Source organism: Sceloporus occidentalis, unplaced genomic scaffold (assembly GCF_023333645.1).
Source record: "Sceloporus occidentalis isolate IW3139 unplaced genomic scaffold, rSceOcc1.0.p SCAF_3, whole genome shotgun sequence".
Taxonomy (NCBI): Eukaryota; Metazoa; Chordata; class Lepidosauria; order Squamata; family Phrynosomatidae; genus Sceloporus; species Sceloporus occidentalis.
In genome coordinates this window covers 245,985,214-246,482,767 of record NW_028316983.1, presented here as the reverse complement: position 1 = coordinate 246,482,767, position 497,554 = coordinate 245,985,214, and the positions used below count along the sequence as shown (strand labels likewise).

Sequence of the window (497,554 nt, the reverse complement as noted above, 5' to 3'; positions counted from 1 at the left end):
CCCAGGCTGTGGAACTCCCTTCCGCTGGAGGTTTGGTTGCTCCCCCTCTTTGCTTTGCTCTTTCCATTGGTGAGCAAAGAACTTTTTATTTAAGCAGGACTTGGGTTTTTAACTTTTTGCCGGAGACCCTTTTAATAGAGGATCTTGCGCCTGTAATTTATTATGTTTTACATTTTTAAAAACTGAGAAGTCTTCCATACCTCATGAAACTACAAATCCTGGGATTCAGTAGGATGGAACCATGGCAGTTGAAAGAGGAAGTGCTATAATTGTGTAGTGTGAAAGGCCCCCCCATCTCTGCAGCCATAGCCTGGGACTCTTAAATGTTGTTGTGGTTGCTGAATACAGTTGTGTGCCTTCAAATTGTTTCTGACCTAAGGCAATCCTAAGGCAAATCTATCCAGGGGTTTTCTTGGCAAGATTTGTTCAGTGGCGGTTTGCATTTGCTTTCTTCTGAGGCTGAGAGCATGTGACTCATCATCCAAGGACACCCAGTGGATTTCATGGCCGAGTGGGGATTCGAAGCCTGGTCCCCAAAATCCCAATCCAGCATACAAACCATTATACTACATATGCTCTTAACTCTAACTGAGGGGCATCTGTAGGGAAGTACGGGGGATGCGGAGCACACCGTGGGACACCCCTAAAGGGAGGTAACCCTGTTGGCAAGGGGAAAAGTCAACTACCAGTGCAGTCTGGGGACAAACCAACCCAGATGCAGCCAAACAATATTGCAGCAATAGAAAACGAAAAACCACAAAAGCAAAATACATACATACATACATACTTTATTGCTTTTAATAATAATAATAATAATTTGTTTTATTTATATACCGCTATGCCAAAGAACATAGCGGTGAACAACAAGTAAGCTAATTAGCAAGTAAGCTAATTTGCCCCCAACAGTCTGGGTACTCATTTTAGCTCCCTCCTCGGAAGGATGCAAGCCTGAGTCAAGCTTGGGCCCTTTTGCTGGTCTTGAACTTGCAACCTTGTGGTTTCGAGTAAATGGCTGCAGTACAGGCATTTAACCACTGCGCCACTGTTTGTCCATTGCAAAATCAAAGTAATACAAGCTGTAGGTACTGGCAATGCTCTGACCCATTTTTCACACACAAAATGAGACTGACAAATGTAGTGGTTCATCCAAAGTCCTGGAGGCTTTATCTTCTATTACAATGTGTTCAATACAGCACACACACACACACACACACACTGTGATGTCTCTCCATCAACTTCCAACTTCACTATACAGTGTTACTCTGACCACAACTCCAACTCCCTACTAACCCACACATGACCAGTCTCTTGGCCCACTTATATAGGACGGTAGTTGTGGGTCATTATTCTGCATCACATAACTCGATGCAAGCTTGCTGCAACTTTGCCTCATGCCGTATGCCCATGACACATCTGTCTGTGTCTGTCACATGTCACTCCATGTCACCTGTCACTCAAAATACTTTTCTTTTGTTTAAGACTCAGTTACTCTAACAGACACCACTGTTCCCCAAATGTCTGCCTTTTGGCAGAAATGGACTGTAACATTCCCCTGCATCCCTTTGAAACCCTGCAGCTCAGTGGGGTCAGGTTCAGTGGGAGGAGAAAGGAGAGACATCGGGGTTTTAACATTGCTTTACTCTCTGAAAATTTTAAACTTTTCTTTAAAAACCTCACATGTTATCAAATGTTCACTTTTAAACACATGAAAGTATGGACTTGGAAATACATTTAGGCTGTGCACATGATACTGTAAAAGTATATCTTTAATTTTACTAGTCGTTTCTGCCACAACTATTGCCATCGCTTTCAGTGATATGCGGGTATTACGATTCATGAACAACATTAGTATAAAAAAACATATTTATTTATTTATTTATTTATTTATTTATTTATTTATATCCCACTCTTTTCCCAGGACTGGGACTCAAAGCGGCTTCACAGCATTAAAAAACAAACAAACAAAAAGTACAATTAAAACATTAAAAATAAATAAATAAATGACGTACATTAAAAGAATGATTAAACTAGTCCAACATTCCAGCCTGTCCTTATAGTAATTCCTTAAATGCCTGTTTGAACAGGTAGGTCTTCACCTGTCATCGGAAAGCCATCAAGGAGGGAGCCGTTCTTATCTCCCTGGGAGATCAGGGAGTTCCAGAGTCTAGGAGCAGCCACCAAGAAGGCCCTCTCTCGTTACATTACTAAGGATTCTGTAAGGTGTTGTATAAGAAGAGGGCAGTGACAGGAGTTACTTTACCAACCCTAATGAAGCCATTGCTCTAACTATGGCACAACAAAGGCTATCCCTGGAACTTCTTATTATTGAGGGAATGCATTCTGATTTTGCAATAGTTACTTTTTAAAAAACTATAACTCCCAGTAGCCATGCTGGCTGAGGGATTTTGGGAACTGTTTCCAAAGAAAGAATTGTTTCCGAACTCAAACACTCAACACTTAATAACACTAGCTGCTGAGTGTTGGCATTGTGAGGTCTGGTATGGTTCCTCAATGGCCCCTCTTTCCCTGACAGAAATCACCTTCCCTTTCTGCTGCAAGTCAAACTTTCTGAGAAACATCTGCTTCTTTCTTTTCTTTCTCTTGTTCTTTTTGGAGGTAGGTGGAGAAAGGGAAGAGAAGAGAGGGCATTTCCTTCCCAGAGGAGCACCCAGCTCAGCTGGTTCTCCAAAGGTCTTGAACTTTGCCTGCCCACCAGCAAAAAGTGCCCTTCTTTTTCTTCAAAGAGAACATTATTATAGCTGGAAATGTCAAGACACGGGGTAGCATGATGTCCAGTCCAGCTCCCTGTGCAGGCCCATAAAGCCGGAAAATGCATCTTATTAGCCTGGCATACAATGGATCCCAGAAAGAGAGCGAGAGGGAGAGAGAGCAAGAGCAGGCTGCCATCAAAGGGCCCATTCTTGCCCTGACAAAGGCCACTGGTGTGCATGCAGGGAATGAGGAGGAAGAGGATTAAGCCGCTCGCCTCCTCCTGTTCCAGGGCTCACCCGCATGCCTTTGCACCTCTATCACCGAGAGAGTGGTTCAAAGGCAGGTCCAGAGAGTAAGGGACACAAGAAACAAGCCCAGCAAGGAAGGGTTGGTGGGCGATGATTCAGAGAACCAAACGTTTCTGGGTTTCCAGGGGAGGTGGCATTGGTAAGAAGGGAGATCCCCCTCCCCCAAATATGTGAATGAAGGGCAACAAACAGGTTATAAGATCATAGAAGTCTAGAGTTGGGGGCGGTTGGAATGGGTTGTGGAGTTCACCTGCATCCCTTTAAAACACTAAAGAGATGGTGTGAGTGGGGCAGGGCTCAGTGGAAGGAGAAAGGAGAGCCCTTAGGGTTTTTTTAATTAAATTTTATTTTTTAAAAAAATGAAAATCTTGCCAATTTTTCACTTCAACCACATGTAAATACATTTAGGCTGTGAGTACGATATTGTAATTTAAAGGTATAATTTTAATTTTGCCATTTGTTTACATTCATTGATATATTGGATTTACAATTTATGAGCAACATGAGTACAAAAAGCATTACCAAGGATTCTGTATAATAATAATGATAATATTTATTTATGTTTCCCCGCCTCTCCCGGTGGATCGAAGCGGGGTTACAGACGGGGTTACAGGTGTGGTGAGAGCCAGTGTGGCATAGTGGTTTGAGCATTGGACTAGGACTCTGGGGAACAAGGTCCAAATTCCAGCTTGGACATGTAAACTCACTGGGTTTACCTTGGGCAAGTCACACTCTCTCAGCCTCAGAGGATGGCAGTGGCAAAACCTCTCTGAAGAAGCTTGCCAGAAAATCCCATGGGTTGCCATAGGTTGGAAACAACTTGAAGGCACAGAACAAGAACAAATGGTGTGGTATGGAAGGAGGTCCATGGCAGGGTGGCCAATGGTTCAGAACTCAATACACATGACCTTCTGCAAAAAAACCAAAACAAAACATTACTGAGCCAAGTCTGCTCCTTGTTGAAAACCAGAAGGGTATAGAATTCAGCTAAGGAGCTATTCAGCCATTTTGGAGAATCCACCACTGACCTTGCAAGTCACTAAAGCGAATCAGATAAATCCAGAGGCGAAGGTTAAGGCTGGCAAAATAGGAATTCATTAACCAAAGTGTAGCACTATGTGCCCTTGGCGAAGGTGCTCCTCTGTTGCACACAGCTGGTTTCAGGCCTCTTGGCAAGCTTTCCCCTCTCCTTTGCCCTGATCTGCTCACCTTTTCCTCCTATTTCCTCCAAATGGTGGCAACTGATAAGCTCCCAAGTCAACAAAGCATGGAACCTATTCTAGATATTAGGCCAAACCTATCTGTGGTTGTTAAATCTTATCTCCCTCCAGAAAGTTGAGCATCTAGGTAGGAAGTTGTGGGAAATACTGAGAAGGTAGGTAGATAGATGAGAAAAGACGTAAAGATGACAAGAAGGAAGGTAAAGTTGTTGAGATGATCGGTAAAGTTAGGAAGGCAAATGAAAGCGTATAGAAGGTAAGAGAAAGTGAAAAAGAAAGTATGTGTAGTTATGGAGAGGACAGATGAAAGTTAAAGAAGAATTAGGAAAAAGAGTAGTAGGAATCAGGGAAATGAAGAGGGGTAAGGAAAGAATAAGGAAGAAAGGAAAGTAAGGTGTAAGAAGCAGAATGTAGAAAAATAAAATATAAAATAATTTAAAAATGGAATATAGAAAAAGAGAATAAGAAATATTGAAGTAGTTGTAAATAAGTATATGTACTGGAATATGTGATTAAGCAATGTAAATATGTATATCTACCTAATGCAATGCAATATCAAAACAAAACAAAATAGAAAGTTCAGCACCTAGGATAGCTCCTGTGATAAATGGGAGTTTATCCAGTTCGGACTGCATGCTGGCAAAGAGTAAGAGCCCAGCAGACATGGAAGGAAGGCCTGATGAGAGGGAAGATGAAGAGGGGGAGAAGGAGAATCTTATTAAGAGGAATATAAAAGCATCAACTGAGCTTCAGATATTGCTGATGCAAGATTGGCATTCTCCTTGATACTGCACACTCTGGGGTCAATTCACACTACACACTTACAGCTCTATGAGTCCCGCTTTAATTGCCACGATTCAATCCTATGGAATCCTGGAATTTGGAGTTTAGGGAGAGGCATTTAGAAGTCTCAGCTAGAAAGCCCCAGTGCCTCATCAAACTGCAAACCCCAGGATTCAATAGGAAGGAACCTAACATAGAACAATCCAAGTAGACCACAAGTTGAACATGAGTCAACAGTGTGATGCGGCAGCTAAAAAGGCCAATGCAATTTTAAGTTGCATCAATAGAAGTATAGTGTCTAGATCAAGGGAAGTAATAGTGCCACTGTATTCTGCTCTGGTCAGGCCCCACCTGGAATGGTGTGTCCAGTTCTGGGCACCACAATTCAAGAAGGATGTTGAGAAAATGGAGTGTGTCCAAAGGAGGGCAACTAAAATGGTGAAGGGTCTGGAAACCATGTCCTATGAGGAAAGATTTAGGGAGATGGGAAAGTTTAGCCTGGAGATGAGAAGGTTAAGAGGTGATATGATAGCCCTGTTTAAATATTTGAAGGGATGTCATATTGAGGAGGGAGCAAGCTTGTTTTCTGCTGCTCCAGAGACTAGGACCCAGAGCAATGGATGCAAGCTGCAGGAAAAGAGATTCCACTTCAACATTAGGAGGAACTTCCTGAGAGTAAGGGCTGTTCAATTGTGGAACAAATTCCCTCGGAGTATAGTGGAGTCTCCTTCCCTGGAGGTCTTTAGGCAGAGGCTGGATGGCCCTCTGTCGGGTATGCTTTGATTGTGAGTTCCTGCATGGCAGAATGGGGTTGGACTGGATGGCCCTTGAGGTCTCTTCCAATTCTATGATTCTATGATTCTATGAATTGTGGTATAATTCTGTGGTGTGAATGAATCCTTGGACTGCTCTGCACTGGGTACCAGCCTTAAGTTGGCACAAAGCAGGGTACATTGGCCGCTGCAGAATAACAGCTACCTGCTGGCTTCAGGTGTGTTCCTTCCAACTGATGGAGGCTGAGTCTCTCTGTTCTTTCTCTTTGCTTGCTGCCTCGCTTTGCCTTCTTTTTAAAATGTACAGTGCAAAGTGAGATAAATAATTTGCAACAAATAATCCCAGAGAAGCATCCTTGGCATTTCAGACAAGCAAAAATGGACTGGCAGGCCAAAGAGGCAGAAGGAAAGACCGAGATGTTACCAATCTGCAAAATGTTTTTGTTGTGATTGCGATGCCAGATGGGCTGTGGTATCTTGCTGGACTGACGCTGCCCCTTGCAGAAGAAACACAGTGTTCGAAATGCCTAAACACAACAGCCATGGACTTTGTCTGTAATTACATCCATTGGTAATGACCACCATGCTTCAGAACCTTACCTAGCGGCACATATTCATGGCCATTATGCTGAAGATTAGGCTGCATCCAGATGGGCGCTTTCCTGCAACAGGGATAGCGCATTCCTCCAGGCGACAAGTGTGCTGAATCAGCGTGTCCCACACCCACAAGCCGTATGTGCCTCACACCGATCCCTTGGCTTGTGTCCAGCATTATGTGTGTGGGAGGAATACAAGAACCGCTAGCAGAACCATTCTAGTGGAAGCAACACCTAGTCCAAGGAAGTTGTAACAGTTGGTGCAACACAGCTTCTGGAACAACCCGCTCTATGACTTCTGGAATGATTTCTGGGCCAGCTTAGGGAATGGATTTTGCATCTTGTCCACAGTAGTGGCTGGTGGCTTCCAGGTCAGTGGGCTGGACTGGCCTGAACTTTAAAGGAGGACAGGTTTCCACACCCTTGGGGTGCATCTACACTGTAGAAACAATGTAGTATGGCACCATTTGAAGTGCGATGCCTCCATCCTACGGAATCCTGGGATCTGTAGTTTTGTGAGGCACCAGCACTCTGGCAGAGAAGGCTAAAGACCTTATAAAACTATAAATCACAGGATTCCATAGGATGGGGCAATAGCATTTAAAGTGGTTAAAGAATTATTTCTATATTGTAGATGTAGAGGCATCCTTGGAAAGTGTTTGTCTGCATATTAAAGGAGTTGCTGAAGCTGTTGAACCTGTTTTAGGGATTTGCTTCAGCACCTTGGATAGCTAATAGACAGTTCAAACTAAAACCAAGAGTAGATTTGCCACCCCACTGAGATGGAAGCCACCAGCAGTTGCTGCTGCTTCTACGTGGAACTAAGAGAAGGACTGGTGCAATAGTCCAAGGAACAGTTTCTGGAGCAGTTGGTGAATGGCCTTGTGCAACAAAGACTTAGCACAAGTAGTACTGGTCTGGAAACCATGCCATGGCAAAACGGGGTTAGACTGAATAGCCCTTGTGGTCTCTTCCAGCTTTATGATTCTATAATTTGAACAGTGCATTGCTGAACTATGGAATTCCCTGCCACAACGTGTGACCAGTGGCAACTTGGAACAGCTGTAAAGGGAAATCAGATTGATTCATGGAGGCTTATGCCATGACTTACCAGAATGGCTCTATATCCCCTCAGAGTACCAGAGGCAGTCTTCTTCTGCACATCAGTTGGTGGGAGAAATGAGATGGAGAGTACGGTGGGTGAATATGGTATTCTGGGGATGAGAATGTGTGACTCACCCAAGGTCACCCAGTAGGTTTTCATGGCTGAGTGGAGAATCAAACCTTGATCTCCAGAGTTGCAGTCCAACACTCAAACCACTACACCATGCTGGCTTTGGGTAGCATTGATGCCTTCGAACTGGCTCTCCACTCCTAAAGGTTTCTAAATTCCCATTTCACAGAATCATAGAGTTGGAAGAGACCCCAAGGGCCATCCAGTCCAACCCCATTCTGATGTACAGGAAGACCACAATCAAAGCATCCCCGACAGATGGCCATCCAGCCTCTGTTTAAAGACCTCTAAGGAAGGAGACTCCATCACAATCTCCGAGGAAGGAGTGTCTTCCTCTGTCAAACAGCCCTTACTGTCAGGACGTTCCTCCTAATGTTGAGGTGGAACCTCTTTTCCTGTAGCTTGCATCCGTTGCTCCATTGTGTCACATTCTCTGGAGCAACAGAAAACAAGCTTGCTCCATCCTCAGTGTGACAAATGGTGGAGAAAGATGCTCCCCATGCAGCCAGAGATCAGCAACTGCTCGGCCTTTCTGTGACATTGGAGCTGTTGAGCCAAGAGAGGTCATCTTCAGCATCCCTCCATCCCTTTTGGCATTGCGGAGCAAAGTGGGAATTGACAGACAGAGAGAGAGATGTGAACTTTCTCTAATTGACCCTCAAGCCCTTTCCTCCCTAAAGATGGAAGAATCACCCTTGTCAGAAATAACCTTATTTCTACTGCACTTAATTGGATCTGACAGCGGGACTCTAGCATATCTAATGTGGGCGGCTATTTTTCTTTGGGGAAGGGGGGTTATAATTTGAATCTGTCTCCTCTGTGAATGAGGATGAGCAACTAAATTGGACCGATATAGTTGCTTGCGTAAGCTGGAAGCTCCAGATGTTGAATGACGGAATCCAAACTCTTTGGTTCTTGTCTTTTTAATCTGAGAAAAAAAAACCCTCACAGACACTGTCAGGAATCCAACACTTTCCTTTAATATATCATTCCCAGTTCTATGAAGAAGGCATTGACATGCATTGCATATAATACCTTTTTTAAATTCCAGAATAATATTTAATGTAACTGTAGGAGAGTTATGGAGTCACATTAAACCCATATGTATTATCGATTAGAATATTGATAGAAATACTGTACATCTTTATTCATTATAAGTATAGTGCAAACAAAATATTTGGTTCTTACAGTAAATAGATAAAGGCAAATGTCTACATTTGCCCCAAATGCATTTTATTATCTATAAACATGTATTTTTAGTCACAGTATAATAATGTGCACTTGAGAAACTGCAGAAACCGCACACACCCAAGTACCTCCAGAGCCTAGAAAAAGCTATTGTTTGAACTATAACTCCCAGGATCCTTGGGCCAGCCCTGCTTGTTAGGAGCTTCTCTTAGTCTCATACAAGTCATTTGCTGGCATAAAAAAAGTTGTATGCCAGGCTAAAACAACTGAGGGAATTATAGAAAGATTACCTCTATACCCCTAGAATTTGTTCTGGAGCATCTGGGGGCAAAATATTTTTAAAGCTTTTTACAGAGGAGTAGATGTATGTGTGTGGGGGTCCTCCAAGATCTCCTGGGGGGCAGGGAAGGAAGCCCCCATCCTCTAACAGTCTTGGGAGGCTAATGTGGGTAAGGCAGGAGCATCAGTACAGGTTGATCAGTGACTTGGATGAAGGAATAGAGGGCCCACTTATCAAATTTGCAGATGACACCAAATTAGGAGGAGTAGCTAACACCCCAGAGGACAGGATCAAAACTGAAAATGAGCTGAATAGACTAGAAAGCTGGGCCAAAGGTAACAAAAGGAAATTCATTACGGAGAAATGTGAGGTACTGCACTTAGGGCGGAAAAACGAAATGCATAGATATAAGATGGGGGACACCTGGCTGAACTAGACTTATATGTGTGAAAGGGATCTAGGAGTCCAAGCAGACTACAAATTGAACATGAGTCAACAGTGTGATGCAGCAGCTAACAAGGCCAATATGATTCTAGGCTGCATCAATAGAAATAATAGTGTGCAGATCAAGGGAAGCAATAGTACTATTCTATTCTCCTTGGTCAGGCCTCATCTGGAATAATGTGTCTAGTTGTGGGCACCACAATTCAAAAAGGATGTTGACAATTTGGAGCATATCCAGAGAAAGGTGACCAAAATGGTGAAACGTCTGGGAACCATGCTTTATGAGGAGAGAATTAGGGAGCTGGGGACGTTTAGCCTGGAGAAGAGAAGGTTAAGACATGATATGACAGCCCTGTTTAAATACTTGAAGGGATGTCATATTGAGGAAGGAGCAAGCTTGTTTTCTGCTGCTCCAGAGACTAGGACCCGGAGCGATGGATGCAAGCTGCAGGAAAAGAGATTCCACCAAAGCATTAGGAAGAATTTCTTGATGGTAAGAACTGTTCAACAGTGGAATAATGCTCCCTCAGAGGAATGTGTTGTCTTCTTCTTTGGAGATATTTAAACAGGGACTGGATGACCATCTATTGGGGATGCTTTGATTGAGAGTTCCTGCATGGCAGAATGGGGTTGGACTGGATGGCTCTCGTGGTTTCTTCCATCTCTATGGCCCGTTACAGAAGGGCGTAAAGTACATCCTGCGGACGTACTAGGATTAGGGAAAGTGAGTGCCTTACGCACGCACCTAACCCTAATACGTCCCCACGATGTACAAAATGGCGGCGCCCGTTCCACACGGGGGGCGCCATTACGATGTCACTAGGGCTGCCATATCCCGCCTGGGGGCGGGACTTTCCTGGTTTGGGGCGGGTCCACACGGTCCCGCCCCGGTTTGGCCCCGCCCCCGGGATTCCCCCCCCCCCCCAGCGAGGCCCTGGGGGCGGCTCCGTGATCACGGAGTCCTCCAAGGCCTCGCCGGGGCCTGGGAGGAGGAGGAGGCCGCTTGCCACCATGGCGATGGCCATGATGACGGGCGGCCCCCGCGCCCCTTCCTGGCCTGAGAGGAGGCCGAGGCTTCCTCCCAAGCCGGGAATGAGGACAAGGTTTAAAAATGTAGGACCTTTTTTTTTTAATTTCCTGGCCAGGAAATTAAAAAAAAAAGGTCCTACATTTTAAAACCTTGTCCTACATTTTTCTCGGTTTGGAGGTCCTCAGGGATGGCAACCCTAGATGTCACGAACACGCCGCCTCCAAATGTAGAGCGCCCTTTCTGCGGTGCTAGAAGGAGCTCCGAAACGGAGCTCCTTCTGCGATTTGCGTTGCTGGCGCAGCCTTTAGACAGCTGCGCCAGTGGTGCAAGGGAGAAAGGGGCTGAGTGGCCCCTTTCTCCTCCTCCCCACCGCCGTCAGGTGTCCTTGGGGCATGAAGCCCCAAGGACACCCCTTTCCAGGCCTTTTGCCACTTCCCCGCGGCCTGGAAAGCAGCGGATCGGGGCCTCGGAGGCTGCCTTTCTGGCAGCTGAGGCCCCGATCCGGCGGGGAAAGGAGCGCCTACAGGCCACCCCAAAGGGGCGGTCTGTAACGCGGCTATGATTCTATGATCTTATAAGTCTGCTTTACCACGAATTTCAAAATCCGAAATCCAGCCCATCCTTACTATCTGTGGGGACTCTATTCCAGGGAACACCTCCAGATGAGAAAAAAGGTAGATGCTCAAGCCACATTATAGTCAATGGGCAGCAATGTGTGCATGGCCATGTGGGCTTCTTGAGAAATACAGTGTTCTCTGCCTAATAAGAGGACGGGTAGCCTTGCAAAGGACAGAAGCAGCCTAGATCTGAAAAGAAGCATCTTTTTGTGTTGCTGATGGGAGTTTAAATTTTGATTCCTAGACTTTAAGACTCTTTGCTTCCCAGAGCAAACATGGCCAAAGAAATGGCCTCTGCCTGCATGGATATCCCTCCATACCATCTCAACTGAGAACCACAACAGTTACAAGAACAACATTTTGGCAAAAAGTAGGCCTGCTGTGACTCTTAAGCGCATCATATTTCACTTTCTCCTATATGATTTTTAACAGCTTTGCATAATGAAAATGCCGGTGGAACTTCCAAAAGCTTGCAAGATGTATTTTGTGCATTTTGGTTTTTTAAAAAAATAATCTTAATTAATACATAAAATAAAATAGAACCTCTTTTTGTGTTTGTATTCTATCAATATTTTCTTTACATTTCCTTCCCTCCCCTTCCCTAGAATCATAGAATCGTAGCGTTGGAAGAGACCGCATGGGCCATCCAGTCCAACCCCCTGCCATGCAGCAAATCCAAATCAAAGCATCCCTGACAGTCTACAGATGGCCATCCAGCCTCTGCTTAAAGACCTCCAAGGAAGGAGACTCCACTACACTCCGAGGAAGGAGTGTGTTCCACTGTCGAACAGCCCTTACTGTCAGGAAGTTCCTCCTAATGTTCAGGTGGAATCTCTTTTCCTGTAGCTTGCATCCATTGTTCTGGGTCCTGTTCTCTGGAGCAGCAGAAAACAAGCATGCTCCCTCCTCAATATGACAACTTTTCAAATAGTTAAACAGGGCTATCATATCACCTCTTAACCTTCTTTTCTCCAGGCTAAACATCCCCAGCTCCCTAAGTCGTTCCTCATAGGGCAAGGTTTCCAGACCTTTCACCATTTTAGTCGCCCTCCTCTGGACACATGGCTCCAGTTTCTCAATGTCCTTTTTGAATTGTGGCGCCCAGAACTGGACACAATATTCCAGGTGGGGCCTGACCAGAGCAGAATATAGTGGCACTATGACTTCCCTTGATCTAGACACTATACTTTTATTGATGCACTCTAAAATCGCATTGGCCTTTTTAGCTGCCGCATCACACTGTTCACACAGCACACATCATGTTCAACTTGTGGTCTACTTGGACTCCTAGATCCCTTTCACACGTTGTTTCATTCAGCCCGGTGTCACCCATACTATATCTGTGCATTTTATTTTTCCGCCCTAAGTGCAATACCTTACATTTCTCCGTGTTCAATTTCATTTTGTTAGCTTTGGCCCAGCTTTCTAGTCTATTCAGGTCATTTTGAATCTTGATCCTGTCCTCTGGGGTATTAGCTATTCCTCCCAATTTGGTGTCATCTGCAAATTTGATAAGTATGCTCCCAATTCTGTCATCCAGGTCATTGATAAAGATGTTGAATAGCACTGGGCCCAGGACAGAGCCCCACTGGACACCCCACTGGTCACTTCTCTCCAGGATGAAAAGGTGCCATTGTTGAGCACCCTTTGGGTTCGGCCGGTCAACCAATTACAGATCCATGTAACAGTTCCTTTGTCTAGCCCACATTTTACAAGCTTGTTTGAAAGAATGTCATGGGAAACCTTGTCAAAGGCTTTACTGAAATCAAGATATACTATATCCACAGCATTCCCTTCATCTACCAAGCTGGTAATTTTATCAAAGAAAGAGATCAGATTTGTCTGGCATGACTTGTTTCTCTGAAACCCATGTTGACTTTTTGTGATTATGGCATTGCCTTCTAGATGTTCACAGACTCTCTGTTTAATGATCTGCTCCAGAATCTTTCCTGGGATTGATGTCAGACTAACTGGACTAACCCTTGCATTATTAATTTATGTAGTTGTAACTTCCTTTACAGCATTTTCTCCTATTTTCCTTTCTTTTTCTATTTTCATCTCCACCTCACTGTTTATATATATATATATATATATATATATATATGTTCTTATTTTTAAGCTGCGAACATTTCTATATTTCATTCTCTTACATTCATAAGAAACTCTTATTTCAACTGTTTACTTCATAATTTACATAGTCCTAAAGTATTATTTTAATATCAATTTATTTAATAATCAATTATTTGACCATCTCTTTCTACAATAGTTCAGTAGTCGATCCTATATCTGTTATTTTTTTTAATTAATTCATCTCTCATCAACATTTTTAATTTATCAACATCTAAATTTTTTAAAAGACACTCATCTATATTTGGAGTCTCTGGTTCTTCTTCTTATTATTATTATTAACCTTTATTTATATTTCTTTCCAGAGTATTGCAAATACCATTCTTGCTGTTGTCAACAAATACAACATTGCTTTTACATTTGTGCATTTGGGTTGATCTGATAAAGGTATCACTGTTTTGTGGATTTTGGGATGTTATTGTACTTGGTCCCAAGGTGTTTAAGGCTTTGTTTGCCTGCATATCTCATTAATCTAATGGATAGTTCCTTTATCACTTCATCCTGCAGCATCTGCTGATGGGGCCTGACTTTCTGAGCCTGGTAATGCACCTCAGTTTGGGAAGCTAACTCAGTCTGCAAATCACTCCCAATTCTTTGGATACGGATTGCTTCTTGGTTAAATGCACTTGGCACCACAGCTTTTAGCAGTGAGGACTTTCATTCCACTTTTGGACATCATATTTTGGGCTGCAGGCGTTGGGAATTGGGCAAAGGTCCCATCCTCTCCAGTCTCGCCTTCCGAAAATAATGATGCAGATCTGTGACTAATGTGGGATGCCAGCATCCTTTTTGCCCAGGGACAAGGAGCATCATTGTTGCCATGGAAACAGGCTCTTAAAAGGCAGGTATGGATTGGTGTAAAACATCCCCCCCCAAAAAAAAACAGCTTTTAGTAGCTGCATAAAGGTTTTACTTAAAAGGTGGTTAAAATAATAGGGGATCTCCTTACAGACTGTGTGTTTAAAAGCAACAGGGAAACCTGAACACAATTAAACAGGGGCAACCTTGAATTTTTCCCAGCTGGAAACATCCCAGCATCAAAATTGCTTCATTATGCATTTGGGAGCCTTTCATCTGTAATGCAGAACCGGTATATTGTAGGTTTGTTGTAAGACTTACTATAAATGTGCAAAATACCTGATGCACTAGAATTCGGAGGTCCAGGAAAATCAGTATACAAAGGGATCTTGTTGCACCTTTGAGATGAATTGTGTGAAAGAAGTTGTAGTGTTAGCTTTTGTAGACTGGGGCTGCATCCACACTGCAGAAATAATCTGGTTTGAGACTGCTTTAGCTGCTGTGGCTCAATGCTATAGAATTCTGGGAATCGTAGTCTGTTGTGGCACCTGAGCCACGGCAGTTAAAATGGTCTCAAACCAGATCTGCAGTGTGAATGCAGCCTGGGTCTACTTCCTCAGATGCATGCACATCTATGAAAGCTTATGCACATCTATGAAAGGTCCCTTTGCAAGCAGATATTCCTATGCACTATATTAATGTTCAATACTGCTAATACTGTGGTTTGGTTCTAGGAATCCCCATGGATGACAAAATCCATGGGTGCTCAAATTGCATTAAATGTAATAGCAAAGTAAAATGGTGCCCCTTATATAAAATGGCAGAATCAAGGATTGTTTTGGGGAATTTATATATTTTAAAAATATTTTCAACCCACAGATGCTTGAATCCATGGATAAAAAATCTGTGGATACAGAGGATGCTGACTGTATATATACAATAGTTACAATTTTTCACCATAATAGCTCTGCACATTGCCTCTGAGTAGTACTGTACATGTAGATAGGCCTTTCTTTACTACTGAGGGCTCTTTCTGATGTTATGCGCTGTCCTGGCCCCACAATTCAAAAAGGATGTTGAGAAACTGGAGCCATGTGTCCAAGTCCAAAGGAGAGCGACTAAAATGGTGAAGGGCCTTGAAACCATGAAGCCCTATTGTTACAGCAGGAACCAGGAGAGTTCCTGCATGGCAGAATAGGATTGGACTGGATCAGGGCCCTTCTTGGGGTCTCCTTCAGGGATTCAAACTGCATTAATTCTGCAGATGTTGCCTGATAATGGGGTCCCTCTGCACTGCAGAAATAATGCTGTTTGATGCCACTGTTGCTCCATTTTTACAGAATCTGGGGATTTGTAGATTTGTGAGGCACCAGCAGTCTTTGGCAGAGAAGCCTGAAGATATGAAGAACTACAAATCCCAGGATTCCACAGCATGGAGCCATTCCGGTCAAAAGCGGTGTCAAAAACTGAATTTATTCTGTTACATGGGATGCATCTACACTGCAGAAATAAATTGGTTTGGCACCATCTTAACTGCCACGGCTCCATCCTACAAGACTTTGGGATCGGTAGTTTTGTGAGGCACCTGCCCTTTTGGGCGAAGGAGGCAAAAGGCCTCTTTAAACTACAAATCCCAGGATTCCAAAGCACGATGCTTCAGCACTTAAAGCGGTCTCAAAACGCGTTATTTCTACAGTGTAGATGCACCCTCAGGGGCTGTGTGTGGCAACTAGCGCTTGGATACATGATTTAATGGACTTTTGACAATACTGTTTGGGTTGTTTTGGAGTTTTAGCCCCAAAAGGCCCCATCTTTCCTGTCAACAAACATGGCCGCCGAGGCAAGGCAGGTGGCTGGGCGGGGAAGGTGAGGCCACGGACTACATTTCCCATGAAGCAATGGGGGAAGACGGTGACGTATAGTGACGCCTGAGGACGTCTGAGTGGGTTGGCTGGGCGGAGCCCCGCCGCCTCTAGCCCCACCCACCGCCCACTCTGATTGGCTGCCGGCGGTTGTTGGTGGTGACGGCGGGACGCTGCTGCTGGTGCTGCTGAGGCGGCGCATCGTCTGCTCGGAGTCAGTCAGTCGGTGGCTGGAGGCGGCGGCGGAGCGGGAGCCGCAGCGCTGCCGGGGCCATGGGCTGCCTCCGGGCGGGGGCCACCCCTCGCCGCGCCCGGTAACGACCCCGCCGGCCCCGGGGAGAAGATGGCGGAGAGGTAGGGAGACCCTCCTGCCCCAGAGAGAGCCCTCTCCCTCCTCCTCCTCCTTTCAGGGGAGGGGGCCACTGGGCCAGGAAGACCCCCAGCCAAACGCCCCCTCCCCAGTTCCCTTTAGCGCTCCTTTGGACCCCCGTTTCAGACGCTGCTGTGCCATAGAACCCCCTCTTCCTCCTCCTCTTTTTAGGGGAGGGGGCCATTGAGCCAGGAAGGCCCCCAAAATATTCCCCTCCCCAATATTCACCCTCTCCCTCCTTTTCTTTTTAGGGAGGGGGCTACTGGGCCAGGAAGACCCCCAACCAAATGCCCCCTTCTCAGTATTCCTCAATGGCCCCATTGGCCCCCCCACTTCAGACCCTCCTGCCCCAAAGAACTCCCTCCTCCTCCTCCTCCTCTTCCTCCTCCTTTCAGGGGAGAGGGGCTCCTGAGTCAGAGAGATCCCTCCACAACATGCCTCAGCCCCCTTTGCCCCTCCACCTCAGGGACCCTGCTGCCCCATAGCACCCCTACTCCTCCTCCTCCTCCTTTTTCATAGGAGGGGGCCCCTGAGCCAGGAAGAGCCCCCCCAAATATTCCCCTCTCCTCAGCACCCCCTTTACCCCTCCCTCAGACCCAAAGAATCTCCTGCTCTTCCTTCTTTCAGGGGAGGGGGCCACTGAGCCGGGAAGAGCTCCCCCAAATATCCCCATCCCCTCAGAGCCCCCTTGGCCCCCAGCCTCAGACCATTCCTCCTCCTCTTCCGGGGAAGGGGTACTTAGCCAGGAAGACCCCCCCCCCAAATATCCCCCTCCCTCAGTCCCTGCTTTGCCTTCCATCTCAGACCCTGCTGCCCCATATAGCACTCTCTCTCTTTGAGGGCAGGGGGCCACTGAGCCAGGGAGAACCCCAAATGCCCTCCTCCCATCAATGCCCCCTTTGCCCCCCACTGATGCCCCATAGCACCCCCTTCCTTCTCCTTTCAGGGGAGGGAGGCCCACTGAGCCAGGACGACCCCACCCCAATATATTCACTTTGGAATAGAAGGGGAGGAGAGGAGGCTGCAGCACCAGAATTTCTCTCCTCCCCAATTTTTTGCCCTTCAGTCCTTCTTTTAGATCCTTTCCCATCCTCCCCATTGATTTTGAAACAGGAGAAGGAGTGAGACCGCCCCTCTTTTGCTCATTCTAGCCCCCCTTTTGAAAAAAATATCACCACCAACACCCCAGAAATCTCCCCCCCCAAAAAAAAAATCCAGGGGCACCTTTCTCAGTCAGCAGCCCCTTCCTTTTTTGCAGCCCCCTTTTTTAGGGGATGCCCCCTCCCCTGATTTTGCAGTGACTTTCCCATCATGGTAGCCCCCTCCCCATTTTGAAATGGAGGAGGAAGAGGTAGCCCCCACCCAAAAGACCCTGGCTCATTCATTCTAGGCACTCTTTCTTAAAAATAGCAAGAGCCCAGAAATCTTCTCTCCCCCAAATTCAAGGGCACCTTTTCCAGTCAGCAATCCCCTTTCAGGGGGGTGAGGGACCCCTCCCTTTGCAGCCCCTTCCCTTTCATGTTTTAAAAGCATTTCCCTTCTTCAAGGCCAATTTCTCCCTCTCCCCCTTCCCCTGTTTAGAGACCCTGCAGTCTCATGGAGACAGGTTTTTCTCCCCCCCTCCAGTCGTCCTGCTCTTCCCATCATCCTTGCAACATCACTGCTTCTTCCATCATTCTCTGCCTCCCTGCTCCCCTTCTCCCTGCCCCCCAGCCCTTAAGAGGACCCCACTCCCATCCCCATTTGCCATTTGGGGAGATACACAGCTCCAAATCCTGCATCTTTTCTCAAGACCTGCATACTGCCTTCTTTTGAGTCCCTCTCTTTTTTGCCCCACCCACCCTGGATTTGGGGGGTTGGAGGGATTTCTGACCCATTTAACCACCTCCAAGCTCCCCCAAGTTTATTTCCAATAAAGGGTTAATGTCATGAAAAACACCCTCATGCTCCCCCCTCCCCAAGCTTTGGTGTAGAGTGATACCTTTCCAGTTTATTCCCACCCTGAAGGGATACATATGTCATTCTTTTCTCCCTCTTATTGGGGTCCTTTCAATTCTTTGGGGTGGTGTCTTTCTTTTCACAAACCCATATCTTTGCATGCACAGCCTTCCCTAGCTCCAGCCCCATAGGTCTGGACTCCTCTGAGGTCCCCTTCCAGATGCTGGCATGCCAAGGAGCTATGTGAGTTGTACCCTCAAAGCCTCCCCAATTCAGTCCCTTGGTAAAGGGCCTTTAAATGTCCTCTTTACTCCCCAAATGTCCCTTTTCTGTGCACAGGTGGAGATGGCAAGACCCATAGCCCTTCCGTGGCTAGGCTGTCTCTTCCTTGCCAGGCATAAATCTCACCCCACAGTACCTTTCCCATCTACTACCCTTGAGGCTGCTCTGGGGAGAGGGATGATTGATGATTGAGAAGGGCAGTGCCATTCTTTGCCCTCTGTCCCCATCTTTTTCCTGGCAGCCCTGGCTATCCCTTCCCTAGTTCCCCATAGCCATTGCTTGGAGGTCACCCTGCCCCTTCCCAGAGGGTCTCTGCATGGCTCTCCTGGTCCCTTCCCTTCTCCCTGATGCCTGGCACCTGCTCTTGCCCATCGGTTTTCAGGCAGGTGGCTTCCTCCACGCCCAGCCTGGTCTCACTGTATCGCCTTTCCCACTGCTGAGCTTTGAGACCCCTGCATGGAGTGTGTATATGGGTGTGTGTGGAAATGTGGGGAGAATCAGCTGTTCTCACCCCATCAGATCCCTCAACACACTTTGGGGTTTAAGGTAGCCTCTTTGCCTCTTGGGATTAATCTCCCCCAGTCCAGAATTAGGGAGAGGATTAGTGTGTGGGTGTCAGATCTGCTTTTTTCTCAGATTAATGAAGGTGCAGTGAGGAATTACTTTGACTTCCTGGTCTTCAGGTTGCTGTCTTCTTTATTCTTCGACCGTGGCGTGTTTAGATTGGTGCAGGGCATGTTTTTCTGGGGTGGTGGACCTCATTTTCTTCTTGTTCTTCTTTTTTGGAGGCTGGGCTTTTAGGTTGGACATGAGCCAGGTGGACCTTGCGAAGGGGCGTGTTTGGTGGGCGATTGGCATGTCTGCTGCTGAGCCTGTAGCAGGAGCATGGTGGAAGCATGGAGGACCACAGGTTTGGGAGGAGGGGGGAGATTAAGGATTCCATGCATGGGGCCAAGGAACGACATTGCTTGGATACTGATGAGCAGCAACAAGAGGGGTGCTGGCCCCTGGTTTGGGCTGTGAAACCAAACAGGGAAGGTGGGAGAAGTGTGGTATCATTTCTCTCCCCCCTACCTCTGAAGACAGCAAGTGGTAAAGGGGGAATACAGGTTTGAGACTTGATGTTTGAGCAACAGCAGGCGTGTGGCTTTGCTGCTGCTGGCTGGTTGCGCTTGATGTCGGAGTTGTAGGCTGCAATGCCTGGGATGGGCTGTGGGGGCCCAGAGTGGTGCAGTGGGAGGGGTTGTTGTGGAGCAGGGAGTCTTGAGGGTGAAGGTTGGTATTTGGGTGGGGTGCACAGGAGGGGTGGGATGGATGCAGGGGTTAGCAGGGAATGGTCCTTTCCTTTCTGTGATTCCTGAGCATCCCAGGGTGAGGATTGGTATGCGGTTCCTCAGGGTGGATGCCGGCTTTTCTCCAGGACTGTCTTTCATTTCCTCTCCCTGGCGATTGCTTCCAATTGCTTTGCCTGCGCACGCACTCTCTCTCACCCCCCCCCCCCGTCTCTTAGCCCTTTTATTCCGTATACATCTAAGCCACCACAAGATGGGGAATTACTAATTTTTCTGCCTGTGAGATCCTGTTTGACTTAACCCTTCAATGGTGACCTTGGCTGGTGATCTGTGTACCTGGCAGGCTGAGCAGAGTTGTTGGCCAAGGTGCTGGAGGCAGCAGGTGGCTGAAATTGTGTGTGTGTCTGTGTGTATCTTTGCACCCCAACCAATAGACAGTATGTCTGTCCGGGCTCTAGGACCTGCCAGTTGGAGAGCTGCCCCGCTGTCGTTGGCTTAGATATTGCATGCAGCCTGTGCCCAGCCTATTTGCATTGAATACTGATCAATGCGCTACCAGTTAAGGCCTCTGAACTCTCAGCAAGAACCTGCCTGCCTTTGCAACTGTGCTGTCAAGTGCTAATTGCTCAGGAGTGTTGAGGGAGTGGAGGAAACCAACACCCCTGCATTTTGAATAATTGAGCATACATTTAGCAAAAGCTTAAGCTGATTTTATTCTCTGCGGAGGGGGGTGGGCCCACCAAGCATCTTTCTCTTGTTGCAGGCACAGGGAAACAAACCTGCTCCTTTTATCAAAGATAAACAGTAGATTAAATGAGAGACCTTCCTCTTTGCTAGCCAACAAATGAATGTGTGCAATAAAATGTATTGCCCTGATCTGGCTGTATGTGAAAAGTGGGATGGTTCTTTCTGACATTATTGCCAGGATGCCAAAACAGCTGGGCTTCCTGTCCGTAGGTGTTTGTGCTGAATTTTAGCATTCTTCATGTTCTGTTGCTTTGAGGAAAGTAATAGAGTTTGTTTTCTTTTGTAGCAGATGCCGTTTGACTCATTTGCTTGAGTTGCCTGGTGATTTTCAGCTGTAAGCATGGTAATATCTGCATAGCATCTTAATCCTAGTAAGAGTCTGATGGTCGGCGTTTGATGTTTGGGGTCTGGACTTGGGGTTCCTGATGAAGAGAAGAAGAGCAATGGCAGTTGAAGGCCAGGATTTGCAGTATGTTCCACCTCCTTGTCTTAGGACTGCATTTCTGTGGTGTGATCTTTCAAGAAACTGGCATATCTGGCTCCAGGATATCTCCTCCCTCCTCATCTTCCTCTTGTTCCTTGTGTCCCAAACATGGGATGGCCATATGTCACTGAATCTGCAAGTGGTTTTAATCCCATTTAATGTTTTCGTTGAAGCTTTTTGCATTCTTTGGTAATTCGTCTTAGATGCCACTGGATGGATTTTACTCTTGTTCTTCCTTTGCAGTAGATGCTAGGTGTTTTACCATTTAGCCCAAGGGAGAATCTTTCTCCTGCTCACACAGTTTTTTCCAGGTTTGTGGGATGAGGTAGAGACAAGTCTGGAGTCTTCGCATCCCCATGTTAGTGAATAATCTACTTTTTGTTGGGTTAAGGGTTTTTACTTCAGAGGCGATGGCTAGTCTTCAGCCTTATAGCAGAAGCAGCAGCAACAACAACAGCTGCCACAACAAAACAGCATGAATACTTCTTGTGACAATTTTCCTGTCCCATGTAGAATTCCCAGGAGAGTAAAACATTCCCCCCACCTGTCCACAAAACATCTTTATGTGTAATATCAGGAAGAAAAAGGAATAAGAGGGGTCCTGTACTTACCAATTTTGTAGTAAGTCCCAATTAAACTCATGCCTAGGTTTGTGTTGTCAGGTTCTTTCCTGTAAGAGATTATTTTTATCTCAATATTTTCAGTTGACTGGGAAAAAAGTCTCCTTAGTGAGAAAAACAAGGAGACAAGGCTACAGGCTGAATGCAGTCCTCCAGGGCTGTTTTGGTGTGTACTCTACATGGTTTTCTCTTTCAGTAGATATCCCCACTAAAATGGCTTGCCAACCATGCCATCCTGGAACAACAGCCACCTGTGAACCGTCTTCTTTCGGGAAAGATGGCACGTGAGAAGTCATTCCATTTATGTTCTGTTTCCCTGGTCACTCTTAACTGTCTCCTGTTGGGTTATTTGGGGATAATAGCAAGCACTATAGCTTAATTCAGGCAATCCTCCATTCTGTGGCATACATAATTGGAATCAAGCTGTGTGGGCTCATGAAATCCCTTCTGTCCTGGTCTCTGGTTCAGTTGACAGTTTCAGTAACCAAAATGGTCATGAAATTTGAATTGTGGAACCTAAAGTGAATGATTTCTTCTCTGAGTCAGAATGTGCTACTGGGGTTTAGTACTAACCATACTTAGCAGTTTGGCAGTAGGCATATATGACCATTATATCTGACTTGACAAATTGTGAAAGTGAAGTACAAGGTAAAGCTTCTTCAGACTATTGGCCCTCTGGGGTTACTGGGAGTGCCAGTCCAAATGGAGAATGGATCAGGTACTCAATAGTTCAGTTGGTTAGTTGCTTCATGTTCCTAGATCAACATCTGCAACAGGCATTTTCAGCTTTCATGGTATTATAAATGAAGAAGAAAATATGGGAATGGAGAGTTGATCTCCTGGGCTTCAGAAGAGTCTTGGTTTACCCTTTATATTTCAGTTGATAACAATGTTTTCTGCAAAGATTAACCAATGTTGCCTGGCTTTGATGGTCTGCTGCAATCTTTATGGCTGGTTGACCTCTCCTCCATGTGGTGGACTATTGTCCCAATGCATCTCTGTGCACAGCTTTACTTAAGTGCACCTCTTTGCTTTGTTTTCAGCCTCCAGGCCAAACTTAGGGAGCCTCCACACATGGAAAAACAAACCCCTGTTCTCACTCCATCTTGCATCTTGGGGTTGGGCTTAGTGGTACAGCCCATACTTGGCATGCAAAAATGTCTTAGCTTCAGTCTGAGGCATAGAGGATCTGACAGGTGGCAATGGGAAAGAGTCGTCTCTGCAGAAGACTGCAGAGAGCCATGAGCAGTCAGAGGTAAGCAGTAAGGAGCCAGATAGTATGAGCTGGTATAAAGGAACAGTCTGTATTTATGTGTAAAACTGCTAGTTTAGTGCAGGGGTGAAAATCATGCAGCTCTCCAGATGTTCTTGTCCTGAAACTTGAACATCTCTAGCCAATGTCAGCAATGGTGAGTAATGTTGGGACCTGCGGTCTGACATCATCTAGAGGACCCCACGGTTCTCACCTCTGACTTAAGGGACATCTAGCCTGTATCACTGCCAGCATGGTGTAGTGGTTTGAATGTTGGACTCTGGAGACCAGGGTTTGAATCTATGCTTAGCCATGAGAACCCACTGGGAGACCTTGGGCACATCACACTCTCTCAGCCTCAGAGGAAGGCAAATGCAAACCCCTATAAACAAATCTTGCCAAGGAAATCCTATGTTAGGGTTGCCGTAAGTCAGAAATGATTTGAAGGCACACACAACAACAGTAAACACATTGTAGAAATAAGTTTGACCCCACTTTAACTGCCATGTCTCCAGCCTACAGAATCCTAGAATGTGTAGTTTTGTGAGGCATTAACACAATTTGGCAGAGAAGGCTAAAGATAATGTAAAACTACAAATCCCAGGATTCCTTAGTATGGAGCTACAGCACTTAAAGTGATGTCAAGCTGCATTATCTCCAGAGTGCAGATGCACCCTGAGAGGATGTATGGTAAGCAGGAGAAGTAGCAAGGTGATGACTTTCCCGTGTTTCCCGTGTTTTTATATAGATTGAAGGTGGCTGAATAAGATGCAACAGAAAACTTTTACCTTTATCTAAGAAGAAAGAAGTTGCTGTATACTAAATTATACAGCATCTCAAGCTGTGCCAACATTTTCAAAAGAGGTCTGACGTCTGTATGTCTGGATCTGGAAGCAGGCCATGGATGTTCAGCTGTGAGGAGTTGGAAGTACCCAGGCAATAACTCTGGCAGGGCCTCCTTGCCTGTCTGCTTCTTTTGGCAGCTCTTTTAGTGCAGTCTATCACCTGGAGAACTAGGACCAGCCAAAATTTTGGGTAGCATGGTGGATGAGATAGACACCTAAGATACAAAGTCAGAGCATCCTTGAGCTGAATCTCTCTTTGTGGGTTTTTAGCTCTTGCAGTGAACGATGGGTGGCTGCCTTCCCACACATTCCCTGTTCATCACGTGGCACCACTGCTGAGGTCAGAACAAGATGCCCAAGATTCTGGGATCTTTGTTCAGATCCCAGAGTGACTTGTATCCGCAGTGGTGGTGCTGGGCAGCTCGCAGGGACCATGTGTGAAGACAACCACCTCTGGAAGAGAGCCAAAAACCTCAGCAAAAGGTGAGTTATTTAAATTCAAGTTAGGGGGAGGAAACCCCCAGTTGGGTGTAGGCATCCCATTGGGTGACCTTAGGCAAGTCTCACTTTCTTAGTCTGAGAGGATAGCAGTAGCAAACCCCCTCTGAAAAATCTTGCAAAGAAAACCCCATAAGAGGGTTGCCATAAGTCAAAAATGACTTGGAGGCACACAACAACAAAACCACAAAGACAGTCCACACTGGATTGAGGGTTTTGGCCCTGCATCACATAAACAAGATGCAGTGAGCCCAAGGAAATTTGTCCATGTAGACATGCCCTTACAATGGAAGATCTGAAATAAATGCCTAAATAAATAAATAAATCACAAGACAGCAGTTGGGGACTGTTGTTTTACCAGTATCCAGCTTAAAGTGGGACTAGGGGGCCCTTGATGGCATACAAAACAAATAATATGCCTCATTATTTCATTTTACTTTTTGGGTTGCCATGAAATGTGTGCTTCTGTTCGGCCTCTTTTTCCCATAGCTGCTGACATATTTTTCCATCTCGTCTCTCTCTCTCTCTCTCTCTCTGTGTGTGTGTGTGTGTGTGTGTGTATTGACTGTCCAGCTCTGAGCTCTGCCTCCATGCAAATGATTTTTGTGGGCTGCATGCGTGGAAATCCAGCCTCTTTGCAACTGGCTAAAAACACTACTAACCCTCTGAGCCAAAGACCCATTATTGGTGTTGCATTGATTTTACTCTGGTGCCTCTTGCATGTTTAAGCTTTTCAGGCCTGGGAGTTACGTTGGGCTCAGAGGGACACTAGCAATGAAAATATAGCCAGCCCTTGGATGGATTGAGCTCAGAAATTACTTCAGACTTTCACATTTGTCCTTATCCCACCCCCCCCCCCCCATGCCCATGTTAGTGGTTAGGGAATCATGATTGTTTTGAGCAGGTAAAGAACAGTATCAGAGCATAATTGGGACATAAAAATGCAGTGTTGCTAATTTTGTACAAAAGTATATTTGATTTGTGTCCTGTCTTACTCTCATGAATGGCACTGCAGGCCATTGGTCATTCACGATACAGCTGACCCTCCATATTCACAGATTCTTTATCCACCGATTCAAGCATCCATGGCTTGAAAAAATTCAAACAATACACAAGTTCCAAAAAACAAACCTAGATTTTCTCATTTTATGTAAGGGCCCTCATTTTACTATCCACTGTATTTAATAGGACTTGAACATCCACGGATTTTAGTATCCATAGAGGTCCTGGAAACAAACCCCAGTGGACCAAGGACCCACTTTACATTAATGCCCCGAAAGATTGGCAGTGAAGGAAAAAACTGATGTTCTTGCTTCCAGGCTTAGCTTCTTAGAGGCAATTTTAAACACTCATTTGTGATAAAACCTGAATAGTTTGCATACAAGCCCTCACTAGATGTGATAATGGTTGGTCACCAGCAGTCCTTGGGCCAAATCTAGCTGTGGATGGGTGCCAATTGTCCATGTAATTGAAGAAATTCCTATTGAAGATTTATTTATTTAACAGAATGTCAGAGTTGGAAGGAGCCACAAGAACCACCTAGTCCAGCAGTCCTCAAACTGTGCTCTTAAGGGATTTTGGACTTCAGCTCCCAGAATCGTAGACAGTTGGCCAACATATTGAGCCTTCTGGGAGCTGAAGTCCAAAATCTCTTAAAGGACACAGATTGGGGACCACTGAACTAGTCCAAACCCTTGCCATGCAGGAATAAACAACTGGAGAACTCCTGGAAGATGCTCATCCAGACCCTGTTTAAAGACTTCCAAAAATGGAGAGTATTCCACCCTCTGCAGCAGTCTGCAGTTGGCCCTCCACATTTGCAACTTTGACTTTTGTGGATTTGATTATTTGAGGTTTTTATTAATATGCTCTCTCTAGGAATCTCTAGGTCCTTCGGCACAACTGTCAGGAGGTGACCATAGAGTTATGCTGGAGAACCTGGAACTTCCTAGAGAAAACACTTTTCTAGGCATTTGTAGGTCATCCAACATGGTTCTGTAGTCAACTTCTGGCAGATGCTGACCATAGAGTTGCACTGGACAACCTGGAGATTCCTAGAGAGGTGTTCTCTTAGGTAAAAAGAATAGCATTTTTTTTATTTGCAGTTTTTCCACATTCATGAGGGTCCTTCACCCCTAGCCCTAGTGAATGTGGAGGGAACACTATTCTGCTGTTGAGTGGTTCTTATGGGGCAAACATTTCTTCCTAATGTTCAGGTGGGATCTCTTTTCTTGTAATTTGAATCCAACTTTTTTGCTCTAGTCTCTGGTGCAGCAGAAAACAAACTGGTTCCATCTTCTGTATGGCATGTCTTCAGGTATTTCTGACTATCAGGTCACCTCTCACTCTTCTCTGAGCTAAACATATGCAGTTCCCTATGTTGTTCCTCATAAGGCTTGGTTTCCCTTCTTGGGCATTCTTCTCTCTAGACATTCCAGTTTGTCAGTATCCTTCTTGAATAGTGATGCCCGGAACTAGAGACAGTATTACAGATGTTGTTGTTGTTGTGCACTTTCAAGTCGTTTCTGACCCTAAAGCAAACCTAGCATGGGTTTTCTTGGCAAATTTGTTCAGTGGAGGTTTGCCATTGACTTCCTCTGAGGTTAGAGAGTGTGACTTGCCCAAGATCACCCAATAGGTTTATCTGGCTGAGCCTGGATTTGAACCCTGGTCTCCAGAGACTTAGCCCAATGCTCAAACCACTGTACCACACTGGCTCACATGAGGTCTGTCCAAAGAAGAATAGAGCGACACTACTACTTCCCTCAATCCAGACATTATATTTCTGTTGATACAGCTTAGAATTGCATTGGCTTTTTAAGCTGCTGTATCACACTGTTGACTCTTGTTCAGCTTGTGGTCTACTAAGACTCCACAATCCCTTTTACACTTACTGTTGTCAAGCCAGGTGTCACCTGTCCCATATTTGTGCACTTTGGGGGGTGGGGTGGATGTAGTACTGTGCTTTTGTTGCTATTTAAATTCATGTTGTTAGTTTTGGCACAACTCTCCAGTCTGTCAAGCTCATTTCGAATTTAGATCTTCTCTCCTGAGGTATATAGACTCCCCCCCCCCCCCAGAAAAAAAACTAAAATTTGCAGCCCACTCCTGGGCATATTTATTCAGAAGTAGGGCCCACTGACTAGAGTGGGGCTTGCTTCCCGTAGGCATCCTGAATTTTACTGACTTGCAGCTTTTGTGGATTAGAGAGCCCACCTTCTCAGCTGCATGAGCTGTTATCCTCTCCATCAAATCAAGATCACCCATTCAGGGTAAAAGCCTCTGAAGCACTAATCCATTTGATTATTACTTTGGTAATAATTTCTAGCCACAATGGAAGTGCAGAAAGGCTTCAGGACACCGCAAACAGCAGGCGGGAAATCGATACGTGATGGATCCAGCGTTGTAGAGGGACTTGTAAGGTGTGAGGATAAACATGCTTTGCTTGTCTTTTCCCCATTAGAACTTTATGGACTCGGAGAGGTAATGTGTGCAGAGAAGGGATGACACTTTAGGTGTAATAAATAGGGTGGAATTTCTTGCTGTTCTGTCTGGTTGCAGCAAGACCTTATCCTTCTCCATGCGGCCCACTTGGCATCTCCATTAGATGTTCTCTGCCTTTGCACTTGGGCGAAACGAAGGGCAGACTGGCAAAATCCTTGACTCCAGAACCAAGTAATGTCGCCTCCCCAAACAACTATGCAGAGTTGGACACACTCCACTTCTGTTCACTCATTGTGGATGTGTAACTCTTAACCCTCATTAGTGAAATCCCTAAGAGTGTTGCTATGAGACGCTGTGAATGTATAGTGCGTAGGCATGTTCAGGCTGTGGGAGTGCCAAGAAAGTACAGAAAGTGTTATTGAGTGCGTACAGTCTGACTTCTTGAACCTTTTCTCCCCTTTTGTTGCTATAGCAGGTTTCTGGAACTCATGAGTGCAGAGATATTTTTGAAAGCATGTAGGCCATGTTCAAAGCCAGGAGTTGCAATTGAATCAGACCTCTGATGGTTATATACTCCCAGTTGAGAACCAGCATGGTGTAGTGGTTTGAGTGTTGGAATACGGCTCTGGAGACTAGGATTTGAATCCCCCGTTAAGCCACAGAAACCCACTGGATGACCTTGGACAAGTCACGCTCTCTCAGCCTCATAGGAAGCCAGAAGCAACCCCCCCCCTGAGCAAATCTTGCCAACAAAACCTTGTGAGAGGTTTCCCTTACAATTACCACAAGTCAGAAATGACTTGAAGGTACACAACAACACTGCTCCCATCTCAAGTTAGTAAAATCATAATATATTGTGCAGAAGGAGAAATAAATCCTGTCTCCTGCTACCTCCAAAGGCTATGCCAGTTCTCCATTGTTGCTCCCAATGTTTGGAACTGCATCCTTGGATGCCTGTGTGCCTTGAGCTGGACCTCTGCCACAAGGAGGATGGGTTTTGGAGTCCTTGTTAGCATCCAGGCCAAACTTTAGCAGCTGTCCAGTATTATATGTTGGGACAATTAGTGGCTTTGTTTGATGCATTTTTTACATTAGTTTGGTAGTTTGAGGCTGGAAAAAGATAGGAAAGCTGAGGTCAGATTAGGGAGAGAATTTTCCTGTTGCCGGTCCTGTGTAGTTCTCATAGCTGTTGTGAGAGTTGGGTGATGCTTGCAAACTTTGACTTACTTGGGAGTCCATACTCCATCGGCCTTGTTTGGGAGGTTAGGGCACCCCAGCCCAGGGTTTCCATATAGCCACATATAGGGAATTGTAGCACCCTCTGGGGGTATGCATAAAATTAATGATTTATGGGCTCAGTTCTGTCATTGGCTGTGAGGCGATGCTGGACCCCACCAGCAAAGGCTGGAATGTTTCTCTCTGTGTCATCTACTGCATCATTTGCCACCAGTAAATCTTATATCAGTAACATGTGCCATTGTTTGGCACTGGCCAAAGTCTTGGGGAGACCTGGAACTACACCCAGTTCTGGCACAAAACACTATATGATGCCACTTTCCTGGCTTCCTTCAGAGCCCTCTTCAGCTGTCAGCTTGACACAAATCTTGCTTCTCACGGCCAGCTTGGTCTCACGTTGCTCCCCTGTTTATCCTTCCCTCTGTTTCCCCTGTGATGAATTTTCCATTGTGACCATCTTGCTGCAGAGACCTGTCCTTTTGCACTCTATAAAGCACCCCACACATACAAGATTGGAAAATACAGTTTGCATGGGATTAGGCTTTCTCAGTGCTGAACATGCCCTGTCTGGGCAACGTGTCTGTTCTCTCTAGGAATGTGGGTTGAAGTTCAGCATACAATGGTGTGAAGTGGTAAACTCTGGAGCACATTTTTCTGAATGTGGGGCTGGGCAACTGCATTGGGCTTGGGCCAGTTTTCTGCCTCTGAGTGGTTTAGGCTGAAAGAAGTTCGTCAGAACAAACACAGAATGGGAAGGGGCCTGAAATCTGTTCCTAGTTTTGAAAGCCAGGCATTTTTAAAAATGGTAAACAGTTTGGGGAGGGGGGCTACAACTTATCTAAAAGGTGGATTACTGCTATTGCTTGAAATGTTCGTGGGGGGGGGGGGCAGTTAATCCTTTTGGAGAGTTGAAAGAAGGGTGTCCAGCAAATCTGGAGAAACCAAGGGCAGGGGGCTATATGTTTCCCAAGTGGACATCTGGACAGGCAGTGACTGACCAGGGAGAGAACTCCTTGTAGTGAACAGCTTGGGAAACAGTTCACCCTGTGAAAAACTGCTGTAAGAAAGCAACTATGCACCTGGGATCATTCAGGAATCTACAGAAATAACCTAGATGGTAACACTTTGTAAAATATTGTCCAGACGGTTTTGACTTATGCCAAAGCTATGATGAAACAGCAAAACCAACAGGCAGTGGTACAATTTTAAGGCCAACTCTAATGCATAAAATACATGATGTCAGCTTTTGAAGCTTCACCAGCTTCTTCATCTTTTTATAGAGGTTTAAAATCATAGAAGGGAACAATGGTGAGTCATAGACCTGTACTCTGTCTGAAATGCTGTCAGTTAAGATGGTATTGAGGATTTCAGTGCAGGCAGAGGCCACTCCTAAAACAATGTTGGCCATTTGAGGACTAGAGATAAAGACAAATAAAAGATAATAAATGTCTGTGTGTCCTGGTCATCAGCAGCCTGGCTCAGGTCTTGCAAACTCAGCACTATTGTTTTCTGTATGGAGTTAATCCACCCGTAATGCAGTCTTCCTCTTTTCCTACTACCTTCAATTTTATTGTGTGTGATCCTGTATTTTTTTGAGCTGTTTGTATAAGCCAGCATCACTACACAACATGTTAATAGAGCTGGTCCCATTTTAGAGGCAGGGAATGTTGAAAGGGCAATGTGAAGTCGAAGGTTTTCATGGATGGCACCCATAGTTATTTGTGGGTTTTTCAGGCTACGTGGCCATGTTCTAGAAGAGTTTGTTCCTGACGTTTCACCAGCATCTGTGGCTGGCATCGTCAGAGAAGAAAAACCCACCAAAAACTTTGAAAGGCTAACTTTCCTAAAAGGCTAAAACTGAACTCTTATGTGAACTTATTTATTTATTGCACTTATATCCTGCCTTTCTCCCAAAATGGGATTCAGATTGGGCCTCAGCTTAATATTTGACCCACTAGGCTAATGAAAGTACTGTACCTGGATAGAGCTCTAAAAGAACAACAGAACAGTGATTGGCAGAATTTGGTCCTCCAGATGTTTTGGACTTTAGCTCCCAGAATTCTTGACTGCTGGCCAAGCTGGCTAGGACTTCTGGGAGTTAAAGTCCAAAACACCTGGAAGACCAGCATTTTGGAACCACTATTATAGAGGTTTTTCAAACATATCCGTTTAGGCAGTTCAGGATAGCTGAGGTACTGTTTATAGTATTAAGTTGTAACAGAATTAATTGTTGGGAGTTGCTTGCCTCAATCAATCTAGCAGCATCAGTAAAACTTCTCTACATGTTACCCAACAGTCCTCAGGAACACAGTTGGGTAGAGAATGAATGTTTTGGACTTTTAACTCCCAGAAGTCCTAGTCAGCTTAGCCAGCAGTCAAGAATTTTAGGAGCTGAAGTCTAAAACATCTGTTTTAATTCCTTGTACAAGCTTCTGCCCCACAACTGTGAATGAAGGAATTCAATTATGCTGGTATTTACACGTTTACAGTAAGTGGACAGTTTTTGTTTTCCTTGTGTATCTATATTTTTGATGGGCTTGACAAGATGCTTGCGTGAAAGGAATTACTATTCACTCTAGGGGAGCTTGCAAGGCCATCTTCTGAATGTTGCTTAAGCTGCACCTCTGCAAATATTAATACTGCACTTCATGGTGATGGGGAAGTGCTTTGGAAAACCAGGTGGGTGCTTGGTGGTCTGGCTGCAACATCTGGGATTCTCTTTGCCTTTCTGGCCTTGGGTTTACTACACAAGAAGGCAGTAGAGAAAGTGAGCTGAGGTTTTCTTCCACTGGGCCAGCTTCTGTTGATGGATCTTGGCCCACATTGGTCTAAGGTGCTCAACCATAGGGCCCAAGATCTATTTCTTTCCTTTTCACCAAGAGACGTTGGTCCTGCAGAAGGCACCAGATATTATGCCTTCCGTAATGAGGAGACACAAAAGCGCTACCTGTGTGGTTTGTCCCTCTGGGCCTCAGTGTGGGTGTTTTAATGGCACCGACAACATATTTTAAGAAGTGTAAGATTACAGAGGAATGATTGCATTTCTCCAGCGGCTGGAGGTAATTGGTTTTTAAGCTTTGTACCTCAGATGGCAGAACGGCATGCTTTGTCATCTCTTATTGCTTATTCAAGTGTTTTAATGGGGGGTGGAAAGAAAGATCTGCCAAAAACTTTGAAAATGGAAGCAGATCTTACAGCTCGCATGGCATGAGCATGCGGTGTTGTTGAAGCCACACAAAATGTGGTACATAAAGTATTTATTTCAAATACCTTGCGTGGAGGGGAGGGGGTGCCCCCCAAATAACTAGTAAAGCTAAAATGAACTCTTTCCTCCCACACATTTTATGTCCTTGTTCCAGATTCTGTGTCTGACAGTAAGAAAAGAAAAAAAGAGCGCCATATCCTTTCCAAATAATGTACCGTGTGCCAGGTGAGTCCTGTTGTTTCCTTTCAGGAACAGAGTCCTCAGGAAGGGTTGGTGTCTCTGTGGAACTAGGGCTGGGATCCCCACTGAGGAGGTTCAGGCATTTGAGGGCAAAAGTCTTCACTATGCATTTGTGCTAATGGGAAATGCTAATAGGCAGTGTCTCATTTTTGACAGGGGCTTATCATTTATCAAGATGACAGATGAAAAGTTCATGGTGGCCTGAACCTTCATCAACAAGACCAGCAGAAGACAAATGCTTTTGCCTCAATGAACCATTCTATTTTTAATGTGCCACAGAACTTTTTTTACTGCAATAGATGTACATGCCTGTTTTTCTAGATTCACTTTTATAATCACAAAGTAAATCATAAGAAGAGATCAGGCCCACACAGTTTGCCTACTCTGGAATCTTATATATGTCCCAGTGGCCACCAGCTGTATCTCCACATAGCAAGGCTTGAAGACAATGGTCTTCTTCCACTGCTGCACCCCAGTAACTGTTATCTCCTGTCATATTGCAGCCTTGTATCTAACTCAGTGATCCCCAAATACCTTCCAGGTGATTTGGACTTCAGCTCCCAGAAGCCTCAGCCATCGTAGCCAATAGTATAGGATTCTGGGAACTGAAATCCAAAACACCTTGAGCTTGGAAATCACAGATTTGATCAGTAGGCATCAGAGATTTCCATGCAAGCATGTGAGTGAAGGTAGTAAAGGAGGGATGGATTCCTCCATCAGTTGCTTTCCACCAACTGGGCTGGTGATTTTTATTTTGGTCTCCATCTTGGTAAAATCCAAGTAGCCTACATTTCTCCATGCCAGCAGAGGAAGAACGGGCTTACTTTCTGTAGGAAGGCAAACCCACCTACATTAGGATCAGCTAAAGAAAGTATCTGATTCTCCTCCAGCTGATTCTCAGCTCAAGCTTTATTGCATTGTTTGGTGCAGATACACACCCAGCACAGACAAATTGTGTTTCTCCAGCTGTCTTTACCATCCTCCTAATACCAGTGGTACTTAATGTTTTCCAGCGATACAGAGGATAAAGAGGAAAATATGGAGGCTAGGTGGGCATAAAAAGACTTTGTAAAAAGGAGCTTCTTTGCCAGAGGCTTTGTTAACTGAAGTATGCCTGTATTAACCAGGTCTGACTCTGCTTGGCTTCCAAGATAGGTCAGGATCTACTGCTTTCAAGGTATGTTTGCAGTTAGTTAAACCCCTCAAGGTGCCAGACTTTGATTTGTCTCTTTTGGTCTGGAGGTTCAGAAAGTCTGTATCCTTTGCTCCACAAAAGAATACAGCAAAATGTGCAGTGTTGCAGATGGTAAATACCTACGCCAGTATTTTATATGTGTGTAGGATTTTGCCATATACTTTCAAGCTCGTAAAGCAAAATGTCCCCCTCTGTCTTTGCTCTGCAGGGCGCACTATTATGGCTTTGTGAAAGACTTCTCTGCCTACTCTGTCATTAGAGATTGCTAGCGTTCTGTGACAAAAAATAAAATAAAATAAAATTGTAAGGAGTAATTCTGAAAACATTCAATGTTTCATGAGCCACCGTCTGGGGAAATTTGTCTTCTGTTCCTGTAATATGGCTGTTTTTTCCGAAGCCCTCCTTTATTGATTTGTCATTACAAGCCGTCATGTTTGCTGTCCATTTGTTCAACAGGAAGAAGCAGAAGCTTGATAAATGTTCAGAAGCTATCTGAAGTGCACCCAGAATAATGGCTGGCTGATACGCAAGGCCCTTATCTGCCCTTATGCAGTGGTATAATAGATGCTAAACTGCAATTTGTAAAATTCTTTGAAGCCAATGCAGATTTTGATGTTTGTTTGTCCGTGTATGTGTGGGAGATGTGCAGAAGGATGCGTGTACCTTGAGCTAAAGGAAATAGAAATCGGTCTGCATAGTTGGTCCACATCTTGGATCCAGGCTACTCTATGTGATGGTCTATATCATCCCTTATGAGTCTGACCTGCGATCGTCAGGAGAGGCTTTTGGTTCTGCCACCACCCTATTTACCTAAGGAAGCCCTATGAAATCCATAGGGACATCAAAGATCATCAAGTGACTAGAAAGCTCAAACAGACCATAAAAACTTTACCATTATAGTTTTTTGTGGGTTTTTTGGGCTATGTAGTCATGTTCTAAAAGAGTTTATTCCTGACATTTTGCCTTCATCTGTGGCTGGCATCTTCAGAGCATTCTTCAGATGCAGGTGAAACATCAGTTATAAACCCTTCTAGAACATGGCCACATAGCTTGAAAAACCTACATAAAACTATGTATGCCGGCGAAAGCCTTTGACTTTACCATTATAGTCAGGGGAGTCACTTATTGGCTCCTCAAGTTATACAAGGAAGACAACAATTTTTTTATTTACTCCTTCTCCAGTTTTCCTGTTCTTTCTTCCTGTCAGTGAGTGTCTTAGTTTCTTCATTCATTCTTAATTTCTTTTTTCATTGATTTATTTTCCTCCCTCATTTATAGATTTTATGCTCCTGACTACACTTTTGCACAGTTAGAAAGAAACTAGGAAGCACTCACAGGTGATCTTATGCTAGCATTGGAGGATTCCGCTGATGTGGCACCATACGTTATTTTGCACACAGTGCAATCATGCTTTAGCCTTGCACCCTGGAAACAGGTGAAATTAGAGCTTTTCTGGCTGTAGCATATTGAGGGGGGTACATTGCTTGGTTTGTATGGTGGGGATGGACAGGGCCATCTTGCTGGTTGCTCAGAAGCTGTAAAATTCTGTGCCAAGGATAGCTAGACAAACCTCTCTTCTGCCAGCTGGCCCTTTTATTTAATCAGGCTTTTGGCAAACAACTGGCTGTGGAGGAAGGGGATTTTAGTAGACTGATGCCATCCATTTTTAAAAAAGGCTTAATGTAATAATAAGAATATAGTGTATTTACGGTAATTAAGTTTTATTTTGTTGTAACTCTCCCCCCATTTTTCCTCTGCTTATTTTTATATGTTTTTATCGAATGTGTTTTCATCTTGTGAGCCACCTTCATTCCTATCATGGGAGAAAGGCAAAATGCAAATCAAATAATAACGATAAAAAATAAACAGTGACCTGTCAAAATTACTTAAACGGGGAAGATTTTTTAAAATTGATTTCCCTTGTTTTCAGACAGTGTTGAGCTGTAACGTTTTCAGTTTCCTCAAATAATTTTTGTTAGTCAAAGTGAGAGAGGTGAGGACAGCAAAGACTGAGGCCAGCTAATGGAAATCTTATTCAGCCCACGCTTTGTGGTTCCTCTCTCTGTTGCACCCAGAAGGGCTAGCAATCTTTTTGTCCGCTCCTTTTTTGATGCATTGTACTGATCCCACAATGTTCCCCACAATTGCAGCTTTTTAGAGACCTAGATTGGTAGATGAGGGGAATTCTGTGAATGTAGTCTATCTCAATTTCAATAAGGTGTTTGACAAGGTCCCACATGATATTCTTGCAAAAAAGGCCATACAATGAGGACTGGGTAATGCTACTGTTCAGTGGATCTCTGGTTGGCTGATAGATTGAATCCAAAGGGTGCTCACCAATGGCTCTTCTTCATCCTGGAGAGAATTGCTTAATGTGGTGCCACAGGGTGCTGGACTCAATGCTATTCAATATCAACTTGGATGATAGAATAGAAGGCATGCTTATCAAATTAGCCAAATTTGATGACATCAAACTAGGAGGGGTAGCTAATACTCCAGAGGATACAATCAGACCACAAGCAGAACATGAGTCAACAGTGTAATGCAGCAGCTAAAAAAGCCAATATGATCCTAGACTGCATCAATAGGATTGTAGTGTCTAGATTTAGGGATGTAATAGTACCATTCCATGATGCTTTTAGTCAGACCTCACCTGGAGTCCTGTGTCCAGTTCTGGACACCACAATTCAAAAGGATATTGAGCGTCTCCAGAGAAGGGCGACCAAAATGGTGAAAGGTCTGGAAACCACCAAGCCCTATGAGTTTGGGGAGCTGGGGATGTTTGGTGCAGAAGGAGAGTTCTGTGGATACCATGGGCTGCTAAAAAGGGAAAGTAATAGGTTTTAGAGCAGATCAATTTTGAACTCTCATTAGAAGCAAAAACAACTATATTGAAGCAATTCCATTTTTGAGAATATCATGAGACATCATAATTTATTAGAGAAGATGATGATGCTTAGTAAGGCCAAAGGAGAAAGATCACATTACAGATGGATTGATTTGATCAAGAAAGCTAAGTTTGCAAGACCTGAACAGGACGGTGGATCACTGAGTCTCATGGAGGTCTCTTATTCATAGGGTCACAATAAAGGGTCACAATAAAGCTAAAGCCAACTTGATGCCAAAAACATCTAATCTCCAACTAAGGGACTTGACCAACATTTAACTAGTTTATTGATTATCTTCTGGGCTGCTACCCTTGCTACCCACATGAGTAGTTCAGCTATTAAAGTTGGTGTGTGTATATACCCATGGATGTAACTATGATATTTAGTTTGCAACCACTATGTCAGACCTTATGAAATTTGGTTGAAGGCTTGCTGAAGATAAAGTTTGTTATTCTCTAGTTCTGTCTCAGACCTGAATTAGTGAGAGGCTAATGCACTATATCAGCCTTAATTTCTTCTTTAATTGTGCAGTTTGCTGCAAGGCCTCAGTTACCCATCCCTAAAAGAAGTCACTCTTTCTAGTACAGTAAACATTTGAGGAGTCCCAGTGAGGTTTTATAGCTGAAATAGTGTTGTCATAATGCCAAGCAGCTCTTCATCAGGAACATTGGCAAAAAAGACTTTCTCCTCCAGTGAAAGTCTCCAGTGTCTTTGTATAATCTTGTGGGCCTAAATTAATCTGCCTTTTTATGTTGGTGTAAACAAAAGTTGGTGCAGGCTTTATTTAATGATTTGGATGGGAAAAAATGGAGCGTGAGCTTATGCTGTCAGGCAGCACCACAGGGAGTGGTTGTGAATGCCTCTGAGCAGCAGATTAAGGCCCAAAATAATTGTGATAAATTAACAAAACTAGACTATAAATAGCAGGATAATTCAACAAAGACAATTGAAAAGATGTATATTTCAAAGGAAAGGAGGCAGGAGGGGGAAGCCACATCCCCTTGTTCCAAAAGCTCTGTGAAACTTTTCGATTTGGACTCTTCTGGTTGCTGGAATTTTAAACTGCTGGTAGGTAGAAAGGAAGGTTGGAGTCAATGAAGGTATTGAACACTTACAATTAAGTGTGTGTGTTTTAGGGGGGAAGTAATGATTTTTCTGTGTTGACATAATGTCAGCTCCCCCAAAAAATCTGTTGCTGTGTGTGTGTGTGTGTGTGTGTGTGTGTGTGTGTGTGTGAGTGTGATGTGTTTTCAAGTCATTTCTGACTTACGGGGAACCTATCATGGGATGTAGAGAACATTGTAGCTTTCATCAGATTAAAACTAACCAATGGCCAGACTAAACATGCCACTGTACACACGACTTGCAGTGTTGCTTACAAGAACTTTGCTCTCACTGCAACTTGCACACATGAGTAGGGTGTGTGGGTGACATAGCTGGCTGGTTAACAACGTTATAGTTGACATGATGGAAACAGATCAGCAAGTAGTTGGGATAGAATAAAAAAGGACCACAGATGGATTCACTTGGTAACAATAGTGTTATGTTGGAACACTGGTTGTAGGGTAGATGTGGAGTCCCAGTGGAGTCATGGTGGATCTAATTTGCAGAAGAAAGAACTGCTTAGGAACAAAGCCTTGCTCATCTTGGCCTGCCAGGTAGTTGTTGGGAACGCTTGCTGCTTTCCTGGTACCCCAGAACATGTCTGTGCCTGCTAAACCCTCCCTTGCTGTCTACTCTAGGTGTCTTGCAGTGGATCTTCCAGTTAGCCCCAGGGACCCTCTCCCTTGAGTGTCATAAAAGTGTCCCTCTCTCTTAGTAGTTGATCGTTTGTGCCCTGCAGCACTTGTAAGCCCCCAGGTGAATTGGGAGCTAAGCTGCACCTCTCTGCTCTACAGCCCAATGGAGAATGATGGTGCGGTCATTAAAGGAGGCCTCCTGAAGACCATAAAGAATGAATGGGCCATGCACTGCTCATGCTTGCTTGCCTCACCTCAGTATTATGCATCAAGGAGAACAGCTGCTAAATTAAGCTCTGGAAAAGAAGAGAAGCAAATCCATTTTGTGCCACTCAAGATTTCTTGACTAAAGACTGCATCTTCTTGGCTCTGCAGATGCCTTTGAAGGCCCTGATGTTTTTGCGGTGCTCTTCTCTTTCTAGTTTTCATTCTGAAAGAGTGATTTTTCTCAGCTGATAAGTTGCATCATCACCGTGCCTTGTTCTGCTGAACAAGGTAGTCCTTTGACAAACAATTTGGAAGTAAAATAGGATCCTTTGAGGACAGTGTGATGGCTTCTCTGTACATTGGGAGAGGGACTGTGTTGGTGTGCAGAAGTGCTTTAGTTTGTACTGCTTCCTATTTTGGTCTAAGGGAGTACAGGGTATTCTGTTCCATGAGATCCTATCTTCATTTGGAAAAGAGCTACAGCCCAAATGAGAACCATTGTGAAGAACTACCCATCCCTCTACACAAAGAACGAGCAAGTTCACTTACTATCTTTCATGAGCCCTATACAGAAAGAAAGTCATAGAGTCGGAAGGGACTGCAAGGGCCATCCAATCCAACCACTGCCATGGTGGAATGCACAGCTGCAGTACTGCTTAGAGATGCCCTTCAACCTCTCTTTAACTATCTCCAAAGGTAGAGAGTCCACCATCCTCCAAGGCAAAATGTTCCACTGTTGAATACGTATGGTAAAGAAGTTCCTTCTAAGATGTAAGTGGAATCTCTTTTATTGTGATTTGAATCCATTAGTTCATGTCCTAGTCTCTGGAGATTTCCCCATCTTTTACGTGACGTCCCTTCGGGTGTTTAACTGTGGCTATCATGTCTCTCCTTAGTCTTCTCTTCCCCAGGTGTAGTAAGTTAGGGTGAAATGGGGAGGGATTTTACATATTGGAAAGGTTCATCATTCAAAAGGTGTATGTTTTGTTTGTACACTACATGCACATACAATGTTGTCTGACTGCAGAGGAGATGGTTGGTTCATCAGAGCCAGTAGGGACCAGTTCCTGGAGATCACATATGGAGGTCTTGTTTTGAAACCTTTTTATGTGGAGATGTTGGGAATTAAACCTTGGTTCTTTGCTAACTAAGATAGTCCTTTCTCTGTACCAAACATCCTCCCTCCGACTCTCCATTTTCCATCCTTATCCAATTGGGATAAGCCTTCAGCAGCCTTCCTCAATCTTGAAACTTCTGTATGGGCTGGGGATGTTGGGAGTTTGCAGCCCGCTTTAGGAAGGTTTGAGAATGCTGCCCTATACTCTTCCCAGATTTCTGCCAGACAGCATTGTTGAAGATGGTCAAAGTTCCTGGGTAATGGGAAACCTGCCACTTCGATGTCGTGGTTTAAGCTTTCCGGGTTTGATTTTCCAGCTTGATTTCTGCTTTATTGTAACTACATGTTCTTTGTTTACTGTGTCAAATGTATTGTGAGTATTGCCAAGAGCAAGGGAAATGTTAACGTGGGCTTTCATGGTGGTGGTCGTGGGTAGATACTTTGCAGTACAGCTGAGGAAACTTTGTCTGGGTTCACCTTGATAGGTTCGTCAAATTTGGCTTTATATATATATATATATATATATATATATATATATATATATATATAGTTGTTCCTTATTTATGCCAGTGGTGGCTTCCAGATACAGGGTATTGCCATTCCTAATGTGCTCTTTCATTGCTAGCTGGTGGCAGCGATATCTTTCATTGTGCTATTGTCTGCTTCTTTCTGGCAGCGTCTTTTTAAAGGTGTTCTTGAGAAAAGAAGGGACTGCAATCTCTCCAAAAATAAGACAACAGTTCTCTGTTTTAAAGCTGTCTCTCTCTCCATGCTAAATATGCATGACCGACTGCAACAAAAGGGGTGGGGGGAGCAGAACAAATTCATCTCCGAATCTCTTTAGCAAAAGGACAACTTCTGGCTTCATTCTGCTGCTTTATGAAAAGATTTATTGCAGTGCAAGAGCATGTGAAGGTGTGTGTGGGTGTACTGGAAGAAAAATGTTCAAGGGGGGATAGGATAATGTATGGTTTATAGACTGCATGAAGTTCTTAAAATTCTAAATAACAGCTCCTAGAAATAAAAAAAAAACAGGTTGCTTTCAATTCTGCCTTTATTGTATCTACTTTTCCTTTCTCCCCTCCTTAGCATTTTGAGAATCTAGGTTGTTTAACTGGAGTAAAATTAGGCAGGATCGGTCCCCGCTTTAATTGACAGTGGCAGGTGGGGTGTCAGTAGGTAACTGGCACTTTGTGAATGTATGAATGAATGAATGAATGAAGTTTTAGTTAGCAAATGTTTCTTGGACTGTAGGCCACTTTGTCAATGTGAGGTGCTGCAAGGCTTGGTTGCAGTGAGACTAACACAATGCCAGCTGCCCTCCCAAAATGGTTGAGTTTGGTGTATTATTGGTAAAAGCAGACACACCCTTGAAATCAACCAGAACTTATCCATAACAGGGATTGTGCTACTGAGGTACATAGGTATGAGGCTGCCTTCTTGAGGACCTAGAACTTTATCTCTATTATGCCAGGATTCTTGTCATAGGAATCTTTCTCCTGATCTTCCTTTTTTGGTTTAAGGGAGCATTCTGTTCCATGAGCTCCTATCTTCATTTGGAAAGAGCTACAGCCCAAATGAGAACGATTGTTGTGTAATGGTTTGAATGCTGGACTAGGACTCTGGGAGACCAGGGTTCAAATCCTTGTTGGGCCATGGAATCCCACTGGGTGACTTTGAGGAAGTCACACTTTCTCACCCTCTGAGCAGATCTTGCCAAGAAAATGCTGTGATCTCCCAAACACAGTCTGCACAACCAGCCAAAGGCTGATTGCTACACAGCTAATAGCCTGCAGCTAATGAGCAAGCCCAGTCACAAAGTAGCTTACAATTCAGCATTTACTATACTGTACTTTAGTAAATACAGTTGCCCTTCTGTTTGCATGGGCTTCATATCCACGACCCTCGCTTACTTGTGAGGAGCAAACGAAGGGCATTAAAATGGAGCGCGTGCCTGCAGCCACTCGTGGGCACGGGCCCCCATTCAAGCCTATGGGGCTTGGATATGTGCAAAATTCTGTTTTTGCAGGTGGGACCAGAATGGATCCCCCACAAAAACGGAGGGCTGACTGTACAAGCCTTGAGTCCCAAACAAAGTTCAGCAATGTTCAAGTCAGGTAAATGGCATCCAGAGTCAACAAAAACAATCCAAGTCAAGCACAGAGATTCGGGTACACAACAGGGAGTCAGGTAGATCAGATAATCTCTGTTAGCTCCTGGAGGGCAGGGCTGGACATTTATAGACCAGCAGGTGAAAACAGCTGCTGCTGAATTAATTGCTGCTTCCTATAAATCCTCCTCAAACCGTCCTTTTGTTTGGTGAAGGTAGGTGGGGTAAGTGGTCTTCTATATCTGACTAGGCAGGACTCTCTACCAGAGCTGGTACTGCACTCTGGTCTGTCTCTGATCTGTGTGGCTCTGGAACCTCCTCCTGGTTCAGCAGCAGATCCCACCTTGTCCACTGCTTCAGTTTCTTGAGTCAGAGTCCATGTCCATTTTCTGGAAGCAGAACATGACACATGATACATTCTCCCTAGGTTTGCCATAATTTGGAAATGACTTGAAGGCACACAACAACCACAACCACCAAGATACAGGCTGTTGTCTTTAGGGAAATGTGTGGGGAGAAGACGAGAGCTGCTACTGAGGATAGAGAGATCAGTCAGCTTCTGGTCCACATGTCACTTTAATGTGTCTTGTAGTTCTGCAATAATTTTTTTGTTTTTGTTTTTTATTTATATACCGCTATTCCAAAGATCATAGCGGTGAACAGCAAGTAAGCTAATTAGCAAGTAAGCTAATTTGCCCCCAACAGTCTGGGTACTCATTTTAGCGACCTCGGAAGGATGCAAGCCTGAGTCGAGCTTGGGCCCTTTTGCTGGTCTTGAACTCGCAACCTTGTGGTCTTGAGTGAATGGCTGCAGTACAGGCATTTAACCACTGCGCCACCAGGGCTCAGTGCAAGCTAAAAGAGAATCATAGAGTTGGAAGAGACCGCACAGGCCATCCAGTCCAACCCCCTGCCATGCAGGAAATCCAAATCAAAGCATTCCCAACAGATGGCCATCTAGCCTCTGCTTAAAGACCTCCAAGGAAGGAGACTCCACTACACTTCGAGGGAGTTTGTTCCACTGTCGAACAGCCCTTACTCTCAGGAGGTTCTTCCTAATGTTGAGGTGGAATCTCTTTTCCTGTAGCTTGCATCCATTGTTCTGGGTCCTGTTCTCTGGAGCAGCAGAAAACAAGCTTGCTCCCTCCTCAATATGACAACTTTTCAAATAGTTAAACAGGGCTATCATATCACCTCTTAATCTTCTCTTCTCCAGGCTAAACATCCCCAGCTCCCTGAGTTGTTCCTCATAGGGCATGGTTTCCAGACCTTTCACCATTTTAGTCGCCCTCCTTTGGACACGCTCCAGTTTCTCAATGTCCTTTTTGAATTGGGTGCCCAGAACTGGACACAATATTCCAGGTGGGGCCTGACCAGAGCAGAATAGAGTGGCACTATTACTTCTCTTGATCTAGACACTATATTTTTATTGATGCAGCCTAAAATTGCATTGGCCTTTTTAGCTGCCGCATCACACTGTTCATTCATGTTCAATTTGTGGTCAACTTGGACTCCTAGATCCCTTTCACATGTTGTCTCCTTAAGCCATGTGTCACCCATCCAATATCTGTGCATTTTATTTTTCTGCCCTAAGTGCAATACTTTACATTTCTCTGTGTTGAATTTCATTTTGTTAGCTTTGGCCCAGCTTTCAAGTCTATTCAGGTCATTTTGAATTTTGATCCTGTCCTCTGGAGTACAGTATTAGCTATTTCTCCTAATTTTGTGTCATCTGCAAATTTGATAAGTATTCCCCCAATTTTTTCCTCCAAGTCATTGATAAAGATGTTGAATAGCACTGGGCCCAGGACAGAGCCCTGTGGGACCCCACTGGTCCCTTCTCTCCAGGATGAAAAGGAGCCATTGCTGAGCACCCTTTGGGTTCATCCCGTCAACGAATTACAAATCCATGTAACAGTTGCCTTGTCTAGCCCACATTTTACAAGCTTGTTTGAAAGAATGTCATGGGAAACCTTGTCAAAGGCTTTACTGAAATCAAGATATACTATATCCACAGCATTCCCTTCATCTACCAAGCTGGTAGTTTTATCAAAGAAAGAGATCAGATTTGTCTGGCATGACTTGTTTCTCTGAAACCCATGCTGACTTTTTGTGATTATGGCATTGCCGTCTAGATGTTCACAGACTCTCTGTTTAATGATCTGCTCTAGAATCTTTCCTGGTATTGATATCAGGCTAACTGGACGATAATTGGTGGGATCCTCTTTTCCCCCCTTTTTGAAGATGTTTTTCTGAACATCTTATGAAACATGTGCGTCTGGACATCCAGGGATTTAAAAGTTGGAGGATAGAATGAGAAAGTGTAGAAACTGGACCACACATGAACCTTGGAGGTACAGATCAGGTTAGTTTATATTGGTACCCAAAACAATCGCATTCTGTAGTCATCCCTTATAGACACAAAGCTTCTGAAGATTTGGACTTAAATGGTTAGGGTCATGTTTGATCTTTTTTTTCTCCTCATTGAAAGCACACTATTGTCCTTTCACCATTGAAAGGACAATAGAATCTTGCATACCACCATTAAGCTTTATTACATGAAGCTCTCTGCTGTGTCAGATGAAAGTTGGCTTTGTTGCTCTTGGCTTGTAGAGTTGGAAGGGATGTCTGCTAAAGGGCAGGTGGAGGCTTTTAGCTACTGTCTTTTCACCCAACGGGACCATAAACTACTCTCTCTCATGTGATGATGGAAGAAGGAACTGGCCTTGTGACTCAGTCCCAGCTTTGATGATGGTCTGGATCACTTGCAGCCCCCTCACTGTAGGTGCCCCGGGTTCCTTGACAGGCAAAGATGCTCTTTCATGCCCTTCTCTTTCAGGTTGCTGTGCTGTTGGCACATCGGATGAGCTCTGGAGCCGTGACCACTGTAGGAGGGGGAGGTAGCTGCAGGCCTTTCAAGTCATACCCCAAGACACGTAGGAGGAAAGATCTCTCTCCTGACATCAGAGCTTCATTCAAAGCCCATGGCTGCCTGCTGCAGCAGAGTTGCCATAGAAACACTATCAAATTAAGTGGGTAACCAAAATTGAGCTGTAATCAATTTAAATTTTGCGTGTCTGATACAGAAGCCTGCTATAAAAGCTGTTTTTCCTCACTGGCCTACTTACTGAGGGTCCAGCTCAATAAGTAGCTCTTGATGTTATAGGTTTGAACAGACTGTTGTTGATCTTTGGCATGCAACATCATATACCTGGCTGGCGAGTAAAGATATGTTGAAGTGATCTGGTGCTCAACAGGTGCTTTATGATTTGGGGCTAGTGGTAAAACGTAGCTTCCTTATGATGAATTTTGATCTGATGGTCAAAAAATAAAAGTCAATAGTGTATTAGTAGAGCCAAACACTTGCATCCGAGGAAATATACTATATACTATGTCTATGAAAGCTTACGCTACAACATCTTTCATTCAGTTAGTCTCCAAAGGTGCTACAAGATCCCTTTGCATACTAATATTCCAGGCTAACATGGCTATGTCTCTTTATTACCCACAGTTAGGGTGCAATTTAGAATATACATCTCTACAGCATTCTGTTGTGCCACTCATTGTGGTATGGAAGTGAACCTGGCTACTTGAAGATTTCACAAGGCCAGAATCGCACAGCAATTTACAGGTGTGTAACTTGGGATTATGCAAATTTAAGTCCTATTTACATCATACACAATAAGTGAACCATTACCGTTTTTTTGCTCAGTAGTTTCTTCCTTGCTGTCTAATGTTAGGCAGATGGATGCCGGTCACAGCTCCATACCTTGCCATCCCAAAGAGCCACTGGTTGGCTACAAGGGGCTCTGAAAAACTCCCTCCACCCCTTTTGGCCTACTGGACCTTCACCATCTTGGAACCAAACTCCCCTGTTAATTATGAGGCCTTGGCTTTATGCTCCATCACCATCAAATCGAATATCAGTCCATAAACTCTGGCAGTATTTCCCATGCAGGTAAGGCTTTTAAGCATGGTCCTGGAGGTGGACTGTGTGTCTTTCATGCAGTGAACAATTTAGGTAAGTATGGAGGGGTTAATCAGAAGGAGAGATGCTGAATTACATGCACAGACATAGCAGCTCTGCATGTGACAGCTGCAGTCTCTCCCATCAGTGAGGGAAATGCGAGTATCAATGGAAAATGGTAGATTTTGAAGATATGCCTATATGGAATTCCATGAATACGTAACATCGGGCCCTAGGAGCCAGTGGCTGCAATTGCTTCTGTAGGGAGGTCCCGACTGGTGACAAGGAGAAGATCCATGACAGTGGGAGGGCAGCTTCTATTCTGGCTACAAGGAAGGAGTGGGATGCAGTTTGTGCAGTTACCCTCCATGTTTCTCCCTGGATGACAATCTATCCTTTATATTTTTAAAATGTCAGTTGTGGGTGCTCAAAGTGGTAGTGTATGGGTGGGGATCATGCAGCCCTCCAGAGGTGGTTGGGGTGATGCTCCCAACTTTCTTCATAATTGGCCACATTGGCTAGGGCTGCTGGGACCTGCAATCCAACTAGAACTGGAGGGCTGCATGATTCCCTGCCATTCTGGCTTGCTCCAGGATAGTTCTTTATTGTTTCAGAGTGCAAGCTATATCAGATAGCGTGTTGATCCTGGATAGAACTTTGGTATTGGATGGCTCGGCTTAATTTTCTGCTCCAATGAGCCATGTTAGGGCCATGCTACAACCTCACTAAAATCTATTTTGAGCTCTAAAAAGATGAAAGTCTGTTTGAATGTGCCAAATGGAGTGTCTGCTGTTAGTATTTCACTGACCCAAAGTGCTACCATGATGCTGGGGTGGACACCCACATATAAGTGCCTGTGCAGAAATGATTGTTGGCTGGTTGTATGTCTTCCTTTGCTTTTCTTTTCCCTTGCCCTTGTCCCAGTATTTGCCTCTTACTTCATTTGTCACTTCTTGTGGATGGAAGGCCATATCCTTAACACTGGGAGGGGAGACACTGATGATGTCTGGATGGTGGGTCATAGTTGTTACTCCGTGCTTCTGCTAGAAAGATTTGGCAGCAATATCAGCATCTATTTTGTATGTATGCACACACACTCACATACATACACACAAACATTTATATTTCTCTCCCATCCTGTATCAGAAGACCTCAGTGTGGAATACAGTAAAATCAAATGAAAAAAATCAATGCAGTTTAAGAGTAGAATAATAAAAGATAAAACAGTCCAAAACATATTAGACAGGGTAACAAATGTTTAACAATTTAAAGCAGTTTAAAATTCTTGAACATGTAAAAATTAAAATCATAGAGTTGGAAGAGACCACAGGGGCCATCCAGTCCAACCCCCTGCCATGCAGGAAATCACAATCAAAGCATCCCCGACAGATGGCCATCCAGCCTCTGCTTGAAGACCTCCAAGGAGGGAGACTCCACTACACTCCGAGGGAGTTTGTTCCACTGTCGAACAGCCCTTACTGTCAGGAAGTTCTTCCTAATGTTGAGGTGGAATCTCTTTTCCTGTAGCTTGCATCCATTGTTCCGGGTCCTGTTCTCTGGAGCAGCAGAAAACAAGCTTGCTCCCTCCTCAATATGACATCCTTTCAAATAGTTAAACAGGGCTATCATATCACCTCTTAATCTTCTCTTCTCCAGGCTAAACATCCCCAGCTCCCTGAGTCGTTCCTCGTAGGGCAAGGTTTCCAGACCTTTCACCATTTTAGTCGCCCTCCTTTGGACACGCTCCAGTTTCTCAATGTCCTTTTTGAATTGTGGTGCCCAGAACTGGACACAATATTCCAGGTGGGGCCTGACCAGAGCAGAATATAGTGGCACTATGACTTCCCGTGATCTAGACACTATACTTCTATTGATGCAGCCTAAAATCGCATTGGCCTTGTTAGCTGCCGCATTGCACTGTTGACTCATGTTCAACTTATGGTCTACTTGGACACCTAGATCCCTTTCACACGTAGTTTCATTCAGCCAGGTGTCCTCCATCCTATATCTGTGCTTTTCATTTTTCCGCCCTAAGTGCAGTGCCTTACATTTCTCTGTGTTGAAGTTCATTTTGTTAGATGTGGCCCAGTTTTCTAGTCTGTTCAGGTCATTTTGAATCTTGATCCTGTCCTCTGGAGTATTAGCTATTCCCTCTAATTTTGTGTCATCTGCAAATTTGATAAGTATGCCCCCAATTTTGTCCTCCAAGTCATTGATAAAGATGTTGAATAGCACTGGGCCCAGGACAGAGCCCTGTGGGACCCCACTGGTCACTTCTCTCCAGGATGAAAAGAATCCATTGTTGAGCACTCTTTGGCTTCGGCCAGTCCACCAATTACAAATCCATGTAACAGTTACTTTGTCTAGCCCACATTTTACAAGCTTGTTTGCAAGAATATCATGGGAAACTTTGTCAAAGGCCTTACTGAAGTCAAGATATACTACATCCACAGCATTCCCTTCATCTAACAAGTTGGTAATTTTATCAAAAAAAGAGATCAGGTTTGTCTGGCATGATTTCTTTCTCTGAAACCCGTGTTGACTTTTTGTCAACTGAATTATGTGGGGGAGGGAGACAGTATTCTGGAAGGCAAAAGGGCTGGAGAAGATAGTCAAACTGACAGAGAGGGAACAAGGCAAACAGTGCAAGGACCCAACAGTGGGAGGAAAAAGAACTTGCACAGGCAGCAAGTAAAGGGAACACATGGTCTTAGATGCCTCTACACTAATGCACAGAGCATGGGAAATAAGCAAGATGAACTTCAACTCCTAGCAATTAAATATGATATAATAGGCCTCACTGAAACCTGGTGGGATGAGTCTCATAATTGGAATGTAGAAATAGAGGGGTATAACCTTTTTAAGAGAAATAGGCCAAACAGGAAAGGAGGAGGAATTGCCTTATATGTCAGGGACATTTACATCAGTGAAGAGATCCAGGACATCAATCCTGGAAGCCAGGTAGAGAGCATCTGGATAAAAATTAAAGGGCAAGGAAACAACAAGGACGTTATGGTGGGAGTCTACTACAGACCCCCAAGTCAGACTGAGGAATTGGATGATGTCTTTCTAGAACAGATAACCACACACTCAGAAAGGAGAGATGTAGTAGTGATGGGCGACTTCAACTATCCTGATATTTGCTGGAAGTCAAACTCAGCAAAATCCTCAAGCTCTAGTAAATTCCTCACCTGCCTCGAAGACAATTTCATTGTCCAAAAGGTGGAAGAGGCAACAAGGGGTTCAACTATTCTAGATCTGATCCTAACCAACAAGGATGACTTGGTTAACGGGGTGCAAGTGGTGGGATCCTTAGGTGGAAGTGACCATGTTCTCCTGGAGTTTGTTATACAATGGAAAGGAGAAGCCAGGCAGAGTCAGACGCGCATTCTAGACTTTAGAAAAGCCGATTTTAGTAAACTTAAAGAAATACTGGGTGTGATCCCATGGTCAACAATAGTAAAAGAGAAGGGAGCTCAAGATGGATGGGAGTTTCTTAAAAGGGAGATTCTGAAGGCACAATTTCAAACAGTTCCATTGAGGAAGAAAAATGGGAGATGTCTCAAGAAACCAGGATGGATGACTAAAGAACTTTCAACTGAGCTAAGATTAAAAAGGGACATGTATAAGAAATGGAAAAATGGGAAAATCACCAAAGAAGAATTCAAACAAATAGCAAGCCTGTGTAGGGGTAAAGTCAGAAAAGCCAAAGCACAGAATGAATTCAGGCTTGCTAGAGAGGTTAAGAACAACAGAAAGGGCTTTTTTGGATATGTCCGCAGCAAAAGGAAGAAGGAAACGGTAGGGCCACTGCGTGGAGAAGATGGCAAAATGCTAACAGAAGACAGAGAAAAGGCAGAATTATTCAACACTTTCTTTGCCTCAGTCTTCTCAGAAAAGGCAAAGGGAACTCAACCTGAGGATAAAGGAGCAGAGGACAGAAAAGAGGAATTTTAGCACAGAATAAGTAAAGAGATAGTACAGGAATACCTGTTTAGCCTAAATGAATTTAAGTCTCCAGGACCAGATGAACTACATCCAAGGGTATTAAAAGAACTGGCAAATGTAATATCAGAGCCATTGGCAATAATCTTTGAGAAGTCCTGGAGAAAAGGAGAAATCCCAGCAGACTGGAGGAGGGCAAACGTTGTCCCCATCTTCAAAAAAGGGAAAAGAAAGGATCCCAACAATTATCATCCAGTTAGTCTGACATCGATACCAGGAAAGATTCTAGAGCAGATCATTAAACAAAAAGTCTGTGAACATCTAGAAAGCAATTCCATAATCACAAAAAAAAAAATTAAATCATTAAGTGATACTCACACATCCATACATCCCACACAAAGGCTGTGTTTTACTCTGATGCCAGAAGGAAGAAAATGTTGGCTTCGGTTGGGCATTCCACAACCAGGGTGCCAATGCATTGCTCTGTTGAGAAGCTCCCAGCAGATTTCTGTCCTCAGGGCCTTGAATATAGGGAGAAGTGATCTTTAAAGTACAGTGGACCATTGGCATTTGCTGAAATTTGGTTCCAGAACTCCCCGTGGAAGACAAAATACATGGATGCTCAACTCCCATTATATAAAACAGGGTAGGAGCCAGCATGGTGTAGTGGTTTGAACATTGAACTATGACTCTGGAGACTAGGGTTCATATCTCGGTTCGGTCATGTAAACCCACCAGGTAACCCTGTGCAAATCACACTCTCACAGCCTCAGAGGATGTCAGTGGGAAATCGCCTCTGAACAAATTTGCCAAAAAAACGCCCCCAAGATAGAGTTGCCTTAGGGTTGCCATTTGTTGGAAATTACTTGAAGGCACATAGCAACAACAGTAAAATGGTGTCCTTTATATAAAGTGGCAAAATCAAGGTTTGTTTTTTGGAATAACAGGCAGTCATCTTGTGCTGACCTTGTTCCCATATTTCAGTTGTGGCTTGTAAATTATGGAGTAGTAACCAATCTTCATGTCTGTAAAAATGCTGTTGGGAGTGTTTTGTTTCAGGAGCCATTTTGTGTGTGATGTTGGCTGACATTCCTCTCCACATACTGTTCCGTTGCTGAGTTTTGTGTTTTTTTTTTTTTTTTTTTTTGTTTCTTTACACAAAATTAATTTGGTAAAGGTAAGCTATCATAAATGTGCATGCACAAGTGATGAGACTGGATACCATGTGGGCAGGCAATATAAGTGTGTCTGGAGTGAGGTTACCTTTGTAGTTGTTGCATACCTTCAGGGTGGTTCTGATTTATGGAAACCCTATCAGAGGCTTTTCTCAGCAGGATTTATTCACAGGTATTTGCCATGGTTTTCATCTGAATATAGCTTACAGCACTTGGTACTCCCTGGTGATTTCCCTTTCAGATACTAACTAGGCTTGACTTATGCTTCAGCAGTGGTTCTCAGACTGTGGGACAGGACCCCCAGAGGGGGCATGAGAGTTGCTCAAGGGGGTTGTGAGGCTTGGAGGCCCTGTTCCTTCCCTCTCCTCTTTCTGTCTGTAGGGGAAGAGAAGGGTGAGAAGGACACCTAGAACAGCCACTCTGCTGGAGGAGGAGAGCAGAGAAGCTTGATGGCTCATTTCTTCTGGTGGGGCCCATCATGAATTGCTGCTTCTTCTCTCCGCCCCCCCCCCCCCCCCAATCCCACCACTGCTCAGGTTCATGCGACGAAATGCTGCTGCATTCCTGAATGTACATGAATGTGTGAATGAAAATATGCATGACTAGTGCTAGTAATAACAATCGCACTTACATTTGTGTACTGCTTTATAGTGCTGAGCAATTGCCCCCAACAAGCAGGATACTCATTTTACTAACCTACTTAAGGATGGAAGGCTGAGTTAACCTGGAGTCCTGCAGGATCGAACTCACAATGTTTTGACTGCAGTATTGGCATTTAACCACTGTGTCATTAAACAGAAAAGAATATTTTTATTCATATACTATGTTGAGCAGGGAGGGGCGCACAATATCCACATGTAGATGTAAAGGGTGTCACAAGGGTAAAAAAAATTGAGAACCACTGCCTCAGGGTACATAGGCATCATAGCATTTACATTTTTATACCGCTTATCTGTGAACCCAACACACACTAAGCAGTTTACAATCTGTAAGCCAATTGCCCTCAACAAGCTGGGTACTCTTACGAAAGGATGAAAGGTTGAGTCAACCTTGGAGCCCTGCAGGGAAACCACTCACAACATTGTGGCTGCAGGACCGGCATATAACCACTGTGCCACCAGGGCTCTATAGGCACATAGGAACTTTTCTTCATCATAATGAAACACTCTTCTCAATTTGTTAATCCACATGGAATGGCTGAATTTCTCCCAGTATGAATGAGATTCTCTTAGTGAGATCCTTGGTCTACGTCAGCGGTTCTCAACCTGTTGGTCGCATCCCCTTTGGGGGTCAAACAACCCTTTCACAGGGGTCACCCAAGACCATCGAAAAACACATACTTCCGATAGTAGTAACGAAAATAATTTTATGGTTGGGGTCACCACAACATGAGGAACTACAATAAAGGGTCGTGGCATTAGGAAGGTTGAGAACTACTATATAGTCCAGTGAAGTCTTGGAAGCATCTCAGTGAAATCCTGTTGCTTCGCACAATATTCATTGGAGATGCTGGGAACTCCATCTTGGAACAAAGTTTCATTGGTTCAGTAGCCTTGTTCACCATGATTGCGTTTCTGTTGACCCATGCTTGTGTCCTTCTGAAAACTTGAATTTTTGCTTCAACTTTCGGGTTTTTCCAGATGATGTTTTGTCCTATGAAAACATTGATGAAATTCCTATGTGCCTTATGAGCAGAACTTGGAAAGATTGAATTTTTTTGGATTATAGCTTGGAATCCAACCTTTCCAGCATGTGCTCTTAAAGACTTCGGTTGTAAAATACAGGGTTTTTTTAAAAAAGGGGAGTAGATAGTGGGGTTCGTAGCAAGCTTTGTTCTGTTGTGTGATCTCCCTTTGTCTTTGCTCCCCCTCTTTGCCTCTCTCCTTATGTCCTTTACCACTCTGACATCTTGACAAGAATGATATGTCTGCAGCCAGGCAATGCTGCTTTTAAAAAAGAAAGAGTATTTACCTTGTGCCTTACAAAAGGTGAATTGCCCCAAATTTGGGGCCTGAGAAAGTTTTCGTTTCCAGATTCTGGATTTTAAGAAACCCCCAATCCTTGTTGGAATGAACTTAGTTTCATAACCATTTTGTGTTTGAGGAGGGATGGTGAAAGGGCTTCTCATAGCCAGCTTTCTTCTCTCACAGCCAGAATCTCCCGTGATCCATTGCAGCAGCATGCGACCCCATGACCGTGGTCCACAGGCACTTAAGTGGAATTAACAATGGGTGCGGAGGTACGTCCTGGCAGGCAGCCATTAAATACTCTGTTAATGATGATGAAAATTCTTATTATTTTAATAGTGATTGCAGGGGGATGCTTGTGCAGTAGTCTGTTAGACTGAGGCCATTTTACAAAGCTTCTCCAAATACAGTTATGCTAATTTCTCTAACAATCGCAAAGGCATGACAGATTTTCAGCTTCATCTGCTTAATCAATCTGATGGGTGCCACGTTTGTTGTTATGTGGTTTGTTTTATTTGATCTTTTTCGGGTTACGGCCATTTTAGAATGTGCTGAGCTGATGTATTTTGGTGGGAGTTACCTCAAATAGTTATGCATTGGCATGTCCCAAGCAGGCTGTGATGTTGCAGATCAGGGTATGTGTCTTGTGTAACTATGTCCATCTGTTTATATGGCTGGAATTTTGGCATTTTGTGCATACACAAATTTCTGTATGGCAGTAGTCGGACACTTTTGTACAGTTTGGAATGGCCCCATTAGGTTCAAGGTGATAGGAACGTAGTTGCACATGCTGTAGACTTATACATGAATGCATATTGTGCATTTCATTGTGCTTGTGATTCATTTGGCATCTTAGTTCAGATGTGCAACATTGCCATTCAGGACAAGGCTTACATTGCACAATTAATAACTCAGCAAGTGGAGATTCATTTTTCCTTGGCTTGGTAGGGTCTCGGTCTCTCTCTCTGTGTATGTCTGTGTGTAAATAAGTAGAATTTTGGAGGGAGCAGAGAGTTAGATGACTCTGGGAGGCATGTCTTGTTGAAGAGGACCTTAAGGTAAAATGCAGTTTCCAAAATGAGAATAATCCCACAGACTTAATTTCGAAAAGATGGATTCAAATGAGCTGGATATATCTAAAAGTTGTGGCTTCTGGAACAGCAACGTAAGACTCTTAAAAGGCAAGTTTTTACCAAGACTTAAGCTGGTTTATAAATCACTCATTTACTACGGAATTATCTGAACAGCCTTGCCATATAAAAAATCAGATATTTATAGGGCATATCAGATATTTATAGGGCATATTGGACCACCTATACAAGAGGAGGCAATTTCCCCCCAGCCCCCACAGCATGCCCAAATACCACCATTTTCCTGGGCAATCCCTCTGAAAATGGTGACTCCCCATCACTTTGAGTCAGCATTTTGAGAGTGATTATGGAGGAAAAAGGAGACTTCCAAGGTATTTGTGGGTATGATGTGATTTGTGTGTGTGTTTTCACACATCTTGAGCTTTCTGCATGGCTTTTGTATATAGAGCTCAAAATGGCTACTGAAAGGTTCAATCTGTGAAGCTTCTGTGAGATTTGGAGTGAAGTTGCATGGTCTCAGTGCTCAGTTACACTCGCAGGAGGCAACCTTCTTGATCAGGTGAGGAGGATAGGCTTTTAGGATCACTGGTCAGTTTTGTTTTTAACCCCTTGTTAAAAGTAAAAATTCGTCTTTTGAGACCCAGCTATAAGAAACCCATTGTGATACTCTGCATTATAAATGCTGTACATTTCAATCAACCAAAGCAGGTATTCAACTCCTTACCCTTTTATGTGCAGCACTTAGGAGAATTTCTGGCTGCCATGGTGACCAGAAACAGGCAACGTTTTACAGATCTGGCATTCAGGTTCCTTTTGTAAAATATACCAGAACAGATAATGCTAACCGGATATGTGCCGCAGAAGTAAATGCCCACAAGCTGTCTGCTCTGCCAGTATGCCCTTGAACAGGGTCTCTCTCACTCACTCACCATTATAATGATCCGTTGTTGTTGTTAATGCCCTCCAGACAGCCTTGACTCATGGCTACCCTGTGGATGAGACATTGCCAAGATTTTCCATCTTCAGTCACTCTGGTCAGATCTTGGGGGCTCAGGTGGGTGATCTCCCTGATCAAGTCTAACCATCTGGCATGTGGTCTCCCTCTTTCTACTGTCCTCTACCTTTCCTAGCATTGCCTTTTCTTAGGATTTATGCCTTCTCACGATGTGGTCAAAATAGTACAGTCTCAATTTAGTCATCTTGGCTTCCAGGGAGAGTTTGGGCTTGATCCGTACTACAACCCATTTGTTTGTCTTTTGGGCTGTCCACGGTATCCTCAGCACTCTTCTTCAGCATCACAGCTCAGATGAGTTGATAGCCCTGTTCAGTTATTTGAAGGGATGTCATGTTGAGGAGGGAGCAAGCTTGTTTTCTGCTGCTCCAGAGAACAGGACTCGGAACAATGGATGCAAGCTGCAGGAAAAGAGATTCCAGCTCAACATTAGGAGGAACTTTCTGATAGTAAGGGCTGTTCGACAGTGGAACACACTCCTTCCTCAGAGAGTGGTGGAGTCTCCTTCCATGGAGGTCTTTAAACAGCGGCTGGATGGCCATTTGTCAGGTATGCTTTGATTGAGATTTCCTGCATGACGGGGTTGGGCTGAAAGGCCCTTGGGGTCTCTTCCAACTCTAGGATTCTTTCAATTCACTTTCTTCACTGACTCACTCATGGTGAATGAGGCCACTGAACCAATGCACCTTTATTTCAAGATGGAGTTCCCTCACATCTGTACATGATAACAGGGAATACAATGGCTTGGACTATCTTCATTTCAGTGTTCAGAGTTGTACCTTTACACTTTAGGATCTTGTCCAGTTCTTTCATAGCTGCCCTTCCCATTACTACTATTGACTGTAATCTCCATTGTGGTCAATATTTGGTCCAAGATGTGGGAACTCTTGACTGTTTCCATTTTCTTGTTATCTAGGATGAATTCTTGTAGATCTTCCGTGGCCATTATTTTTGTTTTCTTAATGTTCAGCAGTAAGCATGAATGATCTCCCTGTTAAAAGAAAGAACTAAAGATGTGCCAGTGCTTGGGAGCGTAGCTACACTGGCCTTCAGAACAGGTTTGGAGGACCCAGTTTTCTGTATTTCTCACTACTGGATGTTTGTGTATCCATCTGTCTGTTGGAAGCATTGCTAGAGGTAGGAAAATTCTAGACAGGAGGAGTCATTGGTTTGCCGTGAGAGCCGCTGGTGTTTTGCAGATGTAATTGCTTGGATTTGCCTTGACTTGAATTCCAGTACTGCTGTAACTCTGGTGACCATTCTGAGTTATTCTTCTCAGTTTATAGGCTTTTGGAGTTGTAAGGGTTTGCCACTTGGCCCTTCCTGGCTGGTGAGATCTACTGAAATCTGATATGCCCATAGTTAAGGCAGGGGATTTTCAGAGAAGGTCTGGAAACCAACCCTTATGACTGAGGGAGCTGGATATGTTTTGCTTGGAGAAGACTGAGAGGCGACGTGATAGTCATCTTTAAATATCTGAAGGGATGCTAGGCAGAAGGTGGAACCAGCTTGTTTTCTGCTGCTCCTGTTTTAGATCTGTTCTGGCTGAATCTAAGACTGAGACCTCTTTGGTGATGCTGGTAAGTAATGTCTACTGGGTAGTAAATATTTAAAGACATATGGGGAGATCTTGACAACTTTGGATACCATCAACCATTGTATCCTTTTGGACTGGGCCCCTGTCTTTCCTCTTGGGTTACATCTGGATAGTGGTGCTGACCTCTGACATATGATGTTTCATAGGTTTTAATTCTGTCCACCCTGTGTTGTTCAATATTGAATAATATACCAATTGGCATCTTGGAGAGGTCAGTTGGAGCTTTGGAATAAGGTATTGCCAGTGCACAGATGGCACCTGGCTCTATTGCACCTTGTCACCTAACACCCAGGAAGTAGTCAATACCTTGGAATGTTGCCTGGGATCGATAATGAAGTGCATGAGGCTGAACCAACTGAAATTAAACTCTGCCAAGACGGAAATGCCACTGGTCAGTAGAAAGGATGGCTCAGGAATTGATATTCAACCCGTTCTGGAAAAGGCTGCTCTTCCCCTGAGGGATGGAGTGCTTCTTCATCTTACAGTGCTGTCTCTGGACGCCAAGGTGATACCACTGATGAAAAGCAGTTTGCACAACTCCACACAGAGCTTTAGCTACAACCTTTTCTGAGTCAACCCAGCTTGTCAATAGTCCTCTGTCTCTATTTATCTTGACTACTGCAAGGTTTATCCTAAAGAGAACACAGAAGCTTCAGTAGGTACAAATTTGACAGTGCATCAGCTAGCTTATGCATGCTATTGAGATCATATTACTTTGAGAGTAAAAGATCGTTATTGATTACCAGATGCTTCCCCTTTCCAAATAAGGTTTTGATCAACTTGAGATCTGGCTGTCTAAGGAATCCAGACAATGATGACACTGTTTGAATGATAAGATCTCAACATGAGGCTCTCTTGGGAATAAGAAGGCTCAGGAGGTGTTCTCCTGCATTGCTCCCATCTTGTGGAACCACCTTTCCCTGAAGTTGTGATCATTTCCCACTTCCACTGCTGTTAGGTTGGATAAGAAGATGCATCTTTTCTTTTTAGCCTTTTATATATTACATATTGTGATTTTAAAGATTTTACTGATTACATTTGCTTTTAGTGATTCCCATTAGCTGGCTTGAATGCTGTTTTTTTTTTGTTGTTGTTGGTTTGTTTGTTTATTTTTTGTGGAAACCAGGATAGAAATGTAGTTAAGAAATAAATGTTCCTGGGTATTCCTGCTGTTCCATGATATATGTGTGTATTATGACAATGTAAACTAGATGCAAGAGCTAGCGTGAGTGTTGGACTTGGACTCTGGAGACCAGGGTTTGATTCCCAGCTCAGCCAAAAAACCCATCCACAGCAGGACAGATCTTGTGCAGATCACATGCTCTCAGCCTCAGGAGCAGGCAATGGCAAGCCTCTTCTGGACAAATTTTGCTAAGAAAACCCCATTATAAGTTCGCTTTAGGGTCACCATAAGTTGGAAATGACTTAAAGGCACACAACAACAATAAACAACAAAAACTACATGTTGAATGGAAGAGAGAAATATGTGGATGGGGAAAACACAGCAGCTTAGAGCTCTGGTTGCCTGGAGAGTCTTGGCTACTAGATAGTGTTCATGGCATGGGAGTGACTCTGGTTTGGGAATTTAATAATCTCCCATATTAAACAGTTGTGTGTTCCCTCCTACCTGGTGGAGTATAGTTCAGGATGCATAACCCTTGTCCAAATCCTTCAGAGCAGGTGCACTTTTTCCAGATGATTGGTTCTTTTTAGTAAATATATAATGGTGCATGTTTATCTCCTGTTGTCTTCAGCAAATCTGGTTTCCCTATATTTCTTATTCTTCAGAGTGTGGCTCCATCTCTAGTGAAGTATGCTGTCTCCTCCCTGATGCCAAAAATAGATCTCTCTCCTGCAATTCATCAAGTATGAGGGCTCTTTCAAAGCCTGGTAGCATCTCTCTTGTGTGCGTGCACGCATGTGTGCATGTCTATGTGCGCATGTAAAGGCTCAGTTAAAAGGGCCACATTCCCCAGTGTGTTCTTGGGAAGTGCCTGTTTCTTCGCATAGCCATTGGTAAGTGAAGGGAAGCTGCATCCCTCGCTCTAAGATTGCCTCTTCCAGGAGGAGAGGAAAATAATTTAATTCGGCTGAGTCCGGGAAGTGGGCAATGAATTGTAAAAAGCTGTGCGACAAGATAGCAACACGTTGCAGATCTGACAGCATAGCAGTAGGCGGCTAATCAAATGGTGAAATCTTGTCTTTTGAGCCTGCTGAGACAAAAAAGAGGAGCTGTCTCTTTCTATCAAAGGCCAAAGTGCAGAGCACTTTCACTGAGTGGGACTCCCGAACCGTCTCCCACATCTTATCAAAAACTCTGTGTGGAATCAGTATAGAAAAGGGAAACTCAGGCGAAATGATTGCAGTTGTTGGCCTGGGCATTCTCTGTGATTGACTTCTATGTTGGTGGGTTGTTGGTGGGTGGATCTCTTCAGAAAGATATATATCAAAGTGCATAGGCTCCAAATATTCCTTGCATACTTTTCTGTTGGTGTAGGGAGCAGGTCATGTATCTGGAGCCTATGCACTAGAATTACATGTATGTAGGCCTATGAGAATCAGATGTAGGGGAGTGCTTTGACTGTTGGACTAAGACTCTGGAGACCAGGATTTGATTCCCAGCTTTGGCATGAAAATGTAGTTCAATAAAACTCAAAAGTTCCTGGGTATTCTTGCTGTTCCATGAAATGGGCTTGTATTATGACAATGTAAACTAGATGTGAGTATTGGACTATGATTCTGGGGACCAGGGTTCGATTCCCAGCTTCTCCATGAAAACCACTGGATGACCCTGGGCAAGTCACACTCAGCCTCAAGGGAAGGCAATGGCAAACGTCATCTGAATAAATCTTGCCAAGAAAACCCTATAATAGGTTTGCCTTTGGGTTGCCATAATTCAGAAAGGACTTGAAGGCACACAACAATAGCCCATGTATGAATGTAGCCTTATACAAGGACTATATGGAGCAAAGGGCTGGGGCTGGCATGCACAATCCCACCCTCTGTTCTCCATGTTTACTTCATCTGTTAATCATAACAATTACTGCTTTATTTATTATTATTTGCCAACAAGTCCACTTCACTTTATGGCAGCCCTATGAACAAGAGACCTTCAAGAGTCCCAAACATCATATGGAGTCAATCTGCCATAATGCTGTCTCCCTCTTTTCCTATTGCTTTCCGTTTCACCAAGAATTATCATCTTTTCTAATGAGTGACATTGCCTCATCATATGCCCAAAGTTCAACAGCTTCAGTTTAGTCATCTTTGCTTCTAGTGAGAGTTCAGGCTTGCTTTGTTAAAAGACCCATTCATTTATCTCTCTCTCTCTTTTTTTGGCAATCTCTGCTATCCAAAGAACTCTTCTCCCGCTCCACATTTTGAAACTCTTGATTCTCTTACTATCTTTCTTCACTGTCTACCTTTCACAAACATACATAGAAAGTGGAAATACTATGGCCTGGACAAGTCTGACTTTGGTATTTAATGATATTTATTTACACTTGAGATTCTAATATAGTTCTTTCATGTCTGTTTTTCCAAGTATTGGATCTAATTTACACTGCAGAAGTAGTGCAGTTTGACACTGCTTTAATTGCTATGGCTCAATGCTATGGGATTCTGGGGTTTGTAGATTGCGAGATATTGAGCCCTTTCTGTCTCAGAGTTCTGGTGGCCCAAGAAACTACAAATCCCAAAATTCCATACCATCAAGCCATGGCCATTAATTCTGCAAACGGCATTAATTCTGCAGTGCAGATCATACCTTAGTTGCTTTCTGATTTTTTGACTGTAGTCTCCATTTTGATTACTGACTGAGCCAAAATACACAAAATCTTCCTCTATTTCAGTGTCTTTGTTATCTACTTGAAAGTTATGTAAATCATCTGTGGCCATTATTTTTTGTCTTTTGTATCCCTGTTTTCACAAGCACTTAACCCTGCTTTTAGAAGATCTCAGGGCAAAATACAGATATAATTAGTTTAGAATTATTTATAATAGTGTCATATAACAATAAGGAATAGTGTAATAAGTGTAAAGGCATGTTAAATAGTTTAATAAATTAAAAACTGTTCAAACCTGATAATTTGGATAAAGTCATTGTTACCAAAAGGTAGGTCAGTTGGTTGGTTGGTCGGTCGGTCGGCCAAAAAACACCTTGATTTAATTTGGTGCCACAATAAAGCCAATGTCTATGCCATTCTGAAAGGTGGGCATTCTGCAACTGGGGTGCCATAACAGATCTTGCTGAAGATGAATAGGAAGAGTGTTTTTTGGGACTGCAAGCATTTCTGTGAGTGGGATTAATATTGCTTTTTTGCTTGCTGAGGTTGGTGCGACTTTCATGTACTTGAATTCATGCTGCATGATAGTGGTCAGTGAGCCAAGGGAATTCGCTCCTTTCATGAGATCAAGTCACATACCCTGAAAAAGGATTATTGGAAGGCTAGTCCAAAACCATGCATGCTAAGCACCAAAGCAGCATGCTTATGCTGTTATGGAATATTATTCCCAGTGCACTAACTGGTGATTCAGTCAGGTGGAAAACTTAACTTTGTTTTTACAAAGGTGATCCTTATGAAATGCTCTATGTTGTTGTGTGCCTTCAAATTCTTCCTGACTTATGGCAACCCTAAGATGGCCCTATTACAGGGTTGTCTTGGCAAGATGTGTTCAGAGGGGGTTTACCATGCTTTCCTGCTGAGGCTGAGAGAGTGCCTTGTGTAAGGTCAACCATTTAGTTTCCATGGCTGAGCAGGGATTCCAACCCTGGTCTCCAGAGGCTTAATCCAACACTCAAACCACTACACCACACTGGATGTCTGAAACACTATGCCTAATGAGAAATGATAGTAGGTTTCTGTAGTTTTGTGAGACATTTAGCCTTCTCTGTCAGAGAGCTCTGGTGCCACAGTAAACTACAGTTCCCAGGATTCCCTAGCACTGAGCCAGGGCAGTTAAAGAGGTCTCAAACTGGATTATTTCTGCAGCGTGCTTTGGACCTGAGGCTTGAGGAGTTTACACTTGGGCACAAGGGAAAGGGGGGAATGTATCGGTGCATAGAGAAGCAATATCTGGTTGTTTTCATTGTACGTGTGCTGGTTTTTAATCATGCTGTGAGTCATAATTGGTCCCAGTCCTGGCGGAAAAGTGGGGTATAAATCTAATCAGTGAATCAATCAATCAATCAATCAATCAATCTAGCAGAAATTAAACTTTAAGCTTAGTTAATAGGCATTGTTGCAGTCAGATGAGGAAATGAAGGGGTGAGAAAGATAACCAAGGCATCTTGCAAACCATAATTGGTCTTGGTAGCCCTCTTTCAATATTTGGATATCATATTGAGGATGGAGCAAGCTTGTTTTCTGCTGCTCCAGAGACTATGACACGGAGCAGTGGATGCAAACAGGAAAAGAGATCCCACCTCAATATTAGGGAGCAGGAGGATTTCCTGGACACAACAGAACTAACAGTCCTGGACGAGTACCACGCAGATGAAGTTGCTGGAGCCGAGGGGGTCACTTCACATACACAGGAGGCAGATAGCTGGAGGAATGTCACACAGAGAAGTAGGCCAAGAAGGGATTGTTTGGGGAGCTTGCAGCTAGAGAATCGATTTGAAGCTCTTTCCCTTATCAAGGAGGATGAAAAAGAGCAGCACGGACAGACTTCAGGGACAGAGCAGGGGAGCCTGAGAGTCCCACCCAAGGGAATAGCCGCTGCTAAGCCTCGGAGGAGGCGTGTGGTCGTAGTGGGGGACTCCTTGCTGAGGGGTACAGAAGCAGTGATTTGTAGGCCTGACAAGATGTCTCGAGAGGTGTGTTGTCTTCCAGGGGCAAAGATCCGTGATGTGACAGAGAGACTGACAAGACTGGTCAAGCCTACTGACCAATACCCCTTCCTTTTGGTCCACGTGGGAACTAATGATACTGCAAGACACAGCATTCAGAACATCAAAAGGGATTACGAGGCGCTTGGTAGGAAGCTGAAAGGAATGGATGTACAGGTTGTCATCTCGTCTCTTCTGCCAGTTGAAGGGCATGGTCCAGGAAGGGAGAGGAAAATAGCAGATGTGAACAACTGGCTTCGCAGATGGTGCCGCCGAGAAGGATTTGGATTCTTCGATCATGGGCTGCGGTTCCATGAGGAGGGACTTCTTGCAACAGACGGGTTGCATCTCACGCCAGTTGGAAGAAATGTTTTTGCCAACAGTCTCAAGAACTTGATCAGGAGGGCTTTAAACTGAGTTCCGTGGGGAAGGGAGACAATATTAAGGAAGGCGAAAGGGATGGCGAAAATAGTCAAACAGACATAGAGGAAACAAGAAAAAAAGTGCAAGGATCCAACAGTGGGAGGCAAAAAAACTTGCACAAACAGCAAGTAAATGGGAGCCGTGGTCTGCGATGTCTCTACACTAATGCACAGAGCATGGGAAATAAGCAAGATGAACTTGAACTCCTAGTACAGCAAAGCAAATATGATATAATAGGCATCACTGAAACCTGGTGGGATGAGTCTCATGTTTGGAATGTGGAAATAGAGGGGTATAACCTTTATAAGAGAAATAGGCCAAACAGGAAAGGAGGAGGAATAGCACTATATGTCAGAGATATTTACACCAGTGAAGAGATCCAGGACATCACTCATGGAAGCCAGGTGGAGAGCATCTGGATAAGAATCAAAGGGGAGGGAAACAACAAGGATGTTACGGTGGGAGTCTACTACAGACCCCCAAGTCAGACTGAGGAATTGGATGATATCTTTCTAGAACAGATGACCACACACTCAGAAAAGAGAGATATAGTAGTGATGGGCGACTTCAACTATCCTGATATTTGCTGGAAGTCAAACTCAGCCAAATCCTCAAGGTCTTGCACATTCCTCACTTGCCTGGAAGACTATTTCATGGTCCAAAAGGTGGAAGAGGCAACAAGGGGGTCAGCTATTTTGGATCTGATCCTAACCAACAAGGATGACTTGGTTAATGGGGTGCAAGTGGTGGGATCATTAGGTGGAAGTGACCATGTTCTCCTGGAGTTTGTAATACAGTGGAAAGGAGAAGCCAGGCAGAGTCAGACACGCATCCTAGACTTTAGGAGAGCAGATTTCAGTAAACTTAGAGAAGTATTGAGGGCGATTCCATGGTCAGAAATACTAAAAGATAAAGGAGTTCAGGACGGATGGGACTTTCTCAAAAGGGAGATACTGAAGGCACAATTTCAAACAGTTCCAGTGAGAAAGAAAAACGGAAGGTGTCTCAAGAAACCAGGATGGATGACGAAGGAACTTTCAACGGAGATGAGTTTGAAACGGAAGATGTATAAGAAATGGAAAAAGGGGGAAATCACAAAAAAGGAATTCAAAGAAATAGCAGGCATTTGTAGGGGTAAAGTCAGAAAAGCTAAAGCGCAGAATGAACTCAGGCTTGCTAGAGAGGTTAAGAACAACAAAAAGGGCTTTTTTGGATATGTCTGCAGCAAAAGGAAGAAGAAGGAAATGGTAGGGTCACTGCGTGGAGAAGATGGCAAAATGCTAACAGAAGACAGAGAAAAGGCAGAATTACTCAACACCTTCTTTGCCTCAGTCTTCTCAGAAAAGGCAAAGGGTGCTCAACCTGAGGATAATGGAGCAGAGGACAGAATAGGGGAATTTCAGCACAGAATACGTAAAGAGATAGTAGAGGAACACCATGTTAATCTAAATGAATTTAAGTCTCCAGGACCAGATGAACTACATCCAAGGGTACTAAAGGAACTGGCAAAAATAATATCGGAGCCATTGGCAATCATATTTGAGAGCTCCTGGAGAACAGGAGAAGTCCCAGCAGACTGGAGGAGGGCAAACGTTGTCCCCATCTTCAAAAAGGGGAAAAAAGAGGATCCCAACAATTATCGTCCAGTTAGTCTGACATCAATACCAGGAAAGATTCTGGAGCAGATCATTAAACAGAGAGTTGTGAACATCTAGAAGGCAATGCCATAATCACAAAAAGTCAACATGGGTTTCAGAGAAAGAAGTCATGCCAGACAAATCTGATCTCTTTCTTTGATAAAGTTACTAGCTTGTTAGATGAAGGGAATGCTGTGGATATAATATATCTTGATTTCAGTAAGGCCTTTGACAAGGTTTCCCATGATATTCTTGCAAACAAGCTTGTAAAATGTGAGCTAGACAAAGTAACTGTTAAATGGATCTGTAATTGGTTGACCAGCCGAACCCAAAGGGTGCTCAACAATGGCACCTTTTCATCCTGGAGAGAAGTGACCAGTGGGGTCCCACAGGGCTCTGTCCTGGGCCCAGTGTTATTCAACATCTTTATCAATGACCTGGATGACAGAATTGGAAGCATACTTATCAAATTTGCAGATGACACCAAATTAGGAGGAATAGCTAATACTCCAGAGGACAGGATCAAAATTCAAAATGACCTGAATAGACTAGAAAGCTGGGCCAAAGCTAACAAAATGAAATTCAACACAGAAATGTAAGGTACTGCACTTAGGGCGGAAAAATGAAATGCACAGATATAGAATGGGGGACACCTGGCTGAATGAAACTAAGTGTGAAAGGGATCTGGGAGTCCAAGTAGACCACAAGTTGAACATGAGTCAACAGTGCGATGCCGCAGCTAAAAAGGCGAATGCAATTTTAGGCTGCATCAATAAAAGTATAGTGTCTAGATCAAGAGAAGTAATAGTGCCACTCTATTCTGCTCTGGTCAGGCCCCACCTGGAATATTGTGTCCAGTTCTGGGCACCACAATTCAGAAAGGACATTGAGAAACTGGAGCGTGTCCATAGGAGGGTGACTAAAATGGTGAAAGGTCTGGAAACCTTGCCCTTTGAGGAATGACTTAGGGAGCTGGGGATGTTTAGCCTGGAGAAAAGAAGGTTAAGAGGTGATATGATAGCCCTGTTTAAATGTTTGAAAGGATGTCATATTGAGGAGGGAGCAAGCTTGTTTTCTGCTGCTCCAGAGAACAGGACCCGGAACAATGGATGCAAGCTACAGGAAAAGAGAGTCCACCTCAACATTAGGAAGAACTTCCTGAGAGTAAGGGCTGTTCGACAGTGGAACACACTCCTTCCTCGGAGTGTAGTGGAGTCTCCTTCCTTGGAGGTCTTTAAGCAGAGGCTGGATGGCCATCTGTCAGGGATACTTTGATTTGGATTTCCTGCATGGCAGGGGGGTTGGACTGGATGGCCCCTGCAGTCTCTTCCAATTCTATGATTCTGTGATCAGATGAGTGTGTGTTTGTATATACAGTTGGCCCTTCTTATACACAGATTTTATTATACACCGATTCAAGCATCCACGGTTTGAAAATGTTCAAAAAAAGTATAAATTTCAAATATCAAACCTTGATTTTCCGTTTTTTATAAGGGACACCATTTTGCTATTTCATTATATTTAATGGGACTTGAGCATCCATGGATTTTGTTATACATGGGGGAATCTTGGAACCAAACCCCAGTGTATAACAAGGGTCCACTGTATGTATGTATGTATGTATGCTCTCAAGACACTGTTGGTGACCCCATGAATTTTCACAGGTTTTTCTTAGGCAAGAAATCATCAGAGGTGGTTTTGCCAATTTTTTCCTCTGAAATATAGCCCACAGCACCTAGTGTTCCTTGGCAATCTCCCATCCAAGAACTAACCAGAATTGACCCTTCTTAGATTCTAAGATATGCTGGGATCTGGTGCGTCCTGTGTGCAAATCTAGGGATCTGTGTGCAAACCTTGATTTTTCTAGACAGCCGTAGATTTGCACACAGGAGGCACCAGATCCCAGCATATTTTAGAATCTAACTTTTTTTTTCTCTTGTGAAATTCTTCTTGCAGATATATAGAGCTGAGAAGTTAAATGGAACTCCAAATGGGATTCAGAAACATCTCTTGGGGGCTCTTCTGGAAGGTTGGGGTCTGCAACTTATATGCTAACATTAACCCCAATTGGTCTTTGTTCTGGTTTCACAGTGAGCCTTCAGAATGTGGCAGGCCATTGTAATTAAAAACAAAACAAAACTATTTTATACTGCTGTTCCTTTTGCTACTTCATGCTTTTTGAAGCTACAGCATTAGGGGCTGCTGAAATCAAGAGACCTCTGCAACCCAGGGCTTGCCATTGCTGGTGACAGAATTGTGCCTAAACCGGCTTCTTTGAGCTCATTGGAACACCCTGCAATGAGTGGAACAAGAAAATAATTGAAGGGAGAGACAGGCTGGGCCAGATGTTTTTCAGAGCCCCGAGGATTAAAAGGCCCATTGATGCACGTTCTTACTGTGCCTACTGTTCGGGGCGCTTGAGAAATGCTCTGGGAATTGTTAAGCGTTGGTGTTGCTTCCCACTGCGGCTTGCGAGCATCTGAGAACCAGAGCCAGAGTCAGAGCACCAGTGGGAGTTAAACGCTTTGATTTAAATTTCTAATCCACTCTGTCCAAATGCTTTGGGGTGGGTTTCAGTCCGAAAAAACCTTGCTTTAGTTTCCTTGTAAAGACATCAGTTTAATATGCTTTAATTATTATCTATAGCTGTAACTTAGCCCATCTCTTTGAGTGTGCGTCAGTCAAAATTGCATCTCTTTATTCACTGAAGGCTATTCTTGTTCCTCTGGTCTGGTCAAAATTTGATGCTAAACTACATATTGTGCAGGCGACACGTAGCTGTAACTGCATTGAGCCCTTTGTGGGTATATACTGTAAATCCTTGAAATAAATAAAATACAGTGGTCTCTCAGCATTCGCTGGGGTTAAGGGCGAAGGACCCCCATGAATGTGGAAAAACTTGCAAATAATCTCCAAGTTCCTCCAGTGCAACTCTATGGTCAACATCTGCCAAAAGGTGATCATAGAATCATGCTGGAGGACCCACAAATGCCTAGAGAAGTGTTTTCTCTAGGAACCTCTAGGTTCTCCCACCAACTCTATGGTCATCTTGTGCTGGAGGACCTAGAGATTCCAAGAGAGAACATATAAATCAAAACTGCAAATAATCAAATCCGCAAAAGTCAAAGCCGCAAATGTGGTGGGCCAACTGTAAATAAAATAAACTGGCGCTTGTGAAATAGTTATTTTAATGCCAAAACATCTTTGGATGGGTATGATGAGGGTACTGTCTTGGAGTCCATGCTTTTTAAGGATGGCGTTGGAGAATAAACAGTCCTCCTTTCCACTTTCCCTAGTGCCGCAATGAACAGTTGCTGGCTAGGTGATCTCTGTCTCATTAAACAGCACTTTATTTCCATAGTTCTGTTCCTCTGATCCATTTTGCCCTCCTTGACGCCCATCCCAATGTAATTTCTTCCTCCTTCTTGAAGCAGAAAATATGTGGAAAAGAGTAATTTAAGGACTGTTTGTAAAACATGTACTGTATATATTCATGTATATTAATGTATATGTCCAGAAAGTTTAGTCAAAAAACTGACCAAAAAACTCTGGGTCAGCTTATTCACAGCTCAGTGTAAGTGCTGTACTTTAACTCTTATCCAAAAAGGAAGCATTCTCTTCTCTGAATGGAGTGGCAAAAGACGAGAACATAGTCCGTCCTGGGAGAATCTAAAAGAAATGTACTGACCCTCTTTACTTTCTCTGCCATTGTGTCACTTCTGGCTTTTTTGAATGCCGTAACAGGAACATTACTCTGGTATTGAGGTCCCTCCACTGGCTGCCTATCAGCTTCCGGGCCCAGTACAAGGTGTTGGTTATCACCTTTAAAGCCCTAAATGGCTTGGGTCCAAGCTATCTCAGGGACCGCCTCCTCCCGTACAATCCTCCCCGCGCTCTCCGGTCCTCTGCGAGGAACTTACTGCAGCCTCTGAAATCTAGGTTTGCGGCGACCTCCCGGAGGGCATTCTCTGCTGTAGCCCCCAAACTCTGGAACGACCTGCCAGATGAGATCAGTCAGATAACATCATTAGACAGCTTTAAAAAAGCTGTCAAGACGGATCTCTTCCGGCAGGCCTTTCCAGATTAACCATCTCGGCCCAGGTTCCCTGATTCCCTCATTCCTCCCGTGGCCCCATCTTAGTGATGGTTGAGGATCAACAGAGGGACATCAGGGTTTTTAGTTTTTAATTGTTGTTTTTATGCTTTGATATTGTGTTTTTAATATGTTATACTGTTTAATATTGTCTTAAGGGGGGGAGGGATAAAGTGTTTTTAATTGTTATATTTTATATTTTACTGTTGTCAACCGCCCGGATTGGTTTGCCATAGGGCGGTATACAAATAATAATAATAATAATAATAATAATAATAATAATTATTATTATTAGATGGCAGTGGTGGCAGCTCTTTGGTGCTTCCCCTCAAAGGAGCGCCAAGGGGAATTGGACTTTGAAGGACTTGTATAAGGCATTCGTGTATGTTTGTCAGCTCTTCTGGGTTATAATCAAGCAAAGTTATCACACCAGAATTAAAGGCTATAATCACTGCTGACGTAGCTGTCATTTTCTTTGCTTTGCCTTTTCATCCTTTTTGACATGTGTGCATTTTCTTAGCCTCATCTGTGCCCGGTTGCCTCCCTCATACATCAGACAGCCACAATTCACCCAAGTTCCTTCCTCATCCATTCAGTCTTTAAGGTGAGCACAAACAGTTATTCCTGCCAGAATTTTGTAAGTTCTTTGGCATCATTTTCCTTTGCCCCATCCTTTACATCCTTTGCTATGTGCCCCTAAGTTTTACCCTTGAATTATCCATTGCTCATATCCATAATTTTGGTCTCAAAACCTGTCCTTGATGTATGCATGAGTTTGACTTTACTTGAGTATATATGGTAGTTTGGCCATTGGACTGGAAGCTCTTTGGTGACAGGAGTATCTGCTGTGAAGTGGTGGGCACATTTCAAGCAAGAGGACCATATGATGGTGGATTATGACCAGTATTGGAGACTGTATTCCTCCTTGAGAATAGTGGCTGGGGAATGTGAGTTGGAGGGTAGGTAATTGTGGGCTTCTTAAGGGGATCTGAAGAAGGGTCCCTGTCAGAACTGAATGCAGGACTAGATAGATCTTTGTTTTGACCCAGAAGCGTTGCTCTTTTACTGTTACGGTGCTGTATAAATGGTAATAACATTCAGCGGTCCCAGGAAAATTGGTCTGCCATTTGGGATGTTAATGGTATAGACACCAAAAAGGAGAATTCTGAGAAGGCAGATTTCTTGGGGCACTTCAAATGTCTGAAGTGAAAAGTAAAGCTTTTACTTAAAGAGTCCTTTCTGCACTCTTAGGAACCTTTGGATCTGCTTTTCTCTTTTTGGTTTAAGGATTTCCAAAAGAACTCTGGGCACTGTCTCAAAATTGCAGTTCCTTGGGCTTGGTGTTTTGTGGGAGATACACCTCTGCTGAGGATGGTGCAGAAATGAAAATGTTAAGACATAGCTCTTGAGGTCAAAGCATTTGACCCTTCTTGTTGTAGATGCCTCATGCATACATATTGTGTGTATTTAGGTCATATTCCATTAGGGTTCCATACTCAGCTTCAAGTGGAACATCACTATCTTCTTTGCACTTCATTGTTGTTTTGTTAGCATGGAGAGGGTGTGCTCTATTTCTCTTTTAAGGCTTCACGTTATAGACAACAACAATAAAAATACTTTATTTTTACTCCACCTCTCCATCAGGATTGAGGCGGCTTTGAGGCCTGTTTCCAGAGAAGCTTGTTTTGTGGTGGTGCCGATCCTCTCATGGAGGACCCTGGATAAACTTTTGAGGAATCTCGTTTTCCCCTGGAACCGACGTCGTTCTAAAACCAGTGCTCTGACAGCATAATAGGGTTTCCTTGTGTACTGCGGGCATTACAAAACTGTCAGCTTAGCTGCCCTGGGAATGGAGCTTCGAGCTGCAGGAATGTGAGCTGGACAATAGCCCTTGTCCTGGGGCTATGACCTTTGGTCATTCTGGGCCACTGCCTGCCTTTTACCTTCTGTGGGCTGGGTCAGTTGAAAGGCCTCCTCTGACACTTGCTTTGCCAATTAACTTCTTTTCAGAGCTAGCTTCTTGAAGAGAGAGAGAGTGTGTGTGTGTGTAGGAACAGAGCCACAGCACTCACAGTCCTACTCCTACAACCTCAAAACTGAGGTTGTCCTGTCTTATTGTGCTTTTGTTCTACCTCCCTGCTTGTTAGCCTTTGCCTCTTTCCTTCATTCTATTGTTGCTGTTAATCCCTCGAGGAACACCTTCTTCTCTGGCTTTGGTATGAGGGAAGTGAGTAACAGGGAGCCAGGATGCCAAGTGGAAAGAAAAAGAAGCAGAGGTGGAGATGAGAGAAGGCGTTTCAGGTGAGCAATGGAAGTGTATCCATCATTTCATTCTCAAAGGAAAGCAAGTCTGGAAGATTTCAGCATAGTCTGAAACCTTTGCTGATGGGGGCCCCTGTTCCCAAGGATCTTTTGTTTCTCGAATGCTTTCATCTTGATCCTGGCCCAAATATTCCTAAATAGTGTGAAAGCCAGCATGGTGCACATCGGTGAGCATTGAACTAGGTTTCCGGGAGACCAGGGTTTGAATCTCTGCTCAGCCATGGAAACCTACAAGGTGGTCTTCTCTCAGCCTTAGAGGAAGGGAATGGAAACACTCCTCTGAATAAACCTTGCCAAGGAAGCTCTGGAATAGGGTTGCCTTAGGATGCTGGAAGACATAAACGACTCGAGGGGACACAATAATAACAGCAATAACAACAACATGTTTGCATTGTTCTCCCCCAAGGAACAAACATCTCAAAGCACTGTCTTTAAAATAATGCACAGCTTAACATAGAAATCACTCCTCCCAACCCAGGGTCACACAGTATATATTTATATACCCCACTCACTTCCATGCCAGCATTCTCTGAAGATGCCAGCCACAGCTGCTGGTGAAACGTCAGAAACAAACTCTTCTAAAACATGGCCACACAGCCTGAAAAACCCACAAAAAACTATGGATGCCGGCCATGAAAGCCTTCGACTTCTCAGACCTTTTAAACATTGCATTGTGTATTTTGTAAAAGTCTCAGTTTAGTCATTCTGGCTTCTAGGGGGAGTTAAGGCTTGATTTGCTCTCAGACTCATTCATTTGTCTTTTTAGCAATCTGTGGCACCAGTAGAACTCCCCTCCAGCTCCAAATACGTTGTTTTTCTTCCTGTCAACTTTCTGCACTGTCCAGCTTTCACAATTGCAGAGAAATCAGATGGTAGGAGATGATAAAGATGAATCAAAGTAGTCTAGCAAGGTTGCTCCCTGGGTGTTATGTGCTGAACCTGTTTGATCTGAGGTGTCCTGGCAACAGTGCAGCAGGTGCTGTATAAAGATATCATTGGAGGCTGGAGTGATGCAGATTGTTCTGGACAAGCTCAGAAGAATTGCCCTAAAGCTCCAGGCACACCATGCAGAATTTCTAGAGCCAAAATAGGCTGGCTTTTTCAAGTTACTGATTTAAACTTGCCCATATTGTGAGATGTGTCAGGTTTAATGTCATAGAGGAGATCCGTACTTGGGCTTTTCCTAGCTTTGTTGCTATTCTAGTTCTCTGAACTTATTTAGTGCTTAGTATTTGAAATCATTTTTACGTAAAACCATTATAACACATTACAGTAGGCCCTTGGGTTTGGTCCCAGGACCTCCTGTGAATACTAAAATGTGTGGATGCTCAAGTCCCATTATATACAACGGTGTAATGAGATGGCATCATGTTTGTCGTCGTTGTGTGCCTCCAATTTTTTTAAAAAAAGTTTTGGACATTTTTGACTTATGGCAACCCTAAAAGAAACTTATCATGGGGTTTTCTTGGCAGATTTCTTCAGAGGGGTTTTTGCTTACCATCCTCTGAGGCTGAGAGAGTGCAACTTGATTAAGGTTGACAGTGGGTTTTTATGCTCAAGCGGGGAATCAAACCCTGATCTCCAGAGTCATAGCCCCAGTGCTGAAATCTCTATGCCTTACGGACTCTCAAAATGGTGTACTTGATAGTAAATGACAAAATCAAGGTTAGCTTTTTGGAATTTGAACATACTTGGTTAAATCTGTGGATGCAGAATCTGTGGCTATGGACTGAACTGGCACATTTGAACAGAATTCCTGAGGCTCCCCCAGTATAAATGTAGAAAGGGATTCTATTCAGCATAACATTTGTTATGCACATTTTTATACATTTTAATGTTTGTTTTGTTCTCAGGAAGGGGGTGCATGAAAAAGGATACCCTGTTTGCTGAATGACTTTCGCTAATGGGTGATACACACTGTGAGAGCCAGGCTAGCTTAATCTTCCACTTGTGTCATCTTAATGAGGAATATGAAATGAAGACTCCCTGCTGTTCCACCTTCCCTGGAGTGTAGCGTGTCTCGAAAGGAGGGTGGTTCCCAAGAGGATATCAGTGCCTTACAAAGTTGCTCCTAACCACAAATATTATAGATTTTTATCTGGTAGACTGATGCGCATGAAGGTATAAATCATGATCTGTGTCATGTTTTTATTGAACACATTTCTTGCCCTTTCTACTCAAGTGGTGGATGAGATACCATTAAAAAAAGAAATGAAATTGCATGCAATAAAACCTTTTTATATCAAACATAGAATTAAAGTGCAGTTCAGATATTGTTCCAAGTATTCAATGATCCATAAAAATTGCCTGCTGAAGCACAAATTGGATGCAGATCCTTGAGGAAGGCTGAATAAGCCAGGGATGGGGAACATGTAGGCCTTTAGATGTTACTGGGCTACACTTCCCATCAGCCCTTGTTTATGCAACCAGTTGGGAGTTGCACTCCAACAACATGTGGAGGACCAGATGTTCCTGGAGGACTCTTGCTTAACTGAACCTCTTTTTATGGGGAATTCAACAACAGTTGTACCACAACGAAGAAGACCATTTTCCACATACTGGCTGAGAAACGTAATAACTCCTTGGTTGCAACAGATCCACTTTGTTTCCAGATACAATTCAAAGCGCTCCTTCTCACCGATAAAGTTCTACATGTCTTGGGTCTGAAGTTATCTGAAGGACCCCTGTTGTTGTGCACCTTCAAATCGTTTCCATCTTATGGCAACACTATCATGGGGTTTTCTTGGCATGATTTGTTCAGCGAGGGTTCACCTTTGCCTTCTTTCTCTCTCTGTAAGTCAGCCTATGCATTAAGATTTTCAGGCGAGGCTCTTGTCTCCATCCCACCATCTTTACAGATACACATGAAAGGGCCTTCTTGGTGGCTACTCCAAGGGTCTAGTGCTGTCTCCTAGAAAAGATAGATTGGAGAATTCCATGATGTTTTTCTAGAAGCAGGCAAAGACTTTCTGTCTCAAGCCAGAAAGTGGTTTTAATAATGTGCTGTACTTGTTATATCATGAGAAAACATGATTCACAAGGAAAGCTGATAATGCCTGGTAAGGTCAAAGGAAGTAGGAAAAGAGGAAGACTACATACCAGATGGATAGACTCAGCGAAGCCATGGCCTGAGTCTGCAAGACCTGAGCTGGTCATAAGGTGACCTGGAGGACTCTCACTCATAGGGTCGCCATAAGTCAAAGTCAACATGAAGGCCACTAGCAACAACAAATTGTCTGTAATGTTTTCCTGTTCTTCTTTATGGTCATATTTTAAAATGGCTGAGGATTTGCATTCGAAAAGGTGTGTCCTGACCATGCTAACTAGTGGGATGGCTTGGGAACATTTTGCTGGCTATCTCTCAACATTCAGCAATCTCTGCAGACTTGGCCGTACTTAGACCATATCCACCCATCTCACAGAGCCTTCCTTTCAAAAGCAATAAAAATCTGGCTTGTTTTTAAGTTTTCTGGTGGATTTGGACAAAGTTACTGAGCGCCTCCTTTAGAGGATGGGGATGAAGCTTGAGTGGAGAGAGATTGAAATACAGTTGGCCTTTCTTATCCACAGATTTTGTTATCCAAGGAAGGGGGAGGTTCCTGAAACCAAACCCCAGCGGATAACAAGGCCCCACTGTATTACTTTTCTTACTTGGAAAAGTTTCATGCCAGTATAGGGTTCCAGCCAAGATCCTTTCAAGAAACCTGAGGCAGGCTCAGTTTGCCTTGGATTGGGATTGCACGCCTTTAGCATGACTGCTTGTTAGTTAATCCTTCTCCTCCAAACTTATCAGGCAGAGGCTGTCAATCAAGGCACTTTTTAGTTAAGAGTCCCAGATAATTTATTGCCTGTGCCTCTTTGGCCATTTCTCAGTGCCTTGAAAAAGCAGGTGATGGAGATAGTCCTTTTCCCACCTCTCCACCATCTCTAGGGGGCTTTTGGATAGACTGCTCTTACTCCTAATGTTGCGACTAGACATTCATGTCAAGGGACTACCTTTACCTTTACCTTATTACTCCTAATAATCAAAACACATCATGCAGGTTTTCCATCTTTTCTTTGTTAATAGTTTTTTTCTTAACACAGGCTATGGAAGTCACTGTCAGAGGGAGAAACCCACATGATACGTTTTTTTATTACAATTTTTGTTTTTCAGAGCACTCAAAAATTCTTACTGCTTTTTGAGTGGTTGCATAAGCCATAGTCAGTGCAGAATGTAAGCCAAGACAAGCAAAGCAGAGTTTTCACATTGGTAAACAAGACACCACTGGGTCATGTAGGCCAAGCTTCACAATCTGTGACCAGATTGAACACACTCCACTGACCATGTACTGTGTGGCCTGGTTCAATTGTTGGTGTTTGCAGAGTACCAATCAGGGAATAAAAAGGGAAATTATATTGAGTGCCTCTCCCCATCCAGAACAGCTGCCTACAGAAGTAGAGCCTAACGGATTGTGCAGGTCTTTGCTAGTGTGGAAATATCACCCCCTGAAAGCAGATGTTGCTGGGATGCCTTCTTTTGTCAACTGGTTGTATGCTCAGTAAATGCTGCAGCCTTGATTAATTGTGTTCTTAGAAAATCCTAATACTTTTGGTCAATATATGCTTGGCAACAGTGTGCAAACATGTGGCACGGTGCCTGCCTGGATGCTTTACGGTGTGACCCAAATAAGATGACACACATTTATGATGGAGACCATGACAAGTGCAATGGAACTCTGCTCTCATTCCTCACTCTGGCTTGGCCCTACCTGATTGATTAGGATTGAGGATGGGGGAATGATGACGTTTGGGTTAAATGAAGCCCTGGGTGTTAGCCAAATCCAACTCAAAAGGTTTGTAGAGTACAGAGACAGATGTGGGACATTTTTTAAAAAGGATCAGGCTATCTTTGGGTACCACTATGGAATAACAGACAGCCTTTAGCTTTCTTTTGTCAGCTCCTTTTTCTGTCGGAAGGGTGAGGGCAGGTTTTAACTCATAGAACATACAATTCAGTAGGTGACACATCAGTGCCCTCCAGGCAGTTAACAATATTATGTGAAGCTCCATGATAAAACTATCTCATACTTAAAATTAAAATTAAACATTTGTTTTGCATCAGCAGAGCTGCTGTGTTACCTAATGCAGTGCAACTCAGAGTGGAGGTCCATGGTGCCAGTCTACATGCCATCAGTTGTTGATCCATGGAGAGTTATCTGATGTGGGACACAAATATGGTACTGGTCCTTGGAGCATGAGGAAAAAAGGGTACTGGTCCACCACATCTGATAGCTTGAGAAGCACTGATCTAATAGGACCAAAAGGAGGTCTGTAGTAAAGTTTTGAGAACCAGTGTGGTGTAGTGGTTTGAGCGCTGGACTATGACTCTGGAGATCAGGGTTCATATCCCTGCTCAGCCATGGAAAACCACTGTGTGACCTTGGGCAGGTAGGTCACACTATCTCAGCCTCAGAGGAAGGCAAAGGCAAACCCTCTCTGAACAAATCTTGCCAAGAAAACCCCATAATAAGGTCACCAGAAGTCAGAAATGACTTGAAGGTGCATATCAACACTAAGGTTTGGGACCTAACTTTCAGCATCTACTTTGAATACTCCCCAGTGCACTCTTTGGATTTCTGTATTTTATTGCTTTAGAATGAACATTCATTAACTATTTTGGCCAAACGTGATAGTTATACTTAGGCTATCATCCCATTTTTATGCAGTTTTGGAACTTGTAATAGAAAACTTCATTTTCTTCCTGGTTTGGGTTCATGGAGGTGTGTGTAAAAATAATTTAAGGATTGCCGGTGCTATCAGTCACATTTTTATTTCATCCAACTCATAAGCAAAGTCATCGACATTAAGCAGGTTCATGCTGGGTACATATCCTAGACTGTGCCAAAATCAGACTTAAATAAAAAGCAGGACCCCATCTTACTGAGTTCCTAAAAGCATGGAAGGAGTGTCCCGTTGTGATGGGTATCTCTTTTGCACCAATTATTTGGGTGAGGTTGCAGCTATGTATCTTCTTACTTGGGAATAAGCCACAATGAACTCTGTGGGGCTTAATTCTGACTACACCATAGAGCTTCACCATAGGACTTTGATCCATCTTCCTAGGAATAAGCCCTATTGAAAGAGGTGGGACTTACTTTTGAGTGAACATGAGCGTGATGTAGGCTGCAGACCTTGCAATCTTTCTGGCTGGGTATGTGAGGGGTTTTAAACAAAAATATATCTGGTGACTGCATCCATGTAGAAAATTTACATCAGAAATTGATTTCATTCTTGCTTTGGCAGGCATACTGTTTTCAGAACTACCTGGCAACATCGCTGTGGGTGATCCCCTCTGTGTAAATGTATTACTTTATTACTTAGTTGAATTATTCCTGCCCTACTTTTCAAATGAATTTTCCAAAGCAGCTTAAGTTGAGAAACAAATATAACAATAATAAAAATGCATGAGATCCTAGGATTACTTCCTTACAGAATCACCAGATGAGCTGGGAAAGGGTACATGTGAATCCAGTCTCATTCTGTGGTTCCATCAACACTGGGCTTTCTTCTGATATAACAAATGTAAAAAAGAGGATGTAGAGAAAGATTTAAGTCCCCAAAGATGATCACAGCTCCCTGGCTCTATCTATTATTGTTCCTCTCCACCAGAACAAAATAAAGTGTGCTTATGGTGACTCCCTCTCACTGTTGTCTCTTTGAATTTATACAAAGTAGTATAAAAATAAACATTTTAGAGGGAAGAGAGAGAGATTTCCCTAATATCTGTTTTCATGTGAAAGGGACCATAACTGAGCAGTAGAGTACTGCGTATACTCATGTATAAGTCTAGAAATTGTAATAAAATAATTGATTTAAGAAACCTGTGTCGCTTTATCCAGAGGCCAGCATAATGACTGCACTTCAACTCTTATATAAAAAGGAACTATCTCCTGGTGGAAAGCAAGAGTGTAATCTGACCTGAAAGTACTGAACTTTCCTCTACTTTCACATCCGTCTAACCTTTAGTGTGAGCACAGTTATGCCTCCTAGAATTTTGTATGTTCTTTGGCATAATTTTCCTTTGCTTCATCCTTTACATCCTTTGTTACGTGTCCCTAAATTTTACCCTCGACCTATCCATGAATCAGATAAAAATCCATAATTTTGGCCCCAAAGCTTGCCCTTGATTTATACTTGAGGTCAACTTATAGTTGAGTATATGCAGTACAGTTGGCCCTCTCCATAGGCGGGCTTGGGTTCTGCGGCTTTGAGCTTACGCAGAAGGCAAGCTCTGGCAGAAGTAATGGGGTGGGTACTTGCGCTGTGCAGTGTGTGCCGTGCTGCAAGCGCGTGCCCCATTATTTTCTATGGGGCCTGAGCATACGCTCTTTCCCTTATATGTCTGTCTGTCATGGATCGCCCGAGTGTAGAGAGGGTGGACTGTATATGTTTTGTGTGTAGAACGTAACTTGTTAGGTTCCTTGGCATTTTCAGATAGAGCTGGGAACCTCTTTACTTATAATTTGAATCCATTGGTTAATGTTCTAGTCTTTCAAGAAGCAGAAAGTCTCCCACCTCCTCAGCCCCACTTCTCCCTTCCCAGCAGCTCAGGTAGACAAGAAACCAAACAAACCATGACAAAATTGCCCCCATAGCTCTCAGTGGGTCTCTCTCTCAAAAGTTAAATAAAATGGAGGCAAAGTGTGTGGGGTGTCCCTCCAAGGTCCCTTGTGAATCCAGTGCAGCCTCCACAATACTCATCAGTTGGACATTCCTACTATAGACAGTACTGACCTAGATGTACCAGTAGTCCAGTTTTGCATAAAGCAACTTCCTTTGTTTTTCTGAAGGAGAAACTGAAGACTCTCCAGTTCGCATGCTTCCAGTTAATGAGGAACCTTTTGGAAATGAGAAATCAGCAGTATTACAGTGTGGAGATTACAGATTCTTGGCACAGGTTTCAGTGAGATTTTTTTTAGGTTCCTAGGATTTTGCTTCTGCACAAAACTGTACCCCCCTTCTCCTTGAGCGACGATGGCTTTAAATCTGAAAACCACAACTTGTGCTTAGAGATTGATTATTTAGAGGTAAAGTGAAAGGTTTACTGGATGTTAAGCAATGTATTTGAGCGAAATGTGTCAGTGGCTTCTCCTAGTGCATCTGTCTAGCCATCCTTTAAGCATGCTCAAGACAGCTGAAAGAACTACTGTTATTGAAGCGCCTTGTCAAACTGCAGACTTATGGGTACTTGGACAGCACACAGTCTGAGGGTCAAGGATAGTTCGTTTCAAAAAGAATAATGCTAAGTAGTGATGCATCAAACACGTTATCATTCTGGGTAAATTTAGCAGCCCTTGTCAGAACCTGTAAATCAGTTCTCTATGCCTTATTAAACAGATTCTGTTACATTCAGGAGTGGCTGAGCTGTGAAACATTTCCTTCAAATTCTCTTCCTGATCATGCAAGAGATTCTGGTTGGAGTCCTTTGAAGTTTAAACAGTAAGCAAGGCAAGGGGAGGAAAGGTTCACACGCAGTGATGGTAGGACAGCCAGCCTGGTGCAGTGGTTGGGATGTTGGCCTAGGACTCCAGGAAACCAGGGTTTGAATGGGCACTCAGCCATGGAAATCCATTGGGCAACCTAGGGCAAGTCACACTCTGCCAGCCCCAGAGGAAGGGGATGCAAACCCTCTCTGAAGAAATCTGGCTGGGAAAACCCTAAGAGAGGCTCAGTCCACTTGAAGGTACATACAGTTGGCCCTCCACATCCATAGAGTCAACTATCCATGTCTTGAAAATATTTTTTAAAAATACACAAATTCCAAAAAGCATATCTTGATTTTGCCAGTTTATAGAAAAGACACCATTTTATTATGTCATTGCATTTAATGGGACTTGAACATCCACAGATTTTGGTATCCACAGGGGGTCCTGGAACCAAACCCCAGTAGATATCAAGGGCCTGCTGTAACAGCAAAGTATCTGCTTTGGGGGTTACTGGAAGTAGTACAAGGTGGCAGAAAACGATCTCTATTTTCCTGTTTGTTTCTTGAGACTGATAAATCCTGGTTGATTTCTTTGTTACCTTTCTGGTACACCTTTATTGTCATGGCTTCCTGAGTAATTACTGATGACGTATTCACTCCCTGCTTCCTCTGTTCCCTTTGCTTCTGGGTTTAAACTGGATGAAGATACATGGGAGGTCAGTTCCAGGCAGTGGACTCCCTCTCAAGAGGGGCTAAAATGGGGAATGCCAAAAACCTGGATTTACTTACACTTTTCCTTTAACTCCAGCACCCTTGGGGTGCACAGAATGGAATCTGCTGGGAGTGATCTTGCAGGATGGACTGATGATTGCAAGTGAAAAGGGATGCCTGTGGTATAGGAGGCCTGAACCTACAAGGACCAATTGCATTTATTGGCTGGTAACCTGTCAATGCCAGTGGTTTGTAGAGACATAAATCCACCTTGTACCTGCATATTTTTTTGTCATTTCAGGAGTTGGTATCCGCTCCCACTCACTCTAGTGACCCCCCTGACTTACCATTAAACCACTACAGCCTCCACCATAGCTATTCCTGTGGCAGGTGGATAGTGGGTGGGGTGGGGGAATCAGAGGCACCAGTACATCTGGTCCAGCGACACCAGTATGTCTCAGCAAATGATGCAGTCAGTCCAAGTGTGCTCTCCACCAGCCAAGAATGGCCATGGGAGAGCTGCAGCAGCTCCGCAGTAAGTCTGTTGGGTGTCAAATGGTCTGCTGTTACACAGCCCTGAGCATGACACTGTTATTATCATACAGGATCTCAGCCATTCTGCTGGGAAAAGACAGGCAAGGGAGGATGAGCATGCTGAATCATGCTACAGTGGCATGGCTCCTGTAGTTTCAGTTTTGGCTTAGGACCAGGAGACCGGAGTTCAACTCCCCGCTGTGGCCTGGAAACCCACTGGGAGACCTTGGGTAAGTCATGCAGCCTCAGCCTCAGAGGAGAACAGTGGCAGAAACTCTCTAAACAAATGGTGCCAATAAAGCCCCATGGTAGGGTCACTGTAAGTCAGAGTCAACTTGAAGGTACATAACAAGGTTTCCCCTCCCCGCTTTTGCTAAGGACTTGTTGTTTTACTTCATATCCCAAGGTTTTCAGATTCATGGTAATAACCTTTTTCTTGTGCCTGGTGCTGTTTTAGCTTCATAATATTCTGTACCATGAGAATTAATTCAATCATTAGCGTATACTGTTACACAGGAGAACTACAGTGCTGTACTGGTTTGAGTCATGTATTAGGACACTAGAAAATCAGTCCGAATCTCCACTCATCCTTGGAAACCCACACTCTCAGACTCAGAAGAAGGCAAGGGCAACCCCCCCAAACAAATTTTGCCAAGAAAATTTAATGTATTTATTTTTAAAATTTAATTTCTATGCCTCCTTTCTTTCAGAAAGGCAGCTATGTAATAGGATCACTTTAGGGGCACCATAAGTGAGAAATGATTTGAAGGCAGGAAACAACAACTGCAGTTATTTAGATACCATTTGTCTTCTCTCACAGCAGATGTAGCAGATCACAGATGCAATCTTTGGGACTGCAGATCTTAGCAAAGCAGAAACTGTGTGTAAACTGCATGCCAAACATGGAGCCAGGCGTGGAACTGGTCAGGGTTTCTCAGACACATGGAGATGAAGACAGCATTGTCTCTTTCCCATATTTCCAGAACAGTTACTAGAATAGACGCTGCAAAGGTTTCCCTGCTTTTGTTTACTGTAGATGCGGTTCTGGGGTAAAGTGCTTGGTGCGGTCTCCTCTGTGACCTTCAAGTATTTCAGTTTAAACTGGCCCTATCTCTCTTACCTCTTAGGATTTTCCCACCATCATGTAAGCTTATCTGAGCTTTGAGATGGAAGATGCAATATAACCACTAGCTAATCTCACTCTGGGCTGCAAAGACCCTTTCAAGCTCAATCAATAATCCCAGCCATTGCGAGACTTGCTTAATGGTCTGTCCAACTTCTCCCCGGGGTTTGGGATCTAGAAAACACAGCCCATTAATTTCCATCATGTTTAAATTTCCAGCTTAGACTGCAATACTCTGGAGAGCAGAGAGTGGTAGGAATAGTACTGTGTGGTTAAGCAAATGTTCCCACAATTAAGGGAAGATGGCAGGCTGGTAGTAACGGCTTTGTTGGAGCTTGTATAATTTGTTCTAAAGGGGTTGAGGGATTTTGATGCCTGAGATACAACAGCATCAACAGAGTTTATGATCCTAAATCCACTGGAAACCCTATGGGTGTAGTTTACTGATTACAGGTTATATGACACCAACACAGTATGTTCTGTTAGCTTTGGACAAATTCATGGTATAGTGCAATACACGGCCTATTTCTGCTCATTATATTTGTACATATGGAGATATGGGGGTGTTCCTTTACAAGGATGTCTTCGGAAATAATAAGAACAATCCCATTGGTCAAACTATAAGTCTTTGTTTAGTCTCGAGCTTTGGTTCACAAAGCCTTCGATCAAAGGAGTAAAGAGGTAACCATCCCCCAGGCAGTATGGCCAATGAGAGTTGTAGTCCAAACTAGTCATTTTTCCAAGCTTTGATCTAGAGCTGCTTCTAATGACAATCTCATGTGTACCCAAAGGGTGAGTGTTGTTTTTGCACATTTTGGAATTACCCTTGGCATATACAATCAAATGGGTGCCTCCTATTTCTGTGAATTTTTTTTGTATGGCACAAGTACTGTATAGGCCATGTGGGATGCTTTCAGAACTGGGCTCCTAGACAGGGTCTGGTGGCAACCCTAAGATCCAGAATGTAGCAGTAGAGGTGTCTAACCAAAATAAGGTCTGCAGTTGTTATATACTTCATGCTTGCCCATGCACTTTGCTTTGTTGGATGAGAATAATGTTCACAGGAGTGACTAAGGCTGCAGACCTGTGCACACCTGTTGAACACCATAGCACTCACTCATAAATGAACATTCATAGGGCTGAGATGGGTGGAGCACTTTGAATCCTGCTTCTGCCCTGTTTTCACTTGATTTGGGCTTTGATAAGCAGCACTTTCTCTTAGCCCCAGTCCCCTTACCTTCAGTATAGGGATAACCCTGAAGTACAGTACTGACTTACTCGATAGCAGTACTACTCAAATTGGTGCTCCATGGACTGGCTCTTGTTCTTGAGCTACGGTCTCTTGGTGTCTGGAGAGTTTCCTGGAAAGAAAAAAACCTGTCTTAGTCAATGGGTACAAATATGGCTCTGGTCCCTGCCACAATGCGGATAAAACTGCTGGTCCCTCACATCAGATGGCTTGGAATGGCATGTCTTACAGCAATATACCAAGGATTACAAGTGTGTGTAAGTGCTTATTTCCAATGAGTGTTACTATACGGTTGAGCAGCTTGCTTAAGACTACTCTGTTTTTACTTTTGTTTCACTCTGTTCCTTGGGTTTAATATTAGCATTTGGGCAAAACATTTTGGGTAGGGCGGATGGGGAGGCTTGCCAAACATCTGAGAAGTGTAGAACTGAGCATTAAAAATGCATTAGGCCATGTCATCGAAGAGACAGTTTGTTGTTCTTTGGGTATTTAATTGGTAGGATTTAAAAGCCTTTTGTTGAGCTGAGACTTGGAAATTATCTTGCAGCTCTCTAAGCCTCATATTGCTTGAGGGGGAAAAATGGCCAAGCCTGACTTCTGTGTGTTTATGGGGTTGTGGCAGAGAAGAGCTGCTTGGGAGGAATCTCTGCAAGGAGGATCCCAACCTTCAGCCATTAAACCATATTGAGGCTTTGACAGCCTACTGCAGAAGAACTTTGGCTGCCCTGTTTGCTCTCGAGTCTGTTTTGGTTGATTCTTTGCACATATTAAATATGCCTCCACCCAGTGTTCTGCCATCAACATCTTTTTTGATGCAGACTGTGTGATACCCTTCCTCTCACTAGGCTGGCTTCTCATTCCTATGCAGCACCCTTATTTTTTTAATTCTAAGCCCTCTTGACACTCTTCTCTCTTCATTCTTTGCTCTCCTGATGTACCCTTCCAAGAACAAAAAGAAAAACAGCTTTCTTAAAGAACAGAACACCCAGAATACTAAGAAAAGGCTTTCTTTTGTGAGCTAGCATGGATTTTCCCAAAAGGATGCTATGTATCCAGACTGATCCCCTGTCTCTCTTTCTATCTCTCTGTCCCTTTCTCTTTATAAAAACTAGCAAACCAACAAGTTTGGTGAATCAGAGGAGTGCTGTAGATGTAATATATCTTGTTTTCAGTAAGGTTTTTGACAAAGTCTTCCATGATACTCCTCCAGACAACTTGGTAAAACCTGGGCTAGACGTTGCTATTGTCAGGAGGATTTGTAAATGGTTGACCAAATCCAAGGTGGGTCCACCTGTCAGGGATGATGGGAGTTGTAGCTCTTCACCTCTGGCTCGAACTCACCACCTTGTTACGCACCGGCGCTGACCAGTTTTGGTCAGTGGATAAAGCTTTGCTCTAAAGCAGCAGAGTTACAGAGAATAGGCTGAAGACCCTGACAAACTCTCCAAGCCTTCTCACTCTTGCTTCCACAGAAGTCTTCCCACTTCTTCAGGATCCAGCTGGCTCTTGTATCTTCACTCAAGACACCAGACAACTCAGTAGTCTTATATAAAAGATCTACTTTATTCTACTATATACAGCTCCAAAACTATCCAACACAACTCCAATACTCCTCAACAAACTTCTCACTACTACCCACAACATACATTGGGCTTCATAGCCATTATTATAGTCACTGGAAAACACCACCCACTCTTGTCAGTTTCCACCCAGTGGGCGTGTACATCCACTTTCATTGGCTCTCTTGGTTCAACCCACAATTAATGATTTCATCATTTCACCTTGTCCACTTAACAATTTTCAGGTGTGTTCAATTATCCACTTTGCATTTCTGTCCTTGGCATTTAGGACTTGCTAATTACATTACCATTTACACCTGTGTGGCTTCTAATTGCTTTTGCTGAGTCATCCTGACTCTCACATACATGTTTTATTTCTTTCACTGTATATCCCATGTTGCTTTTTCTTTAACACAACCTATGGTATCTTACCATCCCAGAGAAGAGACACAGTTGGGGTGTCACCAATTTCTGTCCTGAGTCTGTATTGATCAAGTTCTTCAAGAACGATTTGGTTGAGAAAAGAATAGAAAGGATACTCATCAAATTTGCAGGTGAAACCAACTGGGAAGGGTAGCGAATAATTTGGAATCAGGATTCAAAGTGACCTCAAATGATGAACTGGTCCAAAATTAGTGATGAATTTCAATGGACATAAATGTAATTACTACTTTCAGGCAGGAAAATTCAGAACCACAAATATATGATAGTTGATATTTGGCTTAGAAACTGTATGAGTGTTTCTAGGGGTCTTAGTAGACCACAAGCTAAAAAATGAGTCAACAGTGTTGTGATGCAGTACTACCATCCCCTCCAAATCAGTGGATTCAAACAAAAAGGACATTTTGATTAGAGTTAGGAAGACTTTCCTGATGGTAAGAGTTGTTCAGGAGTGAAGAGGATTGACTGTACAGTGGTCAGCTCTCCTTCTCCGAAAGTCTTTAAAACTTTCTAGAGCAACACATACACGGTTGCACCATATGTGGCTTTTGGCTTATGCTGAAGCTGCGCGGCGGAAGAAGCAATGGTGCGCGTGCATGTGTGGTATTTCCCTTACTTGGGTGTTTGTGTGTCTCTGGAATGGATCCCCGTGTAAGGGAAGGCCCTGACTGTATTTCTGAAACCCAGATATATGTGACAAGTCCCTCTTTTCCCCAGATTGGCCCCCAAATTCCCAACCCCTAGGGATCCTGCCACTCACCCTGTTTTGTTCCCCAAATTATTTCCTTTCTGGATTGGACTACTGGATGTCTGGGTGACCCCTGGAATCGTGGACCTGTGCTTGTGTTGATGTGTGGGTTTTTTAGCTTTGGTATATGTGGCCTGACTCCAATTCAGACTCAGCAGACAGACAGAGAGAGGTTTAAAACAGGAGCAGAAATAATATTAAACATTGTACAGTATGAGAATACAATAAACTCTAATATTCTATTCTTTCTGCTCCCCAGTATCATAGGCAATTTGCTCTTCTGTTGAAATACAAAACTCTGTCTTTGTTAGCTGAAAACTCTTATCTGTGATTGGAAGAGAAAGCAGTGGAAAATGTATATATTGGTGATAATTATAGTTTAGAAAAGAAAGGAAAGAGAACATATTTTCACTGCAAGAGCCTCTTAAAAGAATAGGTTCAGACAAGTAAAAATTATTAAAAACTGCAAGCAAGGAAGTAATGGAAGGGGGTTTGGGTAATTTGTGCAACGTTAACGTTTGTAAGTTGTATGTTGAATATGTATATGATTTTGAAAATATAGCCATGCTAGTCTGTAGAATCAGTATGGGATTCATATGTGTTACACATGTGGTGTGGGTTTTTTTTAATGTTGTTTTTAAATGTTTGAGTCCCTGTACGAGGAGGAAGGTGGGATATCAATACAACAATGCCAACAACAACAACAAATATCAATAAAACTGTAATAAAAAACCTCTATCTGTGTCAGCTCAACATCCTTTCTTTCAGTGTCAACTACCAATCCTGTCTGAAATCAAAATCCTGTGTATACCAATTTCAAATCCTGTCTGGATCTAAATCCTCTCTGAATATTTCATATATTTATTTATTTTGCCCCTAAGGGACCCTGGGGGCTACAAAAGCAGCACACTATTGTAATGCAACCCCCCCCCCCCTTGGTGGGGTGCTTTTGGTCAAAAGCAAGGGGCTGCTGGCATCAGAGATATTGCAGGAAACATGAGCAGGTTGAGGAGAAGGCATGCCACTTCCGACATTTGAGAATCTGCTGTCAAAGTGAAATGCGCCCGATGTGGCTAGTCAGATTGCATTCGTAGGAGAATTGTTTCCAAAAGATAGCCATTAATACTGAGAGGCTTTATAGTAACACTGCATTAGTTCTATCATTGCATATAGCTGGCTTTTATTGCATGATGATGAGAAGTTTTGCAGCTAATGGCTTGCAAGCAGGCCCAAATGGCCGCTGCAGGCAGCTTGCCATATTGTCATGAATTTAAGCAGCCATCAAACATTCACTTCTCAGTCAGCTGTTTTAATTTCTTACCTTTGTGGAAATCCAGCCTCCGTCCCTCCTCAATGTATTCCTCTCTCATGGGAGGCTTCGTGTAACTCTGGAGCCGTCACAGTCGATGACGTTTTGCTCTTGTGTTTATATAGTGCATTCAAGTTCTAAAGTGCCTAAAATATCTTCTTCAGTAATCCTTTACAGTCGCTCCACTTTAAAAATCTTGACTCTGTACAAGGATAACTGAAACAGACCTATAAGTTGCTAGTCCTCAGTTGTTTACTAGCCTATCTGTCACTTAGCCAAGATCCAACACTAAAGTGATGGTCTATTAACTTTGCACTAATTGAATTATGTAGTGGCTGTGCAACATCATCTTCATAGTAAATGGCAATGTTGTGAATGTCAGGGATGATGGGAGTTGTAGCTCTTCACCTCTGGCTCAAACTCACCACCTTGTTACGCACCAGCGCTGACCAGTTTTGGCCAGTGGTTAAAGCTTTGCTCTAAAGCAGCAGAGTTACAGAGAATAGGCTGAAGACCCTGACAAACTCTCCAAGCCTTCTCACTCTTGCTTCCACAGAAGTCTTCCCACTTCTTCAGGATCCAGCTGGCTCTTGTATCTTCACTCAAGACACCAGACAACTCAGTAGTCTTATATAAAAGATCTACTTTATTCTACTATATACAGCTCCAAAACTATCCAATACAACTCCTCACTACTACCCACAAAATACATTGGGATTCATAGCCATTATTATAGTCCTTGGATAATACCACCCACTCTTGTCAGTTTCCACCCAGTGGGCGTGTACATCCACTTTCATTGGTTCTCTTGGTTCATCCCACAATTAATGATTTCATCATTTCACCTTGACCACTTTAACAATTCTCAGGTGTGTTCAATTATCCACTTTGCATTCTGTCCTTGGCATTTAGGACTTGCTAATTACATTACCTTTTACACCTGTGTGGCTTCTAATTGCTTCTGCTGAGTCATCCTGACTCTCACATACATGTTTTATTTCAATCACTGTATGTCCCATGTTGCTTTTTCCTTAACAATCCCCTCCGAAATAAAATATTGTATGTGGCTTACAATGTCATTCCAACCATTTGTGTCAACTTTTCATGTTTTTCCACTGTTAGTGCTTTAGTAAACAAATCTGCTATGTTATTTGTGTTTCTATGTACCTCAATTCTATTTCTCCTTTTTGAACCATGTCTATTACATTTTGGTACCTTACACCCACATATTTGGTTCTGTTTTTCAAACTTTCTGTTTCAGCCATCACTATGCATGATTGTGAATCTTCTTGAATTTCCACAGGTACTTTGAAATTTTCATTTAAGTCATTCAACAATTGTTCAAGCCACTGTACCTCATTCACTATTTCGTTCAAAGCTGCAAATTCTGCTTCAGATGTGCTTAATGCTACATTTGTTTGTTTTCTGCTTCTCCATACTATGGGACTTTCACTATACTTGATGATCATTCCTGTCACTGATTTCTTGTCTCCTAATTCTGAAGCAAATGAACTGTCTACATAGCAATCTAAATCTGCATTACTGCTTCTGATGATTAACTTTTTGTCTATAGTCCCTTTCAAATATCTTAACAAGTGTTTCACAGCTGTCCAATCCTCAACTTTAGGATCACAAAGTCTTCTGGATAAAATGTTCACGGCAAACGAAATGTCTGGTCTAGTGTGGCAAGAAATGAATTGTAAAGATCCTATTATGCTCCTAAAAAAAGTTTTGTCCTCAAAATCTCTAGTTGTTGGTTCAGATACGAAACCAGTTGTCATTGGAGCTCTAACTATCTTAGCATTCTGTAAACCACACTTTTCTATCAAGTTTTCAATCTTCTTTCTCTGACTTGAATCCATTCAACATTAATGCCTAAATAAGACTTCAATAAACCTAGATCTTTTAAAACAAATTTTTCTGACAATTCTCTCTTAACTGTTTCTATTTCCTGTTTTGACTTTGCTGCTACGCACAAGTCATCCACATAAATCACCAACACTATGTCTCCTTTTGTATACACACAAGCATCTGCAACGCTTCTTCTGTATCCTAGCTTAACTAACTCGTCATTAATGCACAAATTCCAAGCTCTGGCACTCTGTTTTAAACCATATAGTGCTTTCTTCAATCTATAAACTTTCTGACTTCCATTCTCCTCAAAACCTTGTGGCTGTTCCATAAAAATTTCTTCATCCAAACTTGCATTTAAGTAAGCTGTTTCAAAATCAAAATGTTCAACAACTAAATTCCTTCTTGCTGCTACAGCTAACACCATTCTCAAACTTTCTGGCTTTGCTGTTGGAGAATAAGTCTTATCAAAATTCTCATACTGCTGTTGTGCAAAACCCTTAGCTACCAACCTAGCTTTGTACTTTTCTGCCCTTGGCATTTAGGACTTGTTAATTCCATTACCTTTTACACCTGTGTGGCTTCTAATTGCTTTTGCTGAGTCATCCTGACTCTCACATACATGTTTTATTTCTTTCACTGTATATCCCATGTTGCATTTTTCCTTAACAGTGAAGCCATACATATATTATATTATTATATTATATTATATTATATTATATTATATTATATTATATTATATTATATTATATTATATGCCACCTTTCTCCTGGAAAGGGACCCAAGGCAATTCACAGATAAAACAGTTTAAAAAAATCTTTACAGTAAAAATGTTAAGACAATTACAATCGACTTGCTAAAACCATATAAAATCACATAAAACATACCAAAGTTAAAAACAGAAAAAGAGCATACACCTGTAGGAAAGCCCCCCTGACATTGATTGTATGCTAAAAGCCTGCTTGATAAAAACATTTTTGCTTGCTGGCAAAAGGAAGGCAGGGAAGGGAGTTCCAAAGGATGGGAGCAGTTAGGGATGCCATAACCCGGTGGCCGCCGGGAAAATCACGCTTTTGGGGGCCCCTCCCGGTCACGGTCCGGTTTGGCCCCCAGCAATGCATTGGTCCCGGCCCCATGCACAGGCCTCTGAAGCAGGAGCTCGTCCCCTGCTTTGTTGCCAGCCGGCCATTGGCCAGCTGCCCAAAGGGGACGGACTCCTCTGCGCGCGCCTCCTGGGCGTCAGCAGGGGCCAGGGGCAGCGATCGCGGCTGGCCCTCGCGCACCTTCCTGGCCTTTAAGGAGGCCTGGAACTCCTTAAAGGCCAGGGAAGAGGGAGGAGGCTGGCGGCGATCGCAGCTGGCTCTCCCTCTCTTTCCTGGCTTCTAAGGAGGCTGGAGCCTCCTTAAAGGCCAGGGAAGAAGAAGGAAGCCAGCGGCAATCGCAGCCGGCTCTCCCTCTCTTTCCTGGCTTCTAAAGAGGCCTCGGTCTCCTCAGAGACCAGGGACACTTTTTTGATGTAGGACACTTTTTTTATTAAATGGAGGACGCCCCGTGCCCCTTCCTGGCCTTTAAGGAGGTCTCGGTCTCCTTGGAGGCTGGGAAGCGGCGTGGGGTGTCCTCCATTAAAAAAAAAAAAAAAAAAAAAGGGGGGGGAGTGTCCTACATTTGAAAACGTTGTCCTACATTTGTCCCGGTCTGGCGGTCCTGAGGTATGGCAACCCTAGGAGCAGTCACTGAGAAGGCCCTGTCTCACCAGGCTGGCTAGAAAACCAGAATGTCTTCCTCTGCAGAACTTAACACTTGCAGGTTGATATAGGGAGATATGGTCTTTCAGATAGTCTGGATAGTCCAAAAGGATCTTGACTGGCCCTTGTGGTCTCTTCCAACGCTATGAGTCCATGCTTTTATGGACCTCAGAGGTATAGGGCTTTATAGATCATGACCAGCACCTTGAATTGTGCGGTGTGTACCTGCATGAGCAATGTGCATGTGCACCCCTCAAGCAAAGCATGCACACATCAATGTGCAACAGCTGCATATGTACTGAGTGTGGCTGTTTCTGTATTGGGCAAAAATGTCCAGCTGCTTCCATAGACGAACTTAACTTTTGCTGGCTGTTACGTGTTTGTTGGTGTCCACAAAGAGAAGATCCCCAGCTCTTTATGTTGGGAGAATCTTGAAAAATTCCCCTTCGTAAAATGCAGGAAATACGCGAGGGGCAGGGGAAGGGTTCCCCCACTGATTCCTTGTATCGATATCTGTTCTAGTTTGCACAGTTGGCTACAGATTTTGCTCCTTGGCTAAGGATATGCAGCCCTTTAAATCCCCAGCAGAGCTGTTGAATGAAAGTTGCTGCCATCAGCACTCATGTGGAGGAAGCTGGATACCTTGAATAGCATCACTCCTGGTGTACAGATTGCATATTCCGGCACCCTGGGCTTTGCTTTTTTTCTTTCCTTGCACCAGATGGGCAAATAGACGTTTGGTACGGCTGCTTTTGTTTCTTTCCTGGGCTCATAGAAGTGGGGAAAGGACGAAAAGCCCCAAGATGTATCATTTGGCGAGCAGCGTGGGGCCACTGACAAAGCGCACACATTGTTAAGGTAATTGCGCAGCCCACCTTCGGATGCAAAGGGCGGGGCTTAATTGTAGAGTTCGCGTTAGCATACCGAGCTGAAATAGAGGTTTCCAGGGAAAGAAAAATCACCATTCAGCTTGTCAGAAGGCTGGAGGGTTCTCTGTGTATTCTTGACCAAGGCTTGAATCTGAGAACAACAAATGCCGGAACTGGCACCATGAGCTGAGTTCTGCTGGGTTGGAAGAGCTTTCTTGCCTTTGAATCCATTGGCAGGTGAACAGCTGAAGAGGAAAACAAGCCTTTGCTTGGAAGCACTCGGGACTACCGTTTGCGGAGCTGATGGCACACTGTGAACCGTTGCGTGCCAGCTTTGGTGCATTCTGGATGTCATGCTGAGTTTGGCTGAGTTGATTTTCACCTTCCCACAGATCCCAAGGGGTCAAGGAAAGTGGTGGGTGCTAGAAATCCACCATGGAAATGAAGCTTAAGAAATGCAAAAGGAGCCTGTTTGCAAATGGCTTTGGTTGCCCTTGAGACACTCCCCTCATCTTGCTTGCATTGCTGCTGCAGTCTAGACTGGAAGCGCCTCAGGGCAGGAGCTTACGTTGCAAGTATAATAATGCCTTGTGTGTGCTGCTTACAACAACGGTGCATCGTGAGGCCTCTTTACAGTGAGGCTCCGTCTTAAATGAAACAATCCAGTCAAATCAGTTAGCAAAATATTCATCCAGGTTTCACAATACATTTCCCTCAATTCATAAACAGCGAACCACTGGGACCTGGTTCCAGGACCCTTCATGGATACCAAAATCCATAGATGCTGAATCTCCATTATATACAGTGGCATTATAAAATGGTGTCCCGTTGTTGTTGTTGTTGTTGTTATTTATATACCGTCTTTCCCCCCAAATGGGGGTAATGAGCAACTTTAGATATAGAGTTGGAGATATAAGATTCAAATAATAAATATACATACAACGTAAGCTATTGAGCCTATTAAGTTTTGGTACAGATTTTAAGTTGACAATGTAAGAACATTATGGAAGAGAATCTCTAATAGTAGTTAAAAGATAAAGATCACATCCTGAGAAAATGGATGAGAAAGTGTCTTTAGACCAGTAACAGGAAGAAAGGATTGGTTTGGAATGCTTGTTTACGTTAGTTTCTCTATGTCCAATTGTCTGTTTGTTTGCTTTTGGTGTAATTTGTTTATGTTATCTATGATATTTGAATGTAAATTTTATATTGTGTTTTTTAAATTGCATTCATAATGATGATGATGATGATGATGATGATAAAAAAACAAAATTGGGCTTATAAGATTAAAAACAGCACAATTAAAAACATAAAAGAATGTTACATTAAAACAGAATTAAATTATCACAATATTAAAACAAAAAATAAAATATAGTTAAAAAAGATAAGGGTGTTTAAAACACTTTAAAAGAATACAGCATCCAGCCAGTTCTATAAAAACCTTGTGCTTTAAAGGCCTGTCTGAAGAGGAAGGTCTTTGCTTGCCGGCGGAAAGCCAACAAGGGCCCATTCTGGCCTCCCTTGGAAGGGAGTTCCAGAGTCTAGGGCCAGCCACAGAAAAGGCCCTCTTCTCTGGTGTCCCCACCAACCAACTGGGTTTGTGATGGTGGTGGGATGGAGAGAAGGGCCTCTCCTGATTATCTCAGAGCCCAGACCAGTTCATACAGGGAGATATGGTCTGCCAAATAGCCTGGACCTGAGCCGTGTAGTGGGCCCTGGGTTTCAGGACCCCCTGTGGATACTAAAACCCATGGATGCTCAAGTCCCATTAAATACAATGGATAATAAAATGACGTCCCTTGTATAGAATGACGAAATCAAGATGTACAGTACTTCTTAGAATTTATATAGCCAGCGTTTATTTACACTAGCCAACCAGGCTTCTGCATACAACCATAAAACAATCCAATATCATATTAAAACATAGATAAAATAGGAAAATATAAATATTATTACCGTATTTTCTGGTGTATAAGATGACTGGGTGTATAAGACAACCCCCAACTTTTCCAGTTAAAATAAAGAGTTTGGGATATACTCACCATATAAGACTACCCCTCTTCCAACGCACACCAAATAAAAACATCAGATTTGATTTCAATCTGGAAATTTTAATTCAAATGCTTGTGACATGCAGGTCCTTAGCAGGAAACCTTGTTGTATACAAAGCCTGCTTGGATTGGTCAGCTCTCCCTGCTTGCCCAGCCCTCCCTGTCTCCAAGACTATCAGAGCGGTAGCTGCTTCCATACGATCTTCGCATACGGCGGGGATGTGGCTGCGACCGTTTTTGAGCTCCCCCCACCATATGCGGAGACCAGATTCTTCAGTCCGGCTCAGAAGTTTCAGCACCTGCCCTATAAGACAACACCCGGCGTATAAGACGGCCCCCGACTTTTGAGAAGATTTTCCTGGCTTAAAAAGTAGTCTTATATGCCAGAAAATACAGTATATGTTTTGAATATTTTCAAACTGTGGATGCTTAAAACCATGGATAATCCATGGATGAGGAGGGTCAACTGTTTAAAAAAGCAAAATCAACCTTTTGCTTTTTGCAGTGTATATATATTTTAAATATTTTCAAGCTGTGGATGCTTGGATCCGCAGATAAAAAAGATCTGTTGAGATATGGAAGGCTGTGACTGCACAGTGGGCCACTGGGATCCACTGGATACCAAAATCCGTGGATGCTCAAGCCTGTTATATACAGTGGCACTGTAAAAGGATGTCTTTGCACATTTTCAGCACTATATAAATAAAGAATAATAACAAATAATAATAATAATGTCTTTTATGTAAAGTGTCAAAATCAAGCTTTGCCTTTTGGATTTTTTTTTAAGTGGGGGGAATATTTATTCATTTTATTTATTTACACTATTTCTAACTCGCTCTTCAGCCCTAAAGGCTTTGAGAGTGATTATATTTTCAAGCTGTGGATGGTTGAATCCACAGATACAGAGTCTGTGTACATGGAGGGCTGACTGTATCGAAGGGTGAGGAACATTTCCCCCCTAAGATTGGTTTTTCTGGCCATTGAAACCCTCCAGACCTCCTGGAGTGGATTTATCCTGGCCAGAGAGAGAGAGAGAGATAGAGAGAGAGAGATGCATCTCCCCGAAGCTTCTCAAAGTAGGAATTTGCTGTCAAATAAGTTACAGATTCCCTTTACTGTTTAATAATAATAATAATAATTTTATTTATATACCGCTATTCCATAGATCATAGCGGTGTACAGCAATGAATTAAAAACAATTAAAAACATCATCACCCCAACCTCCCTAACAACAATTACAAACAAGCAAGATAAAACACAGCAAACAGCAGTCATACAAAAGGCTGAGAAGGTGGAATACATCACAATTGCAGGGGAAGAAGAATGACAACAAGGTTCATGGGGGGAAAGCCTGGCGAAATAGATGGGTCTTTAAAACATTTTCATTTTTCAGAACCAGCAGAGGTAAACTTCATCCCTTTTTTTGGACATATTTAGGAATCCATGTGGCCCTTGCAAGATTCCAGGGAACTGGCAGTGTAATATAAATTATTTGGCCCACGGGCTTCTCAGGACCATCTGGTGAGGACACTGGAAAGGGCCTTCTTGGTGGCTGCTCTCAGAGGCTGCTCCTTCTCTGACCTCCTTCCACTGAATTCAATGATTAATGGGTCATGCAAAAGGACTTTTAGTGGATTGTGTCTGCTGCATTTTTATTTTTATTGGCAGGTATTCTAAATATCTTTTAACCACCCCCCCCCCCCCTTGTTTGGAGAAGGGCAGGATATAAATTAAACAAATACATTCTGTGGCCCATCTTTGCTCTCTAGGGCATCATATCTTCTGAAAGGCTGCATCTCTTCTGTCACTGTGTAATTATATGCTTTTATGTAGAATGCATCTGGCCAAATTAACCCTAAATAGAGACATGTGGGTACTTAAATCAGAAATGAAACAATAGGTAGAATAAACTGGCACAACCAATTGATAATCCTAGGGGGAAATGTTGAGAAAGCCATGCAACAGAATTTAACTTTCTGGTTAGACTGCTGCACTTTGTTTTGTGTGGAGCTGCCCTTGGAGATAGGTGAGTATATGTGTAACTGTCAGATTGTGGACAGGAACATCTGATACAAACTGTATGCCACCAGTTTTAAAGGAATTGTATCAGGGAGTGACACTGGGTAAGTGACACTATCTCAGCCTCAGAAGATGCAAGGGCAATCCTCTTCTGAAGAAACCTTGTCAAGAAAACACTAAATCAGAGTTGGCCTGAAGGAACATAACCAATTTTTCCTCCCACTTTTCTAAAAATCTTTGTTGTTTACTTGAAATCTCAAGGTTCCTAGAAGCATATTAATACATGCCTCTTTCTTGCGTCCTAGTTCCATGTAAAAGATGGGAGTTAAACAATTAATATAATATTAACAATCGAATTCTCATCTTCATGGCTTTCCTCAGTACCCTTTCAGTAGGTATATACTTTTAAAAAGCAACCACCCTTCTTCCAAAATGAGATGCATAACAATTGGAGAAATGCAAAATGCCTGTAATTTGCATGGTTCCGGGAGCCGGCACCCGATTTTTAGAGACGGAGAGGAAGAGGAGATTTCCAAGGGGGGGGGGCTTTCTTCCAGTTAGGAAGGGCTTTGAAGCACAGAAGCAGAGTCCTCTGCCGCATGGCGCAATCTGCTTCCTCCCATTTTAATCAAGCTGACAGATTGAATGACAGATTCTGCTCCCAACTGTCCCTTGCTTCTGGGTTCTCTGCCCAGGCAAGAGATGTGCCATAGAAATGCTTCCATAATCATGAAGCATATGGGCAGAAGCATTTCATAAGGAAAGGCAGAGAGGGCAGGTGCTCTCGGCGACAGTCCTGCCTTCCTTATGAAACCTGCATTCGAGAACCGGATCCACTTCCTTCCTGTCCATCTACCTTTCCCAGCAAAGGAGGGCTGCCAGTCTCCTTTCAGCATTGTACTGAGCTCCAGTATTTTAATCTATTTATTAAAATATTAATATGCCGGCCTTTATTGTGAGCTCTCAGGGCAGTCTACAATATGCACATTTTAATACACTTCCAGGTTGAAACCATAGGTGATTTAAACAAGATTAAAAGGATACTAAACAAGGGAACAGAATCAGAGAATTTTAGCATTGGAAGGAAGGAACCTCAAGGACCTGAGCCCCCTGACATGCAGGCAACTTTAAAAACACCTGTTAAGATCATGTACTCAAACACTTTGAAGTCAATTTGTCCCCAAAGGCTTTAATAAAAAGCTATGTTTTGGCTTGGGGCCAGAAAGGGAAAAAAAGCAGGCGCCAGTAATATTTATTATTTATTTCCCGCTTTTTCTCTAGCCGTCTGACTCTGAGTTTGCAAAAGTTAAAACAGACACAGGTAAAAAAGAATTCACATCACTAGAAACACACGGAATGAGCGTTCGTAGACTCCAGTCTATTTCCTAAGATGCTTTTAAAACTGTCTGAGGAAGTAGACTGCAGTCTAGGAAAGCTCCTGCTGCCAACTTCTTTTTTTGAGTTAGTCTCAAAGGTGCTACAAGATCTCTCTACAGACTGGTTCTACAGACTAACACGGCTGTATCTTTGCATTCCAAAAACTCACAGAACATGAAATATAAATAAACTGGCAATAGAATTAAAAACAATTTTAAATAGAATTAAAACCAATGGAAAAGTAGCAAATACAGACAGTGTAATAGAACATTGGGAGGATGGCAGTCTAAGCTCCGCAGGGAAGGAAGTTTCAGAACCTGGGAGCAGCCACCAAGAAGATCCTTTGCCTGTAATTGTGAGGATGCTGGAACAGAGAGAGAGGCTTCTCCCGAAGATCTCAAAACATGCACATGCTCATGTGCGAGAATACGGTTCTTCCAGTATCCTGGACTTTGAATTTCGCAGCGATGTCTGGCTGAGATGTTGAGAGAAGGGTAGCATCCAGCACCTTTTTCTTCTGGGCTGCTATGTTTCGAGGGTGAATCAGGGGAGAGCCATCCCAACAAGTAATGCACCCACCATATTTATTTATTTATTTATTTATACATACATACCCCACTCTTCAGCCAAGGCTATCAAAGTGGCTTACAATTTGTTAATGTCATGTCATGAAGCCGTAGGAAACGGACATTGCTATTTCTGGAATAAGCAAAATACACTGGGGGTTTATTGAGAAGCCAAACAGTTTATTTGTTTGTTTTATTTTGAGTATTTATACCCTGCTCTTCAGCCACAAAGGCTCTCAGAGCAGATTGCAGATTGTTAATTTGACAGTTCCCTGCTCTCAGGTTTACAGTCTAAAAAGACACAAAGCCGGTTCTTTTCTCCTTCCAAGGCCATGGCGGTGGCAGACGGGATGGAGGGAGGACCTTTCATCAGCCTCTTGTCCTGACTGTGGTTGAGCTTCTTACCCAGGTGGTAGCAGTCAAGATGAATGGAGGGACTTCTCTCTGAATGGCATGGTGGAGCTGTGCCTGCCTCTCTCTCTAAGGCCAGGATGATAAGCCACTAGTTGATTCAGGCTTCTATTCTAGTGGAGACAAGCCAGGGGAGCCTCCATCTCATCCATTTTGTTTCTCAAGTTTGGAATGGCTTCCATCCAGGCATGTAAGAAGACGGTACCTGATCATCTTTGGAAGGAAACGGTCTTCATGAGATCGACAGGAGAAGCCATTTTCTCAAGCCCACCATCTTCTCAGGTACAGTTGGTCAGGATGTGAGAGGGCCTTTCCAGTGGGTGCCCCTAGACTTTGGCACTACCTCTGAAGAGGGCGAGCATGGCCTTTCCACAATGTTTTGAGTTCGATCCCAGAGAACTCCAGGTTGACTCAGCCTTCCATCCTTTCGTAGGTTGGTAAGATGAGTACCCAATTTGTTGGGGGCAATTGGCTTACAGATTGTAAACCGCTTAGAGAATGCAGAGTTCACTTTGAAGCATTATAGAAACGTAAATGCTGTTGCTATTGCTATTTCCTTGCTCTCCTTCCATTGGCAGGCAAACACTTTTTTAAAATCCAATTACACTTTTGGAATTGAAGACTTTTAAGGAAAGGGCTGTAAGAACAGCATAGTTTTAAATTGTACTGACTTCTAAAATCTTTTTTCAAATATGGATTTTTAATATTGTTATTATCTTGATTGACATTGATGGTAAGAGCTATTCAACAGTGGAAGACGCTGCCTTGGAGTGTAGTGGAGCTTCCTTCTTTGGATGTTTTTAAACAGAAGCTGGATAGCCATCTGTCGCAGGGGAGCTTGGATTGTGTCTTCCTTCATGGCAACATGGAGCTGGATTGATGGCCCTTGGGATCTCTTCCAACTCTGTGATTCTGTGCCGCCCCAAAGCTTGCATGCCATGTCCTTTGGAGGGTGGGGGTAGGGTTGGGGGAGGCGCTTGGTTGGCTGGCCTGGGAACATAAGAAGCTGCCTTATCCTGGGCCAGACCATCTAATCCACTATTGCCAACTCTGACTTGGCGTCGGTGACTCTCCAAGGCTTCAGAAAAGAGTCTTAGCCCTTCCTGGAAAGGCCTAGTGTTGCTCAGTTGTCTTGCATCCAGCTACTAATCAGGCCTGATCCTGCTTAGCTTTCAAAATCAGATAGAATTGGGTGTTTGTTCAGAGTACCTGCTAAAGGTATCAAAGGATATAAAGGTAAATATGGGGGGAGGGCAAAATTGAGAGTATTTGGCTCCCAAATAAGAATGCTGCCCCACAAATCAAAATTTTCTTGCAGTCTCCAAATTCCTAGTATTGCAGAGTGAGATATCCAGAACTCCTCTGTTTGGTGTTATGTTCGCATTGCCCTGGTAACTTTGCCTGCTCTTCTTCTCTGAATGCTTAAATTCTATTTGTAAATCCTCAGCTGACATTTATAGTTTATATGTGTTGAGTTGTAACTTGTTAACATGAAGTGAGAAGTGACATGCTCTGCCATAGCCTGTGCATTGTGTTCGCACACTGTGTACGAGTGTGTGTGTGTGTGTGTGTGCGCTTGTCTTTTGCTAGTAGCCCATCTATTGTCTTTATAGGTTGATCCTCTGCATTTCTATTCAGGAATTACTTCCGTTGAGTTGAGGAGAACTTACTCCCAGATAAATGGGCTAGAGGATTGCCACCCCGGTGACTTTGACACCACTCTCATTTATTGTGGGGTTAATTCCTGACAGCATTAATTCCAACATTCCCCTGAGCAGGGATCATAGTTCACAAATGAGGATGAGAGGCTTCATTCCTGTTTGTAAAAGCTCCAGGACAGTTGCAAGAGATGAATGAATGGCATCTGACCCTAAACAGCCAAAGTCTTGTCTGGCACATTCTGGCAGCAGCTGTCGGTAGGGCAACTGCCTGTTTTGATGGAGTCCCACTGGTTGGGCACAGGTCAAAGAAGATCAGCTGTTGACTTCCTCTGGCAGATGACAAATGGGTGTCTGATCTCATTGGGTTTATTATGTAAGGCCTTTGGGATAGAATCTTAGGGCCCAAACAGACAGGCCAAAATAAAGCTGCTTTGGGTCACTTTGGAGGTATGCTGCATCCTAAGAGGCCGAAAGCTGTGTCAAAGCCATGCTCGTTCTAAGGACTAGAGCGCAGCTTTGGTGCAGCTTCCGGCCTCTTAAGATGCATGTGTTATTTAAACAGCATACTTCCAAAGTGACTCAAAGCAGCTTTATTTTGGCCTGTCTGTCCGGGCCCATAGAGTCGAAAGACACTATAAGAGCTATCCAGCCCATCCCACTGCCATACAGAAACACACAGGTGGCCCTAAAATAAAAATAAACACACCTTTAGGCTCCCTTGTGATCATGCATATATAAAAGTAAGGAATGCCCTTCCTCTAGAACAGTGGTCCCCAAATTGTGCCCTTTATTTTGGACTTCAGCTCCAGAAGCTTCAGCCATGTTGTCCAATAGTCTGGGATTCTGGGAGCTGTAGTCCAAAATCCCTTAAAGAACACAGTTTGTGGACCACTGCTCTAGAAGTATCTCCGAAACTGACCCTGTTTTTGAAAGGATTGCAGGGCCGTGTTCATCTTGGGGAGGCTTTTCATAGCCAGACTTGAAAGCTTTTAGTTCGGAGTTTAAGTGCTAACGTGTGCCTTAGTCTCATTATTTGTTGTTACTATTCTGTGCCTTCAAGTTGACTCATCTATCATAGTCTTTTTTTTTTAAGGATTTGCCCTTGACTTTCTCTGAGGCAGAGAGACTGTGACTTTCCCAAGATCACCTAGAGGTTTTCCATGTCTGAGCAGAGACCTGATTCCTGATCTACTGGAGCCCTGGCCTAGCACTCAGATCGCTGCACCAGACTGTCTCTCATATTGAGTGTATAAAAATTTGTCTGTGGTGAGTTGAGAGTTGCGTCTAGGTAACCCACCAGTAGAAGCTCTTGCAATTAAAAGATATTCTAGCTTCTTTCAAGATCGATGATGATGATGACGATAGCATTGGTGATAATACATAGACAACACTCCTGAAGTCCTAGTGATAGTTAGGAAGCCTTTCCTAACAAGGGTAACTTCTCTGCACACTGAATATATATCTGGGGTAGCCGTGTTGGCCATACAGCAAAGTACAATAACATCCAAAATCCACAAACAGTGATACTTTTATTTTGTTGTTGTTCTTGTTGTTTGTCTTCAAGTCGTTTTCAAATAACGGCAACCCTAAAATAACCCTGTTGAGGGGTTTTCTTCTCAAGGTTTGTTCAGAGGAGGTTTGCCATTGCCTTTTCCTGAGGCTGAGAGTGAGTGACTTGCCCAAGGTCACCCAGTTGGTTTCATGGCTGAGCTGGGAATTGAATCCAGGCTTCCAGAGTCATAGTACAACACTCAAGCCACTATGTCATGCTAGATCAATCAAAATGCACAAAGTACATGTTGCAAGCTTTCAAAGCTGCACTGGCTTCTTCTTCATAATCATCAGCAACATTGACAAAATGTAGGCCTGTGAATCTAATACCATCATATTTTTCTTTCTCCTTTATGATTTTTAACAACTTTGACTGATGAAGAAGCCAGTGGCGCTTCAAAAATTTGCAACATGTACTTTGTGCATTTTGGGTGGCCTAAGGTATTGTTGCTTTATAGATTTTGGATATTTTTGTACAGTTGGTCCTCCGTTTTCACAGGGCATCTGTTCCGGACCCCCCCATCCCACCATAATGGAGACTCATGCTTATTCAAGCCCCATAGGCTTGAATGGAGCGCGCCCCCGTGTGTGTGGCAAGGGCATGCGCGCCATTGCAAATAGCGGCAGTCGCCCCTGCGTGTATATTCAAGGTTATGGATTTGCAATCTGCGCTTTAAGAGAGGCGACTGTACTACTTTTAATACTGTATAACTGCTTTGAGAGGAAACTGCAGGACCATTCCTTTTCTTGTATTCCTGCCCAGTTGTTGATCTGTATTGGGGCAGTTTGGACTCCTAATTTCTCTGATTGCCTTGCCCTTAAGGAAGCCTTGCATTTCAAAACAACGAGGAATAGCAACCCGTATCTGCCCCTTTCCCCTTACCCCTTGTAAAAGCAGCTTGTTCATTTGCATTTGGACGCATCTTGTCTCTTTGCTTCGGCTCGTGCTGATTTTCTGGGTCACACCGCCTGTTTGGAGGAGATTGGCACAGGGCTCCGAGTTCAGAACATTCCACTCAAGTATGTCTCACAGATTGATAGCTGCTGCCTCGGCATCCTTGCCCCCTCTGTACTGCAAACAAGAGCTGGCTTCAGGTCAACCGGAGAGGCTGCGTTGGCTGCGCCTGTGGGTTTGTGGTAATCGAAATTCCGCCTTGCTGCGTTTGAATCTAACGGATATTGGGAAGATAATTAGCACTTCATACCTGTGTTTAAGGGATGTTTGCCTGAAGGAAAAAAATAGCTTTCAGCACTTCTGTAAGGTAGGAAGCTTCCCTGTGATCTCTTTTGGCACCAGCAGGAGAGCAAATGCAACTGCCAAATTCAGGTGTAGGGTTTCCCCCTTCTTTTTTTAGATCTCTGCTGTGCATAGGTGTCAACGATGGCTTTTATTTGGAAAAACGTTTATTACATTGCAACCACCAGAATTCTCCAGCCTTGTTGACTGGGGGATTCTGGAAGCTGTAATCCCCCAAATGCAACATTTCCAAGCCCTGCTTATACAGTACGTTTTCTATTGGGTCCATTTGGGGAATGGTCTGTGGGACAGATGCCAGGCTGCAATCTATTGGTTGCTGGTCCTTGGCAAAGTGTCCAGGAAGGAAAGAAAACATTGCAGTTACTGGGCACAAATACAGGCAAGTGTTCATTTACATCAAGGTTGCATTCCTGGACTCGCAGGGTACATTGAGATTGATATAAATGATTGGGACTGGTTCCTTAGGAAATCACTGGAAATGGGAAAGATGTGTTCCAATGGACCTGTGAAGTAGCCACAAAGTTAGTGATTTTATTCAATCTGCAAACAATTTTAAAGAGGTCGAGAGCATAAAAAACAGATTTTCCCTTTTCTAGGCTAGAGAAACTGTGCCGTTCCAGACAATAAAACTCCACAGGTGCTCAGCCCTGACCCTAAGCTAGCAAAGTAAACTTTTTCAGCTGAGGAGGGTTGGGCTTTTAACTTCTGTGCCATTCAGATTTTAAGGTTTGTATATGGTTTTTAAAAAAGCATTTTATTATTTTAATGCTTAATGTTTTTAACTTAATAATTGTTTTTTAAATGTTATATTTATAATTTTAATTTTTTTATTGTTCTTAGTCTGTATTGTTTTAAATTTGCTCTTAGCTGACTTGAATATCAGGAGAAAGGTGGAATGTGAATAAATAAATAGGAAACTCCTTACAGTCATCACAAAATTTCAAGGTTCCAGTTTCTTTCATCCCCCTGCCTCCTGTTTCTAAGCAGGCAAAAGAAACTCCTTCCTTCCAGCAGCATCAGGACTGCAGTTGCTTTCTCCCAGAATGCATCTCGCAAGTGGTGGGCACATGCATGCACCATTATCCAGCTGTGGGGATTTGCAGTGTTGGCTCTGGGGTGGACTGGGTAGACTTTGTTGTCCAGGAGCCCATTTGTACCACTTGCTGTGATGGGATGCTGGATCGGTTGTTTGTTGTTGCGTGCCTCCAAGTCATTTTTGACCTCCGGCAACCCTAAGGGTTTTCTTGGCAAGATTTATTCAGTGGAGGTTTGCCATTGTCATCCTCTGAGGCTGAGAGCATGTGACTTGCCTAAGGTCATCCAGTGGGTTTTTATGCTTGGGTGGGAAATCGAACCCTGATCTCCAGAGTCCCAGTCCACCTCTCAAACCGCTACTCCATGCTGGGATGCTGAAACCTATTTGCTCAAGGGCTGAGATGCTTCCTCTTCTGCAGGCCACCTGCAGCATCATTTACCACCAATCAATCTTATCTTTTAGCAGGGATGTGTCTCAGGCTTTGGTGTCAAAGGAAGTCATGGGAAGGCCTAAAATTGCATCCAGTTCCAGCTCTGAACTTGCTTTTGCTCAGCCAGACCATTTTTGCAAGCCAGTCCACATACCCTTATCGCGGGTGAGAATCTTGGCTGTGCCTGCTTTCCTGGGAAGACACCTGTTTGCGATCCACAGCATGCAGCTGCTTCCAAGCATGAGTAAAACCGGGGGCAGTCTTGACAGTTCAGCCCTTTTTTAAAAATCTATTTAAAATGCTGTTGGTTGCTGCCAGTTTGTTTCACTGCATTAAATTAACTGGAAAGAAGACTTGCTGCCTCGCCCAGAATGCGTCTGGCTAATTAATTTGGCAGAGAAGTTGATTTGAAGAGAGAAATGTGCTTGCAAAGACTGTTGCTCCCCCCTTTTATTGTGCGGAAAGTTGAAATGTTCTCTTTTAAAATAACAAACAAGATGGTCTGGGCAGCTTTACAAGGATAAATGAAGCTACTTAAAATCTTGGGCAGTTGGAGGCCGATTAAGACGAAGCCACTGGAAATGAGCTTCCCCCCAGCTTGGTTTCTTTTAGGGACAAACTGGCATCTGGAGAGAATTTCTGCTGTTACTACCCAGATTTGGCTGTGCGGACGGGTGTATCTTGCTCTGAAACCTTCTCAGCCACCCCAGCCCTGGCTGATCGGTCGTCCTTGGAAATGATAGCTGTGGGATTCTCCTTTGTGGTCTGTTTTGTATGAGATCAGCTTGCTGGTGCTCCTTTGAGCGTGAAGGAGATAAGGCTGAAGCAGAGACGTGGCCTATGAAGATTTGGATTTGGCGTTGTGAGGCTTGGCCAGAAGGCAGCTGAAATAAAGGACGCCTGATAAGAGGCAAGAAATCGGATCTGCTCCTTCCTCTTCTTGCGAAAGCTGGCCTTTTAAGTGTGCTGTTTTTTAAACCCTTGAACGAGCCACTCCTCAAGTTGAAGGTTAAAGGACGGGGTACACTGCTAGGGTGGCAAGAGAGAAAGTCTATAAATTTTAGTCAAAAGACTGACCCTGAAAACGTGAATCAACTTATCCACCGGTTAATATAAGTACTGTAGCTTAGTTCTTATTTTTTAAAAAGAGGAACCATCCCGTGGTGAAAGACAAGAGTGCAATCTGTCCTGGAAGCATCGATCCCGTCTATTCTCTCATGCATCTATCCTTGAACATGAACACAAACAGTTATGCCTCCTGGAATTGTGTAAGTTCTTTGGCATTGTTTTCCTTTGCTTCCTTGTTGCGTGCGCCTAGGTTTCACTCTCGACTTGTTCACGCATCATATCAAAATCCATAATTTTGGCTCTCAAATCTGCCCTTGACCTATAAATGAGGTCAACTTTTAGTCAAGTATGTATGGTAAAAGCCTGTCCTTGGCAAGTTGCTTCCTCATTGACTACTCTACCATGGAATTTTTCTGCACTGTAGAGGAATCTGGCATGTATATTCAAGTCAGTTGTCCCTGTACAGTTGGAGAATATATTCTAAAAATTGGTGCTCTGCAGTGATTTCCCTACAGATTTATGAAGGAAGGGCTAGATAGCTACTGATTCTTTTTTACTTTTTTGATGGTTTGTCCAGATACAGAATACACTTGACAATTCCTGATGAGCGTCTACAAAACATGGGCTTCCAAAATCCATATGGAACATAATCTCTTGTGTTGAGTGCTGGTGTGATCAAGTCGGTGAATGGCTGAGTCTTGGTGACCTGGATTTTTCTCTTTGGCTTTGGTTCAGTTTCTAGCACTCTACCTTCTTGTTCCCATAAAATGGAAATGTTAGCCTTTTGGGTTTCTCATGAGGATGCATGAGTTGAAATGATTCACTGAAAAATGAAATTACAGAATTGGAAGAGACCTCAAGGGCGATCTAATACAGTCCTCTTCCTGTATAGAAAATCCACATTCTTGAGCAGTGAGCAATTTCTGCTTAAAAACTTCCTATGAAAGAAACTATGCTACTGTCTAAGGTATCTGATTCTGGCCTTGCAATTTCTGACATACACAGTGCTGTTTAGGAGCGAATAAATCAATCAATCAATCAAAGGAAGAGTGGAAAGAGAAACAGCCACCTTGGTATGTAGTCACAAATCCTAATCTAGTGGTTCTCAAAGTTTTTACCCTTGTGACCCCCTTTACTTATGTGTGCAGGCATCATACCCCCCTCACTTGACAAAATATATGAATTTTGTTTGTTTAGTTTATGTATTTGTGTTCATGCAGTTATGTACAGTTGGTCCTCCACATTTGCATCTTTGACTTTTGCTGATTTGATTATTTGCATTTTTGATTAATATGTTCTCTCTAGGAATGTCTAGGTCCTCCGGCGCAACTCTGCCAGACGTTGACCATAAAGTTGTTCTGGAGAACCTAGAAGTTCCTAGAGAAAATACTCTCTAGGCATTGGTAGGTCCTGCAGCATGATTCTGTGATTAATGCCTTGCAGATGTTGATCAAAGTGTTGTTCTGGAGGACCAGGAGATTCCTAGAGAGGTGTTCTCTCAGGTAAAAAGAAGAGTTTTATATTTGCAGTTTTTCCACATTCATGGGAATCCTTCACCCTTAACCCCAACAAATGGGGAAGGAACACTGTATATTCATATTTTAACATTTTATAAAGAAATAGCTCTCCTCCTCCTCCTGAGACAGAGGCTCCAAGTGCCCTCCTTGCCTTCCCTTCCCCTCTTAGACAGAAAAGTTTGGGAATGACGGCTTCCAAGGCTTGCACCCCCTTGAACAATTCTCCCGTCCCCACTGAGGATCTCGACGCACCATTTGAGACCACCGTCCTAATTCATTAGCAGAGGTGCAAATAGTGATGATGCTTTCCAGGCTTTTGTTTGTTGTTGTGTGCCTTCAAGTCTTTTCCAACTTATGGCGACCAAAAGGTGAACTTATCATGTAGGGTTTTTTTGGCAAGATTTGTTCAAAGGTTTGCCCTTGACTTTCCCGGAAGCTGAGAGTATATGACTTGCCCAAGATCACCCAGTGGGTTTCATGGCTGAGCTGGGAATCGAACCCTAGTCTCCAGAGTCTTAGTCAGACACTCAAACCACTACACCATGCTGTTTCTAGGTACACTACATATATTCCTAGATGGGTTTTCAGCACAGTTTCACATGTGACACTACAGTTATTTCTGTCCAAACTGATTGTTAGGTAATGCATTGCTTTCACATCTCATGACTGGCAGACTCAAGAATTTCACACTATCTAGTTGCTTGACAGACATGTATATCATCTCGCTTACCTCTCTGAGAGCTTACTAGCAGGGTAACACTTTGCATCCCTCTGTATCCCATCCTACTTTGATCCTACCCCCTCAACTATGTAACTGTACTAAAATACAGCTGTGATACTCTACTCCCATCTGTGCCCCTGAGGAAATAGATTAAAGTTCGCAAAAAGTTTACCATGTATACTGGACTGTAAATCGGCCTCATGGATAAATCGAGGGCAGGTTTTGGGGCCAAAATTATGGACTTATGGCAACCCTAAGGCAAATCCTATCGGGGTTTTTCCTGGCACGTTTCTTCAGAGGGAGTTTGCTATTGCCATCCTCTGAGGCTGAGAGAGTGTCACTTGCCGAAGGTCACCCAGTGGGTTTTTAAGGCCGAACCGGGATTTCAACCCTGTTCTCCGGAATAGTAGTCCATCACTCAAACACTATGCCATGCTGGCTCTCTGTTTGGCATTTATTTACAATCGAATATTACATGTTACTTAGAAAGCTGAAGTCTCTGTTTGCTTAATCTTTTTTAAAAAAATTGTGCATGTCCTCTGTGCCGTACTTCACTCAGTTTTGCAGTATTTCTGCGTGTTTTTGTTGTGCTGGCTTGCAGTGATGTATACCTTCTGCTTCACAACTGTGAGGCTTTGAGGTGCAAATGAGTTTTTTGCATGACCCCATGTGGAAGTCTAAAAGGGGGCAAGTAGACAGGCGTGCTGTCGCTGTTGGAGCATTTGATGATTCTGGTGATTTCACGTGGGGCCTGACACCAGAATGGGAGGGAGCCACTCTGCATCTTGTGATCGTCTGCCAAAACCCACTGGCCGGTTATGTTAGCCGATGAAGGGTCTGGAAGCAATTGACTGGGAGCTGCTTGGCTCACTCTTCCTCTCTCTCTCTGTAATGGTGTTGCTGGCTTTAAGCTTCTCTTTCTCTTGCTATGTGTCTGTCTCTGTGTGTGAGAGAGTGTGTGCTTTACCTGGCAGACTTTGGATTTACAGTCGTCCCTCCACATTTGTGGATTTGACTTTTGTGGCTTTGATTATTCATGGATTTAATTAATATAAATAAAAGTTAATAATAATAATAATAATAATAATAATAATAATAATAATAATACGTTTTCTCTAGGAATATCTAGGTCTTCCAGCATAACTCTATGGTCAACTATAACCACTGAAGGACCTAGAGATTCCTAGAGAGAACACTTGACTAGGCATTTGTAGTGCCTCCAGCGCAGTTCTGTGGTCAATGTCCGGCAGATGTCGACTACAGAGTTGCACCAGAGGACCTAGAGATTCCTAGAGAGGTGTTCTCTCAGGTAAAAAAAATTAGTGCTTTTTTAATTTGCAATTTTTCCACTTTCATGGGGGTCCTGTGTCCCTAACCCCAGCGAATATGGAGGGACCACTGTATTTCCAGATTGGTTCCTGTGCAGCTAAACAAGAGGCTACTACTTTCAAGGAACCACTAGTATGTCACACTGCTGCAATGTGTATTTGCATTCATCTGAATGGGCTTTTGTGGTTGAGGGGCACATTCTCCTTCCCATCCCTGGAACTACCTCCCAGAATTACAGAATCAGTCTAACTTTCTCATTTGTGACAGATCCCTCCACTTTTTCTGTGAAATCTTTGCTATTCTGGGGTTGGAAGGATAAACATTTACCATCTTCTGATTCAATGGTCAGAAGATCTTGCTGCGTTTGCAGTTTTATAGACTTCAGTTTCAAGAAACTGTGGCTGCCATCTTGCTGGAGACGTATGCAGGCTTATCTTGTCTAATGCCTACAGATTGAATTTATGCACTGTTGCACAACAGAAGTAGTCATGTTTGAGATACATAAGAGGGGTTCTGCAAGGAGGGCTGTTGTGTGTTGGTGCATATTATTTGTTGGAGAGTATTGTGCGTGGATGCAGATTGCCTATGTGCATTGATGCACAATGCACATTTAGTTGTGCAGCACTGCAATTCATGAATGAAGTATAACTCTCTGAGCTTAAAGTTAGACTGCCATCTCTTCAATGTAGCATCTCAGGCTGTGTTTTTAGAAATAGCGTCATCTTAGCATGGCATAGTAATTTGAGCATTGGACTGCGACTTTGGAAACTGGGGTTCAAATCCTAGCTTGACCATGAAAACTCACCTGGTGGTCCTGGGCAATTCAGATTCAGCCTCTAAGGATAGCAATGATAACCCCTCTCTGAAGACACTTGACAAGAAAACCCTATGATAGTGTCACCCTAGGTCTCCATAGGTCGAAAATGAATTGAAGGCACGCAATATCAACAACAAACATAATAATGTATATGCCTAGACCATGTTTGTATTCAAAGTATCCCCCACTTTTTTCTGGTGTTCTTCCTCCCTCCCTTCCCCTCTTCCACTTCAAAAAAATCCAATTACATATTTAAAACAAATCTTTAAGACTAGATATATTATATTATTATTATTATTATTATTATTATTATAAAGCAATATAGTTTAGGAGCATCCCTTGGCCATAACTTTCAGCGCTGGTCTCAGAAGTACTTGGTGACCCAGGATGCTATTGATACTGCTTTCATTTGAGCCTAAGAGGATGCAGTTTTTCTTGCTCTCCTCTCTTTCATCCTTTCACCTTTTTTCTGGGGGAATGCTGCTGAGAAGGTCTTGCAAAGCAAACTGCCAGGGAAAACAGAGGGGCAGCAGATGTCATGGACACCTCTGCAAGTTGTTCTCTCATTTGCATGGACACACAAAGAGCAAACCTAGGGTCTAATTCTACATTTTTGAAAGAGATGGGCCTTCAGAGGAAACCTATGCAACCATTATGGAAGTGGGTAGAGTTTAATTTTTAGGTGAGCTCTGCTCTCCCACAGCTCTTCTCCCCTCCATTGGTGGTTGTGTCTTTTATTTACTCTTTCATGTTTCCTGCTTCTTCCAACATCTTGTAGCAATTTTTCTCATGTGTCACTTAATCCTCCTGTTGCACCCAGACCTTGTCAACTAATTAGTAGTAATTCAAAGCAGCAAGGCGAGTGCCCCTCTCTCACCCCACAGATGTCAGAATTAGTGAGACGTTTCCTCATGGACTGACCCAAGGGAGAATGCGTGAGTGTTGGTGTTGACTGTTGGTGTGCACTTTCGACAGAACTGGCCTCTGCAAAGTTGTCTATCCCTGTGCAAAGTTGTCTTGCTATAAAATCATAGAATCAAGAAAATAACCAAGAAAGTAGCATAAACGTTCTCAGTGCTAGGGTAAAGGGGTTATTTTTTGATTTTCTTAGAATCTTAGAGTTGGAAGGGGCTGCAATGGTCCTCTTGTCCGGATCCCCTGCTGTGCAGGAATACACAACTAAGAACATAATGTAACTTGGATCAATTGATGGTTTCCAGATCCTTCACCATTTTGGTTGCTCTCCTCTGGACATGCTCCAGCTTCTTAATATCCTTTTTGAATTGTGGTGCCCAGAACTGGACACAGTATTCCAGGTGAGGTATGACCAAAGCAGAATAGATGGGCAATATAACTTCCCTCGATCTGTTGATTGATCCAAGTTACATTATGTTCTTAGTTGTGTATTCAGCCTGGAGAAGAGAAGGTTAAGAGGTGATTTGATAGCCCTGTTTAAATATTTGGAGGGGTGTCATATTGAGGAGGGAGCAAGGTTGTTCTCTGCTACTCCAGAGAATAGGACATATAGCAGTGGCTTCAAACTACACGAAAAGAGATGCCACCTCAACGTTAGGAAGAACTTCCTGACAGTACGGACTGTTTGACAGTGGAAGATGCTGCCTTAGAGTGTGATGGAGTCTCCTTATTCAAAGGTTTTTAAATACAGACTGGATAGCCATCTGTTGGGGATGCATTGATTCTGTGTTCCTGCATGGAAGGATGGAGTTGGTGTGAATGGTCCTTGGGCTCTCTTCTAATTCTATGATGCTATAATTTCCTAAGTCTTGGCTCTCCACCTAAGAATTCAGCAAAGGGCCTGTGCTCATTTCTCAGTGGGGATGGGTATGAGTAAGTCACTCTGTAACCCATGGAAAAAGAAGAGTGTGATATATGAAATGCAAAAACCAATAGAATCATAGAGTTAGAAGAGACCACAAGGGCCATCCAATCGAGTTCCCTCCCATGCAGCTATTCTGGACAGGTGTTTTTTTTCTCTGTGCTATACTGGCATCTGCTTTGTCTAGAACAATTTCAGGGAGACCGGACTTATTCAGAAACCTATTCCTCTAGGGCAAGTGCTGTTCAGGGACAGTTTACCTCAATCTGTACCTCCTCTACCACAGGAATGAACAAGGGACGGCTACTGTTTTGTATCCTGCTTGTAGATTTTTGCAGAATCATGGACAGACCAAGTGATTGGTTGATACCAAGACAGGCATGCATCCTGGAGCCATGTGGTTTGTGAGCAGAGCTTGGAAAAAGTTAGTTGTTTAGACTACAGTTCACAGACACACCCCCTCCCCCCCCCCCCCCATTTCCAGTTGGCGTGTCCAGTTTTCCAAGTTCCGATTGTGACTTTGGGTTGTTTTGGACATCTGTTTCCTCTCTTCATCAAACCATCAAAGAGAAGTCGCCTCTCCTGATTGCAGCCAGCTGTTGTGCCCCAGATGTGTTAATTCCATGCACGCCTGTGTGCACATGCAGCATTGTTTGGATAGTGAGTGTATTTGATGGATCGTCTCACAATGTCATGAGAAGGTTGCCTGTCCTGGGCTGGTGGGTGGGGAAAGGGATTGTGGGTTACATAACAATCTCAAGAATTGGAGGATTGCACACTCTGGGTTTAAGGACTAGAATGGGTTGGGTAACTGCCATGGGTGCAGGGCCAATTTGCTGCCCTCTGGGCAGGCATGTGGACTATCAGAAATGCCCCCCAACTGTAAATGCCTGGAAATACACATCTGGTTTTGAAAAATAGGTGTTTTAATAAGTTAAAGCAGTACAAGGAGCTGCAACCTGTTTACAAAGTGAATTGCCCAGGTTGAAAGAGGGTGGCCTGGGGAAATCCAAAGGGGCTGAGGACCACAAAAATAGCATAGAGGGCAAACAGTTACAAGACTTTATCCACCCCACACCTAGGAAAAACCTGTAATCTTAGATTTATAGAACTTTAGAGCTGGAAGAGACCACAAGTGCCATATAGTTCACCCCTGACATATAGGAATGCACAACTAACACAAGTCTGAAAGATCCCCATCCAACTTCAGTTGAAAGACCTCCAAAGATGGAGAGTCCCACGCTCCCGAGGCAGTGCACTTTACTGCTGAAAAGCTCTTACAGTCAAGAATGTCTTCCTAACGTTGAGGTAGAATCTCTTTTCTTGCGGTTCAAATTTTGACAGAAAGTTATGTCACGGGGAATTGTATAAACCAGCCTTGTGAGTGAACTTACAAATGAAAGTAACATATAGGTTTTTTTTGTTGTTTACCAGCCTGCTAGAGACTAGCAGAGAGCTTCAATCCTTTAATCTTATAGTAGGTAAGCAGAGGGAGCCAACATGGTATAATGGTTTGAGCATTGGAACAAGACTCTGGAGACCTCAGTTCAATTCTCTACTTGGCCCTGGAAACAACCTTAGGAGAGGTCCCATGTTCAGCTCCAGAAAACCCTGCAATAGGGTTGCCTTAGGGTTGTCATATATAGGAAACTTGAAGACACATAACAATAAAGGTATGGAGAACCTTAAGCTTTCCAGATATTTGGGGCTTCAGCTCCCAGAAGCCTTGGCAGCATGGCTGGCGGTAAAGAATTACTGAAGTTGCAGTCCAAAGCAAAGAACAAACGTTTCCCTACCTCTTCTCATAGGGAAATCATGTTCTTCTTTTTTCTTGTCCCAAGGCTGATCCCTTGGCATCGAAAACTGATTTGGAGGCGAATGCTTCCCATTATTAAGATGGAAGCGTTCAAAATAGGATCTGTGTTATTTTCTTTCTTACAGAGCATGTCGCTATGTTTTATAGTGTTGCTGTTATTACGCCTTGCTGGCAGTTTTCCTTGACTCCTTTCCTCCCTTTTAAGGAGAGTGGACCAGATTCTCTCCTGACCGGACAAGAGAGTGCACCCGGCTCTAAGACAGCTTCCACCAAGCTCTCTCCTTGTGAGCTTTCTACATTTATTTATTTGATTGTGTCCTGTCTTTCTCCCAGTACGCAATCCAAGGAGGCTAACAACACAGAGGGAATCTATTTAAAATAGTTTGAGACAAATTTTTTTTAAAAAAACCTGCCAATAGAATTAACTGGAACAATCTAAATGCATATTTAAAAATAGCATAACAGATTAAAACAAATCAGAATACTTTGAAACCACGTGTACAGATATGGACAAATACATGTTAACATGTACCAAGACATCGGCACCTTGATAACCATAACTATAGCTGGTAGCAGGTAATTACCTTTTAAAGAAAGTAGTGTGATGTTGCTTATTTGCTATCAATTCAGCTTCAACGTACGACGATGGTATGAATGAGAGATCTCCAGGAAACGCCATCATGAACCAGGTTTTGCAAACTCAGGGCAGCTTGAATTGAATTATAGAATCATACTGTTGGAAGACTCTACAAGGGCCATCCAGTCTAAACCCATTCTGCCATGCAGGAACACACAATCCAACAGCCTCTGTTTAGAAACCTCCAAAGAAGAAGACTCCATCACCCTCCGAGGGAGCGTCTTTCACTGTTGAACAGCTCTTACCCTGAGGAAATTCTTCCTAATGTTGAGGTGGAACCTCTTTTCCTGTCGCTTGTATCCATTGCTCTGGTCCTAGTCTCTGGAGCAGCAGAAAACAAGTTTTCTCCATCCTCAATTTGGCATCCCTTCAAATATTTTAAGCATGGCTATCATGTCATCTCTTCTCCTCATCTGAACATACACAGGTCCCTAAGTCCCTCCTCATAGGATTTGGGTTTCTACACTTTTCACATTTTGGTTGCCTCCCACTGGATATGCTCCAGAGAATCAGACAGGTCCACCAGTCTTTGAAAGAAGTCCTTTTTTCTATACTTGCATATACTGTACCGCAGTCGTCTTTTCCTCCTAGTGCCTTCAGCTTTCCCCATCAATATTGTTTTCTTGAAGCAGTATGTACACACATATATTTTTGATCTATCACTACTTGTGTTGAGACAGGTTTTGTAGAGTTTTGTTAGTTGTTGTGTACCTTCAATTTGCTTCTTATGTATGGCAATCCTAAGGCTCCCTATCATGGAGCTTCGTTGTCAAGATTTGTTCATAGAGGATTTGCCATTGTCTTCCTCTGAGGTTGAGTGTTCTTGCTATTTATATGACTCGGGACACCATGTCACTGTACCATTGTACAGTGGGCCCTTGGTATCCATTGGGGTTTGGCTCCAGGCCCCCCGTGGATATGAAAATCTGTGGATGCTGAAGTCCCATTATATAAAATGGCATAGTGAAATGGTGTCCCTTATATAAAATGGTAAAATCAAGGTTTGTTTATTGGAATTTATATTTGTTGGAATATTTTTAAGCCGTGAATGATTGAATCCATTGTTAAAAAATCCATGGATAAGGAAGACCAACTGTATTCAGTGGGACTTGAGCATCCACGGCTTTTGCTATCTGTGGGTGGTGGTGGTCCTAGAACCAAAACCCAGCAATACCAAGGGATCACTGTATAAAACTTCCATAATTTGGGAACATTCCTCTCCAGCTGAAAGCTTCCGTCTTGCCTAGAAAAGTAGTTGAGTTTTCTCACCAGTGAAATGCCAGTCAGTAAATCTTGCAAAAGGTATCCTGTGGAGGACTCTCTCTTGCTTGCTTTCTTGGCAGTGTGTTGTTTTGAAACATGAATAGAAGGTCTCCTAAGAATTGCTGAGCTGCAATAAAGCAGCTTTATGTTCTCAGAAAGGCTCCCACACCTCTGTTTGGCTGGCGGTGGCCTCGAGATTAAAGTATTTCTGCTGTGTGGCAGAGGTGGGAGGCTGTTTGGTATCAAACCAACGCTGTCGGAGAGCCAGATATTGGGAAAGCAGCCCTTTAAGAAGGGATTTTGACCTCTTGAAAGCTTTTACTCTTTGTTTGCTGTCCATGTCTGCATGGGCTAGTGGTGCCCTTGAGTTTTATTCTAAGTAAAGCTGTATCAGCAGCATCTTCTTCCTACTGCCTTTGATACAGAGAAAATGTCCTCATTATCATTTGGTTTCTGCCTGGCATCTGGCGGTCCAAAACACACTGCAGAAATAATCCAGTTTGAGACTGCTTTAACTGCCCTGGCTTAGTGCTAGCAAATCCTGGGAACTGTAGTTTGTTGTGGCACCAGGGTTCTCTGACAGAGAAGGCTAAGTATCTCACAAAACTACAGTTCCCAGACTTCCTTAGCATTGAGCCAGGGCAATTAAAGCAGTCTCAAATTGGATCATTTCTGCAGCATGCTTTGGACCTGTCATCTTTGAGGACAGTTTCGTTCCAAACCAAACTAGAAACAGACCCCCAAAGCCGTTTTGTGTCCCTCAGTTCCTCCAGACTGTCTGGCTATCCCAATTTATGACCAAAAGTGTGTGTGTGTGTGTGTGTGTGTGTTGAATTGTCATATTTTTGGGAATCTTACAGGAACAGAAGCCTGCCTTGTAAATAGGCCACCCTCCACTGTTTAGCATTCCAATTGGGACCCTTGCGCATGCTCAGTGGAGCCCTGAAGGCATCCTGAACCTTTGCAATTCCGGGGTGAAGAAGGGAGCCTGGTCCCACTTTCATGTGAATGACTCCCTTCTATTTTCCTATTCCTGGCAGCCAAATTCAAAGGGGATCCTCCATGTCAGAGCCCCCATCCATTTCAGCCTCATCTTCATCTATTCTCCTGTCATTCTCCTCATCCATTTCACCACATCTATATCTATCCTCCGTGTCAGAGCCCCCATCTATTTATTATTATTATCAAGGAATTATTATTATTATTATTATTATTATTATTATTATTCACTGCAAAATAATCAGTGTAGAAGCTGCAGGTTTACTTGGAAGTAAATCCCTTGGATCTGGAGGAGACCCATTTTGGAGGATTGCAGAAATGATCGGTTTCCCTTCTTCTCCATGCTCCCTAAAATACCAGCCCCCTGAATCCAATTCACTCTCCTTCCCTTTGTAACAGTTGCCTTCTCTTAGGTTGCATCTGCACTGGGGAGATAATCCAGTTTTACTCCACCTTAACAGTCCTGGCTCAGTGCTATGGAATTCTGGGAGTTCGGGTTTGTTGTGGGGTCCTTGGCTCGAGGCTATGGAATTCTGGGAACTGGAGTTTGTTGCTCCCCCCAGCCTCCGATGGCCCTCTCCGTTGCTCCCATCTCTCCCCCCAGCCTCCTGTTTCATTCCCTCCATCCCTCTTCCGAGCAACGGAAGTAATTGGGGCAAAATTGCAGTGCAGCATCATGGGAAATTTGCCTCTTTGGAGGATGGGGGGGCTGTACCAGGACAGAAGCAAAGTTGCATTCCCCACCAGACCAATTCGATGTGAAATCAAAGTGAGCTTGAAAGCGAATTCTGTGAATTCACTTTTTTTCCGATTTCACCAAAATGAGGGGTCACTTTGGAATCACTGCGGAAGCGCCACAGAAGGAGCGCCCATAGAAATGAATCTTGTCTGATAACACATTCATGTTATGACGTGAATTCGCATTGTGAACCGCAGTCACCCTGGATCTGAGCTCCAAAAATCCCCAAACACCTCCGTGTGATAAACGCCAGAGCCTACTTGTTTCACTTGAAATCTCCAATTGAGTCAACGGAATGATGTGGCACTGAGAAAAGCCAATGCAGCTTTAGGCTGCATCTGCAGAAGTATAGAGTCAAGAGATCAAGGTAAATAATACTACCATTGTGTTTTGCTTTGGTTGGAACTCATCTGGAATTCTGTGTCCGCTTCTGGGAAGCATAGTTCAAGAAGGATATTGATAAGCTGAAATGTGTCCAGAAGAGGGTGACCAAGATGTTTAAAGCCCCATGACCTAGGATACTGGGTATGTTTAGCTTGGAGAAGAATAGATTGAGAGGAGTTTGATAGAAATCTTTTAATATTTTATAGGCTGTCATGTAGAAGATGGATTAAGTTGGTTTTCTGCTGCTGTAGAGATCAGGGCTGCATCTGTACTGCAGAGATAATGCCATTTGACACCACTTTAACTGCTGTTGCTCAATGTTATAGAATCCTTGGATTTGTAGTTGCTTGTGACACCAAGTACCTTCTGACAGAGGAGGATAAATACATCACAAAACTACAGATCCTAGACTTCCATAGCATTGAGCCATGGCTGGTAAAGCTGCATTTTTTCTACAGTGCAGATGTAGCCCAGGACATAAAGCAATGGATCCACATTCTAAGAAAAAAGGTTCTACTTAAGCATGTGGCAGAACTTCCCAATTGTAAGAGCTGTTTGACAGTAGAATGGACTGCCTCCAAAGGCAATGGACTCTTCTTCATTTGTGGTTTTTATGCAGCGGTTGTAGTACTTGAGTTACGTATTCCTGAATCACGGGAATTTGGACTGTCTGGCCCTTGCGGTCCCTTCCAACTCTCTGATTCTATGGTTCTACAATTGCTGTTGCATGGAGGATCCAAGAATAAACTACCATCCCAAAATGACTGAAGCGTGACAGCTTCCTCTGACCTAGTCGATAAGATTTCAGGGTTGGTTTTGAGTTTGCAGTGGGAACCACTCCAGTCTCTATATTGTTTTCAGTGCTTTCATGTCGTTTTTGGCTTATGGTGATACTAAGGCAAGCCTATCACAAAATTGTCTTGGCAAGATTTGTTTGGTGGAAGTTTACCTTTGCTGTCCTCTGAGGCTGAGAGAGTGTGAGTTGTCCAAGGTCACCCAGTGGGTTTCCATGGCTGAGTAAGGATTCTCCAGAGTGGTAGCCCAATGTTCAAACCACTACAACCCACTGGCTGTCTCTATACTTTGCTGTTACAGCTGTGAACTGGCTTTATAACTACATCATTGTTTTATGCATATACATACTATGTGTTGCTGGAAACAGCTGTCTTTCAGACAACAGATGACTGAGGAATAAAATCAGGTCATGGTGGATGAGATAACACCAATCATTCAGGAATTCAGAAGTCAGGACTGATATCCAGGATTGGCCCTTTTGGTATCTGGATTGCAGAGCCTATATGTTCTTCCTTGTGTTGCTGCTGTGATCAGGGGAAGGGGGATTTGGGGGATGTTGGCACTCAATGAAAGCATTTCTTGAGGGTCCTTGGTATCCTCTGGGGCTGTGGTTCTCAACCTTCCTAATGCCGCGACCCTTTAATACAGTTCCTCATGTTGTGGTGACTCCCAACCATAAAATTGCGGTGTCTCGGTTCCTAAGACCATCGGAAATATGTGTTTTCTGATGGTCTTAGGCGACCCCTGTGAAAAGGTTGTTCGACCCCCAAAGGGGTCACGATCCACAGGTTGAGAACCACTGCTTTGGGGTTTGGTTACAGAACCACCCAAAATGGATGTTCAAATTTCATTAAAGATAATGCATAGTTGAATGGTGTCCCCTACATAAAATGGGAAAATCAAGGTTAGATTTTATATATATAGTCAGCCCTCTGTATCCACAGATATTTTATGCACGGATTCAAGCATCCATGGCTTGAAAATATTTTAAAAGTATATAAATTGCAATAAGAAAACCTTGAGTTTGGCATTTTATATAAGGGACACCATGTCATTGCTCCATTGTATTTAATAGGACTTGAACATCCACGGATTTTGGTATCCACGGGGGGTCTGGGAACCAAACCCTAGTGGATACTAAGGGCTAATTGTATATTCAACCTGTGGATGTTTGAATCTGAGGATAAAAAATCTGTGGATGTGGAGGGCTGACCGTCGCAGGGTGTTGGTACTAAACCACCTGTCTCCTTGGAGATTTAACCGTGCCTGGCAGCTGAATGAAAATGGAGGGATGTGTGTGGTTGTTTTGGGGCAATGATAATTTCTTGAAAGGTGAGACTGCAGGGCCTGCGAAGCCAAGAGCTCTCCTGGATCCCGCTCTCTTGTGCTGCTGTTTCTACAGCAACAGGGTATCGCTGGCACTCACGTTTCCTTCATTGTATTTTTAAGCCTGTTGTCTTTGAGAGGTGTATGCGGAAGAGGTGGGAGCAGGATCACATTCCTGTGGAATGGTTATAGCCTGCAAATGGATAGCTTCATCCATGAATTAGGGGCTCCATTCTTAGCTCATTTGTTTCTGCCTTTGGAGCCTGAAATAGGAATGGTCACACAAGGACAGTTATGCTTTCTTACCTGAGCAGTGTTTCCAATGGGAGACAGATGGGGTGGGTGGCTGGAGAATGGGTGGAATTTGCCTTTTTGGGTCTCTGGCGAGGGCATCCAATTGTAAGGGAAGAAGGAATGCTCATCACGTGGCCCTTAAAAGGAAAATTATTGTTGTTACGTATCCTGTTGCAAAGTTCCTAAAAATGGACACTCCTTTTAATGGTAAAGCCTGGACATAGAGACTATCTGTGCTTCTCAGATTCAGACACAGAAGTGTGAATATAGCTTCAGGGAAAGCGCTACAGCCAGAGTGGCCAGACATCATAATCTCAAAGGAGGACAAGGCTCCACACGTTCAAGAGAAATGTAGACATTGCAAAATAAAAGCTAAAACCACTCATATACATATCACCTCGTGCTTCTTTGTTGTTGTTGTTATCCACCCTTGAGTCAATCTTAACCTATGGCGATCCTGTAGACTCTGTGGAGGATATTTTGGAATTCTTCCTGGTCAGAAGGCTGAAATCTTGGAAAAGGAGGACATCTGGTCACTCTGGCTACAACCATAAAGTACGCCTGGGATATGGGGGAGATGGGTGCCCTTGGCAATAAGCTAGTGTCTATTGCCACGGCTAGTCGTTTTCACACAATGCAAAATGGATTGGGGCATTTTGTTACCTCTTCTGCATGTTATCAAAGGGGCACAATCCACCAGGAATACCACCCATACAAACCTCATTAAATAGAGTGACACGTGAATGATAGCAAGGTACTGTTGCATTCATGAATATCATTCATTTCCCAAGCAGGTTGTAATCCTGGCTCTTAAGAGAGAGAATGAGTGTGTATGTGTGCCCTGTACCCCTGTAGCTCTCTATTCCTCCCTTCCCACATCATCTCTCACAAGGACATGGTATCCTATCACCTCCCTTGCAGGGTTGTTCTTCACTAGAGATGGCCCACCAGCCTGGAGCCAGGGCCTTGATGACCAACTCACTTGCTTTGCCTTTGACCTCTCTCATGATGGGGAAGACAAGGTCAGAAGGCTTCCATTAGAGCTGAAAAAGCTCCATCCATTGCCACTGACCTACTTAATACTTCAGAGAAGTGGGCAGATTCATGGAAGAGAGAAGTTTCTTGATGGCTCTGATGGCTTAATGCAACTTCCATAGCCAAGTGTGTTAGAACACCAAGAGCTACAGGGCAAAGAGAAGGCTCTTGCCATCATGGGCAGCTGGTGTTCTTGCTGGGGCATTTGCTTGACCATTGTGGGAAACAGGCAATCCTACTGTATATAAATAATATATACAGTATATAAATAAAGAATAACAACAACAATAATAATAATGGAGGATCCAGTGATGTGGAGCATGTGTTTCACATGCTAGCGATCAGAGGTGTGCAGAGATTCCTCAGCTACTATGAAAGTGGCACAGCCAAACTACAACAGCTCCACTTAACTTTTGCGACCATCCCTTAGTTCACCCAGTCAAGCGAGAGGACTTACAAGTGTTGCAGGTAGACTTTCAACCTGTGACAGTGGAACTGGTTCAAGATTTCCAGAAATTTTGAACTCGCGCAGGAAAGGATTACCACCGCCACCCCCCACCCCCCTCCCCAGGGATGGACTGGACATGGCAATTCTGAGGAAAATGATAATATACCAAATACTTATTTTCTTATCAAGCCTACATATTGTTTTGTTTTAGCAGCATAAAATGCTGCACGTGTCACTTAACATATAAACTTACACTATTTAAAATATTTATGAAATTTTAAAATGTAAAAGCTTTAGTTGTGTGTAAAAGAAATAGTGACTGTGCCCTGCACTAAAGAAAGAGGCAGAAAAGGCTGCAATTAATTAATTTTTGTCATATGAGAAGTTAAAGAAATAGTGTATTATTATTATTTGGGGAGAAAATATCTTACTCAGTCCTAGTCTTCAGGACAAGGCCAACAGCATATTTGGACATAAATTTAGCTCAGTGTTAAAATACTGATTTTTTTTAATCGAAGAGACACCAGAAGAAAGCCCTCAGGCTGTGTCTTGTGAAATTGGCCGTACCCATCTTGTATTGGCATGTTGCATATGCCTACAGTGTGCATGGGAATTATTGGTCTCCACAAATATTCCTTCTGTTCTGTTCCTGACACTTGAGTGTAAAATTTTGTATTAAAAGGATTTCACTCATTACAACAGAGAATTCGTCAGTGTTTTCTTCTTTAGTGTCTCCACGCTCTTCTGGTTTTTCTCTTGCAAAATTATCCTCGGAAAAAAATCCCCCGTTTTTTCCCTCTTGATTTTTCCTAACTCTCCAACTGCTTCCTCACGATATTTTCCCTTTGGATAGAGAGGAGAGGAGGGAAAAAGGAACAAGGAGTGCAGTAGATTATTCTCAAAATAACAGTTGTAGAATCATAGAGTTGGGTGAGACCACAAGGGTCATACAGTCCAACTTCATTCCATCATTCAAGAAGACACAAAGTCTTAAGAAGAATTTTAAACTACACTGCAAGGAGCAAAGACCACCATAATGATCAATTGTTGTTGCTTTCTGCCGAAAACAGGGTTTTTTTGGGGTAAGATTGTTCAGAGGGGGTTTGCCTCTCTGGGGCTGAGAGAGTGTGACTAGCCCAAGGTAGTCATGGTCATGAACTGATCCTGAGTTTGCCAGATCTGAGTAGTACTGTTGATGTCTGGGGTCTTGGAGGCTTCTCATTGATAGTGTTGCTATAAGTGAAAGCTGAGTTGATAGCAAGTTACAGGACTCTCAAGATTTCCAATCCCTGAAGTACAGCTTGTTTATGCTGTATTTCCTTGGTCCCTTCTTCCTGACTTGGGTCTGTGGTCCCACTTGAGTGCTAATACCCATTGAAAGGACACAGGGAAATCCTCATCTAGAAGACCAGCACCACTTCCATTTCACAGCAACAAGCCCAAAGGAGCAAGATGCAGAGCAGGCTTAAATACTTAGTGGGATGGCTCAAAGTGGCACTTCATATGTGTGCAGATCATTGTTTTCAGTTTCTCTTAAGACTTGACCCTAAAGACCCCAGCTCCAGTCTGATCTTGGAAGCTGAACAGGGCCAGCCCCATTTGCGGCTTCGGTTTTTTTGCAGATTTGACTTTTTGTGGGTTTGATTAATACGTTTTCTCAGGGAATCTCTAGGTCCTCCAGCACAACTCTGGCAGAACTTGACAAGGGAATTCTGCTGGAGAACCTAGATATCCCTTAGAGAAAACACTTCTCTAGGCATTTCCTCCAGCATGATTCTGTGATCACTGTCTGGCATTGGAGGACCTGAAGATTCCTAGAGACATGTTCTTTTAGGTAAAAAGAGCAGTGTTTTTTTTTATTTGTGGTTTTTCACATTTACGGGGGTCCTTCTCCTCTATCCCCAGGGACTACTGTACTCCCACTGTACTCCTATTGTAATGCCAATGAATACCAAGTGCTGTAGGCTATAAAGGACCCCAGGTGGTGCAGGGGTTTAATGCCAGTATTGCAGCCACAAATGAGTTCGATCCCAAGGCTTCAACTCAGCCTTCCATCCTTTTGTAGGTTGGTAGAAGGAGTCCCCAGCTTGTTGGGGGCAATTGGCTTGCAGATTGTAAACTGCTTAGAGAGTGCTGAATTCACTGATATTGCTACGTTTCAGAGGAAGTGCCGTAACTGACAAGCCGTTCCAGAGGATTCCTTGCCTAAGAAAACCCTATGAAATTCATGGGGTTGCTATACATCAACAGGTGACTTGAAGGCATATGCGCACACATACAAGATTGTACCAGCTTCCCCTGCAATATGCTACTGAAACCTGGAAGAAGATGGCAGTTTGTTTGCACTTAGATGAAGGGTGATGCTTTTTGGGCCAGTCAGATGGAGCATACATAAACATGTTGCCAGAAGCAATGGATATTGCCACGTTGAGGCAAGCCAATAGTGAGGGATGGGAGGGTAATTGAAACACGGCTCAAAACATGTCAGGAAAGGCTTTGATTGTCTCCTGTTTTGCTGTTATTTTTTCCAGCCTGACTGAACAGGGAGAGTATCTTCTTTTTCTTTAGCTGCCATGAATAGTATTGTTTGAATGCCCCCCCCCCCCTCCCCAAGAGAGCCCGGCCAGTGCCTTCTGCTTTCTCCACTTGCACAGACTCTTTTTATTTTTCATCATCAAAGGTAATCAGCTCAGCGGGCCGTCCATAATCGATAAAAGGACAAAGGAATGGGGAGAAAACCCCACTCTGGCTGAAGGCTTTTATCTTCTTCCTCCCCTGTTGCTCTCAACACTTGATTGAAATCGCAACGGCAGAGCGGCTAATGCTCTCAAAGGATGATTCATCCCTGCCCCCCTTCTTTCCCCACTGCAAACCAGGGTGGCCTTATTCTCCAAGAGCAGTTTTGCCCATACTTGGCTTCATGGCACAGATCTTTTGACATCTCTCAGACCCACCCACCCCCTTCTCTTGAAGCTGCCTGCCTCCATCTAAAGCTCACTGGGTTTTGCTGTTCCACAGAGAAAGATTCCTGTTTGTCGCAACCAGTTAATACTGAATCGGCATTCCTCTGGCATGATGGGAATTGCAGTCAGATGCATCTGGAGGACAACCTGTTGTGGAAGGCTACAGCCAAACCAAACAGCCAGAGCCAACCAACCTTAGAAGTCTAGAAATTTTAGTCAAAAATTCATCCCAAAAAACCTGGGTCAACTTATCCACGGGTCAATGTAAGAAGTGTCCTATAATTCTTATTTTAGAAAATAAAGGAGCCATCTTTGTCCATCCTGAGAGCACCTAAAAGAAGCAACAGCCGCCTGTACTCTCTTATCCATCCAGCCTTTAGAGTGAGCACAAACATTTATAGCTGCCAACAGTTTTGTAAGTTGGCATTGTTTTCCTTTGCTTCATCCTTTACATCCTTTGTTGCATGCCCCTATTTTTTTACCCTTGATTTATCCACAGGTCATATCAAAATCCAGAATTTTGGCCCCAAAACCTGCCCTTGACTTATATATGAGGTGGACTAATAATAATAATAATAATAATAATAATAATAATAATAATAATAATAATAATAATAATAATTCTTACCCACCTCTCTCCATGGATCAAGGTGGAGGACAACAACAACAACATAATCTAAAACACATTGGATAAAACAGGCATCTGTGTAAAAGGAGCAATAAGATGTGCACATATTAAAATAATCAACATCCAAAATTCATAATTTAAAAATTCACAATTTAAAAATCATCTGGATAAGGATTCCAGAAATGACTAGTTTTTAGACCTTGGCCTTTGACTGTTTTCTTTGTGGACTATTAATACCTGATAAATCAAAAGGTGTTTGCAGTTGGATGGAACCCTCCTCCTTGTGACATGCCCTACATTTCACCCTCCTTTCCAGGAGGAATTCCAAAATGCCCTCCATTTTGAGCATGACATAGAAGCATGAAATTACATTTATATTAGTGTTTCTAGTTTGGGTTTGGACATGTCTGACATTTTTTCTTGAATGTCCTACATTTTGCAGTGCTTTGTTCTCCTTTGCAATTAAGACATCTGGTCACCCTGGTCATGAGAAGACCATTGTGCAGAGAAGAGGATGGTTTCTTTGCAAACAGATACCGCTCCCTGTTTATTTGTCTGCTGATGCTCAGAGAGTGAGGGAGAGAGAAAGGAATGTGCAAAAGAGCCATAGCAGTGTGGCAACCATGTGTGTCACAGATGCCACCTATTTCTGTTGACTTGTGCACCAGTCACAGCAGCCAATATGCACTCATGGTCTGAATGAGACAAATGGAAATCTTGAAGGGGACCCAACAGAAGGCCTTCTCGATGAAGTCCTAGAATCTTGAATTCTCTTCCCAGGGAGGTCAGAATGGCCTCTTCCCCATTTTTCTTCCATTGGCAGGGTAAAACCTTTTTATTCAGATAGGCTTTCAAATCAAAGTTTTTAAAGAATGACTTGGGTGGAAGAACAGAGAGCATGCTAATCAAATTTGCAGATGACACCAAATTTGGATGCGTGGCTAATACCCCAGAGGAGAGGATCAAAATTCAAAATGACCTGAAGAGATTAGAAAGCTGGGCCAAAACTAATTCCGGCAGTGGGAAATGTAAGGTACTGCACTTAGGCAGAAAAAATGAAATGCATAGATATAGGATGGGGGACACCTGTCTTGACAACACTACATGTGAAAGGGATCTAGGAGTCCAAATAGACTACAAGATGAACATGAGTCAGCAGTGTGATGCGGCAGCTAAAAAGCCCAATTCAATTCTAGGCTGTATCGGTATAGTGTCTAAATAAAGGGAAGTGATAGTTCCACTCTATTCTGCTTTGGTCAGGCCCCACCTGGAATACTGCATCCAGTTCTGGGCAAAACAATTCAAAAAGGATGTTGAGAAGCTGGGTGTGTCCAGAGGAGGGCCACCAAAATGGTGAAAGGTCTAGAAGCCATGCCTTATGAGGAGAGACTTAGGGCCTCTATAGACGGGCAGCTTAACGCTGACCCTTTGAGGCTTAGATGGAGGCCGTGGCAACCAGACGCTGCGGCTCCGAAATGATCAAAAAGAACCTGCATCCCAGCGGGTTCTTTTTGTGTCCCGGAAAGGGTGCCATAGGTGTGCTTGTGCGCCATTATGACATTGCTTCCACGGAGCACCATTTGGGCGCTGTGCTGCACGGACGTCATCATAAACCGCCGGTCTGTTGAGCCCCTTAGGGAGCTGGGTATGTTTAGCCTAGAGCAGAGAAGGTTAATCTGAAGAGGGCCTTTGAACTTTATGTTGGTGTTGTGGCTAACTTGGATTGGGGTTCTTTTTGCAGGGAAGAGGCAGCTGAAATTGCATGCTGTGGCTCTTCTGGCTAGTGAAATTCCCAAAGGGACACAACCACATGATCGCAATAAACTTTTCTGCAGGATGAGCAACCAGCACCAATCACTGAATGAAGACCCAAATGATTATGGTGATCCAATGGCTTTTGAAATCTGTGTGTAAATTTCTTTCTGGATTACATCTCCCAGAACCCACAACTAGCAAGGGAGCTATAGTACTCAGAAGTCATGTATAAAAGATCTGCTTGATTTCCAGAGTCCCAGATTGGTTCTGAATGCGATCCTGCTAATTCTATGGGAACCACCCAATGTGTTTGTGGGGTCTAAAGCATTATGCTGACACCATGACAATGACCCCATGGGAAAAGAGTTTCCACCATTTTACCATGATACCATCCTTTGTATACCTGCATGTGTTTGATTTTAGCTAGTAAGCAGGGTCAGGCCTGGTTAGTACTTGGGTGAGAGATCACTAGCTAGTACCAGGGGACTTTTAGCAGGTTTAGGAAAGAACCTGGTCTGAAACTGTAGAGACCCATGGTTGTCCATGCTGATGGCTCTAGGATCTGACCCAGTATAAAGACATCTTCTGTGTTCCTTAAAGGCAGCTTGGATCCCATGGATGCTCAGCTTGGAGCATTGGGAGCTGGTGCAGCCGTGTTGATCAAGAAGAGAAGGTTGTCTCATTTTCTTCCAGAACTTGTAGCAACCATGTAGAACTTGCACAAACAGCTGGCAGTTCTACTGGCTGCCCTCACTGTATTGGGAGGCACTTTGTTCTACTATCAGTATTAATAATAATGAATAATTGATAATGCTATTTGTAATGCACTACTGATACACGTGGTACTTTACAGAGTTACACCAGCAAAGCTAGCGAAAGACCTATTGTTTTATTCAATTAGGTTATTGCAAGACTCGTCACTGCAGGTAAATGCAAAAGAAAGGGTTTAGATTACAGCTACAAACCAGGTGTACATAGGCACACCATATGTTAAAGGCACTATCTTCCCCAGACACGGTTTTACAATCTGCAGGAGTTCTTGCAATAAATTTTGTTCTCATGCTCTGGGTGACGATGAACATAAAAACATTTTCTTAGTTTGACAGAAAATGAGTTGTGGCCAGACGTGCCAGAAACAGCTTGCTGAATATTCCTCTGCATTCAGAATAGATGAGAATGTGTAAGAACAAATGCTCTCAATCACCTGATCGTCACAAATGTACCAGAAAATGCTCTGATGAGCTTTTTGAGAGTATTTCAGAGCATACTAAATATGCATGGTTTGGTATCCCACTATAAAAAAGGCCTTTGGCAACACAAAATATGCTACATCATAAAAGTAGCTTCTAAAATGTGCTCTTTGGTAGATTTTTTAAAAAAATGAGACAAAGACATATATTTGGCTCTGAAATGTGTTGAGTATTTATTTTGTTTGTCTCAAACATCTGTTCTGGATAAATATGAGGAAGCACTTTTGAACCAGTTCAGACCATTGCTCTGTCTGGGCCATTACTGTCGCCTCTGACTGACCACTTTCTTTTTTGGGGGAAAAATCATTTTATTAAAACATAAAAAATACATGCATACATATTTTAACTATATATTTAAAACATACATACATAAACAACAACAGAACTGAAAACTATATACATTAAAAGACAACAAAAACAAATGGTGGTAACACTACTGACTTCATCCCACAATTTACTATACTTTGTTTAAATGATAGTATATTCATAGAATTAGATTCATTGAATCATACAGTTGGAAGAGATCCCAAGGGCCATCCAGTCCAACCCCATTCTGCCATGCAGGAACTCACAATCAAAGCATCCCTGATGATGGCCATCCAGCCTCTCTTTAAAGACCTCTGAAGAAGGAGACGCCATCATTCACTAAGGGAGTGTTCCACTTTCAAACAGCTCTCACTGTCAGGAACTTCGTCCTAATGTTTTGGTGGAACCTCTTTTCCTGTAGCTTGCACCTGTTGGTTCCGTGTTTCAGTCTCTGGAGCAGTAGAAAACAAACTTGCTCCATCCTCAGTATGACACCCCTTCAGGTACTTAAACAGGACTATCATATCACCCCTTAACCGTCTCTTTTCCAGGCTAAACATAGCTAGCTCCCCAAGTCTCTCCTCATAAGGCATGGTTTCCATACCTTCCACCATTTTAGTTGCCCTCCTCTGAACACGATCCAGCTTCTTTACACCCTTTTTGAATTGTGGTGCTGGACACTGTCCAAAGCAGAATAGACTATTATTTCCCTTCATCATGACACTACACATCTATTGATGCAGCCTAGAATCACATTGGCCTTTTTTAGCTGCCACATCTCATGTTCAACTTGTGGTATTCTAGGACTCCTACATCCCTTTCACATGTATTATTAAGCCAGGTGTTCCCCATGCTATATCTATGCATTTCATTTTTTTCTACCTAAATGCAGTATCTTGCTTCTATAGCATCTAAGATAAAACCTAAATGTATGACCCCCAACAAGACTATTTAAACCATCTCCAAGGATTCCCTAGTCCAACACTCAGACTTCACTGGGCTGAACCTTTTATTAAAAACAGCCATGACCTTTCCTCACCTGCAGCCTATATGAACAGAATTCAAAGTCAGATCTAACCAAGGCCAGCCAGTTTTGCTGTTCCAGCGTAACCAGTTCGATGCTGGAGTTGAAGCAATGTGTGATAGCCTAATGATCACATCCTCTTGCTAAGGGATGCGGGTCTGGCCCCTTTAGCGGGGGTCCCTTTCTGCTTAAGTATTCCCCCTTGCAGGTGTGAGAATATGTATTTGCAAAGCCCACAACTAGAGGAGAACTTGGGTGAGCCTGGCTTCTGACAGATCTGGCTGCAATTGGCAGGTGCCCATAAGAAAGGATTAGTTGGCTTATGCTGGAGACTAAATGTGATGTTGGTGACTGAGCAGCTTCAGGAGGCCTTCTTGTCATCTTTGGAGATCACAGAATCGGAGGTGTGGTGGGGCAGCAGTGTGGGTGAGATCTAAGCATGCTGCAAATATGAGCTGGATGAGCTGGGAGGTGTTTTTTTATTTTTAAAATAATTTTATTAAACAATTTAAAAGTTAAAATAATGCATCAGTTCCAGTGCATAATAAATGAGTTTTGTACATCAAATCACAATATCACAATAACAAAACAATTCAAAGATGAAGAAGAGTATATTATATTATTACATTTCAACTGCAACAAACCATATTATTAAAGTTATTATCTCTCTTTCTTTCCAGCTCTGTTTCCATTCAGTTCTTATCCTTTCTTTTTTCTTTCCTTCTACAATCCCCCTTCCAAATCTTCCTACAATTTCTCCACCCTTTATTCCTAACAATTTTCTCTTCTTGTATCCATCTCCTTTCCACTTATCCTTACCAAAACTCTCTTCCATTTTTCATCAATGAGCTGGGAGTTTTCAGATCCTTAGCTTACCCTGAGTTTACTTGGCATCCTTCAATGAGTTTCTGTCTCTGAGCCTTAAGCCCTAGTTCCCTGCCCACTCAGTTTGGGGGCAATAATATACTGACCCAAATCATTGCTTGGTTTGCTTGCGTGAATGCATGAAGAAGAGACAGAGAAAAAAGATGGTTATAAAAAGGAGGGGAGGAAGGGAAGAAGCCTTGTGGCACCTTTAACACTAACTGATTTGCTTTAGCCTGACATTTTGTGGTTTACTTGTTCTTCAGATGCATTGATGGAGTACAGTACAGTATTCCAGCCTGGGGTTTATACACGTACTCATATAGTTGGCAGGGGAAAACAGAAATTAGATTTCACTTTGATCGCATGTGCAGCACTGCTGTGTAACCATGCATATGTACCTAAGGCTTGAATATGGTGCTCCATCAACCCATCTGGGGGGAAAAGACTGTAAGTTATGAAAGCTCGTTCTAAAACAAATTGGTTAGTCTTAAAAGGATGCCTCCTTTCTTCATATCCTTTTTATACTGAATGTTATGGGGAACATCCTAATGGTATGAACTGTTTGACAGAAGAATATGCATCCTTGGGAAGTTGGTGGACTCTGTCTTTGGAGACTTTTTAAACAAGAATAGATGGCCATCTCCCAAGAGTGCTCTAGTTGTGCATTCCTGCTTGACTAGCTGGCACTGGGATCCCTTCCTGGTCTCTGAGAGATTGCTGTAAAGAATGTTGATGCATTTCTGGATTTCCTTCCATTTCACTATAAAAAGGATATGCAGGAAAGGGACATCCTTTTAAGACTAACAGTTTGTTTTAGCACAAGTTTCATAACACCCAAGCTTGCAAACAAGCTTGTAAAATGTGGGCTAGACAAGGTAACTGTTACGTGGATTTGTAACTGGTTGACCGGCCGAACACAAAGGGTGCTCAACAATGGCTCCTTTTCATCCTGGAGAGAAGTGACCAGTGGGATCCCACAGGGCTCTGTCCTGGGCCCAGTGCTATTCAACATCTTTATCAATGACTTGGAGGACAAAATTGGGGGCATACTTATCAAATTTGCAGATGACACCAAATTAGGAGGAATAGCTAATACTCCAGAGGACAGGATCAAAATTCAAAATGACCTGAATAGACTAGAAAGCTGGGCCAAAGCTAACAAAATGAAATTCAACACGGAGAAATGTAAGGTACTGCACTTAGGGCAGAAAAATGAAATGCACAGATAAAGGATGGGGGACACTTGGCTGAATGAGATTTATATGTGTGAAAGGGATCTAGGAGTCCAAGTAGACCACAAGTTGAACATGAGTCAACAGTGCAATGCGGCAGCTAACAAGGCCAATGCGATTTTAGGCTGCATCAATAGAAGTATAGTGTCTAGATCAAGAGAAGTCATAGTGACACTCTATTCTGCTCTGGTCAGGCCCCACCTGGAATATTGTGTCCAGTTCTGGGCACCACAATTTAAAAAGGACATTGAGAAACTGGAGCGTATGCAAAGGAGGGCGACTAAAATGGTGAAGGGTTTGGAAACCATGCCCTATGAGGAACGAGTCAGGGAGCTGGGGCTGTTTAGCCTGGAGAAAAGAAGGTTAAGAGATGATATGAGAGCCCTGTTTAAATATTGGAAGGGATATCAAAATGAGGCAGGAGCAAGCTTGTTTTCTGCTGCTCCAGAGACTAGGACCCGGAGCAATGGATGCAAGCTCCAGGAAAAGAGATTCCAGCTCAACATTAGGAGGAACTTGCTGACAGTAAGGGCTGTTCGACAGTGGAACAAACTCCCTCGAAGTGTAGTGGAGTCTCCCTCCTTGGAGGTCTTCAAACAGAGGCTGGATGGCCATCTGTCGGGGATGCTTTGATTTGGATTTCCTGCATGGCAGAATGGGGTTGGACTGGATGCTCCTTGCGGTCTCTTCCAACTCTACGATTCTATGATTCTACCCCTCCTGCTTTTCTAGTGAGTTTTGGCAAACAATACAGGTGTCTGCCGTACCTGAGCTTGAATACATTGTCAGTCAAGCCTCTTGGCTTGCATAGGACTTCACTGGAAGCTTTGAAATGTGAGGAAGGGTGAAGCAGACCTGAAATCAGGAGGGAGGAGGCTTGCTGTGACTCTATGATTATATGAAGAAAGCTATTGAAATCCATGTTGCATAGATATGCTTGAAGCCATTGCCCTTTACTATGGATCCAGTTAAGAAAGAAGACTAAAACAAGACTGTTCTGATGATGGACCAGCCTTGCAGTGGTGAATAAGGAAAAGTACTTTGTAGTTTTGTAGCACCTTCAGAGTTCTCCCACTGTCTCAGTCACCCATACAAACAGGGGCTCTTCAGATGTGATTTTATTTTATTTAAAAAACCCAGCATTTCCCCCCTTTGCTCCAAAATAAGGTATTGATGAATTTCTGCCTTTCAGTGCCATTTCTCAGAGATCTCCCTCTGCCCTACAAGATTCTTGACTTCCTCTCTATTGTTCTTTTCCTCATCTGGAGGAAAAGAACAAACATGTGCTGTTTGTGGTAGGACTTTTCTGCACAAACATTATGCAATGAACCATAACCCTGTGAAGCCGGTAAGTGTTGTCTCTGTGCTGCAGATGGGCAGAGTCAGGCCGAGATTTGACAGGAGAATATCCTGGTTTACAAAGTCTGAATTGGACAATATGCGTCTTCACGTTGTCTGGCTAAAGCTTAGAAATTTCACATTTTTAAAGGACAATTCCCAGAGTCTCCCAGCCAGCATGGCACTGATGGGGATGGCAAATGACCGCTGCAGGTTATCTGGGAGGGAGAAGAGAACCGGGAAGATCCTTTCCTCCTTACTATGCGTACGCCCATCTGGTTTGTAGTTCAGGCTTTCTTTAGTGAAGATCCTCCTTCCTCAGACATGTCCCTTAATTTTTCAAATTATTTATTATTTTTCAAAGCCAGGCAATATTAATAATGCATGGATAATTATGAATAAAAAGGCAGCAGTATAGATATCTGTGCCAACTTGCCAAAGGTAAATTATTTTTCATGCAGTTTTCTTAGCCCAGCTTTGATAGTGGTTTTGAGGAGGCTGAATTCTGCAAAATGAAGATAATAGTCCTTTGCTTGGCAAGAGACCACACCGGTTTTAAGGTGTTTTAAAAAAGTTCACAAGGGGCTTTGAAGAAGAAGGCAGCAAAACCACCTGCTCATCTTTGTGGCATCCTTTTAAGACACAGTGGGCTGTATTTCTAAGTTTTGGGGCAACATCAGTCTTCAGGAGCAGCTTAGCTGATAACTGCACTACCGTTGGGAGGGATAAGTTGAGGGCAGGTTTTGGGCCAAAATTATGGATTTTTATATTAGTTGTTGATAAGTCAATGGTAAAACCTAGGGGCTTGTAAAAGATGAAGGAAAGGAAAATGATGCCTAAGAACTTACAATATTCCAGCAGGCATAACTGTTTGTGCTCACTCTCAAGGCAAAATAGACAAGGAGCTATGGTAAATTGTATCTGTACAACATGTGAGGAAGGCTGCCAGGCAGAGGTGGGGTTAAGAAGATGCACACCTGTCAAAAAGGATGAAAAGGCAAAGCAAAGGAAATGGCTACGATCTTAGTAGCGATTGCTGCCTTCAACTTTATTGTGATAACTTCAACCCAGAAAAGCTGATAAACATACTCCAAGTATTCAAATTATTCATATCCTTCAAAGCCCAATTCCTCTCAATGCTCCTTTGAAGACAAGTGCCAAAAAGCTGCCGTCACCACCATTTCCCCACCTAGGCATTCATAAAGGTCAGAAGTGGTGCCATGCCAGACAGAATGGGGGGGGGGGGGATCAGTGCTCTCAGGATGGACTAAACTCTCACCTTTTGCCACTCCATTGGGCAGATGCATCGATATTATATAACTATATTTCCCCATATACCCCAAAGGCTGTCCAGTCTTGGAAGCTATCCTGTCCAGTCTTGGAAGCTAAGCAAGTCAGTCCTTTTAGTACTTGGATAGGAGACCGCCAAGGAATACCAGGGGCTGCCAGCTCTATTTAAGAGGAACTGGCAAAACCACTTCTTGAGGATTTCTTGCCTAAGAAAATCCTATGAAGTTCGTGGGGTCACCATACGTCAACAGGCAACTTGAAGGCACATGCACATAAGCACTTTCCAAAATGTTTTCTTGAAGTGTGTGCGTTTGTGTTAGAGAGAGAGTATGTGTGTTGCTCGTGATGTTCTCTAGGATTTCTGTGACCAGATGTTCTGACCAAGAACTGTAAAGCCTAGTCCTGCCCCTTCTCCTCGCCCACACCTTACTTCAAGCTTTTGAAGGGCCCGTTGCATCTTTGCTGCCCATCTGCACAGCAGCTGCTGCGGAAGCAGGCTGCTTTCACAAAATGTTTTATTTCTTGCTTCTGTTCAGCAATGGGGGGACGTGGCAACATGACCTGCATAATTCCCTTTAAATGCTAGGAGTGTCTTTTTGTTGGTTTGATTTTTAAATGTGGCTTTGGAAATGTGTCTTCCACAGTTTCCTGACTGTGGGGTGATGGTGGTGAAAGGACTTTTTTTCAGTCCCTGAGAGACCAGCTTCCTTTTCTTTATGGGGAAAAGTAAAAATTTAAAAAGTAGGCAAATGGTAATTGCTCTTTGCATATGTTCTCTAGGTCAAGATAGTGTGCTCATGGGAATCACAACTTAAAGATGCTGATTTCTGAAACTAGTGCACTAGTGTTGAGGAGGGTGGTAGAGAAAGGGGATAAAAATGATGTCCAAGAAGACAATCATAGAAAGGTAACCCCATGCAATATACTGCCAAATAGCCTGCAGACAACTGCTAAATGTGGCTAGCCAGATATCTGGAAGTCTCCTGTGGGAGCCAGCGTGGTACAGTCAGCCCTCTTTATCCACAGATTTTTTATGCACGGATTCAAGCATCCGTGGCTTGAAGATATTTGAAAAATATAGAAATTCCAAAAAACAAACTTTGATAAATGTTACTGTATCTAATGGGACTTGATCACTCATTGATTTTGGTATCCATGGGGGTCCTGGAACCAAACCCCAGAGTGGATAACAAGGGCCCATTTTGTATTGGTTTGAGTATTGGACTAGGACTCGCAAAAGACCAAGGTCAAAATCCCTGCTCAGATGTGGAAACCCACTGGGTGACTTTGGGCTAGCCACATTCTCTCAACCCTAAAGAAAGGCAATGGCAAACCCTCTCTTGACATACCTTGGTAAGAAAACCCTGTGATACGGTCACTTTAGGGTCACCATAAGTCAAAAATGACTTGGAGGCTCACAACAATAGCAACAAGAATGACAATTGTATTAGGTTTGCCATAAATTGGAAACAACTTGAAGGCACACAGCAACAACAACAATTCATCTCCAAGCAAAGGTCAAGACTTTCCTGTTCAGACCAAACAAAGTCATTCATATAAGAAGCTTGTTTAAACCAAGTCAGACCTTTGGTCTTCTAGCCTAATATTGCCGACAACTTTCCAGTGTTTCAGGTGGATGTGTTTTTCACCTCTTCTGGCAAATAGTGTTGAGTCCACTCTTGTGTGTCTCCTGTAGCTTTTTACCAACTTCAGTACTTCCCTGATAGATCTAGGTCATTCTCAACATAAATCATGGAATGTGGGTCAAAGTAAGTGGGATGCATGCCTGGTTTACATGTTTTCATTGTAACACCTAGTGTGGTCCATTGTGTGGGTGTGGTGTTGTTAAAAATAGCTATGGGAAATGACCAGTTTCAGCAGAGAAATGGCAGGACTGCTGTACCATTTCCCAAGACTGTTATATCATTTATGCCCTCAAAATTGTCCTCCACAAGTTGTGCATTACCCCTGCAAGGGGGAAAAATTGAGCAAATCCTATCTCTTTTCATTGTGGGTATAAAATTAGGTTGGTGTCATTTTGAGCAGAGAGGTATTTTGTGTGTGTGTGTGTGTAGTTGTGTAGGAGGAAGGGTTCAGCAGCCCTTCTGCTCCATATCATCACCTCCAAAGGTGTTTTCCAATGAAATAAAATTAATCTGTTGGGCCATATCTCCCTTGTAGCATTTGCTCTTCATGGAACAGTATGTGGATATATTTCTTAGCCCAGTGTAGTATTATAATGCACGATTTAAGGGCTTTAGCTCTTCATACTGAACATCTTACATGCCCATTGTTGGTTTTGGACATCAGTGTACTTACTTTTTATTCATGTAAAGTACTGTATTCCAGGTAAAATGTTGGTCTCAGTTATGTTGTAGTTCATTAAACAGAATACTCTTTAAAAGGTGCTTCCTGGGTACTATTTGTCTTCTAAGGCTAAGCTATTCTGGACCTGGACCTCATACTAGAAAGATGGGTACTCCCAGAGCCCTTGCTTTGTGTTCTTGTGAGAGTCTGCATTATCTGCAGAGCCTGATGAAAATGGTTCATTTGGAACAATTGCTGCAGGCCCTTCATAGTCTATGGGCTCTGTACTGAAGGAAAAACAGTTTAAGCTTTCTTCTTCTTCTGTCCCATCCACTTTCTCGAACTCCTAGTGTTTCCAGTAACATGTGTATAGCAAGTAAATAAAATGCATGGGGATCGGCTTTTAGTCACTTTCAACTTACAGTGTTTTTTTAACAGCTATATTTCCTCAACCTCCATAACCTGGTCATGGTGGTGGCGGTAGTGGTTTTTGTTGTCGTTGTGTGCCTTCAAGTCATTTATGGCTTATGGCAACTCTAAGGTGAATCTGTCATCGGGTTTTCTAGGCAAGATTTGTTCATACAGTGACAAATACAGGCGTCTCAGTGTTCCTCTCTGTGTTTTCTCTCTCCAGGCTAGAATGGGTGGAAATCATAGAGCCTCGGACGCGGGAGCGCATGTACGCCAATCTGATCACGGGGGAGTGCGTCTGGGACCCCCCTCCCGGCGTCCGCATCAAGCGTACCAACGAGAACCAGTGGTGGGAGCTCTTCGACCCCAACACCTCCCGCTTCTACTATTACAATGCCACCACCCAGCGGACAGTGTGGCACCGGCCCCAGAACTGTGACATCATCCCGCTGGCCAAGCTCCAGACCCTGAAGCAAAATACTGAGTCTCCCCGGGCCTCCACTGAGAACAGCCCCGGGCGCAGCAGCAATGTCAGCCGGGAAGGCAGCACCAGCTCCTCCCTGGAGCAAGAGCTGGAGACTGGGGAGAAGGGGCAGGAGCAGAACCGGCCAAACCGCCAGCCCTCTCAGTTCGCCACCGTCAAAGAAGAAACGGAAAGGTAATACAGAGAGTGGGTCTGGAGAGGCAAGGCTCTGAAGGCCTCATTGGCTTAGTGTTGTCATTATTATCGTTGTTCTTGCCATACTTATTGCTATCGCCATTACTTATATCAGGCTGGGGCAACTGTGTGGGCGCCAGAGACCTATTTCCATCCCTTTCCCACAACAAACCAAAATATCTCTGATTTCCTCTGGAACCCCTCTCAGAATGGCAACAGTGAGTTGCCTCACTGCCTGTCACCATTTTGAGAGGGTCTGCAGAAGGAACTTGAGACATTTGTGGGTAGTGATGGGTAGTATTGTGGTAGTGAGGTGGGTATTTTCACATGTTGGGGAGATTCTGTGTAGTTTTGGGGTAATAACTGCCTGAAATCCACCCTGATTTGTTTTTAATGGTATGAATTGGTGGGGGACTTCAGGCTGCACCCACTGGCTGCACTATGCCAATTTTTGTGGGGGATCCGTTCTGGACCCCCCGCAAAATGAAAACTCACATGTATTTAAGCCCCATGGGCTTGAATGGGGCACGCCCCCATGAGTGTGCGGGAGGCGTGTGCTGTGGGGCATGCTCCATTGGAGTTAACGGATGTTGCCCCTCTGTGTACAAGCAAGAACACGGATCTCAGGTCCGTGAGAAATTAGGGGTGACTGTACTTGCCTTTTTCCTGAAACTGGCATTCCATCAGTTTTCAAATTATATAGTTAAAACATACCAACTTAAACAAATAAAATGAATTTGATTATTAACAACACTAAATATGTAATTAAAATGTTTAAAAAGCCATCTTGCATGCTAGCAGAAGGACAGCAAGGAAGGGGCCATTCTAGCCTCTCGAGGAAGGGAGTTCCAGAGCTGAAAGGCAAGCACCGAGACATTGTCAGTTTCTGTTTCCAAAGAGATAGCCATGTTAGTCTACTTCAGTATAAGAAAAGAAAGGCAGAATGGGAGAAAGAAGAGGCCTGGTGGCATCTTTAATAATAAATTCCTGATGTCAGTAGAATATATTGCTTTGGAGAGTGGTGGAACCTCCTTCTTTGAAGGTTTTTAAACAGAGGCTGGATGGCCATCGATCAAGAGTGCTTTGATTGTGTCTCTTCCAACTCTATGATTCTATAATTCTATGATTCCTTCTTGGCAAAATGGGGTTGGATTGGATGGCCCTCTTTCAGCTCTGTGATTGTATGAGCCAATGATTTTGGCAAAAGGTTGCAGAGGTAGACCATATGTTGACTGTAATTTATTATTTCCCCCCCACATTTTATGATGATACCTTTATTAGACCAACCAACCAACCCCAAAAAACCCCCAACCCAAATAGCACACTAGTTTTTGAAGCCTATGAGCTTTCTTGGTGGTGAAATATATATAATAAAGCCCTACATGGCTTGGGCCCGAGTTACTTGAGGGACCGCATCTCCCCATATAATCTGCCCCGCACACTCAGAACAACTGGGAAGAACTTGCAGGAAATTCCATCATCTAAATACACTACTACATCCCAGAGGGCCTTCTCAGTAGCGGCCCCAAAAATCTGGAACAGTCCTCCCGAGGAACTCCACCTGATCACCCCTCTAGAAACATTCACAAAGAGGCTAAAAACTTTCCTCTGAGTTCTGTCAAGCCTTCCCCTCTGGAAAATGAACTCGTGTACTTTGATCCCATCAACTTCCTGGCTCACCCTTTTGAATGATTGTTTTAGATTTGTATATTGTATTGTGTTATTGGTTTTATCTATTTTGTGATGTGTTTGTAAGTGGTTTTAAATTTTGTGTACACCGCTTTGATCTTTTGGAAAAGCGGTATAAAAATAAAATGTATTATTATGATGATTAAATATGAAAGGTTGTGAAGTAGTAGAAGTAGAATGCAGGGGAAGGAAACTGACGCTGTTGGTGTTACATCACCTACACTTTTGAAGTGGGATATAGTCTGGGAAATATTTGTAGGCAAAAAAGCCAAGCCCCATCTGTAAGCTGGCCAGCCTGGGAACAAAGGCAGTAAAACAGGCTGTAAAGTTTGGCTTTTGTGAATTGCAGTCCACTTCTTCAAATGTATTGATGGAATGCAGTCTTGAAGCCACAGGCATTTTAAGCACAGTTACAGTTGCAGGAGTGCTGCCAGACTGTAATGCGATACAGAAAGATGTAGACTGTGGACACACAATCGCTGACCTTCAGGTAACTGTTCTGGGACAAAGAAGAAAAAATTCAAAAGAAAAGAAAAAGAAACGAATGAATTGGGATATATTTAAAAGTTCCAGTCAACTAACAAAGGAATGAACAGGCTTTATTTTGGTACACTGCATATATTAATGCACCAGTATGCATCACAAACATAACAAAACTATTCTCAGATGCATCATTTACTTCATAGAATCATAGAATCATAGAGTTGGAAGAGACTACAAGGGCCATCCAGTCCAACCCCATTCTGCCATGCAGGAACTCTCAATCAAAGCATCCCTGTCAGATCGCCATCCAGCCTCTGCTTAAAGACCTCCAAGGAAGGAGACTCCACTACTCTCCGAGGAAGAATGTTTCACTGTCGAACAGCCCTTACTGTCGGGAAGTTCCTCCTATCGTGGAGCTGGAATCTCTTTTCCTGTAGCTTGCATTCATTGTTCCTGGTCCTAGTCTCTGGAGCAGCAGGAAACAAGCTTGCTTCTGCCTCAATTTGATATCCCTTCAAATATTTAAACAGGGCTATTATATCACCTCTTAACTTTCTCTTTTTCAGGCCAAACATTCCCAGCTTCCTAAGCTGTTCCTCATAGGGAGGTTTCTAGAACCTCCACCATTTTGGTCACCCTCCAGTTTCCCAACATCTTTTTTGAATTGTGGTGCCCAGGACTGGAAACAGTATTCCAGGTGGGGCCTGACCAAAGCAGAATAGAGTGGCACTAGTAATTCCCTTGATCTAGACACTATACTTCTATTGATGCAGCCTAAAATCGCATTGGCCTCTGAATTTCTTTCAAGTCCTGTTTGCCAGCCGTCAAAGATTCCAAGGATTTTTGGAATCCAGCTCTTATCTGGGTTCGCACCTACTTGTCTCTGATTTGGCACATAAGCTGCATTTGCTGGCTGGCCCTGGCTGCTGTGCAAACATGGGCAGAGTTTCAGCCTCAGTGCAAAGAGTTAACTGGAATGTGAACCGGAGGCACTAATCCGATATGCAGATGGCCCTGGCTTTTCCCTTCCCTCCTCCCTGCATGCTCGGGTAGTTTCATGAAGTATGCAAGGAGGAGGCAAATGGTATTTGCTTCCCCTCTGCATGGCATGGTCTCCTCCCTTACTTGCTCTGGCCAGTGCAGGCCTGGCAGGTGCTTCGAAGTTCTGCCTGCCTCCGGGTGCCCTTGTTTGCAGATGGCTTGTGAGCCAGTAATTCTGCAAAGCAGGTGACAGTGTCTCATGCAGGATGGGAAGAGAGCGAGAGAAAATCCGGAGTGGATTTCTGGAGGAAACCTCCTCTTTCCTGAGAAATGGCTAGTGAAACCGCTAGTTCTTGGCAGGGGGTTGAGGAGAGAGGAGAGGATAGAAGGCGTGTATCTCGTTGCTAATTTGAGTGAGAGGTCAGCTTCTTAGCGGCACAATCCACTCGAGGCTGCACACACTGATCATTAATATAATTAATAATAGCAATTAGCAGATCGGTGTCAGTAGTAATTAAAGATCAGCTGGGAGGAGGTAACAGGTGGCTTTCCGCTGGGGTCTCCCCCTACTTCTAATGCTGTTGTAACGGTTCCTTTAATTACATTTGCAGAAGTGTGTGTTGCGCCCAAGGCAACAGCAGAGTTAATCTCACAGGGCAGGTGAAAGGGCGCAACTTGGTGCAAGTGAAGGGTTGGCAGAGAATCTGTCCAGCTGTGCCAAGTTGCTTTTGGAAAGTGGAAGAGTACAGGAGGCATGAAGCCAACACCCTCCTCCAAAATAGAGAAGCAACAGAAGAAGCATGCGGTTGGGAGCGTAGGTCAAAACGTGCATACACAAGCTGCCTCTTACAAGACACAGATACCTTTAGGGCAATTTCCACTTCAGTGTGGTGATGGGGTTCTGAAGAACAAAAAACGAATGGACTCCAGATATCACACAAAGGCCTGTCGGCTGTCATGTAGGATCCAGTGCAGATAGATTGTTTGAACCAGAAAACAGGTTTCTGATGGACAGAAATCTATTTTTAATAGTGGCAAGTTGCTACCTTGGTCAGTCTTTAATTCCTACCCCTCCCCATAAGTAACTCCTAGAGATGTATGCAGGGAGATCTTGTAGCATCTTTGAGAGTAACTGTGTGACAGAAGTTGTACTGTAAGCTTTCATAAACTTTAGTCTACTTCCTCAAATGCAAAGATAACAGGTCTGTGAAAACTTATGCTACCACTTATTTTGCACAGTCTCAATGTTGCCACAAGATCCCTTTGCAAACTGATATTCTGGACTAACACAGCCATACCTCTGAATTCTAGCTCTTGGAGTTGTGTTCGCCTTTGCAGCCCTGCCTTTTAATCTGGCCACTAGATTGTGATGTGTGCAAATAGTTCTCTCTTTTGGGGGATCTAACATCATTAGAACCTCCAGTGCTGAAGAAGAAAGAGTTATACACGCATACATACAAACATGTATGTATACCGTTATTTGTGTGCATGAGTTTTCCTGTTGAATGCCTGAACACCTTTCCCACTTTGCCTACTAGAATAACAGAACATCTAATATATTTTTGGAGAGTCTTGTTGTAGACACAGAATTGTTTGCAGATGGCGGGAGAGGGACTGAGGGGGGGGGATCTGCTCTTGCCCTTAGTGTCTCCAAATGGGTCCTGCCCATGCAATATTTCTGCTGGGTTTTCTCTCTCTTTGCATCAAGCCGAGTTCTGCTTAGCAAGTTAAGCGGAAATCTTTCTTCTAATTGCTCCTTCGCCAAGTTCAGAACTAAGGTCAGCGTCTCTCCGAGGCCTGGTTTGAGACAAATTAAACCCATGGGAAATTATCTGGTTCTGCGTAGCCAAAAAAGTGACTGCTTTTGCCTATAATATATACTCATACATATACATGCATGTATTTTTGTGCCTGCCACTGTTTGTGAACATTTTTCAAACTGATTCAAAATGTAGGTGATTATTTTCTAAAGCACTTTTCTGATCATAGTTTCTTGTGGGTTTTTCGGGCTCTGTGGCCATCGTCTAGAAGAGTTTATTCCTGACATTTCGCCAGCATCTGTGGCTGGCATCTTCAGAGAATACCAGCCACAGATGTTGGTGAAACGTCAGGAATAAACTCTTCTAGAATATGGCCACATAGCCCAAAAACCCCACGAAAAAACTATGTATGCTGGCCATGAAAGCCTTCAACTTCACACATTCCTGTTTGCTTTGCAATTCTGTTGTCATTTTTATCCTCCCTGCAAGAGTGGCCTTGTAGACAGATCAGCTGGAAAGCCTTGGCTTTCATGGTAGTTCAGTGGCAGGTCCACTCTAGGATTTAGTCTGAACTTTAAAAATCCATTCAAGGTGCTAAACCTGATCCCCAAAATAGGTTCAACAACTCCTTTAAATTTCAGACTATAACCCAGCATGAATCAGTACACCGAGTGAAATGGAAGGCACCAGCTTCCAGTGGAGATCTGTGGGAGACACAGTGATGCATTCAGTTCTCCAGCATGTTAGCTGGGCTATTCTGGGAGATGTAGTCCCCCAAAAGTAACTTGCCCAAACTCTGTGCTGAATTATTCTCATGATTTGCTGCTCATAAATATGGAAGGCATATTTCTCTTCTTCACTGGCAGTGGTGTCCTTCACATTGCAAACTTGGAGCACTTTGGTCCCACTTCAGTTGTTATGTTAACACCTGACAGAATCCTGGGATTTTTAGTTTAATTCTCTACTAGAGAGGTCTGGATCACTCTTTGAACCCACATTTTCTGTTGTTATTGTGTGACTTCAAGTCATTTCTGAATTATGACGACTGTAAGGTGAACCTATCACGAAGTTTTTTGGGGCAAGATTTGTTCATTGACTTCCCATGAGGCTGAGACCATGTCACTTGCCCGAGGTTTTGTGGCTCAGCAGGGAATTGAACCCTGGTCTCCAGAGTCGTCCAGCAAAACTATTATGCCATGCTGGCTTGCCACAGTTCCTGTAGTACCCTGAAAAGCGGGATTGCAGGTTCAGTCCAGGGACTACTAGAGCTCTGTAGCAGAGAATTCCAAGTATATCCCCAAACTACAAATCCTATATGCATCTGAGGAAGTAGACTGGAGTCTATGAAAGCTCATGCTGCCAACTTCTTTATTTCAGTTAGTCTCAAAGATGCTACAAGATCTCTCTGCATACAAATCCCAAAGTTATTTAGAATGTCACCATGGCTGTTAAAGTAGTATCAAAAAGTTAGAACTGTGTAGTGTGAAAGAGACGTTTCTTTTTAATTTGTTTCCTGGCTTTTAGCTTTAATTTTCCAATAAAGACCCACAAATTGGCATTTTCTCCTGTTCCCAAGCTGTGTGTGCTTGATGGGAGGGAGGCAGGCTGGAGGAAGTCATTTATGCCAGACCCATTTAGAATTGCATTCCCATCCAAACTTTTAATTGTCATTAGCCATAGCCAGAGGTCATTGCAGATACAAAAAAAGTGTAATAGGATTCAGTGTGATAAAAATTTCAATTGAGATAGACACAGACATAAAAGGTAAAAAGAAATTAAAAGCCATTTAGAATGGCATATATTGAGCAAGGTGCCGGAGGAAGAATCCAAACAGGGGCTGTAATCATTTTATATAGGATGCCCTCCAGATGTGTTGGACCATAACTCACCATTTTGAGCCAGCATGGCCAACGTATCTGGAGGGAACCAGGTTGGGTTTGTTTGATATAGAGTGAAGTTGAAAGGAAGGGGGAAAACAGATTTAAAATGTCTGACTGTAGTGCTTGATGAAAGATGGCATAGACATCCACTGGATGAGGAATGGGCAAGGGAATCTCTAGTCTTGAGGGTTCCCCCCTTTACTTTATATCTCTTCTTGCCCTCATGATAGAACCCAAGACAGCTTAACATATAAATTAAAACAAAATACATTTAAAATAAGGTCCAATACAAGGTTAAAAACAATTTAATGGTTACATTCAAAACATTAATTTACAATTTTTAAAAAAGTAATACCATAATAGGGATGAAAAATACAGTGTAGGCCAGTTACAGGGCCTTCTGATTATTAATATTAGCAGTCAGTTCATAATTAAAAAAAACAAAAAGGTCATTGCTTGCTGGTGGAAAGAGAGCAGAGAGGAAGCTTTGCCTTGGCCTCTTGGCCTTAGGCAATTCAGAACATTCTCTGTTGCCACATATAATATGAGCGTAGTAATATTGACTTACCTTACAAAGTGGTTTATGAGGATTATGAGATGATGTCTGTGATGCTTCTTGAACATCATAATATAAATGTAATGTCAATTTGCTGTGTTGGTCATTAATATTGGTGGATCCAAACTCTACGGCTCACATTACCAACCTTGTTCATAGAATCGTAGAGTTGGCCACCCAATTCAATCTCATTCTGCCATGCAGGAAGACACAGTCAAAGCACTCCCTGCGACAGATGGCCATCCAGCCTCTGATGAAAAACCTCTGAATAAGGAGACTCCACCGCATTCAGAGGTAGCATATACTTCTGTCGAACAGCTCTTTCCCCCAGAAAGTTCTTCCTTATGTTTAGGAGGAATCTCTTTTCCTGTAGTTTGAATCCATTGTTCCATGTCCTAGTCTCTAGAACAGCAGAAAAAAAGCTTTTTCCATTCTCAATATGGCATTCCTTCAGATATTTAAGCATGGCTATCTTAACCTTCTCTTCACTCTGTATAATTCCTCTGTATAGATTTTAGGTTGAGGTTTTACAAGGGGCTCACTGGATAGGGCTGAACCCTCTTGGGAATGCTAGTTGGTTGCTGATACTGGAGGCACTGTATAGCCATCAAGGCCATCAGCCATCAGTAGTATTAATGAGTATGTCTGATCCTCTTTCCAAGTCTTAAACTCTTAGTTAAACTCCAGGAGACCTTTCATTCCTCCACCCTCACCAACCTCTCTGGCCTTTCCTTCTTGACATACCATTTGCCACCTATCAGTGTGAAATAACTGTTTTCTCCCTCCTCCAGATGCCCATAAAGTGGCTCTTCCACTCCCAGCACATCCTGTGGGTTAATTGCTTCTATCCTTTTGCACAAAAGGACCATTTTGTCTTGGCAGTCCCTTGATTTTTTCCATAGTGGGTTTGCTCACTGCTCTTTCCTCCCGCCCATCCTCTTCCTGCTGATCACTTGCACGTTTCTTGGTGTTTCTTAATGGATATTTTTCTGTTTAGCATCTTGGCCTAAATACCTGAGAGCCCCAGTGAGTCGGGTGTTGCTTTTCCGAGAATAACTGAGGGTGCATGCTATCCTGTGTCTTCCTCTATTTACACCTAATTTTCCCCGTTTACCTGTGTAACATGTATTAAGGCTTCCTAGCCGAAGCCCAAGGTCTTACTTCATCGCTGGTAGAGGAGAAAACTGTACTAGTATACACTATATCCATGGAGCTTACTCTGTTGCTGGCAGCACTTCTCAGTTTCAAGGCACTGGGGTGCACCCCATGGCCAACTTGTAGCTGGGGGAGTGGGAGCAACTTGGTTACAGTTGAACAGGCTGGGGAAAAAGGAGCAGCCACACGGCCAAGTCTCCATCATATTCCAGCCAGACTGTGCCTGAGAGTTCCCAGCAATCGATGGACTGTGATGGGGTCTTTTCCTAGCATTGTCGGCCTTTTCATCATGTCATCTTGTGATATGCCCAGAGTTCAGTATCTTTAGTCATTTGAGTTTCTAGCTCTAGCTCAGGCTTTCTTTGCTCTAGGACTCATTCATTTCTTTTTGGTGACTTGTGGTGCTCTCTCGGTACCATGTTTTAAATGAGTTGATTGCCTGCCCAGCAAATGTGTCTCCTCTGTATAATGGTCGTATGTTGAGGAACAAGGACAAGCAGAAGCCCTTATGTTCCTTTACTAGCAGTGTATGAAAATAATAAACCTGGCGATGAAAAGACTAAGGGAAGAATGGAAGAGGTGGAGAGCACAGGGGAAGCTGGCACAGGGCTGAGCAGAAGAGCTCTCCATTTATGGGAAATAACTTATAAAAACTTGGCTTTGGGAATGGGCTTTCTTTAAAATCCAAGGAGAGACCAGGGGAATAACGATAATGAGACTCAAATTTAGTTGCTGACCCTTTGATGTTTTGTACAAAAGTACAGTGCAGGCGAGAGAGAAAGAGAGAGTGTGTGTTGTCTGTGTGCACCTCTGGGGTGGAGGACTCTAACCTTAATGGATGCTAATGAGTGTTAATGTGTTTTCTTAGTGGCCACAGTGCCTGTAGCATGGAGCTTTCCCTTCACAAGGGCTTCATGTGGCCAATTAAAGATATAAGCCTTGGATGATCCTGATTTGTGTTAGGAACCAGGCAGGCAGCAATGTGCATGTTCTGGAGTCCTAGGGATGCCAGCTAGTGGCTGTAACCTATGTTGTCTGTTAAAGGAGGAACTTAGTGTGTACTCTTTGCTTTCGCATCCTGGATGCCTCGGCTTTTACCTTGTAAAGGTATGGCAATGTGCATAGGGCCGTATAGGTAGAGCTGACTGGAAGGCTGAATCTTATGCCAGCAATGGAGGTGGAGAAGAAAGACCTGCTTTTCCCCAGCAATATGAATGGCCACACAATACATTCCAAAGTTCATATTGTGGGCTGCCTTTATTCTTGATATGATAGCCATATTTAAATCCCTGAAGGGATGCCATTTAGAAGATGGAGTGAGGTTGTTTTCTGCTGCTCCAGATTGAAAAGCAATGCCATGTAAATGTTAGGAAGAACGTCCTGGCTGTAAGAGCTGTTTGAGGATGGTGGGATTAAACTAAAAGAAAGTCTCACACAGGAATCATGGGGACATTTAGAAAGTCCCCACAATTGATCCCATAGTGGTTGGGCAGGAGGAAGTCCTGACATTTTGTGGCAGCAGTGTGGGACAGGTGGACAAATCTCAGAGACATCTCTTGGCCTACATGGATGTCAAGCTGACCCTTGTTGGGGAGACTGAGAATACAATGTGTATAATCCAGAGTCAGCCATAATTAGTTAATTGATTAGTTAATTAGGAAGCTGCCATACACTATTTGTCCATTTAGCCCACGATTGCCAACTCTGGCAGTTGTGGCTTTCCAAGCAGGATTGTCTCCTAGCTGTACCTGAAGATCCCTGGTATTCTCTGCTTGTCTTTTCATCTAAAGCTCAACCAGATGTAGCAATGCTTGGTTTCCAAAACCAGACAACATCAAGTAGTACTTAGGGGTGGTAGGATGGGCAAATTCAGTTGTTCCTAACCTTTTGGGGATGGAAATTCAAGGAGAAAAAACCTATTGGATTCCCTGATACCTGTCCATGGAACTTCCTAGGGGTCCATTGACAAACAAGTGGTTAATGCAGCAACATCTGTAGTCCACTTTAAACAGGTTATGGCCATTTCCCCATATTTCTGTCTTTTTTGCTTTCTGTTGGTTTGTGTGGTTGTTCATCATGTAAACCTCCCTGGCAGAACAAAGTATTCCAAAGGCCAATTAACATGTTATAGTTTCTGGTTGCCTTCCAGCTCCAAGCAGTCTTGGATGAAACCGATTATCTGGACCCATTTCAAACTGGCTTCAGGGCGGACTATAGAGTTGAGACCGCCATGGTCGCCTTAGTCGATGATCTCCGTCTGGGCATCGACAGGGGAAGTGTGTCCTTGTTAGTGCTCTTGGACATCTCAGCGGCTTTCGATACCATTGACCATGGTATCTTTCTGGAACGCCTGAGGGAGTTGGGTATGGGGGGCACTGCGCTCCAGTGGTTCCGATCCTACCTCTCGGGCAGATTCCAGATGGTGCAGCTGGGGGACATTTGCTCCTCTAAGAGGGAACTGACATCCGGTGTCCCTCAGGGAGCTATTTTGTTCCCCATGCTATTTAACATTTACATGAAACCGCAGGGAGCGATCATCCGGAGACACGGGGCGCGGTGTTATCAGTACACTGATGACACCCAGATATGTTTCATTGTGTTGCTGACTGCTGCAGTGTCTAAGGTTGGTGTCTCTCTAAATGCCTGCTTAGAGTCAGTAATGGGCTGGATGAGGAAAAACAAACTCAGCTTGAATCCAGAGAAAACGGAAGTACTAGTGATAGGTTCTCCAGGACCGGGGAAGGAAATTTGTCCACCTGTCCTGAAGGGGGTCACACTTCCCCTGAAGGACTCAATTCGCAGTTTGGTAGTGCTTCTGGACTTGTCCCTGCAATTGTCATCCCAAGTTGATGCGACGGTCAGAAGCACTTGTTATCAACTTCGGTTGATACGCCAACTGCGACCCTACCTGGGCCAAAGGGACCTTGAAACGGTGGTACATGCTCTGGTAACCTCTCGTTTGGATTTCTGTAATGCGCTCTACATGGGGCAACCCTTGTACCAAACTTGGAAGCTTCAATTAGTACAAAACATGGCCGCCAGATTGGTCACCAGTCATTCCAGGTTTGACCACATAACACCAATCTTAAAAGATCTTCACTGGCTGCCTATTCGCTCCTGAGCACAATACAAAGTGTTGGTAATTACCTATAAAGCCCTAAAGCTTGGGCCCGAGTTACTTGAAGGACCAGCTCTCCCCATATAATCCGCCCCGCACTCTCAGAACAACCGGGAAGAACTTGCTCGAAGTCCCTACTTCGAGATATGTTACTACTTCTCAGAGGGCCTTTTCAGTAACGGCCCCCAAGCATTGGAATAGTCTTCCCGAGGAGCTCCGTCTCATTACCTTCCTTGAACTGTTTAAAAAGAGACTTAAAACCTTTCTCTTTAACCAAGCATTCACCCATGTTCACTGAAGTTATGTTCGATCCCCTTCTCCCTCTCACTTACATACACCTATGAATTGGATTTTAATTGTATATTGTAATTAATGTAATGTGGTTTTAATTTTATGTTGTTTTAATAATTTTACTATGTACACCGCTTTGATCACTGCGGAAAAGCGGTATAGAAATAAATTTTATTATTTATTAATAAAATATTATTTATTTAAGAATGGTACATTTAAAAACACAACAAGTGTTGTTGCTGTGTGCTTTTGAGTTGTTTCCGACTCATGGCAACCCTAAGGCAAAGCTTTCATGGGCTCTTTTTGGACAAGACTTGTTCAGAGTGGGTTTGCCTTTGCCTTCCTCTGAGACTGAGAGAGGGTGCCTTGCCCAAGGTTACCCAGTGGGTTTCCATGGTTGAGCATGGATTCAAACCCTAATCTCCAGAGTCAAAAGCTCAAACTACTACACTGTGCTGGCTCTTATAACAAGTGTACATATGACAAATGTGTTTGCAAGCCAGGTGTATTTCTTTAAGGACCATGATTAGCTGAACCTCTTAGAGTCTACATAGTTGTCTCTCCATGTTTGTGGGTTAAGCATTCATGGACTTGATTATTTGCAGATTACTATATTTGCCACTGACTCTACTGTTGCCCTACGCCACTTTTAACAGGGACTTTAATAACACCGGTGTTGCTGGATCAGTAGGCTGTGGATCGGTTAGGTTTAAAGGTGACCCGGGTCTCCAGTTGGGTTCATGAAAGAACAAGGGATGGTAAATTGGCATAACTGTGGGGAACCTTTGTCTCTTGCTGGGCTGTGCTTCCTTCTTCCCCCCATGAAAGACTATAATGTCTTTTTTTCGAGGAGAGAACCTCTGCCCTCTGTTTTGATCATTGCTCTCTTGAACTTCAGTGGTTGCAAGAGATCAGAGTGGCCACAATGAACCAAAGGCTGATGGGGGAATATCTTTTAACTCTGATCCTCCCTTGGTAGAAGCAATTCCACATCAAAGGAAGAAAGCCTTAGCAAAGCTAAGATGATTATATTGCTGCTGTTTGAAACAGATGTAGTTCTCCATTCCTGTCTCTTTAGTTTGAGGGACATAGGGTTCTTTGCTGTTTGTCAGCTCACCTGTATCTGTTTGGTGGTCCCTCTGGTCCCTTTCTGGTTACCTAAACTCCCAATTTGGGATCAACAGTATATTCCGACTTAGCATCAGTGGTCCACTTAAGCACTCTTAGGTGTTGGAATCTCAGGATATTTAACACGGGAGAAAGTACAGGGTGTTTGGTAATCTTTTAGGCTATTTCATTAATATAAACAAAGCAGTGTATATGCTTTTGTCTGTGTGTACATGTGTGTATGTTTCGGAGTGTGTGTAGAAGTACACTCGATATTGTGCATACATAGATTAATCCAGCCACAGTGTGAAATTAAAAAAAATCCAAAAAACAAACAAATGTCAACTGTACACACACACTGATACATACACACATGCACACACAGATTGTATATCATGGGACTTGAGCATCCATGGAGATTGGTATCTGTGTGAGGTCCCGGAACCAGACCCCAGAAGATACCAAGGGCCTGCTGTAATTAACAAACAGACCTAAAAATTATAAAATGAGCAAAACATTTTGGCTTCTACCTTCTTCATTTGCAAACAATGAAACTGAGTTGCATCAAATTTGATAGTTTAGAATACTTTGTTATCAGCATTTGTCAATGGATGACGGTATTACTTCTAGGTTGAGGCCATGAGCTGTTAGGGTCTTCAGTCTATGAATCCAAAAATTCTCCCTTTTGTCCAAAATGCCTGAAAAAAGATAGCACCTCAGTGCCAAACAGGAACAAATCAAGAATTAGAGAATCACAGGGTTGGAATAGACCCCAGCCTCATTCTGCCTTGCAGGAAGACACAGTCAAAGTGCCCCTGACAGATGGCCATCCAGCCTCTGCTTAAAGATCTCCAAAGAGAGACTCCAACAATTTCTGAGGGAGTGTGTCCCACTGTTGAACAGCTCTTATTGACAAGAAGTTCCTCCTAATGTTCAAAACAGCTTCATTTATATACCGCTTCATACTGGACCAACAAGGACTAAGCGGTTTACAACTGTAAGCTAATTGCCCCCAACAATCTGGATACTCATTTTAGTGACCTTGGAAGGTTGCAAGCCTGAGTCAAACTTGAGCCCTTTTGCTGGTCTTGAACTCGCAACCTTATGGTTTTGAGTGATTGGCTGCAGGACAGGCATTTAACCACTGCGCCACCAGGGCTCTTTGTTGAGGTAGAATCTCTTTTCCTGTAGCTTGAATGCATTGTTCAGTGCTTCAGTCTCTGGAGCAGCAGAAAACAAGCTTGCTCCATCCTCTAATGTGAAACCCCTTCAAATATTTAAACAGGGCTATCATGTCAATCTTTAACCTTCTCTTCTCCAGACTAAACATAACCAGTTCCCTAAGCTATTCCTGATTGGCTTGGGAGTTCCCAGACCTTTCACTATTTTGATCGCTCTCCTCTGGGCACGCTCCAGCTTGTCAACATCCTTTTTGAATTGTGTCAACATCCTTTTTGAATTTTGAATTGTGGTACCCAGACCAGGTGAGGTCTGACTTAAGCAGAACAGAGTGGTACTACAGTATTACAGTACTTCCCTCGATCTAGACGCTATACTCCTATTGATGTAGCCTAGAATTGCTTTGGCTTTCTTAGCTGCCACAACACATTGCAAACTCATATTCAGCCTGTGGTCTACTAGGACTCATAGATCCTTTTCTAATGTGCTACTGTCATGCCAGGTGTCACCCATCTTGTATCTGCACATTTCATTTTTACTGCCCAAGTGTAATGTTTCACATTTCTCTCTGTTGAAAATCATTTTGTTAGTTTTGGCCCAGGTCATTTTGAAATCAAAGAGGTGGTGATCTTTTGAATTGAAATGCCTGGCCATGGTTGGTCTAGCTCCCTGGTAAAAATAACTATGGTTATTTTACATCTGCACACCTTTGTGGGGAAACATAGGCCCCATAGAGACAGGCCAAAATAAAGCTGCTTCAAGTCACTTTTGAGGTACAGTGGTACCCCGGGATACGAATGCGCCGCCTTACGAAATTTCCAGGTTACGAAAAAAATCCATTGAAAAAAACAGTTCCGGGTTACGAAGGTTATTCCGGGTTACGAAGAAAATTTTTGGTGCTTTTCGGCGCGATTTCGCACGAAATCGCGGCTTTCGCTATTAGCGCCTATGGGCTTTTCGGCTAGCGAAAGTTTCCGGGTTACGAAAGCGGCGGCGGAACGAATTAATTTCGTAACCTGGGGTACCACTGTATGCTATTTAAATGATGCATGTGTCCTAAGAGTCCGGAAGCTGCGCCAAAGCTGCGCTCAAGTCCTTAGGACTGGATTGTGGCTTTGGCGCAGCTTCCAGACTCTTAAAACACATGCATCATTTAAACAGCATACCTTCAAAGTTACCTGAAGCAGATTTATTTTGGCCTGTTTGTATGGGACCATAGACTTCTAATTATTTAGATGCATTCTTATAAATTAACATATTCACCTGAAGAAGTAGACTTTAGTCTACGAAAGCTCTGCTAGCAGTTTCTTTTTTTCAGTTATTCTTAAAGGTGCTACAGGATCTCTCTATATAAATTAACAATTGAAGTAAGGCTTCAAAAATACAGTACATTTGTTTTGGGAAACATCAGTAAGAAGCAGCTGTGTAGGGAGGAAGCCTCCATCTCTAAAACAGGCATCTGGAAACAGGGATGCTTCTAGCTTACTTACTCCCAGAAGCCTCTGTTTTGCAGGAAGCTGTTGGACAAAGCTGCTAGCCACGTGTATGTATATACAAGAAAGAGCAAGAGAAAGTGCTGCCATGCAAGAAACGTATGGGATTTTTCCCCCCTCCTTCAAAGCTTGAAGCCTTTGCCGGAACTGCTGTTGACAGCAGATGCTGCTTCTCTGCTTTCCCAAGATCCCCCGCCAGGCTCTGTGCCTCTCGCTCAAACATGTCGGGCTCTTTTCATGCTCTTGGGCAGGCTGCCAAGCTGTTTCTGGAAAGCCAATTGACAAGTCTCTTTCCAGCAAAAGATCTTGGAGATCAGCAGCGGGAGGCGGGAGAGGAACGTGCCTGAGGGAGCTGGAGGAATGGCACTGGAAGACCTGTGCACTCCTTTTGGAACAAGTGTGCTGCATGGCATAGAGAAGTGACTCTGCCTTGCCTTGTGGGCTTATAATCCTCTGGCCAACTGATTGATACCCTCCCTTTCTCCCAGATTTTGATTAAAATGTGGGTCAAGTCCCCACTTGGCTGTGGAAACTCACTAGGGTTGCATCTACACTGCAGAATTGCTTTAACTGCCATGGGTCAGTGCTGTGGGATTCTCTGATTTGTAATTTTGTGAGCTATTTAGCCTTCTCTGTCACAGAGGTCTGGTGCCACAACAAACTACGATTCTTAGGAATCCATAGGATGGAGCTATGACATTTAAAGCGGTGTCAAACTGCATTAATTCTGCAGCGTGGCAGTAGCCTGAGTGAGCTTGGAAAGTCATACTCAGGGGAATCAAAAGCAAACCACCTCTGAACAAATCTTGCCCAGAAAATCCCATGATGGTTCAGTTTAGGATTGCCATGAATCAGAAAGGACTTGAAGGCACATAACCACAACAAGTGTCTTCCTGACGTTTTGCTGACATCTGCGGCTGGCATCTTCAGAAAATTCATTCTCTGAAGATGCCAGCCACAGATGCTGGCAAATTGTCAGGAATTTTTTTTTCTGTGCAATATCTTTATTAAATTATTTTAACATATATACAATGTGGCATATGCCCCATTCCCTCCTCCCCCCTCCTCTCCTGAATGGCTTGATAGAGTTTAGAATCAATACACTGTTTACAATTAATACCTAACATTCAGGAATAATCTGTTCTAGAACATGGCTACATAGCCCAAAAAACCCACAAAGATCCCCTTAGAATTGGGACTCTAAACTCATGCCCCACACCTTCCTCATCTCTGCTCTAGATGATGGTGTGGGAAATTTCTAGTTCAAAGAAAGTTTTCTAAATCAATTTCTTGGAGGGAGACCAAGGACCTTGGGAATCTCAAATGTTGCACTGGGCTACACCATGCCCACCCCAGTCTAGAGGCGCAGTGTTTTCTGCCGTGTCCGAAACAGAGTCACAGCGTCCTGCTTCCAAGGACAAAGAGCTGTGCTTCTCTCCTGCTGGACCTCCTCTGGCAAGCAACCATCACTTCCCCCTCCTTCTGTTAGAGATGGTTTATTCCTAATTGGTGCTAATTATCTCCATGAAGCTGTTCTGAGTCACAGATGAAAGCGTAGAGCTGGTTTTGTTAGAGGCACAAATGGCAGGTTGCCCTTGGACCTCACTGACTTTTGGGCTCTTGGTTAGTCTGTGGAAAGAAGGCAAAATGTGTGGATTCTTGTCCCCTGGATGATGTGAGAGCCATGGTGGTGGGGAGGCCTAAAGAAGAAGAAGATGGAGAAGAAGCCCCCCTCCTGGGCAGTGTCCTGGGCAATGGCAGCAAGAGAGGATTTAGGAAAGGCAAGGAGCAAAAGGTGACGCTGGTCTGAGGAGGGACCTGGTGAGAAGGCAACCAAGGCATAACGTTGAGGTCCAGGTGATTGGAAGGATCATATTCTCCATTATGCACTGACCTGTATCTTCTGGGGAGACCCTTCCCTTTGTTCCACCGCTCTCACAGTTATGGCTGGTGGGCACAGGGGAGAGGGCCTTCTTTGTGGCTGCCGCCAGTGGGACTCCCTCCCCAAAGAGGTTAGCTTGGCCCCCTCCTTGCTGTCTTTCTCTAGGCAGGTAAAGCCTTTTTTGTTTTGGCAGGCCTTACAAAACTGATTACTAAAGGCTTTGCTCAATGTGCTGGATTTTCTGTTTGTTATTTTCTTTATAGTGGTTTATGTTTTTGACAGCTTTTACTTTTTTTATAGTTGAATTACATTTTTAGCTTTTAGCCAGGGATAGGACCAACATCGTCAGCTTTTGTGTGTGTCCTGTATCATTTTTAACACCTTTGCCTGATGAAGAAGCCAGTGGAGCTTTGAAAACTTGCAACATGTATAATGTGCATTTTGATTGGCCCAATAAAAGTATTGGTGTCTTGTGTCTTTTGGATGATACTGTAAGACAATTTGAGTTTCCTAAGGCTTCAGCCTTTTGGACAGGGAAAATATTTAAATATCAAAAATATCAAAGCAGAGTAGCAGAAAATGTGTCTTTGTCTAACTATACTTCCTCAAGAACTGAGACTTACTAAAAAATAACACAAGTACAGATAGCTTGAAGTTTAAACAAAAGTTGACTATCTATATCTAAATCCCTATCTATATCAGGAGGGGGAAAGAGAATGCAGAAATCTCCCAGCAGATACTTTATCTTGCTATATGGCCAAGACAGCTCCCCCAGATATCTTTTTAGCTTTTGTATGTTGTGAATATTTAGCTATGTTTGTTAGGGAGTCCTGGTGGCACAATGGTTAAATGTTGGTAGATATTGATAGTTGTGGATAATAATAATAATAAATAATAATAAATTTTATTTCTACCCCGCCCTTCCAAGAAATGATCAGGGCGGCTTACAAAGTTATAAAAAACATTACAATACAGGTAAAATTCAATCAACAGTTAAAAACCATAATTACAAAAGCCGGAACAGGAAGACGATAAGTAAAAGATACATCTATCAGGGGCAATAGAAAAATGCAAAAACAATCATCAATCCAGGGTCAGAGGAAAAAAGGGGCAGGAGAAATAGACAAACAATTTAAGGTGGGAAGGCCAGCCGAAATAGATATGTTTTCAGCTGTTTTTTAAAAACATCTAACGAGGCGGCGGAGCGAAGCTCTGCAGGGAGCTTATTCCAAAGTACAGGGGCAGCGGTGGTAAAAGCCCTCTGTGAGGTTCGGGTCAAATTGGACCTGGGAACCTCCAACAAGTTGGTCCCAGAGTTTCTGAGTGTGCGGGGTGGATTGTGTGGGGAGAGGCGGTCCTCCAAGTACCCTGGGCCCAAGCCATTTAGGGCTTTATAGGTCAAAACCAACACCTTGTATTGAGCCCGGAAGCGAATAGGCAGCCAGTGATAGATAAATGCATCCTGTTAATGTGCCATTTGTTTAATCAGGTTATGTGTTGTTCTTTATCTATGATTATGGGGTTAGATTAAGATCTAATAACATTTCCACTTGGAGATATGTGCCAATGCAAAAGGGTTCATGAACTCTTCATCTTTACTGGTGGCACAGTGGTTAAATGCTGGTTCTGCAGCCACATGGTTATGAGTTCAATTCCAGGACTCTAAGGTTGACTCAGCCATCCATCCTTTTGTAGGTTGGTAAATTGAGCCCCCAGCTTATTGGGGGCAATTGGCTTACAGATTGTAAACCAATTAGAGAGTGCTGAGTTCACTATTAGGGGGTATAGAAATGTACCAAATATAGACTATAAGTCGACCTCATGTATCAGAAGAGGACATGTTTTGGGGCCAAAATTATGGATTTTGATATGACCTGTGGATATGTTGAGGGTAAAATTTAGGGGCATGTAACAAAGGATGTACGAAGCAAAGGAAATCAATACCAAAGAACTTACAGAACTCCAGCAGGAATAACTGTTTGTGCTCACACTAAATGCTGGATGGATGTGAGAGCAGAAGGGGGTCAGTGCTTCCAGAACAGAGTACACTCTTGCCTTTTACCTGGGGATGGTTCCTTTTTTTGAAATGAGAGTTAAAGTACAGTACTTACATTCACCCGTGGATAAGTTGACTCAGGTTTTTGGGGTCAATATTTTGACTAAAAAGTTTAGACGTATACATCAGTATATACAGTAAATGCTATTGCTAAACGCTATTTGTTTCACCTGTTGTGAGCTGCCTAGAGTCCCAAATTGGGAAAATGAAAAAAGGATGGTAAGAGGTATGTATGCAGAACCAAACACATAAGGAAAGGTTGAGGGAGTTGATCATGGTCAACCTGGGCAAGTGAAGACTGAGGGGGCCATGATCATACTCTTTAAATACCTCAAGGGCTGTCCCACAGAGGAAAGGGCAGGCCTCTTCTCTGCTACACACATGGTAGGACCAGGTCATAGGGTTTTATGTCACAGGGGATGAGGTGGGTAGATTTCAGTTATGCATTAGGAGGAACTTCTTGACAGTATGAGCTGTTTAGCCATACAACCAAAGAAGCGAGACAGCTACCTACAGGGATGCTGTAGCTCAGTGATTCCCAAAATTTGGCCCTCCAGATGTTTTGGGCTTCAACTCCCAGAAGCCCCAGCCAGCTTGGTTAACAGCCAGGAATTCTGGAAGCTGAAGTCCCAAACATCTAGCGGACCAAAGTTTGCATTGTCGCAGTGTCCTGCATTGAGCTGGGTGGTGATGGTTTGGACTGGCTAGAAGGAATCCCTAGCCGGAATCCTAAATTGATTCCTTGATCTTGGAGAGGAGAATATGATGCAATGCAAATCCAGCTGTGGCCTATGGATCTGGTTACGTTGGATTTTGCCCTGTGGGATGGCAGGCATTTATCATATCAGAAACCACTGATTCTCAGGGGGACTAGAAAAGGACCTGGGAGAAGATAGTAATTCACTAACACTCCCCCCAAATCTGCCAAGCAATCTAAAATGGCAACGTTAGAGAACAACAGAGCTTTCAAGAGGTCCATGGTATAAGATTTGCTGTTTTTCCTCAAATGACATGCTAGTGGCTTTTCGCTGGCAGGATGAACGCCTCTCAACCTGAGCGACCGCTTTGTGTTCATGCAGGTTCCTGTCACAGCGAGGTTTTGTCCTTTTCCAGCCTCTTGCTTCCATTCTTCCCTGTCCAAACCTCTTTAGCTTGTTTGCTTCAGAAGCACAAGACCTGTCAGAGCTCAGCATTCAAGGTGACAAGCAGGTTTGCCAGGGAAGGGGGACGAGGCAGCGTCTCCGCAGCATCTCTAGGGAGGGAGATGGATTTCTACAGGCAGGGGAGCATTTCGACAGTTTTCTGTGGACGCTGGCTGACAAATTGGCGGAGAAGTTTTCAAAGCTCATGTTTAGAAGCAAGAATATATTTAAGGGAGTATTTTCTTCTGCAGGGCCAACCTGGTTTGTAGCGCTGGAATAGAGAAAACCCTAGGATAAAAGTCACAGTTGCTCATAGCAATGGAGTTAGTGTCATGTAGTGCTTTCACTGTTGGACTAGGGCTGCATCTAAACTGCAGAGTTGATGCAGTTTGACACTGCTTTAGCTGTCATGGCTTAATGCTGCTGAATTCTGGGATTTGTAGTCTGGCACCAGAGCTCTCTGACAGAGAGGGCTAAATATCTCACAAAATTACAATCCCAGAATTGTATAGCATTGGGCCACAGTTGTTAAAGTGGTGCCAAACTGCATTAATTTTACAGTTGGCAGAAGCCTAGGGCTTTGGGAGACCAGGGTTCAAATCCCCACTTGGCAGTGGAAACCCACTGGGTGATCTTGGGCAAGTCACACCCTCTCAACCTAAGAGGAGGGCAATGACAAACCACCTCTGCAGAAATCTTGCTAAGAACACCCTATGATAAGGTCACCATAAACTGGACTTGACTTCAAGACAGACAACAACAGAAACTTGTTTCTCCCATTCATTGTGCAAGAGCCATACAGTCCCATCTCAGGGTTGTCCTAGTGGCGAGAGTGTCAGGATAGTAAAAGGAAATACTTTTCATGCATAGGCAAATAATAAGACAGTCTTACATATTTCTTGCATGCCAGTGGCCTCCAACACAGAGAGCTTTAAAAGTGGATTGGCAAATTCATAGAGGATTAGGCCAGTGCTTCTCAGTCTGTGGGAGAATAGCATTTTTCCCCCTGACATGTCAGGGACTAGTAATGTATTTCTACCCATGGGCACACATATCTTTCTTTCTTTCCTGGACATTTGCCATGGACTTGCAACCAACAGTGGTCTACTAGTGACCACTTTGAGTTGTTTGTATTGGATTAAGGCTAAGCTATCAGGATGGCCATATGTCATCTCCAGGTGGGTTCCTTGTTTGTTTGTAATTTTAATTTATATCCAGGCTTTCTCCCACTATGAGAATCAAGGTGGATTACAGAGTAGAATTAAAATAATATACAGTTAAAACAATATATGGATTCAGTAGACAATAGTATGAAAATATTTAAAACAGTTTAAGATAATAAATAATAATAATAAATCTTTATTTTTATACCGCTTTCCCTAGGAGATCAAAGCGGTTCACAGGCGAATACAGATGTATTACAGCATAATATACAATATTACAGCATAATATACAATAAAAAACATTCCACTAAAAACCTCGTATAAAAATATCCTATAAAAACATATTGAAAGCTCACAATCTCACATCTTACAGTCTCATAATTACAAATTAACATCACAGATACTTATAACATTGGAGGATGGTTTTTATAACATCTAAAAACCAAAAATATTCTTTTAAATGGGGGAGAAGGTGGGAGATGGGAAGGGACAATATTATAAATTAAAACTGTGGGTATATTTCATGTATTCTGTTTTATTTTGATGTGTGTATGTAGATAGACATGCCCACCCTCCTTTTGTTTTTCCTTGAAACACCAAGTAAAATGTATTGAATTGAAAACCTGAAATAAAATAAAGGTAAAGCACATCCTATTAAAAGACCTGTTTCCTGCACAGACCTGGGAATATTGCATGGAATAACTCTCAGATTATTTTCAGTCGAGAATTCTTTTCCTCAGGGTTTTTGGACACACAGAACACATATTTTCAACCATTTCCCCATCCCCCCCCCCCAAATATTTGGTTCATTATTGTAATGTAATTTAGGCTGCATCCACACTGCAGAAACAATGCAATTTGGCACCACGTTAACTACCATAGCTCCGTACTGTGGAGCTCTGGGAGCTGTAGTTTTGTGAGACGTTTAGTCTTCTCGGCCACGGTGCTCTGCTGCCACAACAAACTACAATTCCCAGTATTTCATGCCACTGAGCCATGACAGTTAAAGTGGTGTAAAACTGGATTATTTCTGCAATGCGGATGTAGCATTAGTTGTACCTTAGTCACATGCTACAAGTAGATTCCAGCCTCTGCTGAGAATAGCATATGGGACTAGTCAGTTTTTTGGTTCTGATACAGCATGGATTTTCTTCTTGTCAGTTTCTGTGGAAGAAATATTAGGACATGTTGCCAATCTTACTGAAATTAATGAAATTTAAGTTTTTAATTGTGACTAGATTGTAGTTTTGCTATCTCATGCCAGGAACTCAGAATGTGGTATTCTAAAATATCAGCAGGGATGTCACTATCCTGTAAGTCTGCATCCATGGAAATGAATTTTTATTTGTTTCGCTGGAGAAACATGTGTCAGGTTATTCTACAACTGAAGATCTGCAGAGGCTTTCCCCTCCTTCCCTTTTTGTGGACAGTCTGGTGGGCAAAAGCTATAGGAATCTTGCTGGAGAATAAATTAGTCTACGAATTAGTTTCAGGTATGGTGTCTACAAGAATAATTTCAGATCCTCTTCTGCCGAGGCTACTGCCATGTCAAAGCTGGCCTTTGGGTTATGGGAATGTGCTAGAAACAGGCAAGTAACCTATTAAGATTTGCTTTAAAAGCCTGCTCAGTTCCTGCGGGGATGGATGTGTGACAATCTTTTTTAAAACCCATAAAAAACTAATAAAATGTCTGAATGAACACAAAATATTAAACTTTAGCAATAGCTATAATCCATGGGGATATACATTTCACACAGCTGCCTTTTTATTATTAATAAAAAATACCGTATATATTGCCCCCATTTTGCAAAACAGAAAAGTGGAAAAGGAAAGGTGAAGTCCTTGAGCAAGGCAACAAAGGCAAAATGTCCCGCTACTGCCTGGTGAGGATGAAGGTGTGAAGCCAAAGGCTTGCTTTTGAGTAGGGATTGGAAGATAGATATAGGCAGTAACATCTGCCAGAAGGAGTTCAGCTGTTCTTTGCCTCTAAATCAGTTTTCCAGAATGCCCTATGACTGAAGATGGAGCTTGAGGATGGTGAGAGGTATGGCAGAGGGCTGCGGAAGAGGAATGTGACCTGGATGACCCTATGGATTTGGCACAAGCTCTCCCTGCAGTCCCTGAATCATGGAGCTGGAAGGGACAAAAGGGGCCATCTAGTCCAGTGGTCCCGACTTTTGGTCCTCCTTTGGTCCACTATCCAGGAATACACAACTGAAGCCTTCTTGAGAGAAGACCACCCAACCTTGATGTAAACACCTCCCATGAAGAACAATCCACCACCCTTCAGTGCAGTTCATTTCACTTTCAAACCGCTCTTACTGTCAGGAAGGTCTTCCTAATATTTAGGTGGACTCTCTTTTATGCTGTTTGAATCTGTTGATTCTTATCTGGGTCCCTAGAGCAGCAGAAAACAAGCGCACTCCATCTTCTTTATGACATCTTTTCAATTATTTAAGGATGGCTATCACATCACCTCTCAGTAGTCTCCAAGCTAAACATAGCCAGCAATCCAAGGAAGGGGCTTGTGGCTTCATAAAAAACAGAGACACCCTGAATCCCAAGAGGAGTTACTTCACTGCTCCTAATGGAGTTTAAATTTTACTGTCCTTTGTCTCTCTCCCCAAATGGCCAAGAGAGGAAGGGCCTCTGCCTCCTCTGAGAATCCCTCCAAACCAACTGAACAACAACAGGACAACATCTGATACAAAATTAAGGTCTGTGACTCCAACACTTGTCACTTTTCTTTTCCTGTGGAGACCAGGCTTCAATTCCCATCTTGGCCATAAAACCCACTGGGTGGCCTTGGGCAAGTCACACTCTCTCAGCCTCAGGGGAAGGCAATGGCAACCTCCCTCTGAACAAATCTTGGCAAGAAAACTCGGTCAGAGTCACCATAAGTAGGAAACAACTTGAAGGGTCACAACAACAATAAAAATGATTTTTAAATCATTTTTTGCCTGATAAAGAAGCCAGTGAGCTTTGAAAGCTTGCATTATGTGTTTTGCGCATCTTGGTTAACCAATAAAGTTATCTCTCTTTTATGGATTGTGGATTTTGTTTTGTCCAGTTTCCTCTGTTATTCCTAATAGGGCTTGGTTCCTAGACCTTTGATGATCTTGGTTATCCTTTTCTGGACATATGCCAGCTTGTCAATATTCTTTTTGGAATATTGTGGTCCCCATGAATGCACACAACATTTAGGTGACATCTGACCAGAGCAGAATAGAGTGGTACCATTATGTCATGGGAGCCAGCATGGTATAGTCGTTTGAATGTTGGACTACGACTCTGGAGACCCGGGTTCAATTCCCCACTCTTTCCATGAAACCCACTGGGTGACCTTGGGCAAGTCATACTCTCTCAGCCTCGGAGGATGGCAAGGACAAACCTCTGAACAAAACTTGTCAAAAAAATCCCATTATAGATTTGCCTTAGGGCCTTCATAATCCAGAAACAATTTGAAGGCGCACAACAAGAATAATCAATTATTGCTTGGCCAGTATCGGTAAATAATGGTGAGTTGCTGCTATCTTTGCCTCTTGGCCTCTTGCTGAGTCCCTGGTGTGCCACCAGACATATATGTTCTAGAACCGAATGGGTTAATTTGTGTGTAGTATGTGCTGCTGGACAGTGTTTTAGTTTAGTATTTCAAGGCTGGGAAAATATTATCTCCTGGGAATGGAAAACTTTCCTATTACTAATATGCATGTGCAGTTTTCATCACAATGGGAGATGGGTCACTGATACACAGTGTAGTCCGCTTTCCTTGGTTTTGCCCTCTGTTATTACAGGGATCCCTTGTCCAGTTTACTTCCCCATCAGGTAGGTGTGTGTGTGTGTGTGTGTGTGTGTGTGTGAGAGAGAGAGAGAGAGAGAGAGAGAGAGAGTCATCCAGCCATGAGAATCGGTTGTGTTTGTCCTGGTTTGGTCTGGATAGATTTTGTCGCTCTAGGAGTCTTATTCTACCACTTGCTTTGAGGGGATGCTGGAACCCATCAGGTAAAGGACCGGAACTGCTTTTTTGGCTGTAGATCATTTATCACCAATTAGCTTATGGAGGTGGTGGGTGTCAGTTTTTGATACCAAACAAAATCTTGGCAAGGCCTGGAAACACAGCCAGTTCCAGCTCAGAACGTTGGCTGGTTGCCCTTGCTGAGCTGTACTTTTCTTCAGCAGCACCCCTCCTTAAAAGGGAAGACTATCATTGCTTCATATGACCGTTGCACATCACAAATAGGGATTATACCCCCAGGAAGAGCTCCGTTTTGGAATCTCTTAGAGCTTAAGAGTCTTGGTAGGAAGGAACCCCACCTTCTCTCCTCATTTCACAAAGTCAAGGAGAAGCTATCTGTCAATTCTACTCTCATAATCACCGTACCAGCATGTGTAGGGCTGCCCTGTATGAGCTTGAGTTCCTTCTTCACTGATAAGGAGCTTCTGTTTCTCCCCATTTTTGCCTTTCTTTGTCCTGTTTTCCATGTCAGAGTTCTCTCTTTCTGCCAATTTTGCATTTTGAATTTCTGCTGTGTTTCCCCGTCTTTGTTCTTCCTTTGGGTCTTGCAGCCTCTTCAGTTGTTCTTGAAGAGGTTCATACTGTGGGAAAGTGTCTGTCAATGAGATTTCTCTCATGGACAGACACCTAATAAACTATTTGCTTTGGGGCTGTTTGGCACTGGATAATCCTTCCATAGTCCTATCACACAGGTCATTATTATGAACTCACATGGCAGATGGTGCGTTCAAGTCATAAATATAGTAATTTGCCCAAGGTCACCTTCTGAGTTCATGGCTAAGGTACAATTTGAATCAGCAACATCTGGGGTCACACTTTTCACCAATAAGATGAAACATTCATTCTTCTGGTGAATAGGATGTCTGGTGGTTGTAAAACTGAGGCAGTGTTGACAGGTGTCAATCTATTGCCATTCTCCTGAGCAAAGCAAAGAAAAATTGTGTCCTTTTTGCTAATTAACTAAACAGTTGGATGCCCTCCCCCATTATATTTTGGCAGGCAGAGCTGGTGTGGGGTTTCCTGTCCAAATTGTTCAGATTTGCTTGGGGAAAAATACAGTAAAATTTCAGGGTGCAGCAAGGCTTCCTGGACATGTGATGACAGATTTGAAGGGCTCTGGGTTTCGCCGCAGAAGGAACAAATCATACACATTTGCCTTTTAGGAGACCCTGGACTGAACGCTACTCTGCAATGATGAATTCAGCCTCCAGCTGCAGACCCTGTTTTGCCTCTAATCCCTGCTATCCGAAACTTGCTGGAGATAGAAAGCTTTTGTTTAGCTTAATCCAGTTTCCATGAATGGGGGCCTTCAGCCTTCTGGACACTCTGCAGTTGTCTGAGCAAATCTTGAGTACTCATTGTGGAAGGAAGATGCAGATGGCAGCAGATGCCTTAGAGGGTTGCAAAGCAGGACTGTTCAGAAACAGAGAACGCATGTGTGCATTTGTGCTTATGGAAGAGAAGAGTTCCCAGCCTTTTGGAGCCAAGTGTTGCTGACTGGGAGATGCATCCTTATCCTGAAAGAGCTCTAAGGAAGACTGAAGTCTCACAGGTCCAGCATCCTCTTCTTGTCTGACCTAGGCAAAGCCATCTCCTCCTACAGTCTCTTGATGACCATGGCAACCTTGGTGCCTCTGAGGGTCATACTGGGCAGGTTGGAGGGAGTCCAAAAGAAACAGTCATCCCCCCCTCCTCTCTCATTTTTTTGTTGTTTCCTCTTTGCAGCCCTTTCTCCCATTGCCCAGTTGCCCTACATTTGTATGTGTGTGTGTGTAAGCATGAGTAACATCTTCTGCTGTTTGTAATACACATATATGTTTGGAAGGGACCCAAAGGGCCATCTAAGCCAACCGCCTGTCCAGGCAGAAATCCACCACTGGAGCATCTCTGACCATTTCACCCTCTTCCCTCCATTCCAGGACATAAAGCACAGTGATTTCCCTACAGACAGTGAGGTTGTGCAGCAGACAAGACCATGCCATTGGTCTCAAGCACATCCCAGGTTGGAGGAATAGTTTCTCCATTAAATCTTGGGAAGACATTTAGTTTTCTCTGTTAGAGAGCTCTGGTGCCACAACAAACTGCCATGGCTCCATCCTATGGAATCCCAGGATCTGTTGCTTCTTGTGGCACCAAAGCGAAGGCTAAATATCTCACAAAACTACAATCCCCAGAATTCCATAGCATTGAGTCATGGCAGTTAAAGTGGTGTCCAACTGGAATATTTCTGCAGTGCGGATGCAGCCTCAAGGGGATAAATTCAGCATTGAAAAATGGCATGGAGAGGCAAATGATGATCATTGCTCATGATTGTGGAAGTGGACATAATTGGACTTGTAACCTTAATTCAGTTGACCTGATGGGAAGCCAAATCACTGGGTGCTGTCAACAGCTTTCTGAATGCCTCTCCCCCCCCCCCCCCAGTTATGGCAAGTTGGAGCCTTTCCCATGGAGGGATAGGATGAGTTTGCATATGGAACCTAATAGGTTTTGTATTTGGGCTCTGATGGGTGCTGTAGTGAGTACATGGCCTGTCATTATCCAATCAGCCAGTCCTCCTACCTCATGCGCACCAGTTACCACTGCTGCTGGCCATGGAAATAACATGTGCGCATGAGTGTAGACATTACAGGGAAGTGCAGAAGCCTAACATGAGCATGTGTTCAGGAGAAAGCAAGGAAAGCACTTAAGCGATTTGCACACAGCACCTCTGCGAGCCATAATTCTAGGGCTCAAAAGCCTTGTTAAAACTAAGCTTCTGTCAACGCTAATTTTTATTGCCACTTTGTTGTTTTTTTTAAAATGAACATTTCGATCCTATTAGGACAACTTCTTTCTTTCTCTTTGTTTTGGAAGCATCCCCTAATCTCCCTCATTAATGCAAACGTTTCCTCCGGTGTATCTTTTTTCTCTCTTTGAATTCCAAAACCAGTGCATATTTCAAGCTTTGTAGTCTGTACATTCATGTTCCTCAGTGCTCTCAACGGTGACCCACAGAAAAGTTCCACCTGTGGTCGCATGTGAAAGGAACCACACTCACACAGTTCTTTTAATAGATGGGTTTCTTTTTAAACCACTGGTAAAGCCTGAAACTACATCTTTCACAACGTTGGTCTAACTAAGACTGTTCAGCATCTATACACAGATTGGATGCAAAGAACAGATATGTCTTGGCTGGGGTGAACAAATTGTGGCCTCAGTATCCCAAATGTCCCCATACTCCCTTTAGGAGGTAGGAAGGGCTATGTGGCCACATTTGGTTCCCATTTGTTGATGTTGTTATTACAGTGGGATTTAAGTATCCGCAGATGGCAAGCTCCGTTGTCTCCAATGGTGGCATGTGCACATTGTGCCATTAGAAACAATGGAACGAGGTTCTCCTTTTTTTATATCCTGGGGGGGGGGTCCAGAACAGATCGCCTGCAGATACCAAAGCAGATGCTGTATTATTACGTTTGTGTTATGTTTGTATCCTGCCTTTCTCCCAAAACTGGGACTCAAGATAGTGTACAATTTAAAAAGAACAATACATTTCTGGACACAGTCGAATGTTTGTAGCTCCATATTGCACTGGGATGAGATATTCTAAAGGGGTGCATTTCTTGCTACAGTTCTGCTCAGGCATTAAAAGTTTAAGGTGAAAACTATCAGTCTCACCTACACCCAAACACACTTGATGGGGACATGAGGAAAGGGTTTCTCCATGGCCACTCTCAGGTTTTGGAACCTATTTTGCCTCTTCTCCATTAGTCTTCAGGACCCTAAGACCTTCCTACTTACATATGACTGCTGAATAAATTTTAACTGCTCTTGGTTTTTAAACATTTAGGTTGGAATCCTGTGTGTGATGTAATCCAGGGTAATCTCCCTTTGCACCAGCATAAATCCTTTTTCACTTTCTGTGGAAGTAGGTATCCAACACTGATGGGCCATGAGGCTGTGCCCTGGTGTTGTCACACTATGGTTGCATAGCCAGAAGCTTGGAAACTTAGCAGAATTGCCATGGAATATCACTAGTCGAAATCTAGGCCCCACCATGTCATAAAGAGAAGCTTGCCCTTAGACAGCTGCTTCTCTTCATGTTTAATCTGTTCATGTAGTTTTTATCTGCTCTTCCTTGACTGTGTAAACTTTAATTTTGATTGTGTCAAATTATGTTAGCTGTCTTGGTTGCTTCGTTTGGAAGAAAGAGGGCTCAGATTTATTGACTAAAAGCAGTAAGGTCTCTGAAAGATGCTCTGTTCTTCCGGGCCATAGATTCTGCCTCTTTGGCTAGGCTTAGTTTATGAAATAGGATTTTCAAACCCGAATGCTGCAAAATACAGTGGAAAATGAGAGTACAGTCTTGTCATCAGGGAGTCCAAGTTGCATGTGAGAAGACCCATGCTACTTCCCACCTGCTCTGCTTTAACAGCCTCATTTTTTCCCCTCCCTTGACATTCTTTTGCAGTTCCTCACCTCCTGGAGTTTTTGAGAAAGAATATGAGATCTACCGGGATTACAGCACCGATGGGCAACGGCTCCACTACAGGTAAATTGCTCATTTTCCCTACCATTAAAGAGTTCTAATGTGATAATGCTTATTAAAGTGGAAGGCAGTAAGAAAAGAGGATAACCACATTACAGGTGGGTTGACTCAGTGAAGGAACCCACAGCTGCCCTGAGTTTACAAGACCTGAGCAGGGCAGTGGATGACTGGGATCTTGGAGGTCTCTCATTGACAGGATCTCAAGAAGTCGAAGCTGACCTGATCGCAAATGGGAACAACAACAAATATGAGCCAAAGGCAGGAATCTTTCAGGCTGCCATGTTTAGTTTAAAGTCAGAAAAATCCTGTGTGGGTCAAAGCTTGGGAAAGTTACATTCCAGCTGGGATACTCTGGGAGTAATATTCCACTCCAGAGGGGAAGGAGGGGGGGCTTGGAAAAGTTGTTTTTGGCCATGCCCATTGGGAAATTCTGGGAGATGTAGTCCAAAAATTAACTCTGGGAAGGACTGGGGGACTCTGTTTCATTAAGGAAGTTTAGCACCTGGAACTCAGAATGCATGATGCCCCTGTACAGCACCATACCTTCTAAATGAAGTACAAAACCCACCCATTTTCTCCATATTACTTGGCATTAGGGTTGGGGATGGGGTAGAAACTGAGTGAAGTAAATAAGGGGCAGCCAGCAATGTACAGAGCCAGGTGCTTGGCTCGCAGGAATAACTGCACTGATATCCTCACACAAGCGGCCTCCCACTGTGGTTCGGGGAGCAAAGCTCATCGGAGGCAATAATTATTCCGAGCTCGTTTCAGAGGTTATAAAACTTGCATTTCAAGCAGAAGGCCACCCGGCTGCTGAAATCTCGTCAGCACTATAATCTTGTCACTTGAATTGTACCCAGCTGTTTGCACGGATGCCTGGTGGAACAAACTGTCAATATTTGCTCTCCTTTCTCATTAATAGCTATTTTCTGTCTCCTAAAAAAAAAAAGCAGTCAGGTAGGGAGGGGAGCAGGCTGTCCATGTTCCCTGCATTTGGCGTTGCCATCTTCCTTCCTCCATATAGGACTGGGCAAGAAATGAGAAAGGGGCAATATCTCCAGAAGGAGCGGTTGCAGTGTAATCTGTGGACCACATGTGCCCTTGGACCTCACTTTTGTGGCCCTGATGCCCCCACCAGTCCCACAAAGCCTCCCAACCCCCAAACTTTTTTTAAAATGTGGCATGATTTTCAGGAGCTTTTGCCCCCCGAACCATGCAGAACACCTGAAAACACATGAAAATACATCCATTCCATCACCACATGCACCCCCAAACCCCATACTACCTCCCAGATACCTCTATTTTCCTCTTTAATCCCTCTAAAAATGGCAGCAGGAAGTAATCACTTCCTGCTTCCATTTGGAGAGGGACTGCAAAGGAAAATGGAGGTATTTGGGCTTGTATTTTCCCCTGCCCATCCCCACCCCCCAGTTTTCCACTTCTGACCTAGAGGAATCTCTATGTGTGTGTATATATGTGTGAGACAGAGAAGGAAGGAGGGAGGAACCATGGCAGATATCCAAGCAACTCAACCAGCCAGGCATGGACTGAAGACTCTCTTTGGTCTTTCACAGAAAAGGGTGCTTAGGCAGGTCTGTTTGAAGTTGGAATCTACCCCTCCAAGGTCCAAAATGATGATGTGCTTGGCATCTGTAATCAGACATAAACATCTCCTTCGCCGAGGGTGTTGTCGGAGTCCTGTAATTTCATTCCAGCCACACTGGCCCCACTAGACGCATTCATTTACCTTGGCTGCCTGGCTTGTCAAACTTAATCTCCACTTTGGACAGAAGGATGGGAAACGGAAAAGCTCTTTGTGGAGCAAGAGCTGTTACATTGCCTTTCAAAGGGCTGGTGACTTCTACTTAACTCCATCATCTCAAAAGCTTTCTGACATAATTTGACTCCTCTATCCTTCTCCATCATTGCTGTAGTAGTTGCAAAAGGTGCCACAGGCTGAAGGCAATTGGTAGAAAATGTATTCTGTTCTATTGTATTCTATCCTTTTCTCTTTTCTTTATTAAAATGTTTGAATCTCATCCTATACCAGAAGGTTCTGCCTAGTGGTTTCAGCATTGGCTTAGGAATCTCGGAGACCAAAGTTGAAATCCCCACTCTGCTATGGAAATCCACTGAGTCAGTCACCTTGGGCAAGTCCCACTCTCTCAGCCTTAGAGGAGGACAGTGACAAACCTCCGAATAAATCTTTTGAAGAAAACTCTAGGAGAGGGCCCCTATAAGTTGGCGTTGACTTAAAGACACTAGGAGACTGCATGGTGATGAGAACCACTGTGATGTAGTGGTTTGAGTGCTGGACTAGGACTGTGGGAGACCAGGAAAACTGTAGAATATGGTTGGCATGAGTTGAATTTGAATTTAGGACCCATAGCAACAACAAAAATATCATAAAGAACTCAGGGAAGTATATGAATATAGTTGTCCCTCCTGATTCTTTCCGGACCTCCCTGCAAACCCAGAAAAACACCAATATTTGAGTCCGCATTGGTTACAGTGGCGGTGCATACCCATGTGCACTGCTGTGCGCATGCTTCAGACACGTGCACCATTTTGTCCCTCCCCGCTTGCTGCCTGCAAAGGAGCGAGACCGCGGACTCCCAAGTCCGCAAATGGGGAGGGACGAGAGTAAAATCGTTTTAAACAAGTTAAGTCAATTTTGATATTTTAAAGGAGGAAAATAATTGAAGCATATTTGGCTTAAAAACATATTTAGCAGTGTAACACACAAAACTGGTTTAGAACAGCCTTCCTCCACTTTTTGAGAGGAACCCCTGAAACAGTTTTTGGGTCTCAGGGAACTCCTGCATCAAAGTGATTCTATCTATAGCAGACGGTACACCAGTATGACCAGTAAGTTGTAGATAAACTAACCCAGTAATAGTTGTCAATGCTCTTTTCAGTAGAGGATGGTATTTTTCTGTGCATCTTTTCATTTCAGCTGTTTTACTAGTCTAGTCTTTTTTGTCATTCCCTCTACCCACAAAGGATGTAATGTAAGACGGTAGTAGTAGTAGTAGTAAAGGAAATTTCAGTTTTTTCCAGATTTTTTTAAACCTTATCCAAGGAGACATAAAAGTCTTATCAAATATTTCTATTCTATGAGTTGCGAGTGAGGTATGGAATGTGCAAGAGCATGTTTAAAATTGATAATGACTTTTTAATCAACCTCCCTTTTAAGAACTGGGGAATTAAGATTAGCTTACTTTTCTTGAAATCAATCTCTTTCTTTGCCTTTCATAAATTTTAAAAACTCACAAAGCAAACATAATACATTTCTACATTTCTATTAAATAACTTCATTAAGCCAAAATGGGATTTAATTTTTCTTCTAAAGGTAGATGCAGTAGATTTAATTTAAATAAAGATGGTAAATGGATTTCAATTAATATTTACAACTGGAAAATATATTGACAATGTTAAACAGTAAAACCACTAAAACCACAAGCCAGGGCAGTATGAAAAAAATAGCCTGAGACTCCATTTTATACAGGACTGTCTGCTCTTACTCAGAGCTTGGAAAAGTGCCCATGCTGGCTAGAAGATTCTGGGAGATGTTGTCATCTGTTTCCACTGGTTTACAACTATCATAAGAGCTTGCGGAGAACCTTGTTAGTCCCATATCTTGTTTCCCATAGTAGTTACCAGGTAGCCCTGGAAGGCCCACTAGCAGGACGTGTTCCTCACTCAGTTGCCCTTCCTTCACTTGTATATAGCTCTTAACCATTGATAGCCCCAATAGTAGTTATTGAATACCATGATGGAAGAAAAGTGGGAAATAAATAACTAAATAACAAATAGCCCTGTCCTCCATAAATTTATCTGATACCCTTTTAAAGCGACCCGAGTTGGTGGCCCTCACCAAGACCCCCCCACCCAGTCCAGATACCTCTATTTTCCTCTTTCCAAGACACTACAGAGAAAAACAGAGGAATTTAGACTTGTAGTAGAAGGGTGTAGCCCATGGGTGTGTATGTATCACTTTTTCTTGTGATTTTCAGAATACTGCAGAGGAAAATAGGTATTTTGGAGACCTATGGGGTTCTGGGGTGGGTTTAAGCTGAAAGTATTTTTGCATGTTTTCCTGTGTCTAGGGTGCTTTCTGCATGATTTGGGGGCAAAGGTTGCCAGAAAATTAAGTCAGTTTTTAAAAAAATGTGGGGAGGGGTTGGGGGGCATTTGGGAATGGATGAAGGGCTTCAGGAGCTAGAAAAGTGGGGCCCAGGGCAGCCACGCTTTTGCCCACTCCCAGTCTCAGACCTTTTCTGCCTGGTTTTTAATGGTGTTTAGCCATACACTGATGAGTCCCAAACTGTTTGCATGACATAGGAAGGAAAACTGTGCAGGAAACTCACTCAAAAACTCAGTTTAGTGTCCTCAGGCGCTGTGGGAAAACAAGTTAAATAAATGTTAGGGATTGTTAGGTCAGAGATTGGAAATAAAATGGCAAATGTCATCACACCACTATATAAACATTTTCTGCTGTGACCTTTGCAATGGAGTGTGTCGTCCTTTATTGATCTCAGGGAGGATATTGCAGTACTGGGAATGGCACAGCTCAGGCCATTTGAGAAATTGGAGGGGGAGAATGGAGTACCTTTTGGGCTGAGAAAAATGGCGTAAGACCACGGACCATCATTAGGAAAGGACAGAAGTGACTGAAGAGCAGAGGTTGGCAAAGTTGTAGCCTTAGGGCTATGTCCGTTGTTTTTGAAACCCTCATCCATCCATCATTTTTTAAATAGGAGCTAAGAATCGTCTAATGATGTTACTGCCTCTCCTTCTGCAGCTGCTTTGAGATGTTTGGAGGCTGTGTTAGTGCTAAACCTCTAGGGATAGGACCTACCATCAGGAGAGGCACCATTCAAGTTGGAGCAGCTATGGGGAATGGAAGAAAAACTAAGACTGGATATGCCAATCTCACTGACCTTATTGACCCCCTTCCACACAAACTTTGCAGGTTGAAGATTATAGATCACATGTAGAGAAGGTTGAGAGGTGATATGATAGGCATCATTTAATAGCTGAAGGAGCCTCATGTAGAAGATGGAGCAAGCTTGTTTTCTGTGTGTTCAGGGATTTAGGATATGAACCGGTGGATTCACATTACAAAAGGGATACTCCACCTAAACTTTGAAAAGAATTTACAGATGGGAAAAGCTGTCCAAGGAGAACCAATGTGGTGTAATAGTTTGAGTGTTGGATAGAACTCTAGGAGTCCAGGTTTTGAATCCCTACTTGGTCATGGAAAGCCACTGGATGAGCTTAGACAAGTCACAGTCTTTCACCCTCAGAGGAAGGCAAAAACCCTCTGAACAAATCTTGCCAAGAAAACCTTGTGATAGCTTCACAAGTTGGAAATGACTTTAAGCACACAGCAACAACTGTTCATAAAGACTAGGCAGAACTTATTTATTGTAAGAGCTGTGTACCAATGGACTAGACGTCCTCAAAGGATCATAGACTCACCTTTTTTGGACATATTTAAAGAAAGCTTGTTTTGAAGGGCTTTAATGGTGTATCCCCACATGGCAGGAGGTTGAACTAAATGGCCCTTGAGGTTCTTTCCAGCTCTGTGATTTTTTGAACCATGTAGAGGATGTGAATAAAGAGTTAGTACTATACACTCCCAAGGCACTCCTGGTTAAATTGAGTTTGCGGTATGCACAAAAGGAAATCATAGAATCATAGAATCATAGAGTTGGAAGAGACCCCAAGGGCCATCCAGTCCAACCCCCTGCCATGCAGGAAATCACAATCAAAGCATCCCTGACAGATGGCCATCCAGCCTCCGTTTGAAGACCTCCATGCATCATGCATCATACAGAACAGCTTATTGGGGAATTCATGGATAGCTTTAAAAAAAGGTTGGACAAATTCTTGGGAGGGTAAATCTGCCAGTAAGGTCTGTCAAAAGAGCTAAATGAAGATCCTGTATATCCAAAGGAAGTGTGTCAGTCCCGTAAAGCTTGCATTTAGTTGTGGAACTGCAAAAATAAGGACTCACAATTTAATACAGACATCATGCCCCTTCAAAATGAGACAGGAGGAGCTACCTGGTGGCATTTGCATTCCTGAGATCTGTTTGTGCAACAAGGTGTAATACAAGCAGAGGGCCAAAACATGGAAACACAGAGGCTACAGATATCTCCAAGTAACTGAACCAAACTTCATGCAGCAGGGGAAGGCTGGACTCTGCCCACAACATGTCAACCAAATGGTGATCCTGGGAGGGACAAACAAATCAGATGCCACAAGCTTGTGGGTGAGGGTGGGTAGGAACACGTATTTGGAGCAGAGGGTCCAGGGGTACCTGCCCCATTTTGTAAACCCCTGGATGGATCCTTGCAGGCCACACCTGCCTATTTTATGTCAAAGGTTTGGGAGAAGGGGAAGGCTATTACAGACTTATTTAGAAGTTATTTACAAAACTTTGAAACTGATCATTGTGGCCTGTCCTGGAGGTTTCGATGTATGCACTTTCCATTTTGTAGCTGATTATTTTTCCAGCCCTGGGATGTCCCAGGTTCCGTACTGGGAGTCTTCATGAGCCAGATTTGGCTATTGGCTGCCCAGTTATGACAAAAATGTAATTCCTATGTGGTTGTAGTCATGCACAGTGTGTTAGCTTATTTTTTTCGGTGCACAACTGACTCTAGAAGATTGAAATCTTGGTAATTGTATAGTCCTGTTGGTATATAGTGGCTTCTACTGAATTTATCACGCCCTAGAATTAGATATTATTACTAACTTGAAAGAGAGAAATACCCGTATCGCAAGGCATGTCCTTCCCAGTGTGGATCTTTGTTTTTGTTAGCAGCTGCCCACGCTTTCTCCCTAGGTCATGCAGAGCCCTTTCCAGGATAGGACAAGCAATTAAGAGATTAGATTTCACTATGGTGAGCCCACAAGGACCAGCTGCTTTAGCACATGCTTTGCAACCAGACATAAATCTGTCCACTTCCCACTCAGTTTTATTGGCAACAAAACAGAATGATTACCACTCCCCTAACCCCACTTAAAGGGTGTTTGAAGGCAGAAGGGATAAATTGACATCCCTCCAAGTCAGGAGTTTGGGAGGAAGAGGAGGGGAGTGGCTTGCAGTATTTTGAGTTGCAAGGTCAGGTATGGATGAAGAGGTATCTATTCTTTAAGGCGGTTTTGCTCAGTGGAAAACTCCGTTGTCGTTTTTTTGGTTGCAATGAAGCATTCCTTTTATGTTTTTTTTATTTAATTGTCTGTTAATTTGTAATGTGAACAATCTAATTTATGGTGTAATGTACATTTAAAAAATAAAAAGGAAGAGAAGAAAAAGGGAGAGGAAGGAAAAAGGGGAAAAGGGAACAAAGGACATATAGCTAATTTACAATCCGGCTGTGATCCCCAATCCTGACTGTAATGGGAAAAATAATTATTAATTATTCTACCATTACAGATCTAACTAAATCATGCTATTAAAATTATGAAAAACCATAACCACAAATTATTACATCGTTAGAGTTCATATTGCTCAAAAAATCCATAAATGGTTTCCAGTCTTTCAAGAGGTCTTGCATTGGCTTTGCCTTTAGAGCCCATGTTAATTTTTACTATTTAGGCTAACTGAGTCTTCCGTTGTAGATGCCTCTGTCCATTTCCAAGCTTGAGCAAACAATATTCTTGCTGTTATCATATATCTAAGAAGTAATCTGTACTTACTCCATAATACCCTACAAAAATATTTCTAGTAACAGTATAAAAACTGCCTTTATTTATTTATTTATTTATTTTCCAAACTTTGGTTGGCCAGTGTTTTGGACTTTAGTTCCCAGAATTCTTAACTGTTGGCCAAGCCAGCTGGGGTTTCTGGGATCTGAAGTCCTAAACACCTGGAGGACCAGGGTTTGGGAACCACTGGTAACATATAACTCTTTGGCCAATAACTTTTTGGCTTCTTTTAAGTCTACCCAGTATGAAAAACAGAACCTTCCTTATCTTGACATACCCAACATTGATTTGAAACATTCTGGACCATTTTTGACAATTTATTTGGTGTTAGATACCATCTATACATCATCTTATACAGGTTTTCTTTTTAATCACTGCACAAACTAAATTTTGTATCTTTAGACCACATTTCCTCCATACATCCATATGAACATTATGCCCAAAATGTTGGGCTTACCTTATCATGTATTCTTTTACAGGCTCATCTCCTGTCTCTAGTTTCAGAAGCCATTTATACATATTTTTAAATTTCATGGTCATCATCTTGACACAGCTCTAAATAAAACTCATTTTCTCTCTAACCTCTATAGCTGCATTTCTCTTGTCTTGATTAAATCTGTCCTCAAGTTCCACATAAGCAAAGCAATTAACATCTTTGACATCCATAAGAATACCTCTCTTGATTTAGCAGGGAAGCATTGTCCATGCAGAAGAACAAGGGACATTCTTTTCCCAGACAAGAACGCATATGGTCAATGATACTGTGAATGCATCATTTGAAAAGGAAGGACTTTGATTGTGTCCTGTCAGGTTATTTCCAAAGGTAGTCCTTAAAACAAGGAATTTCAGATAGCAATGATGGTTCTGACAGACTGGTCACCATTCTGATTTCGTACATTCTGATTTTGCATGTTCACATCTGCTCCTAACATCCAACATTATATTCTCTTTTTTAAGAACTATATTTGTACCTAGATTATTTTTCATTATTTTCCTTTTAATTTATAGTTTTAAAAATTATTTTCTTTTTTAAAAAAACAGCAACGGTGGGCAGTGTATGTTTTACAGTGATAGACTTTGGAGAGGGCTTTCACCTTCTCTTGATACAGGTTGAGTCTCCCTTATCTAAAATGCTTGAGATCAGAAGTGTTTTCGATTTTTCGATTTTGGGGGGTATTGTGCAAGCCAGAAGGTTCAAAATGTCTTAACTTACTTATGCAAGGCTCACTTTAACCTAGTTGTTTCATTTCACACGTGAATATTGTTTGTTTTAAACACAAAATATGCTGAAACATGTTGGGCTGCTGCTTTTTTTGTGGGGTTTGGAACTTGTTCATGTTCTTTCCCTGTTATTTCTACCTCTGATATTGAATTTTCAGTGAAAGAACTAATGTCAAGGAACTACTTTGTTAATTGATATACATCTGTATGTAAAGTCGAAGGCTTTCATGGCCAGCATCCATAGTTTTTTGTGGGTTTTTCGGGCTATGTGGCCATGTTCCAGGAACATGGCCGCATAGCCCAAAAAAAACCACAAAAACTATACATCTGTATGTCAGAAGGTAGTGATAGTAATAACTTTCATGTACCACTTCTGATGTGCAGAAATGCTTTTCAGTTTTCACCGTGTATGAGAAGCTCTTTGTGGAGTCATTATATTAAAGGTAGTGGTGGCAGCTATGGCTTTCCATATATTCTTGGGATACAACTGCTTCCCTCCATGACATGAGGATCTGGAGTCCATCAACATCTGGATTGCCACAGGTTCCTTGTCCCTACAATTTGCAGAAGAAAGAAGTAAGGGTGAATGTGTATGATCATGGCCAAGGCCAAGTAAGGGTACATGTGTGTCATCATGCCTTCAATTTCCCTGCTGACTTATGGCAACCCTATCAATTTCACAGGATTTTCTTAGGCAAGGAATACTCAAAAGGTGATTTTGCCATTTCCTTCCTGTGAAATATAGCCTACAGCTTCTGGTATTCATTGGTGGATTCCCATCCAAAAACTAATCAGGGCTGGCCCAGTTTAGCTTCCAAGATCAGACAGGATCTGGTGCCTTTGGGGTAGTTAGGTCCCAAGATCAACAAAGCATCATATATTAATAATTCCCAAAGGCTTTTTTGTGAGTTTTTCGGGCTATTTGGCCATGTTCTGGAAGAATTTATTCCTGACGTTTCGCCTGCATTTGTGGCTGGCATTTTCACAGGGTGGTGGCATTCCCAAAAGCTTGTTGGAATGAAAAGGTCTTAATCTGCCACTTTGCCTTCTCTAGGGAGGCATTTCCAAAGCCTGGGGGCAACCACCAAGAAGACCCTCTTCTGCGTTCCCACTAAATGTTCCTCTGAAAGTGGTGAGGTAGAGAGAAGTGGAGTATCCTCTGAAAATCTTAGGCAGGCTCAGATGGGAAGACACAGCTCTTGAGTTCCTTCCTCTGAAATCTACAAGCACCTGGTATTCTTTGGCGTTCTTCCATCTAAGTACTAACTAAGGCTGACCCTGCTTTAGCTTACAAGATCAGATGGGATGGGATCTGGTACCAACAGGATATTTAAGCTCTTAGCAAGGGAATGACTTGCCAGCAAATCAAGAGATGTCCTGGAATCTGCATTTAGGTTTATGTTAAAACTACATTATCCAAAGACTTAGACAAACCTGGACTAACAAAGGTATCTTGAGCACTGTTCATTTGTCTTAATTAATTATCCTGTCTTTTTCCCAACATGGGATCCAAGTAGCTCAACATCAGATCAAATCATCTTTCCTCCCAGCTGTTTGCCCTTTGTGTTTGCAAGCCTGGGTATGAGGAGAGTTGGGTTTTGTCCTATGTGAAGTCAAAGGCGCTTTATAAATAAAGGTTAATAAAGGCTTTCATGGCCGGCATCCATAGTTTTTTGTGGGTTTTCCGTTCTATGTGGCCTTGTTCTGGAAGAGTTTATTTCTCATGTTTTGTCTGCATCTCATGTTTTGTCTGCATCTTCAAAGAAAAAGATGCATCTTCAGAGAAAAGTCTCTGAAGATGCCAGCCACAGATGCTGGCAAAACGTCAGGAATAAACTGTTCCAGAACACGGCCACATAGCCCAAAAAACCCACAAAAAACTTTGGTTTTGTCCCTTCCTCCTCTTTACTTTCCCCCTGTTTCTTGTTCTTGCTTGACACCAGATCTCCCAGGCTGAATTGGCATTCCCCACCACAGCTTGGCGTCAGCTGCCTGCCTCCAGAGGCCTCTTCATGGTCTGTTGCTTGGCTGTTGAAATGTTTTTTTTTCCTTCCTGCTTGTCAGGACTTGACTTAAGAAAGAAACAAATGAGGGGAGAAGGCTGAAGATGGCTGTCATCTGTCTGCATCTTGCCATCTTGCTCTGTTATGCCACCAGCTCCTGCCTTGCCTTCCAAGCAAGATGAGAGGAGTCAAGAATGGAAGGGCTTGGTTGCACATCTCTTCTAGGATGGAGCTGGGAAGCAGACCTGCAAGAGATTTTTCTTAGGACTTTATCACATAGGGAAGATGGTAAGGTTAACCAAAGGTTAATCTGTGGTCATCCAAGGCATTTCACGTAATTTTGCAAAAGATTTTCAAACGACGTCACACGCAATTGAAACATAATCCAAACGCAGTCATGAGTCATCCCAGGAATAGCTGCATTCGGAAAAATATTGAATTTATAAATCCCTTTCCACTGCAAATTCGCAGTCAATTCACATTTGCGTTAGTTTGAAATGCATCTCTAGTTCGGTCATAAGATCCCTCCAGTTAGAAACAAACTACAATTCCCATTATCCTTTGTTGCGATTTCCCTTCTTGTACTCGCTGGCTACGGAGAGGAAAGCAGCTGTTTTCGGAGGAAAGAGCGAAGGGAGAGGGGAAGTTAAAGATGAGGAACCAGAGTATGCCTCCTGCCTCCTCCTTATTCCTTTCCATCTCTAACTCGGGGGATCCTTGGGTCCAGAACTGTAAAATCTTCCAGATGCGATTCTCTCCTCCCTGTGCACGCGCAAACACACTAATTCGCAATGAAGAAGCCAATGGGTGTGTACTCATGTGGTGAATTCATTTGCACTCACACTGCTTTCTCTTTCAGATGGACGCTATGTTCTTCTCTGTGTATGATAAGCTACTACGTAATTTTGCGCGTTTTCACACTGGCCCCACCTTCTTCTTCTTTTGGGACGGTGATACATTTCTCTGTATGAAAAAGTCCGTAGAATGAGATGGGAAAAGATTGGCCTGGAGGAGGGAATGGGAGCAGGGTGCAGCTTAGCAGGACTGTATGAAAGAGAGGGGAAGACAGAGTTACAGGTCACACTGGAAGCAAAGCAGTATCCTGTTCAGGAACACAGGTGATTTTGATGGAAGCATCCTGCCCTGTAGTATATTGAGGAAAACTGCAACCAGAAGAAAATCTCAAGAGAGCCCTGGTGGTGCAGTGATTAATAATAGTAATAATAATTAGTTTATTTGTATTTCCCGCCTCTCCCTGCTGATCGAACCCGGATTACATCCAATAAAATGAATACAGATACACATACAATTACAATTTACAATCAATAAAATACTAACATTATAATTAAAATTACTTAAGAATCATAGCATAGCATAGATTGCAAATGCTGGTACTGCAAACACAATGTTGTGAATTTGTTCCCAGGGCTCCAAGGTAGACTCAGCATGTAAGGGAAGGGCACACTGTATATATTGTATATACACATGTATAAGTGTGGAAATTTTAGTCAAAAAATTGATCCCAAAAAACTGGATCGACTTATTAATGGGTCAAAAAAGGAACCACTCTTTCTCTGAGTAGAGTGGCAAAAGGAGAGAGTTAGTCTATCCCAAGAGCAACTAAAAGAAGCACCAACCCTTTCTATTCTGTCTATCATGGCTCCACTTCTGACCTTTTTGGATGCCTGGGTTGGAAAAGCATACGCAGTTATGTCTGCCAGAACTCTGTAAGTTCTTTGGCATTGTTTTCCTTAGCTTCGTCCTTTATATCCTTTGTTACATGCTCCTAACTTTTACCCTCATCTTATCCAAAATCAGATCTAAATCCATAATTTGGTACCAAAACCTGCCCTTGACTTATGAATGAGGTCGACTTAAAGTCGAAGTACATATGGTATGTATGTGTGTGTGTACACACACACACAGATTCAGAATCTCTGTGAACACAGTGCACACACTGTAAACACCTTGATCTAAAAAGGGTGCTTTTATTTATTTTTTATGTTTTTAAAGTTGGGGGTCCCATGCTATCCTACTCTAAAGGGGTCTTTAAATATCCAGGTTGAAGGCCGAGGGCAATCTAATTCAAGTCAGAGATGAGCCCGGCTGAGAGCTTCTTTTATGCTGCTGGAGACGAAGGCCAAGTTGTAAACAAATTAATATGGAGGAGCTGTTGGGAGCTGGAGGGCAGCTGCTGCTCTTGAATGCTGATACAGTCATCTCTACCAAGCTGGCAAACAGAGCACAGCATATAGGAGGTGGCTTGTGCCTATATCCCTATATATCTGTATGCAGCATGGGTTAGAGGCAGCAGTGCAAGCCCTGAGCGTTGGAGCGGCTGGAGGCGGCTCAGTTTTCGTGCTGATAGAAGTAGCATCCAATCTTAACTGCTGCCCTACTGGGAAGACTCTACACAGGTAACGTTAAAGGTTCTTGTGATGCAGAAATCCCAGCTACTCTTATGTGCAGCTCCCCCAAAAATCAAGCGGTGAATCGTGAAACTAGGTCAGTTCATTTATCATAACGGCATTCATTTAGACCACACGGCTAGACATAATGCTGAGCAAGAAACGCTTGCAGTACTTCTTAGCAACAAGTACAGTGAACGGTGACTGTCCTCCCCTCCTCTTGGTTTCTCAGATGCATCCCTATGATAGTAATCATGCTCCTTTTTTGATACTGTTGGACTGCAACTCCCATCAGCCCTGGCAAGCATAACCAGTGATGAAGAATGAGGAGAAGCTGCAGTACAGGAACAACTAGAGGGCACCATAATCAGCTCTCTTGCTTTATAGGCTGGTTTCTCCATTTTTGCCATCTCAGAACAGGATCTTGGTGTTAAATTAGGGAATGGTCTGGTGCACACTTCACCATAATAGCAAGACAAGGCATGTCTATTACAGGCACACCTCCATTAGCAAAAGCCGCTAACAGCAAAGCAGCTTTTCACAACGGCTTTTTACACCCACTCAGCCCCTCTTTGGCTTTTCATCTTCTTCCTTTATCTTTATTTTTAGAGCATGGATATTGGAAGGATGGTGAAGGAGGGCTGAAGAAACGTTTGATGCTGGGTTGCAGCAAAAAGTGTGAAATAAACATGGCATTAAATTAAACTTGAGCTGGGAAACAATGAGATCTGCTCTGGAAGTTTCTGCTGTAGCTGTGTGTACCTGCCTACAACAGGCAAGGTAAACAGCAGCTGCATCCAGAATCACTTACTGAGCTTTCTCAAATAGCAAAGCAGAGAGAAAAGGAGAGAGAAGAGCCTCGGCAGCTACTCCCCCAGTATGTTAAAGGAGCATAAATCTTGAAGTTTGGCCACCAGACTGGAAACTATAAGAAACATGGAGGCCAGTGAGAGAAAAAGTCATCCCTGTATACATTTTGGAAGAAAACCCTTCAAGTGGTCTCTAAAAAGTTTAAGATGTTTTTATTTTCTTCTGCAAGGCTTCCCTGACCTGGTTGTTCCATTTCACATCTACATATAAAGGGTTTCCTGAGTGTGGCGGAGTCTCCTTTGGAGGTTTTTAAGCAGAGGGGTGGATTGCCATCTGTTGCGGGTGGTTTGACGGCTGAAAGGGGTTGAACTGAATGGCCCTTGTGGGTTCTTCCAACTCGAAAAGTCTATGACTTTATGAAACAGAGGTTGGATGGCCATCTTTCAGGAAGTGTTTGATTGTGCATCCCTGTGAGGCAGAATGGGGTTAGACTGGATGGTCCTTGAGTCTTTTCCAACTCGGTGATACTATGGAGTTTACCATGCAGAGGCAAATCCCGTGCAGAAACTGGATTTTAACATCTGCGAAACACTCACAAATGCAGGTTGTTTTTCAGATGTTTTGGCAGAAAGAGAAATAACATGAAAATAACCCGAGCGGAAAGCCGACAAAAACCACTCCTTTCTATTTTCGGAATTTCCCAAAGGTAAAAAGGAGCGGGTTTTGTCAGCTTTCTGTTTGGGTTATTTTTTAGTTCTTTCTTTTTCTCACAAATTTTGTTTGAAAAACAACCCGCATTTGGGATTTTTTTCTACTTTCTGTTTGGGTTAACCCCGAACGTCATGTGAAAAACAACCTGCAAAAGCAGGTTGTTTTCACTTTAAATCTAGTTTCTGCACGGGATTTGTCCCGTGTGATAAACTCCATAGATTCTGTAAAATAAATAGTTTGCTAAAACAGGTTGAATAGTTCTGTCCTTCTTTCAGTTAGTTATTAAGGTAGATCAGATATTAGGAAAGATCCCGTCTTCAGCAGAGCAACCCTTGTTCCTTTTTGGATCTTATGCCTTCTGGAACAACCAATCTTTCTTTGTTTTTTCATACCATTGAGTGGGTATTGTAATCTGAGCGCTGCCTGTGGCAGGGTCCTCATTTTGTAAGTCTGAGCAGATGTCGCTGTACCAGACAGCTTGGCTCTAAGCCAGCGGTTCACAATCTTTGCTCCTCCAGGTGTTATGGACTTCAAATCTCAGACACCTCAATTAGCATGACCAATAGTCCAGGATTTTGGAAAATGACATCCAAAATACCTGGAGGACCATAGGTTGAGAACTGCTGCTCTCTGTAAGTGACTTGGTAGTGTGTGCTGGGTGGAGGTTAAAAGCATATGTACCAATTAGATGCCTTTTAAAATAGCAAGGTGTTTAAATGTCCACCATGAAGCTGCATGTTGATGTGAAAAAAGGTAACTTGTTGTGTTGGTTGTTCCAATCCCAGGTTGATTGTAGAATAAAAGTTGTTGATTATTCTGGTGGAACTTTTCAAGTGACTCAATTCCATGGAGTGGAATTCAGACGAGATGTTTCTCGGTGCAGGAGCAGAAGAAGCATTATTTCATTTCATGCATGGCACATGCATCTAAGCATAGCTATCCACACTATTCTCACACCTCCAAATGTGCTGGACTACATGCCCCATAAATTGTGAGGCCAGCACATCTGGAAGGTGTGGGAACGGGGGAAGGTTGTGCTACCATTTATATCTCTCTTCATTATTCTTCACGGTTGTGCTACTTCAGTCATGTCCAATAGAGTTGTAGGTAGCCTATACACATCTGCACGTCTACTCCATCCTTACTTCTTTGACATTTTTCTTCCCATCATAAATACTATTTTTTGAAAATACAAAGCACTCCTTGTCCCCCCCCCCCTGCCCTCTTGCCCACTCCAACAGGGAACAATTAAATTTTGCCTGGAGCCTGGCTTTCTGTTGTGTGTGATCTGGGATTTTTAAGACTCAACTTGGTTCATGTTTCCTAAAAATTCAGTGCCAGCCCTCTTCCTTTCCATGCTGCTGGTTCATGTCAAGAGCACTTTTGCTGGCTCAATGTCACTGTGACTCCCCTTCTTCCTTTCTCTGTGCAGCCACATATGAAATATTCATGCCAGTTGCAAATTCACAATTCAGAGTTGCACTTTCACTGGTTTTGTTGAAGATGTTTGGAACTCTTTAGGGGCATCACAACCTGTGCCTTTCTTATACAGCTTGAGTCTTTTCAAAAGTTCTTGGGACCAGAGATGTTTTAGATTTTGGATTTTTGTGGATTTTGGAATAACTATATTTGCATACATGGACATAATGAAATATCTTGGAGTTGGGACCCAGGTCTAAACAGAAAATTCATGTATGCTTCATATTCACCTTATAGCCTGAAGGTGATATTATACAATATTTTAAATAATTTTGTGCATAAAACAAAGTTTGTGTACACTGAATCATCAGAAAGCAAAAGTGTCACTATCTCAGCCATCTGTGAAAAAAGTTTTGGTTTTTTGAATATTTTGGATTTTGGAATTCCAGATAAGGGAGACTCAACCTGTTGTAGCTCTGGTTTGCTGGCCGATTGCTGGTCAACATGCAGCCTGTTGTTCATTTATCATAGGGCACCTTTAAAATACTGTTTTAATGATGTAGCAGATATGGGCAAGAAAGGATCTATGGGCACACTATGATCAGTGAAGGAGGGAGTACACTGAAAGACAGCATGATTTGAACCTTGGACTACCATTCCAGAGACCAGAGTTTGAATCCTCACTCAGCCATGGAAACTCACTGGGTGACCCTGGGCAAGTCACATTCTCTCAGCCTCAGAGGAAGGACAAAGACAACCCCCCCCCCTTCAACAAATCTTGCCCAGACAATCCTGTGATAGGTTCACCTTAGGATCCCCATAAGTCGGAAATAATTTGAAGGCACACAACAACAATCACAAGGAGTAGACTTGTGTAAGGAGTTGCCTCAAGGATGCTTCAGCTTGGGCAGGGGGTTGATCTAAATGCCATTTGATGGACCTTTTCTATGATTCTGTGGTTTTATATCTTTTCTGTTGTGTCCTGGGCATCCTGTGCTTTTTGCTTCTCACACTGGTATCACTCATGGAACGTTACAATGGTTCTGATTTAGAAACAGGTGTGTAATGTCCTTGCTTTGCCTTGCTTCTCCCGGTTGTAAGGCACATGACAAGGCTCCTCCTGCTGGTCTTGAGCTGTGATGGCAGGCACCTCTGAACTGGAATTGGTACCCAGGATGTGGGTACGAGAGGAAACACAAATTGAACACATGTCATTGCACGGTGGCACTGACGACACAACTGGTAGCACAACTAAGACTAGGACTAATGCCACTTTTTGTTTTTATTTAGATGGTAATGTAAAACAGAAACCCAGGAGTCCTGCAAAACTGGTGTGTGTGTGTGTGTGTGTGTGTGTTAGAGAAAAAGAGAGAGAGAGATGGAAAGGTTTCCGTTTGTGCTCTGTCACGATGAGCGTGCAGGAGCTCCCCTGAGTCATGAGCTGCACATACAGCTCTTGGTAGCTTCCCGTGACAGATGCTGTTCTCCTCGGAGGCAGTTGAATCTAGTCAGGCTGAAAGAGATGCCTATAAGGTCATATCTCTTTTTGAAGATGTGCTGCGTTAACAGCAAAAGTTGTACCACTAATTTTATTTATGGATCATTTCAAAATAAGTTCCTTGCCTTTCTAGGAAGGCTCACCAATAAAAACGTAATGCACAGACATTAAAAACAGAAGTGTCAGCAGTAAAAATGTAAATATCGAAACCATAAAAGCAAGAGGAGGACTAAAACCATGCGAAGGTTCAGCCAGAAAATTGGGGGGGGGGGGGGGATTCAGGGAGGAGATTTTACAAGCCACTTTGGGAGACTTGCTGAGGTTTTGGGGTCTCTGGTTTTCCCCTGGCTGTAACTCAGCCAAGACATTTTAGCAGTGTTAGCTTGGAGCTGAAGGTGGAGGTGGGTGGGTTGTATATGTTCTGTGCTAATGGTAAAGACGAAACCTAAAATGTCAAACTGAAATCTAGTCTAACTTTATTTCATATAGCCTAAAGCCTGGCATCTGTGGCAATTAATGCCACCATACAGGAAATGTAATACTATTTATCTAATAATAATTTTCTCACAATAGCTTGAGGTGTTTTATCTCATTACTGTAAGAGAACATTTGATTTAACAGAACTCTCTTGGGGCAGAATCATAAATAAAGAATTATGTACATCCTGTATAATTGCATCCAACACACTTTTACCCTGTTGTGTTGGGACACATAGCAACACACATTTGCCCTTTGGGATGAGCAGACGGCATGATTTAGGGTCTATGCCCCATAAATACACTGTATAGGGAAGCCCAGCATTTAAAGATAATGCTCCCTGTTGCAGTTGTTTTTAATTTTAGGATGCTGCCAAGAGAATTGTGGGTGATTTTTGACTTCACAGTCTTCCTGGCAGCCAGAGTCCTAGTCTTTCAGAGCACAATTTTCTGTGACAAATAATTTTCCAGTGGTTGAATTACTCTGTGGCCAATGCCCCAATCTTCGTTGCTTGGTAAGATGTGTATGTTCCATTTCACTTACTCCAGACCTGTATCTCAGATAATACAGGTCAGATCTAGCAGGAGTAGATGGTACTTCAAGTTCAACAAATGGTGTCCCTGCAGGAGTCTTTAGATCATCCTTAAAAACATGTTCTCCAGAAACCCACAAAGAAGAGGACGTCATGTGTCCTTGTATATTATAAAGCATTTAAAATAGTTGACATATCTTCCTAGCAGTTGGTGGAATTAATAGTGACTAGGTGAATTTTCCATGATGATCTCACAGAAAAATCTAAAACACTGTCTTTGTTCCAGCATGTGGCTGATGTACATTATTTCTCTATATCAGCTTGCTTTGCAAAATTGTGGTGGCCAAGGGGACTGACCAGACATTTACACATGATATGGATTCTCCTGGATGCAGGGAATGGAGCTAAGCCCTTTTGCCAAATTGTGACATCCCCCCGCCCCAGCCATGTATATTCATCATGTATAATAAAATAATACAATCTTGAAACCTGTTCAATCTTCCTTGCCAGTGAAAGCTCCTCCAGGGCCAAATATTTCACTACACCTGTTTCTTACAACACTGGCCTCAACAAGCAGTTGTAATGGAAGAAGGTGAGGGCGCTTTTGGCAGAGAAGGTCCAGGTGGGAGATCAGTGCTGAGCCCTTCCGCACCTGCTGCATCACCACCTCGCAGGTGTGCTTTTTCCAGCCACTTTTCTCTCAGACCCAAAATTAGCTCTGCCCATCCATGTGAAGGGATCTTGTGGTGGAAAGTGAACCAGCATTTGTGAAGGGGGGGGGGTAATAATTCAGTCCACCCCCTTCTCCACTTGAAACTTGCATCTTGCATATTCCAAGCCGAGGATTTTCAGAGGCAACACTTTGAATGGCTGAGAGAATTTTAAGCCAGAGCAGTAGGCAATTGGTTACTCTAGGACTGTGTTTTGGGGCCAAAACACACTGCAGAAATAACCCAGTTTGAGACCTCTTTAACTGCCCTGGTTCTGTGCTAGGGGATTCTGGGAACTGTCATTTGTGGTGGCATCAGAGCTCTCTGACAAAGAAGGCTAAATGTCTCACAAAACTGCAGCTCCCAAAATTCCCTAGCATTGAGCCAGGGCAGTAAAAGTGGTCTCATACTGGATTATTTCTGCAGTATGTTTTGTCCCTGGTTTTGCTGTAACTTGGGTATCATTCCTACTCCACCACTCCTTTCCTAAAAATAATCTAAAAATAATTTAATACAGCTTCCTCGTCTTTTTCTTCTGGGGACCTTCTTTCCCCCTGTCTTTAAGTCTGTGGAGCTCTCCAGCTCTCCTCAGTGGTACTCTGATTCACAACAGTGCAAAGCTGGAGGCTACCCCCTTTTTCTTGGGGCGTGGGGAGAAAGAACCTCAGCTAGCTCTGCTTTAATCATGTTTACACAGCATCAGATGAAGAGGAGCTGTTTTATATTCCATGGCCGCTGCCAAGGGCTCTCTCTCGCTCTACCTGGCCGCGTGCCTTTGCTGCTGGGGAGCTGCCGTGGTCGATAAAACGCAGATGAGGGGATCTCGCCGGTGAGAGCGGAATTACCATTCGTGAGGCCTGGGAAGGATCAAAATCATTTTGTGCCAAGACGGATTGAGTCCAGACATCCAAGAGCTGGGAACAGTTAAGTGGAGGATTTGGTGGGAGATAAACAAAGCCAGAGAGGAATCCCAGAAAACACACGTCTGAAATAACTTAATTGCCAGCCCCCAAATTGGTGGACCACCTATCATCGTACCCCGGTTATGGACAGGTGTGTAGAAATCAGTTTACATCTGCTCTATGTCTGTTTGTCAAATCTAAATCTGTTCTTCACAATTTCCACATCCTTCTTCAGTATATTTTTTAAAGCCACAAAAATGGGCATTTTCAAACATAACTTTCCCTCATATTTTGCAGGCCTCTTTCTGTAACATGTTTTTTTGCACACAATGTTCTCTAATATACATGTTTGAGGATTTAATGCACTGAAAAATTACCCACTAAGTTTGGGAAAATGTGGCATTCAGTGGAGAGTTGAGTTCAAAGCCTCATCTTAGTTAAGGAAGTGTGAAAAGCCAGTTTGATTAGAAATACAGATGAAATTAAAATTTCAAGGGATCCCTAGTTATAGATGGGTGAAAGAAAAGAGACCCAGAAATTCTTGGGGTTCATTTCAGCTGCCCTTTCCTCTTGCCATGAATAGAAAATTGCTTCTTGGCCTTTTGACTAAGTGGAAGATGATGTTTAAAATTACAGTTACTGGAGTTTGCCATCAGTCGCATATAGGTCTTAAGTTTTCCCATGGTTAGGGATGCTCACTCCTATTTACCCTTTCACTGCCTTGCAGGTAACCTCTTCTTTGATGGTTATGTAAAGGTGAAAAGCAAAGAGATGTGAAAGAGAAGGGGGAGGAAGGTACATTCCAGCATTCTTCATGGTGATGTGTTGTGTATCTTCAAGTAATTTCCAACTTATGGCGACCCTAAAGCGACCCTATCTTGGGGTTTTCTTGGCCGGATTTGTTCAGAGGAGATTTGCCATTGCCTTCCCCTCAAGCTGAGAGAATGTGACTTTCCCAAGGTGACCCTGTGGGTTTCATGGCTGAGCTGAGACTCAAACCCTTGTCTCTGGAGTTGTCATCCGATGCTCAAAACCACTATGCCACGCTGGCTCTGTATGGTGATCTGTAACAACCCCCCTCCCCAATACTTTTGGTTTGTTATTTTTAATGCCTGTTTGTTACTACTTAGCTAGCACTTCTGCGATTTGTTTTCTCAGCAAATAAGCACTTTCTTTGCAAAGTGCACTCTCTGCTTTGCCCAAACACTGCTGATCTCAGAGTATTTCTGTCGGTTTGTTTTGCAGCGATGACGTTCCGATCTACATCAAGCTGCTCTGTGAATTTTCTGCTATTTTTGAGTGGTACAGTTCCTGTGGCCAGAAGCAATATTGAGATGGCTTCCTTTGTTGGTAGCTCTGCAATTTATGAGTTTTTCCTCTTAAATGAAGATGCATACACAAACACACACACACACACGTGCATGTACACACACACACAGCTACTCAGTTTTCCTTTTTCCCTTTAGAGAGATATTAGACATTCTCTCTGATAAGAAAATGGAAGTGTTGTCTCTTGAAAACTAAGGAAAAGCTAGAGAGACCCTGGTTACGTCCAAACTTCAGAGTGAACCACCATGATTTCCCATTTGTATTCCTTTGGACTTGTGGGATTTGTAGTCTCTACTGTGTGAGTGTCAGCATGGTCTAGTGGTTTGAATGTTGGACTAGGACTCCAGGAGGCCAAGGCTGAATGGACACCTGCCTGGTGACCTCAGAGGAGTCCCAATTTCTCAGCTGCAGAGGAAGGCAATGGCAAATCCTCTCTGAACAAATATTGTTAAGAAAATCCCATGATAGGTTCACTTTAGGACCACTATAAGTTGGAAACCACTTCTAGATACACAACAACTACACTCTTTAGTGTATTCAACTACAGCCCTGGAGCTCTCTGGCACAGAATGCTAAGTCTCTCACCAGACTGCAGATTCCAGAGTTCCATAGGACTGAGCCACAGCAGTTAAAGTGGTATCAAAACACTATTATTATGCAGTACAGATGCACTCACTATGAGGCAAAGGAGCAGCAGGAAAGTCCTGGTTTTTACACTGTAGGAATTAGGCTAGTATGTAGAGAGGTCTTGGGGTGCCTGAGACTAACTGAAAGAAAGAAGTTGGAAGCATTAAGTCTATGAAAGCCCATGCTGCCAACTTCTTTCCTTGAGTTACATACTGATTCTGCAGACTAACATGGCTATATCTTGGAATTAAGCTAGGTTGCAGTGCCATTTGAGGGATGGTGTTTTCCTTCTTTGATGTGACCTTCCTTTTATTTCATGCAGAGCGTAGGCTTTTTTGCAGTGCCCTGTCCAATTCTGTACAGGCATGGCGTGATAGCTGTGGCATTGGTGTCCTTCCTGGCAACTGGTGCCAGTAGTGAAGCTGCCAAGTCAGTATGGGATCCTCTCTCCTCTCCTTCCCCAACTCCTGGATTGTTCAACAAATCTTGGAGAGCTCAGAGCAAAATCCACAGGGGCTGCTAAGTGTTGCTGGGAGCTGATGAGCCCCTGCGTGTCTTCAAAAGACCGCTTGCTTTCTCCATGTGATGTTGATGCTCCTCTTCTTTGAATCCCACAAGCAACCAGACGTGCTTCTTTGCAAGCCCCCACTACCCAATAATTCTCCTTTTCTTATCCATTGACATTTAATCGGGCCATATCTGACACCATTATTCTCAGTTCTCTCTCTCTCATTTGAGAACGAATCCAGACATCAGATCAAACTGTTGTACGAGTTTCCAGTCATAAATGAATCAGGGATTAGAGCTGCTTCCCTGTCTTCATCCTGTCTCTGCTCAGCATAAGAACAGCCTTATAGCTGGATCAAATCAACGGCCAATTTAGTATAAAGATGGCAATTTCATAAGGCTGTCCATCTCTATAATTGGTCACCTTTTATTCAGCTTTTTAAAAAACTGCCATTTATCTTGTGTGCCTTCACATCATTTCTGACTTTTTTACAGTGCTGAAAGGCTGGTAAATTCTTAATCTCTTGAATAGTAGGAGGTTGTCATTTATCTTCCCATTATGGCATTATAAGCCTTTCACCCACCCAAGAGCACTGAGAAACACTTTATACTGCTGTTTATGATGACTGCTACTAGTACTATCAGTATGATCATTATACAACGAAATCCACAAAAGAGGGATACTTTTCTTGGCCAACCAAAATGCATTAAATACATTAGGCAAGCTTTCAAAGCTTCACCAGCTTCTTCATCAGGTGAAGATGTTAAAAATCATACAGGAGAAGAAAAGTACAGAATCATCCAAAATCCACAAAACAGTGATACCCTTATTGGGACAACCAAAATGCACACTATACAGACCCCCTTGCGAAAATTGAGTTTTGCTTATATCCAAGCCCCATTGGTTTGAATATAGGTGCGTGGCTGTGGGCACGTGCCCCATTGTTTCCCCTTCCATTCGTCCCTTGCACATAAGCGAGGGACATGAATCTGAAGACTGTGAGAACAGAGAGAGGACTGTAATGTGCATTTTGGTTGGCCCCTTAAAGATATCACTGTTTTGTGGAGTTTGGATGATACTATACTTTGCTATTTGGCCAACACAGCTACCCCTAGATATGTTTTCAGCAGAAGAAAGGTGACAATGTCAGAGTCATAGGTGTACATTTTTTTCAGATGTTACTCTCTTGACAGTTATGATGATATTGTGGGATCTCAGTGCAGACAGAGGCAATAAAAGACAGATAATAAAATTTCAAGTCCATTAGCAACAGAAAAGTAACTTCCCTTGACAGCAGAATTGTTTTCTGTTGTTAATGGAGTTGAAATTTTATTACCTGCTATTTATTGACCTTTGTCCCGTGTCCCCAAATGGCCCCAGAAGAAAAGTGGGCTCTGTCTGCATTGAGACCCCTCAATACCATTTTAACTGACAACAGAGTATTTATCTGAGACAAAATGTAGGCCTATGACTCTAACCACGTCAACTTTTTTTTGTCCTGTATGATGTTTAACATCTTTGCCAGATGAAGAAGTCTGTGAAGCTTTGGAAGCTGGCACAATATATTTTCTGCATTTTGGTTGGCCAATAAAGGTATCGCTCTTTAGTGGATTTTGTATTTTTTTGTATTTTGCTGCATGGCCAACATGGCTACCCCAATTATCATCATTATTTATACTCCTGTCTTTCTTTCCAAACCCAAACCAGTAGCTAACTTCTAAGTAAAAGCTTAGTAGTTTAAATGAACAGGCAGCTCTGCAAATTGGAAAGAATGCTGCAATATAGAAATAACACAAACCTAATAACTCTTTCCCTCTAGAAGCTACAATTGGACATAACTAGATCCTATGTTTAAAAGATGTGTGCGGGGAATTCTGGTGCCAACAGTTAGATGACTTTAACATTTATTAGAAAGGGCTCATGCTGTCTGGAAGATACAAAGCATTAGCTTTTGCTGGATGAGGTAAATATCCACAGATAAAGTGGACAGAGAAACGAAAGGGGCAAGTTAAAACCAGGGAATTCCAATTCTGCATTCCATTCATCTCTAAAAGCTGGCTATCACATTTATTAACCATCTTTGATGCAAATGACTAAATGAAATGGCCATGTGAATATTAACAAACATTCCCAGTGGGGACCTGAGCAGTGATGTGTTTGGAGGGATCTCAAAGTGTTTTATGTTGACTTGTTTCATCGGCCATCCTTCCATGGGATGCTCAGCAGTGCTGGAGAAGCTGTTCCGCAAGAGAGTCACTTTGCCTCTACCAATGGTCCCCCAAGTTGCATAGCATGCGAGGAGAGCATTATTTGCTCAAGGGGATGCTCTCAACTCACCCTGGGTTTGAGTGAAGCCCCAGACAACTGGCCAGTGCCCCTTGTAAACAGCCTTGCTGCCAAGGATATAGCTATTGGGGTGGGGGTAAAATTGAGAGCATTGCTCCCCCAAATGAGGATTTTGGCCCATTAAATGAAACCTTCCTTTGGTCCCCAGATTCCCAGCATTCCCAAATGAGACACTGAAAATAGTTCACACATAGAACATATGTATGTTCTCTCACTCTCATTCATTCATACACACACACACTCTGTATATAATATGTGATATATATATATATATACATATACATACATACATATATATATATATATATATATATAGAGAGAGAGAGAGAGAGAGAGAGAGAGAGAAGGAACACACATACATGCTATGCTTGTCTTCCTTTGGTTACTTTTCCTCCCCTTCTTTTTGGACGCATTATCCATTTTTCTAAATGGTAAATTGACATTTTAAGTTACTGTAATACTAGAAATTTGAGGACTGGAGGGAAATTTCAGATGGGTTAGTATTTTTATTTGGCTGGTAGCTACTCTCCTGCTAGTTATTCAAGAGTAGCTTCTTCCAATCTAATACACTCTAGATGTCTTGGGCTACACAGAACCAACTGGCTGTGGAATTATGGGGCTGGCAGTTCAGCACATGTGGAGAGGACCAGGTTGTGGACAGCTGCACCAGAATATACCTGAATTCATGAGAACTCTATGGCAGAAATGTAGGGGCCCATTTTTGAGACAGTTCCCTGGTGTAAATGTTCACTTCCAGGGCAACAGGCACAAATGTTATTGTTCTAGAACTTTTGGTAGTTTTAAAGAATTAATGCTGCTGAGCAAAGATCATACAAGGATTATAATTATTTCTGTTCATGAAATATTAATTGGGAGCAGAGAATAAAACCTCTGGCTTTGCAGCAAATTCCAATTAAGACTCCAAAATGCTTAACTTGAGGGTATATTACTAATTGTAAGGAGGGTCTGGAATCTAGACGGCCCAGATTCAAGTGTTTCTGTCTTTCTTTTCTTTTTCTTTCACAATAGTTATTCCAGGAGAATGCATGTTTCTGTGAACTTGGTGTACATCAAAAGGCATGGGTCTGCTATAACAAAGGCCAGGTTCTTATGTGTGAATAGCCAGAATATGGTATGGTAAGGTGCAAGAAAGAGGAGGAGGCAGAAAGCTTCTAGTTTCCTCTTTCCAGGATCTTTTCTGCCCTTCCACGCTTGGCTGAGAACCAAACAGCAGTCAGATTATTTCAAAATAATGATCCTTCTAGCAAGGCCTGCCTCCTTAAGTATCAGTTCTGTCAGAAGATTTAAAGATCCAGATTCATGCTGGCATGTTTTAGAGGTTATGACTTTGTCTCAATGAGTAGCCAGGGTCAGTGTGTGCCCAGGTCTGAGAGCCACCTTCAGAGCCAAATAAATTAGTAGGGTAGTATGACACTGGCCCCAGGTTTACACATTGACAGTTGACCATCCCTAAAAGGGTCTCAGGTAGGAGGGCTGGTATAGGCTTCTCTGCATGTGATCGTGGGAAGCCATGGCCCAGCAGAATTAACCAGTGCTTCTCAGGCTGTCTAATGTGCTCAACTGGCTGTCCTTTCCCCCCTGTTGTGCCATGAACAGGTACTATGCTTGTGGCCAGTGGTTATATCTGTTTCTCCATTTCCTCAAAACTTTTCATGGACCAGTAGTCAATGATTCATGGACTGGTATCAGTTCAGGGACCACCACTTTGAGTAGCACTGGAATAGATAGATACTGTACATCTTGTGCTAGATAGACAGAAAAACTTCCACGTATTGAGAAAACAGAAGCTGGATGGTCCTCTGTCAGGAGTGCTTCGATTGTGTATTCCTGCATGGCAGAATAGGGTGGAACTGGATGGCCCTTGGGATCTCTTCCAACTCTAGGATTCTATCAACCCAACTTATTATAAGGCAGTATGCAAAGGGATCTTGTAGCACCTTTGAGACTAACTGAAAGAAAGAAGTTGGTACCATGAGCTTTCATAGACTTGAGCCCATTTCCTCAGATAAATGGAAGTAGGCTCAAGTCTACAAAAGTTCATGCTGCCAACTTCTTTCTTTCAGTTAGTCTTAAAGTTGCTACAAGATACCTTTGCATACTAACTTTCCAGACTAGCAAAGCCATGTCTTTGAATTCTACAATCTTAGTATAAGACACTGTCCTGTGTTCAGTTGGCAGGCAGCAGAAAGCTCTTCTGAAACTGTAGCCTGAAATATACAGAAGAATACAAAATCCTGGCCTGCAATGGCGCCAGCTTCTCCCAGACCCAGAGCCTTTCTTATACGGAATCAAGAACAAGGCTGGGATTCATATGTCAGGTTCCCTGTTGCTGCTGAGTTGACTTGAAGTTTAGGACAATGCTACTTAAAGTGAAGGTCCATGGACCAGAGCTGGTCCACAGGCCATTAGTTATGAGTCTCTGCCAAGTTTCCAACAGAGAAAGAACTTGTTGTAGTCAGTGGGCACAAACATGGTAGTTCTCCCTGGAGTCTTGGGAAAAAAACATTCCCAACCCCCCACATCAGGAAGCTGAACTGGTTTAGGAAGAGTCCTGCCCCAAATATCTCAACTAAGCTGAATCCTGATTGCATTGTGCTATGTAGAGAGACTAAGTAGGGGAGGATATGCAGGTTGAGATGTGATACAAAAGGCAGTTCCAAAGAGAGAAAGAAGAGAAACTCACCAAGCAATAGTTGATTTTGACTGTCACTTACTTATTGGGCCTATTGAAGATCTTTGTTGTATCAGCAAGAATGCATTTGTGTTGGTTTATTACATTGAGCATGGTGCTAGTGGTTTTTAGTTTGTTTCTTGCTACTCAGTGGCTGCATCCGATGAAGATAAGGTTTCTCTCTTACTCACCACCACTTCTCTTCTTTCCTTTCTGTGGAAAGAATTTTATACACAAGGACTTTAGACACAAGCCACATATTCCACAGCAGCACCTCCTTTGACCCATGAATTCCACTCTCTTCACAGTTTCTGTATATGTTGTACATATTATCTTGTTATTGTATTACAAACATTCCCCTTTTACCACAATGGTTGAGTTTTCAAAATAAGTGACAAAGCCACAACTCACATGCTTAAATAAGCCAGTGTTCCTTCCTGCTTCCTTCATTTTGGTGTGTTGTGATTATTCCAAATGCTTCAACATGTGTTCACTCTGAAAACAGTGAGGTTCCAGTCCATGTAAATGAACTTTCTTCTTGTAAGTTCTGTGAGCAGGTTCTGTGTCCTGTTTGTTTATTCTTATTACAGAGACTAGCACACAGACAGTATAGAGGACTAACAAGAATGTATGTCTTATGAAAAGATGGTTCTTGCGTTGTGCCTCCTCCCTGACTGCTGCCTTGTGCTCTCTCTTTCCTTTGCTCAGGGCATCATCTCTCAGGTGGAACACGGGGACGAAGGAACGGATGCTCATCAAGGTGACAGACCGTGAGCCCAGTTTCCTCATGCACCAAGGCAATGGCTACACCTCGGAAAACCAGCAGGGCACTCGATCGCGTAGGCCATCAGGCGGCCAGCCATCCCCTAACCTCCAGACTTTTACCCCCGATTCGGACAACTCTGTCTTCTTCCCAGACAGGAAGCAGTCACCCTTCCTGAAACGAGCGGACCATGTGGGCAGTTGCTCCCCGCTGCTGGGGCGGGGAGAGTCCTTTTGCTCCCCACTCCAAGCCCAGCACCGAAAGCACTCCAGCGAGTCCCAGCCCTCTTCCCCACGGTATGCCTATGAACCCCCTTTGTATGAGGAACCTCCTATGGAGTATCAGGCCCCCATCTATGATGAGCCGCCTGTGGATATGCAGTTTGAGGCGAGTGGGAGCTACAAAGCTGGCTCACCCCAGAAGTCTCCCATCCGTAAGCCCCATCCCTTCCTTCAGTCACCCAAGCAGGGCCCTAACTCCCCTTACCAGCAGCTGGTGTTGACCAAGCAGAAAGGTCCAGACCGGTTTATGAGCTTGGAGTATAGCCCTGCCGGCAAGGAGTACGTCCGGCAATTAGTCTACGTTGAGCAGTCGGGCTCCAGCCCCAAGATGAAAACAGGTCTCCGCCACAAATATTCTCCAAACCCAATTGGTGGCTCCTACTCCCTCCAGCACAGCCCTTGCCTGATGAGGGACCAGCGGTTGGAGGTCAAATCTGGGGACTACAGCAGCATGGAAGGGGCTGACATTCGGCACAGTCCCCCGGTCAGCCAGGCCTCGCAGGGCGAGGACTCCATGTCATGGTCCAGCCAGCAGAACACCATGTCCTCCACTGGTTATTCCCCAGGCAGTCGCAAGCGGAAGAGCAGGAAGCCCTCTCTCTCCTATGACCCCAATGCCTCCTCCACTGACGGCTCTGGGGAGCGGGAGGAAGGCCTGCCAGAGGAGAGGCCCCCGTCCAGTTGCAGCAGGCCCCAGATGAACCGCATGGAGAGCAGGTCCGTAGAAGCTGAATCGACCCGGGGCTTTCCGGAGCCCTTCTTGGCCCAGGCTCGGCTGGCTTGGGAGGCCCAGCAAGCTCATTTTCACATGAAGCAGCGAAGCAGTTGGGATTCCCAGAAGGATGGCTCAGGCTACGAGAGCGATGGGGCCGTGCCGCTACCAATGCCGGGGCCGGTGGTGCGGGCTTTCAGTGAGGACGAGGCTCTGGCCCAGCAAGAGAATAAGCATTGGAAGCGGAATACCTTTGAGAAGCTGGGTTTCCCACAGATCCTGTTGGAGAAGAGTGTGTCTGTGCAGACGAACCTGGCTTCACCTGAACCCTACCTGCATCCATCCCAGGTAAGATGGACAAAATAGAAAGTGACTAGTAATGACCAAAGGTGCAGTTTTCTAGAAGGGTTTTGCTGGTCTCAAGACAGAGTTGGAGACACATAACAAGTATTTTTATTTCCGTGCAGAAGAGGGGCATGGCCTAATGTTCAGTGCTGCTAAAAGTGATGGTCCATGAACTATTGGCTCCGGGTCTACAGCAGGATTCTAGGAAAGAAAAGAAAAAACAGTTTTAGCCAACAGGCACAAATATGGGGCTGATTTCTAACAGATGCAGAGGGGAAATCTGCTGGTCCTCAAAATCAGATAGTTTAAGAAGCATGGCTTCAATTTTTCAAAGATAGAGCCGTGTTAGTCTGTAGAATCAGTATGTTAGCCTTTGAGACTAACTGAAAGAAATAAATTGCCAGCATGAGTTTTCATAGGCTTCAGTCTACTCAACTTTTGTTTCTGAAATTACTGTTTTTGATGAAGCTGAACTAGTTGTAGAAAAAGAGCATTGCTCAAAAATTGTTCTGATGTAGTTCAATAGTCTTTTATTCCTCTGCCTTCTGTTCCTTCTTGGCATTGTTTATCATCTTCTTTGCCCTCACTGACCCTCAGCCTCATTTACCTACCTTGCTACTGGATTTCTTGGCTCTGATGGCCCATGCCAGTTTTATCAATGGTGCCATTGATTCCCATAAGCAGAATTGCATGCCTTTCCACCGGTCAGTCAGATAAAAATGGACAGTGGCAAAGGTTGAGGCTGAGAGCAAATGAGGGCAAGGAAGGACAATGATGGCAAAAATAGGCTGCCAGAGTAGGTGGGATGGAAGCAAGTTATAATTGGATTTGGCAGAGAATGAGATCTTTTGATGCTTTGGCGTCTCCTATTAAACTTTATAGGAGTCTTCTTAGATGAAGGCGTTTACAGGGATTTTCTGGTGAATCAGAGAACCAGTCCACATTTGCAAACTATGACTAGGAACAATGTGACAGTGATTAAACTATGCCTTTCCTTGCTCCACTCTTCACACATTTTTTGTTTTAACAACCAGCAGAAAGGTCAGTGCATAATGCATGTTGAAAAGTCACCTGCACAATATACCAAAGCCATAAATAATAATTAATAAAGAGAGAAAACAACACCTTTTTTCAACTTTTATTATTGCTGTTAGGTGCCTTGCAGTGGACTAAGACTTGATAGAATTTTCTTGGCCAGATGTATGGAGGAGGTTTACCATTGCCTTCCTCTAAGTCTGAGAGGGTATAACTTTCTCAGGGTCACCCAGTGGGATTCCATGTTTGCTCAGGAGTTTGGACCAGCACTTAAACCATCACACCATGCTGATGCTTGCTTTACTAATTAGATTTAGTTAGGATTGTTATGTGGTGGTAGTTCTTTCTAAAATTCCCAGTGTTGAAGAAATAGAATATATTTGAAAAAAGTGATTTATCCTAGAATCATGTACAAACTGGGACCATCATCGCCTTGACTAAATTCAGATGCAAAATCAATAATAAAATCTTGGTGGTTTTGGGGAGCCCTTTCTTCCCAGTGCCCCCCAAATTGAAAACAGAGAGCCTTTTGAGGGCTTTTCGGTAACTTTAAGAGACATTGCATCACTTCCAGTTGCACTGAGAAGAAGATGGTGGCCTGATTTAAATGGTATTTTGCTATTGCTCTGTAGAAATAATGTAGCTGAAAAAGTGTCCCAGACAACCTAAAAAAGATTAAAAGACAAACAAGCAGGTGATAAATGTGGTGCCTGCTGCAACAGGTATAGTTGAATGTGTGCTGAGCTGTGATAACTGCCTCAAAGGTTTTCACTAACCATGTTGAAAGCACTGCTGAGAAAGACACCATGGTGTTTAAGACGCTGGTAGTGAGAAGATCTAGCAGGACGCAAACAGTGAAAATGTGTCTGAAAATACCTTCCCAACTGTAGGTACTCGAATGCAGGTTCACCTGTAGCTTACAGCAGAAGAACAGTGAGTTTTTGGCACCACAAACTGCAGGACTGTGAGTGAAAGGAAAAGCTGGAGCTATTGGCAGGGCCTGTTTTCCTATCCCAAATTCTGCAGGATTATTATTAACAAGTTGAGATCTACTAAGTCTGTCTGTATTTGAACCCCAGATGACTCTTGGGATGTACTTCTGAGGACATCTGCTGAAATCCTTCCAGTGTTTATCTGATGATGTAAAAGGGGATGTAAATATTGGACCATTTCATTTTCGAAAGCAAGGAGGAATAATTTTTGCAGTTTCCTGCGCTCAGTGGGAGAAAATGAATATTTCTTTGCAGTTCTCACTTGGTGTTCTCACATCCCAAAAGTGTTTGGGTAAAATTATCCTGTGCATAAATACATGTGATGGTATTTTTCCATGATAATTGTGGTTTTGTGCAAAAAACATTGTTTCTAAATAGCGTCTTTTTTTGTATGTACAAAATTGCTACAAAATGTGTGTACAAAACTGCAAAAAAAGAGCAGTCTTGCACAAAGACCCCATGTGCCTATCTGGAAACGGTTTCTGTGTAAAAACTAAATTTTTCATGCCAAACCCCCACTGTTTCCAGAAATGCACTTTTTGTATGCGTGGAGGATTATTGTACCAAACCCCCATGTATACTTCTGAGAGCAGTGTTCTGTGCATGAAAAAAATGTTTTTCACACCAAATTTTAGATAGTCTGTTTTTGAAATGTAAATTGCCCCTTCTTGCATAAAAACAAGAGTGACTTTGCACACAAAAAAACACACCACATGGCTATCTGGATGCATTTTGTGTGTGGATGAAACCTCTCTAGTTACACACAAAACCAACATATACAAAATAGGCTTCTGTGCAGAATAATTACCTGAATCACTTCAGGATGCATAAATTCTGGATGAAAACTGCAAAATTCTGGCCCCGTGTTATCCTTCCCGACAGACTTTCCTAAGTTGAGTTTCCCTTGTCCAGAATTCTGCAATGTGAAATACTCCAAAACCCAAATAAATGAATCAATGATTCGAAAGTGGCTGAGATAGTAGCACCTTTACTTTCAGATGGTTCAAATGTGCACAAGCTTTCCTTCATGCTCAAAATTATTAGAAAAGTTTTGTATAAAGTTACCTCCAGGCCATGCGTATAAGGAGCATATGAAACATAAATGAATTTTATATTTAGACTTGGGTCCCATCCTCAAGAAAGCTCATTAAGTATAAAAGGCAAAAGATTTATACGATTAAGTATATGCAAATATTCCCAACTCCAAAAACAATCCCAAATACTTGTCATCCCAAACATTTTGGATAAGGGAGAATAAACTCTTATTGAATAATAAAATTGAATAACCGTGAATAATCTCTTCATTCCTGTTGTCCCAGCCTGAAACGTTATGTTTCTTAGCTGACATGCCCTGTCGTAATTGGTATGAAGAACTGACCTCAGGATTTTTTTTCTCTCTCTAGAAATAAAACAGCCATTTTGAATGTCAGCCCTTTAAAGAAACGACATGCAATGAGTAATGCAATGATTAAACGTAGCTTGCCAGGATCCCCAAATCTTTGGCATACATGCATAGATTCTGAACTGTGTCGCCTTGTTTCTCACCTCTGATCTTGGCAGCACTGAGCAGCTGACATTTAAAGGAAGTTACCCAAAAAAGCCCATGGAAGAATAGCTCAAAAGCTCTTGATTCTGGGAAATGAAAGACTGTCGCCGAATAGCATGTGGAGGAAACAGGGTTTCAAAGAAGCTGGGATGAGTCATACTTTGAGCGTTCTGACATCCAGCGTAGCATCAATGGCTCTGACCCAGTATTTCTCTCCCCCGCCTCCCCTCTTTCTGATTCATAAAGGCACCCTGGAAATTTTCCTCGCTCGGTTTATTCATTGAGGCCAGAAATTTGAATCTGCCCTTTTTCTTATTTTAGAAAGCATATCCTCCCAGTTCCCTTCATAGGGCATCATCTATTGCAAACAATTCAAGTTCCTGCAAAAATGGTTCTTTGCTCAGCATTGCTCCCTGGATGGAACAGAGAGATTTATCAGAGGAAAACTGAGCTGGAGAAATCAGCAGGAAGGGTCTATCTGGGCTCCCAAAAGTTACCCTGGCTCAGGTTTTTGACAGCTAAGGGAAGAACCATAGATCCGTGGCACAGATCGTGCTTGGCATGCAGAATGTCCCAGCCTGAGTCCCCGTCATCTCCAGTGGAAAGGACCAGGTAGTAGCCACTGATGGAAAACCCTGAGAACCTGGAGAGTGACGGCCCATTTGTGTAAAAGACTAAATCGACTAACAACTGAGTCTGAATAAGACAGCTTCCTGTGTGCCTATCATGCTTAGGGGAAGGCAATTACACAGATGTGGGGCAGCCTTCAAAAAGACTTCTCTGCATACCGTTACCACTTAGTTTGTGTCTACACTACAGAATCAATGCAGTTTGACACCGCTTTCATGGCCATGGCTCAATACAGTGGAATTCTGGGGTTTGTCATTTTGTGAGATGTTTAGTATCCTCTGTCAAACCCCAGGATTCCATAGGATGCAGCCATGGCAGTTAAAGCGGCAAGAGGTCAGATGTGGAAATGTTGGCACACTGGCACACTCAGGGGTGTAATAACGAGGAAGAGCATAGCTAGCACATATCCAAATGGTGTGTGTGTGTGTGTGTGTGTGTGTGTATTGGGTGAGTGGGAGTGAGGAGAGAAGAGTGTAGTTTACTGATGGATCAGATCAGGTTGGGCAATTGAATGGAGACAAGAAAAGGTGAACCATGTCAACTGAGCTCAAGTAGAACCTAACAGTCAAGAGTGGGGTCTTCATGGTGACAGGCCCTTCTATTCGGCAACTTAGATAGTTGGGGGAAATGAGCTGTGTGTTGAGCCTTATCTGTTGTGAGCCAGTCCTACCCCATCACCATGGTGTCTTTCTTGACAATGTACCTGTTCAGGTTCAAAGCAACACACTCATTCTTCAGTGTATTGTGTGGATGGATAAGCAAGACAGGAGGTATGGGAAGCGGATTCGTGATTATTCATTCTCAGATTTTAAAAAAAAACAGTTTTTAAAGCTGACAGTTGGGAAACCCTGTTAAGAATAACAGACAAATTAGAATTTAGCAATTTCCTCTTGATATTTGATGTCTCAAAGTGTTGCAGATGCGGGTTTTTGTTGCAAGCCTCTTCTTTTCTGTGGGGAAAAAAGGATTTCCTATATAGAAAATGCTATTTCCTTTAAATAGTGATTTTATGCAGAAAACAACATTTTCCCCCCGCCAGAATAATTCCTGCAGCACTCTTTGGGACATTTAAATACGAAGAGCATGCTGCAGAGGAATGCTCACAATGAGGAGGAAATTACTGTAATTATTCATTCTTGCATGCAAGGACAAAATGGTGGAGGATTTGCATCCAAGACCATGGAAGCCTCCAAGGTTTCTGGAAAGATTACTCAGAATGGGTGAGCATTAATTCCTTGCTCTCCCTTGGCTTACTTCTTAGACAGACCTGAGCCTCTCTTTGGGTATGGTTGTCTAAGGGCTGCTAGAGGATTGGGAATCTCCCTGCTCTATGGAGATTTTCACATGGGGAAAAGGGACAGGAGCATAGTGGGATGATTTTCAGATGATTTCATGTGACATTGCAATAATCGCAAGATTATCCTGCGAATAAAGGGGAATTCTAGTGCCAGTTTTCAGTTAACAGTACTTTCTCATGAATGAAAAGCTGCACTAGGATTCCTCTTTATTCGCGGGATAATGGTGTGATTATTGCGACATCATGTGACATTGTTTGAAAATTTTTGCACAATTGTGCGATAGTAACAGGAGCATCCCGCTATGCTCCTGTCACTTTTCCCCGTGTTAAAATCTGCATTTTTTCATGGCCAAATCCTTGAGCCTCTGTTTGCCCTCTTTCTTCTCCGCATCTCCCATTTTCCACCAAGATTTTGGGTTGCTCAACTCAGTATCTGCTGTATGGCTTCTTTCCACAGCAATTTGTAGTTCCAAAACCCTTCAAGCTTCTCCCTCCCCATATTAACAGAGTATCTGATTTATTATAAGCTTTATCCAGAGTCCTCTTCTCTCCTGTTTGGTTGCTCAAAGTTTGTCAGTGTTTGGAGATGATTTAATGCCTCTTGGCTTCTTTCATGGCATTTTGCCCCAATCCACTGGGAATGGATGAGGAAAGCAGCTTCAGCAGGAGATTTGAAGGTGACTTTAAAAGCCATAAACCCTGTCAGAGTTTGTGTAATTTGGGAAAGAAAAAAAAGCCATGGCAAATAATTTTATGGATCTGTTTGTAAGGAGAAGATAATAGAGTGTATATATCTTTAACTCTTGTTCCTAGTGATCTAGGTAGAGAGATAATTTCATCTGGGTATGGACTGTCACTTGAAAATGTATAGATTGCCTGAAGTAATGTACAGAGGAGCTGAGCTATTGCCAAGAGCAAAGATTGCTTAGCTGAGCTCCAGCAAAAATGATCTTTATTTATGAATAATGTTGGTTTGATAGTGTTGGCTTTTAGTGTGTGTGTGTGTGTGTGTATTTCAAGCACACAAAGTTATTTGATGCCAAGTTAGACCTAACTGGACCCAAACAACAGACTATGGCCCAGTACAGACGGGCCTCGTGGCATGTCTTGATGATGTGCTAGGATTGCCTTGGGGCGTCGCTTACAGACAACACCGCAACGCTAGTATGTCTTCCGTACGTCAAAATGGTGGTGCCCTGTATAGATGGGTGCCGCCATTTTGCCGCGATGGACACCTAGCGTCTGCACGTCGTGGCACCATAATGATGTCACGAGTGTGCCATTGGCGCACTGCGGCATCATTATGACACAGAAAAAAGAACCCGCTTTTTGTGGGTTCCTTTTGCTCTGTGAGGGAGCTGTGTGGTTTGTCCGCTGTGGCTTCCTTGCGGAGCAAACCAGGGCGCCGGCAGACCACCCTTTTTGGGCGGTCTGTACTGGGCCTTTAATTCTGAAAGATTCAATAAAACAGTTTTATGTTACACACACACACACACACACTGTTTTATTGAATCTTTCAGAATTATAGTCAGTTGTGTGAGAGGTTTTTAAATGTATGATTTTGCACTCAACTTTGAAGAAAAATTAATATTTTGTAGTACCTGGTGTAATGGAGCAGAATGAAAGAGAAGGCAAGGGAAGATGAATTCATGGAAGGTGCATGGTTCTGGGGGCTGGGCACATGCTTAGCATGCATACAGTTTCAGCTCTAGTTCCCAGAATGTCCACCTAAAAGGACCCTGGCTAAGCAGGAAAGACACTTGCTGGAGAGCAGAGAGGCCTGGGCTGGAGTCAGAGTAGGTTGTATGAGTCTTGATGGACATAGGGAAGATGCCTTAGACCAGTGAGCCATTTCAGCCAGTGTTTGTCATCTCTGGCTTTCAACTGTTCTCAAGAGTTCCAGGCAGGAGTCTTTTCTTGGTTCTACTTTGGGTTCCTTGGCATTCATCAGATGGTCTTCCATCCAAGGACTATCCAGGCCTGAACCTGATTAACCTCAGAATTGACACCGGGTGTATTCACAATGGTATGGTTAGGTCTAACTTGGCATCAAGCAACTTTGTGTCCTTACAAACATCTTCATGGGAGGGTGATACATTAGCTTAGAGCAGAAAAAATCTGAAGGTCATTTTCTTAACCTGAATTACATTTGTAAAAAAAAACCCAATTGGAATCCATGTCTTCTTGATACTCCCGGTCTTGGAATCTGTTTAAAAGGTTTAGAAAAACAGTCAATGCTGGTTAATGTTTTAATTTGATGCTGTAATTAGCAATTATATACGCTTGTCAGCATTGAATATTAAAATCCAGGTTATAGACTGACATTACTGATTTTTAATACCAAATTTAAAATTTGACAATACATATATTGTTATAGTGAAAGTAATTCCTGGAGGCTAAGCCCATCATGTCATCAGTAATTATCAAATCCAGAATACTAAACTGCTGATGATAGTTATTCACGGTCTGAGGCTGACATCTGTCCCATCTGTAGCTTCCCAATTTGAGACAGATAGACTCTTGAGTTTGAAGGGGCCTCAAGGGCTATCTAGTCTAACTCCCTGCCATGCAGGACTGCACAACTACATCACTTCAGAAAGATGCCCACCCAACATGTGCTTAAAAACTTCCAACGATGGAAACCACCTTCCAAGGCAGTCTGTTCCGCTTTTGAACAGTTCTTACAGTCAAGAAGTTCTTCCTAATCTTTAGGTGGGATCCCTTTTCTTATAATTTGAAGCGGTTGGTTTGCATTCTAGTCTCCATAAAAGTAGAAGACAGATTCAGCCTCAGGCCTTCTCCATGCAAAGGTCCAAAACAGTGGTCTAAACCCAATTGTTAGTTTTGACTAAAGTGAGCCAATGAATCAATTGGATTTACCTGTGTGTTGACTCACCATACAGTAATTGATTCAATTGTGTTATTCTAGTTGGGATTAACTAACACAATTCCAGCTATCCACTCCCCTTGAAGTACTTTGTAATACATTTGGCCCTCCACATTTGCGGCTTTGACTTTTACGGATTTGATTATTTGCGGTTTTGATTGATATGTTCTCTCTATGGATCTCTTCAGTCCCCCAGGACAATTCTGTTGGAAGTTGACCATAGAGTTGTGTTGGATAACCTAGAAGTTCCTAGAGAAAACACTTCTCTGGGCATTTGTAGGTCCTGCAGCATGAGTCTGTGATCAACTCCTGTCAGATGTTGACCATAGAGTCGCACTGGAGGAACTGGAGATTCCTAGAGAGGCATGCTCTTAGGTAAAAAGAATGGAGGTTTTTTTAATTTGTGGTTTTTCCACATATACAGTGGTCCTTCACTCCTGACCCCAACGAATATGGAGGGACCACTGTAATTAATAGCCCGTACCACAAAGCTGAATTACAATACATAGAAAATGAGGGGGGGATAGTAATTGATCATGATTGCATGACTGCCATATTGCAGGCTGGCATTTAGAGAAACTCAGTGGAAAACAGAGGAAACACAACTCTGCGAAATAGCCAGTAACGGCCATTTCCAACACACTAGAGAAGAGGGAAGGAAAAGTGGGAGGTGGGTGGAATTCATATTTCCACAATGGTTGATGGTGGTGATCTCTTTTATCGGGGAGACGGTCACCATATTTTTGTTCTCTTGCCCTTGTCTTTCCTAGTCAGAGGATCTTGGCGCCTGTGCACAGTTTGAGAGCAGCAGACAGAACCGGAACATGATGCCTAGCACCAGCTGTGTCTTCCCCACCTTCAACCTGAGGAAGCCTTCCTCAGAGACGGACATTGAGAACTGGGCCTCCAAGCACTTCAACAAGCACACTCAAGGGCTCTTTCGGCGCAAGGTCTCCATCGCCAACATGCTGGCTTGGAGCAGTGAGTCCATCAAGAAGCCCATGATCATGACCACTGACCGCAACGTCAAGAAGGAAGCCTGTGAGATATTCAAACTGATCCAGATGTATATGGGGGACCGGCGGGCCAAGACAGACCAACTCAACGTGGCTCTGGAGATTGCCACCAAAGGCTGGAGCATGCAGGGCCTCCGGGACGAACTGTATATCCAACTGTGTCGACAGACCACAGAGAACTTCCGCTATGAGAGCCTAGCTCGAGGCTGGGAACTCATGTCGATCTGCTTGGCCTTCTTCCCACCCACCCCCAAGTTCCATTCCTACCTTGAAGGGTACATTTACAGGCACATGGATCCAGTGAATGACACAAAAGGTAAGGGCAAGTATGCGGCACAGTTTGCCTCTCTAGAAACAGATCATTCTTTCAGTGTTCCTGACTGGTAGCTGACCCCCGAAGGTGGCAGCCTTTCAAATCAGATGAACCACGATCATTGTTGGTGTTAGCACTGACTCTCCCTACCTAAGGCTTGAGAAAATCCAGCATGGGTATCACACATGAAATAAATTTAATGGGTTTTGGCTAGACCTCAGTTCCCACACATACATATTAATGCAACTTCACACATTTGAGCTTTTTCCACATCTTTTTTCAGATTCTGTTGTTTTATCACCCGGTTAATTCCCTACTACAAACTTGGATGTTGTAGACTGGATGTCCTATCTAATTTCTTGTTGTTATCTGCCCTCAAGTCAGCTGACTTAGGGTGACCCTATCACAGGGATTTTGTGACAAAATGCATTTTGATGTGCTTTGCCATTGCCTTCCTCTGAAGCTGAGAGAGTGTGATTTGCCCAAGGTCACCCAGTGGGTTTCCAGGGCTGAGCAGGAATCCTGGTCTCCAAGAGTCCTAGTCCAGCACTCAACACATCACACTGATTTTCACTTGGGGGATTGTCTTCCTTGATGATGAAATTCCTGTTTCTCTTCCTTTTTGTGTTCTAGTGCATGTTTGTTCCTTGGGACTTGTTAATCTTTCTCAGTGTCACAGTTGGTATCTGCATATCACAAGAAACTTCTAAAATTTATTTATTTATTTATTTAGGAATTTATATCCCGCCCTTCAGCCCTAATGGCTCTCAGGGCGGCTTACAATTATTATTTTTAATCAGACAGTTCCCTGCCCTCAGGCTTACAATCTAAAAGACACGAAACAAAAAGAGAAGGGAATGGTGGAGGGAAAGGGGATGAGGTCCAGTGGATCTTCTCTCCCTCTGAGGCCTGCATCAAGGCAGATGGATTGGAGGGAGGGCTCTTCCTTCTTCCAGGCTAGTCCTGATACCATCTTTCACTTCCTCTTTAGCTTTCTCTCTTAGTTTCATTGTTTTCTGTGTGAGTAAAGGCAAATTAATAGAATAACAACTCTTTAAGGCTCACAAAACTCTGATGATTTGTTTTGCTGTTGTGTTTCCGACTTATGGCAACCCTAAGGCGGCCTACCATGGGGTTTTCTTGCCAAGTTTCTTTCATAAAGGGTTTGCCATTGCTTTCCTCTCAGGCTGAGAGAGTCTTCTTGCCCAGAGTCACCCTCTTTTCCTTTCCTGCCATATTTCTTTAGACTGACTCTCCATAAAGGCTTAATGAACAGTAATGTGGCTTGCTAGAGCCATCTAATGCTTCTAATAATGCTTCTGAACATTCTGTTTTGCAAGCAATTTGCTAGGTGGTTGCTTTTGCCCCACATCATCTAATTGTGATTTGGATGGAGCACTTGGATTGTGTGGTGTGTTTTAGACCAGCCTTTTCCAACATGGTGCCACTAGATTTCTTCTTTGACCTGCTTTCTTTTATGTACTGATACAGACCTACATGGCCATCTCTTTGATAACTTTAGGTTTTTCTCCTGTAGTCATTTTTAATGGTGGCTTATAAAGGAAAATTTCCTAATGGCCTTTGCCCACCATCTGGATTCCAGTGAATTTGGAAAGACATAAATGCTGTCCTTCAATGGGGTTTGAGGGGCAACAGTCACAGAGAGTACTCCCTCAATTATCCTTATCCCTTTCCCACAACTTTAGGGACTAGTTGGAAATGGGAGGTTCCCTCTCCTTTCCAAAGATCTATTTCATTCCTGCCCCGCTAAGTGCATAATTTCCCCTATAAATGTCAGCTTTAGTATGGCAGTCATTGAATCACCAGCAAATCCCCCCTTCTTTCCCCGCTCCTACTTTTGCTGTGCCCTTAAAGCTGGTAATTGGTTATTCTAGGCGCTGTTAACACACACGTAGCTGTTATTCTAAATCATTAAGCACCAAACCGCATACCCAGGCCCTGACTGAAGCCCCCCCATCCCTCCGCTCCCCATCTAATGTTCTCTGCCTGATGAGCAGGAGGAACAAAATGATTTCATTAAACGAGCTGTGAAAATGCATTATTGTGTTGCCGCCTCATGTAGCCCTTGGAGACAGCAGTCCCATTGCTCCCACTGGATGTAACATGTGCTGACCTCTCCAGAAGGTAAAACAGCTGGACTCCATTCAGTTGCAGCCATTGCATCCCAGCACGCCAGTGGAGGTGTGGGATGGAGGCACCACAATAAGAACCCCCACCTCCTTTCCCCACTCTCTACCGGGGCGGCAATAGTCATATTGGGAGAGAATGGCTGCAGCAGAAAGTTGGAGTGTGGAAGGTAAGGGAGAACCAGTACCTTCTCCAGGTTGATTGAGCTTTGTCCCAATCCACAGGATTTGTTCAGGATTCAGTGCATCTGAGGAAGTAAACCACAGAAGCTCATACTGCCAATTTCATTCTTTCAATTATTCTTTACATTCTGATTCTGCAGACTAACATGGCTATCTCTTTGAATTCTTTAGGATTAAACTTACAGGAGCTCCATCCCACATCTAACCTGGCAACCCTGTGCTGACGACAGTAGCAGTCTGGCAGGCAGGGATGCCCAAGGGGCTGGGAAGGCATTTTTGGCTGGTGGGTGTTCTACCTCCAAATCTGCATTGGACTATGACTTTATGGAGACCAGGGTTTGAAACCTCGCTGAAATCCACTGAGTGGCCTTGCACAAATCACACTCTCAGGCTCAGAGGGCACCAAAGGCAACTGCCCCCTGAACAAATCTTGCCAAGAAAACCCCCTGATAGGTTTACCTTAGGGCTGCTGTAAGTCAGAAACAACTTGGAGGACAAAATTGGGAGCATACTTATCAAATTTGCAGATGACACAAAATTAGGGGGAGTAGCTAATACCCCAGAGGACAGGATCAAGATTCAAAATGACCTGAATAGACTAGAAAACTGGGCCATAGCTAACAAAATGAAATTCAACACAGAGAAATGTAACATACTGCACTTAGGGCGGAAAAACGAAAAGCACAGATATAGGTTGGGGGACACCTGGCTGAATGAAACTACGTGTGAAAGGGATCTAGGAGTCCAAGTAGACCATAAGTTGAACATGAGTCAACAGTGCGATGCGGCAGCTAACAAGGCCAATGCGATTTTAGGCTGCATCAATAGAAGTATAGTGTCTAGATCAAGGGAAGTCATAGTGCCACTATATTCTGCTCTGGTCAGGCCCCACCTGGAATATTGTGTCCAGTTCTGGGCACCACAATTCAGAAAGGACATTGAGAAACTGGAGCGTGTCCAGAGGAGGGCGACTAAAATGGTGAAAGGTCTGGAAACCTTGCCTTATGAGGAATGACTCAAGGAGCTGGGGATGTTTAGCCTGGAGAAGAGAAGGTTAAGAGATGATATGATAGCCCTGTTTAAATATTTGAAGGGATGTCATATTGAGGAGGGAGCAAACTTGTTTTCTGCTGCTCCAGAGACTAGGACCCGGAGCAATGGATGCAAACTACAGGAAAAAAGATTCCACCTCAACATTAGGAGGAACTTCCTGAGAGTAAGGGCTGTTCGACAGTGGAACAAACTCCCTCGGAGTGTAGTGGAGTCTCCCTCCTTGGAGGTCTTCAAGCAGAGGCTGGATGGCCATCAGTCAGGGATGCTTTGATTGGGATTTCCTGCATGGCAGGGGGTTGGACTGGATGGCCCTTGTGGTCTCTTCCAACTCTATGATTCTATGAACAACAAGAAGTTGCCTTCTGTAAATGATTCCAAGTCCCTGAGTCACTCAGTTCCTAGGCCAACCCAGGGTCCAGGATTTGTTAAGATGAACCTTACTCTCAGGTGCACCAAAACCTATTGATCACATTGAGATATTAAGCAGGATGTAGCAATAAAATCCAGGGAAGAGGCAAAGTCAGCTTATGTCCCTTACTGATTGAAAAAGTCCTTTGTCACAGCTGTTATCCACCGGTGTCCCCAGGATGAATGGTTATCATTCAGACTGGTTATCAAGACTAGTTATCTGGACTTGGAGAATGACCCGATTCCATCCCCTCAGAATGAAATCAATGATCTGATCTTTACTAATTTTCTCCTTCTCCCTTGCTCTAGAAAGTGCTGACACTTTTACTGGGGGTGTGGGGAATAATCCAGTCTTAGCTAACAAAGGAATACTTTCCCAGGCATTCTAAGAAGGAAAACTTCATATCTAGTCCTTAAGTGTGAGCTGGCCTTGCTCAGTCTGCTAGAGAAGTTGCAACTACCGAAAGTCTCATTTTCATTTTTTTAATTGTTTTGTTTTTTTGCTATAGGCCTGCTTGATTATTTAGCAAATACCTAGTTATTATGTTATGCATCTCTGAATGTGAGTGACAGTAATCATTCCTTGCCAAGTTTTCTGGAAATCCCAAATCCCTACACTTCCCTTTATTTTAGGCACAGCAAACCTCTTGCCTTTACACATAGTTACTTCTTTTGAAGGTTGGCATTCCTCCCTGCCCTGTTTTGATTATTCTCTTCCTTAGCAAGGAACTTCCTTATTGCCCTGAACAAATGTTTGGAGTTGGCTTCTACATAAATGTTATAAAATAATAGTTTGCAGGTTTGCGGGACCATGAAGATTCTTTTCCAGGATCTAAATTGTCTGGGTTATCCTGTTCTAATGTGCCCCTAAAGACAGAGTGGAGCTAACAACTTGTACAAAATTCAGCTCCTCTTATATTGATTGGTGCAAATGTACAAGATCTTATAACACTGGGATGGCACTGGCTGGCTGTTTGTCACAACATCAAGTTCAGAATGATGAGTTTGATGTATAACACCTTAAATGGCTTATAACCTACTTGATTAAATGTGTGTTGCCCCCTTACCATCTTGTCTGTGAATTGAGATCCACCAGGAGGGTCCATTGGATTACTGGTATATCACTGGATTAATTGTTGTTGTCCCTTGCCTTGATCCATGGTGAGAGGTGGGCAAGAAATTAATAATAATAATAATAATAATAATAATAATAATTCTAGAACACGGCTTCATAGCCCAAAAACCCCCACAAAAAACTAAATAACAACAACAACAACAACAACAACAACAATAATAATAATATAATCACCTAGCAAAGCTGGACTTCCAGAATGTGTCACAAAGTTTCCTCAAAGGTGGCTCCCTGGCTGTGGAATGCCGTGACATGTGAAAGTTAGGTGACTCTGGTCAATATGTTTTCCATAGGCCTTTTAATAGCATTGCCTACATAATAGAATCAGGCAGTTGGTCAGTGATGCATTTTTTATATGATTTAGTTGCTGTGTGTTTGGTGGGTGACCCCACTCTGTATTATGTATCATGATGAAGGGTGAGATATACATTTTAAAACTCAAGAAAAATGTGGCATTTGTGCTTGCACCAGCATGCTCCACAGTTAGAGCTCACCATGGATTCTCCTTCACTAACATCTAGCTAATGTCCATATTTACCTTGGAGAAGAGAAGATTGAGAGATGGTATGGTATCGAGTTCAATACCAGTGAAAGGGCTGAAGCTTGACTCAGGCTTGCATCCTTCCGAGGAGGTCCTAAAATGAGTGCCCAGATTGTTGGGGGCAATTAGCTTACAGTTGTAAACCGCTTAGACACTGTTGGTTCAGTATGAAGCAGTATATAAATGAAGCTGTTTGTTTTTGTTTATGTTTGTATGATAGCCATCTTTAAATATCTAAAGGAATGTTGTGTAGAAGATGGAGTGAGTTTGTTTATTTCTACTCCAGAGACTAGGATATGGAGCAATCAATGCAACTTACCCAAAAAAATCACTTAAAAGTTAGAAAGAACTTTCTGACACTAAGCACTGTTGCAACAGCGGAGTAGTCTGTCTTGGAGCGTGGTGGGCTTTCCTTCATTGGAGGTCTTTAAACAGAGATCGGGTGGTAGCTTTCAGGAGTGGTTTAGTTGTATATCTTCTTCATCTTTGCCCAGAAGACTCTACATGTTGCTGTTGACTTTCATATTTTCTGCATTTACCTAACTTCAGCATTGGTTGTGCCAGTCTGTCCAATCCCTGGTGCCATTTCTGGCAGTTACCATCTTGCGAAATTGGGCATGTTTAAAAATCAACAGCCACACAAAGCTCCATTATTAAAACTCCCCCAGTTCCAGTATCTGCCTAAAAATGCCAGCTCAGATGAGAGAGCCATATCATCCTTCCAGAAGATAAGGATGTGTAGCCTTCGCAAGACATTTTCAGAAAGGAAAGGAAATACCTTTTGATAGGTATTCTCTGGAGCATTCTAAGCAAGATGTACTGAACAACAGGCCTGTCTCCTCCTGCTCTGGGCTTTTCGAGAGTGGGTTGGCCTGCTGACTGCAATTCTTCTTGGAACATAAAGCAGCTAAAGATGAAGATTAAGGTGGAGAGCAGCCAAAAATGATACCAGCCTTTCAGCTCTAATTGCCCCAAGTTTCATAGGCCCTTGATACGCTTTTAACTTGTGTCCTTTTCTCACCAAAGTCCATTCAGTCCATGAGTGGAGGCTGAAAATTGCTTCTCCAGGCTAAGGACTCTGTGTAACTGTGGGAGTGTGCTGCCAAGAGTGCTGCCTGGTGGAGCCACATCATAAAATGAATAGATTTTGAACTGAGAAAAGAAGACTTCCCCAGCCTATACACAAAGACGCATATAAGCACATTGGTACAATTGGTATTTTTGATTTGCTAGTGGTTGGAGGAACTGGACCAGTCCTGCATTCACCTCTGAAAACCTTGTTCTGCTCTCCTTCCCTAACATGAATCTGTCTTTCAGTAGGTAGGGATTGCATGTTCTCAACCCATCATCATAACTATTTCTTCACTAACACCTTTTCACTTGTGGAGCCATGAGATCTAGCCACTTGTTTTTTTCACTTAAATGAAAGCTGAGATGATACAGTTGAATTCTGCTTCCACTGACATGTTCTGCATTTTTCATGGGGTGCTGGCCAAATAGCAGCATATTCACTTATGCCTGGCCTGGTGTGCCTGCAGCAACATCTGCCTGCTGGGGAAGGAATCCCAGTCCTTAGTGTCTTTTGCACAGTTTGGTAGACCCACATGGGAAACGGGTGATGACTCTCTTGTAGTTGCATCCATCCCGGACTGTGGAACTGACACTCTCATTTTAGCTGTATCTGTCTTTTGAAAAGAGGCAGAAAAAAGAAAGGCTAAGACAAGCTCTCCAGAGGAACCGGGTCTCTCCTGATCCCTATGCTTGTGGGAATATAACTGATATACACATGCTTTTCAGCTGTCCTAAGGCAAAACAACCTCTTTTCTAGAGACTCGGAGAGAACTCAGAGAGACATAGGATGCTACATGAAATCATGCTTTGTTATGATGGAACTATATTGGATTCCATATTGTTACTGACTGGCAGTAGCTCTCTTCTGGGTTTCAGGCAGGAGTCTACCAGCCATGCCTAGGGATGCCACATGTCAAACTTGGTATCCTTTGCATGTAAAGTAGGCTAACCACCACTGAGCTATGCCCCTTCCCTTAATTCTTAGGGGGTTCTGTACCTCTTTGGTAACAAATGGTTGAAGGAGGTGAGTATGTTTAATTTGGAAAAGAGAAGATTCAGAGCTTTGTAATCTTAGAAAGGCAGCGTGGTATAGTGGTTTGAGCACTGGACTACAACTGGATGCCAGGGTTTGAATCCCTACTCAGTCATGGAAACCCACTGGGTGACCACATACTCTCAACCTCAGAAGAAGGAAAAGGCTAAACCCTCTCTTGAGAGAAAACCGTGCCAAGAAAACTCTGTGATAGGTTTGCCTTAGAATTGCCATAAATCAGAAATCACTTGAAGGCACATAACAACAACAACAACAACAACAACAGTGGTAATCATATTTAAATCCCCAAAGTGATGACATATAGAAGGTGAAGTGAGCTTGTTTTCTTCTGCTTTAGAGACTAGAACAGGAACCAATGAATTCAAATGATAGAAAAGAGATTCTGCCTAAACATTAGGAAGAACTTTCTGATGGAAAGTTCTTTGCAGATCCTTAAACAGAGATTGGATAGCCAATCTCTTGCAGTAGTTTAGCTACATATTTCACACGGTGGGAACTGTAGTAGGTGGACCTTGAGATTTAGCTAAATATTTCAGCATGATGGGAGTCAGACTAGGTGGACCTTGCAGTTGTGGTCTCTTCCAAATCCTTAACTTTACAATTCTGGTCCTTCGCCTAGATCTAAAGTGAGTTTCATTTTGCATCCTAAGGCCAAAAGTAGTTTGAGAAGGAAAAGCACTATTGGCCGTTCATGGAGAAGGTTGCACCTTGTGATCATTCCTATATTAATACCTTTCCACCTGGATTTGATACCAGGAGGCTCTGCCTAGCCTCTGTTCTTCATTCTACCCTCTGCTGTAGAGCCTAAAGGTATGAGGTTATAAGAGAGGGCAGAAATAAGAGCATCCCTTTCTGCCTGTCCCATAAAGTTGGCTCTTTTCACTGTGTGAGTAGGTTGGGAGGTCCAATAAAACAAAAAAGGACCATCCGTTGCCTGAAAATTTCCCAAAATAATTTTCCCTTTCTTTGATCAGTGCTAGGACTTATTTTCTCATACAAGGAACTCATGGGACAATGTTCTTCCAAACACTGTCCATTGGGGGTCATTCTGAGGCTTCTGGGGCTTGAACACTGGTACTTCAGGAGGCAGGGCATCCAAAACTACTTCTCCGGTCAGGCAAGCTGAGACTCTTCCTTTTCCCTCCTTTGCCCACAGGGCCTCCAATCCTTGCAAAAGTCACTGTGGGCAGCACAAAGGCAGGGAGGGACACTGTTTCAGCCACAACAGAGGCCACCTTGTTTTGGGGCCAGGACTGTTTTCTTCCCTCTGCCCCTTCTTGTGCTGCAACATCACATCCTCTGCCCTTTTTCGTCTGCAGCTCTTTGTCATGCCAGGATGTGGGTGGGCAATGCCAGCAACAGGCCCTGTCTTGTGTCCTAGAGAGGGGAACAACATTGAACTCTGTGTTGCACTCCTTCACCTCTGTCTATCCCTTCCATCCATCCGTGTTGGAAATCTGGTCCTGGTTTAACGCAGGAACTGTCATAATGGCTCTCTGTCCTTGGAGTCATTGCATGCTTCTTGTGTATCTCCTCCTTGTCCTCCCACACAAAAATCCCTACTGTATTTAAAAGCAGTATATCTTCTGCTAAGTGATATAGCTTGTTCTAGATTGGGGAAAAGCCAATAACATGATTTAAGGATGTTAAACTGATGGTGTTGCTTAGGAAAGTAACTCTTTTTCTCCTTCCTTCCTTCTTTTCTTTTTCTTTTTCTTTTTTGGCTATTAACTGGTTGCTGAGGCAGTACCATATCTTTTAATGTGGAGGGGTTGTACTTCTATCCATACCCTTGCATTTTAAATGCTTCTCAGTTGTTTTAAATTAGTCCTGTTTTTTATAGGATCTTTTTATTTAATGTTTTTTAATCCAAGAAGGTCAAAGGTCTGGAAACCCAACCCTGTGAGGAATGGCTTAGGAAGCTGAGTATGTTTAAATTGGGGAAGAGAAGATGGAGAGGTGACTGATAACTATATCTGAGTGCCTGAAGGGAGACCTTGTAGAAGATGAAGCAAGCTTGTTTTCTGCTGCTCCAGAGACTAGAATACAAACTAATAGATTCAAATTGCAAAAAAGTTTAGGAAGAACCTGCTGATGGCAAGAGCTGTTCAACAATGAAATTGCCTGCCTTGGAAGGTTGTGGACTCTCCTTCTTTCAAGGTTTTTAAACAGAAGTTGGGCATCTCCTTGAGTCCTTTAGCTGTGTATTCCTGAATAATAGGGTGTTAGACTATATGTTTCTTGGGACCCTTCCAAGTGGTTTGATTATTCTGTGACTGGTTTTGGCTGGATTTTAAAAAAATCTATTTCCTGAGATCCTTCAGTCCTGTATTGGTGGAAAAGGCAGGGTATCAAACAAACAAACAAACAAACAATTAGCCTGAGACTCCCCAAGTCCTCCACCCAGCAAGGGCATAGGAGAAAGAGTAAAAGCTTATGCATGCATCTACACTATAGAAATGATGCAGTTTGACACTGCTTTAAGTGCCGTAGCTCCATCCTATGTAGAATCTTGGGATTTGTAGTTTTGTGAAGCACCAGCGCTCGTTGTCAGAGCAAGCTAAAGGCCTTGTAAAACTACAAATGCCAGGATTCCATAGGATGGAGCTACAGCACTTACATGGGTATCAAACTGCATTTTTTTTCCTACCCAAAGTGGAACCCCCTTCCTCAGTGTCATTGCCCATTCTTATTTGAAACTTGCGAATAATGGAAAGTATTTGCATGCCAACCATTCTGCCAAATAGCTACTCTGAAAATATGCATTGCCTGTAACTAGCCCTCAAACTAGTGCCCTGAAGCTGAAAAACACATGTAATTGCTTTCCCCCAAAGAACAGTTATTATCTCTATCGGTTGGCCTGGTTGCAGCCCTCAATTAGGCCTCCATGTTCCTGGAATTAACCAAGCTCTGAGTGATGGTTGGAGGTAAAACATTTAAGAACTCGCTGGTGGCCAAGGGACCAGAAGTCTCCTCCTGAATGGCTCAGCCAAGGGAAGGAGGACTCAAGGCTGCACATCTACGCTCACGGCTCCTTAGCTTTTTGGATGGCCGTGTGTCCTGTTTTATGGAATACAGTCCTACATTTAAAAGATGATCTAAGAATAGTCCTCCTTTTGAAGGCATCCTCTCTGAAGGGCTGTGCCCTGTCCACGTCTGATGTAAAGATAAAGAATTATAAGGAAGAGAAAGCAGAAACCTTCAAGCTGCCCGTGAGCCACAGTTAGCAGCACCTGGACAGTGTACTCAGCAAACATGCAGGGTTACTTGCTCCCTGCCATGAGTGAGATGTGTTGTAATGCTGTTTAAATTGTAAAAAAAAATAATTTGTCATTCTGCAGTTCTAGCTATAAATTAGCAACAGGGGTTCTCACACTTTGGGCCTCCAAGTGTTTTGGACGTCTGCTGCCGGAATCTCTGGACCAGCTGGCTGGCTAGGGCATGTTGGAATTGGAGTCCCCAAAAACCTGGAGAGCCAAAGTTTGAGAACCCCTGAATTAGCATCTATTATTTGCATTTATTAGCTTTTAGGTTCAATAGCTTATGGGGCCTCTGCTGTTGACTCCTGGAGGCTCTGCTTCATCCTGCCCTGTTGCTGTTGTTGTTGTTGTGGTGGTGGTGGTGGTGGTGTGCCTTCCAGTCATTCCTGACTTATGGCAACCCTAAAACAAACCTATCATGGGGTCCTCTTGACAAGATTTGTTCAGAGGAAGTTTGCCAATTACAGTGTGAAGTTGAAGGCTTTTATGGCCAGCATCCATAGTTTTTTGTGGCGGTTTTGGGCTATGTGACCATGTTCTAGAAGAGTTTGTTTCTGACATTTCACCAGCATCTGTGGGTGGCAACTTCAGAGAATACATTTGCCAATTACATCCTTGCATTTTTCTGCCCCAGCAGCACTCTTGTTTCAAAAGTGGGCCTATCAACGGAATGGCTATTATTCAGATTCATGGGCTGCATCTACACTGTAGAATTAATGCAGTTTGACATTACTTTAACTGCCAGGGCTCAATGCTATGGAATTCTGGGATTTGTTGTTTTGTGAGCTATCTAGCCTTCTCTGTCAGAGAGCTCTGGTGCCTCCCCAAACCACAAATCCCAGGATGCCGTAGGATGGAGCCATGGCAGTTAAAGCGGTGTCAAAGTGCATTCATTTTGCAGTTTGGCAGCAGACATGATTCTTCTGGATTGCAGCTAGTGGAGAACAAAAGCAATGGGAACAGAAGTTTAGAAAAGCTACTTTGAACTACAACTCCCAGAATATAAATGGGAAAGGGCTATTGCCTTCATGCTGTGCTTGTGATCTTCTTTGACACACCTGCTTAGTCACCATGTTAATGCTGATCCTACATTTTCCTAAGTGGCAGCTGCCCTGCCTTTGCAGGGCAGACAGGTGCCCAGTCAACTGCTCACACACTATGTCTCCCACCGGATCTCAGCCAATTGGGATGGACTCTTCAGCCAGTCCCCAGAATCTAGCTCCTTATAACCCCAAGATGTAATTTGAGTTGTCCAAAATCATTTTTGCAAACCAACCTGACTATCCATTTTGCCTGCAGATTTGCTGCAAAAAACTGAACCGTTTTCATGTTTTAAACTTGCTGTGTCGATCAGCCAAAGAGCCCTCCTCCCTTCCCTGCTCCCACCCACACTTGGCCCAGATTTCAGAGCCAGCTGTGGCACCATTATAATTGCCACTGAGAAATTTTCCGCACCTGCAACAGCCCGCTCTCCTGAACATCAGGCTTGCAAATGAGTGGCAAGAAAGGAGGACTGCAGGCTGATGGAACTACTGCAGTGTGATAAACTCTCACGCACAAACATGCATACATATACACAGTAATGTCCACTTAAGTGTGAATGTGGCAGCCAGGAGTGTGAGTGCACACCTGTTGGAACGTATGAATGATGCTAAATGTTTCTTTTCTGAAGAAATGGATTGGCTTTCAGTAAGGAACATAGCTGCCCTTCACTCATTTGTGACCAAGAGGTTAAAAATGCATTTCTGCTGGTCTAACCAACATAACATTTGTTTCATGCTCATTGTTGTGACCCATGCTGGATTTATCTTAGCCATCTTCATATCTAGGGAATGCCAGTGTTCAATATCAACACAAATTTCTTCATCCTATAGTTGGATAAAACCCAATTCCAGCCATACCCGATGTATGCCAATTGGTCTTTTTTTTTAATTCATTTATATCTGTTCTCCACTTTGTGCCATTTTATGTTAACAGGAGCATTGCTTTCTGTGCTGTTGGAATTGGACTGGTCTGGAAGAGGTTTTAAATGGTCTTGACCTCATAAAACCACCTGGGGTTGTTCATTGACCTTGCTCCTGAGCAGGATAGGTGTACCTCCCAGACTCAATTCATATTATTGGTAGCACTGCCTATTCATCAGCCTGTATCCCTTGTATCATGAAGAATTCTGCATTTCTGAATGTATCAACATCAGAAGGAGGAAGGCTATTCCTTTCTTTCCTGGTACAGAGATGTTTACCTTGCCTAAAATGCTATTTGGTTCATCACCATCCACCCATTTTTTAACTGTTTACAGTGAATCCATTTGGATAAAAACTTTCTCCTGGAAAGGGATGCCCTCAAGCACTTGTTTGCCACTGGGATAAAAAGACAGAGCATTTTTTGTTCCCTGATGTTGCGGGTGAGCAATGGCAAGGACTAAGGGTCTGCATTAAAAAAAATTGCAAGATGAAAATGTTTGGTCGTGGAGATTTTCTACCCTGCTGGAATTGCTTCTCTGTGCCTTAAAAATGGAAACTCAAATCTGTTTGGCCCACCTCTATTGCAGATTCCCTGTCTTGCTCCTGACTTTGCCGAACAGATTGAAAATGCCACCCTCAAAAAACACACAATTGCTTCCAAGCCAGTTGGCATTGACAGCAGTGCTCCATGTTCGTTTGATTTCATTTTTTTTGTTGTTTAATATTTGTATTCCCCTGCTGCCCATTTGTGTTCCATTCTGTTGTCCTCATGGTTCTGTTTGTTTCCCAGTTACTCAGCACATTAAAGAACTCCTGGAAAGGAACAGTAAGAAGAAGTCCAAACTGAGAAAGAAACCCAAGCCCTATATCGAAGATCACGATGGTAGGGTGCCACGGCCGGGCGCTCACTGAGCACCTTCCTCTCCTTAGATGTAGATGCCAACTCGCTTTATCTCTCTGCAGCTTCTTTAGCCTCCACTCAGAATTTTCTTCTTAACATTGGCTTCATGCTCTTTCTTTCTCCTTTTAACTGCTAATTTTGGACATGCCTCACCAGTGGCCAAGCTCAGATTGACCGCTGCCCATTGTGCTTCCTTCAGCAGGGGCCCTGACCATGGGCTGACCTTTGAGGGGCTGTTTTTGCTTGAGACCCAAGGCTTCCATGGGGGTGTTGGTGGTGGTGGCAAAGGATGCATCATGCAACCAGGCAGCTGCATTGGCAGTGATGCAAATGAAACAGAGACAGGGCTGGCACAAGCAGGGCTGGCCTGAGAGTCACTGTTTGCTCTTAACTCGTCTCTGACTAAGCGGCCTCACATGAGCAGGTCAGGAGCTTGTTCGCATGCAACATAACTGCATCACATTTTAATACAGAAGAGTAGCTCATAATCCAAGCCATGTTACTGGTGTGTTAATATCATATGGTTTCTTTAGATCAGAGAGTTACAATGCCAGATGATGACAATGACGATGACGATGATGATGTTCTTTTTGTTCTTGTTACTGTGATTACCATCATTGTCCACCATTACTGTCACTACTAATAATATACAATAACATCCAAAATCCACAAAACAGTGATAGCTTTTTGGGGCCAACCAAAATGCACAAAATGTATGTTGCAAGTTTTGGAGGCTACGCTGGCTTCTCCATCAGGCAAAAGTGTTAAAAATCAACAGGAGAAAGCAAAAAGTGACAGTGTTAGCATCACAGGCCTACTTTTTGTCAAAATGTTGTTATAGTTGTTCTTAGTTAAGATGATATGGAGGGGCATTCATGCAGGCAGGACCCTTCTCCTTCTGGCCATGGGGTACTTCTGGAAATAAAATTTAAGTTCATTTAGCAAGACAAAAAGAGATGCTACTCATGAGGTCCAAGTTGCCCCCATCCTTTGTTAGGTAGAGAGCACTGAACTGAGCTGACCTTCTAAAGAAGCCCTCCACTTAATAACTAATAATACTTATCTGTAATGTTCAAGGTAGTTTTACGCAGTTGTGGCTAGAATCAAAGACATAGCCCTATTAGTATGGAATATCAGTATGCAAAGACTCCTTGTAGCATCCTTGAGACAACTGGGCAAAAAAAGTTGTAGCATGAGCTATGAAGTAGACCAAGTCTATGAAAGCCCATGCTACAACTTCTTTTGCGCAGTTAGGCTCAAAGGTGCTACAAGATCCCTTTGCATACTTGTTGGTGTTGGTGTGTGCCTTCAAGTCATTGCCAACTTACCAAGACCCTAAGGTAAATCTGTCACAGGGTTTTCTTGGTAAGATTTCTTCGAAGTTTGCTATTGCAATCATGGAAGCCAGGTGGAGAGCATCTGGATAAGAATCAAAGGGGAGGGAAACAACAAGGATGTTACGGTGGGAGTCTACTACAGACCCCCAAGTCAGACTGAGGAATTGGATGATATCTTTCTAGAACAGATGACCACACAGTCAGAAAAGAGAGATGTAGTAGTGATGGGCGACTTCAACTATCCTGATATTTGCTGGAAGTCAAACTCAGCCAAATCCTCAAGGTCTTGCACATTCCTCACTTGCCTGGAAGACTATTTCATGGTCCAAAAGGTGGAAGAGGCAACAAGGGGGTCAGCTATTTTAGATCTGATCCTAACCAACAAGGATGACTTGGTTAATGGGGTGCAAGTGGTGGGATCATTAGGTGGAAGTGACCATGTTCTCCTGGAGTTTGTAATACAGTGGAAAGGAGAAGCCAGGCATAGTCAGACACGCATCCTAGACTTTAGGAGAGCGAATTTCAGTAAACTTAGAGAAGTATTGAGGGCGATTCCATGGTCAGAAATACTAAAAGATAAGGGAGTTCAGGATGGATGGGAGTTTCTCAAAAGAGAGATACTGAAGGCACAATTTCAAACAGTTCCAGTGAGAAAGAAAAACGGGAGGTGTCTCAAGAAACCAGGATGGATGACTAAGGAACTTTCAACTGAGCTGAGTTTGAAACGGAAGATGTATAAGAAATGGAAAAAGGGGGAAATCACGAAAAAGGAATTCAAAGAAATAGCAGGCATGTGTAGGGGTAAAGTCAGAAAAGCTAAAGCGCAGAATGAACTCAGGCTTGCTAGAGAGGTTAAGAACAATAAAAGGGCTTTTTTGGATATGTCCGCAGCAAGAGGAAGAAGAAGGAAACGGTAGGGTCACTGCGTGGAGAAGATGGCAAAATGCTAACAGAAGACAGAGAAAAGGCAGAATTACTCAAGACCTTCTTTGCCTCAGTCTTCTCAAAAAAGGCAAAGGGTGCTCAACCTGAGGATAATGGAGCAGAGGACAGAATAGGGGAATTTCAGCACAGAATAAGTAAAGAGATAGTAGAGGAACCCCTTGTTAATCTAAATGAATTTAAGTCTCAGGGACCAGATGAACTCCATCCAAGGGTATTAAAAGAACTGGCAAATGTAATATCGGAGCCATTGGCAATAATCTTTGAAAACTCCTGGAGAACAGGAGAGATCCCAGCAGACTGGAGGAGGGCAAACGTTGTCCCCATCTTCAAAAAGGGGAAAAAAGAGGATCCCAACAATTATCGTCCAGTTAGTCTGACATCAATACCAGGAAAGATTCTGGAGCAGATCATTAAACAGAGAATCTGTGAACATCTAGAAGGCAATGCCATAATCACAAAAAGTCAACATGGGTTTCAGAGAAACAAGTCATGCCAGACAAATCTAATCTCTTTCTTTGACAAAATTACCAGCTTGGTAGATGAAGGGAATGCTGTGGATATAGTATATCTTGATTTCAGTAAGGCCTTTGACAAGGTTTCCCATGACATTCTTGCAAGCAAGCTTGTAAAATGTGGGCTAGACAAAGGAACTGTTAAATGGATCTGTAATTGGTTGACCGGCCGAACCCAAAGGGTGCTCAACAATGGCTCCTTTTCATCCTGGAGAGAAGTGACCAGTGGGGTCCCACAGGGCTCTGTCCTGGGCCCAGTGCTATTCAACATCTTTATCAATGACCTGGATGACAGAATTGGGAGCATACTTATCAAATTTGCAGATGACACCAAATTAGGGGGAATAGCTAATACCCCAGAGGACAGGATCAAGATTCAAAATGACCTGAATAGACTAGAAAGCTGGGCCAAAGCTAACAAAATGAAATTCAACACAGAGAAATGTAAGGTATTGCACTTAGGGCGGAAAAATAAAATGCACAGATATAGGATGGGTGACACCTGGCTGAATGAAACTACGTGTGAAAGGGATCTAGGAGTCCAAGTAGACCACAAGTTGAACATGAGTGAACAGTGTGATGCGGCAGCTAAAAAGGCCAATGCTATTTTAGGCTGCATCAATAGAAGTATAGTGTCTAGATCAAGAGAAGTAATAGTGCCACTGTATTCTGCTCTGGTCAGGCCCCACGTAGTATATTGTGTGCAGTTCTGGGCACCACAATTCAGAAAGGACATTGAGAAACTGGAGTGTGTCCAAAGGAGGGCGACAAAAATGGTGAAGGGTCTGGAAACCATGCCCTATGAGGAACGACTCAGGGAGCTGGGGATGTTTAGCCTGGAGAAAAGAAGGTTAAGAGGTGATATGATAGCCCTGTTTAAATATTTGAAAGGATGTCATATTGAAGAGGGAGCAAGCTTGTTTTCTGCTGCTCCAGAGAACAGGACCCGGAGCAATGGATGTAAGCTACAGGAAAAGAGATTCCACCTGAACTTTAGGAGGAACTTCCTGACAGTAAGGGCTGTTCGACAGTGGAATGCACTTCCTCGGAAGGTGATAGAGTCTCCTTCCTTGGAGGTCTTTAAACAGAGGTTGGATGGCCATCTGTCAGGGATGCTTTGAATTGGATTTCCTGCATGGCAGGGGGTTGGACTGGATGGCCCTAGTGGTCTCTTCCAACTCTATGATTCTATGATTCTATGATTCCCCTAAGGCTGAGATGACGTGACTTGCCTGAATGCAGACCTAACACAGGTTTTCTTGGCAAGATTTCTTCAGAGGAAGTTTGCCAACATTGCTTTCCTCTTAGGCTGAGAGAGTAGGACTTGCTCAAGGTCACCTAGTGAGTTTCTGTGACGACATGGAGATTTGAACCCTGGTCTCATAGAGTCCTAGGCCAAGTGCTCAAACAATGGCACCACACTAGCTTTTAATTTTACATACATTATCCCAGTAAGTCTTCCAATCGGCTTTGATTGCCATTATCTGCACAGTGCAGATGGAGGTATTGCTCAAGCAAGAGTAGATTTCCAAATCTACATAGTGAGAAAAGCAGCAGAGGATTCTTACTGGAAAAATCCTGGCTGATGGATCAATACTAGAGGCTAAAAGACACATGTCTCAAGATGCTCTGGTAGTCTTTTTATTAGTAGAAATTCCTGATGAGTTTTGGTCTTGGGTACATTCCATTGAATGCTCCCTGGTTTCTGTTTATTTCTCTAATGCCCACTATGCCTTCCATACAGAAGGTCCCAGCTCCGATTTGTGACACCCCCAGGTTTTTTAAAATTAAAAAATATTAGGTAGCTGCTGATGGAAACGGCCTCCCACTGTTCAAGACCTGGGGAAAGGTTCTGCCAGTCAGAGTAGACACAACTGGGGTAGATGCAGTCTGGTTCAGTGCGAGGCCACTTTATTTGTGGTCCATTAGCCTTCTTCTGTATTGCATTGAAGGAGAATCTTTAACCCAGCCTTCCCCTGTCAGAAGCCTCCAAATGATTTGGACTACAACTCCCATAATCCCACATTTGGTATAGCTGTAGTCCAGGGCTGCGCAACATGGCATCTGCAGGCCACATGTGATCCTCAAAGCTTCCATGGCTATAAAAAAAATCCTATAGATCAATTTCTAGTGCTGTGCTGTCTTGTATAACGTTGCCTCCTGCCAGCCAGCCCTGCAGCTCCGTTGCACCTGTTTGAACAAGGCTCCCTAATTTATTTAAAACATGCACATTAACGGATGTACATTGCGGCATAATTAACTGGAGCTGGTTAACGGGGCTTGCAGGTGTGTTGCCTAATATAGAGAGCAGACTCTTTATGTGTCTCTGTGTTTTAAAAATACCTCTGCACAGAATGTAGGAGCAGAAGCTGAATGAAGACAACCTTGGGAGTCCATGTGTGTGTTTTAAATACCCTTGCTCCCTTCAGGGACCCTTCTGAGGAGTAATTACAGATCTGTTTACTCAAAGCCTCTTCTCCACTTTTTAACCCTTAATTAAACAGAGCTGGGTATGTGTGTTTTTGTTAATCCCCGGAGCTCATAATGAAGAAGGGTAGATGTCTACTTGAAAAGAAGGCCACGTGTGGACAGACCCCTTGAAGTACTGGTTTTTCATGATTGCAAAACTAGAATGATGTTGTTTGTTCATCAAGAGTTTGGAATCCTTTGTGCTTCACCTTGGAAGCTTTGTGGGTACCATTTCACACTGTTAAGTTACAGCACTCCGATTCTACTTTTAACTGCTATAGCATAATTCTGTGGAATCCTGGGATTTGTAGCAATAGCAGTAGCATTTACATTTCTATACCGCTTACCAGTGAACTAGCACTCCCTGCGGTTTACAGTCTGTAAGCCAGTTGCCCTCAACAGGATGGGGACTCATTTTACCAACCTATGAAAGGATTGGAAGGGTAAGTCAACCTCTGGGATTGAACTCACAAATTTATGGCTTCAATACCAGCATTGAATCACTGTAGCACCAGGGCTCCTTATCTTGGTAGTTTGGGGATGCACTAATGCTCTCTGGCTGAAAAATCTGAAAGTTCCTCCCTAAATTGCAAATTCCAGGATCCCAGAGGAAGTTGTCATGGCAGCTAATCTGGAATCATAGTGCTATGGTTGTGTAATGTGAAGGGGTCCCTAGGAATCAAAGCCTAAAGGGAACTTCAACACAACACAGTTCTTACACTATGAGTAGCCATTATGGAAACATCCTGTGGAATGCTAGGATTTGTATGCTGGTGATGCACTAAAATTCTTTTGGCTGAGAATTTTAAGTACTCCTTTCTAAACTGTGAATACCAGGATTCCATAGGAAGTTCCCAGAGCAACCTGGCAATTAATGTGAAATAATAGCTCTATAATTGTGTAGTATGATTATAGGAAAAGGTGTGTGTGTGATTACACACACACACACACACACACACACACACACACACACACACACACGGATCTTATTATTTGCTGGTGTTTGGTTCTAGGACATGGAGAACAAAATCCATGGATGCTCAAGTCCCATTAAATATAATGGCAGAACAAAATGGTGTCCCTTATATAAAATGGAAAATCAAGGTTTGCTATGTGGAATTTATACTTTTTTGGAATATTTTCAAGCTGTGGGTGCTTGAATCCATAGATTAAAAAATCCGTGGATAAGGAGGACTGGTTGTATATATGCCCTGGCAGAGGGGTAAAGGCAGAATGAGATAGTTTAGAAGACACAGAAGACACAAGGCTGTGACCCAAAATGACATTTCATACGGGAAGCCATTTCATGTGAGAAAAACACACACCATTGAATATGGTACCTGTGCTTCAGGTTTTTCTTTCTGTGAAGATGTAGTGAATGAAGAAAGATGCAGCTCCTTCAAAGCCAAAGTTCACAGGATGCTAAATGTATCACTTGTCTTTGTGTGAGTCTTTCAAAGGTTATAAATAGCTGCTGCTGGTGGGAGGTGTTGTTTTGTGTTGGAACTGTACCATGGCTATTAACCCTTTCCACCGCCACCTTGATCCCAAAGAAAACCAGCTCCTGTTGACTTCAATTGGAGCTTCCTCCTGTGGCAGATTAATGCCTGGGAAACCTGAGGTTTGATCAGAGGGGAGAGCAAGTTAAATCCCACGCCTCACATCATGGTCCCAGTCCTGATCACACCTTCCAGTGGCTGCTAGTTACAATTTTTAGAATATTCTCATGAGTAGAAGGGTCACAGTAAGTGCTATGCATAATCTGGTCCTAGCTACTGTAGGAATGGGGGTCCTGCCCTATAAACACCTTCTGCAGTGTGTGCTATGTCTCTTTCCATCCCACCTATCCATTCTTGGACTAGAGTGCAGTGGCTCAGAGCCAGAGCTGCTAAAAAGTAGGAGGCACTGACTGCGGAGTAGGGCTGAGTGTCCAAATGGCCCAATCCTAGTTCCGACGCTTGGCTGCCATCATGGCACATGGCTGGTCAGATGGTTCACCATGATGGTGTCCATGGCACACAGCGACCAAACAGTGCTGGCTGGAAGGGGTGCCAATGATGCCCTTTCCGGTGCCACGGCATGCGGCTGCTGCGGCACCGATCTAGGGCTTATAGGGGCAGCATTTAGCTGTCTGTCTGTATAGCCCCTACATCTTCTTTTTGAATTCCAGCTCTGTCATTGGCTCCATGAGTTTCTGTAAGAGTGCTACTTTTCTCTCAGCTTCTGTCCTCCCTCTGCAGTTGATCTAACTGTTGGGATGAAGACACACAACAATTCCTTTTGCTCCTTTCCATTGGTCAGGCAGGCTGTGTCTCATGAGAATTAGAATTCAACAACAGCTGAAAGGCCAAAGAAAGGCACATCTTTGTGTTAATATGTGCCTTTATGTCAACTTTCGCTTGTTGTTTGTTGTTGTGTGCTGTCAAGTCTTTTCCGACTTATGATGTTGCTAAGGTGAACCTATCAGGGTGTTTTTTTAGAGAGGATTTGCCATTGTTATCCTCTGAAGCTTCGAGAGTGTGACTTGCTCAAGGTCACCCAGTTGGTTTCCATAGCTGAGTGGGGATTTGAACCCTAGTCCCCATAGTCATAATCCAGACCACTACACCACTCTTTCACTTACAGCAATCCTATCTTGGGGTTTTCTTGGCAAGGTTTCTTCAGAGGAGGTTTGGAGGTTGTCACCTGAGGTTGAGAAGGGGCGACTTGCCCATGGTCTCCCAGTGAGTGTCCATGGCTGAGCAGGCACTTGAATCCAGGTCTCCCAGAATCCTAGTCCGATACTCAAACCACCACATCATGCTGGCTCCCATGCTATGCATCTCTTTTATCCTATGGAGTGGAGAGAGCAAAGACTCAGGATCAATCTAAGGTAGTTTGAAAGAGATCAGGTTCTTTCCATTGTTATTTCTGGGGAGACCATGATACGAGATTATCATGGTATCTCCAAAATAACAGTAGTCAACTACTGTAGTTGCAAATGAACCACTATGTCATGCCATAAAGTCTTGAAACCAAGTCCTGTAAGGGATGGCTGAAGGAGCTAAGGATGTTTAGACCTAGAGAGGAGAAGATTGAAAGGAGACAGGAGATGGCCATCTTCAGATACCTGGACAGCTAATGTCATGTGGAACAGGGAGTGAACTTCTTTTCTGCTAGTCCAGAATATGGGGCCCTGAACCAATGGATTCAAACCGCAAGAAGTGAAATTCTGGCAAAAGATTAGAATGGGATGGATGAAGTGTGCTCCCCTGTAACTGTTTTTTTAAAAGCCTTCAACCCTTCCAGACTCCAGGTCTGTCCTTTTTGTGGGCAAAGGGATGTGTGTATGTGTGTGAATTGCTTGTTTTGGAAGCCTCCAAGAATGGCCACTCACATTTTAAATATGTGGCAAGGCCACCCAGCACTGTTAGCATCACAAATAGCTGCTTTTCAAAATCTTCTCAGCCACTTCCAATTTGGGGTAGGCGAAGGGTTCTGGGGTCAAAAATTATGACCCCCAAACATGCCTTTAACTGCGGCATCCCACACTACAAGGGAATTGGACTTGCAGTCCCTTCCAACTCTGTGATCCTGTGAAAAACAGAGGACGATGAGCACAAAGAGACACCCAGGGATAACAGGAAGCACAAAGCTGAGACCAGTTCACACCAGAGACACTTGCGAGGTGTGATGGGACAGACCATGCTACTAAAACTGTGCTACTAAACCTAGATGCTTGTTGAAATCTTTCCGGATGAGCGCTGACATGTGGAAATCTCGCTTCCCTGTTTTCTCCACTCCAGTGTCAGAATTGTTGGCAGAAATACAACCTGTTTTCCCTTGTTATTTTTAGACCTCTCCCCCTAAATAGAATCCAGCAAAAACCTGCTGAGTGTGTTGTCCAGAGAAGGGGGGCCTAGGCTGTGGTTGATGCAGCTTAGATCATTAAAAGCTAAGTTACTGAGCCATGGAAGCTCTGGAGCAGTTGGATATCTCCACTTTGGTGGCTTGTGAGAGAATTGTGAGAGAATTGGGGAAAAGGAACAGAACAGAGATTGTGGAAGAATATGGCTTGATACAAGAGAACAGAAAGGAGTTTTTGTTTAAGTACCTCAATCTGGTTTTTCCTGAGAGTTGGGTAGAATAGAGACTTTCCCATTCTGACAAGAGGCCCATCTGTTAGTGTTTAGTAAATATGTCCTTTTTTTAGAGGTGAAATAATTCCACATGGACAAACACAAATGTTTCTATGTATAAGAGATGTCCATCGTATCTACTAACCACTGGAAAATCTCCCTCATTGCCCTGTGTTCTCCAGTCTCTGCTCTCAGCAAATGCCTGTTGCTGCTCCAGAAAGCCAATTGTTTTGGACAGTGGTCTTAGAATGAAAGAATCATAGAGTTGGGTGGCACCACAATGGCCACCCAATCCAACCCCATTCTGCCATCTATCAAAGCACTCCTGATAGATGTCCATCCAGCCTATGTTTAAAGACCTCCAAAGAAGGTATGTCCTTCACCCTCTGGGGGCAGTCCATTGCAGTGTACCATCAGGATGTTCTTCCTAATATTTAGATGGAATCTTTCTTTTTTCCTTGCAATTTGATGGAATAGTCCAGTGAACCAAAAGAGCAATTCATGCAATAGAGCAAAATGCCTCTTGTCATTTTCTTCCTTGTCTTTAGAGAACTGCAGCACTGCAGTGCCCTTTCCAAAAAGGAAACATCCAAAGTCCTCAGCTCCCAACGACGTTAGTGTGGAAAAGCACTCTGTTAGGTTTGGGTTCTAAAACAGAGCTAGGGGTGGAGGGAACTAATGAAAAGTCAGGTTTCTTTCATGCTACCCCATTTTAGCACTTTAATTAATCTTGGGATTTGTAGTTGTTGTGATATGTAGATTTCATCCAGATTACAAATGTTGAGAATCTTTAGGATGTTACCATGACATTTAAACTGGGATCAGAGTGCTTGTGCAGAGTGAAAGAGGCCTCAGTTTTCTCTTTCTTCCATCAATTGGGGACTGATCATGATTCTCCCACTTGTAATGCTGTGCGTTTAATTAAGAGTCAGACTTCAAATTTCCCAGCCTGGAAAGGCCAGCTAATAGCTTTAGCAATGTCTTAGGTTAGGGACATACCGATACTACAGAGTTGTAGCAGTTGGATCCTGCTCTTCTTGCCATTACTCCTTCCTACCAAGTCCTGGGGTGTGCAGTTTGATGAGAGACTTAGATTTCTCTGCTGTAGTTCAGTGGAGTGGACCAGAGCTCCACAGCAGAGAAGTCTTAAGTTTCTCACCAAAACTACAAATCACAGGATTCCATAGGATGGAGCCACAACAGTTAGAGTGGTATTGAAATGCTGTAATATGCCTACTTGAAATGCCAGGTGAATTGTGCAGAAATATTCATTTCCCCTCCACAGTGGAGATAAAACTATAATAGTTGTTACTCCTTGCACATAACTACAAAATGATCAAAGATTTATTTGCCTATATCTTCAGCCCCCCCCCCCCCCCCGTCGCCCCCATCCTTCCAGTGTTCTTGGAGGTTGTTAAGTCAGGTTGGTTATCTTGAGACAAAAACTGTACACAAAAGGATTTGGAAACTTGTGAACTTCATCCACCGATGTCAGTGACCCTGCCCTGGTTCTTCCCAAAGTCATTTATTTTGGGAAGAGGGAGCATTCCCTCAAGGTGGCTGTCATTGTTTGACATCTCACTTCAAATCTCAGTCATGCCTTTGGCCAAACTGACATGCGCTCAGCCTGTTTTGCCTCTGTTGCCATTTTTCTCTGCACTGCTCCTTAAAGGAACCAAAATCACATCTGTCAGTGTGCTATATTCAGGGAAATACAGAACCATATGTGTATATTCCCTTGCCAAAGCTGTGTGAGTTTAACAATCCTACAGTCAGAAGGTTTGGAAGTTTCACTCATCTCTGATCCCCAGCCACCCATCTTAACCTTCAGGAGATCATCTGGTAGTTCTTTGCATCATGCCATAACTTCTTCTGGTGATGAAGGAGTGAGATGGTAGAGCTTTTGTAGGGACTTATCTTCTAGGTTGGATTTAACTGGAACTTGCAAGGTTCCTTGGTAGCTTGAAAAAGAAAAGGACATATCCTCAGCTCAGCAACCATCCTGAGTGCTTCTCTACAGACTTGGAAAGTCTGCATTTTAATCGGATTAAAATTCTAATTGTGGCTGCCACAAGAACCTTGCTCAAGGACCTTCCTTTTGGGGAGGAGAGAGAAGCAGGATGGGAGACTTTCTGCTTTGTTCTGGAACCACTGACTGGGCAGTCTTCATATGGCACCATATTGTTCCCTAAGGGAAAGGATTCCTTGGATGGCGAGAGTGTGAGATGTGAACTTTGAGGGGGGATGAGTTCAATCCACATGAAGCATCTAGTGTCTTTGGCACACTTTTCCAAACCACACAATGGGAACGAGAGTGAAGAATAGAAGGGCTTTGCCTGTTGAGCTTTGTACAGGTTGAATCTCCCTTATCTGAAATGTTTGGGACCAGAAGTGTTTGGATTTTGGAATATTTGCATATACATAATAAGACAGCTTGGAGGTGGGATCCGAGTCTAAACATGAAGTGCATTTATGCTTTATATACACCTTATACACATAGCCTGAAGGCAATTTTATGCACAGTATTCTTAATAATTTTGTGCATGAAGCAAAGTTTGCATACACTGAACCAGCAGAAAACAGAAGTGTCACTATCTCAACCACCCATGTGGATAATTATGGACTTTGGAGTATTTCGGTTTTGGAATTCCTGATAATGGAGACTCCACCTGTACCATATTAACAACATCATAATGGAAGTACTGTAAAAAAAACTTGTAAAGCAGGGGGTGAATGCCAGCATGGCATAGTGGTTTGAACACTGGACTATGACTCTGGAGACCAGGGTTTGATTCCCAACTCAACTATGAAACCCACTGGGTGACTTTGGGCAAGTCACACACTCTCAGCCTCAGGGGGAAGGCAATGACAATCCTCCTCTGAACAGATCTTGCCAAGAAAACCCCATAATAAGTTTGCCTTGGGATTCCCACAAGTTGGAAACGACTTGATAACAACAACAGCAACAGCAGCTAGAGATGGGGGAGATGTGACCACTGGACCATATGCCCCTTTACCAAGAATCTCAACATGTGTGCTCCCTCTCCCCAAAATATCAGTTTCTCACACAGGTGAGGCATCATTTGCTATTTAGGTCTGTTTCACACTGCATAAATATAGCACTTTAATACCGCTATGGCTACATCCTACAGAATGCTGGGATTTGTAGTTTAATGGGGCACCAGCATTCTCTGGCAGATAATTCTAACTATCTCATGCAATTAAAAATCACAAGATTCAGTAGGATGGAGCCATGGCAGTTAAAGTGGGTTATCATTGTGCTATAACTGTGGTGTGAAAGAGACCTAGAACATAATCCCACCATCCTGAATGCTGTAAAAGGGCTTAAAAGGCCTCCCTCCCATCCCAAAGCTAGGAAGTACTTGGTTAGTCCCTTTTGGTTTCTTTAAAAGATTTTTCAAGGCCTAAAATGGCACAAAGATGGGGCAGGAGTTTTAATTTCCAAATTGTGCTCTCCAGAGGCATTTGAGGGAAGTGATTGCAATCTGAGGGCCATATTTTGGGGTGCAGTGCATTGTGTTGAGCGTGCAACACATCAAGATCAGAAAGGAGCCAAAACCATCCTACAGATCCTTAGATGTCTTGTAGAGGCTGTACCAGGACATTTCCAGGGCAGAATGGAGTGTAGAGCCCAGATCAGAGGCACTGAGTCCCCAATAACTCCAGTGATCTCAGGTGGAAGGGCTGTAAGAGAGCACTGGCGAAGCAGCTCCAGAAAGGGGAGGATGGGCTTATTTGCTGCACTTCCCACGTGGCATTTCGGCTGTCCAAGAGGCTCATCTCCAGGCAGAGCCGCCGTGCGTGACTTTAATTGGATTACTCGACCCATGGGGGACAGCGGGAGGCCAGTCTATTAATAGCTGCCTGCCTCTCCAAAAGATCAGAGTGCCAGTCAATGGGCTCTATTGCCCTCCAGGGTGACTTGAAGGTCACTCTTGGGATGGATTTCCTGACTCTCTCGCTGGATTTTGCCTTCTGATATTTTACAGAAGAATTTTGCCCACGCTGTTGCAGCTGCAGCCTTGGGAGGGCCCCAACTCTGATCCTGTGTCCCCAAGGTGGCTTCTAGGGCAGTCTTTAAAAGTGTGGGCTGCACGGTGCTGCTGTGTCCAGATGACTACCTATCCAAGTGTCCAGAGGCTCCCCTGAATTTTTAAGAGGATCTGCATTGTCATCTTAAAAACCAATGGCCCCGACACTCTTCAAAAGCTGGGAAGAAGCTGTTACAAACAAGGAAGCAGGAAGGGATAACAAATGCACAAATTATGCATGCCAAGTTACAGATGAATACACAATGTCTTCCTTGTGCCAAGCCAGACCTGTGGGCATGTGTATGTCTGCCTATGCAGACTCTTGTGGGGGTGGTCTGCATGTGTTTAGATGTGCTTCCAATGGCTGAGTGGAATTCGGGTATCAGGCAACAGGCTTTCCAGCAAATTTGGAGTAGTTTGTGTACACCAAGAATGCACCATGTTAATATCAACTTACTAATGTTCACTGGAGCACCTATAACCTTCTGCCATCTTTCACCTACTGTAAGAAAAGAGGGCAGAAATACCACATGGTTTGGTGAGCAAAACCATCACAAAAACATGGGAAATTCTCCATTTATGCTGAGGGACACAATTACATTGTGATTTAGAAATTGAAACTGTTTGCGCGGTAGCTATCTGGCAGAATTCTATTTAGTGCAGCCATGAACAAGATATGTTCTTTGCCAATAAATAAATAAATAAATAAATATTGACTACCATACTATTACTTAATGCCAGCCTGCATCACCAAAGGATTCTGACACTGCCCATAGCTTATAGTATAAAAAGACACGACATGAAAGGGAAAAAAGGGATGGAGAAGAAAAGAGCAGGAGATGTCCATAGTCTTGCAGGAGGCTGTAGTAGTAAAATATTGTTTGTATATAGATTAAGGATGTAAATCCTAAAGTTATTTTGTCTTTGTATACAACAATTTTGTTGGAGGTTTTCTTTTTACACAGAAAACATGTTTCCTGCACAAAGACTATATTTTCTGAATAAAACAACATTGACTAGTCTTTATGCCAAAAAAGGAAAAGCAGTGTATTTTCTGCACAAAACAATCCTCTGGAACATTTCAGGATATATTGGGAGAAGACTGCTAAAGTCTTGCTGTTTTATTATTCATTTTTCAACTGGGAAACAAATACTAGAGAATATTCTTTCCATCCCTAGCAAAGAGCCAGTATTGTGGTGCTTCAGCACTCATAAATCAGACTGTTAGGTTCCGTGAAAATAAATGCAACAAATCCCAAAATCCACAAAAGAGCAATACCTTTATTGGCCAACCGAAATGCAACATGCAAACTTTTGAAACTCCACTGGCTTCTTCATCAGGAAAATGATGTTTAAAAATCATACGAGAGAAGAAAAGTGATGATGTTAGACTCACAGGCCTACATCTATATAAAATGTTTCTGTTGTTATAGTTTTTTGTGGGTTTTTTAGACTATGAGGCCATGTTCTAGAAGAGTTTCTTCTTCGTGGTCTCTGCGAATCATACAAATGGGTTTCACTGCGCCTGCGCAGTGCTGTTCGGAACCTTCTGGAATCACTGGGCAAAGTTTACTTTGCAACATATAGAAACTTTTTGGCGGTAACTCCGCCCACCCGTTATAAGGCCCCTGCCTTCCCGCTCTTTTCCCCAGTTCCTTTTTTCCGCCGCGCTAGCTGCTTCTAGGAACTTCCGCTCGCTCTTGCTTGTACGGAATCACTTTCACTAGACCTCGGACTGTTTTTGACCACTCTCTTTCTCCCGCCCCGGTAACTTCGGACTTCTTCGGCTTGTTTTTGACTTCGCTTTTGACTCTCCCTCGGATTTGACGACTCGGAAGGATGCCTGCACCCTTCAAGAAATGTGATGTCTGCGGGGGCAAGGTGCCCGTCCAGGACCCTCACTCCTCCTGCCTGTTTTGCCTGGGAAAGGACCATGATGCCAGAGCCTGTCACCTCTGTAAGTCTCTGTCCTCCCAAGCCAGGAAGAACCGGGAGTCCCGGCTGACTTCGGCTATTGCCCTGGGAAAGGTCCGGGAGGGACGTCCCCGCTCATCGTCGCTTCCTCCGGCTCCTCCGCCTGCGTCTTCTTCACGGGCCAGCGCTTCTAGTGTGGTCTCTGTCCCGGCCGGGACACGGTTTCCGACCACCTCCGATGTGACCCGTGGTCCCCCGAGACCCAGTGTCACCGACGAACCCTCCAAGCGCCCCCAGAAAACCTCGGGGACTGAGGGTTTCGAGCCCAGGGAGAGATCCGGGAGGAAGCCGTCCCCGGAGGGCTCGCGCTCGAGAGAGCATCAGGAGTCGGAGGTCCGGACCGTCTCGCTACCGTCCTCCAAGGCGTCGTCGAAGGCATCTCGACACGCCTCCAAGTTGCCCGAGACGGGGGCATCTTCCTCTGAAAAGGCGGCACCATCGGAGAGGGCTAAGCCAGCCAAGCCCCGCTCCAAGGGAGCCACTGTCCTGCATGACTTGCCGGACAATCCCTTCTTCCCGCCTGAAGACCTGGCGGTGACTCCGACGTCTTCCAAGAAGAGGCGTCACGTGGAGGTGACCGAGGCAGCTCCACCCAAAAAGTCCAAGCCCAAGGACCACACCGGGTCAGAGCGTCCAGCCAAGTCAAGGGAGCGTGCTTCACACAAGCAACGCTCCCCCTCCAAGGAGACCTCGGAGAGGACCCCCTCGCGCCCGGAGACGACTGTCTCAGCGCATGTAACCACGGTGCTGACCACACCACTCCCGCCGGCCCAAGATCTTGCCGCCATCAGCGAACCAACCTCTCCCCAGAGGGAGCCATCTCTGCTCTCCGTCCACTCAGATGAGGAGGAGGCTGTCCCTGTTTCTGACATCGACGAGCCGCGGGAGCTGGACACTGACATGTTCTTTGACACCGAGACTCAGAGATACTACATGTCGGTCCCGAAGGAGAAGGCTTTCAGGGAATTTACCAGGCTTAACTTGCGCCCGGCGGTTCCCCAGGGAGACAAGCCATCATCCTCCCATGCTGTGGCCTCGTCCTCGGTACCTCGCCGCCCGCCTTCCGAGCCACCGGCCCCGCAACTCCCGGCTCGCACTCCATCCCGAGCCAAGGTGACTGACATTCCTCTGATGTCTGACTCCGATTCAGACCAGGATCCCTTGCCTCCATCATGGGAACCTTCAGATGGAGAAGAGGACCCATCCGACCCACCCTCACCGCAGGGGATGCATCACCCGGGCTCCTCATCACCCACTGATGATGTTCGCTCCTTCAGCGAGCACATCATTAAGATGTGCCGGACTCTTGACATCGAGCTTTCCCCGCCTGAGGAGGAGGCTCGTGATCCAGTAGAACGCCGGGTCCTCGGTCGTGTCCCCACTCCACCCTGCATCCCGATGTTGCCCTCGTTGCAGTCCATTGTGCAGAGGTCATGGGATGCCCCGACTTCGCTCGCCGCATCCTCCAGGAAGGTCGAGACGCTGTACCGGATCTCCCCGCCGGGCTGTCCGTGGTTGACCGACCATCCCAAGCCGAACTCGGCCATTGTGGAGGGGGCACAGCAAACCTTCGTGCCGAAGCAGGCGACGTCCCCGGCAGACCGAGAGGCCAAAAAGATCGATGGCCTAGCCAAAAAGGCCTACTCTTCGGCCGCCCTCACCGTGAAGGCTATAAATTACAACGCCTGTATGGGGGCATACATCCAGGCCTTGATGGAGGGGATTTCGCCCATCATCCCTGACGTCCCTCATGAGGTACAACGTCGCTTGGTGGAGATCCGCGATGAGGCCCACTCGATAGGGAGTTGGATCATCACCGCCTCCAGGAACGTCGCCGACTGCGCGGGACGAGGCATGGCAGCATCGCTGGCTTTGCGCCGGCATGCTTGGCTGAGGGGGTCGGACCTCAACGCCAACGTTAAATCGGCCATTGAGGACATGCCCCTGGACGGTACCGGCCTTTTCCACGCCGACACTGATGAGCGTCTGAACCGCAAGTTCAGAATGAAGGCGGCGGCTAAGAAGCACGGGATGTTGTCCACCGCCGTCTCTCCCTTCAGAAGGAGGCACCGTCCTTGGCCACCGCAAGGTCAGTCCCAGGGCTCCTTTTCTCAAGACCGACAGCCTCAGCAGCAGGGCTCACAGAGGCGCCGTTACCCCTCGCAGTCTTCCTCCTCCTCTGGCCGTCGTAATTTCCCGCCTCGGTACCGCAAGTCCTGCCGGCAGGACACCGACCAGGGGAAGAAGAGAGCCTGAAGGGACGCAGCGCACTTCGTTTCCCCTTCGCCCTTATTCTTTTTGGACATCCTGAGGCCTTTTATTAACATCTGGGCCTCGATAACATTGGACTCGTGGGTTCTTAACATCGTCCGCAGGGGATATGCCCTCGAGTTCCAAGAGCTCCCTCCAACCGGGGCCTTTATGTCCACTCTCCCCTCGGACACCCTTCTCGACGAAGTGCGCACTTTGCTGGAAAAAGGGGCAATCTCCCCTTTACCGCCCGAACAATGCTCTAGGGCTTTTTTCTCCAGGTACTTCACGGTAACGAAGGCGGATGGGGGAATCAGGCCCATCCTGGACTTGAGACAATTGAATCTGTTCCTTGAATCCCGTCGCTTTCGAATGGTAACCTTGGCCTCCATTCTGCCTCTACTCCATCAGGGTCTGTGGTTCGCGACCGTCGACCTGAAGGATGCCTACTTCCACATCGGGATCCGGGAGTCTCACCGAAGATTCCTCGCCTTCGCTGTGGGCTCCACCGCGTACCACTACAACGTCCTCCCCTTCGGCCTTGCCACGGCACCGAGAGTCTTTACGAAGTGCATGGCACCGGTGGTGGCCTACCTGCATCAGAAGGGGTTCATGGACTTTCCTTACCTGGACGACTGGCTGTTCACTGCCGAATCCCAGAGAGAACTGCAGGAGGCTCTCTCATTCGCCTTACACCTTTTGGACTCCCTCGGTCTGGTGATCAACCGAGAAAAGTCCCATTTCACACCTTCCAGACAGGTCAAGTTCATCGGGGCCATCCTCGACTCCGAAACATGCTCCGCCTTTCTCCCTCCAGACCGTTTCCAGGCGCTGACGACTTCGATCGGGCCTTGCATCTCTCACAGAAGGGTGAGGGCCAGGGACGTCCAGGTCGCCCTGGGCCACATGGCATTGACGACGTTCGTCACACCATGGTCAAGACTCCGCCTTCGACCTCTTCAGTCCTGGTTCCTCTCGGCCTTCTCTCCGATGATAGACCCTCCGTCCAAATGGCTCACGGTACCGAGACCTGTAGCCGCTTCCCTCAGATGGTGGTTGGACTGCCGCAACGTGTGCATCGGAATGCTCTTTCATCAGCCTCAGCCCCAACTGACTCTGACAACAGATGCATCCCTGGAGGGATGGGGCGCTCACCTGCTCGACCTGGTCGTCAAAGACAGGTGGTCTGTCCAGGACAAGCTCCTCCACATCAACGCTCTGGAAATGTTGGCGGTGGAGAAAGCACTGAGGGCATTCGAATCTGCGGTCACAGACAAGGTGGTCCTCCTGAGAACGGACAACACCACCGTGATGTACTACATCAACAAACAAGGAGGCACCAAGTCAAAGACCCTGCTCGACCTCACTCTCCGCATCTGGGACTGGTGCATCCAGAGGCGCGTCCTCCTCCAGGCGATTCATCTTCCCGGAGAGGACAACGAGCTGGCGGATCGCCTGAGCAGATCCCCTTCGGTGTGCCACGAGTGGAGGCTCCATCCCGAGACGGTCAGTGACCTCTTCGACCGGTGGGGAAATCCCCGGATCGACCTCTTCGCAACCGGTTGGAACAGCCACTGTCCCCAGTTCTGCTCCAGGAAGCGAATGGACGGATCCCTCGGAGACGCATTCGCTTTCCTCTGGACGGGGGAGCTCCTCTACGCCTTCCCTCCGTTCCCTCTCATCATCAGGGTGGTGTCCAAGATAAATAATTAAATAAATAATAAATAATTTTTTTATTTTTATACCGCCCTTCCATAGATCAGGGCGGTTCACAGCAAATATCAATAAAACAATTAAGAATACATAAAAACACCCCTCTCTCACTGACCCCTCCCCCCTGGTAAAAAGCCACCACAGCGGCAAGATAGTCCTCCGCAGTTCTGGGGAGCTTCTTCCCAGGTGACATGGGGGGGGGGGCAGCGGCAGAAGTAGTCCTCCACCAGCTCTCAGGCAGTCCCCGATGTTGCTGGGTCTGCCTGATGGCTCCCTCTGAGGCCGAGATGACAGTTGAGGAGGGAGGGGCCTCTTCCTTCAGGCAGACCTTGATGTTGCTGGGTCTGCCTGATGGCTCCCTCTGAGGCCGAGATGACAGTTGAAGAGGGAGGGGCCTCTTCCTTCAGGCAGTCCCCGATGTTGCTGGGTCTGCCTGATGGCTCCCTCTGAGGCCGAGATGACAGTTGAGGAGGGAGGGGCCTCTTCCTTCAGGCAGACCTTGATGTTGCTGGGTCTGCCTGATGGCTCCCTCTGAGGCCGAGATGACAGTTGAGGAGGGAGGGGCCTCTTCCTTCAGGCAGTCCCCGATGTTGCTGGGTCTGCCTGATGGCTCCCTCTGAGGCCGAGATGACAGTTGAGGAGGGAGGGGCCTCTTCCTTCAGGCAGTCCCCGATGTTGCTGGGTCTGCCTGATGGCTCCCTCTGAGGCCGAGATGACAGTTGAAGAGGGAGGGGCCTCTTCCTTCAGGCAGTCCCCGATGTTGCTGGGTCTGCCTGATGGCTCCCTCTGAGGCCGAGATGACAGTTGAAGAGGGAGGGGCCTCTTCCTTCAGGCAGTCCCCGATGTTGCTGGGTCTGCCTGATGGCTCCCTCTGAGGCCGAGATGACAGTTGAGGAGGGAGGGGCCTCTTCCTTCAGGCAGTCCCCGATGTTGCTGGGTCTGCCTGATGGCTCCCTCTGAGGCCGAGATGACAGTTGAAGAGGGAGGGGCCTCTTCCTTCAGGCAGTCCCCGATGTTGCTGGGTCTGCCTGATGGCTCCCTCTGAGGCCGAGATGACAGTTGAAGAGGGAGGGGCCTCTTCCTTCAGGCAGTCCCCGATGTTGCTGGGTCTGCCTGATGGCTCCCTCTGAGGCCGAGATGACAGTTGAGGAGGGAGGGGCCTCTTCCTTCAGGCAGACCTTGATGTTGCTGGGTCTGCCTGATGGCTCCCTCTGAGGCCGAGATGACAGTTGAAGAGGGAGGGGCCTCTTCCTTCAGGCAGTCCCCGATGTTGCTGGGTCTGCCTGATGGCTCCCTCTGAGGAGACAACGGACAAGATGACAACGGACCGGTCGCATGCGATCCTGATCACGCCGTGGTGGCCGAGACAACCGTGGTTCGCATCCCTTCTCCACCTCTCCAAGAGATGCTTCCTCCATCTCGATCCTCGCCCGGACCTGCTGTCGATCCAGGACGGACGGATTCTCCACCCGGACATCGAGAGCCTACCGCTGGTGGCCTGGAGGATACGGCCCTAACTGTCTTGCCGGAGGCAGTGAGGACAGTGATCCTGGCTGCAAGGAAACCTTCCACCCAGCGGTCCTACGCCCTGAAATGGAAGAAGTTTGGCCTCTTCCTTGATCGAAAGGGCTTGTCTCCAGCTCAGGTGTCTACTCCAGTGGTGCTGGAGTTTTTGAGGGCGCTTTTGGATGAGGGGCTGTGCCTCGCATCCATTAAGTGCTATTTGTCTGCCATTTGTGCTAAGTACCAATTCGGGGGGAGGGATTCTTTTTTCAAGGATCCTTTGGTGAAGGGGTTCCTTAAGGGATGTGCCAACCTATACCCTCCAGTGTCGGTACCAGCACCGGCTTGGAGCCTGGAGGCAGTACTGTCTGCACTCCAATCCAAGCCCTTTGAACCGATGGCCACAGCGGACTTGAGACTTTTGACTTGGAAAACCGCCTTTCTTGTGGCCATCACCTCTGCCCGCCATGCGGGCGAACTCTGTGCCTTGCGGAGGGACCAGCCCTTCCTGAGGTTCCACAAGGACAAGGTGGTCCTCCGGACAGACATTACCTTCCTGCCTAAGGTTGTCTCTGCGTTCCACATGTGCCAGGACATTGTGTTGCCGACCCTCGCTTCCAATCCGACTTCGGATGCGGAGCGGAGCCTGCACTCTCTGGATGTCAGGAGAGCGCTGGCGTTTTACCTGGACAGAACTGCTGCCTCCAGTCGGTCCGAGAGACTTTTTCAATGCTACTCGGAGCCGAAGAAGGGGTTGCCCATGTCTGCGCAGAGGTTCTCCAAATGGGTGGCCGGTACCATCCACCTCTGCTATGAACTCTTGGGCAAACCTCTCCCTGGCAGGGTTCGGTCCCATTCTACAAGGGCGATGTCAGCGTCTTCCGCATTCCTCTCGGGGATTCCTTTGGAGGATGTCTGTAAGGCTGCTGTCTGGTCCCAACCTCTGACTTTTATCAAACATTATAGGTTGGACACCAGAGCCATTCGAGACGCAGCTTTCGGGAGGGCTGTGTTGGTTTCAGGGTTGCATTGATTGCACTACTGATGGTTTGTGTTTTCAGCATTTATGTACATAATGCCACTGTTTTACATTCTGTTGAATGTTGATTTGCACAATTTCAATGGGACTGGTCTTGCATGACCTTTTATTCCCTTCTCAGGTTTTGCAATGTTATTGCTATGTTGAGTTTGTGCATGAACAAAAAGACTGACTCTTTTTATGGTTCAAGGTTTTTATTGTTACAATAAATATACCTTTGGTTTACCATAGCTTTGGTTTCAGGACACTCCCTCCGCCACATACCTAAGCTTGTCAGTCTAAACCCATTTGTATGATTCGCAGAGACCACGAAGAAGAAGGACAGGTTGCTTACCTGTAACAGTATTTCTTCGAGTGGTCATCTGCGAATACATACAAATCCCACCCGTCCATCCCCTCAGTGTCCTGCTCTGATTGGCTCTTCCATCGCCTGCTTGGCGGAAAAAATTGCGGAACTGGGGAAAAGAGCGGGAAGGCAGGGGCCTTATAACGGGTGGGCGGAGTTACCGCCAAAAAGTTTCTATATGTTGCAAAGTAAACTTTGCCCAGTGATTCCAGAAGGTTCCGAACAGCACTGTGCAGGCGCAGTGAAACCCATTTGTATGTATTCGCAGATGACCACTCGAAGAAATACTGTTACAGGTAAGCAACCTGTCCTTATTCCTGACGTTTTGCCAGCAGCTTTGGCTGGCATCTTCAGAGAAATTTCTGTTGCTGTTCAGTTGGCTTAGAGAGATCTCAATGCAGGCAGACGCTACTCGCCTTCTTGACTGACCATGATGGGACTGAGACAAAGGACTCCCTTTGAAATAAATGCATGTGCTGTCAAATCATCTCTTGCATTTCAGATGCGCATCAGATTGGTGGTATGCTAATGGACTTGGGTTTGTAGGATCTAGGAAAGTCTTTTGCTAGAGACCTTGGAGCATCACTGCCATTCAGAGTAGAATGAATGTACAAAATAAACCAGTAGTCTTAGCTGCTACAAAGCAGCTTCCTACATTCAGCTCTTGGAGGAGTGCAGAATGCTTCTTGGAAGCATCTAGTATCAGTGGATTTAAAAAGGATTGAGAGAGAGGGTTTCATAGCACTGGGGAAAGGCGGCCGGGGGGGGGGGGGGCTGGATTGGGGTGAAGTAGTTGTGGCTTTAGGGAGCCCAACTTTCACCTGGCAAGTTGACACCAGGGTATGTTGCAAGTATGTGACCCTTGCCAGATTCACTGCTGGAGCAAAAGTTCATTAAAGGCCTTGCCCTTTCAAAGTCCCATTGTGGTTTTTTTCTCAGTTTGTGCAGACCCAGCTTTGAAAGTGCTGCTCAGGTTGCTTCACTTTGGGATGCTGCTGCAGTTTCTCTCCTTTGCCTATTTCTCTTGGGGTGGCTCTTTGGATTTTCCTGACACTGACATTTATCTTATCTCTCCCCCCCCCCCTTTTCTCTCTCTTTCTCTTTTAGGGGTGGCAATAAGCACTTATGCCAAGTATTGTTACAACAAGCTCCAGAAAGCAGCATTGACCGGAGCCAAGAAGGTATTTCCATTTTCTCCCTTTTGCATAGTCTTTGGTTTTTAAAGATGTTGATTGAAAACTATGAATGAACATGTATGCACTGGCTCAAAAGCTAAACAGTTGATAGCCTCCCAAGAACTATTTCTGGATGCCACTGGGTCGGTTGAAGAACTCTGCTCCTAACCACATGAGCAGGGCATAGAAGAAGCAAAGGAGACCCATTATACAAGGCAGTGCTTGCCGTTGGATGTCTTGTTGGGCAGTGAATCCACCCCAGGTTTTATTGCGGGATTTCCAGAGGTTTCCCAGGATACCAAACCCTACAATTAAATAGTTTCAGCACATAGACAGCTTTAAAGTTCCCAAGATTCCTCACTCCAGTGACACAGGATCCACCAGTGGACTAAGCACCCACATTTCTTTCCTTTGCCTCTTTCATACACTGGTGGTGGATAGATAGATCGTATTTCTATCCTGCCTTTCTCTCCAAATTGGGATTCAAGTTGGCTTACACTGGTGATGGAGAAAATGGGACTGAGGCGGGATACAAACCGCCGCTTTGCGGCGCTTCCCCGCTGCCGCCGTTTGCTCCGCACGGGAGCTGCAGCAGTCAAACCGCGCGGCTCCCGCGCGGAGCAAAAAAGAAGCTCCATTTCGGAGCTTCTTCTTGCGGCGCCTCTATGACGTCACGAGGCGCCTGGCGCGGACTCGCGACGTCATAGGCGCCGCGACACGTCTGGACGCTATGCGTCCAGTACGTAAAGATGGCGGCGCCCATGTGGAAGGGGCGCCGCCATCTTGTACGTATTGTATACGTACTAGGGTTAGGGGGGTGCGGAAGCACCGCCCCTTCCTAACCCTAGTACGTATACAATACGTACTATATGGCGGTATGTAGTTCTTTGTATGTTGGAATCTTACCCCATCATTTTACCTCCCTTCTGGAAGAGAGTGCAAAGATTTGAGAGGTTAGGGTTCAGTTCTTATAGTTTTGGTTTCCTTGGGTTAGGAGAAGGTGAACTGTCCAGAATTTGCTTCAAACATTTTCTACGTGGAATGCATAATTTAAAGGAAGGACTCCTTAAAGGCAGGAGGATTGCCAGATCTGGCCAGAATTCAGTCGTGTAGATGAAACCGCAAAGAACCCTTTTCAGGCTCGACATCTTACTGCCCAGCAAAAGAGAAAAGGGTGAGATGATTGCTGGATATTGGTCCCTTTCTGGGTGCTGGAAGAGTGTATGGAGATGAGATTTAGGGTATGACACACACACCCCACAAGCGGTTCTGTTTGTGCATTTCCCTCCTCCTTAATTTTCATGTCCAAAGTAGTTCTCCTGGCATTGGAGACAGTATTATTATTACTATTATTATTGTAAATCAACGGAAGTAATAGTACCACTCTATTCTGCTTTGGCCAGACTTCACCTGGAATACTGTATCCAGTTCAAGAAGCATGTTGACACACTGGACTGTGTCTAGAAGAGGGCGACCAAATGGTGAAAGGTCTAAAAACGAGCAAGCCCTGTGAGGAGTGGCTTAGAAAGCTGGGTAGGTTTAGCCAGGAGAAGAGAAGGTTAAGAGGTGACACGATAGCCATGTTTAAATATTTGAGGGATGTCATATTGAGAATGGAGCAAGTTTGCTTTTTGCAGTATCAGAGAATAGGACACAGAGTGATGGATTCTAGCTACAGGAAAAGATTCCACCTCAACATTAGGAAGAAATTCCTGGCAGTAAGAGCTGTTTGACAGTGGAAGATGCTTCCTTGGAGAGTGATGGAGTATCCTGCTTTGGAGGTTTTTAAGCACAGGCTAGATGGTGAACTTTGGGTGCAAATAAGTTGTCCCTCCACTTTCGTGGATTTGGCTTTTGTGGGTTTGATTATTTGTGTTTTTTATTAATATAGAATCATAGAATTGTAGAGTTGGAAGAGACCACAAGGGCCCAGAATTGTGGTGTCCAGAACTGGACACAGTATTCCAGGTGAAGCCTGACTGAAGCAGAATAGAGTGGCACTATACTTCTATTGATGCAGCCTAAAATTGCATTAGCCTTTTTAGCTGCTGCATCACACTGTTGACTCATGTTCAACTTGTGGTCCACTTGGACTCCTAGATCCCTTTCATACGTAATCTTGTTCAGCCAAGTGTCCCCCATGATCCTATATCTGTGCATTTCATTTTTCAGCCCTAAGTGCAGTACCTTACATTTCTCCCTGTTGAACTGCATTTTGTTAGCTTTGGCCCAGCTTTCTAGTCTATTCAAATCATTTTGAATTTTGGTCCTGTCCTCAGGGGTATTAGCTACTCCTAATCTGCAAATCTGTCATCTGCAAATTTGATAAGTATGTCCCCAATTCTGTTCTCTCTAGGAATCTCTAGGTCCTCCATCACAACTCTGCTGGAAGCTAACCATAGAGTTGTGCTGGAGAACCTAGAAGTTCCTAGAGAAAACATTTCTCTGGGCATTTGTAGGTCCTCCAGCATGATTCAATGATCAACTTCTGGCAGATGCTGACCACAGAGTTGCATTGGAGGACCTGGAGATTCCTAGAGAGGTGTTCTCTTGGGTAAAAAGAATAGTGTTCTTTTATTTGTGGTTTTTCCACATCCATGGGGGGCCTTCACCCCCAACCCCAGTGAATGCGGAGGGACCACTGTAGATTTCAACTATCAGCAACGCTGAAAACAGGTTACAACATAACAAAAGCATTAAAAAGCTGTACAGTTAAAACAGTACAGCATACTCTAAAAATCTCTTTGCTGAAAAATTCTTGCTTCAAAAAAGTGCTGGAATTATAGAATCATGGAGCTGGAAGATACCAGAAGGGCCATCCAATCCAACCCCCTGCCATGCAGGAAATCTAAATCAAAGCATCCCAATTGGCAGATGGCCATCCAGCTCTGTTTAAAGACCTCCAAGGAGGGAGACAGCACCACACTCCGAGGAAGGAGTGTGTTCCACTGTCAAACAGCCCTAACTGTCAGGAAGTCCTCCTAATGTTGAGCTGGAATCTCTTTTCTTATAGCTTGCATCCATTGTTCCAGGTCCTGTTCTCTGGAGCAGCGGAAAATATTTGAACACGGCTATCATATCACCTCTTAACCTTCTCTAATAGGTAAACTTTAATGATGGCAGTGGGGAATGCCCAAGTGGTTTTTCCCCCTTCTGGGCTTCAAAGGTTTTCCTATAGCCACTGGTTTGCCTCTGAAATCTCACCTGGTGAATGCACCTGTGTCGATTCCAAGATGCCCCAGCAGAGGGTGTCCAAGGACCCTTCTCTATCGCAGCTGTTCTGTTCTCCTGGGTCTTAATCTCCATGCCCAGATGGCCAAGCAGAATAGGATGACTCACTGATCTCTCAGTTTTTGCTAGCATAAATGGCTGCAGTTCCTAGTCTCCCCACTCCATCCATGGGCAGAAATGGTGTGGGGTGGGGAATGCCAGTTGCAAAGCTTTGGGAGACATCTGGGGCAGAGCAAAACAAGAACCAAGTGCAGTTCAAAACCCAATGTATGAACCTGTTGGCAGGAGGGCAGAGAGCTCTTTGGAGCACCAAGCAGGAAGGTTCATACCCTCCAAATTTTCACAGATATGTGCTATTTAGCCTTCCCTGTTGGAGACCTCTGGCACCACAATGAACTGCAGATCCTAGGATTCCATAGGATGGAGCCATGGAAGTTAAAACAGTCTTAGACAGCATTCATTCTATAGTGTGGCATCAGAAAGAAGCTCAGCAGAACCAGGAAGGCCTCTTAAAGCAGGTGGAGCCAATACTGACATACAAGGGCAGGGAGGTTGTGTCCAGAGAGGCACAAAACAGGGGCATTTTTGCATCACTATGGCTCCCAGACAAGACCTCCAAGGAGGCTACTGAGCTGGAAGCAGTGGGCTTTAACACAGAACAGGCACCATTCCCATCAGAGGGTTCAACAGCCTGTATGAGCTGCAGAAGACTTCTGCACCACAGTCTCATGAAACGCATATAGGCTGTTGAACCCTCTGATGAGAATGGTGCCCATTCATTGTTAAGGCATATCACTTCCAGTTCAGTAGCCTCCTTGGAAGTCTTGCCTGGGACCCTTAGTGATGCAAACATAATCATATTAAAAAAACCTGCACCTGCCTTGTGTCTTTCTGTACACAGGCTCCTTGCCTTTGTATGTCAGTATAGCCTCCACCTGCTTTAACAGGTGTTTCCGTTTCTGCTGAGCTCCTTTCTGCCTCCCTTCCAGAGTAATGCTGCCCCTTTGTGGACAGAGGATTGATTACCATGAATAAAGACTGACTCCTTGCTTTCAGCTGGCGTGATCACTAGAATTAGTCACTGGAATCATAGGCGGGATACAGACGGGCAAAAAGGGGTGTATTCATGACGTCATGAAGGTAGAGCCTTCAGACGGCCCTTACCTGAATGCCGCCATGAACACGCCCCCCGCACGCCCCAAGCGGGAAGAGGCGGCATTAAAAAGGTGCTGCTTTTTTCCGCTTCTTTTTGATTTGCGGCGTACGTGCGCAGCTCCGTATGTAAGCTGCTGCACCGGTACGCCCAAATTGCTACGCCGCAAATATAAGTTGCCCATTTAAAAGCTCCGTGTCAGCTGCGTCGCATAATGGGTCGGGGTCCGGGACATGCGTGGTTTGCAGTCAAGCTTTAATTGCAGTGTCCGCTGCCATGCAGCTGTGGAAGCTGCGGCACAGCTGCGGCGCATTTTAAGGCTCGTAACCCTAACCCTAGAGCTCCATGTGCGCATGCGTTGCTGGAATCGCGGGAAGTTGTAAGTTTTGCCGGCGGATGTTTTGGTTGTAGAAAGTGATAAGGGAAACTTTGGAATTTAAAGTGACCCCCTACACACATTCCTGCGCCATTTTCACCTGGGAACGGGCACAGTTCTGCTGCTCCTGGCACAGCTGTGCGGCGGCTCCCCTTTGGCACCAGGCAGGATGGCTCAGCCATCCACCAGCACCCCAAAAAAAGGCAGGGGGATGTCTTGGTCTCATACTGAGACGGCTGACCTCATAGCTATATGGTCCCAGCCAAACATTTTGCAGAAACTGGAGCAGTCCTACCTGAATGCTGACACATATCGAGAAGTGGAAGAAGCCATGAGAGCTGCTGCACCGGTACACCAGAATTGCTACGCCGCTAATTTAAGTTGCCCATTTAAAAGCTCCGTGTCTGCTGCGTCGCATAATGAGTTGGGGTCTTGGAACATGCGCAGTTTGCAGTCAGGCTTTAATTGCAGCGTCCGCTGCCATGCAGGTGTGGAAGCTGCAGCACAGCTGCAGCGCATTTTAAGACTCGTAACCCTAACCCTAACCCTAACCCTAACCCTAGAGCAACATGTACGCATGCGCTGCCTGGAAAGTTTGGACTTTAAAGTGCACCCCTACACACATTCCTGTGCCATTTTCACCTAACAATAAAAAACCCCTAAAACTGTAAATATTTACATATTTACAAGGGAGGTGATGGGGGATGGCAGGGGGACAGCCGTGGCAGCAGAGACAGCTGTAGCTGTGCATTGCAGATTCAGCAGGGGCGCGGGGACCAAAGGAGAGGAGGCATCTATGATGCTGGTGACACTGGCAAAGTGCAAGCGGACAAGGATGCCAACACCAGCTGATCACCAGCTGGCAGGAGACCACCATTGTTCTTGGGCAGAGCGGGGGGAAAAGTTTTAAAGGGGCTTGGGCACTTTAAATGTGCCCATAGGCTTTCTGCCGCCGCTGCTTAGCGCTGCAACTGCGCAGCTGCGCATCCGCCAGTCGGCAAAGGAAAAAAAAAGCCCCGTTTTTGGCCGCCTGTGAGGAGGGGCAGACAGTCCCGCAGGGAGCTCATGGAAAGGGCACTGGGATTTCAAGAGACGGCACTAGGATTTCAAGAGAGGACACTGGGAGTTCATGAGAGGAACCTAGAAGTTCATGTGAGGGCACTGGGATTTCAAGAGAGGAACCTAGAAGTGCAAGTGAGGGCAGTGGAAGTTCAAGAGAGGGCCGTTCAGAACCAGGAGAGATCAATAGACAGGTCAGACCAGGAGCAGAGGCGACTCAACACCACCTTGGAAGCCCAGACTGTTCTGATGGGGCAAATGCTGGAGATCATGAGGGGAGGGCAGGGTGGCCCAAGACGCAGAAGGGTACGTAGGGAGCAGGGTGGAAGAGGCAGGGCTGTCCCCAGGGTCGTGGATGAAGGGGTTGAGCAGCAGGAGCCCCCAGCAAGAGCTGGAAGAGCCAGGGCTGTCCCCAGGGTCGTGGAGGAAGGAGTAGGGCAGCAGGAGCCCCCAGCAAGAGCAATCCTTCCAGCTGAGGAGCAGGGAGTTGCCATGGAGGTGGAGTTGTCTCAGCAGCCTCTTGCTGGGCCATCCTCCAGCCTCTTCAGTGACTCTGTGGCAGTCCCACCGCCCACACCCTTGGAGGCGGAGAAGACGGCGGTGGCACCGGCGACAGCTGTGGCTGTGGATTGCAGCTTCAGGAAGACCAAAGGGAACAAAGGAGAGGAGGCATCCATGATGCCAGTGGTGGCACTCGCAATGCGCAAGCGGACAAGGATGCCAACACCAGCTGATCACCAGCTGGCAGGAGGCCACCTTTGTTCTTGGGCAGAGCGGGGAAAAAAGTTTTAAAGGGGCTTGGGCGCTTTAAATGTGCCCATAGGCTTTCTGCCGCCGCTGCTTAGCGCTGCAGCTGCGCAGCTGCGCATCCGCCAGCCGGCAAAGGAAAAAAAAAAGCCCCGTTTTTAGCCGCCCGTGCGGAAGCTGCCCCTTTCTTTGCGGCGTCCTCCGAGGCGGCGGTATAGAAGCTACGGGTCTGAAACGGACCCAGGTGAGGCGTCTTCACTGCCCCCCGTGTGGAAGCCCCGACACCTGAAGCACGTCCCCGGGGCGGGCGGTCTGGAGGCTCCGTATTCAGCAGAATACACCTCCAAGACGTCTTCCCCTGCCCGTCTGTAGCCCGCCATAAAACACAGAGTTGGAAGTGACTGCCAGGGCCATCCAATAAAGCCCGATTCTGCTCTTGTCAAAGACACAGTCAAAGCATTCCTGACAGATGGCCATCCAGTCTCTGTTTGAAAACCTCCAAAAAAGGAGGCTGCACCACTGTCCAAGGGACTGTGTTCCACTGTCAAACAGTTCTTAGTGTCAGGAAGTTCTTCCTAATGTTGAGGTAGAACCTCTTTTCCTCTAGCTTGAATCCATCACTCCATATCTAGTCTGCTCCATCCGCAATATGACATCTCTTCAGATACTTAAACATGGCTTTACCCTTCTTATCTCCATGCTAAAGATACCCGGTTCCCTGAGCAGCTCCTCATATAGCATGGTTTCTAGATCTTTCATCATTTTGGGCACCCTTCTGTGGACATGCTCCATCCTGTCAATATCTTTCTTGCATTGTGATACTGAGAATTGGACACAGTATTCCAGATGAGGCCTGACCAAAGCAGAATAGAGAGGCACCATTACTCTCCTCAGTTTAGACACAACACTCCTATTGATGCAGCCCAGAAATGCATTGGCTTTCTTAGCTGCTGCATCACATTGCTGACTCGTGTCAGCATCCACCGGTCCCCACAAACTTGTTAAGATCTCCAAGAGGCAGTGCTTAGGAAAAAATGAACTTTTATGCCCTCCACTTCCTAGGAGCACCAGTGAACCAGGGATCCTGAGAGGTATAGTCCAGAAAGGGTAACTTTTCCTCACTCTCTGGATAAGGTCCTAGCTTCTTCCTACTTTTGGTTTTTTTAGGGACCTGGGATGAATTGATTTGTCAGACATTTTCAGTGTGGCAACAGACAACAGATGCCGAGGCATCTGCAGTTTTGTTGGTCCTTTTCAAGAGTAAAGCAAGCAGCAATAATGTATTTTTATATTCTCAATAATATAAATTTGGTTATTCAAAAATTTACCTTTTTTTGGTAAATGTCGTGCTTCCTCTTGGATCATGGAAACCATCCTTGAGAGTATCAAGAAGAATCCAAGAAGTTTTCAGTTTTTTCATTGTTCCTGTTTGTATTCATTGCTGGACGTGTTCAGAGGAAGTCGACCAAGATCATCGAAGGTCTGGAAACCAAAACCTGTGGAGGAACAGCTTAGGGAGCAGTTTAGCCTGAAGAAGAGAAGATTGAGAGGCAATATGATAGCCATGTTTAAATACATATAGGGATGGCATGTAGAAGGTGGAGTGAATTTGTTTTCTGTTGCTCCAAAGACTAGGATATGAATCACTGGAAACAAATTACAAGAAAAAAGATTCCACCTAAAGATTATTAAGAACGTGAATGTAAAGAGCTGTTTCATGTTGGAATAGACTGCCAGAGAAGGTGGTAGACTCTTGTTTTTCCCGCATGGAGTAGGCAGCCCCTGTACTTTCCAACTGTGATTATTTGATTGCATCCACATTGTCCCATGGTTACCAACATGGTTCATTCTGTTGACCATGCTGACTGCAGGTTTCTCGGAGTTGTGGTCCAAAAGAATAAATTTTGCAAGCTTTGATCATAGCTTCACCATTTTCCAAAGTGGCCAAGACAAGCACCTTCCCACCCATTATGAAAGGCTGCTGGAGCAGGTCACGAGTTGGAGGTTTTAGCAAAGAGAAGTCCTGAAGTCACAGTGGGGCTCTCATAATGTGGTCTCAGATATTTTAGATAATCTGTGCCAAGTTAAAATAAAGCCACCAATGGCTTCCAGAACACATGCAGCTTCTTAGAGATCGGAGGACAGGACAGACTGACTCCAGCCAAGTTACTGGGCTATTGTGATTCTTTGTGGCCAGAGAGAATCTGGCTCCTGTGCTGTTTGTCCAAAGAAGAGGTTGCCCTTAGGCTAAAAGAAATTGGCCATAAATTAACAGAAGGGTTTTCAGATGCTTTTTAGGCTTGCTGTTACATTTTCATACCAGCTTACAACAGTATCCTCTGAAAACACTTGTACAGGTAGTCCTCAGTTAAGGAAGACAGTGTATTCCTGGCCATTATTTCTTTAGCAGTAAATCTGCAGTAGAGTCAGAAATATACATGGAAATAATAGGGTTAGGTTCCTGTACCAGAGGAAAGAAGGGCAGTTCAATATGTTACTGCAAACTTTTATCCAAACCTTAACGATATGCACATGTGAAATGAAGCAACCAGATCAGGTAAGCCTCTCATAAGTAAGCAAAATCATTTTGAAACCTCTTGAAAGCTACTTCCAAAATGCATCTAGGGATGACTTGTTGTTTCATCAGTCTCCACATTTCTTATTACTCCATTTTGGAGGCTAAATGTATAATCTGTGGTGTGTGGGCATAGCTAGTGAGACAGGCTTATCTGTTCTCTTTTCTTTCTGTTTTGATCTTCATGCATGCTTAGTAAGGGATTCTGGAGGCAGCTGCTGTTTACCTTGCCTGTTGTAGTTAGGCACACACACAACCACCATAGCATTGGCTAGAGTAGAAGTCCCCTCTTTCCTAGCTGAATCTTTACTGCATTGTTACTGCAAACATGCTGCCACAGTCCCAACAGTGAAGGTCTGTGTTTCTCCAGGCCTCCTACACTAGTCTCCCAGTGCTGATGCTACATTTTAAACTTCAGCTAGACAGGACAAGAACAAAAAGCCTGAGTGGGCATAAAAAAATGTAAAAGGAATTTCTTCATCAGAGGCTTTGTTAATTGAAGAATACTTGTATGGTTCCATCTCTCTCTTTCATCACATCCCTTCACCTCTATTGTGAAGACTTTGGCTCAGCCTCAGAATCCTTAACCCTAAAGGATACAAAACCAAAGTCCCTGTATAACTGCCTTTATTGACTCCCTCAGTTTCTATAATTATAGTGGGCCTTTGGTATCCTATAATTATACTGGGTTTTTGTGGGGTTTTCAGGCTATATGGCGATGTTGGGCTAAGCATGCATGAAGAGCAAAAAAAATTTGAAAAACCCACAAAAAACTATGGATGCTGGCCATGAAAGCCTTCAACTTTACAATTATACTGGGGTTTGGTTACAGGACACCCAGCCCACTGGGGATACCAAAATCTGTGGCTCCTCAAGTCCCATTAAGTACAGTAGTTCTTGAATAAAATGACAAAATCAAGATTTGCTTTTTGGAATTTATATTTTTTGGAATATTTCAATCTGTGGATGCTGGAATCCATGGATAAAAAAACCATGGATTAAAAAAAAATCCATGGCTATAGAACTCTTTGTGGCAGGTACTTCTTTTTTGCACGTTACCCCTTGCAAAGCCTTGCAGATACAGATGACACTATAGAAACATTAATAATGAGATAGTGACTGGTTTTTCAGCCTGTTGGGATGCCATGCCAGCACCAAGCCTTGTGTCAGTCATTTAATCCTGTGATTGCACCACTTGTATTTCATGTAGGGACTGAAGAAGCCAAACATTGAAGAGATCCGCCATGCCAAGAATGCCGTCTTCAGCCCATCCATGTTTGGAAGCTCTCTCCAAGAGATCATGAACATGCAGAAGGAGAGGTACCCCGACCGCCAACTCCCATGGGTGCAGACAAGGTTGTCAGAAGAGGTGCTAGCCCTCAACGGAGACCAGACTGAGGGCATCTTCAGGTAATTCCCTCCCCCCACTTGGGGACACCCCTTTTCCTATTAAGATAGCTGGGCTATTCCAGGTAGGTATGCTCTCGGGGAGAAAACCAGCACTGTAAGGAACTATCACCCTTCATCCCAGGTCCTTTGTGATGTTTTTAGCATTCCTTTGAGTACAAACATCATGATTTGGTGCTCTCTGGAACACGTAAGTAAGCAATGCAATCTGTTTAAACGATGAATTGCAGCTCCTGGAGCATTCTAAAAGAATCAATTCACCGTTTTTTTGCTGGAAAAACAGAAAATTTTGGGAAAGAAGTGGGGGCAAGGGCCACAGAAATGGTTTTGGGGTAGTATGTTGTCTTCGTGCCACACTTTGCCTACCCTGACTTAAAGTCTATGTGGCACATGCTGATGGGTTTAGGAAGGATTGTTGGATTTGACAAAGAAATTGCCCAGGTGCTGAGAATTAAAGTGAGAGGGCTGTTGCTGGCGAAGCATTCATGGAATTGCTTTGCGAAACGTTGGCTGAAAATAAGGGGATACGGATCTGATTGTTTGGCTGTGTTGGCACATGATAGATGTGAAGGAAAGAAGGGTCTAAAATGAGAAAGCAGGGAGATAAGAGAAGACAAAGGGCTGGAAAATGGTGTGGAAAAGAAGGTGGTGTTGGAAAGGCATAAGGCCAGGTGTACATCCATTGAATCATGATCAGCCAAACTGTATTTGAGGTGACGTATTCCCCACCATTATTATTAAAGGAGGCTGTTGGACCTCCTTGAGTGTTCTGCCTGCCTTCCTATTTAACTTAAGAGCATTTCTTAAATTGCTTTTAGAATGGGTTGCATGTACAGTTCACTTGGCACCTTTTTTCCTCCTTTAAATGTTACTGAGTCTCTCTCGTGGATTGTTTCACATCATCAGAAAGCATCTGAATGTGATTTCATGGTTGCATCAAAATATCTTTTATGGCAAGTTTAATCCATACACATGAGCACATCGGAGCCATATAGAGAAACTGGATGCAGCATTAAGAACTCCCCAGCTGTCTAAACAGTGCCAGGAAATTAAAATCCAGCCACATAGACAGAAGAATGTCCCAGAGAACCAGAGGAGATAGCTCAGGACATCAGAGTTAGGGAGGGTGAAGTGTGAAATCATACCACGGTGCTCCCTCTGGCATTTCTTCCATGTTGGTTTCCAGTTGATGTGACTTGGAGTGTGTTAAGTTGATCTGTGAGAATGTTGGCCATGTGTGGGAGTTTGTTCTCATTGCAATGTCATGATCCTGTGCTGTTGTCCCTACATGAAAGGGAAGAGATTTGCCTTGTTATACTGCATGTCAAACTACATTATTTCTACACTTTCTTTTCTTCCAGAGTCCCTGGAGACATCGATGAGGTCAATGCCCTCAAACTGCAGGTCGACCAGTGGAAGATACCCACCGGCTTGGAAGATCCTCATGTTCCTGGTGAGGCTGATGGCTGTTGAAGAAGAGTCTATAGGTTTGGATGGGGGAAGCTGGGGGTGAGGACAACACCCCATTTGTTTCAGTGCCCAGCTGCCACAACAGTGGCTGGTCTTTTAGGGGGGTGGGGAAAGGATCCCGTGTAACCAGACCATTCCTCAGGCTGCTTAAATTTCTCTTTGGGAAATTTATGGAGAGACAGAGGTCTTAGACATATGTTAGAAAGAAGGCAAGAATTGACTGGTTCAACTGTGTGGTGTGTGTGTGTTTAATGCGTGGAGCTACATAAATTTGTGTGAATGGCTAATAAATAAAAAGAACAAAAGTAGAGGTGCCTAGACTCAGAGATTCACCATCGGATGCACCAAGAACCTGTGACCCAGGGGTGTAGTAATTTAAAACTTTAGTTGAACACTTACAAATGCAGGTTAGGGACCCAAGGAAACGTAGGGAATGTGAACACAACAAAGAGAGTTCTCAGTGTGAAGGAGATTCAGTCTCTCTCTCTCTCTCTCTCTCTCTCTGCAATGTTTGGAATTTGAGGACTGCAGGGACATTTCATTGGGGGGCAGAATTCTTATGAGGGGGCAATGCTCTCTTTTTGTCCACCTCCTTAACTACACCACTTCTGTGACCTCTCATCCCAGGTACACTGTTAACATAGTGTTTCGGGAAAGGCACTTTGCACATGTTAGGAGGTACTTTTTTATTCTTTTATTCTTTTTTATTCTTTTTTATTCTTTTTTTTTAATCCAGAGCTAATGGGAAAGGACAAACAAATGGGTACTAGAGCAGATCAAGCCAGAGGTATCCCTAGAAGCCAAGATGACAAAACGTAAACTGTCATACTTTGGACACATCATGAGAAGGCATGAATCGTTGGAAAAAAATAATAATGTTGGGAAAGGTAGAAGGAAGTAGAAAGAGAGGAAGGCTGCATGCTAGATGGGTGGACTTTATTACAGAGACCATGAATATGAGTTAGCAGGAGCTGGGCAGAGCAGTAGAGGACAGAGGTACCTGGAGACGTCTCATCCATAAGGTCGCCATGGGTCAAGATTGAGGCGAAGGCAGTTAACATAAAATGGGAGAGGACAATGGATAGAGATAAGCCCTGCTAAACAGAGGACGGACCCGGGGGGGGGGGGTAAAATACAAGGAGCATGACACTGCCTACAGTGGAAAGAACTCATTTGAGATTTCTGCATCTGAATTTGGCTCCATCTGCAAGATCCAGGTCTCTGAGTCAGTTTCCCGGCTATGCTTTCATTCTTAGTCCTGTTCCTCTTCTCAACCCTGCCTGACTCAACATCCTCTTTTCTCCTCTGGCTCCCCACCCCATCCCACCCCGCAGCCTCTTTGCTGAAGCTCTGGTATCGAGAACTGGAGGAGCCGCTCATTCCCCACGACTTTTATGAACAGTGCATCACTCACTACGAGAACCCAGAAGCTGCGATCGCCGTCGTCCACTCCCTGCCCAGGATCAACAAGATGGTGCTCTGCTACCTCATCCGTTTCCTCCAGGTATGACGACCCAAAAAGCAGCTCCAGGCTTTGGCCTGGAAGGAGGTTCCTGGGCGCTGGATAGATCTTGGCACACACACCCTCCAAAACCCCCACATTGGATAAAAATGAGAGGCCATTGTCTCAGGGTCTCTTCCCACCTTGGGCCTTTTTTTGGGTGGGGAACATTTAAAAATGTAAACACCCTGTTCGCTGGCCACAGAGATGTAGAGTGTCAACCATTGTTTACTCTGGGTAAAACATCCAGTTCTATCATTTGCTGCAAGGAGATGCTGGAACTCATTTGCTAAAATGCTGAGATGCTTTCTCAGCTGCAGATCACCAGCTTTCAACACCCCAAAGGCTAGATACTGGGATTTGATGGACCCAGCTTGTTCTGATCTAGTACAATGTCATATACAATGTCCCAGCCATGGACTGCCAGGAGGAGAATGGAGGACTGAGTGAGGGAGGGCTCTATAACATCTTGCCCCCTCCTCCAGCCCCGGACCAACTCTGCTTGGGCGTCAGCCTATAAAGCCTCGGGCAATACTAAGAAGAACATTATCTTGTTGCTAATTTTTAGTCTCCCCCTTTTTCAGGTTGTTAGATTGTAATTCTTTTATTGTAATTTCCTTGACAGTAATGTTGTAACTTGTGCTGTATTTCCTTTATTATTTCATTATTTATTGGCATCTGCTTGTTATTTTTTCCAATGAGGGGTTGGAAATAGAGAATTCTTTTTGATAATTATTGATTTGAATGTAATAATCAGTGTGAGGCTTTTGTCATTATTGAATTGCTACAATATTACTGTTACTGTTGTTGCTATTATGTTTTTGCTATGTATTGCTATGTTATAATTCTTTATTATCTTATGTGTATTGTTGTTGTTTATTGCTATTGCTCAGTATTTCCCTACTGTTGTAAGCCGCCCGGATTCCTAGTGATTGGGCGGGGTATACATAAATTATATTATTATATTATATAAGGGGGGAATTCCCTGGTGCAGGGAACGCCATTAGCTTGGTTGGCCTTGACAAAAGAGGAGTATTAGACACATTCTTTTCGTGAATTGGCTTGGGTCCCACTCCAGCAGAAAGGCAGCATATAAATGAAATAAATAAGTTTCTCTTCAGATATTATATGTTTTTCATAGACTCATAGAGTTGGAAGAGACCACAAGGGTCATCCAGTCCACAAGGGCTATCCAGTTTAGCTGATGTTATGTGTCCATTCTGTAGCTGTACTGTATTTTAATCTTGCTTTATAGAGAAGTGGATAAGAAATGATGATGATGATGATGGATTGATTGATTGATTGCTCTTATTATTCTTATTATTGGCTTAGAAACAGGGCAGGTTGGGCAAATGACCCAACTGGCCGATTGTGACTCCTTTCTCCCATCTTTCCCCTCCATGCCAGGTGTTTGTGCAGCCCGGCAACGTGGCAGTCACCAAGATGGACGTCAACAACTTGGCCATGGTGATGGCCCCCAACTGCCTCCGCTGTCAGTCAGATGACCCGCGGATCATTTTTGAGAACACCCGCAAGGAAATGTCCTTCATCCGGGTGCTGATCCAGCACCTGGACACAAGCTTCATGGAAGGGGTCCTATAGCACCAGTGCCAACGGAACCAGAATGGAATTGGACGTTCTCCCTGCAAGCCCAGCCACCCCACCCTCACCCCCCAAGTCAATCAGTCAGCGAGAACTATTTTTGACACAAAGGTTGGCACCAGGGCAGAGCTAAAGCTGCCACGGTCTAGGCTTTGCCTGCCTTCTCTGCCTTGCCTCAGTGCCACCTGGTGCTCTCGTTCTGGACAAAAGGCTGCTGTGCCCAGCAGCAGCTCCCTGGAGACACCCCGGCCAGGACATCCGAAGGGTCGCAGCTACCTATGGCGGGACTAGCATTCCTCACAAAGAGAATTTGAATTAATGAGCCTCCTGGCAAACTTCAGGTGAACTGTAAAATTGAGGGGGGTGGGAGAAGCAATGAGGCCTGACCAGCCCATCCCTGATTAAATTTCCTATCCACTTTCCTGAGGAGAGGATGCCAGATGCAGGGATTGGGGACAAAGGTAATTTGGAATTGTGAGTGGGGTTAGTTTTCAAGATGGCAGCTAGATCCTGCTGAGACCATAAAGAGTAATTGGGTGGGGGTTGCATGTGATTAGCATCCCAGGAAAGACAAGCCACCAGTCAGTCCCTATTATTTGAGAGCCTCTGGAAAAGATGAAGGAGGAGATGGCGGCCATCAGGTTCCCTGCTGGGCATCCCCAGGATGAAGTTGAACTTGGAGTAGCCAGATATCCATCACCGGTGTGCCAGGCTGTTGTAACATGCAGCAGACCCAGGTGCTGCTCTCTCACAATACCGTTAACTGTTCCCCTTCCCTGTTCCAGCACAGTCACTGCCAGAAGGGGTCAAGCCATGCCCCCTTGCCCACTATTTCTCCCTTTCTCTCTTGAAACCCACAAAATCAGCCAGTTATCCTATAGACATCATCAGTGACTACTCTGGGTTTCCAAGCAAGTCGCTGAAGAAGTTCTGCTAAGTGTGATTGCCAGAAGGTACCTGAGCTCTTTTCCTTGCTTGCTTTGCCGAGGAGGGAATGGTGTATAGTTAGCACATGCATCAAACAAGAGGGATGAGTCCCTTGTCTGTAGCCTCTCCTGGAACAGTTGGTCAAAGATGGGTCTGTTTGTGTGGATTGGATGGGTGCAGGAGGTCAGGATGGAGCCTAGCCTCTCCCTATGGCAGAAGGCACCGCAGGGAATATGGGCGCATTGCATCTGGCCTCCTGTTCCTAACTCCTCCTGAGCTTTGCAGTTTGGCATGAAAGAAGCACCAAAATCATCTGCAGAAAATATTCTCACCCAGAATAATGTCAGAGAGAAGCCAAGCTGTGTCAAGATTCCTGCTCTGGCCTGACCCTTGTGCTTACAATTCAGACAGGTTCCGTTCCTCCCAATTCTCATTGATTTAGGATTATTATCTGCAAAGATCCCAAAGTATTTTCAAACGAGAGAACTAATGATGAGTGGATGTCCTCTGCTTTAGGCTGTCAGTGTGACAACCCCCCAAAACGTTGCCTCCTGAGCAGGAAAAAATATATAAAAAATTGCAGGGAAGTTGGGGCAAAAGTACATTTTTTTCTGAAATGCTTCCTCTCAGCAGTGAAAAGGATTTGGGTATAAAGTCGGCTTTCGTGGCCGGCATCCATAGTTTTTTGTGGGTTTTTTGGACTATGTGGCCATGTTCTAGAAGATTTTCTTCCTGACGTTTTGCCAGCATCTGTGGCTGGCATCCACAGATGCTGGTGAAACGTCAGGAAGAAAATCTTCTAGAACATGGCCACATAGTCCAAAAAACCCACAAAAAACTATGGATTTGGGTATATTTATATGCTCCTCTCCTTTTTGCTTATTTGCTCCTCTCCTTTTTGATCTGCATTATAATGTCTTCTCAGAGCTCCGATTTTTCTTTCTCCTGTTATGGCTCTTGTCTGAGATGAGTTGACTGTTTGATAATCAACAACACATCCATTCCCACCCAGAATTTCCATTTATTTTCCTGTGGAAAAATGATGGTAAAGAATGTGACACTTCCTCCCCCTCCACTGCCTGTCTGTCCACCCATTTCTGCAAAATATCTGGGGATATCTATGAAGTGGGGTTCTAAGTAAACTCCTTCTATCAAATCCCCCATCCCATTAGTCGAAATTCTTACTTACTGTATATCAGAGAGGTTTGGGGTTTTTCGAAAGGGTTGTTTGGCTGGAAGGATGGGGCTTTTATCATTGCTCTTCCTGCTTAACCTTGTTGCAGTTGCAGGCTTGGATTTTATACAGTGGGGGAGGTGGGAGACATCATATTCCACAGCCCCCCTTTTGGTAGATCTTGCCTCTGACCCATGAGCCCTGCCTTGAGGATTCTTGCAGAAAGCTCGGCAGATGCATATCAAGCCAACCTCTTACACCTCCTTCCTCCCCATGAGAAAAAAATGGTTTGAGAAACTAAGACCTTCAGAGAGGACAACCTTACCACCCCACCCCAATCTTGTCCCTTCTAGCCAGTGGTCCAACCACAGCTCAGCCCATGTGGCCCACAGCCCCATTGTCCTTGGCCAAGCAAAATGCTCAGGGAAGAAGTGATAGTGAAGCTGATGCAGGGATGTGGGGAGGCACGTGCACAAAGTAACTGTCCTTGCCCAGGTGGCCTATTTCTCAACCCTTTAAGCCCATCTCTTCCAGAATTCTGACCTTTGGTCAGCTTGGCTTTGCACAGGAGATCTCCTTTGCTGTTCCACTGCCCCTGCTAGCAGGCCTTTCTTGTTGCTTCCAGAGAAATGGGACGATCAATTCTCCAGCAGAGCTTCCCATTAGATCAACTGCTGCAGAGCTGTAGCCTCCTCCAAGCCACCTCAGAGAGTTTCCTTGCACGTTTGGGTGCCAGGCCTTCCGAAGAGCTGCCTCTTTGGTGCTCAGAGTGGCTTTCCAGAGAAAGTGCCTTTTATTCCCATCAGAAACCTGATGCAGGGCAACCATGCCTTCTCCCTGTTCAGGCAAAGCCACTTTGTGGGCTTGTTTTCAGAAAAACTCTCAGATGCTTCCTGGCCCTTCAAGACCACAATTTCTTCCCTTTGCTGGACCTATGTAGGTCTGAGATCAGAGCTCCCAAAGCACCTTTGCATTCACACCTTCACGTCCCACTTGACCCATTCCAGGGATCCATGTCATATGTGTCAATATTTTGGAGATGAAAACTGGGACGCATGCAAAGAGGCAAACAACACCAGAGTGTGGTCGAGATGGTAAAAGTTAGTAGTAGGAAAAATGCACAAGCTAGGAGAGGCTGCTTTTGCCAGCACAATTCTGCCTCCTCCTCTCCTTTCGCTGACTTGATTTGAGTGCAGACTCCTTTTGCACTTTGAACTCAGTCTCCAGCAATGAAAGTAAGCTGTGGCCAGAGGGAAAAAGCAGTACAAAATCACAGAGAAATTGGATTGGCTGGCATTAAAGATTCAATGAGGAAGGAGTGGCAATGGGCAGAGACAGGTTAGGGATAGGAGATTTCAAGCTGGGAAAGAGAAGAGGATCCACTGGGATTTAGCAGTAAGATTTGGAGAGATGGAGCACAAAGGTATGCAGGGGCTCAAAATGAGGGCATGACACCCAAATAAGAATTTTGTCCTCCCCACGAAATTTTCTTTCCGTCCCCAAATTTCTAACGTGGCAGAGAGTGAAATACTGGAAATGATTCATGCCTAGAACTCTTGTATTTGCTGTATTCTTATTCCATTGAGAACTTTCCTTGCTGTCTTTCTTGGGCTGCTGAGCTGTATTTGTAAATGCTCAACATAAGTTTAAAGTTCTTGCTGTGCTAGAAATTTGGGGACTGGAGGAATATTTTATGCGGGGTGCAGAATTCTTATCTAGGGCAATGCCCTCATTCTCCCTCCCTTCACAAAACTACACCCTTCATGGACTTTGCCTCCATCTCTTATCCCCAGCCCAGACCTGCAACCCCACTAATTTTTTGGTCAGATTGTCTCCAGCCTCCATTCCCATCTTGACACTCAAAAGGCCTCTGCCTCTCTTGGCTAGCAGCTCGGGCCTTAGAAGGTCCTTTTTGCTGAAGGGATGCAAAAAAGAAAGAGGAATTGCAGCTCCTAAGCCCATCTAGCTATCGCTCCTGAATTTTTCAAGTGATAGTGCTGAGGCTGCATTTAAGTGCTTGAGACTTCGTTGCATATGTGCGCACATGTGTGAGAGAGGTCCTTTGAGGACATTGAGAAAAAGACCAGCCCGGCCTTTTCCAACTGTGATGTTAAAGTTGCCAGGAAATGTAATGTCACTTCTTTGATAAGAGAAGATCAGTGATGGTAGGGGAGGTTAGTGATGGTGGAAAAGCTGCCTTCAGGAGCCTTATGTTTGACCTGATCACTTTTCCTATCCAAAGTCCAAATGAGGTCAGGTTTTGGGGAGGATCATATGGGAAAATGTGTCTAAACTGGGGTTGTGCACATTTTGAGGTGCATATTAAAAGGAGAGGGGTACTAGTGTACCAGTATTTGAGACAGGCTCATTGGCAAGGGGAAAGCAGTTGCAAAAGAGAAAGACTGCCATACAGGTGGATTGAGTCAACCAAGGAAGATACAGCTGCCTTGAGATGTTATCAATAGCAGGGCTATTGATAACAGGTGAACTTGGAGGTCTTTTGTACATAGGGTTGCTATAGGTTGGTTTCTTGACAATAACACATGCCTGAGCAGTTCCTTAGCGCACAGCTGAGGAATCAGCAGGAGTTGGAAATTGCTGGTTTAATCCATAGACACCTTTCAAGATGCCTTGCCTGTATGGATCTTTTCATCTCCTGGACTCAGATTTGCAGTGAGTTTCTGCCTGGCCAGTAAAAATTGATTATATAGATGTATAAGGAAAGACAAAGTTCCGTTATAAATGAGCTAACAACAAAGTTTTAATCCAGAGGTGTATATATTTTACATACTACCCATCATGAGCGGCTCTTTATTTGTATGGATGGAAGATTGCTGTAATGTTGGGTTATTTTTTTGCTATTTATTTTGTTGCTGTTTTAAGAAAAAATTCTTGAGTCTGACCAAAATATGTTTATTCCCTACTTCTTGGAGACAGAGCTTTCTAACTGGGATTAGAGGATTAAACGGCACCCATATATTGACTGTAACACTGCAATCTGGCATTTTCTACAAACAAAAGCATTTTACAGCTGCAAGCATTGTTTGTTTTTTGTTTTGTTTTTTTACATTTAATAGAACATAGGATACAAACAAATAGAATGGAAATTTATCATCAACCCAGACTGCAGCTCCTTTATTCTGGATGGCTGCAGCTTCATTAGCCACTCTTTCCTTTTGCCAAATCCTCCTCACCAAAAATCAAACTTCTTTCATTTCCGTTTCTCTCTGAGGCATTTCAGTGGAATGAGGCAACTTGGATTCCTTGCTGAGAAATTTGCTAACAGTTGTGTAGCATTTTCCAAAAAAATATTTGAAAGTTAATCAACAAGCTCTGTTTTATTTTATTTACGCATTTTATTCTGTTTGCGTTACCTGCCCCAGAAATCTGTCAAAGTTAAAACTGGAGAGGCCTGTGGCCATGTGTGCTGTTTGCTTTCACATCCGTGGATGATGGACTGTGATAATCCACTCTGTGTTGTGAGTCGCTGGTTGTGTGCTGGAGAGTAGCCAAGCCAAGGGATTGCCAAAATACATGCACACCCATGCCCTCCTGACCCAAAACTGTGGTTTGTAATAGAGAGATATGGCAGCCCTGCCTCTTATTTCCTGCCTGCTATATCTATTCTAATAGGAGGTCCTTCACCATCCTTCCAAAACCTTTTGTGACCAAATAAGCAGGAATTACAGTGCAGTTTAGTGAATGCACTCATGTCTAATAATACAAGCAACTACCTAACAGTGTCCAAATTAAAATGACCAAGGGATTAATTGTGGCAGGAGTTATATATTGGTTTTAGACACTACCTGAGCAAAGAACCTAATATAACCAAGTGCCTTAACACCTTAATGGCCCATTGCTTATCGCTGACAAAGCTACAGCCTGAGCCATTTAGTCTTGCAAATTTGGTTTCCTTGAAGTATTGATTGGTGTGTAGAGTTTTCAGAATGAAGTCATCCAAATGAATTATTATTTGGAGGGGGGATCGTTGTGACATCTTGACTTTTTTTCTTTCTTTCCTCACTTTCCTGTGCAAGTGGATGTTGCAGTTCATCAGAATTTCCATAGCTTAAGTATTGTGGGTGCCTCTGGTTAAGGACCGCCGTGGCCAATCTAAAACGATGCCAGTGAAAATAAATTCCTTTGTTCCATAGTATAAAATAAAGATATGGAAGAGAAACAGTACATCTCCTCATGTCACTAGAGGAGGGATAGATGAAGTGTTATAGCACCTCCACAGAAGAGGTTTCATGATTTGGGATGTGCTTCTTTCCAGTAGCCCCGCTACCTAGCATGTCTTACATGATCAATTTCAGCTGTGAGGCATCACCACAGATACCCTTCTGTGAGCCAATCTGAGCACCAGAAGTTGAAATAATAGTTCCCGTTGTCTTTCTCCCACCATTCCTCAATGTGTCCGCCAGAAGTGACTTGGAACTGAACAAGAGTCAAGCAAGCTGGGACACAACTGAAATGGCTGGTGAGTGGCAACAAGCCATGACTTTGGTGCAGAAATAGAAAGATGAAAATGGTTCAGAAATGATCAGGAGGTAGATTGAAGTCAACATCAGGATGAAGTGCAACAGCTGATGGTCAGAGGCAGTGTCTGCAACTGGCACCAGACTTCCATCTATCCCACTATTTGGGAAGGACAACTCCTTTCAGGGACGAAGCCAGTATTTTGGGAAGAGGGGGTCCAGACTAAGTTCCACCGTTATAATGGGGCTTGGATGCAGCGGTGTGGCAGCATGCACCATTCATTGTATCTAACTGAAGGGGGGGTCCGGACCCCATGGACCCCCCCCCCGCTACATCCCTGCTCCTTTGCAGCCACCTTTAGCATATCAGGATAGGGAGAAGAAGGACTGAATCCAAATTAGGGGCAGAAGAGAAGCAACCACATATCTGTAAATCTACAGCGCTATATAAATAAAGTATAATAATAATAATAATAATAAATATTTTCATACATAAACCAGGAGTAAAGTTGCGATGTTCATGTAACCCCAGTGAGGGTTTGTTGTCAAGTCGTTTCTGACTTACGGCAACCCTAAAAGAGCTAAATTTATTTCCAGGGTTTTATTACGCTTTTCTGCCACATACATGTAGTGAAGCAGAATTATACACCAGAGTTTCTATTGTATTCAGGGTTCAAAAAAGCACACACTCAGTGTTCAGTGGGTGGTAAAGAGGAGAGAACAACATGAGTTTTCAGTCTGCATATATCCTTGGAGCTGTTTCTCTTTCCAGTGCAATCCTACTTCTCCCTGTCCTTTTTTTTTGGTGGTCAAGGTTTTATTAACACCTCCTTGAAATGTCTTTTCATCTCTTTGTACACGTGCATGTTTATATTCTTTTTAATAGAAGAAATCCCCTCCTTTTGATGACCTGTTGTTAGACATCTTGCTCTTTCAATGCATGCAAATTAAAGGTGTTCCATTAATCCAATCCACCAGTGCATGAGTGTTTGGCATCCCCAAACAAGCCACTGTAATTCCCTCATGTTTCCTTAATGGGTTTTGCTTTTCGACCATTTCTGGTTTCTGACAGTGCTGCAGCCCCCAACCCTTTGGATAAACAGGGGCTTTAGATACTGTGTTTCTGTTTATTCAGCAAGTAAGGTGGCCTCTGCTGCACTGAGCTTTTTTGCCCTGTCCCTGTCCCCCCCCCCTTTTTTTTACAAAATATTCACATGACACAAATTAAAAAAAAACATAGGTTGGCAAATAGCACAACAAATGTAGGGAAGTCAGCCCCTTCGGTTACAGCATTTGTTAAGTTAGAGCTCAGTATTTTCTTAAGATTTCTGTAGTGGTTTCAAAACATTACTGGTTCAGTCTGAGGTTCTTAGACTCAAGTTAACTGGAAATAAATCCAGCTGAAAATAGTCATTGCAGTGCAGTGGTCTGAGTGTTGGACTAGGACTCTGGAAGACCAGGGTTCGAATCTTTGCTCGGTCAAAGAGCAAAGACCTTGGGCAAGTCTCACTCTCTTAGCCTCAGAAGGCGGCAGTGGCAACACTCTTTTGAAAAGATCTTATCAAGAAAATGTCATGATTGGGTTGTTATAAATTGGAATAACTGATAAGCCCACAAAAACAGCAAAAGTCTATCTGAATGCAGCCGGAGTTTTACTTGCTCTGATATGCATTGTGTTGCAGAAGGACTGCAGTCTGTTAATGGGACAAGAAACTTTACGTCCTTTGGAGTAAAATGAAGGAATATAGACTGCAGTCTTTTACTCGCTTAACTGAGAGTAAGTCCCATTGAACCTATTTCTGGATAGATAAGTATGGGACTGCACTGTTATTTTATTTCAACGTGGCCCATGGCTTTATAGACAGCTGTGTCTTGACAGCAGGGTCATCTTCTTTGAATACTTTTTAAAAAAGTTAATAGCAATTTAAAAACAAAGCAAGCAAGGAGAAATAACACTTCTGCTTGAGCTCTGTCTCTTGCATCCTGAGCCAAAACACCCTGTTCACTGGATTAGTTTCTCCCAAAGGTTGGCTAGCATCAAGTGTCACCCCAGCTTTCACCAGTCTGCCACAAGCAACTCACTATTAATGGTCTAATCATAATTTCCTCTGTAAACCTTTCCTGCGAACAGCACACATGTCAATCAGCTACTTTACAACCGCTGTGGGATGAACCACTAATCTGCAAGGCCAGAAAAGTCATTAGAATAGTGGTGATGGTGGGTGTTGTTGTACATTATTAAAAGGAGTCCCTCCCTCCAAAACAGCTGGACTCCATGGAAAGCCATCCTAATTTGCAGCTGGAGGGGCCTTTTGTCTGAAATATATAATATATATATATATATATATATATATATATATATATATATATATAATATATATATATATATAATCTGCTGGATAATATATATATATATATATATATATATATATATATATATATATATATATATATATAAATATATTATCTGCTGGAGTTTGGTTCCAGGACCTTCTTTGGGTACCAAAATCCACGGATGCTCAAATCCCATTATATATGATGGAATAGTAAAATGGTGTCCCTTATATAAAATGGTAAAATCAAGGTTTGCTTTTAGGAATTTATTTTTTTAAATAATTTTCAATCAGTGGTTGAAACCAAGGATAAAAAAATCTGTGGATACGGAGGTCTGACTGTACCTTTATAGAGGTATAGGGTTGGCATCTACAGTGGCCTCTTAGCTGCCCCAGTGGCCTTCTCTGAGATGAATCAATCTGATCTCTTGTGATTCCTTAATGACAGCTACAAAATGTGGCATCTTTGAACTGCTGTGCACAGAAGAGCAGGCCACATCCCTGCCTTTTCTGTAAGCAGTCTCTCAGTTCAGATACACCAAGTTACGTTTCTAAAAGGAAAGTGTTGTCTGTGTTGTTTCAGTACCAGAAGCTGTTGGTTCCAGTTGAACACCCAAATCTGTCAGTAGTTGAGAGATCGTGATATTTACAGCATGTGAGTCATGGAAACAAGTTAGAGGGGCATATATTTCCCATCAAGGAGAAGGGGAATTCAACCAGGCCACCACAGTCCCAATTTTTTGGAAGGGCTGACGTATAGAAATGCCATACCTTGTGGGGCTGATGTTGGCACACCTCCTCCTTGGCAAGCTAGGATCCAGTATGCAATGAAGTGCTGTTTCTTTAGGGGAAAAGATGCTTTAAGATTTCAGTCTGTCATTCTAGAGACAGAACCAGTTTAGGTGTGGCAATCCTTGCCTCTTGCAAGGTCCCAACGCATGGCAAATTGAACATGCACATCCCTCAACATGAGGTGCATGAGGTTGACAAATGGAGAGATTCTAGGTTAGCTACATAACTGCTTTCATTTGTAGCTATGTCGGGTCTCCTGGCCTGATTCTGCAAGTCTGACTTACCAGGATTGGGGCACACCAGACTGACATTTCTACACCAATCTTGGTGCAAGAGTCAGAAATAAAATCCCTGTTGGAAATCCGCCTTACACTAGAGATTGCTTGCAGGAGGAAGGTGAAACATCAGTCTGCTATATCTCAGTCAACAGAAGAATATACGCCCATTGATAACAGTAGCTATTGCTATTGATGGGGGGACTTTTACCATCCGTACGTATTCCCTGCACTATTGAATATATATGGATCATGAATACAATTCAGTTACCGAAGTGTAACTTCAGGTGCAGGTTGAGTTTTCCTTATCCAGAATTTTGAAATCCACACCCAAAATAGTCTGCAGAAGTAGCTGAGGTAGTGGCACTTTCCTTTGCTTTTTGTTGGTTCAATGTACACAAACTTTGCTTCGTGCACAAAATGATTTAAAATATTGCATAACATTACCTTCCGGCTGTGTGTGTATACTGGGTATAGGAAACATAAATGAACTTTGTGATTAGACTTGGGTCCCATCTCCAAGATATCCCATTATGTACATATAGGCAAAGAAAATCATTCCAAAAAATTAATAATCCAAAATCCCAAACACTTCTGGTCCCAAGCATTTTGGATAAGGGAGACTCAACCTGTAACATGTTTATAACTGTGATAGCGAAAGCCCTGTGTGAAGAGGATGGTACGTTTTAGTCTCCATTCACTGAAACCCATGGCTGGGTATTTCGACAAGGGCCGACATGGCAAAGCAGGTTGTACAAAAGGACTAGATGCTACTTTGCGGGAAAGAAAGCAGCCATGATTAAATCAGGAAGGCAACAACTGAACAGGAATTTGGGGGTTGAGAAACAGCCTATGGCTGCATCCACATTGGAGAAATAACCCAGTTTGGCATCACTGTAACACTTTCTGGCTCAAGGCTATGGAATTCTGGGAATTGGAGTTTGTTGTGGGTCCCAGAGCAGAGCTCTGCTTCGCTCTGGGCCCACAACAAACTCCAACTCCCAGAATTCCATAGCCTTGATCCAGAAAGTGTTAAAGCAGTCTGACTCAGAATTGGAAACGGTTCAGATGGAAAACATTTACTACTGTATTAGGAATTGTCCACTCCCATCCCCTTTTCCAGATTGGTTTTTCCTTTTGAGTTGTATGTATGTGCATGTGCACACACTGGATGAAATTGTGTTACATGAATGGACTGGGATGAATGGAACCCAAGAGGATCCTATGGCCGGGATGGGTGAGCAATTCCATGTTGTCCTTTGCATTTTCCTTTGCTTCTGCTGCACCTGTTTTCAAAACCTCCGATTCCCCTCAGATCCTGGATGTTTCCCCTGGACAATCACCTCAGGTACTGGGCAAGCAGCAAGCAAGGTGGGCCAGTCGGTCACTCAATACTCACACAGAACAGGAGGGTGCAGGGGCATGTCCAGAATGCTACCGGCCTCCGGGGCAAATGAAAGGGGCAACCTACTGTGTAACGTTGTCTGACTAACTCTTGTAATTATGAAGCATGGAAATGTAGATGCAACTCCATGTTGTGTGAATAAAAGATGAATATGGACATCTTTTGGAAGACCTTTGTGTTTTGATTTCGGGAGTCACTGTGCCCAAATGCGTGACCTTGTGCTATGTCGGACCATTGGCCATCCAGCCTTGTGCTTCTGGTGTGGATGCAAGGCATTTTTGTTACCAGTCTTTCTCACACAGCATAGTTATACTAGAATTCACTCCTTCACCACCACTACCATCAATGGTCTACTCCAGTTGCAGGTAACCAAACAGGATTACACTGGGCCCTCCACATTTCACTGGGGTTAGGGGTACAAGACCCCCATGAATGTGGAAAAGCCACAAATAAAAAACCACTATTTTTTAAACCCGAGGGAACATTTCTAGGAATCTCTGGATCCTTCAGCACAACTCTGTGATCAACATCTGCCAGAGGTTGAGCATAGAATCACACTGGAGGACCTACACATGGCTAGAAAAGTTTCTCTAGTTTTCTCTAGGTCCTCCAAAGCAATTCTGTGGTCACCTTCCAGCAGAATAGCAGTGGAGGACCTAGAGATTCCCAGAGAGAACATACTAATCAAATCCACAAAAGTCAAAGCCGCAAATGCGGAGGGCCAACTGTATAACCAATTTGTAGCTATGGCTGCCCATTTAGATGGTTTTAAAAGGGGACTGGTTAAATTCATGGAAGATGGAGCCATCAGTGGCTACTAGTCAAGATGACTATAGCTCCTCTCCAGTATTCAGGGGAGGTATGTGGTTCTGTCATCACTTGCTGGGGAGCATGAGATGATGTGGTAACACTCCTGTCCTGCTGTGAGATTTCTCAGAGAGCATTGGTTTCCAAACTTTGGTCCTTCTGGTTTTTCAGCTCCCAGAAGCCCTTTTTAGTTTTGCCAACAGCCAGCGATTCTAGGAGTTGAAGTCCAAAACATCTGGAGGTCCAATGATTGAGAATCACTGTTGTAGGCAACTGGCGGTCACTGTGTCACCAGAATATTGGACTAGATCAGCCTTTGGCTTGCTTTGGCAGGAGTCTTGCGTTCTTATCCACTGAGTGTCATTCTTAAACTACAGCCAAGATTTTATGCACTTTCAGTGTAGCATAAATATGCAACTGTATAGGTACACTGGATTTCAATTGTGCAACAGACACTGTAGACCTAACCTAATGCCAGGTCAGACGTGTGTGAGGCAGGGTTACACTAGGGACTTAGTAGTCAACCTCTGCAAAAGTGTTACTAGTTGCACACATTTTCATGCCAATGACATGTTCCACCAGGATTTTGATAAGGGCTTCAATGAATGTGTTAAAGCACTTGCCATGAGGAGATGTAACCAACCACTCAGGCCAGTATGAACTTCTCATTGCAGTAATCTCTCCTTTGCAGTATAGCACCACCACCTCATACCCCATGTTTTCTGTTACCTATTTTAACATATCCCACTCTGAAGGCTTTCCTTAGATAAGGTCCTAAGTGGCCAAAATGTTAAAAAGTCTGGAATAGCTTAGGGAATGGAATTGGGTATACTTGGCATGAAAAGAAGATGGAGATGTGCCATGATAGTTACACCTCACTGTAGTCTGCTTTGGTTAGGCCTCACCTGGAATCCTGTGTCCCGTTCTGGGCGCCACAATTCAAGAAATAGATTGACAGACTGTAACATGTTCATAGGTGGGCATCCAGCATGGTAAAAGATATGAAGACCAAGTCCTGTGAGGAACGGTTGAAGAAGCAGGGTATGTTCAGCCTGGAGAAGACTGAGAGGAGATACAGTATGATAGCAATCTTTAAAGGTCTGAAGGGAAGTCAGGTAGAAGACAGAGCGAGCTTGTTTTCTGCTGCTCCAGAACCAACGGACTTAAAATTACAGGAAAAGAGAATCCACCTAAACATTATGAAGAACTTGACTGTATGGACACTATGGTTTCCCCACTCTGCTTCAGAAAACCACTGGATAATTGTGGGCAGGTCACACTTTCTCAGTCTCGGGGGAAGGCAATGGCAAACTCCCTCTGAACAAACCTTGCCAAGAAACCCCCATGATACGTTCACCACTGGGTCGCCTTAAGTCAGAAATGACTTGAAGGCTCACAAGAGACAGAGGTTGGAGGGCCATCCCATGGGAATGCTATAGCTGTGTATTCAGGGGGCTGGACTGGATGGCCCTTTCAACTCCATGATTCTGTAAGCTGCAGCCAGGACTGCTGGTTCAAATCCTTGCCCACTGCCCTCGCCCTTGCAGTCTTACTGGATCTCATGGGATAACCTTGAAATTGCTCTGAGAGACTTACCTGTCCTGGGGAAAATCCTGTCTAGATCAGAAGGTACCACCAGGGCTACTCCTCCAAACTGAGACACACACTACAGCTGCAGATCCACCTCCTCCATCCAAGAGCAGAGGTGGTGAGGCTGTCTGTCTTTACTCAGTGAAGAAAAGTAAACAGACCACATACAGTATATACTGAGGCACTCCTTTTATTGCTACATCACTTTTGTTCCCAAGGCTGAAATCAGACAGTAAGCAGGTCCTGTGCTTGAGCCTGGGTTCAAATCAACAATGTCAGTATCAAGTAAAAGGCAGGGAAACACAAACACACTAAGGATTACCTTTGTCTCCCACCGTTGTTCTTTTGAAATACTGAGTTTGCAAAGGGCAGTCTTCCTCCACCTTTGTCAATCTGGTGCTTCAATCCTATGCAAACTTTCAAGTTATATTGAAGTAGTAAGTGCATTTCTATACTGCTTGTCGGTGCACTAAAGCATTCCCTAAGTGGTTTACAATGTATGTAAGCTAATTGCGCCCAACAATCTGGGTACTCATTTTAGTGACCTTGGAAGGATACTAGGCTGAGTTGACCCCTGAGCCCATGGCTGGTATACAATGCACAACCTTGTGGATGTGAACTCTAGGAGTCCTTACTCTAGAGCAGGTTATGTCCACAACTGCACTGCTAGGCTGAGATCCTACATCATGCTGGTAGACCCTAGGTCTCCATCAGCATACAGGTGAGAGGCAACTGCCCAGTTACCCCCTGGCACTGTGGGGAGCACACTGGATGCACCTCCATCTCTGTGGCCGCTGGTCAGCTGTGAGGTGTGCCCAAGCCTGTTCTGGCTACTCTTGAACACCAAAGGAGGAAAAGCCTTATGCTGATGGAGCCTGCTCTTTCCTCCCCCACAGCTCAAGAACAGCTAGGACCAGACATGGCACATCTCCACAACTTATTTAGTAGCCACAGAGATGAGGCTTCACTCATCATCCTGGCTTTTGTGTACTGGGTTGGAGAAGTTGCAGAAGGATCATGCAGTACCAGCTGCACCAACTTATGCCACCAACAGAATGCCAGTCCTACAGCCCAGGTTCAATGAAGTGAGCTTTGCTTCCTTGAGCAGCCATTTACTCAGTCAGGAAAGCGAAATGGAGTTGATCTCTAACAATGGAGTGTTTTGATCCAGATGTATGCAGGCACAGTGGGAGGGTGGATGGCTATTTGGATGGTCCTGCCTTCTGGGAAGAAACCACAGGCTCTAACATGTGCAGAGTGATTTTTTCTTTTTGACAATTTGCATCAGTCATAACCTGTTGATGGCTATGTAAGTGGAATTGTGGCGTGTGGTAGCACATGCATGTACGCAGGGAAGCATGTGAATGCACATTGCCTCCTTTCCTTTGCATACTGAGAACTGCAAATGCACAACGGATTATAATGCTTATGCACTGACTACTGATCCACATACGTTGTGCTGTGTTGATATTCTGTATAGGCATAAGTCTGCCAGTGTACATTTATGTTATGCTGAAGTGATATATGATTTCAACATATTACCGAGGTCCTACATCAGGATTGTGTACCTCAAGCTTTCTAGTGTGGGGGAATGGAGGTGTCTTCCCATCCCAAGGTGTTAGGTACTGGCACCTAATTTGTGCCCGCTGACTATGATGGTTTCGTTCTTCCCTGGAAACCTCTGAGACTGGCAACCAATAACTTGTCAACTGGTCCAGTGACCACCACTATGAGTAGCACTATAAATTTCTACATGCAGAGTTAGATGTGGCAGAGTTACACAAAATTTGTGTTGAATAGTAATGTTGTGCAACTGAATGCACATTTGAATGCACAACTGCCTGCCAATTTTGGCAAGGGAAGATATATATGCATCAGCTGAGAATGCACATATGTCTGCACGACGAAACCAAATGCTCAACTCTGTGTCAACAAATCTTGAACTGAATGCAGCCATTTCTACATCAGAAAGGAATGTCTAACTTCATCTAGAGGGAAATTTATGCACAGGGTTCCAGACTATCTCATAAACCTTGACAACATCATTGTAAGATAAGGTAATAACTACAGGTTGCGTCTCCCTTATCGAAAACGATTGGGACCAGAAGTGCTTTGGATTTCATTTGTTTTTCCCCAGATTTTGGAATATTTGCATATATGTAACAACATACATTGTATCTTGGAGATGGGACCAAGTCTAAACATGAAATTCACTTATTTTTCAAAAATACATTATAAACATAGCCTGAAGGTAATTTCATACATAATATTTTGTGTTCATTTTTTAAAAGTTTTTCCCCTTTATTTGAATATTTTAATAATTTTGTGCATGAAACAGTTTGCACACACTAAACCATCAGAAAGCAAAGGTGCCACTATCTCAGTCACCCCCACAGGGACAATATTGAATTTCGGAGTATTTTGGAATATCAGATAAGGGAGGCTCAACCTGTATGCCCAGACTGCAGATGGGACGGGTTCAGAGAAAGGCTTGCCTAAGGCCAATATGACTATCAAAGTAGAACAAGGGATTTTCTGCTCAGGCTGTGACCCTCAGAGTATACCTACCATGATGCAAATCCCATTGAGTCCAGAGGAATGTACTTCTGTGTAAGTATGTACAAGGTTGGGCTGTTGGCCACTATGTTATTTTTGCTCTCTTTTGAAGCATGTTTTACCTTTCATCCTCTTGTAAAATGTTTGCCAACTGTTCATCTTTCTTCTTTCAGTTTAGATTTGCAAGGGAGCGTTTCCAACCTCTATTTCTCCCAGGCCGCTTATGGTCCTACATTGACCGAAATCAAAATCCACCCAGTCCTTCTGCAAACTTGGGTGGCCCTGAACTACAACTGAAGATCACGAGACAGATGCCCCATCATGTCCTTGGCTCTGTGCATGGAAATGCAGGGAACGCTTGCTTCCAGTCACTGCTCAGGAGCTGGCTTTTGCAGAGTGAGATTAGGAATACCACCCAGGGCATCCCAAAAGTCTTTTAAACTTGCTGGAATCAGCAATCCTTATGGCTGTTTAGCAGGCCTGGATTTAATCAACAGTCAATCCAATCCAGTCCAGTCATTCAAAACTGGACATAAAGGGTGCTGTCTTCTTCTGCTGCTTGCCTCCATGAACTGGCATTGAGAGGTAGACTACTCCAGAGCAACGGGGCTCACTTTAGCAACCAGGTGTCTGCCTGACAAGAGTTCATTTCTCCCTGTTAATCCCATCCCTTTTTAGGAGGGAAAATAAGAGCATTCTCGATTCCACCGCCAAGCCCAACAATGCTCACTGCCAGAAAGGAGCTTGCTGCAAAACTCCCAGGATCAGTGAAGTCTTCCTCCCTGTTGGGCCCACCATCTTCTTCGTGGTCTGAGGGTGGCAAGGGGCTCAGCACGCCAGCTCATTGTCCCCCACGGCAGAGAAAGGGAGGCTGTAAGTGCTGCTGGTCTTGCTGCGTTTGCTTCGCTTGCCCCATGCCAGGAGGGTGCTGGCCCCCTTGCTGTGCATCAGGCTCTTGCGGCTGTTCTCCTTGTTGCCCTTCAGGAGGCTGCCGGAGCCTGAAGACATTGCCAGGGACTTCTTGTCCGCCTTCTCGGAGAAAGAAACAGAACAGGAGAGTCATTGTTACTTGGATTATTAAGTGTTGATATAATACTCTTTGTCTGAGAGCGGCTCAGAGGAAAACACCAGAATAAAGAGAAGAAGAAGCTAACCACATGAAAATCCTCACAAATGAAGACTAACAGCCATAGAAAAGGCTGGGCTAGTCTGGAAGACCAGCCTGCAAAGGCATCTTGTAGCACCTTTGGGGCTAACTGTGATAAAGAAGATGCCGTATAAGCGTTCGTAAATTTGGGGCCAAAACACACTGCAGAAATAATCCAGTTTGAGACTGGTTTAACTGTCCTGGCTCAATGCTAGGAAATCCTGGAAATTGTAGTTTGTGGTGGCACCAGAGCTCTCTGATAAAGAAGGCTAAATGTCTCACAGAACTACGGTTCGCAGAATTCCCTAGCATTGAGCCAGGGCAGTTAAAGCAGTGTGAAACTGGATTATTTCTGCAGTGTGTTTTGGCCCTTGGTCTACTTCCTCGGATGTATGGAGTGAACTGTTCTACAAAAGCTTATGCTACAACTTCTTTTGCCCAGTTACTCTCAAAAGTGCTACAAGATCCCTTTGCACAGTCACAGATAAGAAGCTGTAAAAACATAGAGAATACAAGCATCTAAAATCAAGAACCTATATCCACAATTCACACACAATGGCCAGATATGCTGAGATGAGTTACATAACTTTTAAAGTGGGCAGCAAAGACTTTGAAACAGTTACCAGATTTCCTATACCTCACCTGAGTCATTGACCAAAATGGAGACTGTAATGAAGAAATAAGATGAAGGTTAAGACTTGCAAAGGTAGCCATGAAGGAACTAGATAAGATCCTCAAGTGTAAAGACTTCTCATTAAATGTCAAAGCCAGAATCACTCATGCCATAGTATTTCCAAATTCTACGTATGGTTGTGAAAGATGGATAGTGAAGAAAGCTGATAGGAAGACAATAAACTCAGCTGAAATTTGTGCTGGAGAAGAGTTCTGTGGATATCATAGACTGCTAAAAAGGCAAATGAATGCGCCCTACAACAAATCATGCCTGATCTCTCATTAGGAGCAAACATGACTAAACTAAGAATGTGTATTTTGGACATATCACAAGATAATGTGACTCACTGAAAAAGATGATAATGCTCAGTAAAGTGGAAGACAGTAGGAAAAGAGGAAGGCCACATTACAGGTGAATTGACTGAACCAAGGAAGCTACTTCCTTTGAAAAACCTGAGCAGGGGCAGTTGATGACCAGGGCCCTTGGAAGCCTTCGATTCATAGGGTCGTCATAAGTCAAAGTTAATTAGACAACAACAAAAATCTGTTTTTATGACTGTATGCAGGAAGGCTTCCCTGTGGACTCCCTTCTTCCCCCCTTGGAGTCCATACCAGTCACATCTTCATTGTCTGGATTGTCTCCTTATCTTCAGACCAAGAAGGCATCATGCCAAATCTCAAATTAAGCTGTCATGCTGGCCACTGAGGCTGTACATCTATGAATGATCCTAGTCACCTTGTTCCTGCAACTCATAGCCTTCCCAACCCCTCCTTCGCCCAGTGCAACCAGTTGGACTTACTGTGCTTTGTCCTTCGGAGTACTGTAGGGTGATCACGGCCAACTCCGTCCCCTCCTCTCCAGCCACTTTCAGCAACTGAACCACCTCAGCGTGCTTGGACCACTTGCAATCCTTGCCGTCAACGGAGACGATGTAGTCACCTTCTTTCAGGCCAGCGCCCTGCAAACACAAAGAGCGGAAAAACATTGTGGCCTAGAGGGCACTTGGCACATCAGAGCCTCTGTGAAGTGGGATATGGGAAAGGGAACTTGATGGGAAGAGTCTGATGTCAAAGATCATTACACAGTACTGGTGGTGTAATACAAAAATTAATTTGATATTTAATAAATAAATAAATATCATCATTGCTTTTTAGTCATACCAAGTTGAGTATTAAATCCAAAATGTATGTTTTTATTATGGTTCTTAACTCAATATATTTTAAAATTAAATGTAAAAATTCTGAGCACAGACAGCATTTGCTTCCCAGGCTTTGCCATGCACTGTCCCTATATGCTTTTCCAGTAGGTTCCATGTTTATTTGCAACATCCAAAGAAGTAACATCTTTTTTGCCTGTTCTAACCCAGGTGTATGTCTCTCTTTCTCTTTAATGCACATTCAAAACCACTCTTTCAATATGCATTGAAGTTCTATTAAATAATAATGGACTTCCAAAAATGATGAATCAATGCAATCTAGTGATTTAAACTGTGACGATCTACATTGTTAAAACTGACTCCTGCTGAGAAACAATTTGAATCAAAGGAACCCAGCTTCTCAGAAATATTGCCACTCACCGCTGCGCAGCCTCCGGCAATGACTCCGGCAATGAGGACTGGAGCATCTCCTCGGAGGGTGAAGCCAAAGCCGTTCTCGCCTCGGACCAGATGCACCGTCCGTGGGGGGTGCCACTTGTTCTTGGCACAGAAAACTGACAGTGGGCCCTGAGGGGAAAAACAGAATGGCATGGGTTGCAAGAAGAAAGAAGCTGAAAACTGGGCAGCATCCGACAGAATCCAAAAAGAAAGAAAAAAATGGAGACACGTCTCAAAAAATAACAGGTGCTGTCGGCAATATTTCGGAACTGCCAAAACCATCTCTTAGTATTCCTTGCCTAAGAAAGCCCTCTGAAATTCATGGGATTGTGTGCGTGCACACACACAAACACACATTTTGTGTTGCTCTTTGGAAGGGCTGAACTCCAGGGTCTGCTGGGGTCTTTCAGCTCTGCCATTCTGCATCCATACAACACCCTCTCCAACCGCACAAACATTTGGTGCCACTGTACGTACCAGCCGATGGAAGATGTCTGTCACTTTCACTTTGGAGAAGTTGGGGGATTTGATTTCGGGTCTCTGGTGTGTTTTGGCTAAAAGAAGAAAGGAGTGTGGAGGTCAGGGAGGAAGATGGAAATTTCATTTTAAATTACAGGGCAAATGATGTGAACTGCATGGATTGGGGTTCCAATGTAGTGAAGGTTCAGGCTGCAGGTAGAAAGATACACGTTGGAATGGAACAGAAGGTTTTTTGCAGCATTGGCATTGGGAGGATGGCGAAGGAGAGCACAGAAAGGCAGACTTTCAGTGTTGGGTATAATGTTAAGTTTTGAATTAAAAGTTTGCTGAAACACGTTGAATTGCTCTTCCTCTTTTTTTTTTTTTTTTTTGGCAGCACAGGAACCCATCCCTATTCTTTCCATGTTATTTCTGCCTCTGGTATTAAATTTTCTGTTAAGTTCAGGAACACAGCTACTTGGCTAACTAGGAGCATATCTACTTGGTTAACATGATATTACGACATCAGGATAGGGAACTGCAGTGGGCCTATATATTTTATTGTATATTACATTTGGATGTCCTAGTGAGCAGAAACTGGATAGAAACATGATAGATAGAAAGGCAACCATGAATGATAGACAGACAGTAAACATGCATCTGAGGAAGTCAGCTCAAGTCTACAGAAGTTCAAGAAACTAACTACATTCTTTCAGTTAGTTTCAATTAGTTTGCTCCAAGATCCCTTCACAGATAGATAGATAGATAGATAGACAGACAATGAAAGAGAGGAAAGAAACCAAATCTTTTAAAACTCTGACCAACTACCCTGTAACAGTTAACGCTACATGGCATCTTCTACTGAAAGCAAGTCCCATCTGTTGCCAAGGCAAATGATGTCAATGAGATTTGTAACTCCAAAGTTGGGCTCATCTCAGCAGGGCAGCAAATCTATGCCAGGTTTTTATCTTCTCTTTAAAGGAACTGGCCAAAGTTCTGAAAACTATTCTTAAATAGGCCTAGCACCTTGGAAAGTTCTTTTAATGTTAGCTGAAACCCAGAATGAATTCACTGCCCAACTGCAATGGGAACTACCAGCCGCCAATGGCTCACTTACGGTGGATGTCAGGGGCATCTGCCGTCTCAAAGAAGTCTTCCTCGTGGTCGATTTCAGAGTACTTGCTAAGCGAACGCTTGTGGGCAAAGCAGAGCACCTCCTGGAGAATGTCCATCTTCCTCAAAATCTTGCACAAGCTGTGGATCCTCATGGCTTCTTCATGCCTCATGATGGCTTTTTTGAGATGAGCTTTTCCTGCAGAAACACATATTAATGCTTTCTATGTAACCCTTCTGAAGAACTGAAAGAATACTAGTTTACTATTGGTTTCCAGCTGAGAAAAGGCTTGTTTGATGCATAGGAAACACTTAGGAAGAATACAGGCAGCCATAAGGCTGCTGTTTGCAAGTTGAAAAATATTTGTCTACACAGAAATACATACTTTTTTCTGTGCAGAAACTTGTTCTCTGAGTAGAAAAACCATGTGTATTGAACATGCATTTCTATGCAAAAGCACATACAGAAGGTTCTGGATCTGACATGATAACTGTGTTCCTTAAAAACTTCACATTATACTAGTTAATGCTCTAAAATGAATGAGACTGGCGGGGGGGAGGGGGAATAGGGTTAGGTGTAGATTAGAAAAAAATTATTCATATTTAAACTATTTATGTAAACTAACATCAGTTCTAATGTGGCTTCAAGCTATGCCCACCAAAGCCAGATTGGAGCTGCGGCAAGCACACATTGTAGTCCCAATCTGCTTTCAATCAGGCTGAAAAAGGAGCAGCAAAGATCTGTTCCTTTTCTGGCCAGCAAAAAGCCGGCTTTTCCCAGTCATAGTCCAACACTCAAACCATGACACCATGCTAAATTATTTTATTCTTATTAGCAATGACAAAGAATGCAAAGTTTTATATCACCAACCATTACAAGGACCAAAGACAGCAAAGGTTGTTAAGTTGTACTCCCAGAAATGTAAATTTGCAAAGTTCTGCTTTTTAATTTTTTTAACCTATTCTATTATCAGCAATGGGAGAGGGAAATGGAAGAACTAGAGCAGGAGGTTCACTTACCCAACCGTCTTCGTTCTTCCGTATCTTGCAAGAGAAGAGCCAGAGTAGTGCCTTCTGGGGAAGTGGCATGGAACTGGAGGAAGGCTTTCTCATGCTCAGGGAGCTCTTCATCAGAAGCAGCTGGAGGAAAGCAATCGAGAAAAGGCTTACTTGGGAGGAAAGGGGTGGAGGGTCAATTGAGTTACTTGAGAAAGGCCATGTACTCCTCTGCACCCATTATTTAGAGGGCAGAAGAGGGGATAGTAGAGACTAAGAGGTGTTACATGTGGGTGAAGTCTCATTCTCAGGAGCAATTTTATGTGCAAGTGAGAAGGGGCAGGATAGAAGCTATGGCTCTCATTCCCACATGCTCACACATCATGCACCATCACCCATTTGGAGATGCTCAACTGAGTAGGGGTGAATCTACACTTCAATGTTACAGTATTTTGATACCACTTCCAATGCACCATCCCATGGAATCCTGGAAGTTGTAGTTTGGTGAGGACGTACTTAGAATCAATGGATCACAGCTTTTTATATTCCTATGTTCAGGGTGGTAAAAATTAGTCATAGCCACACCTCACCCTGAGAACTTGGCAACAATCAAATCCTCCACCTGAGTTTGGAACATTTCCTACAGCCATGCTGGCTAGCCAGTTCTGGGAGTTGTGGTCCCAAAAAAGGAATTTTCCAAGCCCAGTCCTCAAGATGGAAGACCACATGGCCTAGCTGGAAGGCCTGGAGGACCACATGGCCATGCTATCTCACCAGTTCTGGGAGCTGTGGTCCAAAAAAAGGAACTTTTCCAAGCTCAGCCCTCAACCTGGAGGACCACTTGGCCTAGCCCTTGTGGAAAGAAAACATACACAGATGCACTTCCCCCAAACAAACACCCCTTCCCCCAGGAGATGGAATCAATCCTGTAGGTATTCATTATCATTCGCCAGCCAAGGATGGAGCTAAGCTTCTTAGATGGAGATCAAGCCCAGGATTAAGGCCACTCTAAGCCCCAGGAGGAGATGATGAGCAATTAAGGACAGGAGCCTGGCCTTCCAGAGCACCTGGGTAGACTGCCACCCTGCTCCCAAAAACAATACCTTGGCAAGGACCCCATTATAAACCCATTAAGATCAAAGAGAGACAGCTGGCATCATCATCGGCTTGGCACCACAGAGCTGAAATGTCTCAGCACATGCCAGCTTTGGGGCATCCCATGGGTCAGGAATGGGCAAACTGGCCAGGCAGAGAGCTTGTTGACAAGAGCGATGAGTGAGGCAAAGGACTTTTCCTCCAGATGGGGAGAGATAAACCTTGGAAGGGAAAGAACCAAGTCTGTGGAACACTGTTGTTTTAAGAACCCAATTCAAGTTTTGGATCAAACCAAAGAACAGTCTACAGACATGCAGTAAGCTGCTTTTATACCAAGTCTGGGCAACTTCCACTGGTGGCCTATATTTACACCTATATTTGTAGAATCTTGGAGTTGGAAGGGACCCATTCCAATAACACAACAAGGCACACAACAACACATCTATTCCAACCTCCACTGTGCAGCATACATATAATACAGATTTGTTCATTGTTGTTGTGGGGTGCTTCAAGTCGTTTTCAACTTATGGCGACTCTAAAGAGAACCTTTCACGAGGTTTTCTTGCCAAGATCTGTTCAGAGGAGGGTGGCCATTGCCTTCCACTGAGGCATATAATAAATTATAAACACTCAGAGAAAGATATGCATGTGTATGTGCCTTTAAGCCACCTGTTGACTTATAGGGACCCCATTAATTTCAGAGGGTTTTCTTAGGCAAGGAATATTTAGCGGTGGGTTTACCAGTTCCTTCCTCTGAAATATAGGCTACAGCACTGGGTCTTTGCTGGTGGTCTTCCACCCAAGCACTAACCAGGGCTGACTCTACTTAGCTTCCAAGATCAGACGGGATCTGGTGCCTTTGGGTATTCAGGCCCTAGGTTCCACCAGAGTAAAAAGGTCAAGAAAAGCTGAGTTAGAGCATTGCACAATGTTTTTTTTTATTCCTGCACCAAGTTAAAACAGAGCTTTTTATTAAAGCTGTTGGGGCCTATGTGATTTCCTCCAAAATGTACATGGTTTCCAAACTATTTCAACCATCTTAACACCAGTTTTAACTTATTAAATTAATATGCTTTTAATGTTTTCAATTATTTTTATTGTTCTAAATCACTTTAAAGTGTTTCAATGAATTTTACCTGTCTGCTTTCCTGAGATCTTGTTACACGTGACTTGAAGGCATATAACATCACAAGAAATCTTTTAATGAATGAATAAATAATTTTTCTGTCAGACAGGTTCAGTCAGATGGGAACGCACAATGCTTTGTGTGTTTCCATTATTTTAACTTTAAAGTATTTTGAACTGTTTAAATTAAATGCAATTGTATGTTGTCCTGAGAGCCCATGATTATAGGATCTGAGATAAATATTTTAATTAATAGTTGACTCTCCCTTATTCAAAATGCCTGGGACCCGAAGGGTTCTGGATTTCGGATATCTGTATATACATAATGAGATACCTTGGAGATGAGACCCATATCTAAACATGAAATTAATTTGTGTTACGTATATATTTTATACACATAGCCTGAAGATAATTTTATTAATAATTTTGCGTGTAAAACAAAGTTTGTGTACACTGAATCACCTGAACACAAAAGTATCACTGCCTTAGCCATCCATATGGACAATTTTGTAATTTTTCAAATTTCAGAGTTCTGGATAAGGGAGACTCAACCTATAAATAAATGCCTGAAGGTAATTTTTAAAACAATATTTCCAATAATTTTGTGCATGAAACAAAGGCTATGTACACTGATCTATAAGAAAGTAAAGATCTCAGCCACTCATGAAAAAAAATGTGGGGAGTATTTTGGATTTTGGAATCCTGAACAAGGGAGATGCAACCTGTATGTACATAGATAATAGAAAGTGACAGGATCAAAAGTGTTGAGAGGGACAGAAGTGAATCTGGGATACTCACGAGGACAGTCGCAAAGTGCAATGGCGGCGTAGTAGTGCGAGAGGGCCTGGAAGTGCTCCGACTTGACATGCACCATAGTGGTCCACGAGAAAGGGACATAGTCCTTCACATGCGGTTGGGTCATGGTCTGATAGACCAGAGTGTAAACCTCTTCCACCTGCAAGGGGTCAAACACAGATAAACACAGGGGATGAAGTGGATGTTGCAAATGACCTTCCAGGCGCCTGGTTCCTGCGCTGGCAAGGGGTTGGCGTGCCTTCCAGCTCTATGATTCTGTGACCATAAGCCATTAATAGCTACCCTTTGCAAATCTGGGCATGGAAGCATATAAGAAATAGAAAAATGTCTATTCCCTTCTAATTGGCCAGGTCAACCCATTGGCTTAGCTTCAGCAATGCCTCAACATCAGGGTGTTTGTTTGTTTTTTGGCACACGCAGAGCATGGAAAAGTTACTTTTCTGAACAATGGCTCCCAGTAATGGAAAGCACTAGGAAATAGAGGAGACCACCTTATAAATGGGATCATTCAATCAAGAAAGTCACAGAAGTGCTAAGTTTGCAAGACCAGAGCAAGACTGTTGACTACCAGGGCCCTTTGTGGTCTCTCACTTATGGAATTGCCATAGAGCCAAGCTGATTTGAAGACACTTAACAACAAAAACCACAAGTCATACACACACACACACACACATATAAGTTGAGTCTCCCTTATCTGAATCCCATTTGGGGAGAAAGGGAGGATATAAATCCAATAAATAAATAAATATCTGGAATTCTGGAATATTCCAGAATTGTCCACATGGGTGATTGGGATAGTGACACCTTTGCTTTCTGATGGTTCAATGTACACAAACCTTGTTTCATGCACAAAAGGATCAAATACTGTGTATAAAATTACCTCCAGGTTATGAATATAGGGTGTATAGGAAACATAAATGAATGTCATGTTTACACTTGGGTCACATCCCCAAGATATCTCATTACGTGCAAATACTCAAAATTCTGAAAAATATTCCAAAATACAAAACATTTCTGGTCCCAAGTATTTCAGATAAGGGAAACTCAACCTTTATATTCATGGAGGGGAAATTTGGGGAGTCCCAAAAATTTTATTTCTTAATTTTGGGGTCTTTCCCCATGGTTATGATGCCATCCTTCCACCCCAATGTGTCCCCGCATTTGGTGGTACCCGGGCAGCTTCCTGGGCGAGTTGCAGGCAGGTGAGGAAGTCATTCTGGTCTCTGAGAATCATGACCTTCTCGAAGACACACTCTTGGACTTGGGCAATCATCAGGCGCACTAACATGTTCAAGGAGGCCGTGCTCATGTCCAGGCTGGGAGCATTGGAGAAGTTCTCCTTCAAGTAGTTGAAGGCTCCTGTACAATGAGCAAGAGGGCTGGCATGAGATTAGGTCCAAGGAGGGCTGGATCGGCTTGGGTTGACACTAACAGAAAGATCATACCTTCCTATACCAGCCATCTTGGCTTTTTAAAATCTGCAGGAGAAGGCTATCTCTCGGTCCCACCACCATTGCAGGTGCATTTGGAGAAGAGATTGGAGAGAGCCTTCTTTGTAGCTGCTCCCAGGCTTCCCTTTCACAGGAAGTTTATATGGCCATCTACCTACTCTACCTCTACCTGGCAAGTGAAGACAACCTTTTTATTTAGGCAGGACTAAGAAATTTAATGTAGTCCTGTAGTATGTATGTGTGATGAGAGCCATCATGATAAAGTGGTTTGAGTACAGGACTAGGATCCTGGAGACCAGGGTTCAAATCCTCGCTCATCCATGGAAACCCACTGAGTTGGAGTCGGTCCTACTCTCTTAGACTCAGAGTAAGGCAAACCTCCTCTGAACAAATCTTGCTAAGATAACCCCACAAAAGGTTAGGCTTAGGGTCTCCATTAGTCGGAAACGACTTGCAGGTACACAGCAATGACAGTATGTGTGAAGTAGTGTGCTGTACTTCTTATCTTTTATTGGTAATTATGTTTCCAGTGTAATTTTAACAGTTTTTAACCACGGGTTTTAAAAACAAGAATGTGTGTGTTTGTGCCTTCAAAGTCGTTTCCAATTTCTGGCAACCTTAAGACAAACCTATGACAGGGTTTTCTTGGCAAGATTTGTTCAGAGGAGGTTTGACATTGCCTTCCCATGAGGCTGAGAGTATGTGACTAGTGGGTTTCATGGCCAAGCAGGAATCACACTCTGGTCTCCAGAGTCATAGTCCAACACACAAACCACTATATCACGCTGGCTCTCAATACTCTTATTTAATTCTTTTATAACTTTTGTAAAGTAAGGTTTTAACTTAATCTTGTTTTAAATTACCATAGGCCACTTTAGATCCCATCTCAGGAAAAAGACAAGGGATAAATAATGAATAAATATTTAAAAGAGTGTGAGCTCTTGGTCAAAAGGCAGGAAATTTCCAGGCTGGAAAGGATACCACCCAGATTCGAGTGCCTTGAACTTCTCTGGATCCTGCAGCTCATAACATGGCACTATCCTCTTTTCTTAAAAATCAGTGACAGCCTGCATTTCTGCAAATGTAACCAAATCTAAAATGTTAACAAGAGGGTTTGTGCATTATCTTAGTCTCTTTAGGCAAGTGGTGCCATAATATTGTTCAAAAAAGCCCTCCTTTGTCCCTTTCCTGCATGGATTCAGTAGACGACAGAGAATACTTTCACAATAAAATTGATGCAGCAAAGGCTTGGCCCCTCTATACATCTTGCCCCATGAACAAACAGTAGGATATCTCAAGCCAGGAAAGTGCAGATCTCCAGATATTGTTGGACTACAATTCCTGTAAGTAGAATTTAGCACAGCCTCTAACCAAAAATGCTGGGAGAAAATATTTGGAGAGCCATACTTTGCCCACCCTTGACTTGAGAATGATATGTTTACAGTCGGCCAGCTATATCCACAGGATTTTTTATCTGCGGATTCAAGCATCCATGGTTTAAAAATATTACAAAATATATGACTTCCCAAAAGCAGCTCTTGATTTTGCCATTTTATATAAGAGACACCATTTTACTAAGCCATTGTATTTAATAGGACTTGAGGATCCATGAATTTTGGTATCCATGGCAGACCTTGGAACCAAACCCCAATGGATACCAAGGGCCCACTGTATTTCATTTTTCCCAAATGCAAAATCCCAGGGAACTGCTGTACATACCAGCTGCCTTCTGGAAAGCTTCAATGGCACAGTCCACACCTTGCAAGGTGGTACGGTCCTGGCGAGCTCCGATCTGTGTGTGCAATGCCCCAATATTAAAAAGCACACTCCCCTTTTCAAAAGCCAGAGCCCGCTGGTGACAGGGGACGCCTGTCAGAGAGTCGTACCTAGAAAGCGGAAGGTCAGGAACAAAAGAACGGCTTTAAAGGACAGAACCTGTGTCATATCCTTGCAGGGTGGGAGAGAAAGAAAAGAAGAGATATAATTTGCTTTCTTTTAACTACAGCGAGCCCTCCACATCCATGGATTTTTTTATCCACAGATTCAAGCATCCATGAAAATATTCAAAAATAATATATATTTCAAAAAGCAAACTTTGATTTTGCCATTTGATATAAGGGACACCATTTTACTATGCCATTGTATTTAAAGGAACTTGAATGTCCACAGATTTTGGTTGCCACATAGAGTCCTGGAACCCAACTCCAGTGGATACTAAGGGCCCACTGTATAAAACTATTTGCCCCAACGTTGGTTGGACCAAGTAAGGGCACCGGTGTTTGGGTGAAGGCGTTGGGTGCCAGTAATTTATTCAAAATGCACATGCACTTTGATGCACCTGCAAAATGCCCAAAACTATTTTAATCTTTAGACCTATTTTAACTTGCCAGTAACATTTAAGCACTTTTTTGCCTATTTAAATTATGTTTTGTTGTTTTGAATGGCTTTAACTTATATTGATTTTTACAGCTGTAAGTTGCCTTGCGTCCCAAAATAGGAATAAATAGGAATAACAATATGTAAAGAGATCTTGTAGCGCCTTTGAGACTAAGTGAAAGAAAGAAGTTGTCAGCATAAGCTTTCCTAGACAGAAGTCTACTTCCTCAGTTGCATGTGCAAACTTGCAAATGCATTTGAGTGCTGCCAACTTCTTTCTTTCAGTTAGTCTCAAAGGTGCTACATTGGCTACAAGATCTCTTTACATAGTGATTTTACAGACTAACATGGCTATACCTTTGAATTCTAGGAATAACAATAAATTTGTTTGTATTGGTTTTACTTAAAAGACCTCCCTGTGATCTTCTGCTATAGAGCAGAAGACAAATATTTTACTAAATAAAAACAAATGGTTTGCATGAGGGGCCCCCCATCCCTCAGAATGTACCCATTTCCTTGGTAAGATCACTAAGGCCCCAAACTGACCAGTGGAAGAAAAGGCCCAGGTTCTTATTGGGAGGGAAGAAGCGGTTGTCGAGGAAGTAGAGCTGGCTGTAATATTCCATGAGCAACTCCAATCCTGCTTCGTTCCGGCTGGGCGTCCGCATTGCCTGTTTGAAAGGAAAGGCGGCAGAGAGTCAGAGTGGAAAAAAACATACAACAACACAAATCCACAGACTGAAAATACTGCTTTTCTCTTGCGCTTTCTGCATGGCACTGGTTGAAACCACAACTCCAAAGGGTGCCAATCTATTTCTGAGCACAATTCACAATACTGATTATGACCCATCAAGCACTCTGTGGTTTGGTCCGGGTTATCTTAACCATAAGCATAGGAGAATCCAAAAATTAAAGAGTTGGAAGAAACCCCCAAGGGTCATCCAGTCCAACCTCCTGCCATGCAGGAATACACAATCAAAGCACTCCCAATAGGTGGCCATCCAGCTTCTTCTGTTTAAAAGACTCCAAGGACTGAAGGAGTCTCTCTCTCTGTATGAGTCCACTTGAACTCTTATATCTTCAGGAGGAAGCCCTTTGCTCAGTCTCCTTCCCAGGGATATTTGGTGGGTACCCGAGTCAGGGGTTTCTTGGTAGCGGCTCCCAGACTTTGCAACTAGGGAGGCCAAGATCGCTGCCTCTTTGCTCTCTTTCTATTGGCAAGTGAAAACTTTCCTGTTTCAGCAGGCTTTGCAGAACTGATTTTGATGGGCTCTTAACAAATGTTTTTTAAAAATATATTCTCTCTTTTAATGAATTTTAAATGGTTCCAATTCTATGTACGGCATAGGCAGGTTTACTCTTTTATATTTATTATTTTATGTACAGCGCTGTGCAAATCTACAGCACTATATAAATTAATAATAATAATAATAATAATAATAATAATAATATGAGGTTTAGTTCCAAGACCCCTGTGGATGACATAATCCGTGGATGCTCAAGTCCCATTAAATACAATGGCATAGTAAAATGGTGTCCCCTATATAAAATAGCAAAAACAAGGTTTGCTTTTTGGAATGTGTGTGTGTGTGTGTGTGTGTGTACACACATTTTCAAGCCATGGATAGTTGAATCCATGGATAAAAATCTGTGGCTGCAGAGGGCTGACTGTAGACTGTTTAATTTCTTTTTAAAATAGCTTTTACAAACTTTACTGACATTTTAATTTGTTTACTGTGACTGCAGCCACACTGCAGAACTAATGCATTTTGATACTGCTTTAACTGCCATGGCTCCTCATTATTGAATTCTGGGACTTGCAGTTTTGTGAGATATTGAGCCTTCTCTGTCAGAGAGCTCTGGTGCCACTGCAAACTACAAATCCCAGGATTCCATAGAATGGCCCTATAAAGGGGTCTCAAACTGTATTAATTCTGCAGCAGCCATGCTTTTCATACCTGTCGCAGCTCCATGAGGTTTTTTATCTCCATCTCGTACAAGGCACCATCCTCGCTGTAGTGGTCCCAAATCATTTCCTAGGATCACAGGGGGGAAAATTAATTAAAAAACCTTTAAAATACCAGTTTTAAAAAATTTATTTTTCTGCTTTGTTTTGTTTTTAGTCACAATGGCTGCATCTGCACTGCAGAAACAATGCAATTTGACACTGCTTTAACTGCCATGGCTCAATGCTATGGATTTTTGGCATTTGTAGTTTGTTGAGGCACCAGAACTCCCTGACAGAGAAGGCTAAATATCTCACAAAACTACAAATCCCAAAATTCCATAGCCTTGAGCCATGGCAGGTAAAGCAGTGTCAAACCACATTATTTCTGCAGTGCGGATGCAGCCTTTGTTGAAAGCAAACTTTTAGACACAGTTTTGGGAGAAAGGAGAGGAACAGATCAAACAGATTATATTTAATCCATCATCATCATCATCATCTCGTCTTATCTGCCTCTTCCCATGGATTGACGCAGGAAACAAAAAGAAATCTACAGTTAACATCAGTAACATACATAAATTAAAACATGCAACAGTTTAAAAGGACAAATAAGGCATACACATATTAAAACCATCCACATTTAAAATTCACATTTTAAAAATGATCTGAGTAAGCCTGCCAGAAGAGACTGGCCTTCAACGTTGTTTTAAATTTTAAAGCATATTCAGCTGCCAAATCTCTTTTGGCAAGTCTTTCCACAATCTAGAGGCGGCTGAAGAAATAAGAGCCATTTCAGTAAAGGTGGTCAAGTTACACATTCAAAGGAGCAGGTCGAGCCTTTACCTTCAATGGCGCTGCCCAGTCCAGCTCCTTGGTCTCCTTGAGCCCCAGAGGGATCATGGGAACGCTGATAGAGTCACTAAAAGAGAGGGAGAAGTTAATTTTTTCCCATTTGAGATCCTTCTTGCATGTCCCACCACCCCAAGAGTCTGGGCCATCAATACATTATTTGGATTTATTTGGATTTCTGAATCCTTGTACTTTCATATATGCACACAATGATATATTTTGCAGATGGGACCCAAGTCCACACATCAAATTCATTTGTCCTTCATATACACCTTATACACTTAGTCTGAAAGTACATTTATAAATGGGAAGTAATAGTGCCACTCAATTCTGCCTTGGTCAGGCCCCACCTGGAATATTGTGTCCAGTTCTGGGCCCCACAGGAGGGAGACTAAAATGGTGAAGGGTCTGGAAACCATGTCCTATGAGGAAAGACTCAGAGAGCTGGGGATGTTTAGCCTGGAGAAAAGAAGGTTAAGAGGTGATATGATAGCCCTTTTTAAATACTTGAAGAGATGTCATATTGAGGAGGCAGCTAACTTGTTTTCTGCTGCTCCAGAGAATAGTACCTGGAACAATGGATGCAAGCTGCAGGAAAAGAGATTCCAGCTCAACATTAGGAGGAACTTCCTGACAGTAAGGGCTATTCGACAATGGAACAAACTCCCTCAGAGTGTAGTGGATTCTCCTTCCTTGGAGGTCTTTAAGCAGAGGCTGGATGGCCATCTGTTGGGATGCTTTGATTGTGATTTCCTGCATGGCAGAATGGGGTTGGACTGGATGGCCCTTGCAGTCTCTTCCAACTCTATGATTCTATGATTTTCAATAATTTTGTGCACGAAACTAAGTTTGTGTACACTGAACTATCAGAAAGCAAAGGTGTCACTATCTCAGCAATGCATGAAAATGATTTTGGTTCTGGGAATATTTTGGAATTCCAGATAAAGGAAACTCAGCGTGTAATTTTGAAAAGTTCCCTTTTGGACTACTGATCCCAGACTCATCCATCTTGCATGGCCCTGCCAGCAAGGTCAATGGTGATGGTTGATGGGAATTGCTGCATATGAAACAAAGTTTGTGTGCACTGAACCATCAGAAAGCAAAGGTGTCATTAACTCAGCCACCCATGAAAAAGGTTTTGGGTTTTGAAGTATTTTGGATTTTGGAAGACTTAACCTGTATATAGCCAATGAACTGTTTTTGTATTGTTTTTCTTTGTTCTTGTGGTTACAAGGGTGGGACACCAATTCAAAACGAATGAAATGACTGCGGATGAAATGATGGAAGTGGCTTACAGAAAACCATCTCTCCTCCAGAAACACAGAAAACTCCACGTGCAAATTATGAACCACGACCCAAAGATGCTGAGCAAGTGTGGAGGTGGAACTCAAGGGAGTGACTGGTGATAAAGCACAGAAGGAAACTATTTCAAGCTCAAAGATCTGACACAGCACTGGAGTGATTTTCATCCCTTTCTGCAAGGATTTAAAGAAGAAGAAGAATATTATTGCTGAGGCACAGCACCAAGTCAGCACACTGGCAGAATGAGCCCTTAAGACGATGAGTCTGGGGCAGTAATTCTTTCAAAGCAATTATGGTGATTAAAAGCAAAGCAAAGCAAAAGGACTCATCAACAATGAAGTTGAAAAGCAAACAGATCGAATCAGCAGCTCTGGGAACAGCAAGGAGCCAAGAGAACAGTCAAAGCAAAAACCCTGAGTGCTTTGGGTATTATAAGGCATGCAAACAGATCTTTGCAAAGCTGGACGGTGAAGAAAGCTGATAGGAAGTAAATCAACTCACTTGAAATGTGGGGCTGGAGAAAAGCCATCTTGAATCCCATTTTGGGAGAACGACGGAATATAAATCCGAGTTCTGCAGAAACCGTGGGCTGCTAAAAGACCAATAAACGGGTCCAGTAGCAAAATCAAGGCTGAACCTACCCTAGAAGGCAAGATGCCCAAGCTGAGACTTTCGTACTTTGGCCATACCATGAGAAGACATGATCAATAGGAAAGACAATAATGCTGGGGAAGGAAGAAGGCATCAGGAAAAGAGGAAGACGTGTTACAGATGGATAGACTCACTCAGGAAAGCCATGGCCCTGAGTCTGCAAGACCTGAGCAAGGCAATGGAAGAGCCCCTATCCTAGGGTTTTCTCTGCAAGCTTTCTCCTAAGAAGATTTGCACCAGCTTCCTCTGAAACTGAAAGGAGTGTGACTTGTACATCTAGTGGGTTTCCATGGCAGAACAAGGATTTGAACACAGAGACCTTCAAATTGACCTTGACATATCACAAAGCTCTCATAGAGTTTTCTTAACAAGATTTATTCAGAAGAGGTTTGCTCTTCCTGTCCTCTTGGCAGAGATGTTTTACTTGCCCAAGATCACCCAGCAGGTTTCCATGGCTGAGCAGGGATTTGAACCCTAGTCTCCTTAGTCCTAGTCCAATGCTCAAACCACTACACCATGCTGGCTCATCACCATACCCACAGGTTTTGCATTTCTATTGCTATTAACATATATTTCTGGCTTTTCATAGCTTCAAAAGGTCTGTTCCTAGGCACTTCACTCCATGCAAATGATGAAGTAGACTTAAGTCTACAAACGTTTTTGCTATCAGTTTTTTTCTCTTAGCTAGTTTAAGGGTGTTACAAGATCCCCTTACATACCTAGAGCTCTTATATTTGCTGTGTTTGTGCTCCCTTGGTTTCTATGGTTCAGTAGGTATTTGAACCTTGATTTCCCAGAATCCACATCCGACACTCAAGCCACTACATCACACTGGCTGCTACTAGTTTGCTCCCAGTTTAATAAAGGCCTTTCCAGTTCCCAAAACAGCCCAGGTCCCCCCTCCAAAACATGGCAACATCACTATTTTTAGGTTTTTAAACGTTTTAAACAAATTGCAGGGCAAAAGGCATGGAGTTATAATGCAGATAGCCAATGTGCCGCCTGCAAAAAAAAAAGATGGTTGCACACCCTTAGGGCTCAAATGCATGCACTAAAATGGTCTGACCCAGAATAGGACAGTTTCACATGTATGTATGTATGTTTCACATGTCCAACCTTCAATGGCCCCATCATCCTACCTGTCGTTCTGGTACACGTCCATGGAACTATTGAGCTCTTCCAATTCCTCCTTCAGTAACTGCAGGTTGGAGTTGACATAACTGAGTTCTAAGGCGACTGTCTCCTTTACTTTGTGGTTACTGGTGGCCCTGGAATTAGAGCAAAAAGAAATGTATTTTGTCAAATTTCAACCACACCTGTCTTTCAGTGGGCAGATAGAGCTGTTCATTTCATCTTCACAACAGCCTTGTGAGGCAGAAGACCACACTGGGGATGTACCCGCACTGCAGAAATAATCTAGTTTGATACTACTTCAACTGCCATGGCTCAAAGCTATGGAATTCTGGGATTTGTAATGTTGTGAGACATTTAGCCTTCTCTGTCAGAGAGCTCTGGTGCCACAACAAAGTACAATTTCAAGAATTCTATAGCATTGAGCCATGACAGTTAAAGTGGTGTCAAACTGGATTATTTCTGTAGTGTGGAAGGCATGTCTTGCCCCTGTCCATGTAGTGAGACAAAAGGAGGGATGAGTGAGACCACACGATATGTTGCTGCAGAGTTCCCATCATCCATCATCATTGGTGAACCATGCAGGTTGGTGAGCCTGGGAGCAGCAGTCCAAAAAGGAACTTTTCCAAACCAGAAGCTGAGTCTCCCTTATCACCCTTATTTTCCAAACTGAGTCTTCCTTATCTGGAATTCTGAAATCGAACGTATTACAAAAACCAAAACATTTTCCATGAGTGCTAAGATAGTGACACCATTGTTTTCTGATGGTTCAATGTACACAAACTTTGTTTCGTGCACAAAATTATTAAAAACACTGTGGATAAAATTACCTTCAGGCTATGTTTATAAGGGATATATGAAGCATAAATGAATGTTGTGTTTAGACTTGGATCCCATCTCCAAGATATCTCACTATGTACCTATAAGCAAAAACAGGTATTCCAAAATCCAACTCTCTCCTCCCCAAATCTAAAACACCTCTGGTCTCAAGCATTTTGGAAAAAGGAGCCACAACCTGCCTGCATTTTTTAACAGAACAAAATCCGACAAGCAAAAGAAGAGATAGCGAGACCATGTCCAGACTGTACAATTTCAAATGTGCAAGATGGCTGAAGGCATGCCACATTAGGGAATCTCCTCCCATAACCTCATTTTGCAAATCACCTCTACATAGAAAGTTAGTGTCTCAAGGAGATGACCAGGCTAGCACCCGATGTCTGACACTCTAGTTTTCTGCATTGAGGATTGGGCTTTTTATTGCATGTACTGTACCTCTTTCTGCCTTCTGTAAGTGTGTGCTACTGGGATGCTTGCAAACCACCCTTTGCCTAAATGAGTTTTAGGGAGGATTCCTGCACTTAAAAGGAGGAGGTCTGACTCCGTGATCCAGGAGGGCTTTTTCAACTCCCAGGATATCCGGTGTTTTGCTTCAGTTGTTTCCTAATTACTTCTCAAGGCTGATTCAAAATCCCCCACGCATTCTTCCCAATTCCAGCAAGACAGCAGATTAATGACCCACACTTTCCTCCTTGTTTTAGTCTGAGCTTCCCAATTTTTTGCTATTAACAGCATAAAAGATGAGCTTCCTTTTTCCGGAATTCCAAAATCTGAAACACACCAAAATCCAAAATTGTCCACATGGCTGGGCTGTGATAGTAACACTTTTGCTCTCTGATGGTCCAAGGTACACAAACTTTGCTTCATGCAGAAAGTATTACAAATAGAATGTATAACATTACTTTTCAGGTTATGTGTATAAGGTGCATATGAAACATAAATGACTTTCATGTTTAGATTAGGGTCCCATCTCCAACAAAGAGCCAGCATGGTTTGAGTGTTGGACCATGACCATGAGACCAGGGTTCGAATCCCAGCTCGGCCATGAAACCCAATGGGTGACCTTGGGCAAGTCTCTCAGCCTCAAGAGAAGGCAAAGGCAAACCTCCTCTGAACAAATCTTACCAAGAAAACCCCATAACAGGTTCGCCATAGAGTTGCAGTATGTCAGAAACAACTTGAAAGCACACACCACCAACAACATCCATCCACCCATCTCCATGATATCTCATTATGTCTACGCAAATATTGCAAAATCATAAAAACTCTGAAATCCAAAACACTTCTGGTACCAAACATTTCAGACAAGGAAGACTCAACCTGTACTGAAATACAGCAGCAATGTAGCTTATTTAGTTAGTTAGTTTATATCTCAGCTTTCCCCCAGTATAGGAATGCAAAGGCAGCTTACAACCATTTTTTAATTTAAAATAATAATAATAATAATAATAATAATAATAATAATAACAACAACAATAATAATCCATCTTGCTGGATGTAGGTGATCTTGTCCTGTTTCACACCAAACAGCTATGAGCTCTTGGATGCTACTTTAACTACTTTTTATACTGTGTGGTGTAGTGGTTTGAGTCTTGGACTACGACTCTGGAGACCAGGATTTGCATCCCTGTGCCTATGCAAACCCACTGGGTGACCTTGGGCAAGTCACACTCTCTCATCCTCAGAGGAAGGCAGAGGCAAAACCTCTCTGAACAAACCTTGCCAATAAAACCCCATGACAAGGTCACCATAAGTCAGAAATGACTTGAAGGGATGCAACAACAGCAGCATATACAACTTTGACCTGTTTAGAAAGTGACAGATATGTACCTAGAAACATATGTCGAGGGCAGACCTTGCACAAAGCTGACCCTGTTCTGGAGCTCTGCTATTGAAATTCAAGCTTTTTTAAAAAATGGAAAAATTAAGGGACTCAGGCTGCTTGGGAATAGCGGGAGGGAGAAAAGACAAGGGGAGACACATGCCTGCCAATAACACAACTGGCCCGGTATTGATTTTTCGCACCTGGGGTTGAGATTTTGCACCTGGGAACTAGCCCAATTGCAAGTTCATTGACTGGTTTCCCTTTAACCATACTTCCCGGACACATCAGCTACGGTCGGAAGAGTTGTTATGCGATAAGTATTGCCAAAGCTGCTTTTTTCAGGTCTAATCACAGAAATTCTGGGTGTGATAAAAGCCCTCAGAGTCCAAACAATTCACCCGTCACAAAAGCAAGACAAATGCTTAACGCTGTACTTTACCAGCAATCAACAAACCTTCGGCTGAATCTACATTTAAATTATACCTTTCCTTTGTCCATTGGGCTGAAATTAAGGGGAAAACCCTTTTAACATTTGCATCGTGTCCTCAAGCAGCCAACTGTCTAACACCACATTTGCTGTCGTTTTTCTTACAAGAAACTAATGCACCCTGAGTTCTGGGTGTGAGTCTTGCACGCTGCTGCTCCTAAGGAAAAAGAACTTTAGATGGATCCATCATATCCCCTTATTTGCAGGAAGCACAGGCTGCCAAGAGGATGCATTTCTCGAAGAGGAACAGCAAATGTGGTGTTACTCAATGGGCTTCTTAATGATGCTTAAAATGGAGGACATTTTGGAATTTGGACAACAGGTTGAAATGTAAGATGTGTCCTGAAAAGGGACAATATCTGGTCACCCTGTCTTGGAGATATACTTGAAAATGAAAATGTATAAAGAATTACAGAATCATGGAGTTGGAAGAGATGCCAAGGGCCATCCAGACTCTATTTCTGCCATGCAGGAATACAGAAGGCCATCCACCCTCTATTAAAAAACCTCCAAAGGAGACACACCACCCTCCAAGGCAGCGTCTTCCACTGTCAAACAGCTCTTACCACCAGAAAGTTCTTCCTAAGATTTAGGTGGAATCTCTTCCTGTCGTTTCAATCCATGGCTCCTAGCCTCTAGAGAAGCAGAAAATAAGCTTGCTCCACCTTGTACATGCCGTCCTTTCAAATATTTAACCATAGCTATCATATCACCACTTAACCTTCTCTTCTCCAGGCTAAACATATTCAACTCCCATCCTCTTCTCATAGGGCTTGGTGGTTTCCAGACTTTTCCCCATTTTGGTCGCCCTCCTGTGAACACGCTCCATCTTGTCCACATCCCTCTTGAACTGTGACAGGATTATTCCAGGTAAGGCCTGTCCAAAGCAAAATAGAGCGGCACTATTTCTTCCCTTGATCTAGACACTTAACTCCTATTGATGCACCCTGGCTTCTTTAGCTGCCATATCACACAGCAGGCTCATGGTCAACTTGTGGTCTACTAGGACTCCTAGATCCCTTTCACATGGACTCCTTTTGTCTCACTACATGTTCAGGAGCAAGCCAGGTGTCACCATCCTCTATCTGTGCATTTCCTTTTTCTGCGTAAGTGTAGTACCTTATTTAGGGGCAACAACTCACCTGAATTCATCAATGGGCAATGACTCACCTGAACAGGTTTTCTGCGCCAGCTCGCATCCTCATCTCTTTGTTGATCTGCTGGTTAATTCGGGCCCGGCGGTGCTGCAGCTTGCTGCGCTGGGACTGTGCTAAAGGATCGCAGCCCTGCCAAAAAGGATACCAACGTTAAAAATATCACTCAGCCAGGAAAATTTGTTTGCGCTGGATCACCCACTTCGCAGTCTCTTTCAAAAAGTCTTGCCTGAAGGTTTGAATTCTAAATCAGGGGTGGGCAAAGCGCAGTCTATGGGCCGCATGTGATCTTGCATGTGTCTCCCCATTTATTATTTTTGGAAAATAAATCTGTTTGTGCCCAAACGCCAACCCCAAACCAACTCTAGTAAGAAGGGTTGGATTTTGCCATGCTTTTGCCCTCCTTTGGCTGTTTTAGGATTAGGAGAGATCTTTTGTTTTTTCCTAATAGGAAGTGTTTTGGAAGCTTACTTTCAAAATTATTATTTTTACATGGCCGGTGCAGCCCCCCAAATTCTTGTTGGGGTCCAGTATGCCCCCCCCCCCCATCCCTGACTGTTGTCCACATCTGATTGAAAACATGGGGAGGATCATGTAACCATCCTGGTAGAAATTACCAGCATTTGTCACCAGCATCTAGGAGCTGCTGGGACTTGCAATCCAATAACATATGGAGTCATATGATTCCTACCACAGCTCTAAAAGTAGAAATTCACAGTCATTTTATTGCAGACATTCGAAATGTTGGCATTTGCCCCCCCCCCCCCAATCCCCAAATGTTACTGCACCTTGAACATTAAAAAATGAGCTAGATAGTACTTTTCTAAAGTGATCCAAAATGTCTGCATGCATTATGTCAGTTTATGTACACATTTTCAAAATACAGTAGATTAGGAAAACACCCCCAATTTGAAATGCACCGATCTTGCTGAAATATCATTATGTTGCAATCTTGATATTAAATTTAGAAAAACAGATGCATCCAAACCTCATCTTGGATTTCTGCAAGGTGCTCTACATGGGGCAACCCTTGTACCATACCCGGAAGCTGCAATTGGTGCAGAATATGGCGGCTAGACTGGTCACTAATACATCTCGGACCAGTCACATAACACCGGTCTTAAAAGACCTTCATTGGCTGCCTATTCGCTTCCAGGCGCAATACAAGGTGTTGGTTATTACCTATAAAGCCCTAAATGGCTTGTGCCCAGGGTACTTGGAGGACCGCCTCTCTCCATATAATCCGCCCCGTACACTCAGATCAGCCGGGAAGCAAATGCTAAGAGTTCCGGAGGCTAGATTGGCTATAACCACCAGGAGGGCCTTTTCTATTTCGGCCCCCAAGCTCTGGAACTCGCTCCCCGGCGAGCTCCGCTCGGCCACCTCCTTAGACCAATTTAAGAAGGGGCTGAAAACACACTTTTTCGAGCAGGCATACCCCTGACTTCTGTATGCTCTCCCTCCCCTCCTGACAGCACTGCTGAGCTGGCATGAGATATGGTTTTGTTATTTGTATATGGGGGGATTTTTAATATATTCATGTTTTAATATTTATATTGTATGTTATATATGCTGTTAAACCGCTTTGATCAATGGAAAAGCGATATATAAATAAAATTTTATTATTATTATTATTATTATTATTATTAAAGACAAATGAGCTTACAAACAAATCTCCAAACAGAATCATTCAAAACATCCCTCCAAATAAGTATATTATTATTATATTTATATCCCATTTTTCTATTATTATTATCATTATTATTATTATTATTTCCCATTTTACAGGGACCCAAGGCAGCTAACAAGAAATTTAATACAATATAAATTAAAAGCAACACAAAAGCATTAGGAAGTATAAAGTTTTAAAAACAATGAAACAATTTATAAATTTAAAAACATTAAACATAAAATGTATATTTAGACTGCAGGCTAATTAATTTTTGGAGAGAGACTGCAGTTATTGTCTCTTCTGCACACAGAACCTCCCAATCGCTAAAGAACTGATGATGGTTTCAAAAAAGGAAGCCCTAACTTTGGCATGATGCTTGCAGTGTTACTTTTGGGAACAGGTCTGGCAGGTTTGCTGTTTGATGCTTGTAAAAGCCTGCAAACCCTGTTTCAGCTGGGGTGACCCTAAGACAAAACTACTCTGCCACCCCAAAATCATTTTATCCCCCTCTTTAAAATGTGGAGCTTCAGCTTAGATGTTACAACCTGATGCATACTTTGCTGTTGTTATGTGCTTTCAAGTCAGTTCTGACTTATGGTGACAGGATGACCAGATGTCCTAACCACAAAGGAGCACAATGCACACAAGAAGTAGGACATTCAAGAAAAACATAGGGCATTACAAAATAAAAGCTAAAAACACTAATATGAATGTAAGTTTCTGCTTCTCAGTCATGCTCAAAAGGGAGGACATTCTGAAATTCTGCCTGGGCAGCAGGTTGAAATGTAGGAGGACGTCTGGTCACAGGGACCCTATCCTAGGGTTTTCCTGGGAAAGATTTATTCAGTAACCTTTCCCTAAGGCTGAATTTGCCAAAGGATTCCATGGGGGATTTGAACCCTGGTCTCCCGGAGTCCTAGTCCAACACACGCAAACCACAGCAACGCACTGGCTGTACATTATTTGGGAGCAACTCCCACTCAGCTCAATGCACATGCCCAAAAAACATGCAAAAAGAAACGTACCAGGCTGTGAAACTGACATAGGTTCAGAAAGCAGGACGGTTATTCTGAGTCTTGACTGGGCTACTCTGAAGCACCCCCATGAAAAGCCGGAAAGATGAGTTTTCCAAGATCTTGGCTAAAAATAATCAGCAACAAAGCTACTACGCACAAGGGGATAATTCCCATAAACAATGAGGGTTTGCCGGATTCCCAGGGATGCAAAGAAAAGGTCCTTTGAGCACGATGGGTGACTCAGAAAGCAAGAAGACCCCTGGAGACCCTCTCCTTACAAAAGCACAAAGGTTTTTGCTCTGTCCTTAGCAACGCAGGATTCCTTTGAGCTGGGAAAGCATTGTGCCCCTCTAACACAAACAGACACACACGGCAAATGTTCAGTGAGTCAGGACTTACAGTTACAAGTGGGTCAGGGCTGGGGAATCGGTACACTAAACAGAGATGCCAATTCTCACATTTGTATATTATCTGACTACATCTCTTTCATAAATAATAAAATAAAACTTTTATTTATATCCCGCTTTTTGTTAAGACAATCAAAGCAGCGTACATCATTGAAATAGTACAATATATACAGTACACAATACCCCTCCCTTAAAAAAGAATTAAACAATTAAGGATTAAAATTACATAAACATTAAAATCATTAAGATCAAGGATGGTGAGCGAAATCATAGCATATGTGGGAGAGATCATTTTGACTGAGTACTATTCCGGGAAGGCCTACCAGAAGAGATTCGTCTTGACAGCTTTCTTGAAGCTCTCTAGGTTGGTAATTTGATGGATCTCTTCCGGAAGGCCATTCTGCAGGCTGGAAGTGGTTGCAGAGAATGTCCTCTGGGAGGTTGCAGTCAATCTGGTCTTTAAGGGCTGCAATAAATTCCTCCCAGAGGACCCGAGTGTACGGGGCAGATTATATGGAAGAAGGCGATCCCTTAGATAAGTTGGGCCCAAGCCATGTAGGGCTTTAAAGGTAATAACCAACACCTTGTACTGTGCCCGGAAACTAATAGGCAGCCAGTGGAGTGATTTCAATACAGGTGTACTATGGTCACTCCTATTTGTTCCTGTAATCAATCTGGCTGCCATATTCTGTACCAGTTGAAGTTTCCGGACTAGGCACAAGGGTAGCCCCATGTACAGCGCATTGCAAAAATCAAATCTTGTGGTTACCAGTGCATGTACTACAGTTTCAAGGTTCCCCGGTTCCAGGAAAGGGCGCAGCTGGTGTATCAGCCGGAGCTGATAACAGGTGCTCTTGACCGTCGCATTCACCTGATTTCTCATCTAAAGAGACGGATTAAGAAGCACTCCTAGACTGTGCACACAGTCCTTTGAGGAGAGCATGAACCCCTCCACGGTTGGAGGTTGCGACCCGATGCCGGGTTTAGGGGCCCCTACATTTATGTTTCACATATACTTGTACATATTACCAGAAGTTAAGTTTATACATAATATGTTTTAATAATTTTGTGCCTGAAACAAAGTTTGTGTACACTGAACCATCAGAAAGCAAAGGTGTCACTATCTCAGCCACCCATGAGGACCATTTTGGAGTTCTGGATAAGGGAGACTCAACCTGTGGCATCATTTAGGAAAGGGAGAAGGCTTTTTGTCAAGAGACTTGGATTTGTAAACCACCATGGACCCCTCTCTGCAAATCACCTGGAGATCTAGAAGTCCCCGATCTACCTTCAGATCACACTTCACTTAGAGGAGAAAAACCAAGTTGCAAGCAAAGCAGGCAAAGATCTTAAAAATTGTACAGGATAATATCTTTGTCTGATAAAGAAGCCAGTGGAACTCTGAAAGCTCACATTGTGTACTGTGTGCATTTTGGTTGGCCAATAAAGGTATCTCTGTTATGTGGATTTTGGATATTATTGTACTTCGCTGCATGGCCAAGACAGCTAGCCTTGGATAGGTTTTCTTAGAGGAGACATCAAAGATGGAATAGTGGTGGACTTTCAATAGGTGTTCCACCACGAAATTTGTGCTTGTGGACAGAACTGATCTCACAATCCTTCAGAACAAAAGCACAACCTTTGTTCTGTCCAGTTATACCTGTTTTATTCACCGACGCAATCTACTGATGGAGAAGAAGAGCTAGATAAGAAAGCACTGTTATCTGAGAGTCAGAAAACCTAGTAGTCCATCTAGTGCAAATTATGTGGGGTGGTGGTTGTTTGCATGTGCATTATATATAACTGCACATTGGTGGTGATGGTGGTTGTGTTTCATCGTCAGCTTCAATTTATGGTGACCCTGTGAATGAGAGACCTCCAAGAGACCCTCTTATGAACAGCCCTGTCCTGGTCTTGCATAGTGGGACCTTGCTATCCTAGGACCTCCTATGGATAGCAAAATCTGTGGATGCTCAAGTCCCATTAAATACAGTGGCATAATAAATCAAGCTTTGCTTTTTGGAATTTATTTTTTGTAATACTGTACAGTGGCACCTTGGTATCGGCTGGGGTTTAGTTCCAGGAGCCCTTTTGGACTGCAAAATCCATGGATGCTCAAGTCCCATTAAATATAGTGGCATAGTACAATGGGGCCCCTAATATAAAATGGGAAAATCAAGTTTTACTTTTTGGAATTTATATCTTTTTGGAATACAGTGGCCCCTTGGTATCTGCTAGGTTTTGGTTCCAGAATTCCCCCCCCCCCCCAGTGGATCACAAAATCCATGCATGCTCAGGTCCCATTAAATACAATGGCATAGTACAATGGGGTCCCTTACATAAAACGGCAAAATCAAGCTTTGCTTTTTGGAATTCATGCATTTTTAAATATAGACAAGGGCTGTATAGACAAGGACTGTGGTTACCTTAATCAATTCAATTATCCGTATCTATCTTCACTGCAACAGTGATGAAAGCTGATAGCAAGAGAATAAACTCATGCTTTTCCAATGCTGGAGAAGAGGTCTGTAGATACTACTATGGACTAACAAAAAGAAAAATGAAATGGTGCCTGAATTCTCTCTGGAAGCCAAGAACATTACACTGAAGCTGTCGTACCTTGGCCATAATGTTTTGAAGGGTAGAACGCTGTAGGAAATGAGGGAGACCACATTACAGGTGGGAAGACTTACTCAAGGCAGACCTGAGTTTGCAAGAGCCTTCAAAGTCTCCAGAGGTCCAAGTCATCCCAGGCCAGCCTTGCACAACCCACCAAGTCTTATCTTGTGTGACACACTGCAATCTGGATTACACAGGATGTAATCAGAAGTTTCCAAGAGGTGATAGTTGGCAAAATGACCTTTTAGTCTCTTTTGAATTTTACTGTGAAAATATGAGAATGTCTTTGTCTTTCTCCCATCTGCCATGCTGGAGCCAAATTCTGTGCATCTGTCACCTCCCCAGTTAAATATTATTTATAACAATCATTCATCCTTATTTAATAATTTTGGTAATGATGATGATGATGAATTCACTCATATCCTGTGTATCCTCCCAAACTGGTTGCATAAATTAAAACAAATACAAATAAAAGCCCATATAAACACCTAAGAAAATAATAATAATAATAATAATAATAGAAATCATTGTTTAAAGTGCATTAAACTACCCACAGAATCATAGATCTGATCATATTCTCTGATCTGCCATGCTGGAGCCACATTGTGTGCAACTGTCACCTCCCCACTGAAACAATATTAATAACAATAATTAATAATTATTTAATAATTTAGATTTATTATTCTTATTATTCACTCATATCCTACCTTTCTTCCTGAACTGAGATTTAAAACAGCTTACACAAATTAAAAAAAACACCAGATAAAAGCCCATACAAAGACTTAAGTAAAATAAAAAAGTACAAGAAGTAATTGTTAAAATGCAATTAAGCTACTCATAGGATTAAAAGGTTTACTAAAGTCATTTACTAGTGGTTTAAATTTATTATCGCAATTAAATTAACTACAGAATAGAGTCAGCATGAACTAATGGTTTGCAAATTGGTCTCCAAGAGATCAGGCTTTGTTATTCTTGCTCAGCTATGCAAACCCACTGCAGGATTTTGAACAAGTCTCACTCTCTCAGCTTCAGAGGAAGGCAATGGCAAAGCCCTCTGGACAAATCTTGCCAAGAAAACCCTATGGCAAGGATGCTATAAATCAGAACTGACTTAACAGTACGTAACAAATACGTAATATGGGGGCAATAAGTCTGGTCTGAAGCGCCAACTTGGTGCAGTGGTTTGAATGTTGGACTACAACTCTGGGAAAGCAGGGTTCGAATCCCTGCTCAGCCATGTGGGAGTCTGGGCATTTCACCCGCTCTCAGCCTCAAAGGAAGACAAAGGCAAACCCACCTCTGATCAATTCTTGCCAAGAAAATCCAATTATTGGGTTGCTATAAGCTGAATTGACTCGAAGGCAAATAACCACAAAGCTGGTAGTTTGAGACATGGCTTGGAGTTCGTGGTCTGTTAGTTTATGGTTTGTCATTACCATCCTCTGAGAGAATGTGACTTGCCTAAGGTCCATGGCTAACCAGGATTCAAATCCTGGCTTCCAGAGTCATTGTCCAATGCTCAAACCACTGCATCTTCTACTTAGGCTTGCCAATAGTCACATAGGACTTGAAGGCACACAACATTAACATAGAACTAAACCCAAATATTGAGATTCCTTGGCTGTTCTGGTATATTTTCGATCATGTATACACACAGAAAGCCAACACGGTGCAGTGCTTTGAGTGTTGGACCAGGACTCTGGAGACCAGGGTTCGAATCCTGACTCAGCCATGGAAACCCATGGGCAAGTCACACTCTCTCAGCCTCAGAGGATGGCCATGGCAAACCTCCTCTTAAGGAACTTGTCAAGTAAACCCCATGGATAGGTATGCCTTAGGGTCGCCATAAGTCGGAAACAACTTTAAAGCATACAACAACAACAACAACAACAACAACAAGAAAGAAGAAACTTTTCTAGAACATGGCCACATAGCCCGAAAACCCCACAAAAAACTATGGATGCCAGCCATGAAAGCTTTCGACTCCACAACAACAACACATTTACAGGTGGGAGTTGCACCATTTCGGTTTGCTCAAAGCACGGTCTTGAATGAAGGGTGATAAGACCAATTTTCTTTTTAATGCTCAGCGGTTGTACAAGCTTAAAGGCATTTCTTGGATGCTTGCTTTGGTTCGGAAATTATATCGCCTTGGATTAAAGCAGCAATATGTACTTGGAGGTATTATCAGGTCCTTCATCTGGGTCGCAGCAACCAAGAACAGCAGGAGAGAACACACTGTAAAAACAAAGAAAAGCAAAAAGGGGCTGCAAAAACAAAGTTTTAAGAGTAGATGTAGAAAGTCAAGGAGGGAAGCTTAGATGCCCATTCTGCATGTTCAGAGCTGTGCAGCCAAGATCCTACAGTGGGTCTTCCACATTCACTGCGGTTAGGGACACAGGACCTGGTGGAAGTGGAAAAAATGCAAATAAAAACCAGACAATTTCTAATACCTCTCTAGGAATATCTAGGTCCTCCAGTGAAACTCTATGGTCAACATCTGCCAGAAGCTGACCATAGACTTGTGGTAGAGGACCTACAAACGCCTAGAGAAGTGGTCTCTCTAGGAATTTCTAGGTTCTCCCACACAACTGCTGCCGAAATTGGCCACAGAGTCGTGCTGGAGGATGTAGAAATTCCTAGAGAGAACGTATTAATCAAATCCACGAATAATCAAATCCACAAAAGTCAAAGCCACAAACATGGAGGGCCGACTGTAGTTTTTACAGCAGCAGAAAATCTGGTCCCCTGAGCGGTTGCTCAACCTGAAATGTTGTGTTTATGTATTGAAGCGCATAAACTTTAAACCACGGGTGGGAACAGTGCGGCCCTTCAGGTAGTGTTGGACTGCAACTCCCAGCAGCATGACCAAGGGTGAAAAAATTGGGGAGTTAAAGCTGAAGAACATCTGGAGCAGCTCATGTCCTCTTCTGGGTCACACAGAAGCACAGGTGAGTTGCATCAAGATGCCAACTAACAACAGCTGTGACACTGTCTGTGCATCCAAAGCCTCAGAAACATTTGAGAGTGGCATGAAACATAGGAATGCAAACCCATGCGCCAGGTGCTACTAGAGATGCTTATGCCGACACTTATTGTTGGGGTATCTGGACATATGGTCAGAGTCTTCAGACCATATGGCATCAATGCACCAAGCTATGGGGGAGAGGACTAAACACATTGAAGGCACCAGATCCCTTCCGATCCTGACAGATAAGCTGAGTCAGCCCTAGTTGATGGGAGACCACCGAAGAATACCTGGGTCTGTAGGAGAGGAAGGCAATGACAAGCCACCTCTGAGTAGTGTTGGCCTAAGAGGACCATATGAAATCCATGGGGTTACCATAGGTTCACAAGTGACTTGATGGCACAGACACACACATGGGAGGGATACAACCAACTTCCTAAGCAAAAAACCTGTCTATCCACACCTTCTCACAGAACATCATTCTAGCCACTGTGGATTGATGTGGAATGATTGCAGAACAACTTCCCACCTGGGGATGAATATAACCATCAAGGACACCATTCTGAATCGGACTACAGAACACCTAGACACCAAAATGTCATTTTTTAAAATCATGGAATACTTCACCTTTGGGAATAACATGTACCTTCAAATGAATGCACTCTAGGCTGCACCAACAGGAGTATAGAGTCTACATAGAAGGAAGCAATAGCATCACTGTATTTGGCCAGATGCACCAGTGTGATGTGACAGATAAAAAATGCCAATGCGATTCGAATCTGCATCAGTAGGAGTATAGGATCAAGGGAAGTAATAGTACTGCTCTCTTCTGCTTTGGACAGACCTCATCTGGAATATTGTGTCTGGTTCTGGGCACTACATTTGAAGAAGAATACTGACAGGCTGGAACATGTCCAGAGGATGGCGACCAAAATGGTGAAAGGTCTGGACACCTCCAAGCCCTATGAAGAACAACATAGAGAGCAGGGCATGTTTAGCCTGGGCAAGAGAAGGTTAAGAGGGTATATGATCATCATGGTTAAATATATGAAGGGATGTCATATTGAGGATAGAGTAAGCTTGTTTTCTGTTGCTCCAGAGACTAGAACATGGAGCAATGGATGCAAACTATAGGAAAAGAGATTCCACCTAAATATTGGGAAGAATATTCTGGTGGTAAGACCTGTTCAACAGTGGAATATGTTGCTTCAGAGACCAGTGGAGTCTCCTTTGGAGGTTTTTAAGCAGAGGCTGGATGGCCATCTGTCAAAAGGAGTGCTTTGATGGTGTCTTCCTGAATGGCAGAATGGGGTGGACTGCATGGAGTCTCTTCCAGCTCTATGATTCTCACCTGGAATATTGTGACCACTTCTGGTCAGCACAGTTCAAGAAGTACATTGACAAACTGGAATGTATCCAGAGGAGGGTGACCAAGAAGTTAAAAGATCTGGAAACTAAAATCTACAAGGAACAGCTGAGGGGGCTGGGTATGTTTAGTCTGGCAATGAGAAGACTGAGAGGTGACTTGGTGTAGTGGTTTGAACATTGGACTATGACTGTGGAGACCAAGGTTCGAATCCTAGGATGGCCATGTAAACCCACTGGGTGACCTTTGTCAAGTCATACTCTTTCAGCCTCAGAGGACGGCAATGGCAAACCTCCTCTGAAGAAACTTGCCAAGAAAGCCCCATGATAGGTTCTCCTTAGGGACACTGTAAGTCGGAAACAACTTGAAGGCACACAACAACAACAGTGATAACCACCTTTAAATATCTGAAGGGAAGTCATGTAGAAGAAGGAACAAGTTTGTTTCCAGTGTCTTCAAATTGTAAGAAAAGAGAATCCTCCTAAACATTAGGAAGAACTTTGCAATGGTAAGAACTGCTAGACAATGGGATGGTCTCTCAGAAGATGGGGAACTCTTTAAAAACAACGTTGGGTGGCCATCTCTCAGGAGTGCTGTAGTTGTGTATTCTTCCATGGCAGGAGGTTGGAGTAGATGGCATTTGCTAAGGACACTTGGATGGCATCACAGCATGCAAACATCTGGAATAACACTTCTTCAGCTCATATAGCCAGGGGAGGGAATGCTCCCATTTCCACCCATCTTCCAGATTAATTACGGAGTCAATCCAGATGGCTTGAGTGCCCCCTCTTCCTTTTGTCCACCTTCAATTCCTCACCTCACTTTCTGGTTTAAGATAAACAATTTAACTTACATGTTTTGTCTCCAAACCCAAACTTGAAACCATAGTTTCTGTGGGTTTCAAAGTATGCCACCATGAGGCACGCTTCGAATCCTCAAAACTATGGGTTGGATGATCATCTATGACAGGGGTTCCCAAACTGGGGTGCCTGCATACCCGGGGGGGGGGGGGCGAGATGAAATTTCAGGGGGTGCGACCAAGAGAGATGGTGAGGGTTGGCAAAATGACCTTTTAGTCTCTTTTGAACTTTACTGGGAAAACATGAGAATGTCTTTGTCTTTCTTTGGTCTGCCATGTTGGAGCCAAATTCTGTGCAACTGTCACCTCCCCAGTGAAATATTAATAATAACAATCATTAATCATTATTTAATAATTAAGATGATGATGATGATGATGATGATGATGATGAATTCACTCATATCCTGCATTTCCACCCAAACCAAGATTCGGAACTGGTTACATAAATTAAAACAAATGCAAATAAAAGCCCATACAAATATCTAAGTAAAATAATAATAATAATAATAATAATGCAAGAAATCACTATTAAAAGTGTAGTTAAACTACCCATAGAATCATAGATCTGATCATATTCTCTGTTGTTGTGTTGGAGCCAAATTGTGTGCAACTGTCACCTCTTCAGTGAAATGTTATAAATATCAATCATTAATAATTATTTAACAATTTAGATTATGGCATTATTATTATTATTATTACACTCATATCCTACCTTTCCTCCCAAACTGAGATTTAAAACATCTTACACAAATTAAAACAAACAAACAAACAAAACAGATAAAAGCCCTTGCAAAGTAGAATTAAAAAATCCTACAAGAAGTAATTGTTAAAATGCAGTTAAGATACTCATAGGATTAAAAGGTTTACTAAAAGCATTTACTAGTGGTTTAGATTTATTATTGCAATTAAATTAACTATAGAGTCAGCATGAACTAATGGTTTTCAAGTCAGTCTCCAAGAGACCAGGCTTTGCTATTATTTGTCCAGTCAGATGAAATTTCAGGGGCTGCGACAAAATGTGGCTTGTGTTCTTGGTGACAAGTCACAAGTCATCACTCATTTTTAATAAATAAATTAAAATTTAATTGCTTAGTTGAGATTTGCATTTAACGCACTGAGTTAAAAGGTTATTTTCTTAAGTTCAATTTGTAGCGTATGTGGTCCAATTTGTGGTTCAAAAATTAGAAATTAGCCTTCTTCATCTTCAAATATGATATTACTTTTGTAGAGGATGCGAACATCAGTCAAACATTTCCTAGTTTTGTGGGGCATAGAAAAGGTTGGGAACCACTGATGTATAACTTATGTCTCAGATGCAAAGCTGAGCAATACTGTGGGATATTGCTGCATGACATCTTTCAATAGAAGTCTTCTTGGGCAAAGAGAAGGAGCAAGGAGGGCAGGACAGCAGCAAGGCACACCTTTCTGAACAGGCAAGTCAAGTCTCGCTGGTGCATTGTGCAACTTGCAAATGCTGTCACAATCCCAAGAACACAGACAGAACAGAGTGAATCATACCAAGCCATAGAGAACTACTGCAAGGGACTTCCCAAATAAAAGAAAAGTAAAACCAAATGAAAAGGAAGCATACATTATTGGAACCAAGAAAAGTGAGCTGTTTGAACCACAGCTCTCGAAATATCCCAGCCAGCATGGCTATGGGGATTCTGGGAGTTGTACTCCAAACACTCATTTGCTGAAGGCTTGATCAGACCTATAGGGATTTTGCATTGTACATTCAAACCATGCAAGACAATCACATCCGTTCCTGCTTTTTCCCTATATAAACCTTTCAGGGCTATTTATATACAGGTTGAGACTCCCTTGTCCAGAATCAAATTCCAAAATTGTCCACATGAGTGGCTGAGACAGTGACACATTGGCTTTCAAACAGTTCGGCGTAAACAAACTTCACTTCGTGCATAAATTATTTAAAATATTGTGCATAACATTACCTTCAAGCTATCAATACAAGATATATATAAAACATGAATGAATTTTATGTTTAGACTTTGGTCCTATCTCCAAGATTTCTCAGTGTGTATATGCAACTACAGGTATTCCAAAATCTGGAAAAAATCCAAAATCCCAAAGGCTTCTGGTCCCATATATTTCGGATAACAGATGCTCCGCTGCATATCTTTCCCCCTCTATAGAAGCAAATGCATCTGGTGTACATAATACATAAAAAAGAGGAGAAAACCCAGGAAACGTAAAAGACCTTTGTGGATCATTAAGTCACTTTAGTAGCATTGAACACTGAAATTTATTGCCTCTGACAAAGCAGGGCTAGAAGTAATGGTCTAAAACACTGGAGGCCAGGTTGGGTCACACAACAGCATCACATCCAGTGATCTAGACTGAAAAGAGGAGAAACTCAGGGCCCTTTCACACTACACCGTTATAGTGCTATGATTCCATTTTAATTTCCATGGTTCCCTTCCATGCAGGGAGACCTTTCCCAGGACATGTCCCACATTTCCACCTTCTATCCAGGAGGAACATCAAAATGTCCTCCATTTTAAGATGGACTACAAAGCATGCATTTGCATTTATATTAGTGTTTTTAGCATTTATTTTGTCATGCCTTACAGTTTTTCTTGAATGTCCTACATTTTGTGGTGCCTTGTCTTCCTTTGTGGTGATGGCATCTAGTCTCCCTGGGCCTTTGAAATGTGAAGTTTAGTATATGCCAGAAAGTGGAAAGTAACTGAATCCCCAGAAATAAATGAATCGAAGTCAAAGATGTTTGGGTCTACAAGAAATTATTTTGAAAGAGAATGGGGAATGGTGATAGATCACTTAAAACATTCAGCATAATAACCCATGTTAAAACAGCAACAATAGACAAGTTGATGATTTGAGAATTAAAAGCATTTGTAGACTGACATGAATGTGTGTCAGATTTAGGGACGTGTTCCCATCTCTAAGACAAAGTGATTTCTTTAATTCTGGCAGCCTATATAGAAAAGGAAAGGTTTATATAACAGAGACTGTCATCTGAAATCTGAGACTAAGACGGTGATTTGTAAAGTAACGTAATGCATGGAGACCTGTAAAAGGAGGAATTTAATGGTAAAAATAACAGATTAACCAAGCCAGGATAGGAAGAACTAAGTTTATGGTTTTGTCATTTTATATTTATGTTTGTCAAAATGTTTGTCTTTGATGTTTGTTGTTGGAATTTCACAATATTTAAATAAAAAAGAGAGAAAGAAATGTGAGGTTTAGAGAAGAATACTTAGATTTTCCTGCCAGAGAGCTGTAGTTCCTCTCCAAAGAAAGCACAAGTCCCAGCCTTCCTTAGGATGCAGCTGCAGCACTTGAAAATGGAATTATAGTGCTAGGACAATATTCAAACAGGAGAGTTTTTGTCCCTGTGAAAAAATGACACTGGAGCAATAAAAAGAGTTTGCTTAAAAAAAACAAAGCTCTGAAGCAATAAAAAGGCTTTTACAAAACAAACAGAAGAGCGAGTTTCTCTTACACAGAAAGTGCCGATGTGCCGGATGCTCTGGACATATGTTCCACTTGTGGACTTTGTACCTGTGACTCGCAAATAATTCTTGGGTAGGAGAAGAAAAAAGGTACAGGATCATGTCCTATATATAAGAACTGTCCCCAGCTTGTATCTATTATTCCATGCAAGCCCCATAAAACTGCACAGTGGGGACATGCAGGACTTCAGCTTTCAGTAGCAAAACAACACAGATAAAGCCATGCTTCTATTCCTGCCTGATGATTTTCTTTAAGTTTTGACTCTAGAGGCCAAGGGTTGATTCACATCTTGGCCACAAAACCCACTGAGTGACCTTGGGCAAGTCACACTCTCTCAACTGTTTGAGACTTGGACTATGACCCTGGAGACCAGGGTTCAAATCCCCATTCAGCTATGAAACCCAATGGGTGCCCTTGGGCAAGTCACACTCTCTCAGCCTCAGGGGAAGGCAATGGAAACAAGAACAAATCTTGCCAAGAAAACTCCATGTCTTAGGGTCGGGAATGACTTCAAGGCACACAACTGCAACAAACAAACAAACAAAAAACTAAACCAAAGTTCAAAATCATGAGTAGGGATGCCGGAGGATTCGTTTATAATGTAGAGATAATACGGTTTAGCACTACTTTAACTGACATGGCTCTGCTTTACAGAATACTAGGATTTGTAGTTTTGTGAGGTCCTGGCACTCTTTGGCAGAGAAGGCTAAAGACCTTGCAAAACTAGAAATCCCAGAATTGCATAGGATGGAGCTGCAGCCAGCACTGAAAGTAGTGCCAAACTGCATTGTTTCTGCTGTGGATCAATCCAGAGTGAAAACTAGAGAGGGTTCTTGTACCTTTAATGGTTTTATTAGAAAAGGGAGCATGGTGCAACTGTTTGAGACTTGGACTATGACCCTGGAGACCAGGGTTCAAATCCCCATTCAGCTATGAAACCCAATGGGTGCCCTTGGGCAAGTCACACTCTCTCAGCCTCAGGGGAAGGCAATGGAAAACCTCCTCTGAACAAATCCTGCCAAGAAACCCCCATGATAAGGTCGCCTTAGGGTTGCTTTAAGTCGAATACGGCTTGGAGGCACACAACAACGACAAGAAGAAGCAACAATTTCAGCAAGTGCTGCTTGCCATGCATTTTGTGTTTGCCTGTGTGGCTTTTTTGTGTTGTATTTTAGTGTTTTATAATACTGAAACAGTTATAAAAGTTTTATTCAGTTTGTAAAGTGCCATGTAGGATGGTACTATAGAAATAAACAATAACAACTACAACCACCACCATGGAATAAGCCACATTTGCTAAAATTTCCTCTTCTACACAGCCATTAAAAAGACAGGAGTCCTCTCCAGTTTGCAACCTGGCAGCTCTTGGAGCACAAATTGTATGAAAAAGACAAAGGTGTGTGTGTGTGTGTGTGTGTGTGTGTGTGTGTGTGTGTAGGGGGAGAGGGGTGGGGAAAAACCAGACATGAAAAACAACCACCAAACACATTACATGTGCCAAAATGAAGGCAGGAACCCAGGTTGGGATCTGTGAAGAGGAAACAGATGTTATTACAAAGGCCTCAGTGGCAAAACAACATTATCCATCCAGGGAGATAAAGGCAATGTGCCTATCTCAAGTGCAAGTCCACCACTCCATTTGGGGGATCACCATGGCAACCCTATCCTCACAACAATGCACGCCATGCGTCTGGCGGGCCTCCACTTTCCCTCCATTCCTACTTCCAAGTCTTGGTGCTTGCCAGCTGTGCAAAACACACGACAATCCACACCATGCACCCAGTTGGCCTCTCAGATGCAGCTTTTTCTCCATCCCATGTCTTGGTGTCTGCTGGTTTACAAAACACACGTCAATGCACATCATGAGCCTGGCAGGCTTCCCAGAGGCAGCCTTTCCTCCATCCCAAGTCTTGGTGCTTGCTGGTTTGCAAAACTCATAGCAATGTGTGCCAAGCACTTGGCGGGCCTCTGATATGCAGCCTCCCTGCCATCCCTTGTTCCAAGTCTTGGTGCTTCCCAGCTTTGCAAAACACACAACAACGCACATCATGCACAACCAGCTGGCCTCTCAGATGCAGCTTTTCCTCCATCCCTCCTGCATCCCAAGTCTTGGACCTTCCCAGCTTTGCAAAACACACAACAATGCATGTCATGCAGATGCAGCCTTTCTTCCATCCCAAGTCTTGGTGCTTGCCACCTTTGCAGAACACACAACAATGCACATCATGAGCTTGGCAGATCTCTCAAATGCAACTTTCCCTCCATCCCAAGTCTTGGTGTTTGCTGGCTTCACAAAACATGTAACAAAGCACATCATGTGCCTGGTGTGCCTCTCACATGCAGCTTTCCCTCCATCCCAAGTCTTGGTGCTTGCTGGTTTTGCAAAACACATAACAATGCATGCCATGTGATTGGCGGGCCTCCTCCATCCCATGTTTTGGTGCTTGGACTGGCTTTGCACAGCACACAACAATGCGCATCATGTGCCTAGTGGGTCTCTCAGATACAGCTTTCCCTCCATCCCTCCTTCCAAGTCTTTGTGCTTGCCAATATTGAAAGAAACAAAAAACACAACAATGCACATCATGAACTTGGCAGACCTCTCAAATGCAGCTTTTCCTCCATCCCAAGTCTTGGTAATTGCTGGTTTTGCAAAACACACAACAATGCATGCCATGCGCTTGGTGGGCCTCTGAGATGCAGCCTTCCTGCCATCCACTGTTCCAAGTTGTGGTGCTTGCCAGCTTTGCAAACACACAACAATGCACATCATACATCTGGCAGGCCTCTCAGATGCACTTGATGACAACAACAACCCTACATCTTGCCTTGAGTTATTCTCAGACAACATTTGCATGGACAGCAGCGTGTAAACAAACCAATGCAGAAATAAGTAATCCAATTTGCCATGAAACCTGATGTCATTCCTTGAAACAAAGACTGTAAAGGGATGAACTGTCTCGCAAGTGGCAACAGGTTGTGGATTCGTCACTACTTTTTCTTGGTGTGCCAAGAAAAATATAAAGTGCCCAGTTGAATGGAGGACATTTTCTTTCTTTTATTTCATTTTATCCTATCCTTGGTTGAGGCAGCAGAGAACGTTTTCTTTTAAAATCCAGCATAAACTAGTTGGGAGACCGATTAGCAATTGTCACCAAACAGGTTAATGACTTGGGACAATTTTGAAAGCTAACATTTCCCTCTAAGTTTCATCATGATTAGGACTTGGAGAAACTATAAATGCAAAGCACACACAAAACTTGCCCAAGGCATGCTGCACAGGCTGAAAGGTTACTCTGATAGGAAGCTTGTGCATTGGATTTCTTTAAAAAGCCTATTTCTCACAAATAGCTTTAATTTTAAATTAGTAATATAAATACGCCAGCATGGCATAGTGGTTTGAGTGTTGGACTATGGCTTGTGGGATCAGGGTTTGATTCCCAGCTTGGCCATGGACCTTGAGTGAGTCACACTCTCTCAGCCACAGAAAACCCCACAATAGGTTCATCTTAGGGCTACCATAAGATGGAAACAACCTGAAGGCACACGACAACAAAAACAATGCAAATAGTAAATAGCCATATAACTAAGCCAGAAGTACACAATTTGCCACCTTTTCCTGCATGGCTTTTGCTCCTTGTGTTTTATATACAAATGGAAAGGACCCTAGCGACATCTTTGTTGTTGTGTGCCTTCAAGTCATTTCCAACTTATGGCAACCCTATCATGGAGTTTTCTTGGCAAGTTTCTTCAGAGGAGGTTTGCCATTGCCATTCTGTAAGGCGGAGAGTGTGTAACTTGCCCAGGGTCACCTTGCGGGTTTCCATGGCCAAGCCAGGATTTGAACCCTAGACTCCAGAGTCATTGCCCTAAAGCGAAACCACTACAACACCTTGGCTCTCCAAAAGCCACTGGTAAACATATATGTAAACATGGCAGGGAAAAATCCTGGCAGAAAATGTAGATAAGACTTTTAAGGAGCATCTTTTGTTGTGGTTGTGTGCCTTCAGGTCATTTCTGATGGTGTTTCCTTGGCATGATTTGTTCAGAGGAGGTTTTGCCCTTGCCTTACTCTGAGGATGAGAGCATGCAACTTGCCCAAGGTGACCCAGTGGGTTTCACAACTGAGCTGGGAACTGAACTCTGGGTTCCAGAGTCATAGGCCTGTTATAGACAGCCACTTTATTTTGGCTGTCTGTAACAGGCCATAGTCTGCAGTTTGATGCCACTTTAACTGCCGCAGCTCTATCCTGCAGCATCCTGGGATTTCTAGTTTTGTGAGACGCCAGCACAAATTGGCAGGGAAGGCTAAAGACCTTGCAAAAACGACCAATCCAAAGATTTGTTTTCGTAACAAAAATCACATCCATGTTTTGCTGCTGTTTTGTTTTTCCTTTGTTAAACTTACTGTTTTGCCTTGCTTGAAAAATTTTAATATGCAAAAAAATCTGGGGAAAAACCAAGGATTCCCTGGGAGGGAGTTACAGCACTCATTTCTACAGCGCAGATGCACCCTTAGTGTTTTATAGAAGTTGTTATTTACCAGCCTGGCTTTAATCCCAGGAGATAGATATGAAGCACTTTGGAGAACCAAAGAATGCAACATCACAAGAAGACACACTCCTTGGTTGTTTCCACCAGGCATTGCACACTCTCTGGCCTCAAGAAGGCATGGCGAGACAGCCTCCGATCCATCAAATCCCCCCCAAAATCCTCTTGGAAAACTCATGTTGAATCTACGTGCTTTTTCTGACCTGGGCTTGGTTATTAGCAAATGCAAAGAGCTGCCAAAAACCCAATCGTCATACAGCCTGCAGGGTGGGAAAGGAAAAACACACACAGAGACATACACAAAAACTCCAGCGCAAAACATTAGTCCAAGTTGGTTTCTGGAGAGGGATCAGAGGTGGCAGAAAAAGAGAGAAAGAACTGCAGGACTGTCACTTCTACAAAGTACAACTAATTCTGGGGACGGAGCAGCCTGGGAAAAGACGAGGCACTTCTATGGCTGCCTTTGCAGGGAAAATAGCTTTTTCTTTTCTGCGGTGCTAAAGGAAGACAAAGAAAATATTTTTGGGGGACTATCACTCCCATAATCCCCATTCAGCAATGCTGGCATGGGGATTCTGGGAGCTGCAATCCCAAACAAGAAATAACTTTCTTGATCTTCAGCCCAGCCTTTCCTGGAATCCATCTAAACCTTTCCTCACTCTTGCCATATCCACCAGAACCTTCAAACCCTAACACTGCTTTCATGCACTGACTTATTTGTTTTTAAATATGTTTTTATGTGGTTTTAATCTTTGTATCCTTTTTAAAATATATTTTTAAAATTATTTTGTTTTCTGAGAAACATGTAAAAAACATAACTTCATATCTATAGATGTTTACATGATTGCATTACTGTAGTTACATCCACAAACATAAACTATTGTAATCTTCCTTGAATCCTATTGTTGGAGAAAGGTGAGATATTAATCCTTGAAATGAAATCATCATCATCATCATCATCATCATCATCATCTACATCCACATCACTCAAACATTCTAACGTCCATCCAGTATTACTTGTCCATAAATTTAATTAAATATGTCTTATCTCATATGTTATATTTGATCATGAATCTTTTGATACTTTTAATAACATTTCAACTTTTATATTTTGTGAATTTTTAACTATGTTTATTTTTTCATCTGCTGCAAACTGCCTTGAGTTCCTAACTGGGGAAAAGGTGAGCTATTATTATTATAATTTATTATTATTATTATTATTATTATTATTATTATTATTATTTAAAACCTTCCAATGTCACACAGTCCCAGTTGCAATGTAGCATGAGAAATAACTGGCAGAACGCATTCTTGGACACTAACAGAACAAAAGCAATAATACAGATTGAATTCCAAAATCTGAAATACCCCTAAATCCAAAATTGTCCACATGAGAAAGTGACACTTTGGCTTTCTGATACTTCAGTGTATGAAAACTTTGTCCCATGCACAAAGTTATTAAAAACATTATGTGCAAAATTACAATCAGGCTATGTGTTTGAGGTGCATATAAAGCATAAAAGCTTCATTAAAGCCCAGTCTCTTCCGGCAGACTTATCCATATGATTTTTAAACTGTGAATTGGAAATGATGAATCTTAAATAGAGATTGTTTTAATATGTGTACATTTTACTTGTCCTTTTAAATTGATGTGTTTTACTGATGTGTTTTAAATTGATGTTGTGTTTTTGTTCACTGTTGTTGTTCCCTGCCTCAATCCATGGGAATTATAATTATTATTAAATCCATTTCATACTGTATTTCGATCATTACTTATATGCAAACATTCCAAAATCCAAAATAAATAAATAAAAATCCAAAATCCAAGACACTTCTGGTCCCAAGCATTTTGGATAAGGAAGACTCGATCTGTTACAATAACTGTTGTTGTGTGCCTTCAATTCGTTTCTGACTTATGGAGACCTGAAGGCAAACCTATCATGGGATTTTCTTGGCAAGATTTGTTCAGTGCCTTCCCTTAAGGCTGAGAGAATGTGACGCAGTGGGTTTAATGGTCAAGCTGGGAATTGAACCCTGTTCTCTAGAGTTGTGCCCAAACCACTATGCCATGCTGGCTTACAATAACATTACAGTGGGCCCTTGGTATCCTCTGGGGGTTTTATTCCAGGATCACCTGTAGATACCAAAATCCATGCTCAAGTCCCATTAAATACAATGGTGTAGTAAAATGGTGTTCCTTATATAAGATGATAAAGTCAAGGGTTACTTTTTGCAATTTATATACATTTAAATTTTTTTTTTAAATTGTGGATGGTTGAATCCATGGATATGGAGGGCCAACTGTAATAACCCGCATGGTATAAGTGGTTTGAGTGCTGGACTACAACTTTGGTGACCAGGGTACGAATCCTGCCTCAGCTATGAAACCCACTGGGTTTTTTTGTTCAAACTCCCCTTTGAACAAAACCTGGGAAGAAAACCCCATGATAGGGTGCCTTAGGGTTGCAATAAGCCGGAAATGACTTGAACGCACTCTGAAAACACAATAATAATAATAAAATTAGGAATTTCTACCCTGGCACTCCCACGCCTGGTAAGAAACACTGCCCAAACCAATGTAGACTCAGTGTAGACTCACCTTCCTCAGGCTGCCATTTTCGGAGGTCTGCAACAAGAGAGGGACCCCGGTGCCCTCGATGTCCTCGTCTTCTCCTTCTCCTCCTGGGGGACTCTCGTCTTCTGGGACCATCCTGGCTGGCACAGGTGGGCATCGGCCAGGTAACCCCAGCTCTAGGACATGACCCAAGGCAGGAGCGAAGGAGGGAGGACACAGACCCTAGGCGAGCTTTCTGCACTCTCTTGCACCACCTCAGCCCCCCCAAACCTTGGCTTGCCCAAAGTTGAACCCTGTAAACACCTTTCTTGGAAGGCAAGGGCAACTGCCAGCTTGGTCCTTCCACCTGGCAGGTATAGACTTGGTTTTAGTAATGCAGGTTTCTTCTTTGCAGACTAAAGGTTTGAAGGTTTGAAGGGTAGATTTCAACGGAAAGTGAAAAGCAACTTCTTGACAGCGAGAGACATTTGGGGAGGGGACCCATGGCCCACAGCAGTAGTGGGGTCTCTTTCTCTGGATGTCTTCCGAAAAGAGGCTGGACCACTAGCTGCTTCTGGGGATGTTCTAGCTGGTTGGAGTCAATGTCCTCTGGGGGACTCTTTCCAACTCCGGGATTTGGTGTCGTCCAAAACACCTGGAGGAACAAAGTTTGGGAATAACTGACTGATCCTGCACTAAACAAGGCATTGGATTCAGTGTCTTCTGGGGGTCCCCTTCCAACTCTGGGATGCTATGAAGTGGAAGTCCAAGACACCTGGAGCAGCAGGGATCTTGCATTGAGCAGGGGTTGGACTGAATGGCCTCTGGGGATCCTCTTCTATGATTCTAACACTCCTCCTCAAGGATCCCATTGCTGTCACCACTCTACTAGAAGATCTACCTGAGATTCAGAGCCAGCTCTGTCCTCCTCTTAGGAACACCTCACCTGCAAGGTGATGCTCTGCCTCCTGGGGCTCTGTTAGTTCGGAAGCAGCCTTCTAGGGGCTTCTTTTGTCCAGGGTCCCACCTTTCCTGAGCCTTACCTGTTCTGGCAAGTGAGGGCAACAACCTATCCTGATGGAGACCCTCTCTTCTGGTCACCCCAAAAGCTTGCCTACTGTCTAGGGACCTCCAGACCATCTTCCCTTGCTCTGCAATCCCTCCAGATCCTCACTTGAGCCTTACCTGTCCTGTCAGGTGGAAGGCACCCCACTTGTCCTAATGGGGACCCTCTCTCAAAGGCCTGCCCACCGTCTTGGGTCCCCCATCCCAGCCTCCCTTGCTCTGTTCCCTCCACAGATCCTTACCTGAGCCTTACCTGTCCTGCCAGGTGAGGCCCACGCCTATCCTTATGGGGACCCTCTCCTCTGGTCACCCCAAAAGCTTGCCCACTGTCTAGGGACCCCAAGCCTATCCTCCCTTGCTCTGCCCCCTCCAGATCCTCCCCTGAGCCTTACCTGTCCTTCCAGGTGAGGGCACCCCACTTGTCCTGATGGGGACCCTCTCCTCTGGGCACCCCAAAATCTTGCTCACTGTCTAGAGATCCCCTGCCCAGACTCCGTTCCTCTGCCCTCCCTCCAGATCCTCCCCTGAGCCTTACCTGTCCTTCCAGGTGAGCCTTACCTGTCTTGCCAGGTGAAGGCAACAACCTGTCCCAATGGAGACCTTCTCCTCTGGACTCTCCAAAAGCCTAGTCACTGTCTGGGGACCCCCAGACCATCCTCTCTTGCTCTCACAGCCCCCCAGATCCTCCCCTGAGCCTTACCTGTCCTTCCAGGTGAGGGCACCCCACCTGCCCTGGGCACCCAAAGCCTGTCCAGCCTCAGAGATGGCTGCCTAGGGACCCCCAGCCCAGCCTCCCTTGCTCTGCCAGCCCCCCAGATCCTTGCATTAAAGCCAAACAGACCCTCTTGAGGACTAGAAGCTTGGATGTTTGGGGGTGAAAGAGAGTTTTTAATCCCCCCAGAAGTGATCTCACCTTTTCTCCTGGGCAAATGCAGAGAAAGGCACCAGAGTGCCTATGGCTCCCTTCGCCTTGGGCTCCCAGAAGGACAACAGCCCCCTTTGCAAAGCCTTGGGCTACTTACTGCTAAAGCTACAGCAGAAAAGGAGAAAGAGAGCTTGCAAGACAGAGTGGGAAAAGGAGGAGGCGCCACAGCCAATAGGGAAGCGCCGGCGCTTAGAGCGGCACCGCGTCCAACCAATCGGAGGGACGCAAAGCGAGTGGGCGGGGAAACCCCTTGCCTCTCACTCTCTGGAGCGGAGGGAGGGAGGAGTGGCTTGGAGAGGGAGAGGGAAGAGCCGGTCTCCCGTGGCAACCGTGGGAATTAGAACGCGGGTGACGTCATGGCGGGAGGAGAGGTTCCGTCTGGCGCGCTGCCCCCCTCCGCCGGGCAAGGATCACGTGACCAGCCGCGCGGAGATCACGTGATTCAATAGCACTGAGGCCAAAAGGGTGGTAATAATTAATAACGCATAATTAATTAATTATCAATCACCACAAATTCAAAATTAGTATTAATAATTAATTATACTTCATAATTAATAATTATAATTTAGTAGTTAATAATGAATAATAATTAATAATGATTTAACATTTATTTATTTTATTTAATAATTAATTATTACAGTTTATAAATCCACCAGAGACCCTTCAAACACTTGGAAGAACCCTGGCAAAAGGAAGGGCCATTGATATTACTATTAGTATTAGTGGGAGTCATAGTTAGTTAAATTGTTATTGTTATTAATGATAATTAAAGTATAGTAATATTGTATAGTAATGCACATACAAGACACAAAGGCCCTTGAAACACTGGAAAAACCATTGTCTAATTAATGGGAATTGCAGTTAATCAAATCATTATTAACAATAATTATAATGTTGTTTTTGTTTCAATTTTTTAGATTAAATTATGATTACTATTAATTATAATTGATAGTAATAATAATTAATTGAATTATGATTACTATTAGTTATAATTGATAGTAATAATAATTAATTGCATTATGATTACTATTAATTATAATAATGATGTTTTCCAAGTGTTTCAATATTACTTAAATTAAATTATGATTACTAACGGAATTAATAATAATAATTGAATTAATAATTATAATGGAATTAACAATGACGATAATTAATTGAATTATGATTGCTATTAATTATAATAATGATGTTTTCCACGTGTTTCAAGTTTTTTTTAAAAATGATTACTAACAATTATAATTATTAGTAATCATAGTTACATTATGATTACTAACACAGTAAATCAATTTGTATTTTTACCATTCTATGGAATTCTGGGATTTGTAGTTCTGCCCAAGAGTGCTGGTGCCTCGCCAAACTACAGATCCCAGGGCTGTTTAAGATGCAGCCATGGGAGTTAAAGTGGTGTCGAACTGTGGCTCCATCTGCAGTGTGGATATAACCGAGTGTGACGCTGCTTTCACTGCTACGGCTGAGTGCTATGGAATTCTGGGAACTGTAGTTTGTTGTGGCACCAGAGCTCTCTGACCTATGAGGGGTGAACACCAATAACAAGCCCTCTGCTTTCAATGCTTATCTACTAAGCATTAAGTCCTCAGGAGATCTGTAGTGCTCACTTCCAAGTAAGCAAATGGCTGTCTTAAAAGTATACTCAGGTCCTAAACGCACTGCAGAAATAATCCAGTTTGAGACCACTTTAACTGCCCTGGTTCAATGCAAGGGGATTCTGGGAAAGGCTGCTTTTGTCAGGCATTTAGCCTTCTTCTCTGGTGCCACCGCAGACTACAATAAGTTGGATCAAATATTGATCAGAAATATGGAGGCTGCAATCAGGAAATCAGAAGAAGACTAGGAATGGGAAGGGCACCTATATGATAGAATTGGATAAGTGCACAAAACTGCAAATCCCAGGATTCCATAGCATGGAGCCATGGCCATGAAAGTAGTCCAAAACTGCATTAATTCTGCAGTGCAGATGGGGCCCAGGTAAAGATAGGGGAAGGCTCCTGCCTGAAATTTTGGAGAGCGTGGCTGTTAGTTAGAACTAACACTACTGGACTGGATTGACTAAGGGTCTTAAGCCCAATTAATCAATCAACCAATCAATTAATATATTATTAATAATTATTATATAAACAAGTATATTAATTATATTATTATTAACCAATTAATAATAGAGAAAACATCGTATTTGTCTACCAAGCATCGGGTAGGCGAAAGGAGTAAAACTGGTGGTGCAAATTGCAACCCCCTGGGATGCGTCCACACTGCACAAATGTAGCAGTTTAAAACCACTTTAACCTCCATCCTGTAGGATCCTAGGATCTATAATCTGTTGTTGTTGTTCAAGTCATTTCTGATTTATGGTGCTCCAAGGTGAACCTATCGGGTTTCTCGTGGCATGATTTGTTCAGAGGTGTGCCATTGCCTTCCATTGAGGCTGAGAGAGTGTGACTTGCCCAAGGTTGCCCATGGCTTTTCATGGCCAAGCCAGGAATCGAACCCTGGTCTCCAGGGTCATCACCCCACGTTCGAATCACTACACCATGCTGCATTAACTTTTAATTCTCTCTGCTAAAGAGTAATGGACACATCCCTGAAGTAGGATACTAGAATTTTGTGTAGCATAACACTTCTGAGTATATCAACAAACTACAAATCTCAATATTCTGTTATTTTTAACTGATTGTATGTACAGCTACTAAATAAATAAAGCTAATAATAAAAAGATTATAGTAAAAACTGAGTGATGGCATCAGAAGACAGGAAGATTTTTAAGAAGAGAAGATATATAATAAAGAGAACTATAGGTTGGAAAAAGGATATAGGTATCGTATAATATGAGATGAAAGATGTAAATAGTAGAAATGGTATATGTATATAAGTATGTTGTATGTCTGTGTTAGTAGGTATATGGAAATGTGTTATATGTATGTGTATGTGAGAGTATAGATGTATGCATGTATGTATGTAAGTATATTGGTGTGATGGATGTAATAAATAAAATAATAATAAAAAAGGAAAAAATAAAGATCATCATCATCATCATCATCATCAGTGGAATGGAGCCAGGGCAGTTAAAGCCTTATTGAACTGCTATAACAGTGTAATGCGTGTTTGCTTATAACCAAGTCCCATACTATTTGGTGAGGTTGATTCACCTCAGTTAATTCGGGTGGAGTTATGCATCTGCACTGCAGAAATAATGCAGTTTGGTATCACTTTATCTGGAATGGCTCAAAGGTATGGAATCCTGGGATTCGTCGTTTTGCAAGACAGTTTGCCTTTTGTGTCAGAGTGCTGTGTTGCCACAACAAACCACAAATCCCAGGGTTTCATAGCATCTGGCAATTAAAGTGGTGTCAAACTAGATCATTTCTGCAGTGCGGATTATCATCATCGTTATTATCGGGCTTTATTTATAGAGCGCTCTAAATTTACTCAGCGCTGTATGTACAATCAGTTGAAATAAAATAAAATAAGGTGTACAATTCTGCTAAAGTAATTTAACATAATATATATTAATACATATTAACATTAAATAAATAAAATATAGCAAACAACAAAAATAAAAAATAAACCCATGATAATCTCAATTTGATTAGAAAAAGTATGAACCTAATCTAAGAAAAAGTCATATAGTAGATTTAGTAAAGCTATTTAATTTTACTCTTTTGAGAATTAGAGGTTTAAACAATACTAATTCAGGAGGAACATTCTTTTAGGTAAACAGGTTATCTTGGAAGTGAATGTATAGGATTTCATGAATTTAATTTTATCTGTCTCATTAGTAGGGTGCTATGTAATGTGAGTTTGTCATTGTGTAATGTTTTGTGTTTGTCTATGTGACTTTGCTGTGTGATATGTGTTTATATAATAAACTTATAAACATTTAAAAAACAAATGAACCCATGATGCAGCCAAAGTGGCCTTAAAAATAACTAACCCACCACAAACTAACTAACTAATAAATAACAAACAAATAATTGATCCACCACAAATTCTCAAAGAAAGGATGCATCATCTCTTTGCTACCTGCTTTTGGCTTTTTAAAATCTGAATTTCCTTCAGAATTATTTAGAAATGTTTAAAAAGGGGGGGTTTCCTATAAATTTCCTAGAAACCTCCTTTCCTAGAAACCTATCCCCCCAAAATGCAAGAAGATTCCTTCCTTCCCAGATTTCTTTTAGGAATGATCCTCCCCTTCATCCCAGTCTTCCAATCAGAGGAAACCAGTACCATTAAAGTAACTTCTCTGAAGTAGGGCTTTCCTTTCAAGGAGGAGGAACAGGAAAGGAGCTATTTCTGGTATTTAGTATTTGCTAAGACACAGCTCAGGTCTTTGCAGGTGGGTGCCAAGTATCAAAGATAGCATGCATCTCTCTTTGCTCTTGGCTTTGTAAAATCTGAATTTCCTTCAATGCGTTTAAAAGAAGAAAGTGTTTCCAAGCCTCCTTCTCTTTAAAGGGGCCTACAAATTATGTCTTCTTCTTATTAAGCTTTACTTATACAGCGCTGTAAATTTACACAGCGCTGTATGTACATAGAATCAAATTAAAATAGGTAAAATTTAAAATAGATAAAATAAATCTGCCTATAGCATACATTCTATGAAAATAATTAAATATATATGTATTAGTACATGTTAGCATTCAATAAAATAAGGCAGACAACAAAATAACATTAGATTACAGTCATGTAATGTCTGGGAAATCTGGGGAGTCCTTAAGAACCTGGAATTAAAAATTTGCAAAAGAAGTGCAAAAGAAAGAAAGGAAAATTGTAAACGTTGTTGTTGTTGTTGTCTTTTATCCTACAATTCTCCCAATACAGCGACTCAAGGCAGCATATTTGATTTATCTGAATTTTACTTTTTTCCAGCAGCCAGGCTTTTGACTTTCTTTTTGGTTCAGAGTATTGCTGGATGACAGCCTCCCTCTCTATTAATAAAAATAATAGATTAATTGATCAAAGGAGGTCCTATTTTCCAAAGATGCACCATATTGATCCTTAAAGGGTTGAGATTGATTAGACTGTGTTTGGTTTTGGGAGGGGCAGGGCTTGGAAATGCTCCTTTTCTGTTGTGTCTGCCAAAACTTTCCCCCAGATTTTGTAGTTTTGGGATTTGTCGTTTTTAAAAACCTAATAAACAATTAAACACACTAAGAGCTTTATTGCACAAGAAAACAAAGCTAAAATAGAGATGGAGAGTAGTGGCTTTTGCCATGCTTTACCGCATGATGTCTTAGTGCTTCAGTTCTCTTCCTGCAGGAGACGGTTGTAAAAGTGTGCCTTTTGCTGGACAGATCTTTCTTTCTTTTTTGATTTTTATTATTAAAAAACCATAAAACAAACAGACAGTTGAACTTGTCAGATGCTCATTTTCATGACTTCTAAATTCCCTTAAACCCTCCCTCTCCCCATTAGTACCATGTATATCTTAAATGATATTTACTTGTATTCTTTTGTGTTTATCTGTTTTCATTCTTCTTCCTTTTACTCTGTCTGATAGTGCTAATATTTCTTTACTATTTTCTGCTTCTCTTTATAATCTACTGTTATTTTTTTAAAAATTGTGATTTATGATGTTATCTTAAAAAGCTGTTACATGTTTTATTGTTGAAATTTATATTCTCTAAACGAAATTATTCATCATCATAGTTCCTCGCAACTCCAATTATCTTGGCAATAGAATGGGAAGATTTGCCATAGTTGTCTGTGTGTTTCGAAATAGTTTCCTTCAATTGAGCAGGTCAGTTTATCCATTTCGATAGCTTCCATCATTTTAAACAACTTGAACAGATTTTTCAGCACAACAAAAGTCTCACTTTTACAACCATCTCCCATGAGAAGAGAACTAAAGCGCTACAATGTCATGCGGTAAGGCATGGAGAAAGCTACTGTTCTCTGGCTCCTTTTTCGTTTTGTTTTCTCATGTGATAAGGTTAAGTGGTTCCTTCCACATTTGCTGAAGGACCCCTGTCAATCTGGCAAAAATTCAAATTAGAAAAAACACTATTCTTTTTACCTAAGAGAACACCTCTCTAGGAATCTCCAAGTCCTCTAGTGCAACTCTGCGGCCCACATCTGCCAGAAGTTGCACTGGAGGACCTACAAACGCCTAGCGAGGTGTTTTCTCTAGGAACTTCTAGGTCCTCCAGAACAACTCTATAGTCAACTTCTGGCAGAATTGCCCCGGAAGACCTAGAGATTCCTAGAGAGAACATAATATTCAAAATCGAACTAATCAGATCCGCAAAAGTCAAAGCCGCAGATGCGAAGGGCTGAATGTATTCCTTTTTAACTAACTTTCCTATCTTTGCTGTTGGTTGTTTGCAGCTGGAAAAAACAAAACTTTGTAGCCCTGGAGGTGATCTGCGTACGCCATAGGTGACTAGGTTCTCCTGTATAATTGAGTTAATGTTGCCATTAGCCTCTAGTTCTTAATATTTTATTTAAACCCCCAGGGAGGGAGAGTAGAAGAACAAACTCTTGAGGGTACTGACCTCCACTGAATGGCTATGGGTTATCTTATGTCATAATGACTTAGTAAGGAGAGCCGAAGTGGTTGGTTGGGCTGGATGCCAGCGTCACAGTGCCTGGCATCCCCTTTGAGCTTGGCCTGCTGAGCTGCGGCAGAGTGAGGAATAACTGAAGGGTGGGAGGAAAGGAAAATCACGTTTCTCGGCTTCAGCGACTCCAAAACGTGAGTATTCTCAGCATATGGTAGGCAAAGCTATTTGTGCATAGTAGTGCTTAGTGTGCTAGCCTGCACTAGTTCACAACTATGGCCTTTCTTGAATAGAGATAACCTGTTGATGTTCTTAATGGCAGTTAAGTCTGCTTTGACTTTTTAAAATTATAAATACAGTTGTCCCTCCACATTTGCATATTTGACTTTTGCAGATTTGATGATTCACGGATTTTTTTAATATGTTCTCTTTAGGAATATCTAAGTCCTCCAGTGCAACTCTATGGTTAACTTCCACCAAACGTTGCACTGAAGGACCTAGATATTCCTAGAGAGAATACTTCACTAGGCATTTTTCAATGTCAAGGAGATGTTGACCACAGAATTACACTGGAGGACCTAGAGATTCCTAGAGAGGTGTTCTTTCAGTGTGTGTTTTTATATGCATTTTCTCCACTTTCATGGGGGCTCTGTGTCCCTAACTCCGGTGAATGTGGATGACCCACTATATCTTTATTCAAAACAGTTCAAATATATAAAATCTTCCTTACATTGATTATAAATTTACCATGTAAATAACACATCATTAATATCAATTGCTTATCTGTATATCATCTAATACACAATTTATCTACAAATTACTTCTTAACCACACTCATCCAGTCTCATCTATCACTCTTCCTACACCATCTATCTGTCTTTCTCACTTTTACTTTCACCAGTTCACTTTCAAATACCTTCTACTTTGACATGACTCTGGAAACCAAGGTTTGAACTCCCTGCTCAGCCATGGAAACCCACAGGTCACATTCTCTCAGCTTCAGAGGAAGGCCAAAGCAAAGACCCTCTGAACAAACTTTGCCAAGAAAACCACATGATACATTCGTCTTAAGGGTTGCCGTAAGTCGGAAACAACCTGAAGGCACACATCAACATAAATGTTTTAATCAATTAAGTAAATATGATTGGATTGCATGAGTGCAGCAGGGACGAATATGTGGAGACTGGACTATGAATGTGTGAAATAAAATAATCTCTTTTTCTTGCAGATGTAAGTTTGCAAAATGACCAATCGGGAAGTGCGGACAGTGCAGACCATGGGGGATGCTAAAAAGCCTTTGCTAATGAAAGTGCCAGACGGAGAGATTGGTGTCAGGTGATGCTCTCAGCCGGTGGCCCTGAAATTCAGCCTTCCAACTGCCCTGAATGTGTCAATCTGAGGAAGAAGCATTGGTCATCCTATGACCACTGGGCTCCATTCTGAAAAGGATTACATAAGATGTTGTGAGCTCTCTATGGGTCAAGAAGATTAGATACATACACAATCAGAACTTTCAGAGGCCCATTAAAAACTTACCCCCAAATTTAGTTTGGATTTGGAGTTAACACTCTGCCCACCACATTTGCAACTTTAACTTGCTGATTTGATTATGGATTAGATTAATATGTTCTATGTAGGGATCTCTAGGTCCTCCAGCATGACTTTACGGTCAGCTTCCACCAGATGTTGGCCATAGAGTCATCCTGGAGAACCTAGATGTTCCTAGAGAGAACATTTCTCTAGGCCAGTGATTCTCAAACTTTGGTCCTCCAGGTGTTTTGGACTTCAACTACCAGAAACCCCAGTTAGTTTGGCCAATATCATGGAATTCTAGGAACTGAAGTCCAAAACATCTGGAGGACCAAAGTTTGGGAAACACTGGTCTAGACATTGTGGGTCTCTTAGTGTGATTCTATGGTTAACATCTAGTGATAGGTGACCATAGATTCTGCTAGAGAGGTGGGTTCAGGAGTGGCGACCAGCAGAATAAATTCCACGGAGTAGTTCAGGGCTGAGCAATTGTGGAAGGCAAAAGGGCTGCAATAGCTCCCCAAGGGACCTTGGCCCAATGTCTAACAGGATTTCTAGTTTGAAAAACCACTGCAAAACCAGAGTGTGCAAAGTTACTTTTGAAAAGCAATGTACTCCTGTTACTTGTTTAGGGATGTACAGGGTAATTTCAGATATTGTCCTTGACAAGATTCAACATTTTGTTGGGAAAATGACCAGTCACAAGGTTTTTTTTTTCTTCATTTGGGATCTCTCCCCCGCAACAAATAATTTGTGCTAAAAACCAAAAGAAAACTAGAGATACCCCCCCCCAAAAAAAACAAAAAAACCCTGGCTTTTATGCAGAGAACAATGAGTTTTGCACAAATACTCTGTTTTCGGAGCCTTTTTTTTGCATAATATTTTTCACACAGGAAAGTCCCAAGGAAAGGTCAGCCTGAAAAAAACTGCACTACAATCTTTCCAGTAGGGAGAAGATTTTTGAAATGATTTGTTCTTGTTTGCAAAAAACAAGCAGCGATACACCTCCCTAACCTTGTAATACTGTTTTAAAAATAACTCTTTGCAATGTTTAATCAGTAAAATTACTTGTTCATAGAGTTGCTGGTTACTTTTCTGTTACTTGCTGTTAGATTGTCTTTCAAGGAAACACCCATAAACCTTAGGATTAATAACTGAATGGTGTAAAACTTGAACATAACTTATTAAAATGTCCTTTAAAAGTAACTTGGCTAGAAAATGTTATTCCTGGCTTTTATCATACCTGCAGAGTGACTCTGTTCCCTCTTGTTACATTTGGAATTTTATCTTTTTTTAACAGCAGCGTTACCAAAAAGGGTAACTCCTTATAGGCTATATAAGTTATGTTGCTAAAACAGATTGAGTCTCCTTTATCTGAAATGCTTGGGACCAGAAGTATTTGGGATTCTGGATTTGTTCAGAGTTTGGGATATTTGCATATATATAATGATATGGGACCCAAGTTTGAATCTGAAATCAATTATGTATCATATACATCTTATAAACATAGCCCAAAGCCAATTTTATACATAATATTTTTAATAGGTTTGTACATGAAACAAAGGCCTGTTACAGACTGCCAAAATAAAACTGCTTCAGGTCTCTTTGGAGGTATGCTATTTAAATGATGCATGGGTCCTAAGAGTCCGGAGGTCGCACCAAAGCCACACTCCATTCCTAAGCACTGGAGTGCAGCTTTTGGTGCAGCTTCCGGATTCTTAGGATTCATGCATCATTTAAATAGCATACCTCCAAAGAGACCCAAAGCAGCTTTATTTTGGCAGTCTGTAACAGGCCATAGTGTGTGCACACTGAACCATGAGAAAGCAAAGGTGTCTCTTTCCCAGCCACCTATGCGGTCAATTTTGGAGTATTTTGAACTTTGAAATTCCAGATAAGGGATATTCAACCTGTAATTCATTACAGACAGATGTAGAAAATTTGCCCAGGGATTCACATGAGGGAGGGGTAGGAATCATGGAGCCCTCCAGATGTTGGTGGAGTGCAGTTCCCAGCATTCCCCACTATTGGCTATGGTGGCAATAGCTACTGGGATTTGCAGCCCAGCATGTAGTCCATGTGTTTCCTACCTTATCATAAAGGCATATCAGGTCTTTCCATGAGTGGAAAAAGGGAGGAAGGGGAAGGCCACCGGGATATAAATTGGTTATCAGTTCTTTTCTGCATTCTAGAGACAAAATGGGGGAGATCATGGGTGAATAGACTGGAGTAAAATGAACAGAAGTGCCAGTGGGTATGAAATTGGTTATGTTGTCATTTTGTGGGAGGTACTGAGCTGCCGCATCTCAGGGGTGGTATGTTTTGGACATGCTCTTTTTAATCATATTCTTCGTTCCATTTTCAAGAAACAAGAAACAGCTTTGTGTATCGCCAGAGCCCAAAAGGCCAAAGAAACCAAGGGAAAAAGCTCCCGCCAATGGGCAGCAAGAAACCCAATATGATGAAAAGGTTTGTTGGATGGACAAGTTGATGGCTAGATTGATACGTTTCTTTTGGATGTGGGGTCATAGTTCCAGTTCTGATTAAAAATGTGGTGCCTCATTGGCTGGGTATTGGCTGGGTTTGAGCTGTTTTCTGTTGCATTTAGTTTTCCAGCCCATACTTGCTGCAGTTTCTTGTTTAAATGAAAGGTTCAAAGTATCCCCAGCTTTATAGTCTTCCCTGTTCTGCAAAGTTGAAGGCAACTAAAAAAGATAGAGACCTCTTGACAGATGGATTGACCCCAAAAGGAAACTATGGTGCCTGAGTTTGCAAGAACTGAGCATGGCTCTTGGTGTGAGAAGCCCACAGAAATCTCTCATTCATAGGGCTCCATAATTCAAAAGCAACATGATGGCCATAGCAACAGCAAATAAAAACATGAGAGTGTGTCACATAAAAATAGTGACTTAGAAGAGCAGTCCTAAGTAAATGTAAAGTACAGACGGGAGAAATAATATTGCAAATTTTATTGAATTTATTGGTAAGCTAGCCATGTAAAGCATTATCGGTATGGGCAAAGTTTCAATCTTTCCAAATTAATTGGAATTCAGCTCCAATTCAGTCCTGGATTGTCCACCTATTCAGGATGGGAGAAAAATCCTTTAAAATACAGTAAAACTTGTGTGTATATCCTTCACAAATGAACCAATTTTTTTAAAGCCTTAGAAAATGGACTAAATCAGGAATGAGGAACCTGTGACCCTTCGCATGTGACCCAATGGCCATTTAATTCAGCCCCCGGCCATGTAGGAATACACAGCTAAAGCACTCTCGAAAGATGTTTTTTGGGGCTATGTGGCCGTGTTTTGGAAGACTCTATTCCTGGTAGAGCATCTGTGGCTGGCATCTTCAGAGAATTGTCATGAAATGCTTGGGACCAGGGGTATTCTGGATTTTTTTTTAAATTGAAATACATGTACAGTATTTGCACATAGATACATAATGAGATAACTTGGAGATAGGACCCAAGTCTGAACACAGCATTCTTATATGCTTCATATAGACCTTATACACATAGCCTGAAGGTAATTTTATACAATACTTGAAAATAATTGTGTGCGTGGAACAAAGTTTGTGCACACTGAACCATCAGAAAGCAAAGGTGTCACTGCCTCAGCCCATCCCTGAGAAAAGTTTTGGATTTTGGAGTATTTCGGAATTCCGGATACGGAGACTCAACCTGTATCACCACAAAACCTTGCAAAGAATTGTTTAGTCAAAGAAACTTTGCAGATGGCATGAGTGATATGTTGAGGGGTGGACTGGAAAAGGGCAGGAAATTAGAATTATATATGGGGACAAGTAAATGCACAATTTGCAGGTTAAAGGCAGGGGAAAATAAAGCCCATCAGTTGGGGTGAATTGCCCTAAACCTTGTTGGTGGGTGTATCTGTCTGTGCCCCTCATCATTTTCATGCTCCTCTCTTTCAGTCTTTGAAAGGTACAAAGAAGAAGCATCTGTCAAAGGAGAAGCCATTACAGGAAAACACCATCTCCAGGTAATGCTTTGTCTTCTCTGTCACATAGTATGTCTTGAATCCTTCTTGTGGAGTTCTTCCTTTGTTAGAATATTCTTTTTAAAAGGGCATGGCATCCTTTGGTCTTCCAGATGTACTGGAGTCCATTTTCCAGCGGCCCCAGCCATCATATGTCATGTTAGGGAATTCTGGAATTTGTCATCCCAAATATCTGGAGGGAGAAAGATTCACTGTTTATTAAGCTTTTCAGTGTAATAATCCCATGGTTGAGAATATGTTACCTTAAGAGCAGGTTTATCTGCTGAAACACTGGAAGTGCCTCTCACGCTTCCTTGGTGGCTTGTTGTCGTTGTGTGCCTTCAAGTCATTCCCAATTTAAGTGACCCGAAGACAAATCTGTTGTAGGGTTTTTTTTTGGGCAAGATTTGTTCAGAGGGGTTTGCCATTGCCTTCCCCTGAGGCTGAGAGAATATGACTTGCCCAAGGTAACCCAGTGGGCTTACATGGCCGAGCTGGGAGTCATACTCTGGTCTCCAGAGTCATAGTCCAAGACTCTAACCACTACACCACATTGCCCCAGTGGTTTAAGTGGGAAAGCTGTTTTCACACTGTTTTCACAAGTCACACACTCTCAGCCTCAAAGGGTCGAAAACATCCATACCGGAAACTGGACAGAGGAAGGGTGTCCCTGTTGGTTCTGCTGGACCTCTTGCTATCCTTCTGGCCTGCTTCTCTGAGATGGGACTTAGAGTCATTCTTTTACAGTGGCTCTGTTACTTGCTGGAGGAAAGAACCCTGAAAGTGGTGTTGGGGGACTCCTGTTCAACCCCCTAGCCATTAGTCTGTGGGGTTCCTGAGGGTTCTGTTTTGACCCCCGTGTTGTTTGACATATGCATGAAACCACTGGGAGAGATTGTCTGGAAATTTAGCACATGGTGCCATCAATATGTGGATGACACCCAAATCTACGATACCATGGTCAATGGTATTGAATGCTACTGAGATGTCCAAGAGCACCAACAGGGTCCCACTTCGCCTGTCGATGCCCAGATGGAGATCATCGACTAAGGTGACCATGGCCCTCTCAACTCCATGTCCCGCCCTTAAGTTGGTTTGAAATGGGTCTATAATCGGCTTCATCCAAGACAGCTTGGAGTTGGAAGGCAACTGTCCTCTCGATCACTTTGCCCAAGAATGGTGAAAGGGAGACCAGTTTGTAATTATTTTTTATCAAGGGGTCAAGGGAGGGTTTTTTCAACAGTGGTTTGACTATCACTTGTTTTAATTTGGCTGGAAATTTCCCCTCCCTGAATGATGCATTAATTATAATTTGTAGCAATGTTTTTACTGCATCACCTCCCTGTTCAGTCAACCATGATGGGCAAGGATCAAGGGGGCATGTTGTCCTCCTTACCCATCCAAGAAGCTTATCCACTTCATCGATATTTACAAACTCAAAGTCTTTTTGGTTGCATTTTATTAAGAGTAGATCTCAACTGTTTTAATACAGTGAATAGTTTAATTCCATTCTAATGTTCCACTTTAGTGTTTACTATTATACAGTCTATGTCTCCTTTATCCAAAATGCTTGGTACTAGAAGTGTTTTGGATTGCAGATTTTTTCAGACTTTAGAATGTTTGCATGTATGCCTTGGAGATGGGATCCAAGTCTAACATTTATGTTTCCCATGCAATTTATACTCAAAGCCTGTAGGTAATTTTATACACTCTATTTGGATTGTGTCTTCCTGCATGGCAGGGGGTTGGACTGGATGTCCGTCATTCTGTTATTCTGTGATTTGAATAATTTTGTTTATGAAAAAAAAATGGGTACACTGAACCATCAGAAAACAGAGGTGTCCCTATCTCAGCCACTCATGTAGACAATTTTGGATTTTGAAGAATTTCAGGTTCTGGAATAAAGAGACTCAACCTGTAATAATAAGTACAATAATAGTGATAACAATATGCAATTGTGAAATGAAACAATCAGGTCAGGGAAGCTTTTCTGAAGTAAAGAAAAACATGTCAAAGGTTTGGAGGCCACTTGAAGGCTTTTTCCAGATTGCATCTAGGGATGATATTTTCTTTCACTGGTGGAGGTTAGGGGGGCTTTATAGGCCCTTAAGGTGGGGTTGCTAGAATGAAAACCAAAGGCAGCTTTTGTATCCTTAATACTTGTATAGAAGTGGGAATTTCAGCTTGACATGCAAACAGGTGACAAGGAGCACCCTAAAAGTCATTCAGAAATTGGGTTTTATTTTTAGCGGGACTATGCAAATAATCTCACTCACACATTTTGGGTTTGTTATTCACACAACGGAACCGCGTCTATGTGCATCTCTGGGAGTTTGATTGCTCACATTTGCCAGCATTTGAATAAAGATTGAGTCGACAATGCAAACGTATTGGAAACACATTCAAGGCATGCTGAGTTTTTCCTGGGTCTAGTTGCATTGTTTATTCACACTTCTGACAATGCCAATCTTTTTTAAAAACTGGGGGAAAATCCGATGTTGATTATCCCGGGTTAAGTGGGTTTTTGGGTAGCCCCCTAAAAAACATAATCGGGTGCATTCGGAATGCATGTGAACCAAGGAGATTCAGCCCAGATTCATCTTGGATTATTTTCACCGTCTAAATGACCCCTTATTCCTGGGCCTTACTTCTTCCACAGCCACTGTGCAGATGGTCTTTTCTGCTGCTGATTTGCCTGTGCTGTCTTAGTTCTAATGCGCCAAAAGGATTCTATACATAAATGTATAGATTTGTATTTAATCCATAACATAATCCATAAATACAGACCACACTTTGCTAGCATCTCTCTTCATTTCATGACATACAAAGCTGTTGGCGCATTTATTGCCTGCTCGGCAGCCAAACTAAAATATAACCAAGTGTCCAAAGCATTTATCTCCTCCCAAGCACGGAGTTTTGTTTTCTTTCCAATTAGTAAGACAGGATTGCAGAGTGGAAACAATTGTCTGCATTACTGGTATGGTTTTTGTGCCGTCAGTTTTGATAGGGTTTGCTGAGCAGGGAGCCAAGGGAGTGTTGTCTTTCCAAAATAACGGGAAACGGTTGAGCAATATCTAGGCTTTGTAGCGTACATTTCCAGCTTTGCTTGATACACAAGAGATTGCCTTTTGTGTTCCTTTGGCCTCCTTTCGCTGGAATAAGCAGGTGCAAAGAGCCATTGAAGCATGCTAGTGCTGGAGGCCCTGAAAGGGAAAACTTCACATGCATATTCTGGAGCAGCATGACAAAATGTCCTCCATTGTGGAAAGAAGTGGCAAAGACCCCTAAACTTGTCACATTTTTTCCTGGCAGCGCATTTCAGAGTATATTCCCATGGGGGGAGGGGGGAACAAGTAGTCAAGCTTTCTCTGAACAGAGAGGTTGGCCAAATTAATGGTCTCCCCCACAATGTAAAGCACGGTTTGGAAAAAGTACTCTTTTTGAACTGCAATTCCAGGAACCTCCCAAGGCAATGTGGTGCAGGGATTCTGGAAGTAAGACTCTGAGCCACAAGAAAATGTAGCAAGACACTTGGCAGAGAAATGTAGAAGCCGTCTTGCAGCTGCAAGTCATTTTTTCCTCTTCTTTGCTTCAAAAAAGAATTATCATCATTACAATTATTTCCAAAAGCTTTTCTCAAATAGAAGACATCATTTATAATAAGGGGCTGCTGTCAATCCTATAAGAGACAAGTTTTCTGGTCCTCAAATAGCGGACATTCCTTATAATAAAGGCCAGTGTATTGGGGTGGTTTGAGCAATGGACTAGGACTCTGGGAGAGCAGGGTTTGAATCCCCACCCCACCATGCAATCACCTTGGGAAACCCTGGGCAAGTCACACTCTCTCAGCCTCAAGAGGAAGGCAATGGCAAACCCACTCTGAATAAATCTTGCTGAGAAAACCCATGAATAGGGTCGCCATCAGTCAGAGTTGACTTAATGGCACATAGTAACAACACCAACTCTAGGAGTTGGGAAAAAATAATTTCGGTTCCCCCACATCAGAAAGCTTAAAGGACTGGTGCAAAGGATTCTTAGTTTTGTAGCACCTGCTACACTGTTAATCTTTAATGTTAGTTGAAAATCTCAATGTAAGCAATTTAGGACAAATATAGGATTTCACCAGCATTAGCCACACAGGATGGATCTGGGAGGGAAAGAAGAGACAGTAGTTTGGCATCACATTCACTGTTCCACCTATCCAATCTCTCCATTTACTGGTTTTGCTAAGAAGCTCAATAAAGTCAAAGGAGGCCAGCAGGATCAAAGCCCCAAACAGGAAGGTAGAAGATGGAAACACTGCTGTGAAGACAAGAAACACAAAACATCAGGTATGTAGTCCACGCTGAGACGTGATGTTGGGGAGTTGCAGTTGAGATGTCAAAGGAAAAGGGATCTCGGTTTCTTTCCAGTGTATGTTGGGCAATGCAGTCATGTGTGTTTTAACTTGCTCTGTGGAATCTGAGGATTCTGACCTAGATAGACCTCTGACTCTGGATGATCCCATAATAATAATAATAATAATAATAATAATAATAATAATAATAATAATTTATTTATAGCCCGCCATTCACAAGGAATCCAGGCGGGTTACAACAGTAAAAATAAAGATAATAAAATAAAATACAATAAATAAATAAAATACAATAAAATTAAAGAGAGCGAAGTGAGTACATTCACAGTTAGGCCTGATGGAAGTTGGGCCTCTCTTTTTAATTTCCTCCCAGGTCTGATGGTGACGTCATGGAGGGAGGGCTCTTCTTCTTGAGGCAAGGATTTTATTTTAATTAATTTTAATTTAATTCTTCTCATTAAATTTAAGAGAAGAATTGGTGGACAGAGTGACATAAGTCACCGTAAATGGGGAGTAGAACTAGGTAGGGAAGGCCTGCCGGAAGAGATCCGTCTTAAGAGCCTTCTTAAAGGCTGTAAGAGTAGAAATGTCACGGATCTCCTTTGGCAGGTCATTCCATGGCTTCGGAGCTGCAATGGAAAAGGCCCTCTGGGTGACTGAACTTAGCCTAGATTTTATTGGCTGAAGTAGATTCTTCCCTGAGGACCTTAGAGTGTGGGATGGACAGTATGGAAGTAGGCAATCTCTTAAGTATTCTGGACCCAAGCCATGTAGGGCTTTGAAGGTAATCACCAACACCTTGTACCTTGCCTGGAAACTAATTGGCAGCCAGTGAAGGGATTTCAAAACTGGTGTTATGTGATCGGTACGACGAGTACCTGTAATTAACCTGGCTGCCATATTTTGTACAAGTTGAAGTTTCTGAACTTGGCACAAGGGTAGCCCCATGTAGAGCGCATTACAGAAGTCCAATCGAGAGGTGACCAGCGCATGTACTACTGTTTCAAGGTCTCCCAGTTCCAGGAAGGGGCGCAGCTGGCGTATTAGCCGAAGCTGATAACAAGTGCTCCTGACTGTCGCATCCACCTGAGCTGTCAGGTGAAGCGACGAGTCAAGGAGCACCCCCAAGCTGCGGACAGAGTCTTTCAGGAATCTGGGCAGGTAGTGACAGACACAGCTATTGAAGACCGTCAGCAAGATGGGCCCTCAACTCAGCTGGAGTGGAGGGATGCTGAGAAAAGACCTCTATCATCTGAATCACATCAAAAGGTAGAAGACCAGTGTTGGAAGAGTCAAAGTCTCTTGCAGAAGCTTCAATGAGAAATGCTGAGCAAGTAGCAACTTGGTGTCTTGAGGTCAGGCACCTATATAAATATCCCATCAGCTGGAGGGAGTTCTTGTTGTTTGAAAGTGTTCATCTCAAAATGCCCTTGTGCTCTGGGATTTATTTTTAATCTTAAATCTCCGTTATCCAAAAAGCTTGGGAGCAGGACTTTTGGGTTTTGGATTTTTTTTATTTTGGAATAGATAGATAGATAGATAGATAGATAGATAGATAGATAGAGATATCTTGGAGATGGGGCCCAAGTCTAAATATGAAATTCATTTCTGTTTCATATACACCTTAAACACATTGCCTGAAGGTAATTTTATACAGTATTTTAATAACGTGATGCATGGTGACGCAGTGGTTAAATGCCTGTCCTGCAGCCACTCACTCAAAACCATCAGGTTGCGAGTTCAAGACCAGCAAAAGGGCTCAAGCTTGACTCAGGCTTGCATCATTCCAAGGTCGCTAAAACGAGTACCCAGATTGTTGGGAGCAAATTAGCTTACAGTTGTAAACCGCATAGACACTGCTTAGATGGTATGAAGCGGTATATAAATGAAGCTTGTTTGTGTACACTGAACCATCAGAAAGCAAAGGTGTCACTATCTCAGTCACCTTTAGTTTTTGGATTTCAGAATTCCGAATAAGGGAGACTTAACCTGTACTATATTAACTGGCATATCTCATTGCCTTTTCCTTTGGGTATCATGGCTATTGACTTCTTGTGACTGATTCTAGAACGGCAGAGGCCTTACTAATGCACCTCGCTTCGTGTCTGGTCAGCTCCCTAGATTATCTGTGCATGAACTGGACTAGCTTGACCCCCTTATAACTCCCTCTATCATTCTTGGCACTTGCCACCTCTAGGCTCAGGACAATGACTGTTATGAGTCAGGCTGATGAAAGGTAGGACACAGGTTTACCTCTTAATTGGCAGCTGGATAGCATGTTATTTGCACACCTTCCCTTGTGTTTCCTGAATCAAGTGGACTAGAAACTTAGGGCCCGAACAGACAGGCCAAAATAAAGCTGCTTTGGATCACCTTGGAGGTATGTTGGTTAAATGATGCATGCATCTTAAGAGGCCAGAAGCTGTGCCAAAGCTATGCTGGAGTGTGACTTTGGCATGGCTACTGGACTCTTAGGATGCATGCATCATTTAAACAGCATACCTCCAAAGTGACCCGAAGCAGCTTTATTTTGGCCTGTCTGTTTGGGCCCATAATTTGCAAACAAATGGAGCTTGAAAATCTAGCGGAGGGATCTGGAATCGCCCTGAGCACCCACATCTCTTCAGGCTCCCTGTAGTTATGAACCCTTTGCCAATATAAGATGTCTTGGACCTCTTTTCTGGGTCTATCTTGGATGCTGACATGGTTTTTTTCTCTTTCAGGGTAAGGCTGAATCCTCCCATTCCAAATCTACCTTGTCAGAAGAGCAAAGTTCCTCTAGGTAAGTATCTACTGTATATACTCATGTATAGACTAGAAATTTTAATCAAAAAATTGACCTCCCCAAAACTGGATCGACTTATCCATGGGTCAAAAAAAGGGAACCACTTTCTTTTCTCTAAGGAGAGTAGTGAAAGGTGAGAGCTTAGGCCATCCCAGAAGCACCTAAATGAAGCACCAAGCCCTTCTACTCTGCCCAACATGGCTCCACTTCTGACCTTTTTGGCTGCCTGGGTTGGAGAAGCACAGTTATGCCTGACAGAATTTTGTAAGTTTTTTGGCATCATTTTCTTTAGCTTTGTCCTTTATATCTTTTGTTGTGTGCCTCTTAAGTTTTACTCTTGACTTATCCAGTCAAAGGGTCAGTTCAAAACCCATAATTTTGGCCCCAAAACTTGAACTCGACTTCTACATGAGGTCGACTTGTAGTTGAGTATATAGGGTAGTTTGGTCTGGCTTTTCATAGGCCAATGACACTTACAAATTAATTCCATGGAGAGCAAATTAAAGCTTTCAAGGACCAGTGGCATGAATGCAAGATGCAGGGGTGAAGAAAAGAATGTGCTGTGACAAACAGAGGTATTTTACCACTTGATTGAACTCCTCTCTTAAATACGTGCTGAATGTATGGTGTAGTTTGATCCTAAAACTGGCTGTGTGACTTTTAGCACACATTAATCCAGGTTGCTTGTGCTTTAAACAGAATCTTCATCTTTGCATACTGTGGTCTTCTAGAGCTTTTGGAATTCACTGGATTTTTTGAACTCCCTGCCCCACCTCCCATATATATATTCTGAATTTTTCAGATACAGTACCTAAGGAGGTCAGTTGCTGCTCCTTGAGGTCTTCAAAGGTGGTGTCTTCACAAGGTCTTCCAAAACTTAGGCCTGTTACAGACTGCCAAAATAAAGCTGCTTTGGGTCTCTTTGGAGGTATGCTGTTTAAATGATGCATGCACCCTAAGAATCCAGAAGCTGCACCAAAGCTGCACTCCAGTGCTTAGGAATGGAGTGTGGCTTTGGCGCGACCTCCGGACTCTTAGGACCCATGCATCATTTAAATAGCATACCTCCAAAAAGACCCGAAACAGCTTTATTTTGGCAGTCTGTAACAGGCCTTAGACTCCTCTGCAAAAAACCCTGAAACTGTAGCCAGACATCCCTTCCAGTTGTGGTTTTCAGGTGAAAATGAGCAGTGCAATGACAGTTGCTCCTCACCACTGTTGCCAACTTACGCTCTAAGGGTTTGTGCTGCAATATGTTGTTCCCACATTGGGTCTTCAATGTTGCTGCTGTTTTAGTTGGTGTCCTTTGAAGGCTCCACCATGACTGCATGGGGATATTGTTCACACTTTTTGCTGATTGTGCAACCTGGCAACCAGGACAAAGTAACACCTGATGTTTGGGTCACTAGGGAGCATGGCAGTTTCGTCACTGGCCACATCCAAGTGATTTGTTGTTCTTGTTGTGTGCCTTCAAGTCATTTCTGATTTATGGATACACTAAGGTGAATCTGTCATAGGGTTTTCTTGGCAAGATTTGTCAGAGGAGGTTTGCCATTGCCTTCCTCTGAGGCTGAGAGCATGCAACCTGTCCGAGGTCATCCAGTGGGTTTCATGGCTGAGCTGGGAATCAAACCCTGGTCTCCAGAGTTATAGTCCAACACTCAATACTCAATTCTAAAAGTCATAAAATGGCTTACTTATACTGATGCATAGAATTTGTTCTGGTTAGTGGTATGCTAGCTGGGTCTTCAACAGGTACACAGAATATCATATTTGTGATATATCTAGTCAGCCAAGAGCCGGTCTGGTGTAGTGGTCCAAGTGCTGGACAAGGATTTTGGGAGAGCAGGAATCTAACCCCTGCTTGGCCATGGAAATCAACTGAACAACCTTTGGCTGGTCACATTCTCTCATCCTCAGAGAAAACCAGTAGCAAACTCTTGCTGAACAAGTCTTGCCAAGAAAACCTGGCAATAGATTCACCTTAGGGCTGATGTAAGTTGGAAACTACTTGAAGGCACACAACAACATCAGCAACAACAGTTTAGTCCTAAGCGTAATTGTGGGACTGTTTGCAGATAGTGCCATAGACATATTGTGCTTTAAAATACTTCAAACGCCTTTCTGTTCACATGGTCAAGATAGTGGTCATTCTGGTGCACATGAGCTTCTAAACTTGATGCAGCAGCACTCAGTTATGAAATCTGTGATTGCAAAAGATTGTTAGGAATTACATTAAAATAGATGGGGTTTTCCTCCAAGTATGTTGCATAGCATTGCCTTACATAAGACCCAGATAGTGCATATGAAAGAGTACACTCTAAATTTAATGGATGTTGACACCAATGTCCAAAAGCAGGAGAACAAGTTTACATGATGCCATGTTGGCAACTGTAGGGGCAGACCTGAGGGCTGGCTGGGATTTATTCCAGATTAATTGAACTTTAGTTTTTAATTAAAGCATTTAATCAGTTATGAAAGCCTCTTTTTGAGTTTCCGGAGCTAGACCTCTGTTGACCCCTTTTTAGGTGCTTGGGCAAAGCTGTGTTTTGTTTTGTACTGCTAAATTGGCAGGAAAAGCTCATGGAGTCCTCATCATCCAGTGCGTTTGGGCATTCAGGATGATGGGTGCCAGCTTGTATAATTACTCTTTTCTTTCTTTTTACCGTTATAGTCTTTCTTTTCTTCTTATGTCTGATCTGCACTGCAGAGATAATGCAGTTAGATGCCACTTTAACCACCATGGCTCCCTGCTATGGAATTCTTTGACTTTTTGCCATCTCTGTCAAAGAGCTCTGGTGCCACAACAAACTACAAATCCCAGGATCCCATAGCATTGAGCCTTGGCAGTAAAAGCTGTGTCAAACTGCATTATTTCTGAAGTGCAGATTAGACCTTAGTCATACCCTGCTTTTCCTCCTAAGGAGCACAATGCATTTAGCAACTTCTATAAAACACCGAACTGTCTCTGTTGTAATCCAAAGTATTGGGAGTGATCTGGCTTTGTGTGTGTAAAGCCCATTAGCTGTACAAAAGATCTGCTACTGACAGAGATACAAAACTGCTGTCTATCATCTATCTATTTCAGTGTGTGTGTGTGTGTGTGTGTATGCAGACACACAGAGAGAAACGTGTACACACACACACACAGAGATAGATGATAGACAGAATATATATATACCTCAGAGCCAGCATTGTGTTGTGGTTTGAGTGTTTGACTATGACTCTAGAGTCCAGGGTACGATTCCCACCTCAGCCATGGAAACTTATTGGGTGACCAAGGGCAAGTCACACTTTCTTAGAGGAAGGCAATGCCTTCCAACCTCGTCTGAACAAGTCTTGCCAAGTTGACCCCATGGGGTTTAGGATTTTAGGGTTGCCATAAGTTGCAAACAACTTGGAAGGCACACATAAACACATATACTTACAGATATATATCTCTGTGTGTGTGTGTTGCGTGCCTTTAGGTAATTTCCAGTCTGTGGATATGGGGGTCATACTTTGCAGACATTACAACATGGCCCAAAAAGTACAACCACATATGTAAGGCAACTTAGATGTGGGCAACATATCAACAAGATACACAAAGCCATGCACGTTCCTATTATTTAACTTATATCCTGCCAATTTTCCAGCATGGGACCTAAGGCATTGATGTCTACTGCCTTCGCCTCCCGTCAGCCCTAACTGTTATGGCCCATGGTCAGGAATACTGGGAGGTGTAGTCCTAAACATGTGAAGGGCTTCAGGTTGGGGAAGGTAATCATAACTTAATATAGCCACCATCATTTTTGGACTCTTCTTGTGAGAATTGCCAAAGGAAAAACTGTCATGATGGAAGGCATGCACTTAAAATGTTTACCACTAGATCACTGTGTTTTGAGCTATATTTCTTTTGGACAACTGTGGCAGATGCTCAAAATCAGTCTAAAGCCTATTCCATGGAAAGAGAGATGAATGTGATAAAACCAGGGTTGGCTGGTTTAAACCAGGTTAGTTTAAACCATGGTTTAATCCAAATGCCTTAAAAAACACTTCTGTTTTTTAAAATTATTCATATATAGAGCCAGAGAGGCAAAGTGGTTTATGTGTTGGACTATGATTCTGGATACCAGGGTTCAATCCCCAGCTTGGCCATGAAACCCACTGGGTGACATTGGACAAGTCGCACTCTCAACCTCAGAGGAAGGCAATGGCAAACCTTCTCTGAAGAAATCTTGCCAAGAAAACCCCATGATAGGGTTGCCATGAATTGGAAATGACTTGAAGGCACAAAACAACAGCAACAACAACAACAACAATATATATATATATATATATATGTCTGTCTGTCTGTCTGTCTGCCTGCCTGCCTGCCTGCCTGCCTGCCTGTCTGTTATTACTCTTACTGGAACAACAGTGACTGAATTTAAACATTTTGACTTTTTACAGTTTATTGGCAGTTGTCCATTGTTAGACCAGTATCTTGTGTCAGTTGCTTCTTTTCAATCCCTCTATTTTATAATGCAAGAAATTCTGTCCAGAAACAAATTTTTCAGTTGATAAAAGTTCAACAAAAACAACTTGCTTTAAAAGAGCCCTTTTAAAACAATGATTATTTAAGCTGGTGATCAGAACATCTGAACTGCATTTTGCTGTTTAATTTTCTGATTTAGTCTTTTATTGGTGTAGTCTTATACACTAATGCAAAACAGCAACAACCCTGGTTTAAACAAACAAACAAACAAACAAAAACTTTTTTTGGGTTTTTTGTTTGTATTGCCTTGTTTTTAAAATCTGGTTCCCCCTTCTTCCAGGGTTAGCATTTCTTGCACTATAAAATACAGGGATTAAAAAGAAGGAACTGACCTAGGACATTGGTCTAACAAAAGAACAACTGCCAATAAACTGTAGAAAGTAAAAATGTTTAAATTCATACAGTCATTATTGTTCCAGTAAGAGGGTTGGAAAATAGTAATAACAGCCAAATAGATAGATAAATATTTATTATGGCCACACACTAGCATAAGAACAATAAAAAACGGCATACAAATACAATATACAACCCTGGATAAAACTGCTAGGCCCAAAAAGAAAAGGAGTGTATGATGGTTGCCTAGCAACGAGCATCTTGCACTTCCTCTTCCATTATCTGGACCATAGGCTGGCATCAATTCTACTTTGGGTTTCTTATGAAAAACGGTGCCCGTTCTCATCCATTGGAAGTGTCACAGAGAGATGTGGGCAACTGGAGGGCCCTACTTCATTTTCTGTTATTCTGCATCCAAAAATCCTGGGACTTGTCTACGCGATTAAAATATGCCTTATTTCACTTGATTAGAATATGATCTGGCCAGATGTGATTTGCAAAAGTTTGGGCCTTTGGGTTGGGGCAAGGAAAAAACTACTTGTTTTCTGGAGAAAAGCTTTACGGTTTTTACCAGCATATATGGGAGTATTTGTGAAGATGCACATTATCGAACCGTCTGCACCGTATAGCAGAGCGAGGGAGAATAGATGTGAATAGAAACGAATATTCTCAGAAAAGACAAGGCAATTGAACGTTGATGCGAATGTGCAAAAATCTGCAGCAATTCGCATAGTACACTTACGTGTAGACTAGCCCCTGGACTCTGTTATCCGAAATAGATTATCTCAAAATCTTTCTGTTTTGGATTGTAGATTTGTGTTGGACCATAAGGACATACCTTACCCAGTGCCTTGTTTTGTCAGAAAAACCAAATCTGATTTGTTCTCTCTTTCAGAGGTTTTGAGAGTACCATGGATTTCGCAGACTGTAACGGCCATGCTGTTTCTCATATGAGGTAAAATCAGGATTAGTAACCACAGAAAACATGAAAAAATTTTGCACATGGACTTATCTCACGCTTGTATAATGGGTCCATGATATCACTGGGGTTTGATTCCAGGACACACACACACACACACACACACACACACACACACACACACACCATGGGTACCGGAATCCGTGGATGCTCAAGTGCTATTTTATACAGCGGGGTGGGAAAATGGTATCCCTTTTATATAAAATAGCAAAATCCAGATTTGCTTTTTGGATTTTTTAAAAAATATATTTTCAAGCCGTGGATGGTTAAATCCATGGATGCAGAATCCATAGTTATGGAGAGCTGACTGTAGTATGATCACCAACTTAGTTTAAGTAAAGTCGCCCTCTGTATTCACAGATTCTTTATCCATGGATTCAAGCATCTACAGATTGAAAATGTTAAAAAGATACACAGTACAAATTCCAAAAAGCAAACCTTGCTTTTGCCATTTTATATAAGGGACATGATTTTATTGTGCTACTGTAATATAATGGGACTTGAGTATCCACAGATTTTGGTATCCAGAGGGAGTCCTGGAACCAAACCCCAGTGGATACCAAGGGCCCACTGTACTTGTAAAGCGTGCCAGAGAGAGATTTTAAAAAGGCATATCAAAGATGGTAGGAACAGTATTTTTATTGTGATCAACTAATGTTCCCAAAGTAAAGTGCATGTATGGAAATCTTCTTTGGGTAAGCTGCCTGAAAAATAGGGGCAAAATAAAAGAGAGGGTATGCTGTTAAGCCATGGCTGGTTCTTTGTTTAAAATGGCAATGAAGCAAATGTTGTAGAATGGTTTTGCATTTTGCAAAAACAAAACAAAAAACTAAGAATAATAATCCTTTTTCTGCCCCCCCCCCCCCCCAATTACTTTCTTTATGTCCTACCTTCTGGCAAGATCCAGGACCTGAAAAGCTTGTAACCTACTGGGAAATGACTAGTGAAAGTCACAATATAAATACAGGTTGAGTCTCCCTTATCCAGAATTCCAAAATCCAAAATATTCCAAAACCCATTTTTAATGTATGCCTGAAATAGTGACATCTTTGCTTTCTGATGTTCACAAATTTTGCTTAGGCACACAATTATTTTAAAAATATGGTATAAAATTACCTTCAGGCTATGTATATAAGGTGTATATGAAACATAAATGAATTTTGTGTTTAGACCTGGGTCCCATCTTCAAGATATCTCATGGTGTATGTTTATGCAAATACAAGTATTCCAAAATTTAAAAAATCAGAAATATCTCTGGTCCCAAGCATTTCGGATAAGGGAGACTCAACCTGGAATTGTCATAAATAATTCCAAAAAGCCAATAAAGTCAAGCCTTTATTGAAAACTTTGCTATTCACAAGTCTCTTGTAAAGGTAGAAAGGCGTAGGAAATAAGTGGCTTGGTTGTTTTAATACTGAAGCTTATTTTGACTTAAAAGCTTATATTTATTTGTTCTCTTTACTGAGTCAATAAAAGCAAACTTGGGTACGTTGGCTATGGAAGGTGCAGTGCTGATCTTTTCACCCTTTAAATCGGGGGAGGAAACATTTGTCTGTTTAGATATATTGGCCTCTGCCAACACTGGCAATACTGGGTAGTTGAAGCTGTATTTGAAAGCATCTGGAGAGCTAAAAGTTACCAACACCTCTCTTAAACAAAGTCCTGTCTCTCCAAGCTGGGATGGAAATTGTGTATCCTCCAGATGTTGTTGGAGTGCAACTCTGTCAGGGATTTGAAGGGTTAAACACAGCACACAGGGAAATGCTTGATGTGTGTGTGTGTTTGGCCATGAGCATTCAGCAGAGTGGCAAGACTGATCAGCACAGCTGAAGTTCATTGTGTCAAGGACTCTTCAGTGTCCAAGTGCACGTAGTCATGGGTGATGAAACCATGTGTCTGGATTGCACAGGAGACACATGACATGGTTACACACCTGAACTCACTGGGTTTGGGAGACCACATGGTCTGGAGACTATATAAACCCAGGGGTTGCAAGGGATTGTTTGTGGGTTTGTAGAAGGAGTTGGATTGGTATGGTTTGGAGTTTTAGAGATCTGTATTTGTATAATAGCACTGTGAATAAAGAGCACTTCGGGAGACTTAGTTTCTCTGGTGGTTTATCAGAAGAAGCTATAGCATTGGTTTGCTGTGTGTCCCCAGAGGTTCCTGCATTGCTGCAGTTCCTGGAAGACATCCAGTTGCTGTCATCCCAAATTGGACTTTGGAGCCATGCTTCGGCTTCTGGAAATTGCCAGCTCTGCTACAAGGGTCTGATTTAACCCCAGGACTCGTTTGAGTTGCTGATAGTGGTTGTTGGACCCCATCAGTTGCGCTGACAACTCCCATGAATCCTAGCCAGCACAGCCAGTGGTGAGGAAAGCTGGGGATTGCAGTCCATCCACATCTGGAGGGTCACATGTTTCACACCTCTATTCTAGGTAGCACTAGCAGTGGGTGAGATAGGGCCCATACAGACAGGCCAAAATAAAGATGCTTCAGGTCACTTTGGAGGTATGCTGTTTAAATGACACATGTGTCCTAAGAATCTGGAAGCCATGCTAAAGCCATACTCCAGTCCTAAGGACTGGAGCACAGCTTTGGTGCACCTTCTGGCCTCTTAAGATGAATGTATCATTTAAACAGCATGCCTCCAAAGTGACTTGAAGCCCTATCTGTATAGGGCCATAGTGACACCTTGCACAAAATTATTAAAAATCTAGTGTATAAAATTACCTTCAGGTTACATTTTTTAAGGTGTATATGAAACATAAATGAATTTCATGTTTAGACTTTGGTTCCAACTCCAATATAAGTCATTACGTATAAGCAAATATTCCAAAATCTGGAAAAATCCACAATACTCCTGGTTCCAAGCCTTTCAGAGATGGGAGACTCAACCTGTACTTGAAGGAGAAACCTCAGAAAATCATACACCAGACTATTTAAATACTGGCGTGAACATTTCTTATGCTGTGTTTGTGTATGTAGAATAGAGCCTATGAGAAAGAAAATCAAGCTGGAAACAGAAGAAAGAGTGTGCACCAGGAGGGATGAAAACAAGACAGTGAGTATGGTGGAATTTTGTACAGAATATAACAATGGAATTTGAATAAAAGCAGGACTAAGAATGGCGTAGGAATCACAGGATCAGTTAAAGGCTTTCGTAAACCATAACTCCCAGGAGCTCTAGCCAGCATTGCTAATGGTGAGACATGTAGTTGTAGTTGAATAACACCTGGAGAGCCATAAGATTCCCACCTCTCTCCTGCTATCACAGGCTGCTGCCACACTGCAGAAATAAAGCAATCTGATACCATTTTAAGTTCCATGGCTCAATGCTATGGAATTCTGGATTTGTAGGTTGGTAGAACACCAGAGCTCTCTGACAGGAAAGCTAAATATCTCACAAAACTTTCAAGTCCCAGAATCCCATAGCATTGAGTCATGCCAGTTAAAGTGGTGTCAGACTGCATTACTTCTGCAGTGTGGATGCACCCACAGTAACCACAGGCAGAATCTGAAATACTAGAATCAGAAATACTTTGATTCAAAATTTATTTTTATTTGAAAATAGGTGTGATCTATTTTCAAATAAAAGTAAATTTTGAATCAAAGTATTTCTGATTCTGGTACTTGTGGGTGAAGTTAGTCACTAGAGCTCAGAAAAAATGCTTTTTCAAACTAATATATCCTAGACTCCTGCAGCCACACAAAGATCTGAAGCCTTACCTGTTTTCACAGGGATAAATGAAAGGTCAGAACAAAGGCTTATCCAGGCTGCTGTCACATTGCAGAATTAATGCAGGTTGACACTGCTTTAACTGCCTTGGCTCCATCCTTTGGAATCCTGGGATTTATAGTTTGTTGTGGCACCAGAGCTCTCTTAACAGGGAAGGCTAAATATTCACAAAACTAGAAATTCAATAGCACTGACCCATGATAGTTAAAGTGGTCTCAAATTGGATTATTTCTGCTTAACCTATCACAGAGTTTTCTTGGCATGTTTCTTCAAGGGAGGTTTGGCATTGCCATCCTCTGTGGCTGAGAGAGTGTGACTTGCCCAAGGTCATCCAGTGGGTTTTTATGCTCCAGTGGGCAATCCAACTCATCTCCAGAGTAGTAGTCCAACACTCAAACCACTACACCATGTTAGCTCCCTTGACATTCCTAATTTGTTTCTGGCAGGTGAGCCAGCGACAGGTGAAGAAAGAGTTGCTTTCTTCAGAAACGGACCACAGAGCAGTGGAGAGAACTGAGAAAAAGAAAGCTTCTGATGTGAAACAGGAGAATGAGAAACATGAAGGACAGGAGGTGAGACCAGGAGGCCATGGCAGAGCAAAGACTGCAGAGGAGGAGAAAGTGAAAGGAAGGAAAGAAGAGAATAATAATGAAAAGTGGCTGAAGAGGGAGAGGAAGAGTGAAGGAGAGGAGGGAGAAGATGTGGTGGAAAGAAGGAAGACGAGTGAAGTGAAGTCCGAAAGAGAGAACAGTTTGGATGGTGAGATGGAAATGGCCGGAAGGGCATCTAGGAAAGAAGGGGAAGAGTTGGTGGAAGGTGGACCAGAGCTTGGGCTGCCCTTGGAAATCAAGCAGGAGTGCAGTTCTGAGGAGCAGAAGCCTGCCAAGAGGAAGAAGAGGAAAGACCAAGAGGTCCCGGAGGATGGCAGGGGAGAGAAGGCCAAGAGAAAGAAGAGCAAAAGAGCCACCTCAAAAGCAGGGGCCGGAAGATGCTCCCGAAAGAGGAAAGCTGAAGAAGAGGCGGGAGCCCATAGGAAGAAAAAGAAGAGGAGGGAAGAATGTGGGAAGGAAAAGGAAAACATTAAGGAGGAGAAGTGGAAGTGGTAGGTCTTGCATTTGCGATGGGCTTTTAAATGGAATGAATGTAGATAGATCAACATTATAAGAAGGCATTGACTCATTGAAAAAGACAGTGACGCTGGGACAGATGGAGGGAAGCAGATGGAGAGGAAGACTGCATGCTAGATGGTTGGACTCTTAAGGAAGTGAAGGGTGTGACTTTGCAGGATCCAAACAGAGCAGTGGAAGACAGGAGGTCTTGGAGGTGTCTCATCCACAAAGTTGCCATCAAGTCAAAGGCAGTTAACAACAAAACATAGGAAATTGTCCAAAGAGAGTTTCTGATTTGAGACACCTGTCAGGGCTGGTTTAGCCATGGATTCCTGCACCAACAAGGGGTTGGATTGGATGTCCCTTAGGGTTCCTTTTTTGTTTCAACAAGCCTTTGCATGCTAACTGACTCTTGTGAAAGGCTTTTTAATTGGGATGTTGTTGTTGTTAACTGTCCTTGAGTCATGGCAGCCCTGTGGATGAGACACCTCCAAGACCTCCTGTCTTCCACTGCTCTGCTCAGGTCCTTCGAATTAAGGCCTATGTCCTCTCGTTGAGTTCATCCATTTAGTGTGTGGTGGTTAAATGACGGTCCTGCAGACACAAGGTTGTGAGTTCGATCCCACAGGGCTCTAGGTTGACTCAGCCTTCCATCCTTTCGCAGGTCGGTAAAATGAGTCCCCAGCTTGTTGGAGGCAATTGACTTACACATTGTAAACCACTTAGAGTGCTTAGTTCACTGTGAAGTGGTATAGAAATGTAAAGTGCTATTGATATTGCTACTGCCTTCTACATTTCCTAGCATTATATTGGACAGTGGGCCCTTGGTATCTGCTGGGGTTTGGTTCCAGGACCCTCAGTGGATACCAAATCCATGGATGCTCAAGGCCCATTAAATACAATGGATAATAAAATAGGTCTCCCTTATATAAAATGACAAAATTAAGGTTTGCTTTTTGGAATTATGTATCCTTTAATATTTTCAAGCTGTGGATGTTTGAATCCGTGGATAAAAAAATATGTGTGTGGATACAGAGGGGTGACTCTAATTCATAAAATGACAAAATCAAGGTTTGCTTTAAAAATTTATATATACATACATATATATATATATATATATATATATATATATATATTCAAACCAGTGGATGCTTGAATCCATGGATAAAGAATCCGTGGATAAGGAGGGCTGACTGTATTTTCTAATGAGGTGTGCCTTCTCATGATATGGCCAAAGTAGGACAGCCTCAGTTTTGTCATCTTGGCTTCCAGGAAGAGTTCAGGCTAGATGTGCTCTAGAACCCATTTGTTTGAATTTTTTGCGGGCATCCACAATATTCTCAGTACTTTTCTCCAGCACCACACCTCAAATGCACTGATTTTCTTCTTGTCTGCTTTCTTCACTGTCCTGCTCTCTCATCCGCACATGGTGATGGGGAAAACAGTGGCTTGGGCCATTTTGATGTTGGTGCTCAGTTGTATATCTTTGCATTTTAGGATCTTGTCTACTTCTTTCATGGCTGCCCTTCACATTTCTGATCTTTTATTTATTTATAATTGGGATGTACTGCACTTTGTCTTTACTGCTTTGTTTTAAATTATTTAAACAATGTTCTAAATTCATGTTTTTAACTTGCTTCTTGGTTTTGGGATTTTGGGGGGGGAATGTTAGTACCTTATATTCAAAGATACAGCTGTGTTAGTCTGGAAAATCAGTATGCAAAGGGATCTTGCAGCACCTTTGAGACTAACCGAAAGAAATAAGTTGGCAGCATGAGGTTTCGTAGACTAAAGCCTACTTCCTCAGATGCAGATGCAATATAAGTATCTTATATTGTTTTAGTTTTATACTGTAAACCACTGGAATCTCACTCCAAAAGAAAGGCAGGATATAAATAAAATGCATAGAGAGATCTTTTCCATCTTTATCACTCCTCTGGCCTGGGATCCCCTGCCTTCCTATACAGAAGAGAGAGTCTAGAGCTGCAGTTAGTTCTTGTAAATTTTAGAGTTTGTGCAATTAATTTTTTTTAATGAATTCACTCAGTGCTTAGATGCCAGTTGAAAACTTGTTTGTCGTTATACACTTTATTCTTTTATTTCTTGAATTCTTCTTCTGGATACAACACATACATGTGCATTAACGTTAACCAGATATTGATGCTGATATTGTATTGTCATGTTTTCCAAATTCTGGAACTCAAAGTTGGCTAAGGTAAAACAAAACAAAACAAAACAAAAATTAAAACAGTCAAAAGCACTTTTACAAAGACAGAAGTAAAAACCCTGTAAAAAAATTAAAATGCAATTAAACTAGGCATAGAATCAACACTATTTAAAACAAATGTATTGCAAGACTATGAAAAGCCCAGCTGATAAAGCCAATTGGGTGTTCTTAAAAAGGAGGAAAGAAGAATGTAGCAGACTGTCTTTTAAATGCTTCTGTTTCTTTAAATAGGTTTAATTGAAGAAGGCTGAACAGAGGGCTGCCTGGAAAGCAGTTTGTTTGCATCACGTGGCCAGGGGAGGGTTTAGACTACATTTCCCATCTTTCCTTGGGGCTCTGGCATTGTGGGTAGTCAATTGACCAGACTTGAGCACATTTTTAAAGGTGCATTATATTATTCAGTGGGTTCTATGTGGTTGGTTTGTAAGCAAGCTCTCGACAAATGCATTTTATTTTTATATGCATTTAATTTATCAAAATGCACTTTACTTTTAAAATGCATTTAATTTCCAGTAGTCTGAGATGAGGTGCAAGCATTTCCTGGTGAAAGGTTAAACCCAAGGCTTGCACAATTCATGCCATGCTGCTGCTGAGAGCAAGGGATCCACTGTGTGCTGAGTGCTGCTGCCCAGCTGCAGTCAGATCAGTTGGCTGCATTTTGCCATGACTGGACCCCAGGAATGCTTCAGTCCCGCTGGACCTTGCCAAGATGGGCAGCCTACCCTTTTTGTGTCCAGCCCTGTCCAGCCTCCCTTTACCATTTCCTGACACTCGCTGTCAGAAGGCTTTGTGCAAGGCACACAAATCTAAAGAAGACCCATGACAGGTAGGAGAGGTTTGCAATGACAAGCTGGTACTTTTGCAAAAGGAAAGCTCTTGTAGGAGCCTTTCTGGTGTATGTGTGTATGGAGTCTCTTTCTTTGGAGGTCTTGAGATATATATATATATATATATATATATATATATATGGAGGTTATTTTATTTATTTTATTAATTTTAATACTTTAAAAATACATAGTAATCAAGAAACGTTAAGCATCACATTAGTAAAACGTCCACACTGGCAAAAAACCCCACAAAAAAAAAAAGGAAAAAAATACATTTACAACAACGCTTCACAACAGAAACCTTCCTGAAGGCTTCGTATTAGAAACTTAGAAATAATTCCTTATTTATTTCTTTTAAATTACCTGCTTGCCATTTTTTAATCATACTTTCTTGTCCTTAACATGATACACTACTATACAGAGTCACATTAACACCTTATACAAACTATCAAGTACATATATTTATCCTCATCCTTAATTATAATGGTTTCTCAGTTTTATCATCTGCTAGCGTCAGATGGTCTTATAGTTATTTAACGGTATAATTCCATAATCTAATATAAACTAACATTTATTCTCTTTTTCCTTATGCAAAAATTTTAGTAATGGGTGCCAAACCTTTTTGCATTTATCCCATGACTTTCCATTTCTTAAATAGTTATTTTAAACATAAAATACAGATAAAAACAAAACTCTAGCAAGTATTCCTATTAATTTGTGACATTCATTTCTCTTTGACTTCCCTTAATTAAGTTCTACTGTACAGATTTCTTTTCTGTTTTCTTATAACCCCATATTTCAATTGTGGTCATACCCTTTTTGTTTTGCTTTTTTAAAACAATCAACATACTATGACCCACTTTCTGTATCCCTTTTAAGGTCTTTAAACAGAGTCTGGAGGGCCTTCTATTAGGAATGCTTGGATTGTGTCTTCCTGCATGGCAGAAGAGGTTTGGATTGGATGACCCTTAGGGTCTCTTCCAAATCTAGGATTTTATGATCTAGGAGTCCTAGTAGACCACAAGTTGAACATGAGTCAACAGTGTGATGCGGCACTAAAAGGACCAATGTGATTCTAGGCTACATCAATAGAAGTATAGTGTCTGGATCAAGGGAAGTAATAGTGCCACTCTATTCTGCTTTGATCAGGCCTCACCTGGAATAATCCTGTGTCCAGTTCTGGGCCCCACAATTCAAAAAGGAGGTTGAGAAGCTGGAGTGTGCCCAGAGGAGGGCAACTAAAATGGTGAAGGGTCTGGAAACTATGAAGCCCTGTAAGAAGAGATTTAGGGAGCTGGGGATGTTTATCCTGGAGAAGAGAAGGCTAAGAGGTGATATGATAGCCCTGTTTAAGTATTTGAAGGGATGTCATATTGAGGATGGAGCAAGCTTGTTTTCTGCTGCTCCAGAGACTAGGACCTGGAACAATTGATAGAAGCTACAGGAAAAGAGATTCCAGCTCAACATTAAGAGAAACTTCCTCACAGTAAGAGCTGTTTGATAGTGGAAGACACTGCTGCCTTAGAATGTGATGGAGTCTCCTTCTTTGGGGGTCTTTCAATAGAGGCTGGGTGGCCTTCTGTCAGGGATGTTTTGATTGTGAGTTCCTGCATGGCAGAATGGGGTTGGACTGGATGGCCCTGGGGGTTTCTTCCAGCTCTACGATTCTGTGATTCTATGAATTAGTTTCATTACATGCAATGGGATCTCGCAGCAATTTTGAGGCCAACTGAAAGAAAGAAGTTGGTAGCATGAGCTTTTGTAGACCTGAGCCTACTTCCTCAAATGCATGGGAATCTGAGTGGGTCTCAAAGGAGCTGCAAGATCCCTTTCCATGCTGATTTTCCAGGCTAACACAGCTGGGTCTTTGAATTCTAGTTTTGATATGTGTGTGTTGTGTGCCATCAAGTCATTTCTGACTTAAGAAGACCCTAAGATAAACCTATCACCGGGTTTTCTTGGAAATATTTGTTCATCTATGGTAAATAATGTATGGTTAGGAGGCATATTGGATGGATGAATAAAACAATGAGTCCATTGTAGTGACTTCAGGTAACCTTATTTTATTTTATTTTATTTTATTTTATTTTATTTTATTTTATTTATTAGAGTACTTATACCCTGCCTTTCAGCCCTAAAGGCTATCAGAGCGGCTTACAATTATTATTTTTATTATTTAGACGGTTCCCTGCCCTCAAGCTTACAATCTAAAAAAACAAACCTTGTAAGAAGGGTGTCAGTTGCCTGTCTTCTCAATTTCATCTCACCAGGTGGGAAGAAGAGCAGCGTGAGGACGGGGTGAAATGGCATCAGCTGGAGCACAATGGTCCATACTTCGCACCACTCTATGAACCTCTGCCAAAAGGTGTCAACTTTTATTACAATGGTAAGGAATATTATTTTTCTTGAACAATGAAAAGGGTGCATGCTTTAAGTCCTAAAGGACACAAATGAGAGAAGCTACCTTGATTTTGTCTGTTTGACTGGCTGCTTCTTAGAGCGGGAGAGGAAGTGTTTGATAATGTTGCAAGGCAATCCACTGGTCCACTGTTATTATTATTATTATTATTATTATTATTATTATTATTAACCTTTATTTATAAAGCGCTGTAAATTTACACAGCGCTGTACATACAATCTTTTTAATTGGATGGTTCCCTGCCCTCAGGCTTACAATCTAAAAAGACACGACACAGAGGAGAAGGGAGTGGTGGTGGGGAAGGGGCCTGTCTAGTAAGATAATACATATAAAATACATAGCAATACAGGAAATGATTCAATAAAACAGACAACAAAAGAACATCAGATAGCAAGTGACAATTATGCAATGCCTGGGAACGCTTCTCTGAACAGGATGGTCTTCAGCTCCTTTTTGAAGCTGGTTAAGGAAGTGATGGCTCTTGCTTGCGGGGGAAGAAGGTTCCAGGAGTGAGGGGCAGCGAGTGAAAAGGGGCGAATCCGGGATGGGGCAGAGGAAATCCTGGGCTGAGACAGCAGACCTTGACTACCAGAATGGAGGGCCCTAGTGGGAAGGTGAGGGGAAATAAGGTCTGATAAGTAGGGAGGGGCCAGTCCATGGATGGCTTTAAATGTCGACAGCAGGAACTTATACTGAATGCAGAAAGGGAGTGGGAGCCAGTGAAGGGATGCCAACACAGGAGAGATGTGGTCAGAGCGGTGGGTGGATGTGATAATGCGTTGTTTCTTCTAGGCAAACCTATGAAGCTCAGTCCAGCGACAGAGGAGATAGCTACGTTCTTTGCTAAAATGCTGGATCACGAGTACACATCCAAGGCAATTTTCCGGAATAACTTCTTCTGTGACTGGATAAAGGTATTTGACATACTTAGGTGTGCGTACATGTTGTCTGCTATTTGCTGTCCATTAAATGCCCCTTTTAGAAAGTTTCCAGGGGAAAAAATCCTCCAAGTTTACATCAATTTTCTGTTGCATCAGTCAGACACAGATATGAGACCGGAGAACCGTAGGGAGATTTCAGGAGTTCCGCAAATCAGTGGGAGCCAATATTTGTGTTAGACTGATAGCATAGTCATGTATCTTTGGCGATTGCCAAGCTAATGTTTCTGAAGATGAGATGTTCTGTTTAAGAACCAAAGAGTACCCCTGAAGGCCAGATTGAATTCCAAAACCAGGGCACTTTTCCTGCATATGTGTGACTTTTGGGACACTTTCTACATAGGTATTAATTAATTCATATAAATAATAAAGCTGCCTTGAATCTCATTATAGGAGGAAAGTGGGATATAAATCCCAGAAATAAAATAAAATAAAACAGCAGCAAAAGATCCTCATGTGGGAATTCATTTTCATACTTAACTTCAGTGCGACCAACAGCCTCATCCCATGTATTTTTACTCGGTTACTCATGTAACACACAAAATATTAAGGTTATGAGAAAACGTTGCGAGATTCAGAAAGTGACTGGGGAAGAAGGGGAAGCACACTATATGCCTTTTCCTTTCAGCACTGGGCTCCTAATCTTTCCAAGGGCTGGAATAATTGCTCCAATTGAAGCATCGATAACCTGGCTCTGGTAAACCTACATTTGGTTTCTAGCACCAGTTGGCCAAATACTTCTGAGAAGTTCATGGACAGAGAGTAAAGATGCTGTCTAGGATTTATGGTTCAGTGTCTGATGCTCAAAGATACACTTCTTCTGACATGTCCCCTAAAGGTTCTAGGTAGTACTAAGCTAGGCATGGCCTTTACACTCCACTCTCAGGTAGAGGAAGGGAGAGATCTAGATCAGCAATTCCTAAAGTTTGGTCCACCAGATATTTTGGACTTTGGCTCTCAGAATTCCTGACTGTTGGCCAAATTGGCTGGGGCTTCTGGAAGCTGAAGTCCAAAAGACCCAGAGAACCAAAATTTGGGAATCGCTGATCTACATAGTTCCATGCCTGCTTAGATCCTCATTTCTGTATAATCTTATTTCCTGGTGTGGAAGCTGTTTTAGAACTGAAGTTGCTGCCTCCTTCTTTTCCCACAGGAGATGACGCCAGAGGAGAGGAAGAAAATCAAAGATCTGAAGAAGTGTGATTTCAGAGAGATCCATCAGTATTTTGTGGATAAACAGGAGGCCCAGAAGGCTCTTCCCAAGGAGGAAAAACAGGTTTGGATACCATTACCTGTTGATAGAATCTAAGGTCTTTTTGACTGCTGGACTGTAGTTAAACTTCTAGAATTTCTTGAAAAATCTCTCTTCTTTTCCTCCTCCATCTCCTCCTTCTTCTTTTTGCTACCCTTACTTCACAATCTTGAAGGCTAGACTTCTGCAAATGCGTTGAGCATTAGGCCATCTATGACAAGTAGCTTAAGGCTGAACAGTCAGTTCACTCCCACTGTGTGCCCTCAGATCACCATGTCAGCATTTGTGTAGTCTTCTTGCTCATTTTACCAAAGTCTAAATTAAATTATCAGATTGAAATTAGTGCTTCACCACATTCACATATTTCTTTTTTAAAAAATTAGTAGATGGGTAGATGACCTTCTCGGCAGTGGCAGCCCAGTTATTGCATTTCCTCCTATACTTAGATACCTGACTGGCACAAACTCTAGTGTAATTCCAGTGCCATATAAAGGCATGGTTGTTTACTAGGGTCTTTGTGGTTGTAAAGTCGTGGAGTTGGAAGGGACCAAAAGGGCCATCTACTCAAATCTCCTCCCATGCAGGAAGACACAACTAAAGTACTCTTTAGAGATGCCCATCCTGTTAAAGACCTCCAAAGAAGGAAAGTACACCACCTAATGAGGCAGTCTATCCCACTGTTGGGATAGTTATTCCTAATTTTTAGGTGGAATATTTTTTGACTCTGTTGTTCTGTGTCCTAGTCTCTGGAGCAGCAGAAAACAAGTGCACTCAATCTCCTTCATGATATACTTTCAGGTATAGTTGGTCCTCCGTACTCACTAATTTTTTTATCCATGGATTTAACTATCCACAGCTTTAAAATATTCCTATATATATTATAGATATATTCCAGAAAACAAATTTTGAGTTTGCCATTTTATATAATGGACACCATTTTGTTATGTCACTGTATATAATGGAACTTGAGCATCCATGGATTTTGGTATCCATGGGGGGGCGCTGGGACCAAACCCCAGCAGATACTAAGAGCCCACTGTGTATAAATATGACTATTGGGCAACTCAGTCTTATTTTCTTAGCTCAGGCTTATCGTACCCAGCTCCCTAAATTATTCCCTATAGGTTAGAACCATATACATTGAGCCCTTGGTATCTGCTGTGGTTTGGTTCCAGGAACCCTCATGGATACCAAAATCCATGGATATGCAAGTCCCGTTAAACACAATGGATAGTAAAATAGTGTCTTTTATATAAAATCAAGGTTTAGTTTTTATAACCTATATGTTTTTTTAAAAAAAAATGTTCAAACCATGGATGCTTAAATCCATGAATAAAGTATCAGTGGATAAGGAGGGCCAACTGTATTTATATGACCTTTTATTGTCTCTGGTTGTTTTATACTGTTGAAATCAATTTCATTGTATTCTAACCTCAGATAAAGTATGAGCTTTAAATGTTGTAATAAAATAAAAAACTGGAAAATAAAAACCCATGTAGTTATTAAATATCTTAATATAAATAAAAGGAATTTATTTATTTATTTATTTAAAAACAAACAAACAGAAATTGAAAGCAAAGGCAGAAAAAATCCAGGAGGAATACGGTTACTGCATAATTGATGGACACCGGGAGAAGATTGGCAACTTTAAGACTGAGCCTCCAGGTCTTTTCCGAGGCCGTGGGGACCACCCTAAAATGGGGATGATCAAGAAGAGGATAATGCCTGAAGATGTCATCATCAATTGTAGCAAGTAGGTACAAGGGGTGTGAGTGTAGGTAGTAGCTATTAGGGGAGGAATGGGTTACGCCTGTGCATTTTGGTTTTGTTTGCTTCTATACAGGGTGCCTGAAAATTAGCCTTACAATTTCAGTGCTCTATACAAGTGAAAGGTACTAGATTATGGGGCTCAGGTTGATCAAAAAATAGCAATAGCAGCTTCCAAAAATACGGCAGAACCAGCATTTGGAGGGCAGGAAGTAGGGATGTTGTACGGCATATTTAAACATTTCCCCCTTTTTAAGAGTCTGACTCCCTCTTTAAAAAGGTTAAGAGGTGGGGATCATGTGCGCCGCAGACGTTGCTGATTGCAAGTACCACCAGCCCTAGCCAACATAACTAGTGATGAAAGATGATGGGAGATGCAGTCTAAAAACTTCTTGGGGTGGATGGGTGGCATGATGATAATTTCTGCTTTTAATATTCCGTAAGCCTCGTTGGGTCCCAATATTGAGGAAAAGGTGGGATATTAATCAGCAGTGGTAATATAAAGGCTAACTTTTGTTGTCTCACTAATATTTTAAAAATGCATTATATGCCTTGCCCCCACCCCATTTTCCTCCCTGCCAGGGATTCAAAGATCCCACGCCCCCCTCGAGGCCACAGATGGAAAGAAGTGAGGTCTGACAATACCGTCACTTGGCTGGCATCTTGGACAGAGAATATCCAGGGGGCCATAAAATACATCATGCTGAACCCTAGTTCGAAGTTGAAGGTGGGAATGTGTCTTCCCTGCGGGAAGTATTTTCTGAAAACTCTTTCTTCAAGCCTGACCAGGCATGGGCCGAGTGTTGAGCAACTCACCTTTGACAGTTCAGTCAGATGATTCTGTTTATCCATGCATTGCAACAAAGGAACACAGAGAGCTCTGTGATGCTTTAAAGACTTGCACCATTAGTGTGGCAGATGTTTTCCTGACCTGGATTTTGGTGTGTCGTGTTGATCTGTGTAGTTCCCCTCTGTCAGCTTATTTAGCCAGAAGCAGAGCAAAGGTTCACAATACAGATTGAGTCTCTCTTATCCGCATTTCCAAAATATGCCAAAATCCAAAACATTTTCTATGGGTGGCTGAGAAAGTGACACCTTTGTTTTCTGATGATTCAGTGTACACAACCTTTGTTTCATGCACAAATTACAAGAAATGTGTATAAAATTACTATCAGGCTATGTGTATGAGGTGTATACAAAACATGAACTAATTTTATGTTTAGACTTGAGCCCAAGATACCTCATTGTGTATATGCAAATATTCCAAAATCCAAAAAATAAAAATAAAAAATCCAAAATACTTCTGGTCCCAAGCACTTTGGAAAAGGGAGACTCAACCTAAATTACATTTTATTGATCTAAAGCCTCTGCTATTTGGACTCCCTTTCAAATCTAGCTTCATAGGGAATACCATACACATGCGTGCATCTTCGGGGAGAATGAGAAACCATCCACCACATTTGCAGTTAGGCATGATTTATTACCATTCTTAGAGTTCTTGTGTACTAGGAGAGTTGCATTTTGTTGCAGACACCATACAGAACCATAGACATATACTGTATGCCTTCTGCTGTATGGTCCCCTGCACAGTTGTAATCCATATCCCCAAATTTCATCCAGTAATCAGGAACATCTTTTTTTAAAGATGTAAAAACAAAACAAAACCCAACAGAGAAAAAAATGGTTGCAGTGGCTTTTTGCCACTGGAATAGCTTTTTATCCCTCCTTTTGTTTTTAAGTTATATCCACACTGCACAGCTGTAGCAGTCTGATACCACTTTAACTGTCATGGATTTAACCCATGGAATCCTGGTATTTGTAGTGTAGTCAGGTACTTGGAATTCTCTGCCAGAGATATAGTACTTTAGTTCAAGAGACTGGACAATTTCATAAGGAACATAGTTTGCAGCAGGTACTTAAAATTCTCTAATGCACTTTAAACTCTAACATTAGAGCTCCTTTGCTTTCTAATGGTTTACAGATAGAGCTCTGTGAAAGATAATTCTTTGTCCCATAAAACTACAAATTCCAACATTCCCTAGGATGGAGCCAGGCCAGTTAAAGTGGCATCAAAGCATTAAAAGTATGTTGTGTGAAAACATTCTTTTTATTAATATTTTAAAAAGACTTGACATCTCACCATTCAGCTGAGAAAGACCAGTTCTCTACAGCCATTTTCAAAAGGTGGTTACATTTCTGAAGATGCCAGCCACAGATGCTGGCAAAACGTCAGGAAGAAACTTTTCTGGAACATGGCCACATAGCCCGAAAAACCCACAAAAAACTATGTATGCCGGCCATGAAAGCCTTCGACTTTACATTTCTGATTTAAATTGGTATCTGTCTTTTCTGTTCTGTGTGGAAAGCCCACCTGGGATGAAATACTTATTTGATTTTTAAATGCCTTCCTTTCTCTTTCTCTTTTTAAGTGCCTGCCTTTTGTAATGTGGGATAGTGGAGCTAGCATGGTGCAGTGGTTTGAGCATTGAACTACAACTCTAGCGATTAGGATTTGATTCCCCACTCGAGCCGAAAAACCCTCTGCATGACCTTGGGCAAGTCACAGTCTCTCAGCCCTCTGAACTACTCTTGCCAAGAACAATCTAATGACAGATTCATCTTAGGGTTGCCATAAGTCAAAAATGGCTTGAAGGCACACAGCAACAACTTTCTCTTCCTGTCTCCCATAAAAGTCCTTTGTCAGGGATCAAATTCATTTTGGCCTTCCCTTTTGGATTTTCCTCCTGTATTACATTTTTAAATATCTTTTTATAGATTGTATAAGATGCTTACACAAAAATCTGACACACATATATGTTAATGGGCAAGTGTAGTTGTGGATGGATTCCAAAGGCACCCAGTGAGATTGGGGACTATTTCTGCAAGTCTAATCTGGGGCAGCAGTGGCTGCTGTTACAAGAGAAGTCTCACCTCCTGCTGCTTTTTTTTCAGGGGGAGAAGGATTGGCAGAAATATGAAGTGGCTCGCTGTTTGAAAGGAGTGGTTGGCAAGATCCGTTCTCAGTACCGAGCCGACTGGAAATCCAAGGAGATGAAGAAGCGACAAAGATCTGTGGCACTCTACTTCATTGATAGGGTAAGGAACTGCTTTTCAGGGTTGGATTCTGACTATCTAAACAGCTTGTAATTCTCCATGCTGTGTTCTCATCTCTTGGTGAGAAGTCGCAAAAATGCCACAAAAGCAGGATGAGCAGAATTAGGATGCAGCTGCACTGCAGTATTAATGCGGTTTGACACTGTTTTAACTGCCATGGCTGAATGCAGTTGTATTCTGGGATCTGTAGTTTTGTGAGATAGCCTTCCCTATCAGAGCTCTAGTGCCACAACCAATTACAAACCTCAGGATTCTGTAGCATGGAGCCATGGCAGTTCAAGCAGTGTCAAAATACATTAATTCCGCAGTGCAGACGTAGGCTTACTTGACCATATACAAGAGCTGGGATCTATGCCAGCTCCATATTGTATCCTTGTATACAGAGGCCTTTTCTAGATTGGTGTAAAGAAGCATGCGTTCTTGCAATACAGCTCACTGAGGTTTGCTGGTGTTTTAAATTGGGGAATTTTTTAGATTTTGGAATATTTGTGTATGCATAGTGAGATATCTTGGGGATGGGATCCAAGTCTAAACATGAAATTCATTTATGTTTCATATACATCTTATACATAGTCCGGAGGTAATTTTATACATAATGTTTTTTTATAATTTTGTGCATGAAACAAAGTTTGTGTATACTGAACCATTAGAAAGCTAAGGTATCGCTATCTTTGCCACCCATGGGAACACTTTTGGATTTTGGAATATTTTGGAATTCTGGATAAAGGAGACTCAAACTGTACTATAACTCTAAAAAAATACTTTTTAAAAAAATGGCAAGAAAGGAAGAGAAGAGAAGGAGTCCTTTTCTTCCAATATATCTTGGAATTAAGGAACCACTTGAGTGTGGAAAGAAAATGTTGCTGGTGGCGCAAGGAATTGCAAGAAAATAAACTAGGACAACAGACACATTATTTTGATGTTATTTTAAAAAAACCCAGAGAACTACAACAGCAAATAATGCAGCATCCAGCAACCTCCTGCATCATTTGCCCCAAGTGAAAGAGCCCACAGTAAGGTGTAAGTTGTTTTTCAGGAGTACAGCTCCTAGACCAGGCTATGGTGGCCTGTGGATTCTGGGAGCTGCAGTGCAGAAAATAAGTTTTCTAAGCTCTCATCAGAACATAAGAGAATCAGGTCAGTGCAAACCATCATATAACTCCACAGCAGTAAGCTGGAAGCCTCTGAAAAGTAGGGCATGGAGTTACTCCTTTTGAAGAAAAACAAGCAAACAAGGAAGCCATTCTCTTTTGGTTGCCTGACTATTTTTGTTTTGTTCCATGTCTCGTTCCAGCTGGCCTTGAGAGCAGGGAATGAGAAAGAGGAGGGCGAAACGGCAGACACAGTGGGTTGCTGCTCCTTGCGTGTGGAGCACATCACGCTGCACCCTCGGCTGGACGGAAAGGAGAACGTTGTGGAGTTTGACTTCCTGGGGAAGGATTGCATCCGCTACTATAACAAAGTGCCTGTGGAGAGGCAGGTGAGGGCATTCATGTGTGCAGAGAGCAAGCCAACTACAGTAGGTCACAGAGGCAAAGCTTTGAAAATGCCCTGAATTTTTAGCCAACATGAATTCTTCCAGGTTCTAAGCTAGCTTCTGGATCAGTGTTCTGGGGTTTTGACCAACTAGGAAAGTCTTATACTTGACCATGGAGTGTTCCATCCTCCATTTCTTAGCACATTGTCATTGGGAAAACCCTGGCAGAGCAAACATAATTCTATCAACAGTGCTCTAGACCTGGATGCAAAAAGAACACCAACTTTTATTTTTGCCAGAAGTTGTAAGGTAGAGAGCCAACACAGTGTTGTTGTTTGAGGATTGGACTATGACTGTTGAGACCAGGGTTTGATTCTTTGCTTGACCATGGAAACCCACTGGGTGGTCTTGGACAAGTACACTCTTTCAACCTCAGAGGCAAACCCTCTGAACAAATCTTGCCAAGAAAACCCTATGATAGGTCCCCTTTAGGGCCACTCAAGTCAGACACAACTTGAAGGCACATAACAACAACAATATCAACAAAGAAAATTTCCTCCTCAGTGCACTGCAGCCATTTGCATCTCTGTTGTTGCTCAGTCTGGTTGTGTCATTTCCTCTCTTCTCTATGTTAATGCAGGAAGAAAAAAAATAAAATGCTTTGTTGTTCTTGTGTTTTCAATTAAAAAAAAAAACTTATGGTGACCCTAAGGTTGAACATGGGTTACTATTGGCAAGATTTATTCCCAGGAGGTTTACTATGGCCTTCCTCTGAGTCTGAGAGAGTATGACTTGCCAAAGGTCACCCAGCGGGTTTTCATGGCTGAGCAGAGTTTCAGACTTCCACAGTCCTAGTCTAACCCTCAAACTGCTACATTTTGTTGTTTCAGATTTTGGGGGGGCAAGATTTTTTGAGGCGGAATTTGCCTTCCTTTGAGGCTGAATGAGCATTTGATCTCTGATCTCCCAGACTACAACACTTAAATCACTACATCATACTTGTTCTGACATTTTCAAACATTGTTTTCTAATCATATTGTCTTTACACAAATCTATTGTGCATGTACACCTGAAGTACTATGTACAGTTCTTGTCACCATACCTCAAAAAGAGATCTAGAAAGAGATCTAGATCTTGTAGAGCTAGAAAAGGAGCTCTACAGGATCATCAGAGTGATCCAGAGGCTTTGGGAATGTTTATGTTAGAACACACACGAGTCTTTGCACGCTTACATTTTGATAACAGTATTTTTGATAAGATTTTTGTGCACGTTTCTACAAGGACATTGTCATCAGAGCTTCCTTCTTCATTGATGCAGGTATTCAAGAACTTGCAGTTATTCATGGAGAACAAAGATCCTGGAGATTGCCTGTTTGATAGGTTGTCTGTAAGTTGGAGATCCATCTGGGTCGGGATCTAGGGTGGGGTTCTTGTGGCTGTCCTGAATTTTTCATACCCATATATCAAGCATACCCAGTTTTTTCTAGAAATTGAAATTTTCTGTCTCATTTTGGCTCTTTGGTTTGGTGCAAGGAAGATACTTGGACTCTTATCTTTAAGAGAAGGTTGGGAAGAGTGGGAACATGATCCACCACTTCGACCATGGAATGGTCTGAAGGCACCTGAATTAAAGGGTCTGCTGAGTACATAGACATGGAAACCACCTAGGAATACAATAGATATTTTCCCCTTTTATTCCACCACTATGCCACCATTTGTGGAGTTTCTATCCTTTATATGAAGGTTCCACACTTTATCCCACTGTTGTGGTCAACAATTGTTAGGGTTTTCCAACTTTTGTCCCACCAACTGGGGGGTTTACACTTGGGCAATTCCCCTAAGGCCACCAACTGTGAGACCTCCTCTCAGGCAATCCCATCACTGTGACTAAATGTGGGGTTTCTACCATTTAACCCACCGTGAAGACTTCCATGGTATTAATAATATTAATATTAATAATAATAATAACAACAATAATAATAACAACCGTTTATTTATATTTCCCGCCTCTCCCTACAGATTGAGGCAGGCTTACAATAATAAAAATGGAACACTAATTTCTATATATTGACTGAAGTTACTAAGACTTATCCTGATTCCCACCCTTGTGACACCACTTTGCAGACTATTTAATTACCCTCAGGGTACCTATGAGGATTTATGCAATTTACATCCTCAGTGAACATCACCTCTATATTCAGTGCTGCCACCAAATACACCTTGTCTTAATCCAAGCTCTCAGGTAGTGTTTCCAGAGCCCAAAAGTGTATAAAAACAAAAACACAACTATGTACAGGAGTGAAATATAACACAACAATTAGACCCTGGAACCAAACCCCAGTGGATACCAAGAAGCCACTGAATACAATCAATAAATCAAACATTTTCCAATACAAACCCATGGCATACCATTTTTGGTGCTGTGGGTTCCATAACAGAAGAAAGGTAGGATTTGACTTGTATAAATAAGGATACTGCACTACCTACCTCATTCTTCTTAGCTTGCTTCTTCCTGGATCTATGAGAATGGAAGTATTCTTGCAATACAGTGACCCCTCCACATTTGCTGAGGTTAGGGGTGCAGGACCCCCATGAAAGTTTAAAAAACACAAATTAAACAAACTTTTTTTTTACCTGAGGGACTACCTCTCTAGGAATCTTGAGGTCCTCCGCTGCAACTCTATGCCAAAACCAAGCAGAAGTTGACCATAAAATTGCAATGGAGGAGCTACAGATGCCGAGCTGTGCTTCCCAACCGGTGCTCCATGAAGCCCTTAGGGCTCTGCAAGTCAAAAGGGTTGGGAACTCCTGGCCAAGAGAAATGTTTTCGTGAGAAATCTCTGGCAGAGTCATGCTGGAGAACCTAGAAATTGCTAGAGAGAATATATTAATCAGATCAGCTAGTAATCAAATCTACAAAAGTTAAAGCCACAAATGTGAAGGGCCAACTGTATGTGAGCACTGGCAGAGGTCATAAATGCTTAGAGGAAAGTGATATTTCCCATGAGCAGGAAAGGGAAGAAGAATTCAGAGTCCTATCTACAGCCTCCTGAATTTTGGGGTTAGCTCTCAACTCTTGCATTGGGGGCTTTCTCTATGTTTTTTCTTCTCCTTCTTGTTTTCCAGACAACCTCTTTGAATAAACATCTCCAAGACCTGATGGATGGCTTGACAGCCAAGGTCTTCAGAACATACAATGCTTCCATCACACTGCAAGAACAACTGGACGCGCTGACATATGGTAAGTGGATTGACAACACCACCCAGCAGGCTATACCTGTTAATTTACTCATACCCTACTTTCCCTCCAAAGCTGAGTTCAAAGGTCTCAATGACACTCAATAATTTCCAGCAAGGTTTTGCAGGATCTCCGTAACAATTCAAAGTGTGCATGTTTTGGGACTGGCAGCAAAAGGTGCAGGTTCTCTTGATAGTACAGGATGTGGCTTTTAGTCTAGCTTGAGATTCAAGGTCTCCCAGAATTGACAATGAAGCAGTTCCTGGGTGCTGTTATTTTGCATTCTCTCTGAATCTTCTGCCACCTTATTTCAGCCAAAGAATTGTGTGCAGTTATGGAATAATGTAAGAACAGCAAAGCAGCAGATGGGGAATCAAAGAGTAACCCTTACCCCAGGGAATGATGGCCTTTCTAAGTTTACTTCCAACAATTTTAGGACACACATAAGAGGCCATGGTTTGTTGTCAAAGAGTAGGGATTAGAAGGGAGGCTAACTTGGTGGTAGAGCACTTGGCTTGCATGCATAATGTCCCAGGTTTGATCCTTGGCACTCTCCTGTGTACAGATCTCATGTTATCAGAGCTGGGAAGGCTGTCTTGTCAGAGACTCCAGAGAACTGTTGCCAGACAAAGCAAGCAAGACACGGCTAGATCGACCAAAGACGATCTAGCTCAGGTGGTCTTGGCTTTATGATCTGTGGGAGGGGGCTTTCCTTGAAAGCTAGTGAGGTTGGGAGAAGTTTCCTCAGTAGGGCTTGAGTACACACTCCTTGTTCATCTTCATCTTTTAAGGAGAGAGGCCATGCATGTGAGTGTGTGTTTATCCACCAACACAATGGAGGTGGCCTTGTTAGCTGGGAGATTCTGGGAGATCAAAGAAGTAACTTTTTAAGGTTCCATTCATTTTTCACTTGCTGGGGGTTGCCATGATAGTGGACAGCCTTAGGATAATTTCAGAAAAATGCACACCTTTATGGAGTGAGCTCATTGTTCTTCCAGAGATCCTTTTATTCAAGAGATGGAGTACATTTCTCTACTGCCTCAGAGGAAGGGCAGTGATCAAGGTGGGTTTGTTAAAAACACAAAGTCGAATGGTGCCATTTCATGCAATCCAATTTTTCAACTTCCAGCTTCTAGGGAGAACTTTTTTAAATGTGTAGATTTCGTATTTCATAAGAATATTTTATAAACAAAACAAAGCAAAACCAACCACCCACTGAAGTTTTACTTTAAAGCATCTGCAATGGTTTAAAACTCATTCCATGTTGTTTTGTTTTTTGGTGTGAGGATTGGTGGTGGTGGTAGATATCCTATGCATGTTTATTATTAGAAGTAAGCCCCATTAAATTTAATGGAACAATCTCAAAAGTAAATGTGCTGAAAAATCAACTGAGTTGAGGAGGTAGACATTTTGTGAAACCAACTCTTCTGGAATTATTGTGCCAGTTGCATAGATTTTTGGTCCAGTTGTTTTTCCTCTCTAGTCTCAACCCCTCTTCTTCTACCTTTTGTACCGACAGAGGAGGACAGCGTTGCTGCCAAGCTGCTTTCTTACAACCGAGCCAACCGTGCAGTTGCCATCTTGTGCAACCATCAGCGAGCAACGCCAAAGACCTTTGAGAAATCTATGCAGAACCTCCAGGCAAAGGTTAGCCAGTGGAGGGCAGAGCAGATCCATGTGAGGTGGTAGTGGAAGGCTTTTCTCTTGTTTAGCCATATTTTGTCTGACTCCGGAGTTTGATTGCAATTATCCTTCTTTGATATGATGAACTGAAGCCTTGGAGAATGTGCAATACGAAAGCTGCATAATTTCTGTACAGGTCTTAGTACTCTGTTATTAAATAGGGGACAAGCTGTGAAAGGTGGGAATGAGTTTGCTTTCCAAATAGTGAAGAAAACCTATGAAGATGCTCTGTATAGAATGTGGGGATCTGACCAGGCTTGACTTATTAAAAAATAGGAGGCCTAATCTGGACCTCCCTTGATTTTTGATGTTTCAGATTGATGCTAAAAAGGACCAGCTGTGTGATGCAAAAATGGAGCTGAAGAGGGCAAAGGCAGACCACAAAGCCAAAAAGGATGTGAAATCAAAAGCGTGAGTCATCCTGGCTCCTTTAAAAAAACAAAAACAAATTCGAGTTATTGTACTGGTTATTCATGACGGATTATTTCTCACAAGTTGGCACACCAACCTGTGTTATTTTTCCATACGTTAATGTTGTCAGAGTTAGTTTGTCCAAGAGATTGCTAATTGCAGAGGCAACCTTGCTATTAACATAATAATAAGATATGACCAAAACTCATGTTGGACCAGCATCTGGCTTCCCATCATGGCCAACCAAAGGCTGCAGTGGGAACCTAGAAATAGCATGTGCAGACCAGGAAGAACCCTGTCCTGTTTTTTGCTTTCTAGCCACTTGTGTTCAGAGCCATGCTCTCTTACTCTTGTATATGGGAGCTGGTGTCTTCCATGTCATTGAAGCAGCTGGAGTCTTACACATCACTGAGGTGCTCTGGCATTGAGTCTGAACTTTATAAGAGACATCCAAGGTGTTGAACCCAAGTAGGAAAACAGAGTTAAGTCCATTGCATAATTTTTTAAAAATTTGGACTAGGGTTTTCACCACCCTAATGGCATGAGTGCCATGGCAGTGGATAAATCTCTTCTCCTTTGTGCCACCAGAGATAGCTATGATTGTCAGAAATTGGGGACAGAGTATATAATTAAAACATGTACTCTAGGAAGAAATTCCTCCTTTTTTCTGTCCAGAATCTTCTACTGTCACATTACTGGGTAGTAATGAGTTCCAGTATTATATTGGGGCTGGGGGTGAGGAGAAGGGAAGCTGCTTTTCCTTTCGGTATTCTTTTTTTCCCTACCACACATGATTTTATAAATTTCTGTCATGTCCTTTCTGTCATCTATTTTTTTTAAATTAAACAGAAATTCCAAGATAAAGCAAACCAATCAGGACTATTCAATGCTCTGTTCCTGTGGTGCTGCTCATGTGTATATATCTGGGGTGTGGAAAGTGTAGTCCTCAAGCCAGATGTCAGTCCCCCACAGCACCCATTTTTGTTTTGTTTTTAGATTTGGGGTGATTTTTGCATTGATTTTGCCCCAAAACGGTGTCAAAAGCCCCCCAAACACATACCAACCCCTACAAAGGGGTTTTGCACAATGGGGAACATCTCCCATAGATGTTCACACCCCAAATACCTCTGTTTTTGTCTGCATCCTTTCCAAAATGGCAACTGGAAGTGCTGTGACCTTATTTCCTGTCTCCATTTTGGGAAGGATATGATGAAAATGGAGGTTTTCTGGAAGTTTTTAGGCATGCTGATGGATGGGGTGCAGGCTGGGGTTTGGGGGAATTGGCTCCCAGCCCTTGGGCTGTCTCACATCTTGGCATGTGTCTATATGCATAATTGTCCTGTCTCTCCCTCTCAATACCTATCTTTCAAAGCAGTGCTGTGGAAAAGAAAAAGAAAATGATAGAGAAGATTGAAGAGCAGCTGGCAAAGTTAGACATGCAAGCCACAGACAAGGAGGAAAACAAGCAGATTGCTCTGGGCACGTCCAAGCTGAATTACCTGGACCCCCGCATCAGTGTGGCCTGGTGAGTGAATGGCAGCCAGCATCTATGGGCGATTTTCAGGCCAGCTTGAAACAGGACCAGTGCATTTCTGCTTTTCTCCTCGCAATGGGTGTCTTCTACAAGAGCCCTGCTTTGACACCCAAATGCCCATTTTCTGATATGTTTTTCCCCTTCCAGGTGTAAAAGGTTTGATGTACCCATTGAGAAGATTTACAACAAGACCCAGAGAGAGAAGTTTGCATGGGCCATAGCGATGGCGGATGAAGATTTTGAATTCTAGTGGACTCTATACTGTTGTTTGCTTGTTTGGAGAGGTCATCAGCATTTTTACACCTCTATTGTGGGCTCTTTTGTGTGTGTAAAATACATCACTAAAGGAAGATGTAGTGCCCCTGGTTTTTTCTTATACCTAAAAGAGAAGGAATGCACTCACTTAGCCTCAGTCTCAGAATTCCTGAGCCATCTTCTTGGTTGTTTCTTTCAGGTTATTTATTGAGTGAGCGGTGGTTATGTCAGCTGTCAAACTACTTTTAGCCACCATGGCTGCTTTCACAAAAAATGTCCTGTCTGGGATGGCAAAGGTTCAGGAGGCAAAGGCATAGAGGAAACTTTGCCAGTGGCCCTGCAGCCAGTTAGTGGCCATTGGGCTGGGACTGGGGTTTAGCTGTACCTAGTAGCTATTTGGCTACTACTGTACAGCCACAGTTGTACAAGAAATTGTTGCACAGAAGCACTGGATACTTCCTTGTGCATTGCCTTAAAAAAGGGTTTTCACTGTTTAGGTTTCCCTAATCTCTGTATCAGAGATGAGCTTCATCTCAGGGCTTTATAAATTTGCATGCTTGGAAAATTTGGGGCTGTGCTCTTAGAGCTGCTAGACCTTGTTTGCAGGGTCCACAAAGGGATGAGAAGCTGAATTTGTGCTTAATAGTAGCTGGCTCAAGACAGAAAGCAGAGAGAGGAGTCTTCCATGGATTCATTTTAAAGAGCCTTATCCCATGAGAAAAGAAAGCCAAAACAGTGGGAAAACAGCGGTTTTCTCTGTATCTCTCCACATGCCATCATAGCACTTACATTCTCTTCTTGAGGGAAACAGTCGTAAAAGCATGCCTTTTGTCAAATGGATTTTTCCAGCATGACAAAAGACATGCTTTTACAACCGTCTCCCTCGGGAAGAGAACAGAGGCGCTATAACATAATGTGAAGAGGGATGGAGAAAGCCGCTACTCTCCCTCTCCATTTCGGCTTGCCTTTTCTCATGCGATAAAACTAACTCTGAGAAAGAAATGCCAGCTTTTGAGGGAAGTCAGTTTGCTATGCTTTGCAGCAGAGTGAGAAAGCATCTGTTTTATAAAAAAAAAGTTAAGGGAAATATCATTCAGTGGCTGTCACTTGAATTTAGCCAAGAATGTTTGATTTGTCCCCTGTATGTGGTTTAGCATTGTGTTCACCTTCATTGGATGGGTGATGGTTTAGAACAGGAAACTAAGTGCAGCAAATTCCTGTTTGTAGCCAAGCATTAGACATAAAACTGGGGGCCAAGGAAGTGTGGGGGGGGGGGGCAAGAAAGAGAGTGGATTGGTTAGGATGTATATCTGAAGAGTAAATAGCAAAGCACAGCACTGAGAATTCTGGGGCAATACTTCTAGCTTATCGTGATGAGTGCAAGTGAGAGAAACCTATATTTCCAGCAGGCAAAATACTAGGGATGATGCACCAAGGTCCTGACCATGCTGCCTTCCAGTTTGTTGGTCTTCTTAAAGGGGTAGATAGTGGTGATTTTTTAAGGTTGTTTTGTTTCCATACAATGTGCTAATCAGTGAGTATTCACCAAAACCACATGTGAAGTCTTGTTCATTAATCAAATTTGCAACCAGCAACACCAATGGTTAGAAGTTCTCTTATGTCTAATAATTTTCTACAGTCACATTAAGGTTTCAAAGAACTCAAGATTCCTGGAGTGTTTGTTTGTTTCTTGCCTGTTTGCCACTAAGTTGTTTGGGAAGTGCTCTATTAAAATATGAGTGTTTTGTCTATAATGGTCTCTGCTTTTTGGACAGTGTGCTGATAATGGAAGCAGAATAAAACTGGCACCATAATCTTGACATAGTTTTGGTTTTCCAGCAAAGTGTATGGTTTTAAGTTAAAATGGCATTGCAGCTTAACATTCTGTTATTGGTTATGTTTTTAAATGGTTGCATCCATACCTGAAAGAATCAGATGCCCATTTTGAGTTTATTAAATGTGGAATTTTCAGTCACTGATAATTACATATTTGATTTTCAGGATCGTTTCAAAGCAGTGGCTGCACATGTCAGTGAACATGGAATACTTCAAAGATTAGAATTTGCACTTTGAACTGTTAACATTTCAGAATTTTTAGTATAAACTTAAAAATTGTATACCACGATTTCAGAATCAAAATTGGTTTCAGTTTCATTATATGAGATTGCACATTCATATTTATTTTGGAAATGGTTCATGATGATTATTATTTTACTACTACTATTTTTAAAGAAGATGCCCTCAGCAGCATCATTTATATTTCTGGATATGTAGATTAGCACTAGGAAATCTTATGTTGCTGTCTGTCTTGGTTCAATATGTAACCAAAGGTACCTTAAACCTTTATTGCTATTTTTTTGTTTTTTTGTTCTAAAGATGGTAAATACTGTTAAGAGGAAGATTATCAATTGGTCTCCCATTTTTCTGATTTCTGGTGGATTAAAATCCTATTCATTTGTAGAGGTGGAATTTGTCTTTTTCTCTCAAAGTAATCCTACTTCTCATCACACAGGGAAGCAAGAACTCACAGTCTTTGAAATTACTTTTCACAGTTTAGACTAGAACTTGGAACTACCAAGTTACAAGCAATATACAGTAGTTACCTGATATGAGTTACTTTTCTCGGTACCAAGGACTGAATGAAGTCATACTTCAAAAGCAATGTGATTGATAGGAATGATGTTAATTTTATTGGTGAGTGAGTAACGCTTTTTAAACTTACATTTGAACCTTCCTTTTAAGGAGATTTTAAATCCTTCTTATAGGCATTTTGAGCAGAATTTTTGCCAGTCCTAAGGCATTTTAAAAATAACAGACTGTGAATAATGAAATTAGTTACTTTTGAAACTGTGATGAGATGCAGTAACATGCCCCATGTTAAATACTATATGTAATGGGAACAAATTAATTTAGAAGGTAAATGTATATACTGTAGTTTAGGCAGCTTAGTTACAAATGTCCTTCCCCAAAGCCTGCCCATAATCTGGTATTCCTAGAAGCTGCTGTGTTTCAGGGAGCAGCAGAAGCTGAAGCTGAATGAACTGTCCCATCCATTAAATAACACAATAGAGGCTGCCCAAAATAGCTTATAATTCATCACTACAATGGGCATTACTGCTTCCAAAGCATAAGCAGCTAAAATGTGATGAGATGGAGATAGCAGAAGAGAAGAAGGGAAATGGAGTTGAGGGAAACAGAATCATGGAATTGGAAGGGCCATCTAGTTCAACCTCCTGCCATTCAGAAATACACAATTACAGCACTCCTGAAACATGCCCATCTAACCTTTGTTAAAAGACCTTCTGTCCCATGCTCAAGTCAGCAAGTGCCCCAGGAAGCAGGTGATTGGAGTGCAAGTGTTATCAAGCAATTAATCCAATCCAAGTCATAGAATCCTAGAGTTGGAAGAGACCACAAGGGCCATCCAGTCCAACTCCCTGCCATGCAGGAACAGCATCCCCAACAGATGGCCATCCGGCCTCTGAAGACCTCCAAGGAGGAAGACTCCAGTACACTCTGAGGAAGTAGTGTGTTCCACTGCCGAACAGCCCTTACTGTCAGGAAGTTCCTCCTAATGCTAAGGTGGAATCTCTTTTCCTGTAGCTTGCATCCATTGCTCCGGGTTCTAGTCTCTGGAGCAGCAGAAAACAAGCTTGCTCTGTCCTCAGTGTGACAGCCCTTCAAATACTTAAACAGGGCTATCATATCACCTCTTAACCTTCTCTTCTCCAGGCTAAACATTCCCAGCTCCCTGAGTCTTTCCTCATAGGGCATGGTTTCCAGACCCTTCACCATTTTAGTTGCCCTCCTTTGGACATGCTCCAGTTTCTCAACATCCTTTTTCAATTGTGCCCAGTCACAGGTTAGTCACAGGTTATCCAAACAAGATTAAGAGAGAAACAAGAAGATGGTTATCAGCTGGACCAGAGGTCATAGTCCAGAAACGTGAAGTCAGAAAGTAATAAAGTCGTCAATCATAGCCAAGTCAAGAAACAAACACTGAAGTCGACTGCCAGAATGGTTGCAAGCAACAAAGACACCAGGGAGCTGTTGGGAGATTTATCAGTCAGCAGCGCCTATTTAATAGCCACTGGGATCAGCGTAATCTCTCCTTGTCCTTTCTATGATCTGCAAAGGATGGCAATATGTCTTCAGCGTCTTCCACCTGTGAGAGATGAACCCCCTGCCCAACACTACCTTAGCCTACAGCTTCTCGGACTTGAAGAGGTCCCTGTTGTCAGGAGCTTTATAAATGCACAGATTAACATGGAAATCACTCCTCCCTACCCAGGGTCACACAGTGTGTGTGTCATGCCAGCATTCTCTGAGGATGCCAGCCACATTAAGGCCCATGTTGTTGTGTGCCTTCAAATCATTTCTGACTTATGGCAACCCTAAAGCGAACCTATCATGGAGTTTCTTGGTAAGATTTGTTCAGAGGAGGTTTCCCATTGCTTTCTCCTGAGGCTGAGAGAGTGTGACTTTGCCAGGGTCACACAGTGGGTTTTATGGCCAAGCTGAGAATTGAACCCTGGTCTCCAGAGTCATCATCCAACATTCAGACCACTATACCACGTTGAGTAGCATGTTGATATGAATCAAGACCTTCATTTTGGTGTGTTCCTATGGGGATTGTTATGGTGAGCATGTGCAGTCCAAAATGCATCACTATACCAAGTATAGTGGGCCCTTGGTACCTGCTGGGGTTTGGTTCCAGGACCCCCCATGGTTAGCAAAATCTGTGGATGCACAAGTTCCATTAAATGCAGTGGCATAGTAAAATAGTGTCCCTTACATAAAGTGGCAAAATCATGGTTTGCTTTTTGAAATGTATATATTTTAAAAATATTTATAAACTGTGGATGCTTGAATCCATGGTTAAAAATAATGTGTGGATACAAAGGGGTGACTCTAATCTTTGAATATCTGAAAAGAGCTCTGTCCCTATGTGTTCCCAAATTGGCATTCCTATTCTGTACCTGCTCCAAGCAGGCCAAGTCATTGCCTCTCTCAACCCTGCAGACCCCCTGGAGACAGTATCAGGAGAGCCTGATTCTGCCAGTATGCCATGTACCAGCAGAATCTGTTTTGCAACTTGTTGTGTTGTTGTTGTTGTTGTTGTTGTTGTTGTTGTTGTGTGCCTTCAAGTCGTTTCCAACTTATGGCAACCCTAAGGTGATCACAGGATTTTTTGGGAGTGCACAAACCGCGCAAGGTCATGCTGTGAGTTTCCATGGCCGAACGGGGGATCAAACCCTGATTTCCAGTAACACTCAACCTGACACTTTAATTGACTGGAGTTGTTATATTGAACAACATCCCTGGATGCCTGGCAATTTATAATTTGTACCCAGCCTCTCTCCTGGTACAGTTGTAACCTCTGTTCATCTATGACTCAGTCTCCATGCCTTAGGCATGATCCTTCAGGTATGCACTGCTACACCCCGAAACTTGCCTTATTGCTTAACATCCTTCTATGCAAACTCCCGTGCCAATGGACCTTTGTTAAACTGGATATTAATCCAGTCCAGGGAGAGGAATTGAGCTGCCTTTCCTGAATGGGTGACAGTGTGGAGGAGTGGCTAGAGCACCTGTCCAGTGGCTTCCAGATATTCTCTGGGTGGAAGGAACGTGCCTTCCAACTGCATCCGAAATCCCATTCTTGGTCTATGGGATTTACCTACATGTTAATTCACCACCCAACTGCTTAAGTGGATCTAGTGCAATTCGGAATAACCAACACAATTCTTGTTATTGTATGTCTTCAAGTTATGTTTGACTTTTGGTGACCCTAAGGTGAAGCTATCATGGGGTTTTCTTGGAAAGATTTGCCTTTGCCTCCCTCTGAGGCCAAGGGAGAGTGGCTTGCCTATGGTCACTCAATGAGTTTCCATGGTTGAGTGGGATTTGAACCCTGGTTTCCAGAGTCCTAGTCCAACACTCAAACCTCAACACCATCTTGGCTCTATAACACCATTTTGATCCATGCTAATTTACAGTGGGCCCTCCACATTCACTAGGGCTAGCGTTAGGCAGGACCCCTGTGAAAGAGAGGGGGAAAATGCACATTAAAAAAACAACTCTTTTTTTTTTAAATGAGAAAACACCTCTCTTGGAATCTCAAGGTCCTCCAGCGCATCTCTGCGGCCATCGTCCAGCCAAGGTTGACCATGGAGTTGCATTAGAGGACCTAAAATGCTGAGAGAAGCGTTTTCTCTAGGGATTTCTAGCTCCTCCAGTGTGACTCTACTGTCATCTTCTGGCAGAATTGTGCTAGAGAGGACTTATTAATCAAATTCGCGAATAGAGACAGTCATTGACCAATAAATGCAATCCGTAAAACAATCATTAAATGTAAAGTCGAAGGCTTTCATGGCTGGCATCCATAGTTTTTGTAGGTTTTTCGGGCTATGGGGCCATGTTCTAGAAGAGTTTCTTCCTGACGTCTTCCTGACAGATGCTCGTGAAACGTCAAGAAGAAACTCTTCTAGAACATGGCCCCATAGCCCGAAAAACCCACAAAAAACTATAGTAAATGTATAAGATTGAGCCCCAACATTAAAGCTTATTGGCTTATTGGCAGAATTGTGCTGGAGGACCTAGAGATTCCTAGAGAGGTCTTAATCAAATCTGCGAATAATTGAAGCTGCAAAAGTCAAAACAGCAAAACTATATTTCCAAATTCTGTTTCATGCCAAGGAGTGGGTTTCTAACTCACAAATGCTCTTAAGGAGTTATCCCTGACTTGATGTCTTTTGTGAAGTAACTGGTGAGAATTCCTGTCTTTCAATGTTCCTCCTTCCCCACCAGCAGTAGCTGAATGTACTTAGAATCATAGAATCATAGGGTTGGGAAAGACCCCAAGAGCCATCCAGTCCAACCCCACTGCCATGCAGGAACTCCCAATCAGAGCATCCCCACTGACAGATGGCCATCCAGCCTCTGTTTAAGGACCTCCAAAGAAGGAGACTCCACTTGACTATCTTTGGCTAAAGGCATGCAGCCAGAAGAAAACAATGCAATGGTACCCTCACCCATCCTTACTGCCTTTTCTAACTCAAATTCTTATTAAGCTTGCTTTACTTTTCATCTGCCACCTGAAAGGCATGGGTTATTATTCAAAACTTAAAACGTTAGTGTCCTTGCATAACCAGCCTCTTCTAAAAGCCTGGTAGAGGGAACCTGAAACTGTTTAGCCATGCTGGAAACTCCCAGGGAAAGTATGTGCGATATTGAAAGGTGACCTTTCTCTCTTGCATCCATCAATGTTTCCACTGCGTTAACTGCTGCCCTGGGATTCTCTGATTTCCCAACAGAGAAACTGGAGCTAGCAGAGTCAATCATGATGAAACAAGTCCTAAAACAGTGGCCAGTATTGTCTATCCGCTACTTAGTTAACTAAACTAATAAGTTTATCACATGAAGGCCTTTGACAAAGTTCCCCATGATATTCTTGCAAACAAGCTTGTAAAATGTGGGCTAGACAAGGCAACTGTTACATGGATTTGTAATTGGTTGACCGACCGAACGCAAAGGGTGCTCAACAATGGCTCCTTTTCATCCTGGAGAGAAGTGACCAGTGGGGTCCCACAAGGCTCTGTCCTCGGGCCAGTTCTATTCAACATCTTTATCAATGACTTGGAGGACAAAATTGGGGGCATACTTATCAAATTTGCAGATGACACCAAATTAGGAGGAGTAGCTAATACTCCAGAGGACAGGATCAAGATTCAAAATGACCTGAATAGACTTGAAAACTGGGCCAAAGCTAACAAAATGAAATTCAACACAAAGAAATGTAAGGCACTGCACTTAGGGCGGAAAAATGAAAAGCACAGATATAGGATGGAGGACACCTGGCTGAATGAAACTACGTGTGAAAGGGATCTAGGAGTCCAAGTGGACCACAAGTTGAACATGAGTCAACAGTACGATGTGGCAGCTAATAAGGCCAATGCAATTTTAGGCTGCATCAATAGAAGTATAGTGTCTAGATCCAGGGAAGTAATAGTGCCACTGTATTCTGCTCTGGTCAGGCCCCACCTGGAATATTGTGTCCAGTTCTGGGCGCCACAATTCAAAAAGGACATTGAGAAACTGGAGCGTGTCCAAAGGAGGGCGACAAAAATGGTGAAAGGTCTGGAAACCATGCCTTATGAGGAAAGACTTAGGGAGCTGGGGATGTTTAGCCTGGAGAAAAGAAGGTTAAGAGGTGATATGATAGCCCTGTTTAAATATTTGAAAGGATGTCATATTGAGGAGGGAGCAAGCTTGTTTTCTGCTGCTCCAGAGAACAGGACCTGGAACAATGGATGCAAGCTACAGGAAAAGAGATTCCACCTCAACATTAGGAGGAACTTCCTGACAGTAAGGGCTGTTCGACAGTGGAACAAGGTCTTCAAGCAGAGGTTGGATGGCCATCTGTCGGGGATGCTTTGATTGAGATTTCCTGCATGGCAGAATGGGGTTGGACTGGATGGCCCTTGCGGTCTCTTCCAACTCTACGATTCTATGATTCTATGATTCTAAGGAGATCAGGAATCCGGTGAATATCCTGGAAAAATTGCGTAATTACACGTAACGATTTCACATGATGTCACACAAAGCCTGCCATTAAAGTGGTCACAAAGAAGCATTAACGCACATATTTTTACTTTTGGGATTTCAGCAGCAATGCATTTCTGATATCACTTTATTTGTGCAATTGTGTGTGATAATCATTTGCACAATTACTTTCCATTTCTGCTTCCTTTGCGGGATGCTTTAAATGCGCTTTAATCTCTCTTTAATGCCGAAACCAGCCCCAGTGTGATAAACTGCTAAGTAACTGCTCCTGACGCAGCCGCTCCAAACCTGAAGATAACTTCATTCCCTCGTGGTTTGATCCCTGATAGGATGGACCACCTTCTCCCTGGGAAGTTGATGCCCAGTAAAGTATTATTTATTTATTTATTTATTTATTTACTTAATTTGTATGTTGCCTTTCTTGCCCAAAAAGGGACCCAAGGCAGCTCACAAAATAATGACATTTTAAAAAAAACTTTGCAGTAAAAATGTAAAAACATTTTAAAAATCATCAAATTGAGACAAAATAAAATTACCATTAAAACACACATAAATATTAAAAACATAGCTAAAATACACACCCCATATAAAACCACCCTGTCACAATTGTTATGTTAGAAACCCTGCCTAAATAAAAAGGTTTTTGCTTGCTGGCGAAAGGCAAGTATGTTGGAAGAACCAGCGTAGTTTAGGAGTTTATTACACGGGACAAATCCCATGCAGAAACTAAATTTAAACTGAAAACAACCTGCATTTGCTGACTGTTTTTCAGATGACGTTTTCATGAAAGAGAAATTATGCGAAAATAACCTGAATTCAAAGTCGTCAAAACAGCTCCTTTTTACTTTCGCTAAATTCCAAAAGTACAAAGGAGCTTTCCATTCAGATTATTTTTGCGTTATTTCTCTTTCACGCCAATGCATCTGACCAACAACACCCAGGTTGTAAAATCCTGTTTCTGCACAGGATGTTACCAATTCACCCTCCATGTGATAAACTCCATAGTGGTTTGAATGTTGGACTATGGCTCTGGAGACCAGGGTTTCATTCCCAGCGCTAGCATGAAACCCACTGGGTGACCTTGGGCAAGTCACACACTCTCAGCTTCGGGAAGGCAATGGTAAGCCTCCTCTCAACAAATCTTGCCAAGAAAACTCCATGATAGGTTCGCCTTAGGGCAGCACCATAAGTCAGAAACGACTTGAAGACACACAACAACAACTATAAAAATAGGTTGGGAGTGTCTCATAGAATCACATAGTTGGAAAAGACCTCAAGGGCCATCCAATCGAACCGCATTCTGCCATGCAGGAAGACACCATCAGAGCACTCCTGACAGATGGCCATCCAGCTGCTATCTGTTACGACTGTGACAATAAGTGTCACAATGTTGTTTAAGTAGTGAACCATATGGAACAGTATACAATATACAGAACCATATGGAACAGTATAGATCTGTAAATCCAGGGAACTGTTCCACATTCACAATCACAACTTAGTCACAATTGTGCACTGGTGATTTTGTGGTCCCCCTCTACCTCCCAGTTGCATGGAGAGAAGGAAATCCATTCTGCCAGTGATCAAAGTATGGTTGAATGGCATTTCTGTCAAATTTGGGGGAGGCTGAATCAGGACTGCTTCCACACTGCAGAATTAATATAGTCTGACACTGCTATAACATTCATAGCTCCATCCTATGGACTCCTGGGATTTGTATTTTGCTGGGGCACCAGAGCTCTTGGACAGAGATGTCTCACAAAACCACAAAAAACTAGAATTCCCCAGCACTGCACTTAAAGCGGTGTCAAGCTGCATTCATTCTGCAATGTAGATGCAGCCTTAGGTCCAAAACACACTGCAGAAATAGTCCAGTTTGAGACCACTTTAACTGCCCTGCCATAGTGCTAGGGAATTCTGGGAACTGTAGTTTTGTGAGACCTTTAACCTTCTCTGTCAGAGGGCTCTGGTGCCACAATAAACTACAGTTCCTAGGATTCCCTAGTACTGACCTAGGGCAGTTGAAGCGGTCTCAAACCAGATTATTTCTGCAGTGTGTTCTGGACTTCAGTTTGCAGCAACTGAAGTAAGCTGAGGGCAAAAGGGGAAAGAAAGCAGGAGGTGGAGAGAGAAACTGGACATTTTGAAAGCAGCTGTTAATGGGGGATGGCAGAGGATTAATCAGGACTGTCCTTGCCAAATTGGGGCAGTTAAAGGGTATACCATATATACTTGATTATATACTTGACTACTTCAGCAGCTATACTGTCTATATTCGTCTATGAGTCGACCTCGTGTATAAATCGAGGTTAGGTTTGGGGGCCAAAATTATGAATTTTGATATAATCCTTGGATAAGTCAAGGGTAAAACTTAGAGGCATATAGCAAAGGATCTAAAGGATGAAGCAAGGCAAAACAATGGCGGGTTCCACACTGCCAAAAAGTATGTGCATCCTTTCCGGATGCCCCTAACCCTAGTACGTGCTGAGCACGTACAAAATGGTGGTGCCCATTCTACGTGGGCGCTGCCATTTTGACGTAGTGGACGCTTAGCATCCGCACGTCTCGGCACCATTATGACTCCGCAAGTGTGCCAATGGCGCTTTGCAGCGTCATAATGGCACCGCAAAAAGAAGCTGCTTTTTGCGGCTTCTTTTTGCTGCGCGAAGGAGCCACATGGTTTGGCGCTGCGGCTCCTTTGTGCAGCAAACACCGGCACTGGCAGATCACCCTTTTGGGCGGTCAGTAAAGTGCCAATGTCAAAGAACTTAGAAAATTCCAGCAGACATAACCCTTTGTGCTTACTCTTAAGGCTGGATGTATGAGAAAGTAGAGGGAGTTGGTGCTTCCAGTACAGATTATGCTCTTGCTTTTCACCAGGGGATGGTTCCTTCTTTTACATAAGAGTTACGATACAGTACTTACATTGACCTGTGGATGAGTCAACTCCGTTTTCCCGGGTCCATTTTTTGACTAAAATTTCTAGACTTATAGATGAGTATATACAGTAAAACAATTGCTCCCTCCCAAATGCCCCCAAAGATCTGTTACCTACCCCAGGTATATACAATCCTCATATAGAACTGAGGCTGCAACTGCATGTAGAAATAATGCAGTTTGATACTATTTGAACTGCCATAGATCTAGCCTACCAGATCCTGGGATCTGTAGTTTTGTAAGGCACCAGCATGCTTCGGCGGAGAAGGCTGAAGACATCACAAAACTACAAATCCCAGGCTTCCATACCATTAAGCCATGCCAGTTAAAGCCGTGTCAAAGTGCAATATTTCTGCACTGCAGATGCACCATAGCATCTTTAATATCAGTTCTGTTTTTAACCTGCTGTCACAATGTTTTGGAATTGGGGAACCTTTGTCCTTCCAGGTGTTTTTGGACTTCAGCTCCCAGAAGCCCCATTCACCATTGGTGAAGGATGATTGGATTTGTAGTTCAAAATCAATCAATTAATCCATCACTTCATTTATACCTTGCCTATTCCCAAGACTAGGACTCAAAGTGGCATACTACAGGCTGAAATAAAACCACAACCAGGCAAAAATCTGCCAAAATCAAGATTCAAATACTATTAAACTTTCCATAAAATTAAACCAATTTCAAACATAAAAAGCATTGAATAAAAAAAAAAATAGTACAGCACACTAAAATAGAAAGCTCTTACACATAAATTGATCACTTCCCAAATGTCTGCTAGAAGAGGGGTGTCAAGTTACATGATGTGGCAGAGATGGACATATCTACAGCGTTGTGCAAATCTACAGTGCTATATAAATAATAATAATAATAATAATAATAATAATAATAACAAACGTTCTTGATGTCAAAACTAAAAAACAAGGGTTTGGGTGACCTTTGGTGACTCACACTCTCTCAGCCTCAAAGGATGGCAATGGCAAACCCTCTCTGAAGAAACATGCCAAAAAAAACCCCATATGATAGATTTGCTTTAGGTTTGCCATAAGTTAAATAAACAAACAAGCAAGTAAATAAATAAACAAACACTGATAGCCCCAAATTTTCCAAGCATGGCAGAGTGATTTGAATGTTGGATTATGACCAGGACCAGGGTTCGAATCCCTGCTTGACCATGGAAACCCACCGGATGACCTTGGGCAAGTCACACTCTCTCAGCCTCAGAGGGAGGCAAAGGCAAGAAAACCCTGTCATAGGCTTGCCTTAGGGTTGCCATAAGTTGGAAATGACTTGAACAAATGATGATGATGATGATGATGATGATGATGATGATGATGATGATGATGATGATACCAGTCCTCAGATGGAGAGCATTGCTTTTCACAAGGGACACCTCCCAGTTTTATAAGGAACAAGCTTTCCGATCCTCAAATGAGGGGCATCTCTTGGAACAAGGGCAACCAGGCAACCCTATAAGAGAGAGATGTCTTCCTTCTCTGAATTATGAATTATCCGGGGATGACTGGGATGAAATCTTTCACCTTCCAGAAGGACCAGAGGAACTTTCCTCTTTGGGCTGCTGTCATGGTCCAAAAACTCCATCCTTTGCCTTCCCAGCCCTTGGTATCATGCGGAATAAGTTGCCTGCCAACCTGCCTCCATCACACCCTGTACCCACATGGGCCAACTCCCACAACCGGTCTCGTGTTTGCTCATTGTGTTTTCTCACTCCCAAACCCTTAAATTAGTGGGGTTCATGGCAACCAGGAAGGGAAACACCCAAAGAGGTATATAACCCTCACCCACAAAGTGGTTGCCTGACTGGTGTAGACTGGAAGGGACAGGGCAGCCATGAAGACTTTATGCCTTGCCTTGCTTGTGGCCATTGTGTTTGTAGAGAAAGGTAAGTCTAATGGAGTTTTTGGTTTTGCATTGGACAAATAATGGCCTAGCAGGGCAGGTTACAGCCCTCCAGATGTTGCATAGACAAATGATGAAGAATGCTGGGAGCATCAATCCAGCAACATCTGGAGGGTCAAGTGTTTAAACTACAAAGCAGAAGATTTGGAAATCCAGAGGGAATTGGGTGCTTAAAGCAGCAAAGGGTGAATGTATCCTTCCAAATGTGGTTGAGCATCAATTCCATAATCCTCCTATTGCTTCTGTTGGCTAAGGTTGATGGGATTCGCAGTGCCACATGTCTCCTGCTCCTGGCTCAAAGAGTATGCAGTGAATAATCCCGACAACTGAAAATGAGGGCTATGAATCAAAGCATTACTCTGAATTGACTTTGGATGCTGCCACATGGCTGAATGATTTTAACTGCCGTGGCACCATCCTATGCCATCCTGGGATTTGTAGTTTTGTGAGGTATTTAGCCTTGTCTGTCAGAGAACTTGTAGAGAACAAACTACAAATCCCAGGATCCCATAGGATGATGGCATGGTCAATAAAGCTGTGTCAAACTGCATTCATTCTGCATCAGGGCAGCAACCTCAAGCAGTCCTCCAAATATTGTTAAATTGCAATTCCCAGCATCCCCAGCTAGTGGCAAGGAATGCTGAGTGACAATGTCCAACAAAATCTGGAAGGCTTTCTGATTTTCTGCCCTGAATCAGATCCTCCATTATACTTACTAACACATACACTGAAGATTTAGGTCTTTTAAGAATTAAAGAAGTGATTTTCCTTTGATTCGGGAGGGGACATTGTGTGGCCCTTTAGATGTTATTGGGTTGGGACTCTCAGGATTCCTCCCAGGGGTGATGCAGCCTGAGGATGAGGCATATCTTCCAATTGTCCTGATTTGCAAGGGATAATCCCAAATAATTCTCTGCTATCCCACTTTTTCAGCTGTTTGTAAAATGTCCCAGTTTCTCTCTCCTCTCCCCACTCCACCCTCAGCTGCCTTCAATTGCTGCAAACCCAAAGTGCAAAAGGAGTTTGCTGTCCACCAACTTAGTGGGAGGAGAGGAAAGAAGGGATTGAATCGTATCCTTATGTGTTGTCTCAGGCAAAAGCAAACTGCTGCAGCCTCTCTACTGTGTGTGTTTCTCTTATTTGATAATGCTTACCATCTTGACCACACTCTGATGCTGTTCGGTTACACATGTCCCAGTTTTTACCTGTGACATGTTAGAGGGTATGTGTCATCCTCAACACCTTGAATGTGTTGCCAACATTAAAAAAACACATCAAATCTGAGCTGGGATGCTTATGAATAAATGGATGGTACAATGGAAACATTATTTTTGTCAGCCAGTCCCACACTAAGAGATGTGCTGCAAGTGGGTTTCTTCGATAATGATATGTCTACCCTCGTTGAGTGAGGCTCAATACCTGCAAGGAGTCAAACAGGTGAACTAAGGAAGAGGTATGATGCCCCTTGGGCAGCTTCGCTGGCATCATACCTCTTCTTTAGTTCACCTGTTTGACTCCTTGCATTTATTGAGCCTCACTCAACAAGGACGAAACAGCAATCCAGCAATTTGTGCTTAACAATCACTTTGAAGTTGCCTGGAATAAAACGTAAACCATGTATGTGCCTTGAATATTCAGAACCTGTTCCACAGCAGTGTGTAATAAGTTGTGGGTACTTGCATTGGCAGAGTCAGTGTGGTGTTGTGGTACTCCAAGAGACCCCTGCCGAACCCTGGAAACTCTATTGGGTGACTTTGGGCTAGTGACACTCTCTCAACCTCAGAGGAAGCAATGGCAAACGTATTCTGAAGAAATCTGCCCAAGAAAACCCTTTGATTCCAGGTGCAGCTATACTGTAGAAATAATGCTTTTTGACACCACTTTAACTGCCACGGCTCCATCCTAAAAAATCCTGGTATTTGTCATTTTGTGAGGCACCAGCACTCTTTGGCAGAGAAAGGCCTTGTAAAGCTACAAATCCCAGGGTTCCAGTGGATAGAACTGCAGCACTCAAAGTGGTGTTGATATTATTGCACACAGGGTCTTTGTAAGTTGGAATCAGCTAGAGCCAGCCTGGTGCAGAGGTCTGAGCATTGAAGTAAGGCTGAGGAAGATCAGGGTTCAACCCTTAAAACCACTGGATGATCTTGAGCAAGTCACACTCTCTCAGCCTAGATGGAAAGCAGTGGCAAAACCCATCTGAAGAAGGAGCCTTAGGAAAGGGTTGCCATAAGCCAGTGTCAATTTGAAGGTATGCAACAAGGAAATTGCAGTAGTTGACCATTGGGATCCCGTCCAACTTTATAGTTTTATAGGTCCTGAGATCCAGAGAGTTTTTCAGGCCAGAGTGAAACATGCAGCGCAGAAAGCATTGCGGAAAAATGCCTGTAGTGTGGACTCTTCCTTCCATCACTGTTTTGAAATCCAAACTGAAAACGTTTTTGTTTGTTTTTGAAAACTTTTGTAATTTTGGATTAAATGTTTTATATCCTTATTATATTTTATTATCTCTATTGCCTACTTTGTTTTATTTTGCATTATGTCTGTGTGCTTTGGGACTTTTTTTTAACTCTGATATTGTATTCTAGTATTTTATATTATAGAATAGTTATGTTTCATCATCATCATCCTCATCTTCATCCTCATCATCTTCTCTGTTGTTGTCTTCTTCTCTTTCCAGGGCACTCGCTCTGGTGCTACCGATGTGAAGATGAACCTTCCAACTGGAACTGTTTGAAAATGGTTAAGTGTGCAGATACAGACAAATACTGTTCCACAGTCGTGACCACTATAGGAAGGGGTAGGCACTTTTCTTACACACTCTCTGAAATGACTGTTTGTTGGTGTAAAGTAGCATTCTTCCAAGGTAGCCAAAAGGCAGCAGACATCTCATACATATCTTCAAGACCATAAAGGCTAAAGGGCCGAACAAGAGAGGGCAAAATATTCCACTGGGTCTAGGGGAGGTCATCATCATCGTTGTCATCATCATCATCATCATTTATATTTGTAGTGCCATCCATATACCTGGCACTTTACAAACAGGACCAAACATTTATAACTTCAGATCGGAGACTCAGCGATATTCAAGCCCCATGGGTTTGAGTGGGATGTGTGCCTGCGAGTGCGCAGGGTGTGCACCATTACCATGCCCCATTGAAATTAATGGAGTTAGCCTCTGCATGGATATTCAAGACTTTGGATCTCAAGTCCATGAGAATGGAGGGGCTACTGTATTTCAGTAATATAAAATACTGAAATACAATACTAAAAATGCAATGCAAAAAATGTATATATCCACCGACACAAACACAAAATGCAGAATTAAACAACATCGTCAACACAGATAATCAATTATAGTAAATATGTAAGGTATAAGCATTTCAGTGAGCAAACCATGTGGCCCTCCAGATGCTGTTAGACTGCAGACCCCAGTATCCCTTGCCATTGGTGGGGCTGGCTACAGGCTGCTGGGAGCTGCAGTTCAAAAACATCTGGAAGAGCTCGTTCTTTCCCACCTACCCCAGGTTTGAAGCAAGAGGAGCAATGCTTTGGATGGAGCAGAGTTCTGAATGCCAGTAAAGCGAGGTTAGATGAAGAAGAAAGCCATGATCCTGTTTAAGGTTGCATCTACACGGCAGAAATAATGCGGTTTGATACCACTTTAACTGCCTTGGTTCAATGCTATGGAATTCTGGGATCTGTAGTTGTGTGAGATTTTTAGCCTTCTCTCTCAGAGAGCTCTGATGCCTCAACAAACTACAGGTTCCCCAGATTCCATAGCATTGAACCATAATGGTCAAACTGGTGGCAAACTGCATTAATTCTGCAGTGTGGCAGTCATCTCCAGCACAGCATAAATCTCTACTTTTATTGGTAGACTGGATTCTCTACTCCATTAGATTTCTAGCTGTGTAACACAACTTGATGGCACTTGAGTTGCAAACCCAAGGCTATCTGTGGTCAGGGGGAGGGTGGTAGGTGGCTGGACTGGGTGACTGGATGTCGTAATTGCAATAGAGAACAAGGCATGATAAAATGTAGGACAGCCCAGGAAAATGTAGGACATTACCCTGCTGCCAGGCCACCATCCAGCTGCAGCCACACAGCCAGGAAAAGGACAGTCACCTCTCTAATCAACCTCCAGGTTATAATTGTTTACTCAACAAGCTGCATTTCCACAGAGGGATTATTGTGTAAGGCAATACTGGGAAAGGAGGGAGGTTATCACAGTTTACAAAAAGTGCATATGCTGGCAGCATTATGAGAGGTTATGGCATCATCGTATGTCACCAACAGGATTCTAGCCAACAGAATTTCACACCCAGATGTTTTGAACTTCAGCTCCAATAATCCCTGATATTTGGCCAAGTTGGCTGGGGCTTCTGGGGTCTGAGGTCCAAAACAAATGGAGGACCAAAGGTTGGGAAGCATTGTGCTAGAGGAAGGGAGTCTGGTGGGAAAGGTTGCAGCGATACATCCAGGAGTGCATCTATCTATCTATCTATCTATCTATCTATCTATCTATCTATCTGGTATCAGTTGCATGCCACTTTAACTACTGGGAAATTTGGGATGTGTAATTTGATGAGGTGGCTAGAGTCCTCTTTTACAGAGTTCTAGTGCCTAGTGACAGTGGCACCCGAAGCGAGGGTGACGCCATTGCGCCTCCCACCCTGGCCTTTGGGCAGAAATGCTGTGGCATTCGTCTGCTTCCCTTTGAAATGCTTTAAGAGGTGGTGGGAGTTGGGTGGAATTCAGGGGGAGGAGAAAAGAAAGAGGCCCCAGAATTTTTTAAAATTAAAATTAAAATTCCAAATTTCAAACTTTAATTTTAAAAAATTGTCTTTAAATTTTTGAAATTTTATATTTTTTGAATTGTTTTTTTTAAAAACGCATTTTAACCGAATCCTCACTATGTATATGTAAATACATTTAAGTTGAGCATATGATATTGTAATTTGAAGGTATGATTTTAATTTCCCTAGTTGTTTATCTCACAACTATTAGCGTTACATTCAGTGTTATACGGGAAATTATGATTTATGAGTGACATTAATGCAAAGAAATGATTACTAAGAATTCTGTATGGTGTGAAATGGGAAGAGGTCAATGGTGTGCGTGTGTGTGTGTGTGTGTGTGTGTGTGTGTGTGTGACACCATGAGTTACTGCACCGGGTGACACCAGCCCTAGGGATGCCACTGCCAAGTGACAGAGACTTTCAAGCATTGCAGCCAGCTGCACATCCCAATATTCTGTAGGGCAGAACCATGAAAGCTGAAGCCCTGTGAAACTGATATAAAAGTGTAGTGCAGATACGATGCAGGTAAACTCAGCTTCTACATTTTTGGTGCAAACGAACTGGCCATATCTCTGTCTATAGCATCCCCTAGTACTTCATATAATAGTTCTGTTTTTCCCCCTCTCCTCAAGACAAGAACAGCTCATACCGGCTTAGCAAGAAATGCACTCCTACCTGTACCGAGAACTTCATCGACACCGGCTCTGGATCAGTTTCGACTAACTGCTGCGATCGTCACTTCTGCAATTTTAGTGGGGCCAACAGCGTGAAAACAAGTAGCGTGGCTTTGGCCGGAGGGATCTTGGCCAGCTTCCTCTACATGTTCCGGTCAGGATTGTGAGAGCGTGAAGAGAAAGCTCACATTTTCCATCTGAAAAGCTAGCAAGACTCACTTGCCAACCCACCATTGGTATCTTGAAGCATCATGGATGGGCTTGGTTATACCCACTGGTCCTCCCTCTGAATGAAAAACCCACAGATGGGTACCATCCTTGGTATACGTCTGGGGCTACATCCTCCCAGTTTCCTTGTATTTCTTCATGTAAATATCGTTCGCATTTGTCAAAACTCATTACTCAGATCATGCAGCAGGTCATCTCTTGTTACTGTTACTGTAGTCCAGAAAGGTAAATCACTGAGTTACTAGTTACTAAAAGTTACTGTTACCATTGTGCCACTGGTTAATATAGGAAAATGTTCTTTTGTTCCCCCAAGTGGCCAATTCAGATATGGCAATTTGGAATTTCTGAGAAAACTGCAAAATATATTGTAATGCAATCGTTCCCGGCCCCAGCATTAGACAGCCACCCATATGACCCTTCCTTTCCCCTATATTGTTAATCACACTGAGTCAGTACATACCCAGCAATGAGTAAGATGCAGACAACCTATTACCATTCCATTGAGAAGTAGTAAGTTGCAGCCATGGCCTTTGGGAGCAAAAAGTAATGCCATTACAGCTTGTTACTGCAAAAAGCAATTAGTTACTGTGATAACTCATTACAAAACTGGTTACCTCCTAGCTCTGCTTGGTCTTACTTGAGACAAATATCTGTCCCAGTTGCTAAGTTATCCTAAACACAACAGTTTTCTTCTAGCTGTCTTCCGTTGTACTTGTATTTCGCTCTGTTATTCTCCATATTTTAACCAATTTTTCCCCCCAGCGTTTCCAGAATTGCACCTTATTCTACATCTAAAGCTTCATTCTGCTGTTTTGATCCTTTGATTTGTAGCACTGGACTGTTTGTTAATAAAATTTTGCCATTTAACTTCTCATTCTTATTCCAGTCAATAAGTTGTCCAGTGATAGGAGAAGCATAATAGGGAAATTCTGGAAGCAGCATTGGGGTAGGCAATGCTGTCAGGGACTTTGGGTTAAAAAAGATGTTAAATCTTAAGAAATGATTAACCTGTTTCCCCTCCTGTAATGGGATTTCTTCAAAGATTTATTCCTCAGCAATCTGACTTTCCAATTCAACCTGGGTTTATCTCCTAATGACCAACTGCTAACCAAAGCATGAAAAATGTGAGACTACGTACTTGGCTGAAAATTTGAAGGGCTTCTATACAAGGGCTGGTGCTCTCTTCTTCCCCCAAGTGGTCAATTCAGATATTGCACTTTGGCATTTGTGAGAAAAATGCAAAATGTATATTTTGACAGTCAGAGGAGTTTGAGATCTTAGGATTGGTACTTAGGGTCAGAGGTAGTGGTTAGTTAAAGTCAGAGTTAGTTAGGAGAGGAAAAGGAATAAGCCACCTTGCTCCAGAACAGATAGGCCAAAATAAAACTGCTTTGGGTCACTTTGGAGGTATGCTGTTTAACTGACACACGAATCTTAAGAGGCCAGAAGTGCCAAAGATGCACTCTAGTATTTAGGACTGGAGCATAGCTTTGGTGCAGCTTCTGGCCTCTTAGGACGCACACAGCATTTAAACAGCATACTTCCAAAGTGATCCAAAGCAGCTATATTTTGGCATGTCTGTTCAGGCCCCTTGAGTCCCATTTTGGGACAGGTGGGATATACATCCAGTAAATAAATAAAATAAAGAGGAACATGAAAATCCACCAAACAGTGATACCTTCACTGGAACAACCAAAATGCACAATATACATGTTGCAAGCTTTCGAGGCTTCACTGGCTTCTTCATCAGGCAAAGTGTTACAAACCAAACAGGAGGGGGGGGGAATTTAAGATGTTATCCATAGGCCTGCATTTTGCTGTTTCTGTTCTTAGTTAAGATGGTATAGAGGGGCAAATCTTGCAGGTTGGTCTCTCCTCCTTCTGGCCATGTAGCAACTGGGAGATTCTCAAAATCCAGGACATTTAATACCCGCTTGCAACACAAAAAGGATACTTCCTTTGGAATCCAGCATGCCTCTATCCTTTGTGAGGCTACATGCTCCTTTTTGTAGGTAGAAGATGTTGGATTTCTCAAGAGGCCTTCGTGCTTTTGCATCAGGGAAACAGAGGAACATGAGTAAAAGATGTGAGTGAGAGATGGTTGGTTGGTTGGTTGGTTGGTTTATAATAAATTTTAATATGCCCTTTCTCCATGAATGGGACCCAAAGCAACTCATAGACCAGGGCCTCATGTCCACTACCTGTGGGACCAAGAGAAAGTCTACCCATGAAGCTATTAGGGTTCTGGCATATTTTGTATGGAGAGACATGGTCTTTCAGATAGTCTGGACCCAAACAATATAGAATAAATGATGGTGTGAAGGGAACCCTTATCAACTTTGCAGATGGCAAAGAACTGAGGCATGTGTTTGACACAATGGAAGATAGGAACAGAATTCAAAAGGACCTAGACAAACTGGGAAAGTGGGCAGAAATTAATAAAATGAAAACCAACAGAGACATATGCAAAATGCTACATTTAGGCCACAAAAACCAAATCCACAGGTATAGGATGGAGATACATAAAATACTATGCAAAAAGAACCCTGGGGTGATTAGTTGATCATGATGCAGCAGTGTGATGCTGTAGCAAAGAAGACAAAGGCTATTTTACCCTGCGTTAATAGAAGCGTACTTTCCAAACTGAGGGAAGTCATTGTCCCACTCTGTTCTGTGCTGGTCAGGCCATATCTGGCGCACTGTGTTCAGTTCTAGGCACCTCGTTTGAAGAAGGATATAGACAAGTTGGAGTGAGTTCAGAGAAGGGCAACCAGGACGATAAGAGGTATGGAGAACAAAACTTATAAGTAAAAGTTGAAGGAGCTGGGCATGTTCAGCTTGGTGAAGAGAAGGCTGAAGGGTGACATGATTGCCCTCTTTAAATACCTCAAGGGCTGCCACAGAAAGAAGGGTGCAGACCTGTCCTCTGCTGTCCCAGAAGCCAGGACCAGGGATGCTTTCACAGAGGAGGCAAGCGTGATTAAAACGTGGTAATAGCGCAATTGGGGGAAAGATTACCACACCCCATGCGTTTCTCCTGGCCATGTCCTGTGCATAAACTGTAATGGATGCATCACTGGGTAATAATGGAAACTAGTGATGGGGGTCTCTTTCTCTGGATGGCTTTAAAAAGCGGCTGGACAGGTCCCTGCTGGAGATCCTGCATTAAGCAAGGGGCTGGATGCAATGTCCTCTGGGGGCCCCTTCCAGCAATAGGATTCTGCATGTGGTGCTGCCGTGCATGCACATCCTTGGACAATCTGTATCTCTCTGCCTTTGCTAAATTTGGTGGCAGTACTCCTTTGGGTGTGCAAATAGTTGCACATTTGGTTGCCAACATTGCCATAATAGAGGAATGGGCAATGCATAGTGTAGCTGGTGGACCACCTGCAGTCCTTGCTCTTCACTTTTGTGGCCTCTGAAACTCTCTATCTATCTCCAAAAGCCCCCTAACCTTCCCAATATACATATGTTTTAAAAATCCATCATACTAAACATCATTGATTAAAAACGTAACACAAACATATAACATATATAACCTATAATACCTCACATACTTACATGCTCCTCTCTACCTACACCATTTTCCTAAATCTAACAAATAACTCAACATCACGTCCTAACAAACTTCCTTTCCAACAGTTTTTGCTATTATTATCCGTTTATATGACTTATTTTAATCTGAATGTTTCATTTCCACATCCAACAAGTATTTCAAACATAAACATTGTAAATTCGAATAAATATTTATTTTCCCCATGTCTTTCAATTTATCTAAATATATATTCCAAGCATACCAATACCCCCCAAAAAACAACAACAACAACAACAAAGCCACAAAAAATCAGCATGAGGTTCAAACAATTTTTACCTCCAAGTCATGCAGAAAGCTCCCAGATGTGTGAAAACATGAAAACCCCTTCGGTCCCATCCACAAACATTCAGAAGCCGGTGGTGACACCAAATACCCCCATTTCTTGTGTGTGCCTTCAGGTCTCTTGTCAAGTTATGGTAACCCCACGGATCCCACAGGGCTTTCATAGACAAGGACTCCTCAGAAGTCGTTTTGCCAGTTCCTTCCTCTGAAATAGAGCCTACAGCCATCCAATACTTGTCTGTGGTCTCCCACCCAAGTACTAACTTCTGTCGTCCTCAAAATGGCAACAGAAAGCGACATCACTGCCTGTCGCTATTTTGCGAGGGACTGCAGAGGAAAATGGAGGCACTCATGCTTATTATTGGGATGGGGGAATGCCTATGATGATGTCTGGGAGGGATGGAATTGGACCCTGGTACCAAGACAGTCAACCCCCATTATTTTGGTCATTATTTTCTTCTGTTAAAGGAAGACCTGGTGCAAATGTTATGTCAGTTGAGTCTCTCTTATCCAAAATGCTAGGGACCAGAAATGTTTTGGATTTTGGAATATTTGCATCTCCATAATGAGATATCTTGGAGATGGGACCCAGGTCTAAATATGAAATTAATTCACATTTCATATACAGCTTACAAAGAGCCAATGTGGCGTAGCGGTTTGAGTGTTAGACTACAATTCTTGAGATCTAGATCCTAGATCAGTGGTTCCCAAACTATGGTCTTCCAAGTGTTTGGAATTCAACTCCCAGAAGCCCCAGCCAGCTTGACTAACTGTCAGGAATTCTGGGAGATGAAGTCCAAAATATCTGGAGGAGCAAAGTTTGGGAACCATTGCATATAGATTCTAGAAATCAATTATCCATCAGCCATGGAAACTTACTGGGTAACCTGGGTTAAGTCACACACTCTCAGCCAGAAAACCCCATTATAGATTCACCTTAGAGTCCCTGTAAGTCAGAAATGACCTCAAGGCATATAGCAACAACAGGGTTGCCATATACACATAGGCTGAAGGTAATTTTTTTACACTATATTTTAAATAATTTTGCACATGGAACAAAGTTTGTGTAGAGTGAACCATTGTGTCAGTGCAGTTTATTACACTGGGAATAATTTCAGCAGTAAAGAGAGATTAAAGCGCATTTAAAGCATCCCACAAATAAAGTGAAAATGGAGGGTAATTGCACAAATGATCATTACATGCAATTGCACAAATAAAGTGATATTGGAAATGCATTGTCGCTGAAATCCCGGAAGTAAAAAGATGCGCGTTAATGCTTCTTTGTGACCACTTTAATGGTGACTTGTCTTGTGAAATCATTTCGTGCAATTACACTATTTTCCCAGGATATTCCCAGAATAAATTCCTGATCTCCTTCATGAGATAAAATCCACTGTCTCAGAGTTCTGGATAAGGGAAACAAAACCTATAACCAGGGACCTTTTTTGTGTTTACAGACCACAACTGGCTCTGCAGATGCATCTGTAACTTTCCCCTCTTTTGTCTGAAGGTGAACCTGGAGAGAAAAGAGGGCAAACAACAGGCTGATGAAAGAAACTGAGCAGAGGGTGTGGATTCCCTGACTACATTTTATGGATGGCAAGCCAGCTTCATAGGAGTTTGTTGCTCCATGCCTCAAGAAGAAACTCTTCCCAATTACTAGAATCTAAGCTGTCATCCATAAAATGCAGCCACAGAATCCACACCCTCTCGGTGCTGCCTCTCATTCTGTGCTTTGACCTCCTTTTCTCCTCCTCAGTCTTGGAAGTGGCAGGTTGAAACAAACCCACAGAAAGGCAACACCTGAGAGGTGTATATATTCAACAGCCGCCTCTCCCAGCTCCAGAGAGGATGGCAACGATGATGAAGACTTTCTTCCTTGCCTCTTTGCTGGTGGCTGCCGTGTGCCTAGAGAAAGGTAAGCCAAATAAAAATGCTGTTTTGGATCAGTCCAATAAGTCCATGGAGAAAACAGAGACATTTGGAAGCTCGAGAAAATAGGGTAGGTAGACTTTCAGCTTAGTGGAGATGTTGTTGGATTGCAACAGCCATCAGTCATTGTTAGCCTAACCCATGGTGATGAACAAACTCTGGGGATGTCACAACATTGGGAAGGCCACATTTGGCTCATGTCCCAGTTTAGATTGGATGGAGGCATCAGAGAATCAACATCCATTGTGCAGAAAAAAGAGACATATATGTACTCCCTGGACCTTTGAAATCCTAACCCTAATCCTAACCCTAACCCTAACCCTGGATCTGGTCTGTCTGTCTATCTATCTATCTATCTATCTATCTATCTATCTATCTATCTATCTATCTATCTATCCACACACACACCCAGAAACAGAAGGTTTTTCTATATAAAGATGGGTGAAAGGTACCCTTTTAAATGTTTTCAATGCAGGTCTGAAAGCAGAAGGCTTAGTGCAACGACTAGGCATGAGAATAGGATAAAAAAGAAGCAATTGAATTAAATAATAAAAAAGATATACTGGTTTTATTTTATGAACAAATTTATATCCCACCCAAAGTCCAGGAGAGATTAGTCATTCAAGTGTTGGACTGTGGGTGCATCTACAATGTAGAAATACTGCAGTTCAACACCACTTTAAGTGCTGTAGCTCCATCATATGGAATCCTGGGATTTGTAGTTTTACAAGGTCTTTAGCCTTCTCTGGACTTTATCGCACACTGTTTTTTAAATATTTGGGGAACTGAAGGAGGATCATAGAATCATAGAATCATAGAATCATAGAATCGTAGAGTTGGAAGAGACCACTAGGGCCATCCAGTCCAACCCCCTGCCATGCAGGAAATCCAAATCAAAGCATCCCTGACAGATGGCCATCCAGCCTCTGTTTAAAGACCTCCAAGGAAGGAGACTCTATCACCCTCCGAGGGAGTGCATTCCACTGTCGAACAGCCCTTACTGTCAGGAAGTTCCTCCTAATGTTGAGGTGGAATCTCTTTTCCTGTAGCTTGCATCCATTGCTCCGGGTCCTGTTCTCTGGAGCAGCAGAAAACAAGCTTGCTCCCTCTTCAATATGACATCCTTTCAAATATTTAAACAGGGCTATCATATCACCTCTTAACCTTCTTTTCTCCAGGCTAAACATCCCCAGCTCCCTAAGTCGTTCCTCATAGGGCATGGTTTCCAGACCCTTCACCATTTTTGTCGCCCTCCTTTGGACACGCTCCAGTTTCTCAATGTCCTTTTTGAATTGTGGCGCCCAGAACTGGACACAATATTCTAGGTGGGGCCTGACCAAAGCAGAATACAGTGGCACTATTACTTCTCTTGATCTGGACACTATACTTCTATTGATGCAGCCTAAAATAGCATTGGCCTTTTTAGCTGCCGCATCACACTGTTCACTCATGTTCAACTTGTGGTCTACTTGGACTCCTAGATCCCTTTCACACGTAGTTTCATTCAGCCAGGTGTCACCCATCCTATATCTGTGCATTTTATTTTTCCGCCCTAAGTGCAATACCTTACATTTCTCTGTGTTGAATTTCATTTTGTTAGCTTTGGCCCAGCTTTCTAGTCTATTCAGGTCATTTTGAATCTTGATCCTGTCCTCTGGGGTATTAGCTATTCCCCCTAATTTGGTGTCATCTGCAAATTTGATAAGTATGCTCCCAATTCTGTCATCCAGGTCATTGATAAAGATGTTGAATAGCACTGGGCCCAGGACAGAGCCCTGTGGGACCCCACTGGTCACTTCTCTCCAGGATGAAAAGGAGCCATTGTTGAGCACCCTTTGGCTTCGGCCGGTCAACCAATTACAGATCCATTTAACAGTTCCTTTGTCTAGCCCACATTTTACAAGCTTGTTTGCAAGAATGTCATGGGAAACCTTGTCAAAGGCCTTACTGAAATCAAGATATACTATATCCACAGCATTCCCTTCATCTACCAAGCTGGTAATTTTGTCAAAGAAAGAGATTAGATTTGTCTGGCATGACTTGTTTCTCTGAAACCCATGTTGACTTTTTGTGATTATGGCATTGCCTTCTAGATGTTCACAGACTCTCTGTTTAATGATCTGCTCCAGAATCTTTCCTAGAACTGATGTCAGACTAACTGGACGATAATTGTTGGGATCCTCTTTTTTCCCCTTTTTGAAGATGGGGACAACGTTTGCCCTCCTCCAGTCTGCTGGGATCTCTCCTGTTCTCCAGGAGTTTTCAAATATGATTGCCAATGGCTCCGATATTACTTTTGCCAGTTCTTTTAATACCCTTGGATGGAGTTCATCTGGTCCCGGAGACTTAAATTCATTTAGATTAACAAGGTGTTCCTCTACTATCTCTTTACTTATTCTGTGCTGAAATTGGCTGACGGACTACCTTCCGTCAGCAAAAAATGGCACCCGTCAGGACTGGATGCGAACGGGTGAGCACCGGGGGACGGAATGGGGACTGTTGGAGGACGTAATTGTGTGCGATAAACTCAGTTTTCGGGCGGATGCGCCCACATGAGTGTCCTCCTTCAGTTCCCCAAACGTTTAAAAAACAGTGTGCGATAAAGTCCTCTGCCTCACAAAATGACAAATCCCAGGATTCTGTAGGATGGAGCCATGGCAGTTAAAGTGGTGTCAAACTGCATTATTTCTACAGTGTATATGCATCCTTTGACTCTGGGAGTCCAGAGTTTGAATCCCTGGACAGCCATGGGATCTAATGGGACGGTGACCTTAGGCAAGGCCCATTCTCTCAGCCTCAGGAGAAGGCAGTGCCAGACTTCCTCTGAAGGAATCTTGCCAAAAAACCCAAAAGTCCATCACAGGTCAGGGTCAACTTGAAGATGCCTAACAACAACAACAACAACTGTATCAACATCCAAGGATCTTAGGGAAAGATGCAATAAACAATCCATACCATTTGCTAGATATTTTGTTTTAAAGTTAACTAAATAGAAAAGATTCCTAACCTTTCTGCTGTGTTTAGGTTTCAGTTTGTATTCATTATTATCCAGCTACTTGTCTGGTTTTTCCAGTACTGCCAGGACCAAGTTTTTTGCAGGTCAAAGTCAGATAAAGCACAGCGTAGAAACCATGTTGGCATAATTAACCAAGGGAAAGATGCTTATGCAAACACTGGTTTTGGATATCTGCCTTCCTTTCCTGCAGGACACTCCCTCCGGTGCTTCCACTGTGCAGATGCATCTTCCAACTGGGACTGTTTCAAGACACAGATGTGTCCAGCAACAGACAAATTCTGTGTCACAACAATCATCGCCGCAGGAAGAGGTATGTCTCCTATGTACCATCCTTGGCCAAGATCTTGCATTGTCTTACCCTCCGACTTTCCCAATTTGGAAGGGACACTCCCGATTACTCCTCTGCAGTCCCACTTTCTCAGCTGCTTTTAAAATGTCCCGGTTTCTCTCTTTTCCTCCTGCTTTCACCATTTGTCCTCAACTGACTTCAACTGATGCAAAATGAGGCTGCATCTGTAGAATTAGTGCAGTTTGACACCTATTTGCCATGGCACTATCCTTATGGAATCCTAGGATTTGTAGTTTGTTGTGGCATCAGAGCTCTCTGACAGAAAGCTATCTCACAAAACCACCATCTGGGCTCTGGAAGAGCAGAAAACAAGCTGCCTCCATCCTCAATATGACTCCCCTTCAAATATTGAAACACAGCTATCATGTCATCCCTTGCGTGGACCCTTTTGTGTATGAATGTGTGTGCTGCCTATTCCCCATAATAAAGTTATAATTCTTATTTGGAAACCTGCCTTGGAATTTTGTGATTGAGGACCCCGTAAACATTGGGCTTGATCTCTAAGGCTGTCATTGCCCTGCCCATACCAGAAATCCCATTGAGCTAAGTGCAAATTCCCCTAGAACACATTGGTTGTGTGGTGTCTTCCCCAGACCCCTAGCAATATGGGTAACATAGTTGTGTACTATATTTATTTAATTGTCCTTTTTCATTTTTTCATTTTCATTTTCATTTTTCTCTGCTGCCAAGGTCAGAGTGACGAACGACAGATCAACAAGGGATGTTCTTCCAACTGCACAGAGCGCAAGGTGGACACCGGCATAGCATCTGTTTCTACAAAATGTTGTTCTTCCAGCTTTTGTAATGTTGACAGACCATAGCTTCATAGGACTCTATGGACTTTGGGTCTCATCCAGTGGGGCACATCTTTATGCTCCCAGTCTCCAACCCTTTGTTTGGTCCCTATGCATTATAGTGTTGTACTGTTTGTTAATAAAGTTTTGCCATTCTGTTTCTACAGAGTCACAGTCTCCACTGATATTTCAACTGAGTAATTCCTGGCCACGCATACTGTACTACAAATTGCAGAAGAGATTTGTCCCCATTCTTTCATGGTTCCCAGTCTTTGGTCCTCCAGATGCTTTTGACTGCAGCACCCATAATTCCTGTTTGCTATGTTGGCTGAGACTCCTGGGAACTGAAATCCAAAACAAATGGAGGTCCAAAAGTTGGGAACCATTCTTATAGAGAACTTTGAAAATGTAGTATTTTTGGAGTAGAAGTCCCAAAATTCCTTAGCCAGCAGTGTTGGCTGGGTGAGTGTTATAGTAAAAAAAAACTAACTTTTCCAAACACTGTCTTATTTAGCCTCCCCTTTATTTTTACAAAGAGCAGAATCCTATCATGTCAAACCATCAGAGCAACAGATTATAGCTCTCCCTCAAGGAGATACCCAGAAGAATTTGGTGCTTTTCCAAGGACATATCCAAGACCTCCTTGTGCAAGGAAAGAAAGGATATGTGAATATGCATCCCTCGGGGCCTGGATGATCATGAACTGATCACCCTAAATTCAGCATCTCTAACCAGTATGCTGGCTGGGGGATCATGGGCATTGTAATCTAACATGTCTGGAGGTACCCAGATTGAGAGATGCAAATAGTTTTATAGTTTATCCCAAAGATTGTGATCACAGAGGGATTGTGGAGTGTCTTGCTTGAGTTGGGAGGGGTATAGAACGGAGACTGCGGTCAAGAAATAAGAAGGCCAGGGATGGGAAGAGGAACCATGGAAGAATTAGACAAGATTCCAAAGTGCAAAGATATACAACTAAACACTAAGGATAGAATTGTCCAAAGCATTGTGTTCCCCATCACCACATATAGTGATGTGAGAGCAGGACAGTGAAGAAAGCAGATAGGAAGAAAATCAGTTCATTTAAGATAATAATGATAATAATAATAATAATAATAGGATTTATTTATATGCCGCCCAATCACTGGGAATCCAAGCGGCTTACAACAGAGGGGATAATAGACGGTTCCCTGCCCTCAGGCTTACAATCTAAAAAGACACGACACAAAAGGAGAAGGGAATGGTGGGGGGGATCAGGTCCAGCATTCTTCTCTCCCTCTGAGGCCTGGACCAAGGCAGATGGACCAGAGGGAGGGCTCTTCTTCTTAATATGATATTAAAAAGATATGATGCTGGAGAAGAGGACAGCCAAGAAGGCAAGCAAATGGGTCCTGGAACAGATCAAGCATGAACTCTCCCTGGAAGCCAAGATGGCGAAACTGAGGCTGTCATACTTTGACCATTTCATGAGAAGGCATGACTCACTAGAAAAGAAGGTAGAGGGTCTAGGGAAGGTTGAGGGCAGTAGAAAGATTGGATAGACTCAAACAGATGGATAGAGGTCATGGACATGGATTTGCAAGACCTGAGCAGTGGAGGATTGGGGAGCTTGAGATGCCTCATCCACAGGATCACCATGAATCTGGGCCAACTTCAGGGCAGCTAACAACAATAGTAATACTGCAAACTCAGACTCATGGCTGAAACCAGACTCCAGGCAGGGATATTATACTGCACAGTTTTAATGGCAAAATAAACATTCAGGCTTGGTTTAAGAGGGGTATGTTTGCCAAGGAGCCTTCACCTTTTCTTTCTAGTCCAGCATATCTGAGCTCAGAGAATCCAGCTGCTGAATTGCTCCAGCCAAAATCTTCCATTCCAGTGGGTTGCTCTTTATTTCGGAGGCCTAATGTTGCACCAGGTATGTTCACAGCAGAAAAGAGAGTTGAGTGCTCTGTTGGGATAATCCTTTTCGGACGGACACCTCTGGGCACACTTCTTGGTGATGAGCACCTGGGAAGAATTATCTTGAAGAGAGAATGGAAAATATAAAGAAAGAACAATCAAGAAAGCATCAGTGAAGCCCTTGCTCACAACAGAAATATTGGCTGAAAGTGGGTATATCTGCATTTACTGGTGGAAGGCTCACAGAAGCCTGATTGACACCAACGCTACATACCTACCAACATTTCAAAGATGAAAACTGGAACATGTTTGGCTAGGCAACATCTAAATGTTGCAGAAATTATTAATGAGGAATAACTCACAAGCTAGGAGATGCTGCAAAAGTTTGCTTTTGCATGTAGCTACTGGGAAAAGCAAGATTTTTGATCCCTCTTTTCATCTCCTGCCTATTGAGTTAACTGAGTGAAAACTAGTTTTTCACTTTGCACTCATTTTGTAGCAGATGTAATGAGCTGGGGACAAAGGGAGAAAATGAGAGGAGGAGAGAGAACCTGGGACATTTTCAAAACATCTGAGAAAGTGGGATGGCAGAGGATTAATGAGGACTGTCCCTGCCAAATTGGGGCAGGTGGAAGGTATGCAACAATTGGCCTAAAGAACTGTAGCCACACTACTGACGGAAACAGGTTTCAGAAGCTAATGGCTACTCACACTTTGTTGCAAGAATTTCACTGACTGCTGGCCTATTTCCAGGTGCAAGGAAAGTGCTGTTATGACTTATAGAGCCCTATTGCAGTCAGATCCAGGCTATCTGAAGAGCCATCTCTCTACATGGCCCTTCTCAGGCTCTAAGATCTTTGAGAGAGGGTCATCTCCTGATCCTATCACCTTCACAGCCACATTTGGTGAGAACAATGGGAAGGGCTTTCTTGGCGGTTGCTCCCAGGCTTTGGAACTCCCTTCTAAGAGAGGCTAGGATGGCTTCCTCTTTGCTGTCCTGCTGACAAGAGAAAACTTTTCCGTTCCAGTTGCTTTTAAGAACTGACTGCGGGTGTGTCTACACTGTAGAAATAATGCAGTTTTACATCAGTGATACTAATGATATGCTTACCTGTTCTTGAAACTGTACCAATGGTTATGCATCTTTGCTCTTCCTTGGAGCAGACAGACATACGAAGGCACTTCCAGTTTGAGGTCTCGTTTTCACACGCGAAGCAAATCATAGCATGAGCTGCAAGTCAAGGAGAATGGGGAAGGGAGGGAAAACAGATTTGAATGGGACATTAATGGAGGGTGTACCCCAATTTTTGTGTGTGGGATTTGTTAGCCTCCAGAAGATAGCTGCAACTCTTAGCCAAGAGCATGGATAAGGAGTTAAATAACCCAAAACCATAATTCTATAATTCTAGGTAGGTTGGGTGATACAGGCCCAGGACAGACAGGCCAAAAGCGGTGTGCCGCCACCAATACTTGGGTTCCGGAGTGTGCAGCATCTGAACACTCCCGAACCTTAGCACATGACAGCAGCGGCATCATGGCGGCATCCTGTCCACATAGGGGCTGCCATGATGACGTAAGTGATGTGCACTGTACAGATGTCACTGTGTGTCGCTTACATCACAAGTGCACTAATGGCACACTCCTGACATCCGCACAGCATCAGAAAAAGAACCAATTTTTTGTGGGTTCTTTTTGGGGCAGAGAGACACTGCACAGTTTGGCTGCTGCAGCGTCCCTCCGGGGGAAAAACTGGACGTCTCTAGCCCGCCCTGATGGGGAGGTATGTACCAGGCCATATTTGTTTATCTAAATTTCTATCGTGAAGTTGAAGGCTTTCATGGCTGGCATCCATAGTTTTTTGCAGGTTTTTCTGGCTCTGTTCAGAGGAAGCCTGCAAGAGGATGGGTAACTTGAAAATCATTTCCACCTATGTATACCAGCACTAACTGCAGGGCGACTCCATGTTTGATTAATATCTACCTCTTGGGCAGACTCCAGATGGTGTTGGTTGGGGACAGTTATTTGTCCAAGAGGGAGCTCAAATCGTGCATCCGTCAAGGTGCGATTCTGTCCCCCATGCTGTTTAACATTTACATGAATCCACTGGGAGAGATCATCCGGAGACATGGGGCGCGGTGTTATCAGTATGCTGATGACACCCAAATATGGTTCTCTATGTCTCTGACTGTAACAGTGACTATGGATGGCATCTATCCTCTGGATGCCTGCCTTGGGTTGGTAATGGGCTGGATGAGAGAAAACAAATTCAAGCTGAATCCAGAGAAAACAGAAGTACTTGTGATAGGTACCCCAAGTCTGGGGATGGAGATTTGTCAACTAGCCGTGGACGGGGTCACACTTCCCCTAAAGGATGAAATTTGAAGTTTGGGAGTACACCTGGATCTCTACAGCGATCATCTCAAATAGATGCGATGGCCAGGAGTGCTTGGTACCGACTTCGGTTGATATGCCAACTGCGCCCCTACTTGGACCAAAAGGACCTTGAAGCAGTAGTACTTGCACTGGTAATCTCTTGTCTTGATTTCTGTAATGCACTCTACATGGGGCTACCTCTGTACCAAGTTCAGAAGCTTCAATTGGTTCAAAACACAGCAGCCAGATTGGTCACTGGAACACCTAGGTCAGCCCATATAACACCTGTGTTAAAATCTCTTCATTGGCTGCCAATTATCTCCCGAGTGTAATACAAAGTGTTGGTCATTACCTTTAAAGCACTTCATGGCTTGGGCCCAAGTTACTTGAGGGAACGCCTCTCCCTACACATGTGAAGTCGAAGGCTTTCATGGCTGGCATCCATAGTTTTTTGTGGGTTTTTCAGGCTATGTGGCCATGTTCGAGAAGAGTTTCGTTCTGATGTTTCACCAGCATTTGTAGCTGGCATCTGAAGATGCCAGCCACAAATGCTGGCGAAACGTCAGGAAGAAACTCTTCTCGAACATGGCCACATAGCCCGAAAAACCCACAAAAAACTCTCCCTACACAATCTGCCCCGCGCTCTCAGGACATCTGGGAAGAATTTATTAGAATACCATAAGCCCAGGTTAATATCAACTTCCCATAGATCGTTTACGGCTGTAGCCCCCAAACTATGGAACAGCCTACTGGAAGTGATCCATCTTATCACCACCTTAGATGCCTTTAAGAAGGCACTTAAGACGGATCTCTTCCGGAGGGCTTATCCATCCGACCTCTTATAGGAGATCTTTAAGATCACTTCTGGTTATGATGTATGTTTTCTAAATGTTTTAAATGTTTTAGATGTTTTAGCTATTTTATTGAATTAATAATAATGTCAGTGTTTTATTGATCGTATTTTATATCTGTCCTGTGTTAATTTGTTGATGTAATCCTACCTCGATCCGCAGGGAGAGGTGGAAAAATACAAATACAAATTATTATTATTATTATTATTATTAGAAGATTTTTATTCAGAAATATGCAAGAGTGCACCAAATACACGATAGCAATTCAGACAGAGATATGGAAATTGGATAGTGAAGGCTTAAAGATGTAGAGAGAGTAATATTTATCTATCCTGAAGAGGAGACCATAGAAAGCAGGATGTGGCTCAAATGGCATCTGAGGGTGACACAGTGAGTAGAAGAGGCTCTTTGTGCAACTCAAGGCTAGAGCTGAGATTATAATTATATTGGATTTCCTAGTCCTGAGGGGTGCTAGGTGCTACCTTGCAATCTAACAAAGGCCTAATGGTCTTTCAAGGGAATCAACAAGGAGATTCCGGAATGATTGGTGGCTTGAATTTCAGAGTAACCAAAACATTGATTGGATTTAGGACAACTCCAAAATGGATGGATAGGGAAGTTTGCAGGGAACGCAATAGCGGGTAGGTAGGAAGTATGGCCTTACACACTTCTTTCTTTATCTCAAGTGTCAGAAGATATGCTGAAAGCCTGGGGATGGAGCGATCAGTAAACCCACTTAGCTTTTATCGTGGTATTACCTGGGTCCTTCACATGTCTTGGGGTCTACAGGTCCTTCCCATGGGAAGGTTTCCTGGTTTTCCAAGGGTCACCATGACCTCTTAAGAACTTGCCTGGCTCTAGATATGAAAATATGGAAACCCCATGTAGAGGACAAAGGGTGTCGGGTATGCTAACACTCCACTTGAAGGTTTTAAACAGAGAGATAGCCATCTCCAAAGGGTGCTTTAGCGATGGATTTCCTACATCAGCAGGGGTTGGACTGGATGACCATTGGGATACTTCCCAACTCTATGATTCTATAGCTGCTCAGGTTTTTCAGATTACAGCCAGGCTGAGTCAAAAGTAGCAAGTGTTCTCTCAAGTTAAAAAGAGATAGAGAGGGTAGTTTCTTATTTGCATCCCCCCCCCTTTCACAGGGGTCCTGCACCCCTAACCCCAGCAAATGTAGATGGTCCACTGAACTTGTCAAAGCAGCCTCAAAGCCTCCATGCATTTCTTTTCCTATCTGCCACAGTAGATGCTCCTTCCCCAAGGATGTCTGCTTGACAGGGGTATAGAGATGGGGTCTGTGTCCCTGCTCCGCTAAGAATCATGAACCCAAATGAAATTTTCCTTCTGTCTTCACATTTCTAGCAATAACTTCAAACTTCAGCTGAACATTTAGGAATATAGTTTAGGTATCCAAAGAAAAGAGCAGGCAAAGTGCCCAAGGAAAGACAAACATGGCATATATAAGAGCTTTAGATGTGAATTATTTCCAGCATCTTGCTCTCTGCAAATGCTAGAAATTGGGGCAACCAAAGGAAAAATGTCATTGGGGTATATGGGCTTTTGCTTCCTCAGTAGCTGCACTTCTGCTTTAAAATTTCTATTGGTTTCACAAGCTGGCTGCTTGCTAATGAGGTGTTCAAGTCTTTTCCTTCAAGTCTCATGTCTCTGGCCTCATTCACAGTACATAATAAACTGGTTTTCAAACCAGTGTAAACTGGTTTTCAAACCAGTGTAAACTGGTTTAAAGTGCCGTTGTTTGCACTTGCTGTTTCCCAGGAGGGGCGCAGCACTAAACTCAGTTAAACTGGTTCTGGATTGGGTTCCCTGTGGCATGGTCACCCCTGTGACACAACTCCATTTTGATTCAATCCTATTGATGAATGTGAAGTGGAGTAAATTGAAATCAGCAGATTCGATCGTGGTTTGAATAGTGTGAACATTATTCGGTGCTAAATTGCTTCAACTCAAAAAATGGTTTATTATGTAGTGTTCAAGTTATGTAGTGTCTTCAAGTCTCCAGTTGAGTCCCATGTCCTTGCAAGATACTTTCAGGTCAAGTCTCAAGTCAAGTCTCAGGTCTCTACCTTCAAGTCTCAAGTCCCAAGTCCTTGCAAGCTACTTTCAAGTCAAGTCTGGGATCAAACTTTAATGGAAAGAAAGGAGGTGTGGGATGTCTGTGGGTGTGTCGAGTTTCAATAACTAGAAAATCAAGAAGTGGTGCACAAAGTTACATAAAAGTTACATAAGTTAATAATGTTCACACTTTGAGGGGAATGGCAAATGCATTAGGCCAGGGGTAGGCAACCTTTTTGAGCTGGGGGCCGGGTTGCTGTCCCTCAGACAACTGGGGGGGCCGAAGCCAAAAAATAAATAATTAAATATTTTTTTAAAAAATTTCAATAAATAAATAAACCAGGACAAATGTAGGACAACATTTTCAAATGGTGGACACTTTTTAAAAAAAAGTGGAGAACACGCAAAAAAATTTGCTGATTTTTAAAAAAATGTTAATATAAATGCATGTTTCTGAGGCATCTATAGACAATTGCCCCCCAAAGGCCCCAGCAGCAATTGGCGGCAGGACCGGGCTGGGGCCGGTCCCAAGGCCTCGCTGGGCCGCATCCGGCCCGCGGGCCGCAGGTTGCCTACCCCTGCATTAAGCAATAGGCTTGAAGCAGAAGCATCCTTCTAAAGCTTTGGAAAATTATTTTTAAAATGATATTTTTAGTACTTTTAAAATTTCTTTAAAAATCACATCTTACCATATTTTCACTTTAACCACACAAAATTATGTACATGTAACTACATTTAGGCTGTGCATATGATATTGTAATTTAAAGATATAATTTTAACTTTGCTAGTTGTTTAAGTCACAGCTATTGGCATTACTTTCAGTGATAGACAAGAATTATGATTTATGAGTAACATTAGTACAAAAAAGCATTACCAAGGATTCTGTACGGTGTGGAAGGGGAGAAGATCAATAGAGGGGGTGAACCCATGAGTTACCGCACCGGGTGACGCCAAGGCTAGTGATGCCTCTGAGGCCAGCAAGTTGGTGGCTAAAAATATACAAGTCGTGTGTTGAGCTGAGTCAGTGCACCATTTATTGTCAAGCTGAGCCCAAGTTGATTCATTAAAGCAACTTGAGTCCAAGTCAATCGACTCAAATCTACATCACTTGCAATATGATCATGGAGACAACAGCAGGTGACAGAATTTGCAGAGCTTGCAAAACTCTCTCTGGGTAGACACAGCATTCTCTATCTCTGGGCCAATGGGATTTGTGAGGACCAGGCTACCTCCGCATCAATACCAGAAGTTCTTGTTCCAATGACAGCCCACAGCAGTAACTTCTTCCACCTTTGCAAGCGATAAGAATCACAGCCTGGGTTAATCTTTCAAAGCCTTGGATTTTTCTTTGTCTTCCCCCTAGTGAAATGGCCCCTCCTTCAGCGGCAGAGGCAACAACTGTGCCATCCTTTTGCTAAAAATAATTAAAAGAGACCTTGGTTTGAAATCAAGGCCAAATTGATTCCTTTTTGGGGGGAATGCCAGTGGGAGTAAATGCCATGTAAATGCAGAGGGGAGTGTGGTACTAATAAAGGTTGCTATCATCCATTTTTTGGCAATCCCTTAATTTTAAAAATCTGACCTTCTCTTTCAAAGACGGGGGTTGAAATCAAGCAACTCCAGATGCTGTAGGACTGTAAGTCCCAGTATTCTTCACCTTACTATGGATCCAGCTGCAGGGTGTTGCAGTTCAGCAATATCCATTTGGCTTCTTTAGCCTTCCCTTCCTTCTAAGATCTTGAACTTAAAGACTCACAAATGCATAGAGAAATGTTTTCTCTAGGAATCTCTAAATCCTCCAGTGTGACTTTATGGTCAACCTCTGGCAGAGACATGCTGGAGGACCTAGAGATTCCTAGAGAGGACATATTAACGAAATCTGCAAATAACCAAAGCACAAATGTGGAGGGCCAACTTTATCCTTTGCTTGAGTACTTGGAAAAAAATACCTTTTGAAGGACTGCAGAAGTCCTCAGGGGCCATGCTGGCTGGTGGATGCTGGGAGCTGTAGTTCAAAACAGTAACATTCCCAAGGTTTGGCTGGCATAGCAAGCAATGTAGATCTTACCTATGTGTGTGCAGATGACAATTGCACCCAATAAAGAAATGAGGGAGGACGCCGTCTTCATGTTGATTTTCCAATTCTGTCCAGACGAGTAGCAAGGGCATCTTTGGAGTGCAGGTTATATACCATTTAAATCCAGGATTTAAACACTCTGGAATCTCTGGGTGTCACAAGGAAGAGGGTGTGGGCTGTTTTGAAGTACTTACTTAATGCGGGTATCTACATGGAAGGTGGAACAACCTACAGAAGGCAGGTCCCTCCTTTGGGAGAAGGAGGACGTGGTGATCAATGTTCACAGGACATACGTGGCTTTGTGGTTTTGTCTGTGGATTTATTATTTCTAGGACCACCTCCACATTTGTGACTTTGACTTTTGATTATTCATGGATTTGATTAATAGGTTCTCTCTAGGAATCTCTAGGTCCTCCAGCACGATTCTATGGAGTTTATTACACTAGCGAGATCCTGCGGGAAAATGGGATTTAAACGAGAGTTAAATTAGAGACAACCCGGAAACGCCCAAAGTTTATCACACGACGTCGATGTTAAAGTGAAATAACGCGAAGTTAAACCAAAGTTAAACCGGAGGAAAACGGCAGCTTTTTAGTTCAGGAAATTCTGAAAGTAAAAAGGTGGCGTTTTTCTCCGCTTTAACTTCAGTTTAACTTTGTGCCATTTCACTTTAGCAGCAATTCGGTGTGACAACCTTCCCGAATTTGTGGGGTTCTGTTTAAATTCGAATTTAATTTAACTCTCACTTAAATCCCATTTTCCCGCAGGATCTTGCTAGTGAGACAAAGCTCTATGATTAACCTCTGCCAAAAGTCACACTGGAAGAATGCTTAGAGAGAACACTTCTCTAGGCATTTGTAGGTAATTCAGTGCCATTCTATGATCAACGTCTAGCAGATATTGACCATAGAGTTGCGCTAGAGGACCTAGAGATTCCTAGAGACGTGTTCTCTCATATATATATATATATATATATATATATATATATATTTGCAAATATTCCACTTTCATGGATAATAACAAATGAAACCACTAAACAAATTAACAAAAACGCACAATTACATGACATGGATCATCCATGAAAAATGCCATGTAGAGTACGTAACTCTAAAAAAAACACTTCCACATATGATAAGATGAAAAAGTCACACCACTGTTTACAATGCCTCCAAGAAGCTGTTGTGTGATAGCGACTGATAAACACAATCCACAGGATGAATACCATAAAATACACTGTGATACGGAATATCCGTGACATCCTACAATGGAAGATATATAATCAGGTTGCGTATGGAATGATGTATAATGAATCAATCTACTTTACCTAGCATTCCAGTATAAATAGGGCTGATGGAGTCTTTGGAAAGTTACTCATGTTGTTTTTTGTCATCACCGGTTGAACAAGATACCACATCTAGGACTTTATCACACACACAAGCAAACTGAGGCCAAATTGGTTAAATCCTGTGCAGAAACGGGAGTTAAAAGTCCACAAAACAACCACAAAAGCGGGTTGATTTTCAGACGCATTGATTTCAATGAGAAATAATGTGACATTAATCTGAACAGAAAGTTGACAAACCCCCCCCCCCACCCTTTTTATTTTTGGAAGTTCCCCGGAAGTAAAAAGGAGCAGGTTTTGTTGACTTTCCATTCGGATTAATGCTCCATTATTTCCCATTGATGCCAACGTCATCTGAAAAACTACCCACTTTTACAGGTCATTTTTACTTTCTGTTTGGGTTAACTCCAAACGTCAAGCCACTTTAGTGGGTTGTTTTCACTTTAAACCCAGCCTCTGCACTGGATCTGTCCTGTGTGATAAAGTCCCGTGTGAGTACGTTGCATATGTTTATCTTTGTTGTTTCAATTGTGAATGTTATATGAAATGCATATTATTATTATTATTATTATTATTATTATTATTATTATTATTATTGGAATAGCTATCTTTGTGGTATGAATAACCCATGAATACGGAGTAACTGAGGAAGGTTATTTTCCAGATGTCTTGAAATTCTTCCCGGTGCTGGCCATATCATCACAGCCCACATAGGGTTGGTCCTGAGTCTCCAGTTTTCATGGGCCATTTCCATGCGAGAGTCAAGGGCGCAAATTCTCCAGTTTTGGTGGCCTCTGCTTCAAGTAAAAGGAAAGGATTGAGTACAGATTGTAGCTGCTTGCTAAAATTTCCAATTCCCCCGGCTTCAAAATCTTGGGAGCCACAAAGATGCTTTTGGGAATGTAAGCGGTCCACAGGTCAAATCTTGCTCAAGCCTGGTGTAAGTTGACCTTAGAGCTGTCCTTGAGTCACAGGGTTTTCCAGTTTTGGAAGAAAAAGAAGGCTAGAAACAAAACCAACCAAGCAGGGATACATCTACACTATGCAATCGTATCACCTTGATATCACTTTTTCTGCTACGGCACTGTCCCATGAAATGCTGGGATATGTAGTTTACTGAGGGACATGGAGTGTTCTGCAGTAGAGAACCCTACATATCTCACTAAACTACTAATTCCAGGACTTCATAGGACTGAGCCAAGGCAATTAAAGTGGGATCTAATTGTGCAATGCGGACACAACCCAGATAAACAATCGATTATATGGAGAACGTTTCCTGATTGTTTTGGCTGTGGATGGATGTGTTTCTTCATTAAGATCAATTTCTGCATCTTTGTCTTCAGTGATGATGTTATATCACTTACTGTAACGTGGATCACAATGAGACTGTGTTGATGGGAAGATACATTCCAAAGTCCATACTGTGGCAATACCTTTATTGTTGTTCCGACTTATGGAAACCCTAACGTAAACCTATCACAGGATTTTCTTGGCACGTTTCATCGGAAGGGGGTTGCCATTGCATCCTTTGAGGCTGAGAAAGTGTGACTTGCCCCAAGTCATCCAGTGGGTTTCCATGGCCGAACCAGGATTCGAACCTGGTCTCCAGAGTCCTAGTCCAATGTTGTAATCACTGCACCATACTGGCTCTCTATATTATTAGATCAATCCATTTTCTTTGTAAACTTATCCAGTGGCAGCCATGTTGGCCATATAGCAAAGTACAATACCATCCAAAATCCAAAAAGCAGTGATACCTTTACTGGACCAACCAAAATGCACACAATTCATGATGCAAGCTTTCAAAGCTCCACTGGATTCTCCACCAGGCAAAGGTGATAAAACTCATACAGGTTAAAAAGGTGTTACAAATAATTCAAGATTTTTATACAGAATATGACAATGTTAGTCCCAGGTCTGTGTTTTGTCAAGATGTTATTCTCAGTTAAGATGGTGTGGAAGGATACCTACATAGACAGGTCTCTCTTCCTCTGGCCATGTGGGTTTTGGGAGATAAACCATCTTAATGTCTAGGAAATAAAATTTAAAACCCATCAGCAACACAAAAAAATACATCTTTTGAGATCCAGGTTGTCTGCATCCAAATGTGAGGTTACAAACCCCTTTGTTAGGCAGAGAATAATAATAATAATAATAATAATAATAATAATAATAATAATAATATTTTTATTTATATACCGCTTTTCTAGAAATCAAAGCGGTTAACAACATTTACATATACAATATAAAAACCATCAAAATACAAAGCATATAAACACAAATTACAACAATAAAACCACATCTCATGCCAGCTCAACCATGCTGACGAGGGAGAGGGAGCACATCGGGAGTCAGGAGTCAAGAGTCAGGGGTATGCCTGCTCGAAAAGGTGTGTTTTTAACCCCTTCTTAAATTGGTTCAGTGAGGTGGCTGAGCAGAGCTTGTCGGGAAGCGAGTTCCAGAGGCTGGGGGCCGAGGTAGAGAAGGCCCTCCTGGTGGTAGTAGCTAATCTGACCTCCGGAACTCTTAACAGTTGCTTCCCGGTTGATCTGAGTGTGCGGGGCGGATTGTACGGAGAGAGGCGGTCCTCCAACTACCCTGGGCCCAAGCCATTTAGGGCTTTATAGGTAATGACCAACACCTTGTATTGCGCCCGGAAGCGAATAGGCAGCCAGTGCAGTTCCTTAAGCACTGGTGTTATGTGGCTGGCCCTGGATGTACCAGTGACCAGCCTGGCTGCCATATTCTGCGCTAATTGTAGCTTCCGGGTATGGTACAAGGGTTGCCCCATGTAGAGCGCATTGCAGAAATCCAAACGAGAGGTTACCAGAGCGTGTACTACCGTTTCAAGGTCCCCCCGGCCCAGGTAGGGACGCAGCTGGCGTATCAGCCTAAGCTGATAACAGGTGCTCCTGACCGTCACATCCACCTGAGATGTAAGGTGGAGCGACGAGTCAAGGAGCACCCCCAGACTGCGTACTGAGTCCTTCACGGGAAGCATGATCCCGTTTAGGACAGGTGGAATCACCGCCATCCCTGGGCCAGGGGAACCTATCACGAGTACTTCCGTTTTCTCTGGATTCAGGCTGAGTCTGTTTTCCCTCATCCAGCCCTTTACTGACTCCAGACAGGCCACGAGAGAAGAGACGCCATCCTCAGTCACTGCATCAGTCAGAGACATAGAGAAGATTATTTGGGTGTCATCAGCGTACTGATAACCCCGCGCCCATGTCTCCGGATGATCTTTCCCAGCGGTTTCATGTAAATGTTAAAAAGCATGGGAGACAGAATGGCTCCTTGAGGGAACCCAGATGTAAGGGTCCTCTTGTCGGAGCATTCGTCCCCCAGCTGCACCATCTGGAACCTCCCAGAGAGATAGGATCGGAACCACTAGAGTGCAGTGCCCCCGATTCCCACCTCTACTAGGCGCTCCAGAAGGATACCATGGTCAATGGTATCGAAAGCCGCTGAGATGTCCAAGAGCACTAACAGGGACACGCTACCCCTGTCCATGCCCAGACGGAGATCATCGACCAAGGAGACCATGGCAGTCTCAACCCCGTAACCCGCCCGAAAGCCTGTTTGAAATGGGTCTAGATAATCCGTCTCATCCAAGATCGATTGAAGCTGGATTGCAACCGCCCTCTCAATCACCTTCCCCAAAAATGGCAATAGCGATACTGGCCGATAATTATTATGCATCAGGGGGTCAAGGGAGGGCTTTTTTAGCAAAGGTTTTACAATGGCCAATTTTAAGCTAGATGGAAATTGCCCATCCCTCAATGATTATACGTTGATTATACGGTGCAACATGGAAGTTACTACCGTTCCCCCCTGAGCCGCTAGCCATGAGGGACAGGAATCGAGGGAGCAAGTTGTCTTCCTAACACTTCTAAGGATCTTGTCCACATCATCAGTATCTACAGACTCAAAGTGAATTTATTGTGTTATTTGTGTTAGCTTTGAAGACACACAGGTTTCTCAATCAGGGAAAGATGATTTTAAAAAGCATTCAGAGGAAAGCGGGAAAGTGACAATAGCTGGGGTTTTTTGGCCATTATGTAACATCCATGTTCAGTTTCCTAACATGTAAGCAGAATTCGACACGCGTAACATCAGGTGACACCGTCTTGGATGAGGCATGGCTTGTTGCCAGTCTTCAGCTTATCCTTTGATTCTGTGGGATTGCAGAAACAGCCACTATGTTTTCCTTATTGCACAAAGGGACAGGGAGCAAGCTTCCTGGAAAATGCGCAACCAGTTGCACAATGTCAGGACTGAGCAGAAGGCTAGCATAGCACAACCATCGTGGCCCTATGTAAGGTATGATTTATTCATTTTATTTATATACTACCTTTCTCCCAAATAGGACTCAAGACGGGCCACTAAAGATACTTAAAAACAACAGGAACGATAAAACAGTGCAATTTTAAAACACAACTGAAACACCGCATTAATATGACAGTCAAAAATGTAAACTCCTTCAAAGCTAAAAATGTGGAACCATTAAAAACATGCAAAAGCAGACACCTGGACCAGAAGCTTCCCTGGGTGCAAAGATGTAATTAAAGCCAGCTGGAAAAGAAAAGATTTTGTCTGCTGGCAAAAGGAGAGCCTCCTGTGGAAGGGAGTTCCAAAGGTTAGAAGATAAGGCCCTGTCTTGTATCTTCACCAAGCGAGCCTGTGATGGTGGCAAGACCAAGGAGTTTATCACACGCGAGGAATTTCTCTTAATTTCGAATGAAAAGAAAGTGGGGCCAGAACGCATTCACGTGAATTCGCTAGTTCAGCGAATTTACATGAATTCGAATTGCATTCGAACTGACTTCCCATTGCCCAAAATAGCTTGCCATTGCCTGAAATTGTGTGTGATCCCCTCTCACGCAATAACGTGAAACCCCGTGATTGCGGACTGACTTCCCATTGCCCGAAATTGCGTGCGGTAGTCTCTCACACAATAACATTAAACCCCATGATTGCGTTCGGATCGCCATTGGATTATACTTCCAATTTCCCTTGTCTGATAACATCCCAAGGGAAAGCCTTCCCCTGAAAATCTTAGGGTTGTGGCAGGTTCATATCGAAAGATATGAAGCCTTATTGCATGAGGAAAGAAAGCCGAAATGGAGTGGGAGAGTAACAACTTTCTCGGTGCCTCTCCACATGACGTTGTAACACTTCCATTCTCTTCCTGAGAGAGATGATTGCAAAAACGTGTTTTCTGTCATGCTGGAAAAATCCGTTGAACAAAATGCACGCTTTTATTATCATCTCTCTTGGAAAGAGAATGGAAGTGCTAGGACGGCATGCGGAGTGGCATGGAGAAAGCAGCTTGTCTACTTTTCCGATTCGGCTTTCTCTTCTCGTGTAATAAGAGTAATGGTCTTTCAAATAGTTTGTAGCGTAGATAGTGGGGGTGATTGGATTTACAGTCAGTAGATCAATAGTGTAGATTTACACTAGCAACCATGATGTAAGATCTTGGTTGATGTTAGAGAACGAAACCACTATGCTGCCCAAAAATGCAAACCTGTCCCTGTTCTGCATGACAGAAAAGCGGGATATAAATACAGTGGAACCTCACCATACGCGGGCGCACCATATGCGGCCTTGAGCATACGCGCTTAAGCCGCGGCGCGCGCGCGGGGTGGAAGGGGTGGCGCGTCCCATTCAGTTGAATGGGCGCACGCGCACCTCCGCGCCGCTGTGCATGAGCCCCATTGTTTACAATGGGGCTCGAGCATAGGCGGAAATCGCCATACACGGCGGGATCCGGAACGGATCCCCCGCGTATGGCGAGGTTCCACTGTAAACATTTTATTTATTTATTTATTTATTTGTTTGCAATTAGTAGGTCAATTCTGCATAAACATCATTAAGAAGCCTAACAACTATCCATATCCTGCTACTGTTAGTCTTCAACATAAAGCCAGTATTGGTGCCTAAAGAAAATAAAGCAAGATGGAAATGCAGTCAAGAGACTCCAAAGCTTGGAGAATTAGCCACATTTCTTTACCTCACAGACCTACAAGTCCCAGGAATCTGTACGATGGAATTATGGCAGTTATAGTAGTCTTAAAGCGCTATAATTGTATAGCGTGAAAGGGTCCCAGGTATGAAAATGAGGACAATGTTGAGAGAAGGCCCTGTTTTGCATCTCTACATGATGTACAGTGTGAAGACACACCCAACTAAAGGTGGTGGCAGGTTTGGGTGTGCAGCGCCGGTACCCTGGTGAGATCAAACTCTTCTACCCAAAAAAGGCTCTGAAGCTGAATGTAAAGTTCAAACGGGGGGAAATTTAATTTAAAGGACAAAATAAAGAGTTTTCTCCTCCCCAGCTCTAAACAAAAGGTACTTTACAGTTTCAGCAATCTTCCGGATGTCATTTTTCTGGGTCTGATGTTGGTTTGCTCTCCTCACTCAATGGAGCTGGTGCAGGGTCTTTCAGCTCCTGAATTCCTTTATTTTCTTGCTGATGGTAACTAATTTGGCTAAAACCTGGTAATTGAAATGGCTAACTTGGTAACTAAAATGGCTAAAGTGTAAGAAATGCCCTTTCCGGCTGTCTGGGCCTGTTTGCCACCAAAAGACAGCTCTCTGCCTGCTCACAGCAAAGACTGCTCCCCAACTAAAAGCTTCCAGCTACAGCAGAGCATGTTGGGAAAGGGCAAACCAAACCTGGAAATAATGCAGGGGAATCCTACAGCTCCTCCCACAAACTAATACAAAGAACTTTTCTACACTAAACATACTATGGCCTGAACCAATGAAAGAAAATGCAGGGGAAAGTTTCAATCAGTCCTGGCAGGACATCACATACAGCTTTCATTGAGTTGGAAAAGATCACAAGGGCCATCCAGTCCAACTCTCCTGACATGCAGGAACTCACAATCAAAACAGTTTTAGGATTTTATCAAGAAAGGCTTTCCAAAGCAGAATTAGAGCAGGGTAGTAGCATCTGTGGCTGTACCTTATCATGAGATGCCACATCTGTCTTGTAGCTGCTTTGTCTTCCATCCATTCCTGGAGCACTCCTTCTCATTGACAGACAGAATCCATAAATGCATCCCTATAACACTGTTTTTCCACTATTGATTCACATGCAATAAGTTCCTCCTGCTGTTGTTCTGATATCCAGATAGTCAAGTGTTGTGAATAGAGGTGATTACACTCCTCTCCCCCTTGCTATTCCCAAACAGGCTATTTTCCCTTTCACCCACAATTTCTTTTCTTTTCTACTACATTATTATTATATTTGTTTACTGTATAGACTCATGTATAAGTCTAGAAATTTTAGTCCAAAAATTGCCCTAAAAACCTGGGTCGACTTATCTATGGATCAATGTAAGTACTGTTCCTTAACTCGTGTGTGTATGTGTATATGTCATCCCCTTTCTCTGAATAGAGTGATAAAAGGTGAGAGCTTAGTCCATCTTGGGAGCACCAAAAAGAAGCATGGATCTCCTCTACTCTCTCATTGATTCAGTCTTTAGGATGAGCACAAACAGTTATGCCTGGCAGAATTTTCTATGTTTGTTGGCATCCTTTTCCTTTGCATCATCTTTTACATCCTTTGTTACATGCCTCTAGGTTTTACCCTCGACTTATCTATATGTCATGTCAAAATCCATAATTTTGGCCTCCAAACCTGCCCTCGACTTATACATGAAGTTGACTTATAGTCGGGTATATATGGTATATCCCATCTTTTCCTTCCAAAAATAGGACACAAAGTGGCTTACAAATAAAAAAAAACACAATACAACTAAAAGCATACCAAAGTGACTGTGCAACTGAAAATTAAACAAAAATACAGACCGATAGGCATGCTGGGAAGGGCATAGGGCAGTAAGGCAGGGTTATGAAGGTAGGTGTGCAGAAGACAGAGCCTTGTCCAAAGCCAACCATGATAGCCACAGAGGAGCCCGTTTCAAAGCATCATATGGTTATAACCGATAGGAATATGATAGAAGGAAGTGCATAAATGTTTTATTCTTGAGTGCTTCGACCAGGCTGCTTTGTGATCTAAGCAAGGTAGGACCTGTTTTTGGGAGGCCATATGTTGCAACAGGAGTGGCTGCAGCAGTAAACAGAACTTGATGTCCAACTCACAGGGTCACCTTGGTTTGGACAGCGCAGGGCACACCTCTTCGTGATGAGGAGCTGCGTGTCATTACCTAGTTGAGGAAAGTAAACGTGAGAAGAAGAGAGACTTCATTTCAGAAATGTTCTGGGCATAAAATAGACGGTGCTGTCAATGGTAAAAACAATTGGAGGCAATAGGCAAGGAGAGGGTTGTTGTTAATCTTTGCGTTCATGTTGACTCTGACTTAGCGTGACCCTATCATGGGGTACAGTAGGTGCTCCATATCTACAGATATTTTTATCCATGGATTCAAGCATCCACGACTTGAAAATATTTTAAATATATATAAATTTCATAAAGCAAACCTTGATTTTGCCATTTTCTATCATTTTACTATCAATTGAATTTAATAGGACTTGAACATGCATGGATTTTGATGTCCATCGGGGGTGGGGGTGTTGTGGAACCAAACCACAGTGGATACCAAAGACCCACTGTATTCCTGGCAAGACATATTCAGCAGAGCATAGGCATCACTAGAAGAGTGTGGAGGGTGCAGAAAGCACCGAGTGACATCTCAGAGCTGGGTGAAGCAGGCGTTCTTGTCCGTCCCAAGACTCTGCAAATAGGCACTGGCTACACCTTTTACCCATTCAGCCAGTTCCTCTCTGGCTTGTGTGATAAGGGCAAGAGTATAACACACATGTGGTATCTCTCACCTCTCTGAGGATCCTGTCCACATCCTCAGGCTGCACAAATTGAAAACTGTCCAATAACACTGGAGAAGCAGCAGGCAAGGCTACAGCCGCTGGAACTGTATCAACTATTACAGCTTCCAAGTCAGAGTGGATCTGAGTGATTTTATCTGCAAAGCGCTGTATAAATTTGACACAACCGTTTGTCAAATGGTCTGTATGTTCTGCTTGAGGACTAGCATGTAATAGACCTCTAGCCATTCAAAACAGTTCTGCTGGGCAGCTCCTTGAAGATGCAATAGTGGAGGCAAAGGGTACTTTCTTTGCAGCCTGAGCTGCCATGGAGCAGACCTTCAAACACACTCTAACCTGGTTTGGTCAGATTCACTCTTGAGTCTCCTGCCAATGTCACTCAACCAGGGGGATCATTTGACTCCACTCTTAAGAGGGGATGCTCAGAAGCAATTTTTGTGTTTTTTTTGGGTTATGTGGCCACTTAGCCCAAAAACCCATAAAAATCTACAGATGCTGGCCATGAAAGCCTTCGACTTCACACTCAGAAGCAGTTGTTTCTACTGCCTTGGGCATTTCTCCATTCCAGAGGTCAGCCAGAGCTCCAGCAGAATCACCTGTGGAGGTGATAGGAAAATCCCCAAGAACCATGAGGAATCTGTCCGGATCCATCAGCCTCCTGGGGTGGACCATCCTAATCGGTTCCCCATCCCTGCAGAAGTTCTGAGTCCCAGTGAGTCTAAACTAGACCAGGTAATGATCTGTCCATGACAATGGAATTGTTCCTCCATCCCAAGATCACCAGCAGTCCATCTGACACAGAAAACAAGGTCCAGATTGTGTCCAGCAGCATGGGGTGGGTGGAGGTGCCAGTCCAGACACCTTGAGACAGACCTCTGGTTATCATGGAGTCCATGGAGCCCTCAGTCACTTCCAGCAGGGCAGCCTCAGCTTGGATGTTAAAGTTCCCCAACATAGCTAGCTCTGGAGACTCCAACAACAAACCTGAGACCAAACCAACTAACATAGGAAGGAAGGTAATCCATGGCTAGATAGCTCCCTCCCTGCTTTGCTTTTGCCAACTAGTGAAAACTTTCTTATTGCAACAGGCTTTTAGGAACAGACTGCAATAGGCTTTTAATGGTGTGTGGTTTTGCTGTTTTTATTTCCTGCTTTCTAATGAACCGAGAAATAATTTTAATATGGTAGCTTAATTGCTATTTAAAACAGCACACACATATAATTAAGTTCTTGTGTGTTTTTAATCTGTTCTACTTTGAATAATCTGTAAGATACCTTGGGTTTCAATACTGAGGAAAGCTGAGATATTAAGATGCTTATCACTTTGGCCAATAAGCTGGTTTACCCCTTCTGGCTTCAGTTCTGGATCCAGGATGCTCCTGCATGTTATCATAACTAAATCACCACCGATCTATGTGGGATGCTGGCGCCTGGGTGCATCCCAGGTCGAAGCCTTGTTCAGCCCGCAGTTTTTCGAAGTTGGGGAGCTTCCAACTGAAAAAAATTGGCTGGCTGAGTGAGGCTTTGACCCAGGATGCATCCCTGTGACGGCATTCCACACAGATTGGTGGCAATTTAGTTACGATAATCTCCGGGGGCATCCTGGATCCAGAACTGAAGCCAGAAGAGGTAAACTGGAGTATTGGCCAAAGTGATAAGCTCTTAATATATAATAATATAATATAATATAATATAATATAATATAATATAATATACATAATAGAAATCTGCTTAGGTTTAGAGATCCTTTGTGTCCCACCACTCTTAAGATATGCCTGGTGGGAAAATGGGAGACAGAGGCCCTGTACAGACTGGCCTGAAAGGCCGGCTGGGGGGCGGAGTTGGGGCGTCGCATCCACATGATTCCCACCCTGACTCCACCCCCAGGGTGCCATGATGCCACGCGCTACTACACACGGCATGTGGCATCACAGTGCTCCTCTGGCACTGCGTTGACATGATGCAACACTGAAGGAGCCTTATAAAGCCACGGCGCCATGGCTATGGCACCCTTTCCAGGGTGCAAAAAGGAACAGCTGTTTGCGGCTGCTTTTCATGCCCTGGAAATGCCAGATTGGGGCCACGGCATGCAGCTGCTGCAACCCTGGTCTGGCTGAAAAAGGGGTGGCTGGAGGTAGTCTGCATAGCCCCAGAGTCCCCACATTGCTTTTTAAATGTCCTAGTTCCTCTCTTCTTCTCTCATTATCCACTTTTGTCTTAGGTATACTTCAGTTGCTGGAAACTGAGTTCAAAAGGCAAAATTAGTGTGCACTCAGGATTCTATGATTCAATAAACTCAGCCGCAGGGAGAGGATTGTGTGGAATCTTGCCCTTCCCAGTAAATCCAGGCAAAAGCAAACTGCTGCAGCCTGTCTTCGCTTGTCTGATCTTTCTCCTTAATATTTTTTTCCTCATCTTGACCACATTCTGACGTTGCTTGGCTACACTTGTCCTGGCTTTCATTTGTGAAATGTTGGAGGTTGTGGAATATACATTTTATTGTAAAGATAAAGGTTGTTGTTTTCATTGCAAAGATGAAGGTTGCCTACCAGTTCTGGAAAGGGACCCAATCGTCAGACATTTCCGAGCACCGCTAGGGCAGGCAGCCAGCTGGAGGCAATTCCAGTTTGATCTCTTGCGTTCACACGTGAAACACATCAAGGAATGAGCTGCAAAGGAAGAGACAACTTTCCATTTACAACAAGTCTGCTGTTCGCAAACAAGCTGTCTTCAAGCTTTGTGTCAGATCTTCATTTTGTCCAGCTCAGCAATGTTTATACTCTCATCATGGTATGCATGCAAGTGTGTCTGAGTTTGGCAGAGTTACTTTTCCAGACCACAGCTCCCCAAATATCCCACAGGAGTATAGCTACACTGGAAGGGTCTGGGGGAAGAATGAGATCAATGCCCCTGTAAATAAGAATTCTGCTCTCAAATGAATTTTTTCTCCAATGATAAAAATATCCACCATTTCAGTACAGTCACCCCTCCATATCCATGGATTTCACATCCACAGATTCAATTATCCATGGCTGAAACAAAATATTTTTGAAAAATTAAAAAAAGCAAGCCTTGATTTTGCCATGTTATAGTTTTTAAATATATATTTTATAATTTAAAAAAAATCCATATAACATTTTTGTTATCCTGGACTATTCTGGTACTTCCTAGCACCAGTTACAACATTGATTCCCACCTTCAAGTGTGTTTATTTTCAATTCCAAGACACATTTAAACAACAACAACAAAAATATATCCTTCTCTTCTTCTCCTTTTAACTTTTTTTCCAAGTTGTTGTACATCAGTGCAACTGTTCAACTGGCAATTTTGCAATATAACTATACAACTCTGTGATTTAAACAAAAATTAAGAGAGGTGAAAATTTGTCCATCAGATCATACAGATCATCTCAGCAAATCATACCTTGTTCTTTTTAAAAAAAAAATAAAATAAAACCCTCTGGAAGAGCTTTAAATGTATATCCAAAAAATCGCTGCAAAGAATCCCTGATAACAATGGAATGAGTGGATGTGGAGGTTGCAATATCAGACAATATCCAGGAGGTATATTTGAGACCTCTCTGTAGCCATCTGAGGTCTTCTGGCTCCAAGCAGCCTATTTCTCTATTTCTTCCTTCTTTTCTTCCTCCCACAGTGCATGCTAGTGTAGTCATGCCAGTTTAGTTCACTGACAGGATTCTGATGGTGCTCACTGTGGGTACATCTACACTGCAGAAATTGTGCAGTTTGATACCACTTTAGCTGCTATGGCTCCATGAATGGCAACCCCATGGATTTCAAAGCGTTTGCTTAGGCAAGGAATCCTCAGAATTGGTCTTGTCAGTTCCTTCCTCTTAAAATGCAACTTACAGCACCTGGAATTCATTGGTGATCTCTCATCCAAGTAATAACCAAGAGTCTGTTTACACTGTAGAAATAATGCAGGTTGACACTACTTTAACTACCATATGTCTATCCTGTCCTGTCCTGTCCTATCCTATCCTATCCTGTCCTATCCTACAGAATCCTGGGATCTGTAGTCTTGTGAAGCACCAGCACTCTTTGGCAGAGAAGGCTAAAGACCTTGTAAAACTGCAAATCCCAGGATTCCATAGGATGGAGCTACTGCACTTAAAGTGTGTCAAACTGCATTATTTCTACAGTGTAGGTGCCTCTCCAGGGATATTTTTTCTTCTCTCTTCCAGATCATCCTTGGAATTGGTTTCTTCCCAAACCATATTGACAGCTGGACATCTTCAAATGTAATTCCCTTGTATGTTCATCTGAGCCAAGTCCTGGGGAAACAATAGGTGCAAACATAACCCAACAAGGGAGAAGACCAGGAGGCTTACCGATCTCCAGGCACATCGCTGCTCCCAGCATGAAAGCTAGCACTGATGCACTCCTCATGGTCTCCTTCCGGCTTGCTCTGGAATGGCTTAAAAGCACTTGGGTTACTGCGATAAGTCAACCAGACTTGTGGCTGTCCTACGTGATGGAAAACACGAGATGGAAATTGTAGGGTGTGAGCTCTCTGGACGTTCTGGTAGATAAGGAGAAATGGGCCATCATTTGGGTCCTTCAAAGATAAGATCTTTTATAAATGGCAAATGGAGAACTTTGGAGCTGGATCAAGCCAAAACCTTAGCTGGAATCACAGATCTGGAAGATCCAGTCCAACCCCCTGCCATGCAGGAACTCACAATCAAAGCATCCCCGACAGATGGCCATCCAGCCTCTGTTTAAAAACCTCCAAAAAAGGAAATTCCACCATACTCCAAGGGAGCCTGTTACTGCCAGGAAGTTCTTCCTAATGTTTAAGAGGAATTCCTTTTCCTGGAGTTTCAATCCATTGCTCCTAGTCTCTGGAGCAGCAGAAAATAAGCTTGCTCCATCTTGAACATGACATCCTTTCAAATATTTAACCATGGCCATTATATCACCCCTTAATCTTCTCTTTCCCAAGCTAAACATTCCCACTTCCCTAAACTGCTCCTCATAGGGCTTGGTGGTTTCCAGACCTTTCACCGTTTTAGTTGCCCTCCTATGGACATGTTCATGCTTCTCAGCATCTTTCTTGAAGTGTGGAGCCCAGAACTGGACAAAATATTCCAGGTGAGGTCTGACCAAAGCAGGATTATCTAGGGTTCTAGTCAATCAGTCTCTTCTGGGAAGCCCACAAACAAGATATGAAGCCCACAGGCAGGATATGACAACCTTCCCACGTTCCTTGTCTCCAGTATTTGCTAATCTGAAACTGTGGCACAGATCGTGGGTGTGGATGATCTGTTTTGCTATCTGAATAGACTTTCATAAGTAGATCCAATGGTGGATCAGACTAATTTCTAATAATAATGATAATGATAATGATAATATTCTTATTATGGTCAGCCAGTTGTTTCTTGGAAGCCAACAAGCAGAATATGAACACAACTACTCATGTTCCCAGCTACTGGAATTCAGAGGGGAATTGTTTCTAATACAGTAACACATCCTTCCATCATGGCTGGTAGTGACAAGTAGCCTTCTTCTCTATGGAGTTTATCAAACTAGTGAGATCCCACAGGAAAAAGGGAATTAAACGTGATTTAATGTAAAGAAAACCCAGAAATGCCCAAAGCTTATCACACAACGTCACTGTTAACGTGAAATAATGCAAAGTTTAACCGCAGTTAAAGCATAGAAAAACGGCAGCTTTTTTACTTTCAGAACATCCAAAAAGTAAAAAGGTGCCGGTTTTCTCCGCTCTAACTATGGTTTAACTTCATGCTATTTTGTTTTGGAAGCAATTCGGTGTGATAAACTCCCCAAATTTGCCAGTTTTGGTTAAATTCGAATTTAACTTAAATCATGTTTAGCTCCCGTTTTCCCGTGGGATCTGCCCCTGCTTTTGAAGCCACCCAAGTTGGCGGCTATAATTACATCTTCTGATAGCAAATCCCATACTTTAGCCATGTGCAGCGTGAAGAAGAACTTCTTTTTATCTGCCCCACATCTGCCACTCCTTCTGCTTTGGGAATGCACAAGCATGGGTTCAAGTGTGGCAGAGGGAGGGAACTCCCTCCCTAGCAATACTTTCTTCATCACCTATATTGGGATGGTCAAGTATGGCCCTGGGACATATATGGCCCTCCAAAATACTTCTGCAGCCCTTGACCCCAAAGCCAGTGTGGTGTACTGGTTTGAATGTTGAACTAGGGTTTAATGCCTGGTGGCTTGTCTTTAATCTAAGAATAAAAGAGAATCGATAGAGGGCCATTGTTTTCAATGTGCCGACTGGTGATGTTTTCAGACACCTTAAATACTTCTGCCCAGAAGGAAGTTCCTGGTGTTCTTAATGGGTAAATATGTACTCTTTTGTTGTTGCCGCTTCCAATACTGTTGCTAAAAGGGTGTGCTTGTGTCCCTTCCCTCTGACATAAGACTCGGGTAGATTTTTGGCTGTCATATTGTGCTGAGCACACCTGCTTTTAAAAGGTTTATCATTCTCCTTCTCCCCATCTACTCTTTATGCCTCTTGTCTGAGAAAGAAGACATATACAGATCTCTGGATACATTTGCTAGGAGCTTGGTCTTGGGGTGGGGGACTCACGTAACGGCAGATTTTTTAAAGTCTGCCATATTGTAAAGAAAGTACCCAGGTTTGGATGGAAATCTTTAAGCTGGCAGAACACCAAAAAAAGCTAGTGCAGATAAAAGATAGTGTTGAGATCAAGGGAAGTCAAATCTTCTCAAGGTTGTTTCAGCAAAAGGAATCTGGCATTAATAAAATGGAAAGGCCCATATGGAAACGAGAGGGAGAAATTTGTTCATTGTAATAAATACGAATTCAGCTTGCCTGGCATTTGAAACTGTACACTTTAATTAAGGAAATTTAATGCTTACTGGTAAGTTCTGAACATCGTTGAACTGGATCTATAATTTCTTAATAAAGGTTTTCTGAGTTTTAACCATTGAACCCTGGATTTCTGAACTTGGTATCAGGCAAGATTTGACACCGTCAGAATCTCACTGACTCTGTCATGAAGTGGTTGGTTTGGTTTATGTTTATGTTTAATAGTTATGTTTAATGCTTTATTGTTTATTTAATGATTATTAATATAATGTTGTAGGGTGTGCATGTGTGTGTGTAGATATAGATATGAATGATGGGAGGTGGAGTGATGGAAAAACCCAGACACTATCTGGTATCTTGTGTTAAAGATGATTGCCTGGTTAAGGAATACATAGATGTGGGGAGGCAGGCTGTTTCTCATGAGAGAGTACTGTAGAGTGTAAACCAAAAGTAGTAAAGGGGGGCTGGGTAATTTCGGTGAGAAGGGAGGTATGCAGAGTGGTATTAATTTATGGACAAATTGTTTAAAAAGCCTGTGAAACTTTAGGGTTGGATACAGACAATATTGGGCTGGTCTATGGAAATTATAGCAGTTCTCTCTGCAGACTTGCAGAAAGGAGAGGCCCCAGGTATTTTTTAAAAATAAAATTTAAAATTTATTTTTTTAAAATTAATTTTAATTTTTTAATTTTAAAAAAATATTTCAAAACATCACAATTTACCAAATTTTCACTTTAACCCACATGAAACTATGTATATGTAAACACAGAAGACTGGTTCACTGAATTGTGGGGGGAAAGATCAGTTCTTGAGAGACACTCAGCTGCAGTACTGAGCCCAGTTTTGGGCAGCATGGCTAAAAAAGACTATTGACAAGCTGGAATCTGTCCCTACAAAAGTGACCAAGATGGCAGAGGATATTGAAGACAAGCCATATGAGGAATGGCTGAGGGAGCAGGGTATGTATGTAGAGAGATCTTGTAGCACCTTTGAGACTAAGGGGTTTATCACACGAGAGGATAAATGCCCAAATCCCGTGCAGAAATGGGATTTAGATCCCAGAAAAATCCCACCAAAGTGGGATCATTTTCAGACACATGGGGGCACGAGCATTAATCTGACATTAATCTGCACAGAAAGTGGACAAAATCGGCCACTTTTTACTTTCAGGAAAATGTTGGGTTAATGCTCAGTGGCCCTGATGTCATCTGAAAATGATCCCGCTTTTGCAGGATTTGTCCACTTTCTATCCCCCCAATGTCATCTGAAAAAGATCACGCTATTGCAGGATTTTCCCAATTTAAATCCCATTTCTGCACAGATAAATGCCATGTGATAAACTCCTAACTGAAAGAAAGAAATTGGCAGCATGAGTTTTCGTAGACTTCAGTCTACTTCCTCAGATGGAGCTGGGTATGTTTACCTTGAAAAAGAAAAGGTTGAGAAGTGACATGATCGCCATCTGTAAATATCACAAGGGATGCCACATACAAGATGGAGCAGACTTCTTTTCCGCTGCTTCAGAGACTAGGGCATGGAGCAATGGGTTCAAGCTATAGGAAAAGAGATTTCATCTAAACATTAGGAAGACCTTCCTGACAGTAAGAGCTGTTTGACAGTGGAACCTGTTGCCTTGGAGGGTGTTGGACTCTCCATCTTTGGAGATCTTGAAACAGAGGTTGGAGGGCCATCTTTTGGGTGTGCTTTGCTTGTGTCTTTGAGCATGTCAGGGGGTTTGACTAGAACACCCTTGGGGTTCCTTCCAGCCCTGTGATTTTATGATTTTATGATGCTAATCTTCCAGAAGAGGATTACTACCACCACCACCTCTTAAAATGTGAAATTACAGACTCTTCCAGTCTTTCATTACATCAAGAACAAAGCAAGAGGAGTCGGAGAGCCTGAGGCTTATTGTGACACCAATATACTCATGAATCACATGGCTTTAATTACTTCATTTAAATCCAGAGTTGGAACATGGGTTATGAAAACTTGGAGGTTATAATCCTTTGTTATGCTGCCTAGGGATGTGAACACAGGATTCAGAGTGATGTCAGATTATTGCCTGCTTTGGTTGACAGTGAGGCACCAACACCCCTTTTTTGTCCTTGCTTCTTAGGATTGTTCTTTGTATGAAGGATTGTTCCTTGTATGAGAGATTCCTGGTACTGACTGCCTTCATGGCATATATTTGGATACTGAACTATATGCCAGGAATGAGGAATCTCAGGCCTTGGATCCAGATCTGCCTTTTCTGTGATCCTAGATCCAGTGGTTCCAGCACTGGCAGCCCCTCAATTAGACTACTGTAATGTGCTCTATGTGGAGCTACTGTTGGAAATGATGCAGAAGCTGCAACTAATGCAAGACACAATATTTTGTTATGATTTATTTATTGGAATTATATCCTGCCTTTCTTCCAAAACTGGATACAAGGCATCTAGTTCATTTGCAGACCAACCAGCCCGCTAACATTTCACGGAGAAAAAACATGGACATATGTAGTCAAGCCACATCAGAGTATGGTCAAGATGAGAAAAGTTATTAATGAAGAAGAAACGACAATCTAGGGTGTGGGACAGACCGTCCAAAAAGGACAGTCTCCCGGCGCCTTGCTTTGCTCCGTGGGGAAGCCGCAGCCTCCAGACGGGTATGGGAAGAGGATGCTCGTGTGCGCATGCAGCCAGCCAAAAACGGATTTTATTGCATGCCAAAGCTTCCTCCAAAAGGCCCCATTCCATCCCCCAGTGCCAAGCCATCCCCATTCAGTGCTGAGGGGCACCATTTTTCTTGGTCGGAAAAATTCCTACCAGAACATTTAACGCCCCTCAGCACTGAACGGGAATGACTTGGCGCTGGGGGATGGAATGGGGCCTTTTGGAGGATGCTTTGGCGTGTGATAAAATCCGTTTTCGGCTGGCTGCATGCGCACACAAGCATCCTCTTTCCGTACCGGTATGGGGGAAAAACAATTGCAATAAAATTCTAGAACACAGAGTAATAGATTCAATTTACAGGAAAAGAGATTCCATTGAAACATTAGGAAGACCTCCCTGACAGTAAAAGCTGTTTGACAGTGGAAGGCACTGCCTTGGAGAGTGGTGGAGTATCCTTTTTTGGAGATGTTTAAACAGAGGCTGGATAGCCACCTTCCACAGGGAGGTCTTTGATGGAGTCTTCCTGTATGGGAGAAGGGGCCTGGACTGGATAGTTCTTGAGGTCCCTCCCAACTCTAGGATTCTATAATTCTGTTACACTAACTTAAAAGCACAGAGAAGTTAGAAGTCATTTGCTGACCCCTGTCATTCCTGTTCTTTCCACATTATTTCTGCCTCTGTTGCCAAATTTTCTGTTAAAGACGTAATGCCCTAGAACACATCAGCTTCATTTGTTTTTGTTGTTAATAGCTGCTTTTGAACCAATTTCAACTCATGGCAACACTATGAATGAAACATCTCCAAGACTCCCTGTCCTCAACTTCTCTGCTTAGGTCCTGCAGAGTCCAGCCTGTGGTTTCTTCGATTGTGTCTAACCATCTGATATACAGCCTTCCTCTCTTTCTACTGCCTTTTACCTTTCCTAGCATCATTGGACCTTATCACACTGGGGTTTTTGAGCTCAGAACGAGGGTGAGTGCGAATTGAGTGATGCGGATTCATGTTAGAACGTTCATGTATTTTCACACCTGGTTGCTTTCAATGGGAGCCCCTTCCATGGGGCTTCCGCGGGGCTTCCGAACTGAATCCTTCCTGGCTCCTCATTTTGGCGAGTGTGCTAAATAAGTGGATTGACGGGATTCGCATTGAGGCTGGGTTCGAACTCACTGCGGATTGGTCTGGTGTGGAATTCCAATCTGCTGATGCTCTTGAACACCATCGCAAGACCCCCCAGGTTGCAAATCTCCCATGATGCCCTGCTGGTATTTTGCCCCATTTGCTTCCGGTGGCCCTTTCTGCTTAAAGGGCAACTGGGGCTCCACTGGAGCTCTCTCTCTCCTTCCTTCTCCTTCCCCAGCTGCACCTTCTGCAGAGCAGCCTGGCCAGCCAGCCTCTCTCCCTCCCTCCCTCTCTCTCTCACACACACACTCACATATATACATATACATAAGTCAGGGGGTGATGGGATAGGTCGCTGGGGCCAGGATCGGGAGGCAGTCAGGGGATGATGGGATAGGTCGCTGGGGCCAGGATCGGGAGGCAGAAGCAGTCAGGGGATGATGGGATAGGTCGCTGGGGCCAGGATCGGGAGGCAGAGGCAGTCAGGGGATGATGGGATAGGTCGCTGGGTCCAGGATCGGGAGGCAGAGGCAGTCAGGGGGTGGTGGGATAGGTCGCTGGGGCCAGGGTCAGGAGACAGAGGCAGTCAGGGGATGATGGGATAGGTCGCTGGGTCCAGGATCAGGAGGCAGAGGCAGTTAGGGGGTGGTGGGATAGGTTGCTGGGGCCACGATCGGGAGGCAGAGGCAGTCAGGGGATGATGGGATAGGTCTCTGGGGCCAAAGTCAGGAGACAGAGGCAGTCAGGGGATGATGGGATAGGTTGCTGGGGCCAGGATCGGGAGGCAGAGGCAGTCAGGGGATGATGGGATAGGTCGCTGGAGCCAGGATCGGGAGGCAGAGGCAGTCAGGGGATAATGGGATAGGTCGCTGGGTCCAGGATTGGGAGGCAGAGGCAGTCAGGGGATAATGGGATAGGTCGCTGGGTCCAGGATTGGGAGGCAGAGGCAGTCAGGGGGTGATGGGATAGGTCTCTGGGGCCAGGATCGGGAGGCAGAGGCAGTCAGGAGATGATGGGATAGGTCGCTGGGGCCAGGGGATGATGGGTTAGGTGGCAGAGGGGGATGCAGGAGCAGTCAGGGGATGATGGGTTAGGTGTCAGGGTGAAGGAAGGGAGCAGATCGGGGTCTAGGAGGATGCAGGGGATGATGTGACAAGAGGATAGATATAGATATATGTTGCTGAAATAGATGAGGGGAATGACAGGAGGATAGATATAGATGTGGATGAAATGGAAGGGGGCTCTGACACGGAGGACCCTTTGAATTTGGCTGCCAGGGATGGGAAAATAGAAGGGAGGAAGAAAAGGGAAGCTGTCATTCCCGTGAAAGTGGAGGGGAAATAGAAGGGAGGAAGAAAGGGGAAGCTGTCATTCCCGTGAAAGTGGAAGGGAAATAGAAGGGAGGAAGAAAGGGGAAGCTGTCATTCCCGTGAAAGTGGAGGGGAAATAGAAGGGAGGAAGAAAGGGGAAGCTGTCATTCCCGTGAAAGTGGAGGGGAAATAGAAGGGAGGAAGAAAGGGGAAGCTGTCATTCCCGTGAAAGTGGAGGGGAAATAGAAGGGAGGAAGAAAGGGGAAGCTGTCATTCCCGTGAAAGTGGAGGGGAAATAGAAGGGAGGAAGAAAGGGGAAGCTGTCATTCCCGTGAAAGTGGAGGGGAAATAGAAGGGAGGAAGAAAGGGGAAGCTGTCATTCCCGTGAAAGTGGAGGGGAAATAGAAGGGAGGAAGAAAGGGGAAGCTGTCATTCCCGTGAAAGTGGAGGGGAAATAGAAGGGAGGAAGAAAGGGGAAGCTGTCATTCCCGTGAAAGTGGAGGGGAAATAGAAGGGAGGGAGGAAGGGGAAGCTGTCATTCCCGTGAAAGTGGAGGGGAAATAGAAGGGAGGGAGAAAGGGGAAGCTGTCATTCCCGTGAAAGTGGAGGGGAAATAGAAGGGAGGAAGAAAGGGGAAGCTGTCATTCCCGTGAAAGTGGAGGGGAAATAGAAGGGAGGAAGAAAGGGGAAGCTGTCATTCCCGTGAAAGTGGAGGGGAAATAGAAGGGAGGAAGAAAGGGGAAGCTGTCATTCCCGTGAAAGTGGAGGGGAAATAGAAGGGAGGGAGGAAGGGGAAGCTGTCATTCCCGTGAAAGTGGAGGGGAAATAGAAGGGAGGGAGGAAGGGGAAGCTGTCATTCCCGTGAAAGTGGAGCCAGGCTCCCTTCTTCACCCTGGAAGTGCAAAGGTTCAGGATGCCTTCAGGGCCCCACTGAGCATGTGCAAGGGTCCCAATTCAAATTATTGAATCCCCATGGTATGCACCGGTGTGGAAATACAATTTGCACTCACTCCGCTCTGCCTGAATCCGCATCACGTGACTTCCTTGGATTTGATTCCCTCTCAGTTCGGAAGGGCAACGGAACAGCAACCAGGTGTGATAAAACAGCCACGTTATAATGTCAATTCGAATCATTCGACCCGCACTCACCCCTGATCTTAGCTCCAATAACCTCAGTGTGATAAGGTCCATTGATTTTTCTAATGATAAGGCTTCACAAGCTAAGATATAGCTGTAGCCTTACCTGGATATTATCAGTATGGAGGAATAACAGATTTCTTTCCTGGCCAGGAGAGGGTGCAACTAGCCTAAGAGGTTGTCATGGTATCATGGAGTTGGACGAGCTTCTGCCAGTATAGACAGCCCCAAGAAATTATAAACAATAATCCATATCATGGCTGCCAACTGAACATCAAGATCCAAGGTTGATGTTGATTCTAGGAGTAATCCCAAACTCCAATAAATGCAATTCCACTCATAACAGGAAGAACCCCCTGCGATCCACAGACTGTCTGTGTAAGTTGAAGGCTTTCATGGCTGGCATCTTTTGAGGATGCCAGCCACAGATGCCGGCGAAAACATCAGGAAGAAAATCTTCTAGAACATGGCCACATAGCCTGAAAAACCTACAAAAACTATGTCTATGTAAGATGAGCAGCTGTGGAGGGTCTAGGGGCCGTTTTTGTCCTCGTTGGGCCTCTGTGGGATGCACCCACTTATTTTTCAAAATGAGACAACACCCACTCACCCATCTCCAGTGAAAAATGTGCCATAAAATAGCCAGTCCTCCGAAGACTTATAGTTATTTCAGCATGCCTTTCAACCAAGGGCATCAATATGAGGGTGCGGAGGTTCAGACTGCACTGGGTGACACCTTGTGGGAGTGACATTCAGTGGGGTGGTCACCCACTGTCTGTCCCAAGACCCCTTGGCCACCCCTTTTACCAGCCAAGGTGCTTCTGCCCTCTGCCCGCTGGTGGGATCTTGCTGCCACCTGGCAACCCCTTCTGTGTCTGGTAGGCCATGTAGGGCCATGCAGGGCAAGAGATGCCCAAGTGTCAACAACAGAAGTGGTGCCCATCGACTCTTCCCCTTTCTGCCACCATTGCTTCCCAGCTCTCCTCCTCCTCCTCCCATTTATGCATCAGCCTTAGCCCACACAGCCAATGGTTTGAAATGCTGGGACATGCAACCCAATAACTTCTGGAAGGCCATATTCTTAATGCTGCTGCAGTAGACATAACTCAGTTTCTCCTTATTAATTCTGCTACTCTTTGTTGATTATGTTGGATGTTTACTTTCCATGGGTTATTGTTTAATAGTGATGTTCCTTGCCGAGGGATTTTATTTTTTAATGAAAGGTGTGATGTGAATAGAAGACAATTAATCAATAAATTCCAGACTCTGTTGAGTGCCTCTGTTGCCACACCTGGACCTGATGGGTGAGATAGAGCAGAGTATCATCACGGTGCCACACCCTAAAGTCTGGTGAAACTTAACCATTCCATGGATACAGGTGCTAATATAGGACAAGATGGAAACTAGGAATGTTTGGCTACGATTCTATTGACTGGCAGAGGTGGCAGAGGGGGTATAGGTGGTGGCATATCAGTAGGTGTAAACTTCCCAGAGTTGCCATGACAATGGGCACAGGATGGCACAGTAAATATTTTTGTTTAATGTAGTAGTAGGCCCTGCCATTTACTGTGCTCCTAAAAGAGACTGTGTTCTTCTGATAACATATTAGTAATGCAATATTTGGAAACACAAGGGTGCAGTCAAGATTACTGATTCATTTTCAGGGCACTTTTTGTTAGCAATCTTCATAGAATTAAGTAGCTGGCAGGAAGCTGTTGACAGGTTTGTAAATCGACTGATATTAAAGTGACAGCCTTGTTATTGTTTTTTGGCTTCTCCTCCACAGCTAAACTGAGTTTCCAGAAGCAGATCCAAGAAATCTGCAGTATTTCAAAGCAACAGCCAGAAAAAAGCACCATAGACCTGCTGGTTCCTAAATTCACTGGGAAGAGCCTGCACCTGGATTTGCAAAATGCTCAGGGGAGTGACAACCCCTTGCCTTCAAAGTGATGAACCTACCTCCTCCTCAAACAGTAGAGAGAACCTACTAGTTGTACAGCATCCTTCACATGCCAGTGTTGGAGATGAGCAGGGCCACCTCCCTGTTGGCCCCAATGCTAGGCATTTATCTCCACTGGATTCTGCATGCCATGCTTCTCCCATCCCTGTTGCTCCTCTTTAGTTGCATCCAGACATCTCTGATGCATCTGTGCCTTCCATCAGGCTTCCCTTGGGTTCTGCAATCCTTTCTTTACAAGATGCCTGGAGCCCTGCTGAGAATGATGGGGCTTTACTCAGTCCCCAGAGTCCAGCTCTTTTATCCCCCAGGCCTTTTGGGCTCTCCAGACCACCGTCTCCCTTTACATTCAGAGGGAGCCCTGAACCCCCAGACAGCTGAAGGAAGAGAGAGCGGGCATTGGGTGGCTCTCATAGCCGTCAGGTAGTGTATCCACTCTGAGTTATAGTCCAAACTTTAAAGGAGCTAGCCAAGGTGCTGACCTCAACCTCCAAGATAAGTTTTGCACCTTAGATAGCTCCTTTCAAGTATAGACAAAAGGCCAGATTGACACTGGAGCCAACACTGCAACATTTCCACAGCACAGAATAAATACCACATGCGGAGATACGCTCTGCCAGCATGATGCATCCACTGTGCAAAATCGCATCTTTACACAACCCATGTCAATGACTGGGTGCCATGGTGAAAAATGCACAACTCCAACATACCCACAACATACAATCTCAATGCACTGCATTGCTGTATGAGCAACTCCACTACTGCTGTTGTCAGTAGAATATATCTGTTATGCCATCGCAAATTCTATTTCAGTGTTGATCTACATAGAATCATAGAATCATAGAGTTTGGGAGAGACCGCAAGGGCCATCCAGTCCAACCCCCTGCCATGCAGGAAATCCAAAAAATACAGTATGTTTCTAACTACACTACAATTGTTTTAATTTGTAAGTCACCTTGAGTACCAGTCTAGGGGAAAATGCAGAATATAAAATTAATACAGTGGGCCTTTGGTACTTGCTAGGGTTTGTTTCCACAAACCCCCATGGATACCAAAACCCATGGATGCTTAAATCCCATTACATACAATGGCTTAATAAAATGGTGTTCCTAATATAAAATTGCAAAATCAAGGTTTGCTTATTGTAATTTATATTTTGGAAGGAATATTTTTGAGCCGTAGCTCATTGAATCCATGAATATGGAGGGCCAACTGTCCAGTAATCACCATCATTTTCATCACCTGAAACCTGGTGTTAGGACTACTACAATTTCCAGTACCCCAACCAGCACAACTCATGATGATTGGGGATAGTGGAATATGTAGTCCCCCAAAGGTGACAATCCTGTTTGTGGCTTATGTGGCTCAGAGATACACGTGTCTTTTCAGGCCTGTGCTCAAGTGTCACCCCGCATAAAGTTCACTGGGATACTTTTAGTCTGTTACCCAGATTTAGATTGCAGGGGTATTGTGAAGTTGAAATATGCCGATATGAGCCGCTTGAAAGAAAATGGAATTTTTTAAAAGAATGTGTGCAACAAAACCCATTTAAAGCTACATACATAATTTATACAAAACATGTTCTTGTTTCAGAAAGAAAGCTTTTCCAAACACACAGTTACATAGTGCCTTTCTATTCTGATCATTCCAACCAGAGTTTGGGAAGTTACTTTTATAGCTCCAGGGTGCAAGAAGGTCATCAGTTACCATTACATTTAAAAAAGTAACACTGCTGTTCCTCAAAAGTTGCTCAACTTTTTAAAAGTCTTTCACTACTTTTAAAAAATCTAAAGGTGACTGCATCACCTTCCAAGTAGCCTTTCAACAAGGCTGCTGGCTTTGCACAGTCCAGGGTCCCTTTTGGTGTCCTTCTGACACCCCCCTTTGCACTCATATTATTCTCCTTTCCAAAGCAGTTCATTCCACAGCAACCAAATGGTACAAAACGTCATCTGTACTGCAGCAGCAGCAGTCCAGCCAGCATCCTACTTCTAGCAGCTTCAGGGCCTGCCTGCAAATGCAGTCCAAGTTCAGTTTTGCTGATGCAGTTCTCTGTTCAGTTATAGCCATCAGCCAAGAGTTGGGCTGAAGATGTAATCCTCCAAAAAGTTGCTGTGCTGGATCTTGAATTTGAGGTCAGTGCATTTGAAGAGAATGAACTGGCTTTGCAGAGGAAGAACTACAGTGCCAGAGCACAAATCATGGTGTGCTTGCTCTTTTCCGGCTTCCTAGACTCACCTTTCCACGTTGCAGATTGCTCTTTTAATCCAGATATATTCCTCGCACAAAAGCATTCAGAATTGGCTTGACGGCATTTGGAACTGGCTTAAGATCACTCAGAACTGGCTTAGATTTCTCATTTCACCTGCCTGGTTCATTCTCAAAGTAATCTGTCATTGGGGCTCCACTTATCTTATAGGTACTGCAATGCCTACCTTCTCTCAAGATCCCCTGGGCCACCCATGGTGGAAAAGTCCTTCGGCTCCAGGGTTTCTCAGGTTACAAGAAGCCATCCATGCCATGACACTACGGCCATCATTTAACACAACAGGCAACATCGCCCCAGCAGGAAACTTTGGGTCTGTGCATCAAGGGGAGAGGGGAAAGTCTGAAGGTTGGATAGAGTGACACTGGGCGGATTTTACATTTCCCCAGCTGCACATTGCTTTCCAATGGACCTGGCCCATCTCTGAGGGCCGATCAGCCACCTGTCCCATGACACAACTGCGGGTGTAGAAGCGGGCTTGGAAAAAGAAGAAGGGAAGGGAGATGAGAAATACCAGCATCATGCTAGTATCAAGTCCTTGGAGACCAATAGCCTGCTTTAGGAGAGAAGAGATCTCCCACCATTTCACCACCAACCCCCACAACATTAAAAACACTCCCCATCACTAGTGACGATGGCAGCCCAGAGAAGTGAAGACAAGCAGCCACCCAAAGGGAAGGTATTTTTACCATACATCAAAGGAGTCGCAGACAGAATAGGCAAAGTGGTGAGGAAGCATAACCTTCAAATGGTTTACAAACTGACGAAGAAAATCCAGCAAATGCTTTGCTCAGCCAAGGACCAGAGAGACTCTCTCACAGCCGCAGGAGTTTACTGCATACCATGCAGCTGCGGAAAAGTCTTCATAGGGACCATCAAATGCAGTGTGCAAACAAGAATCAAGGAACACGAGAGGCACTGCAGACTGGGACAGCCAGAAAAATCAGCAGTAGCAGAACATGCCAATAACCATCCTGGGCATAAAATACTGTTTGAAAACACTGAAATACTACCATGTCAGGATGCACAGGGAAGCCATTGAGATCCACAAACACCTGGACAATTTCAACCAGAAAGAAGAAACCCTTAAAGTGAACAAAATTTGGCTACCAGTCCTGAGGCAAACCAAAATAAGGACTCAGCAAATGGAAATGGGAAAGTCAGGGGCTTTCCCAGTAGATAATGATCACCGATTAGCAGACATTAATCCTCTTTTGCATTAGCCTCCCAGCCTGAGGCCGGCCATCAGCACAGAACAAGACACACGCAAATCACTCCTGCATTCACAGTATATATACAACCAACTTTTTCCAGGCAAAGCATTCACTGAAGATGCCAGCCACAGATGCTGGCGAAACGTCAGAAAGAAACTCTGCTAGAACATGGCCACATAGCCCGAAAAACCCACAAAAAACTATGGATGCCAGCCATGAACGCCTTTGACTTTACATTGAAATTAGAGTTGTTTTTTTAAAATTGAATTTTCAGGGCACTGAGCGCCAGAGTACTTAGCTGAGAGATTATGCATGCACTGCAACATTTCATAAATGAAAACCAGGGCATATGTGGCCAAGTAACATCAGAGGGTGACCCAGACGAGGAAAGGGTGTAAATGAGGAAGAACACACAAGCTCCACTGAGGATGGAGCAAGCTTGTTTTCTGCTGCTCCAGAGACTAGAACACAAAACAATAGATGCAAGCGCCAGGAAGAGAGACTCCACCTCTACATTAGGATAACTTTCTGATAGTAAGGGCTGTTCGACAGTGGAACACACTCCCTTGGAGTGTGGTGGAGTCTCCTTCCCTGGAGGTCTTTAAACAGAGGCTGGATGGCTATCTGTCCGGGGTGCTTTGACTGAGAGTTCCTGCATGGCAGAATGGGGTTGGACTGGATGGCCCTTGTGGTCTCTTCCAACTCTACAGTTCTATGATTCTATGCTAGGAGATGCTGCAACAGTTTGCTTTAGTCTGAGCTGTGTGTTCTTGCATGGAAGCGGGTTGGATTGGATGGCCCTTGGGGTCTCTTCCAACTCTATGATGCTATGAGCATACAGGGAAGGGCAGGATTTTGCTCTCTCCTCTCCTCTACTGAGTAGTCAAGTACAGACTGCTTTTGTACTTCAAACCCAATTTGCAGCAGCTGAAGTAAGCTGAGAAAGTGGGAGGAGGAGAGAGAAACTGGGACCTTTTAAAAGCAACTGAATAAGTGAAATGGCATAAGATTAGTCAGGACTGTCCCTGACAATTTTAGACGACTGAAGAATATGCTTATGGTGGACCTCCTCTTATGTGGGTTACAGGAAGACACTGACCTTTTAGCGCCTTAGTGATCCATGGGCTTGAAACTATTTTTGTCACCACTTCCATCATTCTTGCCATTTGGCTGTGGTGGCTAGGGATGATGAGATTTTCAATCCAACAGAATCCAGTCAGCAGAAGCATACAGTGATCTCAAGAGAAAGAAGAAGGGAGTTAAAGAGTGATCATAAGGTCTCCTTCATCTCAAACTCTCTCTGCACACACATCTGTTTATTCCAGATAGGAACTGCGCTTTGATATGATTGACATTGTGATTATGCTTTTGTTAAAACACATAAAGCACAAACCTACAGTATTGCTCCATCCTAATGTAATTTTGTGTCATTTCATGCCAATTTCCTTGCAATGTTATAGCATTTGAAATACACAAATATAGGCTGGGCAACACATGAAAGCAATACATGTGAAGAAGAACTAGAGGTCTTAGTAGACCACAAGCTAAATATGAGTCAACAGTATGATGCAGTAGCCAAAAAAGCCAATGTAGTTCTTATCTGTTTCAACAAGAATATAGTGTCCAGATTAAGGGAAACTGTATGCATTTTTTCCTGAGTAAACTTTGTTTATACAGACATTTTAAACCGTGTACACATATAGTAATTCACATTCTAAAATCTGTGCATTTTTTTGTTTCCTTTTACAACTCCTAAATGCTCCATAAACCTTGCAAATGAGAATATTCTTGAGGTGAGTGGCATTTCTTCTCCCAACTGGTACAAAAAGAGCCCATCTTGACAGGCCAAAAGCCCCCACACATGCCAGGCTATTCTCTGTCCGGAGTGCATGACTTGGCACAGGTCTTCCCACCCCTGCATCCCTTGGTGCCTCAAACATATCAGGGTTTGTTTTGATTGATGTGTGGTGATTGACGTGTGGTGTATGCAGGGTTTCTAACTCAGACAAGGAAGCTGGAGGAGGAATTTATCCCTGGCAGTCTTGGAAGCTCATAAGGATTTCAAAAGAACCTTCTTGACAGGTTGGAAAATCTCCAGAGAAGGATGATCAAGGCCCTGCCTGCACAGGACAAATCAAACAGCTTCCATAGTTTTTTGTGGGGTTTTCGGGCTATGTGATCACATTCTGGAAGAGTTAATCTTAATGTTTCACCAGAACATGGCCACGTAGCTCCCAAACCACAGAAAAAACTAGGGGTGGACCAAACAACACATGGCCCAAATCCCATTGCTGGTGTGAACAGACTGGACAATGCCTGGCCTGCTTAGCACCCGAAACAAGATAAACCCTCTTACTAGGCATTAAAACTCATCACACTTTCTCGGAAGACCCGGAACCCTCCGTTCCAATGCTGAGCAGAGGTTTGAAATGTGTTAGCCTCTGATGCCCAGCGCATTGCCCACTGCCACCAGACACTCGCTGTGAGGTCAGAACAGGATGCTCAGCGACGATCACATGGCAGATGTGCTGGTTCAGCATGGCATGGATGCGAACAGCCATCTGCCATTGGAACGGAGGACCTTTGTAGAGATTTTACCTAAGCATTAGGAAAAGCTTCTTGACTCTCAGGGGTTATTCAGATGGTGAAAATAATCCAGGTAGAATCTGGGTTGAATCTTTGTTGTTCACCTGCATTTCAAATACATCAGATTAAGTTTTTGGGGGTTGGGGTGACTGCCAAAAAACCCACTTAACCCAAAATAATTGATATCGAATGCCCCCCCCCTCGAGTTTTTTTTTTTAAAAAAGATTCACATTCTTGGCTGTGTGAATAACTGATAAGGATAGACCTGGGATAAACCAGGATAAAACTCTGCATGCTTTGAATGGTCATCAAATACATTTCCATCATCAACTCAGTCTTTATTTGTATGTGGAGAGATCTTGTAGCAGCTTTGACACTAACTGAAATGAAGAAGTTGGCAGCATGAGCTTTAAAATATGTTTCATGAGGAAGTAGACTGAAGTTTATGAAAGCACATGCTGCCAACTTCTTTATTTCAGTCAGTCTCAAAAGTGCTACAAGATCTCTACATACTGATTCCACAGACTAACACGACTATATTTTTCAGTCTTTATTTGAGTGTTGACATGCGCAAGTAACAGAACTTGCAGAGATGCACAAAGATGCGGTTCCATAGTGTGAACAACAAACGCAGAATGCACCAGGGAGATTATTCATATTGTCTCACTGAAAACAACAGCGTGTGAATGACACATCAGAGCTGTTTGATATTGAAATAGATTACCACAGAGAATGGTAGACTCTCCTTCTTCTTTGGAGGTCTTTAAACAGAAGTTGGGAGGGAATCCTTCTGGAATGATTTAGTTGTCAATTCCTGAATGGTAGAACAGGGATGGATGGGAAGGCCCTCACAGCCTCTTCTAACTCTATCATTCTATGAATCTCTTTTATTGTAATTTGAATCCACTGATTCTTGTTCTAGTCTCTGGAGCAGCAGAAAACAAGCTCTTTCTATCTTGACCCGGACACCAAAATCTGTGAATGCTTCAGTCCCGTTAAATACAATGATATAGTAAAATGGTATCCCTTATATAAAATGGCAAAATCAAGGGTTGCTATTGGGAATTTATATTGTTTTGAATATTGTCAAGCTGTGGATGGTTGAATCCATGGATAAAGAAACTGTGGATATGGAGGGCTGACTGTATATAAGGGATACCTTTATTACACCATTGTATTTATAATGGGACTTGAGCATCCACAGATTTTGGTATCCACAGGGAATCCTGGAACAAGCCCCCAGTGCATACTAAGAACCCACTGCATTGAGTTCCCAGCCATGATAGAAACAATCTGCAACCTAAGGGCATTATAAATGACTGATCTTTATTAGTTAGAGAAAGCAAAGTGTGTGTGCTACCCAGGGCAGGAGGAATCAGTCAGTACCCAGTTCTACCTGGAATTATCCTGGAGCTGGTGAAACTTAAGCCACAAATCCCACGATGAATTCCAACAGGAATAAATGTAAGATAGTATGGGCAGGAAAAAATGAAATGCACAAGAATAGAATGGCTGACAGCTGTTGCAATAAGAGTACATGTGAAAATAACATTTAGCAATAGCATTTACATATCTATACCACTTCATAGTGAACTCATCACTCTCTGCAGTTTACAATCTGTAAGCCAATTGCCGCCAACAAGCTGCACACTCATTTTACCGACCTATGAAAGGATGGAAGGCTGAGTCAACCTTGGAGCCCTGAGGGATCAAACTCACAACCTTGTGGCTGCAGTACTAGCATTTAACTACTGTACCACCAGAGATCCATTTATGATCTAGGGGTCTTAGCAGACCAAAACCTAATCATGAGACAAAAGTGTAAGGCTGCAGCCAGAAAAGCTAATGCAATTCTAGGCTGCCTCAAAAAAGACATTGAGAAACTGGAGCGTGTCCAAGGAGGGCGACTAAAATGGTGAAAGTCTTAGGTCTGGAAACCTTGCCCTATGAGGAACGACTCAGGGAGCTGGGGATGTTTAGCCTGGAGAAGAGAAGGTTAAGAGGTGATATGACAGCCCTGTTTAAATATTTGAAGGGATGTCATATTGAGGAGGGAGCAAGCTTGTTTTCTGCTGCTCCAGAGAACAGGACCCGGAACAATGGATGCAAGCTGCAGGGAAAGATATTCCACATCAACATAATGAAGAACTTCTTGAGAGTAAGGGCTGTTTGACAGTGGAACACACTCCTTCCTCGGAGTGTAGTGGCGTCTCCTTCCTTGGAGGTCTTTAAGCAGAGGCTGGATGGCCATCTGCTGGGGATGCTTTGATTTGGATTTCCTGCATGGCAGAATGGGGTTGGACTGGATCAGGGCCCTTGGGGTCTCTTCCAACTCTATGATTCTATGATCAACAAGAGCAGTGTCTAGTTCAAGGGATGTAATAGCACCACACTATTCTGCTTTGGTCAGGTATCACCTAGAACATTGTGACCGGTTCTGGAAACCATAGTTCAAGAAGGATATTAAAAAGCTGTAATGTATTCAGAGAAAGGTGAAGAGGGTTGTAAAAGGTCTGCAAATCAAGCCCAAGAGGAATGTCTTAGAGAGCTGGATTAGAATATCTTGGTGGAGATTGAGAGAGGGGAGATGGTAGTCATATCTGAATATGTGAAGGGACATAATGTAGAAGATGGAATGACTTTATTTTCTGCTGCTCCAGAGACTAGAACGCAAACCAATGGGTTCCAATTATGAGAAAAGAAATTCAACGCAAACATGAGGAAGAGCATCAAGGAACAGACTGCCTCGAAGGGTGGTGGACTCTCTTTCTTTGGAGGCCTTTAAACAGTTGTTGGCTATCTTTTGAGAGTGCTTTAATTATGTGAAGTCGAAGGCTTTCATGGCTGGCATCCATCATTTTTTGTGAGGTTTTCAGGCTATATGTCCATGTTCTAGAAGAGTTTATTCCTGACGTTTTGCCGGCATCTGTGGCTGGCATCTTCAGAGAATGAAGATGCCAGCCACAGAGGTTGGTGAAATGTCAGGAATAAACTCTTCTAGAACATGGACACATAGCCTGAAAACCCCACAAAAAACTATGTTTTAATTATGTTTGGGAGGAAATTGCATTGGGAAATTGCCCTTGGGTCCCTTTCAACTTTTTGATTTTACAGTTCTATGATTCCAGTCTTCCAGGAGAGGGTTGGTGCTACCAGCTGTGATCGTTATATGAATCTCTAATTCACTGGAGCTCTGAAGGCCCCCAAATTCAGCTCCTGGAACTGTTTGGTCAAACTATTTGGGGGTGGCAATAGGTATTTGTAATGATTCAGAGGTGACTTAGAGGACAGAGGATGCGAAGACAAATGTGGGTGTGGTGGAACCAGCCTAGCTTCAGGGGAAAAGACTTAGATGTTTATCACACTATACTCTTAAAGTGCTACTATTCCACTTTGACTGCTCTAGCTGCCTCCTGTTGCATTCTGGGATTTGCAGTTTTAAGGAGGGGTATTTAGAATTCTCAGGCAGAGAACTTCTCTTATGGAAATGCCTACCCTGCCTGAGTCCCTTGCGCTCCTGCCTGTGATTGGACAGAGCGCCCTCAGTGCGAGGAAGGAAAGCACCAATGAAAAGGCGGCGCTTGGCAAAGGCCACCCCTTTCCTTCATCAATAGCCACTCACTGCAACTTGAGTAGTTTATCACACTGTTATAAAGTGATTGCCATGGCAACGTGCTGTGGGATTATGGGTGTTGTAGTTCAGTGACCTCCCCCATCTCTCTATCTCTGGCTGAGTTTTCCAAATGCCCCTCTCACCAAACTGCAAAGCCCAGAATTCTATAGCATGGGGGAATCTACACTGTTGATATAATACACTTTGACACCACTTTAAGTGTTGTAGCTCAGTTTTTACAAGTGTTTTTTTTCTTTGTAAAAGAGTACTGGTGCCTCACAAAACTACAAATCCCAGGGGTTTGGGTTTGTTTTTTTGTAGCCCTGGAAGTTAAAAGTGGTGTCAAACTGCATTATGTCTACAGTGTAGTTGCTCACAGTGTTGCCACTGCTAAAGTTAAATCAGAATATAGTTCCATTACAGTGCATTGTGATCTGGGTTGTTGTTGTTGTTGTTGTGTGTGCCTTCAAGCCCTTTCCAACTTATGGCAACCCTAAGATGAACCTATCCTGGGGTCTTCTTGGCAAGATTTGTTCAGAAGAGCTGTGCCGTTGCCTTCCTCTGAAGCTGAGAGAGTGTGACTTACTCCCCAAGGTCACACACTGGGTTTCATGGCTGAGCTGGAAATCAAACCCTGGTCTCCAGACTTCAGAGTCATAGTCCAACACTCAAACCACTACAACAAATTTTACCTTGTGGGTCTTACATGACAAATTCCAAAACCCATACTTTTGCAGTAACTTTATTAAGCCAACCTGCAGCAATAATCTAATTTGAGACTGCTTTCAGACTGCCCTGGCTCAGTGCTAGGGAATTCTGGGAACTGTATGGTACAAACATACACTGCAGCCAGGAATTCCACTGGAGGACATACATCTTTCCCCTCTTCATACTTGGCCTGTTGGACTGTCTGGTTTATGTTTTAATGATATCCAGTGCATTATTGCTGACCTGCCATGTTTGTTGCATAACCACATCGTATGTTTTTCTGAGCGATGTGATATTACAATAGTTTAACAGTTTTTATATTGAGTGTTCAAGATGGATCTGTTTGTGATCAGAAAGAAAATAAGTTCTGACAGCAAACTAAAAGAGGTAAGCACATTAAATGTATCACAACTTCATTATAGGAAAAGAAGTGAAAGTTATCAAATTGGCATATAGAAATAAAATTATTTGTAGTGGAAGAATTATATTTTAATCTTTTGAAGTCTTTTATTACTGTATTCACAATTACAAGAAATTGTAAATCTACAGTGTAATAAAATATACTGTTTTGTCCTCTGGTCAATGAGAGGCTAAGTTAGTTTTACGTTTTAATATATAATAATAACTCTGACATAAGCATTACATTGTTCAGGGACATAGCTGGACCCCCCCTTCCATTAGATAAATGAATGGTGTGTGCTGCTGCGTCACCATGCCCAAGCCCCATTATAATGGTGGCACTTAGTCTGGACCACCCCCCCCTTCCTAAAATCCTGGCTATGTCCCTGCATATTCCTAGGAAGACACCTGATGCAATCTGATTTTTTTAAAAAAAATTCATGTGATTTTCAAGCACTATTTGTTCCCAGATTATGCAGAAAGCCCCCCAAATGTCTGAATACTTACAAACGTTATCCCCATCCAGCCCCACAAGCACAAGCACCCCAGAATCTCATGCATTTCCTTAATACCATTGTTTCTTCTGCAGCCCTCTCAAAATGATAATAGGAAGTGACACTGCATCACTTTCTGTCACCATTTTGAGAGGGACTGCAAAGGAAAACAGAAATGCTTGAGCTTTCTGGGTGGGTAGAGGAATTAAAATAATTAAAATAAATAATGTATGATAAATAAAATAAATAATGTAGTCATTCACCCGTGATTTAGATACTTCAGTGAGGAGATATCCAGTAGCCCCTTGTGCAGTCTTCTCAAGAAGACCCCATTATATGATTACCTTAGGGTTGCCATAAGTCGGAAAAACCTGAAGACACACAACAACAACAGTTGAAAGAATACAAAAATATTAACATGACAGTGGTTGGCTACAAACCCCACAATGCAATATGGCTGCAGCAGGTCTGTGTGCAGCCCTATAGGTTAATTCTAAAATCCCAACAAAACTGAAATTCAAGATGAAATGTAGGCTTTTTGAAAGGCTAATAGACCTTTGAGAAGTATTCAATTCCCAGATATCAATGCTCAGGAAACAAGGTGGGGTGCATCAACATAGCCTGCATCTACACTGGAGAATTAATTCAGTTTGACATCACTTTAACAGCCATGGCTGCATGCTATGGAATTCTAGGATTTGTGTTTTTGTGGTATTTAGCCTCCTCTGTCAGAAAGCTCTGGTGTGACAACAAACTACAAATCTCACAATTCCATAGCATGAAGTCATGACAGTTAAAGTGGTATCAAACTGCATCAATTCTGCAGTGTGGCAGCAGCCATAGAAACATCAAGTGCTTACTTTTCTAAACAGCTCAACTTTTTTTTCCATATGAGGAACTAGAAACTTGAAAACCACTTCATCATTATGTTCAAGAAAGAGGTAAGGAGGAGGACTTCAGGGAAATTTCATGCAAGTTACAACACGCTCTGCATCGATTTCCAATGAAAACCACCTCCATAATGCAAAGCAAAACCTGATGTGCTCAATGTATCCTTTGGGCAGTAAACATTCCTCCCTAATGGCACCACCCTCCATGTGTGACACATTAATGATGACAGAGTAGAATAGCAGCAAAGAGATATATAATGTTAGCCCAGTAGCTTGTATTTTACAAGCTGGAAAACACTCACCAAAATGAAGAGCTTGACTGTTGTGTTCTTGGTCGCATGCCTCTGCATGAAAAGAGGTAAGTTGCAGGAATAAGAGGCTCCTCATCATAGCAGAACGAAGGAGGGGTGTGAAGAGAGGTGGAAAGTATTTTAGAAATGACCACAGATTCATGGGATCACCTTAATTCTGGAGATGCTGCAATAGAGATTGCGACTGCTGACAATTGGTTTTGGAACTGCTGCATATCTTCTGCTCTTTTGCAGTGAACCCACGGTCAATCTGTTTGGGATCCTGTCAAATATAGCAAGAATTTAAATGGTGTCGGGGAAGCTCTGCTCGTCCAGTTGTAAGCAAAACAACAAAAGTTCTTGTGCACCTTTGAAGATTAATTTGGCCTAAGCCTTTCTGGTCCTCAGTGCACATCAGATGCAAGAGATATAGCATCTCCTATAAAATTTGGGTATGGCTTTATGCAGGCATGCACATGGTCATTCACTCATCCTACGCCTTATAATTAGTTTAATAATCCATAACACTGAGAGCCAGCATCATGGGTGTTGGACTAGACCTCTAGAAGACCAAGTCTGAATCTCATGGAAACTCACTGGGTGGACCTTGGGTGTCAGAGAAAGGCCATGGCAGATGGCCATCTGTCAGGGATGCTTTGATTGGGAGTTCCTGCATGGCAGAGGGGGGTTGGACTGGATGGCCCTTGTGGTCTGTTCCAATGCTATGAGTCTATGAGTCTATGACTCCTCTAAACAATTCTTCCCAAGAAATCCCTATGATAGGTTCGCCTTAGGGTCGTCACAAGTAATTGTTTTTGCTTTCTTTATGTTAATCTGGAAACTTGCCTTTCCACTTCCTTCCTTGACTTTCTTCAGTAATTGTTCCAGTTGTTTGCTATTTGAAGCTAGTAGTACGGTGTCAATTGCATGTCTTAAATTATTGAAGTTCCTTCCTCAGATTTTCACACCTTCTTTTTCTGAGTCTAATCCTGCTTTTCATATGTTCAGCACTGAAGATAAACAGATAGTGTGATAAAATGCAGCCTTCCTTGACATCCTTGGCAACTGGAAACCATTCCCTTTCTCTGTATTCTGTCCTAACTGTAGCCTCTTGTTCTGAGTGCAAGTTATTCATCAGGATAATAAAATGTTGTGGCACACCCATGTCTTTAAGAGGAAGCCATAGTTTTTTTTAAATGATATATACAATCAAAGGATTTGCTATAATCTATAAAGCACAGGCTGATTTTCTTTCAAAACTGGTGCATTCCATTATCCAACATATGTTTGCAGTATGATCCCTAGTGTCTCTTCCTTTCCTGAACCCAACTTGGACATCTGGCATTTCTTGATTCATATACGCTAGAAGTCTTCATTGCAGAATTTGGAGCATCACTTTCCTTGCATGGGAGAGTAATGCATTGGTCTTGTGGGCACTTCAATCCCTGGTGTCCCATTTCTTGGGGACTAGAATGTATCTTGAGCATTTCCAATATGTGGGCCATTGTTTTGTTTTCCATATTTGTTGACAGATTTTAGTTAAAACTAGAATAGATTATCTTGCTGTAGCTTGAAGCAGCTCTCTTGGTACGTCATCTGTTCCTGGTGATTTATTTCTCCCAAGTGCTCTGAGTGCAGCTTCCAATTCACTCTCTAATATTGGAGGTTTGTCTTCATCCAGTTCTTCCTTGGAGCAATCTGTTACCCTTTCATCTCTTTTACATAGTTATTCCATGTATTGTTTCCATTGTGTTTTCATTTCTACATGGTCATAATGTGTTCCCTTGCTGGTTGTAGAGCATCCCCACTCTTGGTTTAAATTTCCCTTTGATTTCTCAGGTCTTATGGAAGAATTCTCTTGTTTTTCTTTTTTTTTGTTGTCACTTTCTATTTCTCTGATTGATTATTATAGTATTTGTCCTTGTCCCTGCACACAATTCAATGAACAGCTGTGTGCAATGTTCTGACTATATTTCTATCATCTTTTGCTTTTGTTTCTTGTCTGTCCTTAACTGCTTGAAGTACCTATACATAGCTAAAATGTATCTTACCTATGTGTGTGTTTGTGCCTTCAAGTTGCCTGTTGAGTTATGGCAACTCATAAATTTCATTGAGTTTTTTTTTTTAGGAAAAGAATACTCAGATATTGTTTACTCAAACTAAACAAAACTACACTAAACCAATTAACTAGTGCAACAATGCCTAACTAAGGGGCTCAACAGACTGCCCCAAATGGATGGGCTGGAGCCGCCTGTTTTTGCTCCAGAGGGAAGTTGTTTGGGGTTGTTCTACCATGTACACTGAAATATTCCCACTAGCTTTCGGAACCTTAGTGTGAGACATAACCCAGAAGAAGTTTTTCTGCTGCAGATGAGGTCAGAGTTTAGCCTATAAAGTTTAGCATGTTGAAATCCAAAGCACCTGGTCCATCTTGCAAGTTGGCATCACTACCTCTTCTCCCTCCACGTGATCTGCATTTTACGGATTGGTTTCATGACTATAAATGCCAGGCTGCCATTGCTTCCAAGTTTTGCTCAATTAAACCTCACCCAGTTAGCTGGCATCTCTACTTTTACTTCCTCCCGAAGGCTGAGACTAGAGGCTCTGGAGAAACTTACTGCTGTCAAAGACGTGCGGCAAAGCACCTGCTGCAAAGACTGGCTAGCATTTTGAAACCAATCCTCATCTTGATATTATCTCTGCCATGCCCAGTAACCCAGTTTGAATCAGAAGGGTGGTGCCCCACGCAGAGGAGAATGTATTTCATGAAACCAGACTTGGAAGCAAGCAAGACGGAGTAAAAAGCTTGGTCAGGTAGTCAATTCAAAGCAGAGTATGGAAAAGTTACTTTTTTGGACTACAGCAAAAGCAGTGGGTGAATGATATGTTTTTATTTATCACCTGGATTCAGTGTAGGATTGCCAGATCGCAGGACCTAGCAATGAGTCTACAATTTTCAGGCAGGAGACGAGACTACAGATTCTCCACTTTAGGTAGGTTTAGCTTCAGGCAAGAGGAAAGGTCTGGGTGCAAATCTCCAGCTCAGCTAGACAAGCAGCAGCTTGCTACGGTTTACAAAACTTAATAGAACTGTTGCTGCAGTTTGCAAAGACTTTTGGAGACTATGTATTTTTCCTCCTTCGCTCACCAGACATTGTTGCGCCAGGGCTTAGTACCTTCTGTTCTGCTCTACATACAAAGGCTAGATTAAATGCCCTTTGCCCCATCTCCTTAACTACAGTAGGTGAGAAAGAATAATCCCCTTCTTTCACTTTGATCTAGAAACAGCCCTTTTGTTTCTAGTTTCCAGTTTATGGCAACCCTAAAACAACCCTATCATGAGGTTTTCTTGGCAAGATTTGGTCAGAGAGGGTTTGCTTTTGTCTCCTTCTGAGGCTGAGAAAGTATGACTTGCCCAAGGTCAGCCAAAGGGTTTCTATGGCTGAGGAGGGATTTGAATCATGGTCTCCAGAGTCCTAGTCCAATGCTCAAACCAATACACCACACTGGCATTTTAATTGGTATTAAGTTGCCAGCATTGGGAAGTGTGGATAGACTCCAGGTTCAAGTGCTGATATTTTTATAGTAAAATCAGCACCAGCCATACACAAAAGGACCCAAGTGACTGCTCTGAGATGCAAATACTGGCCCATTGTATTTTTAAAAAACTGTATATTATGGAAATCTAAAAATCTTCTTCTTCCTCCTTCTCCCTTTCCCTCTTCTTGTTTGCAGTTACATCACTGGAGTGTTACACCTGCGAAAATGTAAAGTCTCACAATGAATGTACAAAACGCACTAAGTGTTCGGATATGGACCACCATTGCGTATCCTTTTATAACCATCCTCCTGGTAAGTTACAGAGAACCACCGTCATTTTTTAAAGTCAATCCTTCATGGTGGAGGATCTCAGTCATGGTTTGCAACTGTTTTGACTTTTTCAATTCCCCAGTCATTGTCATATGTGTTAGGAATGTTCACCTGACACGTTTCTCACCTACCATTTTTAGTGTTTCAAGACTCAAAATGTTTGCACTGATTTTGCTGTAGAGGTTTTAGGGTATAAGGCAGGAAACAACAATGGCACCTTTCCATCCTGGAGAGAGGTGACCAGTGGGGTCCCACAGGGCTCTGTCCTAGGCCCAGTGCTATTCAACATCTTTATCAATGACCTGGACGACAGAATTGGGGGTATACTTATCAAATTTGCAGATGACACCAAATTAAGAGGAATAGCTAATACTCCAGAGGACACGATCAAAATTCAAAATGACCTGAATAGACTAGAAAGCTGGGCCACAGCTAACAAAATAAACTTCAACAGGGAGAAATGTAAGGTACTGCACTTAGAGCGAAAAAATGAAATGCACAGATATAGGATCATGGGGGACACCTGACTGAATGAAACTACATGTGAAAGGGATCTAGGAGTCCAAGTAGACCACAAGTTGAACATGAGTGAACAGTGCGATGTGGCAGCTAAAAAGGCCAATGCAATTTTAGGCTGCATTAATAAAAGTTTAGTATCTAGATCAAGAGAAGTAATAGTGCCACTGTATTCTGCTTTGGTCAGGCCCCACCTGGAATACTGTGTCCAGTTCTGGGCACCACAATTCAAAAAGGATGTTGAGAAACTGGAGCGTGTCCAAAGGAGGGCGACTAAAATGGTGAAGGGTCTGGAAACCATGAAGCCCTATGAGGAACGACTCAGGGAGCTGGGGATGTTTAGCCTGGAGAAGAGAAGGTTAAGAGGTGATATGATATGCTTAAATATTTGGAGGGATGTCATATTGAGGAGGGAGCAAGCTTGTTTTCTGCTGCTCCAGAGAACAGAACCTGGAACAATGGATGCAAGCTATAGGAAAAGATATTCCACCTCAACATTAGGAGGAACTTCCTGACAGTAAGGGCTGTTCGACAGTGGAACAAACTCCCTCGGAGTGTAGTGGACTCTCCTTCCTTGGAGGTCTTTAAGCAGAGGCTGGATGGCCATCTGTCAGGGATGCTTTGATTGGGGTTTCCTGCATGGCAGAATGGGGTTGGACTGGATGGCCCTTGTGGTCTCTTCCAACTCTATGATTCTATGATTCTAATCTCAATATTTTAAAAATTAATCAAATACATACATACTGCATGGGCCAGAATACTCTGGGAGCAGCCTGGTGTATTCTGGTCTCAGAGTTGCCCTGACCTCCCCCTGTTACCTGCAGCCTTCCATTGCAATGCCAGGTGGTTGTTCTCATAAACGTCCTGCTATGTCATCCAATGGCACTGCTTCCGCCATGGGTCACTTTACTCTGAGTGCGCAGACAAAAAGTCTAGGGGAAATGAAAATAGGAAACACTGTAATTTTATTAGAACAATATGTTGCAATGGGTGCTAAAAGGATAAAAGAAATTTTAAAAGCATAAAGTATATGCAATCCTGAAAACAAACAGGCTTATGCTGGCCTGTAAGCCATGGCCTAACAAACAAGACTAGTGATACCAATCAGTACTAGGCTAGTAAACTGCACATCCCGAATAGTAAAGCAAAACAAGAGGAGGTGTCAGACATACAAAATACCAATACGATGGTAGATAAATTTCTTTGCACCTCTCAGTAAAAAATTAAAAGGGATAACACAGTACGCCCATTACAATTGGAAAGTGAGCAAACAGAGACCAAACGCGTTTCAACTATGCGTCTTCGTCAGTGGTCATGGAAAACTAATATAGCAGCCTTGTAAGTTATATAATAAAATTTGTAGGGACATCCAGTCGCAGTAAGCAAATTGTTGGTCCTCTTGGACCTGGTATGATGCCAAAGACTTGAATATCTCATGTGGGACATCCAAGTCTTTGGCATCATACCAGGTTTTAGATTGTACGCCATAGGCAGGCTTTTATATTCTTGATTTTACTTGGTTTTGTACAGCGCTGTGTAGATTTACGGCGCTTTATAAATAAAGTTAATAATAATGATAACAGTTTGCTTACTGCGACTGGATGTCCCTACAGATTTTATGTGGCCATGTTTTAGAAGAGTTTATTCCTGACATTTCGCCACAGATGCTGGCAAAACATCAGGAAGAAACTCTTCTAGAACATGGCTACATAGTCTGAAAAGCCCCCCCAAAACTATGGATGCCAGCCATGAAAGCCTATGATTTCACAATGTTGTGAGTTTGATCCCAGGGCTCCAAGGTTGACTCAGCCTTCCATCCTTTTGTTGGTCAGTAAAAGGAGTCCCCAGCTTGTTGGGGGCAATTGGTTTACAGATTGTAAACTGTTTAGAGAGTGCTGAGCTCTCTATTAAGTGGTATAGAAATTTAAAGTGCAGCTGCTATTGCTGAGCTACTCCTTCAGCAGGAAGCCTTCTTCATTTTCCACCGTCAGCCTTATGCCATTTTTGGACTTAACATACAATGGGATTACGCCTCATTTATACTGTATAATTAATAACAAGTAACATGCAATAGGTTTAAAACATAGGAATGAGTAGTTTTCCTAAAGAGGGCTGTTAGTGTAAGTAGAAATGTAATTTGGTACAGCTGTTAGCCATGGAAACATTGGGTTAGCTTTAAATGCAATTGTAGGCAATGGATGTTATCAGACAAGGGAAATTGGAAGTATAATCCAATGGCAATCCAAACACAATCATGGGGTTTAACTTTATTGCATGATAGACTACCACATGCAATTTCAGGCAATGGCAAGCTATTTTTGGGCAATGGGGAGTCAGTTCGAATGCAATGCGTATTCACGTAAATTCGTTGAACTAGTGAATTCATGTGAATGCGTTCTGGCCCCACTTTCTTTTCATTCGAAATTAAGAGAGATTCCTCCTGTGTGATAAACTCCAATGTTGAGAGAATCTTATCAGTAAGGAGTTTAACTGGGAGGAAGTAGAGCCAGGCAAGTAAAATACTCATTAGTATGTGGGAGTTGGAATAATGATTTTAGGAGTGAATGTAATATTATCATGGCTCTTTTTGCATACAACAATTTCTTTTTTAGGAATAGATGTTGTACTTGATGATAAAGTTTTTTTCAATTTGGTCCATAAGTATGGAAATGCACTGTTAAAGGTATTTGAATGGCACATGGCTGCAAGTCTTGCAATATGATGACAAGAGGTATTGACCAACTGGCCATGAACAAGCTTTTGTGAGAAGGAGGAGATAGCTGTCTGTCTGTTGGCCTTGGACTATTCTCAGTACAAGCATTGGCTGAGGATTTGACTATGGATTAACTCTTGTTGCAAGTACTGACTGTGGATTTATTGGTATATAAGTATGGTGATACTATTGTGTTACTTAATCAATGAACTATGTGTTCTGGACCTTGAACTAATGTGATGTAGTATGATACAACTTTAGGATAAAAGAACATTGTTTTTTATGGAATTTGTATGAATTTGTTGTGATATAACAAGATTAAATGTGTAAGAATAATGCTATATACAGCTTATAATTGACTATTATCTGTAAAAGAAGTATATTTTACTTCATATTTCTGGTGTTTATTTGTCTTAGGAGTTTTCGCACGAGCGAAATCCCAAAGAGAAATGGGATTTAAATGAGAAAAAATCCCACAAATGGGGGAAGATTATCACATGATGTCACTGTTAACGTGAAATAACGCAATGTTAAAGAGAAGGTAAAATGGAGGAAAAGAGTAGCTTTTTACTTTCTGAACTCCCCGAAAGCAAAAAGCTGTCCCTTTTCTCCATTTTACCTTTGATTTAACTTTGCGTTATTTCACTTTGGCAGTCATTTCATTTTGGAATATATAGTATTTTTTAATATTTTCAAGCATGAATGCTTGATTCCTGGATAAAAAAAGGTCAATGAATATGGAGGGCTGACTGTACTTACCACACCATGGAGGGTTTTTTGTTGTTTTTCTTGCTTGTGGTGACCTTGCCACCCACCTCATTATTCCTACTGGGCATCAGCTGCCACCGAAATATATGGTGTGGGTGCCTTGTGTCACCATTGCCATAAGTCAGAAGCAACTTGGGACTTGTCTACACTGGCCAGAATATTCTGGGCTACTCCCAGAGTAATCTGCCCCTAGAGCTGCCCTGGATTTTCCTCCATTATTTTTGCAATCTGTACTGACAGCGGGCAATGGCATTGCTGCCCTCTGATGTCAGAAATGAGGTGCCCAGCATTGATCATATGGCTGGGCCCCTCGTTGTGATCTCAGAGGAAGTGACTTGCATGAGCAGCAATGGCATTGGGCAGCACAGAGAGACACGTGTGTAAATAGCTGCCTGGTATTGCTACAGAGTGCTCTGGATTTCTTGCAAAATATGGAGCAAAGATTTAGGTTTGTTTTTTTTACATGGGTTTAAGGAGGGACAGATTTGTTGTGGAACTGCAAGGCAGTCCACAGTCAAATCGAGAATTTGGCCCTGCATCATGTAGTCAGGTCCTGGTGAGGGTTGGGGGAAACCATTGCAATTGGCCCATGTAGATATAGCCTTGAAGGCACCCAACAACAACAGCCATTTTGCAAACAGACTGAGATCCCACATTGTTTCAGACTAGCATAAATATCCACAGGTGGAGTTATGCTCTATAGCCTCTGTACTGAATAACCATGTAGTGCAATGCCTCTAGGTCAATAGTCAAAGTGCATGGCAGACAACCCAATTGCAATGTGCAAAGGAAAGGCATAGAAGTAATGCATATTCACATGCTACTTGGTGTACAGTAATGCACTGCTGCTTCTCTTCCTCCACTCTTTTTCCCTCCTCTTTATATCCCACCTTTCTCCAAATTATGGGACTCAAGGTGGCTCACAACATATTTTAAAACATTGCAACTTGAACTGAATGAGGCTATTCTGAACAAAACAAGTGTCCAATTGCTTTTCCGGGGAAATATATGTATGTTTAAGTCAGGATTTGTCAGCCTCAGAGAAAGGCAAAGGCAAGCCACCTCTGAACAAATCTTGCCAAGAAAACCCCACAATAGGTTCACCTTGGGATCGCCATAAGTCAGAAATGGCTTCAAGGCACACAACAACAACAGGATTAAAGCTAGTGTCAAAGCCTGTCAAATCTCTTTGCAGTTTCTCATATGACCACCTTACTTCCCTCCCCCTCTTGTTTAAATTTTGTTTTTCAGGTAAGGAGCTTTCCATCAGCAAATGGTGCGCTTCACACTGCCCAAAGATCAACGCTGGAGCTAAGGGAGTCAATGCAGGGATTTCATCTACCTGTTGTGAGACCGACTACTGCAACAGCGGTGGACCCAGCGGTGTGAAAACCAGCTACGCCATAATGGTTATGGCAGCCTTGGCCAGCTTATTCTGCATCCTGCGGACAGGGTTCTGATGGGAGCAAAGACCTCTGGCTGTGCACCTCTGGATGCTCATGGGAGACACAAACTCCTGTGGGTCTTCTTCTGGCTTAACTGAGTTCTATTCTCAGAGATTGTTTTCCTGTGAATGCAAATGTAATGTGCCACCATCAAATTCTTTCCCATGTAAAAATGTCTTGCATTCAATAAATGAACATCTGGAAGAAAAGGTTTGGCACAGCCCTCTCTCTGATCATAGAACCATAGACTTGGAAGGGTCCCCAGAAGACATCTAATTCAGAATCCATAGCTAATGCATTCTTAAGAGGTAGTCATCCAATGCCTGTTGAGGTGCTCCTAATGAAGACCTCTTATGATCAGGAGGTCCTTCTTGATACTTACAAGATTATCTCACAAGGCATCTCTACTGCAACGACCCCATTTTTGGAGCAGATGGAAACATACCAGTATTCAAGGAATCTTTATCCCACCTCCACATCAATACTGGTATGGTGGTGCAATGTATGATACATCCAGGAGCCATTATTATTGTCCTACTTGGGGCATACCGTTGAAGAGGGAGTGAGATAAGGCAGGGGGTGTGGGTATCTGACAACCCAGCACCCACCACCACCTGATCTAGCATTGCTGTGCTCCACCACCACCTGATCCGAAATCCCTGCACCCTCTTGCCACTTGATCTGCCATTGCCACACACCCTGGTGTTGGCATACCAAATGGGTAGTTGGGTTGTCCTCTCTCAATCCTAAAGGAAGATAATGGCAAACATTTTATAATAATAATAAAAATAAAATTTTATTTATATACTGCTTTTCTATAAATCAAAGCGGTTAACAACATATACATATACAATATAAAAGACCATCAGAATACAAAACATCATAAACACCAATTACAGCAATAAAACCACATCTCATGCCAGCTCAACCATGCTGACGAGGGGGAGGGAGCACATCGGGAGTCAGGAGTCAAGAGTCAGGGGTATGCCTGCTCGAAAAGGTGTGTTTTTAACCCCTTCTTAAATTGGTTCAGTGAGGTGGCTGAGCAGAGCTCGTCGGGAAGCGAGTTCCAGAGGTTGGGGGCCGAGGTAGAGAAGGCCCTCCTGGTGGTAGTAGCTAATCTGACCTCCGGAACTCTTAACAGTTGCTTCCTGGTTGATCAGAGTGTGCGGGGCGGATTGTACGGAGAGAGGCGGTCCTCCAAGTACCCTGGGCCCAAGCCATTTAGGGCTTTATAGGTAATAACCAACACCTTGTATTGCGCCCGGAAGCGAATAGGCAGCCAGTGAAGGTCTTTAAGGACCGGTGTTATGTGGCTGGTCCTAGGTGTATTAGTGACCAGTCTTGCCGCCATGTTCTGCACCAATTGCAGCTTCCGGGTATGGTACAAGGGTTGCCCCATGTAGAGCGCATTGCAGAAGTCCAAATGAGAGGTTACCAGAGCGTGTACTACCGTTTCAAGGTCCCCCCGGCCCAGGTAGGGATGCAGCTGGCGTATCAGCCTAAGCTGATAACAGGTGCTCCTGACCGTCACATCCACCTGAGATGTAAGGTGGAGCGACGAGTCAAGGAGCACCCCCAGACTGCGTACTGAGTCCTTCACGGGAAGCGTGATCCCGTTTAGGACAGGTGGAATCACCGCCATCCCTGGGCCAGGGGAACCTATCACGAGTACTTCCGTTTTCTCTGGATTCAGGCTGAGTCTGTTTTCCCTCATCCAGCCCATTACCGACTCCAGACAGGCAACGAGAGGAGAGATGCCATCCTTGGTCACTGAACCAGTCGGAGACATAGAGAAGACTATTTGGGTGTCATAGTCTTTTATGCAGAAATCTTGTCAAGATCTTGATACAGTGGCATCACTATGAGTGTATGGGAGGTGTGGATCACGCCTCAGAGGGGGTGACAACAATCAATTGAACTGTGAGTGTGTGGGTGTGCAATGGTGCTGCTGTGCCTGGTGCCTGCGTCTTCTGTACTGTCCTGGCTCTCTGTGAGGAGGAAGCCATGGTAGCAGAATACGAGGGACAGCACACAGTCCTTTCATCCCCTCCTGCTGCTTGGCTGTCCTCTGGTAGCCCTGGGTGGGTGGCAGCCAGGTGGCCAGGAGAACAAATGAGTGAGGGGCTCTACACACAGCCTCCAAGGGGTCAGGGTGCCATCCCTTTCCTAGATGGTTCGGGGCAGTGGCAACCTCATGCTGCGGCCCCGATTCGGCCTTTCAAGGGTGCAAAAAGGAGCCACAAAAAGCAGTTCCTTTTTGCACCCTCAAAAGGGCACCATAGCTGCGTTGCCGCGGTTATATGGCACTGCTTCAGTGCTGCATCATATGGATGGAGCACTGAAGGAGTGCCATGACACTGCGTGCTGTGTGGAGTGGTGCGTGGAGTCAGGGTGCCATGGGGGGCAGAGTCAGGCATGTGTTGTGAAGATGCTAGACCTCAACTCCGCCCCCATGCCAGCCTTAACGGCCAGTATGTGCAGGGCTGGAGTCCCTGAGGATAAAGCTGAGGCAGTGGAGGAGCGGGAATGAGTGTGCCCTCATAGTGTCTCCACAGTCCCCACTCTCTCCCAAAGAGGAAGCTGAGGAAGCATGCCCCTTTCATCCCTTCTTGCTGCCTCGCTTTCCTAGCTGCCCCCCATCCCAGGGCTGATCAGGAAAGCAGCCAACAGCTGATAAGAAACTTCAGATAAACAAAAGAACGCCACACAGAGTTTGTGGAGTAAGGCAAGTCTTGAATGGCAGACTTACAAGCAAAAGGCAGAGTCCAAAAACAAGGTCTGTAGTCAGTCTGGGTGTAAGCCAAAGGATCAAACAAATAGTGTAGTCGAGCAGTCCAAGAAGGTCAAGAGTTCCAGCAAAGCAGAATGGTCAATGCAAAATTCAAAGATGCAAGCTGAGAAATCAAACAGAGCGTCTAGGAACAAGGTGCTTTCACCAGGAAGATCAGATCGCCTCTGACAAAGGCGCTGGCATCCTTCCCAGGCTTTTATCATCAGCTCTCATGAGTGCAGCTGTTCTTTAATTCTTTGGTGTTTTGCATAAATCCTTTGAGACCGCCGGAGGCCCACCCTTTTGGCTCTCTTCTGGCTGAAGGTACGTACATGGGTCTCCTCTTCTTCCTCAATGCCCACAGTTCTAGAAGGCTCTGCTGTCTGGAATATGGGCTTCTGGTTATCTTCTGGGGCCACAGTCTCTGCCGGTGCTCTCAGGGCAGAGCTAGGGCCAGGCTCAGGCTCAAGCTCAGGGTCAGAGTCCTCTCCTGAATTCTCAGCCAGGCTGGGCATGACAACGGCTGCTCTAGGCATCCAACCAGGTGAGCAAGCGAGTGAGCTAGTGAGCAAGTGAGTGAGGCAGCAGAAGGCACCACCTGGCAGCTCTTGGTGGGTATGACCAGGCAGCAGGTGGCTGGGTGGGCAGAGAGAGGAGAATCACAGTGGAAGGTGGCAGGTTTCTTTCAAGTGGTCTGTGTTTTAACACTTTGTACAAGTAAAATAAGAGTCAATATGGTGTAGTTGTTTGTGTGTTGAACTAGGACTTTGGAGACCAGGGTTCGAATCCCCGCTCAGCCATGTAAACTCACTGGGTGACCCTGGGTGAGTCAAACTCCTTCAGCCTCTGAGGATGGTAATGGGAAACCCCCTCTGAAGAAACATGCCAAGAAAACCCCATGATAGGTTCATCTTGGGTTTGCCATAAGTTGGAAATGACTTGAAGACACAGGACAATAAAAACAAATGAGGAACTAGAAACCAGGAATAATGTAAACAACTTCAGTATCGTGTTCAAGAAAGAAGTTGGGGTGAGGAATTCAAGTAAACTCCTTGCAGGTTCCAGCATGCTCAGCTTTGCATTTCAAAAGACAGCCACTCCCATGATGCAAAACAAAACCCAATTTATTCTTTGGGGAGCCAGGGATTTTCCCCTGATGACTCAATTGGTGACAGGCCTGTGATGCCACAGTTGCTATGAGCTACATCAGGATGGTGCAGTAGCCTCTCTTTGACAAGCTGGAAGCACCATGCCAGAATGAAGATCCTCATTGTGGTCCTCTTGGTTGTGGGCCTCTGGGTGGAGAGAAGTGAGTAGGGGGATTTTAAAATCCCCACGGTGTGGAAGAAAGAGCATGTTGACCTTAAGAAAGCTGGGAAGAAGCCCTTTGGAAAGATCATGCGCAGTGGCGTCACTCGGGGGTGCATGACACTGCTCCCCAAATATCTTCCTTTAGGCAGAAATAGGCTTTGGCATTTCCTTGCATCCCTTTAAAATGCTGAAGATATGGTGTCAATGGGGTGAGGCTCAGTTGGAGGGGAAAGGGCAGGCCCCAGGAGTTCTTAATTTAAGATTTAAATTTTTTAATTAAAATAAATAAAGACATTAATTAAATCTTATTCTTTTAAAATTTTCTTTAAAACATCACATTTTACCAACTTTTCACTTTAGTCACATGAAACTATTGTATATGTTAGTACATTTAGGCTGTGCATATGAATATATATATATATATATATATATATATATATATATATATATAATTTTAATTTTGCTAATATAATATTTGGGAATTACCATTTATGAATAACATTACTATAAAAAACTTTACTAAGGATTCCATATGGTCTGGCATGGGAGGAAGTCAATGACGGGGGTGGCACCATGAGTTGCTGCACCGTGTGACACCAACCCTAGTGATGCCACTGATCATGGGTACTTGGTACAATATTTGCAGCAGAGATGCTATAGCAAAAATAGCCCAGCCCAGGAACTGTCTTTAGTATGCAGTGTGAAAGGGCCCTTGGTTTCCCATTGGTATCTGCTTGACCAGTGTGGGAACCCAGACGCTAGATTAGATTGGGTATTTTTGGGGGGCTACTTCTTCTAGAATCCTCTAGCCAACATGATCCTGTGGCAAATTCTAGGAATTTTCATCTGAAAGAATATATTTTCCAAAACTATTTAATTTGATTTTATTTTTTCCTCAAAGTGGGACCCAAGGCGGCTAACAACATATATAGAATACATTAAAACAATTAAAATTGTACAGTTAAAATTGTTAAAAAATATTAAAAATTACAAATAATTACAAAGATTTAAAACATACAAAGTTAAAAATAATCTTTTTAAAAAACTAATGGGGGCCATTAAGAAAAGAGGGGGGAAAGTGTGGCCTCTGGACCACATGTGGGCCCAGAACTATACTTTTGTGGCCCTGAGGATGGCAGCCAGTCCTCCAAAGCACCTAGCCCCCAAAGTTGAAAAAACAACAACCGTGCAATGTTTTTGGTTATTACCCCCACCCTCCAAATAACTCCAAAATGACTGAAACAATGCACAAAAGTGGCAGTTTGCCCGTCTATACCTCCCTAGAATCCTTAACCCCCTCCAAACTAATTTCTTTGGTCATATAACAAAATGGTGAGCAGATATGATGCAATGTCACTTCCAATATCCCTGTATATGATGCATGCACACCATTAAGAGGGAGAAGAATTGGAGTTGCCCACTTTCTATTTAAAAATGATAGATAGATGCATAGATACAGGCTGAGTCTCCCTTATCCAAAATGCTTGGGACCAGAAGTGTTTTGGATTTTGGATACACACACACACATGGAATATTTGCATATACATAATGAGATATCTTGTAAATAGGACCCACATCCAAACACAAAATCCTTTTATATTTTGTGTACACCTTATACTCAAAGCCTGAAGGTAATTTTATACACAATCTTTTAAATAATTTTATGTATGAAACAAAATTTGTGCGGAGTGAACCATCAGAAAGCAAAGGTGTCACCATCTCAGCCACCCATGAGGACAGTTTTGGATTTTGGAATATTTCATATTTATGAATTCAGATAAGGGAGACTCAACCTGTAGACAGATAGAGATAGCTAGATGGATGGATGGATGGATGGATGGATAGATAGAGCACAGCCCTTTTCTCCTGGGTGTGCTTTCTTGGAAGAAAGACGTGCAAACGTATGCCTAGTGGTTTATGTACCACATCCCTAACTGTCTGGATTTTTATACCACATGCACCAGAATGACCCCACTGGTCCTGGGAACCACAGTGTCAAGGAAAACCCACAAGTAGTTCTTCTGCTGCAAGATAACATCAGAACTGTGCATTTAAAATTTGGCATGTTGAAATCCCAAGTCCCTTTTCCGGAAGACCTAGTTTGTGTTGCAAGCAGGCATCATTGTCTTGTCTCTCTCCTGCATTTCATGGACTGGTTTTATGGCTGCGAACACTCCTACTGGACTGGCATCTCTTTCCAGGCTTTGCCTAAAGCTTGCCTGGCTGGATGCTATCCCTGTCTTTTTCTTCTTCTAAAGGCTGAGGCCCTGGGAGGGAAAAAAAACTCTCACCTGTGAAAGAAACACCCAGAGATGTTAGCATTTCACCTTATTTAACTTCCCAGATGAATAAGAAAGGTGACTCCCTGTTTAGAACAGAATGCATAATATAGTTGGGATGGAACTTGGAGAAAGGAAGAGTAAGATTGAAGGGTGGGTGATTCAGGACAGATTTTAGAAGAAAGTGTTTTTGCAAACTATAGCTCCCAGGCTGGAATCCTGTTGGTAACTTCAGCTAGGATGCCAAGGGACTGTCACCCATTGACTTATGGAAACCCCATGAATTTCACAGGGTTTTCTTAGTCAAGGAGTACAGTACTCAGAGATAATATTGTCAGTTCCTTCCTCTGAAATATAGCCTACAGCACCTGGTGTTCGTTGGCAGTCTCCCATCCAAATACTAACCAGGCATGTCCCTGCCTAGCTAATAAGATTAGACAGGATTTGGTGGCTAGGGTATTTAGGCCAGCTGCCACAAGGGGTGGTTGCTGTTGTGTATGTGACTTCAGAGGGCTTCCACATTAAGGCAACCCTAAGGTGAATTTATCACTTGATTTTCTTGCCAAGATTTATTCAGAGGGGTTTTGCCTATGGAGTTTATCAGACAAGGGAAATTGGAAGTATAATCCAATGGCAATCCGAACGCAATCATGGGGTTTAACGTTATTGCGTGATAGACTACCACACACAATTTCGGGCAATGGCAAGCTATTTTTGGGCAATGGGAAGTCAGTTCGAATGCAATTCAGATTCACATAAATTCGCTGAACTAGCGAATTCATGTGAATGCTTTCTGTCCCCACTTTTTTTTCATTCGAAATTAAGAGAAATTCCTCCTGTGTGATAAACTCCTTTATCTTCCTCTGAGGCTGAGAGAGTTTGACTTGCCCAAGGTTACCAAGGTGGTTTTCATGGCCAAGCAGGAATTCGAATCCTGCTCTCCAAATCTTAGTCCAATGCGTAAACCACTACACAATCTTGGCTCACAATGAGGGGTTACACTAATGTAATGAATTGTTCTGATGTTTGTGCAAACATTTCCTCCTGGCTTTGGGTAGACTTGAAAGCATGGGCTGGTGTTGTATAGTGGATTGATCGTTGGACTAGAACTAGGACGCTGAGAAACTCAAGGTTTAAATCTTGCACCCTCCAACATTTCACAGATGAAAACTGGGACATGAGTGGCCAGGCAAAACATCAGAGTGCAGTCAAGATGACACAAGTTATTAATGGGGCAGAGCAAATAAGCTAGCGGAGGCTGCAGCAGTTGGCTCTTGCCTGAACCTACTGGGAAGGGTAAGATTTTACCCCCCTCTTCTCTCCCCTTTCACTGAGTAAGCTGAATGCAAACTACTTTTGTACTTTTAGAGCAATTTTCAGCAACTGAAGTAAGTAGGGTGGAAAATGCTGAGAGTTGTAATCGCAAGAAGTAATGTTGCCAAGCTCTGGCTTCAGCAGGTGGTCAAGTTTACTGATCATGGCCTGGCCACCTCCACTGAATTTCATCCCTGCAAAGGCTTTGGCAGCGGTGGGCACACTCCAGAACCTGCAGGGCCTCCCCATGCCATTTTTGGTTCTTTCTATGGCGCCACAGGTGACTAGAAATGACATGGGATCACTCTGGGATGCTTTTAGAGGCTTTGGAGAGGGGTGTCTTTCGCTGTTCATGGTGTATACTGTCCAAGTGTCCCAATTTGACAGGGACAGTGCAGATTACTCCTCGGTTATCCCACTCTTTCAACTCTTTTTAAATATGCCGTCATTTTTATCTCTCCCTTCCCCTTTCCCCATTGGTTCACAGCATGCTTCAGCTGGTGCAAACTGGCAGACTTACTACATGAGAAAATAAATCTGAAAGAGAGCAGGGGAGCAGTGGCTTTCTCTGTGCTTCTCTGCATGATTCTGTAACACCTGAGGAAGACAGTAGTAAAAACATACTTTTTGTCCAACAGATTTTTCCAGCATGACAAAAGACACACTTTTATGGCCATCTCCCTGGGAAAGAGAATGGAAGTGATACAACATCATGTGGAGAGACACACAGAAAGCTGCTCTCTCCTGCTCTGTTTCAGATTTCTTTTTTCATGTGACAAAGCTCTTAGTTTAAAGTGTAAAAGTAGTTTGTACTCAACTAACTCAGTAGGGAGGTGAGATGAGAGGAGAAGAGGAGCAGGATCTTTCCCTTCCCAGGAGGCTCAAACAAAAGCAAATTGATGTAGCTTCTCCCAGCTTGCCTGTTCTTCCTCATTAATAACGTTTGCAATCTTGACTACATTCTGACATTCCTTTGATACATGTGTTTTCATTTGTGAAATGGTGGAGGGTATGCATGGGGTCCCTTCCAAACAGAATTATTTAGCACCAATAAATACAACTGGCAATTTGTGGGCAAAACACCCTTTTTTGGCCATTTTGCTGGGCGCTTTATTGGGATGTAAAGCAACCTATACCTTCATGCCTCTTCCTCTTTTTCTTTTTTAATCAGCTTCATCATTACAGTGTTACAAGTGTCAAAAGATAAAATCTGGCAAGGGTTGTTTAGTCGCTGGGTCCTGTACATCTGTGGAACGAGTCTGTGTGACCCTTTATAACAAAACGGCTGGTAAGTTTTAGAGTTTTTGATAATTTGATAATTCCATTGGAAATTGGAAAAGTGTTCGATTACCGAGAGAAGAAGAATGGATTACAAAAGTCTTTGAAATGGCAGTCAAGGACAAATTGTTTGATTAGATTAAAGAGAAATCATTGAACAATTTTTTAAAATGATTGGGAATTATTTTTAGCTTACATAAAGAAGAAAGAGGGGAAGCATATGCTCCCCTGCATAAGGGAATGGCCCACTGTATAATATGAAAATGTATAAATTATATAAAAAAGGTAATCAAATTGCCAAAAAAGGTAGCATAGGCGTGGTACAGACTATGCTAATGCGCTGTGCTGGCACCATAATAGGGTTAAGGGACTGAGCAGCAACTGCACAGTCCCTAACTCTGGTATGGCACAGGCGCCGCCTTTGTTACATAAGTGCCGCGCGGCATCTGCACATTGCCACACAGCGCTTACGTAACCAGTGTGCCAGTGGCGCACTTGTTACACCGCCCCTGTGGATTTAAAAGAACCTGCTTTTTGTGGGTTCTTTTTCCTCCACAGGGAAGCCACGCAGTTTAGCGGTTACGGCTTCCCTGCGGAGGAAAAAATGCTGCCGCTGCTCTGGACCTAATATAAGGTATATACTGAGCCATTGTTGAATATAAAGAATCACAAAATGTTACGAGTTGGAAAGGACCACAATCTCAGTTTAAGGATCTCAAAGTCAGAAGGGCCCAAGGCACAGCAGAAGAGCCCATCGAACATCAGAAGGACCCAATGCACATCAGAAGTGCCCAAGGCACATCAGAGGAGCCCAATACACATCAGAAGGACTGAACTGATATCACAAGTCAGAAGGGCCCAACACACATCAGAAGGATCCAATACATATCAGAAGGGCTCAGTGCACATTAGAAGGGCCCAATGTACAGCAGAAGTGCCCAACGCATATCTGAAGGGCCCAACACACATCAGAAGGGCCAAACGCACATCTGAAGTGTCCAAGGTACATTAGAATTGCCCAGTGCACATCTGAAGTGTCCAGTACTCATCAAAAGAGTCCAATGCATATCAGAAGTGCTCAAGTGTGCCTCAGAAAAGCTCAGTGCACATCAGATGCATCAGAAGTGCCCAATGTGCATCAGAAGTACCCAATGGCCATCAGAAATGTGCATGTCTGCCTTAGAATGCTCTTGCCTGTGCCCTGATACACATCTACACAATTCACTAGCAGGGTTTTGTTGTGCCTATGAAATGTAACATCAGCTATGATGCAGAATCCTGGCCAGGCTTTATAACTCAGCTTTAGGTTCTTATCAACTTTATGTAAACTAAAAACTGTTCTCTTAAATTTCATTCAGATTCTCTGTTTTTCAGGCAAAGAGCTTTACATTAGCAAATGGTGCGCAAAAGATTGTCCCAAAAACCTAGCCGAAAGCAAGACTGACGAGTATGATGTTACTGTTGAGTGTTGTGAAAAGAATTACTGCAATGACGGCGGTCACAATCGTTCCAATGACATGAAAGCCAACGATGCCATGATGGTTCTGGCAACCATGGGCATCTTGTTTGGGATCCTATGAATAAAGTTCCAGTGAGGCACTGAAAGAAGACCACTGGCCATGTGTCTCTACAAGAACATCCAAGATGCTAAAAAACTTGGCTTTAAAACACACACACACACAACTGGGTTCTGCTTCACATCTGTCACAGAATGATATTGTTCTCTTGGTACTGCAATACCGGGTTATTGCCCCTGTGTGTTTTCCCTTGCAAAAACTCCCTGCAGTCAATAAAAGAGCACATGGCAGAAAAGGCTTGGTGTACCCTTTTCCACAGTACATTGGTCCACAACATGCTGAAAGGGAATGTAGCAGGTGGGTCTCCATGGCACTAGCAAGATGGATTTTACAATACTTATCAGCATCATGGCCAACCATTAACAGCTGTCCAGTGGCCTAAAAGGTGGCTCTCTGATTTTCAGTCTGGTAACCCTACTGGCATCACATTCAGTCATTAATAACCACAGAGGTGAATTCCCAGCAGTTACAAGATTGCACCTACTAAATGGGATGTCAGGCTTCCTTTTCTGGACTGCAAGTCCACCAGCTAGGAAAAGTGAACCCTTTTCATAGAATCATAGTTGGAAGAGATCCCAAGAGTCATCCTCTCCAACCTCATTCTGCCATGCAGGAATATACAAAGTACCCCAGACGGATGGTCATTCAGCCTCTATTTAAAAACCTCCAAAGTAGGAGACTTCACCACACTCCAAGGGAGCATCTTCCACTGTCAAACAATTCCTATTATCATAACGTTCTTCCTAAGGTTTAGGTGGAATCTTTTTTCCTGTACTTTGCATCCATTGTTCCATGTCTTAGTCTGTGGAGCAGCAGAAAACAAGCTTGCTCCATCTTTCATATGACATCCCTTCAAATATTTAAACATCATGTCCCCACTTGACCTTTTCTTCCCTAGGCTAAACACACCCAGTTCCCTAAGCTGCTCCTTAAAGGGCTTGATGGCTACCAGACCTTGCACCATTCTGGTTGCCCTCCTCTGAACATGCTCCAGCTTCTCAGCATCCTTTTTGAATTGCAGTGTCCCGAAATGGACACAATATTCTAGGTTTGATCTGACCAAGGCAGAATAGAGTGGTACTATTCCTTCACTTGATCTAGATACTCCTGTCCTATTGATTCAGTCTTTTGGACTGCAGATGCCAGAATCTTCCATGCAACATGCTGCCTGGTGGATTCTGGGATTTGCAGTCTAAAAGGAACTTTACTATACTTTGGTAAGGAGACAAGTCTTGGGTGCTGCTCCAATTGCTTTTACAAAGATGTGGGATATAAATAAAAGTTTTATTATTTATTTATTATTTATTGAAGGGGTGTAAGGTCTCAGAGGAGTTTATCACACAAAGAAGATCAGGGGTTTATGCCGTGAATATCCAGAAAAAATCATGTAATTACACAACGATTCCACACGACATCACACAAAAACTGCCATTAAAGTGGTTGCAAAGAAACATTAACACACATCTTTTTATTTGGGGGATTTCAGCGACAATGCATTTCTGATATCACTTTATTTGTCCAATTACGTGTGAATCATTTGCGCAATTACTTGCCATTTTTACTTTATTTGCGGGATGCTTTAAATGTGCTTTAATCTCTCTTTAATGCTGAAATTAGCCCCAGTGTGATAAACCCCAGAGAGAAGTGTGACACTCAAGTACGTCATAAAGTAAAGGCAAACCCAAATCCTTCCTCTGTTTTATTTCTTACTGTTGACAATCCAACATACAATGGTATGTACGTATACCTGAATTTTAGCTGCATATTTAAATGAAGCGGCTACCTTAAATTCCAGATAAGAGCATGCAGGTGATGAAGTGGGTTATAGTCCATATCACCTCAGGGAATAATAAATGTGTTTGCTTTCCAGGTGCCACATGTAAGGATGGTAGAATGTTTTTATTTTGGAAGAAACCCTGTGCATTTTCAGTTGAAGGTTACCTTGCTGCCCTCCAGCGGGCAAGGACTAAAATAGCAACCTGGCAGAGCAGGGAAAAGTTACAGCACTGGACTACAGCTCCCAGAATCCTCAGTGGTGACCACTGCCAGAACTTTCCCAAGTTCTAGGGTTCGTGAGCATTAGATGTTCAAAACAGACCCAACATATTTGCTGAAGATGGGGAGAAAAAGGTGGGATCCTGTCTATGAGGGCAACACTTTCACATTGCACAGTGATACTACTTCGATGCCACCTTTAACTTCTGTGGCTACATCCTATGGAATCCTGGGATACACATTTTTTCTGAGGGACTTCAAATTATCTGCCAGAAAGTTCTAGTGCTTCATCAGAGATACTAATCCCAGGATTTCATGGGATGCATCCATAGAGATTAAAGTGGTATCAAAGTGCAGTAATTGTGTACCAAGCAGCCGTATTGGACTGCATCTACACTGCAGAAATAATGCAGTTTGAAACTGCTTTAACTGCCATGGCTCAATGCTATGGAATCCTGGGATTTGTAGTTTGTTGTGGCACCAGAGCTCTCTGACAAAGAAGCAAAATACCTCACAAAATTCCAAATCCTAGAATTCCATAGCATTGAGCCATGGCAGTTAAAGCGGTATCAAACTGCACTATTTCTGCAGTGCTGATGCAGCCCTGGTCTTCATCTCCCACTTTAAGCCTTAAATCAGGATTACTGATGGCCAAATTAGATGTCTTCATTTTTCATTAAAATATATTTTATTGGGGGGGGGGATTTGATAAGAGTGACTTAGAAAGGCCAGTATTTTAAACTGGCTATTTAAAGTAATATGGTTGCCTGGTATCACTTGGGCTCCTTTCACACTACAGCATTATAGCACTATGATTCCACATTTACTGCCATGGTCTCAGTCTATGGAATCCTGGGATTTGCACTTTAGGGAGGGGTATTTAGCATTCCCAACCAGAGAGTTCTGCTGTCCCACCAAACTACAAATCTCAGGTGTCCATAGAATGTGTTAAAGTGGAATCACAGTGATGTTACTCTTAAAGTGGTACTATTCCACTTTGACTGCTCTAGCTGCCTCCTGTTGCATTCTGGGATTTGCAGTTTTAAGGAGGAGTATTTAGAATTCTCAGGCAGAGAAGTTCTCTGCCTGAGAATTCCCACTTGAAACGGGTTCTGCTCCCACTGTTCAGTCTCAACTGAAATGAAGCAAGGCAAACACAAAAGAACCATGACACTAGTTTTTGGGTGGTTCTTTTGAAAAGATCCAATGCTGAACCATGTTCAACAATGATGGGTTGGATTCAAATACAGGGGGCTGCACCGGCTCTTGCCAGCTTCTTTCAGCCTGCCCCGGTGCTCTGGTGCTGTTCTTGGGGGTGCAGCTGCAGGGCACCATCTTGGGTGGCTCCTCTCTCACAGCTCTCCCTTTGGGTTCAGCTAAGGCTGGCAGGTGGGCAGTCCTTCTTCCCTTCCTCCGCTCAGCTTACCAGAGTCCTCAGGGCACGACTTCGCCTTCTTTCCTAGCTTGGCCATGGAAACCTTCTGGGTGCCCCTGGGCAGGACTTGTGGTCTTGTTCATCACCCAGTGCCATGCTTTGGGTATGAGACATTTTGAGGTCAGAACGAGCTGCCCAGCAATTATATTGTGGTTGAGTGCCTCGTTCTGATGATAGCAGAAGCGATGTACAATGAACAGGGACCACATGGGAAGGCAGCCACCCAGCATCACTAGGGGAAGACAGCAAGGAATTCAGGGGGAATTTGGGAACCACTATATTCTGGGAAAGTGTAGATGAGCCCCAATAGCATTTGGAGCACCAAGTACAGCGCTGTTTCCTAAACTTTGGTCTTCTAGATGTTTTGGACTTCAGCTCCCTGAATTCCTGAGTGTTGACCAAGCTGGCTGGGACTTTTGGGCGTTGAAGTCCAAAACCTTTGCAAGATCAAAGTTTAGGAACCACTGGACTAGAATAATCTCTGAAGTTAAAGAGAAGTAAAGGAACCATGCAATTTCTGGCAATAGGGCTTGTGCTGGCATGATAAGAATTTATTGTCAGCATTGTGCAGTTCACTTCAAGGCACCTCATTGTTCTCCGTCCAAAGTCCAACACTCTTTCTGCATCGTGGCACATTGTGATTCATAATACCTTCCTTTTTCTAAAGGCACATCTGTGTTTGTTTGTTGCACTTGGGGGCACTTTAAAGAAAAGCGCATTTGATTTGCCATGTGTATTTAATGAAATGCCCATGAAAACCCATGTCAAAACTTGTCTGTCTTTATGGGTTCATAATTTTTGGTTATAATGTTTCACATGATTGGCGATACCAGGAGAGAAACATAACTGGAAAAATTCTCTTTTTACGGGGATGTTAGCTGGTTAGAAAGTAGGGCTGTAGTTTATAAAGCAAAGATGGGCAACTGTTAGTAGATAAGGGGCTGCTTTAGCCCTCCAGTGAATGTAGAGAACCTCATCCTCATATTTTGTTCTTAAAAAAAATGCCTCCAAATAAACCCAGAGAAAATGAGATAATTTCACCATCTTTTTTTGCCCTCTCTGAGCCACTTTTGTGAGTTCGGGAGAAAGTGAGTTCAAGAGAACTGTCCACACAACTCCCCCTTTCAAACACCCCCGAGTCTAATAAGTCAATTCCCCCCACCCCATCCCTCTGTGTGTGTAAATCACGTATTTTTGAACTCTTTCCCCTGGCTTCACACTATCACTGCAGAGCAATGGTTCCCAAAGTCTGCTACTTCAGATGCTTTGGATTTCAATTCCTAGAATCCAGGACCATTGGCCAAAGTGGGAGTTGAAGTCCAAAACACCTGGAAGACCAGAGTTTGAAAACCGTTGCTGCAGACCATGGTCCACACAAACATGAATATCTAGTTTTTCTGCTCAAAACTGGGATAAATTCCCCAGTTTTGTTCCTCCATATTAAAGCCCTTGAGATGATGAAAAGGCCTGGATTTTGCCCCAGTTGTCCTGTACATTGTCTGGACAGCGAACTGTAAGGACACACACTTTTTGTGGCTGGCCTAATAAAGATATTACAGAGAGTGAGCATCATGTACCAGTGTGAACACTGGGCTAGGACTTGGAGAGATCAGAGTTTGAATCCTCCCTCAGCCACAGAAACCTACTGGGTGACCTTGCGCAGGTTGCACACTCTCAGAGCCACAGAAACGGGCAATGGCAAATCTCCTCTGAATAAAGTTTGCTCATGAGAACCAGCAATGGCTTGAGTGCTGGACTAGGACTATGGGAGACGAAGGTTCGAAACCCCGCTTAGTTGTGTAAACTAACTGGATGATCTTGGGCATGCCATACATTCTTTCAGCCTCAGAGGAAGGGAATGACAAACCTCCTTGGAATACATCTTGTCAAGGAAACCCTAGAGGTGGCCATGAATCACAACTGATATGAAGGAAGCACAGAACAAAAACAACAGTGTAGCTTTTGGAACTGGGTTTATGCCCAATACACAGTTACCCTTGTGTTTTTGATTCTAACCTCCAGACATGGGTTCAAGATGACCGATAGATCTTCGAGATGCAATTGAGTATCATTCGCATATTAAAGGCACTTCAACCCATTTCTCAAAATCAATCCATCCACTGGTCCAGCCCAGCTGCAGAGAGATTGCCCAGCAGCTGAGCGGAATGAGCTTTCCCCTCTCTAGGACTGGGAAGGAGGATTTCATAGTTTTACCCAAGCCCTGGAACGTATAATTTTAGAAATTAAATAAGGTTTCCTCACCCTTCCAGTGAGTCCCACAGACTGCCCTTGGCAGAGGGAGCTGGTTGTTTCATGGGTGCTTGGAGCATTTCTTTTATAGTGGAGCCAGCCAGGTTGGAGTCGGTGGAATCGGTGACTCACAACAGGGCCTGTCATGTGCCAAGTTTAGGAAAGTGCATGTAGAGCTGAGATTCAAATCTCTTCCATCCTGTTGGTCAACACAGCCTGCTTAAGAGTCACAAGGCAGAAAAGTTGCTTTTGGGACTACAATACCTAGCAGCCAGCTGTGATGTGTTTGGGAAAGTGCACTTGTAGCTGAGATTCAATTCTCTTAGATCCTCTTATGTCACCAGAGGCTGCTTAAGAGACAGGGTGAAAAAGTTGCTTTTTGGGACTACAGCACCTAGTCCCAGCTGTTCTGATCGGGGATTCTAGGTGTTGCAGTACCAAAGAGTAACCTGGTGGAGCTATGGTCCAAATTCTACCTGTAGTCCAAAAAAAACAGCTATTTGATTTAGAGCCCATGTTACTTGATTAGAATCTTAGAATCATAGAATAATAGAGTTGGAAGAGACCACAAGGGCCATCCAGTCCAATGCTCTGCCATGCAGGAAATCTCAATCAAAGCATCCCCGACCGATGGCCATCCAGCCTCTGCTTAAAGACCTCCAAGGAAGGAGACTCCACTACACTCCGAGGAAGGAGTGTGTTCCACTGTCGAACAGCCCTTACTCTCAGGAAGTTCTTTATTATGTTGATGTGGAATCTCTTTTCCTGTAGTTTGCATCCCTCCTCAATATGACATCCCTTCTAGTATTTAAACAGGGCTATCCTATCACCTCTTAACCTTCTTTTCTCCAGGCTAAACATCCCCAGATCCCTAAGTCGTTCCTCATAGGACATGGTTTCCAGGCCCTTCACCATTTTTATTGCCCTCCTTTGGACATGCTCCAGTTTCTCAATGTTCTTTTTGAATTGTGGTGCCCAAAACTGGACACAGTATTCCAGGTGGGGCCTGATCAGAGCAGAATAGAGTAGAACTATTACTTCCCTTGATCTAGACACTGTACTTCTATTGATGCAGCCTAAAATCACATTGGCCTTTTTAGCTGCTGCATCACACTGACTCATGTACAAGTTGTGGTCTACTTGGACTCCCAGATCCCTTTCACACATAGCTTCATTCAGCCAGGTGTCGCTCATCCTATATCTGTGCATTTCATTTTTCCGCCCTAAGTGCAGTGCCTTACATTTCTCTGTGTTGAATTTCATTTTGTTAGCTTTGGCCCAGCTTTCTAGTCTATTCAGGTCATTTTGAATTTTGATCCTGTTTTTTGGTGTATTAGCTATTCCTCCTAATTTGGTGTCAACTTCAAACTTGATAGGTATGCTCCCAATTCTGTCCTCCAAGACACTGATAAAGATGTTGAATAGCACTGGGCCCAGGGCAGAGCCCTGTGAGACCCCACTGGTCACTTCTCTCCAGGCTGAAAAAGAGCCATTGTTGTGCACCCTTTGGCTTTGTCCAGTCAACCAATTACAAATCCATGTAACAGTTGCCTTGTCTATCCCACATTTTACAAGCTTGTCTGCAAGAATGTCATGGGAAACCTTGTCAAACGCCTTACCGAAATCAAGATATACTATATCCACAGCATTCCCTTCATCTACCAAGCTAGTACCTTTATCAAAGAAAGAGATCAAATTTGTCTGGCATGACTTGTTTCTCTGAAACCCGTGTTGACTTTTTGTGATTATGGAATTGCCTTCTAGATATTCACAGACTCTCTGTTTAATGATCTGCTCCAGAATCTTTCCTGGTATAGATGTCAGACTAACTGGCCGATAATTGTTGGGATCCTCTTTCCCCCCTTTTTGAAGATAGGGAAAACGTTTGCCCTCCTCCAGTCTGCTGGGATTTCTCCTGTTCTCCAGGAGTTCTCAAAGATTATTGCTAATGCTCCAATATTACATTTGCCAGTTCTTTTAATACTCTTGGATGTAGTTCATATATTCCTGGAAACTTATATTCATTTTGATTAACCAGGTATTCCTGTACTATCTCTTTACTTATTTTGTGCTGAAATTCCCTTATTCTGTCTTCTGCTCCATTATTCTCAGGTTGTTACAAAGCTTCTGCAACATTAACAGTGTAGGGCACGTTCCTGAAGGTTTCTAGTGATGAAACAGCCCCACCTGAGAGGGCATCCTGTTACAGTTAGTTGCTTTCTGTTCTTACATCAGCAAGGAGTGATACTAGGAGAGGTGGAAGGATGCCAAATGTGTGAATTATCTGGGTGCATATGGTGTGATGTCACACCGAGAGTCCAAGAAATATCATTGCAAGGAGGCCATGGCTGGCTTCTTGATGGTTACTCCCAACTAGAGTAAACTCATGCAGTCAATTGCTCAATGGTGAGTTACCATGTAGATATACCTAATGGATTCAATAGGTCCACTCTAGTCAAGACTAAAAAAAATTAGGGCCACCTTTGGAATCTTGATGTCTGCCACTGAGGATTTTGGGAGTTGCAGTTCACATCAATGTTGTGTGAGAGCCAGTGTGGTGCACTGGTCTGAGAACTGGACTATGATTCAGGAGACCAGGGTTTCATTCCCTGCTCAGCCATGGGCAAGTCACACTCTCTTAGCCTCAAAAAGAGGCAAAGGCAAACTTGGCAAGAAATCCTGTCAAGGAATCTCCAATATAGATGAGCCTTAGGGTTATTGGTAGTCAGAACTAATTTAAAGGCACACAACAACAAAAGTCCAAGGTAGTGGCCAGAATCCTATTTCTCTTGTGCTTCCTTTTCGTCCTACCACCAATACAGGGGTGTTTGGTGAAGACTCTGGAGACAGAGCCTTCTTGGTGCTTCAATACACTAGCACAAATACTTTGGATGTAAATCAGATTATTTTGCCTCAGAGCTGCCCAGATCCAATCTGCTAGAGTCACACATACTGGTGCGAAAGTGATCCGGCACCCTCTTCCTGTCCACACCCTGCTCCAGGCCAAAGTCAAATTGGCACCACTGTGCCATTCTCTTCTCCCCTGGGCTGCCACTTCCATCCTAGCCAAGCATCTCTGCTGCCACCATTTACATTTACTTTAACCAACCAGGACTAGGCTGGCAACTGTCAGTCAAAGGACATTTTCATCAGCCACTCCTAGACTGTGAAATGACCTGTCGGGAGAAATTTGAGAGCTACATAAGCTGTTTGAATTTAAAACAGCTCTTCCAGTAGGCTTACTCAGTTGATTTTAAACGATGTATTTTAAATTGTGATATTTTAATTTTATGCTGAATGATTTTAATGTGTGCTATGTTTACGTGTTTTAATGTAATGGATTTACATGGTTTTATGCATTTTAATCTATGTTGTGCCCTACCTCGAGCCTTGGGGAGAGGCGAGTAAGAAAGAAAAGTTGTTGTTGTTGTTACAGTGGCTTAATTGATCAGTTGCTGCAACTTACAAAGACTATGGTATGTGTGCCTCTGTATCTACTTAGTTAGCTTTCCTCCTTCCTTCTCAGTTGTATTTCCAAAGCTCTCCATCTGCTCTGTTCTGCATCCACTTTCTGGCTAGAAGTTAGCAGTGTAGATTAAATGTTTCTTATCTCAGTTCCTGAAGTAAGAGAGAAGAAATTATCCCCTTATTCTACCTTGACCTGGGGACAGCCTCTTTAGCTAAAACGTCCTCTGTGTGTATATGGGTTAGTCTACATGTAGTGCACTATGGGAACTGGTGTGCATTTTTGCACATTTGCATTCACAATTAATTATCTTCACTGTCCTGTGCAAATTCATATCTGTTTGCATCTATTCACCTTCCCTCTGCTGAAACTGTGCAGTCATCCAAAAGTACATGAAGCAGATGGATAGCCACACATGCAATAATGTTATTTTCTGCAGATCTCAGCAGATACTTTGGTAAAAAAAACTGTGAAGCCTTTTCCTGCAGAGTTTAAGGAGTTTTTCAGAAACCCCTACCGTCTCAAAAAGTCCGAATTCCTGTAAATTGTGTGCAGCCAGATCACATTCTACTCAGCTGGAATGAAGAGTATTTTAAATGTATAGACCAGCCCTATGACAAGCTGTCAACAGCTGAGGTTAACACTTAATGACATCACTGTGGCTTAGGTCTCAGGACTTGGCCCGGAAACCTCAGGGCTTGGGATGATCCTCAGCTGGCAACCCTACCGTCCACAGAAAGGAAGCCCCATTGCCAGAGCTTGGAAAAGTAACTTATCTGGCAACTGTGGCTGTGGAATTCTGGGTGTTGTAGTCCAAAACGTTGCTATCCATTACTAATGTTCAGCACCCCACTGTGTCCTGACTGGGGGGTGGATCTACACTGTAGAAATAATGCACTTTGATACCAGTTTAAGCACATCAACATCTGCAGGGCAGAATTAATGCAATTTGACAAGGCTTCAACTGTCATGGCTCCATGCTATGGGATCCTGGGGTCTGTAGTTTTGTGGGATATTTAGCCTTTTCTGTCAGAGAGCTCTGGGGCCACAACAAATGATAAACCCCAGCATTCTATAGGATGGAGCCATGGCAGGTAATGTGGTGTTAAACTGCATCAGTTCTGCATGGCTCTATCCTACAGAATCCTGGGATTTGTAATTTGGAAAAGTTCCTGTGCTCTTTGTCCAAGAAAGCTAAAGCCCTCACAAAACTACAAATCCCAGGGTCCCATGGAATGGAGCTACCGCACTTAAAGTGATGTCAAACTGCATTATTTCTACAGTGTAAGTGCAGCCCAAGACACAGATAGCTGACTGGTTCATTTCGCATCCACTTCCTCTTGGAAATTTGGCCAAGAAAGAAGAGGGTATTACCCACTTCCTCTCAGCGGAAAAGATTCCCCGCTTTGCTCAAAACTGCTATCCAGTTTTTGTTTTCCATCTCAACTGGGAGATTGCTTTAGGGAGAGGCAACCTGCACCTGAGCATATGTGTCACTGTTTCTATCTCATCATTAAATGCTTCCAGAGAGGCAGGTTTTCAGCAAATTGCCCTGGCCAGAAGAGCCGTGGCAAATCATTTGCTTATGGAACGTGTTTACAGTATCCATTTCCTCCAGAATTAGAGGCCTCTCCATTTCTGGAGGAACACCCTCATCTTACTCAACTGTCCCAAGGGATTATGGCTGGGATGCTTCGCAGATACATTACTGTTGTTGTCGTGTGCCTTCAAATCATTTCTGACTTATGGCGACACTAAGGCGGACGTATCATAGGGTTTTCATGGCATGTTTTCTCAGAGGGGGTTTGCGTTTTCCTTCCTTTGAGGCTGAGAGTGTGTGACTTGCCCAAGGTCACCCAGTGGGCTTCAAGTCTGAGCTGGGAATCGATCCACAGATTCAAGCATCCATGTACTTAAAGTTTTACAAAAATGTAAATTTCAATAAACAAACCTTGATTTTGGCATTTTATATACGGGACACAATTTTATTACACTACTCTGTATAATGGGAATGGAGCATCCACAGATTTTGGTATCCATGGCAGGTTCTGGAACCAAACCTCAGCGATACAAAGGGCCCACTGTACATAATACATATTAACTCAGTAATCCTTTCAGACGACTCCTTTCACAGAGAAGCAAGGTGTTATGAGAGATACCTCTGTTTGAGTTCACTCCCCACACCCCTTTGCTTGGGTTCATTGTCAGACAATTCAAGACTAGGCATGATGGCACGGTGTGGTCTGTCCCTCCTCTTCACCTTTGTGCTTGGAAGGTAGCCATGGAGGTGGAGAAACTAATGGAACAATGATTAAATCTGGAGTTAGGAAAGAGATAACAACTGTGTTCTGGAAATTCTGGACCCTTATTACAAGCCTACACAGTTATTTCAATTTTTGAGGGTGAATCTAACAAACAGAACTACATGATGCATTTAGCTTCTGGGAAACAATGGGCTCAGTCTTCAGCCTTCTTTCCAAGGCTGCTGTCACCACTGCAGAGCAAATGCAGTTTGATACCATTTTAATGGCCATGGCTCCATCTAGGGAAGGCTAAATATCTCACAAAACTACAAATCCTAGAATTCCATAGCTTTGAGCCACAGTAGGCAAAGCCGTGTCAAACTGCATTCATTCTGTGTTCGCAGTCTGGAGGTGCTCCTAGAAAAAACTACGGATGCTGGCCATGAAAGCCTTCAACTTCACAGTCTAGAAGGAGTCTATAGAAGGCCAATTTTGATACCTGTGTTATTTTCCCTTGACTAGGTATCAAAATTGGCCTTCTATAGACTCCTTCTAGACTGTGAAGTTGAAGGCTTTCATGGCCGGCATCCGTAGTTTTTTGTGGGTTTTTCGTGCTATGGGGCCATGTTCTAGAAGAGTTATGGTTCCTGACATTTCACCAGCATCTGTGGCTGGCATTTTCAGAGAATGCTCAGTACCCCATCCATCCAAATGCTTCAGCATTCTCTGAAGATGCCAGCCACAGATGCTGGCGAAACGTCAGGAACTAACTCTTCTTGAACATGGCCATATAGCCCGAAAACTCCACAAAAAAACTGTGTTGGTTTGGTTTTTTTGGAGGAAAGTCCCTGAAACCAAAGCAGACCATTCTAAAGTTGTGCAAGCATTTTTCTCGGTCAGCCCAAGCAAAGCCATATTAGTCTCTCCTTCCCCCTCAGAGTTGTTGTGATGCCACTCTCCCAATAAGCAGGTTCACACTGACCTACTTTATTGCCTGCAAAGAACTTGTGCGAGGAGCACTTAGGCCTTTAATCCACCTCTACCTGCAGGCAACAAGTTGGGCATGTAGTAACCAGTTTTTCCAGATTGGAGTAGGTGTTTCATTCTTGCACTGCATCCAAATGTATCTCCAGTGTATTTCAGCAAGGTCCAGGTGAGCATTGCAAGGGATGCTCATTTTCACTGATGCATATGCACAGAAACATAAGATTGTGCTACACAACCCACAGAATTCCAACTGGAAAGAGAACAGGTTGAGACTCAGTCCCTAATGTCACATCTTCCTTGAGCAATGGGGGTATTTAAAGGGAAGCTTCCTTTGGCTAGATGAGCACAGGAGAATTAGAATTGCTTTGCTTTTGCTTTTTGACTTAAGAATATAGTCGGTACAAGTAGAACAGTGGTGCCAGGTGGATTCCATGTCACTGGAGCAGTGAATTTGCTATGAGATTGGAGTTCTCCAAGGGGTTGGACCTATTTCAGGGCTTGGCTTCATAGAATGATAGAGTTGGGAGAGACCCCAAGGGCCTCCAGTACAACCCACTGTCATGCAGGAATACATCAGCAAAACACTCCCAACAGATGGCCATCCAACCTCTGTTTAAAGACCTCCAAAGAAGGAGACTCTGCCATTCTCCCAGGGAGTGTGTTCCGCTGTTGAACAGCTCTTACTGCCAGGAAGTTCCTCCTAATGTTTAGGTAGAATCTCTTTTCCCATAGCTTGCATTCATTGTTATGGGTCCTATTCTCTGGAGCAGCAGAAAACAAGCTTGCTTCATCCTCAATAGGACATCCCTTCAAATATTTAGATAGAGCTATCATATCTTTTCCTCTTCCCCAGGCTAAACATACCTTAAGTCACTCCTCATAGGACATGGTTTCCAAACATTTCACCATTTTGGTGTCCCCTTCTCTGGACACAATCTAGCTGGTCAATATCATAAGCACCATGGATAGCTCCTCTCAGGCTAAAACCAGAAATGGTTGCACTGCCCCATTGATAAGGATGTCATGAACTACCACTGAATGGAAACAAATGGCATTCTGTAAGCACACCAAACAGCAGCTCAATATTCTCCAGGAAAGACACTGCAACTCTAAGTGTGTTTGAACCGAAAGCCAACCCTGTAATTTTCCATCTGCCCTACCTCAAACTACAAATCTGGGTCCTCCGAACTATTCTACTGCCTCTTTCTGCTGTGACTTTATAACACCAGCCTGTTTCTCTTGAGCAATGACACTATTGAAGGAAATGGGAACATACCTGTTTGGAAACATATTGCATCAGAGGTAGTAATGGAAAAGCAGCAATATCGGGAGCCATTGACGGGTTTTCCCCATTAATGAAAAGGTTTGTTGTGTGCTATGGAATCCTAGAATCTCATAGCACTGACCCAGAGCAGTTCAAATGGTATCAAATTGCATTAATTCTGCAATGAAGATTAGACCTGAATCTAATCTTCTGTTACAAACTACTTTCTCTCAAAGGTGCTGCAGGATCTCTTTGTATACCATATTGATGTACTCTCCTCTGTCTGGAGCCTCCCTAGAGACCTTCTTGATCAATACAGGAAGGTCACGGGTGGGGCAATTGAATATAAAGAGATTCAGCATGGAGTTGCTAGCTGTGACACTTTGGCCAGAATCCCATTTTGGCTTTACATTAGTGGGTAGAGTTTCTTGGTGGCTGCTCAAAGGTGGTATCTTGTTTCAGGGAGACACAAGCCCTGTGGTGCTTATGTCATCCATTGCAGAAACCTAAGAGGGTTGTTTAGGAAATTCAGCATGTGTGGCCCTTAGCGGTGGGTGGAGAGTTGGAATAGCTGTTGCACAATGCAAGAATGCATGGCCCTGCCACCCACTGAGGCCATGTGATCCATTTATTTGTTATGAATTTATCTATTTATGTATTAAAATATTTATATCCCACCCCCTATACAAAGATCTCAGGGTGGCATACAGTCAAATCCACATGATGCCTATGCTCTATCTCCCACTCAGACCCCCTAAAGCCAACCTTAAAAGTCATGCAGCTCATAGAATCATAGAAGAGTTGGAAGAGTGTGGTGGAGTCTCTTTCTTTGGAGGTCTCTAAACAGAGACTGGATGGCCATCTGTCGGGGATGTTTTGATTGAGATTTCTTGCATGGCAGAATGGGGTTGGACTGGATGGCTCTTGTGGACTCTATGATTCTATGAATCCCAAGGGCCATCCAGTCAAACTCCATTCTACCATGCAGAAAGACGCAATCAAAGCACTCCCAACAGATGGCCACCCAGCCTCTATTTAAAGACCTCCAAAGGAGAGTCCATCAATCTCCAAGGCAGCTCATCTCACTATCAAACAGTTCTTACCATCAATAAGTTCTTCCTAATGCTTAGGTGGAATCTCTTTTCCTGTAGTTTGCATCCATTGCTCCTAGTCTCTGGAGCAGCAGAAAACAAGCTTTCTCCATCCTCAATGTGACATCCCTTCAAATATTTAAACATAAAAAGGCCTTTTAACCTTCTCTTCTCCCGGCAAAACATACCTAGCTCCCTAAGCCACTCCTCATAGCACTTGGTGGCTTCCAGACTTTTCACCGTTTTGGTCACCCTCCTCTGGACACACTCCAGTTTCTCAACAATTGTGGTGCCCAGAACTGGACACAGTATTCCAGCTGAGCTCTGACCAAAGCAGAATAGAGAGGAACTATTACTTCACTACATCTAGACACTATACTGCTATTGATGCAGCCTAGGATCATATTGGCTTTTTAAGATGCTGCATCACATTGCTGACTCATGTTCAACCTGTGGTCCACTAAGGCTCCTAGATCCCTTTTGCATGTACTGTTGCCAAGTCATGTGTCTCCCATCCTATATCTGTGCACTTCATTTTTTTTTCACCCTAGGTGTAGTATCTTAGATTTCTTCCTGTTGACATTCATTTTGTTAGTTTTGGCTGTACTGACTGAAGGACTGAGGGATGGGGCAGCCAGGAAGTCACAGTGCAATAAGATAAGAAGAATCCCCCGTAGGGTACTGTCCTGATCCCTCCCTGCACCCTGGTTTGCTGGTGGGATGGGGCTGGATGTGTTGTCCTTCAATATCCTGCTTGTCAGTGCCTCAGAATTCTTACTCTTTGTACTGTTCCTGGCTTTGATGGTGGATTTCATAGTTATTTGTCATAGTGACAAGGGTGTCATAGTCATAAATGTGAACACAAAACAGTTATGAGCTTGAAAATCTACCTTATGACACCATAACTGCCTGATAGGATAGCAATAGCAATAACAATAGCAAGTACATTTCTATACCACTTATCAGTGCACTTAAGCATTCCCTAAGCAGTTTACAAAGTGTAAGCTAATTGCCCCCAACAATCTGGGGACTCATTTTAGCAACTTCCTTGGAAGGATGCAAGCCTGAGTCAAGCTTGAGCCCTTTCCCTGTTATTGAACTTGCAACGTTGTGGTTTTGAGTGAGTGGCTGCAGTACAGGCATTTAACCACTGCTCCACCAGGGCTCCAATGATGCCAGATGATCAATTAAAACAATGTAAATTGTCTACTTTTAAGATTTTTTTGAATTAACATAGAAGTCATAGACCATAGGTGGCGAACCTATGGCACAGGTACCGGGGGGGGGGCACTCAAAGCCCTTTCTGTGGGCATGTGCGCCATCACAGAGTTTGCCAGAGTTCATTATTAGAAATCCAGAGAGATGTGGCACTTTGCAATAAATAAGTGGGTTTTGGGTTGCAGTTTGGGCACTCAGTCTCTAAAAGGTTTGCCATCACTGTCATAGATAGAGCAATAGCTTTTAGTCTTCTTATAAATCCGCCACATATTCTCATAGAATAGTTTTTGTTGTTATGTGCCATCAGGTCAGTGCCAATGTATGGTGATTCTGCCCTAGGTTTGCATGGCAAGATTTCTTCAGAGCAGGTTTTCCGTTCATGGCCTTCTTTTGATAATTTGAACTCACTGGTTCAGGTTATATCCTGTGGAACGGCAGAAAACAATCTCTCTATATATTTCACAGGACAGCCTTTCAGTTATTTAGTGATGGTTCTCACCTCTTAAACTTTCTACATCAGGCTGAATATGTCTGAGGGTACATCTACACAGGCCAAATAAAACTGTTAGATGGAATAGCTTTTCTTGTAGTTTGAATCCATTCGTTTATGTTCTAGTCTCTGGAGCAGCAGAAAGCAAACCTGCTTCATGTTCCACACGGCATCCCTTCGGTATTTAAATATGGCTATCGTATCATCTTGCAATCTTCCCAGCTTGCAACCGAAGCATAACCAGATCCCTAAACCGTTCCTCATAGGGGCTGGTTTCCAGATCTTTCACTATTTTAGTCACCGTCCTCTGGACACCCTCCAGCTTGTCATTATCCTTCTTGAACTGTGCTTCCCAATATTGGACTCGGTATTTCTGATGAGGTCTGAACAATACAGAATACAATGGTATTATTACTTCCAGTGATTTGGACACTGCACTCTTGTAGATACCGCCTGGAATTGCATTAGGTTTTTTTAATTATTATTATTTTGGTTTTTTGGCCTTGGCTTCTCACTGTTGAGCAATGTTTAGCTTGTGGTCTACTAAGATCCCTAGAGTTTGGTTTCCAGACCTTTGACTACTTTGGTCACCCTCCTCTGAATACATTCCAGCTTGACAAATATCTTTCTTGAACTATGCTGCCCAGAGCTGGACACAATATTTCAACTGAGATCTTCTCCTTTTAATTCTTTTGTACCCAGCACCATAACCCGACTTGAGATAGACAGATGTCTTCTCAAAAGGCACTGTGCCAAATATTTCATTTACCCTTTCTTAATGATTGTTGGGGGTGTTGTTGTTGTTGTTGTGCTGAAATAGTTGAACATTTGTGCTGCTCTGAGCAAGCACGAACCCTTGTGTAGTGACATAAAGATGTGCAAAACGATCTTGTATAATGGCTCACCGGATGTACATTGGAATGGAAGTGTTCTTGGCTAGCTGGACAACATAGCGGTAAACTGTTTCACCACATAGTTTCAGAGAATTGGAACCTAAAATTCATTTTGAGATTAACTATATCCATAATTCCACTGTCTTAAGGAAATTATGTTCCATGTTTCAGTTCTCTGACACATCATTCTGCAGAGTTTACAGCAGCAAATGTGCTTTGCTTTCTCCACACTCAAGTGGCTCTGAGCATCAATAATGCAGAGGGCTCCATATGAGCAGAGTTTTAAAAATGAAAGACTCCAGAGAGAAGTGAAAATAGAAATAAGAAATTTATGTTTCTGTTTGTGCCTCATGGCCCTAAAATTATTTATGCATCCTCTTTCTGCAGTGTACACAAAAGCTTCAAAATGTTTGTCTTCTAACTTTTTGAATTAAGGCATATACTGTACATTCTTATGCAGCTTGTTTGCGTTTTTGTTGGCACTCCTTGGAGACAGTCATCCAACTTCTGTTTGAAGACCTCTAAAGAAGGAGGGTTCACCATCCCCTGTGGCAGTCTATTCCACTGTTGAAGAGCTCTTACCATCAAGAGGATCTTCCTAACGTTTAGGTAGTATTTCTCTCTCTCTCTCTTTTGGTAATTTGAATCTATTGATTTTTGTTCTAGTATCTGGATCAGCAGAAAATAAGTTTGTATCATCTTGTGAAGTCAAAGGCTTTCATGGCCAGTGCCCATAGATTTTTGTGGGTTTTTGGGGCTCTGTGGCCATGTTCTTGAAGAGTTTATTCCTGACACTTCACCAGCATCTGTGGTTGGCATCTTCAGAGAGTGCATTCTCTGAAGATGCCAGCCACAGATAATGGTAAAACGTCAGGAACCAACTGTTCTAGAACATGGCCACGTAGCCCAAAACCCCCACAAAAAACTTTGTATCATCTTCTCCATGACATCCCTTCAGATATTTAAAGATGGCTAACATGCCAGCTCTCAGTCTTCTATTCTCCAGGCTGAACATACCCTCATAAGGCTTGTCTTCTAGACCTTTGAACATCTTGCTTCCTCTTCTCTGGACACCTTCCAGCTTGTCAATGCCCTTTGTGAGGACACACTCCAGATGATCAGTATCCTTCTTGAGAGTCTTCGAGTTGTCTCTATGAAGACCCTAAGGCAAACCTATCATTATTTTTAATTTTTGGCGAACTCTGTTCTGAGGAGGCTTGCCCTTGCCTTCCTCTGAGACGGAGAGAGTGGGCTTTGCCAAAGGTCTCCCAGTGGGTTTCAGGGCTGAATAAGGATTTGAACTCCCCGAGTCCTAAACAAACATTTAGAGCTCTATACTGCACTGGCTCTTTGTGCTTCTACCTAATTTATATTTTTATTTTTTTAATAATTTTTAACCCATACTTTGGAAAAATGGGTATATTTTCATGACCTCATAAATGCATATGTTAATGATCACCTGCAAGCATAAGACGATAATATGCACGTTACTTGCACTTCTATTATTGCTGCTTCCCTTTAATAGCTTAAATTGCCTCTTCTGTTTGTTACTTAAGCTGTTATTATGTTATTTGTGTTTTCCAAGCAAGCCATAAATCCCTTTCACCACACCTATGGGAAGTCAGGTTCATCTAAAAATCCCCATTATCCTAATTTCAAATCCAAGTGCAGGGAACAAAGCCAGTGTCTCATCTTCTGAATCACCATCTGTTCTATTTGGCACCAAAGATGCTTCTTGGTCTAGTAAGCTTGCAAAGCCTTGGCCTGAATCAAACTTTTCTGTAATTTTTTGGTTTATTCCATTGAGTTGAGTTCGAGAGAGAAATCCCCAGTGACTCACACTCGATGGGGCTTAAAATTCAACTAATCCAGCCCTTTTGTGCAGAGGAAAGATTTTGCAAATTTCACAGAGTTCTTGCCAGGTTGTAAAACTTTATGTAGACACTGAGAACACAAAGGTGTGTTGTGTTCACTTGGCTGCTCTGGAGATCATTCAGACATTTAGCGCAGTGATGCAAATAATCTCACTCATGCATTCTGTGTTTCTTATTCACACTATGGAACTGCATCTCTGTGTATCTCTGCAAGTTCTGTTGTTCACACGTGAATAAAGATGGCATCGACGATGCGAATGTATTTGATACACATTCAAGGCAAGCAAAGTTTTATTCCCGGTCTATCTGTATTGATTGTTCATATTGTCAACAATGCAAACCATTTTTAAAAACTTGAGTGGAAAACTGATATCAATCATCCCGGGTTAAATGATTTTTTTGTCAGCCCTTCCAAAGGTAATCGGGTGCATTTGGGATGCATGTGAACAATGGAGATTCAACCCAGATTCATCCTTGATTATTTTGATTGTCTGAGGGCCAAAACAGACAGCCCAAATGTGCCGTGCTGGCTCTGATTTCAGGGTTAGGGACCGTGCGGCAACTGCACGGTCCCTAAACCGAGCACAGTGTGGCAGCACTATAATGGCAGCATCCCGTCTATACGGGCGCCAGCATTGTGACGTAGGCAACATGCGGCATCAGCACGTTGCTGCACATCACTTACATAATGAGTGAGTTATTGTCACACTTGTTATGTCTGCCCTGCAGTGCTAAAAGAACCTGTTTTTTCCGGGTTCTTTTTCCTCTGGAGGGAACCATGCGGTTTGGAAGCTGCGGCTTCCCTCCAGAGAGAATTAGGCCCCCAGCAGGCCGCCCTTTTTAGGGGGTCTGTCCCGCACCTGAATGACCCTTTAAGAGAGGAAGCCCTATGGGGTGAGCAACAACAGTACAGCAGCTATTTTTAAATATTTGAAGGGATGTCATATGGAAGATGGAGGCAGCTTGTTTTCTGCTGTTCCAGAGGCTAGAACATAAACTGGAGTTTATCACACAGAAAGCGAACTGGTAAAATCCCACGAAGAAATGGGATTTTAAAATCCGGGTGTTGTTTGTCAGATGTGTTAGCGTGAAAGAGAAATAACGTGAAAATAATCCGAATGGAAAGCTCATTTGTACTTTCGGAATTTAGTGAAAGTAAAAAGTAGCTGGTTTTGACAAAAGTATCTAGTTTTCTCCTTCAAGCAAACGTTGCCTGAAAAACATGCCACAAATACAGTTTTTTTCAACTTTCTGTTTGGGTTGACCCTGAATGTCATGTGAAAAACAACCTGTAAATGGTGGGTGTTTTCAGTTTAAATTTAGTTGCTGCAGGGGATTCGTCCCGTGTGATAAAGTCCACTGATGGGTTCAAATCATAAGAAAAGAGATTCTACCTAAACATTAGGAAGAACTTTTCTTTACTGTAAGAGCTGTTAGACAATGAAATAGATTTCCTCGAAGGATGGTGGGGTCTCTCCCAGGGTTATGCAGTCCAACCCCATTCTGCCATGCAGAAAGACACAATCCAAGTCTTCCTTATGACAGATGGCCATCTAGTCTCTGCTTAAAAACCTCCAAAGAAGGAGATTCCACTGCCCTCCAAGGCAGCATCTTTCACTGTTGAACAGCTTTTACTGTCAAGAAATAATTCCAAAGAGAATTCGGCTTCCTGGGAATCACCGGCAAGAAGGACCAAGACTCCAACGGTCCTGATTTGGCAGCCACCTGATTAATCCTCTGCCATCCTACCTTTTCAGCTGCTTTTAAAATGTCCTGGTTTCTCTTTCCTTCTCCCACTTTCCCCCTTTGTCCTCGGCTTACTTCCATTGCTGTAAGCCAGAGTACCGTAGCAGTTTGAGTGTTGGACTACAACTGGAGACCAGGGTTCGATTCCTGGCTTGGCCATGAAACCCACTGGTTGACCGTGGGCAAGTCACATCCTCTCAGCCTCAGGGGAAGGAAATGGCAAACCTCCTCTGAGCAAATCTTACAGAGAAAACCCCATAGTAAGATCTTAGGGTCACTTTAAATAAGAAATTACAAGAAGGCACACAAAAAGAACAACAACAACAAACTGAGGGCAAAAGTAGTTTCCACTCAGTTAACTCAGCCAGAGGAAGAGGAAGGGAAAGAGATGAATTTTGTTTTTCCCTATAGACTCATGCAAAAGCAAACTACAGCTGGCCCTCCACTTTCACTGGGGTTAAGGGCACAGGATCCCAATGACAGTGGAAAAACCACAAATCAAAAAAGAGAATACCTCTCCATCACAACTCTGTGGTCAATATCTGCCAGAAGACGACCACAAAACCATGCTAGAGGACCTACACTTGCCTAGAGAAGTGTTTTCCCTAGTAATCTCCAAGTGTTCCAGTGCAACTATAGGGTCAATTTCCAGCAGACTTGCTCTGGAGGACCTAGAAATTCCTAAAGAGAACATATTAATCAAATCTGCAAATAATCAAATTTGCAAAAGTCAAAGCTGCAAATATGGAGAGGTGGCTGTACTGCAGACTCTCCTAGCTCATGTGTAATTCCTCATTAATACTTTTTGCCCTTTTGACCACCCTCTGATGCTGCTTGGCCAAATGTGTCCTGGTTTTGGTCTGTGAAATATAGGCCCTTAGTCTCCTTGAACTATGATGGTCCATCCCCTGCATCCTCACCTACTCAAAAGTGATGATCAACACTTATGGATACAGATTCCTGTAAACATAAGTAACCTTGTGCTTAACCACGAGAGTTGTCTCTTCCTGTTTCTCCATCTCAAGTTCCAGTTGTAAACATAAGTAACCTTGTGCTTAACCACGAGAGTTGTCTCTTCCTGTTTCTCCATCTCAAGTTCCAGTTTCTTCATTTTGGGAGGCAGAATTAAGTTACTAAAGTCTGAAGCCACTCAGGAAACAGCCTAATTAAACCCAATACATCCTTGTTTCTAAAACCATTGGTCTTCTTCAATGAGCACCTGATTTCTATATCTCTTTTCAGGTGACCCCAGAACTGACACTGTATGAGTGGTTACCATTAAGTCTAGCAGTTTCTAGCAGAATATATTATCCCAAAACTATAATTCCCATAATTGAGGAGCATGGTGTAGTGGTGTGAGTGTTGGCCTAGGCCACTGGGAGACCAGGGTGCAAATCCCGGCTTGGCCATGAAAACCCTGGGAGACCTTGGGCAAGCTGCACTCTCTTGGTCTCTGAGGATGGCAATGGCAAACCCTCTCTGAAGAAATTTGCCAAGAACATCCCATGATAGTTTCGCCTTAGGGTTGCCATAAGTTGAAAATGACTTGAAGGCACACAACAACAACAACAACAACAACAACAGCTCCTATGATCCTGGAACTGGCATTTATGGGTAGCTTTAGACTGAGCCAGTGTGGTGTAGTGGTTTGAGTCTTGCACTATGACACTGGAGATCAGGCTTTGAATCACGGCTCAGCCATGGAAACCCATTGGGTGATCTTGGGCATGTTACATGTGCTCAGCCTCTGAAGATGGCAATGGCAAACAGGCTCTGAACAAATCTTGCCAAGAAAACCCCATGGTAGTTTCACCTTAGGGTCACCATAAGTCGAAAACAAGGCATACAACAACAACAACAACAACAACAACAACAAATCCAGGTCTTTAGAACCTGGTCAGGTAATATTAGCTCTGGTGCCTGCTGTATCACCAACCTCTTAGCTAGATCTGTGAGCTTACATTTTATATTTCCTAAATGGTAAACATCCAACATGCTCTTGATATATCTAGTGTCTTTCAAGGGTCTTTTGGGAAATTGTAAATGGTGACAAAACCCTCCAGGGATCCATCAGCATAAGATGGGGCCTCAGCTTGCCAAGGGAAGTTCACAGAGGGTCCCTTCAGAGTTTAGGAAAGTTCCATTTTTGGGCCTACAACAACCTCTACTCCCAGCCAGCATGGTCATGGTTAGGGATTTTGGGAGTTGTAGTCCCATGAACTTTCTTAAGCTCTGAGTCCCTTCAAACTTAGAATTTACTCTTTGTTGCTGTTGAGTGCATTCAAGTTGTTTCTGACTTTGTCCAACTTTAAGGCAAACCTATCACTTGCTTTTTTTGGTAAGATTTCTTCAGAGGAGCTTCTCTGTTGCCTTCCTTTGAGGCTGAGAGAATGTGCCTTGCCAAAGCCACTCACTTGTGATTCCCTGGCTGAGCAGGCAATGGTGGCCTTCCCTTAGGGCTTTCTTGACTGGGGTTATTCAATGGAGGTTTGCCATTACTTTCTTCTGAGGTTGAGCGTGTGTGACTTGCCCATAGTTAACCAGTGGGTTTCCATAACCGAGTGAAGATTTGAACACTGGTCTTCCAGAGTTCTAGGCTGCTGCCACATTGCAGAATCAATGCTATTTGACACTACTTTAATTGCCCTTATTCCATCCTATGGAATCCTGGGATTTGTAATTTGCTGTGGCACCAGCGCTCTCTAACAGAGAAGTCTAAATATCTCACAGAACTACAGATCCCAGAAATCTATAGCATTGAACCATGGCAGATAAGCAGTTTCAAACTGTGTGAAGTCAAAGGCTTTCATGGCCAGCATCCATTGTTTTTTGTGGGTTTTTCGGGCTATGTGGCCATGTTCTAAAAGAGTTTGTTCCTGACATTTCACTAGCATCTTTGGCTGGCATCTTCAGAGAATGCTGGCATGGAGGTGAGGGGATACACACACACACACACACACACACACACACACACACACACACGCAGTTTGACCCTGGGTCACTTCCATGCCAGCATTCTCTGAAGATGCCAGCCACAGATGCTGGTGAAACATCAGGAACAACTCTTCTAGAACATGGCCACGTAGCCCAAAAATCCTATAGAAAACTATAGTTTCCAACTGCGTTAATTTTGCAGTACAGATGCAGCCCTGATCCAACACTCAAAACACCACACTGGCTCTCTGGAATCTATTCTGTTGTTTGTTGTTGTGCGCCATCAAATCATTTCTGACTTATGGCGACCCTAAGGCGACCCTACCAGGGGTTTTCTTGGCAGATTTGTTCAGTGGAGGTTTGCCATTGCCTTCCCTTGAGGCTGAGAGAATGTAACTTGCCCAAGATCACAAAGGGGGTTTCATAGCTGAGTGGAGAATTGAACCTTGGTCTCCAGAGTCATAATCCAGTTCTCAGACCACAACACAATGCTGGCTCTTGGAATCTAGTCTACTAAGGGGGAAAACAGGGTAATTAAAATAGTTCCAAACTGATATATGCTTGCAGTGTGGACAGGCCTTCTGAAAATGCAAAGAGGAATCTAGGGAGGCAGGAAGATTCCATACTGAGTTTCTGTGTCTCTCTCAGGTTGCATGGAATCCTGTTATTCCTTCCGCCTTCTCCCACCTTCTCCCATCAGAATAGATTCAACCTAACAAGTTTTCCACGTGAGTCAGCTTGCTTCATTATAAATTTCCTGCCCTCCGCCTCCCATTGCAATGTTCTCTCCTTTCCCATTTCCCCATTCTCATTAGAGGCTCCCAGATGGGCTAGTCCTACAGGTTTTGCAACTGGGATTCAGGGAAAATCCCGGCTCTCTCCTTTCCCATTCCCATATTTATATTTCGCTAAATATAATGCCAGCAGGAATGGAAGACAATGGAGTTTATCAAACGGGACAGGAGGCTCTCAATTTCAAAAGAGAAGATAGCGAGGTCAATTTGAAAATCCACGCAATTACATGATTCCTTATCACATCCTAAATTCCCTGTAATGGCCTCCCCGAACGCAACCCAGATTCTGTGCAAAGTAAGCCATCACATCAGTGGGTTCTTACTTGCGAATTGGCATACCTGCGCATGCTCAGTGAGACTCCAGATAACTGGAGCATAGCATATTTAGGCGAGTGAGAGAGAGGAACCAAGGAACCCCATAATTTACAAAAGAGGTTGGAGGGGGGTGGGAAGAGTGGTTGAAAGAACATGCTCTATTCACGTTAAAACGAGCATATATTCACTCTTGTTGCATTAAAACGTGAATATAATGATTATCCAGTAGCTCCTGGTCCATGCCTCTTCATTAGCAGGCAGCAGCCCCCCCTCAGCAATGCTGAAGGACAAGCGGAAGCAAAATTGAAACGAAATTGCAGTGTGGCTTCATGGGAACCCCCATTCCGGATTTTTTTTGGGGGGGGACCAGGACCAAAGGAGACATGCACATCACACCAAACAACAGCGCACTGAGTGCGAAGTTGCCTAGGAATAGGGTTTGTGACTTTGCTAGTTCACCGAATTTACTTAACTGTGGATTGATGCGTGATTGTGTTCGCAGTGCATTTGGACTGCCAGCGATCACTTGTGGTAACCTTTCATGCAATAATGTGAATACGCATGACTGAGTTCAGGATGATACTGGATTATACTTCCAATTTCAGAGGTGTGATATCGTCCAGTGAGGCTGTCAGGAAAATGAAGGATGCTTTTGGCCAGCAATGAGGCAGGGTTGTGAAGTTGTGCTTTCAAGTCAGGGAAATGCAGGAAAACATAGCTGATCCACTAATTTATTTATTGCACCTTGATTTTTTTTCATGTCTTGGCTTTAGTGACTTGTGAGAGCTTCTCCCTCCAAATTCCATCTGCAATTTCTCTGGTCTCTGAGGGAAAAAAGAGCAGCCAGGTACAGGTCCACCATGCCTGGGACCCAGAGGCTGGTGGGAGCCCCTCTCTCCATGTGCCAGCTGCCACTGCCCTGGCCTCAGAGGGAGAGAAGAGGAGCCAGGCACAGCTTCATCGTACCTTGGCCTCAGCAGCTTCTGAGAGTCCCTCTCTGCATTCCAGCAGCCATTGCTTTGACCTATGAGGGAGAGTAGAGCAGCCAGCATTGTCTCAGTGATATTCCCTTTTCCTTATGTTTCTTGCCTTATATAGATTGTAAGCCTGAACTCAGAAAATGATCCAATTCACTATTTGTAAGAGCCAGTGTGGACTGTGACTCTGGAGACCAGGGTTCGATTCCCCTCTTGGCCATGAAACCCACGGGGTGACCTTGGGCAAGTGACGTTCTCTCAGCCTCAAGGGAAGGCAATGACACACCTGCTCTGAACAAATCTTGCTGAGAAAACCCTGTGATAGGTTTGCCTTAGGTTTGCCATAAGTCAGAAATGGCTTGAAGGCACACAACAACAAACAACAAAGCCACTTTGCAACTCACAAATCATGAAAAGGACAAGTTTTTGTCTGATGGACAGAGTAGAAATATTGTAAATATATACTAGAATTCAGGCAATGAACTCTGGGTTTCTTGAATTCTTGAAGTGAAGTGATCTTGTTCAAAATGGCAAACTGCAGAACTGTGGGATGCGGAAACCAGCCCACGCCTGCTGCAGACACAGCAGAAAGCATCAGCCACATCCTCCTCTGGGTGTTTCCCTGGCTCTCTGCAAGCAGCAGTCAGTGTCTGGAGCTTAAGGCAAAACCAGTAAGGTTTTAATTTAAACTCATTTAAGGACTGCATGCCAAGCTGGCCCATCACGAAACCTAGGAGAGGGGCAAACTAGGTTTCCAAACCAGTTTATTATAATTTGTGTTATGCAGCAATGTGACTGTAACCTCTCCACCCCATGCCTCAAACTTTGGAATTTCCTTTCTGAAAGAATCTAGTAGGAAACTTCTCTCTTTTGTTGTTGTTTTGTATCTTCAGGTCATTTCTGACTCACATCACGGGTTGTTCTTGGCAGGTTTCTTCAGAGGGGGTTTGCTATTGCCATCTTCTGAGGCTGAGAGAGTGTGACTTGCTGTTACAGGGTCAAGCTGGGATTCAATCCCTGTTCTCCAGGGCACCTCTACCTCACCAAAATGTTCCTGTTGCAAAAACATGGAGACTTCTGTGACCTCACTGGAATGGAGACATATTGGATTGCAAAAGAGGAGTCCCTGTTGAGATGCAAATGGACTTTAAATTTCCTGGACTTAGCAAATCTCCCTATTGCCCCATGGCCAGAAAGAAGAGGAGCTTGTCTGCACAAAAGATACCTTCGTCATCACAACATCTTTGCTAAGGACTGAAAAAACATGCAGACATCTGACTAACATTTTCAATTTTTCCTCTGCCTGTTTGGTTTGTAACATCTTGCCTGATGAAGAAGCCCATGGAGCTTTGAAAGCTTGCAACAAGTATATTGTGCCTTTTGGTTGGCCAGTAAAGGTATCACCGATGGATTTTTGTTTGTACCTGTTCTCCAGAGCCATAGTTCAATGCTGAAACTCCTATTCCACATTGGTTCTGTCTTTACTGTTTTTTATAATAAGGAATGCAAGACGGTTCTGCTTTTTTTCCAGCCGGCATTGGGCACGACAACAAAGAAAGAGGATACCAAACTAGGAGGAGTAGCTAATACTCCAGAGGACATGATCAAAATTCAAAATGACCTTAATAGATTAGAAAGCTGGGCCAAAGCTAACAAAATGAATTCCAACACGGAGAAATGTAAAGTACTGCACTTAGGGCAGAAAAATGCAGATATAGGAAGGGGGACACCTGGCTGAACAAGACTACATATGAAAGGGATCTAGGAGTCCAAGTAGACCACAAGTTGAACATGGGTCAACAGTGCAACGCGGCAGCTAAAAAGGCCAATGCAATTTTAGGCTGCATCAATAAAAGTATAGTGTCTAGATCAATAGTGCCACTATTCTGAACAGATGTCGGTTTAGATACCTAGAATATTGTGTCCAGCACTGGGCACCACAGTTCAAAAAGGACATGGAGAAATTGGAGAAATTCAAAGGAGGGCGACTAAAATGGTGAAGGGTCTGGAAACCCTGAAGCCCTATGAGGAACGACTTAGGGAGCTGGGGATGTTTAGCCTGGAGAAGAGAAGGTTAATAGGTGATATGACAGCACTGTTTAAATACTTGAAGGATGTCACACTGAGGAGGGAGCAAGCTTGTTTTCTGCTGCTCCAGAGAACAGGACCCGGAACAATGGATGCAAACTACAGGAAAAGAGATTCCGCCTCAACATAATGAAGAACTTCCTGACAGTAAGGGCTGTTTGACAGTGGAACACACTCCTTCCTCAGAGTGTAGTGGAGTCTCCTTCCTTAGAGGTCTTTAAGCAGAGGCTGGATGGCCATCTGTCGGGGATGCTTTGACTGAGAGTTCCTGCATGGCAGAATGGGGTTGGACTGGATGGCCCTTGAGGTCTCTTCCAACTCTATGATTCAATGATTATAGTGATAATGGATGATATGGCACCCAAGCCCTTGGCCAGTGCCAGATGGAGTTATGCCAGGAGCTGTAGCCTCAAGAAAGCCATGTTTCCCAACATTAACCCTGAGCTATGGCCCTCCCTGTCTCTTCTCTTTCCTGCTGTTCTTGTGCCAGCTTCCACAAAGGGCCCTCTGGATGCTTTTTGGATGGGCACAGCTTTCCTCCCT

General features: G+C 43.2%; 8 protein-coding genes across 15 annotated transcripts; 5 read left to right on the top strand and 3 right to left on the bottom strand.

Moving 5' to 3' along the window:
- Window positions 1-16,208: 16,208 nt before the first annotated feature.
- LOC149317722 (rho GTPase-activating protein 39-like) lies at window positions 16,209-260,918 on the top strand. 2 transcript variants are annotated; one of them, XM_089518075.1, is made up of 11 exons: window positions 16,209-16,326; window positions 136,326-136,760; window positions 167,161-167,241; window positions 195,862-197,257; window positions 206,412-206,973; window positions 220,574-220,666; window positions 244,050-244,123; window positions 254,469-254,668; window positions 256,027-256,118; window positions 257,470-257,639; window positions 259,044-260,918. In XM_089518075.1, exons 1-11 carry the CDS (start codon window positions 16,316-16,318, stop codon window positions 259,236-259,238), a joined length of 3,309 nt encoding a protein of 1,102 aa, XP_089374201.1. In that variant the 5' UTR covers window positions 16,209-16,315; the 3' UTR covers window positions 259,239-260,918. The 2 variants fall into 2 exon arrangements, with proteins under 2 accessions (XP_089374201.1, XP_089374202.1); XM_089518076.1 differs by lacking the exon at window positions 220,574-220,666.
- A 12,283-nt stretch (window positions 260,919-273,201) lies between these two features.
- On the bottom strand, window positions 273,202-322,233 carry LOC149317721 (rhophilin-1-like). 3 transcript variants are annotated; one of them, XM_089518072.1, is made up of 17 exons: window positions 322,090-322,233; window positions 320,157-320,766; window positions 298,618-298,733; window positions 294,307-294,435; window positions 291,209-291,284; window positions 290,379-290,456; window positions 288,967-289,091; window positions 287,764-287,930; window positions 285,765-285,952; window positions 284,576-284,732; window positions 281,582-281,701; window positions 280,566-280,760; window positions 279,467-279,543; window positions 278,972-279,118; window positions 278,195-278,353; window positions 277,365-277,388; window positions 273,202-276,604 (listed from the first exon to the last, which is right to left on the bottom strand). In XM_089518072.1, the coding sequence occupies exons 2-17, from the start codon at window positions 320,265-320,267 to the stop codon at window positions 276,404-276,406; spliced, it is 2,070 nt and encodes a 689-aa protein (XP_089374198.1). In that variant the 5' UTR covers window positions 320,268-320,766; window positions 322,090-322,233; the 3' UTR covers window positions 273,202-276,403. The 3 variants fall into 3 exon arrangements, with proteins under 3 accessions (XP_089374198.1, XP_089374199.1, XP_089374200.1); XM_089518073.1 differs by lacking the exon at window positions 277,365-277,388 and having other exon boundaries at window positions 273,202-276,607; XM_089518074.1 differs by lacking the exon at window positions 277,365-277,388.
- A 259-nt stretch (window positions 322,234-322,492) lies between these two features.
- LOC149317720 (DNA topoisomerase I, mitochondrial-like) lies at window positions 322,493-373,875 on the top strand. 5 transcript variants are annotated; one of them, XM_089518067.1, is made up of 22 exons: window positions 322,493-322,569; window positions 329,842-329,948; window positions 332,510-332,612; window positions 334,077-334,144; window positions 338,373-338,472; window positions 341,219-341,277; window positions 347,025-347,084; window positions 350,097-350,172; window positions 351,294-351,949; window positions 357,281-357,396; window positions 358,222-358,343; window positions 359,521-359,643; window positions 361,185-361,372; window positions 361,969-362,113; window positions 364,339-364,482; window positions 365,795-365,980; window positions 367,296-367,364; window positions 369,104-369,218; window positions 370,735-370,862; window positions 371,215-371,309; window positions 372,685-372,834; window positions 372,991-373,875. In XM_089518067.1, the coding sequence occupies exons 2-22, from the start codon at window positions 329,857-329,859 to the stop codon at window positions 373,091-373,093; spliced, it is 2,898 nt and encodes a 965-aa protein (XP_089374193.1). In that variant the 5' UTR covers window positions 322,493-322,569; window positions 329,842-329,856; the 3' UTR covers window positions 373,094-373,875. The 5 variants fall into 5 exon arrangements, with proteins under 5 accessions (XP_089374193.1, XP_089374194.1, XP_089374195.1 ...); XM_089518068.1 differs by lacking the exon at window positions 322,493-322,569 and adding an exon at window positions 323,700-323,723; XM_089518069.1 differs by lacking the exon at window positions 322,493-322,569 and adding an exon at window positions 326,248-326,449 and having other exon boundaries at window positions 338,376-338,472.
- A 12,567-nt stretch (window positions 373,876-386,442) lies between these two features.
- On the top strand, window positions 386,443-392,154 carry LOC149317719 (lymphocyte antigen 6E-like). The gene is made up of 3 exons (XM_089518988.1): window positions 386,443-386,494; window positions 389,192-389,311; window positions 391,946-392,154. The coding sequence occupies exons 1-3, from the start codon at window positions 386,443-386,445 to the stop codon at window positions 392,152-392,154; spliced, it is 381 nt and encodes a 126-aa protein (XP_089375114.1).
- A 5,798-nt stretch (window positions 392,155-397,952) lies between these two features.
- LOC149317718 (lymphocyte antigen 6E-like) lies at window positions 397,953-402,210 on the top strand. Its single transcript, XM_089518414.1, has 3 exons — window positions 397,953-398,010; window positions 401,231-401,350; window positions 402,080-402,210. The coding sequence occupies exons 1-3, from the start codon at window positions 397,953-397,955 to the stop codon at window positions 402,208-402,210; spliced, it is 309 nt and encodes a 102-aa protein (XP_089374540.1).
- A 1,866-nt stretch (window positions 402,211-404,076) lies between these two features.
- On the bottom strand, window positions 404,077-411,526 carry LOC149317717 (lymphocyte antigen 6E-like). The gene is made up of 3 exons (XM_089518987.1): window positions 411,466-411,526; window positions 405,200-405,319; window positions 404,077-404,210 (listed from the first exon to the last, which is right to left on the bottom strand). The coding sequence occupies exons 1-3, from the start codon at window positions 411,524-411,526 to the stop codon at window positions 404,077-404,079; spliced, it is 315 nt and encodes a 104-aa protein (XP_089375113.1).
- Window positions 411,527-420,844: 9,318 nt separating this feature from the next.
- Window positions 420,845-426,042, bottom strand: LOC149317716 (lymphocyte antigen 6E-like). The gene is made up of 3 exons (XM_089518413.1): window positions 425,985-426,042; window positions 424,183-424,302; window positions 420,845-420,996 (listed from the first exon to the last, which is right to left on the bottom strand). Exons 1-3 carry the CDS (start codon window positions 426,040-426,042, stop codon window positions 420,845-420,847), a joined length of 330 nt encoding a protein of 109 aa, XP_089374539.1.
- A 23,081-nt stretch (window positions 426,043-449,123) lies between these two features.
- LOC149317715 (lymphocyte antigen 6E-like) lies at window positions 449,124-458,573 on the top strand. Its single transcript, XM_089518986.1, has 3 exons — window positions 449,124-449,175; window positions 452,843-452,959; window positions 458,226-458,573. The coding sequence occupies exons 1-3, from the start codon at window positions 449,124-449,126 to the stop codon at window positions 458,432-458,434; spliced, it is 378 nt and encodes a 125-aa protein (XP_089375112.1). The 3' UTR covers window positions 458,435-458,573.
- Window positions 458,574-497,554: the final 38,981 nt, after the last annotated feature.

What these genes read in the sequence shown, in the direction of transcription:
- LOC149317722 (XM_089518075.1), top strand. An exon ending in GTCAAAGAAGAAACGGAAAG is followed by an intron (nt 136,761 to 167,160) that starts GTAATACAGAGA and finishes ATTCTTTTGCAG; the next exon opens with TTCCTCACCTCCTGGAGTTT. An exon ending in GGGCAACGGCTCCACTACAG is followed by an intron (nt 167,242 to 195,861) that starts GTAAATTGCTCA and finishes TCCTTTGCTCAG; the next exon opens with GGCATCATCTCTCAGGTGGA.
- LOC149317721 (XM_089518072.1), bottom strand. Translation starts at nt 320,267, where the DNA reads ATGGTCCCAGAAGACGAGAGTCCCCCAGGAGGAGAAGGAGAAGACGAG. An exon ending in CTGGGCCTTTTCTTCCACTG is followed by an intron (nt 287,931 to 288,966) that starts GTCAGTTTGGGG and finishes TCCGCTTTCTAG; the next exon opens with GTACGACTCTCTGACAGGCG. An exon ending in CATTTTGGTCAATGACTCAG is followed by an intron (nt 276,605 to 277,364) that starts GTGAGGTATAGG and finishes TTCTCCGAGAAG; the next exon opens with GCGGACAAGAAGTCCCTGGC.
- LOC149317720 (XM_089518067.1), top strand. Translation starts at nt 329,857, where the DNA reads ATGACCAATCGGGAAGTGCGGACAGTGCAGACCATGGGGGATGCTAAA. An exon ending in AAACCCAATATGATGAAAAG is followed by an intron (nt 332,613 to 334,076) that starts GTTTGTTGGATG and finishes CCTCTCTTTCAG; the next exon opens with TCTTTGAAAGGTACAAAGAA. An exon ending in GAAGAGCAAAGTTCCTCTAG is followed by an intron (nt 341,278 to 347,024) that starts GTAAGTATCTAC and finishes TCTCTCTTTCAG; the next exon opens with AGGTTTTGAGAGTACCATGG.
- LOC149317719 (XM_089518988.1), top strand. Translation starts at nt 386,443, where the DNA reads ATGAAGACTTTATGCCTTGCCTTGCTTGTGGCCATTGTGTTTGTAGAG. An exon ending in CATTGTGTTTGTAGAGAAAG is followed by an intron (nt 386,495 to 389,191) that starts GTAAGTCTAATG and finishes TTCTCTTTCCAG; the next exon opens with GGCACTCGCTCTGGTGCTAC. An exon ending in CGTGACCACTATAGGAAGGG is followed by an intron (nt 389,312 to 391,945) that starts GTAGGCACTTTT and finishes CCTCTCCTCAAG; the next exon opens with ACAAGAACAGCTCATACCGG.
- LOC149317718 (XM_089518414.1), top strand. Translation starts at nt 397,953, where the DNA reads ATGATGAAGACTTTCTTCCTTGCCTCTTTGCTGGTGGCTGCCGTGTGC. An exon ending in TGCCGTGTGCCTAGAGAAAG is followed by an intron (nt 398,011 to 401,230) that starts GTAAGCCAAATA and finishes CCTTTCCTGCAG; the next exon opens with GACACTCCCTCCGGTGCTTC. An exon ending in AATCATCGCCGCAGGAAGAG is followed by an intron (nt 401,351 to 402,079) that starts GTATGTCTCCTA and finishes TCTGCTGCCAAG; the next exon opens with GTCAGAGTGACGAACGACAG.
- LOC149317717 (XM_089518987.1), bottom strand. Translation starts at nt 411,526, where the DNA reads ATGAAGACGGCGTCCTCCCTCATTTCTTTATTGGGTGCAATTGTCATC. An exon ending in TGTCATCTGCACACACATAG is followed by an intron (nt 405,320 to 411,465) that starts GTAAGATCTACA and finishes CTTGACTTGCAG; the next exon opens with CTCATGCTATGATTTGCTTC. An exon ending in TGGTACAGTTTCAAGAACAG is followed by an intron (nt 404,211 to 405,199) that starts GTAAGCATATCA and finishes TCTCTCTTCAAG; the next exon opens with ATAATTCTTCCCAGGTGCTC.
- LOC149317716 (XM_089518413.1), bottom strand. Translation starts at nt 426,042, where the DNA reads ATGAGGAGTGCATCAGTGCTAGCTTTCATGCTGGGAGCAGCGATGTGC. An exon ending in AGCGATGTGCCTGGAGATCG is followed by an intron (nt 424,303 to 425,984) that starts GTAAGCCTCCTG and finishes CTTCCTTTGCAG; the next exon opens with CTCATTCCTTGATGTGTTTC. An exon ending in TGGGTCCCTTTCCAGAACTG is followed by an intron (nt 420,997 to 424,182) that starts GTAGGCAACCTT and finishes TTCCTCAACTAG; the next exon opens with GTAATGACACGCAGCTCCTC.
- LOC149317715 (XM_089518986.1), top strand. Translation starts at nt 449,124, where the DNA reads ATGAAGAGCTTGACTGTTGTGTTCTTGGTCGCATGCCTCTGCATGAAA. An exon ending in ATGCCTCTGCATGAAAAGAG is followed by an intron (nt 449,176 to 452,842) that starts GTAAGTTGCAGG and finishes TCTTGTTTGCAG; the next exon opens with TTACATCACTGGAGTGTTAC. An exon ending in CTTTTATAACCATCCTCCTG is followed by an intron (nt 452,960 to 458,225) that starts GTAAGTTACAGA and finishes TTTGTTTTTCAG; the next exon opens with GTAAGGAGCTTTCCATCAGC.